At 37.6% G+C, this 498,932-nt stretch overlaps 14 protein-coding genes and 2 long non-coding RNA genes across 26 annotated transcripts in view; 7 read left to right on the forward strand and 9 right to left on the reverse strand.

The window, feature by feature from the left end:
• Window positions 1-5,691, reverse strand: part of LOC117344872 — an 8,530-nt gene extending 2,839 nt beyond the window's left edge. The window contains exons 1-2 of one of the 2 annotated variants that reach the window (XR_004536276.1): window positions 3,586-3,686; window positions 3,360-3,472 (exon numbers count right to left, since the gene is read on the reverse strand). This is a non-coding gene — a long non-coding RNA (uncharacterized LOC117344872). Of the gene's footprint in view, window positions 1-3,359; window positions 3,473-3,585; window positions 3,687-5,648 lie in introns of those variants that run through there. The other variant, XR_004536277.1, reaches the window with a different exon arrangement.
• Window positions 5,692-5,707: 16 nt separating this feature from the next.
• Window positions 5,708-14,302, reverse strand: LOC117344873. The gene is made up of 3 exons (XR_004536278.1): window positions 13,967-14,302; window positions 5,876-5,941; window positions 5,708-5,761 (listed from the first exon to the last, which is right to left on the reverse strand). It is a non-coding gene; the product is annotated as an uncharacterized LOC117344873 (long non-coding RNA).
• A 1,141-nt stretch (window positions 14,303-15,443) lies between these two features.
• LOC117345050 (solute carrier family 2, facilitated glucose transporter member 1-like) lies at window positions 15,444-27,863 on the forward strand. Its single transcript, XM_033907994.1, has 11 exons — window positions 15,444-15,794; window positions 16,044-16,142; window positions 16,828-16,988; window positions 17,178-17,302; window positions 17,929-18,099; window positions 18,398-18,505; window positions 20,089-20,177; window positions 20,340-20,438; window positions 20,830-21,042; window positions 24,797-25,000; window positions 25,262-27,863. Exons 1-11 carry the CDS (start codon window positions 15,684-15,686, stop codon window positions 25,457-25,459), a joined length of 1,578 nt encoding a protein of 525 aa, XP_033763885.1. The 5' UTR covers window positions 15,444-15,683; the 3' UTR covers window positions 25,460-27,863.
• Window positions 27,864-35,409: 7,546 nt separating this feature from the next.
• Window positions 35,410-43,197, reverse strand: LOC117345371. The gene is made up of 6 exons (XM_033908448.1): window positions 43,121-43,197; window positions 39,668-39,873; window positions 39,133-39,318; window positions 38,327-38,527; window positions 37,817-37,912; window positions 35,410-37,551 (listed from the first exon to the last, which is right to left on the reverse strand). Exons 2-6 carry the CDS (start codon window positions 39,861-39,863, stop codon window positions 35,906-35,908), a joined length of 2,325 nt encoding a protein of 774 aa, XP_033764339.1. The 5' UTR covers window positions 39,864-39,873; window positions 43,121-43,197; the 3' UTR covers window positions 35,410-35,905.
• On the reverse strand, window positions 40,940-42,615 carry LOC117345373. The gene is made up of 2 exons (XM_033908449.1): window positions 41,867-42,615; window positions 40,940-41,412 (listed from the first exon to the last, which is right to left on the reverse strand). The coding sequence occupies exons 1-2, from the start codon at window positions 42,021-42,023 to the stop codon at window positions 41,222-41,224; spliced, it is 348 nt and encodes a 115-aa protein (XP_033764340.1). The 5' UTR covers window positions 42,024-42,615; the 3' UTR covers window positions 40,940-41,221.
• Window positions 43,198-43,306: 109 nt separating the features above from the next.
• On the forward strand, window positions 43,307-56,289 carry LOC117314666 (CTD nuclear envelope phosphatase 1-like). The gene is made up of 7 exons (XM_033868749.1): window positions 43,307-43,550; window positions 44,799-44,865; window positions 46,072-46,190; window positions 46,608-46,679; window positions 46,887-47,003; window positions 47,233-47,344; window positions 47,971-56,289. The coding sequence occupies exons 1-7, from the start codon at window positions 43,452-43,454 to the stop codon at window positions 48,111-48,113; spliced, it is 729 nt and encodes a 242-aa protein (XP_033724640.1). The 5' UTR covers window positions 43,307-43,451; the 3' UTR covers window positions 48,114-56,289.
• A 737-nt stretch (window positions 56,290-57,026) lies between these two features.
• Window positions 57,027-94,717, reverse strand: LOC117314665 (DNA ligase 3-like). The gene is given in 23 exon segments (XM_033868748.1): window positions 57,027-59,966; window positions 60,453-60,522; window positions 60,652-60,737; window positions 61,985-62,092; window positions 62,289-62,657; window positions 63,289-63,653; window positions 64,493-64,616; window positions 65,617-65,694; window positions 78,962-79,049; window positions 80,028-80,107; window positions 81,031-81,069; window positions 81,071-81,163; window positions 82,032-82,187; window positions 82,795-82,963; window positions 83,897-83,974; window positions 84,382-84,461; window positions 87,759-87,845; window positions 88,544-88,588; window positions 89,795-89,901; window positions 91,870-92,031; window positions 92,584-92,706; window positions 93,214-93,733; window positions 94,648-94,717. Coding segments are annotated over 22 exon segments (3,084 nt in total). The 5' UTR covers window positions 93,692-93,733; window positions 94,648-94,717; the 3' UTR covers window positions 57,027-59,867.
• A 4,551-nt stretch (window positions 94,718-99,268) lies between these two features.
• On the forward strand, window positions 99,269-110,301 carry LOC117344814 (SPRY domain-containing SOCS box protein 1-like). Of its 2 annotated transcripts, none has more exons than XM_033907640.1 (3): window positions 99,269-99,384; window positions 101,305-102,180; window positions 102,901-110,301. In XM_033907640.1, exons 2-3 carry the CDS (start codon window positions 101,475-101,477, stop codon window positions 103,029-103,031), a joined length of 837 nt encoding a protein of 278 aa, XP_033763531.1. In that variant the 5' UTR covers window positions 99,269-99,384; window positions 101,305-101,474; the 3' UTR covers window positions 103,032-110,301. The 2 variants fall into 2 exon arrangements, with proteins under 2 accessions (XP_033763531.1, XP_033763530.1); XM_033907639.1 differs by having other exon boundaries at window positions 99,269-99,377.
• Window positions 110,302-113,355: 3,054 nt separating this feature from the next.
• Window positions 113,356-181,405, forward strand: LOC117344911 (rho guanine nucleotide exchange factor 10-like). The gene is made up of 22 exons (XM_033907794.1): window positions 113,356-113,435; window positions 116,875-116,973; window positions 127,682-128,708; window positions 141,409-141,492; window positions 147,040-147,179; window positions 148,295-148,459; window positions 156,238-156,315; window positions 157,335-157,514; window positions 158,174-158,290; window positions 164,529-164,621; window positions 164,944-165,153; window positions 165,695-165,780; window positions 167,279-167,433; window positions 168,500-168,615; window positions 169,284-169,402; window positions 170,081-170,166; window positions 172,129-172,235; window positions 172,716-172,978; window positions 174,025-174,200; window positions 174,747-174,889; window positions 177,054-177,231; window positions 178,487-181,405. The coding sequence occupies exons 2-22, from the start codon at window positions 116,887-116,889 to the stop codon at window positions 179,536-179,538; spliced, it is 4,662 nt and encodes a 1,553-aa protein (XP_033763685.1). The 5' UTR covers window positions 113,356-113,435; window positions 116,875-116,886; the 3' UTR covers window positions 179,539-181,405.
• LOC117344912 (tensin-4-like) lies at window positions 167,411-361,055 on the reverse strand. Of its 3 annotated transcripts, XM_033907795.1 has the most exons (10): window positions 360,450-361,010; window positions 317,890-317,970; window positions 294,622-294,696; window positions 288,451-288,597; window positions 259,417-259,707; window positions 256,788-256,814; window positions 253,158-253,568; window positions 237,415-237,929; window positions 195,094-195,352; window positions 189,618-194,682 (listed from the first exon to the last, which is right to left on the reverse strand). In XM_033907795.1, the coding sequence occupies exons 1-10, from the start codon at window positions 360,705-360,707 to the stop codon at window positions 194,479-194,481; spliced, it is 2,268 nt and encodes a 755-aa protein (XP_033763686.1). In that variant the 5' UTR covers window positions 360,708-361,010; the 3' UTR covers window positions 189,618-194,478. The 3 variants fall into 3 exon arrangements, with proteins under 3 accessions (XP_033763688.1, XP_033763686.1, XP_033763687.1); XM_033907797.1 differs by lacking the exons at window positions 189,618-194,682; window positions 195,094-195,352 and adding an exon at window positions 167,411-167,518 and having other exon boundaries at window positions 360,450-361,055; XM_033907796.1 differs by lacking the exon at window positions 256,788-256,814 and having other exon boundaries at window positions 360,450-361,008.
• Window positions 361,056-370,744: 9,689 nt separating this feature from the next.
• Window positions 370,745-393,583, reverse strand: LOC117344914 (ubiquitin carboxyl-terminal hydrolase 5-like). The gene is made up of 21 exons (XM_033907798.1): window positions 393,474-393,583; window positions 391,642-391,752; window positions 391,336-391,461; window positions 390,941-390,995; window positions 390,520-390,638; window positions 389,253-389,359; window positions 388,702-388,937; window positions 388,413-388,507; window positions 387,064-387,257; window positions 386,483-386,554; window positions 385,824-385,899; window positions 384,084-384,206; window positions 383,664-383,817; window positions 381,573-381,630; window positions 380,871-380,993; window positions 379,890-379,978; window positions 378,925-379,029; window positions 374,740-374,883; window positions 373,523-373,659; window positions 372,725-372,857; window positions 370,745-371,770 (listed from the first exon to the last, which is right to left on the reverse strand). The coding sequence occupies exons 2-21, from the start codon at window positions 391,741-391,743 to the stop codon at window positions 371,598-371,600; spliced, it is 2,421 nt and encodes an 806-aa protein (XP_033763689.1). The 5' UTR covers window positions 391,744-391,752; window positions 393,474-393,583; the 3' UTR covers window positions 370,745-371,597.
• A 128-nt stretch (window positions 393,584-393,711) lies between these two features.
• On the forward strand, window positions 393,712-400,988 carry LOC117345412 (cell division cycle-associated protein 3-like). Its single transcript, XM_033908486.1, has 4 exons — window positions 393,712-393,792; window positions 396,865-397,098; window positions 397,649-397,828; window positions 398,609-400,988. The coding sequence occupies exons 2-4, from the start codon at window positions 396,873-396,875 to the stop codon at window positions 398,863-398,865; spliced, it is 663 nt and encodes a 220-aa protein (XP_033764377.1). The 5' UTR covers window positions 393,712-393,792; window positions 396,865-396,872; the 3' UTR covers window positions 398,866-400,988.
• Window positions 400,989-402,911: 1,923 nt separating this feature from the next.
• LOC117345413 (ceramide-1-phosphate transfer protein-like) lies at window positions 402,912-405,546 on the reverse strand. Its single transcript, XM_033908487.1, has 2 exons — window positions 405,395-405,546; window positions 402,912-404,988 (listed from the first exon to the last, which is right to left on the reverse strand). The coding sequence occupies exons 1-2, from the start codon at window positions 405,511-405,513 to the stop codon at window positions 404,478-404,480; spliced, it is 630 nt and encodes a 209-aa protein (XP_033764378.1). The 5' UTR covers window positions 405,514-405,546; the 3' UTR covers window positions 402,912-404,477.
• Window positions 405,547-405,956: 410 nt separating this feature from the next.
• Window positions 405,957-406,580, forward strand: LOC117344684 (uncharacterized protein MCAP_0864-like). The gene has a single exon (XM_033907511.1). It carries the CDS (start codon window positions 405,957-405,959, stop codon window positions 406,578-406,580), a length of 624 nt encoding a protein of 207 aa, XP_033763402.1.
• Window positions 406,581-414,603: 8,023 nt separating this feature from the next.
• Window positions 414,604-431,195, reverse strand: LOC117345414 (AP-2 complex subunit mu). 7 transcript variants are annotated; one of them, XR_004536434.1, is made up of 12 exons: window positions 431,101-431,195; window positions 430,572-430,699; window positions 429,449-429,714; window positions 429,064-429,146; window positions 428,748-428,883; window positions 428,131-428,281; window positions 422,808-422,939; window positions 422,347-422,482; window positions 417,855-417,952; window positions 417,180-417,291; window positions 415,525-416,741; window positions 414,604-415,130 (listed from the first exon to the last, which is right to left on the reverse strand). XR_004536434.1 is itself a non-coding variant. In XM_033908488.1 (11 exons), the coding sequence occupies exons 2-11, from the start codon at window positions 430,643-430,645 to the stop codon at window positions 416,607-416,609; spliced, it is 1,323 nt and encodes a 440-aa protein (XP_033764379.1). In that variant the 5' UTR covers window positions 430,646-430,699; window positions 431,101-431,195; the 3' UTR covers window positions 414,604-416,606. The 7 variants fall into 7 exon arrangements, 1 of the variants encoding a protein (XP_033764379.1); XR_004536433.1 differs by having other exon boundaries at window positions 414,604-415,371; XR_004536432.1 differs by having other exon boundaries at window positions 414,604-415,436.
• A 346-nt stretch (window positions 431,196-431,541) lies between these two features.
• On the forward strand, window positions 431,542-433,692 carry LOC117345396 (60S ribosomal protein L22-like). The gene is made up of 4 exons (XM_033908469.1): window positions 431,542-431,646; window positions 432,402-432,521; window positions 433,095-433,216; window positions 433,511-433,692. Exons 1-4 carry the CDS (start codon window positions 431,638-431,640, stop codon window positions 433,656-433,658), a joined length of 399 nt encoding a protein of 132 aa, XP_033764360.1. The 5' UTR covers window positions 431,542-431,637; the 3' UTR covers window positions 433,659-433,692.
• Window positions 433,693-498,932: the final 65,240 nt, after the last annotated feature.

The following is a 498,932-nucleotide window of genomic DNA, read 5'->3' on the forward strand; positions in this document are numbered from 1 at the left end:
AAATTGACCCGACCTGAATCAACCTATTTTATGTCCACAGCTGCATCGCGCAAGGTAAGAACCAAACATCAGCCAAAACTAGCACAATGCGCGCTTACACAATATCTCGTATCAAACAACCTTTTGGTAAAATTGGTGTATATAAATTTCTCATTGAATAGGTTACTAAATCTGAGTTCAGTGCATGTTTTGGAATAAATGCGAAGACTTGTCGTGGTATACCGCAGTAAATGATATCAGCCTCTTCTGTGGCGAGTTTAGAGTTCTTAAAAAGGCAAAACAAAACAAACATACAAGCTCTAGTCCCAGCTATAGAGGGACAGTGTGTGTTCATGAAAGTAAATCTCGCTGAAAATTCCGAAGAAGATGCAAATTATATGTATCCAGGTAGTCTTCTATACCAATACAACAAGAAAGCATTTATCACACTGTGGTAGTGGTGCCACCGAGAGGATACGTGATATCGATGACAAAACTGCGCCTGTGGTGCAGTATGCCACCAACAGTGGGGGCAAACTGGAGTCGTGGTTGCTTATCACACAAGAATGGACATGAAAAGCAAATTACGAGTAGCGTTCACTAGCTTGAAAAAGAAATCATAATGATGATGAAAATATCCAGATTGAAGCAAGAAAGCTATATTGACGATGAATAATATTTGAGGGTCATTATATGGTGAAACAAGACCCGAGAATAACGCAAACCTTGACAATTATTAAATTTCTAGCTGACAACATCTTCCAACGGACAAACTGCATATCAATGGGAACAAACTGTGCCCCTTTTTGGCCCTTGTTTTGTGTCTATATTTGACTGAATTCGTCCAAGGGCTGATAAGAACAGAACCTTTACCTTGACGAGTCCTTTGATTTCACCGTAAGTTGTATTGTGCTGTTTTTAGCCCACCATCATCAGATGGTGGGCTATTCAAATCGCCCTGCGTCCGTGGTCCGTCGTCCGTCCGTCCGTCCGTCCGTCCGTCCGTCCCTCCGTCCGTCCGTAAACAATTCTTGTTATCGCTAATCCTCAGAAAGTACTGAAGGGATCTTTCTCAAATTTCATATGTGGGTTTCCCTTGGTGCCTAGTTATGCATATTGCATTTTGAGACCAATCGGAAAACAACATGGCCGACAGGCAGCCATCTTGGATTTTGACAATTGAAGTTTGTTATCGCTATTTCTGAGAAAGTACTGAAAGTATCTTTCTCAAATTTCATATGTAAGCTCCCCTTGGTGCCTAGTTATGCATATTGCATTTTGAGACCAATCGGAAAACAACATGGCCGACAGGCAGCCATCTTGGATTTTGACAATTGAAGTTTGTTATCGCTATTTCTGAGAAAGTACTAAAGGGATCTTTCTCAAATTTCACATATAGGCTCCCCATGGTGCCTAGTTATGCATATTGCATTTTGAGACCAATCGGAAAACAACATGGCCGACAGGCAGCCATCTTGGATTTTGATAATTGAAGTTTGTTATCGCTATTTCTGAGAAAGTACTGAAGGGATCTTTCTCAAATTTCATATGTAGGTTTCCCTTGGTGCCTAGTTGTGCATGTTGCATTTTGAGACCAATCGGAAAACAACATGGCCGACAGGCAGCCATCTTGGATTTTGACAATTGAAGTTTGTTATCGCTATTTCTGAGAAAGTACTGAAGGGATCTTTCTCAAATTTCATATGTAGATTCCCCTTGGTGCCTAGTTATGCATATTGCATTTTGAGACCAATCGGAAAACAACATGGCCGACAGGCAGCCATCTTGGATTTTGATAATTGAAGTTTGTTATCACTATTTCTGAGAAAGTACTGAAGGGATCTTTCTCAAATTTCATATGTAGGTTTCCCTTGGTGCCTAGTTATGCATATTGCATTTTGAGACCAATCGGAAAACAACATGGCCGACAGGCAGCCATCTTGGATTTTGACAATTGAAGTTTGTTATCGCTATTTCTGAGAAAGTACTGAAGGGATCTTTCTCAAATTTCATATGTAGATTCCCCTTGGTGCCTAGTTATGCAAATTGCATTTTGAGATCAATCGGAAAATAACATGGCCGACAGGCAGCCATCTTGAATTTTGACAATTGAAGTTTGTTATCGCTATTTCTGAGAAAGTACTGAAGGGATCTTTCTCAAATTTCATATGTAGGTTCCCCTTTGTGCCTAGTTATGCATATTGCATTTTGAGACCTATCGGAAAACAACATGGCCAACAGGCAGCCATCTTGGATTTTGACAATTGAAGTTTGTTATCGCTATTTCTAAGAAAGTACTGAAGGGATCTTTCTCAAACATTTTTGCAAGTTCTCCTTGGTCTGTAGTTCTGCATATTGCATCTAATTCTTGGGACCAATAGGAAAACAACATGGCCGACAGGCAGCCATCTTTGATTTTGACAATTGAAGTTTGTTATCGCTATTTATCAGAAATTGCTGAAGGGATCTTTGTGAAATTTCATTTGTAGGTTGCCCTCTGTGCCTAGTTATGCATATTGGATTTTGAGACCAGTCAGAAAACAACCTGCCCGACAGGCAGCCATCTTGTATTTTGACAATTGAAGTTTTTTATCGCTATTTTACAGAAGGTAATGAAGGGATCTTTCTCAAATTTCATATGTAGGTTCCCCTTGGTCCCTGGTGTTGCATTTTGGGACCAATCAGAAAACAACAGACAGCCATTATCGCTAAATCTTAAATTTTATATATAGGTTCCCCTTGTTTGAAAAGTACTAGAGGGCTGTTTCTGAATTTACACAGATTAGTAAGACTTAGAGGAAGGGAAAAGTAGAGAAAAGATCAATCTGAAATGGAACCTATAAAGATCATTCAATGGTGGGCGCCAAGATCCCTCTGGGATCTCTTGTTCCAATAAAAATAAATCACTGATTTTACTGCAGAGCTCTAGAAATACAACATAACCAACAGGGAGACCAACCACTAAACTGTAAGAAAAGCAGGATGATTTCAATTTTCCAATTGTTAATTTTCCATTTCTAGATGGCAACACACCTGCATCCCCAACATACGGTGTTTACATGCCCCAGCTGTTTCGATATTCAAGGACTCGTTCCAATGTCATGATTCACGAGTCATGATAGCTGATTACAACAGCCAAAAAAAAACACAGAAATTCGAAAGATGTAAGATAAGAATACCACAGGAAGTCTTACGGTCAACATGATGATATCCTTAGAAATATTCTATTTTGTGTGTGATATAAAGTTCCATGTGTTCTCAATACCTTGTGGTCTCTCATTTTGAGATCGTGACCTTACAAAAACTGTTGTCATGTTGTGTTTATGAATAACAATTCGATCGATAGTTACCAGGTGATGTTTGGAGATATTTGTACTTACCGGTAAGTTGTCGATCGCCGACGCATACAGGCAGACACACCGGGAGTTATAGCAGATCGGGATACCGTTGATACAGTGACAATGCTTTGGCTCAGTGCATATCCTCATTGGATCTGATGAATATCCAAATATATTATAATTAATTTAGATATCAATACATGGTTAAGTTACATATCAGAATGTTACCTTTTTCAAGAACAACATGATTGGTATGTAGGATAATTACCTGGAGGGCCAACACTGCTAGGTGTTGTGGTACTGGTTGATATCTCTTCAGATGGCCGTGGCATGCCTGTTTTAAAAAATAATAATTTGAATTAGAATATGCATCATTTGAAGTTCAGTATGATAATAGTAAGACTTAGTACATCAGTATATTGTAATAGGAAAATCTCCACTGTGTGAAATGTGTAAAAACATTCGCAATATTCGTGAGAAATAGAAACTACCATTTTAAGTGACTGGTATATCCCCACCGGAAGACAGAACCAAAAAACTTCCTCATATGGGGCGATCACACAACTAAATGTCAAAAGTAATTCAGTGTTAAAAGGGACGATAGAAAGAAGAAAATTGCTCTAAAAGAAGAGAAAAGATAAGATCCCAAATTTAGTCGCCTCATACGATCATGCAACTGGGGCAAAAGTACAATTTAACGCCAAAACAAAATCGTGATTCAAGATAATATGTGTGAGGCATTAACGGATAGACAAAAAGTAGGATACGAGCTTATCAAGTTTTAAATTGACCCGACCTGAATCAACCTATTTCATGTCAACAGCTGCATCGCGCAAGGTAAGAACCAAACATCAGCCAAAACTAGCACAATGCGCGCTTACACAACATCTCGTATCAAACAACCCTTTGGTAAAATTGGTGTGTATATAAATTTCTCATTGAATAGGTTACTAAATCTGAGTTCAGTGCATGTTTTGGAATAAATACGAAGACTTGTCGTGGTATACCGCAGTAAATGATATCAGCCTCTTCTGTGGCGAGTTTAGAGTTCTTAAAAAGGCAAAACAAAACAAAACAAACATACAAGCTCTTGTCCCAGCTATAGAGGGACAGTGTGTGTTCATGAAAGTAAATCTCGCTGAAAATTCCGAAGAAGATGCAAATTATATGTATCTAGGTAGTGTTCTATACAAATACAACAAGAAAGCATTAATCATGAAAAACAGCTTTCACACTGTGGCAGTGGTGCCACCGAGAGGATACGTGATATCGATGACAAAACTCCGCCTGTGGTGCAGTATGATACAACTCCGCCTGTGGTGCAGCATGCTACAACTCCACCTGTGGCGCAGTATGATACAACTCCACCTTTGGTGCAGTATGATACAACTTCACCTGTGGTGCAGTATGATACAACTCCACATGTGGTGCAGTATGCCACCAACAGTGGGGGCAAACTGGAGTCGTAGTTGCTTATCACACAAGAATGGACATGAAAAGCAAATTACGAGTAGCGTTCACTAGTTTGAAAAGGAAATCATAATGATGATGAAAATATCCAGATTGAAGCAAGAAAGCTATAATGACGATGAATAATATTTGAGGATCATTATATGGTGAAACAAGACCCGAGAATAACGCAAACCTTGACAATTATTAAATTTCTAGCTGACAACATCTTCCAACGGACAAACTGCATATCAATGGGAACAAACTGTGCCCCTTTTTGGCCCTTGTTTTGTGTCTATATGAGACTGAATTCGTCCAAGGGCAGATAAGAACAGAACCCTTTACCTTGACGAGTCCTTTGATTTCATCGTAAGTTGTATTGTGCTGTTTTTCCAATAAAAATAAATCACTGATTTTACTGCAGAGCTCTAGAAATACAACATAACCAACAGGGAGACCAACCACTAAGCTGTATGAAAAACGGGACGATTTCAATTTCCCAATTGTTAATTTTCCATTTCTAGATGGCAACACACCTGCATCCCCAACATACGGTGTTTGCATGCCCCAGCTGTTTCGATATTCAAGGACTCGTTCCAATGTCATGATTCACGAGTCATGATAGCTGATTACAACAGCCAAAAAAAACACAGAAATTCGAAAGATGTAAGATAAGAATACCACAGGAAGTCTTACGGTCAACATGATGATATCCTTAGAAATATTCTATTTTGTGTGTGATATAAAGTTCCATGTGTTCTCTATACCTTGTGGTCTCTCATTTTGAGATCGTAACCTTACAAAAACTGTTGTCATGTTGTGTTTATGAATAACAATTCGATCGATAGTTACCAGGTGATGTTTGGAGATATTTGTACTTACCGGTAAGTTGTCGATCGCCGACGCATACAGGCAGACACACCGGGAGTTATAGCAGATTGGGATTCCGTTTATACAGTGACAATGCTTTGGCTCAGTGCATATCCTCATTGGATCTGATAAATATACAAATATATTATTATTAATTTAGATATCAATACATGGTTAAGTTACATATCATAATGTTACCTTTTCCAAGAACAACGTTTAATTGTATGTAGGATAATTACCTGGAGGGCCAACACTGCTAGGTGTTGTGGTACTGGTTGATATCTCTTCAGATGGCCGTGGCATGCCTGTTTTAAAAAATAATAATTTGAATTAGAATATGCATCATTTGAAGTTCAGTATGATAATAGTAAGACTTAGTACATCAGTATATTGTAATAGGAAAATCTCCACTGTGTGAAATGTGTAAAAACATTCGCAATATTCGTGGTTGATAAGGGTATAGAGTACTAGAGCTAGCTCGATTGCTTGAAAGTACAGCAATATTGGATGTGATACAAAACCTTTCGCACGCTACACTCTTTATACAGTATACAGTATATCTGTGATGTATATGTCATGTGAGGCGGACCTGTAATGAGTTATCCTTAGTCTACGAGTTATATGGGATGAATTTTAAACTGTTCATTTCTACGAGCTTTCTGGAAAAAATAAACAAACAAACAAGCAAAACCAACCAAACGAAACAAAAACAAACAAACAAATTGAGTATCACCAATCATATGTAGGGAAGCTAACTTCTGTTCCAGTTGTTTAAAAGGTGATTAGATTAATAATTTTATTAATGCGTGTGTATTCCTTAAAATTTGTAGATAGGAAGAGACTGAAGTGTGCTAGAGTTTTGCCAAAAAATATCAAGCTATTTTTACCAGAAATGATTTTATCAGGATTTTAAAATAGTTATTAAACTGATATTAGCCTAATCACCTTTTGAACAACTGGACATAGATAATAAATAAACTATGGCTACTCAGAGGAGTGGAGTAAAAATAATGATAATGTGTACAAATCGTAATTATATATAAATTAGATATACAGTGTATAATGGAGATATTATCTTAATCGGATTGAAAACAGCACTGTAGTTTCCCGGGGATTCCAGTAGTTGTTCTCCGTAAGGTCCCGTAACTCTCAGTTTTTCTCATCCTCTAAAGTCGCCTTCCTGGTTCTCATCAAGAAAATACGACTTAAACCGAGTTTAACCTGAATTTGTATGGCGTGTGTCGCCGTGACCTAGATTTGTATGCGTGTGTCGCCGTGACCTAGATTTGTATGGCGTGTGTCGCCGTGACCTAGATTTGTATGGCGTGTGTCGCCGTGACCTAGATTTGTATGGCGGATGTCGCCGATGAAGAAGACGCTTACCCCTCAGGAACACATGGTCGTATTCTTTGTACATTATCTATTAGCTTGGATACTGAATTAATCTACTGGAAATAATAACTGATATCTGAGTAAAGACAAATATCTTTTATTTCTCCGTTCATAGAAGGAAGCCATCGGTTCTACGATAAAACAATAATGACAGAAATTTGTAGTTTATGCACCGCTATATCACAACAACATAGCCGTTTAAAAGTTGTTCACAAATTATAGAAGAACGTTATCAACGTGTGGGTGTGTGCTTATGAGGGTGTATGTGTGGGTGTGAGGGTGTATGTGTGGGTGTGAGGGTGCGTATGCGCGTTTTATTTCATATTTTTACTTTCATTTATTTTTTTATCTATTTTCTTTTTTTCATAAATAATTTTTTTTTCCAGAAATGCTATAATTAAGTCTATCCTCTATGTATAAGGAATGATGATGTGGTAGCTGTTATAAGACATATACGCTTGTTGTCAAATAGTCAGTTGTTTACACAGGTATAAAATGAAATTAAACAAAACACAAACTGCTTTTGTTAACGAAAATGTGCTTAAATATAGGAGAAGTGCATAACACACAATTTAATTTCAATTGGTACCTTTGGGGTATTGGATGATTTCAACATAATCATGGAAGAGACGGGGGTCATTCGTATAGCGGAACAGTATTGAAATCTAGCCCACAAAAGACCGTTTAAATCGGAGAAACCCACGTATAAAATGAATCAACTTTATTAACAAAATAATTATTGATAAAGAGTCAATTTATGCCTGCGCATTTAATAAGTATTTCTATCACACAAGTAATCTGTATGGGGATAAAAATCAGAAAGCTTGTGTATACTTCTTTTATTTCCGTGCTTTTTCCAGAAATTAGTTGCATCATATAGAATGGAAATCATAAATTTTATTGCGAGTTTGACTAAATTCGCATACCATATTAGTGGAAAGATTGTTAGGCAAGTTCTTGTTGGTAGATCAAAAGTTCTATTGTCTATCTCGCCTCTTAAGTGCTATTTTTATTTGGGTGGATGAGAGTGAATGTTCTCATTCTCTCCTGTTAATATCCCGATCCTGATTTATACAGGACATAGTTTTACCGGAGAAGTCCGTACTTCTGTATAAACTCATTACGTCCGTTCTACGTTGTGGATATAATTATTTTATTTAATCGCTCAGATATAATTTCATTTAATACTGGATCAACATTGCACAATGAATGCAATATGGAACAATGTTGATCCAGTGTTAAATGAATTACGGAACAATGTTGATCCAGTGTTAAATGAATTACGAAGCAATGTTGATCCAGTGTTAAAAGAATTACGGAACAATGTTGATCCAGTGTTAAAAGAATTATGGAACAATGTTGATCCAGTGTTAAATGAACTATGAAGCAATGTTCATCCAGTGTTAAATGAACTATGAAGCAATGTTCATCCAGTGTTAAATGAACTATGAAGCAATGTTGAACCAGTGTTAAAAGAATTATGGAACAATTTTCATCCAGTGTTAAATGAATTACGAAGCAATGTTCATCCAGTGTTAAATGAATTATGGAACAATGTTCATCCAGTGTTAAATGAATTATGAGAAATGTTGAACCAGTGTTAAATAAATTACGAAGCAATGTTGATCCAGTGTTCAGCAATGTTGACATTGTGTTAAATGAATTTTTTTAAAGACTAGATTTCTGCCTGAGGATGGCTGAATAGCCAAACATTTGCAAAAGTGAGGCATTTTTTTATATCATGTCAATTCTTCCCTTTGGATGATGTGGGTTTTGATAAAAACAAAAAACAAAACAAACAAAAATCTACACAAAAAAACAACAAAAAACAAACTTAAAAACAAAAAATACCAAAACCAAGAAATATCTTTTTAAAAGATAAACGGCATAGTTTAAATGCTGGTGTCTATAATATAAAACTGTTGGTGAAATAAATGAACGAACTAATGTGTTTCAGCACAGATAACAAAATGATATCAGTTTGAATCATTTTGGTGATAATCCCATGCGCGTAGCTAAGTTATTTTATATGTGTATGCAGAGAAATGAAATGAGGGGTGAATGAGTACCGTATTGTGATATACAGTTAAGTGTTTGGACAATTTAAGTCTGTCATTTAACGATGTCCGAATAGTTACGTTGTCCTGTTTTCTTTAAACGACGAGCCTTGTACAGCATTTAGAATGATAATTTGTGTTGACTTTACCTTGTTTTGCACGCTTGAAACACGTTTACATAATGTCCGAATATGTGTTCAATAACCATACGTACATAACCATAGTCCATTGGGCAAAGCAATACCTTTCCTGTGGGAAGGGCTGTAAAAGAAAGAAATTAAGACCAAAAACCTGAGATCAACCTTGTATTTAAGTCGCGTTACCGTAACACGACGTTTTGGGATGATCATTGCGACAATGGGTGATGTTTTCATGACGGTATGTGTAGGTAAAATACATTTATATATAAAATACAGTTGTAGTTATAAAAGTTCCAGTAAAATCGAATTGAATTGAATATAAATGAATCTTTCAACTGTACCGGTGGTCATAACATAGCACGACATGTTAGAGTTAAGTTAAAAGTTGGAATTATAACGATTATCATTATACTCAGAGATGGGTTGGATTGACGAGGATTAATGTCCTTGTCCCGGTTATATCCGAGCGTAGGACACTCTCTCAGATAGGGGTCAGAGTTCAGAAGCTAAACTACCAGGGAACTGTGTTCATGTGACAACCCAGGCAAGCCAGGAAAACCACATTTGGTCTCGTTTGGAGACGTTAATCCCACTATTTAGCAGCCTTGATATATAAGGCAAAACATTCGTGACAGCGTTGGTGTGAACACCTAATGATTTAAAAATACATTAATTTACTAATTTCATTGAAGATCAGACAAAGGGTACATATATAACATCAAAATCTGTACATATGAAAATTAGATTTCTGTGTCTATCTGCGTTCAGAAAGCTGTGTTTAATTATATTCAATAACATTCCTAAGCATACGTATAGTAACGTTCACCTAACGTTTGAAAGCAAACGATTTCCTTAAAAGTATTGATTCATTTCTGCATCTTACCAACTGTCATGTAGTGATGAAAATTCCAATAGTGAATTTTGTACTCTATGCGCATATATAACTTCGGACCTGTTCTTTTGGTTAATGTTTTATAATTCATTTTAAGATAAACAGTAACAAATATGTAAATCAGACTTCACCCTGGTTTCCGGTTGTAAGTAGTCCTTTATAGGAATGGAACTAAAGGGAGGATGGTGGGCTAGATCAGACCCCAGAAAAAAATTTAAATGTTACTATGCCCAAATTTTAAATCATATTTAAATGAGCAATTCAAATATGTAAATGAGATATCATCTCCAATTTTCACTATTAGCTCATTCACTACATGTACGTTTAACAATAGATGATATAGGCGCTTATTCTACTTTTCTTAATTGAGAAAGTATCAGATTATTTTTTCTACAAGTTTCATGCAATTTGTGCCGAATATCACACACACACATATTTAAAAAAAAATTGTTTTTCTCGTTGTGTATAATTGTTATAATGGAAAGAGTTAAATTATAATTCTATGTTGTATTGTGTTTCGGCATATCATCGTGATAACACATCTTATATAAGATAAATACATTTTAAGGGATAGGAGATCTAACAATGCTATATAGTTTACATTCAGCACGTATCTGAATATAGCTGTTAGATTGTCTGACATGTGTAAAAGAGCTTTCAATTGAAATCTACTTTTACCCTGAAATGGTTTTACATGTACGTCTAACTGCAAAAAAGCAAATACGTGTACTTAAGATATATTTAAATTTATAATCTGTTTAGTATAAAAAAGATAATCTGAATTGTATAAAATAAATATGTATTGTAAAAGGGAATGGTAGGAGAGATAAACAGAAGAAAATTAGGAGAATTTAGAAAATAATTTGCTCTATTTTGAAGGTACAATACCAAATAGACTGATTGATCAAGACAAGAGAGGTGGAGGACGCCAAACCGGAATCAAGTTAATAATCATTTAATAGAGTAAAGTTACAAAAAAAAATATTATTGAATTATTCTATTTTTTTCTTTTAATTTAAGTTTCCTATGTTTAGGACTTAACGTTTTTGTATCAAAGCTCATTTTAAACTTATCGAAACATTTTTAAGTCTATATTAAGTTTTTAAGTCTATATTAGTACACGTGTATATATATCTGGCATCTTTTTTTATTTGACAACTAATTTTGAAACTATTTGGATTTATTTTCATTTTTCCCATATTTTGTGTAAACCGTTGGATATCAAAACTCAGTTTTGTGTGCTATTTAGAACTTGCTTCAACCTCTCATATATACATATATCTTGCAAATTTTGTATATAAAATGCATAAATTTGGCATTGATCTTTAATATCCTGAATGCTCTAAAATGTTAGCGTAAGCATTTTGCAATTCTGACAACCACCAGGGAGCTTTGTTACATCAGGTGTACCATTTTGACTTGTTTCTGATGCTGACGGTTCCTGCGGGGCGAGCTGAAATTTCTTCCAAAGAAACAGGTCTTCGGATTTTTCTTTGTCCCACTTTAACCGACCGATTGATTGCGTTCCCTACCAATGACTAGTTATATCAATTAGTCGGTTTGACTAGAACCATCACCTAGGGACAGCATTCATAGTTTGTGTATAGATAAGCTCATATAAATATAAGAGTTTTTTCTTTCTTTGTTTTGTTTTGTTTGTTTGTTTTGGTTATTTTTTTGTTGAAACTGATGTGTACGCAACTGCGTATTTGCGTATAGGCAGCTACGCGCCTGAATACGACTGCATTTCAATCAGGAATATAATTTTATTAATGTGTCATTTGAAAAGATGCATCAATTTATTCAGCTTGCATTCAATCTTAACTTTTTTAACTGCATATCTGCATTTTGCATTTACCGCTACATTGACCAATCACATACTTCATCTTGACCAGTAACGCCACCTGTCGCGTCATTTCCGGGGACAAAAGAATATTATACGGCTATGCCGAAAAAAACTTGAATCTGGCTTGCTATACAGCGTACACGAGCATTTACTTTTCTCTTGTTTCTACATACACATTCCAATATAAACCGTAAACATAGCTATTGGATGGTCACTACAAAATGGCCGACGAGAGCATTCCTAATTAGTAGCGATTGATGTCGGTTTATACATGGGTCCGTGAATAAGATTGGATGAGTTGAATATCATAATAAGATGTACAACATATGAACATAAATAGTCCTTAAAAATAACCATAGACAAACATTACAAACATTCATCTTAAATCCAACACTGTGGAAACCCATGAAAACTTTTAAGTTCAGGAATATCCTTAAGTTAATGATGAAACCGTATAAATATTTGATTTGTATGGACATTTGTATGGTCATTCAAAACCTGCACTTTTGGCTTCCAGACTTTCAATATCACAAGGTTCCGTTTTCAACAACGTTCCCGAAGTCGATTCTTTGACTGCATTAATTAATTCAAGGTAGAAATCTCAATTTCGGGCTAGTTAAAAACAATTTCAATTGCTTGCCTTTGAAAAATTTTAAGCTTATGAAAGTTGATAACACTTAAGACATATTCTAAATCACAGCGCTTACGGACAAACCTTCCCGACTCGCCATATTTTTTAAGCAACATAATAGACATAAACTTTGACGGACTGATGTTCAAACTGTACCAAGACTTCAAAGTCTTTGTCAAGGCTCGTCTGAAAGAAAATCGCTACTTCATTAACGAACAACTCTGGTACAACCGCTTGGACCGCGATAAACAAACGGCCTACGATCAGAAGTAAGTCTGACCTGATAAAAGTGTAGACTATCACTTCACAATTCCGAGTGTTTCGCGAAGATCTAACATTTTATGAGAGCGATATTAAATGTGTTTTCTCTGGCGAAGTTGTGTTTTTGTGACTTATAAATACTCAGTGTTGTTGTGGTTTTAGCTAACGATGGAAGTAATTTTTTTTAGAGAAAATTGTGAACTGTATTATATTTTCAATATTTTTTTCTTTTTGAGTTTCAAAATCGACGTAAAAATGAAAGCCGAAATGCACTCTGAAGACGCTTTCGCTCTATTCATCGATAGATCAATTAGTATCCCTATTCAATCATCATGAGTTTATTCAACAACAACAACACAATGATTTTGATGGTGAAAAGCACAGGTCGTTTTAAATTTTCAGCGTGCTATTCACCGGAAAGAAGCTGAATTCAACCTCTTTTATGGTATTCGCAAATTGGCATGTTAACGGTCGGCAATATATAGTTAAGATACTTAGCGAAAGATCTTATGAAAAAATCGCCAGAAACCCATGTATTCTGTGTATGACATTATTAAAAAGTGCGCTTCATTTTTTCAGTCTCAGTCAATGAAAAAAAAAACAAAAAACAAAAAACAAAAACAAAACAAAAAACAATCAAAAAAACAAAAAGTGTTACAATCAAAAATAAAATAATCAATTAATATTTCTGTATAGCGTACAGGTATAGAGATAACAAAATGCGATCCATTTTATATTCTTCTCCCACAGTTGGCATTTATTGTGAAAATTGGACCAAAGCATCAGTCACGAGTTATTTGTGCACAGACAATTTTCATTACCGGAAAACAAATATTGTAATGATACAACTTTTAGAAATAAAAATCTATTGCTGGATTTAATGAAAGCTTAATTGGCATTAATATTGCCTGTAAACCACTAAAAGTAGTTACAGAGAAAGTGTGTTTATAAAGCATTCATATAATTTTCGCCTAGCTACTTCACTGTTAATATGTCCAACCATTATCATACGCATACCCAGAAGAAATAAGATGAAAATTAAAGGACAATGTTAAAAGCAAAATGTCTTACATTTGACTGGGAAAAAGTACAAAGAGTACATTCAACTCACCCGAAGCCATATGAATTAAGATGAGGGTAATGATTCCACTCCTGTACAACATGTCTCCTATGGATACCAGACCTCAGAATAAGACACGACGTTTTCCACTGTGACTCTCAAAACTACAGAATTCTACCATCCCACCCTTTCTCAAGATAATCCTGTAATTAAGATTTACTGTCGCCGCGTCCACCCTTTCTCCGCTCCCTCCTCAGTTAATAAGTATTTACTACGGCCCTACCCGCGCTCCTTACTCTGTCACATTTGATAAATTTAGTCTCTCGATGTTTTTAAATTTCCTTTAGATCAAACGGGCTTGTTGTCACATATGGGATATATGACAGGGCATATACCAGCAGTACCTGTTGGGCCAGATTTATAAGTCTATTAGGGCACTCCAACATCAAACACGGGGCCCCGATAACACATCGGTCGTTAAAACAAAGTCCAAATCGTTCGGCATAGGCAACAACGAGAAAAGTTCGTCGACAACAGACAGAAATTTTTTTTGGGGAAATTCTAGAAATGCTGGTCGACGGAAATCTTTGATAGGTTTATGGTCGATATCGTGACCTCACTGGGAATTCTATTTCCTTGTCCAATAAGAAGTCCGACGGTGTAAAAACACAGCCATAGTGCCCCTGTTCCTGTCGGTGCTTGTTGAAGCTTGATATCCACTGTCGCTGAACACCACAATTCTCATTTAGAAGACACTTACTTTTCCGGAACGTATGGTCGGATTCTCCTTGTATTTTTTTTTTCAATAATCATGTAATCAACTAATTTATCTTTTTCGATTTTATTCAGAAATCGTTATAATTAATTAATTCCGTATATATGGTTATGAAACAATCAGATTTTAGTTTAAATATATTTTGTTGACATCATAATGACAAAGGGAATAGTTTATAAGTTTTTCCAACTTAATTATAGATAAGTGTTGGTCGTGTTGGACCTTTACTCTGTGGGATTTTTGACAACCAAGAATTGCACTACTCGTCAAAATGATTGCCTCGGTTAGATATAGGGTATATGTATGTGAATATTCAGCTATTTCTCAATGACGTAATTTTACTATTAAGCTGTCTTTTAACGTGGCATTGTACATATATTCATAAATTAATGGGTAGAGTTAATATATTAGTTATATATTTATATATATAACACCGTTAGGCCAGAGACGTGTTTCCATAAATCATTTTCTGATATCAATAAATCATTTTCTGATATCAACAAATGTGCCTATTTATTGATTTACAAAAATAGGTATTTATTGATATCGATAAATCGAATTACGGAATTCCATAATTCATTTATGGCTATCAATAACTGTTTATTGATTTCCATGAATGAATTATGGAAATCAAAAAATAATTATTGATATCAATAAATGGGGATTTTTTTCCACTTTGGCTTGCCATACGTCTCTCGTTAGGCCTATATTTTTCATGGTTAAATACTCACCTTATAGGCTATACTGGGTAAACCTTCAAAAGGTACGTTTTTGTCACCTATTCTTTGGCATTTAATTAAATCTTGTGTGGGATAACTGTTTTTGGTTAAATCGCTTGTTATTGCAACGTGTTTGAAACATTCAGTTTGAATTTTTCCCTCTTCCTCTGTGTAAAACTTAGTCATGTGATAATCACGTGACATTTATTGAACAAAATGGTGGACGTATAGTAAACAAATACCCAGGCCTATGTGATATTTTTACAAGATAGCGATGTCACGGCTCAGTTTTGGTAGTGATGTCAGGGAAAATGAGCACGCTTCCCTTCTCTATGGAGAGAACGGAGACATCATTGACTCTATTTCTTTGACGACGGAGAAGAAGGTACTATGAAAATGTATCTCTCAGCGGTCCACCGGCTGTTTAGTCTCGATCATAACTGCAGTCTCCAACCGACTGTTGTCCTGTTTTTAATGTATTACCTTTCTGTATCAATGTAACTGTATATGTTTCATGTTTTTACACAATCATGAAGTTAAGACGAAAAGTTATATTGATCATAATGTATTAAATTAATAATTCAACTTATAATTTTATACGTTTTCATGATATTTGTTTTTTTTCTGTCTGAAGGGCGTGACATCCCGTTTAGCCTTCGCCATTTTATCATCTATCCTTGGTTCTTCTTTCATCGTTGGGTTCAATTCTGGTGTCATCAATGAACCGTCTGAGGTGCGTAAACCCAAACCGATCCTACCCCTTCCATCCCACGGCTTGTCCTCCCTTCCCGCACTTACAGAATCAGAGTCTTGGTGTCGTTGAAATCTTGGTTTAGCTTTACTCCAACAATGTAAGAGGATTACTCGGTGAGAAACTTATGACGAGCGCCATGTCTGTTGGTGTCATTAAACAAAACAAACAATAGCCAGAGACTTTAGCTACATATGTAGCTGTTCTATGTTTAGCTTGACTTGATTGTCATTTCTTTAAGAGGAATGGTTACATCTCACTCCTTGTTTAAAGTTCTCATCCATATTACATTGGTCTTGTTTATTTCCGAAAAGTGAAAATAATAACATATATAATTGAATATACAATGTACAAGTAAATGAAGAACAGAGAGTGATCACCATAATTATACCAGCATATTTATAATACTTATTATATTTCACAACCAAATTTAGGTTGATTTGATTACAACATTAGTATTTGATTAACATTTGACTTTTAAAAGCATTCTGATCTGGATGACCAGTTTATACTTTCAACAGAACTGTTGTTGGAGATATGAATCATTAGATATCAGTTTTCTGAGCTGGCATATCATATAATATGTTTCAATTGTTCAGAGATACAGAACCAGAGAGGATTGGATGTTATGTTACCTGTGTTGCCAAATCTCGTTATATCATTACAGGTGATCCAAGACTTCTACAACAGCACATACTACAACAGAAATGGAGAATACATGTCCTCCTCCCTTCTTACTCTCCTTTGGTCATTCACTGTGTCCATCTTCGCCATCGGGGGCATGATAGGGGGACTATCAGGAGGCTATCTGGCCAACAGATTTGGGAGGTATTATCATACTTTGTTCTGTTTAGGGTATCAAACTAAATTTTTTTGTTTGAAAATGTTGAGTATTTTAACACACACATGGACCCTATAGCTAGTGTCGGGTATTTTGATAGGTCATGATATCGGGTCAATTGTTTATGTGTTCTGTTGAGGTGATATGGAAATATTGAAACAAAGTTTAATTTCCAGGAAAGGTGGCCTTTTAAGGAACAATTTTCTGAACTTGGTTGCAAGTGGCTTGCTCATATCCTCCAAGTTTGCCAAATCATATGAAATGCTCATAGCTGGAAGGTTTGTGGCTGGACTTTGTTGTGGTGAGTATATAAAACTCTGCACCATTTCATTTTTCTTTTTTGTATTATGTCAAAACATCATTTTACATCCCCAAAAGTATGGTTTCCTTGTGAACCACCATATTGATAAAGTCAGATGAATAACATTCTAAATTCAAGTTTTTTCCCTCCATTCTTTGCTCTTTCTTCTAATAACCACTTAAACCCAATCTGTCCCAGGAGTATGACCTTACCCTGAGGACTCTTATTTATACAAATAATAACATCTAAATGGTTGAGATTCCAAAGGGTAACCAAACTGTTACAATTGCTTGGATTGAGGAGGCAAACACAATCATGCTACCTTGGTATCAAGATCATTTCAGGGGTATGGTGCCACTCTGAGGACTTAGACTTGGGTTACTACAAGGAAACAGATGCGGTTGCTAACCTTTAATCAATTTCAGTTATGCTATGATAAGAGGATTCAGTATCACCCTTGAGGATTTCAGTTCAATCTTCACTCTATGAACGCCACTTTACAAGTATGATAAAATCTGGGGGCTGATCTGACCCTAGAAGATTTACCAGCAGTATTCATTTTAAAGATAATATTTTGCCATCATTGCTTAAATATCCATTAATTAAAGTGTTTGATGTATCTGTAGGTATAAACACAGCCATAGTGCCCCTGTACCTGTCGGAGACAGCCCCGACCTCTATTCGGGGATTATCAGGAACGTTTAATCAACTAGCCATCTGTTCTGGGACCCTCGTCTCCGAGATTCTGGGTCTGGAACATGTACTTGCCAGGGCGGAAACATGGAATTATTTGCTGGGTAAGAGTTTCTTTCTTTCAGCTTTTGAGTCCAAGACTGCATTTACACTCCTCAGAGCACAAATGGGACTCACGGATAAGTTTAGACATTCTAATGTCTTTTAGTGTCTTTCTAGACAAGTATACATTGTACTAGTAACAATTTATACATAGAACTACTTGTAGGTAAAGTTTGAATGTCATCATTATTAGAAATTATAAATGACTTAATAAATGAATCAATACGTTATTATGAAGGGTTATTGCAGACAGCAGGTTACTGTATCGCTCAAAGTTTTTAATCACGTGTTGTGTTACAGGATGCACACTTGTACCGATGGTCTTCCAGTTACTCACTCTCACCTGGTGTCCAGAAAGTCCACGATACCTTATGATAAACAAGGGCAATGAGGACATGGCAGAAAAAGGTGATAAAGATGTAGATTTAACTCTGGGATAGAGGTCTGGGGATATCTGGGGTGAAGTGTCGGGTTATCTAAGGGTGAGGAGGTCTGGGGATATCTGGGGGTAAGGATGTGTGGGGATATCTGCGGATTGGGAAGTCTTGGACTAGGAGATGTGGTTAGGGGAGTGAGGGAAATCAAGGTGTAAATTTAACGGGGAATAGAAGTCTGGGGATATCTAGAGTGAGGAGTTCTTGGACTTGGAGATGTGGTCAGGGGGAGTGGGGAAAATCAAAGTGTAGATTTAACTCTGGGATATATGTCTGGGATATCTGGTGTGATGGGGTCTGAGGATATCTGGGGTGAGGAGGTCAGGGGATATCTGAGGTGAGGTCTGGGGATATCTGGTGTGATGGGGTCTGAGAATATCTGGGATGATGAGGTCAGGAGGTATCTGGGGTGGTGCGGTCTGATGATATCTGGGGTGAAGAGATCTAGGGATATCTGGGATGAGGAGGTCTGGGGATATCTGGTGAGGAGGTATGGGGATATCTGGGGTGATGAGGTCTTGGGATATCTGGTGAGGAAGCCTGGGGATATCTGGGGTGAGGAGGTCTGGGGATATCTGGGGTGAGGAGGTCTGGGGTGAGGAGGTCTGGGGATATATGGGGTGAGGAGGTCTGGGGATGTCTGGGATGAGGAGGTCTGGGGTGAGGAGGTCTGGGGTGAGGAGGTCTGGGGATATATGGGGTGAGGAGGTCTGGGGATATCTGGGATGAGGAGGGTCTGGGGTGAGGAGGTCTGGGGATATCTGGGGTGAGGAGGTCTGGGGATATCTGGAGTGAGGATATATGGGGATATCTGGAGTGATGTGGTCTTGGGATATCTGGTGAGGAGGGCAGGGGATATCTGGGGTCAGTAGGTCTTGGGATATCTGGTGAGGAGGGCAGAGGATATCTGGGGTCAGTAGGTCTTGGGATATCTGGGGTGGGGAGGTCTGGGATATCTGGGATGATGAGGTCAGGAGATATCTGGGGTGAGGAGGTCTGGGGATATCTGGGGTGAGGAGGTCAGGGGATGTCTGGGGTGAGGAGGTCTGGGGATATCTGGGGTGAGGAGGTCTGGGGATATCTGGGGTGAGGAGGTCTGAGGATATCTGGGGTGAGGAGGTACAGGGGATATCTGGGGTGAGGAGGTCTGGGGATATCTGGGTAGAGGAGGTCTGGGGATATCTGGGGTGAGGAGGTTTCGGATTGGAAGGTTAGCAGTCGGGGTAGTAGGGAAGGCACCTGATGGGAATATGATATTACGGAGGAGGAGGGGTCATGTAATAGCTGTCATGTGACTCTGTAATACGAGAACAGGTGAAATTATGAAGGAACATGTTGAGGTACGAGATATTTCTACAGGAGGGAAATGGCAATGAGAGAAGAACTGTAGAAGATCTTGGAAGAGGAATAATGTTTAGTAGAGAGTAAGAGAGATATGAAGAAAAAAGAAGTATTGAAGAAATAGGAGAACAGTAGAGCAGAAGGAAGCAATCTACGGGGGGAGGGGGGATTTAGATGTACAGTGTATATTACCGATTATTCTTCCAACTGTTTTAGCTTTGATATGGCTGAGAAAAGACATTGATGTCAGTGATGAGATCGAAGAAATGAGAACCGAGATGGAAAAGGCACAAAGGGCAGAAGAGGTAGGATCTCAACACTATGCTGTGAGGTTATATCAGACATTATAAAACCATATACTTGGTAATCATACCAGATAAGAGAATTAAAACTTTAATACTTTTGATTGTCTGGAATTATTAATGATGTAACGTTTTATTTACCTGTCTTATTTGTTTGTGTTGTAGTTCCACTTCACAGACTTGTTTAAGCGCCGAGAACTCCTCACCCCGCTGATTATAAGCCTGGTCCTACAGCTGTCTCAGCAGTTCAGTGGTATCAATGCTGTAAGAGTTTAAATCATATCCAGGTCTTTTCTTTATGGATTTTAGGGGCTGATAATAGATTTGGTTAAGTTACCAACTGAGTTTTTTTCATAATGAAGACAAATTAACAACAACAAAAAACGCAGCTGACTCCTGTGTATTTCCTTCCCACTTCACCAATTTTTGTTCAAAAATTTGCATTAAAGAATAAAATTTTTCAAGTGAAAATTTCAGTATGGGTCTCATTAGTGTATGCCATAATTGAACCTGAGCATTTCCCAAAACCTACCACAACCATGGTTTTATAATGAATTGGATGCCATGGTTTATAATGAGTTGGACGCCATGGTTTATAATGAATTGGATGCCATGGTTTAAAATGAGTTAGATGCTATGGTTTTTATCCTTTCAGGTCATATTTTATTCCACTCTGATATTTGAGAGTGCTGGGCTGAGCCAGCTCAATGCGCAGTATGCGACACTAGGCACAGGAGCTGTGAATGTTGCCATGACGTTTGTTTCGGCTAACATCATGGACAAGCTTGGTCGGCGGACCCTACACTTGATTGGCCTCGGAGGGATGTTACTGTTCAGTGTTGTCCTCTCAATGGCCCTCATCTTCAGGGTAAGTATACTTACTCCAGCAGTGTACCTCCTCGGATATGTGACCTTATTAGGATCTCCTCTGATTTGTGACGACGCATTAGGATCTCCTCTAATTTGTGACAACACATTAGGATCTCCTCTGATTTGTGACGACACATCACGATCTCCTCTGATTTGTGACGACACATTAGGATCTCCTCTGATTTGTGACGACACATTAGGATCTCCTCTGATTTGTGATGACACATTAGGATCCCCTCTGATTTGTGACGACACATTAGCATCTCCTCTGATTTGTGACGACACATTAGGATCTCCTCTGATTTGTGATGACACATTAGGATCTCCTCTGATTTGTGACGACACATTAGGATCTCCTCTGATTTGTGACGACACATTAGGATCTCCTCTGATTTGTGACGACACATTAGATTCTCCTCTGATTTGTTAAGACACATGAGGATCTCCTCTGATTTGTGACGACACATTAGGATCTCCTCTGATTTGTGACGACACATTAGATTCTCCTCTGATTTGTGACGACACATTAGGATCTCCTCTGATTTGTGACGACACATTAGGATCTCCTCTGATTTGTGACGACACATTAGGCTCTCCTCTGATTTGTGACGACGCATTAGGATATCCTCTGATTTGTGAGGACACATTAGTATCTCCTCTGATTTGTGACGACGCATTAGGATCTCCTCTGATTTGTTACAACACATTAGGATCTCCTCTGATTTGTGACGACACATTAGGATCTCCTCTGATTTGAGACCACACATTAGGATCTCCCCTGATTTGAGACCACACATTAGGATCTCCCCTGATTTGAGACCACACATTAGGATCTCCTCTGATTTGTGACGACACATTAGGATCTCCTCTGTTTTGTTAAGACACATTAGGATCTCCTCTGATTTGTGATGACACATTAGGATCTCCTCTGATTTGTGACGACACATTAGGATCTCCTCTGATTTGTTAAGACACATTAGGATCTCCTCTGATTTGTTAAGACACATTAGGATCTCCTCTGATTTGAGACCACACATTAGGATCTCCCCTGATTTGTGACGACACATTAGAGTGTCCCCTGATTTGTGACGACACATTAGGATCTCCTCTGATTTGTGATGACACATTAGGATCTCCTCTGATTTGTGACGACACATTAGGATCTCCTCTGATTTGTGACGACACATTAGGACCTCCTCTGATTTGTGACGACGCATTAGGATCTCCTCTGATTTGTGAGGACACATTAGTATCTCCTCTGATTTGTGACGACGCATTAGGATCTCCTCTGATTTGTGACGACACATTAGGATCTCCGCTGATTTGTGACGACACATTAAGATCTCCTCTGACTTGTGACGACACATTAGGATCTCCTCTGATTTGTGACGACACATTAGGATCTCCTCTGATTTGTGATGACACATAGGATCTCCTCTGATTTGTGATGACACATTAGGATCTCCTCTGATTTGTGATGACACATTAGGATCTCCTCTGATTTGTGACGACACATAAGGATCTCTTCTGATTTGTGATGACACATTAGGACCTCCTCGGATTTGTGACGACACATTAGGATCTCCTCTGATTTGTGACAACACATTAGGATCTCCTCTGATTTGTGATGACACATTAGGATCTCCTCTGATTTGTGACGACACATAAGGATCTCCTCTGATTTGTGATGACACATTAGGATCTCCTCTGATTCGACACATTAGGATCTCCTCTGATTTGTGACGACACATTAGGATCTCCTCTGATTTGTGATGACACATTAGGATCTCCCCTCATTTGTGACAACACATTAGGATCTCCTCTGATTTGTGACGACACATAAGGATCTCCTGATTTATGACGACACATTAGGATCTCCTCTGATTTGTGACGACACATTAGGATCTCCTCTGATTTGTTAAGACACATTAGGATCTCCCCTGAGTTGAGACCACACATTAGGATCTCCCCTGATTTATGATGACACATTAGGATCTCCTCTGATTTGTGACGACACATTAGGATCTCCTCTGATTTGTGACGACACATTAGGATCTCCTCTGATTTGTGACGACACATTAGGATCTCTTCTGATTTGTGATGACACTGTTCAGTGTTGTCCTCTCAATGGCCCTCATCTTCAGGGTAAGTATACTTACTCCAGCAGTGTATCTCCTGTGATTTGTGACGACACATCAGGATCTCCTGTGATTTGTGACGACACATCAGGATCTCCTGTGATTTGTGACGACACATTAGGATCTCCTCTGATTTGTGATGATACATAAGGATCTCCTCTGATTTGTGACGACACATTAGGATCTCCTCTGATTTGTGACGACACATTAGGACCTCCTCTGATTTGTGATGACACATTGGGATCTCCTCTGATTTGTGACCACATTAGGATCTCCCCTGATTTGTGACGACACATTAGGATCTCCTCTGATTTGTGATGACACATAAGGATCTCCTCTGATTTGTGACGACACATTAGGATCTCCTCTGATTTGTGACGACGCATTAGGATCTCCTCTGATTTGTGACGACACATTAGGATCTCCTCTGATTTGTGACAACACATTAGGATCTCCTCTGATTTGTGACGACACATCAGGATCTCCTCTGATTTGTGACGACACATTAGGATCTCCTCTGATTTGTGACGACATATTAGGATCTCCTCTGACTTGTGACGACACATTAGGATCTCCTCTGATTTGTGACGACACATTAGGATCTCCTCTGATTTGTGACGACACATTAGGATCTCCTCTGATTTGTGACGACGCATTAGGATCTCCTCTGATTTGTGACGACACATTAGGATCTCCTCTGATTTGTGACAACACATTAGGATCTCCTCTGATTTGTAGACCGACACATCAGGATCTCCTCTGATTTGTGACGACACATTAGGATCTCCTCTGATTTGTGACGACATATTAGGATCTCCTCTGATTTGTGACGACACATTAGGATCTCCTCTGATTTGTGATGACACATTAGGATCTCCTCTGATTTGTAACGACACATTAGGATCTCCTCTGATTTGTGACGACACATTAGGATTTCCTCTGTCAGTAGAATCTACCCCTGTTTGGAAGGCCCTAATCGACTGGGGAGATGTCATTCTGATGTCAGTATAATCTACTGAGATATCATTCTGGTGTCAGTGTAATGGACAGATGTCATTATGTCAGTATAATTGACTGAGGAGATGTCATTCTGATGTCAGTATAGTTGACTGGGGTGACGTCATTCTAGTGTCAGTATAATGGACTCGGGAGATGTCATTCTGATGTCAGTATAATGGAATGAGATGTTATTATGATGTCAGTATAATGGACAGGGGAGATGTCATTCTGATGTCGGTATAATGGACTGGGGTGACGTCATTCTAGTGTCAGTATAATGGACTGGGGAGATGTCATTCTGATGTCAGTATAATGGACAGGGGAGATGTCATTCTGTTGTCAGTATAATGGACCAGGGAGATGTCATTCTGATGTCGTTATAATGGACTGGGGAGATGTCATTCTGATGTCAGTATAATGGACTGGGGAGATGTCATTCTGATGTCAGTATAATGGACTGAGATGTCATTCTGATGTCAGTATAATGGAGCAGGGGTGATAGGCTTTTGAAATGCCTGTCAGTGAAAGGATTGGTTTTCATTTTGTGTAGGTAGTATTCATATTGATCGTGAATGCCAGCTGAAAGCTGTTAAATCGTAACTGTGTATGTTTCAGGACGATGCTCCGTGGCTGTCATATGTCAGTATTGTTGCAGTAATGGGATACATCGTCTCCTTCGCCACAGGCCCAGGGTCTATACCATGGTTTTATGTAGCCGAATTATTTGCTCAGGGACCAAGGTCAGCTGCGGTCAGTTTGTCTGTACTGACCAACTGGCTGGCAAACTTCACCGTTGGACTTTCATACCCAGAAATTCATGTGAGATATATTTCCTATTCAATGTTTTAATTGATGTTCCGTTCAACCTATTGATGTACATGTATATGACTGTATGTATTCTATCTGGTAATAAACCTGCCTCTATTGCAGTTCATTGCAGGATAAATATGTATTGATTTAGACGAATAAGAAATATTATAAGTTGGTATATAGAACTTGTTACTATGTATTGCTATGCGTATTTACTGTAATTGTGAGTAGAATAATCATCATACTGATGCTTTCCCCTTGTTTTTGTAGACTGCCATCGCGGATTATTCCTTTTTCCCCTTCATCGGAATGCTGGTATTTTTCTGGTTATTCACCTTTTTTAAAGTTCCAGAGACCAAAGGAAAGACTATTGACGAAATAACATCGTCATTTAAGTCTGACCTTCACATACAGAGTCCTGATTCACGCCTGTATACACGACTACCAGGGGGGAATTACTCCTCTTGATTAACACTGTATGTTGGTGTACCAAAGCCACTGTGATAGTTTGTATGATATTATTTTTAACAAAAACATTGTAATCAATTTTTGACATTTGCAAATGAGTATTGGGATAACGCTTTCATTCACAAAACATTATTCTTGATTTCAAGTATTACTGCCATAATCGTGTCTGAAGAAAATACTTGATGTGATTAGCCTTCGATGTGATTAGCCTATGTGCAATATTGTACCGTGTGCTTTCAATATTACGAAACATATCTACACTATTATCCCACATACTTAGGGAGATGTAATATGTACGATACCGGTGTGCATACTAAGGGTTGTGTTTAAAGTAATATGTGTGATACATGTGTGTTAGACAGCTATTAGGTGAACTTTTATGAATTCAAAAGAATGAACACTCAGGAAAAACCATGTTTATGACTGAGACCTAACGAAGATATTACATTAGTTGGCAATTCGTCTGGGACCGTTTCATCACGTATGATACTGTATGACAATAGCTCGACTGGCCAGCATTCCTTATTGTACACTCAAGTTTTAACTTATCATTAAATGAATAATACTTAAGTTTTTACAGAAGCGATTCTTATCTTTTGTGTAGCGTTGAACTTGTTTATTTCTAATTGTGTATAATTATCATACATCATAAGTGCAGCAGTTTATACATATAGCTGTGATAAATTTGTGTTTCAGTGATTGGTTGTAATTAGGTCACATGGTATTCAACCTGTCCAATACATCTGATCCTGTTGGCCATTGCATTGGTTCCCAGCGATTTTTTGTTCAGACATATTCTAATGATTATTAATATTAATTTCTTTAACATACAAATCTGATCCTAGTTGTGGTTTAAAGATTAATAGAACCTCTTGCCCCTGTGTGATGTAGCAGATATCTCTTCCAGGGTGTTAGTTTAGAAGTGTAGCATCAGGTTAATTTACAGTTGGTGCTAAACCAAAAATCTTATTCCGAGTGTTGAAGGTGCTCTGTCCACATCACACTCGGGCAACTGTTATTTTCCTCCCACAAAATTAAATACAGCAAATTATAATTGTGAACCCAATGGTTCTTGAAACATATGTAAAGATTTATTGACAGATTTCCCCCTACATTGAAGGTGTGGCCGAAAAATGTCCAACCCTTGGGTTGATATTGTTAGTTGTCTAACCCAAGGCTCTGTCTCGACAGACAGTTAACAATATCCCCCCAAAAGGACTTGGAGATTTCTTTGTCACACCCTCCAGGTTAGGGATATCTATTTTTCTCCCATCATTCGATTTTATTCATGCAGAATCTAGTTGTTCAAATATTTAAAAACAATTATACTGCAAAACAATATTGATGTGATGTGATTGAATTTTCGACGTGACATCACTTGTTGCCTGCAGGTGCAATCTGCCATACCCTAAGGGTTGACAGAAAGGTTGACTCTGTGAACCCATGCAGATGGGAGAAAATGTTATCATATTGTGACTAAGTTTACACTGTATGAAGTGGTAAAAATCTTTTGTGAATGATGACATTATTTACAACTTTATTACAAGGATTTATTATTTGAAAAGTTGAAATTAATGAAAATGAACACAATTTAAGTTATAATTAGTTTTATTACCAGAATATATGTGTATAAGATGTAAATGCAGACACAGAAAAATATTGTAGACGACACATTTCAGCAAGAACCAGCTTGCAGTGTATAAACTAGTAACAGACTACAACATCATGTCTGCTGTTCTAACTATGGCCTAGGGTAGACCACTAACCTATGTTTATGTCACCATAACAAATATTACAGCAGTTTTCAAAATCTTATCTCCAAATTTATTTTGTAGATTTATAAAAATATAACTGAAAAATGTACAACACTTACTTTTCATTAAACTTTTTTGTTTTTGTTTTCTGCCAGGATGCTTATTTTGAGGGACTTTCTAGAAATATGTCCAGAAATATGTTAATATATTTCCTTTTTTGAAATTGAAATTCTTTTTTGAAATTGAAATTCTTTTCTGTAAACATTGAAGCATCAGTAGAATCTGTAGATTTGACAGTAATGCTTGAGTTCTGTAATGTCTCATATACAACTGTAAAGGGATATAGGTAAACTAACGAATCACAAACTTGATCTGATATTGGTAATGAGACATTTAAAACAAAATCGATCACCATTATAAAATGATTAACACCGTATTATGGTAAAGAGATCGCTCCATCTAATCCCTTCTGATCAACTGACCGTTATCGCTCCATTTTCTGAGGGATATGAGATCCATTTTCAACTGAAATTATTTCATATTTAAACCGAATTCCCAAAATTTGCAGTAAAATTTCTTTCCCAATTCAATTTGCCAATTTTCTTCCCAAATTGAGACAAAAAGGCCCCATTCCAAACAAATAAAAAAAACAACCAAATTTAACCCCAGGTATTTACCATACGATGCAGGCCTTCCTCCTCTTATCTAGAACTACTTTCAGGTAGAGTTACTGATTCAATACCTTCATTCATTTTAGGGGAAATAAATATGTTAAACATAGTTCTGCTTGGTAGCAGCCCATGGAACTGGTCTCAGATGAGACTCATTAATTCTGCTAATCATGCTGTGTGCAACTGCAAATATTCCTTTTTGAAAATGATTTTTGGTTTATTTCGAACAGTGGCATTTGTGATATCCAAGTGATGTTTTGATAATGAAATTATTACGGTGTATCTTTGAAGATAACCCAGGTATGCAGTGAAATCTGTTTTAGCAGGTTAATGGTTATCATTACCCACTACGAAGTTATGTATGTTATATGTTAACTTTTAGCACATAAATGCAGAAATCAACATTTTCTCTCCATTCTAACAACAGAATTTTGTAGGTACTTTCTGATAGGCTGGTTGAGCATACCAACACATGTCATATATCTTATATCTTCGATGTACATGTATCATTAAATGATTAGTCAAAATTACCTACATATGTACATGTAATTAATCAAAGAATAAAAAAACAAATCTAGCTACAATAACTTATTATCACAGATATAAAAATTTCTAGCTTTAATTTACAATTTCTAACAATAATGACAATTAGATATGTAACATGTTAGTAAAAGAAATCAGTATAAGAAATGATTTTACATGATATTAATCATTTATTATACATTTAAGTATACATTTTCACCTTTAACATTAAGAATGAGGCTGCAGTGACCCAATTATCAATTATTAATCTCTGTACAATATATATGGTTTTCATATTGTACATGTATCTTTATGTATTAAACAAAAATATTGAGTTGTTTCTTTTTAATTTGTTAACAATACTGGTGTCTTTACGTAGATACACTAAAACTATATTATCTTAGCAACCACAGCTGCCATAGTAACCAACGTCGCAACACATCTTAACTTTTATTTTCTTCGAATGGTATTATATTTCAACGATCTGTTTGATGTAAATATATGCATTGAACTGTCCCTATATATTTTCATTCAAATTAAACTTCAGTCTTTAATTATGTATCTAGCAAACATACAAAAACAATTTCCTAATGACTAATCTATAGTCGGGTATAAAATTGTGTAATGTAATAAAAGTACATACAATTGTACATCTATTCTAACAATTTACTTAATACAACCTACCTGTTGAGCGTTTATATCACGTAATTTATGCACTTGAACAGTCCCTATCTGTCTCTGTCTCTGTCTCTTTGTCTAGATTAACACTATATTGTAAAAGTGGAGATATAGGTCACCTTACTGACTCAGGATAGTGGGAATTTCCCTTTACTATAGTGATAGGATGTCTGCCTGGAGAGTATACTAGGTCACCTTACTGACTCAGGCTAGTGGGAATTTCCCTTTACTATAGTGATAGGATGTCTGCCTGGAGAGTATACTAGGTCACCTTACTGACTCAGGCTAGTGGGAATTTCCCTTTACTATAGTGATAGGATGTCTGCCTGGACAGTATATTAGGTCATCTTACTGACTCAGGCTAGCTGGAATTTCCCTTTACTATAGTGATAGGATGTCTGCCTGGAGAGTATACTAGGTCACCTTACTGACTCAGGCTAGTGGGAATTTCCCTTTACTATAGTGATAGGATGTCTGCCTGGAGAGTATACTAGGTCACCTTACTGACTCAGGCTAGTGGGAATTTCCCTTTACTATAGTGATAGGATGTCTGCCTGGACAGTATATTAGGTCATCTTACTGACTCAGGCTAGCAGGAATTTCCCTTTACTATAGTGATAGGATGTCCACCTGGAGAGTATATTAGGTCACCTTACTGACTCAGGCTAGTGGGAATTTCCCTTTACAATAGTGATAGGATGTCTGCCTGGAGAGTATATTAGGTCACCTTACTGACTCAGGCTAGTGGGAATTTCCCTTTACAATAGTGATAGGATGTCCACCTGGACAGTATATTAGGTCACCTTACTGACTCAGGCTAGTGGGAATTTCCCTTTACTATAGTGATAGGATGTCTGCCTGGACAGTATATTAGGTCACCTTACTGACTCAGACTAGTGGGAATTTCCCTTTACAATAGTGATAAGATGTCCTCCTGGACAGTATATTAGGTCACCTTACTGACTCAGACTAGTGGGAATTTCCCTTTACTATAGTGATAGGATGTCCACCTGGAGAGTATATTAGGTCACCTTACTGACTCAGGCTAGTGGGAATTTCCCTTTACAATAGTGATAGGATGTCTGCCTGGAGAGTATATTAGGTCACCTTACTGACTCAGGCTAGTGGGAATTTCCCTTTACAATAGTGATAGGATGTCTGCCTGGAGAGTATATTAGGTCACCTTACTGACTCAGGCTAGTGGGAATTTCCCTTTACAATAGTGATAGGATGTCTGCCTGGAGAGTATATTAGGTCACCTTACTGACTCAGACTAGTGGGAATTTCCCTTTACAATAGTGATAGGATGTCTGCCTGGAGAGTATATTAGGTCACCTCACTGACTCAGGCTAGTGGGAATTTCCCTTTACTATAGTGATAGGATGTCCTCCTGGAGAGTATATTAGGTCACCTTACTGGCTCAGACTAGTGGGAATTTCCCTTTACAATAGTGATAAGATGTCTGCCTGGAGAGTATATTAGGTCACCTCACTGACTCAGGCTAGTGGGAATTTCCCTTTACAATAGTGATAGGATGTCGGCCTGGACAGTATATTAGGTCACCTTACTGGCTCAGGCTAGTGGGAATTTCCCTTTACAATAGTTATAGGATGTCCGCCTGGAGAGTATATTAGGTCACCTTACTGACTCAGGCTAGTGGGAATTTCCCTTTACAATAATTATATGATGTCCGCATGAAGAGTATACTATAGGTCCCCTAACTTGCTTAGTCTTACAGTAATTTGCCTTTAGTCTAGTGGTTGGATGTCTGCTTGGATAGCGAGAGGTTACTAGTTCGATTCGAATCCTTCCCCTTAGTCCTTAGTGACAACAATAATGGTAATTTAAACAGAATATCTGACATTTTAAATCTCATGTCCCAGACAAAGTTTTACAGAAAATATCCTGCTTGACCTTTGACCTTGAGAATGAGCCTGCAGTGACCTAATTTTCAATCATTAAACTTTGTACAATATATATATTCATATAGTTTTCCATTAATTTAATCATGTTTAATGGCTGAAGAGCTGTATCACAGAGATGCTTTTAATGAAATTTATAACGAGGATGTAGACTATACAGTTTATATTGGAGGGGTTCATCTATTAATATGATTATCTTTATCCTTTTATGGTATTCCCCACCTGTATATACAAATTACATCTACATCCTTTTATGGTATTCCCCACCTGTATATACAAATTACACCTACATCCTTTTATGGTATTTCCCACCTGTATATACAAATTACATCTACATCCTTTTATGGTATTCCCCACCTGTATATACAAATTACATCTACATCCTTTTATGGTATTCCCCACCTGTGTATACAAATTACATCTACATCCTTTTATGGTATTTTCCACCTGTATATACAAATTACATATACATCCTTTTATGGTATTCCCCACCTGTATATACAAATTACATATACATCCTTTTATGGTATTCCCCACCTGTATATACAAATTACATTACAAATATACAATCACATCAATATAATCTTGTTATCACATACAAAGTAAAACATTTGTTGCATAGAAATTTTGTAAAAATTAAGATTATGATACATGTATATAGAAAACTAGAGTGGTTGGAAGAACACATAGCTTGTTGAGTGGGTTGAATTTCAGAATTTGTTTTTCAAAACTGGGTCAAAGGTCATGGTCAAGGGCAGTATGTCTACAAATGTAGTACCAATGGAAAGGTCTTGTCACAAGGAACACTCTTGTTAAATATGAAAGCCCAATCTTGTACAGTTAACATACTGTGGTCAATATTACCTGGTATTGTTTTTAAAAAGTAGGTCAAATGTCATAGTCAATGTCAGGGTCAAGATTATTGTTTTTAAAAAGTAGGTCAAATGTCATAGTCAATGTCAGGGTCAAGATTATTGTTTTTATAAAGTAGGTCAAATGTCATAGTCAAGGTCAGGAGGTCTGCAAATATACAAATAGAAAGGTCTTGTCACTAGGAACACATATGTGAGATACCTATATCCTCGTTAGTATTGATACAATGCTGTTTTATATAGACTTTATCTACATGATGTAGCTGTCTATGGACACTGTTTCCGGGGGTATAACAGTAGCGCTCCTGGTGAGATAAAAACACATACAATTCTATGAGTAATTAATAAGCTACAAATTACAAATTTAATTAGACTCTGTATTTATCACCAATTAACCTTACTATCGGTCCCCATACAAATCTATAGTTTTGATATCTGATAAACAATAACAAGAACTGTCGGCAGATGGATGTACTCGGACAACAATGAGTAATTCAAACAAACCACTGCTGATATCTGGCTACAAACATAATTGGAATTATATCACAAATTGGTTGTGGTAAAAAATATTTTAAATGACCAAGGGTGAAAAATAATTCTCAAAGCACTGTCCTGGACAACTTGAGGAGTAAAATGTTTTTCTCCAGCACATAAACCCTGGTATGTCTTAAAGTTAAGATTTGCACTGATATAGATATATTTGCCCTGGATAAAAGGAATTTCTATACGTCAGAGGGCCTTAAAGCATCTATTAATAAAAAACACTATATTCTTAATATATCATAACAAATATAATATGCATTAATAGTTATATACATATATAGATTGGTTTTAAAATGGATTAGACACAACAATTTTTTCAATACTGGCTTTACACAAGATAGTTTGTGGGTGATAACACTATAATCCCACCCTATAACTCACAGTCTATAAAGCCCACCCTATAATTCCCACCACATAATCCCTACCCTATAATTCCCACAATATAACGCTCACCGTATAACGCCCACCCTATAATTCCCCCCTATAATTCCCACAATATAACGCCCACCCTATAATTCCCACCACATAACCCCTACCCTATAATTCCCACAATATAACGCTCACCGTATAACGCCCACCCTATAATTCCCACAATATAACGCCCACCCTATAATTCCCACCACATAACCCCTACCCTATAATTCCCACCATATAACGCTCACCGTATAACGCCCGACCTATAATTCCCCCCTATAATTCCCACAATATAACGCCCACCCTATAATTCCCACCACATAACCCCTACCCTATAATTCCCACCATATAACGCTCACCGTATAACGCCCACCCTATAATTCCCACAATATAACGCACACCCTATAATTCCCACCATATAATTCCCACCCTATAACACCCACCATATAACGCTCACCGTATAACGCCCACCCTATAATTCCCACAATATAATTCACACAATATAATGCCCAACCTATAATTCCCCCCTATAATACCCACCATATAACGCCCACCCTATAATTCCCACAATATAACGCACACCCTATAATTCCCACCCTATAACGCCCATCATATAATGCCCACCCCCATAACTCCCACTCTATAACACCCACCCTATAATGCCCACCATATATCACGCCCACCCTATAACGCCCACCATATAAAGCCCACCATATAATGCCCACCCTATAACGCCCACCATATAATGCCCACCCCATATAATTCCACCCCCCCCCCTTCAATAATTCCCCCCCTTCAATAATTCCCACCCTATAACACCCTGTAACGCCCACCATACAATGCCCACCCTATAATTCCCACCTTATAACTCCCACTCTATAACGCCCACCCTGTAACGCCCACCATACAACGCCCACCCTATTATTCCCACCATATAACGCTCACCGTATAACGCCCACCCTATAATTCCCACCCTATAACGCCCAAGGGTAAGATACAAAAGTGTTATAAACTGATCACATAATCATAGGAAATACATGGAAACTTAACAATGACCAGCTAAAATAGAAAACATGTGTAAGAACCATTAAAAAAGCACATTGGGCGAGCACAGTAAAATACCATGGTAACGGATCTCAATCAAAAAAGGTCTTCTCATAAAATGGAAGTCACTTTTAACATTCATTACAACAAGTTAAAGTCTAATATTGTTGTGGCAAGTCTGAGATTTATTTGATTATCAGTAAAAAAAGAAATAATCAAAAAGAAAAAAATTCATTCAATATGTTTAAAAACAAAGTACATATAAAAATTCCAACAAATATTGTGTACCGAGGAACACTATATGTGACCTACTATGATTCGTTAACAAACTGCTAATTCAAAAAATCACAAACAATCTTTATATACTGTAAACATAGAAATTTACGTGAGGGGAAAATTTACACTAATTACACAGTCCTTTTGATCACAAAAATTCCCCCCATGGCTATTATTTGGATATCAGTTTACGTAATCTCCCATGCGTATAGTTAACATATCGAAATTGCAAAATTACCATGTACTGGTATATGTAACTAGATTTGCCTTCCTCGATATTCCACATGTTCTGTAACCCTGGAATATGTCACGGCAAAATCAAAGACTCCGTCTCGGCCACCTTGTGGATAAAACAAGAAAACTACATGTAGCTTGATGAAGTAGTTTTTTGATTCATCAAACAATAGGTTGTCATAAGGATACATTGACTGACCTTGAACTTTGTTGTTGCTGCTCTGTGATCTTCTAAAGAAATGCATAAGCTTAGCAATTGGTCGCCATTTCTTTCCAGACACCAATCTTTGATTTTGCCATAACAACTTCCAGGGGTGAAGGTAGCAAACGTGAACGTAACCCCTGGAGTATTGAGGATACAGATCTGTATATAGGTACTATATATCCTAACATAAATGTCTGTTTATTTATCAACTGTAAACATAAACGCTAGTTCACCTTACAATTCTGTATGGTACCAATCCTTGGGATATTTTTTTTCCACAGAAGGCAAATTTCAAAATCTATTTAAATATAGTAAGATTTAAATATACAGGTGTATGTATATATGTGACTACTTAGTAAAATATTGATAAATTTCCTTGATATATATGTACCCATATTTGCTGCCATAATTTAAAGCTGGGTTGTACACCCTTTATAAAAGCACCAGAAGATGAGTACAGAAGTCTTTGAGATATTGGACCTTAAAAACATCCAGATCTCCTGTAAAATTGATACGGTAGCCGAGTTCAAGGTTGTTACACCTAAATAATTTTATCATCTCTCCTGAAAGTTTCTACCATAACAGCCATCTTGTCGTTTGAGGTAAAAATGCCACACATTACTGATATCCCTAAGTCCTTGTCTCACACCTGTATGACCTACCTGTGTGTGTTTATTTGAGTGAAGTGAGTCAATCTAGGGCCTGTTTGTTTATGCGGACAAACCGGTTAGGCAGATTTTAAATATAATATTTCAAACATATATATATATCTCTCGACTGACCTGTGAATGTTAATACAGGCCTTGGAAGTCTTTGTCAAGGCTCGTCTGAAAACAATATAAAATCACCAGGCCCATCTTTATTTCATTAACAATCAACACTGGTCAAACCGTTTGGACCGCAAAAACGAAAACGGCCCTAGACTACATTTTCTCCAGAACCTTAATTTTCACTGAGGTAGAATGTAGACAACAATAATAAGAGTTTCATCTTTTCTTATTACTAAGAAACAGGATCCTGTAGACTTCCACATCCTCACCATTTCCATTAATAGGAAATCTGAATCCACTGTTCTGAGGTAAGGACTCACTTGTAGATCCTCGTCCTCTGGGAAGGATTGTGTATCCTGGGGACGTCTCATCCCCTGGGAAGGATTGTGTATCCTGGGGACGTCTCATCCCCTGGGAAGGATTGTGTATCCTGGGGATGTCTCGTCCCCTGGGAAGGTTGGTGTATCCTGGGGACGCCTCGTCCCCTGGGAAGGTTTCTCTATCCCTGGGGACATCTCGTCCCCAGTAATAATACAGAATATTAAACCTCAATCACCTCTAGATCTTCGTCCCCTGAGAAGGTCCCTGTATCCCTGGGTGTCATCCTCCCCAGTGTTAGGTAAGGTTGTGTACTTCTACTAGAACTGACACTAAACTCATCCATACTATCGTAAGTTTCATCTATAAACACTTGCATTGGCACCTTGTGTTGTTTTAGTAAGTCTGACTGCATGATGGAATCACTCTCCTCTATTTGTTCAAAATCAATGACGTAAGAATCCTCAGGTTCGATCTCAATGGATGTATCACTGTTAACTCTATGATGTCCATCCACATGCACATCTGCAGCAACCTCTACTGCGACCCCTTTTGACCTTGACTTTGAACTTTTATATGACCTATGATCTTTAGTTTTAGACTTCACACCTAAACTGTCCATTTCAATTTCAACATCCCGAGGTGTGACATTAGCAATGATTTTTTTGGGTGTTGTGAGTTTTTTTATCTTTGTAGTATCAACTGTCGTAGACTTTGGAGCGTCGTCCTGTGTGACGACTATGATGGGAACTGTATCTAAGTTTCTCTGACCTTTCTGTCGCTGTGACCTACGTTCTGTCTGTAGTCCCATGGTGGTTTCCATGGGGAGACAGATTGGGGCGACAGTGTGTACTGTAGGTTTGTGTACAGTGGGTCTCTCCACACCAGGCCCATCATCCTCAAATGGGATCTCTACAACACTGGTGCCTGTGTCAAAATCATAATAATCCCAGGTAGGAGTCTCAGGCCTCGAGTTGGATCCATGATTTTCTGTGTGTTTACCATGAACCCCCTTTTGTATCTTTTTCTGACGTTTTTTATCTTGACCGAGATTTGATTTTTCTGGTATCGGTACAAATGTACTTGTCTCAGCCGTCGTCGTGCGAGTACTACCTAAACTGTGATGTGATAGATCAATAACACTAGATGAACTTCCCTTGACCTCTGAACCCTGAACACTTGACCCTGTGACCTTTTTCATATTGACCTTGACCACATCTGTGTTATAATCCTCATCCTCTAATATTGTCACACGTTTCAGCGTAGTCTTTGGCACTTCCTCATCGAAGTCCTTCACTTTTACTACAGAATCATCGGAAGGTGAGACCGTGTCATCTCCGATTGTCACCCCTGTGAGCTCAAGTTCGCTAAGTGCACGTTCTGATCCCTCAGACAAGTCACTGAGAGACAAGTTTCTGATGTTGGGGTTACTATAAAACACCTGTGCCGAGTTGGTTACATGAAGGTCTGAAGCATAGTAAACTTTCATGTTGTTAGGTATAGTGTGGTTCATACAGGGAATCAGAGGATAACTTGTCCGCACCAACTTACGCACCGCAGACTTCAACGACAAGTGGTACTGACCAATCAAAAAGCTGCGTTTTGAATACTTTTGCGTGATACAAACCTCAATTTGCACACTACGATTTTGAACAAGATCGGCAGTGACATCTGTGTACTCTAGAGGCTTGGCAAACTTGAATGTTGTCGGGGAGTAGACATGCTGGTACCCTAGGTTTCCTTTCTTCACCTGAAGATGGGCCTCTGTACTTTCTACTCGTATTTCTTCTGTTTTCCTTTTAGAATTTTTTTTCTTGTCTGGCATGAGGTAGGTCTTCACATAAATGGAATGTATCATTGATGTTGTAGCTACAAATAGTGGAAATATAGTGTAAAATAATGTGACAAAAGAGTCCAGTTTGTTGATAGGAATTAACTCTGGTCTCTCAAAACATATATACTAATGTTTTATGTCTAACATCTTAAATACCCTATTTACCTGTTAAATATGAGATATGAGATTCCCCTTTTTTCTCTAATTAAGACTATTACCAGGTAAGTTATACAAAGCAAACAGTATATAATCCATCCCTGCTTACAAAATAATTGGGTATAACTGGGTATATATACTTACGCGGTGGTAAAAGAAGATCTGTGATTTGCCATACTCTAATCTTTAGTGTATTTTTCTTAGCATGGTATTCAAATGTCAGATGAAGGTAGCCCAGAACTGAAAATACAGCATAATTTTACCGAGTTGACATGTATATCAAGAAAAAAGATTTGGCAACATTGTTATACAGAGGCAAATATTATCATAAACAGTAAAAGTATTTGTGGGATGACGTAGAAATCGGGCAGGTTAGACCTTAAATGTGAATACAGCCTGCTAGTTCTCTGTGTGAAAAGATGTTCCCCAAATGCCATATTAACACACACTGTTCTTTAATTTTTTTTTCCAAGTCTGATTTCACTTAGAAGCATATCCCTGGAAAATATTTTTTTAATTTTTAAATAGGCACAGCATGCTCAGGCTGAATAGAGTATGAACTGATACATTTAAAAGAAATACAAAGTACTGTATACTATTGATAATAAAAAAAACTCATAACATTTGTCAAAGTGAGAACAAGTTAATTTATACCAGGATCTTTAGCTCTCTTGTCCTTGACCGTCATGAGATCTTGATTAACAGTGTCCTTGACCGTCACATGATCTTGATTAACAGACTCCACAGCTGAATCTCCTGATAATGACAGATCATCTTTTATAGGGTCGGAAAGGTCAACAGGTGCCTTGTTTGTTTTTAACTCTGTCTTCTTATCCTTCTCATCCACTTGACATTCTGAAATCATGAATGTTGATAATTATACATTTCAACAAAGCAACTGACCTGCTCTCGTCTTTTCTCCTCTTAAAGAGATAATAATATTATGGTTATTCCAGTAAAAAACAGTTTGAATAAAATCACCTCATTTGGTGGTTCTTGTGTAACAAACCTGAAGTCCTCCCACTGGGTACATATTTTACTGGAATAGCACTAAAAAAGACACTTACCTCAAACGCTGTTTCACCACAAGTTTGTGAGGTGTTAAACAAAGTTTGGTGTAAGTTTTAGATGTTGTGTAAGTTTCATAACCACCTGTTAGGTTAAGATCCTGAGATCTTGTATAGGCGTCTAAACAGTATTAAATCCTGAACAAAATAGATGATATCAAATTGAATCATTTTCAGTAAAATACACACAGTGTGACATTGTGCCTTAACTATAATTTCAAAACTTTTTTTAAAAATACATAAAACATTTTAATTTAAAAACATTACCCATTTGATAATTTTAATTTAATTTTTACTAGATCACACAGTCCATGGTTGTAAAATTCCAAATTCACCAGCCCTTGATGTCGGCCTGGTAGAATTGTTCACTACCAGTCAAAATTCTTTTCTTACTAGCTTTATCCAAGATATTTCGGCATTCCTCTGCAGCAACATCTAGAGTTGTCTGCCCCTGCTTGTTTGTAACATCCCAGTGACCCCCAGCTTCAAGCAGCATAGCGAGACAGTCAACATGGCCTGCCTGGGCTGCATAGTGACAAGCCGTAAGTCCATCCAGGGAGTCTGGCTTGTCTGGGTTTCCTGTAATATATATATTAATAATTTCATACCAGAAAGTGAAAGTATTGATAAATTAAAGCAGCATCAATTATAGAATGTATGGTCACAAATATAGATACGTACTGTATAATATTATGTTTCTTTTACATACAAAACTTACATGTACAAATCATACCAACATTACCAAACACACATGTGAACCTGAAAATTGAATTTAAAACACAAAGATATGTTAAATATTGTTCTAACTGAAACACAAAAAAATCAATTGGTCTATTTGAACAATTGAAAGTTCAAATTTTGTTTAATGCTCCTTGTTATACAAAACAAACAGAATGTAGGATGTAGGTACTTAGTTCTAAAGGCTGACCTTTGTGTTTAAGTAGAAGTTTGAGGATGTCTTCCTCCCCATTGTGTGAGGCCTCGTGTAGAGCACTCCACTGATACAGACCAATCAGATTAGGGTCGTAGCCTTGCTGCAGAGCTACTCTCACAGCATCTAGGTCACCATAACGTACAGCCTCATGGAGTTTGGTGTCAAACGTGCCATGTTCCAGACTGCCCATCCTTCCAAACCTGAACGAAATAATGTTTAATTTCATATATTTTAAGTTGGAGCAGCAAAAACATTTGAGTAAAACTAGTTTACCACTTTAAATAGAAACAGAAGTTATTGTCCTGTAGTTTATATCACTAATCTCCTGACATAGAATCCTGACCTTGAATGTGATACTTCTACCTGTGATGTGACCCAATTCTGGCAAATAGGGCAAAATAAAAATGCTCAATTTATAATATTCATATGAATACAATGACCACCATAACAGATCCAACATGAACACTGAAATGACTGTATATTATCTTAAATTCTGTCTCCCTTATATGGTATGCATAGCCATATATGGTATTTACTTTATTTCTATATAGTCATGACTTACACAGTAGCCTGTATCGGTGTGGACACATAAAAGGAGCAGGTCGGGTAGCTCATATATATATAGTATAGTATTAGATACGGTCTCTATCACTCAGAGAATTGAGCATGCTTCTTCAGCTCAGGAGGTAGAGTGAGGGATGATTATCAACCCATAGACCTAAGTTGGATTCCTGTAGGGCACTCAACAGAAGTGCTTGACAGTTGTTCTTGTTCTTTTACCAATGGCACCCCATGAAATCCCAGTGGAGGTACACATATTGAAATTCTGGGATGAGATTTCAAAAATCTCAAATGGTAAAAGCATCCATTTAGAGTTCAGAGGTCCCTGGTTCAAGTCTGGTTGATGCATTTTTCCTCTTTTTGGGATGAGTCCCTGCTTGGACGTTAATCTTTTTCCTCTCCTGTTACAATTATTTAACAGGGAATTAAGCCAGTTCACAGAATAGTGCGTCTCGAACCTCCCAGATAGCATGACTACGTTGGGCCAACGTTGGCCCACAGATGTTGACTACGTAGGGCCAATGTTGGCAAACTACGTTGGCCCAATGTAATTTTGCTCATCGGCCCATCGTTGGCCCAACGTGTTGGCCCATCGTTGGACCAACATTGTATGTCAGATAGCCAATGTTGGCCCATCGTTGGACCAACATTGTATGTCAGATAGCCAATGTTGGCCCATCGTTGGACCAACATGCACTGTATGTCAGATAGCCAACGTTGGCCCATCGTTGGTTTCAAGTGTGTATTTCCAACTATTGGTTTCACCTTCATAGGCCCAACATTGGCCCAACGTAACAAACAGTAGATAAAGTGATGCTTATGTGTAATGCTGGCAACATAAAAATTAATCAGTTGTCATATTGGCAAGTGCTTTACAATTTATTTTTTTTATGATGACAGTTTTAAATACAGTATGTTATGTATCATTATAAAGAGTAAAAACTGATAAATGATTATCAGATGTTAATTTTAGTTATCTGTCCCAGATCAGTCCTGTTCGGAATTGTCACTAAGCACAGCATTGATAGTTACAGTAGCTGCCTGTTGTGTCCTATTTTGTTCCTCTCTCCTTTTCCTGCCACCATCGCGATCACAAGCAAATCTGAACCAATCTTTTCCAATTGCTGCAATTTCCGAATATGTTGCTGTCGCACACAGGCGGTTCTTCCTTACGGTAGCTGTTGGAATAAATAAACAATATATCAAATCTACACAGAATGTAAAAATCAAGCGGCACAGATGGCCTGAATCGCTAACCTGGACATTTCTGCAGTTATGGCATTAAAGTAATATATATGAAATTTGTCAAGTAGTAATAACGACAGTACAGACAAGTATTTTCGAGGCAATCTGCCCCTTTATCAAGAAACAAGGGAATTACAAACGATCTGACATTGAACATGGAACAGCTACACACATTTTGTAAATAAATATACTTAGTATATATATGTGTGTGTGTGTAAGAAATGAAAAATAAATTCTGAAAACTTTATGACCCCGATATCTAGCAAGCAAAAGTGTACGTACGGTAGTGTACGTACGGCAGGTGGTCTTGTGGAATTAATTAATATAATAAAATTACTTCAGGAATTGAAACATATAATTAAAAAGCAAATCATATAGCCTACTTACATTGTCTTTTGGTCAAAGAAATGCTCTCTTTCTTCTTCGTGATTAATCCAAATATCTTCTGTGTAAGTCGAAATAGCACGTGTACTGTGTACAACCAGTTGAACAGCTCGGACAAGGTCCCTGATAAGAATGTAACATCTGCAGGCAGCTTGACCATCCCTAGTATCAGATGTCACGGTTACCAAGGGAACTGGTCCGACCCTTGCTGTGAGAAGCGCTGATCCAGTTTTGTGGGCAGTAAACATGCATAGAAAATGGTATCCTTAAGGCCACTAAAATATTTACCAAAACATTTATGTCCTTGTTCCTGTTTTACTACAGTATAAAAGACTTTAATTTATGATTAGTTATTCTCACGCAAACAATACATTTTATTATATAGTGATTTTGAAAAAAAAATCACTATTAAAAAATCTTATGAAGTGTATTTTTAAAAAATGATTGATTATATATATATCAACTTTGATTACAGATAATCACTTTTGTTTGAATTTGTTGTAAACCTGCTTGGGCTTACAACATCGGGTCAACGTAAGACCAACGTTGGACCAACCTAGGTAATTCAGCACTGAAATGTACTAACAGGGGGCCAATGTTGGGCCAACGTAGTGTTCCCAACTTATCTTCACTTGCTGTCGAGTAAAACAAGTTGTTGTTGGGCCAACGTCGGGCCAACGTTGTATGACCAACGCCAACCATTGGCCAACCGTACAACCATATGCCAACGTTGGCCCAACGTAGTCATGCTATCTGGGCTCTGATACCCGGCTCACTGGTTCACTGTTTTGCCGACTGTGTGATTATAAACTACATTCAAATTAGTCCGAATTTTCTGACGATCTTACTACGTAGGCAGCTTGAAAGGCGATATTAACATCAGAACCCTTCGGATTACATTCAAATGTATTCAATAAAAACCTGCCTTACAAAAACTGAAGAGGTGTGTAAAATTAAAAAGCGGTATTACCAGTTAAATATATCGTCAGTATGCACAACGTGTATTGTGTGTTTGTAGTTTATTATGTCTCATTCGATGGGAAAACATTATGTGTCTCATTCTGAAAAAGAGTGTTATTGGAATTCCAGTGCATCCACTACCGAGTACTGTCACCTGTGGTCGTTGTAACCCTTCACTAATTTGTTGCGTTGGATTGTTTACGTTTAGTGATTTTTAAAACAATTACAACACGTAGAAGGACATTTGAAAATAACGTGCTTTTCAATGCTACGTATTTGTCATATTGAATCGCTTACCATTGATTTTTACATGCTAACTGCCACTTCAAGCAAGTAAAAACAAGCGAAAAATGGTTTCCACAGACGCCATTGCGGAAATCTCTCGTGTCATTAAATCTCGCGTGACCTGGATTTTTGTTCGGACACTTTCTGATGTTTACATTAGAGTCAATCTAAATTCCCGAAAATCGGGACATTTTGCGTGAAGGAGAATTGTGGGAATCCAATGGCGCCTTGCAGATAAAAGCAAGTTGACAGTTACCTGCAACTTGTTGTTTATTTATATAATTAAAGACCTCTGAAGACATAATACGTGAACTACAGCGTCTTGATAAAATCATCTACACTCATGATCAAGTACTTTGTTATGGGATTACGCGGTTTCTTTTTGCTGGCTGCTAAGATCTGGAGTTTCGTTTGCTACTGCTTCAAAAGACAAGCCAGGACGGTGAGTGACACACATTTAACTAGGTTATGTTATCATTGTTAAATTTAGACATGTTGACGTCTGTAAAAATATCATAATCACATATAGTGTGGTGAGATTGCAACGTCTGAACAAATAATTGATTAGAATCGTTTTGGCCAAGGTTCAGTTGTAAATGTTTTGAAATAAAACAAGCACGTGCCCGCATATTTAAATATTTAAACCGGATCACAGTTTGACCTAGTATTGTATTGCTATGGTTATTTACACATATATCGTATGTTTACGGTCAATTAATCGATCGGTCGATCAAAGCAAATGATCTAGTGTCCATACGACACGCACAGTAGCAATCATGGCAATGCACATAACTAATTGATAAGCACGCACGTGACCTAAATATCCTTAATCACAAGGTCATTCACCCGTGAAGTTGTGGTTTATTTCAACTTCCTAAATCTGCGTGCATGTGAACTTAAACCAGGATTTGTTTACTGTAATGAGCACTTATTAATTAGCATATAAGTAAACCAGCAAACATAAACAAATCTAGTATCGTGACAAAACCAACAGAAATGACATTTAAGTGTTTACAAACAATATATCTAGTCTGTGGTCAATTTGACTCTTTGAGTATTCAGGGCATTGAGTAGACCACTGTGAGTGTGTTTTTGACTCATCAAAATAAGATTTGACTCTGAGGTTAGAAGGGACGTGTATTTTGCTATGTTTTGACCTAGGCCTATAGATTTCTGAGAAATTGCAGACTGAAAACGGGTACTATAGGACTGTAATTTACCTGGACTGAGCTCGAGTTAAGCAGTTCGATCAATCCGTAAAAGAAACCTCCTCCTTTCTCTTTTTTTTAGGTCACAGTTTCAAATCACTGACCACTGCTTTCTCTTTTTTGCATCTCTGTCACTTAGCTGACAGAACATGTTTCATTGGCTCATGATCAGTTCAGAGTCAATTGACAGAGCCAGGATTTGTTGATACGCCTAAGGAATAGTTTTTTTTGCTCTGTGTTCTCTAACATTAGTGCCCAAAATAATCTCACAGTGGTGGTATCAAGTCTTGGTGGAGAGTTGCAAATTGGAAGAAAATTCACACTCTTGCTTTTAATGTAATGGTTGGTGTGGCTTGCACAATATATAGTGTAAAATACAGGTGACATTTCAAGAAAAGATATGAATTTGAAAAAAGTGTGAAGATCAATTATTTATCTAATCTATTTACCTAATAATGAAATATATTTTATTTGTTTTGCAGGTTATACAACACCAAACAGTTAGATATGAAGTTATACCATTATCACCACTATCAAAGCATAGACTTAGTAAGTATAGCACACCAAACATTTAAATATATGGCAGTTTTCAGTAGTTCAATTCAAACCTGATGATATACTCACATGACCAGTGCTCAAACATTAATCATAAACATGTTTTTATAATGTTTTAATCCGAAGACAATTACTAAAGTTTTTAATAACTCAGTACAAACTTTACCACAAATATTTTCATCAATGTTAAAATCATATGGACAAGTTGCTACATTTTTGGCAGCTATTTGGTTTGTTTTATTCAACGTCCTATCAACAGCCAGGGCACTTGGCAGCTAGTAACACGAAACTGCCGAAAAGGGCAGATATAGGGACCAGTAACTAGGTAGTAAAAATGCTATTTTTGTTGTGTATTCCATACTGTTATATTATAATAATCAAACCTCTACTATTATTACTCTAAACAACACCAATTAGTATTTTCCAGATCAGTATCCCACATTTGGGTCAGAAAAGCCTCAGATATCTAGCTATAGCACATATTTGTATGGGGTGGTATGTGAAGTAAAATTTGGATTAGTACATGTTTTAGGTATACTAGGTAAGTCGTCCCAGATACACATTACAAGAATACTTTTCTTATTTCAGATGTAAACAAATGAAATTAAAGATGCTTTCCAATTAGGCAGCAATGTTTATTTTGATGATTGTCTGCATCGGCTGTTGATGATTGTTCCAAGTCTTCTGCTCATATTTAAATGACCATACTATTTTTATACCGGTAGCTTTACTCATTGGAGGTAGAAAAGTGTCAATACACCCCATAATTATTATACGTCATGAATGAGGAATTGCTAATTTTAGGAATGAGAATAAAAAGTTCAAAAAATGTTTGAGCACTATAGTCCCATTCAAACATTGTTGGTGTAGAGGAGAGCATCGCTATTTATCGGGAATACCCAGTAAACATCTTAATTCCTGTCTTACATTTTCATCATATTTCAGGTATCCAGTTCACACTTAATTTTTAGCCAAATAAGAAGTGAAATCGCCATTTCTCAAAAATCTGAAGGATCAAAACATACTGTATATGTCAAATAGACAATTCAAGTTCCTTCAATCCCAAGGGTCAGATCTCATTTTGGGAGTCACAACCTTACTCTCAAGGGTCTACTGGAAGCCCTGATATTTTTGTGGATACATTATGTATGTATGTAATTCTGTGTAGAATTATGATATATATATTATGTTATATTACAGGTATGCTAAAAAGGAAGACGCTAGTATTGGACCTAGATGAAACACTGATACATTCTCACCATGATGGAGTATTAAAGCCTACAGTTAAGCCTGGAACGCCACCCGATTTTGTCCTTAAAGTAAGTATATATGTAGAGTGAATTGGTTCCTGATATTGTATGCCAAACACTTGTATCTGTAATAGTATGTACCTTTACTATGTATGTTAATTGGCCAATTACATAAATCACAAGTATGAAAGTAGACCACATGCTTAATTGGAAAGGGTCCCAACAATCACCCGTTTAATGAATTAAACAACTGAATGGTGGCCATCTTGGATTTTGACAGCTAAAGATGTGACCATGCTTATTGAATTGATTATGCAATCTTCATTATTGTGTAAAACAACAGAAAGCATAACTATTTATTGAGAATGACCTGATGGATCTTTAGTACTTACTAGCTATATAGGTTACCCCTGATCCTTAATGGTTGATTATGAGACTAATATGAATTTTTGAAGTTATTGTCTCATTAATCTCCTTTTGTTACAGGTTAATATTGACCGACATCCTGTAAGATTTTTTGTACACAAGAGACCACATGTGGATTATTTCTTAGAAATTGTAAGTACATCTTGATTAAGTAATAAATGCTGTCAGAAATATTATTTTAATCCAATCTTTTCCAATTTCACGAAAATTTTTATTGAAACAAAATGTTTGAGGAAACCTTTAACTTATATTTTTTGATATTAAAAACTCCTATTTAAATGTCAGGAAATTGATACTTACGATTTTCACATGATATAAATGATTTTCAACTTCCCACAGGTAAGCCAGTGGTACGACCTGGTGGTTTTTACAGCTAGTATGGAGATTTACGGCGCTGCAGTAGCAGATAAACTTGACAATAATAAAGGCATGCTGCGACGCAGGTATTATAGGCAGGTAAGGTAACAGAATTTACTTTCCTTTAATTGAGAAGAACTCCACCTTGAAATGAAAACAAACATGACATTTTAATAAGAAATTGTGATCTTGTCATGTAAAGTTATTCTAAAATTAATCTGTTGTCGTTTCACCAATAAAGAATAGTATTTGAGCTGGGGAAGGAAAGAAATTTGATATGTACTGAAGATGAGTAGTTAGTTGTACATCCTATTTGTCAATGTTACAGCACTGTCATTTAGCAGAAGGCAGCTACACCAAGAATTTATGTGATATCTGCAGTGACCTTTCCAGTATATTTATTCTTGACAATTCTCCGGTGGCATATAGGAATTATCAAGGTAGGTCATTCAGAAGTGTAAATATGCATTTGACAAATATCTGGATTCATTTAATGATGTCACATAATTCAGTAAGCTTATTTCATTCACTTGACAAAAAATGTGTTCATACTGTTTGAAACCTCCATCTAAATTGAATATTAAACAGTGAAACAACACTGAATAATGTTTTATTAGATTTTGATTTGATCAAATTGAAATAACACCTGGTATATGAATTTATGCAAGGGGACAACTCTGGAAAGCTATCTCCCCTTGTGTGATTTGCATTTTAATTCAATCAGACCAAAATTTGCAAAAACAATTAGTATTGCTTCATTGTTTATTATCCCCTTGTGTGAATTACACAAGGGGAGATAACTTTTAAATTCTATTTTTACAAAGGGATTAAATACTCTGAAATGAATTCAACCATGTAAGATAACTTTGAAGTGAATTTACACATGGGAGATAACTCTTAGCCATATGTTTACACATGGGAGATAACTCTTAGCCATATGTTTACACATGGGAGATAACTCTTAGCAATATGTTTACACATGGGAGATAACTCTTAAATGGATTCAAACAATGATAACTGAAAAAAATTGCAGAAGGGTGAGAACTGTTGTTATTTTTGTTTACAGATAATGCTATCCCAATACGGTCGTGGTTCAGTGATCCTACAGATACGGCACTTCTCTGCTTGTTACCAATGCTGGATGCATTGAGGTTTAGTAACGATGTACGATCAGTGCTTAGTAGAAACTTGCATCTACATCGTACATAGCCCTGGACATTGATCATTTTTGTGGACATCTTGTCATCTTCACTGTAATATAGAACTCAGTATAATCATATGTGTACTACACACTCACAAACACACACACTCACACCCTACGTATCCAAATTAAACTCATGTATCCATCTGAACACCCATCCTCAAAACATATCAAGTCCTGGAACTTTTATATATCCCTCTCGAAGACTAAAGTATCCTTTCCCTTACAAATCATCAAATTATCATCCCTGTCTTCACTCCTTCCTTCCATACGCAATATTCCCTTTCAGTCCATCAAACTCATTCAGCATTTCATCACAAACTTGGTTGATAATGACATTTAAGTAAGCATGTATAATTTCACAACAGATGTGGTTTATATATAGCCAGAAAATCCATAGTTACAAATTTTAAGAAAAAAGCAACACAATTTGATATTCAAACATGACTAGCTAGATGTTACTCTACAACTCAGCTGATCTACAAGTCGCCAAGAGAACAAAATGTGGCCGAGACCGGTATGTTTGTATCAGAGTTTGTGTTATCAGGGAATTCTCATCATACATATTAATAAAATCAGTTGAAAGCAATGATCTCTTAGCGTAGTGACAATGGCTTATAGATTTTTATATATCATTGGATTGATTTAAAATACACTTTTATATTAAAATGTTCCATTTATATACTTTACTGGTAATTAGAAACATTTGTTAGACAGTAGAGATGTCATTTTTCCTGACTGTATATTGGCAGATACAGAGTCACAGCGACAGGTTTAGACCATTAGAACCTTCAATTGTTGTAAACTTTTCTTCACTGTAATGAGGTTTTCTTGGACTCTTTGACTTGCACTTTCATCTTTATATCTTTTAAAAGTGTTTGTGAGTGTATGGCTGTTATTTCTGTCTACAAAAATGAAACGGTTAACTTGAACAATCCAGGTTTAAAATTCACTACTTTCATTTTTCAACACATAACAAGTATTAGTTTATCCACCAACAAAATTGTTATTATGATAAACAAGAGGAGAAATTCAGACACAATGAAACACGTTGAAATTTGATATTAGTTTGTACAAAAATGAATATCAATGATGTAATTTCTACCTCATCAGAACATGTCCAGATATTTTCCCCTAGCACCACCAGCACTTGTGTAGAAAGTGAAGAAATAATTTCTCGGGTAAAATGTGCTAGCATCCAAGTTTTTGTGTATAGCCTCTTGTTGAGTACTTCCACCATTTTCTGTATGTCTGTGTTTAAAAATTATGAAAATGAGTTAAATCTGTTTTAGATAATGTAGTCAATGAAATCTAATGCTTCATTTTCCTCATAATTATCATGAGTTGTCTGCTGGTAATGAACTGATGTGTTGGAATTGGATGGAGTCTGAAGTGTGGATGGTTTAAGTAGAATATGTTAGATTGAAGTGTCCTGTAAAAGCATGTGCATATCAGTAACAGTCCAAATTGTCCAAAGGTAGCAGGAAAGAAATGTAAAAATTGTGACCCGAAGCCATCAGGTTTCTGCTAACAAAAGGTTAATCTGTTCCAGATGTAACTCTGAAACTATTGATTTCTAACCTGATCAACTATTCAATAATAATAAAAAAAGGAAAAATTTGAATGCCAATCAATAACATCCATGTAGAACTTGAAAAGAAATTTATTAAGGTTTTTCAAGCTTTTTCCATATGCTTTTACTACAATATGTGATTTATATTGAAATCCCAAATTACCATATAACTTCTAGAGCTGATGGAATTATTTTTTTATTTGAAATCGGTGTCCTCAAAATACTTTACATGAAGCTCCAGTGCACATTTTCATAGCACATGTTTCATGGTACTAATTAAGTTGATTATTTCAGTAAACGCTGAATAGCTGGAATTGACTAACTAAATAACTTAAATAGTTGACCAGGTAATACTAATTGTATGTACATCAAGGCTTCAGAGTGATTGTCTCTGTCAAGGCTATTTATATACTCAATAAGGTATGTCAAACATGCATTAAGATTTATGATTTACTGATTAAATGTTAAATACTAGTTTAGTGTCACCAGATTGACAAAGTTATCCGTGTGATAGGTATGTATTGGTGCAGAATGAAGTGTGATATACAGGAAGTTATACTACCACTCCATTACAGAGCATGGCCATGATTGGGTACCAAATATATAAACACGTTTCTGATTGGCTGCTACATCCGCAATCCTTCAATGGCTGTTGTGTCAAAGGCAGAACATTTTAAACAGAAAATGAAATAATAATTATGTAATAGTTAGTAAGGAAAACTAATGTAAAATGGAATTTTTGTTTACAATAGATTAGATTTTTTTATCACATGTAAAAAGAAAGCATAAATATATCATGTGTGCAATAAATGTTACATCTATACAAAAAGTTATCTCCCCTGTTAGTATGTCGGAGGACAATCTTGATTCTGGCATCTTGTGCAATTTGTCGTGTTAGGTGACAATGTTTTATCAAGGCAGCATTTGTCCGAAGGCTCAATAAAGGTCTTGTCATCATATTTTACAAAAACCCACAAAAACAAAGGTTTCAATTTTATCGGAGTAGTTAGAAAAATCAATAAATAACCATCTTTCCTGCTACATTGCCGGTTTCTCAAAACCAGTAGGAATTCTGGCACATTGTCACATGCCTGTCTGTTTTTGTACACAAATTTTAAACCATGTATGATATATAAGCCTAGTCACAGTTGACTTGTTCTGACGTCTTTCCAGCTGCATTCCATGATCAAGTTTGTCCACAATATAATCATGAAGGGAGATAACTTGGTATATAATTATATACCCAGATGATTACAAATGCTTTGCTCTGTAACAATAAACCGGACTTGCATTACAAGGCAACACTGAAATTATTTGTCAACCATTTTACAATATGTATCATGTCACCTTGTTGGTCCTAATTGAAGGTCAAGCTCGTGAAGGCTGTGTGTAATACTAAATTGATACAGATTGAGTTTCCAGTTTAATTTTTAATAAATAAGTATATTGTTGTTTGTATATATACTGTATGTTCCAAATGGGACATTTTATTAGCATTGAAATATATAACAACTTTGTTAATTTTGTTGAGTGAGTGTGTAAACTGTAAAAAAGAAGGAAAAAAAACCCAATATTTTATGATTATTTTGCTATCATTTTGTTTTCTATGATTTAAGTTAGGACTGCTTTCTATCTGAATATTTCCATAGATCGATACTTGATTCGATCACCACAGATCATAAGATGTCAGAGTTTTATATAATTTTCGTTTATTTTACAGGGTGCCAGTTTGTTTTGTTAGGGTTTACACATCTTCATAGGTTTTCTAAAAGTATCACTCCACCCAGCATCACACCTGTAGTCTGTGGTAGGACTAATTCTTATTCCATCATCATACATACAGGCTGTGGTAGGACTAATCCTTATTCCATCATCACACATACAGGCTGTGGTAGGACTAATTCTTATTCCATCATCACACATACAGGCTGTGGTAGGACTAATCCTTATTCCATCATCACACCTGTAGTCTGTGATAGGACTAATCCTTATTCCATCATCACACATACAGACTGGTAGGACTAATCCTTATTCCATCATCACACATACAGACTGGTAGGACTAATCCTTATTCCATCATCACACATACAGGCTGGTAGGACTTGTCCTTATTCCATCATCACACCTGTAGTCTGTGGTAGGACTAATCCTTATTCCATCATCACACATACAGGTTGTGGTAGGACTCATGATCCTTATTCCATCATCACACATACAGGCTGTGGTACGACTAATCCTTATTCCATCATCACACCTACAGGCTGTGGTACGACTAATCCTTATTCCATCATCACACATACAGACTGGTAGGACTTGTCCTTATTCCATCATCACACATACAGGTTGTGGTAGGACTCATGATCCTTATTCCATCATCACACATACAGGCTGTGGTACGACTAATCCTTATTCCATCATCACACATACAGGCTGTGGTCAACTAATCCTTATTCCATCATCACACCTGTAGTCTGTGATAGGATTAATCCTTATTCCATCATCACACATACAGACTGGTAGGACTTGTCCTTATTCCATCATCACACATACAGGTTGTGGTAGGACTCATGATCCTTATTCCATCATCACACATACAGGCTGTGGTACGACTAATCCTTATTCCATCATCACACATACAGGCTGTGGTAGGACTTATCCTTATTCCATCATCACACATACAGGCTGTGGTCAACTAATCCTTATTCCATCATCATACATACAGGCTGTGGTAGGACTAATCCTTATTCCATCATCACACATACAGGCTGTGGTAGGATTAATCCTTATTCCATCATCACACATACAGGCTGTGGTAGGACTAGTCCATATTCCATCAATATATATAATATATATATATGTGAGGGATTTAAATTGGCTATATTCACTTATTACAAACAGTGCAAATTAAATACCTGCAAATATTTCGCACATGAATTGTAATCTTTGTGAAGAGTCTGTAACCATATATTTTTTTATGAAATCAAATTGTAGTACATGTGTGTATAATCATTAAGCAGAGTAACGAAGTGCTAAATTGACATACCGCACCATTTGGTGTTAAGATTACGAATTTACCTTTTCTCTGTCGTTTGTGAGAGCTTTGTCACCAAAAATACATGCAGAGCAATACCCACATGCAAATGAAATCAAAATTCTTATTCAAAATCATTATGACGATTGCAAAATATCAACATATTAAATAAATACAGAGAATAAGACCAGGTGTTTCTGGAGGGGTAGCGTCTTAACTGCTTCATCAGTGACACCCACAAATCTAGGTCAAATCACAGCTTTGGAATGGTGTGTTTCTGGGTGGAGTTACTGTCCAAATGGAGTGTTTTTTCTGAAGTATTATAACTAAAGGTTTGATCTTGGTATGTTGTGTTAGCATGAGGTTCAAAGGTCACAATGTCCATCACTCATTTTACACCTTAACAAGTTTGGAGATTGATATCAGTACATACAGGTGCCTACCTTCACAAAGAGGCAAATAATATTTCATAATATTTTCTTTTTAATCAACAGATATAAAACAGTTCATAGTTCCTTCACTTTATTTCTATGAAATATTAAGAATGTCAGCATTTTGAGAAAGTATACAGTGTACTTATGCATTATAGTATTGAAATCTATGTATGCTAGATGTCTTGTTAAATTTTTGGGTGTGATTGTCATTAGGGCAACTTTGGGTTCTGATAGCAACCTGTAGTTCTCTTGGTGAACTTTGGGTTCTGATAGTGACCTTTAGTTCTCTGAGTAAACTTGGGTTCTGATAGTGACCTGTAATTCTCCGAGTGAACTTTACACTGCAGCAGTAAATGTCAGTTATTTAATACTTTAAAAAGAAAAAAAACATTTTCATGATCTCTTGATTGTCTAGTCAGAAATCTAAATAATAATTGTTATATAACAACATATTAGACTGTGACTGTATGTATTTATATAAGATTTCTGTGGTTTTGTATGAGTTTATCTATAAAATCTTAAGGGGATGAGACCATGTATTATTTACAGGGCCAGGTTGTCTAGACTCTTACTGTGGGTGTTTAGACCGACGTGGCTAGTACCTGTCAGTTCGAATCTGTTTTAACACATTGTAATATCTGTGATTCCACATGTGAAAAACACCAAACAATTCAGATAAAAAATTGATCATTGCTAATGATTAATGTTTATACTCTTTTCACTAGTATTTCTAGTGGTATTAAATTTTCTGAAGGGTGATATTGCCTCAACTCTAGAATATTTATCCATCAGTAGTCCTAATTTCAAGTGTTATAATTAATTACTCAAAATAATGTCAAAATAAATCTTAAGGATGTTCAAACTGTTGTAATGATTTTGTTCTACAATCTTAAGTAAATGTACAGATTATTTTAGATTAAGCCTGATGTACATTTCACTTTACAAAGTCCGGAATATCAGAGTTTACAGAATATGCAAGTATAGTACAGTTGTATCCCCCTCTATATCCTCTCAGCTGATCTATTGTTATTTCGCTTGTTCTCCATATTTACCAGTTTAATACACGTTCAGTACTACCGTGTACGATGTCTAGCTGTTGTTGCCCCGTATCTTAACCTGTTGTTGTATAAGTGCTGTGTTGTATGTAATGTGTTTCCTACTCTGATGCCCAGTTGTATGATGTCACTTTGAGATGGTACTGGTGAGGAGAGAGCAGCCAACACCTTACCCCAATCGCTCCTCTCGTATTGTAAAAATAGTCTTCATGGAAAACTGATTATTCTTCTGGAGAAACATATTTCTACATAAGTATCGGTGTTTCATAATTTTCAAGAAAAAGCTACAAAATAATGATTTATTACAATGTTATGACTTGTTAAAATTTTTAATCCTACAACTGAAATGTCTCAAAATTTAGCTCTATGTGGTAATTGCTGTGAACTGCTGAGTAAACAGGGCAGCCTCAACTGTATGGTGTAAATCCTTAGAAAGAGGCCGTATATACTCCTGTTTTTCCAGTAGATGGTGTAATATTGATAATAAATACAATTGTGCTACAAAAAATTTAAGACACTGCAAGTTCTGAGTGTGAATATGGCTTATTGTCTTTTTTCACATACAAGATTTGTAACCTATTTTTATTCTTTCAATGTTTTAAACTCAGTCTTCAGTCAAAGTTTGAATTCTGTATTAAGGATAAACTTTTAAATCAAATGATCAAACAAAGATGCCTGTGAAGGTTGGTTTTTTTTTACATGGGGTTCTGTTTTCCATATATTTTTCAAAGATGGACAAAAAAATTGCTGAATTGAATTTAAGTTAGTAATGAGAAAAATTATGGTCCATTTTTTTTTAAATTTTTGCCAAATTTTTATTATCATTAATCCTTTTTTTGTTTGGCTTCAACTATGAGGTAAAAGTGAAAATTTGAGGGATGGCTTCAACTATGAGGTAAAAGTGAAAATTTAATCCCTCAAAAAATCTATTTCAATACAGTAACACATCTTACAAAATTCCTTTGAAGTATTTCTGTAAACAGGAGTCCTGTGCTTATTGGGCAGGACAGAGAAACTGATGCATTGTGATATAGAACCTGTATCCCATTTCATTCACCAACATCAAACACTGTAGCGTAGGTTATGATTTTTGTTGTCATCGCTTGTAATGATTGATGTCATGCTATTTTATCAGTTACCATAGAATCCTTCACTCCCTTCTGGTTATGCAATGGACTTGATTGGGAGAGTCTAATTTACGTATAACTTTAGGGCGAAAGGAACAGTAACATGTCTGTAATACTAACTTTCACACCCCTATGAAAATATTGAGCTGGTCCATATACATGTATTTTGGGTATAGAAATTTGTTCCACTTTGTTAAATATAATATCAGATGCAGCTCAGAGTATTGTATACCTTGATATTTATGTTTTACTAAAGGTTTGGTCACCAGACACTGCAAATCAAATTCACCCAGTATTTTTTTTATTATTTTGCCTAGGCAATCTATACTGCATATGATTTTAATCTTCCCCTATGATTAATTGCTTGATGTGGGGAAAGGGGGCCAAAAATAAGAAATGAAAGTTAAGAGGTAGAAAAATGAGTCGAATCAAAAAAAGGAGGAAATGTTTCATTTTACAGTCAGTTTTGGCTTCTTGATAATAAAATACATTGTTTAATTGACACGGAATACTTTTGATGAGAGACTCATTAAACAACAATGTCACCATATTGATGAGAATCCTTTGCATGAACAACCTTTCAGGTGTATTACTGCAGAAATGTAATTTTTGCGACCTCAAAAATAAATTTTGTCATATATGACTATAGAAATGTGCCTTTTTAGGGTGGAAACAACTTCTTTATGTTACAACTGGACCAGATCCGACGTTATGTTACAACTGGACCAGATCTGACCTTTATGTTACAACTGGACCAGATCTGACCTTTATGTTACAACTGGACCAGATCAATCATGGGACATATGGGTGAGAAAGTTACGAACATTTTTATGTGATTCATACATCACATGTGATCCATCAATTGTTACCATGACAACCGTGGTGAAACGGTAGTCAACATCACTGTTTGTTATTAGACTACATCAATAAATCTATCTGTCCAGGATATGGGCAGAGAAATCAGTCATAGACTTTTGTTGTATCTGGAGATGTCCGTGGGGACTACACTCAATACCTTACCCAAGGTCTGTATATCTCGAGGGTTGTTCAAATTGTATTTCTCCATAGTTGACAGATTGTGTATCTCACTTTACAATAAATCTATTCAAAGAGAAACATATAATCTATCCAGCAAGAGTTTGCAGGAAGATATTGGCCAAGGTTTTGGCAAGCTATTGCATGACATCAAATTTTATATGTAGATTTGACTGGGCAGATGTTTGCTTCAATACCTGGGCCCAGTTGTTCAAAAGATGATTAGTTTGATCGCTTAATTAGTGAAAATCTCATTTCTCATTTACTTCAATACCTGTGTAGATATATTCCTTCAGGTGGGCAAGTAGGAAGAGACTGAGCAGTGTTATAGTCTCATAAACTTTGGTTAAGTTAGTTTTACCACAAATGATTGATCAGGATTTTAAAATTGTTGTTAAATTATGATTAGCCTAATCACCTTTTGAACAACTGGGCCCTGATTGCAGACTGTGTGTAAATAGAAGAGATTTTAACAAAGGCCATAGCACACATTGGGTTGGGTGTCTTGGTCATCGTAATTATATTACTGACACTATTTGTGTTTGCCATTTCTGATGGACTATCAACAGGTGAACTGTGACCATTGTTATTGTAGGATATCAACCACACAAACATCTGGCCCTCCAATATTTTTTGTGTAAGATAAGAGAAAGCAAAACCAAGATACTGTATCTAAATCTGCCATTTTATTGTAAAATCCACAAATTAATAAGCAGATAATGTTGCTAATATTTTTAGACGACTTGCCCAATGGGTATGGAGGAGCCCCATTGTAAAATTGTGTGTATGGAGTAGTCCCACTGTATTTTATATATTTACTGTACCGGGTAGTTACTTTATAATGAATCACTTGTTCCTACAGATATAAAAAACATCATGATTTTGCTTATGGAATCTTTTTACAAACCAGAGGCCAATGGGCCTTATCGGTCACTTGAGCTCTTGTCAAATGTGTTAAATTTGACCACTGTGACTTTGAAGGTAGGTCAAGGTCATTCATTTGAACGAATTTGGTAGCCCTTCACCCCGGCATGGTAATGGGCAAATATGATTCTGGAAATCTTATTTATTAAAGAAAAAGTAAGAAATGTAAGTAGTAACACACACACCACACCGCATAAATGCAACATCCATAGGTCATCGGAGACTTTTTTTCAGGTGACATAAAAAATGAAAAAAGGTATAAGAAAATTATTGCCTCAATATACAGAGTTTACTAAAAAGTAACAAATATACACAGGAAAACAATACAGTATAGGTCAACAAAAACACTAACGGAATATATAGGTGTAACAAAGTACAGTATACATGTATATACAGGTAAAATGTATCAAAATATCTACTGAATATACCTAATACCTACAGTGTACAATTCAGTTACCTTTACTATCTTCATTGTCTGAATTGTGTGGGAAAACAAGATTATCCAGACATTTTTGGTGTAGATGTACAATATTTTCCGAAGAACACTAGTTTGGGATGGGGGAGGGTTTACCTCTGTGAAAACAAAATAATTGGGTTATTGGGACAATTTTGGTAGATATTTATGTTCCTGAGAATACAAGCTTGATATACTGGCTTTAACCCACAGCCAATAAAAGTCATTGATAAACATATATTTGAATATTTCTCCTTTACTTCAAAACCTGAGTGTGTGTATTCCTTAAAATAGACCGATATGAAGAGTAGGCAGGTATAAAGAGACCAACGAGTGTGAAACGTTGCAGTTTCATGAAAATAAAAAGTTAGTTCACCTTTTGAACTGGTCCCAGATACAGCTTTTCCATGTTACCAACTTTCCTTGTTATATAGTATTTAAGTTTAATATTAAGTGTGTTTTGATATATTTTTTATGGTTCCTCAACCGAGAAAAAAATTTACCCATGAAGAACTTTTCACTTTATACAGAAGACAAGTATAAACCAGTAGGTTTCATTTATAGCTGCCAGACATGATGTTTATAACGATGACCAGACATAAACAACATACAAATTAATGTATATGTAAACTGCTATATCACAAAGGGTGTTTCCAGGTTTATAGAAACACTAGATTTGTTTACATGCACACAACCACAAAACTCAGTTTCATTACATAGCCATCATCATGCTGAACTTATCTGTACAATTTTATGACTCCCCATACAAGGCATCTCATTCATGTTTATAAATAAATCCAAGCATAATTATCACAAGAATTCCCAGAGGGACCTTGACGCCCAACATCGAATGACCTTTTTGGGTTTCCGTTAGACAGTCCTTTTCCCTACTTTTCTCATATCTTCCTCCCAATCGTTTGAAAATGAGGTGAACCTACACATGAAATCTGAGAAAAATCCATCAAAAACGCTCTGTGAAATAAAGATAACACCTTCAACTAATACACGAGGAACCTGCTTATGAAATTCAAGAACGATCCAAGAATATCTTTGAGAAATAGCTATAACAAACTGTCAAATTCCAAATGGCTGTCTGTTGGCCATCTTGTTTTCATATCAGTCTCAAAATTAAACATGCACATCTTGGGGCCAAGGGAAACTGACATATGAAACACAAGAAAGATCCATGACTACGTTTTGTGAATAAGTGATAACAAGGATTGTTTACTGATGGACGGAGTGACAACGGACCCCAGATGAAGGGCGATTTGAATCAAATGGTCAACTAAAAATCTGCTTGTTAATGACAAATGTACTTTAAATATATGTATACATTATTATTTGCACAAAATATTAATGGTGACTTTCAAAATGTTCCTTCGTTATAAATAGGAATTTGCATTTAGGAAGTTCTTTCCTGAGTAAACGATAGATAATAAACTCATATTTTGTAAATTCTGCAACGACACTATAAGACTACCTCTCATCAATACATCCCGTTATCCTTCCATGTCCTTACAACGGTACACAACAGTATAAATAAGAGATCCCAGAGGGATCTTGGTACTCAACAACAAATTACCTTAACTGGATCTCTCTATCACTAATCTTTTCTCTACTTTTTTCTTTTTCATTAAGAAAAAAATTCCAGAGACATCTCATACAAAATAGAAAATATTTAAATGATGATTTTTTGCAATGCCTGTCGACACTGACACTATAAACAGGTGATTTCTGCTCAGATTTGCTCATTTTCATGAGGCCCATCAGTTACGACAAAATCCAATCCACTCTTGGACTGTCGCCTTTAAATTTGACTCACGGTTTGAACTCACAGCTGCTCTTCCAGTATTGGATTATATGTCCAATTCACTTGTCTCCATATAATTACATGATATTTTATAGGAAACACTCAATGACATCTTCAAGGACTTTTCAAGGTCATGGGCCAGGATTCAAAGCTTTTCAAGGCGACACAGCAAAGTTTAAGACTATGCATCCTATGCTGATTTGTTCCTGTCTCATCAAGTCATGTCAAAGACTTGATCAGGCTACAAATACTTGATCAAATGACAAATTCTGAATTAATATGAAAAATATATATATATATACATGTATATAGATATGGATCATGTGACACGAAACTTCTGCAACGGCATTTTCATCTTCTTCTTGATACTGTTCCACAGCCAGTCAACCGTGACGCAGGAACCAGATGTCAACACCGCCTGGAAACAGGATAATGAAGCTATAGATAAACTGCTTAAAATAAATCTTTCAAAAATCGTTGAATAAAGCTGTGGCTTAAATAATGCCAGCACAACAATGTCATGATTATAAAACCTAGAGAGTTCCAAAGAGTGACTACTCAGGGAGGAGGTCTACAATCTACAGACAAAATGGTTGATAAGATATATATAATCTTAAAACTAGGTAAATGTATGTCCCTGCAAAACTTTTAATATGGACAAATTTATATCAGTAAGTGGAATGCATTATATAATGAGGCAGTTATTTTATTAAAAGTTAAAAACAAACCAGCTTCATAAATATTCTTTAACTTAAGGAAATTCTTGAACTTGATTTTTTCCATATGAAAGCATCACAGAATTTAAGGAAGTTTCCTTAACTAAAACTCTGCAGAAAATTTTAAGTTAAGAAACGTTGATAAAACTGGGACCAGATTGTAAATTGTACAATGAATATTCTCCTACCTGCCCTGGTTTAACAATCACATGTGTTGCAGTTTTCTTCTGAAAGTCATTCACTAGATCTCCATCAAATCTGTAAAAACAATTCATTAAATATTTCAGAAATTAAATAAAGAACATAATTAATAAGATATTAAATTCAATTAAATCTCTTTTTTTTTTCAAATAACCAACCTATCTGAACCATCTCTCATATTCTTACCCAATAATGTACCGCTTCAGCAGTCTGTACTTGTCTGTGTCTTCAGACAGGAATATCTTTGTTCCAGAAAACACATTTGGTAATCTCTGCAATGACAAGATATACACATATAATTTTGTCTCTCTTGTAAAGCTTTTGATAATCTTATGCCACAATTCCACAAAATTAGCAGTATATATATATTTCTCTCGGTACAACTACGACAGGAAATTCAAATCTATATCTTCGGATCACCAACACATAGTGTATATGATACATTGTTCTAATAAATAGATGACACATTATAAGTTCTGAAAAAATACAACAATTGAATGAGCCAACAAAAAACCTTGTTCATACATAAGATGTATGTTGAATATGTATACAGAATTAGAGTTCAATAAGAAAAGTTCGGGAGGAATGCTTTAGAGGAAAATTGAATTTATGTGTTCCGAATAAAAAAGATTTTCATAGCTATGTTCACAACATAACGGAAATCTTGAGTATCGGCTTGAAACAACCACAATCCATTTCAACAGTGAATGTACAATCAATGGTATTGAACAGTCAAACCAAAACCAATGGTATGCAGAATGATCCAAACCAAATTCCATCCAAAGCCATTCAGACATTCAAGACTACTAGTTATTTGAACAATATGTTGATTAATGGGCAGACGACAGATACTGCGCCATTGTATAAACTGAGCTTAACACTACAATATGCAATCCAGTCTAAGGTAGTATGCACACTTACCTCCCCTGGTTTGGGAAGTATACACACTTACCTCCCCAGGGCCCCACTTGATTTGCACTCTTCTCGGAAGAGAAGCTTTCCGTTACATGTAAATCAAGTAAACCAGAAGAAAATAACCGAAAACAAACAAGTTTTAGAGTTTTCTCAAACACTATGACACAAACATGTGCATGTATGTGTCATAAATCCTTCTCTAGTGAAACTCATCACTCGCACACTTAAAACATGGTCGCTGCAATCTTGGAAGATAAATAGACGGAAGAGGTAGAAGATCTTCCAGAAGCAGCAGAGCTACAAATCGAGTGACCGGCTGGTTTGGGTAGTCTACACACTTATCTCCCCTGATTTGAGTAATCTACACACTTATTTCCCCTGATTTGGGTAATCTACACACTTACCTCCCCTGGTTTTGGTAGTCAACATACTTACCTCCCCCTGGATTGGATAATCTACACTCTTGAATTGGAAAGTCTACACACTTACCTCCTCTGATTTCAGTAATCTACACACTTACCTCCCCTGGATTGGATAATCTACACTCTTGAATTGGAAAGTCTACACACTTATCTCCTCTGATTTTAGTAATCTACACACTTACCTCCCCTGGCTTGGGCAGCTTGTGGTCAGTAGGATGGTAATATTGCTCAATATGTGCAGGGTTGGTTTGGTAACAGTCACTACTGTATTTACACAGAGGTTTGGAGGACTGAAAATAACATTAGCAGATAGATTATCTGATAGGTCTTTGATGAAGTGTGTCATTAGTTTAAAAGTGATGATAGTAATCTACATGTCATTAAATCCATAATCAAATTTGTTCTGATTTTTCTTTCAGGAGTAAATACTTATACCTACTGTAAAAGAGATGGATAACATGATGAAACCTTTATAGTTTTCCTTACCTTCTTACTGGGTGATTCATCATCCTTCCTTTTTGAAGGAGAAATTTCCATTTTTTTCTTTGGTGATGAAGCTTCGTCACTATCCTCTGACCTTGACCTTTTCTCACCCCTTTTGACCCAGCCTGCCAGTGTCCCAGTCTTACCAGGTGAGGCCTTGGAGGGTGTTTCTGACCCATTACCTTTGACCGGGGTAGAGGATGCTGACCCCCGACCTTTGACTGGGGTAGCTGACCCCCCACCATTGGGATGACCATTACTGTTGCTGTTGTTATCGTCACTGTCCTGGCTACCTTTCCGCTTCACAGAAGAGTTGCCTTTCTTACTACTTGGAAACAGATCTGATGTCTCCTTCGACTTCTTGAAAAGTTCCTGCAAAGTAGTCAAGAGAATTTGAAATGATGGCCCATACTGCTATGAAGAAATACCACAGAAACAGGGGCAGCCAGCTATCTAGATTCCTACCTCTCACATTGTTATGGGTTTTATTATTTCTTAAATGAAATAAAGACATTCCCTGGAATATTGCAGGCTGTCAGGGTACATACATTTGTACAGAAATCCTACCTCTCATACTTTCAAGGGTTTACTGTATAACATGAAATTTTGGTTGTTATAAAATAATCACTAGATTCATGTTTAATATGGAAAAATAAATAAATATAGCAAATCTAGTTGAAATATCTGACTATGATATGTTTTATATAAAACCACCAGATGGATTTGTAGTAACTCAACAACTGCCTTATAATGTATTACAGTCCAAACAGTGGAACTAGAGTTGTTTATGAAATAATGACAACTAATGATTTCATGACGAGCCTCGACAAGACTTACATGAAAGTCTGTATTAATATCTAGGTTAGTCAAGATATCTTCCTAAAATGTTACATTTAAATAAACAAACATGCCCCCGAGTATGGAAACACTTGTATGATAAAGAAGGTTTACCTTTTAACAAACATAACCCCCTGAGTATGGAAACATGTTAAACCAGGTTTACCTTTAGCCTGGGGAGGTTAGTTGCCTCCTTCCAGCTTTTGTCATCGCGGAATTTGGTGATGCGAGGAAACCTGATGCTGATTCCATCTGCAGTATGGATCTCCGCCTGAGTGAACTCTGCTCCAGCTATCTCCCATACCGGCGCCTTCTTAGGGTCACGGATCACAAAGTCAGGGACTAATTGCTTTTTTATATTAAGCCAGTCCGGAATCTTCCTGGCATCCTTACTGATTTTGACCATGTCCAGCTTGGTCTGGAGCTCGTCTAGAGTCTTGTCGTCCAGCCCGCTGTGACATTTAGTGACCGTACACCACTGGTCGTTATCAGGATCGTGAACGCCAAAGAGGAAAACAGACATGATTCCACCTACAACGTATTCAATGTGAGACAAAAATTGACATATTTGTAATAAGCTATCTGTTTCTACCTATAACTTATTCAATGTGAGACAAAAATTGACATCTTTGTAATAAGCTATCTGGTACTACCTACAACGTATTCAATGTGAGACAAAAATTGACATCTTTGTAATAATCTAATGTGAGGCAAAAATTGACATCTTTGTAATAATCTATCTGTTTCTACCTATAACTTATTCAATGTGAGACAAAAATTGACATCTTTGTAATAATCTAATGTGAGACAAAAATTGACATCTTTGTAATAATCTATCTGTTTCTACCTATAATGTATTCAGTGTGAGACAAAAATTGACATCTTTGTTATAATCTATCTGCTTTTCTGCATCATCTGATCTGAAAACAGGTCAACAGGGCAGTATACACATCTGATCTGAAAAACAGGCCTTTAGGACAGTATACAGAGTATATGTTGTGTGACAAGATTATTATCAAAACATTTATTAACTTTCATTTATTAGCTCACCTATCTAAAAGTGCCTGTCAGCATTGTTCGACACAAACCCTAAAATGCTTATTATTCTTATGAATAACAATGAATTCTAGAGAAATGATGGGCAAGTAGCATGTGGACCTAGTAAACCAAAACATTTTCGAGAACTAGCTGTAGGTCATATTATAATACACAGCTTTGAAACCAGGCTTCAGAAATTGCTGCTTTTCTTTTCTTTGATGAATAAAAGAATCAATATGTCACCAGTGTCATTGGTTTTATGGATTGAATTACCAGACATTAAACGACAGAACCAACTCCTCCTATTCAGAAAAGGCCTCAAAGGCCTGTACCTTTGTTTCCTGATCCGAAGTAAGCTCCTAACACCACCAGATCAGCAGAGTCAGCCATTGTACCCTGTTCTAGGTAGTCCTTCTTTATCTTCAACCAATGTCTCTTTCCTGGCTCATAGATCCCCTATAAATGTAAAACAGAAATATGTAATGTACTACAATCATGGGACATTCATGTTATGTACAAGACCTAAAATCAGAATTGTCAGTCTTCATAGTTATACTAACTTTCCAGATGTTTTTAAATTAGATCTATATCTAAATCTTAACAGCTTCTTTTGTAAATTATATGATGCAGAACTTATGACACCAAATAACAGAGTAGCTAGAGTCTATATGGTTATATCAACTATTTCAGATGTCTTATATCCTAATCCAAATCATAACAGACTCTTTGGTAAATTGCATGATGCAGTACATCTGATCACACATAGATCTCCATAGATACAGTAATTTCAATGTTTCTGGTACCTATTTCTTACCCACATTGAAATTTTAAAACACTCTTTGGTAAATTGTTTCACACTGTAGTGAAATCAGAACACTGTCCTTATCCTCTTGATTGGACCGAGGTCCATTACAGAGAACTTTTTTTCTTTTGAAACTAGATGTAATCTCAAAGCAGCTTACTTGTTTCCTGATTCTACTTTACAATGAATTGCCCTTCTGTTCCAATAAGCTCCCCAGCCCTGAGGTTTAATTTACATTTCTATAGCAACAATCTACTTCTGGTACATGACACAAGGCCATCTCAAAATTTCCACTTGCAGATTTTTTTTTTTCTTTTTGAGATCCTGGATAAACAAACACAACAGATGTGGATGTTAAAGGCCAAAATTCAGGTCACAGTAACCTATTTCTAATACAAAATAACTCTTATATCTTGAATTTATGCTCTGGAACAAATTCATAAAAGTGACAAACCTAAATTAACCTATGGCCCCAGTTTTGTAATAAGAAGATATTACACAATGATTCTACTCTACATAATGACAGAAGATTGGAATAGTATATAGTACATTATCGGGAGTAATTGGTTACACTGCACAGCTGTCACCAACCTTACATACAACAATTAGATAACAGATAATTGCCAATAAGTTTAACAAGGGGAGACTACTTACATTGACGTCCTTGAGAACAAGTCCCTCCAGTCCCTGTCTAAACACATCGTTCATCATATCCTGTAGGTCATCGGGCTCCTGTACAACAAATCTCCAATATTAGTATCCGGCATTCTGAACTGGGTAATCAAACATATAGGTATAAACCATGATTTTTACTGGTATCAACAGCATTTACTTGTCGTCTAATACTAGGACATTATTTATAATTGGAAAGGTCTTTTGATGAGGTTACATCGCTGAACGTCTGTCTGTTGGGATCCTATACTTCTCATTTGTAATCATATATATATTCATAGACATAACACATCGTGTGATACCCACCTTGATGTACTGTCTCTCTCAGACATAACACATCGTGTGATACCCACCTCGATGTGCTATCTCTCTCAGACATAACACATTGTGTGATACCCACCTTGATGTACTGTCTCACTCAGACATAACACATTGTGTGATACCCACCTCGATGTGCTATCTCTCTCAGACATAACACATTGTGTGATACCCACCTTGATGTGCTGTCTCTCTCAGACATGACACATTGTGTGATACCCACCTTGATGTACTGTCTCTCTCAGACATAACACATTGTGTGATACCCACCTTGGTGTACTGTCTCTCTCAGACATAACACATTGTATGATACCCACCTTGATATGCTGTCTCACTCAGACATAACACATTGTGTGATGCCCACCTCGATGTGCTATCTCTCTCAGACATAACACATTGTGTGATACCCACCTTGATGTACTGTCTCACTCAGACATAACACATTGTGTGATACCCACCTTGATGTACTGTCTCTCTCAGACATAACACATTGTGTGATGCCCACCTCGATGTGCTATCTCTCTCAGACATAACACATTGTGTGATACCCACCTTGATGTACTGTCTCACTCAGACATAACACATTGTGTGATACCCACCTTGATGTACTGTCTCTCTCAGACATAACACATTGTGTGATACCCACCTTGATGTACTATCTCTCAGACATAACACATTGTGTGATACCCACCTTGATGTGCTGTCTCTCTCAGACATAACACATTGTGTGATACCCACCTTGATGTACTATCTCTCAGACATAACACATTGTGTGATACCCACCTTGATGTACTGTCTCTCTCAGACATGACACATTGTGTGATACCCACCTTGATGTACTCCCTCTCTCAGACATAACACATTGTGTGATACCCACCTTGATGTGCTGTCTCTCTCAGACATAACACATTGTGTGATACCCACCTTGATGTACTGTCTCACTCAGACATAACACATTGTGTGATACCCACCTCGATGTGCTATCTCTCTCAGACATAACACATTGTATGATACCCACCTTGATATGCTGTCTCACTCAGACATAACACATTGTGTGATGCCCACCTCGATGTGCTATCTCTCTCAGACATAACACATTGTGTGATACCCACCTTGATGTACTGTCTCACTCAGACATAACACATTGTGTGATACCCACCTTGATGTACTGTCTCTCTCAGACATAACACATTGTGTGATGCCCACCTCGATGTGCTATCTCTCTCAGACATAACACATTGTGTGATACCCACCTTGATGTACTGTCTCACTCAGACATAACACATTGTGTGATACCCACCTTGATGTACTGTCTCTCTCAGACATAACACATTGTGTGATACCCACCTTGATGTACTATCTCTCAGACATAACACATTGTGTGATACCCACCTTGATGTGCTGTCTCTCTCAGACATAACACATTGTGTGATACCCACCTTGATGTACTATCTCTCAGACATAACACATTGTGTGATACCCACCTTGATGTACTGTCTCTCTCAGACATGACACATTGTGTGATACCCACCTTGATGTACTCCCTCTCTCAGACATAACACATTGTGTGATACCCACCTTGATGTGCTGTCTCTCTCAGACATAACACATTTTGTGATACCCACCTTGATGTACCGTCTCTCTAATACATAACACATTGTGTGATACCCACCTTGATGTACTGTCTCTCTCAGACATAACACATTGTGTGATACCCACCTTGATGTACTCCCTCTCTCAGACATAACACATTGTGTGATACCCACCTTGATTTGCTGTCTCTCTCAGACATGACACATTGTGTGATACCCACCTTGATGTGCTGTCTATCTCAGACATAACACATTGTGTGATACCCACTTTGATGTGCTGTCTCTCTCAGACATAACACATTGTGTGATACCCACCTTGATGTGCTGTCTCTCTCAGACATAACACATTGTGTGTTACCCACCTTGATGTGCCGTCTCTCTCAGACATAACACATTGTGTGATACCCACCTTGATGTGCTGTCTCTCTCAGACATAACACATTGTGTGATACCCACCTTGATGTGCTGTCTCTCTCAGACATAACACATTGTGTGATACCCACCTTGATGTACTGTCTCTCTCAGACATAACACATTGTGTGATACCCACCTTGATATGCTGTCTCTCAGACATAACACATTGTGTGATACCCACCTTGATGTACTGTCTCTCTCAGACATAACACATTGTGTGATACCCACCTTGATGTGCTGTCTCTCTCAGACATAACACATTGTGTGATACCCACCTTGATGTACTGTCTCTCTCAGACATAACACATTGTGTGATACCCACCTTGATGTGCTGTCTCTCTCAGACATAACACATTGTGTGATACCCACCTTGATGTGCTGCCTCTCAGACATAACACATTGTGTGATACCCACCTTGATGTACTGTCTCTCTCAGACATAACACATTGTGTGTTACCCACCTTGATGTACTGTCTCTCAGACATAACACAATGTGTGTTACCCACCTTGATGTGCTGCCTCTCAGACATAACACATTGTGTGATACCCACCTTGATGTGCTGCCTCTCAGACATAACACATTGTGTGATACCCACCTTGATGTGCTGCCTCTCAGACATAACACATTGTGTGATACCCACCTTGATGTACTGTCTCTCTCAGACATAACACATTGTGTGATACCCACCTTGATGTACTCCCTCTCTCAGACATAACACATTGTGTGATACCCACCTTGATTTGCTGTCTCTCTCAGACATGACACATTGTGTGATACCCACCTTGATGTGCTGTCTATCTCAGACATAACACATTGTGTGATACCCACCTTGATGTGCTGTCTCTCTCAGACATAACACATTGTGTGATACCCACCTTGATGTGCTGTCTCTCTCAGACATAACACATTGTGTGTTACCCACCTTGATGTGCCGTCTCTCTCAGACATAACACATTGTGTGATACCCACCTTGATGTGCTGTCTCTCTCAGACATAACACATTGTGTGATACCCACCTTGATGTGCTGTCTCTCTCAGACATAACACATTGTGTGATACCCACCTTGATGTACTGTCTCTCTCAGACATAACACATTGTGTGATACCCACCTTGATATGCTGTCTCTCAGACATAACACATTGTGTGATACCCACCTTGATGTACTGTCTCTCTCAGACATAACACATTGTGTGATACCCACCTTGATGTGCTGTCTCTCTCAGACATAACACATTGTGTGATACCCACCTTGATGTACTGTCTCTCTCAGACATAACACATTGTGTGATACCCACCTTGATGTGCTGCCTCTCAGACATAACACATTGTGTGATACCCACCTTGATGTGCTGCCTCTCAGACATAACACATTGTGTGATACCCACCTTGATGTACTGTCTCTCTCAGACATAACACATTGTGTGTTACCCACCTTGATGTACTGTCTCTCAGACATAACACAATGTGTGTTACCCACCTTGATGTGCTGCCTCTCAGACATAACACATTGTGTGATACCCACCTTGATGTGCTGCCTCTCAGACATAACACATTGTGTGATACCCACCTTGATGTGCTGCCTCTCAGACATAACACATTGTGTGATACCCACCTTGATGTACTGTCTCTCTCAGACATAACACATTGTGTGATACCCACCTTGATGTACTGTCTCTCTCAGACATAACACATTGTGTGATACCCACCTTGATGTACTGTCTCTCTCAGACATAACACATTGTGTGATACCCACCTTGATGTACTGTCTCTCTCAGACATAACACATTGTGTGATACCCACCTTGATGTACTGTCTCTCTCAGACATAACACATTGTGTGATACCCACCTTGATGTACTGTCTCTCTCAGACATAACACATTGTGTGATACCCACCTTGATGTACTGTCTCTCTCAGACATAACACATTGTGTGATACCCACCTTGATGTGCCGTCTCTCTCAGACATAACACATTGTGTGATACCCACCTTGATGTGCCGTCTCTCTCAGACATAACACATTGTGTGATACCCACCTTGATGTACCGTCTCTCTCAGACATAACACATTGTGTGATACCCACCTTGATGTACTGTCTCTCTCAGACATAACACATTGTGTGATACCCACCTTGATGTGATGTCCCTCTCAGACATAACACATTGTGTGATACCCACCTTGATGTACTGTCTCTCTCAGACATAACACATTGTGTGATACCCACCTTGATATGTTGTCTCTCTCAGACATAACACATTGTGTGATACCCACCTTGATGTGCCGTCTCTCTCAGACATAACACATTGTGTGATACCCACCTTGATGTACTGTCTCTCTCAGACATAACACATTGTGTGATACCCACCTTGATGTGCCGTCTCTCTCAGACATAACACATTGTGTGATACCCACCTTGATGTACCGTCTCTCTCAGACATAACACATTGTGTGATACCCACCTTGATGTACTGTCTCTCTCAGACATAACACATTGTGTGATACCCACCTTGATGTACTGTCTCTCAGACATAACACATTGTGTGATACCCACCTTGATGTGCTGTCTCTCTCAGACATAACACATTGTGTGATACCCACCTTGATGTGCTGCCTCTCAGACATAACACATTGTGTGATACCCACCTTGATGTACTGTCTCTCTCAGACATAACACATTGTGTGATACCCACCTTGATGTGCTGCCTCTCAGACATAACACATTGTGTGATACCCACCTTGATGTACTGTCTCTCTCAGACATAACACATTGTGTGATACCCACCTTGATGTGCTGCCTCTCAGACATAACACATTGTGTGATACCCACCTTGATGTACTGTGTCTCTCAGACATAACACATTGTGTGATACCCACCTTGATGTACCGTCTCTCTCAGACATAACACATTGTGTGATACCCACCTTGATGTACTGTGTCTCTCAGACATAACACATTGTGTGATACCCACCTTGATGTACTGTCTCTCTCAGACATAACACATTGTGTGATACCCACCTTGATGTACTGTCTCTCTCAGACATAACACATTGTGTGATACCCACCTTGATATGCTGTCTCTCTCAGACATAACACATTGTGTGATACCCACCTTGATGTACTGTCTCTCTCAGACATAACACATTGTGTGATACCCACCTTGATGTACTGTCTCTCAGACATAACACATTGTGTGATACCCACCTTGATGTACTGTCTCTCTCAGACATAACACATTGTGTGATACCCACCTTGATGTACTGTCTCTCTCAGACATAACACATTGTGTCATACCCACCTTGATGTACTGTCTCACTCAGACATAACACATTGTGTCATACCCACCTTGATGTACTGTCTCTCTCAGACATAACACATTGTGTGATACCCACCTTGATGTGCTGTCTCTCTCAGACATAACACATTGTGTGATACCCACCTTGATGTACTGTCTCTCTCAGACATAACACATTGTGTGATACCCACCTTGATGTGCTGCCTCTCAGACATAACACATTGTGTGATACCCACCTTGATGTACTGTCTCTCTCAGACATAACACATTGTGTGATACCCACCTTGATGTACTGTCTCTCTCAGACATAACACATTATGTGATACCCACCTTGATGTACTGTCTCTCTCAGACACAACACATTGTGTGATACCCACCTTGATGTGCTGTCTCTCAGACATAACACATTGTGTGATACCCACCTTGATGTACTGTCTCTCTCAGACATAACACATTGTGTGATACCCACCTTGATGTACTGTCTCTCTCAGACATAACACATTGTGTGATACCCACCTTGATGTACTGTCTCTCTCAGACATAACACATTGTGTGATACCCACCTTGATGTGCTGTCTCTCTCAGACATAACACATTGTGTGATACCCACCTTGATGTGCTGTCTCTCTCAGACATAACACATTGTGTGATACCCACCTTGATGTACTGTCTCTCTCAGACATAACACATTGTGTGATACCCACCTTGATGTGATGTCCCTCTTAGACATAACACATTGTGTGATACCCACCTTGATGTACTGTCTCTCTCAGACATAACACATTGTGTGATACCCACCTTGATATGTTGTCTCTCTCAGACATAACACATTGTGTGATACCCACCTTGATGTACCGTCTCTCTCAGACATAACACATTGTGTGATACCCACCTTGATGTGCCGTCTCTCTCAGACATAACACATTGTGTGATACCCACCTTGATGTACTGTCTCTCTCAGACATAACACATTGTGTGATACCCACCTTGATGTGCCGTCTCTCTCAGACATAACACATTGTGTGATACCCACCTTGATGTACCGTCTCTCTCAGACATAACACATTGTGTGATACCCACCTTGATGTACTGTCTCTCTCAGACATAACACATTGTGTGATACCCACCTTGATGTACTGTCTCTCTAATACATAACACATTGTGTGATACCCACCTTGATGTACTGTCTCACTCAGACATAACACATTGTGTGATACCCACCTTGATGTACTGTCTCTCAGACATAACACATTGTGTGATTCCCACCTTGATGTACTGTCTCTCTCAGACATAACACATTGTGTGATACCCACCTTGATGTACTGTCTCTCTCAGACACAACACATTGTGTGTTACCCACCTTGATGTACTGTCTCTCTAATACATAACACATTGTGTGATACCCACCTTGATGTACTGTCTCTCTCAGACATAACACATTGTGTGATACCCACCTTGATGTACTGTCTCTCTCAGACATGACACATTGTGTGATACCCACCTTGATGTACTCCCTCTCTCAGACATAACACATTGTGTGATACCCACCTTGATGTGCTGTCTCTCTCAGACATAACAAACTGTGTGATACCCACCTTGATGTACTCCCTCTCTCAGACATAACACATTGTGTGATACCCACTTTGATGTGCTGTCTCTCTCAGACATAACACATTGTGTGATACCCACCTTGATGTGCTGTCTCTCTCAGACATAACACATTGTGTGTTACCCACCTTGATGTGCCGTCTCTCTCAGACATAACACATTGTGTGATACCCACCTTGATGTGCTGTCTCTCTCAGACATAACACATTGTGTGATACCCACCTTGATGTGCTGTCTCTCTCAGACATAACACATTGTGTGATACCCACCTTGATGTACTGTCTCTCTCAGACATAACACATTGTGTGATACCCACCTTGATATGCTGTCTCTCAGACATAACACATTGTGTGATACCCACCTTGATGTACTGTCTCTCTCAGACATAACACATTGTGTGATACCCACCTTGATGTGCTGTCTCTCTCAGACATAACACATTGTGTGATACCCACCTTGATGTACTGTCTCTCTCAGACATAACACATTGTGTGATACCCACCTTGATGTGCTGTCTCTCTCAGACATAACACATTGTGTGATACCCACCTTGATGTGCTGCCTCTCAGACATAACACATTGTGTGATACCCACCTTGATGTACTGTCTCTCTCAGACATAACACATTGTGTGTTACCCACCTTGATGTACTGTCTCTCAGACATAACACAATGTGTGTTACCCACCTTGATGTGCTGCCTCTCAGACATAACACATTGTGTGATACCCACCTTGATGTGCTGCCTCTCAGACATAACACATTGTGTGATACCCACCTTGATGTGCTGCCTCTCAGACATAACACATTGTGTGATACCCACCTTGATGTACTGTCTCTCTCAGACATAACACATTGTGTGATACCCACCTTGATGTACTCCCTCTCTCAGACATAACACATTGTGTGATACCCACCTTGATTTGCTGTCTCTCTCAGACATGACACATTGTGTGATACCCACCTTGATGTGCTGTCTATCTCAGACATAACACATTGTGTGATACCCACCTTGATGTGCTGTCTCTCTCAGACATAACACATTGTGTGATACCCACCTTGATGTGCTGTCTCTCTCAGACATAACACATTGTGTGTTACCCACCTTGATGTGCCGTCTCTCTCAGACATAACACATTGTGTGATACCCACCTTGATGTGCTGTCTCTCTCAGACATAACACATTGTGTGATACCCACCTTGATGTGCTGTCTCTCTCAGACATAACACATTGTGTGATACCCACCTTGATGTACTGTCTCTCTCAGACATAACACATTGTGTGATACCCACCTTGATATGCTGTCTCTCAGACATAACACATTGTGTGATACCCACCTTGATGTACTGTCTCTCTCAGACATAACACATTGTGTGATACCCACCTTGATGTGCTGTCTCTCTCAGACATAACACATTGTGTGATACCCACCTTGATGTACTGTCTCTCTCAGACATAACACATTGTGTGATACCCACCTTGATGTGCTGCCTCTCAGACATAACACATTGTGTGATACCCACCTTGATGTGCTGCCTCTCAGACATAACACATTGTGTGATACCCACCTTGATGTACTGTCTCTCTCAGACATAACACATTGTGTGTTACCCACCTTGATGTACTGTCTCTCAGACATAACACAATGTGTGTTACCCACCTTGATGTGCTGCCTCTCAGACATAACACATTGTGTGATACCCACCTTGATGTGCTGCCTCTCAGACATAACACATTGTGTGATACCCACCTTGATGTGCTGCCTCTCAGACATAACACATTGTGTGATACCCACCTTGATGTACTGTCTCTCTCAGACATAACACATTGTGTGATACCCACCTTGATGTACTGTCTCTCTCAGACATAACACATTGTGTGATACCCACCTTGATGTACTGTCTCTCTCAGACATAACACATTGTGTGATACCCACCTTGATGTACTGTCTCTCTCAGACATAACACATTGTGTGATACCCACCTTGATGTACCGTCTCTCTCAGACATAACACATTGTGTGATACCCACCTTGATGTACTGTCTCTCTCAGACATAACACATTGTGTGATACCCACCTTGATGTACTGTCTCTCTCAGACATAACACATTGTGTGATACCCACCTTGATGTGCCGTCTCTCTCAGACATAACACATTGTGTGATACCCACCTTGATGTGCCGTCTCTCTCAGACATAACACATTGTGTGATACCCACCTTGATGTACCGTCTCTCTCAGACATAACACATTGTGTGATACCCACCTTGATGTACTGTCTCTCTCAGACATAACACATTGTGTGATACCCACCTTGATGTGATGTCCCTCTCAGACATAACACATTGTGTGATACCCACCTTGATGTACTGTCTCTCTCAGACATAACACATTGTGTGATACCCACCTTGATATGTTGTCTCTCTCAGACATAACACATTGTGTGATACCCACCTTGATGTGCCGTCTCTCTCAGACATAACACATTGTGTGATACCCACCTTGATGTACTGTCTCTCTCAGACATAACACATTGTGTGATACCCACCTTGATGTGCCGTCTCTCTCAGACATAACACATTGTGTGATACCCACCTTGATGTACCGTCTCTCTCAGACATAACACATTGTGTGATACCCACCTTGATGTACTGTCTCTCTCAGACATAACACATTGTGTGATACCCACCTTGATGTACTGTCTCTCAGACATAACACATTGTGTGATACCCACCTTGATGTGCTGTCTCTCTCAGACATAACACATTGTGTGATACCCACCTTGATGTGCTGCCTCTCAGACATAACACATTGTGTGATACCCACCTTGATGTACTGTCTCTCTCAGACATAACACATTGTGTGATACCCACCTTGATGTGCTGCCTCTCAGACATAACACATTGTGTGATACCCACCTTGATGTACTGTCTCTCTCAGACATAACACATTGTGTGATACCCACCTTGATGTGCTGCCTCTCAGACATAACACAATGTGTGTTACCCACCTTGATATACTGTCTCTCTCAGACATAACACATTGTGTGATACCCACCTTGATGTACTGTGTCTCTCAGACATAACACATTGTGTGATACCCACCTTGATGTACTGTCTCTCTCAGACATAACACATTGTGTGATACCCACCTTGATGTACTGTCTCTCTCAGACATAACACATTGTGTGATACCCACCTTGATATGCTGTCTCTCTCAGACATAACACATTGTGTGATACCCACCTTGATGTACTGTCTCTCTCAGACATAACACATTGTGTGATACCCACCTTGATGTACTGTCTCTCAGACATAACACATTGTGTGATACCCACCTTGATGTACTGTCTCTCTCAGACATAACACATTGTGTGATACCCACCTTGATGTACTGTCTCTCTCAGACATAACACATTGTGTCATACCCACCTTGATGTACTGTCTCACTCAGACATAACACATTGTGTCATACCCACCTTGATGTACTGTCTCTCTCAGACATAACACATTGTGTGATACCCACCTTGATGTGCTGTCTCTCTCAGACATAACACATTGTGTGATACCCACCTTGATGTACTGTCTCTCTCAGACATAACACATTGTGTGATACCCACCTTGATGTGCTGCCTCTCAGACATAACACATTGTGTGATACCCACCTTGATGTACTGTCTCTCTCAGACATAACACATTGTGTGATACCCACCTTGATGTACTGTCTCTCTCAGACATAACACATTATGTGATACCCACCTTGATGTACTGTCTCTCTCAGACACAACACATTGTGTGATACCCACCTTGATGTGCTGTCTCTCAGACATAACACATTGTGTGATACCCACCTTGATGTACTGTCTCTCTCAGACATAACACATTGTGTGATACCCACCTTGATGTACTGTCTCTCTCAGACATAACACATTGTGTGATACCCACCTTGATGTACTGTCTCTCTCAGACATAACACATTGTGTGATACCCACCTTGATGTGCTGTCTCTCTCAGACATAACACATTGTGTGATACCCACCTTGATGTGCTGTCTCTCTCAGACATAACACATTGTGTGATACCCACCTTGATGTACTGTCTCTCTCAGACATAACACATTGTGTGATACCCACCTTGATGTGATGTCCCTCTTAGACATAACACATTGTGTGATACCCACCTTGATGTACTGTCTCTCTCAGACATAACACATTGTGTGATACCCACCTTGATATGTTGTCTCTCTCAGACATAACACATTGTGTGATACCCACCTTGATGTACCGTCTCTCTCAGACATAACACATTGTGTGATACCCACCTTGATGTGCCGTCTCTCTCAGACATAACACATTGTGTGATACCCACCTTGATGTACTGTCTCTCTCAGACATAACACATTGTGTGATACCCACCTTGATGTGCCGTCTCTCTCAGACATAACACATTGTGTGATACCCACCTTGATGTACCGTCTCTCTCAGACATAACACATTGTGTGATACCCACCTTGATGTACTGTCTCTCTCAGACATAACACATTGTGTGATACCCACCTTGATGTACTGTCTCTCTAATACATAACACATTGTGTGATACCCACCTTGATGTACTGTCTCACTCAGACATAACACATTGTGTGATACCCACCTTGATGTACTGTCTCTCAGACATAACACATTGTGTGATTCCCACCTTGATGTACTGTCTCTCTCAGACATAACACATTGTGTGATACCCACCTTGATGTACTGTCTCTCTCAGACACAACACATTGTGTGTTACCCACCTTGATGTACTGTCTCTCTAATACATAACACATTGTGTGATACCCACCTTGATGTACTGTCTCTCTCAGACATAACACATTGTGTGATACCCACCTTGATGTACTGTCTCTCTCAGACATGACACATTGTGTGATACCCACCTTGATGTACTCCCTCTCTCAGACATAACACATTGTGTGATACCCACCTTGATGTGCTGTCTCTCTCAGACATAACAAACTGTGTGATACCCACCTTGATGTACTCCCTCTCTCAGACATAACACATTGTGTGATACCCACCTTGAGGTGCTGTCTCTCTCAGACATAACACATTGTGTGATACCCACCTTGATGTACTGTCTCTCTCAGACATAACACATTGTGTGATACCCACCTTGATGTACTCCCTCTCTCAGACATAACACATTGTGTGATACCCACCTTGATGTGCTGTCTATCTCAGACATAACACATTGTGTGATACCCACCTTGATGTGCTATCTCTCTCAGACATAACACATTGTGTGATACCCACCTTGATGTACTGTCTCTCTCAGACATAACACATTGTGTGATACCCACCTTGATGTGATGTCCCTCTCAGACATAACACATTGTGTGATACCCACCTTGATGTACTGTCTCTCTCAGACATAACACATTGTGTGATACCCACCTTGATGTACTGTCTCTCTAATACATAACACATTGTGTGATACCCACCTTGATGTACTGTCTCTCTCAGACATAACACATTGTGTGATACCCACCTTGATGTACTGTCTCTCTCAGACATAACACATTGTGTGATACCCACCTTGATATACTGTCTCTCTCAGACATAACACATTGTGTCATACCCACCTTGATGTGCTGTCTCTCTCAGACATAACACATTGTGTCATACCCACCTTGATGTACTGTCTCTCTCAGACATAACACATTGTGTGATACCCACCTTGATGTACTGTCTCTCTCAGACATAACACATTGTGTGATACCCACCTTGATGTACCGTCTCTCTCAGACATAACACATTGTGTGATACCCACCTTGATGTACCGTCTCTCTCAGACATAACACATTGTGTGATACCCACCTTGATGTGCTGTCTCACTCAGACATAACACATTGTGTGATACCCACCTTGATGTACTGTCTCTCTCAGACATAACACATTGTGTGATACTCACCTTGATGTACTGTCTCTCTCAGACATAACACATTGTGTGATACCCACCTTGATGTACTGTCTCTCTCAGACATAACACATTGTGTGTTACCCACCTTGATGTGCTGTCTCTCTCAGACATAACACATTGTGTGATACCCACCTTGATATGTTGCATCTCTGAGAACATAACATGGTGTTCAATCTCTGTCATATTTTCATGCAGGATTTTCCTCCTAGTCTTGATAGGCCTGCAAAGACAGTGAGGTTTAGTGACGGCATACGGTTAGGTTTAGTGACGGCATACGGTGAGGTTTAGTGACGGCATACGGTGAGGTTTAGTGACGGCATGACAAGCTTAAGTATTTTACAGTAAAGTCAAACACTGTCAAATATTTTCTCTCAGTTATAACTTATTAAGAATATTGACATCACAGTTTTTTGGGAAATTTAAATCAACCTCTTTATCATAATACTATACAACCTAAATACTCCAGGGGCTATGTAACGTTCAATCTTTGCACCCACAAGGGCTTGATCAATAATAAGTGTCAGACCTTGGGATTAAGTTTTCATTCTGGGCCAATCCCCTGAACGTGTCATGATAAATTGATCAGTACATATCCAAGATTCTGTTCAATGTAAATCACTGGAATTTCAGGATATCTTAATATGTGCATGAAATAAATCAATTAGGAACATTATATTTGAAAATGCCCCCACTCTACAGAAAGATACCATTCCTACTTAACCTAAAAATTGAACACAAAAATGTCATATTATGGATAGTAGATGTCTTTAAGTGCCTTCTTACTGTATCAGAGGATTTATTTGACTTTGTTTTCTATATGTGGGGGATATTAATAACAGTATTTAACTTATAATGGACAGTGTACCATACTTAGCTATTACGTACATTCCTGACATGACTTCTGCAAAATTATATATTTTCGTGGGGTTAAAAACTTTTGTGGTTTTCTCCAAATTTAAAATTTTCCTGGGGACATGAAATCGTGGATAAAGAATATCTTCATGCATGTACATTAAACTTTTTAATAATTTGTTGATAAAGAATATCTTCATGCACGTACTTAAACTTTTAAAATTTTTGGGACATTTGAATAAGTGTTGAAGTGTACCCAGGAAATAAACAAAACTTAAACCCCCACAAAAACTAATGATTTTACAGTATTATATGGAGGCCATTAAGTATATATTCTAAAACTTACTTGTCCATGATGTTCTCTCCATTAATGTGAAGACAATCAAACACAAACAGGCAGACCTTGGCATCAGAGAATTGGGCTTTCTGTAAGACAACAGCACCGTCTACATAAAACCTTATATACAAAATACATATATCAGATGAAGTTAAAGACGCTACATCTCAAAGTAATTATGATCAAGTGAAAACAAGAATAAGCTGTTGAATAATTACATATCATACATAAATTACACTAATACAACCCTACAAAAATTTGAGCTTTTCTTTTTAACCTTTAAACCTAATGTGAATATATAATCTACTGCACCCCAGAGAAATTCTTTCATGGTCTTTTTCATGTCTTTATATGTGGCACGTAAGATTTGGTCTTATTAACAATCATTATAAGTTATTTGTTTCATATTGCTGGTGTTGATTTGATATATTTCTATACAATGATTGTCGTATTGATGCATTTTTGTGACAGACATGTTATACACTGCCAGTGTACTCCAACAATGTTAGAGGTTTTACACGGCAAGATACTTTTGACAGGCGCCGTGTTACAGTCGGCAAAATAATATCCGATAGAAAAAGAGCCGACCAGCGGCCTCTTATGTTATAGGAGTAACTGCCAGTGATGTTACATCTTTAATGTGCAGGTTACTGTAAATCACTTAGATTTCACGAATACTTTATATCGTGAATTTCCATCCTCAGACATATTTGCAAATACATGATTTCTCGAACGACGACCTAGAAATTACTTTAAATTCCCCGAGCGATGAGCTATGAGGGTGGACTCCTTAAGAATTATATCTCGGTTACCAATAGTTTTGTGGCCATCCAAAAGAATAATTTTCATACAAATAATCGCAAAAGATTTGAATTTAAGATAAACTCTCCTGACGTATAAATACGAAATTAAATCCAACCTGAAATATACCGCAAGTGATTTACAGTTGTTGTGAAGTTAAATTTTTCAATACTATGCTTAATATTACAATGGTCTACTGTATAGAAGTTACCTTGTGAACTCCCAGGGTGCCGAACGGGAGAGGTTTTCCCTGTGGCCGTATCCACCAGTAACACCTCAGCGTCCAGAATTATATCATCCGCGGATGGAAAAGCTTTCGGAATGTGCTCCTTAAAGTGATCTACCTGAAAACACCAATTTAAATACACAACAGGTCGATTATCCCCTTTAAACTAGCTATCTATCCCGTACTAGCTATTCTTACCTAAACTAAATATGTTAAGAAGAGAAGTTTTGAAGTTTTAAGTGTTATTGGCTTTGGAGGAGTATCCACTGCCTTTCTAAGCAAGCCAGGTGTCAGTTGAGCAAGAATTGTTGTTTAAGTTTGCCTTGTTAAAATTTTAGCTGATGAAAAATGAGCAGATAGTAAATTATAGTGACGATCAAGGGTCACTTTTACATATTGAAAACTCTGAATAAAGCAAGTAAACTAACATACTGAAGTAAGTAACTAACCTTATGAGGTTGTACAGGTTTAAGACTCCGGCTGAAGTAAGTAACTAACCTTATGAGGTTGTACAGGTTTAAGACTCTGGCTGAAGTAAGTAACTAACCTTATAAGGTTGTACAGGTTTAAGACTCCGGCTGAAGTAAGTAACTAACCTTATGAGGTTGTACAGGTTTAAGACTCCGGCTGAAGTAAGTAACTAACCTTATGAGGTTGTACAGGTTTAAGACTCCGGCTGAAGTAAGTAACTAACCTTATGAGGTTGTACAGGTTTAAGACTCCGGCTGAAGTAAGTAACTAACCTTATGGATTGTACAGGTTAAGACTCCGGCTGAAGTAAGTAACTAACCTTATAAGGTTGTACAGGTTTAAGACTCCGGCTGAAGTAAGTAACTAACCTTATGAGGTTGTACAGGTTTAAGACTCCGGCTGAAGTAAGTAACTAACCTTATAAGGTTGTACAGGTTTAAGACTCCGGCTGAAGTAAGTAACTAACCTTATAAGGTTGTACAGGTTTAAGACTCCGGCTGAAGTAAGTAACTAACCTTATGAGGTTGTACAGGTTTAAGACTCCGGCTGAAGTAGGAGAACTGTGATCCTTTCTTATGCAGCTGTACTCTTTCCCCGTCATACTTAATCTCGGCATAGAAACCATTAGGACACCTCTTCATGGCAAACTGAACAGACCGACATGCTTCAGCCTGAAACACATACAATATGCAAGAAATATATAAATGGGATTTTAACTCAGTTTCCATGTCAATAAATAAGTAGCACTGGTGTCATGAGATATAGAATACATACAAGCATAGGTAGGACTGGCGTCATGAGATATAGAATACATACAAGCATAGGTAGGACTGGCGTCATGAGATATAGAATACATACAAGCATAGGTAGGACTGGCGTCATGAGATATAGAATACATACAAGCATAGGTAGGACTGGCGTCATGAGATACATAATACATACAAGCATAGGTAGGACTGGCGTCATGAGATGTAGAATACATACAAGCATAGGTAGGACTGGCGTCATGAGATATAGAATACATACAAGTATAGGTCGGACTGGTGTCATGAGATACGGAATACATACAAGCATAGGTAGGACTGGTGTCATGAGATATAGAATACATACAAGCATAGGTAGGACTGGCGTCATGAGATATAGAATACATACAAGCATAGGTAGGACTGGCGTCATGAGATACAGAATACATACAAGCATAGGTAGGACTGGTGTCATGAGATATAGAATACATACAAGCATAGGTAGGACTGGCGTCATGAGATATAGAATACATACAAGCATAGGTAGGACTGGCGTCATGAGATTAGCTCTGACGGTCAGTTTCTTGGCCATTCCTGGTTTACCACCGCCCTCCTCCAAGTTTTGACGGACACGAGCGACAACATCATGGAGATCCCTCGAGGCCTGGAATGCGGCGTAGGCATTGGTGTCTAAACCTTCAAGTCTATAACAGATATAGAATGTATGTCATTGATCAGAACATTTATCACATCTTGCAGTAACAAACCAATTCTAATTTCGTTTTTAACACAGGTGTATTAACACTAGGGGAGCTGTGGTTGGATGCAGATTACTATCGTCTCATTTCTGACTTCATAACCTAATGACATCAATTGCAATGTGACACAACAAAAGAAAGCAGAATGGTGTGACAATATCACACTTTTAAATTACATAAAATTTTGATAAAAAATTTTGTTCTCATAAATGTTAGTAAAAAGTTCTTTATGTGATATTAAACAGAATTTTACTTTTATTTCCATTCCAGGATATATTAAAGAAACATCTTTTACAATATTTTTTTTAATTTTTTCTTTCCCAGAGGCTGAGCAAATAGATATTGCTACATGTATACACTGAAAAGATAATTTGGCGAATTACAGTCCCCCACCAGATGTGAATTTATATGCCAAGAATTCACAGATGATAAAGTAATAAATAAGGTGAACCCATACCCCTTATATGTAGTTCTAGTGACTAGCAGTGTACCAGACAATAGTCTTTTTCTTCGATGTAAGTCAAAGGTGAAAATGAAGGTCAGAGTGACCTACTTTTTTTCAATACATGACATCGCCTCACAAAGGTGAACGCATACCCCTTTATGTAGTTCTAGTGACTAGCTGTATACCAGAAGATAGTCTTTTTCTTTGATGTAAGTCAAAGTTCAAAATGAAGGTCAGAATGACCTACTTCTATACATGACAGACCGCTTCACCAAGGTGAACCCATACCCCAAGTATGAAGTTCCAGTGACATGCAGTTTAAAAGATGGAGCCCAAAGATAGCAGATAGACAGATAGATGGAAGAACAAACAAACAAACAGTTTTCCATGGTTCCTGGTGGGGGGCTAATAACAATATTTCCCTTTCCACTTACATGTGTTTCGCTCCAGCGTTGATCCTTAAGTCATGTTTTATAAGACGTATCATCATCTTGAGGTCATTAAGTGTACACCTAGAAAAAGACAGATGCATGTTATTTTGGGTATTGAAGGTATTTTCAACAGACATTAACTCACAATTCCTGTAAATATTAATAGTCAGACATGTTTTTTCAATGTACATAAAAGTCATACTTATAAATTAAAGATGAAGGATACCAGTATGCAAGTTAAAATCCAAAATATTTCATTTGTTAAAATTCAAAAGATTTTAATTTTTGAGCAAGTCCTTAAACATAGCAGGAAAATAAATATCCAGTGAATATTATATATTCATTAATATATAGAAATGTTTACTGCAGAAAGATTAAAAGGCATTATTGTATGAAATCCAATACCTGCAAACTAGTCTGGCTGGGACAAATGTGAAATATTAGCCCTACGAAGTTAAAATATACAGTATATGGGAGTTAGTTTTTACCGTTTGGCTATCTTTGTGAGAATCCTCTGTTGATCTTCTTCCTTTGTTACAAGAGAGAGCTCCTCTAAGAAATAGTCCACCTTGAACCAAAACAGTGTTTACTTTCATAAAACGGTAACATATCACCAAGTTTTCACAGATGCAGTTACTTCAATTCTTCGCATATTAGTTTACTTATACTTAGTTTCTCTCCATAAGTCCAGATATCCAGTAGAGTCTATCATTAATCCATACCCCATTCATGTGTTAAGTTATCCTTTTATGGAAGGATTTTTTTATTTCTCGTGTGTTTTAAAGCATACAAGAAATCCAGCAATGGTAAGACTACTGACAGCATCACCAAATAATTCTGCTGGATAAACGGTGCTAAAAGGCACAGTTTCTTTGTATCTACTTATATAACTGACTACCTATGGCTTGATATTTATAATAAAATTAGGCCATTCAAATGCATCAACGGAACATGATCGATCAACCGTGACCATTGAGCACTGTGTTGCGGACAGGGATGATTATATTACTACAGATAGGAAATATAGTATTGTATATAGTAATATAAGGAAACACATCGATGTATCAGTAAATTTCATTATTTCAGAATTTGCTGTTTTAGCAACTAAATACATAAGATATAATAGTGCAGTAAATCTATTATCTATTAATAGCAATACACTCACAGTTAGGGTGTCAAAGATTATGTTTTCGGTGGTGTCACCTGACCACAGTGCTATTGTAAACTTAACTGACCTTGACAAAAGCAGCCTTTGTGTTTTAAACTGTGCACAAAAGGTATTTTAAGTCCTTTATTGCTGAAATTTCACCGAGCCAAATCATGTAGCAGTGTATGATTTTATAACAAGATACCAGCCACCATAGTTAGGATACTTGAAAGTTATGTAGGCTTCAGATATTACGATATAGATAGCCTGAAAAGTTATGTAGGCCTCAGATATTACGATATAGATAGCCTGAAAAGTTATGTAGGCCTCAGATATTACGATATAGATAGCCTGAAAAGTTACGTAGGCCTCAGATATTACGATATAGATCGCCTGAAAAGTTACGTAGGCCTCAGATATTACGATATAGATAGCCTGAAAAGTTACGTAGGCCTCAGATATTACGATATAGATAGCCTGAAAAGTTATGTAGGCCTCAGATATTACGATATAGATAGCCTGAAAAGATATGTAGGCCTCAGATATTACAATATAGATAGCCTGAAAAGTTATGTAGGCCTCAGATATTACAATATAGATAGCCTGAAAAGTTATGTAGGCCTCAGATATTACAATATAGATAGCCTGAAAAGTTATGTAGGCCTCAGATATTACGATATAGATAGCCTGAAAAGTTATGTAGGCCTCAGATATTACGATATAGATAGCCTGAAAAGTTACGTAGGCCTCAGATATTACGATATAGATCGCCTGGAAAGTTACGTAGGCCTCAGATATTACGATATAGATAGCCTGGAAAGTTACGTAGGCCTCAGATATTACGATATAGATAGCCTGAAAAGTTACGTAGGCTTCAGATATTACGATATAGATAGCCTGAAAAGTTATGTAGGCCTCAGATATTACGATCTAGATAGCCTGAAAAGTTATGTAGGCCTCAGATATTACGATATAGATAGCCTGAAAAGTTATGTAGGCCTCAGATATTACAATATAGATAGCCTGAAAAGTTATGTAGGCTTCAGATATTACAATATAGATAGCCTGAAAAGTTATGTAGGCCTCAGATATTACGATATAGATCGCCTGAAAAGTTACGTAGGCCTCAGATATTACGATATAGATAGCCTGAAAAGTTATGTAGGCCTCAGATATTACGATATAGATCGCCTGAAAAGTTACGTAGGCTTCAGATATTACGATATAGATAGCCTGAAAAGTTACGTAGGCTTCAGATATTACGATATAGATAGCCTGAAAAGTTATGTAGGCCTCAGATATTACGATATAGATAGCCTGAAAAGTTATGTAGGCCTCAGATATTACGATATAGATAGCCTGAAAAGTTATGTAGGCCTCAGATATTACAATATAGATAGCCTGAAAAGTTATGTAGGCTTCAGATATTACAATATAGATAGCCTGAAAAGTTATGTAGGCCTCAGATATTACGATATAGATCGCCTGAAAAGTTATGTAGGCCTCAGATATTACGATATAGATAGCCTGAAAAGTTATGTAGGCCTCAGATATTACGATATAGATAGCCTGAAAAGTTACGTAGGCTTCAGATATTACGATATAGATAGCCTGAAAAGTTATGTAGGCCTCAGATATTACGATATAGATAGCCTGAAAAGTTATGTAGGCCTCAGATATTACGATATAGATAGCCTGAAAAGTTATGTAGGCCTCAGATATTACAATATAGATAGCCTGAAAAGTTATGTAGGCTTCAGATATTACAATATAGATAGCCTGAAAAGTTATGTAGGCCTCAGATATTACGATATAGATCGCCTGAAAAGTTATGTAGGCCTCAGATATTACGATATAGATAGCCTGAAAAGTTATGTAGGCCTCAGATATTACGATATAGATAGCCTGAAAAGTTATGTAGGCCTCAGATATTACGATATAGATAGCCTGAAAAGTTATGTAGGCCTCAGATATTACAATATAGATAGCCTGAAAAGTTATGTAGGCTTCAGATATTACAATATAGATAGCCTGAAAAGTTATGTAGGCCTCAGATATTACGATATAGATCGCCTGAAAAGTTATGTAGGCCTCAGATATTACGATATAGATAGCCTGAAAAGTTATGTAGGCCTCAGATATTACGATATAGATAGCCTGAAAAGTTATGTAGGCCTCAGATATTACGATATAGATCGCCTGAAAAGTTATGTAGGCCTCAGATATTACGATATAGATAGCCTGAAAAGTTATGTAGGCCTCAGATATTACGATATAGATAGCCTGAAAAGTTACGTAGGCCTCAGATATTACGATATAGATCGCCTGAAAAGTTATGTAGGCCTCAGATATTACGATATAGATAGCCTGAAAAGTTATGTAGGCCTCAGATATTACGATATAGATCGCCTGAAAAGTTATGTAGGCCTCAGATATTACGATATAGATAGCCTGAAAAGTTATGTAGGCCTCAGATATTACGATATAGATCGCCTGAAAAGTTACGTAGGCCTCAGATATTACGATATAGATCGCCTGAAAAGTTATGTAGGCCTCAGATATTACGATATAGATAGCCTGAAAAGTTATGTAGGCCTCAGATATTACGATATAGATAGCCTGAAAAGTTATGTAGGCCTCAGATATTACGATATAGATCGCCTGAAAAGTTATATAGGCCTCAGATATTACGATATAGATCGCCTGAAATACAGTTACCTGTTGCAGAGTCAATGTACTTTTCTTTACAGGCACCAAATTTTTGCTCTTTTCAAAAAATATCCTGACTGTCTCCGCTACATCTCCCTACAAATAAAACACAAATTATTATGCATGCTGTATATGACCTAATAAGCACACTGTGTGCTTACAAAAAACACAAAAGGTGGTGCACTTAACAAAACCATGTTTCAAAAAAAAGGTTTCCATGTGAAATTTTGGTATGAAAAGAACATTTTTTTTAACAACATATCTTTATGTAACAAAATCAATCAAGAGTCTTTGGTTAAAAGACTTAAGATTATATCAACAGATCAGTGAGGAACTTTATTATATGTTTCATTTAGCGCACCCATACTCTTTTCCTAAATAAAATGTGGGGGCGCACTTATTTGGTTGAATATGGTACCAAATTATTTGGATATAAATTAAAAAATAAATTAATACAAACCAGTACATCAAATTCTTTAAGCATAAATTACTCATTAAGTTGTTTTAATGTCAATTTGATTCCAAGATAAACCAAGGGCAATAACTCTGTATAACCAAGGGCATTAACTCTGTATATGTATAGTGATTTAAGTATGTTAACAGTATCTCCAGAGATATTTGTATATAAAATCTGCCTGTTACTATTAAAATTAGGAACCAAATGCCATATTGATGAATAAATTACAAAAGTTCTCTAGAGAAACGACAGCAAAGGACTAGTCATTTATATAATGATATCATTACTGACAGCAAATTTACTCAAATTCAGAAAACAGATTTAAAACAGTAAATACCTGATCAAGATCGGCCACCATAGCCTGTAGACTGGTTCCAAATATCTACAACACATATACAATATAATGGTTAGAGCCATAGCTGATATTGTTTCTAAATGAAGTTTGAAAACATTTTCAAACTATTATATTAATGCTGATCGACAATATGTACTCTATGATCAGTCACTGGTGTACATGTGAAACTGGAGAAAAATATCACAATAAAGTGACAAAATTACTCTACAGATTACAAGGATAATGACTTCGAGGATCTTACACGAGTGTCATATTGGTTAGTCATGAATGCAAGATTATATTTATCACATATATATGTTGCACCATTGAAACGTTCTTTTTAGAACGCCGATGTGGCGCAGCGCTATAAGCTGCGGGTATTTCTGGCTAGGCGATTGGGTGCTGTAGATCGTGAGTTCGAGGCCCTGTCAGGGCACGAGTCACAAAGTTGTCTTCCTTCGTCATTTGTGTTGCTAAGTTATATATATGTATATATATATATATATATATCTCATATATATGACAATGAAAGTGGAAACTCTCAAATTAATCTGTTTTAAGATGGGTGAATTACAACTCTGACTGCATGTGTTTCACTACAGAGTGAATTGTGTGATATCAATTTTTCAATTTTCAATGATTCATGATATCACAATAGTGTTATTATAAATGTGCCTAAAGATATTATGACATAGTCATTTTACATGGTAGAACAGGTAAGTTATGTGATGATCATGTTTCATGACAGGTTTTTGTGGGCCATGACAAACTACATTGTATAAGGCTACATACATGACAACATAAAATCAAGATTGTTGTACATCAGATGTTCCAGTGTTATACCAGTCACAATAAATTTATGACAGGACATCACTTTGTTTGCTGGGTTTATCACCCTGTGAACGAACAGACATGGTCATTTTGAGGCAGGGTCTCCTGGTAGTAGTTGGTGACTACCTCACTGAAGAACATATGGGCTGCCCAAGAACACAGCCACAACAACACAGCCCAACCTATTTTTTTCATACCGAGAAACAAAAACTGACACAGTTAGGAAGTGTCAAATCATGTACCTCGGACCTTCACCAGAGGTTTATTTGGCAGGCGCTCTAACTGATGAGCTATTGCGGCCCTCCCAAGGTTGGAGTCCATGGACTGTGGTTTGTCTACCTTGATAATGATAATGTTGCCTGGTTAATAAGGTTACCAAAGTAACCAAATTAAGTAAATTCTTACACTTTTATTAACACTTACCTGACTAAACAACTTGACAAGTTGCTTGTTATTCAGGTTGTATACTCGCTTCACAACGCCGGGTAGCAGGAGCTTCAGTAGAATATAGGTGTCCCCAGTGTAGCCTTCTGTAACGGAAGTAGGTATATATGTAGAGTGTTCACTTTTTATTGTGAAGTATACAGATTGCATACATACAACATTTCATATAATGTTCGTTATATAAGTAATATATATTAACTGGTATCTTTCACATGTTGGCTGATATTAAAATTATTCTGTCAAAGAAGACAATGTCTTTCTCACTGAAAAGCAGAATAGTACTTTCTATACCTTAGTTTGGTTTATTTTGTTTAACGTCCTATTACCGTAAATATTCGGGTATAGTGCGCACTCGCGTATAGTGCGCAGGTACGTTTTTGAGGTTCATTTTCAAAAAAAAAAAAATAACAATTTTTTTTTTTTCAATATTCAACTGAGCGGTAGAAATCTAGATGAATTCTAAAGCATAAGATGATAGGAATTTGTAACTTATGAAAGCTTATTTACCACATTTAATTGGAATCACCGGTCAGATTTGACACATTGGATTGACAGGTTGTTTACATTATACCACGACAGGCCTAGTCAGCTTGCAAATTGTAGCGGTCCCATCTACACTGTTGTACAAACAAAATAATTAATCCTACCCTCAATTACCTTGTGATTTTCACGCAGGTATGATCTCTTGTGTTGTCTGTCCACGAACATACAAAGCTAATTAAGCTCAATTATAACAAGATTGACTAGTAAGCTGACTGCTACGTAATGTAACACAGGCCGCCATTTTGTACACAGTACAGTACGGAAAACAGTCTGCTGTCGTCGTGCTGGTCACAACTTTTATGTCAATGAATTAACATGTGTAATGGATAAATCTACAGTGCATACAATAAATAAGAGTACTCCGGTAGTTTTCACAGTCAGATCGTATTTTATATGGCCAGTTGGTCAGTGACTGCCGCATGAGATCAAGGCATTAGTGTTACCCTTGCCTAATTGCGCATGAGTGCTGTTACAGCTTCCGTAAATAAACAAGTTGAACGTTATCAGTTTCTGGCAGCACTCTGGATTTATAAGATGATTAATTTAGAAGTATGAAATAACTAAGTACTGCTATATCATTTCAAGTTTTGTTTGATGTTAATTGAGACGTTATACATCGTTTTGGACCTGAATACGGGAACATGCTCAAGTGAGAACGTATGTGTAAGGAACGTGTGGCTCACGATCGACTTAGATAAATCCACGTAATTGCTGATAAATACACAATTTCAAGGAATTAAACATCAAAATAACTATTCATTTCTTTGATTATTTGTTAACTATTACTTTCTAAATGCTTTGAATATGTAATATATATATATATAAGTATTAAATCAGTCCTGCTGTGAAAGGAAACGATCACAAATCTCGGTCAAATCACATTCATTCTGACTGGAAAAAGGCTTGTACTTGCGTATAATGCGCAGTGGTCTTTTTCACTTGTCAATTTTTGAAAAAAAGTGCGCACTATACGCGAATATTTACGGTAATAGTCAGGGTCATTTAAGGATGGGCCAGACTTGACGGTGGAGGAAAGCTGTAGTACTTGGGAGAAAAACCACCAGCCTGTGGTCAGTACCATGATCATTGCACACAAATAAGATTGATTATGTCCCCCTTAGCAATAATGAAACATTTTCACAACAAATCTTTGATATCTAATATGTCAAAACAAATATCATGGTATGAAAGAACAGAAGCAACTCCAGAGTCCAGGTTTGAAAATGTCAAAACAAAGTTTAATATATGTTCCAATTCCTAGATCGGAAAGAGATCCTTGTGTTTTCACCCTCCAGTCCAACATTTAATCAGAAATAATCCTCACATCTTGCTTTTTAATTTAATTCAATCTGAGGGAAAATTTATTAAGTTCTAGTGACTCGATTTGAATGTTAATGAAATTTTAATCAATTTAACGTCTAAATATTACACTGTCATTCAATCTATCATTACCACTGCCATTGTTGTTGTCATTTTACCCTGCGTTTTGAAATTATGGAAACTCAACTGACCTCCAGAAGCGCCTTTCTTGAGGTATTTTGCAACTAAAGCAGTCTTAGAATTGTAACTACTTTCATCTGCTATTTCAGCACAGAGTCGTCGGAATTCACGGAATGCATCGTCTCGCTCCCCATTATCATCTGGCACTTTTGAGGATGTGGAAGGCACAACAGCTGAAAAAGGTCAAGGAATATGATAACAATATACTGTCAAGTATATTATATATAGGGTATATGTTTCAATAGAGACATACATTTCATAGAAAACAAAATAACAATATCAGAGATTCATCAATTTTTGAGGTTTTATGATTCATGGAAAATGACAGCACAAAGATGAAGAGTAAAGGGATTTTAAACCTATTATATCATAATCAACCGTAAACTAGGTGTTTGTGAGATACACACCAAATCCCATTGTTATCACAGATATCACATAGAAACTAACCTATAACAGGTATTGGACATTAAAAAATTAATTTACATCCTTTCTTTAAACATATGCATTTTATTATACAAGGGCCACTGAGGGCCCATCCAAGATTATTTGCTGTGAAGAACATATTCCAGTTTACTTGTTTTGGAAAAAAAATATATACATGTACAAATTTTCATGGAAAAATTTAGTTAAACAGTCATAATCCATGATTATGTCTACATTTTCTTTCTATCAATATGTGCAACATTTTGCCATCATCAATTCATTATTATTGTAATGTGTGATACCATCATCGTCGTCATAAGATTTAGATGGGGTAGACTTGGCGGCAGCTGGAGAAGCAGAAGTCTTTTGAGGGGTTGCAGCTTTCGGCGTTTTCTTATTTGGTGTTTTCGCATTTGAAAGATGTTCTATATAAAGATAAAAACAGTAAAACCATGCGAGTATGTCATTGTGTGTGTTACATTCATAAATTTGTATGTTCACTTGAAAAATCAGTAAAGATAACTATAAACTTGTTTTAACGTCTTGTTTTCATTTTAAACATGTCATTCTCAGAGTATACATATTTTGCATAAAGATTTTGTTGTCTAAAGGAAAACATCAGAAAATGCTGGTCTGTAAAAGTAATATATTTTTTCCCCTCTTTTTTTTTTACAAAAGACAAACTGGACATCTATTTGACTCTTTGACCTTTATTCCCACAGCATCTAAACAAACAAGTTTCTCCCAGTAAACTTACACAAGTATCTAGTGTTCATTCAGATAGACAAACAACAGAAATCTTTATACATTTACATATTAGGGGGGGGGGAAAACAAAAACAAAAAAATAAAACAGTGAAATTATTTAGAAATATATTTTGAAACACTTTTACATATGTTTAATCATACTGAAACAATAAACAGTACACAAACCTTTAATAAGTTTGTTTATTTCATCTTTATCCTCTTGAAGAATCTCTGAAAACCCTTCCACGTCATCAGGTTCTTCTATTTTCTTAGTAGTAGCTCGAGCTCGCTTGAAAGTGTTGAAGATACAGCTCGGGTGATACCATTGTTTCATGTCTCCATCTCCACCGAACGGATTGGCTGTCACCTTCCCTATCCTCAGAGATCCCTTTTCAATCTTGGTCTTACATCCTTTACACCCTGATGTTCCGAGTTTTGCATAACCAATGACATACCTATTATCTGCCATTTCACAATAGTTCTTGGGTCTCAATAGTGTCAGAGTGGTCCAGGGAGTTGGCTTTCTTGTCAACAAATTGTTGCAAAGTTTAGAATAACTGGTCAGTTTGGAATGACATGATGCTGTCAAATTACCTGCAGTCGATAACTTTACCAAGGACGAGGACCGACACACATACCTAGACACTCTATAAAATCTTAACATGAAATTGTTTCACTCCACATTTAACAAAATAGAAAATTCCACCTGCAAAAGAAAAAAATAGAAATATATATCAAATACATTGAACATATGAATAATAATAATAGTACTATTTCTAGGTAGACTTTTGCCCCAAAGTCAGCATTAACATGATTAAGCTACTAGTATTATCTTCTATCCTTGACATTATGATTACTAATAAATTAGATAGATATTTTCACCGTCAGCCTTTTATATTACAACCTACGATTCAGAGCATATATATATATATTTCAAACAGTATATATTCATATACCTAGTGTTTTATTCCTCCAGCCGTAGATAAATGAATACATATACTGTTGAGAAATATGTAATAATTGTACAGTATACATATATATCCATTTATATGAGTTGATAGGGTTTGCTTGGGAGCACGGGCTTGCTTCAGCCCCCTGCGTCCTCACGGTGGAGGTAGGGCTTTCACACAGCATACATTATGTCCTAATTGCATACATTATGTCCCCTGCGTCCTCACGGTGGAGGTAGGGCTTTCACACAGCATACATTATGTCCTAATTGCTGACCCCCCCCCCCCCCCCCCCCCCCCCCCCCCTTTCCATCTTGACAAAATAATGGATGCCTACTGTAGCCAATTTCCTTAAAGTATCACATTCACAGTAATGAAGTTTTTAATAACAAATTAATATGTTATGGGTTTTATTATCATATGACCGATTTTGATATAGATACTATTGTTGTAGAGGAAAAGCAATTGTCACTTTTAACTACTAGCTCTGCATTATTCTGCAATACAATCCGAAAAATTGGCTACGCGTGGTCTTTGTTTTAAACTCGAGGCCCAGGCCTACTGTGTTTCGACAGAAAGTCCACAACAAATGTCATGGATTTGTAAGCAAGTATAATTAGTAAATAGATAAAATATAACTCGAATAATATCAATAGTAAAGTATACAAACCGTACTACCTGTCTAAAACGCTAAGCAAGCAAGAATTGTTTTGCAGACACCCTGTGTTATTTGAAGTAAGTTTTCTATCCTCCAAAGACAAAAGAGTTACGCTGTTGTAATATGGATTACTTCCCTTAGTCAAGTCAAAAAAAAAAACAAGTAACTCTGAGACGTGTATGTGATAAACATGTGTCTCTGGTGTAACCAGAGACCTATATACTAAATATATTTGTTTATCTCCATATACGGATATCTATATATGTCTGGTGATATTAAAAGAGATAATTTCAAGTTTAAAACATAGATATATATATATTTTTTTATAGGCTATATATAATCCCATTTATGGTTCCATGGAGACTATATTTATTCACATGCGTTCAATATCATTTGCGGTTTGAAAAAAAAGTGTTTCATATTGTTTTTGTAACCATGATATTGATCACAAGATTATAATATACGTGTAAGTGCTAGTTAACCTGAAATAGATTTAGGTAAGTATCACTGAAGAAGAAGAAGAAGAAGAAGAAGAAGAAGAAGAAGAAGAAGAAGAAGAAGAAGGGCGTGGGTCTCTAGAGGTTTCAGTTTGATTTGAACATATTGTATTGTTAAGACATAAGTGGATTGGGCACAAGTTTTTAACAAATCATAAAAGCCCTCTCCACCAATATATATTACAAAGACTGTGATAGCGCCACAGTATACTTATAGTCCTTATAAAGAGAGAAAGCAAAGGAGAATGAAAGGGAAAAACAGATCTAGAGGTCTAAGAGTAAGATGAATGTTGCTACATTAGGATATACTACAAATTATTATTCATAAACGATGTAAACAATATATATATTAAAATACACTTAATTAAAATTAATTAAAAACTAATGCATGGCACATTCTAGCTAAATATCCAATACACGTCACTTATCCATTGTCCATAAAAACTCATCGGGTCACTCCTGAACTTTATAGGTTTCTTATTCATATTGTGTATATGTAGGATACTGATGAGTCGGGAAGACTCAAAGTTAATGAAGAACTTGAATATGCCATGCATTAGAGGTTTATTATAAACTGATATACGTAATATCACCAATCACAATATTAATATCAACAAATTGTAGACTTTAAGAGTGACATAGGTAGGATAGAGAAAGAAAAAAACATATGGATTTCAGATTCCAGTGTTAGATTTGTTTTTAAATAATAATTTCAGGAACTCGGCATCAACATTTTTCTAATAAAATAATGTGCCATTTTATTCACAAATAATATTCAAATAAACATACCAACAATACAACAGTTCTGTATACACTGGTTTGTGAGACAAGACGATACACACGTACAATAAACTTATGCTATTTAGTATTTCTATAAAAAAAAACACGCTTTTAGTCATGAAAAATACTTAATTCAAAAAGTAAAAAAGTATACGTAATATATTATAAAGATTCATTATGATTTACAATAGACTAAATCTCTCCCGTATGAAAACCAGTGTTGTGTTGGAACCTACAACGTCCTTCTACAGACTTTTTTTTAACATGTCATGGTCTCATGGCTTACCGACGATCAAATGCTTTATAAAGATATTATGTAAAAGCAGAGCTTCGCAACAATAATATTGATTTACATACAGGTACATATCATATAGGTAATCATAAAAACCATAATTTTAGCTCCGTTTTTTTTTTTATAGTGCATGTATTATAACAACAACAAAAAGAAAGAAAAGAAACACAGTTTAGTCCATTATGACTAATTATAATAAATACTAAAAACTTATTAACTCGCAATGGTTAAAGTGTATGCGTTTTGTAAATAAATTATCGTGAAGTGATTGAGATCCTTGTGATTTTACTTTCCAGTCGTATGTCGCAAATCAGGTCTTCTCTTAAAAGAGGACTTTAGAAATATACAAACATGTTCGGAGAATTAGGTATACTCAACTTTGATTGGGTTAGTATACTGCTAAATAATTACCAGGTGTGAAATTACGGTCCACAAGCTCGTCACACCTGTCACTGCACCACAGGTGTCTGTGATTTCTGTTGTTCTAATCGGCACGCGCCGGTAATTGCTTGTGAGTTGACGCGTTTGGTTTCCATGCACATTAAACATTTTCCGAAGATATGCTTTTACCGGTTGTACATAAATCTAGCTTAATTTTTGTTCAAAATTGCGTTTATACTATTGAAGTTCATAATTTGTTAAAACTAAACACATTATTTACATTTGACTTCAGTGAGTTCCGTTTTCCCTACAGGCAATAAAAATTCGTATCGTAAAAGTTTGCCTATAAAATAATTAACCTATTAAAGTTGGCTCATACCTATACCCAAGATGTTGAAAATTTACTCTCAATGATTCTTGTCTGGGTGTTACTAACCTTTCATGGACAAGTTTTATCAATTTCGGACAATTATCCGAAAATCACAAATAGCAGTATCTTCAAGTGGTATTCAACTGGTGACCTTCAATTATTTTTTTTTTTAGAAATGTTGAACTTTTGTACTTATTTGGAAAAGGACTTAAATAATGTTGTTATAACTCGTATCCAACCCTATTTGCTTTGATTCATGGCCATTTAAATATGTTTGACCAAATCAATCGAACGATACAACAAACAAAAGTATTACACAGGAACAAAATAATCGTTTGTCAAAACGATCTTTAAGGTTAAAATTCGGTTTGATTGCCTCGTCGTGATTAACTATTTATTCATTTAACGGGTTTTACGTCCGCTATTATGACTTTGCGGCCTTTCAGCTGACGAGAACAGATAGGAAATTGATAGAATGGGTATAGTATAGAGTAGAAGGTGATAGTGTGATGGTCGTTTATATAGTCACCAACTACTCAGTTATTGTCGGATACGTAATCCTTACATTGTCTGTCTGGTGTTGGGAGGTCCTAGGTTTGAATCTGTATAGTTTTCCTAAATTTGGTAGATTAAAATTGCCACATGCAATATTTTGTACGTGGTAACGGACCCCTATGTTGGGGAACTGCACTAGACCAGAGACTTGTATATCAGGTATACACTGGACCGATCACCGATGGCCACTTAAACGTGTTTAGTTAATTGTTCAGAACTTACTTTCCAATTCAGATAATTTTGATTCTAATTATCAGTTTTATTAAAACCACTTAGCTAAAAAAACGTAATCTAAGTAAGTAAAAAACGGGGTATCTATAGTTCTTATAAAGCTTAAAACCCCGTTTTACACACGGAAACGAGAAATCAAAAATGACCGTAATCAGCCACCATGCTATGTATAATTTAATTATTTCTTTATGAATTTCAACAGAAGTTTAATTGGTTGTGCATAAATTAAGGATTTTTGTTTGTTTGGTTGGTCATGGTCATTTTTGGGAGTTTTCGTTAGTCCACCTATGGTTCCTAATAGTTAATTACTAGTTTCGCGCCTTTACACCGGTCACGTAACCTCAGCGATGAAGAGGTGTGCTAAAAGTAAAAAAAATTAAGTTAAGGTCGACGCTCCCTGTACTACAATTATATCCGTGTCGGTTTGTGTGTCTATAGGGAAGCTGAGAAACGGTTCGGTCTGTGCTGTCGTGAATTTGTCATGGAACAAGAATCTTTATCCTAATTGCCTTAAATTGCATGCGACTGGCCTCCCTTATGTTGTTCATTGCGGTAGTCACCAACTACTACACAAACTAGGTTACCTCACCACAAGATGACCATGGCTGTTCACGGGGCAACTTTTTCCCGGGCGGGTCACTAACGGCCGTTCTGGCTCTTAGACTTTCTTTATGCTGTGATTGATAAAATTAACAAATCAATATAGTCCAAAAACAGAACTCAGTTTTATTCCAACAAGAGCTAGTCGTTATTTCCATATATTTTGTTAAATCTGATCTGCCGTGGTTCTTTTGAACATTAATGCCAAACCTTGTTCAATGTTATTAATTTAAAATATTTGTTTTGTACACATTTTCTAGTGAGTCATATACCTTATTCGTCAATATATGTATAATTATATATGTTTAATTATGATTTGCACCTATATCATATCACCGGTAGCCTGTCATAAATGGTACTTTTATTTCGGTTTTTTTTTCTCTCTCTATCTTATCATGTAATTGCATCGTGTAGATAGCCTGCTGCAGTGGGCTCGAATCATGTACATGTATACTGGTAGGTAATATACATTTCGCATGTATATAATTCATAAATTAACTGTTAAACATCATTTTCTGATTTGTAACTGTAATCATGCAAACTTCAAATAATAATAATGTTAGAAAAAAAGACCGACGTTGAAAAATAAACCTCTATAGAAATTAAATATCGATTAAACTATATTCACAACATCCGGGTAAAAAATCCCATTCATTCCCTCCCTTACAATGGTCCTACATTGAACAGCTGGCTCAATCGATACGATTAATATTCACGTTTTCACATTAATTTCATGTTGCCAACTATACGTCATAACTGAAAACAAAGATGTCTTTATTATATTTTCTAATGTTTAAAATCTACAACGGATGTAAATTTGAGAGTGACTCATTTCACTTCCATTCATTTTTTCTCACAATAAAAAAAACCAACTCAACCCCCGGGATCTCAGCTCAGTGATGTCAACCTATGTGTAGATCACGTGACCTCCGATAGCTTGGCAGCCATGATGGTTTTGTGAGAGAGTTTGGTCGACATAAAGACAACAGGAAATGCTGATATTCTCGTCGTTTCCTCCGAAATGTCGGAGATCAGGGTAAAATGTGAATATATATCATTGTTCATTGGCCATAAATGCCGATTTTGATGTCCTGTTAGACTGTTGATATGCCAGCTGACTCATTTATTTGGGCTTTGATAAGGCCCTGTAATGTACTGGTTCGTCTCGTGTTTTGGTCTAACAACAATAGACTAATATGACTCAATATGACAACATATCACCTGGGATGTGTATAATTCTTCAAATGTTTTAATATTCATTGTTCGGACTTATAAATTCTTTTCGTTTTATCGATTTAAAGTGCTAGTTTCTTAACTGCATAACTTTGGACGAGATGACGAAAACTGGAAAATGAAAATTTCAGGTCCTTTGTGGCTTTGTGTGAGAAGAAGGCTTTCGTGGATGTTTATGTCGTTATCTCTGATGGTCGTGTACTATCAGCTCGTATAAACAGATAACAGAATAGTAGAAACCGTTTCTTTTACAGTCTTTGTTCTATTTGTGTCAGTGTTCGGTTTATTTGGAAACCTAGTGTAACTTGATATTTGAGACCTTGTACTAACCATCCTTTTTGTGTTGGATTTGGGTTATCACAAAACACATGGCATGAATCCGACAGAAGTGTTGAATTTAAATATGCATTGTCTGATAGAACATTTATTGATGTCTTGTCATGAAAATCAACATTATTTAGATGTTTTTCTTTAAATTGTGCCTTGATGTCTTGTGCATTAATTGTCCAACACAAAAACATTTATTTGGTTATTGTTCAATTTTCATCAAAATTTTCAAAAATATTATTGATACAACTGTATATTAACAAACTTATAGAAAAACAGTTTCACATACAATTTTATAATTAAACACATTGCCCTTGAGCTTACATTTAAGACGGTAGTCAACACAATATCCATTGATAAATTACATTAGATCTAATATCTAAGGAAAGGTAACTCCATTTTGTTGACTTATAAAATGTATTTTGCTATCAGAGACTTTGTCAAAGATGTGGTTTGGTGCCACGGTGAATATAACACCTGTACATTTGCTTTGCACGATATTCAATTACAGGACAACCAGGTGTAGGGATAATGTATTCTACTATGTTGGTTTTCTTAGATACTCCAGTTTCTTTCTATGGTAATAATCCCCTAGTATGTGGTTCAATCAAGAGTCAGATTAATTATGTTGACCCTTGACTTTAAGCAATTTCAGAAGTCAAATCACCATTTCTCAGAAATCTGAAGGGTCAAATCATAGGTCAAGCAGACCAATGGGGAGTCAAAAGCATGCTTTCAAGGTTTGACTGGTTCAAATTATTTGTTTCTCAATTGTAAGAAGAAGTGAATTGGTTATCAACCGTTATGGTCATCATATAGAACAGCCTCCCCTGTGTGAGGTGAATTTGTGTTTTGGGATGCTGGGTTATGTTTGTGTTTGTTTCCATGCAGGACATCACACCAAGTTACATTATACAGACAGCAGGCAAATTGTCCCATTCCAAAGAATGTTGAGTGCTAAACAGGAGTAGTAACTCTGGTTTGTTGCAGCATGGGAACAGAATCCAAAGCCTTTCTCATAAGAATGATGGCTCAACTTAAAGCCAAAAATGAGGCAGTGTCGACTCAAGGGAAATATTCAGAGGAGGAAACTAAAATTGAAAAAGGAGAAAAGATCCCAAATTTAGTCACTTCTTAATCTTAGGATCATGTAAGGGGGCACCTAAATGTACCTAAATTAAATAGGTAGATTGTTGGTGACCAGATAGTTGAAGAAGTTCCTAGATTCATGTGTTTCACAAGTCCCAAGTTTGATTCCTTGCGACATCAAAGATTTTCAATGTCAGTTTGACATCACAAAAGAAAAGGGCATCTGTAAAAATGATCTTAATTGTTATAATTTACATACCACATAAAATGTATAACCTAGGTCATGTTTAACAGTATTTTCCTTACTATTTCAGATTATGATATTTACGGATCTCTGCTGAGTGCCGTTTTTACCAAGTTGTGACCACACTTGAGGGAGTTGTGCAATTGTTTTAACCTGCAGATACCATATATTTATTTCGCTGATTTCTGTCTGTGAACATTTAATGCCCATTAGTACTTGTATGTGATGTTTGTCTAAGAAATGAACATGGGTCAGAAGGTGTCAGGTGGTATAAAGACAGTTACGTCTAGAGAGACTACCTACAAGGCACTTTACAAAGGCGACATGGTGTATAACCCAGACTACCAGAAGCCCAGTAGACTCGACATGCTCCTCGACATGCCGCCCACGTCCAAAGATGTCCAAGTCAATCATTCATGGAATCCAGATGATCGTTCACTCAATATATTTGTGAAGGATGACGACAAATTGACTTTCCACAGACATCCCGTCGCACAGAGTACAGACTGTGTACGTGGTAAGGTGGGCTACACACGTGGTTTACATGTGTGGGAAATAGTGTGGAGTACACGACAACGCGGGACACATGCAGTGGTTGGTGTGGGGACTAGTGAAGCACCCCTTCATTGTGTAGGATACCAGTCCTTGGTAGGCAGTAACTGTGAATCATGGGGCTGGGACCTTGGTCGTAACAAACTGTACCATGACGTGAAAAATAACCCAGGTGTTACATACCCTAGTCTATTAAACTCTGACGAGAACTTTGTCGTGCCCGATAGCTTCCTTGTGGTGCTTGATATGGACGAGGGTACGTTAAGTTTTGTTGTAGATGGACAATACTTAGGTGTTGCATTCAGAGGCCTCAAAGGAAAGAAACTTTATCCCATAGTCAGTGCTGTGTGGGGACATTGTGAGATCACCATGCGGTATATAGGAGGGCTGGACCGTAAGTATCTGTCTGAGTATTCTCTTCAAATTATATGTATTCTTACCCACTACTACTAATCAGCAAAACTTTGACATATTGCAGTGCTACAACCTGTGTGAAAGAGGATTGGTGCCCTTTATAACTTAAGTCTGTAAAGGGGTTCCTTATCTCAAAGATCTGCCAATAAAATCTTTATTCGTTCACTCAAAGACTTTCTGGTCTAGAGAAATGGTCAGAAAAAATAATAATAATCCTGATTTCACATGGAATCTTAAATTTCGACAAATGGGCTTATTTATACTTATGAAGAACAAACGTTAAATGGAAATTGGGCCAAATTGAATTCTGTAATAAAACCTAAAGATACCCTTGTTTCTGCAAACCTAGGCCTACTGACCCATTTTATTGTGCCTATACTTAAGGCTTTTGTCCATTTTAAAGGAAAGACTATACCCCAACCACCGACCCTATTTTTTTTCTCAATCATGCATGTTAGCAGAAACAGAAAGTCTAAAAGTGAACAATTTTCAATAGCTTGTAATATTGCATATTTGAATAACATGTTAATTTGCTAAGATACATGGATTAAAAAAATAAGATGACCTTAAAAAGAATGAAGTATGTATGTAGATGTGTGGTTCATGATAAGCATTTACATATCGCTTCCATACATTTATTCTGATGAATATATTTTCTGTTCCTATACCTATATTTAACCCCTGTGTGTTTTACTTCCAGCTGAACCTTTACCACTGATGGATATAAGTAGACGCATCATACGCCATAACCTTGGTAAAAGCAGACTCCATGAAATTAACAAGCTTCCGTTACCAAATTCTATAAAGAATTATCTTCTCTATCAATCATAGCAGGAAGTGTGATCAGAGTTGTCCTCTCTTGGCTTTGTTGTGTTGCCGAACAGCCGTATAGAAAAATGTGACAGGATTTCTGCCTCAACTTCATCGTGAGGAAGGGCTGTCCTTGGAACTTGTCGTTTGACGGGAACACTCTGGCTTCTGTCTTGTATGCTGTTAAAATACAGTTCTCTGAATACAATATGATAATAATACTTTCATATGTCCTGTATACGGATCTCAAGGAAGCATTTATCTCTCTACCTTAAGTATTCACACAGTTACATGGCGCCATGATGATCATTCGGTGTGTATGAATGACTTCAAAAAAGTTTTAACAAGTAAATTTTTATTTTCAAAGCATGTAGACAAGATTAATATAGGTGGCCATGGTTTAACAGTGGATAAAACGGAACTACATGATCTCTTTAATTTGAATAGGGCCAAATATGAAAAACATTGCCCTTTGCCCTTTGTGGCATTTTTGCTGTGATTATTTGGCAATAAACTTAGTCACTAGGAGAAGTTAATGTTATTATGTGTAACAAACTTTACAAGCTTGCCCGTAAATTTCATCCATTCAAATGTGTTTTAGGTATCAGATATATCATTGCAGTAAGACAGACATTATTGTGTATGTTAAAATCTGACAACTTTTTAATGGTGGAATTTTAAATGCAAACGCATGCATTGATTGCAAAACTTCATTTACATCAGTAATTTTTTGACAGTTTTATTATTTTTTTTGAGGGGGGGGGGGGGTGTTAAATTTTCTTTATCAAAGTTAAAAAACAACATTTTAAAAAATAGATGGAGATGAATTTACGGTTGTAACGTAAATGATTTTGTGCATGGTTGCCTGAATGTTTACGATGAACTGTTTTTCAAAGGGAGACAACTGTGTTTTGGTGACTAAGAATACCTGTATTGGAATTGTGATGATGAGAAGATGGTATTTAAAACCAATTTTTTTCCATGAGGATGTTTGCATGTATGTAGTATATATCTAGAGCGTGCGATGTCTTTTATAAAGATTTTAATTGTGAAATGTCTTTATTCATCATTAATTTGTATTTATATTTTTTTTTCTTCAAAGTTTGTTGTGATGGAAGAAAATATGAACATGATAAGTAATGTATGGGCCAAGCAATTAATTATCCAACTTAATTACTGATCATTAGGTGTCCATTGCTGTTGTTTATGGCATGTATAAACAAATAAAATTGTCATAGATTGAATTGGGAATTATAAAAGCTGAAATCATTTACTCCGGGTAAGTCCTACACTTCAGTTTTAAAAATGACACCCCTTTGGCTAATTCCTTCTAGGTTTTTTGACAAATATTTGAAATAATAATCCTAAAATATATGGTGATCTTTCAACTAGTAAAATACCTAATTTGTGATAAAATGATTGATCACCAGATTTTGTGCCATACTCAAGTGTAGTAATGGAACACAGCGTGAGTGGGCCGCCTAATGATGAATGTCCGGAGAATTTCCCGTGGAGTCGGGTTATCTGCCGTCCATAGTCATTTGATGTATATGTCAGTCTCTATATTCTAGCTCCATATTTTAATTCACTTATATTTCCTAAGTAATTAAACTTAATTTGCAATATTGTTTGACAAGCCTTATTCCACAGTATTTTAACATTAACTTGACCTCGGGTCTCCATATCTGATGTTAGATTATTGGTATTGTGTTCAGTCAGTATATAGATTGTCAGTTAATTTTTCTTTCGTAAGAATCAACTATAGCATAAATCTTAACATATGTGATCAGACTGGATACAGAATTTCACACTCTGAAGTGTTATGTAGTTTAAATGAGGAAAGCATTCAACATACTTTTCTCAAGTTCACCTGTCCGTTATAGAGTTAGTGAGACTGGCCTGTTTTTGAAGTTTGGACCATCACTTTCCGACACCGGTAACAAGTGGCCTTATTGTGGATGGTATGGTTCATGGTCACCAGATATTGATTATTTCTGTGCACGTTTTGTTGACGGCGATTGATAATATCATGATCACATGAATGTTTGGTTGAAGATGGTCGACAAGATGGTGGGTTGAATGCATCAATTTGACTATAATTCTGGTATTGTCTGAATGATTCTGCTCTGCACGTGCTGTGTCATTATCATTTATGTTTCTCTATTATATGAACGAATCTCAAAATAAATCCAAATGTTGTGTAGAATGTTGGTTCCCTTACTGAATACATGTGTTTCCTCCAATACTTCCATTCAATAATTCCTCGGATACTCCTGTCTATACTTCCTCCAACACTTTTTTCAAAACCTGTTCAACACACATCTTCACATATAGCTGACTGCTAAAAGCTGAATTTTTTTCTAGGGTTTTTTTATGACAGAATGTTAAAAAGCTTTTTACTGATAGATATCTTTTAATGTCATTATGAAGCAAATACCATCAGATTCTAATATTCATGTGATGAAAAGTTAGAGTTACTGGACCAATCATCAAGGACAAATGTTCTGTCTCTTAATTAACCGGTAAATATTTTGTTATTATAAGCAAGACGTCTCTTAAGTGTATGAGCTAGAATAAAGTTGCCAAACTTTTACCCATATACATCTATAAACAAAATCAAATGTTCCAGCTTAAGGTGTTAAAGGTGTTTCACAAATAAATATCTTTGTTTTGCTGTTTTGCACATTCTACCAAGGGCAACCAGCTGAAGTCCTCCTACCTTCATTTTATAGCAACATTAGAAGTCATCACTATAAGCTATTTTTGAGAAATGTGGAGGATCAATACATTGACATGCTCCTTCAATCCCAAGAGTCCAATCTGATTTTGGAAGTCAAAAACAAGTCTCCAAAGTCTACTAGATGCCCTGCTACCCATACAAACCAATTTTGTATACTAAATTATAAAGTGCTTGCCATAATATCTTAGAATTTATAATCAAGAATTAATTAGTAGATCAATATCAAGGAAGCTCTGTTAGTGTATTTTTCTCTGGTCAGAATTAAGGACAGTAGATCTAGAATAAAGGAAACATTTAAATACTGTTTGTTTGAAAATCAATATTTTTTCAGTATCAAAAACATACAAATCAATATTTTTTCAGTATCAAAAACATACAATTCTTAATTGGAAATTTCATGTCTAAATTCAACCCAAGGGTATCTATTAACCTAAAGTTGTGCTAAATTAAGGAACAGATGATAGATACATGCATATTGCGTTCTGAAAACATTGAAGGATAATTATAAAAGGATTAAATTATATTGTAATTTATTGTTATTTTATCTCAGGTTTGTTGATTCCTGTTTGGAAAATGAAGCCAGGTTAAGGATTTCAATAGTTATTTACCATGGGAACATTAGTGTATCACTTAAATTTGTCTCCAAAAGATTTTATTGTGACTAGGAACATGAAAGTTTACAGAAACCATGTTTTGATGCCTGATTTTTTTTTCTTTTCTTTTACAAATCGCTCATAAAAAGAAAATTCTATGTAGCAATCTGCATTAATTATTGTGGTATGTCGATCACTTTCGCAATAGACATCTGTTCAGAGTACTATTTATGTTGACAAGTTTTATGGTCCATTCACTATGCATTGGTAGAAAGTTGATCTTGTAAGTCTCAAACATTTTGTTATCCTGCTCAACTCTTAACAATATTTGGGGGAGATTATTTTCACTATTTTAATTTTAAAGAGCTGTGGAAACTTTATTCGATACCTCTTACATATTTACATTGGATGTTGTGTGGATGGATGATAACAAGTTTTGTTGTTCATTCTGCAAATTTAAGTCCCTGTAAAGAAATGTGAAAATAACTGTAGAGAAAATTTAGATATTATAGTATTTTGAAGTTATTGTAAAAACTGAGTTAAAAACAGAATGGAGGGAATTTTTTTTCTGAACTTTGCACAGTCAGGACGTGACATATATTGGAAGGGTGTGATGGATATGAAGATACGGTTTTATTGTATTAAAACTGCTGATTATTTGTTGTTACTTTTTGTCACTTTGAGAAATTTATGTAAAGATCCTTAAAAATCAGTGCCTATTAAAGCTCTTCTGTTTTCATCTCCACCTATGTTTTAACATGAAGTATGGCTTTTCGCTTCTTTTCAAACATACATTTTATAAAGATATGATATTGTCATGTACAGTAATGCTAGTCAACAGCGGAAGTTCAAAAAAACTTATCTTAGCTGTTTTCACCATCCTTCCTTAATCAGAGTTGATTAGATTTTCTGTTTGTGGACAGATTAGTGTTTGTTAATCTGACATGCTGAGAGAAGCACAGACAAGTTTGGAGAGGACATTGATGAGATTTCAATCACACACATGTTTCATGCTCATGATTTTAAGTATGTGGCTTATTTTTAAGTAATACGTGTTTGTCACTATGACATGTGAATGAATTCACACCATAAATTATACATTGACCTAAAGCCATTTGTTTTGTAGGGTAAAATACAAGCAAGTGCTGTTTTGATAAACAACAAAACTGTTTTTATTGAAATGTTGGGTCAAGATGATATTTTCCGTTTTATGTATGATTTAGATATTAATATATATGTAGACTTATTTTAATTTTGTAATGGCCAAGGACATTTGGCAGTGTAATTAAGGTGTTTTAACAACATGTGATATACATAACCATAATTTATTAAGTAAGTGTTTTATGTCTTTCCCCATGTAAAAACCTTTTTAACAATACCGCTTGGGTGTCTGTTTATGTGTTTTAGTGATTTTGTTTGCACACACAACTAGTCATGTTCAATCAAACCTGAAGTGGTGTCAGTATATTATAACAGAATATTATTTAACAGATATCAGATTACTTTTACGTGTAAATTTTAATCAAGTATGTGCCAGATTTACTGAAGTTTAATATATAAAAACAACATTTAACTATTGGGGCTATGTTCAGTGCCTATGTCTCTTTTTTTCCTCCAAACCACCAGGAATGGAAACATTTTCTGTTTAACTCATAAAGCGTAAGAATTAGTGCTGAAAAAAAACATGTACAAATATCACAATAAAGGTGACAGGTTTTACTTATTTTGTTGGGGAAGATTATAATAGCTTTAGTTATAGTGATGGAGAAGGGAGGTAACTCTTCAACTCTTGATGAAATAAGTTGATTGAATTAACTTTGCTCAACTTTATATAAAAAAATTGATGAGATCAGTATTCTGTATGATTAGTTTCTTCATCCATAAAATATTTACATATTAGCAATATTGATGGCTGTCCACATGAAACAATACAAGCCACTTTTGAATTAAAAACTGCCCCATAATCACCTTCCCATTGAGAACTTGTGAGACTGTATTTTGTGTAAGGTTCCGATCTCATGTGTACACGTGAGTCTGATGGTGGTTTATCAGTTCCCCCCCCACTCTCAGCTTTACATGTGTTCAGTTGCCTGTACCTGTAGTATTATTATCATTTGGAATGAGAAGGGTTTCATCATCAGTGTATATAATCATTCAGGTTGTCAGCTTGCATTTAAATGGGAATTATATATACGTGTGTGTATATGCTGTATAATGCGTGTGGTATGTGTAAAAATGATTATAAACTCACTACATCTTGTCATAGTTCAGCTGTGAATGACAGCGATTTGAAAAAAAATATCATAGAAATCATTGGATATCCTTGTGATAACATTATTGTTAAAATATAACTTTGCAATATCAATATTTTGCCTTTATCAAGGGCAAATAAAGCATGACCTTTCTTTAGAATTTACTTTAAGGATCCTCATTTTTCTGATTTTAAATGAAATTAATTGTTGGCTTGTTTACCTTGTCATCAAGAATTGCCTGTAACACTGGCCAAGGTGCTTTTCCTTCTGAAACTTTCACACATGGGATTTTTCCTTATCCTGATGTCTAGTAGACTATCAATGTTGTTCCTTTATATTTTAAAATAGAAAATGATTTTTTTTATCCTTTTTACAAAATAGTTAGTTTTAATTCTAAACTTCTATTACTGCATCTTAAGGTTTTGATATAAAACAAAATCAACAAATGTTTTATGGGACCAGGTCTAGAATTTTTGTTTAATTTGCTTATTTAAAAAAAACAACATTGTTTTTATCTGGTATAAAGTTGATCAGGACCAAGATGGACTTCAGTGTTTTAAAATTGTAATTTTCAGGTTTTAATGAAATAAAGCTTAATGTTTTAATTACAACAAAAGTATATAATGTGAATTGAATTTCAGTATTTTAATATTTTTTTTGTCTCATGCTTTTAATTGGGAGAAAACTGAGATGAGAGAGTGTAAACATGTTTTGCTATTGGTGTACAATCTAACATGTCAGGGTTATATATGTTGGTGTGATGACATACAAGTACAGGTTTCTTGCTCAAATCTCCTATATAATTGATTCTGTGTAGGGTATTTCCCTCTCAGGAACAATTAGATAGGGAATCTATCTCTTAACGAAAAACTTCATTATTTAAACTCACAATTTGAATTTGCAAAATTATAATTGAGACTTGTGGTTATACATGTATCTTAGTGAACTTGGTTATACATGTATCTTAGTGAACTTGGTTATACATGTATCTTAGTGAACTTGGTTATACATGTATCTTGGTGAACTTGGTTATACATGTATCTTAGTGAACTTGGTTATACATGTATCTTAGTTATATTGGATGAAGCCCGCAGCTGTTTGATCTTCCCCTATAGGAGTATATCCATTGAATCAGAGGCGTGTACTTGAGCAGACTACCTGTACTTGTATGTGTGATGATTTGTGTTAGGACAACACTTGGATGAATGTGGTGCTAGTTGTGTACTATTGCTGGTCAAACTCGGGTCCTCCCCAGCATCCAGTTACCGGTCTTGTCGACTTCAAATTCATGTACTTAATGAGCAATTAAGATTTACTTTAAACCTTTTTGACATTTTCAGTGATGATAATTATTACACTTTATGGTATTTAATAATTAATGACCTTCTGAATAAAGATATGACCTTTCTGACTTTTACCTTTTTATATGATGAATGATCTACTTCGTATCAGCGTTTATTTCTGAACTTACCATAGTGACCTTGAGGATGAAATAATTGACCTAAATGGTAACCTTGGTGATGACCTTGAGTCTGACCATCAGTGGTATTCTTATGTATTTGTGTGAGAATGATATTTTGTGAAGTGATTCATACATAGTTTTTGTGCATGTTTAAATGCCAAGAACATCTTCATGTATTTTTTTTTCATTGTAAAGCAGTGGTTGTAATAATTCTAGCCAAATAAATTTAAATGACCAGAATTTACATGCCTGCTTCTTGTTTTTGTCTTGCCTTGAATATTCCTGCAAAATACCACTAAGTCATCGTGAACATTTCACTTTAAATTTTCGGGTTTAGATCTTTCTCAAAAAGTTTTAAGTCCAACTATGTATAGAGGGTTCTTCCATTCTATCACTTTACTAACATGGAGGTTTGTTTGATAGATTTTGGTGAAAAAATACAGAAATTTAGATAAATTGTAGAGTTTGCTTATTACATTGACAATGTCCGAAAAGACACATGAATATGTACGATTCTTGTTTTCTCTGAGACCACATGACAGTTGAGTTCTTAATTCATCATGCTTATGAGTTGTATAACAGAATATTTAGAAGATATATTTCCAGGTACTAAATATTAAAATGAGTGGTCGGGTAACAGAGTTAATATGAGTGGTCGGGTGGCACAGTTAACACGAGTGGTTGGGTGGCACAGTTAACGAGTGGTCGGGTGGCACAGTTAATATGGGTGGTCTGGTGGCACAGTTAACATGGGTGGTCGGGTGGCACAGTTAATATGAATGGTCGAGTGGCACAGTTAATATGAGTGGTCGGGTGGCACAGTTAACTTGGGTGGTCGGGTGGCACAGTTAACACGAGTGGTTGGGTGGCACTGTTAACATGAGCGGTCGGGTGGCACAGTTAACACGAGTGGTTGGGTGGCACAGTTAACATGAGTGGTCTGGTGGCACAGTTAACGTGAGTGGTTGGGTGGCACAGTTAACATGAGTGGTCGGGTGGCACAGTTAACATGGGTTGTTCGGGTGGCACAATTAATATGAGTGGTCGGGTGGCACAGTTAACATGGGTGGTCGGGTGGCATAGTTAACATGAGTGGTTGGGTGGCTTGGTTAACATGGACGGTCGTGTGGCACAGTTAACATGAGTGGTCGGGTGGTACAATTTATATGAGTGGTCGGGTGGCACAGTTAACATGAGTGGTCAGGTGGCACAGTTAGCATGAGTGGTCGGGTGGCACAGTTAACACGAGTGGTCGTGTGGCACAGTTAACACGAGTGGTCGGGTGACAATTAATATGAGTGGTCGGGTGGCACAGTTAACATGAGTGGTCGGGTGGCATAGTTAACATGAGTGGTCGGGTGGCACAATTAACATGAGCGGTCTGGTGACACAATTAATATGAGTGGTCGGGTGGCACAGTTAGCATGAGTGGTTGGGTGGCACAGTTAACATGAGTGGTTGGGTGGCACAGTTAACATGGGTGGTCGGGTGGCACAATTAACATGAGCGGTCGGGTGGCACAATTAACATGAGCGGTCGGGTGGCACAGTTAGCATGAGTGGTTGGGTGGCACAGTTAACATGAGTGGTTGGGTGGCACAGTTAACATGAGTGGTTGGGTGGCTCAGTTAACACGAGTGGTCGGGTGGCACAGTTAGCATGAGTGGTCGTGTGACACAGTGGTAACACTTGCCTTTCACCTAGGCAGCTGGGGTTTGATTCCCTGATCGGATGTGAAAAGGAAGTGGTCACCTGCCCAACTGGGTTTTCACCTGGTACTCTGGTTTCCCCCCACATTACTCTGGTTTCCCCCCACATTACTCTGGTTTCCCCCCACATTACTCTGGTTTCCCCCCACATTACTCTGGTTTCCCCCCACATTACTCTGGTTTCCCCCCACATTACTCTGGTTTCCCCCCACATTACTCTGGTTTCCCCCCACATTAAGGCCCTTTGGCCACTTTAATCTGGGCCAACAAACGTGATCAATATAAGTTTGTAGATCTTGTTTCGTAAATGTAAAATAATAAGTTCACATTTTACTATAAATGCTAATTAAATCCAGGAAAAGACATATCCACGTACAACAAACAAACATGAACACAACCATGAGGCACCTGTTCTATAAATTAAGGACACCAATATACAATGTATAAGGAGTACCTTTTTCTATAAATTAAGGACGCCCATATATAAAGGGCACCTGTCCTATAAATTAAGGACGCCCATATATAAAGGGCACCTGTCCTATAAATTAAGGATGCCCATATTTAAAGGGCACCTGTTCTATAAATTATGAATGTCCATATATAAGGGGCACCTGTTCTATAAATTAAGGATGCCCATATATAAAGGGCACCTGTCCTATAAATTAAGGATGCCCATATATAAAGGGCACCTGTCCTATAAATTAAGGATGCCCATATATAAAGGGCACCTGTTCTATAAATTAAGGATGCCCATATATAAAGGGCACCTGTTCTATAGATTAAGGATGTCCATATATAAAGGGCACCTGTCCTATAAATTAAGGATGTCCATATATAAGGGCACCTGTTCTTTAAATTATGGATGTCCATATATAATGGGCACCTGTTCTATAGATTAAGGATGTCCATATATAAAGGGCATCTGTCCTATAAATTAAGGATGTCCATATAAAGGGGCATATGTTCTATAAATTAAGGACGCCCATATATAAGGGGCACCTGTTGTATAAATCAAGGACAAACACATATATTAGGGTCACTTGTTCTATAAAATGAGGACACCAATATGAATATATAAGGGACTGCCAATATATATGGGGCACCTGTCCTATTAATTAAGGATGCCAATATATAAGGAGTTCCTGTCCTATAAATAAAGGATGCCCATATATAAAGGGCACCTGTTCTATAAATTAAGGACGTCCATATATAAAGGGCACCTGTCCTATGAATTAAGGATGTCCATATAAAGGGGCATCTTTTCGATAAATTAAGGATGTCCATATATAAAGGGCACCTGTTTTATAAATTGAGAACATGCATATGATATCAAGGGCACATGTTGTATAAATTAAGGACACCCATATATATTATAAGGGCCGCTTGTTCTATAAAATGAGGACACCAATTTATAAGGGACACCTGTTCTATAAAATGAAAACATCCGTATATAATGGACACTTTCTATTAATTGACATCGCCTTCAAATTTCCCGCCTTTGGCACATTTTAATTGGGATCTTATCCAATCAGAGAGGTCGTACTATCTTACAGCCACGAGAGAACGTCAACAACAACTACACGTGACGCTCTCGGTACTTCCGTGTCAGTTCGGGTCAACTATGACAAGATGGAGTTTAATTTACAGCTAGTCTGCGACAGGAATGGTTGGTAAGTGTAAACTCACTGCTTAAATTTGCAGTTATTTATACTTTATTATAAGTTACAAGTTGATAAACAGTGTATATCGATTTAGGTAACCGTATATCTGCCCGCACCCGCAGACCGAATTCCAGCACATCAAATCATCAGGCACCTCATATTGACAAGCTGCACAGGTGTAATTTTCATAACGTATCCTACTTCACATTTCTGGTTAACCCTATCATCCTCTGTAGCGTCTAGAATATAGTTATATACATATTTATAGATATGTGTGGTTATAAATTATATTGGACAATTAAAAAATTATATTTTAATACACTTTGCCTATAGGTATCGTATGGCAAGTTTTACCCACGGACAGGCCTTGACTAAACGTTTTATTTACTATAGCTACTGTCCAACAGTTAGGAGGGTACGGCGGCATGTGTGTCTCATGGTACTATTATGTCGTTAAAATGACGTGGTTAGTTGTAACCAATTACCATGGATTAGCTATCTATGATAGTATGATGCCATCATGGGTGGGTTGGAAATTTGCAACAAGTCCCTGTGGATATACACACAGGTACATGTCATTATAACAAGTCCCTGTGGACACACACACAGGTACATGTCAGTATAACAAGTACATGTCGGTACAACAAGTCCCTGTGGATATACACACAGGTACATGTCATTATAACAAGTCCCTGTGGACACACACACAGGTACATGTCATTATAACAAGTCCCTGTGTACTCACACACAGGTACATGTCAGTATAACAAGTACATGTGGATACACACACAGGTACATGTCAGTATATAACAAGTACATATCGGTATAACAAGTCCCTGTGGACACACACAGGTACGTGTCGTTACAACAAGTCCCTGTGGACACACACAGGTACGTGTCGTTACAACAAGTCCCTGTGGACACACACACAGGTACATGTCGGTATAACAAGTCCCTGTGGACACACACACAGGTACATGTCAGTATAACAAGTACATGTGGATACACACACACGTCGGTGTGGTCATAATTTACTTTTTCATTTGGTCCGAAAGTCAGCATACATTATTTTTACATTTTTAGGTGCAGTGCATGTAGCAATAAAGAGGTTGCATGTTTTGAATCAGTCGATAGTGAAATAATGCTTGCACAAAGTATATAACATGAATGAGTGATTTAGCAAGTCACCGGAACGGATAAGGTAGGCCAATTCATCGGGAACAAATTAAATATCCGCGACAAGTTTCTTCTAACGAAAGTTGTCAGATCCCTTATTAGGATACAGATCAGTTATTACATGGATAGAAGAAAAAACATTAAATTGAGTACAGTTTAAAAACTTAGGAACCAAACTAAACTGGGTGAGTTAAATTCACAGGAATCTTATATATATGGAATCGCGATGTGGTTTATCTAGAAACATGACTGACATCACAGATTAATCGATCAAAGAATTAAACTTATCATAGTATGTCATTTTAAGTGAAGTTAAAAAACTTAGTTCTTGACTGTTCATCACAAGCTTAAGGCAACCACAGCCTTTTTAAAGTAAATAAAATTCCTTAAAATGACATAGGATGAGCAACAGTAAAACATTCAGGAATGTACTTAAAAAAACAATAAAATGTCTTCTTATTACATGCCATTATATGTTTATTAATATTTGCTTGAAAATTTCTCCTGTAATCTAATCCCTCATGTACAGGACCTATGAGTGGCCTTGACACTTATATCTAATTGGAGTATGATTCACAGTGGAAAGAGACAGTGCAATTCCAAAAAATATATCCTCATTGATTGACATCAATAATTAGGAGACTCTTTTTCAATAAGAACAGTAAAAATCTTAAATAGTTTGCTGGAAGAAATCATATCTACTTAAGTGTAAATGCTTCAAGAATGCTTTAAACAGACATTGAGAAAATCAAAACTCATTTGTAATTACAGAGCCATAATAAAAGCATAAACCATTCAAATGTGTGAAAAATAACATTTTTTAAAAATATGTATTATTGTAATTATCATTGTTTGTTGTCTGGTATAGAGGACTATAAAGTTCTGCACCAGAAATAAACATATCTTATCAGATATGGTATTATGTACATAGTCATAGGCATATATTGTTATGATAGTGTCATATTTGGCAATCACATTTAAAATATATATTATACAAATATATCATGGGTGTCTGTACAATACATTGTAGTCCATAATATTTGACTCGAGGTACTGGTGATCGACCGCTGTTCTTTTACATGAGGCAGAAGCACCCATGATATACTTGTTTCATTACATAATCACTAAAACACACTTGGAATCACTTTCCTGTAAACTTATAAGTCGTCATGACTGTCGTCTGGCAGTGTTGACATCTGAGTGACGTAGACGCTTGAATGGGTAGAGCTAAATTTTGAAACGTCACAGGTGTTCAATAGTTCGCACATGATCAAATTCTGAAGCGTCACAAGTGTTCAATAGTTAGCACATGACCGTGCAATAGTCATTTTAGCCGTGCAATAGTTCGTCATATACCTTATGCGATAGTTAAGGGAAATCAAACACATTATATAATAAATATAAATACATATTGAGTTTATCCCAGCTTATTCTTCTTGTTCTTATGGTGCTCAGGTGTTCTTCCCTTTATCAGACATTTGTTTTGTTGCTGGTTTGATTTGACTAGCCTTAGCATGCACACATGTTGGGTTTTAACTGATCATGAACCTCGATGCAGTGACTGGCAGCATGATTACATATAACAAACTGAAGTGTGCAAGACCTGCCGGTGTGTGTCTATCGAAACTCAGGTGATGTCTGCAATGCACCTATCAGCTACCTGTGTGTTGAGATACTGTGGTACCAGTTTCTGAGAATTGTTTTACATCTACCTGGCATTAAGACAAGAGGATGATGCCATATACTGGGCACTTTTAGTACGTTTACCTATAGGGTATACTGATCATTGTCAAGTGTCAAGTTTTGTTTTAGGTCATCTCACCCAATAGTTGTACATGTACTTACTGATTAAATAAAGAATATTTGTTTGTCTCCTGGGTTTATCAACCCATGAACAGCCAGGATTGAATAAATAATATTTGTTTGTCTCCTGGGTTTATCAACCCATGAACAGCCAGGGTCATTTTTAGGCGGAGTCTTCTTGAAGTGGTTGGTGACTACCTCACTTAACAATGTACAGGAGGCCCGTCGCATGTCATCCAGAGCAATTAGGGTAAAATAGCACAGACCGACATGTTTTTCAGCTTCCTGAGAAACACAAACCACCATGGGTAGGGAGCATCAAACCACCTTCACCTGAGGTTATGTGGCCGGCGCTCTAACCGACTGAGCTAACGACCGCATTTTGCAGATATGACCAGAAACTCATAATATGGTAGTGACAGATAATATGGTAGTGACAGGTAAAAGAGCCAATATTTTTTCTTTACAGAGAAGGATAGACATGGCAAGTAACCAGGAGTGGCCACCAGGTGGCGATCAGCAGCAGCATGGAGACTCTGAGACTGTTTACGCGTCTGTCCCTATCGAGGTAATATGCTTACAATAACATTGTACATTTACAATAGTAAACACCTCGTACACCAAACATTAAAACACAGTTTAGTACAAGGGATCAATTTAAGTGTAGCAAGACCTCGCTGTTTCAAAGTCAAAGGGGTTGTGAAAAAGATATCTTGAGCATCAAGGTATCTAATGCAAGTACATGTATGTTGTATATAGAATTTTTACTGTTGATATGGAATTTTAACTTTGAGTTAGGCAGGGTCTTTGAGATTTACTAAAGTAACATTTGCTCAGCTCCTGTACTGCACAGCACTGTATACACAGCTGTATAGATCTAGAGCGTATCCAGACCTTCTGTTTACTGTAATACAGTACAATCAGAGAAATGGAAAAAAAAAAACGAAAACATGTAGAGCCCTTAAATTTTATCAATGAGGAAATATTTCATTTCATTGTTAATTATCATGTCACACAATATTAATGCTTGAGTTGAGTATCTGAATTAAGAATTTGAAGTATTATTGATCTTAGACCAGTGCTCCAGTTAAGCTGTATACACATGTTAAATGCACATTAAAATTTGCCAATGGCCACTGGCACTCAAAATGTGTATGAATGAGTACTAATTACCTCCTCAATTTTTAGGTTACCATACACTGGTATACCATTTTTCAGCCTCTTTAAGGTCATTTTTAGGGTGTAAGTTACACATTATTGTTATGGTACACAACTTCATTGTTATGAGTGTACATGCTCCTTAAATAAGATACCCATGATTTGTTTGAATGAAAAAAAAATACACAACAGTGTCAGCCAAAATATGATTTTACTCCTCTGGTTTCAAAAGCATGAGCACAGATACCTGCCTGTCAAAAACTTATTTGGGACACTATTAGGTGGACGTAGTTGTACATGACAAAGGACCAGTGTGCTTATAATTACACTTGGAATTATTGAGTTCAGTCAACCATGTTTAGGACTGCATAATACGATAATACGATAATATGATGGTACCTGTAAACTATATATTGTGACTGCAAATTTATCTCACAATTGCAATTGGAAATATAGCTTGGTACAAACTAAGTACTTTATAAAGAGATCAATAGCATTCATATTTAAAGAAATTAGGTATTTCAAAGTAGAAAAGCCAGGGGTAATTTTATTCCTAGAATTTTCATATAGAGAGACTTTCAGATAATTTTACGTTGATTTGGCTGAAGTGGCTTTAAATTTGCATTGATACCATCAGTTATATAAATGAAAAGTGTACTTCTCCGTTTTACATCAACACCACAGGTGTTTACATTATAAATATCTATTATTTAAATGAAAACATGTTCTTTTCCTGGCATTGTTGGCATTTAAAGGACTGAGGATATAAAGTGCTTTAGGTTACTGCAGTGTTGTGTAACTGTATAGACATGTACAGGTGTGCATACAGTTCCTCTCCATACCAGTGTTTCTCTGTATCCAGACAGGTGTGATATGATATACTGCAGACATTACTGGTGATATGGGGTGATCATCGCAGCCATGTGCTTTCTTTACTTTCTGTTGTATGGGATAACATTGAGGAAGTGATTGGACTTTAGTATATATCACAAATAATTGTTTAAGACATCTGACCCGAAGAGTGAGGATGACCTAATAGCCATCATATTTCAGCTGGGCACTGCTGTCTGTAAACTTTTCACATTCCAAACTTCTTCTCATGTTCCACTTGTGGGATTCAGCTCAAACTATATCATAAGTACAAACTATATATTAAACACTGTTTTTTTAGTCAGATGACCGTCTATGCCGTGTAGTCAGATGACCGTCTATGCCCGTGGTCATCTACTTCTTAGTCCCCTAATGGTGAAAATGGGGGGACTATAGGTTTCCTCCCCGTCCTTCTGTCTGTCCTTTAGTCCGTCCACTCTAATTTTTGCACTTTTCTCAGCCATGATTCAAGGTATAATGGTGAAAGGGTATGTAACTTCAGTCTGAGATCAATTTGAGTTTAGGGGTTTCAGGGTCAAGGTCAAGGTCACTGTTACTAGGTGACATTGCTTTAGCAATACTCTCAGAATGCTTGTTTTTTAATGTGACGTTTTAGTCACTACACTCTGTCACCTCCATCAGCGGCTGTGGTAGCCGAGTGGTTAAGGTGTTCTGACACTTTATCACTAGCCCTCCACCTCTGGGTTACAAGTTGGAAACCCACATGGGGCAGTTGCCTGGTACTGACCGTGGGACGGTGATTTTTCTCTGGATACTCTGGCTTTCCTCCACCTCCAAAACCTGGCACGTCCTTAAATGACCCTGGCTGTTAATAGGATGATAAACAAAATAAACCAAACTAAACCTATCACCTCCATCAGAAAATAATGACCAGTACGGTGTATGTTCACTATAATTATAACTGACAATGATTTTATCTGTATATAGGGATACCATTCTATAACTACGCTATTGATTTAAGGAGAATTTGTTTGACAATTTTAAACATTAAGACACTTAGCATTGGATGACACATGTCAAAAGAGCTCTAATTATAGATGAAGTGTCATTTAATACATTTTGTTATGTTTATAGATTGTGGATATTAGAATATGTGGAGGTTACAGTTATTGATAGGATTTGAGCTAGATTTACTTGACAGGTAGATTTGAGCTAGATTTACCTGACAGATGGATTTGAGGTAGGTTTACCTTGGATTTGAGGTAGATTTACCTGACAGGTGGATTTGAGGTAGATTTACCTGACAGGTGGATTTGAGCTAGATTTACCTGACAGGTGGATTTGAGCTAGATTTACCGGACAGGTGGATTTGAGCTAGTTTACCTGACAGGTGGATTTGAGCTAGATTTACCTGACAGGTGGATTTGAGCTAGGTTTACCCGACAGGTGGATTTGAGCGAGGTTTACCTGACAGGTAGATTTGAGTTAGATTTACCTGACAGGTGGATTTGAGCTAGATTTACCTGACAGGTGGATTTGAGCTAGATTTACCGGACAGGTGGATTTGAGCTAGATTTACCCGACAGGTGGATTTGAGCTAGGTTTACCCGACAGGTGGATTTGAGCTAGGTTTACCCGACAGGTAGATTTGAGCTAGATTTACCCGACAGGTGGATTTGAGCTATATTTACCCGACAGGTGGATTTGAGCTAGATTTACTCGACAGGTGGATTTGAGCTAGGGTTACCTGACAGGTGGATTTGAGCTAGATTTACCTGACAGGTGGATTTGAGCTAGATTTACCGGACAGGTGGATTTGAGCTAGGTTTACCTGACAAGTGTATTTGAGTTAGATTTACCTGACAGGTGGATTTGAGCAAGGTTTACCTGACAGGTGGATTTGAGCTAGATTTACCTGACAGATGGATTTGAGTTAGATTTACCTGACAGGTGGATATGAGTTAGATTTACCTGACAGGTGGATTTGAGTTAGATTTACCTGACAGGTGTCGTCGATGAAGAAGACGACGCCTACTCTCCTGGAACACCTGGTCTTATTCTCCTTGTACTTTTTCAAGAGTCTCCATTTATATCCATTTCTCCCATCATTTTTATCTTTTTTTTATCCATTTTGATATTCTCTGTTATTGTTGTCACTATGTCCCTATTCTGGTCCAGAGGTCGATCAGTATTGTAAATCCAGAATCTAATTGTCATCGTTTGTTTTTAGTGGTACTTATATATATCCTGATTATACTAGTAGAGTCAGTGTACAGGAAATGGACTACTGAATTCATACTCGATATAAGTGGCTTCACTATACCAGTCAATAAACAATGATGTTACTGAATTAAGGTGAAGTGTTGTGTTACATAAGATTTTACAGGGTTAACCAACTTAATACAATATCCTGTCCATTATCACTTCACTTTAACTCATATTCATCACACCACAACATTACACCATCAAATTCTTTACACCAGGCTGCTTAAATAACCTTAGTTGTTGATAGGACATTAATAATACAAAATCAAAATGTATACCACTATATATCACTTTATTATCTGACATATTTAACATTGGAAGAATAAATTGCTGTGTGCATGCTTATTAATCTTTAAGTTCCTAATGGGAATTTCGTCTTTTTCCAAGATGACTGACATTGAGAATTGACGATCTCTTTTTCTGAAAAAAAAAAATTGAAAACATCTCTACCTGTATAATTTGTGCACCCTCAACTTTAAACTTTATTTCAGTACAAAAGATCTGCGCAAATTTTTTATGGTACTATAAAGGTATTAAATTTGGAGCTCTCAAATTTTAGCGCATGACCGAATTCACAAAATTAGCACAATGATGAATTATTGTAACCAGATAATCACAACACAGTGTAAAACTCAGGTTACCAGACAGTCACAAAACAGAGTAAACTCAGGTAACCAGATAGTCACAACACAGTGTATTAAACTCAGGTAACCAGATAGTTGCAACACAGTGTAAAACTGAAGGTAACCAGACAGTCACAACACAGTGTAAACTCAGGTAACCAGATAGTTACAACACAGTGTAAACTCAGGTAACCAGACAGTCACAAAACAGTGTAAACTCAGGTAACCAGACAGTCACAACACAGTGTAAACTCAGGTAACCAGACAGTCACAACACAGTGTAAACTCAGGTAACCAGACAGTCACAACACAGTGTAAAACTCAGGTAACCAGATAGTCACAACACAGTGTAAACTCAGGTAACCAGATAGTCACAACACAGTGTAAAACTCAGGTAACCAGATAGTCACAACACAGTGTAAACTCAGGTAACCAGACAGTCACAACACAGTGTAAACTCAGGTAACCAGACAGTCACAACACAGTGTAAAACTCAACCTCTCTCATTCATTTTCAACAATGGATAAAATTTCATCAAATTAGACAGATGAATCACTCTTTCAAGGTAAAGGGCCACCTAAAACTTCATATCCTATAGTTTTTTTGGGTATTATGTAATTCAAACATTCTGTTAGATTTTAAATATATTTCAAAGTCATTTAAATATTCGAATAGGTTTTAAATAGATCCGGAAGTTTCACAAAACATCTTGGCAATAGAGTTTGATGTTAGTGATAATTTAGAACAGACACCAAGTCCTCTCGGTTTACATACAGGCCTCCTCCGACTGTGGTGTAGAGTGAATGTTTATCAGTAAAACCTCACGCAATCGTAGGCCTTGAGATCTATTGTAAGGAGCTGTATCAGTTTTAATCCAATGTCAGTGATGGTAAACAATTAGTTAAGAGTTGGGATGGTTGGTTGGCGCAGTGGTAAAGCACTCGTCTTTCACCCAGGCAGCAGGGTTTCTTTCCCTGATCAAACTGGGAGCAGTGAGGGGGTCACATGCCCATGTGTGTTTTCTCTGTTAATACAGACAGATCTATGTACATATATGTATGTGGCCATACCTTTTATATCTGGGAGAATCGGATCCTGACAGTAAATTACCTAATATATATATATATGATCAATGAAAGTAATAAAGACAGTACAGACAAATTTTCAGGCAAGCTGCCCCCTTTATCAAGACTCAAGTAAATTACAAATGATTATATTAACATATATAAGAACAGGAATCATGCAGTTACATAAATTTTTGTTTTTGTTCAGTCGATAACTAAAAAGCCTGATAGAAGGCTTAATAAATACCAGTGCAAGATAAAACAATGTGATGACAGTACATGCTATCATCAGTATGTAGTTTAGTAAATGTTTTTGTTTAATACTTTTATCATTTTCTCACACTTAATTTGACCACAGCTGGGGACAACTTATAAAACTGGTAACACACTTGATTGAGTAAGGCATGAGCTCATATATTTTAAATCTTCAGACATGTACACCTAAAATTAGTTTTACTACTTTAGTAGGTCTACATGTTAACACAATATGACGTCATCAATAATGGCTGATTATCTATTACGATGTCATCAAAATGGGAGAAATCGGAATGTTTCCAATTCTATTATTTTTCCATATATGTACTGGACTCTGCAAATTTTAACATTTTGATGTATACATATAACATACATGGAATTATCTTTTCTTTCAAATAAAATTAAACATTTCTGTGTCAAACTAAAAAGTTGATGCTTATACAAAGATGACATATAAGGGGTTGCTATATATGTCAGCATCATTATAATTAAATTTGTATCTGCCCCTAACACATCATCCCTGCCCTGATCCAATATCACGTTTGAATTGTCTGTTGTACAGGAGGCACCAAAGGTCTGGCCTCCATTTCTGTAGCCTTTGTTGTATATGCTAACATATATGAAGCCTGTCTCTAGTTTAAGGTTTTGATGAGATATTGATTAACGACCCTTGAATTTTGGACCTGATACTGATATTTTATAATAAATGATGTCAGGTTGTATTTCTCTGGCCTTGTCCCAACAATCAAAGTATATAGGAGATACACCTGCCATTATTGTTTTCTTTACATTCTGTACGTGGTAAGTTTCCGCAGTATATACTCGGAGTTATAATTTTCCCTACAATCTTTCCAATTAAGCCATTTCTCTACATCATTTCAATAAACATGATTAAACTTAACAACTTATCTCATGTAAAACTCACTCTGCCATTGTTTTATTCTGATATGAAATAGATTTATTTGAAATATTTACTGGAACTATCTGTATTCAGAAAATTATAAACCTAGGTGGCTTGAGGTCGATTCCCCGATCGGACATGAAAAGATATGGGGTCACTTGCTTGACCATGCAAGTTTTCCCCAAGTACTCCGGTTTCCTCCGACAGTAAGACCCCTTGCACACTTCCATTCGGGCCAACAAGCGTGATTGAAATAAGTTGTTTGGCAATTGTTGTAAAATAAAGTTTACATTAGAAAATTAAAACTATATATATGATAGCAATGTACAGTGTATTATAAAGATACACAGTCACTAAATTATGATATGTATTATAGAAATGTAATCAAGTTAAATGTATAAAACATATTTTACAACTTTTGAAAATACTTCTGAGAATTTGTGACTATCAAATAATTGGGGTATTTACCAGTACCAGAAGAGAAACTGCATTTTTAGATGATAGATTATTAAACCTGGGGATGTTTAAACCAAACGAGAGTTAGTTTATTAAACCTGGGGATGATTAAACCAAACGAGAGTTAGATTATTGAACCTGGGGATGTTTAAACCAAACAAGAGTTAGATTATTAAACCTGGGGATGATTAAACCAAACGAGAGTTAGGTTATTAAACCTGGGGATGTTTAAACCAAACGAGAGTTAGATTATTAAACCTGGGGATGATTAAACCAAACGAGAGTTAGGTTATTAAACCTGGGGATGTTTAAACCAAGTAAGTGTTAGACTATTAAACCTGGGGATGTTTAAACCAAGTAAGTGTTAGACTATTAAACCTGGGGATGATTAAACCAAACAAGAGTTAGTTTATTAAACCTGGGGATGTTTAAACCAAGTAAGTGTTAGACTATTAAACCTGGGGATGTTTAAACCAAACGAGAGTTAGATTATTAAACCTGGGGATGTTTCAACCAAGTAAGTGTTAGACTATTAAACCTGGGGATGTTTAAACCAAACGAGAGTTAGTTTATTAAACCTGGGGATGATTAAACCAAACGAGAGTTAGATTATTAAACCTGGGGATGTTTAAACCAAACAAGAGTTAGTTTATTAAACCTGGGGATGTTTCAACCAAGTAAGTGTTAGACTATTAAACCTGGGGATGTTTAAACCAAACGAGAGTTAGTTTATTAAACCTGGGGATGTTTAAACCAAACGAGAGTTAGATTATTAAACCTGGGGATGTTTCAACCAAGTAAGTGTTAGACTATTAAACCTGGGGATGTTTAAACCAAACGAGAGTTAGATTATTAAACCTGGGGATGATTAAACCAAACGAGAGTTAGATTATTAAACCTGGGGATGTTTAAACCAAGTAAGTGTTAGACTATTAAACCTGGGGATGTTTAAACCAAACGAGAGTTAGGTTATTAAACCTGGGGATGATTAAACCAAACGAAAGTTAGACTATTAAACCTGGGGATGTTTCAACCAAGTAAGTGTTAGACTATTAAACCTGGGGATGTTTAAACCAAACGAGAGTTAGATTATTAAACCTGGGGATGATTAAACCAAACGAGAGTTAGATTATTAAACCTGGGGATGATTAAACCAAACGAGAGTTAGTTTATTAAACCTGGGGATGATTAAACCAAATGAGAGTTAGATTATTAAACCTGGGGATGTTTAAACCAAACGAGAGTTAGTTTATTAAACCTGGGGATGATTAAACCAAATGAGAGTTAGATTATTAAACCTGGGGATGTTTCAACCAAGTAAGTGTTAGACTATTAAACCTGGGGATGTTTAAACCAAACGAGAGTTAGACTATTAAACCTGGGGATGTTTCAACCAAGTAAGTGTTAGACTATTAAACCTGGGGATGTTTAAACCAAACGAGAGTTCATTGACAGATAAGAAGGATGTATACTGTATCTGCTGCTGTTCAGGAAAGTGTATAGATCATATCATTTTGATATACAGGTATGTACAGGTGAAATCTGATTACAGGTATACAGGTGAGTTTAGTGATTGGGATCTATTATTATGTATGTACCCTTTATCTCCATATCTGTTAAATAAATAAAAAAAACAGCTATTGAAAATGGTCACATGTAATATTTCTGTTCTTTCCTTTCTAATCCTCATGTGACATTGGCTGTCAGTATTCCCCAACAACTACCAAGTGTGACCTTGGTTGTTGGTGTGTCCCTATAGTCACATGTCCTCAGATGACCTTTGTGTAAGTGTGTCCCTAATGTCACCTGTCCTCAGATGACCTTGGTCATTAATGTGTGTCCCTATAGTGACCTGTCCTCAGATGACTTTGATGTTGGTGTGTCTCTAATGTCACCTATCCTCAGATGACCTTTGTGTTGGTGTGTCCCTAATGTCACATGTCCTCAGATGGCCTTTGTGTTGGTGTGTCCCTAATGTCACCTGTCCTCAGATGACTTTGATGTTGGTGTGTCCCTATAGTCACCTGTCCTCGGATGACCTTGATGTTGGTGTGTCCCTATAGTGACCTGTCCTCAGATGACCTTTGTGTTAGTGTGTCCCTATAGTGACCTGTCCTCAGATGACCTTTGTGTTGGTGTGTCCCTTTAGTAACCTGTCCTCAGATGACCTTTGTGTTGGTGTGTCCCTTTAGTAACCTGTCCTCAGATGACCTTTGTGTTGGTGTGTCCCTAGTCACCTGTCCTCAGATGACCTTTGTGTTGGTGTGTCCCTTTAGTCACCTGTCCTCAGATGACCTTTGTGTTGGTGTGTCCCTAGTCACCTATCCTCAGATGACCTTTGTGTTGGTGTGTCCCTAGTCACCTGTCCTCAGATGACCTTTGTGTTGGTGTGTCCCAATAGTCACCTGTCCTCAGATGACCTTTGTGTTGGTGTGTCCCTAGTCACCTGTCCTCAGATGACCTTTGTGTTGGTGTGTCCCTAGTCACCTGTCCTCAGGTAACCTTTGTGTCCCTATAGTGACCTGTCCTCAGATAACCTTCGTGTTAGTGTGTCCCTATAGACACCTGTCCTCAGGTAACCTTTGTACATGTGTTAGTGTGTCCCTATAGACACCTGTCCTCAGGTGACCTTTGTGTCCCTATAGACACCATTCTATGAGATGTTGTGTATAATATTACAGGAAACGCTTATCCTTTATTTTGGCTTGATTTCTATATATGTATAATGTTACAGGAAATGTTTATCCTTTATTTTGGGCTGACTCCTATGTGTATAATATTACAGGAAATGTTTATCTTTTATTTTGTCCCAACTCCTATGTGTATAATATTACAGGAAATGTTTATCTTTTATTTTGGCCTGACTCCTGTGTGTATGATATTACAGGAAATGTTTATCCTTTATTTTGGTTTGATTTATATGTGTATAATATTACAGGAAATGTTTATCTTTTATTTTGGCCTGACTCCTGTGTATATGATATTACAGGAAATGTTTATCTTTTATTTTGGCCTGACTCCTGTGTATATGATATTACAGGAAGTGTGTATCCCTTGTGTTAGCCTTATTCCTGTGTGTAAAATATTATAGGATTCATTTATCTTTTATTTTGGCCCGACTCCTATGTGTATAATATTATAGGAAACATTTATCTTTTATTTTGGCCTGACTCCTGTGTGTAAAATATATTACAGGAAATGTTTATCTTTTATTTTGGCCTGACCTCTGAATTGTATACATACATTGAGACAGATCCCTGTACTGTACTGGTTAATTGTCAGTTATCTGTATAATTGACACGACTGTAGTCCAGATGTTCTGTAGCTACATTTAGTAACTAACCTCCAGTCCTGGTCGGCTCTGGTAATATTGACTGCAAACTCATCCCTGTACTTTAATTTGTACCAACAACAAGTGGAGGGTTTTATTGATAGGAAATTAAGATCATTACTACTGTCACAGAATCATAGAATTATACCTAGCCAGGTATAGCATACTATCTGTAAGGCTTTTATTGCATGGCTTAGCTTACAAAACCTAATTTTTAATGCCAGGTTTGTGTCCCAGGATGAGCTATTTAACACTACATTGTGTGTATATCTATAAAGTTAACCATGAAATTGGTAAATTCCTGCTGCTTCTGATGCCTAGTGATATTCTATATTATCCAGTATGAAACTTATTTTATCTTTTGTAACATTTATATTAATTGATCATTTTAGGTGAGAAGACCAAGGATGGAATCCTCTGATGATGAGACTGACCTTTACGTGGATGCATTTTCCACTGTCCAAGCTGACACGCTAAAGCGCCAGGGTCAAGGTCAAGGTCAAAATGGAGATTCAGGTATGGATTTTCAGACTAGTAGTAATGGGTTGTTAGGTGGGGCTGCTCCAGTGTATGATGTAGTTAAGGCCCCCATGTCACTGTACGATATCTCTAAACCTATGGCAGACATGTGGCAACCACCTCAACTGTCAAAAGATAATATTTCAAGGTCATCTACTGGTCAGTTCGAACCTCCCACTGTACAGTCACAGGATGGTGGCATTGTGTATGACCTTGCCTCACATTCTGACTTTCCTGTGTATGAATTGGCTAAAAATGTCGCCAGATCTCCCGTTGACGAGGAACCAGAACAGCCACTTCCTGAGCTGAAGATCGTAGAGGAGGAAATTGGAGCACAAGATGATAATTTCTATGAGGCTGTTTGTGGAGATGATGATGTAGAACCTAATGAACAAGGAACCGAATCAAACTGTTCATTCAAAGATGATGAGGCAAAATATACAGTTGAAAAAGAAGACAAAAAATGTGCTGTGGATGACAATGAATTGACATGTTCACATGATGATAAAGCAGAGGCACCATCTGTGGTAGAGGAGAATCTGAACCAGGCGCCGCAAGTGGAGCCTGTAAAGCTTCTAAGTGAGGCAGATTACAAAAAGGACGACAAATTTATCTATGATTTGGCAGGACCTGTTGTTGACAATGTCAACAATACTGGAGCAGAAGACAGGGCTCCAGAATCCGCGGTTGATCAGGAAATACCGCCGAAACCTCTATGTAGGAAAGAAAGCTACCAAGGGAAATCTTCCACAGGAGCCAGCGGAGTTTACGACGAGATCGTTCTACCAGACACGCTCTCACAACAAGAGAAAACCTCGCGTAAACCCAAAGTTAAAAAGAGGCAATCTTCACGAGGGAAGTCACAGAAGGGAGGTAATAAATGGGATACACTCAAGAGAGGTAACTCTGTGTAATCATACGCACCCTGTGTTTCTGTCGGCACGCCTTCTGGGGCGTCCTTGTAATGCTTCACTGCTGTAGTCTAGTCTACACCATTCTTAACCTACAGTCTCACCCAAAAATCTACTACATATAACAACTAACACAGCTCTAGTTAGTTGTCAGAGATTTTTGAGAAGACAGAATAACATTTAAGAATGGTAATGGGTGTAATGTTGTATATTTATTACATCTTATTTTGCTTAGTTTAGTGTATCTGTAATTATCCACTGTTAAATAGACATGCTGATGTTTTCTGGCTTGGTCACCTATTTTTGTACTAGATATGGCAGTTTTGTAGACATATACTTTTATGATTTATAAGTTGTGCTTTTATACCTGTAATCCTTACCTATTTTTTTATTGTATTGGTATAAAGACTTATGGCTGTATTTTTTGTTTTCATAGTAACATATACCTGTAGTTTTTACCTGCAGCTGCATTTTGATTGTATTGGTATAAAGACTTATGGCTGTATTTTTGTTGTCACAGTAACATCCTCTTCACCTGTAGATAGTGCTTTTATACCTGTAGTTTTTATAGTTTTTACCTGCATTTTGATTGTATTGGTATAAAGACTAATTGCCTTATTTTTGTTGTCACAGTAACATCCTCTTCACCTGTAGATAGTGCTTTTATACCTGTAGTTTTTATAGTTTTTACCTGCCTTTTGATTGTATTGGTATAAAGACTAATCGACACAGCTGTATATATTGCTGTGTTGACATTTTTTCACCTGTAGAGATAATGTTTGTGTATCGTACATTTGTTGGTCAAGACTTCTTTAGACATCCTGAACTGCTGGCACACCAGTTCATAGCTGATTATCCTCAACCTTTTCGAAAAATGTAAGAAAAAGAATTGAAATACTTTTGAAAGCAGTCATTAAGGTAACCAGTGATGAAATAATTAATTAAGACACCCAATTTGACTGGAGTTCAGACAATCAGGATAGGGATGATCAGCTGCTGTATCATCAACATCCGTAGCTTAAGGTGCTGGATTTACATCTCCGTCTTTTTTCATTTAATTTTCAGACTTTTTTCACCAATGACGGTTTTTTCCCATAGTATATATTTTGTTAATTGTATAAAAAAAATTTTACTACTATGCAATTTATATTATTGATATGAACATCAAACAACAATGGATGATTTCAAAAGTCTCAAAGCTTCATTTCAAAGCCATCTGATGGACAATTTAGAAAAAATCGCAAAGCTTCATTACAAATCTACCTGATGGATAATTTCAAAGATCTCAAAGCTTCTTCATGAAGTTATCCAATGGAGGATTTTAAAAAGCTCAAAGGTTCATTACGAAGTTTTTCAATCGAGGATTTCAAAAATCTCGAAGCTCTATTACGAAAATATTCCAACAGATAATTTCAAAAATTCAAAGCTTCAATACAAAATTATCCGATGGATGATAAAAGAAACTCAAAGCTTCATTACAAAATTATCCAATGGATGATTTTAAAAATTTTAAAGCTTTATTACAAAGCCATCTGTTGGACTATTTAGAAAAATTCTCAAAGCTTCATTACATATCTGTCTGATGAACGATTTCAAAAATCTCAAACTTCATTACAAAGCCATCCAATGGACGATTTCAAAAATCTCAAACTTCATTACAAAGTTATCTAATGGACGATTTCAAAAATCTCAAACTTCATTACAAAGTTATCTAATGGACGATTTCAAGAAGCTATTGATGTAAATATCTGAAGTAAAAAAAAAAAAATGGTTGCCATGGTATTTCAGCTTTGTATGCAATGTGATAAAATCTGCTTCATGATAACATTTACCCAAGATTTAATATAGATGTTTAACATACTTCACACTGTTATTCATCTGGTTGCTTAACATACTGGTTTGGATGATTTAAGCATGGACAGGGAAAAGTACTTGTCTGTTCGTCAGGACAAGTAGACGATTTTGCGTGGCGAGTGAATTCATACACTGATGCTACTTGACAGACAGATGATCTATGATTGATATGATTATGGGCGTTACAGTATAGCATGGGAAACTTGTCTGTTGTTATCTACACTTACACAAATCACAATCTATTTGGTTCATTTTACAAACACTCTTTTGTGAATTACAGACATTCATTTGGTGACCACATTTTAACCTAGGAGTCATCATAGTAATTCACATATTGGTTTGAACGAATATTTTATTGTCGTGATATTTTAGCACTTTTTGTGTTGTTAGACTTCCTCTAAATTATGATTTTGCTAACTGAATTTTTGCTTATTGTTTTTTACTGCAAGTTTTAAAAGATTATCGCAACTCATCATTGCGCTCATTTTTTAAAATTTGATTATATTCTAAAATTTGAAATTAAGGTTTACAGTATTTGCATAAAAATTTCTTAGGATATGATAATGTAGCTATGTCAGGAAACTGAAAAAATATTGTGCAGAAAAATTCTATCCTTATCGGTATTTTTGGCACCTGCCTGATATTAATACAGCCTGTTATAAGAGGGATGTCGGAGTAGACATTAGAGGGCTGTCTTTGGTTAATCGTGATATCAACATCATGTACAGTCTAGACCTTTGGATTGAGCTGCAGGTCTCTCATGGATAAATATGTTGATAGTGTTTAAAGACAGTAGAATTCTGCTGGGTAATTCAACAAGGGAGCCCTAATATATTGAACATGCTGAAATTTTGGAACTTTACCAACATTGCTACCAGTTTGGAACGTGACATGATGAAGTCACAATATAGGTCTAGAGATGGTTAGAAGTCTGTTGTGACATCATCTATCACCAGTCAGCTTTGTGGTTTCCATATTTTATAAATTTTTTTTTTTTGCAATCACCTTTTTTTCTGTCATTGTGTGCCATCTCTTTGTAAATGATTTACATTTTTGACTTCTTCTTAATAACCAAGAGGCCCAGGATCATAATATCGCCCTAGTAGCATGCTGGGATGACAGGCTACCATGTCCGTTCAATTGAATGACCTTGATATACATCTACGGTCATGGGAGTCATGTATTACAATCTTATATAAAAACAAACATCAACTTTCAGTAAATGTCTCACAACTCTGGTGACCAGTAAGACCAATGAGCCTCTTTCTGGATTATAAAATGGTGTTTAACCTAGGCTCTGCAAATGTTAATCTAGCTCTGTTGGTAGAGTGGCATTATGCAAAATAAATATAAACAGGGAAATGTTCATCATTAAATTGTTGTTTTATGACGAATTTTGATTTCAGATAAAAATGTTTAGAGACAGCCTCAGTCTGAATGATTTCCTGGTCACGCTGAGTCGGTCACTTGAAAAAATGTCACAAAGTTGTAACTTTCTGTTGTGTACATGTCCTGCAATTCATTGGAAATGTTATGGAGATTTGATAAATGTTGTTGGAGATTTGATAAAGGTTGTTGGAGATTTGATAAATGTTGTTGGAGATTTGATAAAGGTTGTTGGAGATTTGATAAATGTTGTTGGAGACTCGATAAAGGTTGTTGGAGATTTGATAAAGGTTGTTGGAGATTTGATAAATGTTGTTGGAGATTTGATAAATGTTGTTGGAGATTTGATAAAGGTTGTTGGAGATTTGATAAATGTTGTTGGAGACTCGATAAAGGTTGTTGGAGATTTGATAAATGTTGTTTGAGATTTGATAAATGTTGTTGGAGATTTGATAAATGTTGTTGGAGATTTGATAAAGGTTGTTGGAGATTTGATAAATGTTGTTGGAGACATATGACAGGAGATATCATTGGAGTTTTGACAGGAGATGTTGTTGGAGTATGAAAGGAGATGTCGTTTGAGTATTGAGGATGATAGTATTGAAGCAGAGGATGATAGTATTGAGGCAGAGGATGATAGTATTGAGGCAGAGGATGATAGTATTGAGGCAGAGGATGATAGAATTGAAGCAGAGGATGATAGTATTGAGGCAGAGGATGATAGTGTTGAGGCAGAGGATGATAGTATTGAAGCAGAGGATGATAGTATTGAGGCAGAGGATGATAGTATTGAGGCAGAGGATGATAGTATTGAAGCAGAGGATGATAGTATTGAGGCAGAGGATGATAGTATTGAGGCAGAGGATTATAGTATTGAAGCAGAGGATGATAGTATTGAAGCAGAGGATGATAGTATTGAAGCAGAGGATGATAGTATTGAAGCAGAGGATGATAGTATTGAAGCAGAGGATGATAGTATTGAAGCAGAGGATGATAGTATTGAGGCAGAGGACGATAGTATTGAGGCAGAGGATGATAGTATTGAGGCAGAGGATGATAGTATTGAGGCAGAGTATTATAGTATTGAAGCAGAGGATTATAGTATTGAAGCAGAGGATGATAGTATTGAGGATTATAGTATTGAAGCAGAGGATGATAGTTTTGAAGCAGAGGACGATAGAATTGAAGCAGAGGATGATAGAATTGAAGCAGAGTATTATGTGCTGGGTGAAAAGTAAAGGAGAGGTCCTTAGGTCAAGTTCCCTCTTACCCTTTATAGGTCAAGAAACTTCTATTATATAATTATCCTGCACAAACTGATCTGACCTAATTTTCAACTTTATAAGTGTGAATCGACAACATTATAACAATGGAGGGCTGTGTTTCTGACTGACATGCTCTTAGATACTAATGATACATGGCTGTAAGGTTTGTTGACAGATTTTAAGTGTCATCACGAATTCTTACAGAAAGTCTCTGTTGTCATAATACTTCAGACCTGGTGCAATAATCAGGACAGGACAAACAGGGTTGTTACTAGGGAGACAGGAGATGGCTGGGGATTATGAAGGCAGTAGTGAATAGCCCAATGTTAAACCCTCAGAAACCATGAAGAAATATTGGACAAAAGATTAATAGCAACTTTGACTATACATAAAAGAGAATTAATAGGATGTTATTAGGCATGCTGATCAAACAGAGCTATATATCAGCTTTGCCTGCTACAAGTAGGTACACCTCCTCAAATCAATGTTTACATGTAGATGCAGTAGTTTTGTAGAGGTAGGGGGTCATTAATATAGATTGGTGGTCAATAGGAAGGATTGCAGTTAGTTATAGGCAGGTGGTAACTTAGACAGGTAAAAAACGCAGGTAGGAGGTCAACATGGACAGGTGGTAACTTAGACAGGTAAAAAACGCAGGTAGGAGGTCAACATGGACAGGTGGTAACTTAGACAGGTAGGAGGTCAGTATAGACAGGTGGTAACTTAGACAGGTAAAAAACGCAGGTAGGAGGTCAACATGGACAGGTGGTAACTTATACAGGTAAAAAACGCAGGTAGGAGGTCAACATGGACAGGTGGTAACTTAGACAGGTAGGAGGTCAGTATAGACAGGTGGTGACTTAGACAGGTAGGAGGTCAATATGGACAGGTGGTGACTTAGACAGGTAGAAGGTCAATATGGACAGGTGGTAACTTAGACAGGTAGAAGGTCAATATGGACAGGTGGTAACTTAGACAGGTAGAAGGTCAATATGGACAGGTGGTAACTTACGTATAGGAGGTAGTTATTGACAGGTAGGAGGTCAATATGGACAGGTATTAGATTTAAACAGGTAGGTGATTATGGACGTGTGTCAGTATAGATACTTGTTAAATTGATTGTATCTCCTCACAGAGGTAGTTGCTACTGAAGCTCCTCATCAGAGAGTTGATGATGTCCATACCTGTAGATTACTCAGTATCTATATATAGATATTGACACAGCTGTATCTCTGCTTACAAGGGAGACAGCTCCTGTTTGGTCGCTGATTGATTTTTTTACCTGATGCATACTTCTTGTAGTATTATTGGGTGATCTGTCGTGTATAATGCTGGCGGTTACAGAGGTGATTACAGGTAAAATATAAAACATGATATAGAATACTGTTCAGCAAAATATGGTTACTAAGGATGTTTTTCAGTCAAAATTCAAATATATTATAAAGTCTTTAACTCGTGCAGATAGTTACTGTCAAATTACATACAAGCATCACTCCATTAAGTTTCACTACACTGTCTGTTTTGAAAATGTCATGGTTATAATTTGAAGTTGATGCTCTTTAATTTTCTCTATTATTTTATCCTTGTAACACCACTTACCTAAATAATGAAAGAAAAAAAAGAAGACATTTTTGGACTTATTCTCTTGATTGTGGATTGTTGAAGCTGGAGCTTTAGTGTTTGAGTGACAGTTTTAAAACATTTGGCTGATCATTACCGACTACAAATTAATTAAAAACATGATCATTAGAATAGAGAAAACCTGTAATCTGATACCATGTCAGTTGTATGTGAAATATTTATCTTTCTGTTACCATGACAGTTTCAGTGACCTCACATCAAAAATGGGACAATCCATGTGAATTGCTGAAAAATTTATTCTTGTCCTGATAATGTAAAGCAAGAAATTGGTATGAAGAATCAATTAATTTCCATCAATATCAGTTAATATTTAACCGTTATTTCAGTACGATAATGAAAAATTTTTTTTTGGTTTTTCCATTGCTGAACATTGATGCCTATTTACTCTAATATATCTGTTCCCTGCCATATCATTTTTATATGGTAAGGGCGCTATCTATATTTCGATGGTTCAAATATTAGTAATTCAATGTCAAAAATTTGAAAGAAAAAAAATGTTTTTTATCCCTCGCTTTCCATGAAACGGAGGATATTAATAACCGTTTGTCTGGCTGTCTGTAACACTTCGTTTCCGTGCAATAACTGCAACAAATGTCAACAGATTTTCTTAATACTGGGTAACATGGTTGAATACTTTAGCGGCTCAGCTAAGATCGATTGCCATTTTTTCCAGACTTTATTTTACGGAGTTATGTCCCATTGATTTACTAAAAATGTTGTTTTCTGCAGTTTCTGTGAAATAACTGGAACAGTTGTCACCAAATTTTCTTTAAACTTGATAACAAGGTCAAATGCCTTTAAGGGCAAGGCCAACTTTAAATGCCACTTTTGCCTGATGTTATTTGGCAGAGTTATGGCCTCTTGATTACCAAAAAATTTAGCTTTCTGCTGTTTTCATGCAATAAGACTCCCACAAAGACTATCCAATTATGATCAAACTTAGTAACAGAGTTATCCTCCCTTGATTTATGAAAGACATTGTTATATACTGTTATATAACTCTCCCAAATATTTTAGAAAAGTCTTCAAACTTTAGATCAGGATTCAATGTATTAAGGACCCAGCCAATTCATGATAGGATTTTGGCCTTTATCCTGTAATGCATGATCAAAAATCATCTTAGGTCTGTATAAGGCTTTACATTTTTCTTCGAGTTTCAAGCAATACATTATATCTCAACAGAAATTACCTTTCTGTCGAGCTAAAATGACATGTTTACTTCTGACCTCAAAAATGTTTACCTACAATATGTCAGGAAAGCCAGGGATATAAATATCCTTGAATTTGCTTGTCTTTCACTGAGACTGATGAAACATTTTCACTATTAATTAATTTTATTATTTTCAACTTTACTATTTTGTGTGATTTTATTCTTTCCTCTGAAAAATTAGGCACGGAAATAAATCTCTTAAAAATTTGAAGAAAAAAAATATTGACCAGATAGAAATTCCATGCTTTTCCACTTTTGATAAGGAAATTACACTTTCATATTTTGCTGAGGAAATAATGTTGAAAGATATTCAATGTATTGCTTGACCAGTAGGTCAAATATTGTTTGTGTTTATTGGGATATTGGTGGTGTTGACTTCCATAAAATACCTGAACTCTGAAAACAGTATACCCTAAATTTGCACATATAGTACACAGGTACGTATTTGAGGTTCATTTTCAGAAAGAAAGAAAAAAGAATTATGTTTAAGTTTACCTGCACGTTAGCAGAAAACGCAACAGGACGATAGAAATATGTAATTTATCAAACACATACTATTTCCTATTAAAGCCATAATGGGTCAAACTTAAGTCAACATTGTCCCAATCAATAAAACTCTAAACCTATCACACTGGCATTTTGTGACCCACCATCGATTGATCAAAACTATTTTAAAAACATTAAGTTTTTTGAAACTGTAATAAGGAATTTAACAGAATATCTTCCTGACAACTCTGTAATATAATTCAGACCAGTAGATAGATCTCTTTGTGTTGTACTTCTGTGACTTCCTGGTGTTACTGAAATAAGGGCAATATAGTTTGTCATCACATTGTAACAGTTTACTATGGGTAAGAGGGTTTATACATGTACCCTGTACATCTTTATAATGTAAAGCTTCTAAATCTACCTTCCTGGTGCCCTGCTTGGATTCCTCTCCCTTCTAGTCGATAACACAAACCCTTCTCTAGTCCATTACACAAACCCCTTCTCTAGTCCATTACACAAACCCTTTCTCTAGTCCATTACACAAACCCCTTCTCTAGTCCATTACACAAACCCCTTCTCTAGTCCATTACACAAACCCCTTCTCTAGTCCATTACACAAACCCCTTCTCTAGTCCATTACACAAACCCTTTCTCTAGTCCATTACACAAACTCTTTCTCTAGTCCATTACACAAACCCCTTCTCTAGTCCATTACACAAACTCTTTCTCTAGTCCATTACACAAACCCCTTCTCTAGTCCATTACACAAGCCCCTTCTCTAGTCCATTATACAAACCCCTTCTCTAGTCCATTACACAAACCCCTTCTCTAGTCCATTACACAAACCCTTTCTCTAGTCCATTACACAAACCCTTTCTCTAGTCCATTACACAAACCCTTTCTCTAGTCCATTACACAAACCCTTTCTCTAGTCCATTACACAAACCCCTTCTCTAGTCCATTATATCGACTGCTTCTCTAGTCCATTACACAAACTCTTTCTCTAGTCCTTTACATCGACCAAATGGCAAGGTCACAGAGTTCATGCTATGAGGTCCAGGTGGCAAGGTCACAGAGGTCGAACAGAAAGGTTAAAGTGGCAAAGTTACTAAAAGAATATAAAACAACGTACAATTGTCAAGGTCACAGAGGTCGAACAGAAAGGTTAAAGTGGCAAAGTTACTAAAAGAATATATAACAACGTACAATTGTCAAAGTCACAGGGCTCAAACAGAAAGGTCGTAGTGGCAAGGTCACAGAGGTCAAACAGAAAGGTCCTAGTGGCAAGGTCACAAGTTCCATTCAGAAAAGATTCTAACCTCACAGAAATGTTCAAGAGTTCAAGCAGAGAGGTCACAGACATCTTGATAGAGCAGTTGACACTTTATAGAGAAGTAATACATCTGTGATCTAAAAGAAAACTGATGTTTATCCGAGCTTCAGTCATCTGTGGTCATGTGTGTACACAGCAAAAACATTCAGACATAGAGAGCATCTTCACGATTGTGTTGGCGAGATTTGAATCATATCATTCATCAGACCTCTTAAAAATACTTGTTGATGGCCTGTTATTACAGAGAACAGGAAGTTTAATACAGGGGAAGTAAAAGATGTAACATTGAGTTTAAACACCGATAGTGGCATTAAACAGGAGATTGTCAACAGCAGTGTATTTCCAGGTATAGAACTCATGGTACAATCCAGTCTAACAATGGGTAAGTTTTTACCTGACCGACACCTTAACTGTGTCACTTCGTCACGTAATGTATGTGTACTCATATTCTGACATGTACATATAAAATTAAAGGGTTATGCCAAGTCAGATTCAGTGTAAATATGACATTTGTGGGAGTTCCTGTACATGTGGATAGCAGTATTGATGGTAAAGGCTCAGACAATACTTAACCTTACTAGAGCTTGAGTTAACGTTGGATTAATATATAAATATAGGGTATATGTGTTGTAGCTAGGCTTATAGAGAACAACAGACATGCTACATGTATCATACTGAGGCCACTTTATTAGGTATACAACTGTAGACCAATAAGCTGTCTGTATGTCTTTTGATGTCAAATTTCTCGTATTTCTAGGATCATTTTCTTATAAACTGATGTTAGATATGTAGTATGCTGTTCAGTGTTTGACCAAATCTGGTTATAAACATCATCTGATTTTTCTGTTAAACGGAATTCTTAGCTTTTGGCTCTATGTTTCGGTGGCTGAGTGGTTAAGGTGTCCCGACACTTTATCACTAGCCCTCCACCTCTAGGTTGCGAGTTCGAAACCTACGTGGGGCAGTTGCCAGGTACTGACCGTAGGCCGGTGGTTTTTCTCCGGGTACTCCGGCTTTCCTCCACCTCTAAAACCTGGCACGTCCTTAAATGACCCTGGCTGTTAATAGGACGCTAAACAAAACAAACCAAACGTTTCTAAAAGACAAAATTGTTTGAAACTCTGCACCATAATGATTTACCACTGAAATATCTATACAATATACAGCCTACAATATCATACAGCCTCCATACAATTAGAATGTTATAGTTCGTTATTATATTTAGGGCTCAACTCTTGACCTAAACTTAGTCTAATCTGTGAATTTCTTCCTGAAAAGTTAGACATCAATTATCATATGTCCACACTTGTAACACAATAATGTATGTGTTTCCTTATTATCCAGGTCCTATTTTGTATGTTAATCATTAATGTGATATATATTGTGTATATAATGTATGTATGACTTTGGTTCAGTAAAGCTACACCAGATTAAATGTAGTACTGTGAAACCTGTCTTTACTGACACTGTCTGGGACCAAATCAATGTGTCGGATATGATAGTGTGTCAGTAAAGTCATTGTCGGATATGATAGTACAATGTATCACCATTCTATTAGATATACCAGGTATTCATATGTTACAGAATGTCGTTAAATTCAGTGGTCGGTGAAGTCAGGTTTCACTGTACAGTAAAACACGGTTATAACGAATCCCAGGGGACCAACTGAATCAGTTCGTTATATCGATAGTTCGTATTACGTGTATTACGAATTTCATTGTTTTTTCCTAAAAACTTCGCTGTATGAAAATATTAAAAGAAAATTACAAGCAAGTACTAATTAAAAGCGATTCAATTATTTTAAGTCAGTTAGAACTTTCTGCCGAAACTTTTCGTGTGAGGCAAGTGTGTACAAAGTACTAAAAACATCTGACATATAATATTGGGACTCCAGAAAATGGCTTATCTCGCGTAAATAATCACTCGCCGTAGCACCACTGATTACGGAATGTTCCTCCTCTGTCTCTATTTTCTCCTCGTCTTCACTGTCCAAAACGTTCATAATGTCTTTTACAACATCTGCATCAATACTGACGAAATCGGTCACGGTGACCTTTACCCCGGAAGTCTCGTTTTCACTAGCTCTCAATCGCTTGATGATAAAGCCATTGTACTGTGTACACACTAATTAGACATCTAAGAATGGATTAACAACTTGACATAAACATCGACAAAACAACTCACTTTATTCAGGGGTCATTGAAAACATAACTCACCGATTCAATCGCCGTACAAATATATACCCTGAAACATGCCCTCGGGTGCCTATCGATTACACCGTCGTGATCACAAGGGCATGACTCCGACTTCGGAGATGAGTTCGTACTATAGTGTTAAAATAACATGGAATTTCAGCCGTCGGGACCGCTAAATTGGTTCGCTATAGATAATATTTCGCTATGTGAAATTCGCAATATAATTACAGAATTACATAGAAGTAAGAGGGAAAATAACTGGGGAATCGGAATCAGTTCGCAATATCCATACAATCGCTATAAGCGTGTTCGTACTAAACGTGTTTTACTGTATACCTAAGCTGTGTTCCTCTGGTTTATTTGTTTCCTTCACTTATTCTGTTCCACTGACTGTTGTGAGGCTGTTAAAATCCATACACATAATTGTTTCCATTTTGATGGATTTTCTTTTTCACTTTGTGTTGATATGAGATTTTCGTATGTGGAGGATGTTAAGTTATTATTTGACTGAACATTCTGCTCCTACAATGTAAAGAAAGTTATTACCTGAATGTTTGTGTTATTAAATATTTTGTTGAAATGACAAAAAAATTAAATTTATTGCTCAGACATTACCTGAATTCAGAATATTTGTGTTTTATAAATATTTTATGGAAACATAAAAAATTCTAACTTTATGACTCAGCATTACCTGACTTAAAAATATTTTTCTTTAAATAAATATTTTGTGAAAATGGCAAAAATTTCAACTTTATGGCTCAGATGCTAGTTTCACCATTGCTTCAGTCATATTGGTAATGCTTAGGATTCCCTCTTTAAAAATAGTATTTTATATACTCCTACATAATATGTATACACCTGGCACAGTGTATTGTCTTGTAGACTAGTATGTACTAATATGTTATACCTGTATGTAATTAATGGCCTTATACTTACTTAACCAAAGATATCAATTAACTGTTGCAGAAAGACTGCTTAACATAATGTAATGAAAAACTCACAAAGATAATGATTACAGTTATATCTTGATCGTCTATATATGAGTTTGATTAGAAATAAAATCCGTGAGAAATCAAAGATGATAAAAAGTGGATGGAAAATTTTTTGAAAAAAAAGGAAAATCATTTGAAAATTCCTTACTAAGTACCATAGACTTATCATTCAGCTTTGACAAATTATTCAATTATTCAATATCGTTGGAATTCAGTAATTAAGTATCAGTATTTTTTCGTCTATTTCAATGTTAATGACTACTTTATATTGATATCCGCCATTACTATGTGACCATGACTGATATTGACTATGTTGTATTATAGGGACTGCACCGAGTCAGAAGGTGCCAGGATGGCCCCCAGAATCGCATGACGGCACTTTGTACACTGATGTCTATTATCCAGGAGGTAAGTCTAGAGTTATCTCCCTTTGATGGTCTCTTTTAACATTTGAAATGATTATGGACACTATTACTAAGTCTTTTGACCTGGAGGTAATAAGATTTAAGGGATTGTTATCCCTTAGGTAGCATTCTAGAATGTATAATTGTCTGAAGTTATCTTCCCTTTGTCGGTCTCCATAGTGCCCTTTTGTGACAGAAATAATGACTAGAGTTATCTCCCTCTTGGCTGGTCCACATTGTTGTTACATGTATATAACAGTAGCTTTATTGTTGTTATCTCCCCTTTGCTAGTCTTCAGGGTGTCATGATGTGAGATAAGTAATGTCTAGAGTTATCTCCCTCTTGGCTGGTCCACATTGTTCTATGTTGTTGTTATCTCCCCTTTGCTAGTCTTCAGGGTGTCATGATGTGAGATAAGTAATGTCTAGAGTTATCTCCCTCTTGGCTGGTCCACATTGTTCTATGTTGTTGTTATCTCCCCTTTGCTAGTCTTCAGGGTGTCATGATGTGAGATAAGTAATGTCTAGAGTTATGGCCCTCTTGGCTGGTCCACATTGTTCTATGTTGTTGTTATCTCCCCTTTGCTAGTCTTCAGGGTGTCATGATGTGAGATAAGTAATGTCTAGAGTTATGGCCCTCTTGGCTGGTCCACATTGTTCTATGTTGTTGTTATCTCCCCTTTGCTAGTCTTCAGGGTGTCGTGATGTGAGAGATAAGTAATGTCTAGAGTTATCTCCCTCTTGGCTGGTCCACATTGTTCTATGTTGTTGTTATCTCCCCTTTGCTAGTCTTCAGGGTGTCGTGATGTGAGATAAGTAATGTCTAGAGTTATCTCCCTCTTGGCTGGTCCACATTGTTCTATGTTGTTGTTATCTCCCCTTTGCTAGTCTTCAGGGTGTCATGATGTGAGATAAGTAATGTCTAGAGTTATCTCCCTCTTGGCTGGTCCACATTGTTCTATGTTGTTGTTATCTCCCCTTTGCTAGTCTTCAGGGTGTCGTGATGTGAGATAAGTAATGTCTAGAGTTATCTCCCTCTTGGCTGGTCCACATTGTTCTATGTTGTTGTTATCTCCCCTTTGCTAGTCTTCAGGGTGTCGTGATGTGAGAGAAGTAATGTCTTAGAGTTATCTCCCTCTTGGCTGGTCCACATTGTTCTATGTTGTTGTTATCTCCCCTTTGCTAGTCTTCAGGGTGTCGTGATGTGAGATAAGTAATGTCTAGAGTTATCTCCCCCTTTGCAAGTCTCCATAGTGTTGTAATATAACAGTATCTTTGTCTGTGGTTATCTGCCCTTGGTTTGTCCTCTGATAATCTAGATAGGGTTTTGGGTCTCTGATAACAGGTACATAAGTGTGAGGTCAGTTCTCATAGGTAGCTCCTGTTACTTAAATTTCCAAATCATGATATGTTCATATTTCACCAACTTATAATAAAATTTTACATTATAAGTTTAAAATCCGAAAGAATATTTCCTTTAATGCATTGATTTATAGCGACACAAAAGTGCTATGTACACAAATTAATCTGAACTTTAGATTATGTTAGACAAATTTATGGAAACAGAAGTTTCCTGTACATTTTGAAGTTAATTGATACATATCACAATGGGTGATCTCATAGCAAAATATTTCTTGAGAATAACTGACTTACCAAATACACTGATTCACCTACAGTTACTTATACAATACACTGATACACATACAGTTACTTATACAATACACTGATACACATACAGTTACTTATACAATACACTGATACACACAGTTACTTACACAATACACTGATACACATATAGTTACTTATACAATACACTGATACATACACAGTTACTTATACAATACACTGATACATACAGTTACTTATACAATACACTGATACACATACAGTTACTGATACAATACACTGATACATATAGTTACTTATATAATACACTGATACACATACAGTTACTTATATAATACACTGATACATACAGTTACTTATACAATACACTGATACATACAGTTACTTATACAATACACTGATACACATACAGTTACTTATACAATACACTGATACATAGTTACTTATACAATACACTGATACACACAGTTACTTATACAATACACTGATACATAGTTACTTATACAAATACACTGATACACATAGTTACTTATACAATACACTGATACATACCGTTACTTATACAATACACTGATACACATACAGTTACTTATACACTGATACATACAGTTACTTATACAATACACTGATACACATACAGTTACTTATACAATACACTGATTCACCTACAGTTACTTATACAATACACTGATTCACCTACAGTTACTTATACAATACACTGATACACATAGTTACTTATACAATACACTGATACATACAGTTACTTATACAATACACTGATACACACACAGTTACTTATACAATACACTGATACATACAGTTACTTATACAATACACTGATACATACAGTTACTTATACAATACACTGATTCACCTACAGTTATTTATACAATACACTGATACATAGTTACTTATACAATACACTGATTCACCTACAGTTACTTATACAATACACTGATTCACCTACAGTTACTTATACAATACACTGATACATAGTTACTTATACAATACACTGATACACACAGTTACTTATACAATACACTGATACACATACAGTTATTTATACAAAACACTGATACATAGTTACTTATACAATACACTGATTCACCTACAGTTACTTATACAATACACTGATTCACCTACAGTTACTTATACAATACACTGATACACATAGTTACTTATACAATACACTGATACCAGTTACTTATACAATACACTGATACATACAGTTACTTATACAATACACTGATACAGATACAGTTACTTATACAATACACTGATACATACAGTTACTTATACAATACACTGATACACCTACAGTTACTTATACAATACACTGATACACATACAGTTACTTATACAATACACTGATACACCTACAGTTACTTATACAATACACTGATACATACAGTTACTTATACAATACACTGATACATACAGTTACTTATACAATACACTGATACATAGTTACTTATACAATACACTGATACATACAGTTACTTATACAATACACTGATTCACCTACAGTTTCTTATACAATACACTGATACATACAGTTACTTATACAATACACTGATACACATACAGTTACTTATACAATACACTGATACATAGTTACTTATACAATACACTGATACATACAGTTACTTATACAAAACACTGATACACATACAGTTACTTATACAATACACTGATACATACAGTTACTTATACAATACACTGATACACACACAGTTACTTATACAATACACTGATACATACAGTTACTTATACAATACACTGATACACATACAGTTACTTATACAATACACTGATACACACAGTTACTTATACAATACACTGATACACATACAGTTATTTATACAAAACACTGATACATAGTTACTTATACAATACACTGATTCACCTACAGTTACTTATACAATACACTGATTCACCTACAGTTACTTATACAATACACTGATACACATAGTTACTTATACAATACACTGATACCAGTTACTTATACAATACACTGATACATACAGTTACTTATACAATACACTGATACAGATACAGTTACTTATACAATACACTGATACATACAGTTACTTATACAATACACTGATACACCTACAGTTACTTATACAATACACTGATACACATACAGTTACTTATACAATACACTGATACACCTACAGTTACTTATACAATACACTGATACATACAGTTACTTATACAATACACTGATACATACAGTTACTTATACAATACACTGATACATAGTTACTTATACAATACACTGATACATACAGTTACTTATACAATACACTGATTCACCTACAGTTTCTTATACAATACACTGATACATACAGTTACTTATACAATACACTGATACACATACAGTTACTTATACAATACACTGATACATAGTTACTTATACAATACACTGATACATACAGTTACTTATACAAAACACTGATACACATACAGTTACTTATACAATACACTGATACATACAGTTACTTATACAATACACTGATACACACACAGTTACTTATACAATACACTGATACATACAGTTACTTATACAATACACTGATACACATACAGTTACTTATACAATACACTGATACATACAGTTACTTATACAATACACTGATAGACACACAGTTACTTGTACAATACACTGATACATACAGTTACTTATACAATACACTGATACACATATAGTTACTTATACAATACACTGATACACACAGTTACTTATACAATACACTGATACACACAGTTACTTATACAATACACTGATACACGTACAGTTACTTATACAATACACTGATAGACACACAGTTACTTGTACAATACACTGATACATACAGTTACTTATACAATACACTGATACACATATAGTTACTTATACAATACACTGATACATACAGTTACTTATACAATACACTGATACACACACAGTTTCTTATACAATACACTGATACAGATACAGTTACTTATACAATACACTGATACACACACAGTTTCTTATACAATACACTGATACACATACAGTTACTTATACAATACACTGATTCACCTACAGTTACTTATACAATACACTGATACATAGTTACTTATACAATACACTGATACACACACAGTTTCTTATACAATACACTGATACACATACAGTTACTTATACAATACACTGATACATACAGTTACTTATACAATACACTGATACATAGTTACTTATACAATACACTGATACACACACAGTTTCTTATACAATACACTGATACACATACAGTTACTTATACAATACACTGATACATACAGTTACTTATACAATACACTGATACACACAGTTACTTATACAATACACTGATACACATACAGTTACTTATACAATACACTGATACATAGGTACTTATACAATACACTGATACATACACAGTTACTTATACAATACACTGATACATACAGTTACTTATACAATACACTGATACACATACAGTTACTTATACAATACACTGATACATAGGTACTTATACAATACACTGATACACACAGTTACTTATACAATACACTGATACACATACAGTTACTTATACAATACACTGATACATAGGTACTTATACAATACACTGATACATACACAGTTACTTATACAATACACTGATACATACAGTTACTTATACAATACACTGATACACCTACAGTTACTTATACAATACACTGATACATGCAGTTACTTATACAATACACTGATACACATACAGTTACTTATACAATACACTGATACACAGTTACTTATACAATACACTGATACATAGTTACTTATACAATACACTGATACACACACAGTTTCTTATACAATACACTGATACACATACAGTTACTTATACAATACACTGATACACATGTTATACATTATTTTTGTTGCTGTACAGATTATGAGGACTGTGCACTCTCTCTGGATGGTGGGTCGACTGACAGCGAATTTGACACAATATCAGACCAGGAAGAGGCGGAACTGGCCGAGATTGATGAATATCCAAATAAACCCCTCCCCAAACCTCCTCCCAAAAATGTAAGTGACACTTATACTTGTACTTATTATCAGATTTGTTCCTGATTCAGTTAATTATGCTAGGATTGTCCATTGAGTCTGACATTTCAGTGACGACTCTCTGTCGGGGCCGCGGTGACCGAGTGGTTATGGTGTCTCGACACTTTATCACTAGCCCTCCACCTCTGGGCTGCGAGTTTGAAACCGATGTGGGGCAGTTGCCAGGTACTGACCATAGGCCGGTGGTTTTTCTCTGGGTACTCCGGCTTTCCTCCACCTCCAAATCCTGGCACGTCCTTAAATGACCCTGGCTGTTAATAGGACTTTAAACAAAATAAACCAAACCAAACCAAACTTCTCTCTGTCACTTAAGCAGACAAATGACCATGAGCATAGTTTATTTAAATAGAGGATATTTAACAGTATATACAAAATAGATTTCACGAGTGAGGCTACTTAAATAGAGGACATCCCACAGTATATACCAAATAGATTTCACGAGTGAGGCTACTTAAATAGAGGACATCCCACAGTATATACCAAATAGATTTCACGAGTAAGGCTACTTAAATAGAGGATATCTAACAGTATATACCAAATAGATTTCATGAGTGAGGCTACTTAAATAGAGAATATCTAACAGTATATACCAAATAGATTTCATGAGTGAGGCTACTTAAATAGAGGACATCCCACAGTATATACCAAATAGAGGATATCTAACAGTATATACCAAATAGATTTCATGAGTGAGGCTACTTAAATAGAGAAAATCCCACAGTATATACCAAATAGATTTCATGAGTGAGGCTAATGTTTTGATATTTTTCACAAGTGCGTAAAGGATATTATGTTTATTACATTTTATAGCAAAATCTACGGGGGCATCTTAAAGTTCTCCCATTTGTTTGTCGTTTGTAAACAGTGCTTTGAAGGATCAATTTAGAAAAAGTGATGTTTTTCACGAGTGAAATATACCACTTTTGTAGAATGAATATTTTTCCATATTTCACTGGTACATAAACAGTGGTCCCACAGAATGTAAATCACCGTAACTTTTGCTAATATAAACATGAAGTTTTAAATGACATTGACTATGTGTTCATTCAGTGTTGTACATTTTTATACCTTAACAGAAAGGAGGACTTTTGGAACGGATGAAAATTAACAGAAATGTGAGCAAGAAAGCTGAAAAATCTTCACAAGAAGAGATGAGCCCATGTTTACCAGTGAAACTGGACACCAAACGACATCCCCCTCCAGAAATGCCTGCCCCTCCTACAGACCTCACACAGATACAGGTACTGTCCCCTCCTACAGACCTAACACAGATACAGGTACTGTCCCCTCCTACAGACCTCACACAGATACAGGTACTGTCCCCTCACACAGATACAGGTACTGTCCCCTCCTACAGACCTCACACAGATACAGGTACTGTCCCCTCCCACAGACCTCACACAGATACAGGTACTGTCCCCTCCTACAGACCTCACACAGATACAGGTACTGTCCCCTCCTACAGACCTCACACAGATACAGGTACTGTCTACTCCTACAGACCTCACACAGATACAGGTACTGTCCCCTCCTACAGACCTCACACAGATACAGGTACTGTCCCCTCCTACAGACCTCACACAGATACAGGTACTGTCCCCTCCTACAGACCTCCCACAGATACAGGTACTGTCCCCTCCTACAGACCTCACACAGATACAGGTACTGTTCCCCTCCTACAGACCTCACACAGATACAGGTACTGTCCCCTCCTACAGACCTCACACAGATACAGGTACTGTCCCCTCCTACAGACCTCACACAGATACAGGTACTGTCCCCTCCTACAGACCTCACACAGATACAGGTACTGTCCACTCCTACAGACCTCACACAGATACAGGTACTGTCCCCTCCTACAGACCTCACACAGATACAGGTACTGTACCCTCCTACAGACCTCTCACAGATACAGGTACTGTCCCCTCACACAGATACAGGTACTGTCCCCTCCTACAGACCTCACACAGATACAGGTACTGTCCCCTCCTACAGACCTCACACAGATACAGGTACTGTCCCCTCCTACAGACCTCACACAGATACAGGTACTGTCCCCTCCTACAGACCTCACACAGATACAGGTACTGTCCCCTCCTACAGACCTCACACAGATACAGGTACTGTCCCCTCCTACAGACCTCACACAGATACAGGTACTGTCCCCTCCTACAGACCTCACACAGATACAGGTACTGTCCCCTCCTACAGACCTCACACAGATACAGGTACTGTCCCCTCCTACAGACCTCACACAGATACAGGTACTGTCCCCTCCTACAGACCTCACACAGATACAGGTACTGTCCCCTCCTACAGACCTCACACAGATACAGGTACTGTCCCCTCCTACAGACCTCACACAGATACAGGTACTGTCCCCTCCTACAGACCTCACACAGATACAGGTACTGTCCCCTCCTACAGACCTCACACAGATACAGGTACTGTCCCCTCCCACAGATACAGGTACTGTCCCCTCCTACAGACCTCACACAGATACAGGTACTGTCCCCTCCTACAGACCTCACACAGATACAGGTACTGTCCACTCCTACAGACCTCACACAGATTCAGGTACTGTCCCCTCCTACAGACCTCACACAGATACAGGTACTGTCCCCTCACACAGATACAGGTACTGTCCACTCCTACAGACCTCACACAGATACAGGTACTGTCCCCTCCTACAGACCTCACACAGATACAGGTACTGTCCCCTCCTACAGACCTCACACAGATACAGGTACTGTCCCCTCCTACAGACCTCACACAGATACAGGTACTGTCCCCTCCTACAGACCTCACACAGATACAGGTACTGTCCCCTCCTACAGACCTCACACAGATACAGGTATTGTCCACTCCTACAGACCTCACACAGATACAGGTACTGTCCCCTCCTACAGACCTCCCACAGAATTCCCACAGATACAGGTACTGTCCCCTCCTACAGACCTCACACAGATACAGGTACTGTCCCCTCCTACAGACCTCACACAGATTCAGGTACTGTACCCTCCTACAGACCTCTCACAGATACAGGTACTGTCCCCTCCTACAGACCTCACACAGATACAGGTACTGTCCCCTCCTACAGACCTCTCACAGATACAGGTACTGTCCCTTCCTACAGACCTCACACAGATACAGGTACTGTCCCCTCCTACAGACCTCACACAGATACAGGTACTGTCCCCTCCTACAGACCTCACACAGATACAGGTACTGTCCCCTCCTACAGACCTCACACAGATACAGGTTTTTCCCCCTCCTACACACCTCACACAGATACAGGTACTGTCCCCTCCTACAGACCTCACACAGATACAGGTACTGTCCACTCCTACAGACCTCACACAGATACAGGTACTGTCCCCTCCTACAGACCTCACACAGATACACGTACTGTCCCCTCCTACAGACCTCACACAGATACAGGTACTGTCCCCTCCTACAGACCTCACACAGATACAGGTACTGTCCCCTCCTACAGACCTCACACAGATACAGGTACTGTCCCCTCCTACAGACCTCACACAGATACAGGTACTGTCCCCTCCTACAGACCTCACACAGATACAGGTACTGTCCCCTCACACAGATACAGGTACTGTCCCCTCCTACAGACCTCACACAGATACAGGTACTGTCCCCTCCTACAGACCTCACACAGATACAGGTACTGTCCCCTCCTACAGACCTCACACAGATACAGGTACTGTCCCCTCCTACAGACCTCACACAGATACAGGTACTGTCCACTCCTACAGACCTCACAGATACAGGTACTGTCCCCTCCTACAGACCTCACACAGATACAGGTACTGTCCCCTCCTACAGACCTCACACAGATACAGGTACTGTCCCCTCCTACAGACCTCACACAGATACAGGTACTGTCCCCTCCTACAGACCTCACACAGATACAGGTACTGTCCCCTCACACAGACCTCACACAGATACAGGTACTGTCCCCTCCTACAGACCTCACACAGATACAGGTACTGTCCACTCCTACAGACCTCACAGATACAGGTACTGTCTACTCCTACAGACCTCACACAGATACAGGTACTGTCCCCTCCTACAGACCTCACACAGATACAGGTATGTCCACTCCTACAGACCTCACACAGATACAGGTACTGTCCCCCCTACAGACCTCACACAGATACAGGTACTGTCCACTCCTACAGACCTCACACAGATACAGGTACTGTCCCCTCCTACAGACCTCACACAGATACAGGTACTGTCTCCTCCTACAGACCTCACACAGATACAGGTACTGTCCCCTCACACAGACCTCCCACAGATACAGGTACTGTCCACTCCTACAGACCTCACACAGATACAGGTACTGTCCCCTCCTACAGACCTCACACAGATACAGGTACTGTCCCCTCACACAGACCTCCCACAGATACAGGTACTGTCCCCTCCTACAGACCTCACACAGATACAGGTACTGTCCCCTCCTTCAGACCTCACACAGATACAGGTACTGTCCCCTCACACAGACCTCCCACAGATACAGGTACTGTCCCCTCCTACAGACCTCACACAGATACAGGTACTGTCCCCTCCTACAGACCTCACACAGATACAGGTACTGTCCCCTCACACAGACCTCCCACAGATACAGGTACTGTCCCCTCCTACAGACCTCACACAGATACAGGTACTGTCCCCTCACACAGATACAGGTACTGTCCACTCCTACAGACCTCACACAGATTCAGGTACTGTCCCCTCCTACAGACCTCACACAGATTCAGGTACTGTCCCCTCCTACAGACCTCACACAGATACAGGTACTGTCCCCTCCTACAGACCTCACACAGATACAGGTACTGTCCACTCCTACAGACCTCACACAGATACAGGTACTGTCCCCTCCTACAGACCTCACACAGATACAGGTACTGTCCCCTCCTACAGACCTCACACAGATACAGGTACTGTCCCCTCCTACAGACCTCACACAGATACAGGTACTGTCCACTCCTACAGACCTCACACAGATACAGGTACTGTCCCCTCCTACAGACCTCACACAGATACAGGTACTTTCCCCCCGTACAGACCTCACACAGACACAGGTACTGTCCACTCCTACAGACCTCACACAGATACAGGTACTGTCCCCTCCTACAGACCTCACACAGATACAGGTACTGTCCCCTCCTACAGACCTCACACAGATACAGGTACTGTCTACTCCTACAGACCTCACACAGATACAGGTACTGTCCCCTCCTACAGACCTCACACAGATACAGGTACTGTCCACTCCTACAGACCTCACACAGATACAGGTACTGTCCCCTCCTACAGACCTCACACAGACACAGGTACTGTCCACTCCTACAGACCTCACACAGATACAGGTACTGTCTCCTCCCACAGACCTCACACAGATACAGGTACTGTCCCCCCTACAGACCTCACACAGACACAGGTACTGTCCACTCCTACAGACCTCACACAGATACAGGTACTGTCCCCTCCTACAGACCTCACAGATACAGGTACTGTCCCCTCCTACAGACCTCACACAGATACAGGTACTGTCTACTCCTACAGACCTCACAGATACAGGTACTGTCCCCTCCTACAGACCTCACACAGATACAGGTACTGTCTACTCCTACAGACCTCACACAGATACAGGTACTGTCCACTCCTACAGACCTCACACAGATACAGGTACTGTCCACTCCTACAGACCTCACACAGATACAGGTACTGTCCCCTCCTACAGACCTCACACAGACACAGGTACTGTCCACTCCTACAGACCTCACACAGATACAGGTACTGTCTCCTCCCACAGACCTCACACAGATACAGGTACTGTCCCCCCTACAGACCTCACACAGACACAGGTACTGTCCACTCCTACAGACCTCACACAGATACAGGTACTGTCCCCTCCTACAGACCTCACAGATACAGGTACTGTCCCCTCCTACAGACCTCACACAGATACAGGTACTGTCTACTCCTACAGACCTCACAGATACAGGTACTGTCCCCTCCTACAGACCTCACACAGATACAGGTACTGTCTACTCCTACAGACCTCACACAGATACAGGTACTGTCCACTCCTACAGACCTCACACAGATACAGGTACTGTCTACTCCTACAGACCTCACACAGATACAGGTACTGTCCCCTCCTACAGACCTCACACAGATACAGGTATGTCCACTCCTACAGACCTCACACAGATACAGGTACTGTCTACTCCTACAGACCTCACACAGATACAGGTACTGTCCCCTCCTACAGACCTCACACAGATACAGGTACTGTCCCCTCACACAGATACAGGTACTGTCCACTCCTACAGACCTCACACAGATACAGGTACTGTCCCCTCCTACAGACCTCACACAGATACAGGTACTGTCCCCTCCTACAGACCTCACACAGATACAGGTACTGTCTACTCCTACAGACCTCTCACAGATACAGGTACTGTCCCCTCACACAGATACAGGTACTGTCCCCTCCTACAGACCTCACACAGATACAGGTACTGTCCCCTCCTACAGACCTCACACAGATACAGGTACTGTCTACTCCTACAGACCTCACACAGATACAGGTACTGTCCCCTCCTACAGACCTCACACAGATACAGGTACTGCCCCCTCCTACAGACCTCACACAGATACAGGTACTGTCCCCTCCTACAGACCTCCCACAGATACAGGTACTGTCCCCTCCTACAGACCTCACACAGATACAGGTACTGTCCCCTCCTACAGACCTCACACAGATACAGGTACTGTCCCCTCACACAGATACAGGTACTGTCCACTCCTACAGACCTCACACAGATACAGGTACTGTCCAAGGTGAGGTGAGGTGATGTGTTATGTGTCAAAAGTAGGTCATTCTGACCAACATTTTGACCTTTGACGAACATCATAGAAAAAATTGTCCAAGCTCTTGCATATTTACCCTGACCTTTATTTTGACCTTTGACTTACATTAATGAAAAATTTGTCCAAGCTCTCGCATATACACACTGACCTATATTTTGACCTTTAACGAACATCAAAGAAAAATTTTGTTGCCCTGTATCTCATGAAACTGACTTGTTTATTATGAATTGATCATCTGCTTTCTAGGCAAATAATTTCACATTCGGTGGGGGACTATACTTTGCTGAATTATCTTGTTACAGGATAAATTTGATAATTTTTAGTATCAACCACATTATAAGATAAATCTGTACTTTGTGTAATATTTTATGTGATTGGCCTTATGATAGATACAGTATGTAATCCATATGGTATTTGGCCTTATGATAGATACGGTATGTAATCCATATGGTATTTGGCCTTATGATAGATACAGTATGTAATCCATATGGTATTTGGCCTTATGATAGATACGGTATGTAATCCATATGGTATTTGGCCTTATGATAGATACAGTATGTAATCCATATGGTATTTGGCCTTATGATAGATACGGTATGTAATCCATATGGTATTTGGTCTTATGATAGATACGGTATGTAATCCATATGGTATTTAACCTTATGATAGATACGATATTTAATCTATATGGTATTTAACCTTATGATAGATACGGTATGTAATCCATATGGTATTTGGCCTTATGATAGATACGATATTTAATCTATATGGTATTTAACCTTATGATAGATACGGTATGTAATCTATATGGTATTTGGCCTTATGATAGATACAGTATGTAATCCATATGGTATAAGGCCTTATGATAGATACGGTATGTAATCCATATGGTATTAGGCCTTATGATAGATACGGTATGTAATCCATATGGTATTAGGCCTTATGATAGATATGATATTTAATCTATATGGTATTTGGCCTTATGATAGATGCAGTATGTTATCCATATGGTATTAGGCCTTATGATAGATATGATATTTAATCTATATGGTATTTGGCCTTATGATAGATACGGTATGTAATCCATATGGTATTAGGCCTTATGATAGATACGGTATGTAATCCATATGGTATTAGGCTTTATGATAGATACGGTATGTAATCTATATGGTATTAGGCTTTATGATAGATACGGTATGTAATCCATATGGTATTAGGCTTTATGATAGATACGGTATGTAATCTATATGGTATTAGGCTTTATGATAGATACGGTATGTAATCTATATGGTATTAGGCTTTATGATAGATACGGTATGTAATCTATATGGTATTAGGCTTTATGATAGATACGGTATGTAATCCATATGGTATTTAACCTTATGATAGATACGGTATGTAATCCATATGGTATTTAACCTTATGATAGATACGGTATGTAATCCATATGGTATTAGGCCTTATGATAGATACGGTATGTAATCCATATGGTATTAGGCCTTATGATAGATACGGTATGTTATCCATATGGTATTAGGCCTGATGATAGATACGGTATGTAATCTATATTGTATTAGGCCTTATGATAGATACGGTATGTAATCCATATGGTATTAGGCCTTATGATAAATACGGTATGTAATGTATATATTTACATTTACACAGTGCAGCCCCACTATATAACTTTACCAAGCCCACTTGAAGGTTACGAGTCCATAACTTCCAAATCTCTATTATGACGTCATGATTATAGTGACGTCATAATTGTAACGTCGGCGATAACGAAAGATGGCTGTTGAAAAGGCTGTTCCGTCTTTGACGATAATAATGTGTTCATTCATCGTTGAAGCCAAATTCCTGAATATAATCTTTAAAAAATCGTTGTCAAATGTAAATATAAGTATTGAACTGCTTTCAGTTGAAAGTTATGGGCTGATGAATGCCAACTGGACAAAGGCAAATTCAACATGAACCGCTAGCGCGCTTCATTAAATTTGCCTTTGTCCAGTTGTCATTCATCAGCCCATAACTTCCAAGTGAAAGCAGTTCAATGCTTAAATGAACCCCGTTTTGGGTTATAATACTGTGAGTAATATCCGCTGTATATGGTTTACAGATGAAGAAGAGGAAGGTAATCGAGAGTATCATCGGCAGTGAGAAATCCTACATAGATTCTCTGGACAGAGTGGTCAATGTAAGTAACTGGAATTATCCACATATGATGCCGACATTTAAGTTATTGGCAGATGAATGCTAACTGGACAAAGGTAAATTCAACATGAAGCGCTAGCAAATAGGATTGGGCTCAAGTTATAACAACGCTTTCTCGATGTGTTACATGATGAGTCCAGTCTAAAAGAGAGTGTGCGAATATAATTATGTACAGGTAGAAGAATTGAGCACTTGCATGGCCTGCCGTTCGCTAATGAGAATTTATGCAATGGGTTACATGCTCATTATGGACAGAAAACCATGTCAGTACCTACTACAGGTATGGTACAGCTCTGTATTAGACAGTGACTGGTTTAGAGAAGATTTAACTCGCAGGAAAATGTGAAACATCAATAGTATGTCTATCTTATGTTTCATTAGTGCCTGGCATCACAGATGTCCATGTCCTGAACTAACTTATCTGTCTTTCCGTCTATCTGTCTATCCTCACTTCCATTTCCAGAAGGCTGTGATGGTAGACCATCAGACAGTGAAGATCTGAGGTGTAAGGTTCGATCTCTACCCTGGACAGTTTGTGTTTCTCAGGAAGCTGAGATCATAGACCGATCTTTGTAGTTATAGTTGTGTCATTGGCACAAGGCACTCTAATCTGATTACTCTGGATAGCATGTGATGTCCGCCGATGTGTTGTTCATTGAAAAAGTCATCGGCTACTACAAGAATAGTCTGCCTTCAAATAACCATGGCTGTTCTAAGGTCAAAAACCAATAAAAAAAAATTCATTCAGAAAATCTGAAAATTATTTCAGATTTCATAAGTAAAAAATTCATGAAATTTCACATACTTACATTGTACTGAAGATGTTAATGAGTTGTAGTGAAGATGTTAATGAAGAAAAGTTTTGAAGGTCAAGGTCACTATTCAATATATAGTACAGATAAATATACTATCAAATCAAGGCTCTTACTGAACAGTCATTGTCCTAAATTGTAAAACTGATGATGACAAAGATATCACCATAACCTGTTTGTCTGTGTCTAGGTATATAAGAAGCCACTACTGTACTCGTACGGGTTGGAGGCGAAGGAGTCGAAAGTGAAGGATGTATTTAATAAGACACAAGAGATCCTTAACTATCATCTGATGTTCCAACTGGAACTTGCTGAATGTGTCAAAAACTGGGATGAGACGGAGAAGATTGGAGATATCTTCACTGCTTCTGTAAGTAAACTTTTCTGTATTTTCACCTAACCATATTGAACTATTTTTATCTCACCAGGACAAAGTCCAAGGGAGCTATTACTATACCCCTGGTGACAGCATCCTTAGACAGCGAGGTTAAACTTTTGATACAACAGCGTTGTGTTAATTACCAATGAGGATACAGCTTAAGTATTTGACATGCATTCCCTGCGACCAGACCTTTCCATTGGTACTACGTTTGTAGACATGCTGACCTTGACCATGACCTTTGACCTACTTGTAAAAAATCTCAACCTTGTACGAGATAAGGCTTTCATATTTGACATGTGTTCCTTGTGACAAGACCTTTCCATTGGTACTACTTTTGTTGACGTGCTGACCTTGACCTTGACCTTTGACCTACTTTTAAAAAAAATCCATATTTCAACCTTCTCTCAAAGCCACTTGTCTTTTGACGACTCTTAACTTGTTGCGTTTACTGTAATCTCACAAAATAAACGCAGAGATTTTATTTAGGAATACTTGTATTTCATTTTGTTACTGAGAAATTATAAATATCATTAGCATCAGTGTTTTCTTCTCTCCAGAAAATGTGTTATGTAACATCAACTTAAATATTCTTTGTTTTCTTCTATTTATAATTTTGATAATAATGGATGATGAAGATATTTTTACAGTTTTCCAGGGCCATGGTTGTGGACGTGTACAGTGACTATGTCAACAAGTTCTCCACAGCGATGGAGGAGATCAAACGTGCTCAAAATGCTCAGCCTGGACTCCGCAAGTTCTTACAGGTACAGTTAGATACCATTGCTATGGTGATCATATAGTATATACATTGTACCATCACCATGGTGATGCATAGTAACAACATCACAGTAGTTTCAATGTTAGATTAAGGGACAATGAGAATTGAAATTAGGTCATATCATCCTAAAATAATAAACATGTTTTCTACCCTGTTATAATACAAAGATTTCTACTTAAATGTTTCTGTTCACTCCTTAATCAGAATGATTTCTATCAATGCTGTATTTGTCTGACAATAAGACTCTGAGGAGCATTTTGTAATACTGAATTCGTTCGACAATAAGACTCTGAGACATTTTGTAATACTGCATTGGTCCAACAATAAGACTCTGCTTGGTAGTAAGCCCGTCAGAATATCCGTGAGATTGCATGACCTGCTATTTCAATGCTGTTAATAAAATGTAAGCCATCCCCTACTTTGAGCCAGACTTTATGTTTTGGCTCCGTGACTTATTGCAGGATGAATACATCAATATATATTTCTCTCTTACTAACAAATATTTCTGTCAAGTTCATTCAAGGTTTTTTAAGATTTAATCAGGAACAAGAGCAGGTTTTGTTGATTATAATTTAAAAGTAAAATTTACAAATAGATTATAGTTATTTTGAGATAAATTTGTAATTTAACATTTGATATAAATATTCGTGACATTGTTTATATAGCAATGTGGAAATGAGGTAAGCTCACCCGTTGGGTGTGATATATCGCCTGGTGCGCGCAACAAGAAGCCAATCGACATACAGGCTCTACGACGAGACCCAAACTTTCTGGTGATCCAGGTATTACAAGGGTGATTTGAGATTTGGCTTTAACCTATAACAGCAATGCTTGTATGTGTGGACTGGCTATGATCTCTACTGCTGCATGTAGTTACTGATAATGACTTTTACTATGTACACCTGTACACACCTATAGTAGGTGTTTTACCTGTCCTCCAGAAAATAGACCGTATCATGCAATGTCATTTGAAAATATTGATGAAAAAAGCATTTGATGGCTTTCTTTGATACATTTAAAAAAAAAGAAAGAAATGTTTTTCGTAATTAGAAATGTTTTCAACCTGCTAATATTTTCATTATCAGGACTTTTAGGTTAAGCATCCTTTGTTTGAAATCATGTTTCTATTGTTGTATCTGTCACAGCAGGGTGAAAATGGAATGAAATGAGGCAAGCATTTTCCTATCTACATGTACAATATATATATACACAGCAGACATAACCACATCTTTTAGTTAAAGTTTTTCTCCCTTTACAAATAATCATAGCTTTTATTTTGGTGAAAGGTCACACACATCTTTTTCCTGTATCTTTAGGTAAGCTCACACACATCTTTTTCCTGTATCTTTTAGGTAAGCTCACACACATCTTTTTCCTGTATCTTTTAGGTAAGCTCACACACATCTTTTTCCTGTATCTTTTAGGGAAGCTCCCTCTTTCCTGATCTAGGTAAGCTCACACACATCTTTTTCCTGTATCTTTTAGGTAAGCTCACACACATATTTTTCCTGTATCTTTAGATAGTTTAGATAGTTTTTAGCTCCAGGGACAAACTCCAGGGAGCTATTGCTGTACTGTCATTATTGGCTAGACAGCTAGGTTAAAGTTTCTATAAAACTGTCTATGACCTGTAACCAACATTGTACCTCTAAAAAGCTAATTCCAAATTTCAACCCACTCGACGAACTATGTTGTCTTCTATCATCTCTTGTTGGTATCATTCTGTCACAGTTAACTGTAACTGATTTGTCAGTCTGTATTTATGAGTATTTCATGTTCATTAGAACCCCACACAAAAGTGCAGGTGCCCTATAGCAATCACTATGTCTGTCTGTCTGTCAGTCAGTCCATCAGCACTTTTATTTCCTTGCATGAACTTGAGTTTCCTTGGGCCGATCAAACTCAAACTTCACACAGTGCTTTCTTATTGAAAGTGCTTCCTTGTGATTGCTTTTCTGGTTCAAAGGTAAAAGGCCAAGGTCAGAGTTGCTAAATATAGAAAATCAGTTTCCATTGCAATAACTTCAGATTGCTTTTGCCAATCAAACTGATACTTCAAAAAGATCTACCTCATTCTTAATACAGTGCTTCCTTATTGAAAGAGCTTGCTAAGAATTGCTTTTTAGCATCAAAGTTCAAAGGTCAAGGTCACTGTTACTAAATATAGATAAACAAATCACCTTTTATGCAAAATTTAGAATTTGCTTTGACCAATCTAACTTAAACTTCTTTCAGTACTTCCATACTTTAAGTATTTGTTTAGAAATGATTTACAATTTGAAAGTTCAAAGATCAAGGTAACTACCTGGTATTATCACAAATATAAATCAGATTTCTTTCAATAACAAGTTTCCTTTAGGCCAATTGAAATCTAACTTCACACATGTACAGTGCTTTCTTATTGAAAGTGCTTGCATGTTCATGAGATATTGTCAACTTTGGCCATATGGGTAAATGGCTTCTTGATGATGATGGAGGATCTAGAGCCACATGGTGGGGCCCTTACTGATCTGTCAGTGTTAACCAGTATTAATATGTTTATGTCCTCACAGCCTTGGTAAGACTTTGTTTAATTTTTCGTCATTATTTCCACCTCTAAGTTATATTTCTTTTAGTGTCAGTTAATTTAGCACTGTAAGTCATCAAAATATACGTGTTGACATTTCTCTGGGAGTCTAGATCTGGAACAGTACTGTGGCATTTATTTTCTACTGCAGTGTTTTAAGCTCTATTTCTTCAAGCTAGAGACTTTCTATAATGATGTTTTGACTTCAATCAGACTATAGCTGTTTAATCTTATCCATTTCAGTCCACCTGCTGAAAAGCTAGTCTAGAACTGCTACATTTGACATTCCTTATATTGGTTGAAGTGATACTGAATTTCTTAACCCCAGAATTTTGGATCAGAACTTCATTGCTTCCCATCATTCCCATCCCTTGGTAGAATTTTTACACTTACTGATTAATTTGTCAGTTAAAAGTTATATGTGGTTGTCAGCCATGATATGTGGTTGTCAACCATGATGAATCTGTCAGTTAAAAGTTATATGGCGTTGTCAGCCATGATGAATCTGTCAGATAAAAATTATGTGGGGTTGTCTGCCATGATGAATCTGTCAGTTAAAAGTTATATGAGGTTGTCCGCTATGATGAATTTGGTAGTTAAAAGTTATATGGGGTTATCGGCCATGATGAATCTGTCAGTTACAAGTTATGTGGCATTGTTAGCCATGATGAATCTGTCAGTTAAAAGTTAAATGGGGTTGTCGACCATGATGAATCTGTCAGTTAAAAGTTATATGGGGTTGTCGGCCATGATGAATCTGTCAGTTAAAAGTTATATGTGGTTGTCGACCAAGATTAATCTGTCAGTTAAAAGTTATGTGGTTGTCAGCCATGATGAATCTGTCAGTTTAAAGTTATATGGGGTTGTCAGCCATGATGAATTTGTCAGTTACAAGTTATATGTGGTTGTCGGCCATGATGAATTTGTCAGTTACAAGTTATATGTGGTTGTCGGCCATGATGAATTTGTCAGTTACAAGTTATATGTGGTTGTTAGCCATGATGAATCTGTCAGTTTTAAGTTATATGGGGTTGTCGGCCATGATGAATCTGTCAGTTTTAAGTTATATGGGGTTGTCGGCCATGATGAATTTGTCAGTTTTAAGTTATATGGGGTTGTTGGCCATGATGAATTTGTCAGTTTTAAGTTATATGGGGTTGTCGGCCATGATGAATTTGTCAGTTTTAAGTTATATGTGGTTGTTAGCCATGATGAATTTGTCAGTTTTAAGTTATATGGGGTTGTCGGCCATGATGAATCTGTCAGTTTTAAGTTATATGGGGTTGTCGGCCATGATGAATTTGTCAGTTTTAAGTTATATGGGATTGTCGGCCATGATGAATTTGTCAGTTTTAAGTTATATGGGGTTGTCGGCCATGATGAATTTGTCAGTTTTAAGTTATATGGGGTTGTCGGCCATGATGAATTTGTCAGTTTTAAGTTATAAGGGGTTGTCGGCCATGATGAATTTGTCAGTTTTAAGTTATATGGGGTTGTCGGCCATGATGAATTTGTCAGTTTTAAGTTAAATGGGGTTGTCGGCCATGATGAATTTGTCAGTTTTAAGTTATATGGGGTTGTCAGCCATGATGAATTTGTCAGTTTTAAGTTATATGGGGTTGTTAGCCATGATGAATTTGTCAGTTTTAAGTTATATGGGGTTGTCAGCCATGATGAATTTGTCAGTTGTAAGTTATATGGGGTTGTTAGCCATGATGAATTTGTCAGTTTTAAGTTATATGGGGTTGTTAGCCATGATGAATTTGTCAGTTGTAAGTTATATGGGGTTGTTAGCCATGATGAATTTGTCAGTTGTAAGTTATATGGGGTTGTTAGCCATGATGAATTTGTCAGTTGTAAGTTATATGGGGTTGTTAGCCATGATGAATTTGTCAGTTTTAAGTTATATGGGGTTGTTAGCCAGTTCATCACCTCATACTCACACAATACACATGGCATGTTTATTTTTGTACTAAAATATTACAACTAAACTCTAGTTGATCCGGTAAGAATTTTGTGTAAGTGTGGTTTTGTTTAAACACCATGACCTTTGTTTGACCCCTGTGACCTTTAACGACCTATTAATATACAAAAAGAATGTTCTAATCATTTGTCTTGATTTTAACAAAAAGTTTTTATATCATGTATGCATATGTGTACTAGTAACAAAGAATTGTGTGTGTCAATTTTCAAAATTCCAATATTGCACGAGAATTAAAAAAAAGAAGAGAAACAGTGAACATTTAAATATGTTTTGGTAACTTTGTACTATATTTATATAGTGTGTATAATATTGGAACTTTTTTTAACTGAAGAATGTGGTAAGACTTTATATGAAGGTTATGAAATTGAAATAATCAACTTATTCAGACAACCTTAAAACAATTAGATAATTGAGTAGAGACCCAACTAGGAGTTTAACTTTAGTCTGGGGTAGATACAGTAGGTGGGAGATACAGTTTGTGTGAGACCCAGTCTGTGATCTTCGTTGCAATGGAGTTTTAATCTCTTCTTTAAGCAACTATAATGGGTATCTACATTCAATTATTTGAAGCTGACCTCAAATTTGTCACCTGATTTTGAATATTTTCAAAAACTGGAAACTCATTAACTATTTTTTTTTGCTACCCTTTCACTAACTATTCTCCAGAAGCCTTTTGCTACCACAGCTGATACCCCCATTTTTCTTCCGTTGTCTCCTTAAAGATACAGGTGACAACTTGTTGGAGAATTCGATAAATAGATGGCACAAAAATCTGACTGATTTCAGAAATTATGAAACAACTGTATTTTGCAGTGTCATGGTTTGCCCTACTCTATCTTCCATTTCAGTATTTCCAAAATCTTGTGTGTGTGTGTCTTTCATACAATCCTTCCTCTAGGTCACTTATGGGTTGTCAGTATTTCAGCCTATTTTCACAGCTAGTCTAGCAGTATCAGTTTGAGACAGTCGCTAGGTAGTTCCTGGTTAGAAAAAAATCTGTTTGACTGAATCTGCAGTTTCTAAAACATAATACATATTGTGTTTGTGTATGTCTTAATTTTGGCATGACCTTGACATGACATTCAACCTTCATGTTTCGTGTGTGTAATACACTGTCCTACTGATAATTGGGAAATGTCAGCATGATTGTGATGTTAAGGAGAATGTTACATGTTGTAAATATTTCAAACAATATGAAAACATTATAAAAATTAATAACATAATAATACATAATACATTTTGCTGGTATTGTTTCAAACATAATTCAAAAAAGATCTTTCTCAAAATCCATATTTTAAACAAGATGAAAACATTATTAAAATAAATAACATCTTAGTACCTGTTTATTTATTGTGGGCTATTTGAGAATGATGGGCTGTCCGAACCAATGCTCATCCATGGTCCATGGTTTGTCGTCCATTTTTAAAATTTGTTACTAGTGCTGTTTCAAGCATAATTCCAAAGAGATCTTTCTCAAAATTTAAATACATAATTCAAACCACAATGGCCGATAAGCCAGTTAAATTCAGGTTATTTTGTTTTCTTTTGGGCTTTGAACATTGACATAGCTTGTGACAATTCTTGGTTTGAATAATAACAAATTAATGGTGATCATTCAGGAGTGATAGAAAATGGTTTCTCAATTTGCTATGTCATGTGACTCTTCATTCTCAGGAACAAGAACAAACAACATCTGACCGTCTGTCCATATTTGGTCTGATGGTGAAGCCCGTCCAGCGATTCCCCCAGTTCATCATGTTCATGCAGGTATAGTAGACTTATAGAGTAAGGATTATCTCCCTTTGATAATGCAACAATCCTCGGATTTTCATCATATATTGATTTAAATACTATCCTCTGAATAACTTTTTTTTATCAAAATATTAATTTAAAAAAAATACTTTTAAGTATTTAAAGATTCAAAATCTTAAATTTCATAGACCTCTTTTTGAAAAAATACTAAAACAAAATAAAGTTAAACAAAATACTTTTAAATTAATGAAAAAGTAAGTACTTTTTAATTTCATAAAGCATCAATTGTTCCATAAAGAGTGATTCAATTTTAGAGTAATGCTGTGTTTGTTTGTAGGATCTACTGAAATACACACCGCCAAATCACCATGACCGTTGTGCCCTCCAGAGGGCGCTCACTGAACTAGAGAATGTTGCACACCGCCTCAACGAGAGCAAACGTGAGAGCGAACAGTATCTGGAAGCGAAGCGCCTGCTCAAAAAGCTTGGCAAGACATTTCCTGAACGCTCACAGAAGCTCCTTCGTCAGGACAACTTTGAACAGATGGTATGTTAGCATTGTGAGATTTGGTTTTGAAAACTTGATTGATTCAAGTAATAATTAGAAAGTTTATTTTATTAGTCCTCTACTGGTGAAACCGTGAGGACTTTTAATGTCCTCTCCGTCCATCTGTTATGTATGAACACAACGCCAAAGTTTGTCAGCGCTCTGACGACTTCATTCCTCAAAGGATATTGATCAAACTTCTGGTTATGATAAAGGACCAGAATACTTCAGCCTTTCAGGGTCAAAGTCAAGGTCTCCATCGCTATTTTTAGCAGGGGCTGGTAGGGGACAGGTATTGCTTACCTAGTATGTTTGTTGAAAACATGACACATTTAGATAATAGACATATTTTGAAATTACCAGTAGTATCTTTGTGTATCCAAATTGACAAGTTTTTCCTTAGCTTCATTTTTCTCAAAGTTGAAACTAAGATAATTTATGTATTTCACAGACGATTAAACCAAATGATCAGAAGTAATGTTGAAATTGTTTAGGTCAGGTTAAGTATTTTATATTACTATGTATCTGGTTGACTTTGTAGACCAAGGCCTATGGAGAGATTGTGATGAAGAAGCGACGTCTCATCCTAATGGACGATTGTCTAATTGTGATTGGTGTAATCTACAGGTAACTAGGATACACCCTTAACTTTATATAACCTTGACCTTTAACATATCTGTAACCTCTCTATGCTTTGACCTTTATCATCAAGGTCAAAGATAGTACTCTACACTGTGATATTAACTGTCAAGGTCAAATATAGAAATCTTTACAATGACCTTTACCATCAAGGTCAAAGAAAGAACTCTATACTGTAACCTTTACTGTCAGGGTCAAAGAAAGAACTCTGTACTGTGATCATTACTGTCAAGGTCAAAGAAAGAACTCTTTACAATGAAATTTACTATCAAGGTCAAAGATAAAACTCTACATTGTGATCTGTACTATCAAGGTCAAAGATAGAAGTCTACACTGTGACCTTTAATCCCAAGGACAAAGTATGTTTTAATGATTGTTATACCAAGGATAGCCTCCTCACATAGTTACCTCCCATTAGAAATACCCTATTAAATGTTTACAGGCTGTTACAACACTATCTTGTGAGCATGTATCTTATTTTCTCTCATCCCTACCGGTATCATACTGGTCTGTCCAGGTAAATACACCCATGCTTGCTGTGTGTGTATTACCTCGCTTCCGGTGTAGGATAGCCACGCGCGCGCAATGATACAAAAGTAGGTTGCCGAACCGAAAGTAGATCTATCTATACTCCATGATTTAAACATTTCAACAATACATTGAATTAAGATATGTAATCAGATAATGATTTTTTTTATTCATGATATAAATTATGTAAAAAAACACGTTCTTTTATTGTTTTTTATTAATAAAACATGGAACTATATTTTCACGCGAAAGGACACACTAGCTTGGCCGACATCAAGTGATTTGGCTTCGCTTGCAATGACAGGGCTGCTGAAACAACGTTAGACTGTGGAAATGAATGGTTTCCTTCGTTTTTAGAACAGCAAACTAACTCTGTTTGCATATATGGGGTATGGTAAATCGATTGGCGCTGTTCTTTTTTTATTATATGCAGTAGAAAAAAAGTTTGGATTGAGAAAAAATGGCGTCTATCTGAGAAAGCTATCGACAGATAGTGCCTATTTTTGCATATTTTAGGTTGGGGAATGAGAGAAAAATACTCAATCATATGTGGTTCATGTAGGATAGGGATATTCCACCCTCTGGGTCACAAAATGTGGTAAAACCCTCGGCAGAGCCTCAGGTTTTACCACATTTTGTGACCCCTCGGGTGGAATATCCCTATCCTACATGACCACATATGATAGAGTCTTATAGTATAAAAACTTACTGCCTGTCATGTTTTTAACATCAGAAGTTGTTAAGAGGATTTCCATGTGTTAAGTCTGAATTTTAATTATCCTCCATCAGAAACCATTTAATAAAGTATTTACACACAAACAGTATATCCATATGATGCCATATAGAGTGTCATGTGTTCATGTGTAACTGTTACTTACACTGTTACCATGGAAACAGGACACTGTTACCATGGAAACAAGAAATCACTTCATCGTTCAAGTCACATCACATTTTGTAGAGACAATGAAGACCGTCCAAAGACAGAACAACTTAAGGTGAAGAGCTGCTGTGCACTGGTAAACCTGGAGCTGAAGGATAGTTCTATTTCTCCCGACATGCAGAGTAGTATCCTCAGTACGAGTCGACGCACCTCAATACAGACGAAGGCTCCGTGTAGGTACCACCTTATACATAGTCCGTGTATACAGTCCTAGGGTTCCAGGTCACATTTCACTTAAGGCTGATTTAAAATTGTGTCCTGCAATAAACAGTGCCATCTTAGACATCAAACTGTTCTTTTCATTTCATTTCAACAAATTTTATTGTTTTAAAAAAAAACAATTGGATTGAACATCAGGCTTAAGCCTATTTTAAGTTCTCTCCGTATTATAATAATATTAACAAAATAAAACCATCCGGTATTAATAGCATACAATGTAGAGTAATATATAGTATACACACACACTCGCACATGTTATACATGTATATGTACAGGGGAAAGAAATTCAAATACTCTATGTATATAAACAGTGGGTTTTCCATTACGATTATGATTAGAATTTATAGATTTGTTTGATATTGCATGTTATCTGCCTGGATGGGAGGCAGGTGCTGTTCTTTAATCAAACTGTTCTTGATATACTGATTGTCTATACTACAGGACATCATATCTTGTTCTTGATACCCAGTTTGGAACTGAACACAAAGATGACTAAATTAAAAATTTGGATAGAGTAATGTCTAGTTGATAATAAATATATTTGTGAGGGATTTAATTTTACTATTGTAATATTATTAAAGCACAAAGATAGATAACCCATGTATACATGTACAAATACCAATGTGTGTATATATATACTGTACACTAATGTCGCCAACAACAAAATGTTTACGTGTTAATAGCAAAATATCATAAAATATACATATTATTATATACTTTGCAATATATTATTGAACTATCTTTAAGCTCATTTCGCTTCAAAGATTTGATGCGTATATAAAATATGTGGAATTGGAAGCAAACCATGAAAAGAATTTTGAATAAATCAAGCCAAATCATTGGAATGATAATAAGCATTGTTTTGTATCAAATAACTTGTTTGCTTGACATTTGGACTTTATTATAAAATAAGTTATTTATGTGACCTCTGGACTTTATTATAAAATGACTTAAATGTGTGACATCTGGACTTAATGATAAAATGACTTATATGTGTGATTGGACTTTATATAATTACAGTAAAGCCGGAGGATGACCCTTTCCACCTATATAATGACCTTAGCAACATGATGCATGACCTTTCTGTCCTTGGTAAGATAGGGGCCCTTGTATCATCCCTACAGAATACCTACGAGGTAAGTTCACACTTACTTATCTACAGTAAATCATTGTCTTTATAATTATTTATTAATCTTTACCAGTGAAATATAGAAAATTATTCATTATATAAAATTGCTATTTTTTACTTCTGATATTTTTCACTTATGAAAAATATCAAACAAGTGAAAAATATCTCTTTTTCTGATTTTACCAATCAGAACACTGCTTACAAACAACAATGGAGAAATGAAGATTTGCATATAGCTCTCCGTCATGTTATATGACGTCATAATTTAAGATAAAATACATAACATCACAATTTTGCGTACATTTGTGAGCCGTTGACAGGGGACCGCAATGAATTCCGGTAGAGATTGAGATGCCTCAGTATATTTTGTAATAAAATGTAATAAACAGAATATCTAACAGTGTCTTCAGTAATACCAAATACATTTTACTTGTATGGCTAATATTTTGATATTTTTCACTTGTGCTACGCACACGTGAAAAATATCAAAATATTAGCCCCACTCGTGAAATATATTTGGTATTACTGAAGACACTGTTAATCCACTATATATTAGTAGTTTTGTTGATGTTTGAAGCTATACCATGACAGAACCACATCACAACTTCATTTCATTAGATATCAGACAAGTTTACAGGTACAAGTTTCAAAAATTTCTGTTTTTACTCTTGACAGGGTTTGGGTGAAGATCTGGTGATCGAGGTGACACGGGACCTTCAACAGATGATTCAAGTCAAGGACCAACAATTACAGCTACTGAATAGCTGTACAATAAACATCCATGATACTTTCAAGTAGGTAAAACAATGATGACAGTGTAGAGTTTATTGTTAGCTCACTCGGTCTGACCTACTGACCAGGTTAGCTTTATCATTGCCCTTGTGCAAAGTCTATTAACATTTGCTTTAAATCCCTACTAGTCCTGTATGACTGAATGGATTTTGATCAAATTTTGTTTGGAGTATTATTAGGAAAGGGAGATCAAATGTATAATCGGAGGGTGTGGCTTGCTGAGGGGCAGGGGTAAATCTTTTGAATCACGACTTTTCCTGAATGAATGAATGGATTTTGCTCATACTTGGTCTGAAGAATCCCTGGGTGAAGGGAAACTAATTTTTATACACAGTGGATTTGGCTCCCCATGGGTTGGAGAGGCAAGGCCCAAAAGGCATATCGGGTAAAAATCCTATCAGGTAGGTCTTCCTCTTAATATTAATGACCTGATGGATTTTGATCAAACTCCATAGGCAGAGGGACTGGGCCCAAAAAAGGAATTTAATTGGTTATCAATATTGAGTGTTTAACAACTAAATCTGACTGATCCAAACATGAGAAAAACATTTATGAGTGCTTTGATCACTGAAATATCCAGATGAGTATGCATGTCCCATGGGCCTCTTGTTGTTTTACAAAATTGACAATGTGTGGTACATTGTTGTAATACGATATTAACAATGTGATGTGTTTTACAGGAATATGCGGTACACGTTCCAGACATCGACCCCAGAGATGAAACAGGAATGGTGTAAAGAGTTCCTCATGGCCAAGTTTGCTCTCGGTATGCCATGTCTCTTCTTCTTTGTCTCTTCTGTATATACATCATTAAAGATCAGCTAATATCAAAATTAACCCCAAAACTCGTCTCCCCTAACCCAGGTCTCCCCTAACCCAGGTCTCCCCTAACCCAAGTCTCCCCTAACCCAGGTCTCCCCTAACCCAGGTCTCCCCTAACCCTGGTCTCCCCTAACCCAAGTCTCCCCTAACCCAGGTCTCCCCTAACCCAGGTCTCCCCTAACCCTGGTCTCCCCTAACCCAGGTCTCCCCTAACCCAGGTCTCCCATAACCCAAGTATCCCCTAACCCAAGTCTCCCCTAACCCAGGTCTCCCCTAACCCTGGTCTCCCCTAACCCAGGTTTCCCCTAACCCAGGTCTCCCCTAACCCAGGTCTCCCCTAACCCTGGTCTCCCCTAACCCAGGTCTCCCCTAACCCTGACCTCCCCTAACCCAGGTCTCCCCTAACCCAGGTTTCCCCTAACCCAAGTCTCCCCTAACCCAGGTCTCCCCTAACCCAGGTCTCCCCTGACCCAGGTCTCCCCTAACCCTGACCTCCCCTAACCCAGGTCTCCCCTAACCATGGTCTCCCCTAACCCAAGTCTCCCCTAACCCGACCTCCCCTAACTCAAGTCTCCCCTAACCCTGACCTCCCCTAACCTGACCTCCCCTAACCCAGGTCTCCCCTAACCTAGGTCTCCCCTAACCCAGGTCTCCCCTAACCCAGGTCTCCCCTAACCCAAGTCTCCCCTAACCCAGGTCTCCCCTAACCCAAGTCTCCCCTAACACAGGTCTCCCCTAACCCAGGTCTCCCCTAACCCAGGTCTCCCCTAACCCTGACCTCCCCTAACCCAGGTCTCCCCTAACCCTGGTCTCCCCTAACCCAAGTCTCCCCTAACCTGACCTCCCCTAACCCAAGTCTCCCCTAACACAGGTCTCCCCTAACTCAAGTCTCCCTTGCCCCAGGTCTCCCCTAACCCAGGTCTCCCCTGACCCAGGTCTCCCCTAACCCTGACCTCCCCTGACCCAGGTCTCCCCTAACCCAGGTCTCCCCTAACCTGACCTCCCCTAACCCAGGTCTCCCCTAACCCAAGTCTCCCCTAACCCTGACCTCCCCTAACCCAAGTCTCCCCTTACACAGGTCTCCCCTAACACAGGTCTTCCCTAACCCAAGTCTCCCCTAACACAGGTCTCCCCTAACCCAGGTCTAACCCAGGTCTCCCCTGACCCTGACCTCCCCTAACCCAGGTCTCCCCTAACCCTGACCTCCCCTAACCCAGGTCTCCCCTGACCCTGACCTCCCCTAACCCAGGTCTCCCCTGACCCTGACCTCCCCTAACCCAGGTCTCCCCTAACCCTGACCTCCCCTAACCCAGGTCTCCCCTAACCCTGACCTCCCCTAACCCAAGTCTCCCCTAACCCAGGTCTCCCCTAACCCAGGTCTCCCCTAACCCAAGTCTCCCCTAACCCAGGTCTCCCCTAACCTAGGTCTCCCCTAACCCAGGTCTCCCCTAACCCAAGTCTCCCCTAACCCAAGTCTCCCCTAACCCAGGTCTCCCCTAACCCAGGTCTCCCCTAACCCTGACCTCCCCTAACCCAGGTCTCCCCTAACCCAAGTCTCCCCTAACCCAGGTCTCCCCTAACCTTGGTCTCCCCACTTGTGGTCTTCCCTGACCCAAGTTAAGCAAACTTAAACACTTGCCTGAAGGGGCTATCTGCCTAGATTCAGAAAACAATGTATTATTTACACTTGATATAATAACTTGTGTGTACAGAGCCCCATATTTACAGAGCCCCATATTTACACTGATATAAAACTTGAGTGTACAGAGCCCCATATTTACACTTGATATAATAACTTGTGTGTACAGAGCCCCATATTTACAGAGCCCCATATTTACACTTGATATAATAACTTGTGTGTACAGAGCCCCATATTTACACTTGATATAATAATTTGTGTGTACAGAGCCCCAGAATAACCCTGGCTGGGTAAAGGCAGAGGATACTAACTCATTACAGCCGGCCGTCTTTATGAAGTCTGTCTGTGTGGACTTGCCTCGTAACTACACCAAGGTAGGTTACTCTTCCCCTATAGGTTCCACCTGTCAGTCCTTAGCCAATTCTGTCAAGCTAGCTTCTGAATCAAATCCCAAATGTACCCACACATTGATATGTAAGAAATGGCTGCATTTCCTTTGTCAGAAGTAACACATTGACTTTTTATATCTGTTTGTTTCTTATGAAAACAATTTGTATTTTATACATGTGCATATATATGTAAATCTTTTCACTGTGGGACTCAAAATCGACATCTCACAGTTAAAAAACTTTTTTTTGGAATGTCATTTGACAATTTGATTTATATTTCAAGAATTAGCAGTTTTTGTGTTGAATCATTCATGATAGGATGAATGCAAGCCTGCCAGGGCATTGATTACTGTTTACGATCAGAAACATAAAGTTATAGAAATAAACATACAGTTATAGAAATGACCATAGTAAACAATCTTTTCATTTTTTTTCAAATTTGACAATCTGACCTTTGATCTGTAGATGAAGTGTGCCGTACCCGTTTTCCTGTCCGCCCCTGGTACAATTGACATAGGTATTCAGCATTTGTGGGTTGTCATGACAACGGAGAAAAGATCTCATGTGGCTCTGGTGTCCACCCAATCAACAAAGCCTGCCTTGGTGGAATCCTTCCAGGCCATGGACGTGGAGGCGGTCGCCGTGGAGATGGTCCAGGGTTATGCTACAGTAGACACTGAGAACGCATTTGTGGAGGACACAGTATGGATGTCCACAATCTCCTCGGAGTAAGTAATTTATCCAAACAGCCCACTGCTATCCAGGTAATAACCCTTAAGGTTAGTCTTGTGGAATATGCTCTTGGAAAATTAGTATGTGACCTGGTGTTGAACAGTATCTGACCTGGTATTGAACAGTATCTGACCTGGTGTTGAACAGTATCTGACCTGGTATTGAACAGTATCTGACCTGGTGTTGAACAGTATCTGACCTGGTGTTGAACAGTATGTGACCTGGTGTTGAACAGTATCTGACCTGGTGTTGAAGAGTATGTGACCTGGTGTTGAACAGTATGTGACCTGGTGTTGAACAGTATCTGACCTGGCGTTGAACAGTATCTGACCTGGTGTTGAACAGTATCTGACCTGGCGTTGAACAGTATCTGACCTGGCATTGAACAGTATCTGACCTGGTATTGAACAGTATCTGACCTGGTGTTGAACAGTATCTGACCTGGTGTTGAACAGTATGTGACCTGGTGTTGAACAGTATGTGACCTGGTGTTGAACAGTATGTGACCTGGTGTTGAACAGTATCTGACCTGGTGTTGAACAGTATCTGACCTGGCGTTGAACAGTATCTGACCTGGCGTTGAACAGTATCTGACCTGGCATTGAACAGTATCTGACCTGGTGTTTGACAGCTCTTTGAAGGTATATTTATGCCTTTGACATGTTTATTATTGATCTGCAAACAAAGGTACCAGGTACAAGAAGATGGTTGTGACGTTCCATACCTACGGACAATTGTTGAATGTCTGACCGATAAAGATGACTGTGATGTTCCATACCTACAGACAATTGTTGAATGTCTGACCAATAAAGATGGTTGTGATGTTCCATACCTACGGACAATTGTTGAATGTCTGACCGATAAAGATGATTGTGATGTTCCATACCTACAGACAATTGTTGAATGTCTGACCGATAAAGATGGTTGTGACATTCTATACCTATGGACAATTGTTGAATGTCTGACCGATAAAGATGATTGTGATGTTCCATACCTACGGACAATTGTTGAATGTCTGACCATGTTTTGGTGTCTGTTCCAGAATCATGGTGTTCCGTCTGTTTAATGAAGCGGGTCGGAGAGACCTATCAACCACGGCCAGGAAACCAGCCACACATTTCTACTGTCACGGCATTGCTTTGGTGATCCGGGCCATGGATGACCGAGTATTCGCTGGGTGTAATAACGGAAACTTAGTCATCTATGACCGAGATGCTGGTAAAATACTTACTGATACGATGTCAAGACATTTCACAGAAAATAGATACAGTGTAACACTGTGCTAATCTAGTATGTAGGGTTAACCTAAAGCTAATTGATTAATTGCTTGTTTCTTCACCAACAGCATAGTTTTTATGCGCCCGTCAAATTTGACGGGAGTTTTATGGTATGGCATCTTCTATCTGTCCAGCATAAACTTTTGCACGCTTTATGGGGCATACTTCTCAGAAATTATTGTAAAAGTTAGAACAATGTTGAAATACTTAAATTGATTTTCAGTAAAAATTCTTTATGATTTCAGCATAAATTCTTTATAATAATTTTCAGTATAAATTCTTTATAATAATTTTCAGTAAAAATTCTTTATAATAATTTTCAGTAAAAATTCTTTATTATGATTTTCAGCATAAATTCTTTATAATAATTTTCAGTATAAATTCTTTATAATGATTTTCAGCATAAATTCTTCATAATGATCTTCAGTATAAAATTGTATTGTACTAATGATGAAATGAGATGTTAATATATAATTAATACTTCCAGAAGGGAGATGGAACTTCCGTTCTCCTACTATAACGGTGATAGACAGTGTTCCAATCCGTAGCATCCTTGTGATGGAGGAGGAAGTGTGGCTGTCATGTCGGGATTATGTCTACATTATCCAGTACGAGGAGAACAATTACAGTGTAAGTAATTCTCTTTATCATTCGAGGATCTCTGGACCTCACATCAGAACCAAATACTCATTATTACCTAGTACAAATATTTATACCTGGCCTTTAGCTAACACCTTGGACGGGTGAATTCGCCCCATATGCTCTAGTGTAGCGACGCCAAAGTGAATCACTCCTCCACTATTTATCAGACTCAATTCCTCTTAAGTGTATCAATATTTTAATTTCTGTACTTGATCAGTATGGCACATGTTCGACAGTACAGCATGTCCCAAACCATACTAAGTTGTCATAATGTACATGCAAGATACCGTCATATCCAGAAACATCAATGAAATTGTATAAAGAAAGTCACATGTAGGTCATTTCTCAAGGTATTCAATATTTGTAATATATCATATTCTAGATTGGCTAGTGGAACTATTTTTGCCAAATTGTATTGAAATAATTATGTCCTCGCACTGTTTCAACATACAGTGGAACTTCGTTAACTCGAACTCGGATAACTCGAATGCCCCGCTTAACTCGAAGTACCTCGCCGGTCCCGGCCGAATTCTCTCTTTATCTTAGTAAAAAAAACTCGGAAAATTCGAATTCGGATAACTCGAAAAACTCGGTTAATACGAAGTAAAAATTTGGTCCCAACAATAAAAATCCTACTTGAAATGTTCGAATAACTCGAAGTATGATTTTCGTCGATCGGTGGCAAATGCCGACATTTTTTAAGAGCTAAATTCCGTTTGTAATACTGAACATATCGGCACTACTAACCTACATATCATTATAAGTGTTTCATAAATTCATAAAAGAAATTGTCGGCTGAATCTTATAACAACAAGTCTTGGTGATAAAAATTACTGCTTTACTTACATCAGGTAATTTCCCAAGGCGGTCGCCGATATCAGTACACACGATAGTCAACAACTCATCTACCCGTTCGCTCAAGCGGAACTAATCTCTGACACACCGGTAGATCTACCCGGCTGATGTTTTTACAGGTGTAGAAATGACGCAGTCACCGGCGCCTATTAACTCTTTAAACTGCTGAAACAATAGCGTAATTACTGCCGAGGTGTTCAGAGTACAACTGTAACGGTCAGTGCTGTCTATTAAATCGGATAAAACGCCAACTCAGTTACAGTAACATTTTATACGCACATGCGCAGCCCAACTTCCGGTGCTAATACACATGGAAATGGCGTGGTTATCAATAAAAAGTAAGTAGGTCGATCAAACAGTATTTTATACATGTGCAATGAAAGGTATTGGTTTTGTTACGTTTTGTATGCAATCTGTGTTAAACTTAAACGGTTATTTGTTTTGACATTAATAACTTGTTATTTTGTCGAATTCCGTTTTATCGTTTACCTTTTGCAAACATGACTTGCACATCAGATCGTTATTGAAGTGACTAAGTGAAAGAAACTTTATCGTGACTGTATATCGGCAAAACTACACCAAATTACAAGTGACATAACGAAACATTACATATATATTTACATGTATTGACCAGTCTTCACACTAAACTGATGAGCGACAGAGCGAAGTTATAATGATTATATAATGTTGACAAATATTGACCAAACTTTTCACCAAAAACAATAACTCGCTTAATTCGAACACTCGGATAACTCGAAGTTTTTTCGTGGTCCCGTCGACTTCGAGTTAACGAAGTTCCACTGTATAAGGATTTGCTACATTGGCATGCATGGAACCCAATCATAGCTCTGACGATGCCTGTCATAAAAATTTCCAATGTCTCGAGTTATGACATTGTAGCTAATTATCACCATAGTTGTCAGTCAATCTGTCAACATTTTATTTCAATTGAAAAACTTCTAAAATAATCCATCAGCACCCTCTTGTCAATTAAACTCAGATTTCATGCAATGTTTCCTCATAGTGAAAGTTTGTCCTTGAGATTACAGGTCATCAGGTCAAAGTTCAAGGTCACCATTACTATAAATAGCAAATTTGGTTCCATATGAGAGTCTATTCACAATCTTGTGATTTAGCCACATACATGTAGCCTACACATCGATTCCTGCTGAACTTGTGTTTCACAAGCATTTCTTCAATATTATATAGTGCATATGGTTTCCCAAACCAATTGTCCATGAAGTTTAGTGAAGAGACCCAAATAGTTTCTCCAGGAGATTTGTGTTCACTGTTTCAGGAGAAAGTGAGAATGAGCTCCAATGAAGGAGGATCGGAGATCAGTGAAATGGTCCGATCCGGAGTGGGATTGTGGGTATCTTACAAAGACCAGTCAAGAGTCTGTCTCTTTCACATCGAAACCAAGGAAAATCTCCAGGAGGTGAACGTGAAAGGTGCTGTGGAGAGGATGGTGTCAGGTAGGTGTCTCATAAACACAGGTGGTGAATACAAAGGGCATAGTGGAAAGGCTGGTGTCGGGTAGGTGTCACAGAAACACAGGAGGGGAACATAAAGGGCATAGTGGAAAGGCTGGTGTCGGGTAGGTGTCACAGAAACACAGGTGGTGAATACAAAGGGCATAGTGGAAAGGCTGGTGTTGGGTAGGTGTCACAGAAACACAGGTGGTGAATACAAAGGGCATAGTGGAAAGGCTGGTGTTGGGTAGGTGTCTTAGTAACACAGGAGGTAACATAAAGGGCATAGTGGAAAGGCTGGTGTCAGGTAGGTGTCACAGAAACACAGGTGGTGAATACAAAGGGCATAGTGGAAAGGCTGGTGTTGGGTAGGTGTCTTAGTAACACAGGAGGGGAACATAAAGGGCATAGTGGAAAGGCTGGTGTCGGGTAGGTGTCTTAGTAACACAGGAGGGGAAACATAAAGGGCACAGTGGAAAGGATGGTGTTGGGTAGGTGTCTTAGTAACACAGGAGGGCAACATAAAGGGCATAGTGGAAAGGCTGGTGTTGGGTAGGTGTCTCAGTAACACAGGAGGTAACATAAAGGGCACAGTGGAAAGGATGGTGTTGGGTAGGTGTCTTAGTAACACAGGAGGGCAACATAAAGGGCATAGTGGAAAGGATGGTGTTGGGTAGGTGTCTTAGTAACACAGGAGGGCAACATAAAGGGCATAGTGGAAAGGATGGTGTTGGGTAGGTGTCTCAGTAACACAGGAGGTAACATAAAGGGCACAGTGGAAAGGCTGGTGTTGGGTAGGTGTCTCAGTAACACAGGAGGTAACATAAAGGGCACAGTGGAAAGGATGGTGTTGGGTAGGTGTCTTAGTAACACAGGAGGGCAACATAAAGGGCATAGTGGAAAGGATTGTGTTGGGTAGGTGTCTTAGTAACACAGGAGGGCAACATAAAGGGCATAGTGGAAAGGCTGGTGTTGGGTAGGTGTCTTAGTAACACAGGAGGGGAACATAAAGGGCACAGTGGAAAGGATGGTGTTGGGTAGGTGTCTTAGTAACACAGGAGGTAACATAAAGGGCAGGGTGAAAAGTCTGGTGTCGCTTAGGTGTCTCGGTAACACATTGTTACGTAGTTATTTGAGTTCTACATGTCATAGATATGAGTCTTTAGAGGGCTCCAGCATGGAGTTATGCTATATGTTTTAAATGTTAGTCTGTCAAGGTTCCCAGGAATTTCTATACAGAGTTTGTTGTATGTTACAGGTTGTCCCACCTATGCTAAGGAGAAGTTGACGGACACCTGTATGGTAACGAGTCTGATGGCAAGCCGTGGTTACCTGTGGATCGGGACAAATGTAGGAATCATTCTGACAGTGTCTCTGCCCCGTCTGAAGGACGGAGTGCCTCGCTACTGGGACAAACCTTGGGTCTCCTGTCACGCCCACAACGGCCCTGTGAAACTGCTTATCCCTGTCTACTGTGATACTGTCAATCTCTGGCAGTTTGTTGACGGTGCCAATCATATGACAGGAAATGATTCTGGTGACAATAGTGACGTCACTAGTGAAAGAAGGAAATCTAGTTTATCTACAGAGCCCGAGGGTTCCGCTCACAAGGACAGTTTAGGAGTTCAAGTTCTACCTAATGAGAAAGAAGTACTTTTACCACAAAATGTCTCCCACAGGACCCTGCGCGGAGACGACACTGACAATTCATCCACTAAATCTCTGGGGCGATATATGAGACACCCGCAGAGTTCTCTACCATTCAGGAAAGAGCTACTGGAGACAGTCAAAAAGAAACGTATGGGTACAGTTAGGAACTCTAACCTTCTAGACAAGGTCGCCCCCGAGGATGAGGTCAGTTTGTACTACAGTGACCTTTTGACCTTTGATGAGGGGTCAGATTCCAGTAAGAGTTCTGACCTATCTGATAACATTAGTATAAAGGAATCGCCTGGTAAGTCAGGTGATGTGGGGGCTGTGATTGATGAGAGTAAAAGTCAAAATGATTTAAACGTACAAAAAATCCACAAGGAGTTAAAACCTAAAAAGTCATTTAGTTTACGAAAAACTCTATCAAAAGCCAAATCACCAAATGTGAGAACCTCACTATCGCTCAAACTTCCACCAGGGGACCACAATGGGCCGAGAATGAAGGCCATTAGTACGCTGTCTAAACGAAACTGTAATGCTGTGATTGTGATAAGCGGAGGAGATGGATATCTGGACTGGAAACGACCGCCGGTCGATCATCAAAAGGAATATCTCCGCAACGATGAATCTTCTCTGATGATGTGGATGTACAAATTCTAGAGAATGACATGTACTCCGTGTATTTCTGTAAAGGGACCTGTTGTCAATGTCACTACACTAATAACATATTGTAGTGTACAGTTTCATTGTTGTGGTTATTGACCAATGGGAGGAGGTGTATAGGAGTATCGAGGGGAAGATCGAATAGAAGTATCGAGGGGAAGATTGAATAGAAGTATCGAGGGGAAGATGGAATAGAAGTATCGAGGGGAAGATTGAATAGAAGTATCGAGGGGAAGATTGAATAGAAGTATCGAGGGGAAGATTGCATAGAAGTATCGAGGGGAAGATTGAATAGAAGTATCGAGGGGAAGATTGAATAGAAGTATCGAGGGGAAGATGGAATAGAAGTATCGAGGGGAAGATTGAATAGAAGTATCGAGGGGAAGATTGAATAGAAGTATCGAGGGGAAGATGGAATAGAAGTATCGAGGGGAAGATTGAATAGAAGTATCGAGGGGAAGATGGAATAGAAGTATCGAGGGGAAGATTGAATAGAAGTATCGAGGGGAAGATTGAATAGAAGTATCGAGGGGAAGATTGAATAGAAGTATCGAGGGAAAATTGAATAGAAGTATCGAGGGGAAAATTGAATAGAAGTATCAAGGGGAAGATCAAATAGAAGTATCGAGGGGAAGATTGAATAGAAGTATCGAGGGGAAGATTGCATAGAATTATCGAGGGGAAGATTGCATAGAATTATCGAGGGGAAGATTGCATAGAATTATCAGTTATCGAGGGGAAGATAGATATTACGAATGATAGGGCTATTGGGAATTAATGATTCGGTATCAAAAATTAAAAAAAAAAAAAGAAAAACCAGTTCTTTCTAGTCAAGCTGCAGTCACTTAGAGGGTAGGGTTATAAAATAAGTTACATTCAGATGTTAGGGTGATAAAATACTTTACAGGCACTCAGCTGTTGATTGGCTGAAAGTAAGTGTTGAGGTTAATTAGACATGACCCTTTACCACCCTCAGATAGATCTGTGTTTTAATCAGATTGAGAATGTACTGTAGTATACATGTAGAAGGTCCTGTGTGTTACTCCCGAGATACACGTCATCACAGGGTCCTGACATTAGCCCTGTAAAGAGATTTTTGTTATTCAGTCATTCTGGTACTAGAATATTGTGACTGTTATATAGATGTTACTGGTTGTTGTAAATCCCATGTTGTAAATCCAATATATATACTGTGTTTCCATGGTGACACAGGATGTTGTTGTACAATGTATATCTCCATGGTGACACAGGATGTTTTGTACAATGTATATCTCCATGGTGACACAATGATGCATATCCCTATAGATACAACCTGTGTGTGTTTCCATGGTGACACATGATGTTGTTATACAGTGTATATCTCCATGGTGACACAGGATGTTGTTATACAGTGTATATCCCTGTATATATAATCTTTGTATGTTTCTATGGTAACATCAGATGTTGTTATATCTCTATGTTGTTGTCTTCTGTTGCTAAGTATTACAGTTAGTTGTTATGTAATACTGTATTGTTGTCATGGTTACTGCTTCACCTTATCACTTGTTCCACAGATTTAAATAATTATATTTTAAATATGTTTCTGTATTCTTTTTCAATTGTGATATAGATATTTATATTATTCCATCACCAATGCATTCATTCAAAATCCAATATTTGTACTATTATATAACCAGCTGCTTTGAGATATTCAATGTACATGTAGTACTTAACGATATTGTGTAATTATATTAAATAAGGATATTGTGTAATTATAATGTTATATGAGAGAAAGAATGTTTCAAAAATTAAATGGCAACTAAGTGATTACTTAGGCTTATAAAGTCTTAGCTAGATAGGTAGACATTGTACAGTGGTATGTTTAGACAGGTAGACAGTGATATGTATAGACAGGTAGACATTGTACAGTGGTATGTATAGACAGGTAGACATTGGTATGTATAGACAGGTAGACAGTGGTATGTATACACAGGTAGACAGTGTACAGTGGTATGTATACACAGGTAGACAGGTAGACAGTGGTATGTATAGACAGGTAGACAGAGTACAGTGATACATACAGGGTCTACCTGAGTGGTATAACAGTGTACAGTTTTTACCTGAGTGGTATAACAGTGTACAGTGTCTACCTGAGTGGTATAACAGTGTAGTGGGTCTACCTGAGTGGTATTACAGTGTACAGGGTCTACCTGAGTGGTATAACAGTGTACAGGGTCTACCTGGGTGGTATAACAGTGTACAGGGTCTACCTGAGTGGTATAACAGTGTACAGGGTCTACCTTGGTGGTATAACTGTGTACAGGGTCTACCTGAGTGGTATTACAGTGTACAAGGTCTACCTGAGTGGTATAACAGTGTACAGGGTCTACCTGAGTGGTATTACAGTGTACAGGGTCTGCCTGGGTGGTATTACAGTGTACAGGGTCTACCTGAGTGGTATAACAGTATACAGGGTCTACCTGGGTGGTATAACTGTGTACAGGGTCTACCTGAGTGGTATAACAGTATACAGGGTCTACCTGAGTGGTATAACAGTGTACAGGGTCTACCTGAGTGGTATTACAGTGTACAGGGTCTACCTGGGTGGTATTACAGTGTACAGGGTCTACCTGAGTGGTATAACAGTATACAGGGTCTACCTGGGTGGTATAACTGTGTACAGGGTCTACCTGAGTGGTATAACAGTGTACAGGGTCTACCTGAGTGGTATAACTGTGTACAGGGTCTACCTGGGTGGTATAACTGTGTACAGGGTCTACCTGAGTGGTATAACAGTATACAGGGTCTACCTGGGTGGTATAACAGTGTACAGGGTCTACCTGGGTGGTATAACAGTGTACAGGGTCTACCTGAGTGGTATTACAGTGTACAGGGTCTACCTGGGTGGTATAACTGTGTACAGGGTCTACCTGAGTGGTATAACAGTGTACAGGGTCTACCTGAGTGGTATAACAGTGTACAGGGTCTACCTGAGTGGTATAACTGTGTACAGGGTCTACCTGAGTGGTATAACAGTGTACAGGGTCTACCTGGGTGGTATAACTGTGTACAGGGTCTACCTGAGTGGTATAACAGTGTACATGGTCTACCTGGGTGGTATAACTGTGTACAGGGTCTACCTGAGTGGTATAACAGTGTAGTGGGTGTACCTGAGTGGTATTACAGTGTACAGGGTCTACCTGGGTGGTATAACAGTGTACAGTGTCTACCTGAGTGGTATAACTGCGTACAGGGTCTACCTGGGTGGTATAACTGTGTACAGGGTCTACCTGGGTGGTATAACAGTGTACAGGGTCTACCTGAGTGGTGTAACAACGTACAGGGTCTACCTGGGTGGTATTACAGTGTACAGTGTCTACCTGGGTGGTATAACAATGTACAGGGTCTACCTGGGTGGTATAACAGTGTACAGGGTCTACCTGAGTGGTATAACTGTGTACAGGGTCTACCGGGGTGGTATAACTGTGTACAGTGTCTACCTGAGTGGTATTACAGTGTACAGGGTCTACCTGAGTGGTATAACAGTGTACAGGGTCTACCTGAGTGGTATTACAGTGTACAGGGTCTACCTGAGTGGTATAACAGTGTACAGTGTCTACCTGGGTGGTATAACTGTGTACAGGGTCTACCTGAGTGGTATAACCGTGTACAGGGTCTACCTGAGTGGTATAACTGCGTACAGGGTCTACCTTGGTGGTATAACTGTGTACAGGGTCTACCTGAGTGGTATTACAGTGTACAGGGTCTACCTGGGTGGTATAACAGTGTACAGGGTCTACCTGAGTGGTATTACAGTGTACAGGGTCTACCTGAGTGGTATTACAGTGTACAGGGTCTACCTGAGTGGTATAACAGTGTACAGTGTCTACCTGGGTGGTATAACTGTGTACAGGGTCTACCTGAGTGGTATAACAGTGTACAGGGTCTACCTGAGTGGTATTACAGTGTACAGGGTCTACCTGAGTGGTATTACAGTGTACAGGGTCTACCTGAGTGGTATAACAGTGTACAGGGTCTACCTGAGTGGTATAACTGTGTACAGGGTCGACCTGGGTGGTATTACAGTGTACAGGGTCTACCTGAGTGGTATTACAGTGTACAGGGTCTACCTGAGTGGTATTACAGTGTACAGGGTCTACCTGAGTGGTATAACAGTGTACAGGATCTACCTGGGTGGTATAACAACGTACAGGGTCTACCTGAGTGTTATTACAGTGTACAGGGTCTACCTGAGTGGTATTACACTGTACAGTGTCGACCTGAGTGGTATAACAGTGTACAGGGTCTACCTGAGTGGTATAACAGTGTACAGGGTCTACCTGGGTGGTATAACTGTGTACAGGGTCTACCTGAGTGGTATTACAGTGTAGTGTCTACCTTGGTGGTATTACAGTGTACAGGGTCTACCTGAGTGGTATTACAGTGTACAGGGTCTACCTGGGTGGTATAACTGTGTACAGTGTCTACCTGAGTGGTATAACAGTGTACAGGGTCTACCTGAGTGGTATAACATGGTACAGGGTCTACCTGAGTGGTATAACTGTGTACAGTGTCTACCTTGGTGGTATAACAGTGTACAGGGTCTACCTTGGTGGTATTACAGTGTACAGTGTTTACCTGGTTGGTATAACTGTGTACAGGGTCTACCTGGGTGGTATAACTGTGTACAGGGTCTACCTGGGTGGTATAACAGTGTACAGGGTCTACCTGGGTGGTATTACAGTGTACAGTGTTTACCTGAGTGGTATTACAGTGTACAGGGTCTACCTGATTGGTATAACAGTGTACAGGGTCTACCTGAGTGGTATTACAGTGTACAGTGTCTACCTGAGTGGTATTACAGTGTACAGGGTCTACCTGAGTGGTATAACAGTGTACAGGGTCTACCTGGGTTGTATAACAGTGTACAGGGTCTACCTGAGTGGTATAACAGTGTACAGGGCCTACCTGAGTGGTATAACTGTGTACAGGGTCTACCTTGGTGGTATAACAGTGTACAGGGTCTACCTGAGTGGTATAACAGTGTACAGGGTCTACCTGAGTGGTATAACAGTGTACAGGGTCTACCTGAGTGGTATAACAGTGTACAGGGTCTACCTGGGTGGTATAACTGTGTACAGGGTCTACCTGGGTGGTATAACAACGTACAGGGTCTACCTGAGTGGTATTACAGTGTACAGGGTCTACCTGGGTGGTATAACTGTGTACAGGGTCTACCTGAGTGGTATAACAGTGTACAGGGTCTACCTGGGTGGTATAACTGTGTACAGGGTCTACCTGAGTGGTATAACAGTGTACAGGGTCTACCTGAGTGGTATAACTGTGTACAGGGTCTACCTGAGGAATATTGATTGTTCTGGTGGTATCACAATGTTAAGTGCTGTCTGAAATAGAATATTGTTTTTATTATTCTAATTCATATATATATATAAATCTTTTGAACAATTGAACATTTTTTACTTCTTTTGACCTGATGAATTTGTATATAAACACTGATAGTATATTTATTTAACAGCTCTTTATAGATTGTTATTATAATGATATAAAGTTTATCTACTTGAACTTAGGGATATATTTTTGTTTTTATTTGAATAACTTTTTTCTAATACTGTTTTATGTTGATAGATTTATTAAATTATTAACTGAAGATTTGTTCCAATTATTATCTGGAAATAACATTTTTGTTGATGATCTTGCCCAGTAACTAGGTATGCTGTATCTATAAATAATCTTCAGTTTTCCCGATCCAACTCTTCAACAGAGAACAAGTTATTTGAGGAGACCTCAGGTTACTAGAGGATACCAACATTTGGTTGTTGTTGAGACGTGGTAGACAAAAGGGAGAGAACTCTAGATATGTTATGGTTAGGCATGCTAAGTGTTTAACTGTTTCTGTAATGCACAAGGTAGCATATCAAATAAGAAGCATTATGTAGTGATTTTACACCATGATGTACCACACAGTGTGTATGCTTGTATCTTATTTATGTGTAAAATGTATATAAGTGTGCAGCTAGTCAAATTAATTCAGCTTTTTAACCATGCAGTGTAATTAGCAGCTTGCCATTGTATTACAATTGTGTTGTTATAATGTATATAACAGTATACCATATTTATCCTGTAATAATACCATGGAGCTCAAATATAAACTGTAAGTCAATGTAAGGGGGCAGGCTTATTACATTGTCATAGCCTCTAAATCAATGTAAGAAGGTGGACTTATTACATCGTCATAGCATTTGAGTCAATGTCAGGGGGTGGGCTTATTACATTGTCATTGCCTCTAAGTCAATGTTAGAGTGTGGGTTTATTACATTGTCATCACATCTAAGTCAATTTTAGGGCCTTGGCTTATTGCAGGACAATGAAATGACATTTGATAGTTATTCTACAGAATAATAGTAAAGATATGAGTGGGCTGATTACTTAACATGGGCCCATTGCTGGATAAATACGGTACTGGTGTGTCATTATATGAATAGTTACCGGGTAATTCATTAACAGCAATATCATTGTAAAGACTTACAAGTCTTTTTATGTAGTTTATTAGACATTAATTATAAGTAGTATTTGTATGATAAACTCGCACAAAGTGCTTGTACTTAGGCTATTGTACAGTGTTGTCATCAGATGTTAAAAAAGACATCTTCTTAGGAATTGTAAGGCCAGAGTTTGTCTTACTGGGTTTACAACAAACAACTGAAATCCTGGTGTTTACTATAATTATGTTGCCTGCTTGTGTGACTTATATCCAAGTCACGAAGATCACATGTACATGTTCAGATAACTTTTAGATACCACAAGGCTTAAGAGTAATTGAAAGGTCTACAATATATTAATTTGGATCCCTTCAAAGTCGGAGAGTTCAAATCTTTTTAGATTGTCAAACCATTAAAATTGATAAAAATTATCTTTTCAGAAACAGCGATAATTGTTAGTGAAATATTAGCATGTAGATTTTTGAATGAAGAATAATTCATTAATTTTCAAATTGAAATTATAACTCCTTGAACAAATCTTAGGCCACAGGTATCACATGTTCAATGTATGTCTGTAGTCTATATTTTTTGCAAATACATCCTTGAAAAATAGGTGAGCAATTACAGGCCCAATGGGTCTTTTCTTTCATGTAAAATCTGTCATTGTCATGTTTTTATTGTTGTTTTTTTGTTGAATTTCCCATTGTTTGATCTCCAGCGTTACGTGGACACAGCAGTATTTATTATCAACATTAGACAGTATTAACTATTAGCCCAGTATTTATGTGTGTATAACAAAATCCCATCATTAACTGCTCATATCCAGCATAATTACTCTATTGTATTGTACAGGTGTATGTTATTGTGTACTGTGATAACAAAGGTGTCGTAAGCAGTCCTTTTTTTAACATTTCTCCCTGAAGAATAATCTCCCTTACAAAAAATGTCCCTCCCCCCCCCCCCCCCGTCGTTCTTTTTCCTAGAATTTTCCTGTTCCACTTTTTCATCTCCACTCTTTGAAGTTTTTCTCCTTTGTTTGAGATGAGATCCTTTGTACATTATTTACAGAAAATGTATTTTTTTGTTTTTAATTTACTGTGTTTATTCTTCACAATTTAGATGGCATTATGTAACTTGGCAACTCTAATTTTAAATTTTGAAAGATCTTTCCCCAAGACACAAATCAAAAGAAAGGGAAAGAGATCTGCTCTGTTGTTTTCAGTAGATTAACAACTATGCGTGTACAGAAGATATTCATATTGCGATACATGGATATGTATGTTAAGATCTGCTAAAAGGAATTGTGCCACCCAAAGGTCTGGCTCTGAAATAGGAGAAATAAGTAATACATGTAGTTTGATAATAATAAAAAATCAAAATTGTTTAGTTGTACCTTTTGAGATTTTGAGAATGAATGTCCAAGTTTGAAATTTAATTGTTTGGAAGTATCTGTGCATGTACTGTGTGGGAAAAATTGAGTATTTTTTTTTTTTTTTTTTTTTTCTGTATGAGAGATTTAACCAACCATCAGCATGGATTTGGATGCTTGACAGATCCCGAGTCTGTATAATAAAGATTGTGAAACATTTTTCTATCCAGATTGTGATATATATGATATACAGAACATTTCAATAGTTATACTGATAATGTATGTAATAATCAACAGATTGTTTGACACTGAACATCGAATTACGACCGGTTATAAAGGGAGTTATCTCCCCTGATGTGATGGTGCATTATAGTTTCTTATACACCTGGTTTATTTATCATTCACTTAGATTTTTTAATAGGAAAGCATAACAGAATTTATGGTGAAATTCCTGAAGATTTTTGTCCTTAAATCCAATAATGCTTTCCTTATTTCAAATTCTAAGTTAAGGAATTTAGGTTGAAATGAGGCCAGCTGATTGCTTATTTTGAAGTTTTTATGCAAACCCAATCCATTGTATAAGTATTTTATGATATTTTAACCTGTTTTTATCAATATATTCCCAATATACAAAGTGTTGTAATTTATAAATGTATCTATTACAAGTGTTTGTATATTTCCCCTGTATACAAAGTCTGTGTTGTACGAATAAATCATTATGAAATATTTGTTTTATGCAATAAATTGTTTAACATAGATGAAATGATAAATTGTTATAGTTTTTGTCTCACATATGGGCAAAGGTTGCCGAAGGTGATTTCAGCATCACTGTTCTGGCAGCAGCTGTGACATTTGTTTTAAACTCCAAGTTGTTCAGTAATTACATGTGCTATTATCACCAACTCTGTTTTACATTTAGGTATACACAAGAACATCTCAGCTCATGGTTTCCATTATGGATTAGCTTATACTTGAAAGTTTTCCATTTAATTGGTGATTGAGCTTAATTTCTCTCAAAATGCGTATGCTACCTTATTCAAACCTTGAATATACTTATATTTATACATGGCCATCCAAATACAAATGGCAGATTTTGATTTTCCTCCACAGTTTACCGTTAATTGTACTTTGAGAAGCGGTGACACAAGATCATTTCTTGTCCTGCTAACAGTACTTAGGTGTATCTATATCCCTTCTTTGGTTTCAACTACTTCATTTACATCCTACAATGCTTCCATTTCTAGACATATAGTAGGATATCCGATATTTTATACCTGGTATCTTATGTACTCTAGGTATTGACGAGAATGATGGGAACAGGTTCATTTTGCCTTTTGTTTTAATGTGGATGATTTTCACTAGCCATTCGTTTTCTTGTCTCTCCTCTGAATCATCCACAATCGCGTAGTAGTAAGTCATAAACAAGTAACATGCTCAAGAAGCCATACATGTAGTGCTGTGTTTGTAATGAACTTAGAATTCAAGGCTAGTCTGTCATTTAACGCATCTAAAAGTTATATAATTTACAAAAAGAAGATACTTTTTTTAGAATAAGGGGAAATTAAATTGTCAAAATCAAAGATGGCTGGCTTGAATCCCTTTGCTTCTCTGTCATCAGGAAATTTGTTTACCAAAAGAAACCTACAGATGAAATTTTACAAAGGTTTTAAAGCTTGAAATGACGAAAGCAATCTACATACATGTATCATGTACCCATATGTCAAATCATTGCTATCTTATACTTTTAATTCATATTAAACATTCACCATTACCTAAAAGATACACCTTCATGACCAAATCTGATTCATGAGGTACTTCCTGAGAAATAATGAGTTCAGGCCGATGTGTCAGGTTGATATGAACAGCCCATTGTCTGAAGATGGGAAATGGACCAATGTTGATACGAACAGCCCATCGTCTGACGATGCATCATGGACCAAGGATGATTTGGACAGCCCATCGTCTGACGATGCGTTATGGACCAAGGATGATATGGACAGCCCATCGTCTGACGATGCGTTATGGACCAAGGATGATATGGACAGCCCATCGTGTGATGATAGGTTACGGACCAAGGATGATATGGACAGCCCATCGTCTGACGATGCGTTATGGACCAAGGATGATATGGACAGCCCATCGTCTGACGATACGTTATGGACCAAGGTTGATATAGACAGCCCATCGTCTGACGATGGTGAGATAAAAAGATAACTCACACAACAGTGTACTTTCTCTATGACTTGTATTGGGCAAGATCAGTGTTACTACACAGGTGTCACACCCTTCTTATAAACAATCACAGGTTTGGCAAAAAACGCAAAATAAACATTCAACAATCTTCTATATAAATATACTAACAAACAGAAAAGATGTGTTCTATTCACTCCTAGAAACAGTCCTGTGTAGGTTTATAACTATCATAATGTACATGTATTGCCTGGTATACACACTGTATGGTATACACACCACATGTACGAATGTATAATGTATGTGTATCACATGGTACACACATGACATGATACACATACGTGTATCACATGGTACACACACCACATGTATAATGTATGTGTATCACATGGTACACACATGACATGATACACACATGACATGGTCACATGTGTATCACATGATACACACACAGGTATCATGTGATACACACTTGTGATAAAACTGTATGTTCCTAGTTAGGACAGGAAAGTAGTGAACTGTCAACCTGTTATTAAGATTTATACATTCTTCAGTATCGCGAGATTTTATTGACAATACACAAAAACAAAAATCTACAGCAGTTAAAGTACAACAACTTTAAACTGTTTTCTGGGAATGAGTAGAACACAATACTCTACAACTCTTAATGCTAAAACATGCAATCAAATCTACTAAAAATAATATAACTTATCATTCGTACATCATAATGTGCATGAAATAATCTGTCTTCAAGCCCTGATTTTGTCTAATGAACTGTGATTTATAAATTGTTTCTGTAATTTATCAAGGCTGACAGACACATTATTTAATTCACCTTCACAAAAACATTCAATCTCACATCTGTATCAATTTTTAATCCTCTAGCAAATTCTCAGCCAAACTCACTCCTCATTCTCTCCAGCTCATTTGAAAGTTCATTCAACCTCATAAAACATTCACTCGATCATAGTTCACTCCATCTTTAGGTCAAAGTTCATTTACTTCATATACTAATGTCACATGACAATTTTCTCCCGAATCATACAACTGGTAAACATTGACTACCCAATCACACTTTACATCCATGACAGGGTAAATAAGGCCACAACAAAGGTCAACTTAAACAGGAAGTAGTTAAAACAACGTAAACAGGAAGTAGTTAAAACAACGTAAACAGCCATAGCAACATGCCTCACATGTTTGTTTGGAAGCTCTAAAGGAACAGATACATTTGTAAAATCATGGCCAAACTCCATCAATGAAGTGTACTAGTAAAATCAATGAAATCCTTTCAGATAATCAGACATTAAAATCCTGGATAATGTTTATATGGAGTAGAGTAAGATTAAGTTTCTTTTAATTAAAACCAGATTCCTCACTGTACTTACAAACTTGTAAGCAGATCTGAAGGAGCTCCAATCAAATCACTGTTCTAATGACCACGATCATATTTCAACCAATCAAATCACTGCTCCAGTGAACAGGGTCATGTATCGACCAATCAAATAAATGCTGCCAGGTTTCTGACGCTAAAATATGATGTGTACAATTGTAAACACTATCTACTGAATCCATACTATTGCCATAGCAATTTGGAAGAAGGAAGTGTGATCTGATTGGATGCTAACAAATAACCTATGCTAATCAGAAAAGGTCAACTGAACAGTCATTCTAACCAGGCTCTGTCAGATCATCATAAAGCCATGCATGTACATGTAGAGATCTCACATTTAATTAGACTAAATTTAATAGAAATATATTTAAGTATGATGTGTATAAAACATCAACCAATTATCTGTTTAAAGAATGTTTTCAGCACACAGAGGGCTACAATGGTCCGAGCTAACATGACTTAGGTTCAACAACTTCAAATAAAACATTTTCATTTCTGAAACAATTCTAAATTTAACACAGGGTGTAATATAAAGAGTATATATTGTGTAGATTCTGAGACATCAATCCAGGGAGAATCCATTATACTGAAATGGTCAACCGTTAGGCAACGTCCTATTACAGTGCACCGATAGACGTAATGCCAGGCTTTTCAACCAACAGTAGAAATATCGTATCTGAAAAAAGTTACCATCTATACAAAGGACACCTCTCAATAAAGGACATATTTGCCTTGTCTCTTGGGTGTCCTTTATACACAGGTTTGACTGTATTATTAGATCAACACTTTCTACGATGATGATGATGATATATTTTGTAATAAACAGCCATAATATTTTATACAACGAATGCATGATATGACAAATTACAAAGAAATGAACGTGTGACTGATGGCTCTATAAACTCTGTTTAGTTAGTTTTGAAATATGAAAATAACACTGAACCTGATGACACAAGGCATTCACCTGAAGACCAGTATTGGTGATATATCTCCTCGTTAATTAAGACACAGGTAAAACTCCGTTCTTTATATTATCATACTCCGATGTTTCACGTTGTTTATATCACATTTCTCTGATGTTTCACATATTTTTTTATATCTCAATTCTGTGATGTTTCACATTAATTATATATATCACAGTATTCGGATGTGTTGCTATGTATCATTGTCAGCACTTGTTTCTATATATATAACTACAAACAGCTGTACAATACACCAGTTTGATGTCCCGGATATTTGTCAGGGCTAATGATTCATTCAGTTCTTACTATGAAATTTTTTGTTTTTTTTTTTATTTCCAAAATCTACCTGTAAGCTAGTATTTATATATTTATGTACTCACAGAACGTTGTTAGGGATGAATCTATCTTACACTTAAGTATTTCTGCTTTTATGTTCTTGTTAGAGTTATTTCCCTTGACTTTAAATGCCATTGAAATTTTGGCTGTCGACTTCACTGTAACTGATGTTGCTGTAACATAACATTGTAGTTAGCCCCGAATTAGATAATGATTGCCAGGTTTAACCAGGCATACATCGTCATTATAGCTGCAAATGAAAGAAATGAACAAATATGTGATGAAACTTGTTACAACTGCACTCCCTAATACTAACAATGAACTGTTCGACTGATTAAGTAATATTCACCTGACATGGACTGATCCACTGAGGATATGGGAGGGTCAGGCTATTTTTAACACCGCACAAGGACTGATCCATTGAGGTTTGGGGAGGATTGGGTTTTTCCAAGGCAAGAATCAAACATTTCTCCTCATCTACTGAAGTTATATTACACATACATATTAAACTACTACATTGTATGTACAATGTATTACAATGTTCATATGAATACATTGTAGTACATTGTACAGTATCCTTCATGACTTACAATATCTTACATTAAAGTTCAATACATCAAGTATACCTTACAATATATTGTATACTTGTACATTTTAAAACTTTGAACCCCAATATACACATGGACACTTATACATATCTAATATCACAGCTTCATCTGCACCTGGCTGGCAGATTATTTCCAGTCATACACATCCGCAATAAACATCATGTTTATCCAACTGCGAAAGTAAACACATATCGGTGATGAATGTCACGTCTTGTAGACCCTGAAGGTTCCATCCTGAATGTTCACCGTTTCTGTTATGTTCAGTGTTCAATCACAAACACACGTTTATATAATGATGATGTTTGCACTGTGACATTATTTCCCAATGAATGGCGTTGCTATACTTGCCCCTGAATTCCATGTGATTGATGTGTGTGTAATGATCCCTGATGTAATACCGCCTAAACTAATGTATAATGCCATATTGCAAAATAAACACTAGAAATTCAAAATTGTTCCACAATTTGTGTCAAAATATTTGACATGTTCATTGTTTTGACTGGATATGAATCTTCCTAACCATGTAAATGGCATCTGTCTCGCCTCCTGGACCGGATTTGTCCTTAAAACTGGTCACATTGCCGAGAATTTGACTGCCCGACAAGTTGACCGATCACTCCTGACAACTGGGGACTGCACCAGTCCTAACAACTGAATTGGTCACTCCTGGTAACTGCAACCATCGGTCCCTGACAACTGGACCATATTAGTTCCTACAACTAGCTGTTGTAATAATGTATCCCCGAACAGGAGCTAGTGTCAGTTTATGTTATGTGTGTTGGAGGCGGGATCAATCACATGAAGACTTTTACACTACGTTATCCTTCAGTGATGGACCTCTGATGACTGTAGCCTGAGAGGATACACCATGGACTGGGCAGTGCTTTATCCACTCATCATAACCAAACATCATCCAGCAACTCCCATTAAAAACATCCAACAATCAGCAAGTCTTTCAGCCACAAAAATTCAAAATCTCTGAATCCCAAGTTAGAGTTACCTCCCTTTACTCACAGACCCAACACTGTCCTAACATCACAGAATTACCAGCCGTACTTGTTTGTGTATGGACATAGTTCATATCAGTAATCTGATTAATGAATTTTGTACTGATTGATAGAAAATACAACCTTCAGGACAAATTATATCTGACCCTTAGGAACAATACATTTTCAGCGTCCAGGGTAACAACTGTAGTTTTAACTAATTTGTGTATCACGGGTATTGTCTGTAGTATCAATGGTATCTAAATTGTATCTGTATCCAGAGTTACGACTGTAGTATCCATGGTAACTAAATTGTGTCAGTTTTCAGGGTTACGGCTGTTGTATCCATAGTTACTGAATTCTAGATACTTTGTTAACAATTGTGGTAGTGACTGTAGTATCCATGGTAACTAAATTGTGTCTGTATCCAGAGTTACGACTGTAGTATCCATGGTAACTAAATTGTGTCAGTATCCTGGTAATGGCTGTAGTATCCATAGTTACTGAATTCTAGATACTTGGTCAACATTTGTGGTAGTGACTAGTAACCATGGTAACAACAAGTACATTTGCTTTTCAGAGCTGACTGCTGTAGCTACGGAGGCCAGACATGACTACATTTTCAGGGTGTCCATCATGGATGAGAAGTCAGAAAGACGTTGATAGTCCGGATCATCTTCTTTCTCGTCCTTGTCACTATCTTTAAACGTCGGGTTGGTTGATTTATGTGGCAGGCGTAACGTACATGGTAACATTTCTGACATGACAGTGTGATGTGTGACTAGAGCAATCAGATCCGGCCATTCCTTCTCCAGACCCTGAAAGAGAAATCAAACTTCATGTATATACACAGTTATATTACCTCTTATAGAAATGCTGACACCCACAAATTATAGAAAGGTCAGCTAAGGCTGAAATAACTTTCATCTGAATCTATCAAAAGTTTGACTGCATCTAGAATTTTTCATCCGAGCCTATCAAAAGTTTGACCTCACATCTAGAATTTTCATCTGAGTCTATCAAAGGTTTTACCTCATATTTAGAATTTTTCATCAAAATCTATTAAAAGTTTGACCATGCCTTAAAAAGTTTTCATTTGAGCCTATCAACAGTTTCACTTCCTCATTAAATTGTTCACCTCAATATTGAAGTTTGGGCTCACCTTTAGTTTACTGACTAGTTCCCCCCTATAAAAATGTTTTGACCTCAATATCAAAGTTTGGGCTCACCTTTAGTTTGACTCCCCGTTGTGTCTTTAATATTAGGTAATGTGAGATCCCTGTGGGGTTTTCAAATTTGGGGACACGGACTGAGAGAGCGTAACACCCCGGATGTGTGGAGCTGTCGCGTACGATGAAGGATCCTATATCCTCCTGTTGTAGTATCTCCAGGGCGATCTCCCGCGGGATCCCGGCCTGGTACCATGATGCGTGACGTAATGTCTCATCCTCAATGTGGCTCCGATCCAGGCCCATCAACGACTCCAGTCTGAAAAATAGTAAACAATAAAAAATTTAAACAAATAATAATTTTATACTACTTCAATCTTTCTGTCCCTTGGTATAATTATGTAAGACAATTTCAAGTGATTTCAGTTTCCCTTTAAAATCAAATTTGTTATTTCTGACAATACTAACAAAAGCATCATCATCATTTTATAAACAAATTTGAAATCATAATACGTCAAGATCCTCTTTACAACGATTATATGTTTGCAAATTCTTACTTCTTGTGATACCAGCCAGTTGACCGAGACATGAAGCCTCATAACAGGTCCAAGAAATGTGACAGTACAACTCAACACTGCCAAAAGTTCCTTGTTACCAGTAACTTAAACACAGCTATTACGGTAAATGTTACTACAGTTTGAACAGCAACTTCTATGCAAGGTGAAATAAAAATATCAGAAATATGGTAAATGTCCTTCCAGAATAGTGGAGTAATGTCCATAAAAAATACAACATTGTACAGAATCTTGCTCGTCACTGCTGTATATATCACAAACAATAAATAACGTCAGAAGTAGGAAATTCATAATTTTCACAATAAAAGTTATTCAAATCTTTGTACATCTACCGTACATCATCTCTTTGGTTGCTAAGTCACTGACATAGTAAAAGTGTCCCCCGTTTTATTGTTTTACAAGATATCACCAGTAAGTATCTGTTTTACTGATGAGTAATACTATGTTAATGTGTACCTGGAATTTAATCTTTGGAGTACAACAACTCATATATCACTGAAAATATCTCAAAACACAGCCCCACATCAACTAAATCACACCCTAACACAGCCCCACATCAACTAAATCTCACCCTAACACAGCCCCACATCAACCAAATCTCACCCTAACACAGCCCCACATCAACTAAATCTCACCCTAACACAGCCCCACATCAACCAAATCTCACCCTAACACAGCCCCACATCAACCAAATCTCACCCTAACACAGCCCCACATCAACTAAATCTCACTCTAACACAGCCCCACATCAACCAAATCTCACCCTAACACAGCCCCACATCAACCAAATCTCACCCTAACACAGCCCCACATCAACCAAATCTCACCCTAACACAGCCCACATCAACCAAATCTCACCCTAACACAGCCTCACATCAACCAAATCTCACTCTAACACAGCCTCATATCAACCAAATCTCACCCTAACACAGCCCCACAACAACCAAATCTCACCCTAATACAGCCCCACATCAACTAAATCTCACCCTAACACAGCCCCACATCAACCAAATCTCACCCTAACACAGCCTCACATCAACCAAATCTCACCCTAACACAGCCCCACATCAACCAAATCTCACCCTAACACAGCCCCACATCAACCAAATCTCACCCTAACACAGCCCCACATCAACCAAATCTCACCCTAACACAGCCCCACATCAACCAAATCTCACCCTAACACAGCCCCACATCAACTAAATCTCACTCTAACACAGCCCCACATCAACCAAATCTCACCCTAACACAGCCCCACATCAACCAAATCTCACCCTAACACAGCCCCACATCAACCAAATCTCACCCTAACACAGCCCCACATCAACCAAATCTCACCCTAACACAGCCCCACATCAACCAAATCTCACTTAATGAGAAACAACTTTTAGAGGCACATTTCCATGTATGTAATGTGAACACATTTTGCACATAGACACAATACTTACATAAAACATTACGCATTATCATAGACACAACACTTACATAAAACATTAAAACATTACGCATTATCATAGACACAACACTTGCATAAAACATTACGCATTATCATAGACACAACACTTGCATAAAACATTACGCATTATCATAGACACAACACTTGCATAAAACATTACAACTTCAAAGAATAAAAATACAGCTTGAATGGTTAGAGATAGTCCTTTCAAAATAAAATCTAAAACTTTAATGTAACCTTGGCTAAAACTAACATCAATAGTCTCCCACTGTCTGTAATGTTCTATATAAACTTTCTGAATCATTTTGATGATTTTCTTCACACCAGTACAGAAGTGTTTCAGTGAGGGAGATAAAAGATATTTAAGAGTTGGCATTTTGACATTTTCATTAGAATAATTTTTTGTTCTGATTGGAATCCTGTGGAGAAGAATTGATAGATTATATACCTAAGCATTATGGTACCTCTGAACAGACTTCACAGGACGCTAGGTATCGAGGTATCGGTTAGGGAATTGCAGAATGCCAAATGGATATTGATTTGGGATCGAAGGATGCCAAATGTCTATTTGGGGAATGCAGAACGCCAGATATCGATTTGGGAATTGCAAGAGGGTAGATATCAATTTGGGGATTACAGGAGGGTAGATATCAATTCGGGGATCACAGGAGGGCAGATATCAATTTAGGGATAACAGGAGGGCAGATATCAATTTGGGGATCACAGGAGGGTAGATATCAATTTGGGGATCACAGGAGGGTAGATATCAATTCGGGGATCACAGGAGGGTAGATATCAATTCGGGGATCACAGGAGGGTAGATATCAATTCGGGGATCACAGGAGGGCAGATATCAATTTAGGGATCACAGGAGGGCAGATATCATTTTGGGGATCACAGGAGGGCAGATATCAATTTAGGGATCACAGGAGGGCAGATATCAATTTGGGGATCACAGGAGGGTAGATATCAATTTGGGGATCACAGGAGGGCAGATATCAATTTGGGGATCACAGGAGGGTAGATATCAATTTAGGGATCACAGGAGGGTAGAGGGGATCACAGGAGGGTAGATATCAATTCGGGGATCACAGGAGGGTTGAGGATCACAGGAGGGTAGATATCAATTTAGGGCTCAGAGAAAGGCAGTTTATATATAGCTGACCAATCACCAATCATAGCTGATCAATTGACCATTACAGCCAACCATTCACCAGTTTATTTACATTACCTTCTGTTTATTTACATATCTTTCATGCCTATAGAAAGTCAAATTTCAATTGCAATAGGATACATCTTTATAAGTAACTTCTGGTACAAAATGCAGAAAAGGAAAAATAATATTTGAATATGTGAACCAAATAAGGATAAATCTGGCTTCACCAAACCTGCTGTTATGGAAATACATATCCCGAATACAGAAAACTCCAAGCTCTTCTTAGATGTCATGTGAAACAGCTATTGACCATGCAGACCCGAGCTTGCACACTGCTAAATGATCACAAATAGAAATCATGTTCTCCAAGAGATTGTTCACTATGGCTGAGGTCGTTCTCAGGGATCTGACAAAGAACTATATATATAGAGCTCACACTTAGACTTCACTTAGTGCTTCCACTCTGGACTTGAGCCACTGGCTAAATGTTTCTAAGAGTCAACAGGATACCGTGAGCTCATATCCTGGGAATAACAACTAACACATGACTAGGAACCTGAAACCCGGACAATATAGAAACAAAAAATAACTATCATTATAAACTATTTAAAATATCTGTCATAAATACCAAACAAAATGTTGGAATTATTTAATGCATAAGTCATGCATAACACAAATATATCATTTCCACTAACAACCAAGCTCTCATACTAGAGATCAAAGGTCACAGGCAGAGATGTTCAGTATATCACGAAACATTAAAGTGACTTGACCCGAACATTTGTAAATGTCATCGTTATCATAAATACAGATCCATTACACAGGAAAGGTCATCAGTACTGTATATAACCTTAACAGTGAACCTGCATCATCATTAAGGTGTCTCATACATCACTTATATATTATTAAGGTGTCTTGTCCCTAACAAAATATACTTAATACAGATATTAAGGTGTCTCATACATCACTAATAAATTAATTAAGGTGTCTTGTCCCTTAAAAAAAACAGATATTAAGGTGTCTTGTGCCTCACAAAATATACTTAATACAGATATTTATTAAGGTGTCTTGTGCCTCACAAAATATACTTAATACAGATATTTAAGTGTCTTGTACCGCATAAAATATACTTAATACAGATATTACAAAGTTTTTTTTTACTTCATTAAATATTTTCCATGCCATATCAGGCTACATTCTTATCAAGATTTCTAATTTAAACTACATAAAATATACATAATTCAAAGCTGTGATAATAGCTTCAGGACAAACAGATTTATTGCTTATGCAACACAATCATAATTATCAATACCATAACTGATGTGAGAATAACTTGTTGATGGGACATGTCACTTTAATATATATGCATCCGCATCTGCAGTGTTGAAAGTGATCAGAATTCTACACAGACTTCCACCTGTTTCCTGTCAGACAATCTATCATACTTACATTACCTATTTATCAACCTGACAACAATACATATCTTGTTTTTATCTATCGTTATTGTTTTTGGGATGATTCATCTCTCATCACTCAGAGGCCTGGTACATGTAGCTCTGAACAGTCTCTAATATAAAGTTAAATCCAAGATAATTTCATCACTAGAAAATAGTCTCTAATACAAAGTTAAATCCAAGATAATTTCTACACTAGTCAATAGTCTCTAATATAAAGTTAAATTCAAAATAATTTCAACACTAGAAAATAGTCTCTAATACAAAGTTAAATTCAAAATAATTTCTACACTAGTCAATAGTCTCTAATATAAAGTTAAATTCAAAATAATTTCTACACTAGTCAATAGTCTCTAATATAAAGTTAAATTCAAAATAATTTCTACACTAGACAATAGTCTCTAATATAAAGTTAAATCCAAAATAATTTCAACACTAGACAATGTTACTCACAAGTCACTTACAAACATAAGTTAAAGTCTCTTAATTTAAAAATCTACCAAATTTATCCATCATCATATAAGTCTATATTTACCATAAAAGTCTACAGAAACAGTTTAACAGCAGGAAAGGAAACTTCATTTTTTTATACCTGGAACCATAATTAAGTTTAAAAATCTGAGAGAAAATTTTGTAGAAGTCATCAATTTCAAATCAAATCTAATTGGTTACTAAAAACCTCATATTTTAATACAAAATTTAAAACTGCTCTTTAAAAGACAGGTGTTTGGGTACGTGAAAGGATTGGAATGTTCTAGCTTACATATTGATACAATCACAGAAATCATTTGTTTTGCGTTATAGAATTCTGAATCAATAAAACTGGTAGATAATTACTTTTATTTCAAATTGCAGAGTAATTACTGTGAGATAAAATCTCTGCAGGAATATTCAATGTATTTTCTAATGAAATGCCTTTGTAAATCACATGTTTTCCTAAGTAAATCACAAAAGGGTTGGTATGCACAAGAAAAATATTAGACTTAATTGATTTTAGATTGAATTTAGATGTATTTATTTGTGAATACCCGAGACTATACAGGTACACAGGTATAACAATGAATACCTATTAACAGGGTGCTTTAACCCACCCAGGGACAGGTAAAGTCCAGGTATCTCTGGGGTAGGTATAAATCTACCATTAATTATACCTACATTCTCTACTTGAGTCACACGACAACTTTAAACTTTGCTGCATATTTTGTATGAATTATAAATCACCACAAATATATTAAACTGTTTGTATTATAGAACACCCTTAGGTTAATAAGGGTACTTTGTAAGGATTTGTTTCCTTTCCATAACTGAAATAAAAGTGTTCCTTTCTTCTAAGATTTTCATTTACAGAATACTGTATTAATTATCCAATAATAAGCCAGTGCCTAGAAATAAGTCAAACCCCAATGTGGTGTGTAAGAAATGAAGTACATATTTACTGTGTTAGTCCTGATATCTACTGCTCAGAGCTTTTACATTTACTGTTAAATCTTTAAACCCTATCTACAGGCTAAACCATTAGATCATACAATAATTATGTAGATTGCTTAATTTCCATTTCCCCCTGAGGAAGACTTGTAAATTTGCTATGAAATCTTTTTGATTAGGTTATGCCAGTGTGAACTGTAATTCATCCCAAGTTGGACTGACTCATCATCTGATTGTATAGCCAACACATGAAGTCTCCTCCCTTCACCCCTCTCACACAGGTAGCCCTCGGCCCAGGTCACAACAGGTCGCGAAATGTTCCCAGCAGATTTGAGAATAACTACTGATTGGAGTCCATGTGACTGACAAGAGAGTACGACCACAAAGCCGGGATTAACCCTGCCCTACAGATAGGACCCTTTGTGTTTTTACTAGCATTAACTCCCCGATAAAGAATAAAAATACCGAAAATAAAACAAAGCAATAATGCCCCAGGAATGTGTATCGGGTCACAGAGGTAATATCTCACGTATCCCAGACAACACAGACATCTTTAGGGCTTGCGACACAACTTTCTTGTCAGTGACGACACTTTCTTGTCGGTGACATTGGTGACATAACGTAGGAACAGTGGTGACATAACGTAGGAGAAATGACAACACGTTGATAGATACAGAGAGCTCTGGTCTAATTACACTGGTCAATATTTATATAAACCATGTCACGGGTCACTTCCTCTGGTTACGTATGACTAATGGTTCGTACATGTGATTACTCGGACGTATGATCACAGGCCGATTTACAGGTTTATAAGGCAGAGAGAAAACACATTTTTGAATGTTAGAGATCGTAGGTGAACAAACATCAATTCTCAATGTGACAAATATAGCTGCAGGGTATAAACATGTTGAAATTAAGTTCAAAAGTTTAATATACATTCAAAATCAAAAAGGCTGGGAAAATTGTTTCACAGGAACAATTCTTCTTAAGTTGGAGGAGAAGTTACTTGCAGTCAAAAAAGAAAGAAATTCAACACAGGGCTAATTTTATCAGAAGGATTTAGAGGATCTGTACTTTCAAATTACCTATATGATGCATTGAAGCAGTATTATGGAAGAGAGGCTAATTAACTGAGCCTCTCGGGACTTAAACTGGCTCTCTACGGCACAAGGTTCTCTTATACTTGATTTTAATAGAATTGCTGATAGAGGTTCATTACTTGTAGCTCACATGACTTTGCCTGTCTGTGATGTAAATAAATCTGCAGCTGTCTCGAGTGAAGGACACTGATGAATGTCAGTTCCCTTGACATTAGCTTTCTGACATTTCTCACACAGGAACAAGATCCATGGCTAATATTCAACAAAGATCTATAACAAAGCATCCATAAACAGAAATTAATAATCAAATATTCAAGTTGACTTTTTAAATATTTTATAGTTCAATTCATCAATCCAGTTATTGTTTTTTAAAAATAGAGAAACTCATAAAATGAAGACTTTACAAGTCGCCCCCAACTACCACCTGATGAAACGGTCGTTACAGTCTGTACGGATCGGTCGCCTTGTCATCCATCATATCATTACAGGTGGGGATCAAAGTACCAATCCTTTAACAGCCAGAGCTGTGGGGGTAAAGTACATGTACTTCATATTTTAATAAAATATCATCCCTTGTCAAATAGGAGGTTTAGGAGATTTTGATAAGAAGTTTATCACAGACCAGAGCTGATTACAATCTCAGATATGATATAGGTTCCTGTGAGAATCTACAAGGTATTAGACAAATAAAACTTCTTATATCTTCTACAATATTCCCAACTGTGGTCACATCTTAAGGTTTTATGTGTGGGAGCAAAATTTATCCATTGTTTGTTGTGTGAAATTTATCCTCAGTTGTGTACCTGACCAAATCTGATTTCACTTTGTACAACGGAAATTAAAATTGATTTGAACTATTGTTAGTATCTTAAATGTAACTGAGTCTGTGCCAAGACATTACGAAGGAAAAGCAGATTAAGAAAAAAAATATGTTAAAGTGCTTCTTTATAATTCTTCAGGTTTGCCAAAAATGAAGATTACAGAATTCTTTTTCTATCTCCACCGGGTAGAAGTGATCTTGTCAGGACATCAGGAATTTGTACAGGCCTTCGGCATTATGATATCAGCAAAATAATCCATCTTTTTTTCCTAAGTCTTCAGAAACAACAAACATCTTCTAGAGATTTTAAACATATTGGAATGAGGTAGTATCATAACTGCATGTGTTTTTTAATCTATTTATTTTCAGATTCAAATATCAAGATATATTTGTTAAGAAAATAATATTATACCATGAGCAAGTCTGTTATTATTCTGATACCATCATTTTCTCTGAGGCCATATACATATGTTTCATTTCTGTACAGATCAGATAAAAAGTAAAACTAAAATACAATCATAATTAACTTGCTATGAGAAGATTTTAATGAGATCTGGTCAGAATGCGCGTTACTGTACAGGACCTCGATAATAATTCATCACTTTTGGACCTCGATCTTTTTACAATACTTGGTTACTGGTAAAACAGTTATAGATCTGCTCTTGTTTTTTTTTATTTACTAAGTTTTGTTGATATATTTAAGTTTAGCTTAATCATATTTATTTGTCAAAAAATGACATGAAGTTTTATACTGTCACCTCCAAAATATTACATCAAAGTTACCAACATTGGGCATAACTCGTACAGCATTAATACAGTTTTGTAATTTTTTACTTTCCATATTTTTTGTAATTTTTATTTGCAATTTTTTGTGACTTTCTACTTTCAATTTTTTTGTAATTTTCTACTTTCAATTTTTTGCAATTTTCTACTTTCAAATTTTTGAATTTTTTTAACTCTCATTTTTTTTTGAAATTTTCTACTTTCAAATTATTGTAATTTTCGACATAAAATATTTTGTAATTTTTTACTTTTCATTAGTAGATTTTTATCACAGATGTATTACAAGGCTGTAAAACCACTGATGCCTATGAATCTACTCTCAAATCTAACTTGCTATATGTCTGTTGATTTGTCATGCGAAATAACTTAACAAGATTAGACTGAAGATAGAGCGATTTTTCTCCATAAACTCATCATTTCTAGAAACATCAATCGGAATGCTTCATTTCTATCTAGACTCCATCATGTTAAATTTACCTTTTTCATTCATAAAATTCTTACCAATCCTTTTACATTGAACATTAATAATGGTATGGCCTTTCCCCCCATTAACTGTCAGACAGGCATTAGGACTATAATTTACTTGATATATTTTCTCGTTTCACTGAATTTTACTCCAACAACATACCAGTATGATTTATATTGAGCGTGATGAGTCATAGTGTTTGTGAGATTTCTTTATCAGTCCACCTACCACCAGACTGGTATTGTTTTATGGATTCTGTCACCGGTACTAAATCATATCAATAATTAAATAACCATTCACATATAAAATACCTGTCATTGATAAAACGCTGGTTTCCCAAACACAGATACAAAATAAAACAGGTCAGCAAAAATGAGAATTCATAATTTATCGATAAACACGCTGGTTTCCCAACCACAGATACAAAATAAAACAGGTCAGCAAAAATGAGAATTCATAATTTATCGATAAACAGACAGAAATAATTCACATCACACAGACAACTCTGATATTTTTTTTTTTTTGACGTTTAACTAGAAGTGACATTTTTATAATCAAAAACAGGAAGTGACTACTTCAATGTTACCTTGACCTTGGTCATTACAGATCAGTTAAGACACAAAATCTCATGTGAAAGTATCCAAGATGACGTTTTTACTTATATTAACATGTCGTCAAGAGTTTTTAAAACAAATGTAATACATGTATTGTGATACAGTGACTGGCTCCCTAAGATAATACCAGTGTTTTCTCGGACACCAGTAACTTGCATAATTTCAAGTTTCAACTGGACAACACTATGTCCTTTTATTGTCGCAGTTCACTTATTAACAGATGACCTTACATGACACGCTTCACTGATCAGGTGACCCTTACTAGAGATCAATGTGTCACGCTGTATACAAATAGCATGAAAGCCAATGAACAATGAAATTGAAGGATAAATAATTGATAGAGAACCACACATCAAAGTGGGTCTGTGTTGATTCCCGAGTCATTCAGTCAAAACTTTAGTGCTTATAGAAATGATCTATAATGACATTCCTCAAAGCTCTCCAAGTTATTTTAAAATTTCAGCAGAGAGTAAACGATAACGACTTTGTAGGTGATTTCTGTAAACTGTACAATGGCGATCTTAAAACTGGCTTAATTTTTATGCTTAATTACTGTAGAAGTCTTAATGTCAGAATGTTTCTTTGGTTTATCTCTTAACATCTCTGACCCAATAATATCAATATATAATTACTGAACTTACTTTTTTCCCAAAAAAATTATTCCGTCACATACGGTAATACGAATTTACTTTTTTTCCTCAAAAATTAGTCCATCATATAAAATATTTTGAGACAAATATAAATAACTCTGGGTACAAAGTTATTAATGAAAATCTTTTTCTAACTATCTGACATCAGTAAACATAGCTTATTGCAGTACTAATACCTCACAAGTCAGAAAAATAATCTGTACATGTATAACTTACGTTGTGTTTGCGTTACTCCGTATCATCCTGGATACTGTTCCTTCTGTCAATACCAAGAATTAAACTCCTGACTGTCTGAGAGGGATCTCCTCATCCTGTACCCGTATACTGACAGTAGATAGAATAGCCGAGGGACACAGTTACCTGGTACTACGACGGGTGTGTAAAACTAGAGGCGAGGAGAAATTTACTGACGGCACAGAGTTTCTATTTTGACTGAAGCTTACTTTCCTCACAGTGACATAGAGTCACAAATAACGTCATTGCGTAACAGACTATTTTTGTGACAATTAATAATTCAGATAAGTGTTTATATCCTCCCTTGAGAGGCAGACTAACAGGAATACTGACTCCAAACTTCCTTTAGAAATAGATGAACTGAGATATTTTTATCTGTAGAGATGTACGTAACACAGATGTCTCCGGTCAGTTAGACTTTTAAAATCAAAACTCATACGTACCACATCAGAAAACATTGACTATACCAGGCTGTAAAGATTATCATCTCTCTAGCATGATTTTATAGAACCTGTCTGAAAACATCAGCACTTCTGTCACAAAACAGCCGAGAAATTGGTTCAAAATATTTGATAAAAATTGAAAACGAATAATTTTAAAACAACTATGACATCTGAGTTGATCTTTTGAAATCCATGGGAATACAGTTCCGATTATTTTGAGCCTCTAAAACAAAGTTTGTACATTAGGAATAATAATTCAAATCCAGCCGGAATGTCTACAGAATTTAAATGGAAGCAAGTGAAAGTGCCATCACAAAAATTCAAAAAGAAGAAAACTTCATTGAGATCAAAGTGAAAGAACAAAGCTCATTAACTTTAAAATAAAATGGATTCTGGCTACATTTGGAATGGCTGTCGTATAATTACCATTTTAAAGATCCAAGTAAAGAGGTGTGTCCGGTTAAGTAATGACAACCGCAAGAACAAAGTGTATTGGTGGGAACAGGAAAATGGTCCAATAGTCATCAATAGTAACCATAGCAACATTTATCCAACATGTTGTTTTCCTATCATACAGCGATGTTTTGTAAAACTTCTCGTAACAACTAAAAAGGCAACATAAGTGAGTACCGGTAATTGAATTTCTTTGGTTAACCCAATAAACCAATCAAAACCATCGACACAATTACGCCACACTCTATTCGCACATGTCTAATATATAACAAGTTGGGGCCTCGTGCTACACCGGTAAAAACAAACTGAAGAAGAAATGTCCTTTATTCTTCTTTGGCAATTATATCAGTGATATTTTTTTTTCAGAAAAATGTGAGATGGTTTGAAGCGAACAGTTAATTGTGGAGCAGCCTAAGATTGCCGATCACTAAGAGTACAGGTCAAATATACTCTAATCTCGCCCAAAGTAACCTGAAGAGTCGTTCCATTCTCGTTACGTCAATCAAAAAGGTCTTAAAAATTACACAACACCAGTTAAAAGTACATCCAGTTACATAAGATATTGGTATTTTTTTCTTTTGTAATTAATTTTCTACTGTCAACAACACCCATGTAATAATAAACGTTTCGGAACTGACAACTGTTGTTGTGTAAGTTACAGTGAGATAAGTATGAGTACTGGGTAATGACACACAGTAGTGTTCTTATCAACAAACAAACAGCTGTTAACACCTCACTGTTACAAAGGTTGTAGGAGATAGCTGGGGGAGGAGGGGGAGGGGGAGAGGAGGGGGGGGGGGGAGGGGGGGGGGAGGAAGGGCGGTGCACATCCCTGAAGCAGCTGATAACATACTTTAGATAAAATGCATGGTCTGTCTATAAAAAACAGCTGAATGTTGCAATCCTGTGATAATAATTCATTGGTGTTTTATATTAATTATATTTTGAAGGCTTAAAGCTATTAGCTTCTAAACCAACATTCCAACTCTCCAACTCTCACCCCGCCTTTCAATATGTAAAATATCTTTCTGCCCTAAATACCAGAATGAAACAGAAACTATTTTGTCTCCATTGATCATTGAAACTTAAAAGAAAAGACTTCCAACTAAAACATATATATGTTGTACCCTACTATATTATTAAAAATTAACAGAGAATACAAGTTATTATAAAGCAAAATCTGAACCCTAAAGTATGAAATATGTAGGTACATGCATATCAATAAGTTCAGAATATCTAGTTATATCAAATAAACCCAGAATATCTAGTTATATCAAATAAACCCAGAATATCTAGTTATATCAAATAAACCCAGAATATCTAGTATCAAATAAACCCAGAATATCTAGTTATATCAAATAAACCCAGAATATCTAGTTATATCAAATAAATTCAGAATATCTAGTTGCATCAAATAAATTCAGAATATAAAGTTATATCAAATAAGTCAAGAATTTATATCAAATAAGCCCAGAATATCTAGTTACATCAAATAAGTTCAGAATATTTAGTTATATCAAATAAGCCCAGAATATCAAGTTATGTCAAATAAGTCAGTAAAACTACACTATATCACAATATCTCTACTTTACTTTCCTACACTGTAGATCAGTATAATTCCTATATTGTAGATCAGTATAATTCCTATATTGTAGATCAGTATAATTCCTATACTGTAGATCAGTATAATCCCTTTACTGTAGATCAGTATAATCCTATACTGTAGATCAGTATAATCCCTATACTGTAGATCAGTATAATTCCTATACTGTAGATCAGTATAATCCCTATACTGTAGATCAGTATAATTCCTATACTGTGTATCAGTATAATTTCTATACTGTAGATCAGTATAATTCCTATACTGTAGATCAGTATAATCCCCATACTGTAGATCAGTATAATCCCTATACTGTAGATCAGTATAATCCCTATACTGTAGATCAGTATAATTCCTATACTGTATCAGTATAATTCCTATACTGTAGATCAGTATAATCCCTATACTGTAGATCAGTATAATTCCTATACTGTAGATCAGTATAATCCCTATACTGTAGATCAGCATAATTCCTATACTGTAGATCAGTATAATTCCTATACTGTAGATCAGCATAATCCCTATACTGTAGATCAGTAGATCAGTATAATTCCTATACTGTAGATCAGCATAATCCCTATACTGTAGATCAGTATAATCCCTATACTGTATCAGTATAATTACTTTACTGTAGATCAGTATAATTCCTTATATACTGTAGATCAGTATAATCCCTACACTGTAGATCAGTATAATTCCTTTACTGTAGATCAGTATAAACCTTCCCTGAGTAATTCCACTACAATTTTATCCCAAATAAGTCCCCTAAGTAACTAGATACTGTTTTAATTTACCTAATGGATTTCAGAGGATTCTTCTAAGTATGATTCACTGTACGTTTAATTGGATCCAATATCACACGTTTATTTATCCAAGGTCCAGTGTAAACGACAAATAAATTGACCACAATCTCCGGACAAAACAGCAAGACCAAAATGTAACTGATCTTTGTGGCCCTGACAACTTCCCAATCATCTTTGTAACAAAATGCTCCATATTGGTTTAGAGCACTTGAAAAGTTGAAATAGACCCGAAGAACTTTAATTCATTTTTATTAAGAGTAGGGTGATATTTTATTACAGACTTTAGAAAAGACTTGTGTACTTTTCCCTAATGTAATTAGCGAACAGGTAACTGGACAGGTACGGGACAGGTGAGGCTTTGATCATAGTTGATGAATGTTGACACAGTGTCACACGGACAAAAAAATGTCCGGCCAGGTGGAAACAGTGTAAGAATGACCACTTCAAAGAACTGTGTAATCACCAGACACAGAACCAATATCACACGGCTATGATAAAATTAATTCTCTCAACATTGAATAGCAACATACCTTACTCTGTGTACCTATTCTAGGGAGAAAAACACAGAGAAAATGAAGATAGAAATATTGTGGAAGCATTGACATTAACAAATTACGTGTATTTGGGAACAAATATTAGCCCTGTAGGTATTTATAATGGTAAAACAGACACATCAATTTTAAGAACCACAATATTTCAGCGAGTAAGAATTTTTTGTCTGTTATGATTATAGTCCTGTTTGTAACTTACCGAACAATTCCATTCCATTTCTGTTTCCGTCGACGTTCAAACCAGCGTTTGAACACACTCATATCATAATAATAGTTTTTGGGCATCGTGATTATTTGTTATCATCGTGTGGTATCCTCCGTCCCTTAGTCTCCTCACCTACCACCCGCTGTATATTCCTGCAGTGTAATGGTCGGTATCCACACGCTCAATACAAACTTAATTGTTTACAATGGATTTCAGCTGCAAGACTGTACAGTATTTCTAACTTTTTAAAATTTAGTTACCAACTCAAACAAGCCAGTCTTAATAGCATGCTGCGTGTAACGTTAGAGATCGACGAGAGTACTTATAGGTATTGACACTACGCTGACGGACTGCTACGGAAGCTCCACGGTAGTTTTTGCCTCCGTTGTAATATGTTGATGGACAATTAAAATGGTGAAGTGGTAGCTACACGTACAGTAATGGCGCTTTGTCTCCTGGCCTGGAGTTTTATACTACCACACACATAAACAAACAGCAGGCACTGGTATCCTCTATAAACTCTGTCCCTGGCGTCCAACAACAGAGCAATTTCTTATCCATTATATTTGATTAAACATCCCAGAACAATAACCTTAATATTTCCCTTCCTATTACAATTCACCGGAAACTTGCCCCTAACATAAAACACATCAGGGCTTAACCTGTGTAAATGACCGATTCTCTTTGTGGTAGACTTGTTGATAAACACATGTTAGATCCGCAGTAGGGAAGTTCCGTCAATGGTTCTATATAAAACATAAAATTAGGTCGGAAGTAGGGTATAACTGAGAGCTGCCAGTCTTTGAGTCGCGATGACAGCCCACCACTGATGATGGTTCTCTGTCTAACATGTAACAGTTGATTAGTTTATACAGAGCATGTATCACAGCTGTCGTAAGTGTTCTGACCTTCTTAGACAGGTATGTACATACACACTCGTGTCTTTATCAAACACAAGTCGTTTACATATCTTCCTCGTTAGCACCGTAACCTACAGGTAAATAAGGTCGGGGATCTCTCCCCACTCTCAGATCAACACTATCATATCCTTGTGGTCACTTTTCAACACCACCCTGACCACCACCAGATAGAATCCAGCCACACTCGGCCATAATCCTGGACTGTCCGTTATCAACACTTCCCAGCCATACCTGTGTGGATGTCCACTCACCAACCTTCGTTTACACTAACAGTACAATTCACTTTTTACTGGAATAATCAGGGATAAAGACCTTTTATTATCGAGTGGAGACAGTCACATGGCCGTGCAGTCTTAACATTACAGGTAACGACTGTCGTTCAAACTTCACATGCTCCACATACCAGGGAGTACTCAGGTGTGACGCCGTCATCAAAGTCACAGGCTCCTCACGCTAAACTCTAAGCCAAACAGGCCAATCAAACGACCCTAAAATGCCCTTACCTGTATAGCTGTTTTTAGTATACCATACATACCTGTTCAATTAGCCAGTACTAATTACCTTAACCTACCGACTGGGTTCATTATTTACAGGTAAATATACTCAACATTATATGTAAACAATTTGTTTTTACCTATAATATATACAAATATAATCTATTTACCAGTTTTAATGAAAAACTGAGATTTGTAATTATTCTGTATTGTTCATGTATTCCCAAACATGAATAAAAAAGAAATTAAGTGCTCTACACCTTCCGACAATCAGTGAGTCCGACAAGTTTACCAGGTACAAATATTTATATGCAGCGCACTGTATCCAAAACAAATCTCAGAGCCAAATACCAAACAATTATACCTAAAACTATTATATTGGACAAGCAACACCAGGGACTCAGAGAAAGTTCATGTTTGATCTATAATGATAAAATCTAGTACAGGTGTTTATTAAAACATATTTCTGTGTCCACGTCATTTCTTTATTTGGCCTTGAGCGTGACTATAAGAATGATCGATTACAGAGTAAAAGAATTTCCACCTAGTGGAAATTTAAAATTGTCACATTAAATCTGTAATCAAACGACTATTGTGAGATTGTACAGGAGAGACCTTGGAGAAAATTTAAAATAAACAGTGGATGTTGTTTGATCAGGAATGCTCTTATTGGTACAATGATGGATTAACTGGGGTGTTTTCTCTGAAGTACCAACAATAATGGGATTAGTTGTGTAACAGTCTGCTAGAAAATGATGAGATACGCGCTGCTTTTATCTTTTGAACATGTGTAAAAATGGTCAATATTTTTAATTTTCTTTCTACTCTCAATCCAATATATTGGGTAGAAAAGTTCACAAACATCAGAAACATGCATTAAACATAAAGCTATAGCCTGACCAAGAATATCGGGAAACCAGTCGGGTGATGAGTATCTATAGACCACTATAGGACTGATACAGCCTGTCAGGCTATCACAGCCACACAACTACCTGATGATCAGGAATCATACAGGAATGCTGGCCTACAAATACAGGGATACTGTACCACACCAGATACAGGTACTACACCTAGGTATTACAGGGGCTAGATACAGGTACTACACCTAGTTATTACAGGGGCAAGATACAGGTACCACACCTAGGTATTACAGGGCAAAATACAGGTACCACATCTAGGTATTACAGGGGTTAGATACAGGTACCACACCTAGGTATTACAGGGGCAAAATACAGTGACACCTAGGTATTACAGGGGCAAGATACAGGTACCACACCTAGGTATTACAGGGGCAAGATACAGGTGCCACACCTAGATATTACAGGGGCAAGATACAGGTACCACACCTAGGTATTACAGGGGCAAGATACAGGTGCCACACCTAGATATTACAGGGGCAAGATACAGGTACCACACCTAGATATTACAGGGGCAAGATACAGGTACCACACCTAGGTATTACAGGGGCAAGATACAGGTACCACACCTAGGTATTACAGGGGCAAGATACAGGTACTACACCTAGGTATTACAGGGCCAAGATACAGGTACCACACCTAGGTATTACAGGGACATTATACAGGTACTCCACCTATGTATTACAGGGGCATGATACAGGTACCACACCTAGGTATTACAGGGGCTAGATACAGGTACGGCATCAGCAAACTCTCTCAGATAATACAAAAAAAAATGAGATCCAACATCTGGTATAGGTAGTTCTGTACTTCTGTCAGATAATGTTCATCACTGTCATAGTGGAGCAAGTAAGTGGGACAGACAGACATTATGGATCAATGGGAAACATTTTGGAATATTGCAAAAACATTTTATAGCAGTCACACAGCACCAAATTTAAAAAGCTTTGAGGAGAAGATCTCCCTCCACCAATCAGATACCTATAGCCAAACCAATCATAAAAAACCTGTTTTAAAGGCCTCAATTCAATTACATTTTTCCTGTGTACAATTTGTTGCTTTTTTTATTGAATGCGATGAGTTGAGAATGGCAATATAATGTTTCCAGAACAGACAAGCAATCAGTTCAACAAGAGCTGAAGTGATGGGAACAATTAGCAGATTGTTTTACCCAACATCAACTGTAACCCAAAACGGCAGTTAACAGTGAAGCCAGGATAACGTCATTATCTCGTCATCTCCATCCACGTTACAACACTCATAAAAAAAAACCTCACAGAACATAAAAAAAAAAAACAGTTTCTCTAGCTGACTGGCCCTACAGTCCTTGTTTTCTATACCGCTCATAGTAATACACCTCTTATCATTGGTTTTCCAGATATTCACTGTGACAAATTCTGTAATAGATCCCCAGTGATGTATTCTGTAATATATCCTCTGTGATGTATTCTGTAATAGATCCCCTGTGATGTATTCTGCAATAGATCCCCAGTGATGTATTCTGTAATAGATCCCCAGTGATGTATTCTGTAATAGATCCTCTGTGATGTATTCTGTAATAGATCCTAAGTGATGTATTCTGTAATAGATCCTCTGTGATGTATTCTGTAATAAATCCTCTGTGATGTATTCTGTAATAGATCCCCAGTGATGTATTCTGTAATAGATCCTCTGTGATGTATTCTGTAATAGATCCCCTGTGATGTATTCTGTAACAGATCCTCTGTGATGTATTCTGTAATAGATCCTCTGTGATGTATTCTGTAATAGATCCTCAGTGATGTATTCTGTAATAGATCCTCAGTGATGTATTCTGTAATAGATCCCCAGTGATGTATTCTGTAATAGATCCTCTGTGATGTATTCTGTAATAGATCCTCTGTGATGTATTCTGTAATAGATCCTCTGTGATGTATTCTGTAATAGATCCCCTGTGATGTATTCTGTAATAGATCCTCAGTGATGTATTCTGTAATAGATCCTCTGTGATGTATTCTGTAATAGATCCTCTGTGATGTATTCTGTAATAGATCCTCTGTGATGTATTCTGTAATAGATCTCCAGTGATGTATTCTGTAATAGATCCTCTGTGATGTATTCTGTAATAGATCCTCTGTGATGTATTCTGTAATAGATCCTCTGTGATGTATTCTGTAATAGATCCCCAGTGATGTATTCTGTAATAGATCCTCTGTGATGTATTCTGTAATAGATCCTCTGTGATGTATTCTGTAATAGATCCCCTGTGATGTATTCTGTAATAGATCCTCTGTGATGTATTCTGTAATAGATCCTCTGTGATATATTCTGTAATAGATCCTCTGTGATGTGCGTATTCTGTAATAGATCCCCAGTGATGTACGTATTCTGTAATAGATCCCCAAGGATGTATTCTGTAATAGATCCTAAGTGATGTATTCTGTAACAGATCCCCAGTGATGTATTCTGTAATAGATCCTTAGTGATGTATTCTCTAATAGATCCTCTGTGATGTATTCTGTAATAGATCCCCAGTGATGTATTCTGTAACAGATCCTCTGTGATGTATTCTGTAATAGATCCTTAGTGATGTATTCTCTAATAGATCCTCTGTGATGTATTCTGTAATAGATCCCCAGTGATGTATTCTGTAATAAATCCTCTGTGATGTATTCTGTAATAGATCCTCTGTGATGTAATCTGTAATAGATCCTCTGTGATGTATTCTGTAATAGATCCTCTGTGATGTATTCTGTAATAGATCCTCTGTGATGTATTCTGTAATAGATCCTCTGTGATGTATTCTGTAATAGATCCTTTGTGATGTATTCTGTAATAGATCCTCTGTGATGTATTCTGTAATAAATCCTTTGTGATGTATTCTGTAATAAATCCTTGGTGTTGTATTCTGTAACAGATCCCCAGTGATGTATTCCAGTCGTCACAGTGATCAGGTTTCAGTGCCAGCTATCGATGAAACAGCGACCTATAATTATCGAGGGGCACCACTTTTCCTGTGATTAAGTAATTTTCTCCATTAGATTGTGTAGGGTAGGAGAGTTATCTGGAGACAATTGTGATTCTAATGCTGGTTTATTGTCAGAAGAAGACAATATAACCTTATAAATGCTCAATTTACTTTGTTTTTTACACTCCAACACAACAACAGGATACCAAACCCCCAAGTTCTTTAAAATTCACTAAGTGTTAAATGATTTTGGAACTGATCTGCCCAGCTAGAACATTTGATTTTTCATTACTTTTTTTTCTATATTTGTTGATTCCGAATTAAATCTGAGCCATGTCGAGATGTTATTGGTCCCTGTCGAGAGTACAGGACACCAGGCCCCAGGTTATATAACACTTGTGTCAAGTCCCCAGCCCCCCCCCCCCCTCCTCCACAGATACACCGGTTAGTCATACCATTCCACTTATCAGATCATTTACTTTACGATACTTCAAAATTTAACTGCACAATTGGGAAAAATAATTTCAATACTTTAAAACGACACTTCACCATATGGTTTCATAGGATACAATCAAAGTCGTGAGTCACCTAATACACAAAAGTGTTACTGAAAGATATAGACAACAACCAAACTGGTATTACTAAAACAATACAAGTCCCCTACCAGCCCGTGCTAAAAATAGTAACAGTGACATTGACCTTGACCCAAAAATCTTGCGAATCGAATATGTCTGAGATAGTATGGTCCTTTATTATTGTGGGAAGTTTGAACAAAATCCCTCACAGTCTGAAGCATCTAGAGCACTGACAAACTTTCACCCACAGTCATACTGGGTATTGTTAAAACAATACATGTCCCCAACTAGCCCCAGCTAAAAATAGTAACAGCGACCTTAACCTTGACTCAAAAACCCTGAAACTCGACCTTGTCCGAGATATCATTGTGAGAAGTTTGATCACAATCCCTCATGGAATGAGGCCCTAGAGCACATTTACCATACCTACATAGGAGATGGGATGGATGGAGAGGAAACCTATAGTCCCAAATCAGGTATGTACAGAACTGACAGAGGAAATCTAATAGTCCCAAGGGTTTCACCGGTAGGGGACTAATAAAGACAGGGACAAGGTTATAGGGAGATGACAACAGCTGACAGCAGCCTAGATTTTAGATAAATAATTCAGATATTCCTATCTAGGTCTTATAATATGCAAGATTGTATATCTAACATGGAAGTACCCCAGAACGATTCCAAACAATCAGATCAGACAGGATTGGAGTTTATCTTATCAATGACTTACAATGTAGTCAGACATGGAACTATATTTTTAAACTTTTGACCAGAAACAAAACAAGACATGGATATGTTTGGATTTTCTAGTTAAAAGTTAAAAAGGTAAAAATTAAATAAAGATATGAAAGTAATTTTAAATCATTTCTCATTTCGATGTCTTAACCAATATTATAAATAATTCATAAAACAATTGATTCATTTTGTTTAAAAACTCCTTATTTGATCATTTCTGGTATTTCATCCGTGAAAATATCGTAAACAATAAATATCAAGACAGTTAAAATTTGGTCAGCATCTTACTATTGACTGATTAATAGATTGATTGATTGATTGATTGATTGATTAACTGATTGATTGATTGATTGATTGATTAACTGATAAGAGATTTGACGGCCGTTCAACATTTTTGGTCATATACATGTAGAACCTTACAAAGAGGTAAAAGTATATCCATACACAATTAACAAAGTTCTATAGACTTAATTATGTGGACACAACTACTGCAAAATGTTTTCTATAAATTATTTCAATAAACATCAAGAAACAAACGTACAGAAATAGAACGGTCTAACAACTTCCTGCGGTATTTCCCCGATCGAGTACCACCTGATCTTTCTGATGTAACACCTGTATTACCTGTATTCTGACAGACTAACACCTGTATAAGGTATATACCTGTACAGGATACCGTGACCACTCACCTGTCTCCCGGTAACACAGGTCCACACACCTGTTGGTATGGAAACATTGTCACCTGTCTTGACAACCAGTAAGATGCACACATGCACCGCTGTCCATGTCAGGAGAGTGCCGACTACACGAGTGCACGGCTCGGCGTAGCCTTATATCTCGGTCCCTATCACCAATCATCATCTCCACATTTAAATAGGATTAAAACAATTGCATTGAAATGAGTGAATTATTCACCAGGTAGCCGTGTTCCGTAACATGCGTGATACCTGCAGGCAACATGCAGTTTCAGTCTTCTGTCACAATAATTGAATTAAAGTCTGGAGAAAAAGAATTGTTTTAATTAGGTTTTGCTGTAAGCCCTATGTTTTTGGTTTTAGATCCGCATGCAGTAAGATAATTATGTTCCAAAGAAAGAACGCATTTCCTGAAGAAGAGCTTGAATGTCTAGAATAGCGGAACGGCCTATCTCCCACGCTAGAAGCACGTACATAGACACACAGATTTAGCATTCAGTGCTTAAAAACCTCAACTAGAAAAAAAATCTGATTTGTCTTACACAGAATGGGGCTAAACAAAAGGATCACAGATTGCCAAGTGAAATGGAAAACATTTTAACAAAATTGCTTTTATTAGTTCCCAAATTTAAATTTTTAGAATAAAAATCAGCCATCTCTTGGGACACATATCTGATGATGGAGCTGGCTTCGCTCAGATATCGGCTCTGCTTGTCAAGGCAAACGTAAAATATGTCCTGTATATAAATCTTAAATCGGATGTGCATGACTTTCCAATCTGAATATAAATGGGCAGAGTGTAATAGCAGACTGCTTGTCTGTAAGCCATTCCATCATTAGTTTTAATTCTTTTAGATCAAACCTCAAGCCTTCTATGCAATCCTATCATAAATAAATTTATTTTGGATAAGTTTGAAGAATATTGCAGAATTCAAACTACTGTTTAATAAAGGTTTTAGATATGATTTGTAAAATTCATGAATTTTTTTTTTTATTTTAATTTTTTTTTTTTCAATGTTTTTGGTTTTGATTTTGGTTTTTTACACAAAATATATTTTAACAATTCTAGTTTTAATTAATAATGCAATTAAGAATGCAATTACAATCTATGGAATGTCTGAAATCAGAGTTCATCTTTCAGCTTACACCAGTACCTGTTACAAATGACACACGAAGACTGCGTAAGTACCGTAAGTATCACTTGTGATCACACTTGGGACCAGCAATATTAGGTGAGGTTTCTGTATAGCACTCCACCTGACGAGGACACACGCTGATGAGGACATGCGAGGTGCAGACAATAAGGCGCTCAACGCTGCCAAAGAACGGCCAAAATAGATCTGTTTCAGGGAAGGGAATCATACCGGTGTAAACATGTGGTTGCACGTCTGTATCAGACTGTCTACACTGGACAGAAATTCTATAATTCTAACAGATTTTTCTCTCTCTTCATTATATCAGGTCGTACAGACTCTCTGTACAAGGAGAAAAGTAACTAGAGGACAGTAGAGTTGAGAGATATACAGTATGAGGAGGTAATGTGGTGTAGGGGAGGTATAGGTCAGTAGCTTTTCTTATGAGGTATGTGGTATATGGGTGGGGGTGGAGGTACATACAATGGGGTGTGTGGTATATGGGTGGGGGTGGAGGTACATGTACATACAATGAGGTGTGTGGTATATGGGTGGGGTGGAGGTACATACAATGAGGTGTGTGGTATATGGGTGGGGATGGAGGTACATACAATGAGGTGTGTGGTATATGGGTGGGGTGGAGGTACATACAATGAAGTGTGTGGTATATAGGTGGGGGTGGAGGTACCTACAATGAGGTGTGTGGTATATGGGTGGGGGTGGAGGTACATACAATGGGGTGTGTGGTATATGGGTGGGGGTGGAGGTACATGTACATACAATGAGGTGTGTGGTATATGGGTGGGGTGGAGGTACATACAATGAGGTGTGTGGTATATGGGTGGGGATGGAGGTACATACAATGAGGTGTGTGGTATATGGGTGGGGGTGGAGGTACATACAATGAGGTGTGTGGTATATGGGTGGGGATGGAGGTACATACAATGAGGTGTGTGGTATATGGGTGGGGATGGAGGTACATACAATGAGGTGTGTGGTATATGGGTGGGGATGGAGGTACATACAATGAGGTGTGTGGTATATGGGTGGGGATAGAGATACATGTAATGGGGTGTGTGGTATATGGATGGGGGTGGAGGTACATACAATGAGGTGTGTGGTATATGGGTGGGGATGGAGGTACATACAATGAGGTGTGTGGTATATGGGTGGGGATGGAGGTGCATACAATGAGGTGTGTGGTATATGGGTGGGGTGGAGGTACATACAATGAGGTGTGTGGTATATGGGTGGGGATGGAGGTACATACAATGAGGTGTGTGGTATATGGGTGGGGATGGAGGTACATACAATGAGGTGTGTGGTATATGGGTGGGGATGGAGGTACATACAATGAGGTGTGTGGTATATGGGTGGGGATGGAGGTACATACAATGAGGTGTGTGGTATATGGGTGGGGTGGAGGTACATACAATGAGGTGTGTGGTATATGGGTGGGGATAGATGTACATACAATGAGGTGTGTGGTATATGGGTGGGGTGGAGGTACATACAATGAGGTGTGTGGTATATGGGTGGGGATGGAGGTACATACAATGAGGTGTGTGGTATATGGGTGGGGGTGGAGGTACATACAATGAGGTGTGTGGTATATGGGTGGGGATGGAGGTACATACAATGAGGTGTGTGGTATATGGGTGGGGGTTGAGGTACATACAATGAGGTGTGTGGTATATGGGTGGGGATGGAGGTACATACAATGAGGTGTGTGGTATATGGGTGGGGATAGAGATACATGTAATGGGGTGTGTGGTATATGGGTGGGGATAGATGTACATACAATGAGGTGTGTGGTATATGGGTGGGGTGGAGGTACATACAATGAGGTGTGTGGTATATGGGTGGGGGTGGAGGTACATACAATGAGGTGTGTGGTATATGGGTGGGGATGGAGGTACATACAATGAGGTGTGTGGTATATGGGTGGGATAGAGGTACATACAATGAGGTGTGTGGTATATGGGTGGGGATGGAGGTACATACAATGAGGTGTGTGGTATATGGGTGGGGGTGGAGGTACATACAATGAGGTGTGTGGTATATGGGTGGGGATAGAGATACATGTAATGGGGTGTGTGGTATATGGGTGGGGGTGGAGGTACATACAATGAGGTGTGTGGTATATGGGTGGGGATGGAGGTACATACAATGAGGTGTGTGGTATATGGGAGGGGATAGAGATACATGTAATGGGGTGTGTGGTATATGGGTGGGGGTGGAGGTACATAAAATGAGGTGTGTGGTATATGGGTGGGGATGGAGGTACATACAATGAGATGTGTGGTATATGGGTGGGGATAGAGGTACATACAATGAGGTGTGTGGTATATGGGTGGGAGTGGAGGTACATACAATGAGGTGTGTGGTATATGGGTGGGGATAGATGTACATACAATGAGGTGTGTGGTATATGGGTGGGGATGGAGGTACATACAATGAGGTGTGTGGTATACCAGGGTGGGGATGGAGATACATACAATGAGGTGTGTGGTATATGGGTGGGGATAGAGGTACATACAATGAGGTGTGTGGTATATGGGTGGGGATGGAGGTACATACAATGAGGTGTGTGGTATATGGGTGGGGATGGAGGTACATACAATGAGGTGTGTGGTATATGGGTGGGGATGGAGGTACATACAATGAGGTGTGTGGTATATGGGTGGGGATAGATGTACATGTAATGAGGTGTGTGGTATATGGGTGGGGATGGAGGTACACACAATGAGGTGTGGTATATGGGTGGGGGTTGAGGTACATACAATGAGGTGTGTGGTATATGGGTGGGGATGGAGGTACATACAATGAGGTGTGGTATATGGGTGGGGATGGAGGTACATACAATGGGGTGTGTGGTATATGGGTGGGGGTGAAGGTACATACAATGAGGTGTGTGGTATATGGGTGGGGATGGAGGTACATACAATGAGATGTGTGGTATATGGGTGGGGATGGAGGTACACACAATGAGGTGTGGTATAAGGGTGGGGATGGAGGTACATACAATGGGGTGTGTGGTATATGGGTGGGGATAGAGGTACATGTACATACAATGAGGTGTGTGGTATATGGGTGGGGGTGGAAGTACATACAATGAGGTGTGTGGTATATGGGTGGGGATAGATGTACATACAATGAGGTGTGTGGTATATGGGTGGGGATGGAGGTACATACAATGAGGTGTGTGGTATACCAGGGTGGGGATGGAGGTACATACAATGAGGTGTGTGGTATATGGGTGGGGATAGAGGTACATACAATGAGGTGTGTGGTATATGGGTGGGGATGGAGGTACATACAATGAGGTGTGTGGTATATGGGTGGGGGTGGAGGTACATACAATGAGGTGTGTGGTATATGGGTGGGGATGGAGGTACATACCATGAGGTGTGTGGTATATGGGTGGGGATGGAAGTACATACAATGAGGTGTGTGGTATATGGGTGGGGGTGGAGGTACATACAATGAGGTGTGTGGTATATGGGTGGGGATGGAGGTACATACAATGAGGTGTGTGGTATATGGGTGGGGGTTGAGGTACATACAATGAGGTGTGTGGTATATGGGTGGGGATGGAGGTACATACAATGAGGTGTGTGGTATATGGGTGGGGGTTGAGGTACATACAATGAGGTGTGTGGTATATGGGTGGGGGTTGAGGTACATAAAATGAGGTGTGTGGTATATGGGTGGGGATGGAGGTACATACAATGAGATGTGTGGTATATGGGTGGGGATAGAGGTACATACAATGAGGTGTGTGGTATATGGGTGGGAGTGGAGGTACATACAATGAGGTGTGTGGTATATGGGTGGGGATAGATGTACATACAATGAGGTGTGTGGTATATGGGTGGGGATGGAGGTACATACAATGAGGTGTGTGGTATACCAGGGTGGGGATGGAGATACATACAATGAGGTGTGTGGTATATGGGTGGGGATAGAGGTACATACAATGAGGTGTGTGGTATATGGGTGGGGATGGAGGTACATACAATGAGGTGTGTGGTATATGGGTGGGGATGGAGGTACATACAATGAGGTGTGTGGTATATGGGTGGGGATGGAGGTACATACAATGAGGTGTGTGGTATATGGGTGGGGATAGATGTACATGTAATGAGGTGTGTGGTATATGGGTGGGGATGGAGGTACACACAATGAGGTGTGGTATATGGGTGGGGGTTGAGGTACATACAACAAGGGCCCAATGGGCCCAAATCGCTCACCTGCAATGCAGTGATCTTTTCATATATGGATCCTGCAGTTATTTGAAAGCATGCTACAGGACCAATATAATGTCTCTCTGCACTTTGGCTTTTCACTAAAAGTCATTTAAAGATTTAAGCATACTTGATCGACGTGACCTTGAATGAAGGTCAAGGTCATTCATTTGAACAAACTTGGTAGCCCTTTACCCCAGCATGCTACAGACCCAATATCAACTCTCTGGGACTCTTGGTTATTGAGAAGAAGTCGTTTAAAGATTTTAGCCTTTTTGACTCCTGTGACCTTGAATGAAAGTCAAGGTCATTCATTTGAACAAACTTGGTAGCCCTTCACCCCAGCATGCTACAGGCCAAATATTAGGTCTCTGGGACTCTTGGTTATTGAGAAGAAGTCGTTTAAAGATTTTAGCCTTTTTGACTCCTGTGACCTTGAATGAAAGTCAAGGTCATTCATTTGAACAAACTTGGTAGCCCTTTACCCCAGCATGCTACAGGCCAAATATTAGGTCTCTGGGACTGTTGGTTATCGAGAAGAAGTTGTTTAAAGATTTTAGCCTTTTTGGCCCCTGTGACCTTGAATGAAGGTCAAGGCCATTCATTTGAACAAACTAGGTAGCCCTTCATCCCAGCATGCTACAGACCCAATATCAACTCCCTAGGACTCTTGGTTATTGAGAAGAAGTTGTTTAAAGATTTTAGCCTTTTTGACCCCTGTGACCTTGAATGAAGGTCAAGGTCATTCATTTGAACAAACCTGGTAGCCCTTTACCCCAACATGCTACAGACCCAATATCAACTCCCTGAGACTCTTGGTTATTGAGAAGAAGTCGTTTAAAAGATTTTAGCCTTTTTGACTCCTGTGACCTTGAATGAAAGTCAAGGTCATTCATTTGAACAAACTTGGGAGCCCTTCACCCCAGCATGCTACAGGCCAAATATTAGGTCTCTGGGACTCTTGGTTATTGAGAAGAAGTCGTTTAAAGATTTTAGCCTTTTTGACTCCTGTGACCTTGAATGAAAGTCAAGGTCATTCATTTGAACAAACTTGGTAGCCCTTCACCCCAGCATGCTACAGACCCAATATCAAGTCCCTGGGACTCTTGGTTATTGAGAAGAAGTCGTTTAAAGATTTTAGCCTTTTTGACTCCTGTGACCTTGAATGAAGGTCAAGGTCATTCATTTGAACAAACTTGGTAGCCCTTCACCCCAGCATGCTACAGACCCAATATCAAGTCCCTGGGTCTTTTGGCTATTTAGAAGAAGTCGTCTAATTTTTTTTAGCCTTTTTGACTCCTGTGACCTTGAATGAAAGTCAAGGTCATTCATTTGAACAAACTTGGTAGCCCTTTACCCCAGCATGCTACAGACCCAATATCAACTCCCTGGGACTGTTGGTTGTTGAGAAGAAGTCGTTTGAAGATTTTAGCCTTTTTGACTCCTGTGACCTTGAATGAAGGTCAAGGTCATTCATTTGAACAAACTTGGTAGCCCTTCACCCCAGCATGCTACAGGCCCAATATTAGGTCTCTAGGCCTTTTGGTTATTGAGAAGAAGTTGCTTGAATGGAAAGTTGACGCCGGACGGACGGCCGGACGGCCGGACGGACGGACGGCCGGACGGACGACGGACGGACGACGGACGCCGCGCCACGGCATAAGCTCACTTGCCCTTCGGGCAGGTGAGCTAATGAGGTGTGTGGTATATGGGTGGGGATGGAGGTACATACAATGAGGTGTGGTATATGGGTGGGGATGGAGGTACATACAATGGGGTGTGTGGTATATGGGTGGGGGTGGAGGTACATACAATGAGGTGTGTGGTATATGGGTGGGGATGGAGGTACATACAATGAGATGTGTGGTATATGGGTGGGGATGGAGGTACACACAATGAGGTGTGGTATAAGGGTGGGGATGGAGGTACATACAATGGGGTGTGTGGTATATGGGTGGGGATAGAGGTACATGTACATACAATGAGGTGTGTGGTATATGGGTGGGGGTGGAAGTACATACAATGAGGTGTGTGGTATATGGGTGGGGATAGATGTACATACAATGAGGTGTGTGGTATATGGGTGGGGATGGAGGTACATACAATGAGGTGTGTGGTATACCAGGGTGGGGATGGAGGTACATACAATGAGGTGTGTGGTATATGGGTGGGGATAGAGGTACATACAATGAGGTGTGTGGTATATGGGTGGGGATGGAGGTACATACAATGAGGTGTGTGGTATATGGGTGGGGGTGGAGGTACATACAATGAGGTGTGTGGTATATGGGTGGGGATGGAGGTACATACCATGAGGTGTGTGGTATATGGGTGGGGATGGAAGTACATACAATGAGGTGTGTGGTATATGGGTGGGGGTGGAGGTACATACAATGAGGTGTGTGGTATATGGGTGGGGATGGAGGTACATACAATGAGGTGTGTGGTATATGGGTGGGGGTTGAGGTACATACAATGAGGTGTGTGGTATATGGGTGGGGATGGAGGTACATACAATGAGGTGTGTGGTATATGGGTGGGGGTTGAGGTACATACAATGAGGTGTGTGGTATATGGGTGGGGGTTGAGGTACATACAATGAGGTGTGTGGTATATAGGTGGGGATGGAGGTACATACAATGAGGTGTGTGGTATATGGGTGGGGATAGATGTACATACAATGAGGTGTGTGGTATATTGGTGGGGATGGAGGTACATACAATGAGGTGTGTGGTATATGGGTGGGGGTGGAGGTACATACAATGAGGTGTGTGGTATATGGGTGGGGATGGAGGTACATACAATGAGGTGTGTGGTATATGGGTGGGGATAGATGTACATACAATGAGGTGTGTGGTATATGGGTGGGGATGGAGGTACATACAATGAGGTGTGTGGTATACCAGGGTGGGGATGGAGATACATACAATGAGGTGTGTGGTATATGGGTGGGGATAGAGGTACATACAATGAGGTGTGTGGTATATGGGTGGGGATGGAGGTACATACAATGAGGTGTGTGGTATATGGGTGGGGATGGAGGTACATACAATGAGGTGTGTGGTATATGGGTGGGGATGGAGGTACATACAATGAGGTGTGTGGTATATGGGTGGGGATAGATGTACATGTAATGAGGTGTGTGGTATATGGGTGGGGATGGAGGTACACACAATGAGGTGTGGTATATGGGTGGGGGTTGAGGTACATACAATGAGGTGTGTGGTATATGGGTGGGGATGGAGGTACATACAATGAGGTGTGTGGTATATGGGTGGGGATAGAGATACATGTAATGGGGTGTGTGGTATATGGGTGGGGGTGGAGGTACATACAATGAGGTGTGTGGTATATGGGTGGGGATGGAGGTACATACAATGAGATGTGTGGTATATGGGTGGGGATAGAGGTACATACAATGAGGTGTGTGGTATATGGGTGGGGGTGGAAGTACATACAATGAGGTGTGTGGTATATGGGTGGGGATAGATGTACATACAATGAGGTGTGTGGTATATGGGTGGGGATGGAGGTACATACAATGAGGTGTGTGGTATACCAGGGTGGGGATGGAGGTACATACAATGAGGTGTGTGGTATATGGGTGGGGATAGAGGTACATACAATGAGGTGTGTGGTATATGGGTGGGGATGGAGGTACATACAATGAGGTGTGTGGTATATGGGTGGGGGTGGAGGTACATACAATGAGGTGTGTGGTATATGGGTGGGGATGGAGGTACATACCATGAGGTGTGTGGTATATGGGTGGGGGATGGAAGTACATACAATGAGGTGTGTGGTATATGGGTGGGGGGTGGAGGTACATACAATGAGGTGTGTGGTATATGGGTGGGGATGGAGGTACATACAATGAGGTGTGTGGTATATGGGTGGGGGTTGAGGTACATACAATGAGGTGTGTGGTATATGGGTGGGGATGGAGGTACATACAATGAGGTGTGTGGTATATGGGTGGGGGTTGAGGTACATACAATGAGGTGTGTGGTATATGGGTGGGGATTGAGGTACATACAATGAGGTGTGTGGTATATAGGTGGGGATGGAGGTACATACAATGAGGTGTGTGGTATATGGGTGGGGATAGATGTACATACAATGAGGTGTGTGGTATATTGGTGGGGATGGAGGTACATACAATGAGGTGTGTGGTATATGGGTGGGGGTGGAGGTACATACAATGAGGTGTGTGGTATATGGGTGGGGATGGAGGTACATACAATGAGGTGTGTGGTATATGGGTGGGGATGGAGGTACATACAATGAGGTGTGTGGTATATGGGTGGGGTGGAGGTACATACAATGAGGTGTGTGGTATATTGGTGGGGGTGGTTGTACATACAATGAGGTGTGTGGTATATGGGTGGGGGTGGAGGTACATACAATGAGGTGTGTGGTATATGGGTGGGGATGGAGGTACATACAATGAGGTGTGTGGTATATGGGTGGGGGTGGAGGTACATACAATGATGTGTGTGGTATATGGGTGGGGATAGAGGTACATACAATGAGGTGTGTGGTATATGGGTGGGGATGGAGGTACATACAATGAGGTGTGTGATATATGGGTGGGGATGGAGGTACATACAATGAGGTGTGTGGTATATGGGTGGGGGTGGAGGTACATACAATGAGGTGTGTGGTATATGGGTGGGGGTTGAGGTACATGTAGAGTTACTGGGGGTGGGGCGGATGGTATGTGATATTGGGGAGTATTATAGGTGTGGATAGGAAATGAGGGGATGTTTGTGGTATGGGTCAGTGGGGAGGGGATGTTTGTGGTATGTGTCAGTAGGGAGGGGATGTTTGTGGTATGGGTCAGTGGGGAGGGGATGTTTGTGGTATGGGTCAGTAGGACGGGGGATGTTTGTGGTATGGGTCAGTAGGGCGGGGGATGTTTGTGGTATGGGTCAGTGGGGAGGGGATGTTTTTGGTATGGGTCAGTAGGGAGGGGTGTTTGAGGTATGGGTCAGTGGGGAGGGGATGTTTGTGGTATGGGTCAGTGGGGAGGGGATGTTTGTGGTATGGGTCAGTAGGGAGGGGATGTTTGTGGTATGGATCAGTGGGGAGGGTATGTTTGTGGTATGGGTCAGTAGGACGGGGGATGTTTGTGGTATGGATCAGTTGGGAGGGGATGTTTGTGGTATGGGTCAGTGGGGAGGGGATGTTTGTGATATGGATCAGTGGGGAGGGGATGTTTGTGGTATGGGTCAGTAGGACGGGGGATGTTTGTGGTATGGATCAGTGGGGAGGGGATGTTTGTGGTATGGGTCAGTGGGGAGGGGATGTTTGTGGTATGGGTCAGTAGGGAGGGGATGTTTGTGGTATGTGTCAGTAGGGAGGGGTATATGTAGAATGGGAGACTGGGGAGGGGAGTTTGTGGTATGTGTCAGTAGGGCAGGGGATGTTTGTGGTATGGGTCAGTAGGACGGGGGATGTTTGTGGTATGGGTCAGTAGGGCGGGGGATGTTTGTGGTGGGTCAGAGGGGAGGGGATGTTTGCTGTATGGATCAGTAGGGAGAGGTATATGTAGAATGGGAGACTGGGGATGATGGCGACGTGTTTAGTATTATGGAGGTGAATTATGTAGTGTAAGGGGGTTATGGGTGGTATGTGATAAGCAGAATGGAGTTGAAGATGCAGGTGCAGCAACCATTAGGTTATCACGTAAGTATATACACTTATCATACTGATGTTTACTTCCTGTGACCTAATGTAACTCTTCATTTACAAATGTTACATTATACCTCACAGCCGACTGGGTTAGGCAAGTCACAGAACGCATAGAAAAGTCTGCATGAAAAATTCCCAGAATGCATTACAAGATAGCAATGAAAAGTCCCACAACACATTACAAGCCAGCATGAAAAAGTCCCAGAATGCATTACAAGACAGCATTGAAAAGTCCCAGAATGCATATTACATGTCAGTAGAGAAATGTCCCAGAATGCATTACAAGCCAGCATGTAAAAGTCCCAGAATGAGTTATATGCCTGCATGGTTAAAACAGACAGGTATGGTCTCTGCCCATACCATTGCATGTCTCATATCTGATACAGGAGATCATATCACTTTACGATTTCGCCACACGGAAAACAAGCACTTTTTGTAATTTCCTCTGAAATAAGATGATGTGATTGACTACAAATTTAATGTTCTACCATTTTCGTGTTTGCATTAGTCGTGGCCGCTGACAGGCAATACAGCTGGTTTACCTAGGTGTACAGGCCAACTGGATAAGGGGTTCTGCAATACTCCAGGGAAATAACCTCACGCCCAGACCTCATTAAAGTCTACGACAAAACGCCCTCTCAGACTAATACACGACCCCACCTCAACTTCTGGCCCAGTAGTTACAGGATCATGTGAGGTGATTGGATTTCATTTCTACATCAGTACTTTTATACCACAAAGGACCTTCTATATAGAGTGATTGCAATGCTAATTGAATAATATATCATTCATAATGATATAAAGTGTAGCTATTTTTTTCCCCAAATTTTCAATTATTGACATAGTAATGATTGAAATCAAGGCTCAAGGCCTCGTGGCCTACTTGGGTTGACGATTAAATCATAGCTATAGATATATGCTCCCTGTATCTCTATTCTAACGTAATCATTATGTAATTATAGTAGCTGTCATCCTGCAGTCTCTCAATTCAGAATGAAGCCATAGATAATTCTGGTCAATATAATCAGCGTTGTAGTCCTACTACAGACAAGTGCAAGCTACTGCAGACTCAATAAATACTGACTTCAGTCTGGCTAAAATGTGAGATCACAATTTTTCACCCTGCGACTTAAAAAAGTGCCTTAAAGAAAATAGCTTCAATATCCTATCTCTGAAAAATATGGATTATCTTTTTAACATTCAAATAGATTTTTTTGCTTTTGAATTAAGTGAAAATGCAGATATTCATGCAGCGCTCAAACACACACTTATTTGAGTTATAATACCGAGTGAAGGGTTTGGAGTTTAAGGATGAGTAGATCGAGTGATGGGTTTGGAGTTTAAGGGTGAGTAAATCGAGGGATGGGTTTGGAGTTTAATGGTGAGTGTATCGAGTGATGATTTTGGAGTTTTAGGACAAGTTTACCGAGTGACTGGTTTGGAGATTTAGGGCGAGTGTAACAAGTGACAGGTTTTGAGTTTTAGGGCGATTTTACCAAGTGAGAGGTTTTGACTTTTAGGGCGAGTTTACCGAGCGATGGGTTTGGAGTTTAATGGTGAGTGTATCGAGTGATGGGTTTAGAGCTTTAGGAAGTTTACAGAGTGACAGGTTTTTAATTTTTGGGAAATCTACTGAGTGACACATTTGGAGTTTTAGGGCGAGTTTACCAGGTGACCAGGGCGATTTTACCAAGTGAGAGGTTTTGACTTTTAGGGCGAGTTTACCGAGCGATGGGTTTGGAGTTTAATGGTGAGTGTATCGAGTGATGGGTTTAGAGTTTTAGGAAGTTTACAGAGTGACAGGTTTTTAATTTTTGGGAAATCTACTGAGTGACACATTTGGAGTTTTAGGGCGAGTTTACCAGGTGACAGGTTTGCAGATTTAGGGATAGTTTACTGAGTGACAGGTTTTGAGTTTCAGGGCGAGTTTACCGAGTTACAGGTTTGGAGTTTAAGAGGGTGTACACTAAATTATAAGTGTCACAGTTTGGAGTTACACTGGTAAGAAGATCCACCATCTGTATATATGCTGTCACCTGTAATTTCCCTTTCAATCAAAATATGTCTGTTTTTGCAATCAACAGGTACCAGACAATGGTATCGGATAGCTGACAGGATGAGACACAATATGGGGTTGTCTCCCCCTGTCTTGATCAACTGACGCCCTCTCTATACACAACTTTAGTGAATGGATGACTTTTACTACACAGTACAATTTTCTCTATTCTGAAAACTGAAATTAAATTTTTACGATTTGACAACAATGGTGTAGAATTCAAGGTCACAAGGAGATGATCTGGACAGTCCTCGTCACAAAACATTCTATGATTGAATAACTATCTGTCTTTTGTCCAGGGACAGGCGACAACACAGTGAGACTCATTAGCCGAACAATAGTGGAATTTAAACCAGCTCCATACGTCAATTGTCTCCCCTAGGACAACTAAAGACAAGAATGTTGGCCGAAAAAAAAATTAACTTTCACTTTTAAGACTCAACAAAAGGTTGAACGGTGGTGAATCATGTGCTTTTTGACATTAAAAATAACAAAGCCCGCCCAGAGAATAAAAGGTGCTGTTCATGGTTAGCATAGCAAACACTGAACGGTATAATTACCACAGTTAACACAGAATCTATTCATGGAAACTTTTCCTATTTCTAAATTGGACAGCATTTGAATACTAACTCTTTCAACATAAACATCAGAATTTAGCCAATATAATTAGGGTCATTATCAAATTATTTTCATCAATTGCTTTCTTGCATTTAGATGAATTTAAAGTAGAGAGCAATTTTCAAGCTTACATTCTCATTAATCTTATCTAGATTTTTCATCTAGAAACTATATTTTTGTTTCTCAAAATGTTTGAATTCCTGCTGTTTTCAAAATGTCAAGATCACAATACAGAATAGCCAAGCATGCTGAAAATTTGCATCGCAAAGCCCTGGAATGACAGGAAATGTTGTGCAGTTGGGCATGCTTACTTTAAGTAAACAAGGATTTTTGTTGGATGAGTATGTGAGCAATCTTACTACAGACTCTATTTATGTGTCCTCATCAATAGGTTTGTTGTGTGTAATTTGATAGAAGTAATTACATCAAATAATCTGATAATAAACATGTAATACAAAATATCTAACATACCTCCCAGTATAACACCATAACACAACTGGTCTCTATGTAGGACACCTAATCCAAAATCAAACTTGTCTGTTTCATAACATGAGAAATAGAATCTAGCACTGATATTGTCTAAATGTCATATTGGTTGGATGGCATGTCATGTCCTCTACAGTGACAGATTCAACATGTCGTCATGGTAACATGTCCTCTACAGTGACAGATTCAACATGTGGTCATGGTAACATGTCCACTACAGTGGCATATTCAGCATGTCGTCATGGCATCATGTCCTCTACAGTGACAGATTCAGCATGTCGTCATGTATCATGTCCTCTACAGTGACATATTCAGCATGTCGTCATGGTAACATGTCCTCTACAGTGACAGATTCAGCATGTCGTCATGGTATCATGTCCTCTACAGTGACAGATTCAGCATGTCGTCATGGTAACATGTCCTCTACAGTGAGATTCAGCATGTCGTCATGGTAACATGTCCTCTACAGTGACAGATTCAGCATGTCGTCATGGTATCATGTCCTCTACAGTGACAGATTCAGCATGTCGTCATGGTATCATGTCCTCTACAGTGACAGATTCAGCATGTCGTCATGGTAACATGTCCTTGACAGTGACAGATTCAGCATGTCGTCATGGTAACATGTCCTCTACGATGACAGATTCAGCATGTCGTCATGGTATCATGTCCTCTACAGTGACATATTCAGCATGTCGTCATGGTAACATGTCCTCTACAGTGACAGATTCAGCATGTCGTCATGGTATCATGTCCTCTACAGTGACAGATTCAGCATGTCGTCTGGGATATTGTCCTCTACAAGTGACAGATCAACATGTCGGTCATACGAACATTCCTCTACGTGAGATGTCAGCATGTCGTCATGGTATCATGTCCTCTACAGTGACAGATTCAGCATGTCGTTGTGGTACTGCTGAAGGTATGTCCTTAATTACACACTCAATAATTCACACACGCCTGAGGTATCAACACCCAGACATGGATTGATTTGTTACAATACTGACAACTTCAGTATTAAAGCATTTCCTAATGGAAATTACAAGACCACTTTAACATCCACAAAGTGAACCATCAGGAATTTCATTCAATTTCAGATACTTAAAACTTGACTGAATTTTGTATTTCCTTTGCCATTTCCATATAACAACCTAGAGTAGACTGACTTATATAAGCACTGTCAATGAAACAGGAACTGACTGACTAACAATGCTTTGCAAAGTCCCCAGAACTAAAGAGATGTTAGTTCCTTCAACTTTCAAGGGACATACAATTCTGATAACCTATAAAATATGCTCCTGAATCTGAAATCCAGTGGGAACACGGATTTGGACTGTTGTAACATTTTGATGAAGTTTGAAACAAGCTATATGTCCAGTCTGAGACAAGCCTTACATCAAGTCTGAGACAAGCCTTGTGTCCAGTCTGAGACAAGCCTTATATCAAGTCTGAGACAAGCCTTGTGTCCAGTCTGAGACAAGCCTTGTGTCCAGTCTGAGACAAGCCTTATGTCAAGTCTAAGACAAGCCTTGGGTCCAGTCTGAGACAAGCCTTGTGTCCAGTCTGAGACAAGCCTTGGGTCCAGTCTGAGACAAGCCTTATGTCAAGTCTGAGACAAGCCTTATGTCAAGTCTAAGACAAGCCTTGTGTCCAGTCTGAGACAAGCCTTATGTCAAGTCTGAGACAAGCCTTATGTCAAGTCTAAGACAAGCCTTGGGTCCAGTCTGAGACAAGCCTTGTGTCCAGTCTGAGACAAGCCTTATGTCAAGTCTAAGACAAGCCTTGGGTCCAGTCTGAGACAAGCCTTATATCAAGTCTGAGACAAGCCTTATATCCAGTCTGAGACAAGCCTTATGTCAAGTCTGAGACAAGCCTTATATCAAGTCTGAGACAAGCCTTGTGTCAAGTCTGAGACAAGCCTTATATCAAGTCTGAGACAAGCCTTATGTCAAGTCTGAGACAAGCCTTATGTCAAGTCTAAGACAAGCCTTGTGTCCAGTCTGAGACAAGCCTTATGTCAAGTCTGAGACAAGCCTTATGTCAAGTCTAAGACAAGCCTTGTGTCCAGTCTGAGACAAGCCTTGTGTCCAGTCTGAGACAAGCCTTATGTCAAGTCTAAGACAAGCCTTGGGTCCAGTCTGAGACAAGCCTTATATCAAGTCTGAGACAAGCCTTATATCCAGTCTGAGACAAGCCTTATGTCAAGTCTGAGACAAGCCTTATATCCAGTCTGAGACAAGCCTTGTGTCAAGTCTGAGACAAGCCTTATATCAAGTCTGAGACAAGCCTTATGTCAAGTCTGAGACAAGCCTTATGTCAAGTCTAAGACAAGCCTTGGGTCCAGTCTGAGACAAGCCTTGTGTCCAGTCTGAGACAAGCCTTGAGTCCAGTCTGAGACAAGCCTTATGTCAAGTCTAAGACAAGCCTTGTGTCCAGTCTGAGACAAGCCTTGAGTCCAGTCTGAGACAAGCCTTATGTCAAGTCTAAGACAAGCCTTGTGTCCAGTCTGAGACAAGCCTTGTGTCCAGTCTGAGACAAGCCTTATGTCAAGTCTTAGACAAAGCTCGAGTCCAGTATGAGACAAGCCTTGAGTCCAGTATGAGACAAGCCTTGAGTCCAGTCTGAGACAAGCCTTATGTCAAGTCTTAGACAAGCCTTATATCCAGTCTGAGACAAGCCTTATGTCAAGTCTTAGACAAGCCTTATATCCAGTCTAAGACAAGCCTTGAGTCCAGTCTGAGACAAGCCTGATGTCCAGTCTGAGACAAGCCTGATGTCCAGTCTGAGACAAGCCTTGAGTCCAGTCTGAGACAAGCCTTATATCAAGTCTGAGACAAGCCTTATATCCAGTCTAAGACAAGCCTTATATCAAGTCTAAGACAAGCCTTGAGTCCAGTCTGAGACAAGCCTTATATCAAGTCTGAGACAAGCCTTATATCCAGTCTAAGACAAGCCTTATATCAAGTCTAAGACAAGCCTTGAGTCCAGTCTGAGACAAGCCTTATGTCAAGTCTTAGACAAAGCTCGAGTCAAGTATGAGACAAGCCTTGTGTCCAGTAGCTAATCCAAGCCTACCATCACACAAAATGTTCGTCTCCAGCTGAAGGCTGACCAGAACTACTTTATTCTATAGACCTTTGATACCCCAAACTTGCCCTACCCTACGAAGTATCGTCCACATCAGATTTACCACAGTAAATCAAGCTTCTGATCCACTGTGTGGGAAGTCTGGTGTTGCTCGTTGCATGCTCCGATTCTGACTTCAGCACCTTGACATGTACAGACAAAATGTCAGTGATCTGATCTGAAAACTAACTTTACGATGGTACAAAACAAATTAAAACTTCTGAGGGACAAAATAGCCAGGAGAAATCTACATATGTATTGTTAAAAGTGTTTTGTAGAGAAACAATTTAAAGTTTTCAAGTTCAAGATTTGAATAAAATGCTTGTAACCTGGTAATCTGGACTGGTACTTTAAATTCCTGACACTTCAGCTGGCCATCCTAAGTGTCACCACCCAGTCTTAACTGTCACTGGGCCTGAGTCAGACACAATTATTCCCTTTATCTCAAAATCCACTCAACGTCAATACCTTATAGTCACATCAATATATCTCAAAACACTTTCCTAGTCAACAAGTCAAATATATCTCAAAATACTCTCATGTTGACAAGTCATACATATTCTAAAATACTCTCATGTTGACAAGTTATACATATTTTAAAATACTCTCATGTTGACAAGTCATACATATTCTAAAATACTCTCATGTTGACAAGTCATACATATTCTAAAATATCTCAAAATTCTCTCCACATCAACATGTCAAATATATCTCAAAATTCTCTCCACATCAACATGTCAAATATATCTCAAAATACTCTCCACGTCAACATGTGGAACCTGGGACCTCTGAACTTAGGACCAAACCAGTGAACTCTGAACTAAGGATCAAACCAGGGACCTTTGAACTGGGGATCAAACCAGGGACCTCTGTACTAGGGATAAACCCTCGGACCTCTGTACAAGGGATCAAACATTGGACCTCTGTACTAGGGATCAAACCAGGGACCTCTGTCTTAGGGATCAAACATTGGACCTCTGTATTAGGGATCAACCCTGAGACCTCTGTACTAGGGACCAACCCTCTGAACTCTGAACTAAGGATCAACCGGGGACCTCTGTACTAGGGATCAAACCAGAGACCTCTGTACTAGGGATCAAACCAGAGACCTCTGTACTAGGGATCAAACCAGTGACCTCTGTACAAGGGATCAAGCAAGGGACCTCTGTACAAGGGATCAAGCAAGGGACCTCTGTACTAGGGATCAACCCAGGGACCTCTGTACTAGGGATCAACCCTGGGACCTCTGTACTAGGGATCAAACCAGAGACCTCTGTACTAGGGATCAAACCAGGGACCTCTGTACTAGGGGTCAAACCAGGGACCTCTGTACTAGGGATCAACCCTGGGACCTCTTTACTAGGGATCAAACCAGGGACCTCTGTACTAGGGATCAACCCTGGGACCTCTGTACTAGGGATCAACCCTGGGACCTCTGTACTAGGGATCAAACCAGAGACCTCTGTACTAGGGATCAAACCAGGGACCTCTGTACTAGGGATCAAACCAGGGACCTCTGTACTAGGGATCAAACCAGGGACCTCTGTACTAGGGATCAACCCTGGGACCTCTGTACTAGGGATCAACCCTGGGACCTCTGTACTAGGGGTCAAACCAGGGACCTCTGTACTAGGGATCAACCCTCGGACCTCTGTACAAGGGATCAAACATTGGACCTCTGTACTAGGGATCAAGCAAGGGACCTCTGTCCTAGGGATCAAACATTGGACCTCTGAACTAAGGATCAAACCAGAGACCTCTGTACTAGGGATCAAGCAAGGGACCTCTGTACTAGGGATCAACCCAGGGACCTCTGTACTAGGGATCAACCCTGGGACCTCTGTACTAAGGATCAAACATTGGACCTCTGCACTAGGGATCAAACCAGGGACCTCTGTACTAGGGATCAACTCTGGGACCTCTGTACTAAGGATCAAACATTGGACCTCTGTACTAGGGATCAAACCAGGGGCCTCTGTACTAGGGATCAACCCTCTGAACTCTGCACTAGGGATCAAACCAGGGACCTCTGTACTAGGGATCAACCCGGGGACCTCTGTACTAGGGATCAAGCAAGGGACCTCTGTACTAGGGATCAAACCAGGGACCTCTGTACTAGGGATCAACCCAGGGACCTCTGTACTAGGGATCAACCCAGGGACCTCTGTACTAGGGATCAACCCTGGGACCTCTGTACAAGGGATCAACCCTGGGACCTCTGTACTAGGGATCAAACCAGGGACCTCTGTACTAGGGATCAACTCTCTGAATTCTGAACTAGGGATCAACCCTGGGACCTCTGTACTAGGAATCAAACCAGGCCCACTGAAACTAAAGAGAAGTTCTAGCTAGGCAAGCGATATTGTGGCTTGTATTTACCAGAATGATCTTCTGTGAAGAGAAAGACTGTTATTTTGATGTGAGTGACCCTCTGAATAGTAAGAATGTTTCTGTGGGTGGTAGACAAGCAGATATTTGACAAGTGTAAAGGTTTGTGAATGTAGGTGACAACACTAGCCTGACAAAAGTCTAGCATTCAGTCTGTGAGTAGTCAAATCAAAGTCGTTCATTTCTTTAATCTAACTTGACATTTAATTTGCTGACTAATAATAACCGAATCTTCTGATTCTATATAATAACTTCACTTTAAAAACTGTTTTGATTCTTAATTCAAAAGGTAAACAAATAAATGTTTCTGTCACTCTCAACTACCGAGTTTTAAACCCACCTCCCACAAGTCATAGGACAGCTTACCATTCACAGATCAAATTACTACCTCAGGTAGGGTACGTAACACACTCCACAAAACAGAGCAGACTTTCACCGACTGTCTGGATGGTACAGAGTAGTCTCCCTTTTGTGAAATTATTATTGTCACAATTACTAGAGAGTGATTGCTCTCAACAGGTGACAATGGATTCATTCAACTGTGAACAATATATCTAACACTTACCCTGGACGTGATTTGTTGGGCTGACTAGAATCCTCTGTACTTTCGTAGGAACCGGGTTCTTGGAAAGGACTTTGGTTATTTTGGTACCTAAAGACTTGTTTAGATGGCGACGAGTGATCATCCTGCTTACTTGGGGATCTGTGGTTACTTATAAACTGTTGAGTCTGTAAGTGAACTTGCTGTTGTATCTGCGTGCCCTCTGACCTTGAGTTTCGTATTTGACGAGTCTGCATTTCCCGTGAGCCGTACATATAACACCCAGGCTCATCTAGTCTAGCACCGGGAAAATTAGAAAGTTTTTTGTCAGAGAATACTTCACTTAATGGCCGAGCTGGCCTCCGTTTGGGGGAGTCTCCCATGTTGTCCCCCCGTGACCTTGACCTTCGTGGTACTAGCACATCATCGTCCATACTTGTCCAGTTTTTGTATTTACAAGGACTGCCTGACTGACCGTTAGTTTGAGTGGGGAGAGCAGGGAGGGGACGATTGACCATCTTGTTGCACAGATTCTTGTTCTGAAATATAAAAGTTTAAAAATTAAGTCAATTATTTGAAGAATAGGACAGCTGACTCACACCTAGGTCAAGCAGTTTCTCCATTGGTGCCTAAAAAGATGTTGTAATTCATCACAGGAATGAGAGCAGCTGAAATGTAAAAAAGTCTAAAATCCCAATTTGTTGTGTGTTTTCTATGATGAAATAGACAACTGCTCTAGAAGTTCAGAATTTTATAAGAGTTTGTGTCAGAAGTACCTGCTGTTATTGAATAACGGTCTGACAATTAATGGACAGTAGAACAGGAACATTATGATTCCAGTCTCACAACTTTGTAAACAGCACTTCCACTGGTAGCTTTAAATTACAGGTATATCCTGACTGTACAAATGTATGGGTAATCAATGTTGAACAACACCTGCTATCAGACATATTGACACTATCTACCACATCAAAGGTATCACCCAGTTCACTACATTGATCATTGTTCTTTTTCAGGTGTTTAACCACCAAACATATATATATATAGATACAAAACAAAGAACCTAGTGCATGTACTCTCACAATAGAACAGTACATCATCACTGACAGGAAAGTCTTTTTCCTTTAAAATCATGGATTAAAGCAACACGTTCACCTTTCTCTTTCAGTTTCAAAAATTATTTTTGTTTCTTCCTTATATCATACTGACAGTATTTTGAAGAAAAACAAAGGGCCCAATGGGCCCGAATCGCTCACCTGCAATGCAGTGATCTTTTCATATATGAATCCTGCAGTTGTTTGAAAGCATGCTACAGGACCAATATAATGTCTCTCAGCATTTTGGCTATTCAATAGAAGTCATTTAAAGATTTAAGCATACTTGATCGACGCGACCTTGAATGTGAGTCAGGGTCATTCATTTGAACAAACTTGGTAGCCCTTCACCCCAGCATGCTACAGACCCAGTATCAACTCCCTGGGACTCTTGGTTATTGAGAAGAAGTCATTTAAAGATTTTAGCCCTTTTGACTTCTGTGACCTTGAATGAAGGTCAAGGTCATTCATTTGAACAAACTTGGTAGCCCTTTACCCCAGCATGCTACAGGCCCAATATTAGGTCTCTGGGCCTTTTGGTTATTGAGAAGAAGTTGCTTGAATGGAAAAGTTGACGCCGGACAGACGGTCGGCCGTGCGACGGACAGACGACGGACGCCACGCCACGGCATAAGCTCACTTGCCCTTCGGGCAGGTGAGCTAAAAACTAAAATCCAAAAGTGTTGGTCAAAACTCTATTGTGATAACTTAGATATTTAAAATAAACAGATGTAATTAAAAAGAGACTACTGAAAAATGGAGACACAATGGACCAGTTTGATTTGTGTAGCTTGCTTTCAACTGATTAAAGTATTAGTCTAGGCCTGGTGTAGCTGAGAGAGTAGACTCAGTCTAGACCAGGTTTGACCTGAGAGAGTAGTCTAAGTCTAGGCCTGGTGTAACCTGAGACAGTAGTCTCATTCTAGGCCTGGTGTAACCTGAGACAGTAGTCTCATTCTAGGCCTGGTGTAGCCTGAGACAGTAGTCTAAGTCTAGGCCAGGTGTAACCTGAGACAGTAGACTCAGTCTAGGCCTGGTGTAACCTGAGACAGTAGACTCAGTCTCGGCCTGGTGTAACCTGAGACAGTAGTCTCAGTCTAGGCCTGGTGTATCCTGAGACAGTAGACTCAGTCTAGGCCTGGTGTAGCTGAGAGAGTAGTCTAAGTCTAGGCCAGGTGTATCCTGAGACAGTAGTCTCAGTCTAGGCAAGATGAAGCCCAACACTCATTCTCTGACTGACCCTTTCTCATGATTTTTGTTATACTTTTTTTTTTAATTTCCATCGATAATTAATGATGTAAGCACTAGATTGCATGGCAAATTAACCTTCTGATAATAAGTCCTCCAAGAACTTTTGATATACATGTATGCTACATAGAAAAATTGCTTTAAACGACATACATTCCATACATTCAGCTATTGGTGGATGAATATGAGTTAACATAACAGTAACATGTGCGATTCAGTTTGAGTAGAGTGAGACAGTTGGATAACGGCTAAAGTGATGCATTAGTCTGATAATAATGTTGAAAGTGAACAGGAAACATCAAGTCCAACTTTTTCATAACGCTGATGACAAGCTAGTACTAATTTAGATTGAACTCTTTCTTGTATCACTGATGACAAGCTAGTACTAATTTAGATTGAACTCTTTCTTGTATCACTGATGACAAGCTAGAACTTATCTAGACATTTTACCTAATTTTCCAGTAATGCTTCATTAAATCAGCAGGAACAGGTTTATGACCTCAGTGATACACCCTACACCGTTTCACCTGTCAGTTGTCTAATTAGAGATTACTGCTATCTGCATTCCGATCAATTCAAGATTTTACACGATACCTTATGTCATTCAGCTCTAGTAGAGAATCCAGAGCTGAACACAACAACCCTAAGACATGCTTCTCCCGTTAATATCTACAGGGTTCATCCCTTCCTCAGAAGTCTCCAATCACCTGTGATTTTTTTTTATTGTTATCTGTGGTTAGAAATCAGTTCAATCTTAATATTGCAGTTTTCTGCTTTAGCCTTCGAACACGAGTGAGAAATGACAAAGGTGTATGTCTATAAAAGTAACTTGATTTCGATAAACTTAATGAAGAAATCGGAGACACACACAGGAGACAGAAAAATGTGGATTTTGATCAATACAACAGGAATGTGTCCTGTACAGGTAAATAGGCAATTAAAGGTGTGCAGAAGTTACTACTGAACACTGACAAGTCACAACCCAGCACATGTCGCCACTGTAGACCAACAAGTCATCTCTACCACAAGTCACCATTAGATACATGTCACCATTAGACACACAAGTCACCATTAGACACATGACACCATTAGACACATAAGTCACTATTAGACACATGTCACCATTAGACACACAAGTCACCATTAGACACATGTCACCATTAGACACAAAAGTCACCATTAGACACACGTCACCTTTAGACACAAGTCACCATTAGACACACAAGTCACCATTAGACACACAAGTCACCATTAGACACATTTCACCATTAGACACACAAGTCACCATTAGACACACAAGTCACCATTAGACACACAAGTCACCATTAGACACATGTCACCATTAGACACACAAGTCACCATTAGACACACAAGTCACCATTAGACACAAGTCACCATTAGACACACAAGTCACCATTAGACAAATGTCACCATTAGACACATGTCACCATTAGACACACAAATCACCATTAAACACACAAGTCACCATTACACACATGTCACCATTACACACACAAGTCACCATTAAACACACATGTCACCATTAGACACATGTCACCATTAGACACACATGTCACCATTAGACACACAAGTCACCATTAGACACAAGTCACCATTAGACAAATGTCACCATTAGACACACAAGTCACCATTACACACATGTCACCATTACACACACAAGTCACCATTAAACACACATGTCACCATTAGACACATGTCACCATTAGACACACAAGTCACCATTAGACACACAAGTCACCATTAGACACAAGTCACCATCAGACACACAAGTCACCATTAGACACACAAGTCACCATTAGACACAAGTCACCGTTAGACACAAGTCCCCATTAGACACATGTCACCATTAGACATACAAGTCACCATGAGACACAAGTCACCATTAGACACACAAGTCACCATTAGACACACAAGTCACCATTAGACACACAAGTCACCATTAGACACACAAGTCACCATTAGACACATGTCACCATTAGATACATGTCACCATTAGACACACAAGTCACCATTAGACACATGTCCCCATTAGACACACAAGTCCCCATTAGACACAAGTCCCCATTAGACACAAGTCACCATTAGACACATGTCACCATTAGACACACAAGTCACCATTAGACACAAGTCACCATTAGACACACAAGTCACCATTAGACACATAACCATTAGACACACAAGTCACCATTAGACACACAAGTCACCATTAGACACATGTCACCATTAGACACACAAGTCACCATTAGACACATAACCATTAGACACACAAGTCACCATTAGACACACAAGTCACCATTAGACACAAGTCACCGTTAGACACAAGTCACCATTAGACACACAAGTCACCATTAGACACACAAGTCACCATTAGACACAAGTCCCCATTAGACACATGTCACCATTAGACACACAAGTCACCATTAGACACATAACCATTAGACACACAAGTCACCATTAGACACACAAGTCACCATTAGACACAAGTCACCATTAGACACACAAGTCACCATTAGACATACAAGTCACCATTAGACACATGTCAACATTAGACACAAGTCACCATTAGACACAAGTCCCCATTAGACACACAAGTCACCATTAGACACACAAGTCACCATTAGACACACAAGTCACCATTAGACACAAGTCACCATTAGACACACAAGTCACCATTAGACACACAAGTCATCATTAGACAAATGTCACCATTAGACACACAAGTCACCATTAGACATAAGTCACCATTAGACACAAGTCACCATTAGACACACAAGTCACCATTAGACACACACATCACCATTAGACACATGTAACCATTAGACACAAGTCACCATTAGACATAAGTCACCATTAGACATAAGTCACCATTAGACACAAGTCACCATTAGACACAAGTCACCATTAGACACACATTTAGTCACCATTAGACACACAAGTCACCATTAGACACACAAGTCACCATTAGACACAAGTCACCATTAGACACACAAGTCACCATTAGACACACAAGTCACCATTAGACACACAAGTCACCATTAGACACACATTTAGTCACCATTAGACACACAAGTCACCATTAGACACAAGTCACCATTAGACACAAGTCCCCATTAGAAAAATGTCACCATTAGACACAAGTCACCATTAGACACACAAGTCACCATTAGACACACATTTAGTCACCATTAGACACACAAGTCACCATTAGACACACAAGTGTAGTTACAGGAATTCAAACCACTCCATACCAAAAGCCACCACTAGTGTAATGTATGTACCAGGTTTTGTAGTGATTTGGAGTTTCAGAAACAGTTATATTCAGAGTTTCCACCAATTGTTTCCATTTTAATAGGAAAATTATGAAAAATACAAATCACTCTATACCAAAAGTTACCACAAGACCACAAAGGCAATGCGTATACCAGGTTTAGTGAAGTTATCATAAATGATTTCGGAAATGTCATGCAGACGGAAACAGGAATCTGACAAACACATGCACACGTTTCGCAGGGGATAATTAGAACAGCCCTCTCAAGTGATACTGCTCCACTACTTCATCAGATGGAAAATGTCATTATACAGATGTTTTGAAGCCAAGGTTACATTTAAATCTGAAAAGTTGACAGATATGACAAATTTTATCTGTAACTACCGACCTCGAAAGATTGCATGTAGATAGACTTATCAAATTAGACATCATAGGCCAACATGAAAGTGTAGCATATTAAACCTCCATTAAATCATGTGTTAACAGAACTCCATCTAAAATATTAAACATCTGAATCCATAAAAATGTTCCTTCTATTCTAATATATATTAATATACACATATTTTGAAATACAATATTGAACATTATGAAATTTATTGAATTATCTAGGTTTTTCTAGATTTATTTAGATCTTGTCCCTAACATCACTGACGAGTCCTAGAAGGACAAAACAGCTGTATGATGTCCCTAACATCACTGAAGAGTCCTAGAAGGACAAAACAGCTGTATGATGTCCCTGACATCACTGAGGAGTCCTAGAAGGATGAAACAGCTGTATGATGTCTCTATCATCACTGACGTGTCCTAGAAGGATGAAACAGCTGTATGACGTCCCTAGCATCACTGAGGAGTCCTAGAAGGCCAAAACAGCTGTATGATGTCCCTAACATCACTGACGTGTCCTAGAAGGATGAAACAGCTGTATGATGTCCCTAACAACAGCTGTATGATGCAGTTTAATTCATTCTGACCCCGGTGTATCTATATAACCATTAATTTATTTTTAAAGGTTCCAATACCTTGCGTGTCTTTGGTACAATCCTTTGACATCATCATACAGCGATACAAATCAAACTTTCTCTTACCTGGAATTTCAAAGTGTATGTCGGTTTGCTCCATTCTGATGAGGGATTCCACACAAAATTTCATCTGATGTAGCTCCAATATATTTATAGCCTTATGAACTCACAAACAATAACATAGCTATGTAAACTCCAACGGAAGCTAGGCCGCCCTACGTATGTAAATAAAAGTTATCGGCACAATGTGTACAGCTGTTGAGGGAATTAACACCAAAGTTATCGTAATCAATAAAACATTTTCCATGTCAATAGCTTTTAAAATTTCATATCATATTGAATTGTCTAGCCTCACTAGTACCTAAACATTTTCTCTGTGGTCAATCTATCAGATAATATATATAAACAATAACTTCACTGTTAAACTTTCTTCTACTTATATCTAAATCTTTCTTGATAACCTGTCTATCAAAAACCATATGAAAACAACAATACTTATGTTGAATTTTCTCCTACTTAATCTCAATTTACTATATCAACTTCAATCGGACCTTTCCAGGGATCAGCCTGAATAGTGTTATTAAATGTCAATTAGGACATATCAAACTTATACCAGTATTTATATAGACTGTAATTATAAAGACTATTGATATATCTTACTTAATAATATACCAGTATTTATCTAGACTAAGAACGGGTACCTTGGTTTGGTATACCTGCCATTTTCACCTGGCGTCTCCACTGATCTGATGACGAGAATCTGTGAGAAACTCCGGTTTTTAAACTGGATGTAGTTACATACACACCTGTCACCTCTACAGCACAAACTTCATTTCCTTTTCACATCAAAACAGGTTTAGAGGCAAAAGTACAATTTTTTTTGGAAAAGGTTACATTTTGATTCAATGACAATGCCATTACTTTTTATTCAAACAAGTTTAAATAAAAACTGATGGAAAACTGAGAGAATTCTTAAAGATGTCTCGTATTTCTCCTCTTATTGTAAAACAGCTTTTGGTAAATAATTGTCAGATCCCGTTTTTACCTGATTATAATTGTGTCTGACATCTACAGCCACGACATGTTTTAATGTAAGGGTTCATTGTTCCTTGACCTCTGACCTATCACTGATGCATCTCTTTAGCTGTCAATTATGATCAAGTTGCTACAGTAGAATCGGCCTGGTATTAATTACAGCTTACCAGCAAACCTAAGGAAACCCTTTACTGACAAGTATTTACTGTACCATCAGTGCCAAACATGTGAACTTTGTAAACAGGTATTCTTTATATAGTCAATGTGTGGATAAATTATACTATTATGCTTCAGGAGAAGATCTGTATGGTGTAGTCTGACTTTATTGTTATTCTGGGTAGTGCTTTTTATGAAGCTTAGATCATAGATTATCTTGGGGTGCTGTGGATAAGCTGAAGGACAAAACATGTAAAACCTCAATTGCTCCAGGTAGCAAGTGATTGGCCTATCATATATGATATCAAAAGAGGTAGCCACCAGCTACTACAAGGAGGAGACCCTCTTCTTAAAAATGCTGTTGGGTGCTGGTGTTGTGAGTGGGATATAAACCCAGGAAATATGGCCCTAGAAGACAAACACCTGTATCATATATTCTATGAACATACTGAAATCTTTACTGTTATTTCTGACCTAATTATAACTGTGACCTTAGACTGTCGGTCATATTTAACAAACCCTGTAGAACTAAACCTTTCAGGGTAATGATTTATAGAGACTTACTTCCTATGATAAGTGAGATATAAGTGGAGATGAAAGGATGTGGACTGAATGACTCCGGTAAGACGTATCCAATACAGATGTCCTTATTCCCTAATGACAGACAGATTACTTGGTGTCCTAGTTTTTTTGATGACAGGATTATTTTATTACCTACAGAGTTTATAGCTACTGGTACTGTAAAGGACTGGATTATGATTAAATTTCTGATGAAAGGCTTGCAAACATCACTTAATTACTTTAAATATTATCTTAATTCTGTCACTAATGCAGATCAAGACATGACAGCCGTTTTACAAGTCAAAAAAATGCCGCAGAAGAAGGCTTAAAATATTAGAGAATCTAGATATGATGAAATAAAGATTAAGTGTTTCGGAGTCTAGCCAGCAACCTCTTAACAACTAAAGGTATCACTCCGGTATATACTCCCTTATCACTCTGGAGTATCACTGCGGAGTATCACTCCGGTATACTCCCTTATCACTCTGGAGTATCACTGCGGAGTATCACTCCGGTATACTCCCTTATCACTCTGGAGTATCACTGCGGAGTATCACTCCGGTATACTCCCTTATCACTCTGGAGTATCACTGCGGAGTATCACTCGGTATACAGTCAAACCTGTCATATGTGACCTTCCAAGGGAGTCAATAAAAAAGGTCACATATGACAGGTGGTCTCTTAATCCAGGTTCAAAGAAAATTACCCGAAAAGGAAAGTTCATAATTATTCTGCCACATATGTAAAATCTATCAGCTACAAGTATTAGCACATATATGAAAAGGAATTACCTCAGTCATCAATTAAGATTGTGAATATAATCAAATCTGTAAGAGACCTCTTGAGGAAAACGAAAGAAAAAAAGAAGAAAAAAAAGAAGAAAAATCACTATTCACTTAATGAAATAAAATGCTTATAATAATGGACAATATATAAAAAATATCCCCATTTCTACATACTGTAGTACAATATTTATTTTTATAAATTTGATTCATTTTCTTTTATTTTCAATAATATATATAGGGTCTATTTAAATTCTTTTAGCATATTACAATAATAATTTTTTTTTTAATATAAAAAATAATCAAAAAGTTTGAATGGCTAATTTGATTATTTCCAGTGCCGGATACATTTACAAAAAAAAAAAAAAAATTTGGCATTCCTGAATTCCTGGTCCGGACTTCCGTCCGGATTATTAGTCACGTAACTGCATTTCCTTCATAACGATGGAGACGTTTTTAACTGCCAAATATCTGTCCTAATGTCTCAAAAAGAACATAAATTTCAGTTAAACAGTAAGTTGACTGTTTATTCACTCACTTTTTCATACTTCCCAAGCAAATGTTTTGTATTTTTTCTATCAAAATTTCGTGAAAATCGTCTGAATGGCGAGGACGTTTTTTCGCCATATCCCATCTCCTTTCATTCTTTAGAAGTAAAGTACAGTTTCGTTCGTTTTGGGGTGTTATCAGGGCAAAGATAATAAATTCAGTACATTTTTTGAGACAGAATAAGACATTTTATGCATTTCTGAAGTATTTTTTAATCTTTGAAAGCAGACAAGATCGTCCGGTTTCTTCTTGATTATGACTTCTGCTTCCGTTTTAAAACTCGGAAAGTCGCTGAAAAAAGTCGCTTTTCAGCATTTGGGACACGGAAATGATGGTCGTTAGTCGCGTCTGACAGGTAGTCGCTTAATTCAGGTCATTAGTATAGTAAATAACGTTGGGAGGAAAAAATACGGTCGCATATGAAAGGAAGTCGTTTAATTCAGGTGGTCGCTAAGGCAGGTTTGACTGTACTCTGTGATTACTCGGAAGTATTACTGCAGAGTATCATTCGGTATACTCCGTTATCACTCCGAAGTACCACTTCGGTCTACTCCGTTATAACTGTGGAGTACCACTCCGGTATCACTTCGGGACTAAACCGTACAGGTAAACCAGAAAACCAACTTTTCCTAATTCAAACCAATTATCACATGAGTGGAGTACAAAAAGTCTTTAAAACTGGTAAATATGTCAGTATTCCTGTGTAAACATTGTGTAGGGTGAGAGTTAAAAAGTGTATAAACCCTATGTAATAGCCAGATAAACACACAGTAGCATTTACATAGGACTGTAGACATTGTTGACTTTTGTCCAGCTGGTTTTATGAGGTGAGGTGTGAAGTGCTCAATGAAACAACACTAGAAACCCCACATCAAACAGCTCTATACATTCCAGAACACTCACAAACTATTTTAATTGAATGAAACCTCTTCGATGAATCAGACCATGGATACGGCTCAGTGATTACACATAAAACTTGAAAAGGATCACGATGTTAAAAAGGGAAGTAACTCTTTCAAAGACTTGTGATCCAGCTAATGTTATTAACACTTTTATTAGTAGTTCTAAGAAAGAAAAAAAAACATTTGTGACATAAAAAATATGGTTTCATTAGTTTTTTATATGGCCAGACATCACTACATTAATTAACTTTAATCATTAACTACTGACAGTACTACAGTATGCTGTAAGCCTAACACATAGTCCTTATACAACCAATCAGATATAAATCGGCTCTTCCAGGGAAAATTTAAAAGCGCCATTTTCACAGTTATTTGTGAAATGATACACTTGTGGCCAATTTGAAAGAACCTAACTGTCTTTTGAATTGGAAGTTTAATCTATTTATTTTTTAAACTCTATTCTCAAGAAGGAAATTAAAGGGAGAAGCATTTTTCTAACAACCACAAGTATTCTGTGAATATTGAGTTTCTCACACAAGTTTTCTGTCTATAGAATCACATCTACAAATTAACGTGCAGTGTTTGTCAGAGATACGGTGTTCAATGTTCCCAGAGAATTCCCTGACTGCCAGCTCTCCATCCTGTAACCAAATTATCTCCCCTAGGAGAGCTCTTTATTGTGTAATGGAGGTAATCACATCTGACAGACAGAGTGTTTTTACCAGGAAATATATAGAAATGTATAAATCAGAAAATTTCAATATGTATTTAAACTGTAGAACTGGTCTTAATTTTCCAAGCAAATCTAATTGAACAGGTTTATCACAGCACCAACCCTATAGGGATACATCGATAGTAAAGGCCCACTTCTGACATCAAGGTAGGCTTCTACCTACACAACTATTTTATTTCCAATCATATTATATTTACAATGTATGCAGTATATGATTTTGTTGAAATGCTGGAACCATCAAATTCTGCACCCCCTGGTAGTGATTCTGTATAGAAAATTAAATTTTGATTCTGTATAGAATCAATTTTCTTTCTTTCTTTTTTTCTTTCTTTTTTTTTTGTTCAGAAATGATACCGAATTAAGCCTGCTTCTATAATTTTACTAAATGTACAATTTTAGTTACTGTGGGATTTCTAGATAAAGTCAGTTATCGGTATTTCTAGTGGTAATACATCTCAACCTAACAAGAATGACAAAGGAATAGTTCTCTAAAAGTGTTTTGTTGCCCGTAAGGGTTATGAATGTAGTTGAGATTTTTTACAGTGAGGAATTCTCTTCACCTCCTCTTATTGAATATGGTGAAAGTTAAATGGTGGCAAAAGTTTCAAAGCATACATAATCCTTTATAGTAATCCAGTCTACCCAGCTGTATAAAAAGACACATTCATCAATAAAGAATAAGTATAACAATGGAAGAATTTGTATATAAACGGACAAAATGACTATAATCCCTCAGATGACAAGTGTCTGAATCAGCACCATTACTTTATCTATCACTCGGCAGTAAAATGTTACATTCACCTAAAAAATCTGACAAACAGACACAGAATGCCAGGAATTAAGACATCAAGAATAGCGTCTTTGTAACCGATGTGATAACTTCTGTAAAGATTTAAAACACTTTCTGTAACTAGATATAAGTAATGAAGATTCTATCTAAACAGTGTGAATGGAAGTGTCACTATCAATGACAGATGTTGGGTTTAGTTCTCTGATCATTGGTGACCCTATGACTGTGTAAGCCTCTGTAAATATCAGATTAAATCTAGTAATCGGAGTAAAGGGGAAATAACTCAGCCAGGAAAACGTAATATGAAACCAGGATCAATCTATGACAACATACCTCAGAATCCAAAATAAACTATGGCGGTAAGGTTCAGAGTGTTTTCAGGGGGAATGGGGAATGGGAAATAGGGAAATGGGAAAATAGGGGGATGTCACTGGAAGGGGGAGGGAATGGGATACCCTCAGAAAAGGGGATAGAGAGAAAGGGAAAGGAGAGATAGGTGGATGTCCCCATGATGGGAGAGAGGGAGGATGGGGAGATAGTGGGATAGGGAGATAGAGGGATGGGGAATGGGGAGAGAGGGGGATGGAGAGATAGAGGGATGGGAAGAGAGAGAGATAAGGAATGGGGAGGGAGGGGAATGGGGAGAGAGTGGGATGGAAAAATAGAGGGATGGGGAGAGAGAGGGATAAGGAATGCGGACGGAGGTGGATGGGGAGATAGTAGGATGGAGAGATAGTGGGATGGAGAGATAGAGAGATAAGGAATGGGGAGAGAGTGGGATGGAGAGATAGTGGGATGGATAGATAGAGGGATGGAGAGATAGAGGGATGGGGAGATAGTAGGATGGAGAGATAGTGGGATGGATAGATAGAGGGATGGAGAGATGGAGAGATAGAGAGATAAGGAATGGGGAGAGAGTGGGATGGGGAGATAGAGGGATGGGGAGATAGTGGGATGGATAGAGTGGGATGGAGTGATAGAGGGATGGAAAGATTGAGGGATGGGGAGAGAAAGGGATATGGAATGGGGAGAGAGGAGGATGGGTGGGAAAAGAGTGGGATGCCCTAGGAGGGTGTGTATGTGTTAAATGATGCATAGCAAAAATAAGGAAAATGTTCTTTCAATTCCAAGTTTTGGTCGGACTTTAATCTAATCTCATTAAGTCTATAAGAAATATTTACCTGTTTTACACTAAGTTTTAAATTGCCCTTATATAATCCATGTAGAACTTCTAATAATGAATGGTCTCTATAGAAAAAACATTGAAGTGTTAGGAAATGGCCTTCCCTTACAAGTTTCTAACCAGAAAACCTTGTGTCCTTCCCATACAAGTTTCTACCCTGAAAACCTTGTGTCTGTCCCATACAAGTTTCTAACCTGAAAACCTTGTGTCCTTCATAAGTTTCTTACCTCTACCCTCCCCACCTGAATGATTGATATAATCTGTCAGATCGATCCACCTCAGTACTTACCCGCAGACATAAAATCACAAATATAATTATATATAATCATCGCTACATATATATCAGTGACACCCGCCATTAAACCCCGCACCCATATACCATTATACCTCATACACCCATCGGTCGTTATACAATAACATCAGTTCAATAGCTCGACATCAATCTCACATTCCAACTCCTGGCGACAGATATTTTTAAAAGTTGCTGAGCTATGTGAAACATATGGATAAAGAGGTCACTGTTGACCGATTACTAATAAAGTGGTTTACTACTTTCATCCACAGTTAACCGTGACTGTAATTACTACTATCGTCACCTGTCAACACCTGGTCTGACGGCAGAAAACAACGGCAATCATCAGCTACCTGGTCAGATGTCACCTGATGTTTACTTCACCTCAACTTTTACCAGCAGATATCATCTGAGCTCAGTCCCAAGAAACTAGCAGTCTTAATTACAATATACAATTAAAAAGTACTATTAAAACTATGACATTACTATAAAAAAACAATAGAATTGTATTAGATGAAAAGGCATTAATAAGTTGAAAAAAAACGTGTGCCTAACCCTCTGTTCAACTTTGGGGCAATGAATATGTTTAAATCAAATATGATTTTGTCAAGTCAACCTAATTCAACAATACCGTGGTTCTGTGTCTCTTCAATATCAGATACTGGGGAAATGGATGAGGCCATACCAGAATATCTAGAACAGGAATGTTAACTGAATGCTAAACGATCATTGTAGGATAATACAAATTCCACAGAAGCGGACGTATCATCTGTTCCAAGTTTAAATTAGATTAAATTGGCAAGCAGTTGGCAAATAACGAAAACCGTTAATTTGATGATGAGAATTTCTAAGTACAAAGGGCCATAACTCCAACAAATAAATGAATATTGATAGTGATATCAGGGTTCAAGCTTGATTTATAATTCATTATGATGATTAAAAGCCACATACAAAGATTCATATTGTTGTAGCAAGTGGAACAGGTTTGAAAAACTGCTGATTATGATAATTTTCTACATATTTTCAAAGGATCATAACTCTAGATGACAAAGCCATATATCAGGTTACAAACTTATGAAGCAAGCAATAATGAAAAAAGTACCTAAAACAGTTAATTATGAAAATGTCCATTGTGCAAAGTTTGTCAAAGGGTTCTAACTCATAACTGTAATCCATTATGATAAATCCATATACTAAGTTAAAAATTTATGTGGCAAAAGGCAGAAAATTAAAGTACGGAAAATAGTTAATTAACAAAATTTCCTATGTGGAAAGGGCCATAACTCCAGCAAAAAATGAAATATTCACAAAGGGTTCAAACTTAATCTGTATTCCAATAAATTGATGTAGCATGCAGTAGCAAAAAAAAATCTAAAAAACTAAAGTGTGACTGACACAGATGCATGGTGACAGACAAAATGATTCGTTAGTGTCGGCCATGCTTGGCAGGTACCACAACAACCAACTTACAAAGTACCATTTCCACATTCAAAGATGAAGGAGGGTAGGAATCATTGTTTAACTTGAACTTGTGATAGAAATTGTAAATGATGGAATGAAAAAGTCTGACAGCCTCAAGGTCAAAATTGTGAAGTATGTAAATCTGATGTACACTGCTGCACTGTTAGGTTTCATTAATCACCTGGGAGGGATACTGACATGTGTTACCTCCCTACTTACCTGAACTACACATTGTTCTGCATACCTGTCATATCTGTCTTAAAATACACTCACAAAGAGCATCGAGTCAAAATAACTCTCAAACCTGCCCAGTCACTGGGACCACGAGAAGACATCTATACAGGCTATGAAATCACTTCCTTTAAGTTCTACAGTAATTTGCAATAATAAGTTTGGAGCGTGGATTTGATGATTTTTTCCAATATTTTCATTTGAAAATCTCATTGAAATTTCAGAATATAAAACATTATATAGAGGATATCCAATACACATTTTTTTAAAAGAGTAGAAATTCTTTCATAATATTTATAACCCAAAGTTGTCACTGAATTTGTTTGTAAATTACAATACAAATTAACATCAGTGATAGTCACAACTCATTATAAACATACTTTACCGTATATATAGAACCTACTTTCAATCTTTATACAGTAATTTCAATAGAGTTACCTACCTTATCCTCGTTAAGTAGGCGTCCATTATGCGGGGCAAGGTAACCCTCCTGGTCGTGAATGAGGAGTCCACCGGAGTCTGTGCTGTCCTGACTAGATAAAGAACCGTTACAAAAGCCCTTGTCTATAGCGTCCTTCAGCGCGGTCACTGGAGATCCCTTACTCTTCCCCGAGTTATTTGTACTGTCAAAGGAACTCCGGAGAAATGCTAGGGAAGAAGCGTTCTGATTTAGGGAGTGTACTGGAGTGGAGTTACGTTTGTTAGCAGTGTCTCCGATACTGTAGTTGTGGATCAGAGCCTCTGACTGGGGCCGCCCTCCGACAGTGGGGGACTCACTGCGCCCCGGGGGTGAGGAACTTAAAGTTTCGTTGGCAGCTGACCGATGCTTCACCTTATCCACTGCTTGCTTAGCCTGTAAAAAAACATACAAGTTTTTAAGGATACATGTTGGATATAGGTTATTTATCTTCAACCCTAAAGAGTTCCACAGAAGACATTTAATTGATCATAAGTTAGATGCTGTTTCACCAATAAATGACAATTCCATAATGTATACGCACAAGTCAACAATAGTATTATGAATCATTAGACAATAAAAATTTACCAGTTAAAACATACAATGGTGACAGTTCATAAGACAAAGCACAAGTACTGTGTTAAGACATCAAATACTTTAGGCATTAAATACTCTAACAAGTTATTAGTATATACTTGTCAACTTATTGGAATTTCCCGGGGGGGGATTGTTTAAAATTTCAAGCCTCCAAAATGATTTTTTATAGATATTTTGACAAACTCCTTTTTGACAATTTGATAACTTAAAACTACATATTAAGAGTTTCTCTTTCTATTGGACTAATTGGAGATTTAAAAACATCAACAATGAAAGTTTTTTTTGTTAATTTAGACTTGGTTTAAGATCAGGCCAGTCTTCCTTCTAAATAAGGAAAGTTAGGTACATAGTTACAATATCTACATAAAAATAACTTATATAAACTTGATACCTGGTAATTAGTGATGATATAATCAATGCTCCCTTTCAACATTACCTTATAATGACTGAAGTAATTTTTCTTAATCATTTGATTAAAATATTTAAAACATATTTTCAAAATGACACACAATAGTTGGAACATTTTATCACCTACTTTAAAAAAAACTCATTATAATTGATATATTTTTTCCTAGATAATTTAAACTCTTTTTAAACATCACCTGATAACAATTGATGTATTTTTCAAAATCATTTCAAACTTTGTTTAACCATTAATTGATAGGATAATGATAATTTTGATAAATTGAAAACAAAATGTTACACAAATTATCAAATATTACAAAATACTAAGATCTAAAGTACAGCAATTCTATAAAGTTATTCAAATTTACAAAGATTTTCTATACAATTGGAGTTATTGGAAGCAGCCTACCTGTACAAAGCTAGGTAAATAACATCTCTAAATTAATCCGCCTGTACACCTGCTTCGTGACTAAGACAGAAGAAAGGTCTAACACTCACTGATAAGATGTATTTTTTACAACCACTCGACAGAGGAGTATACAACGACACAGAATGTTCTTGAGTGTGTAAACACTTAAATAATTACCACTTATAATCCAATCCTGAAGAATTCAGGATTTAAAAAATTATTTTTTTTAAAAGTTAAGGAAAAATATTACCATCACCAAAATGAAAAGCAAGTCAAATTAACATGGCAGCAAATTAAAACAGGGGACAAAAATAGGAATTTACAACGTGCGATGGCCCACAGAGTGAACAAGAAGAATCAGAAGATATTGAACACGGACACATATGTACATTCAGTAGGTAGCACTGCAACATGCAACAGAAATTGGATGTGATCCTCACTACAAAATGGCAAATAATGAAACGGCATCAACGTTAATTAATCTAGAGTGATTGTCGTAAATAACGACCGGTACCGGTAAACAGGGTAGGGATATAGGGTATATAGGAGGACGGGGCACATCACCAGAAATAGGGCCATCGAATCTCACATTCCGATCATGTCAGGTTCAGAGGTATGTAGACACGAAGGAAATCAGCTATCTACTGTGTACATGTGTTGTGTTATAATGACACATGTTGTGTTTACTAACAGTCGGGACATAGCCAAAGTCACCTAATAGTCTCTGTATATTTAAGCACGACTTTCAGTTGGCATTCATAGTCAATATGAATGCCAACTGGACAGAGGCAAATTCAACATGAAGCGCTAGTGCGCTTCATGTTGAATTTGCCTCTCTCCAGTTGGCATTCATATTGACTATGAATGCCAACTGAAAGCCGTTCAATGCTTATATTTACCATCTGCGATTGTTTATTTGTCGTGCGATTTTTTTTTTTGAAATTTTCAAATTCAAATTTCAGTTGGCAGTTCATAAGCTGGTGAACTCGCAACTGAATTGATAGGGTTATATAGTGGCAGTGCCATACAATGGTAAATATAGTGTTATATATGTCACACACACTTTAGAAATAATCCTGATATTCATACTAAGGAAATCAACACCTAGACCTGGACTCAAACCCATGACCTCCAGACTCCAGGTGGATAGTCTAACCAGTTGGGTTTCCTAGCCACCAGTAGCCATATACCTTTATTGATTTTAGTCAGAGATGAAAATTAGTATACGGCTGAAACTTGGAAGCTTTGGAGAACTGTAACAGCTTACAATATGCAAACCTTATGATAAATGTGTTTTTCAATTCTGTTAAATGTAAAAATCGGGAGGAATACATGTAAATACATTGTACAATAACTGCTTGTGCAGTCAAATTTCTTCCTGATCCTATTCAGGCCTTTTATTGACTGAGGATACAGGCTGTCAGGATAAAGAGTCCACGTGCAACAAAACACAAAATTACATCATCAACTTTCCATCAGGATTGACGGAGTTACTTCCCTTAGTAAGGTTTCACAACTCCTGTCAAGACTAACAGTGTTACTTCCCTTTGTATGGTTATTGAGTCTACTTCAGCACAGCACACTCATCTTCGATACATATCATATTTGTAATAAATATAATATAATATAATTAAATATATACCAATACAATAGATAAAAAATAGCAAATATATCCCCATCTAACAAAAATTAGGCAGATAAATTTATGAAGAAAAAAATTGTTCATATGCAAAAATAACATTTCTATCAATAAAATCAAGCACATGCTATGGAGTTCCTTTCTAATATGCTGAACCTACGGAAACAAATCGTATAAAGCTCTCTTACTTTAAATGCATCTGTTACTGACATTTGTATAAAAAGATTTTTTTGTACCAAAAGTACCTCATAACCTGAAATCAAAGTTTAAGCTGGCAAAATGTTTCCACACCTATCTCTATATAATGTTGTGAATAATCAATTTAAACGAATGACACTGCTGGTGTCCTTCGGTTGGATTGGTTTTTTTTTTAGAATTTGCTTTTTTTGCTAACTCTTCATTTTGAGCTGTACCAAAAGATCAGTAGTAATTCACACTAATTTCATTTTTAGCAGAAGATCAGTGTATTATTTACTAACTAGAGTACAGATGTAAAAACATTTGGCCTCACCCAGACAAGAGGAGAAGTTTACAACACAATGAGGGTAAAGATGTCCAACTATACCTTGATGGGACTACGTTGTAATGAAAACTGGAAAAACACACATCACATCACACAAACATTTTCACGACCAGACGGCATCCATATCAATAATGAATGCCACACATTAATTTTGAATGACTTCTGAAAGTAGTTATCTTCTATTTACATGCTTTTTTAAAAATTAATATCAAAACCACACAGACAAAATACATCTCCCTATCGTGGAAGAATTCTTGATTTTCATTATCAAATCTTTCACTTTTAACATCAACAGAATTCCTTCCTCTCAATTTTTTGGTTCAAATTCACACTTACTTCTTTTTGGAAATACAATGTAAATCACAGCTTTAACTCTTATATTTTAAACTTCTGTTTGTCAAATACAAGTGTTTTCTTAGACGTTCTTAAATATCAAACTAGCCCCCTTCCCCTCTCTCTCTCTTCACCTTCCATAGTGTTTGAGAGGTTGACAGCTATGCAGTGTGACATACACCAACCAAATACTTCTTAAAGTTTGCTAATGTACACAAGACTCACTTGGTTGTCTCCCTTATATCACGTATAAAATGAGCATTATATAATTATTTACAAGAGTTATCTTCCCTGAATCCCATTTCACTCAATCATACATCTCATACAAGAGTTATCCTTCCTGAATCCTATTTGCACAATGCAAAAATATGGAAATTTTGTTGAATCATGAATATGTGTGCCTTGTAACAAAGACTGTAATCAATATAAGTATGACTCAGAGTACATATGTGTGAATATTGATATTTCACTCCAATGGAGAACTACTGTCATACACGTACTGACCCAAATGAAACATCTACCCTCAGGTAGAAATCTATATCTGTCAGCATACCACATAAATATTCATCACACAATGATATAACCACACAAATGAATACACACTGCTATACATGTATATACGAATTTGAGATAATACTAATTAAGTAATACATGTCCTGTTTTTATGGTAAATAAGCAATATCGATATTAGAATTTAGTTGGGAATAATTTTTAGCATTTGATATAGTTATTAATATCTGGGCATATCAAGAATTGATATGTTTTTATATTACTACAGTTATGTATACAGATAATTTGTAAGTTTGTTCGTCTTTCCTATGTAAATATAACCTGACATTTGACACTTCAACAGGTTTGGCGGCAGTTACAGCTGTCAATCACCCTGTCTTCCCCAATCAGGCAAAAATTTTACACCATAACTTTTGATCATATCAGCAGAAATAAGCAGGAATTTTCATTTAGTCTAGTGGTATGCTGTCTGCTCATAGGGCGAAAGGTGTCTAGTTTGAAACAGTATTTTTCATTTATCCTCTCCTGTTACATTTGGCTCCCAACTAAATACCAAAGAGGGAATGAAGCAGAACTGGACTGGCCCCAAAGACAGTAGCCAGGTAGCTCAAATAGAGCATCTGTCTAGAGTTTGGAGGACCTGGGTTCGAGTCCCAGTCTTGTTATTACATTCTTCCACTTCTGTTACTCTTACTAGTATGGGCATCTTCCTCAATTGTGACCCTTGACCCTTTAACCTTGAATGATGACCCTCAAAACCTAATCAGGTGTTGAACTTGATGTTTCTTATGGTGACAATATGAACTGAACTTTTTGAAGGGTTCATGAGAAACCTTATTATACAAAAATTTTGCTACAGCAATTAGCTGAATGCACAAAGTGTTAAAGAGATTACTCTAGACGTGCTCCACTCATAACCAGTTGATATCACAATCTTCATTCCTGTATTTTATGAAAAGCTGTAAATTTCATGATAGGTATAATTTTGATGTAGAAATATGAGCAAATTACTCAGCAAAGTTTAGTACAGACACGGAAAGCTGTCCCGTCAGATTGTTAGAGTACAACATACACTATAATAGCCAGCTGTGTTCACGTACAGGTGACAAAAAGGTCAGCTTGAGGATTAGTTTGATAGAGCTAGGATTTCTTAATCGTACCATAACATATGTTTAAGATAATACATTTATTTTGTGAATACAAACATATTGTTGCCTTAATTCACCTGAAAACTTGTAAAATTTCTTAAGGTGTTTTAAGGTTCCAGTATTTCTCAAAACTTTGATTTATTGAATTTCACTAGATAGCGGCTCAAGTTAGACAACCTGTGACTATAAGCCTTAACTTACAACCAGGTAAATTTGACAAAAATGGAAATACTGATCTGCACAGTGTCTGCTATAGACAGGTTTTGTGAGCATATAGTTCCCTATCATGTCTGTTATAGACAGGTTTTGTAAGTATACCGCCCCCTATCATGTCTGTTATAGACAGGTTTTGTAAGCATGCAGCCCTCTATCATGTCTGTTATAGACAGGTTTCACTTTGTATATAACCATCACACATACTAACCAGAACAATTACACACATGAGTTTAAGTGCAGTGTTTAGTGTCATACTTGCTATTAGTCTTCATTCATACAACATTTTTTAATATAACTCAAAACCAAATTTAAAAATAAAAGCATAGCGGTATGTCCCATAATTTCAATAATCGTTCATGTCAGATTTCCAAAACACTTTTAATTAATTCAAGACAAAATATGCAAAATGCAGCCCATACACAAAATTCAACACAATGCTGTATATTAGTGATAGAATGGCTTACCCATAGTTTATTTTTGCCCACAACAAGTTCTTTCTCCTGGACATCGTCGCTACTGGACTGTCGCCTCATCTCCATGCGCTGGATCGCCTTTTCTGAGAACGGGGTAGGAGTGGCTATCTCTGTAAGCTTCTGTTTGAACTCTTTTTGTGCCTGAACCTGATATTCTGCAAACTTTGCTTTCTGCTCATTCAGTTGCATTTCGATGAGCTCATTGAATGTGGGCTGTCGCACTCTCTGCTGTGCATAAGCCATCTTGAAAGCATTCCCAATGATGGTGTTCAGTTCCTCAGCCTGCAAGTACAGGAGAAAAACATGAAAAATTGGTAAATTTAAACTTCATCACTGTCAAGTGAGCTTGAAAGACAAAAAAGAACAAAAATGTAAAAGTTACTTTTAAAGCTGGTTAACATCAGCATACACTATTTTTTCTGGTTGTATGTCAATTATTTTATCAATGTCATGCTAACAATGAACAAATCGGAACAACATAGCATTCATTGTCATGTGACTTGGATCGCAAACAATGAACAAATCAGAACATGGCATTCATTGTCATGCGACTTGTATGGCTAACAATGAACAAATCAGAACATGGCATTCATTATCATGTGACTGCCTAACAATGAAGAAATCAGAACACAGCGTTCATTGTCATATGACTTCTATAGCATGTGATACTTCAGTGAGATAACACTATAAATTACTCCACAGTGTTGCCTGGAAATGCATGCAATTTATAAACCCTCAACAACAAATTCCTTATTTTGTGCCTTTGATACTGTGATCGATGCCCATAATTAACAGCAAAGTTATGCCGAGAATACCGACATAATAACAAAACCGCAATGATAATAAAACCATAATTTCAACTCAAAGTCAATAAAACAAAGGCAAAATATGAAAAAAAATGTATATTTGCATGGAGGCACTTGAAAAAGTAAAAGGAAGATATGACCGGTGCTCTGGAGGCCATATAAATCTGTGTCAAGTCCTAGGTAAAGTTACATTCTCCAAGGTATTTAGTCTTAGTAAGAGTAAATTGAAAATCCTAGGTAAAGTTGCATCCTCCAAGGTAAGTCTTAGTAAGGGTAAATTACAAATAAATAATAGGTTAAGTTATATTCTCAAAGGTAAGTCTAAGTAAGGGTAAATTACAAATCCTAGGTAAAGTTACATTCTCAAAGGTAAGCCTTATTAAGGGTAAATTACAAATCCTAGGTAAAGTTACATCCTCCAAGGTAAGTCTTAGTAAGGGTAAATTACAAATCATAGGTAAAGCTACATTCTCAAAGGTAAGTCTTAGTAAGGGTAAATTACAAATCATAGGTAAAGCTACATTCTCAAAGGTAAGTCTTAGTAAGGGTAAATTACAAATCCTAGGTAAATTTACATTCTCAAAGGTAAGTCTTAGTAAGGTTAAATTACAAATCCTAGGTAAAGCTACATTCTCCAAGGTAAGTCTTAGTAAGGGTAAATTACAAATCATAGGTAAATTTACATTCTCAAAGGTAAGTCTTAGTAATGGTAAATTAAAAATCCTAGGTAAAGTTACAATTTCAAAGGTAAGTCATAGTAAGGTAAATTACAAATCCTAGGTAAAGTTACATTCTCGTAGGTAAGTCTTAGTAAAGGGTACATTGCAAATCCTAGGTAAAGTTATATTTTCAAAGGTAAGTCTAAGTAAGGGTAAATTACAAATCCTAGGTAAAGCTACATTCTCCATGGTAATTAAGTTTTAGTAAGGGTTTATTAGGTAATCTAAGTCTCGTTAGTGATAAAAGAGGAGTCAAAGAAGGATTTATCATCAGTTCTTATATAACCTACAGCCTTTTGTTTGTAAATTACAGAAAATTAAGATAAAAGGAAAAATAAATTAATTCTATTTTTTGCACAAAACATTTTATTCGGTGTTCCTAAATTTGGAAACAAATATAATGCAGCTTTGTTTTCAGACAGTAGATAGATGAATCCACTGGTTATAGAGATTTATAGGATTGTCTACCTTATAAGGGCACATTGATTTTATCACCACCGGAACACAGACCATCCTCACCAACAACGGTGACAACTAATTGGACCTGTTAAGAGTGCAATTAGCTTTCTACATTCCAGTCACTTAAGTTTTTTTTAGATCTAAAGTGAAAATTTTCTTCTCAACATAAATTCTTTTGTTCTGAATCAGAACTAGCTGGAACAAAGGTTAGACAAAATTATTTATATTGTCACATAATATTGGTGAAGTCAGGTACTGACCCAACCAATTGTTCTATAACTGACCATGGCCCTTCTAACAGGGTTTGTACAAGGCATTTTGGATACTTCTGTTTTGTCTGAAAATAAGTGTGGTCCTTTTACTTATACTTCAAAAGACTTAGGAACCAACACTGAAGTTTGAACAACAGAAGGGGAGGGGGGAGCTTTATATATATATATATATATATAACAACAACTTTGCTCATTTTAAAATGTAACGTTTCAAGCATAGATCTTTAGACCTACAGATGTAAATGATGAAAACCTTTGTCAATGGACATTCAGATCACATGGTCCACTCTTATTTCACATATGAAATGGCATAGTTCAGTACAGGACAAGTGATACAGACTTTCTCCATAAAGTAGCACTTTGTTTTTTTCTGCCTTGAAATGCAGTACTTTGTTTATTTCTGCCTATAGAAATGTAGCACTTTGTTTTTTTCTGCCTTGAAATGTAGCACTTAGTTTATTTCTGCCTAGAAATGTAGCACGTTGCTTTTTTTCTACCTAGGCTTTGGTTGAATAATCACTCTGATTTTACTTTCCAGTAAAAATCAGTTTTCCTGATTGAGTGTCTACATTAGGTTTCCACTTTTGTGTTAAAACACGAGAATTAAGACTATCTGGCAGAAAAGTACTTAAAATCTGATTCTTTGTTTGTGGCCTTTATAAACTGCTAGGTTTTTGTCTGTGTTAAGAATTAACTCGGAGTGATTCTTCCCTAAGATGATTATTTTCTATAACACTTTCCAGCACAAAAGCTTTCCTGATGTTTCAGTCAGAAAATCTATAAAAGCCTTAAGGAAGATTCTCTAATTCTAAAATATTAAACAACAATTACAATTTGACACCCCACAGACATGGTTTAGAAGGTCGTTTAGAGGATATTGGAGGTTGTGCCATCGATAAGGGCAGAATTACCAACACTAAACAATATAAACGGGTTCCGTGCCAGCTTTAAATAGGCTTTGAATAAACATGGAGGATGTTATAGGTAGTTTATCATGTCTTTTGCTTAACCTTGACAAAAATCTATAAGTATACCCCAAAAAACAGATTATGTATTCAAATAAACCGTTTTATACAGTGACTTCACCCTATAATTCTTCTGACCTTATAATGTAGTTAATATGGGGATATCACCTCAGGCTGACAGAACAGTGATACAGGGAAAGGGGTGATGGGGAGATGGGACAGGGTAACTAGGACAGAAGAACAAAGATGAGTGATAAGGGGAGGGGGTAACTAGGACAGAAGAACAAAGAACATTTGTACAGGGAAGGGGGTGATGGGGAGATGGGAGGGGGTAACCAGGACAGAAGAACAAAGAACATTAATACAGCTAGGGGAAGGGGTAGCTAGGATAGAAGAACAGAGAAAATTGGTAAAGGGGAGGGGGTAACTAGGACAGAAGAATAAAGAACATTGATACAGGGGAGGGGGTAACTAAGACAGAAGAACAAAGAACATTGGTACAGGGGAGGGGGTAACTAGGACAGAAGAACAAAGAACACCGGTAAAGGGGAGGGGGTAACTAGGACAGAAGAACAAAGAACACCGGTACAGGGGAGGGGATAACTAGGACAGAAGAACAAAGAACACCGGTACAGGGGAGGGGGTAACTAGGACAGAAGAACAAAGAACAGTGATACAGGGGAGGGGGTAACTAGGACAGAAGAACAAAGAACATTGATACAGGGGAGGGGGTAACTAGGACAGAAGAACAAAGAACATTGGTACAGGGGAGGGGGTAACTAGGACAGAAGAACAAAGAATGGTGATACAGGGGACCGGGTAACTAGGACAGAAGAACAAAGAACATTGATACAGTGGAGGGGGAACTAGGACAGAAGAACAAAGAACATTGATACAGAGGAGGGGGTAACTAGGACAGAAGAACAAAGAACATTGATACAGGGGAGGGGGAACTAGGACAGAAGAACAAAGAACATTGATACAGAGGAGGGGGTAACTAGGACAGAAGAACAAAGAACATTGATACAGGGGAGGGGGTAACTAGGACAGAAGAACAAAGAACACCGGTACAGGGGAGGGGATAACTAGGACAGAAGAACAAAGAACACTGGTACAGGGGAGGGGGTAACTAGGACAGAAGAACAAAGAACATCGATACAGGGGAAGGGGTAACTAAGACAGAAGAACAAAGAACATTGATACAGGGGAGGGGGTAACTAAGACAAAAGAACAAAGAACATCGGTAGAGGGGAGGGGGTAACTAGGACAGAAGAACAGAGAACATTGATACAGGGAGGGGTTAACAAGGACAGAAGAACAAAGAACATTGATACAAGGGAGGGGGTAACTAGGACAGAAGAACAAAGAATGGTGATACAGGGGAGGGGTTAACTAGGACAGAAGAACAAAGAACATTGATACAGGGGAGGGGGTAACTAGGACAGAAGAACAAAGAACATTGATACAGGGGAGGGGGAACTAGGACAGAAGAACAAAGAACATTGATACAGAGGAGGGGGTAACTAGGACAGAAGAACAAAGAACATTGATACAGGGGAGGGGGAACTAGGACAGAAGAACAAAGAACATTGATACAGGGGAGGGGGTAACTAGGACAGAAGAACAAAGAACACCGGTACAGGGGAGGGGATAACTAGGACAGAAGAACAAAGAACACCGGTACAGGGGAGTGGGTAACTAGGACAGATTTAGAAACAAAGAACATCGATACAGGGGAAGGGGGTAACTAAGACAGAAGAACAAAGAACATTGATACAGGGAGAAGGTAGACTAGATAGATTAACAATGGAGACAAACACTCCTCAGTTTTTGAAAATCTCCACTATTAGAGATCACAGCCTGCTGCAGCTGATGCTTCGTTTGATAGAAAAACCAGTGGATTATTGGGGACATCTTGGCAATGAGTTCCTCACTTTAGCTACATAATCTAATTCCACCACAAAGATTAGCCTCTCGGGACGGACACCTACAGCAGTGATTACGTTCACCGACGGCAGGTGTTTTACAATACATCTATCAGGGTGAAGATAAGTAAAGAAGTTACACCAACTAAGGCTATTATAAACCTGTAGTCTACTTGTACAACCCAGCACATCCAGGTTAACACATGTAATGTTGACAAATACCTTCTTTTATCACGACAGTTTTGTGGTACAGACAATAAATCACATGTAATGTTGATGGATACCTTCTTTTATCATGACAGTTTTGTGGTACAGACTATAAATCACATGTAATGTTGACAAATACCTTCTTTTATCACGACAGTTTTGTGGTACAGACTATATAACACATGTTATGTTGACAAATACCTTCTTTTTTCTGGTATATGTACAGTATAACACATTGCAAGGTGGACAAATACCATCTGTTATTGCAGGGTTTTGTGGTACAGACTGTATAACACATCCCTTATGGATTTGCAGCATGCTGGGAGCATACGAGCAGCATATGTAATGTTGACACCTTTTTATGTAGATGGTTTTGTGGTACAGACTATATATCACATGTAATGTTGACACCTTTTTATGTAGATGGTTTTGTGGAACAGACTATATAACACATGTAATGTTGACACCTTTTTATGTAGCTGGTTTTGTGGTACAGACTATATAACATGTAATGTTGACACCTTTTTATGTAGATGGTTTTGTGGTACAGACTATATAACATGTAATGTTGACACCTTTTTATGTAGATGGTTTTGTGGTACAGACTATATAGCACATGTAATGTTGACATATTTTTTATGTAGATGGTTTTGTGGTACAGACTATATAACACATGTAATGTTGACACCTTTTTATGCAGATGGTTTTGTGGTACAGACTATATAACATGTAATGTTGACACTTTTTTATGTAGATGGTTTTGTGGTACAGACTATATAACATGTAATGTTGACACATTTTTATGTAGATGGTTTTGTGGTACAGACTATATAACATGTAATGTTGACACATTTTTATGTAGATGGTTTTGTGGTACAGACTATATAACACATGTAATGTTGACACTTTTTTTATGTAGATGGTTTTGTTGTACGGACTATATAACACATGTAATGTTGACATATCTTTTATGTAGATGGTTTTGTGGTACAGACTATATAACACATGTAATGTTGACATATCTTTTATGTAGATAGTTTTGAGGAACAGACTATATAACATGTTATGTTGACATATTTTTCTGTAGATAGTTTTGTGGTATAGACTATCATGTATAACCAACATAAAACAATGTATAACATACAAAACAGGTGAGGAACCTATAGAGAACCTTACAGTTCATGTCTCCCATCATCCTCCTACATTGATTGTGATATAATACTGTGGCAGTCCGGAGGTTCCAGGATTACCATTTGGATCCGGAATAAGAACCCCAGGCAGTCATTACAGTAGGACGGATGACAGTACAAATTATGTCTATGTAGTGTGATGTAAGTTTACCCACTAACAACCAGCTTCCTCTTTGAAAAGGTCTTAGAAATGTCAGACTTGCTTGCAAGGAAGAATAACATATTAAATGATTCTCAAAATCACCTATAGCCCCTGCATCATGAAATGGTCTTTAAAGTGAAATCTAAAATTCTAATGACAATAAGAGGCCCAGAGGGCCTGCATCATCAGCTGCATATTTCAGCAATAATGGTCATGTATTACAAATGTTTCCCCATTTTGGATGACAGAGGAGTAGGTGAAAAAGGGGAAGAATAGAAATGAAAGACAAGTGTTTAACAGCAAATTTGCCATGAATGTTGCCTAAAGAAGTTGATAAATTTTCATAAAAATTCAGGTTGCCATTTTCCTACTTTAACAGGTATGTATCTATATTTCTACCACAATATGCTGTCTTATTCCACTCTCAGGCCATTGTATAGATGAGCTGACTGTTTGATATATAACCTTCCAGTCTTTTGATTGGTCAAGAATTTGAACTTTGATCAGAACTGCAATTATTATTAACGTCATCAAATAATCGAATGACATCACATCACCAGGTCCCAGTCATCACTTGTACACCTTAGTTGCATATGCGAAATTAGACTTGGTCACATTCCCCCTTTTTTTTTAAATGATCCCAGAATTTCTTCAAAGTGGGAACAGGGAGAAAATTTTCAAAATTTGAGATTATTTGAAGGAGAACAAGAAATTACAACTACAAAGGGAAATATTGACAAAAATGTCCAGTCAGACCTTCACAACAATGCTGTTACCCATGGAAAACTAAAGGACCAGATATTTCCTGGAGGGGGAGTATGTCACCCTGGTTTGATACTATATATTACGTACTTCCCATTAACTTTTGATCACTTTTCTTTACTTCGAATGGAAGCGAGAAGACTAGTAAGCTAGAGGTCCCCAGTTTAATTTCCAGAAGAGGTTTTAAAATAGATTTCTACCACAATACCCTGTGTTATTCGACAACTCTCAGACCATCAGTTAATCATTACAGCTGTTGATTAACAATCTGTTTATACCACACGTGGTATAAACTCTGTACGCATTTTGATTGGCTAACACGGTGAACTTTGACCCAAGCTGCAATTGTTATTGACGTCATCAATAATCTAATGACGTCACATCACCGGTCCCGGACGTCACCGGTACACTTTATTTGCATACGCGAAATTATACTTGGCCACGTTTCCCTTTGATTCAAGCCGATATTATTGTGGTAGAAACAGGTCACACGACTCGAAATTGTTGGATATGGAATTTATTTCACACTCGTAAGTTATTTTTTAAAAGTTGCAAAAAACACTATAAATTCCATATCCAACAACCACTCGTTGTGTAACCTCTATATAATTAATAACGATCTCCGTTACATAAACATTCAGTTGCTAGCTTAACCATCCTCACCTCTGACAGCTATAATAATGTCATCTTGTCCACTTAGAAATGGTCCATCATAAAATGACCCAGACTGATCTATTCCTGTAATTGATCCACGAATGATCTACCACTATGATTGCCCTATCCAGCCTATAATAAGAACACTTGACACAAAGTGGCCAGTTTTAATTTAGAGTTAAGTAAGTCGATGTAAGATAGACTATGACCATAGTAAGGTCATTGGAAGGTCATCATACGGTCAGTCTTTATACTCTAGATTCACATTCTACAGTCAGGTATACAACAGTAGGCCTTCCTAAATTGGATTTTACAAATAAACAGATATCATTTGGAATTTATTTGTATGTGTTAAATGCTCCAGGCAGGAAATACTGTACAATAAAGTCTGTGGTGGGTTTGATCTGTCAGGTCTATAGGTGACACCCCTGTACCATATAAATATCTCTTAAATCATATACAGGTTCTGGTGTAGATGTTCAGACATTTAAGAATAGCAGCTTGTTTGTGTACAGCTTAAAATTAATTTTCTGAGATATAATTTTCTTCTTCTTTTTTTAATATGAAGAATTTCAAAAACTTAAGTATTCTTAAACTTTCCACAAACTTCATTTTGTTGAATTATCTTTTTTTAATTAAAAACTACATGAAGGTATAAGCCATGAGGTTTCACACTGGCGCCAACACAAAATGTCACCATATACGTTTAAGACAACATTATTGTTAAACAGCGGAATAAGAAAAAGGTGCTTCGTGGTGATTTAATTGAGTGAGAGTCAGGTAAAGTACTTTTCCATACTGGTAGAAGAAATCTGGCGGTGTTATCTACAGGGGTATCATTTTAAAGCTCACATCAGTCTTTTTTCTGCAATTCTCTAATCAAGTTTCAAAACTGTATTAGTCATATAAAACAGTGTTTCTAGGCTACCCACAGAACACTGACTAGTTTGTGAGACAAAACCCAGCAGTGGGCAGAGTCATGTAGGCGGTAAACCAGTATGTAATTAGTGTTCCTAAACAGGTACCCTCTTTATCTCATCACCCTTCTCTTCGGAATGACCCGCAGAATAGAATATTTTTCATTTCCCTCCTTTTTGTCAAATTACAAATTTTCTAGAAACAGTGATAAAACTAAAATCAATGTTTCTGCTGTCTGTGATTTTTTTTTATTGTATGCTCAACCAATCAGATATTTCAATTACAAAATGTCAGTGACCTTTGGATCTGACAAGCAAATTCCAAGCAAATGTATTCTGTGAGTAGTGGCACTCATTGAGTTTGATAAGCCCACGTAAATCGTCATGGAAACCTTTTTGGATAGATAGCACTTAATGCCAAACGACATCCAAGTGATTTTTGTCTCTTTTCTGGTTTTTCATCTATAAATTGACAATTCATACTCCATACCTATATAGGTAATAGATACATTTGTATTCCTAGTGGTGAAAACTTCAGCAATATTTGATATTCCTAGAAATCAGACACATAAATAACTCCTGTTGGCTGTCACAGTGGCCCCAGACACCATCAAAAATTATCAGAGTCAGCATCACACTTGGTTTTTAACAACTTCTATATCTGTAATTGTTATTGACTCTGTACCAGACAGGCTGTCTGTGTTAAGGTCTTACTGGAAAGGACATTGTATGACAAAATACTCTATTTCCTGTATGTTGTATGACAACCACAGGTTACAAAATACTCTATTTCCTGTATGTCGTACTGATGGCCACAGGTTACAAAAGACTCAACTTCCTGTATGTCATACAACAGCCATAGGTTACAAAAACCTCTATTTCCTGTATGTCGTATGACATCCACAGGTTACAAAAGACTCAACTTCCTGTATGTCATACAACAGTCACAGGTTACAAAAGACTCTATTTCCTGAATGTCGTATGACAGTCATAGGTTACAAAAGACTCAACTTCCTGTATGTCGTATGACAGCCATAGGTTACAAAATACTCTATTTCCTGTATGTCGTATAACAGCCATAGGTTACAAAATACTCTATTTCCTGAATGTCGTATGACAGCCATAGGTTACAAAATACTTTATTTCCTGAATGTCGTATGACAGCCATAGGTTACAAAATACTCTATTTCCTGTATGTCGTATGATATGGCCATGAGGTAACACATTCCTTTTTTTACTGTATCGACATCAGAAGGAATGACTACACAGAGACTGTAGGCTACAAAGGAAAGATCATGGCCACACTTCACCTCAAAACAAATGATGGTTGCATGACCCAAGACGAGACGAGAGTCCATTTTGTCCCTAGATGGAAACACCAGGCATTGATTTAAACTGTAGAAGGAAATTGAATGTCTGCTAAAGCCGAGGCTAATATGTTGTATCTATAGGAACATTTAACAATACTCGCGCTCAAACCACAGTCGTGTAAATAGTCAATTACCATTCTCTAGTTGTCCGTCGGCATGTAAAATGTCTACCGAGAAGCTCTCTACAAATACATCAGTCTCAAAATGGGACAAAACTATTTCAGATCTTAATGACATAGGTTATTCAGTGAAATTTTCAATTATTTCAGAACAAGTAATATTGGGTGAGACAGTCCCCATCGGTAAATCAGCACAATACTAGATTTACAAGCCATTTTTGGAATTAGGCAGGAAAAAATTCTACTTTTCAGTTTCCAGGGGTTGTTCACAGATATTTGGGCACATTTTCAATACAGTAACAATGAAATCAATCAAAAGTATAGGGGATTAATACAATCTAACATGGGTCTGTTCCATGGACAGGGATATCTCGACCCATGTGTAAGAGTTTGGCCAGTGAGTATGAGGCTTGCCGAGGGTCGAGATATCCTTGTTCACGCAACAGACCAATATTTGATTCCATTTCTCACATACTTGAAAGCAAATGTAAGTTTTTATGAAGGTTTTTCATAGCACCATCTACAATGCTCCTTGGAATGTGTGTAAAAATTGATGACATCATCATTTACGACTTAGTTACTCAACATAAAATGATGACATTATGTTATTGTGAACAGCGTCATATAGCACGTGCCAACTGTCTTTACCCCTCTGTGTGAGATCGATTTATCTTTTCCCTTAACTCTTTCCGTACTCATTCAAATTTCGCTGTCGCTACCGGAAGTGAATGCTGGGTAGGTCCTTTGTATATTGCAACATATGACTATCACATCACACGTCGATAAAAGGATCTTTTACTGTTGTGTGATGGTTAATATTAAATGAAAATTATCGTATGGAACAAGAGTACGGAAACTCTTTTACTCAATTTTCCTTTAAAATACGGCGAAATCACCAGACAGAATCGCGGGAAATGACATGATGATCAGCACACGTGTGCAAGTAATCATGCAGCCAAAACATCGTTTTTTTCATTGTATAAAAATATTTTACATATTTCTTAATCATTTTGATGATAAACGTTACTCAATTATATATATTCTATCGTTTTTAATAGCTTCATTGTGTTTAACACCTCCACAAATCTCGCAGAAAACGAAAGTAAATTTGAGGCCGCCATTTTATAGCTATGTAAACAACCCTGCATGAACCCGCGGAATTCTTTGAAATAGACAATCTTAACGATTGAATATGATTCATCAATACAATATTTACATTGCTTATTATTTCTTAAAAACATAATTTCCGTGTCAATTCCTTCGTATGACTATGCTGAACCAGCAAGTAATATCAACATCTTTCCCGATGTTTTCCGATGATTTGAGTCGTCACAAAGGATGGAAAGCATGTTTATTGCAATGTGTGTAGTCGTCATGAAGGATACAAGAGCACGTTTTTGTGATGTGTGTAGTCGTCGTGAGTACGGAAAGATTTAAGCAACCGTCAGATAACCTTGTAAAGTATGTGAGAAATGTTCAATTCCCATTCATCATCTTTATGATCATACGTCCATTGTTGTTGATAGGACATTAAACGAAATAACACCAAAACCGAACTGTTTCCATGTCCAATTCAATTTTCAATTCCATTTCTTTATCATTGTATATTATACAGCGGATTGATCACAATGCACACATTACGTACTGATAAATAACCGTATGTTACAAAGACTTACTTCCACAATGTCTGCGATGTTTGGGATTCTGTAGAATTACTTTATAGATTTTTGTAAATGGTAGAAGTCAAATATAACTTCACCGACACAGACAGTCATTTACGACTGCTTTTATTTTTATATGAATATTTAAAAACAGTGACAGTGATATAATGTTAGTAATTATTTTAACAAAGTAATGAATCCGTGTGTTAGAACTATCCAATAATGTCACCTTTATTATATAGACAGAGCATCTTCCTGTCAGATAGGCAATTTACACAAGGGCCTTGACATTTCAGATTTAGAATCTATTGAACAACTCTATTTCCCTGTATAGAATGATTATCCTCAGGAGAAACAAGTATGGGGTCCTGTCAGTTCAAGTGCTATCCTTAGGACATCAACACCATCCAATGTCTAATGACAGTTTATTCTGTCTAAGTACAGGCAGCTAGCAATCTGATGTTGTTAATTAATGATACACTTGTGAGGTCATAAAAGGGCTATAAAATACCTATTGCTTAAATGACAATTTATGGGACATAACCCTAGTACCAATTACAGGTACAAGTATAATGTAAGGTAGCATATTATACCCTTAACTTATCACAAATTCCAGGTAAAATGATTAAGATAGCATAACCTTAACCTTATCAGAAATTACAATTATAATGTGTAAGGTAGCATATACCCTTAACTTATCACAAATTACAGGTAGAATGTTTAAGGCAGCATATATATACCTTAATCTTCATAAATTACAGGTACAATGTGTAGGGTAGCATGTAACCTTAATCTTCAAACAAATTGCAAGTAAAATGTGTAAAATAGCATATACCGGTAACTTTAATCTTCACACAAATTACAGGTAAAATGTGAAAGGTATGTAGCATATAACTTTAATCTTCACAAATTACAGGTAAAATGTGTAAGATAGCATATAACCTTAATCTTCTCACAAAAAAATCCTGGGAAAATGTGTTAGGTAGCATATAACCTTAACTCTATGTATAAGAAAATAATTAATACCATTTAAAACTTGACCACAATGATTCTTACCTGTCCTGACTCAAACATCGATCACATGTATCACTCCTATATCCCTCATTGTACTAAATCCTTAATGCAATTTCCACTACCTTGGTCTACAGTCACAGCATTTGTAACAAAGACCTCATTCTGACCACTGAAAGATTAGATATGTGTCTCTGTATTAAGAGATTAACAGGGAAAGTTTGACATCCCTGTTTAATTTTACACCTGTAATTGAGAGAAACCTTTGGTACACGACACCAGGCAGGAGTCTTATTGGTGGATCATTACACGCTGACAAGTGCTTTGTAAACTCATTCATTCAGAAAAATATCTTGGTTTTGAATTCCATTGAGTTGTGTATGAGGACAGGTATATCACTTGGATCTGTTACAACCCACTTCAGAAGATTTAACAGATAAAACATTTGGCTTTCTTCTGAGTGTCCTGTAACTTATCGCTACAGATCAAATGAAAAGGTTTTTTTTTTTTTATTTCAAATCAAGTACAACACAAGTATGCTTTTCTGTATATGAACAAAAGTCATAGTTAAGCTGTCATTAAATCAGAAATTTCAAACCACTATTTCCCAATAAAGCTATTTACGAGGGAGATTAAAGTCTGGAGTTATCTCCTCCTATCATGAGTTGTAATCTGTGCAGCAGGTGTTTTTTAGAATCAACATATGAGGAATATTTCAAAAGGTGAGAACATGAAAGTGAAGGGTTAAAGATACTTTATCAAAATGTCTCAATAAAGTTATCTAAACATTTCAGAATTTTAATTTATGTTGAGAAAGCATTTCAATTAATTACCAAAATGCCACCATCAAAGCAAGGAACATAAGAATTTACCAGCCTATGGTATTGGCAACTCTTCTACTTCTTACAAATGTAACCTTATAGTGTACTGTATAACCATATAGTGTACTGTATAACCATATAGTGTACTGTATAACCATATAGTGTACTGTATAACCATATAGTGTACTGTATAACCAGTCACTCCAGTGTAACCATATAGTGTACTGTATAACCATATAGTGTACTGTATAACCATATAGTGTACTGTATAACCATATAGTGTACTGTATAACCATATAGTGTACTGTATAACCATATAGTGTACTGTATAACCAGTCACTCCAGTGTAACCATATAGTGTACTGTATAACCATATAGTGTACTGTATAACCATATAGTGTAATGTATAACCATATAGTGTACTGTGTAACCATATAGTGTACTGTGTAACCATATAGTGTACTGTGTAACCATATAGTGTACTGTATAACCATATAGTGTACTGTATAACCATATAGTGTACTGTATAACCATATAGTGTACTGTATAACCATATAGTGTACTGTATAACCATATAGTGTACTGCATAACCATATAGTGTACTGTATAACCATATAGTGTACTGTATAACCATATAGTGTACTGCATAACCATATAGTGTACTGTATAACCAATCACTCCAGTGTAACCATGTACTGTATAACCATATAGTTTACTGTATAACCATATAGTGTACTGTATAACCATATAGTGTACTGTATAACCAGTGTACTGTATAACATATAGTGTACTGTATAACCATATAGTGTACTGTATAACCATATAGTGTACTGTATAACCATATATTGTACTGTATAACCATATAGTGTACTGTATAACCATATAGAGTACTGTATAACCATATAGTGTACTGTATAACCATATAGTGTACTGTATAACCATATAGTGTACTGTATAACCAATCACTCCAGTGTAACCACATAGTGTACTGTATAACCATATAGTGTACTGTATAACCATATAGTGTACTGTATAACCATATAGAGTACTGTATAACCATATAGAGTACTGTATAACCATATAGTGTACTGTATAACCATATAGTGTACTGTATAACCATATAGTGTACTGTATAACCATATAGAGTACTGTATAACCATATAGTGTACTGTATAACCATATAGTGTACTGTATAACCATATAGTGTACTGTATAACCAATCACTCCAGTGTAACCATATAGTTTACTGTATAACCATATAGTGTACTGTATAACCATATAGTGTACTGTATAACCATATAGTGTACTGTATAACCATATAGAGTACTGTATAACCATATAGTGTACTGTATAACCATATAGTGTACTGTATAACCAGTCACTCCAGTGTAACCATATAGTGTACTGTATAACCATATAGTGTACTGTATAACCATATAGTGTACTGTATAACCATATAGTGTACTGTATAACCATATAGTGTACTGTATAACCATATAGAGTACTGTATAACCATATAGTGTACTGTATAACCATATAGTGTACTGTATAACCATATAGTGTACTGTATAACCATATAGAGTACTGTATAACCATATAGTGTACTGTATAACCATATAGTGTACTGTATAACCATATAGTGTACTGTATAACCATATAGTGTACTGTATAACCAGTCACTCCAGTGTAACCATATAGTGTACTGTATAACCATATAGTGTACTGTATAACCATATAGAGTACTGTATAACCATATAGTGTACTGTATAACCATATAGTGTACTGTATAACCATATAGTGTACTGTATAACCATAAAGAGTACTGTATAACCATATAGTGTACTGTATAACAAGCTCTACCCTTAGCTTTAGCAGCCTACGACTCTAGTGAATGAGGTAGAAGAAGATGTGTGCCATCATAGACAATCATATTATGTACATCAGTACACACAAAGTACAACAAATCTCACACATCATTTTATAATGATAGACTACTTCAGATACAATTTTGATCTGTTTATTCAATGCATACCACTTCACATTGACAGTGTTTGAGTGACCTTGAGGACTGACCTTATTCTATTGACATACAATTTAGGGTAGTTCTCACATTGTGTGTGGCAAGTCATCATGTGCATGGTGAAAAGTACATCTTCTGATGAACTGTGATGTCAGTTAAAATATCTTGGCTACAGTATTTCTGAAATGCTATTCTTATTATTCTTACACTTTTTCTCCGATACTCTGATAGTTTATGGTGCGATATGTTTTGTTCTGATACTTTTCCAGGCTATGGTAGAGATATGAGGAGAGTTTATGTTTTGATGTACCTTCTGAATTCCCCAGCGGTGTAGGAATGCTCCACCTCAGACCCTATTGACTCCACATCTGCTACACAGATAACATGTCACTAACATCCTGATGTCTGTACTCAGACAGTGCCAGGAATTACAGCATCTGTCACAACTGTTGTAGTTCTTACAGTGAACATATGTACCCCCACCTCGTCACCCCCACCCTGTCACCCCCACCTCCCATCCCTGGCACAACTGTACATAAGCAACCACCCCCACCACCACCCCCCCAATCCCTCTCCCCACCCCTACCCAATCTCTCCCTCCCCAATGATCTCCCACCCACAGACACATCCCCGTCATGCTGCACACCTTAGTAATTGTCTAATCATACAATAATACATGGTACTTATAACCTGTCGTTAACCAATACTATTATCAACAGGCTGTACCATCAGCCAGGTCCATGTCTGTCTGGAATTCTTTACCTGCTGTGTTCCTATCAGTAGCAGACCAAAGAAATCTATTCTGAAGTCTTAGTACCAGCAGCAAATTGACAAAAAGTATTTGGTGTTATCCCCAGACAACCTTAGTGAAACAATATTGCAAGCTAGCATGTTGTAGGACTGATATTGCAAGACACAAACAAAACCTTGAGTTGGAAAGAAAGTGAAATTAAGACATGACCTTAGCCAGACAGCGTAAATAAAACCCTGACCTTGACCTTGGATAGACAGTACAGATATAACCTTGACCTTGGATAGACAGTACAGATTAAACCTTGACCTTGGATAGACAGTACAGATATAACCTTGACCTTGGATAGACAGTACAGATTACACTTTCACCTTGGACAGACAGTACAGATTAAACCTTGACCTTGGATAGACCGTACAGATTACACTATGACATTGGATATGCAATACAGATTAAATTTTCACCTTGGACAGACAGTACAGATTAAACCTTGACCTTGGATAGACAGTACAGGTTACACTTTGACCTTGGATAGAAAATTGTGGATAGACAGTCTTCGTAAACAAGACTATAATACCAGCATTATAGGTGTCTAAATGTAATCCCCTTTCACCACTTGTCTTGATTTATTTTCTTATGTAAAATACAGTAAATAAACACAGTATTCTCACATCAAAAGTAGACAAACCGATTGATCACTATGTCCTCAGACAGCTCTCCTGAGGCATAGAGTGATTGACAGGTTGTTGTTACTGTGGCGATAGAGTGATCATTGTGTAATGATGCATTGTTATCAGATAAATGCCTGATGTCATCATTCAGTGACAACACAACCCTATTACAGGTAGTTTTTTGTTCAGATGATGAGATAGTAATTCAAATGTAGTGATCCTGAGGCTATTGAGGTCAATAACAAAATTTATCAACCACAAAACTGGACAGGACCTCTCTACACTGCACTGTACTGGGTATAGTCATACCAAGAAATCAACAATCATTTACTGTAAATGTTGATAAGATATACAACTGTTCAAAAAAATAAAAGAAGCAATAAAACAAATAAGCAGTATGAAAATAAACTGATCTCAGGTGGCCTAGTTCCTAGTGAAGTGGATTATACTCTCACCTCAAGATCTGAAAGTTAATTTCAAAATATTTGATCAGATACTGGTTGTCCAATAAAATTTTCATCCCCATAACTGACATAATTTCTAAAAAGTTAAATTCAGTAATTGTTGCAATAATAATACCTTTCCATATCTGCATGTAAAAGTGCATGCTAACAATTACACTAAATCTGTAAAGCTTATCTTTCCACACAGGAAAGGATAATGTCAGCTATATGACATTTTAAGGGAAGGAAACCTTACTATATGTCTATTGTTACAAGTAGAAAACAATAAATTAACAATATTTCTGAAGAGACCCAATAATGACCTTAGCTGTTGATAGGACATCAAACAATACTATTGTAAAAGTAGAAAGTATAATGTCACCTTACTAGCTCAGACTAGTGGGAATTTCCCTTTAGCCTACACTGGTAACTGTAAAAGTCTGAATTTTGGCGAAAAATCTGAGTTTTAAAATACATATCTGAATTTCAGCCGAAAAGTCTTAGTTTTTCAGATATACATTTTATATTCTGATAAGTTGGGGGAAACTCAGATAAGTATCATGAAATTCCGATTTGCATGCTGGAATTCAGATATGTTGGGTAAAATTCAGATGTTTTCTTATTTGTGCCCTCGGGCACCCCTTCTTGCCGGCGAGAGCAGCACGGGGTTTCACACCTCCCGCGGAGCCGGGTGTTCATGGTCCTCCGGCACCAGCTTACCTTTACCTGTGCTGTATAAATCATCCGCGTGTGACTCGATCGGTCACCAATATAGACTATCCTACATCGGTCGCTGTAAACTTCAACATTACGGCCGGTAAAGTGTTTTAATTTGTGATTATCTTCGTCTGTTTTTAGTGTAATGACCAGTGTCGTTATTCCGTGTGTTGCGTGTGTTTGATACTTTTCTACCTCCGATAACAAAAGATCTGACTGCACGGTGCGGTGATGCAATCGGACCGACGACGTTTTGTACAAGGGCATATCACAATCGACAACCAATATCTCTTATTTCCAATTGGTATCTAAGCTTAATTAAAATGATATTCTCAATAAATCTGTTCACGTGTTGTGATCTGTTGAAACAGTCGGTTCGTAACGTAAGTAGCCGCCCATATGTACAGTACTGTGCAGTGCGTAATTAATAAAAATCGTGTGTTGATACCGATATTCACACTGTTATAGACCAAACATTATTTATGTGCACTTGACGAAAAATCAGACCCAAATAAATTGTTCGCACACTTTCGATGGCTTGTGGTCGCATGATAGTCATACGTCTGGCCGTACGCAGCGCCAGCAGGCGGTCTATTTTAGGACCGATCAAAAGCCGTACGTCTGTCATGGGCTACCAGCTAGCTACCAGTACAAACAGAATCACCTACCGTAAGTGTCGCTGCTGTTCTTTATATTTCTTACAGAACCATCGTTTTGTTAATGATTATTTGGCGAGATTGGAAAATGTTAGTCTTTGTGAACAACTTAATCGTATATTTGTTTTGACGTATATATAACACAGTTACTATATTCTTGTTTCAGGTATCCCATGGCTGTAATACGGTTGCAGAAAAAATAGACCAAATTTCGAACCAGTTGCAGTTTCTTCTTTGTGCCTGGCCTGAACGATGCTTGCTATTTATTGACTTTGATATATACTGTATACCTATATCCGTTAACATTATTTGACATATTTACCCTGTAGCATTTTAATAATTTCCTAAATACGTAGACGTATATATCGCATACATGTGACCTTTATATACGTCTCTGCTTATAAAATAATGGGGCATATCAGGACTCATTTCACGACATGTATGTCGTACAATATGTTTTATACTTTGCCGAATACAACAGAGATACACATTTAAATATATATTTTAGATCGTGGAAAAATATTTCGATAATTTTCTGAATCGCACGTATATATCGTGTAACATTTTGATGATGTTCTGAATAGAACTCGAGCATCAAAGTTTCTTAATGTATCGGTACGAATATATATTGGCAACATTTTGATAATTCTTCGTGATTTATAGCGGGGCGTTTTTGTTTTTTTTTTTTTTGTTTTTGTATTTTTAATATAATCGAGGGTAGAGAGTGGTGAAAATTTGATCATTTTCTTTAGATAATTGGACAGACGTAAATGGTGTGCCATGTAGATTTTGTTCTTGATATATCCTGCAACATTTCGATAATTTTCTAAATAGAATGGGACGTATACATTGTGTAACGTTGTTTTTTTTTTTTATAATTTTCTAAATAGAATGGGACGTATAAATTGTATAACGTTTTTTTTTTATATAATTTTCTAAATGTATCTGGATTTATAAGCGTCATTTTGCTTTCATTTTACGTGTTTTACTCCCGACCCTCATAAAGTTAAACTCATAAAATCATAGCCGGAATCATTTTACCGATATCAAATCTTCTAATAAAATCCGAAACGTTACGTGTAGATTATCTTTTTATTCATACAATACATGAACGAACATTTCATCTTAACCCTGGGATGCTGATTTAGTCGATAAAATATGGGTCTCCATTCCCTACGGGATGTCGCCACAGCAAGTACCCATTTCTCCCCGTAGCTCAACAAGGACTCTTCTGTATTTTACCTTCGAGATAGGATATTACGTAATTCAATTCATTTCCAAAAGCAACACAGTATGAAGGATTCCAGGATACATACAGAATATAGTAGTCTTGTCACAGCTCATGGTCTTGAAATTTGTTTAAATATGCATTCATATGTCATGGGTGTGTGATGAGTTCCTGCCTATACAATTGTCCCTATATTTATATCATTGTAGAACTCGACACCGCGACATTGTCGATGGCACGCCGACTTCTCAACGGTCCAGTGAACAAGATAATTGACCTGTAATCAGTGTCATCTGGACTAGCAGAGGTTGTGTATTGTAACTGACTAGGGCAGTGACCACACCATATTTGAAACGATGATCTAGTACATAAACGTTTTGCTTATGAAAACTCCTCACCTTAACAATAAAGTTCGCAAAATTGGTAAAACGAATTATGGATTAACGACCGATATGCAAACCGGTACAAATTAAGGATGTATCGTGGATTCCCATAGCAAGGACCCATTGTAATACTTTGATCAAACATTCGTTACGATAATCTACAGTAAGTATTTAACCGAGATAAATACTTAAGATAAATGCGAACTGTTAAGTGATTAAACAGTATTAAGTATTATCTTTTATTTTTTTAGGGACAGTGATGGAATAAGAAAGAGTGCGTGTATGAAGACTTGTATTTTGCACGAATTTACCTGGACCCGAGACGTGAATATCAGATAACGCGTCTCTGTCTTGACACAATTAAAATTATAAACGATGACATATAGACATAAAACACGGAATAGTTACACAAGTTTAGTAGATAAACAACGGAACATTATTGTTGCTTATGTTTATGAACTCTTCGGTCGATTATTAATTCGCCTATTGTAATTTGTAATTAATTAGAAAACATCTTGGGTGGTGTACAAATGATATAACTAAATAGCCAAATAAAAAGTTTGCTATGAAGCAAATGTTTCTGTTTTTCTCCACAGTCCCCACAAAACTCGGCCAAACCTGAGGCCAGCGGTTAGAAGTGACAATGTCGGGTGGCAAATTCCATACTCCTGACTGAAAATAGTACGTTTTAACGTAAATTGAATCGACTGTTAATTATCGACAAACGAAATCTAGGACCCGGGGAGGGGTCATGTATATGCATGTGTGGATTATATATTTTGATCAATGTTACATAAGAAGAAAACGAGATGCTGATATCGAGCTGCTTAACTCACCTGCGTATCATCAATAACAACTGCTGTTTTAATCAATAAGCATCTTGATTATCTGATTGCTCCAAGCTATGTCCCTTACCTGTACTCGAATCAGATCAAACGGACTTGAGGCGTCCTTTAGAAAGGTACTCTACCTACCTGTCAAAGCGCTATCCACGGGTGGCCATGTGCAGGTGTCAGGTACATCCAGTTCAAGTTCTTTAGGACTTTGAGCGAATTAGCTCATCAGTTTAGAGTACAGACATATTATTTAACATAATTCACAAAATCATATATATACAGGTTCAACCGTGGAACGGCTGATAAACAACGATGATTGGAGAGTGTATTTTTATATTCATTACATCAAAGTTTCATGTATTTATGATTATGTAATTACATGATAAAAAGTATGTGTACACATGAGCACATGCATTGAAGTAATAATTCTAACCTTTTCTTTTCCATGTGCAGGTGTCAGGTACGTCCGGTAGACATTCTTTTCTGACCTGATGTAAATGTAATTTTTGATAGCGTTGGCGCTTTCGTAACTGCAGCAAGTTATTTATATAACCACGAAAATAACATATTTTTGTTAGTTTTACATCATTTGTGAAACGGGATATTTTCACATATATCAGACAATTCAATGTTGACGTTTTACAGCCGTTTTACCGCTCCCTGCTATGTACTCAAACGGGGTACGGACAAAAGCCCGCACTTGACATTAGCCCCCGGGACATTAGCCCCTACGACGAAAGCCCTTCACACTAATAAAAAAGTGGACATTTGCGACATCGATCATATAATACTTGCAAAATGGAACACTATAATAATTCAACAAGTTCGACAAGTTAATTTGTGTTTCTAATGTTTAATGTTCTATTACGGACACGTATCTAATCAAAAGACCGTGGAACAACTGACGTAACAACTAACGGTGATAAATAAAGACATTCAAAAACCTATTGTATATTCAAATCCCATACGACTAATTTATCAGACGACACGTTCCCATTCCGACTCGTATCCGTAAATCTATACAGATGTGGTTTACTCTACTCACAAAAAATACCAACATTTGGTTAAGTCGTTCCTTAATTATTTTCGGATTTGGAAGATGCATTTATTTCAGCTTCAACGAAGTTGTCAAATTGACCGGCATATTCTAAGTCCTGTGCATCGACGAATCATTACATAAAATAATCTTTTGGTTTTCATTCCTTTATATTGGCCTAGAGACCAATTACATTACATCGTTAGCATGTGGAGCTTTATCAAATTGTTGTATATGAAGAAAATTGTCAAAATGTTATGCAACACATATCCTGTTATATAAATATATAAGAGAAATAATCTAATAGTCGTACGCTGTGCGCTTCGTCCTGTTCTGCTTCAATGAATTATCAAAATGTGACCCAATATGGTAAAATACGGCCCATTATTAATAGAAAGTTATCCTGATGAACAATATATCCCGTCCTGTTACATTTCACAAAAGTATTAACATTACGATAAACGATACACATGCAAGTACTATTCAGAAAATTAGCATGATACATTATATGTGTCGGTATAATATTTACGTATACCATTTATTTAGAATATACGTCCCAGTATATCAAGAAATTTGTCAAAATTTTACACGATGCACATATCAAATTATTCAAAAATGATCAAATTGTAAGAGTGTGTTTGAACTGAACAAAGATAGTCAGAATCGCCAGGGCTAGATACAGGAAAGGCAACTGGTAAGAAAGTTGGTTTGATGTTTTCAGTTCTCGGACACCTGAAACAAGAAAATGGCAATAGTGTTATATTAACGTAAACACAATTATGATATAACGAACCTGCTCCCTAAGACAATTATGAAAATGTCAAAGAGAACACGACACTTACGGCGACACACTGCGTAAGTATGCCTTTTGATCGGTCTTAAAATAGACCGCCTGCTGGCGCTGTGTTCGGCCAGACGTATAACTAGTCCTGTGACAACAAGCTATCGAACGGGTGAAAAATACACACAAAAATAAGGATACAATGTGGGATTGGGTCCGTTTTTTACGTTAAATGTATGCTAACCAGCGCATATATAGTTAATATTAGGTCGATAACAGTGTGAATATCGGTATCAACACACGATTTTTATTAATTACGCACTGCACAGTACTGTACATATGGGCGGCTACTTACGTTACGAACCGACTGTTTCAACAGATCACAACACGTGAACAGATTTATTGAGAATATCATTTTAATTAAGCTTAGATACCAATTGGAAATAAGAGATATTGGTTGTCGATTGTGATATGCCCTTGTACAAAACGTCGTCGGTCCGATTGCATCACTGCACCAGTCAGATCTTTTCTTATCGGAGGTAGAAAAGTATCAAACACACGCAACACACGGAACAACGACACTGGTCATTACACTGAAAACAGACGAAGACAATCACAAATAAAACACTTTACCGGCCGTAATGTTGAAGTTTACAGCGACCGATGTAGGATAGTCTATATTGGTGACCGATCGAGTCACACGCGGATGATTTATACAGCACAGGTAAAGGTAAGCTGGTGCCGGTGGACCATGAAATCCCGGCTCCGCGGGAGGTGTGAAACCCCGTGCTGCTCTCGCCGGCACAAATAAGAAAACATCTGAATTTTACCCAACATATCTGAATTCCAGCATGCAAATCGGAATTTTATAATACTTATCTGAGTTCCCCCCAACTTATCAGAATATAAAATGTATATCTGAAAAACTAAGACTTTTCGGCTGAAATTCAGATATGTATTTTAAAACTCAGATTTTTCGCCAAAATTCAGACTTTTACAGTTACCAGTGCTAGTGGTAGGATGTTTGCCTTGAGAGCGAGAGGTCGCTAGCTCGAGCCCCAGTGTGGGCAGGGTAATTTTCATTACTCCTTCCCATTACACAAAACCAAACCAAACAAAGTAGAGACCCATGTATATAACCCATAACTATATACTATAGCATGATGTCAGATCAAACATCTGATATAGACAGGAAGGAGACTGAATGTGGTCAAAACTCATTAGTGCTTACCAACCAACTACTATACAGTACACACTGACCTACCTACTACACACTACAAATACTGTTTATTGAGGGGGTCAGAGTACGTCAAGGTCAAATGTCTGCTGACCTCAAGTTGTAGCCCTGACAATCTGGGATATCAAATGGCCAAGTATGGTAATAAGTATACCCACAGCAAGTGCTACTTGTAGTCAAGTGGGAACAAAAACACAGAAATCAACATGAAAGAAAATTCCTTAATATCCCACTCATGAATTTGTCCTCTCCAGCTACCTTTTGATAACAGCATCAAGGTCAGTGAACAAACTCAAGGTCATCAAATCAAACTACCTCAAGGTCAACAAATCAAACTACCTCAAGGTCATCAAAACAAATATTAAGGTCATCAAATCAAACTATCTCAAGGTCATCAAAACAAATATCAAGGTCATCAAATCAAACTATCTCAAGGTCATTAAAAAACTCAAGGTCAACAAATCAAACTATCTCAAGGTCATCAAAACAAATCTCAAGGTCAACAAATCAAACTACCTCAAGGTCATCAAATTCAACTACCTCAAGGTTATTAAAAAAAACTAAGGTCATTATTCTAATTACAAACTTAAGGTCATCACTTTTATTAGTGTAGTAAAGCTGCCCAGGGAACTTTAATCAATTATTTTCATAACATGCAGCTGCCTGTTATGAAAATAATTGATTAAATTTCCCTTGCAGATAAAAGTTGTTCTACAATACTGACAAAGCGATGTTTAGGTATTTGACAACATGGAGTTCAAAATAATACTTATAAATAGTTAATTTGATATCAGATTACAGGATTACGGCCTACACATTGACAAATCATTGTTTTTCAAACTTGTTCACTAAATCCTCAACTTTCAAGAAAAGGACAGTAACTGGGCTGTGACAAAAACATTAATTTCTTATAATCCACAACATAAACCTATAGTAGTTAGGTTAGCTCTGCGCCATATTAGTTTTTAAGTGATTACATACCATTTTATACTGCCAGTCACACGGTGCCTTAGTTTTTAAGAGTTACATACCATTTGATGTCACAATGGAAACATTGACGGCATACAAATTGATACAAATACGTGGTCCTCGTAGTACATCCACCGAGACCTAACCAGACACCTGAATCATACCTGTACTAATGACAAATGACCAGGTACCATTACAGGTACTACAGGTACCTGGGGGCTGTGATTGACAGGTGGAGGAGGATGATCTCATCCAGTCACTCAATCAAACATCCAAACAGGCCTGTCAATCATTGGTTAAACTTCTACAGGAAGTCTCATGATTATCACTCACTTGAATTTAAGGTTTTATTCAAAAAGGAATTAAAGTGAGGCCGCAATATCAATGACAACATTTTTGTTTTATAAATTTTTTGTTTAAAATTCAATTGTTCAGGGAAGGCACCAAACTTAAAGGAAGGTGTCCATACAAATGGCAAAATTCTATGAGGATGAATTTGGAGCTTACAGACTTATTATTGCTTGAAATACAATGGTACTCCAAGGAATTTAATCAAGCAAAAGATATGGATTCAATTAAATGCTGACTTAATATTATATATCATCTGGGGTTTATATTGACCATTGTCTGGGGTTTATATTGACAATCATCTGGGGTTTATATTGACCATCGACTGGGGTTTATATTGACCATTGTCTGGGGTTTATATTGACCATCATCTGGGGTTTATATTGACCGTCGTTTATGATTATATTGACCATTTTCTGGGTTTATATTGACCATTGTCTGGGGTTAATATTGACCATTTTCTGGGGTTTATATTGACCATTGTCTGGGGTTTATATTGACCGTCGTCTGGGGTTTATATTGACCGTCGTTTATGATTATATTGACCATTTTCTGGGTTTATATTGACCATTTTCTGGGGTTTATATTGACCGTCGTCTGGGGTTTATATTGACCGTCGTTTATGATTATATTGACCATTTTCTGGGTTTATATTGACCATTTTCTGGGGTTTATATTGACCATCGTCTGGGGTTTATATTGACCATCGTCTGGGGTTTATATTGACTATTGTCTGGGGTTTATATTGACCATTTTCTGGGGTTTATATTGACCGTCGTCGGGATTATGATGGATGTTTTTCCATATAACCCTTGATACCTATGATCAATCTCAGAGACAAATTGATTATACACTGCAGTTAAAAATCTAAATTGATGATACACTGCAGTTAAAAATCTCACCATTATATACGTTATACTGTTATAGATTTACATATAACAGAATACATATAACTAAGACTCAGAATATACCTCATACTTACTCCTAAACAAAAACACAGAAATATTTCATGGGAAGGCTATGTTTGGATAGGAGTCAATCATCTTAAGCACATTTCAGGGCATGGCTGTAATATCACCGAGACGCATTACATCAGCTTGATGGAGATCGACTTTAAAATGATGGAAACAAATAATGAAATTAGGCGAAACTCAATCACAGGGGACAGATAAATACAGGTACAAATAGAAATGTACTGTTGGTGTGCGTTTCCTCGAGGCTGTAAAACATGGGGGAAGCATTGAATTAAATGGTTACTAAAACATGGGGGTGATGTGGTACCTAATGATTTATACAGGCGTCCTGGGCCGGGCGTCCTCGGCTCTACACTCGTTCTTTAATGCTCTCCAAGTCCCTTTTTCACCATACAAATGCTATAGGGAGCATGATAATGTATAGATGAATGCTCTCCATTATAATTAGTATTTGCAGTGAGTTGGAAAACAAATAGGAACCTTGGAATTCATAACTTTTTAAAATTTTCGGTTCATCCCTCTTGCATCCCACTGCCAATATTTGCTGCTGTCAGAGACTGCTACCAAACACCATGTATTACATCATCAGATATTGGAAAAAAAATATAAATGATACAGAGTCTGAGCTGGTGTATTCAGCCTACTGAATCATAGGATATGGAAGCCATTTCACTTTTTAATTCAGAATCCCATAGAAAAATAAAAGATAAATCCGAAAACGCATACAAATAAATAACAATAGAAAAGTTGTATGTGTAGATAACATCCTGTTGATTTCTTAAACCTGCTACAGTCGATAAATCATCATCATCATCACTGTTATCTGCAATGATTTACACATCACCATGGTGATATACGAGCAGGACAAGAACGAGTTCCAGTAAAGCCATAAAAAAAACATTTCAGCATTACACTTCTTCTGGTTCTCTTTCCTGAAATATTGCTGGAAATAATACACTTTCCTGAAATATTGCTGGAAATAATACACTTTCCTGAAATATTGCTGGATTAACACTTTCCTGAAATGTTGCTGGATTTACACTTTCCTGAAATATTGCTGGATTAACACTTTCCTGAAATATTGCTGGATTTACACTTTCCTGAAATATTGCTGGATTTACACTTTCCAGAAATATTGCTGGATTTACACTTTCCAGAAATATTGCTGGATATAATACACTAACAGGCATGGACAAACATATACTCAATCAGATCGACTTATGGATGTGCAGCGTACACCAATCAAGACTAACCTGAACATTTGTGACTTTTCCAGCATGTGCTTTTTTAGAATTGCCTTGATATGATAAATTATTAATAATGTTCACCAAAATATTAACCTTTCACTCTTCACAGAATAGCTGCCCCACCAGGAACACCAGTAAAATCGCACTGGGCCCATGCAAACTCTTTTGTGTCAGCCACTGACAAAACCGGGGTCAATTAAGGTCAGACTTAGCTGACAGTTTGGGGACACATTTTTATCAATATAAAGTTTGACAAGTTTCAGCTTTGCCAAAATGCTTAAATGACCTACATCAGGACACCATTTGTATTAGATCATGTTATGAGCATAGAATTCACAGGAAAGCAACTTACAGTTTTAAGAACGTTGAAAGAGACTTAATTGTACCATGATTTTCATTAAATCAATTGTATGATTACCTTTCTCTGATACTAAAAGACACTTTACCCACTTTGGTCTGGATGGTATGGGACTGGCCTTTAGTATGTTGTTCAGCGAGATGAGGTAGTCACTAACTACTACAAGAAGACCCAACCTCAAAAATTATCTGGGCTGTTCACGGTGATAAACCCAACAAACAAACTTAATACTGTATCTGGCCGAGATCTAAAACCAAGCACATCATGTACTGCCAATTAAGTAGAGCATTTCTCTGACACTAACTATACACCATTTCTGAGAAAAGTAAAACTGATATGATGGTGTTACATAAAGTGACTGGGTACCTACCTCCTCTGATGTACTGGTGATGAAGGCGTGACAGAACTGAAGGTTGATATGTCCCTTGGGTTCCCGCGCCAGGAAGGAAAACTGGCAGTGGTCTGGATCACATGTTGCATAGGAAATCCGCTTCAGGGCATGGGCCATGTACACACTCTGGAAAAGTCAAGGTTGAAGTTAATATTCACACTTTAGCAAGGTCAAGGTCAGATTCAAATATATCAAAGGCATTATATTTACTCTTTATAGACAAGTCAAGGTCATCTGTTCTCAAAAGTCAAGGTTATCTGACAAATCAGGGTTAAATGGAATATAAACTTGTGTTGAAAGTTCAAGACAGCATTACTTTACCTTAAGTAAAAGTCAAGGCTACAGTAAATATATGTACATGTATCAATTCAGGATGTTGTATAGGTCCCAGATCTATATAAGTACATACACACTCATGAATGTCTCAGTCAAAGCAATTGCACTTTTAAGCTACAAGGTCAAATGTGATGTAAATACAACAGCAATGTTTAAAACAACATTCCACCTACATATTAATCCTGTCAGGATTCTCAGTCACACACGGTAAAACTGGATGTTAGAGTCGTGAAGATGCATGAAAACATTAAGACAACATTCCACCTACATATTAATCCTGTCAGGATTCTCAGTCACACACAGTCAAACTGGATGTTAGAGTTGTGAAGATGCATGAAAACATTAAGACAACATTCCACCTACATATTAATCCTGTCAGGATTCTCAGTCACACACAGTCAAACTGGATGTTAGAGTTGTGAAGATGCATGAAAACATTAAGACAACATTCCACCTACATATTAATCCCGTTAGGATTCTCAGTCACACACAGCAATACTGGATGTTAGAGTCGTGAAGATGCCTGAAAACTTGAGTTTCTATACTAAGACATAAGTGTGCCAGTGTCTGGTGACAGGACATTGGTAGATATATATATACACACCAGTGTAAAGATATCAAACCAAGTGTCAAATTCTACCATAACTAGTAAAGTAGTAACAGCTCTTCAACACATTGGGCCACTATTCACCTCATATAATTATATCTCATTCAAAAAGTTCTCTTGAAATGATACTTAAGAATCTTCAATGTATGGAAATGTATTAATGGATAACATGTTGTTGGTGTGTTTACTTTGATAGCTGATCTATATACATGTAATCAAGTCAATGCATTAGGTACCTTACTTATAAAGTATTTACATTGGACATAAAGTCAAAATTACCTTACTTTACACTATAAATCTGGGGATGATCAACTATTTTTTTTCCTATTACAATCATATGCACCCTTAAATAGACAATGACTTTTATTATCTTCTCATAGGTTTCCCACCAATAATCACAAGATTTTACCTTGACCTTTATAGAATCAACGACCTTGACATTTGCTCTGTTAACATTTACTTGGATCAGTTTTACCTCTTGTTTAATTATGACTAACTTTCTTTCTCAATGCCATAAAAAATGTTGAATTGATACAGAAGAGAAACAGAACTTTGACCTTGACCCTTGACTTTTGACCCTATGACTTTCCAATCAAAACAATGACAACCTACAACTGGTAACAACTCTGCCAGGTGTGATCAACCAGGTAGATCTGTGATCATAATTTATGATAATATCTAGGTTATAGCTAAATGATAAGTGAGAAATATCTGATAATTTGTAAAAGTAAATTTTGCATTCTCTTTCTCAATTAATCAACTTCACATAAAGGTCTCGTGTATATGAGATCAAAGCTTTGTATAAGTTTAGGTCACCTTACTTAAGCTCAGGTTTTATAATTATTAGTGGGAAATTCCTCCCTCGTAGGATGAAGAGAGTGAGGAGTTGCTCAAAAACAGGTTTGAACCCCAGCATGGACAGGTTATTTTTCATTACTCCATCCTATTATTGTAGGATGAAGAGAGTGAAAGGTTGCTGGTTTGAACCCCAGCATGGCCAGGTTATATTTGATGCCATTCGATCATGACCACTACAAGTATATATTCTATCGGAAATAAAGAGGCCTATAGCTAGCTTTTTGAATTAAAAAGAACTTGGCCATGGGTTATGGTCTTCTTTGGGGGCAAAGACTATATATAAAGGAAGGATTTGGGATTTTGCCTTCAGCCTTGTGGTAGGATGTACACTTTGATTAAACCTCAGTGCAGGCAGGGTATTTTTCATTACTCCTTCTTCTTACATTATTTAAGCTTTTACTTGACATAGATGATAAGCTAACCAAGTTTTTACTTGACCTCAATAAGCTAACAAAGCTTTTACTTGACCTCAATAAGCTAACCAAGCTTTTACTTGACCAAGATGCTATGTGCAGATGTCAACAAAAATGTTTATCACAGATCACTAACAAGTGCTGACTGCCTGATAACCCTCACGCCCTATTATCAGATTATCATTTTTTACCCTATAGAAATATAAAGGCTACTTTACTGATTTAATCAATTGATGTTATTGTCCAGTGTGGCCTCTAATGGACAAAGTCATTATGTATTGTGCCTGTGCATTCTCCTATGACTAGCCCATGCCATGAGTGTGCACCATCCTGTCCCACCACAAACAAAATTTTACAATGGGTTTAATTGAATTTAATGGTCCATGTGTAAATCTATCCCCTGAACCTGTGCCCATCATAATCGCTCTTAACACAGTGAGCAGTATTGGCACAAAATATTTCATTTAACAAAGAACTCTTGTATATATCAAACGCTAAATCTATCATACACTTAAAATATCAGAGAAAATTTTGATACTTTCATTGAGCTTATGCCCTGTGGAAGTTGCTACTAATTTTATCAGTTTGTTGGACTAAGGCAGAAACTGGACTGAGTTGTCCCCCCATAGTGAGATAACTTAATATGAGTACCTGTCTCCAGCTTTCCTGGTCTGTAATTACACTACCTTTGGTAACGAATGTTGACCGAAGAAATTTAGCATTAGCTAAGTTATCCTTAACACTGACTGATTAACTCAATATATAACCATGATCAAAATGATCATTTGCCCAGCTATCTGTTCATACTTTGAGATGTCACTCTACTTGCCATAACACAAAATCTGGACTGGGAAACAGTCTTTATATCTTAACATGGAAGAAAATAGATGTGATGCATGTATTCCATATCCCGTCCCAGACAAACAATCACTGTTGATAGCAGACATATGGGGTCAATTACCATGATAGGTGATTTGTCACACCAATTTATTCTGTCAACCTAAATATATCCTAATACCTAAATGTTGATCAGACTGAACCAGGAAGACAGGATGGCTGGACAAGGAGATATATGTTTGTGGTTTGTGGGACATCTGATCTGGCTCAGCTTCTGTCACACTGGACAGACATGTTAGAAAGGACAAATAATATAGATTTCCTCAGTGTAAACACACTGGTCAAGGGGTATTATTTGTGGTCAGTGTAGGTCACTAAGGTCAGCCTGCTGGCTCCTATTTCACATATAAAGGTCACCACAAAGGTCATCTTTATGTATAATATTTCAAACACAAACTACCTACAAGTCTGTCACTGACATGTCATTGCTGCAAAAAATATAGATTTTGTTTCTGGAATCACTTATCAGAACTCTTCTCCCAATCACATCTATCAGTGGCATTCATGTGCACATGAATGCCATAATAAAGCTCAGAGGAAGTAATGATTATTTGTTAATAATAGGCTAAACATATACATATCAATTAACTATACTGAGTGACATACTAAACAGTTAATTGTTGAAATAATATATGTTTAAATGTAAATAAGTCAAATAAAAAGAGCCTGCACAGTTCTGATGCCAATTAACATCTGCCATCAACTACATACATGCATTTGTACTCTTGAGTATGAATTGGCAGCTATTTAATATACACTTGCTCTGCTGTTATATACAGCAGATCCCACTTAACATATAATATTGAATATTACAATATTCCACTAATTATAATATTTTTTCCATGTACCAAATATTTTCTATACAAAGTAAAAATATCCTGTTTATTATGATATGGTCCAACAGAAATCTCGGTAACTATCATATTATTTTTTTCTGTCCTGAATTATTTTTGTAAGCTGTATTCCACACCTGGACCAGTCATTAGTATCATTAATTATCCCCAGAGGCCTCCATGTTACTAACTTGTACAGCTTGTTCAGATGATGTATGTAATTAATGCTCCAACACGATCCTATGTATTCATAACACCATGAACCACCACAAAGGAGCTCGCATGTAAAGTCACATATTTCACAGATACATCTGGCTACCATTGCAGTGGTAACATCTTAAAAATGACATGTTAATGCTTTTAAAACAAATATATTGTCTAATATATTGTCTATAAATGTCATTAAAAACTAGTTTTTACGAAGACTAATCGTGGAATTTACGGTTACGTAATAAGACATGCAGTGTGGGTATTTTATAGAAAGTGAAATTGCTTCACCAATTAATGGAGTGATAGATCACATTGTCCAACATCTGTCCATGATACCGGTATATCTACATGTGTTTGGGTTTTTTGTAATGATAGGCTATATCTTTTCAGACTGTAGATTTCCACTATTACATAACAATTCATGTGAACAGCTGTACAGTGAGATGAACATATTGCTTAAATTTCACGGCCCAGCAGCTGAAGCTGTTGTAATCTCATCCAAATCATCATTAAATTGTCATGTATAATGGTCTAGTAGTCAATATAGGAGATACACAACATTTCTCACTAATAATCACAAGGTCAAGGCCAAAGATGTAGTATACAATTGCATATTGCAGAATTATTTTTGAATACACGAGGATTTTGATTTCAAGTTAAATCCACAAAAATAACAGATCTGATGATGAGCAATAAGGATTCTGCCTGTCCATGTACAAAGTTTGGTGGTTCCAGCAATAAGGATGATTGTCACAGCATGAAATCCCCGGTCAGTAATATACTGTAAATGTACATTTTTTAGTGGTTATGATACTTAAGCAATTTTAGCACTTAAAGCATTCTGCTCTTTGGCAAGCATCGCCGAAGTATTAATTCATTATGGCACTAGTCTGGTCCAAATTAAGTCTAATTTGGCTATGAGGTGCTAAAATTTCAGTCTAATTTGGCTGTGAGGTGTTAAAATTTCAGTCTAATTCAACAATGAGGTGCTAAAATTTCAGTCTTTGGCTGTGAGGTGCTAAAATTTCAGTCTAATTTGACTGTGAGGTGTTAAAATTTCAGTCTAATTCAGCAATGAGGGGCTAAAATTTCAGTCTAATTCGGCTGTGAGGTGTTAAAATTTCAGTCTAATTTGGCAAGGAGGTATGAGCTAAAATTTCAGTCTAATTTGGCTATGAGGTGCTAAAATTTCAGTCTTTGGCTGCGAGGTGCTAAAATTTCAGTCTAATTTGGCTGTGAGGTGTTAAAATTTCAGTCTAATTCAGCAATGAGGTGCTAAAATTTCAGTCTAATTTGGCTGTGAAGTGTTAAAATTTCAGTCTAATTCAGCAATGAGGTGCTAAAATTTCAGTCTAATTTGGCTGTGAGGTGTTAAAATTTCAGTCTAATTCAGCTATGAGGTGCTAAAATTTCAGTCTAATTTGGCTGTGAGGTGTTGAAATTTCAGTCTAATTTGGCTGTGAGGTGCTAAAATTTCAGTCTAATTCGGCAAGGAGGTATGTGCTAAAATTTCAGTCTAATTCAGCTATGAGGTGTTATAATTTCAGTCTAATTCAGAAATGAGGTGCTAAAATTTCAGTCTAATTCGGCAAGGAGATATGTGTTAAAATTAAGTCTAATTCGGCTATGAGGTATCTGCTAATATTTTAGTCTGATTTTGCTATGAGGTACTACAACATAAGGATGCAATGCATTTCTCTTGCTTAATGCTCAGCATTTCAGGAGTGGGACAACTGGTTTGTCTGTTGACAGTATCAAGTGAGGTGAGGTGTCCTGCTGAGTGTCTTCAGCAGTATGCTTCAGTGAGGTAGCACTATAAAGTTGGCATCAGTTCCGCACTATCACAATGAGAATTGCAAACTCACGAATATACACTTCACACATGCATCTAACACACACAGGTGAGGCCATCCTTAAATAACCATAGCTGTTGGTAGGAACAAAACCAAACAACTATATTACATATAAGTAGTACAGTATTGTATGACAGAGTTACCTCCCCATTGCTGCTGCACACTTTGATCCCTGACAGTGAGATGACCAACAGCACCTTCTTACTTTTGTCCACCGTCTGAAAAAAAAAAAGGCAAACTTTTCACTGATCTGACATTTACATGTTATTTAGAATATTAATTCATAAATATACAGCCAATCCTGATATACATGGTTATTACACAGGTTACCTACGTGGTCACAGACAGCACCTCATACTGGAGGTAGGAAACATTCTAAAACTCTGTTATCAATATTATTATCAAAGTCAACACAGACATGACAGATCAGTTGGCTGTTCCACTTAAGGTATGACTTTAAATTTTCTGAGATACCTAACAGATAAACTCTCTTGACCTTGAGGTGTCCCTATAACAGATAAACTCTCTTGACCTTGAGATGTCCCTATAACAGATAAACTCTCTTGACCTTGAGGTGTCCTTATAACAGATAAACTCTCCTTGTGGCCGTCTCATTTATTTTTGGTTCCGTTACATAACCAGGGTTCCTTTAGTACTCTTCCTCTCTGAAGATTGGCTGGCTTGGGTTTTTTTTTTTTTTTTCTTATTAATATTTGTCATTTCAAAAGGTTTAGAGAAAAGGGAAGCTAGGTTATTTTCTGGTTCATCAGTCAATTCTAATGTAGGCCAAACAAAAAATGATAACTTCTCCATTTTCAAAAATAAATCTCCTCTGATTTAAAAAGAGACAAAAAATGTAATGAAATCAAATGAAATGTTAACTTGCATTATAAGGTTGATATGCAATGAATGCCTATGTATACTGGATCCCAGGTATAGATTTACCTCGATAAGGATTGGACCACACACAGTTTCATTTATACCAACAGGAACCTAAGTCATGCTACCTGGATGCATTCAAAGTGGGAATTATACATTTTGTTCAAAAGTAGTTTAAAAACACACAGGAAAATTAAAACATCTATTTATAGCAGTTTTGTACTCATGAGATAATTAAGATGCTATAATTAAACCAACATTCATAACATTTAGTTAAAACGTATCCAGCAGTATGAGAGGAGAAGTTTTTCTTTTAAGTAATTCAAGCAACTGCACTTTCAACCTGCTCACAGGTCTACCAGGATGGTTCGCCATCTTTTATGTCTTTAAGGAAATATTTTAATAATTTAATCAATGTTTAAAATGAAGCAGTCAAGAGGAAACATGATCGCCTTTAATTTCTTTGTACTATATATTCACTGCTTGAAATGTATTTTAAAACGTTCGAATTGTCAGGTTTATATTTTTTTCTCTAATTAGCTTCTTATAGGGCATCAGAGGTTAATTCAATATTTTGTCCTGTTTACAAGGAAATCTCGTTCTGTTGATAAACACCTTAGGACCACTATTATCACAATACAGATCACTTAAGATAATTTCTGGCCCTAAAATCAATGTGCTCAAGCTTTAAATAGAAATTTTCATCAAGGCATATCCAAAATTAATTAAGAAGCATTTAGAAACTCCTTTTTATCAAAACAAAATTAGGAAATGTTCAGTGACAGGAAATGGTTGCTGTGCTGTGAATATAATGATCATCACCGACCTCTATACAGCAACACCAGTACAGATGTAGAAACTAGCTGTGTTCAGCTCAAATCTTCTGATCAAAACAGAAAAAAAATTGTTTTCCTAACATAGTAATAAAACACTGCCATGTTTTTCAGCCAGATATATATGGAAATATCCATGTTGCTTAATCATACAAAGAATTCATTCAGAGGTTATGCATCATCTCTATATCTTTTTTAATCAATTCCAGATTTCATCATTTCCAGATATCACCATTTCCAGATATCATCATTTCAAGATATCACCAATTCCAGATTTCACCATTCCCAGATATCACCAATTCCAGATTTCACCATTTCCAGATATCACCAACTTATGAAGAAATTACTTAATGAACAATAATATTATTGCGTTCTAATTTTTTCAATTTTTGTCATGCAAATTCCTTGGGGCGTTATTTTTATCCAAACCCATTTTATTCCAGCTTTAAACATTGGGGACAATAGACATAACATTGAGGACTACACATATTAACATTGGGGACAACAGACATTAACATTGGGGACTACACACATTAACATTGGGGACTACACACATTAACATTGGGGACTACACACATTAACATGGGGACTACACACATTAACATTGGGGACTACACACATTAACATTGGGGACTACACACATTAACATTGGGGACTACACACATTAACATTGAGGACTACACACATTAACATTGGGGACTACACACATTAACATTGGGGACTACACACATTAACACTGGGGACTACACACATTAACATTGGGGACTACACACATTAACATTGGGGACTACACACATTAACATTGAGGACTACACACATTAACATTGAGGACTACACACATTAACATTGGGGACTACACACATTAACATTGGGGACTACACACATTAACATTGGGGACTACACACATTAACATTGGGGACTACACACATTAACATTGGGGACTACACACATTAACATTGGGGACTACACACATTAACATTGGGGACTACACACATTAACATTGTGGACTACACACATTAACATTGAGGATTACACACATTAACATTGAGGACTACACACATTAACACTGGGGACTACACACATTAACATTGAGGACTACACACATTAACATTGGGGACTACACACATTAACATTGGGGACTACACACATTAACATTAGGGACTACACACATTAACACTGGGGACTACACACATTAACACTGGGGACTACACACATTAACATTAGGGACTACACACATTAACACTGGGGACTACACACATTAACATTAATTACACTTATTAACATTGAGGACTACACACATTAACATTGAGGACTACACACATTAACATTGAGGACTACACACATTAACATTGGGGACTACACACATTAACATTGAGGACTACACACATTAACATTGAGGACTACACACATTAACATTGGGGACTACACACATTAACATTGGGGACTACACACATTAACATTGGGGACTACACACATTAACATTGGGGACTACACACATTAACATTGGGGACTACACACATTAACATTGGGGACTACACACATTAACATTGGGGACTACACACATTAACATTGGGGACTACACACATTAACATTGGGGACTACACACATTAACATTGGGGACTACACACATTAACATTGAGGACTACACACATTAACATTGGGGACTACACACATTAACATTGGGGACTACACACATTAACATTGGGGACTACACACATTAACATTGGGGACTACACACATTAACATTGGGGACTACACACATTAACATTGGGGACTACACACATTAACATTGGGGACTACACACATTAACATTGGGGACTACACACATTAACATTGGGGACTACACACATTAACATTGAGGACTACACACATTAACATTGAGGACTACACACATTAACATTGAGGACTACACACATTAACATTGAGGACTACACACATTAACATTGAGGACTACACACATTAACATTGGCGACTATAGACATTAACATTGAGGACTACACACATTAACATTGGCGACTACACACATTAACATTGGGGACTACACACATTAACATTGGGGACTATAGACATTAACATTGGGGACTACACACATTAACATTGGGGACTATAGACATTAACATTGGGGACTACACACATTAATATTGAGGACTACACACATTAACATTGGGGACTACACACATTAACATTGAGGACTACACACATTAACATTGGGGACTACACACATTAACATTGGGGACTACACACATTAACATTGGCGACTACACACATTAACATTGGGGACTACACACATTAACATTGGGGACTATAGACATTAACATTGTGGACTACACACATTAACATTGGGGACTACACACATTAACATTGGGGACTACACACATTAACATTGGGGACTACACACATTAACATTGAGGACTACACTTATTAACATTGGGGACTACACACATTAACATTGGGGACTACACACATTAACATTGAGGACTACACACATTAACATTGAGGACTACACACATTAACATTGAGGACTACACACATTAACATTGGGGACTACACACATTAACATTGGGGACTACACACATTAACATTGAGGACTACACACATTAACATTGGGGACTACACACATTAACATTGGGGACTACACACATTAACATTGAGGACTACACACATTAACATTGGGGACTACACACATTAACATTGAGGGACTACACACATTAACATTGGGGACTACACACATTAACATTGAGGACTACACACATTAACATTGGGGACTACACACATTAACATTGAGGACTACACACATTAACATTGGGGACTACACACATTAACATTGAGGACTACACACATTAACATTGGGGACTACACACATTAACATTGGGGACTACACACATTAACATTGGGGACTACACACATTAACATTGGGGACTACACACATTAACATTGGGGACTACACACATTAACATTGGGGACTACACACATTAACATTGGGGACTACACACATTAACATTGGGGACTACACACATTAACATTGAGGACTACACACATTAACATTGAGGACTACACACATTAACATTGAGGACTACACACATTAACATTGGGGACTACACACATTAACATTGAGGGACTACACACATTAACATTGGGACTACACACATTAACATTGGGGACTACACACATTAACATTGGGGACTACACACATTAACATTGGGGACTACACACATTAACATTGGGACTACACACATTAACATTGGGGACTACACACATTAACATTGGGACTACACACATTAACATTGGGGACTACACACATTAACATTGGGGACTACACACATTAACATTGAGGACTACACACATTAACATTGGGGACTACACACATTAACATTGGGGACTACACACATTAACATTGGGGACTACACACATTAACATTGAGGACTACACACATTAACATTGGGGACTACACACATTAACATTGGGGACTACACACATTAACATTGGGGACTACACACATTAACATTGAGGACTACACACATTAACATTGGGACTACACACATTAACATTGGGGACTACACACATTAACATTGAGGACTACACACATTAACATTGGGGACTACACACATTAACATTGGGGACTACACACATTAACATTGGGACTACACACATTAACATTGGGGACTACACACATTAACATTGAGGACTACACACATTAACATTGGGGACTACACACATTAACATTGGGGACTACACACATTAACATTGGGGACTACACACATTAACATTGGGGACTACACACATTAACATTGGGGACTACACACATTAACATTGGGGACTACACACATTAACATTGGGGACTACACACATTAACATTGGGGACTACACACATTAACATTGGGGACTACACACATTAACATTGGGGACTACACACATTAACATTGGGGACTACACACATTAACATTGGGGACTACACACATTAACATTGGGGACTACACACATTAACATTGGGGACTACACACATTAACATTGGGGACTACACACATTAACATTGGGGACTACACACATTAACATTGGGGACTACACACATTAACATTGGGGACTACACACATTAACATTGGGGACTACACACATTAACATTGGGGACTACACACATTAACATTGGGGACTACACACATTAACATTGGGGACTACACACATTAACATTGGGGACTACACACATTAACATTGGGGACTACACACATTAACATTGGGGACTACACACATTAACATTGGGGACTACACACATTAACATTGAGGACTACACACATTAACATTGGGGACTACACACATTAACATTGAGGACTACACACATTAACATTGGGACTACACACATTAACATTGGGGACTACACACATTAACATTGGGGACTACACACATTAACATTGGGGACTACACACATTAACATTGGGGACTACACACATTAACATTGAGGACTACACACATTAACATTGAGGGACTACACACATTAACATTGGGGACTACACACATTAACATTGGGGACTACACACATTAACATTGAGGACTACACACATTAACATTGGGGACTACACACATTAACATTGAGGACTACACACATTAACATTGGGGACTACACACATTAACATTGAGGACTACACACATTAACATTGGGGACTACACACATTAACATTGGGGACTACACACATTAACATTGGGGACTACACACATTAACATTGGGGACTACACACATTAACATTGAGGACTACACACATTAACATTGGGGACTACACACATTAACATTGAGGACTACACACATTAACATTGGGGACTACACACATTAACATTGAGGACTACACACATTAACATTGGGGACTACACACATTAACATTGAGGACTACACACATTAACATTGGGGACTACACACATTAACATTGAGGACTACACACATTAACATTGGGGACTACACACATTAACATTGGGGACTACACACATTAACATTGGGGACTACACACATTAACATTGGGGACTACACACATTAACATTGGGGACTACACACATTAACATTGGGACTACACACATTAACATTGGGGACTACACACATTAACATTGGGGACTACACACATTAACATTGGGGACTACACACATTAACATTGGGGACTACACACATTAACATTGGGGACTACACACATTAACATTGGGGACTACACACATTAACATTGGGGACTACACACATTAACATTGGGGACTACACACATTAACATTGGGGACTACACACATTAACATTGGGGACTACACACATTAACATTGGGGACTACACACATTAACATTGGGGACTACACACATTAACATTGGGGACTACACACATTAACATTGAGGACTACACACATTAACATTGGGGACTACACACATTAACATTGGGGACTACACACATTAACATTGGGGACTACACACATTAACATTGGGGACTACACACATTAACATTGGGGACTACACACATTAACATTGGGGACTACACACATTAACATTGGGGACTACACACATTAACATTGGGGACTACACACATTAACATTGGGGACTACACACATTAACATTGGGGACTACACACATTAACATTGGGGACTACACACATTAACATTGGGGACTACACACATTAACATTGGGGACTACACACATTAACATTGGGGACTACACACATTAACATTGGGGACTACACACATTAACATTGGGGACTACACACATTAACATTGAGGACTACACACATTAACATTGAGGACTACACACATTAACATTGGGGACTACACACATTAACATTGGGGACTACACACATTAACATTGGGGACTACACACATTAACATTGGGGACTACACACATTAACATTGGGGACTACACACATTAACATTGGGGACTACACACATTAACATTGGGGACTACACACATTAACATTGGGGACTACACACATTAACATTGGGGACTACACACATTAACATTGGGGACTACACACATTAACATTGGGGACTACACACATTAACATTGGGGACTACACACATTAACATTGGGGACTACACACATTAACATTGGGGACTACACACATTAACATTGGGGACTACACACATTAACATTGAGGACTACACACATTAACATTGGGGACTACACACATTAACATTGGGGACTACACACATTAACATTGGGGACTACACACATTAACATTGGGGACTACACACATTAACATTGGGGACTACACACATTAACATTGAGGACTACACACATTAACATTGGGGACTACACACATTAACATTGGGGACTACACACATTAACATTGGGGACTACACACATTAACATTGAGGACTACACACATTAACATTGGGGACTACACACATTAACATTGAGGACTACACACATTAACATTGAGGGACTACACACATTAACATTGGGGACTACACACATTAACATTGGGGACTACACACATTAACATTGGGGACTACACACATTAACATTGGGGACTACACACATTAACATTGGGGACTACACACATTAACATTGGGGACTACACACATTAACATTGGGGACTACACACATTAACATTGAGGACTACACACATTAACATTGGGGACTACACACATTAACATTGGGGACTACACACATTAACATTGGGGACTACACACATTAACATTGGGGACTACACACATTAACATTGGGGACTACACACATTAACATTGGGGACTACACACATTAACATTGGGGACTACACACATTAACATTGAGGACTACACACATTAACATTGGGGACTACACACATTAACATTGGGGACTACACACATTAACATTGAGGGACTACACACATTAACATTGGGGACTACACACATTAACATTGGGGACTACACACATTAACATTGGGGACTACACACATTAACATTGGGGACTACACACATTAACATTGGGGACTACACACATTAACATTGAGGACTACACACATTAACATTGAGGACTACACACATTAACATTGGGGACTACACACATTAACATTGGGGACTACACACATTAACATTGGGGACTACACACATTAACATTGGGGACTACACACATTAACATTGGGGACTACACACATTAACATTGGGGACTACACACATTAACATTGGGGACTACACACATTAACATTGGGGACTACACACATTAACATTGGGGACTACACACATTAACATTGGGGACTACACACATTAACATTGGGGACTACACACATTAACATTGGGGACTACACACATTAACATTGGGGACTACACACATTAACATTGGGGACTACACACAATAACATTGGGGACTACACACACTAACATTGGGGACTACACACATTAACATTGGGGACTACACACATTAACATTGGGGACTACACACATTAACATTGGGGACTACACACATTAACATTGAGGACTACACACATTAACATTGGGGACTACACACATTAACATTGGGGACTACACACATTAACATTGAGGACTACACACATTAACATTGGGGACTACACACATTAACATTGGGGACTACACACATTAACATTGGGGACTACACACATTAACATTGGGGACTACACACATTAACATTGGGGACTACACACATTAACATTGGGGACTACACACATTAACATTGGGGACTACACACATTAACATTGAGGACTACACACATTAACATTGAGGACTACACACATTAACATTGAGGACTACACACATTAACATTGGGGACTACACACATTAACATTGGGGACTACACACATTAACATTGGGGACTACACACATTAACATTGGGGACTACACACATTAACATTGGGGACTACACACATTAACATTGGGGACTACACACATTAACATTGGGGACTACACACATTAACATTGAGGACTACACACATTAACATGGGGACTACACACATTAACATTGAGGACTACACACATTAACATTGAGGACTACACACATTAACACTGGGGACTACACACATTAACACTGGGGACTACACACATTAACATTGGGGACTACACACATTAACATTGAGGACTACAGACTTTAACATTGGGGACTACACACATTAACATTGGGGACTACACACATTAACATTGAGGACTACACACATTAACATTGAGGACTACACACATTAACACTGGGGACTACACACATTAACATTGGGGACTACACACATTAACATTGAGGACTACAGATATTAACATTGGGGACTACAGACATAAACATTGGGGACTACACACATTAACATTGAGGACTACACACATTAACATTGGGGACTACACACATTAACATTGAGGACTACAGACTTTAACATTGGGGACTACACACATTAACATTGGGGACTACACACATTAACATTGGGGACTACACACATTAACATTGGGGACTACACACATTAACATTGGGGACTACACACATTAACATTGGGGACTGCACATTAACATTGAGGACTACACACATTAACATTGAGGACTACACACATTAACATTGGGGACTACACACATTAACATTGGGGACTACACACATTAACATTGGGGACTACACACATTAACTTTGAGGACTACACACATTAACATTGAGGACTACACACATTAACATTGGGGACTACACACATTAACATTGAGGACTACACACATTAACATTGGGGACTACACACATTAACATTGAGGACTACACACATTAACATTGAGGACTACACACATTAACATTGGGGACTACACACATTAACATTGGGGACTACACACATTAACATTGAGGACTACACACATTAACATTGGGGACTACACACATTAACATTGAGGACTACACACATTAACATTGGGGACTACACACATTAACATTGGGGACTACACACATTAACATTGAGGGACTACACACATTAACATTGGGGACTACACACATTAACATTGGGGACTACACACATTAACATTGGGGACTACACACATTAACATTGGGGACTACACACATTAACATTGGGGACTACACACATTAACATTGGGGACTACACACATTAACATTGGGGACTACACACTATTAACATTGAGGACTACACACATTAACATTGGGGACTACAGTCTTTAACATTGAGGACTACACACATTAACATTGGGGACTACACACATTAACATTGAGGACTACAGACATAAACATTGGGGACTACACAAACTAACATTGGGGACTACACACATTAACATTGGGGACTACACACATTAACATTGAGGACTACACACATTAACATTGAGGACTACACACATTAACATTGGCGACTACACAAATTAACATTGGGGACTACACACATTAACATTGGGGACTACACACATTAACATTGGGGACTACACACATTAACATTGGGGACTACACACATTAACATTGGGGACTACACACATTAACATTGGCGACTACACACATTAACATTGGCGACTACACACATTAACATTCGGGACTACACACATTAACATTGGGGACTACACACATTAACATTCGGGACTACACACATTAACATTCGGGACTACACACATTAACATTGGGGACTACACACATCAACATTGGGGACTACACACATTAACATTGAGGACCACACACATTAACATTGGCGACTACACACATTAACATTGGCGACTACACACATTAACATTGGGGACTACACACATTAACATTGGCGACTACACACATTAACATTGAGAGCTACAGATTTTAACATTTAGGACAGACTTTTATAATGAGGATCGTATTTCTAGTCCAGATAGGTTGAGGCTCTCTATATTACTTAATCATGGAGCTGTCTGATACATTCACTCAATCTCTCGTCTCCACTATTGTCTTTTTTTCAAGGTCCAAAACTGTCTGGAATTTATGACAATGGAAACTCAGTTTTTCATTCCTTACAAATGTATCTAGAATGTAATTTCCTGTCTCTCATGGTACATCACCAGTTCTGTCTGGTGTTAACACAAAATTGATATCAATCATAATTTTTTTCACAAGAGCGATGGATGGCTCGCCCTAACTCCCAAACCAAATAGTAGAGGCTAAATATTGGTATAATCTGCCTAATTACTACACAGTGTGATAGGGCCAATTATAGTTACGTAACAATCCCATTAAAGGATTCCTGGCCAAAGAACTTCTTACTTCCCAAAATTAAACTTGTGTGAATGGCAGATTTTGCACAGTGTTTGTTGTAATTGAAGAAATTCGATAATAAAGTTATTATCATAACATTTGGTCCGGTAAGACAAGACGGGGAGATCATATTACAAAATTATTTCTGAGGAATGTGTATTGACCTGCTGTGCTCATATTAAAATATCTGTTTAAATGCAAAGGAATCAATGCAAAAATTAAAATTCAAAATTTTTTTTTTATCTTACTTTCTCATTTTCATGGGGATCAAATATCCAATCCATTTCAATTAACGCTGGTTTTTTTAATACAAGGTGTTGGGACTACATGTTTACCATTATAGGCAGTAAGTCTGAAACTTGAGCAAGTCTATAAGTCTATGTTAATGTTTCCATTTTATTGGACATGAGTTTTTGTTTTGATGTGATAAAGATTTTTTAAGTAATTACCAATTAGGATTACTACAGTGGTGGTGGGGGTGGGGGGATAGTTGGCACAATGTCTATCAGGGTAGGAATTGTTGAAATCCTGACAAACCTATCGTACATATGATAAAATTCAGGTAAAATACTAGGAGAGCAAGTACAACACAGTGGGTCTGATGACTCCCCGAGTGGAAAATGTCAATGACACTCAGCATTAAGATTCGATCTCAGGACTCATGCACCTATGATATTGTTGTCATACATAGTGTCCACTATTAAAAACTTGGGGAGCTCAAGTAATTCTACTGCATAAAAGAGAAATCTCATTCACAGGGGTAAGATTTTTGAGATTCAACACATCAATTCCTGAGCTAGAACTTGCTTTAGAAATGCCTTTATCTGAGATTTCAAGTCTGAAATGGCCTACAGAAGCTGGACACCAAGATAACATCTGTATTATCGATACATAATATCCTGTAGGGACATAATTATTTCTTCATAAAATACAACTAGGACCCAGTTTTAGTCTGCCTGTATGGTTTGTAACTGATAATCAAAATCTGGGTCAATCAAATTCAATTTCAAACTAAATGTCACAAACATCAGGTTTTAAAATGAAATCATTTCGTAACACAATGAATGTAATATAATAAACAACAATGGAATTTCTAAGCTAGTCATGGGGAAAATAAAAAGGTAACATTAGAAATAAATACAGAATTTCTGTAATCAAGATGTACACATGTTACATTAGTCCCAAGACGAACCAGATCGATAATCTGATCATCTAAATATACAGCCTCTGTATCAATTGTGTACAATCAGATCACTTGATGTACAGGGTCTGGTATACAAACTCTGTATCCAGTGTTTATGATCATCTCATATAGTATACAGTCTCTGTATCCAGTGTGTATGATTAGATCAGATCATATAGTATATACAGCCTATGTATCCAGTGTGTATGATTAGATCAGATCATATAGTATACAGCCTCTGTATCCAGTGTGTATGATCAGATCATATAGTATACAGCCTCTGTATCCAGTGTGTATGATCAGATCATATAGTATACAGCCTCTGTAGCCAGTGTGTATGATCAGATCATATAGTATACAGCCTCTGTAGCCAGTGTGTATGATCAGATCATCTCATATAGTATACAGCCTCTGTATCCAGTGTGTATGATCAGATCATATAGTATACAGTCTCTGTATCCAGTGTGTATGATCAGATCATATAGTATACAGCCTCTGTATCCAGTGTGTATGATCAGATCATATAGTATACAGCCTCTGTAGCCAGTGTGTATGATCAGATCATATAGTATACAGCCTCTGTATCCAGTGTGTATGATCAGATCAGATCATATAGTATACAGCCTCTGTATCCAGTGTGTATGATCAGATCATATAGTATACAGCCTCTGTAGCCAGTGTCTATGATCAGATCATCTCATATAGTATACAGCCTCTGTATCCAGTGTGTATGATCAGATCATATAGTATACAGCCTCTGTATCCAGTGTGTATGATCAGATCATATAGTATACAGCCTCTGTATCCAGTGTGTATGATCAGATCATCTCATATAGTATACAGCCTCTGTATCCAGTGTGTATGATCAGATCATATAGTATACAGCCTCTGTATCTAGTGTGTATGATCAGATCATCTCATATAGTATACACCCTTTGTATCCAGATTGTATGATCACATCAGATCATATAGTATACAGCCTCTGTATCCAGTATGTATGATCAGATCATCTCATATAGTATACACCCTTTGTATCCAGATTGTATGATCACATCAGATCATATAGTATACAGCCTCTGTATCCAGTGTGTATGATCAGATCATCTCATATAGTATACACCCTTTGTATCCAGATTGTATGATCACATCAGATCATATAGTATACAGCCTCTGTATCCAGTATGTATGATCAGATCATCTCATATAGTATACAGCCTCTGTATCCAGATTGTATGATCACATCAGATCATATAGTATACAGCCTCTGTATCCAGTATGTATGATCAGATCATCTCATATAGTATACAGTCTCTGTATCCAGTGTGTATGATCAGATCATATAGTATACAGTCTCTGTATCCAGTGTGTATGATTAGATCATATAGTATACAGCCTCTGTATCCAGTGTGTATGATCAGATCATCTCATATAGTATACAGCCTCTGTATCCAGTGTGTATGATCAGATCAGATCATATAGTATACAGCCTCTCTATCCAGTGTGTATGATCAGATCATATAGTATACAGCCTCTGTATCCAGTGTGTATGATCAGATCATATAGTATACAGTCTCTGTATCCAGTGTGTATGATCAGATCATATAGTATACAGCCTCTGTATCCAGTGTGTATGATCAGATCATATAGTATACAGCCTCTGTATCCAGTGTGTATGATCAGATCAGATCATATAGTATACAGCCTCTGTATCCAGTGTGTATGATCAGATCAGATCATATAGTATACAGCCTCTGTATCCAGTGTGTATGATCAGATCATATAGTATACAGCCTCTGTATCCAGTGTGTATGATCAGATCATATAGTATACAGCCTCTGTATTCCAGTGTGTATGATCAGATCATATAGTATACAGCCTCTGTATCCAGTGTGTATGATCAGATCATATAGTATACAGCCTCTGTATCCAGTGTGTATGATCAGATCATATAGTATACAGCCTCTGTATCCAGTGTGTATGATCAGATCATATAGTATACAGCCTCTGTATCCAGTGTGTATGATCAGATCAGATCATATAGTATACAGTCTCTGTATCCAGTGTGTATGATCAGATCATATAGTATACAGTCTCTGTATCCAGTGTGTATGATCAGATCATATAGTATACAGCCTCTGTATCCAGTGTGTATGATCAGATCATATAGTATACAGCCTCTGTATCCAGTGTGTATGATCAGATCAGATATAGTATACAGCCTCTGTATCCAGTGTGTATGATCAGATCATATAGTATACAGCCTCTGTATCCAGTGTGTATGATCAGATCATATAGTATACAGCCTCTGTATCCAGTGTGTATGATCAGATCATATAGTATACAGCCTCTGTATCCAGTGTGTATGATCAGATCATATAGTATACAGCCTCTGTATCCAGTGTGTATGATCAGATCATCATATAGTATACAGCCTCTGTATCCAGTGTGTATGATCAATCAGATCATATAGTATACAGCCTCTGTATCCAGTGTGTATGATCAGATCATATAGTATACAGCCTCTGTATCCAGTGTGTATGATCACATCAGATCATATAGTATACAGCCTCTGTATCCAGTATGTATGATCAGATCATCTCATATAGTATACAGTCTCTGTATCCAGTGTGTATGATCAGATCATATAGTATACAGTCTCTGTATCCAGTGTGTATGATTAGATCATATAGTATACAGCCTCTGTATCCAGTGTGTATGATCAGATCATCTCATATAGTATACAGCCTCTGTATCCAGTGTGTATGATCAGATCAGATCATATAGTATACAGCCTCTCTATCCAGTGTGTATGATCAGATCATATAGTATACAGCCTCTGTATCCAGTGTGTATGATCAGATCATATAGTATACAGTCTCTGTATCCAGTGTGTATGATCAGATCATATAGTATATACAGCCTCTGTATCCAGTGTGTATGATCAGATCATATAGTATACAGCCTCTGTATCCAGTGTGTATGATCAGATCAGATCATATTGTATACAGCCTCTGTATCCAGTGTGTATGATCAGATCATATAGTATACAGCCTCTGTATCCAGTGTGTATGATCAGATCATATAGTATACAGCCTCTGTATCCAGTGTGTATGATCACATCATATAGTATACAGCCTCTGTATCCAGTGTGTATGATCAGATCATACAGTATACAGTCTCTGTATCCAGTGTGTATGATCAGATCAGATCATATAGTATACAGCCTCTGTATCCAATGTGTATGATCACATCATATAGTATACAGCCTCTGTATCCAGTGTGTATGATCAGATCAGATCATATAGTATACAGTCTCTGTATCCAGTGTGTATGATCAGATCATATAGTATACAGCCTCTGTATCCAGTGTGTATGATCAGATCATATAGTATACAGCCTCTGTATCCAGTGTGTATGATCAGATCATATAGTATACAGCCTCTGTATCCAGTGTGTATGATCAGATCATATAGTATACAGCCTCTGTATCCAGTGTGTATGATCAGATCATATAGTATACAACCTCTGTATCCAGTGAGTATGATCAGATCAGATAATATAGTATACAGCCTCTGTATCCATTGCGTATGATCAGATCAAATAGTATAAACCTCTGTATCCAGTGTGTATGATCAGATCATATAGTATACAGCCTCTGTATCCAGTGTGTATAAGATCATATAGTATACAGCCTCTGTATCCAGTGTGTATGATCAGATCATATAGTATACAGTCTCTGTATCCAGTGTGTATGATCAGATCATATAGTATACAGCCTCTGTATCCAGTGAGTATGATCAGATCAGATCATATAGTATACAGCCTCTGTATCCAGTGTGTATGATCAGATCATATAGTATACAGCCTCTGTATCCAGTGTGTATGATCAGATCATATAGTATACAACCTCTGTATCCAGTGTGTATGATCAGATCATATAGTATACAGCCTCTGTATCCAGTGTGTATGATCAGATCATATAGTATACAGCCTCTGTATCCAGTGTGTATGATCAGATCAGATCATATAGTATACAGCCTCTGTATCCAGTGTGTATGATCAGATCATATAGTCTGTATCCAGTGTGTATGATCAGATCATATAGTATACAGCCTCTGTATCCAGTGTGTATGATCAGATCATATAGTATACAGCCTCTGTATCCAGTGTGTATGATCATATCATATAGTATACAGCCTCTGTATCCAGTGTGTATGATCAGATCATATAGTATACAGTCTCTGTATCCAGTGTGTATGATCAGATCATATAGTATACAGCCTTTGTATCCAGTGTGTATGATTAGATCATATAGTATACAGCCTCTGTATCCAATGTGTATGAACAGATCATATAGTATACAGTCTCTGTATCCAGTGTGTATGATCAGATCATATAGTATACAGCCTTTGTATCCAGTGTGTATGATTAGATCATATAGTATACAGTCTCTGTATCCAGTGTGTATGATCAGATCATATAGTATACAGCCTTTGTATCCAGTGTGTATGATTAGATCATATAGTATACAGCCTCTGTATCCAGTGTGTATGATCAGATCATATAGTATATACAGCCTCTGTATCCAGTGTGTATGATCAGATCAGATCATATTGTATACAGCCTCTGTATTCAGTGTGTATGATCAGATCATATAGTATACAGCCTCTGTTTCCAGTGTGTATGATCAGATCATATAGTATACAGCCTCTGTATCCAGTGTGTATGATCAGATCAGATCATATTGTATACAGCCTCTGTATTCAGTGTGTATGATCAGATCATATAGTATACAGCCTCTGTATCCAGTGTGTATGATCAGATCATATAGTATACAGCCTCTGTATCCAGTGTGTATGATCAGATCATATAGTATAGTATACAGCCTCTGTATCCAGTGTGTATGATCAGATCATATAGTATACAGCCTCTGTATCCAGTGTGTATGATCAGATCATATAGTATACAGCCTCTGTAACCAGTGTGTATGATCAGATCAGATCATATAGTATACAATCTCTGTATCCAGTGTGTATGATCAGATCATATAGTATACAGCCTCTGTATCCAGTGTGTATGATCAGATCATATAGTATACAGCCTCTGTATCCAGTGTGTATGATCAGATCATATAGTATACAGCCTCTGTATCCAGTGTGTATGATCAGATCATATAGTATACAGCCTCTGTATCCAGTGTGTATGATCAGATCATATAGTATACAGCCTCTGTATCTAGTGTTTATGATCAGATCATATAGTATACAGTCTCTGTATCCAGTGTGTATGATCAGATCATATAGTATACAGTCTCTGTATCCAGTGTGTATGATCAGATCAGATCATATAGTATACAGTCTCTGTATCCAGTGTGTATGATCAGATCATATAGTATACAGCCCTCTGTATCCAGTGTGTATGATCAGATCATATAGTATACAGCCTTCTGTATCCAGTGTATGATCAGATCATATAGTATACAGCCTTCTGTATCCAGTGTGTATGATTAGATCATATAGTATACAGCCTTCTGTATCCAGTGTGTATGATCAGATCATATAGTATACAGCCTTCTGTATCCAGTGTATGATCAGATCATATAGTATACAGCCTCTGTATCCAGTGTGTATGATCAGATCAGATCATATAGTATACAGCCTCTGTATCCAGTGTGTATGATCAGATCAGATCATATAGTATACAGCCTCTGTATCCAGTGTGTATGATCAGATCATATAGTATACAGCCTCTGTATCCAGTATGTATGATCAGATCATATAGTATACAGCCTCTGTTTCCAGTGTGTATGATCAGATCATATAGTATACAGCCTCTGTATCCAGTGTGTATGATCAGATCATATAGTATACAGCCTCTGTATCCAGTGTGTATGATCAGATCATATAGTATACAGCCTCTGTAACAAGTGTGTATGATCAGATCATATAGTATACTGCCGATGTATCCAGTGTGTATGATCAGATCAGATCATATAGTATACAGTCTCTGTATCCAGTGTGTATGATTAGACCATATAGTATACAGTCTCTGTATCCAGTGTGTATGATCAGATGATATAGTATACAGCCTCTGTACCCAGTGTGTATGATCAGATCATATAGTATACAGCCTCTGTATCCAGTGTGTATGATCAGATCAGATCATATAGTATACAGCCTCTGTATCCAGTGTGTATGATCAGATCATATAGTATACAGCCTCTGTATCCAGTGTGTATGATCAGATCATAGTATACAGCCTCTGTATCCAGTGTGTATGATCAGATCAGATCATATAGTATACAGCCTCTGTATCCAGTGTGTATGATCAGATCATATAGTATACGGCCTCTGTATCCAGTGTGTATGATCAGATCATATAGTATACAGCCTCTGTATCCAGTGTGTATGATTAGATCAGATCATATAGTATACAGCCTCTGTATCCAGTGTGTATGATCAGATCATATAGTATACAGCCTCTGTATCCAGTGTGTATGATCAGATCATATAGTATACAGCCTCTGTATCCAGTGTGTATGATCAGATCATATAGTATACAGTCTCTGTTTCCAGTGTGTATGATCAGATCATCTCATATAGTATACAGCCTCTGTTTCCAGTGTGTATGATCAGATCATCTCATATAGTATACAGCCTCTGTATCCAGTGTGTATGATCAGATCATATAGTATACAGCCTCTGTATCCAGTGTGTATGATCAGATCATATAGTATACAGCCTCTGTATCCAGATTCTGTTTCATGTCTGTACACAAGTAGATATTGATGACCTACATGTACTCTGACCTTGATGAAATAAGGAACATTAGATAAGATAGCGGAAGAGTTCTATTGATGTGGACAATGATAGGTGTAAAACTTGGGTATCAACTTTGGTGTCGGGAGACCTGGCAAATATGAAGTTATAGGATGGGAGCAGTTTAAAGGCATCATGGGACCTATAAATCTGGGATTATAGAGCCAAATTCTCTACTTTTCTTCAGGATAATTACTACATCAATATTAGCAGACAGACAGGAAATACCAAAGGTCCACCACCTATATATAGACCATATATAAGGTCCTGGTATAATGTACTGCCTTACCTTACCATAATGTAACTTATTCTGTGAGAGAACAGGGAAAAACACATAACTGACGAATGTCCCAGATAAGATTCAAAACTAGATCCCCAAACCCCAATCTTCAAACCAAAATCTCCAAACCCCAATCTTCAAACCCCAATCTCCAAAGCCAATCTCCAAACCCCAATCTCCAAACCCCAATGTCCTAACCCTGATCTCAAACCCAGATCTCCATATCCTGGGTCTCCTTACCCTAGGTATCCAAACCCTGATCTCTAAATCCTAATCTCAAAACCACAGATCTCCATACCCTGATCTCCATACCCTGATCTCCAAACCCTAATCTCCAAACCCCAATCTCCAAACCCCAGTCTCCAAACCCCAGTCTCCTAACCCCAATTTCCAAACCCCAATCTCCAAACCCTAATCTCCTAACCCCAATCTCCAAACCCCAGTCTCCAAACCCCAGTCTCCTAACCCCAATCTCCAAACCCCAGTCTCCAAACCCCAATCTCAAAACCCTAATCTCCTAACCCAAATCTCAAAACCCCATGTATCCAAACCGTGATCTTCAAGGATCTCCTGATCTCCAAACCCCAATCTCCAAACCCCAGTCTCCAAACCCCAGTCTCCTAACCCCAATCTCCAAACCCCAATCTCCAAACCCTAATCTCCTAACCCCAATCTCCAAACCCCAGTCTCCAAACCCCAGTCTCCTAACCCCAATCTCCAAACCCCAGTCTCCAAACCCCAATCTCAAAACCCTAATCTCCTAACCCAAATCTCAAAACCCCATGTATCCAAACAGTGATCTTCAAGGATCTCCTGATCTCCAAACCCCAATCTCAAAACCCACATCTCCAAACCCTGGATCACCAAATCCTGATCTCCAAGCCCTATCTCCAAACCCAGGGTATGGTGTGGTCAATCTACACACACACCACACTAACCTATTCCTTTTACAATTATAAAAGTGATTAATAGTTGGATGGTTGCTTGGTTGGTTGGTGCAGTGGTAACACATTTGCTTTTTACCTTAAAGGGGGGGGGGGGGGGGGGGGGGGGCGAGACTTTAAAAGGAAATGGGGCCGAGCTTATTTCAAAATGTCTCACTTTTTCAGAAGGTTTCAGCTCAGAGACAATGTTTTTTTGTATACAGTAGACATCAATAATTTATTATGCTGAAAATTGGCATGCAACTGCCTCTAAGTATGATTAAAATATCTGACCAGTGTTAAATTTATCATGCCCCACGGACAATCAAACATGAAAAAGCATCAGGTCACTTGCCCGACCATGTGGCAGGGCCAACATAGTTCAAAGTGATGATGTATATAGCTTAATATTTGAAATGTGACATACAAGTTGAAAACATTTTACCTTGAAAAATAAATTTCTGTATTACACTCATGAAAGATCCTCAGACTCTATATATAAATATTGCAGTTGTTATAATTTTGAAACCTAAGTAAAGTACATTTACCTCCAGACATGTAATTACCTTAAAATAGGCATTTTAAGCTACTCGTTCTTTTTGACATATTTCCTCATGAACAATGAAATTTTACAGATAATAACTTACAGTAAATTTTTTTTTCGGGTATCAAACACAAATATTTAAGATCAACTTTCACGCACATCACATTCCAAAGTAGAATACAGCATGGCTGTATCTTTTCCCTCGTGGCGATCATAAAACACACATTAAGAAGCACAAGATAAAATTTGTAAATTTTTTTTGTCATTTCTACAGAATATTGCGTGACATGTAAAACGTCTACAAGAATGCCTGTCTTCTGGGTAAACCTAATAAACCTTATCTATAAAGAAAGCACTGTAGAATCAGCAGAGTTGGTCGGATACCACATCCAGGAGACACCATATCATCAATGTATCACAGCGACTACTTTTATCTCCTATTACATCTCAAACTTGTGTATGGAACAGATTTTTAATATCAAATAAAAACTCATCTTTTGAAACAGTTTTGTGGGTCATAGGGCCACACAGATCCAAATCAGAAGTAGATATTTGGTTCGATATATATAAAGTTGCCCTCTTGGAATGAACGTGAAATGGAATCAGCTAATTTTTTAAGTCAGTCCTTTTTTGTTTTTATATTCACCTTATAATTAAATATTAATTAAATAATCTGAATTTTATATACCGCTAGGTTACAATTGCAGTAGTATTGGATTCTAGACTCTATTTCCAGTAGTATTGGATTCTAGACTCTATTTCCAGTAGTATTGGATTCTAGACTCTATTTCCAGTAGTATTGGATTCTAGACTCTATTTCCAGTAGATTTATTGATCATTCACTCTTGCATGTTCATTTTTTTTTTTTTTTTTTTTTTAATTTTGTGATTTTAGTAAATAGAACAGTTCAACATTTGAAACATTTTTTATGAGTTCAATTCAAACAATTGATACTGGACTCATTTTGACATCAGTTTTTAAAAAAAGAAATATCAACTGATCAACATGTTCATGTTTAAGGGCTTTGTAATTTCATCGTGATAAAGAACTGATACACACCGTACTAACAGAGGTCACATACAGTAACAAACTAACAGTCGCGGTAAAATGTCACTTTTTCCATGCTATCTGATCAAAAACAAACACTGATAAATCAGTCGTTATCACTATCACATAATCAGTTTCACAAAGCGTTTGGTGCGGCAACAGATTACGATTTTGCTTGCGATCATAAGTGTGTTTTGAATTGCTACCGACGTTCACATATAAGGGGAAGTAACTCTAAAACGAAACAAAAATGCACTTGATTAACAGACCGTACGGCCACCAAATACCATTAATAGAAACTTTTGAAACTATTGATAGCTTGGCATACTATCGAAGATTGTTATCGACTTGATGAATTTGTCATCGATTGATCAAACTGAAAAGGTATAAAATCGCAATCTATCGATAGTACAATGTATTGTTACACCCTTTCCGCTATATTACATATCAACATAGCCATCTTAAAATTGTTCTCAAATCATTATGATTATTGGACCTTTAGTAACCAGCCAATGTCGCCTCTAAACTCCCTGGGGAGCATACAGCTGGAGCTGCCATTTCAGCACTAACATATGTCACAGCTTACAAATGACATTTCTTGTACTGTCCTTCCACGTACTCATTCACAGCTGAGTCGACTGGAACACAACAAAATCAAGTATCTTGTTCAAAGTCCATATAAAGAAAAGGTCATTCAAGGTCAAACTAGTACTTAAACAGTTCCAGTTATAACAGAAGTCCTAGTCTTCAAAATACCCCTTCAGTTCTAAGTTTTAGAAGTTATGGTAGATACTTACCCTCATATCCTCTAAGTGAGTCTGGACACATTCTGCCCGAGCGTTCTGGTCAGCACCTTGGACAGAGAAGCTTCCAATATACTGAAACAGCAACAGAAATATTAACATTACTGAAATGGTAATAAAAATCAACCTTACTGCTCAAAATAGTAATGAAATCAACATTACTGAAATATAGCTTGTAGTGAAAATCAACATTACAGAAATGGGAATGAAAATCAACATTACTGAAATGGCAATGAAAATCAACATTACAGAAATGGGAATGAAAATCAACATTACTGAAATGGTAATGAAAATCATCATTAACGAAATGGTTATGAAAATCAACATTACAGAAATGGGAATGAAAATCAACATTACTGAAATGGCAATGAAAATCATCATCAATGAAACAGTTATGAAAATCAACATTACAGAAATGGGAATGAAAATCAACATTACTGAAATGGCAATGAAAATCAACATTACTGAAATGGCAATGAAAATTAACATTACTGAAATGGTAATGAAAATCATAATTAACGAAATGGTTATGAAAATCATCATCAACGAAATGGTTATGAAAATCAACATTACTGAAATGGTAATGAAAATCACTCTCATGTATACACCTCTATCTCAACTGCAGACTCTGATGTAACCATTTGTAAACATCAGTGTTAAATGTAGAGTAACCCCTTCTTGGGCCCCTTTCACCTTTGAGGTCTTTGTTCTAGCTATTCAACAGCTATCAGTTTTGTACCCCTATTTTGTCACTTATTGAGTTGAAATAAATGTAAAGCAGGCCCTTAATTGGGCCTCTATCCACCTATGTGTATCCTTTTTACACCTCTCATCTATATGGTTTCTGTGTTAAGTATAAAACCACATCCCTTCTTTTGCCTATATCTTTCCACCTAAAGCTTCAGTATAAAATTACCCCTTCTTGGACCCCTTTCCCACCTGTTGCTGCCTCAGTCACCAGACAGTTTGAGTATAAAGTTAATTTAGAGATGATATCTTGGTACCTTGGGATTACATCTTGTGAATGTCAGACGTCTATCTATACTGCCTCACTCTCTCATCCATCTTTTTATCTTGACAGATTTAAAGTTTCTTTTTCTGACAGATAAAACGGTTCCTTAAGGATCAACTGTACAGTAAAAATGATAACATAGGACAAAGAATCTGTCATGTATTCCGACACTAGCATTAGCAAGATTGTATGAATGTGGCTTTAAAATTACCAAAACTTCTGTCAAAAGGAATCAAATGTTGAAGTCTTTTCTACATCATTGCTGAATCAATCCCAGTATCATATCTATAGGAATGTTGTGAAGGTATGGATGCTAAAGTGTGATATACAAATGTAGAACAGTTTCAAGACAGAAGTACCAAAATGTTATCTTTACAGCATTTCTTTGATAGGCCCTGATGATGTACAAATGTATTTGTTACAGAATTTGACATGGTATAGGCCCTGATGATGCATATTACATTTATTTTAGAATACTTTAATAAACCTGGTGATTTATAAATTATTTATCACAGAATATTTATAATAGATGTACATAGATGCAGTCTAGATTACATGATGTGATCGTTATGCCATTTGATCAACGTCATGAAAATGCTTTGCAATGCGCTACAGATGAATAAAACGCAGCGAGGATTCTGACCAAGAACAACTGCATTACCATGACATCATTTTGGCACTATGTTGATCATCTTCACGGCAAGGCTTTGTTCGTTGTGTCAGATTACTTGTGATTCAATCACAGAAATGAATTTGATTTAAAGATGCTATTCTTTCATAAAAATATTCCAGGACATAAGTAGAAATAAAGCATGTATCTACATGTATTTAAGAGAGAGTTATAACAATTGAATGCTTATTAGATTGTATTTATAATATATGATATATGATAACAGAATTTTGTACAGGCCCTGATGATGCATAATACAATCTACATCATATTTTTTGCTAGGCCCTGATGATGTGTGTGTGGGTTGCGTTTATTTGGTGAAATATTGCTGTACAGCTAAAGTGTGAGGAGACATGTACATTCCATTATCATTTGACAGTTGGTGTGTCAAGGACTACCACTACATCAGACCACTTCAAACATTTCATCATATAGCTTAAAACTCCTGAATGACACGAAGTGATGTATATATACTTTATTAAAAGGATATATATACATACATTGTTCTTATATCAGTTTTAAATTTTGAATTACATTACTGATGAAATTGTTAATATATATATATAGTCAACAGTAAGCATGATTTGATAAATTACTGTAACATTCGTGGTTTGATGAAACAAGATTCTGTACAGTAATTTCGTTGTGGTTTCAAGTTTTAAACTATTTCATTGATAAATTGTTAACAGTAAACAACAAGCTATATGTTAATATATGGTAACATTTTCAATTCTGATAAAGATATATCTGTTATGGGTTCACAAGTCTGGTGTATTATGCCCCTCGATTTCGTTAACACGGTTTGAAAGGAACGATAACTGTGTTATTGATGGATCTATATCAACCAGGTTGTATGGCATGATGTTTAAAACAATTCAAGTTTATGTCACCATGATATCAGATACTTTTGCTTCCTTCCAATTCAGCTATAGGGAAAGTTTCTGTTAGCTCAATTGATTGGTAGAGCATTGACAATATAGTAAATAGACAATGTAGCAGGTACACATAATCAGTTTTCACTGTGTATGTATACTGTACCAGATGTCTATAACTACATTATGTATCAATTTTTCAAACAATGCTGTTTCCTAGTTAGAACTATAGGTAAGTACATTAGAAATTCTTTTATATAAATTTGATTTCCTATATCAGAGTGTTACAGATGTTTATATAGTTTAATCAAGATACTGGTAGTTCCAGTCTAAAGAAATGAAAGAATTTTCATTGATTTTTTTTATACATTTTCGACGGCAGTTTCTGGAGGTAACAAAGCAGTGGTTGAATTCTGTCTGCATTCTGGAGAATTTAGAGAAAATTAGATCTACCATTCCATTAAGCTTATCTATCCATGTTTATTAGGAATGATGATGAGTGTAAATGAAATTTGTGGGCACATCTTACCCCTGATTACCTATACTGGTATGCTGAGGCATGAGAGCTATCTCACTCTGTACTGTTAGGTTGTAAGGCCTAAGATCTATCCTACCCTGTACTGTTAGGTTGTAGGGCCTGAGAGCTATCTCACCCTGTACTGTTAGGTTGTAGGCATGAGCACTATCTCACCCTGTACTGTTAGGTTGTAGGGCCTGAGAGCTATCGCACCCTGTACTGTAAGGTTGTAGGGCCTGAGAGCTATCTCAACCTTTACTGTTAGGTTGTAGGGCCTGAGAGCTATCTCACCCTCCCTGTATTGTTATGTTGTAGGGCCTGAGAGCTGTTTTACTCTGTACTGTTAGGCTGTAGGGCCTGAGAGCTATCTCACCCTTTGTTAGGTTGTAGGGCCTGAGAGCTATCTCACCCTTTACTGTTAGGTTGTAGGGCCTGAGAGCTATCTCACTCTGTACTGTTAGGTTGTAGGGCCTGAGAGCTATCTCACCCTGTACTGTTAGGTTGTAGGGCCTGAGAGCTATCTATTCCTGTACTGTTAGGTTGTAGGGCCTGAGAGCTATCTCACCCTTTACTGTTAGGTTGTAGGGCCTGAGAGCTATATCACCCTGTACTGTTAGGTTGTAGGGCCTGAGAGCTATCTCACCCTGTACTGTTAGGTTGTAAGGCCTGAGAGCTATCTCACCCTGTACTGTTAGGTTGTAAGGCCTGAGAGCTATCTCACCCTGTACTGTTAGGTTGTAGAGCCTGAGAGCTATCTCACCCTGTACTGTTAGGGTGTAGGGCCTGAGAGCTATCTCACTCTGTACTGTTAGGTTGTAAGGCCTGAGAGCTATCTCACTCTGTACTGTTAGGTTGTAGAGCCTGAGAGCTATCTCACCCTGTACTGTTAGGGTGTAGGGCCTGAGAGCTATCTCACCCTGTACTGTTAGGTTGTAAGGCCTGAGAGCTATCTCACCCTGTACTGTTCGGTTGGAGGGCCTGAGTGCTATCTCACCCTGTACTGTTAGGTTGTAGGGTCTGAGAGCTATATCACCCTGTTCTATAGGTTGTAGGGCCTGAGAGCTATCTCACCCTGTACTGTTAGGTTGTAGGGCCTGAGAGCTATCTCACCCTGTACTGTTAGGTTGTAAGGCCTGAGAGCTATCTCACCCTGTACTGTTAGGTTGGAGGGCCTGAGTGCTATCTCACCCTGTACTGTTAGGTTGTAGGGTCTGAGCGCTATATCACCCTGTTCTATAGGTTGTAGGGCCTGAGAGCTATCTCACCCTGTACTGTTAGGTTGTAGGGCCTGAGATCTATCCTACCCTGTACTGTTAGGTTGTAGGGCCTGAGAGCTATCTCACCCTGTACTGTTAGGTTGTAGGGCCTGAGAGCTATCTCACCCTGTACTGTTAGGTTGTAGGGCCTGAGCGCTATCTCACCCTGTATTGTTAGGCTGTAGGGCCTGAGAGCTATCTCACCCTGTATTGTTAGGTTGTAGGGCCTGAGATCTATCCTACCCTATATTGTTAGGTTGTAGAGCCTGAGAGCTATCTCACCCTGTACTGTTAGGTTGTAGGGCCTGAGAGCTATCGCACCCTGTACTGTAAGGTTGTAGGGCCTGAGAGCTATCTCAACCTTTACTGTTAGGTTGTAGGGCCTGAGAGCTATCTCACCCTCCCTGTATTGTTATGTTGTAGGGCCTGAGAGCTGTTTTACCCTGTACTGTTAGGCTGTAGGGCCTGAGAGCTATCTCACCCTTTGTTAGGTTGTAGGGCCTGAGAGCTATCTCACCCTTTACTGTTAGGTTGTAGGGCCTGAGAGCTATCTCACTCTGTACTGTTAGGTTGTAGGGCCTGAGAGCTATCTCACCCTGTACTGTTAGGTTGTAGGGCCTGAGAGCTATCTATTCCTGTACTGTTAGGTTGTAGGGCCTGAGAGCTATCTCACCCTGTACTGTTAGGTTGTAAGGCCTGAGAGCTATCTCACCCTGTACTGTTAGGTTGGAGGGCCTGAGTGCTATCTCACCCTGTACTGTTAGGTTGTAGGGCCTGAGAGCTATCTCACTCTGTACTGTTAGGTTGTAAGGCCTGAGAGCTATCTCACCCTGTACTGTTAGGTTGGAGGGCCTGAGTGCTATCTCACCCTGTACTGTTAGGTTGTAGGGTCTGAGCGCTATATCACCCTGTACTGTTAGGTTGTAGGCATGAGCACTATCTCACCCTGTACATATATCTCACCCTGTATTGTTAGGTTGTAGGGCCTGAGAGCTATCTCACCCTGTACTGTTAGGTTGTAAGGCCTGAGAGCTATCTCACCCTGTACTGTTAGGGTGTAGGGCCTGAGAGCTATCTCACCCTGTACTGTTAGGGTGTAGGGCCTGAGAGCTATCTCACCCTGTACTGTTAGGTTGTAAGGCCTGAGAGCTATCTCACCCTGTACTGTTCGGTTGGAGGGCCTGAGTGCTATCTCACCCTGTACTGTTAGGTTGTAGGGTCTGAGAGCTATATCACCCTGTTCTATAGGTTGTAGGGCCTGAGAGCTATCTCACCCTGTACTGTTAGGTTGTAGGGCCTGAGAGCTATCTCACCCTGTACTGTTAGGGTGTAGGGCCTGAGAGCTATCTCACCCTGTACTGTTAGGTTGTAGGGCCTGAGAGCTATCTCACCCTGTACTGTTAGGGTGTAGGGCCTGAGAGCTATCTCACCCTGTACTGTTAGGGTGTAGGGCCTGAGAGCTATCTCACCCTGTACTGTTAGGTTGTAAGGCCTGAGAGCTATCTCACCCTGTACTGTTCGGTTGGAGGGCCTGAGTGCTATCTCACCCTGTACTGTTAGGTTGTAGGGTCTGAGAGCTATATCACCCTGTTCTATAGGTTGTAGGGCCTGAGAGCTATCTCACCCTGTACTGTTAGGTTGTAGGGCCTGAGATCTATCCTACCCTGTACTGTTAGGTTGTAGGGCCTGAGAGCTATCTCACCCTGTACTGTTAGGTTGTAGGGCCTGAGAGCTATCTCACCCTGTACTGTTAGGTTGTAGGGCCTGAGCGCTATCTCACCCTGTATTGTTAGGTTGTAGGGCCTGAGAGCTATCTCACCCTGTATTGTTAGGTTGTAGGGCCTGAGATCTATCCTACCCTATATTGTTAGGTTGTAGAGCCTGAGAGCTATCTCACCCTGTACTGTTAGGGTGTAGGGCCTGAGAGCTATCTCACCCTGTACTGTTAGGTTGTAGAGCCTGAGAGCTATCTCACCCTGTACTGTTAGGGTGTAGGGCCTGAGTGCTATCTCACCCTGTACTGTTAGGTTGTAGGGTCTGAGCGCTATATCACCCTGTTCTATAGGTTGTAGGGCCTGAGAGCTATCTCACCCTGTACTGTTAGGTTGTAAGGCCTAAGATCTATCCTACCCTGTACTGTTAGGTTGTAGGGCCTGAGAGCTATCTCACCCTGTACTGTTAGGTTGTAGGCATGAGCACTATCTCACCCTGTACTGTTAGGTTGTAGGGCCTGAGAGCTATCGCACCCTGTACTGTAAGGTTGTAGGGCCTGAGAGCTATCTCAACCTTTACTGTTAGGTTGTAGGGCCTGAGAGCTATCTCACCCTCCCTGTATTGTTATGTTGTAGGGCCTGAGAGCTGTTTTACCCTGTACTGTTAGGCTGTAGGGCCTGAGAGCTATCTCACCCTTTGTTAGGTTGTAGGGCCTGAGAGCTATCTCACCCTTTACTGTTAGGTTGTAGGGCCTGAGAGCTATCTCACTCTGTACTGTTAGGTTGTAGGGCCTGAGAGCTATCTCACCCTGTACTGTTAGGTTGTAGGGCCTGAGAGCTATCTATTCCTGTACTGTTAGGTTGTAGGGCCTGAGAGCTATCTCACCCTGTACTGTTAGGTTGTAAGGCCTGAGAGCTATCTCACCCTGTACTGTTAGGTTGGAGGGCCTGAGTGCTATCTCACCCTGTACTGTTAGGTTGTAGGGCCTGAGAGCTATCTCACCCTTTGTTAGGTTGTAGAGCCTGAAAGCTATCTCACCCTGTACTGTTAGGTTGTAGGGCCTGAGAGCTATCTCACCCTGTACTGTTAGGTTGTAAGGCCTGAGAGCTATCTCACCCTGTACTGTTAGGGTGTAGGGCCTGAGAGCTATCTCACCCTGTACTGTTAGGGTGTAGGGCCTGAGAGCTATCTCACCCTGTACTGTTAGGTTGTAAGGCCTGAGAGCTATCTCACCCTGTACTGTTCGGTTGGAGGGCCTGAGTGCTATCTCACCCTGTACTGTTAGGTTGTAGGGCCTGAGAGCTATCTCACCCTGTTCTATAGGTTGTAGGGCCTGAGAGCTATCTCACCCTGTACTGTTAGGTTGTAGGGCCTGAGAGCTATCTCACCCTGTACTGTTAGGGTGTAGGGCCTGAGAGCTATCTCACCCTGTACTGTTAGGTTGTAAGGCCTGAGAGCTATCTCACCCTGTACTGTTCGGTTGGAGGGCCTGAGTGCTATCTCACCCTGTACTGTTAGGTTGTAGGGTCTGAGAGCTATATCACCCTGTTCTATAGGTTGTAGGGCCTGAGAGCTATCTCACCCTGTACTGTTAGGTTGTAGGGCCTGAGATCTATCCTACCCTGTACTGTTAGGTTGTAGGGCCTGAGAGCTATCTCACCCTGTACTGTTAGGTTGTAGGGCCTGAGAGCTATCTCACCCTGTACTGTTAGGTTGTAGGGCCTGAGCGCTATCTCACCCTGTATTGTTAGGCTGTAGGGCCTGAGAGCTATCTCACCCTGTATTGTTAGGTTGTAGGGCCTGAGATCTATCCTACCCTATATTGTTAGGTTGTAGAGCCTGAGAGCTATCTCACCCTGTACTGTTAGGGTGTAGGGCCTGAGAGCTATCTCACCCTGTACTGTTAGGTTGTAGAGCCTGAGAGCTATCTCACCCTGTACTGTTAGGGTGTAGGGCCTGAGAGCTATCTCACCCTGTATTGTTAGGTTGTAGGGCCTGAGATCTATCCTACCCTATATTGTTAGGTTGTAGAGCCTGAGAGCTATCTCACCCTGTACTGTTAGGGTGTAGGGCCTGAGATCTATCCTACCCTGTACTGTTAGGTTGTAGGGCCTGAGAGCTATCTCATCCTTTACTGTTAGGTTGTAGGGCCTGAGAGCTATCTCACCCTGTACTGTTAGGTTGTAGGGCCTGAGAGCTATCTCATCCTTTACTGTTAGGTTGTAGGGCCTGAGAGCTATCTCACCCTGTACTGTTAGGTTGTAGGGCCTGAGAGCTATCTCACCCTGTTTTATAGGTTGTAGTACATACTTGTGAAATCTAATTTCCAGGTTACAGGTTCACCCATCACATTCCTCTGACAATGTCATCAGATTCACAAGTAAGATATACACAGCAAATTAAAGTACACTTACAATCTTGAAATCCCTTACCGTACTTATCCTTTAATAAGGCATGCCTGATAATAAGCCCACCCATTTACTGTCGATATACCCATCTTTTAGATGTTATTTCATTCTATCACTCATCACACTGGAAGCATTCTGTGACTAAACTATGATTGTGCTTACATTACAATGTGTCAATTCATCCTCAGGCTGATTTATTCAAATAATTTTGTGCTAAAATTGATGTGTGCCAAAGAAAGCAGATCATTGAAGTCTACACTATAAATTTTACATGTTAAATAGACCTCTGTCACTCAGCAGACAGATCTAGAGCATGCTTCTTTAACTTAGTTTGTAGAGTCGTGGATTATCACACTGAAGACTTGGGTTTGATTCCAGTAAGAGCAATTGACATGAATGTGTTTTTCGTTCTTAGTTCTCAGGATCACATCTATTGCACTTCAGTAAAAAGATTACAAATACTGTATCATTGTCTTATAAGGAGTCCGTCTCTTTGAGTCAAAGTTGATGCGTTTGCCCCCTGGGCTTACTACAGGATAGATATCACTATCCCCACACTATAAATCAACCAGTTCATATATATTTTGTGAGTTGACCCAAATCTAGATACTATAATTAGTCTCTGATCTGGTCCAAACCCTCTAAATGACCTGTAATATATATCTCAACAGGATTACTTCTACAGGGACTGGAAGTCAAGAGACCCCTAATAAGGTGATTCACCTCCGATACTGACAACTGTATTGAAATATACTAAATAGAAAACCAGGCCCCATCTCATCAATTTCCCTCATCTTTAAGAAAATTCCTTAATTATCAAACTTGAATTTTCTATAAGAGAGCATAACAAAATTAAAGGAAAGCCTTTAATGAACATTTTTTCAATGATAGCTCTCCTGTGTGGTGATGGAAAGATATTTTTCGGCATAGCCGTATAATTTTCTTTTGGCCTGGATATGACGCAACAGGTGGCGTTACTGGTCAAGATGAAGTATGTGATTGGTCAATGTAGCGGTTAATGAAAAATAGAGATATGCAGTAAAAAACGAAACAAAGTTCAGATTGAATGCAAGCTGAATATAAAAGTGGATGTATCTTTTTCAAATGACACACTAATAAAATTATATTCCTGATTCAAACTGATCTAATTTTTTTTTTTTCTGTACTGAAATGCATTAGTTCGTTCATTTATTTCACCAGCAGTTTTATATTATAACCACCAGCATTAAAACTATGCCGTTTATCTTTTTTAAAGATATTTCTTGTTTCAATTTCAATGTTTTCCTGAGTGAAATCAAATGTTTTCCTATGGAAAATTTTAAGCCTATGAATTGATGAAACCAAGTAGGGTCTAATAGGGACTGGCTTATATAACAATACACATACATTTCCAGTAGTTAATTAATTTACAGCAAAATATTCTGGATGCAACATACCCATGTAATTTGTCTGCCTTCCATACATGATATAATTAACCAACAATATGTTATTATCTCTGTACATACCAAACGAAGTCACAGAGGACTCCCGTATATACTAATTACAGACCACACAGATCAAAGCTAAACAAATACATGTAATAAATTACCGGCTTTAGAAATGTGAAAATGATTTAATATGTAAGCATGTTAGTTTTACTGTAGATATATGAATTATACCGATGAAATATTTATATTGTCGGGAATGTAGGAACAGATAATACGCTTAGATACTGCCGATCCTCCCTCTGTGTAAATTGGTCATGAAATAATGTTGGGAGCTCTCCAACAATTAGACATGAATACTGCTTTTATCACCACCGACACAAAGAGCTGATGATAGGCTCTCTCTTACAATGCCATGACTTTCACCCAAACCCCCTTAATTCAATGAGAAAAGAGGATCAAATACCGTTATTCTTCTTCCAATCTGATTAGTCTCTTGACCGATTGAGCGGAACTTTGACCACTTAGGATGTTGACCGACTGGACAGGGAGTCCCAAGACACTGCTGAAGATGTCCTTTGTTGAGGGTTTGTTATTGTGTAAACCAATTGATTGGTTAGTCATCTAAGAATCTGTCCCCAGTCACTTTGTAGTCAGTCAGTCAGGCCTGTAACTGTTACGCCTTATATAGCGCCTTATATAGCGGCAACTCACCCAACATCATAATACATATGGTCTCCATGTCAGACAAGATTCAAAACAGAAATGAATGATTGCAGTGCATTTGATCAGCAGGAATCTTGTTCAAGAGGCCAGAGAAGTTCATTACTGTACAAATTATTGATATTGTAGGACAGACATCATTTTCTTGTCAAAATACTTGAATGAATTGAAGACATTAAGAGGTATGGATATCACAAAACGGATGCTGCCATCACTATTTGTTTGACTTCTCTTTGTTACATATGTCTGTGTTACATGACAGAAGGCTATAACATACTGAAGAGCACTATATGTACAATCATACATAACATGTTATCTTCCCTATATATACTATGATGTAGTTATCTCCCCTATATACACTATGATGTAGTTATCTCCCCTACTATGATGTAGTTATCTCCCCTACTATGATGTAGTTATCTCCCCTATATATACTATGATGTAGTTATCTTCCCTATATATACTATGATGTAGTTATCTCCCCCATATACACTATGATGTAGTTATCTCCCCTATTTAATCTATAATGTAGTTATCTCCCCTATATACACTATGATGTAGTTATCTCCCCTATATACACTATGATGTAGTTATTTCCCCTATATATACAATGATGTAGTTATCTCCCCTATATACACTATGATGTAGCTATCTCCCCTTATGATGTAGTTATCTCCCCTATATACACTATGATGTAGTTATCTCCCCTATATACACTATGATGTAGTTATCTCCCCTATATACAATATGATGTAGTTGTATTATCTCCCCTGTATACACTATGATGTAGTTATCTCCCCTATATACACTATGATGTGGTTATCTCCCCTATATATACTATGATGTCTATATACACTATGATGTAGTTATCTCCCCTATATACACTATTATGTAGTTATCTCCCCTATATATACTATGATGTAGTTATCTCCCCTATATATACTATGATGTAGTTATCTTCCCTATATACACTATGATGTAGTTATCTCCCCTATATATACTATGATGTAGTTATCTCCCCTATATACACTATGATGTAGTTATCTCCCCTATATACACTATGATGTAGTTATCTTCCCTATATATACTATGATGTAGTTATCTCCCCTATTTACACTATGATGTAGTTATCTCTCCTATATACACTATGATGTAGTTATCTCCCCTATTTACACTATGATGTAGTTATCTCCCCTATCTCCCCTTATGATGTAGTTATCTCCCTTATTTACACTATGATGTAGTTATCTCCCCTATCTCCCCTTATGATGTAGTTATCTCCCCTATATACACTATGATGTAGTTATCTCCCCTATTTACTCTATGATGTAGTTATCTCCCAAGTTCAGAAGTTCGAATTTTATCTATCAAAGTTAGAATTTTATCTATCAAAGTTAGAATTTAATCAATTATTTTCCTTGTGTATGTGAATCTCTATGTTTCTTGTCCTTCATAACTTGTATAACCATAGGAGATCTGACCTCCTTCATGCCAAAATTATATTTTTATCATGTGATAGATTAGTTTGTAACTGTTTTCCTGCTACTTAACATGAAGTTACCTCCAATATCTACCCATTACACAATATGAATTTTATCAGTTTAATTTCAAATTCAAAACAAAATGTTTTCTATTTCCAAAGTTTCTTGTCACAGAAGGATTAGCTTAATCAAAGTTGATTTGTTTTATTTTAAAATTCAGTGTGAAACATGTCACATTCCTATCTCAAATGTCCACCAACAGAATGATGTTTATACTCCTGAAATCTCTAGGTACAGCTGAATATTAAGACAAGTGTTCATCTGATATTAATGTAGTAGAACTGGTGACATTTTTTTAGTATTTACGGTAACTTGACGATTCAGCAGGCGAGTGTCACAACACTGGTTTGATACCTTGAGGCCATATTCTAGAAAACTGAATAAATGTGTTGTCTATCTCATCAGCCTACACATGTTATATAGGTCACTGTCATGCTTCTAGTACTAAACAGGAAATGAATTTAGCTAAATATAAAAAATACTGAAACAAATACAACGCTGTTATTATGTCTTTCATTTAAATGTTATCTTACCTGTTTCAGTTTTGTAAATTAGTCATGAATATTATCATAATTTTTTTTTATTGAGTGTCAAAATCTGCATACATAGATATAATTAGACTACAACATCAATGTATAAGTTTACTTTATCATCATTATACATCAGTTTTCTAAGGTATATCGTACCAGTAGGTACATCATACAGGTAGGTACAACAACAGGTACATCATACAAGTAGGTACAACCACAGGTACATCATACAGGTAGGTACAACCACAGGTACATCATACAGGTAGGTACATCATACAGGTAGGTACATCATACAGGTAGGTACATCATACAGGTAGGTACATCATACAGGTAGGTACAACCACAGGTACATCATACAGGTAGGTACAACCACAGGTACATCATACAGGTAGGTACATCATACAGGTAGGTACATCACAGGTAGGTACCACAATAGGTATACCATACAGGTAGGTATAATCACAAGTACATCATACTCGTATACGTAGGTAGATCACAGTTACATCATACTGGTAGGTACATCATAGGTACATCATTGGTGATGAAATGATGCTTAACTAACAGGTGACACTGTCTCTAGGCACCAAACCCAATACACGTCACCTGGACACACCTAGACACACCTGAATATTTCATGTAACTATTATAACTGTAATCATGAAGAACCCAAAGTGCGTCTGTTTCAGAAAAACTATTTCCATTTTTATAAACTAAACCCAATACTCCTGAACAATGAACAGGTGGAAACCTGAAAAGAATCGGGGGGCATTGGTATAAACAAATAGTCTTCCTATATATGTCAATTACAAACTCCCTAATGGATACTGAAAATGCTTGCATTTTCCAGTGTTAATATTTCAACCCTAAAATGTTTTGTGACATTTACAAATGTGCTGAATACAAGTTAGAAATACATTAACTGATAAACAACTATTATAACAACTCTATTACCATAATTATTAAGTTTGTGATGTAACTGGACATGCTGTACAAACATGTCTGTATATTACAGGGCTCAAGCTGTTTTGTGTCACCTCTCTGTCATATCAATATTTATCATTCCTTTATAATCACAGAGCTACTGGCTATGTAATTCCATCATTTATTCTCAAGCTTCATCTATAATGCATGCCTCCAAAAATGTCTCTCCACCGGATATTTGACTCAGATATAGATTTGTTTAATAAAGCAGTAAAGATGTCCATTATGCTGTGATTACCAGTACAAAACAATCCCTGTTCTAAAGACAAAGCACAACCATCCTTGGCTAGATCCTGACCTGGAAAATAGCAACCATTGCTCGACTTCTTCTTCTAAGCTAGAATGCAACCATCACTGACTAGATCTCCTGAGCTAGAAAGTCACAATCATCCCCAGCAAGATCTCCTGAGCTAGAAAGTTGCAACCATCCCTGACTAGATCTCCTGAGCTAGAAAGTCACAATCATCCCCAGCAAGATCTCCTGAGTTAGAAAAATCTCAACCATCACTGACAAGATCTCCTGAGCTAGAAAAATCTCAACCATCCCTGACAAGATTTCCTGGGCTAGAAAAATCTCAACCATCCCTGACAAGATATCCTGAGCTAGAAAAATCTCAACCATCACAGACAAAATCTCCTGGGCTAGAAAAATCTCAACCATCCCTGACAAGATCTCCTGGGCTAGAAAAATCTCAACCATCACTGACAAGATCTCCTGAGCTAGAAAAATCTCAACCATCACAGACAAGATCTCCTGGGCTAGAAAAATCTCTACCATCAATGACAAGATCTCCTGGGCTAGAAAATTGTAACCATCCCTGACTAGACATCCAGAGCTAGAAAGCCACAACCAACCCCAGCAAGATCTCCTGAGCTAGAAAGATGTAACCATCACCAGCAAGATCTCTTAAACTAGAAAGTTGTAACCATCACCAGCAAGATCTCCTGAGCTAGAAAGTTGCAACCATCCCTGACTAGATCTCCTGAGCTAGAAAGTTGCTTTCAACAGATTTGAGTTTGAACTGATTATCAAAAACAGAATTTTTTTGCAGATGTTAAAGGACTCACACAACTTAATCAGCCAATTCACAATCAGCTTGTGTTTCACCTGAACCAAGTCCCTGAGGAAAATGTGTTTCTTAGGTTTGTAGCTGTTTTCCTGAGTAAATAACACATGAAATAGGTACTTTCTATATACAAGAATAAAGTGTAGGGTATTGAGGTTTGGAAAATCAAAAATATACACTCCTACTGAAAATAGAATGGCGTAGGATTCGAGGTGTAAAAAGGCGGGAATTCCCCAGGTGGGGGTTCCCCAGTGTACTGTTAATGTCAGGGTTACTGTCTTCCGAGTACCCGTGTGCTCTAATATGCCATTAAACCTATACAATAACAACATTTATCCGATAGAAAAAACTTCAAACTTTAATTTGATATAAATTTCACATCATTTGAACTTCAAACGAGCGAATAAAGGGATGGGGTCATTATTTGTGTGAGTCCTTAAGAAAGAACTAGAGTTATCATGATGTGAACAGCTAAAGATTGGTGGTTTGGTTCCAGACAGTTCTGGAGTCAAAACTTCCTACATCAGCCATAATATACTACTGATAATGATTTTTCATACATATTACACGCCATGTCTCCAAGTGAGAGATAAACCTCTATTTTTAACAAAAATATTCCGCAGCATGATTGCTCCATTTCCTGTGCTTCCAATTTTTTTGAAGATTTATATATACATGTAATAACTAAATATGTAATAACTTTAGCAATAGCAATCATGTGACCAGTCAATCAAAATAGTGGCTATGAGGACGTCCATTAGAAAAGCATTGGACATACACATATTATCTTAATGAGTTTTGCAATCTAATACCTCATAATTTATATAATTTAGAGTTGTGATAAACATGTATCATATAAAAACATAATTTTAGATACTGTACATAACAAACAGACTCTACAGTATATCAGAATGGCTGAAAAGTCTCCTCAATGTAAAATAATATTAAAGTGTGTTATAACTGAGTTATGGTCATCAAGCACCAGACACATAAATCATCTATCATTGTTATCAAACATTTCCCGAAGATGATAACACACAACAGTCTTGGCCTCTATGAACCTCTTTGTACACAGGGCATCTAGTAGACCCTTGAGGGTAATTTTTCTCCCCAAAATGAGATTTGATTCTTGAGATTGGAGGGACATGTACATGTCCTTTTGACATGTGTCTTGATGCTTCAAATTTCTGAAAAATAGTGATTTGACTTCTGAAATTGCTGAAAATCAAGGATCGACTGGCATGGATGCCCTGTGTATATATAATGACTAGCATAACTACAGTAGGAATGTCACAACTCTAAAACTGTTTGTGGAGGTCATGTGATTTGCTCCAATCAGTTACATATACAGATGCTTGGATCTGGTAATTTCATAACAATATATAAACTTTTTATGTAGGACAATATGGATTTTATTTACCATAACTTTAAACTTTTTTTATTTCAAAACAATTACAAAGCAAAAGTTTAACAGATTTTGATGCAGTTAATTTCTTCTGTTTAATTGCAAAGCAAGTTATAATCACTCTGCAGCGTGGAAGGTCCTATAATTTGGGAGGAAATCGGAGTACCTGGAAAACCCAGGGTTTAGACAGGTGACCCAACACGACTTTTGAAGTCCCGTCTTGGAATCAAATCCAAGTACTTATGTGAAGGGGAGTGTATGGCGGCTCGTAAGGGCCAAATATCAAATCTTGCATAGTGCAAAAACGCGACGGAGAGGGAGCGAAAAAGCGAAAAATGTGATAACACAAAATTGCGACGGCAAGAGTTCGAGATTAATATTGTGTTTTTCGTCGTCGCGTTTTTGCATTCTCGTCGTCGAGTTTTCGCATTTTCATGTTTTCTCTCCCTCGTCCTTGTGTTTTGCATTCTCGAATTTTTGCCCTAAGGAATGGGAGATGCATTCAGAAATTCAAAGTCTACACCATTCTATCTTTATAAGTAATCAACTGGAATGTCTTAGTTACTAATACAAATGTCAAACTTCCTTGATTAATGAGACACCCCTGGGTATAATTATATTGTTACTGAGGTGTGATCATTAGCCTTCTGATGTCCAGAATTCTGTGATGCTGAGCAGTTTGTGACTTGAGCCTTACAGACAAGAAAGGCATGTCCCCCCTCCTCAGACACCAGCCTACATAAAAACCAAATACAGAACTCCCTCAGGGACAATACAACTATCAACATGTAAAATCTTAATTCAATTGGTCATCACTGGTTAGGCTGGGACTGGCTGAGTAATGGATCCAAGGGAGTCTGATCAGTACAAAGTCTGAAGTAAGTGAGTTTTCACACTAAAAACTTGTTCTGTGGACACAGAAACACTGTACTGGCCTATCAAGTAGCCTCTGACCAAAAGCTCATCTTTTGAAAGCAAGGCCATCTGCCAGCTGACAAGATGGAATCCATCATTGGACAATTCAAAAAAAGATGTTCACATTCAAAATGTGGTAATTGGAAGTGACAGCTGTATGAGATATGGCAGCAATAAAACAATTTAATTCAAAGGAAACAGGAATTAAGCAATCATAACCCTGTATACTACACAACATACCAACATCATTCCAAAATAAGTATCACCAAGGGCCACAACTCTGTATACTTATATATAAATTACATAACACATATTAGTGTAATCCCAAAATAGGTCTCATCAAGGGCCACAACTCTGTATACTGTACCAAGGGCCACAACTCTGTATACTTATATATAAATAACACAACACATACTAGTGTCATCCTAAAATAAGTCAAGGGCCACAACTCTGTATACTTACACACAACATACCAGCATCATTCCAAAACAGATCTAACCAACGGTCACAACGTATCTCTGTGTACACAATACACAACACTCTGTCATCACAAAAAATGTCTCACATCAAATTTATTCTAGGAGAGATAATATATGTTAAAAGATACACAAGGCCAATTGTGCTATCTGTTAGTATGGGGACTAATTACAGTTTTAACATAGACTGATTAGGAAGAAGAATTAAGAAAGCCATTAACGAACAACAAAAGCATGAGTTAATGGAATCATTTCACTGTGTGACAGTGTAAATCATGTACGAATGATGATAAAGCCGACACTAACATTATCCTCCGCCAGAGAGGATGCAGGGACTCCTAGTCACCCATCAATCAGCAATAAATCAGTGAGGAACTGATCTTCAACGGCTGCACAGAAACAATCCAATTTCAAACATTGATCAATTTTCTACATGTGGTGGCTGCTAAGTTATAATTTGAAGCCATTAGACTGGGGTTCATCAGCTAACATTATACAATTTCCTACGAGTGAGATTGCATCTGGAAATTTTCTGTAATAACTGAATACGAACCCCATGTTAAACAACAACTGCAAGTATCCATACTGGCCAAGCAACGCTAACACATATATACAATCTCACTCTGTACATACAAGAGGTAAAACGTTCAATGTACTAAATAACGGTGGTTTGTCACATGATCTTGATAATGAGATAATTTTATACTAATATTCAACACTCTCTTTCAAATAACATCATATCTGGCTATGAATCAAACACTCTGATGACAGTGATTTGCATGCATGTCTGGCTTTGAATCAATCACTCAAATGACAGTGATTTGCATGCATGTTTGGCTTTGAATCAATCACTCAAATGACTATGATCCCTGAAATGTTGTTGTATTCACTGGTTGTTGCTATGTAAGTACCATATAATTAATTCATATTGTTAATATATGTTACTGTTTAAATCATTAGACTATCAATATGAAGCTTGAATAATTTTTTTGTATTAAAATTCATATCAGCATGATTATCTTAGTTCTCAATTCTATCTAATGATTTTGGAGGTCAGAGGTACCGGTCCTTCAAATTAAACAATGACCAAAAATAAAATGCTGTTTCACATAATGTTTTGGAATCTTCTAGTTGACTTTCAATGTTATTTTTGTTTCAGGCATTGCTTTTTATGTTTTAGAAATATCACACAGTAATGTCTGACAACATTATCCATCCTTCTCGGGGAAACCATAACAACATTACATCTAACAAACTTGAATAAAAATACTTGCTTCCTTCATGCTGAAATTATCAGTGAGTGATAACCTCCAAAGTTTTAATTTTTGTTCCCAAATCCCTCGAGATTGTTATAAAGTATTGATTCAGCAGAACAAATAAACAGTAAACCAGATGATAGCATGAAAGTAGACAAGAAAGGGATTGATCATTTTAATTGTTCTTAGTTGTATTTTAGTAAACTCTTACTTTTACATATACCACATACATTCTACCAAGTACCTGAATAGGCAGGAATACGAATTTGACATGGAAGAAACAGGAGAGGTTTGGCAATCAGATTACAAAGCCATGTGTATAAGCAAATTCTAACTGATGAAAAAAGCTGTGAGATAGAGCTATACTGCATCCACAGCTATAACTTCACACGTTGATTGAGTTCATACAAAATTTGATGGAACTGAAGCTTCAAGATAAATCCTCACACATAGATGGAGTTCACACAAAATCTGATGGAAGCCGGGAAATAGTACTACATTGTTGATGGAGTTCATAAATGATTTGATGAAAGCAGAACTTAACACAATGATCGTGTTCATAAAAGATTTGATGGAAGCTGGGAGATAGAACTTCACATGTTAATGGAGTTCATATAAAATTTGATGGAAGCTTCAAAATAAAACTTCACACATTGATGGAATTCATATACAAAATTTGATGAAAGCTGGGAGATATGACCTCACACCACATGAAATTGAGAAATTTCATAAAGTTCTTTATCCTATATACACTGTTAATCATAAAAAATCTCAAAAAAAAATCTGGTGATGTTGGTCGAACAAAAGATTATGGAGGAAGAAATGTTTCCATTATGAGGTATAATCACAGCAGTTAGTTTGATCATCAACAGATACACAGACCAGGGTCCCCTTTCTACAACACCTCTCTAACAACTAATCTCTGTGATGTTGACGATACACAGAGTGGGGTGCCCTTTCTCTGTGATGTAACGATTAAAGTGCATGAATACAGGTTGCCAAAATACGATGCATCTATATATGCCGATAAGGAGAGCTTTAAATGTTAACTACAGTATATCTTAGGGCACACACGAGAAAAACTTTCATCTTTTGATCTACTCTACCTGTGATATAGTTCAGCACCCCTTCAGTGTAGGGATTTATAAACAATACACTTTGTTATAATGTCATTAAACCTCCACAACTGATAATTCTCCAGGCTCTAATTAAATTTGTCAAGGAACTTTGGAAACAGATATGAATACACTGATGACCTTTGTAATGACACCTGCACACTTTTTCAATTTAGTGCTGATTGATTCATCCATTTCCTTGAGGTCTGTCATCCCGAGACACAAAAAACAATTTACCTTGAGGTCTATATCATCCTGAGACACAAACTACAATTTACCTTGAGGTCTGTCATCCCAGACACAAACTACAATATACCTTGAGGTCTGTCATCCTGAGACACAATTTACCTTGAGGTCTGACATCCCAGACACAAACTACAATTTACCTTGAAGTCTGTCATCCCAGACACAAACTACAATTTACCTTGAGGTCTGTCATCCTGAGACACAAACTACAATATACCTTGAAGTCTGTCATCCTGAGACACAAACTATAATTTACCTTGGAGTCTGTCATCCCGAGATACAAACTACAATTTACCTTGAGGTCTGTCATCCCGAGACACAAACTACAATTTACCTTGAGGTCTGTCATCCCAGACACAAACTACAATTTACCTTGAGGTCTGTCATCCCGAGACACAAACGACAATTTACCTTGAGGTCTATCATCCCAGACACAAACTACAATATACCTTGAGGTCTGTCATCCCGAGACACAAACTACAATTTACCTTGAGATCTGTCATCCCAGACACAAACTACAATTTACCTTGAGGTCTATCATCCCAGACACAAACTACAATTTACCTTGAGGTCTGTCATCCTGTAACATAATTTACCTTGAGGTTTGTCATCCTGAGACACAATTTACCTTGAGGTCTATCATCCTGAGACACAAACTACAATTTACCTTGAGGTCTTTCATCCTGTAACATAATTTACCTTGAGGTTTGTCATCCTGAAACACAATTTACCTTGAGGTCTGTCATCCTGAGACACAAACTACAATTTACCTTGAGGTCTGTCATCCTAAGACACAAACTACAATATACCTTGAGGTCTGTCATCCTGAGACACAAACTACAATTTACCTTGAGGTCTGTCATCCTGAGACACAAACTACAATTTACCTTGAGGTCTTTCATCCTGAGACAGAATTTACCTTGAGATCTGTCATCCTGAGACACAATTTACCTTGAGATCTGTCATCCCGAGACACAAACTACAATTTACCTTGAGGTCTGTCATCCCGAGACACAAACTACAATTTACCTTGAGGTCTGTCATCCTGAGACACAAACTACAATTTACCTTGAGGTCTGTCATCCCGAGACACAAACTACAATTTACCTTGAGGTCTGTCATCCCGAGACACAATTTACAATTTACCTTGAGGTCTGTCATCCTAAGACACAAACTACAATTTACTTGAGGTCTGTCATCCTGAGACACAAACTACAATATACCTTTGAATTATCACATTTGATTCATAAAGCCCATATCTAGATACAAAGAGTGTCTCTTTCAATTAAGCATTGATGTCATTTTTTTTTAGTTTCATCGGGGTATGAAACAAATTTTGTTTGCAAACTGTATGAATTCGCATAGCGGATTCTTACAGAAGTTTGCAAACAAAATTTGTTTCATACGCTGATGAAACTAAAAAATAATTCACATCAACGCTTATAATTAATTTTTGAAAATGATTTTCTAATTTAAAACATGTTTTATGTACAATTTTACTGGTTTTAAATGGGATTCTTTTTCTCAAATCATTACGCAACGTCAATTGTCGTATAGTGACGTCACATTTTTCGCGCCATTCTCGGAATTTCTTTCATAGAAGAATGACAAGAATCCCATTTGAGTATTTACCATGAAAACAAAGAAAAATGAATTATTTTTGATTAAAAGAACATTTATCTATATAAATGTCTCTGTAAATGCATGTTTGAAACAATGAATCGCATATTTCAGGATTTATCAGGACCCTGAGCCTAGAGATTTAAGCTAAGACTTTTCAAGGCCAAAAGTAAATTACAGGCTTCACATGGTCTCTTTCCAGATCTCTGAACCATGCATTTCTACAGCCACCTTCTCCTCATATCAAAAAGCTGCATTGAAATTAATTAATTACTAAAACTAGAACTGTCGTCCAGAGGACCAACTCATACCCCTTGCTCCTGCAACCCCCATCGTTACTATGTGTTCATTTATACAATAAACGAGATATACAGTTAAATCTCACTTAGTCGTATTCAGTTTTCTTGGTTACCCTAATTCTTTTTTTATCTATATCATGAATAAATTGTTGTACACGACATTATGAAATGATTTCACATGAGAAAATCTTTTCAATTGATCAATTTATAACAAAGAAAAAATTAAAAAGGTTATGAGAAAGGTAAAGTGTGAATGGGATTAATTCAAAAAATTACGACGTGATATAGATTACGCACATCTACAATGTATAAGGATTATTGTCATGAAGTTTCATTGAAATCGGATCAGTAGTTTAGGAGGAGTAGCCGGTACATCATTGTGTCTACAGACGGACGGACGGACGGACAACCTGATTCCAGTATACCCCCCCTAACTTCGTTGCGGGGGGTATAACAAGTATGGGGAAATTCTCCAAAACATTATCTATAGATGTTGTACAACAAAATATTTACACAACAAACCACTGCAATGTTACTAAAATAGTCAATTACCATGGAAACAAGTGTTTTCTTCATGAGAGATAGCATGGTTGTTTTAAAAGCTTGCTTCATATCAGGAAAGCTACCCAACATAAAACATTCCCATTCAGTACCTCAGACATTCCACAAAATTCCAAGCAAACAGCTAATAACTTCCAGAACATGTCATTAAAAGTCTATCTTTGATAACGATGGATCCGGACATATTATAGACACTGGGTACAGCTGAAGTGCTAGGGCGGCTAATTACAGCAAGCTGACATTAATATTATACATTATTTATCAAATTACTTGACTTCAAACAAAATTAATACTAAGTCTTAAAATAAAACTTAAAGCGACTATAACTATAAAAATCGCTGTTGAAGATATTAACTGGTGTTGGTTTTCAAATAATTTATCATGAAACTAAGGCATTCCCTTAATTATGAAAATTAAAAGTGTCTGCAGCCATGTTTTTTAAATACCGTATTTGACCTAATAAGGGCGCCTGCCCTAATAAGGGCGCCCTTACCTTTTTTCAAGGAAATAAATCTTTGACTGAGTGTCAAAATGGTGTTCAAAGTAATAATTCATGTGAAATATTTTGCTACTTTATGTGTTCAATTTTCTTCAGCAAATTAAGTAACTGGAACACATGTTTTCGCCACCTTTTGTGTATTCCTACAGGCTACAGATGACATGTCAGTGCAAAGAGCACCCAAAACTAAACACACATACAAATAATAACTTACCATCTTTATTTGAAGATAAAGTAAAGACTTCATTCTTGTTGATAAATAACTTTTGTTCAGAACAGAAAGCTAGTAAAAGACATTGTAAATCAATTATTAGGTCAAAGAAAACGATGTCTAATATGATCTGGGAAATCACCTGTTTCTATAAATAGAACACAAAAGAGTTCCATTTGAACATAAATGGTGGAACACACGTTCTCTGGTCTAAAGATCAGCTGGCATGGTTTACAAGTTTACAGGAGTATTCAAGTGATGTTTAAGCTTAATATATGATAATGAATAGATATCTTCATCTGGAATATTTTTATGACTGAATATTTTACCGTTTCCACAACCTTGGATATTCTGCTATAAGGTATAGTCTGTTTCATAAAACTTCAGAATAACTAATCTTAATAAGGGCGCCCCCACTGTCAATTACCCGCGCCCTGCGCCCTTATTAGGTCAAATACGGTACCTAAATCAGTGCAAAACAGTAACATTAAAATTTTGGTAGATCCTATAAAAGAATGCATATAGGTTACATCTCATAAGCAGAACACTCTGTGGACTAGTTGTCACTTGCACCCAGCTGACTTCATTCAGCTTTCTCTGTGTAGAAGTTTTTACAAACAAGTAAGAAATCAAGTTATAGTAGCTTTAAATGTAATTAAAAACTTGTTTATCTCAATCGTTATATCTGTAAGAGATCACCTTGTGTATTACACCACTGGCCAGACACGGGGGAATTATCTGAGTTATAAATTCCAGACAAGGATTAATCAAAGTACTGGAAGTACTGTAAACGAACATTATTGTTTAATGCAAAATCAGTAATCTTCTTAGTTTTAAGTTGATAAATTTACTGATATCGGTTTAGGAATTAATTGCAAATAATTTGAAATGTTTGCAGCTGTTCTGATTTGATTGTACACATGCATGTTTCTGTAAGGTCCTAATTGAAATTGGAAGTTTGTTGATCTATCTTGGATCGATGAAAATAAAATATGTCTTCTTTCTTTCGGGAAGGCATCATCAGTTATAATACAGCCAGGACTCTGTGACCTTATTGATGCCAACTTCTAATATGAACTAAATTTAGGCTAGTTCCATCGTTAGTTTGGCATACATAGTTGTATTTCAACTTAATATGATGAAACACACATAACGAATTACTGAAAACCAAAACCAGAGCTGCTAATCAAGGCCCGAATTAGGAATGTATCCTATTGAAACTGTACTCAAGCATTTATGGTACTTCAAAACAAAAAACTTGACTCCTTTTGTTCAGGAATCATTTGATGTTAATAAATCTGTATATGAGAAGATAAACTTCTGGTATAATTACAGGATGGTAAACAATGTGATAAAGAATAAAAACCAGATAAAGACTATCTTCATCGATTAATTCAGCAAACAGGAAAAGAAAACTTGAAGATTCATTTTCAACTTCAAACCTGATCACAAAGATTACAGTCCATTCGATGGGACGACACATTCCCTATTTATTGTCCTTTTCCAATGTTGATCATCCAATCATACTGAACCACACAATTCAGCAATGTAATTGCACAAATCACACCTTTATGTGGTGAGAACATTTTTGGGGGTGTTATAAGATTCCATAACTGTATGCAAATTGTGAAGCATTCCATTTCTATAACTATATATATATATATATATACAGTACGTGTATATATTTACACATATCAAAATTGGAATGACACAGGAGATTTGCAAGTTTAAGTTCACCATCAGTCATGGGAGGTTTATGTAAAATGTTATATTTACCGGGGTAATTAGTAATTTTGAGAATATATTTATGAAGCTCTATTCTGTACATTCTACCAGTGCTTAGAGAATGGACACAATTTTATGTTCTCCAATGTCAAAATTAATCATATGTAAAATATTAGGGGCTTATTCGCCATTCTAGGCCTGATTGCCGTCATAGTAAAATTACCAAAATGGACTTGAAATCAATATTTTTAAGAGAATGATCTATGACTTGAATATTTCATAAAAATAATGTAATACATCGTTTATTCACTTCATTCAGATCTTCAGACACCACATAATTTGTGAAGTCATATATAGAAATATATGAACCATTTTGTTATTGATTTATTCACACAAGTAAGCACTAGATGTAAGCAGTAAGTATATGTACCGCTATCTACTGGCATGACTTTGAGTACAGTAAACTACACTCGCTTTGTGGATATTGACAGGATAGCATATATTTACATACTAATTCAATTTTAGAATTGTAACTGAAATCTTGTAACAGCATGGCACAAATAGTCATCTGAACATGTGTTGTATATTGAAAAATTATTTAAGGTAAATTTTCAGTTTATCAATTCATTGATTACTCCGTGTTTGAAGTATGGTGTAGTGAGAATTTCAAGTCCTGATCATGACTTGATGAAAATTTTAAATTAACAAATTATTAAAATGAATTTGTTGAAAAATAACACAAGTTCCACAGCAATATTATATAGAGAATCAATCACAATATATCAAAAGTTATAAAACTACAAATAATAATTAACGGCTGAATATCAAATTAAGTGAATATCACAAGTCTTTTTGCATTTGTTTTTAGATAATCCGGATTTCCGTTTTCCAGCTTTAACAAAAAAACGAGAAGTATTTTAATAGCCGTTATAGTTGAATTACCAAAATGGACCTGAAATCAGTACTTTTAAAAAAAGAATGATCTATGACTTGAATATTTCATAAAAATAATTTAATACATCGTTTATTCACTTCATTCAGATCTTCAGACACCGCATAATTTGTGAAGTCATATATAGAAATATATGAACCATTTTTGTTATTGATTTATAGTTCACACAAGTAAGCACGAGATATAAGCAGTACGTATATGTACCGCTATCTACGGCATGACCGAGTACAGTAGACTACACTCGCTTTGTGGATATTGACAGTATAACATATATTTACATACTAATTCAATTTTAGAATTATAACTGAAATCTTGTAACAGCATGGCACAAATAGCCATCTGAACATGTGTTGTATATTGAAAAATTATTTAGGTAAATATTAACTCATTTGCTTGACTTCAATTTTCAATTTATCAATTCATTGATTACTGTGTTTGAAGTATGGTGTAGCGAGAATTTCAAGTCTTGAACATGACTTGATGAACGTTCTAAATTAAAAAATTATCAAAATGAATTTGTTTGAAAAATAACACAAGTTCCACAGCAATATCATATAGAGAATCGATCACACTATTTCAGAAGTTATAAAACTACAAATAACAATTAATGGCTGAATGTTAAATTAAGTGAATATCACAAGTCTTTTTGCATTTGTTTTTAGATAATCCGGATTTCCGTTTTCCGTCTTTGAAAAAAAAATACGTAGGCGTATTGCATAGTAAACGTAGCCATGTGTACATATGTAACAGCTGATTTCAATCAGATTGACTTAACATGCACTTAACACCGTCTCAGTAGTTCGTCACAATCGAAAATTTGATCGTGAATTCGGTATTTTGCAAATTCTTTCAAAATACTTCCAGGTAAAGGAAAAAAATGCATATGGTCTCTATACACACACCAAAGATTAATAGATCCTATATTGGGTCCATTCTCTCGTAAAAATATCGATTTGTGTCCACTATCGGCCATTTCGGTAATTCAACTCTAACGACAATCGGGCCGCGATTCGCAAATGAAAAATTAATTTAAAATTCGTAAACCTCTAATATTTTACATATGATACAATTAGGCATTGAAAAACATATATGTGGGTCAATTCTCTGAAAATAATGCCAATTTATATTATAATTGAGCCCCATTTTTCTTCGTTTCGGTATTTCCAAGTCTGCTTCACCTGTGGTCCGTTTCAGTAAATAAATCTCGACTTTGCCGAAATAAAAACAAGCTATATAATTGTTCATTTTAAACATGACAACTGCCGACCACACGTATCTAAAAGTGTTATTGTTGATATCATCTGAATATATTGCCGTAGTTATCTGTCACTTCGATTGTAAACCCCCTGCCAAAGTCATGGAAGAATCGACCAATCAAATTGGTTTAACGTTTGATTTCCGTAATCTTGCAGTTACCTCCCTTACAACAGTAAATACGTTCCAAGTATCGCCTACAACAACCAATCCCGTGCACATGGCAAACAAGTTATTATCATTTGCATTTGATTTATTGGTCGTTTTCGTCAAAGGAAAATGGAATATGGAAATCGATGACAATGTTAACGCTATGACCAGTCACCCTGACCACAAATGCCACCTAGTATCTACCTTTCTCGCAAACATGTACTGTACGCAGTACAGTAACCTATAGTATGATACAATGTATCGTCTCGTATGCCGTTATTGATATATTTCTTTCTCTAAATTATAGAAATATTCATCTAGTTGATAATGATGTTACATTCTAGAATATATATAATACACATTTAAGTAAATCGCGGACATATTTGCAGACCGATGCTATAATGTCAGCCGTTTTGGAATGAACACGGAAGAGCAAAACTTTCTAAACATCCGGAGACGAATGCGCCTGCGCAATATTTGTTTACATAAATATATTGACCTGGAGTTATTCGTAAAGTTCAGGTTCATTTAGTCTTCACATTTCGCTAGCGTTATGCATTTCTCAAATCGTATGCATCTTGAAAACATCTACTGAATACATTTCAACATTTTCGGTAAAACTACTACATAAAACGAAGATGTTTTTGCAAGTAAATTATTTGAAGCGTAAGGCAATGGGGGCAGCCATATTTCATTGAAACAGACAGTAGATGGCGTATTGGTGAATGTGGCTACCAAATATGGTCATATTTCTCAGTCCAGTTCTTGATGGCAATAACCGAACATTAATGTTCGTTTAAAAATTGTACCAATCATCACCGCTGTTACATACACTTTACAAATTGTACCAATCATCACCGCTGTTACATACACTTTACAAATTGTACCAATCATCACCGCTGTTACATACACATTAAAAATTGTACCAATCATCACTGCTGTTACATACACTTTACAAATTGTACCAATCATCACCGCTGTTACATACACTTTACAAATTGTACCAATCATCATCGCTGTCTACATACACATAACATGTTGGGGTTTTTTTCACCAAAAATACTCTTTCCCGGAACGTATCATACCATACATCATGACACTGCCTTTTCAGGGGTGATACTCCATGATTTCGATCCAGACAAGAGTTATTAGTAAAACTCCTTTTTGAAAATGTGTGTGTAAAAACGGTGAGCCCAACACTGAGATTCATTCAAAGGTCTGATTTATTGGAGAGTGTTGTTGACATGGTTAGACTATTTTTGAAAATTCATCAGAAAAATCAACTTAGAATATGTAGTTTTATTTTAATCCGTAACAAAAATAGTTATAAATATCAATGTACTTTTCTATGGTTTAAATTTAGAACATGTATACCGTAATCTCAACAAATTTATATCAAAATAATACAGTAGTGATATTGCTTTAATTGTAATTATGGATGAAAACAAGTTAACGACCACTCATCAAAATACCACATAACTCAATATTACCACACTAGAAAATTCATAATTCACATCCTATGGTAGGATAAAGGGGTTTTGACTTTGTTCAGTATATGTCTGCATGTTGTACATATCTATAGCACACCTATCTACAACAATAAAGGATTCTTTTCTAACATCAAACACAGCGGAGACAATGGGGTGTAACATTGTTGTACTGAACATGTATTATTTTAGCCTACTGTCAAATCAAAGAAGAGGAAAGCTGAGCATGTAGTACACTGCTCTCTCTAACCCACTATACAGTATACCTAGATATCCCAGAAGGGGGCATGTAGTACACTGCTCTCTCTAACCCACTATACAGTATACCTAGATATCCCAGAAGGGGGCATGTAGTACACTGCTCTCTCTAACCCACTATACAGTATACCTAGATATCCCAGAAGGGGGCATGTAGTAGACTATTCTCTCTAACCCACTATACAGTATACCTAGAGATCCCAGAAGGGGGCATGTAGTACACTGCTCTCTCTAACCCACTATACAGTATACCTAGATATCCCAGAAGGGGGCATGTAGTACACTATTCTCTCTAACCCACTATACAGTATACCTAGAGATCCCAGAAGGGGGCATGTAGTACACTGCTCTCTCTAACCCACTATACAGTATACCTAGATATCCCAGAAGGGGGCATGTAGTACACTGCTCTCTCTAACCCAGTATACAGTATACACAGATATCCCAGAAGGGGGCATGTAGTACACTACTCTCTCTAACCCACTATACAGTATACCTAAATATCCCAGAAGGGGGCATGTAGTACACTGCTCTCTCTAACCCACTATACAGTATACCTAGAGATCCCAGAAGGGGGCATGTAGTACACTGCTCTCTCTAACCCTCTATACAGTATACCTAGATATCCCAGAAGGGGACATGTAGTACACTGCTCTCTCTAACCCACTATACAGTATACCTAGAGATCCCAGAAGGGGGCATGTAGTACACTGCTCTCTCTAACCCTCTATACAGTATACCTAGATATCCCAGAAGGGGGCATGAAGTACACTGCTCTCTCTAACCTACTATACAGTATACCTAAATATCCCAGAAGGGGGCATGTAGTATACTGCTCTCTCTAAACCACTATACAGTATACCTAAATATCCCAGAAGGGGGCATGTAGTACACTGCTCTCTCTAACCCACTATACAGTATACCTAGAGATCCCAGAAGGGGGCATGTAGTACACTGCTCTCTCTAACCCACTATACATTATACCTAAATATCCCAGAAGGGGGCATGTAGTACACTGCTCTCTCTAAACCACTATACAGTATACCTAGATATCCCAGAAGGGGGCATGTAGTACACTGCTCTCTCTAACCCACTATACAGTATACCTAAATATCCCAGAAGGGGGCATGTAGTACACTGCTCTCTCTAAACCACTATACAGTATACCTAAATATCCCAGAAGGGGGCATGTAGTACACTGCTCTCTCTAACCCACTATACAGTATACCTAGATATCCCAGAAGGGGGCATGTAAGTACACTGCTCTCTCTAACCCACTATACAGTATACCTAGATATCCCAGAAGGGGGCATGTAGTACACTGCTCTCTCTAACCCACTATACAATATACCTAGATATCCCAGAAGGGGACATGTAGTACACTGCTCTCTCTAACCCACTATACAGTATACCTAGATATCCCAGAAGGGGGCTTGTAGTACACTGCTCTCTCTAACCCACTATACAGTATACCTAGATATCCCAGAAGGGGACATGTAGTACACTGCTCTCTAACCCACTATACAGTATACCTAGATATCCCAGAAGGGGACATGTAGTACACTGCTCTCTCTAACCTACTATACAGTATACCTAGATATCCCAGAAGGGGGCAATGTAGTACACTGCTCTCTCTTACCCACTATACAGTATACCTAGATATCCCAGAAGGGGGCATGTAGTACACTGCTCTCTCTAACCCACTATACAGTATACCTAGATATCCCAGAAGGGGGCATGTAGTACACTGCTCTCTCTAACCCACTATACAGTATACCTAGATATCCCAGAAGGGGGCATGTAACTACACTGCTCTCTCTAACCCACTATACAGTATACCTAGATATCCCAGAAGGGGGCATGTAGTACACTGCTCTCTCTAACCCACTATACAGTATACCTAGATATCCCAGAAGGGGGCATGAAGTACACTGCTCTCTCTAACCCACTATACATTATACCTAAATATCCCAGAAGGGGGCATGTAGTACACTGCTCTCTCTAACCCACTATACAGTATACCTAGATATCCCAGAAGGGGGCATGTACTACACTGCTCTCTCTAACTCCACTATACAGTATACCTAGATATCCCAGAAGGGGGCATGTAGTACACTGCTCTCTCTAACCCACTATACAGTATACCTAGATATCCCAGAAGGGGGCATGTAGTACACTGCTCTCTCTAACCCACTATACAGTATACCTAGATATCCCAGAAGGGGGCATGTACTACACTCCTCACTCTAACCCACTATACAGTATACCTAGATATCCCAGAAGGGGGCATGTAGTACACTACTCTCTCTAACCCACAAGGGGCAATTATTGCGACCTTAGGCATACCCCCAAATATCACCTGGCACCAACTCCTAATCCCTAGACACTCTCTTTACACACATGGATAATCAGAAAAGTGTGTTATGGGTGGGGTGGGGGTGAGGGGTAGTGTAACTCCCACAACCTGGTACTGGTACTCCCCCACTAATGTAGCCCACAGTAAAAGGGATGGGGGCTAAAGGGTTAACCCCTTCCATCTCAGACCCAATGTACACTATATGAAGAAATCACCAAACATGAGGGGAGGGGGTGGGGCTGGTACTGCCTCCCCACTCCAACCCCTACCACCCACATGAAATGTTGTGGTATATAAATTTCTTCGTTAATGAATTAGGTAAATCACGTACACAGATCCCAGTGTGACAGAGAAATGTAATCTAGAACTAAATAGGCCAGGATAAAATAAGGTCATAACATTAAAACCACAACCAGAATTCAGTACATCAACCTGTCACCAGCTCTATATTTAACCCAGGTCTAATGATTCCTGCCGAAGATAGCTACTGAAGTTTCCATTTTATGTAACAGAGAGATTATACTTAAACTCTACAAATAATCAATATATATCTAACCAGCTGTACACAGTAAGAAAGCCTAACAATCTTATCCAGATCTTATCTCAAGATAAGCCTGATTTCATGTAAATCACTGAAACACCATTTATAATTAACTCTACTCTCCCCCACTCAGCCTGTATCACAGTGACATTATACAAAAGGCCCAATGAGCATGTACAGCTCACTTGATTTAGCACCACATGAATTTATGGCAGTACCATTACTTTCTGTACAGAATGAACATGCAGGCTCTATGTTCATCATTCATTCATCCTTAACTCATGTGAATTCCTTACATAAAATTATCGTTTGGAAAATACTACAGAACCTTAACTAAGATTTTTTTCCTTAAATCCAATTTAAAAATTTAGATTTAAGTTAAGAAATCAAAGTTCCTAAAGTCAAGGAACATTGATGAAGTCTGGCCAGAAATCATTTAGCCATTTTATAAAATTTTATTGGGATAAATAATGTATTTATTCAGCAGAAAGGCCATGTCTGGTTTATAATGTTTCTTTGTTGGGTTTATCACCCCATGAACAACCAGGGTCTACTACCAATCAGCAAACTATTGGAATCATTTTGGAGTAAAAGTTAATCCAATATATTTACAATACCGGCGCGGTAATCATTTTTATACAGAGCCTTAAATTGTTGATTTTGAAATGACAATTAATATATAATTATAATGACCTGCAAACACAGTCCTTCATCTTAAATCATAATCTTATATCAAAGAAGGGCAGCGGTGGCCGAGTGGTTAAGGTGTCCGGACACTTTATCACTAGCCCTCCACCTCTGGGTTGCGAGTTCGAAACCCATGTGGGGCAGTTGCATGGTACTGACCGTAGGCCGGTGGTTTTTCTCCGGGTACTCCGGCTTTCCTCCACCTCCAAAACCTGGCATGTCCTTAAATGACCCTGGCTGTTTATAGGACATTAAACAAAATAAACCATAAACCTAAATCATAGAATCAGGGTGAGGACTGAAGAAAAAAACATTCACCTCATTAAAATATAATACATCTACAGTTGAACCTTGTTATCTTTAAGTCAGTGAGGTCATGAAAAACTTGGAAATACTCCAAGTACTCCAGGTAACCATATTTTATATAGACTTTTTACTGTTAGAACTGAATTTTTAATTTGCGTAAAGCAAGGTCTTGAGTTATCAGAGTTTGAGATAAAGTAAATTGACTGTAGTTCTCAGGTACCTATATACAGCTATAGTCGTATCCTTTGTCAAACTGGATAAAATATTCTACAATACGATATATAATAGATTATCAATCTCACAAAAATTAACTGATCTGTGTATTTTGCTTCAGCATCTCAAATTCTCCAAGGTCTACTGGACCAGACATTTAAAGTCTATACTAACAAAAGAAAGCTTTCTGACAGCAGACTGAATCGGCACTGGGCTAATGGACCCCAGAACCCAGGCTTACTACTGGACAATGGTACAAGTATTATCCATTAGATGTACATGCCATTAACACTCTCAATATTCAAACTGGTGTGCTTGGACCAAATACAGGCCTTGTCCAATATTCCAAAGAAAATCTGCATGTGTATTTTGGCACATCCTTTCTGACTGCAAAAACTGATCTAATTTTAAAGTAAAAGCTGCTGAAGTCAAAGAAATTTCCATGAAAAGCATGATATTTATCTTTTGAAATTGAAAATTTTATTTTATCACAAATGTTATCTTTTATAATTATAAATTTCATTTTCTATATTTGTAAATTTGTTAAGGTTATCAACAGCCCTTTCAAATGTTGTGTAGAAAGGAAGTGTACTATACAATGGAACCTCTGTAATACAGACTTATCTGGTCCTAATTTACTCAAACCAAAAGAAAAAGCAGTAAATTCACAATTTTATGTCCTGCACAAATATTCTTACTGACATGTTTAAGGAAACACTCTGGCCAGGAAGCTCAACTGGTCAGAGTGTCCATCTAGATTTCTCTGGCCAGGTAGCTCAACTGGTCAGAGTGTCCATCTAGATTTCTCTGGCCAGGTAGCTAAACTGGTCAGAGTGTCCATCTAGATTTCTCTGGACAGGTAGCCCAACTGGTCAGTGTCCATCTAGATTTTTCTGGCCAGGTAGCTATATAGCTCATCAACTGGTCAGAGTGTCCATCTAGATTTCTCTAGCCATGTAGCTCAACTGGTCAGAGTGTCCATCTAGATGTTTCTGGCCAGGTAACTCAACTGGTCAGAGTGTCCATCTAAATGTCTCTGGCCAGGTAGCTCAACTGGTCAGAGTGACCATCTAGATTTCTCTGGCCAGGTGTAGCTCAACTGGTCAGTGTCCATCTAGAGTTCTCTGGCCAGGTAACTCAACTAGTCAGAGTGACCATCACCAGAGTTCAGAGGTCCAAGGTTCAAGTCCTGGTCTGGTCATTACATTTTTTCTCTCTAGTTATATTTTGTAACCAACTAAATATCCACGGAGGTGGTATAGGTTCTGGTGTGTAACTTCGGGGTCGAAGGCTTTATTGTAGAAGGGAGAGTTTGGAGGTCCCGAGTTTGAGTCCCGGTTTGATCGTTGCTATCATTCTCTCTGATTACATAACAATAATGTTGTCTTATAGTTTCGCTCTTCGAGAAGATATATCCCTGTAGCTCAATTACTGTTAAAGTGGTGGACTATAGAAAGCCAATTAAGGGTCGTGGGTTTGATTTCCTTTAAACACAAGCTACTCACTTTCATGTTACATTTCATCATTTTTTGTCTTATGGCCAAAAAAATTAGTGACAGAACAAAAACACCATGATGATAAATATTGAATTTGATATGTTGTATAAACAAACAAGAGATCCCAGAGGGATCTTGGCGCCCACCATTGAATGATCTTTATAGGTTCCATGTCAGATTGATCTTTTCTCTACTTTTCCCTTCCTCTAAGTCTTACTAATCTGTGTAAATTCAGAAACAGCCCTCTAGTACTTTGCAAACAATTTAAGATTTAGCGATAATGGCTGTCTGTTGTTTTCGGATTGGTCCGAAAATGCAACACCAGGGACCAAGGGGAGCCTACATATGAAATTCGAGAAAGATCCCTTCAGTACCTTCTGTAAAATAGCGATAACAAACTTCAATTGTCAAAATACAAGATGGCTGCCTGTCGGGCAGGTTGTTTTCTGACTGGTCTCAAAATCCAATATGCATAACTAGGCACAGAGGGCAATCCACAAATGAAATTTCAGAAAGATCCCTTCAGCAATTTCTGATAAATAGCGACAACAAACTTGAATTGTCAAAATCCAAGATGGCTGCCTGTCGGCCATGTTGTTTTCCGATTGGTCTCAAAATGTAATATGCATAACTAGGCACCAAGGGGAACCTATATATGAAATTTGAGAAAGATCCCTTCAGTACTTTCTGAGAAATAGCGATAACAAACTTCAATTGTCAAAATCCAGATGGCTGCCTGTCGGCCATGTTGTTTTCCGATAGGTCTCAAAATGCAATATGCATAACTAGGCACCAAGGGGAACCTACATATGAAATTTCAGAAAGATCCCTTCAGTACTTTCTCAGAAATAGCGATAACAAACTTCAATTATCAAAATCCAAGATGGCTGCCTGTCGGCCATGTTGTCTTCCGATTGGTCTCAAAATGCAATATGCATAACTAGGCACCAAGGGGAGCCTACATATGAAATTTGAGAAAGATCCCTTCAGTACTTTCTCAGAAATAGCGATAACAAACTTCAATTATCAAAATCCAAGATGGCTGCCTGTCGGCCATGTTGTTATCCGATTGGTCTCAAAATGCAATATGCATAACTAGGCACCAAGGGGAGCCTACATATGAAATTTCAGAAAGATCCCTTCAGTACTTTCTCAGAAATAGCGATAACAAACTTCAATTATCAAAATCCAAGATGGCTGCCTGTCGGCCATGTTGTTTTCTGATTGGTCTCAAAATGCAATATGCATAACTAGGCACCAAGAGAAAAATACATATGAAATTTGAGAAAGATCCCTTCAGTACTTTCTCAGAAATAGCGATAACAAACTTCAATTATCAAAATCCAAGATGGCTGCCTGTCGGCCATGTTGTTTTCCGATTGGTCTCAAAATGCAATATGCATAACTAGACACCTAGGGGAACATACATATGAAATTTGAGAAAAATCCTTTCAGTACTTTCTGAGGATTAGCGATAACAAGAATTGTTTACGGACGGAGGGACGGACGGACGGACGACGGACCACGGACGCAGGGCGATTTGAATAGCCCACCATCTGATGATGGTGGGCTAAAAATACATCTTCGTAATTGTGTCGATTGAAAATAAAAACATCCGTTGATGGATGTTTGTCCAGTAAATATCAAGTCTGTCATGAACATCAAAAGGATGGCTGAGCGGTCTACAGATCCCCCAGCACCACTCAGCTCATTAATGGTGCCTACATTCATAAGGTAAGTAGAATACAACGATTTCCACACACTGAGCAATCTAATGGTCATCCACAATACTTCAGAGGCGGTGACTCACACACACAACCCCAGGTAGCCTACCCAAACTGGATAAATGGTCTGCAACACTCATATACCAGAAAAAAACCATTTAATCAATATACTGTGTTTGGAATTAGAAAGCTGTTGCTACTGTTCACACAAAGAGTGAAACAACTGGTGTCAGTGGAGGGATATAAACTATCCTGTAATTTTAGGATCCGAATAAACATGTAACATTTCAGGAAGCTCAATTATATAATCAGACAAATCTAAATATTAGATTATAAATTACTGAAAAATTTATTTTTCATTAATTACAATAATTAAACATCAGAAGTAATGAATTACAGTTTTACAGCAATAAAATACGTGTGGATTTGTGAAGAGACCACTTCGAAAACAATAAAATTCACTTTAACTTCAATTTCCTCTGAGAAAGATCAGATGAAAAATCTTGACCTTATAATAATAATGTGACCTCGTTATGTATGTATGTATGTAACTGTTTATTTATGCATGCAGTTTATGTATATATAGACTAGCAGTGGTGTTGGATACTAATATAAGCAAGCTGCATTTTAATTGCCCCCAAAACATGATTTTATCGTAAATCAGTGCACATAGAAAGCCCTTGACCTCTGAGGGAGGAACAGAAGTCTGTTATTCCGGAGCAGTGTAACACCAGGATAGGGATTCAAGGGGATAGGTGATGGAGTTCATCATAAACAAAATTGAACATTTCCTGTACATAGCACATGGCTGTTCTGTAGTTTTATATCCCCCAGTGATCTTTACTGAGTTTGTGATGGTAGGTTACATATATCTAAACACTAGCCTCATATGGCAACCGTGCAAACACTGCTAGACTGGTGTGAAATTTAATTGAAATATTTTCATAAATACTGATATTTTTTATTCCAAATTTCATTGATGGTTTTATGGAATGAAATGCTGGATAAAAATGTCAAGTTAAGTGGTTAATAGACTGGAGTTACAGATGTCAATAGTTACAGCAGCTGGGCAGGTTAATAAAAGCCTGGTTAGCTATAGCTTAACAAATCATTAAAATAACATTTTCAAAATAAGATTGTGTTTCAATATCTTAAACTTTCTAAATTCTATTTTGGTTTTGCACTTTCAGATTAGTTTTAAACATTTAAAAATGAAAATTGAATTTCAACTATTACGAAAGAGATACTTGGAACATGACTTTTAAAAAAAAAAAATTTCATAAATCATCATTAAGCTCATCAGGCTATGAACTAAACATGAATTCCCTTCAATCTAAACACATTGAATCATGGAGATATACATGTACGTATTCTTTATCCTTCAAACTAACAAATCAAACTTTCTCATCAAATTGTTGAGGGTTTTTTTTAGTTTTCTATAAATAGAACTACTCAACTAGATAAGATAGCAATACATATATATAGGCTTATTACCTGGTAGAATTTATTGTCAGATATAACTGTACACATTAATCATGATTCTATAGTATTATACTCTGACCAGTAACATACCCACTTAGTCCACATAACTGATTCGTCAATGCAAATGATAACTTTTTGTACATCATTTTAAACTATTGCATGTACGAGTATGCAATGTATCTATTTTCCCTATGATTATCGACTCATCTGCAATCAATTTGCTAATCAAAGTTCAACACGACATGTCATTCTGGTCGGACCATACTAGTTTTAGTGTTAGTTTATGTAGTACCATGTTGATTTACATGAATACATGTGTAATTCATTACATGATTCATAAATCTATACAGATAGGTATTCATGTCCGTGATGATTAATGATATTCTAATTTACTTAATTAGCCCTTAATCACCAGTATATTTTCCGTGAAATGGCAAACACCTGTAATTTATTGATAGAAGTGCATATATATAATCCCAAACACACCAAAGACAGATATCTGTGCAGCAGTAAAATCCTAACTCTACAAAACAGCCAGGTATTTGTAGGAGTCAGGAACTACACATTGCCTCTACATAGCTACAAGACACTGGTTTTCACATCAACACACACATTCAGTATGCAGACAGGGTATGGCACAATCAACACTAACCTCAATACACTAAAGACTAATATTCACCAAAAGATACAGACACAGGCACCGGTCACAACTTATACTAGGGGATGGCACAATCAACACTAACCTCAATACTACAGACACAGGCACCGGTCACAACTTATTTCAGGGGATGGCACAATCAACACTAACCTCAACACACTTAAAGACTAATATTCACCAAAAGGTACAGACGCAGGGACCGGTCAAAATTTATTTCCCCATCAGGGTTTAGATGCTACCATTACTGTATTTACGTAGAGGCTGTAGAGAATTAAATAGTGACAGAAACCTGTGAGAACTGACATTTATCTCTACATGTTTCTGACTTTTTTATCGCAGGCAGACAAAAATGGGGTCAAGAATGAGATGAATTTGTATATAATGATGTTCTTACAACAGTAACATACACCTGGCAGATTGGGGGAAGTTTGGTAATAACTTTATCATTCAGTAAATAACTATAGATTGTACATGGTATCTCCAGCTCTAGCTCAATGATTATTGTAAATAGACACAATAACACAGGGGTTTATCAAGGTCATTGTTTATGTTACACAAACAGGGAATAATGTCAAATTTAGAAACAATAATATATAATGTAGGTAGGTATAGTGATGTTTATATCCTAGGCCAGTGTTTATGTAATTATAATAAACAGTGTGTCTATGACCTGATGTATCTACCTCGATGTTTATGTAAATTACAAACACTATCACTCAGTATATACTACACAAGTCAGCCTAGCTAGCTCCAACTTTTCTTACTAGAAGTACATTACAATATGTGTTAAGGAGTCCATCATCACATAGATATATGTATATCTGGGTCAGTCAGTTCACTGACTGTCTGGCTCTTCACCATGTCAATATGAACAATCATTTCATCTGTACTAATGGTACATACTCCTCTACACGATTTTAACAATCAATACATCTACATCAACATGAAAGGATATCTTGTCCAAGTTAACCAACTTCCTATCAACTGTCAGAAATCCATCACGAAGGCGTGCAACACCAGTATCAGTGAATATCATAAAACTCTTCGTCGCGTCTTTGTTAATTTGTACCCAGAAACCTCACACTAAATAAACTCTTCAACAAGTTACATTGCTACAGTAAGATTTCTGTATAACTATACCAGTAATACAACTCCAGTTTTTAGCCAAATATTAAGTACTATCAAATTATTTCTTTCATCCTCACCTTACAAGTAATAATACAATTATATAACATACATACATCGTTTAACCGATATCTGTAGTGATGTTTGGGTACATCAACATACATTTTGTTTATTGTAATCATTGCGAGGTTCATAAAATAGCGGCACACAAAGTATCTAAGGCATCGCGTGATGATCACGGGGGAATTGATTCAGCTAAAGTATGTCACGGAGCTTCAACATATATGTCATGTCGGATCAACCCACATCTTTGACATTTCCATTACCAAACCGGGAGTATCAATATATGATAGCAGGAAGCTTTCCTTCCTCTGCAGCTAATACTATTTTACTTACAAGTACATGTGTTTGATTAAATATTTAACAGCTCACCATCTTTGGGCTGAACAGTTTCATACAGTACTAGTTCTCCCCATTTACTGCCACCTTTCGGCATGTGACGATTTTGTCAGTATAACAGGGTGACAGGACAAGGAGAAAAAAGTTTAACATCACTGATAGTTCAGACAAGTTTTGGTTTAAAAGTACTTGCCCAAAGCTTAAGGCGGAACATAGTAGTCAAATTAAACTGAGTAAGCAGTATCTTAAATTACTCTAAGGAAAAGGTAAAAATTACCAAGTTACTAAATTCTGCATTTACCAATCAGGCAAGTATACATCAATATTTATACTATAATTACTTGCCCACAGACCAAATCTACCGGCCCTGGGCCATCAGACCTGGGTTTTTTCTTACCTTGGTCTGGGATACAGGTTTCAGTACATTTACTGTACTTTAAATGCATCTATCAAAAAATAAACAGGGTTTTATACAGTTGGGAAAACCTTTTCTAGTAAAATCATGACAGTATATGTGGGGTTGGCAATACTATAGGCAACCACATACTGATAACATTGATCCGATCCTATAACAATGTAGTTTATGTATATGATTGAAATATTTTTTAACAACAACTTTATTCCAGTTGAGCTACCCACATGTTGAACAGAAACGGGCTTGTTGAATAAGTCATTCTAACCTGTGTGTACTCGGATGACAAATCATTAAGATGTCACGTTTGTCGAGACCACCATCAAAATAAACACACAATAGGAAGTAGCCAGATGAGTAATGTCACACTTGATATGTGTCACAACGGGAGGCACTTCAAAAAACATCTATTTAACACTGTACCTTGATCACAAATATATATTGCTATTTATAATCTTATATTAGGCTCCAAAGGAAATTAACACAATTGAACATTTTGAATACCAGCCCGTGATTTTGTGTTAAAAACTATCTCTGTGTGAAAAGGAAAGGCATATATGAGATGTACCCTTCCTTTTTAAAACATTAATATCTTATAATGTCATGTATTTATATATAATAAACATTAATTGGTTGTGTTACGAATACCCTTACATAAACCATACTTTATTTATCTTTATTTTTCTGAAAATTTATTTGATTTATCCAACAGCTTCAATGGTGACTTGATATTCATACTCATTTCAGGTTCAATGTGTTTTATTTGATTAGAGTTTATAGAATATCTATAACATTGTCTTCCATTTTGTGACAATGTTTAACACTATATAGGTGTATCATCACATCTGCAGCCACTATCAATCAATGTCATGTGCTGTATCAGATACTGAAATAAGAGTCTATTGTAGGAACAGGTACTGTTAATATTTTAGATCAATCATACTTGTTTCATATTCAGATATATATTGCACCTGCGTATATAGCACAGGGTCTTTCAATATGTGGTATATTTACTTTACTTAGACACTTTCAGGGCAGTATGAACTACAGAAGTATAGCTTTGGGGATTTAAGTACTTAAACAATGTCATTGTGGGCTCATTGGTCTGTTATATAGACATGCCAATAGTTTGTTCCCCTAAGGGTTCCTGTACATGTATATGGTAATTAGCTTAGCTGCCAAACTATAGCTATAATTGCCTCGAGACATCTTATACTCCAATGAAATTTCAAGGCATACTAATTAAAGCCATTCCACTGCCAGATGGCATGTGCTTATAATTTTTCAAATTACTTATTTATTATAAATCAACACAATTTAATTTCTTTAAAAAACAGATATTTCAAGCAATACAATACATCTAGTCTCTGCTCTCATCAGCAAGGATTTATGATTTTTCATTTACATTTTTTTTATTCTCTTAAATTCAATTAAATGAACAGCCATTACATTACTATAGTTTAAGATTTGGATTTTAATTTAGCATTTACAATTACTTAGGAATCTGGCCACAAATGTAGTTATAATGCCTTTCAAAAAGTCACATTACTGTTTTGGGGTATTTACGGTAATACAAAGTTGTTAAATAGCTAGGCCAGGCAGTGCTTTAACTCTTTAACTACAGCTTGGAAATAGGTATGTGCAGTTATTTTCTTTCACACTTTTAGATTTTCTTCAAATGTTACGTTACCATCGAAAGTAGGCTAATAGAACGGGATAGAACACCGATTTCTCACCTTACCACGGACAGTAGGCTATACACTAGTACAACCTACTTTGATTTCGATTAAAGCTGGGCATGTCATTTAAGAAATCCCATTAATGACATTGTCCATTATTCAACGGATACATACTTGTTATTTTTTTCAAATTTACTTTAGGTAGTCTATGTTTTGAAATCCAAGTAATAAGTCGGAGAACACAGGTAAACGAGAACAGCTCACAGCTGATTCGGTGTCTGCTGAAATGTCAACAAACATGTCTATGAAAAATAAATTCACATGCCTACTTACCTCAGCTGGCCTAACAGCCGTTTCAGCATCCTGAACATTTGATAAAACAGACTTTGGTCTAAAACAAGCTCCATCTGGTAGCTCCTCTAGGGTAAATTCTTCTTTTTTATTTGTTTTTGCAGGACTTTTATCCACTGAAGCAGACTCTGAAGATCGACTAGAACCATCCCGATGTCGCTCGGCAAATTTTTCACGTTTATCTTGTAACTCCTTCAAATCCTGATTTTCCAAATGCTTCTTGGATCTCATCAAATACATCCTGGCAAGATACAAGCGTTAATCCACTCACTAAGTCTCCAAACCCCACCGTCCCATCTCTTTGTTTTGTGTACAAATTCATCCACTGAACGGCTGCTCGTGTGTCTTGCCACCACTTCCGGGTCAAATTTTAACCTTTGCTTATCAGCATCACTCGCGCTCAAGTTGCTAATGGGAGGAGGTTCAGCCCGGTCGATATGTTTGTATACAAATAACAGTGTACACGGAGGACAAAGCACGTGGTGAAATTGGGGCATATAAACGCCGCGTGTAGCCAAGGACAGTCGATATTTTAATGTGGGTTTCTTAGATGATTCACAGGTCACTTCGCTTGTCACTTTTAATACGTCAAAGATAACGTTTAAGGGCAGACTTACCTGTGTACACCTGTATATGGCTACTAACTTATTACATACCTACACGAGTATGCGTATAATTCTTGACTACTGATTAGATTTCAATGATAGGACTTTATTTATAAGATTAAATGTCCGAAACCTGTGATGAAGCTTAGATGTATGTAATCAGAATGTATAGATTCTATATATATATACATATATATATATATATATACTCTACTGACTGATAAATTACAGAAATATTTTCTCAGTTAAAAATGTGAACACTTTCCGCGGGCCAAATCTAACGGAATATTTGTACACGTTAAAGGTACTAGTGTATGAAATAGGATTAACCTCAGGTTCGAGTCCACTAGAAAACGCGGTATTCTTTTGATTGTACATAGAAAATTGGGAAACAGAAAAAAAAGACTAAATGAAAACTTAATGGTTTGGAAAATATGTACAATAAAACTTGGTTTTGAAAATCATTGAACCATAATTTCCTATGCATGATAGGCAATACGACACGCGGATAGTGTGACGATAGTTCTTTTGATATCATACTGGGAATGGCACGGAAATAGTTGGCATTCCTTTTACCTATACATATATTTATATACACATGTACACTTCAGTACACAACACAGTTCAAACAAAGACACCCGCCCAACAATTGTGACTTGAATTACAATTAAATTCAATAAATCTTGTACCTTTAGAAAAGTACATATGGACAATGTTTAAACAACGCAATTTCATGTTGAATTTTAAATTTTTAGACCAGACGTTTTTTTTTGAAAATAATTATTGAGATGTTGAAGTGTAATGGAGGTTCTGACTAATATGCTTACTTTACTATTATAAGCATTAGGTACAAACAACACGCATATTATAGATCCTCATATCAATATATACGATTCTATCGCCACGGGCTGAGACCACCGAAATTATAGGTTCGTCAGACCGTCAGATGTTGACACAACACAGCGTAACATGCCAATGACGTCATTTTGTTTGGACTGTGACGTATAATAATTAATCACAGGCTTTTGAAAAGGCCAATATGTCCTGCATGGTTTTAGTTTAAACAGTATTTTATTCAATCCATAGACATTGCATACAAAATATATCGGTTTTTAATTTGCAAAAGGATCTGGAAATATGCTTAAAGCTTATATCAATCCATCTCCCTCAGAAGTTCAGCATACTTTTATGTAGCATAGTGGCCAAGTCACAACACTGCTTAATCATTTTATAATTTACATAGGTAATATTAATGTATTAAAACATAATGGTTTTAATAACCTGGGGAAAAGGACCAACCAAGGACGAAGTCCGAGGTTGATTTTTTTCTCGTGTTAATAAAACCATATATCGACCGAAATCTCAGGGCTGTAACAGCTTTATTATAAAATGGTAATTAAAGACATTCGGGGCAAGTAAATGTTTACTATATAATCAGTGATCATGACACTACAATAGGAAACATTCATAAAACCACTACAATAATGTTTTCTTTAACATGAGTCGGACGTCTATTGTTTCGTCATGCGGTACACTTGTCTCTCTGTATTGTATTATAATTATTGTCAGAAAAAAGAACGAAAACATGATAGTTATAAAACAGGAAAAAGATAAATACATTGAAAAAACAGCGAGATGGGTACATGTATACCGCAAAAACACGATATACAATACAGCGTGATAATTAAAATAGAGAGAGGGTATTAAATAGCTTCGCACTCGTGTTGTATTATAATTGTTGTCAGAAATAGCAAAGACTGAACAAATTAATAGTTTCAAAAATAAATAAATTAACAGAAAAGACAGTGCAACGTTGTAAATATATGTCATAAAAACGCGATATAACCTTACAACACAGCGTAATAATTAATATAGAGAGAGGGTATTGAACGGCTTCGCACTCGTGAAAAATAGCGATATTCTGTCATATTCGTTAAATGTACATGTATGTAATATTCCACGGGAAATAATTTATTTTTCCATGTATTTAATTTATAACACCGAGAAAACAATAGAAAAATAAAACTGCTTCGAAAAAACGCGGGAATCGGCAGAACAATATGTGACGTAGTAACGTTATGACGTTACACTTCACAACAAGACGGCGCCATTTAGCGTCTTTTGCTCCTACTTGATAAGATTTGCTTTCATAACTAATGACCAATGACTATTTTATTAAAAACTACAATGTATAGGCCTGCTGCACATGGACTTGAGAATTATTTACAGTCTACATGTATTTGGATGTTCAAAGTCACGAAGCGACGTTCTGCTAGTGACGTTCACCGACATGCATCTCTCGAAACCCTGTATAATATGTTTTACGTAAGCAGTTGAAACCTGTCGCGGAAATCCTGTTACCGAGAACAAGGGGTAGGAAATAATGACTGACTGTCATGAAAATTGACTCGAACGATCTTTGCGCCACCATTTGCTTTGTAGCCAAAATTACTCTATGCAATTACAATTTTCAAGAAAAAAAAAAAAAGAAAAAAAAAGCAATTATTCCGAGATAAGGATGAACAAAAAATGTTCTCAGTAAATGTTTAGAGGTTACCAGGAGAGTCCTATCTTAATTAAGAAAGTTTTGTTATGACTTAAATCATATAACCTTTCTTGCAGCGATAGATTATGAGAAAAATTGGATTATGGAAGAGTAACACCATGAAAATAAAATATTACAACGCATTATTGCGTGTTTTCTTTTCATCACCTGAAGGCGAGTTATCTCACCTATATATCAGCACTCGCAGGGGGAATAACTCTTATAAGCGGCATTCAAACATTGTAGGTATGACGTTAGATTGGAAATCTTTTTCTAAGGAGATAACATTTTATGAGTGTTTCGTATCCCATTAATTGAACATCGAATCAACCTAAATGTGTAAGCACCTTAGGTAGGGAAGCAAGGATGTTACTATCTAGAAATGGAAAATTAACATTTAGGGAATTGAAATTGTCACGCTTATTTCATTATATACTCCTTCCTATTACAGAGTTGGTGCCAGTGACAAAAGCAAGTGTTATAACTATTTAAGCATTGAACGGCTTTCAGTTGGCATTCATATTGACTATGAATGCCAACTGAAAGCCGTTCAATGCTTATATTTACCATCTGCGATTTTTTATTTGTCGTGCGATTTTTTTTTTAAATTTTCAAATTCAAATTTCAGTTGGCAATTCATAAGCTGGTGAACTCGCAACTGAATTGGTAGGGTTATATAGTGGCAGTGCCATACAATGGTAAATATAGAAGATTGAGAGGCTTCCTAGGAGCCAAAGAAAATGGGTCGCATTTGTCTTTAAGGGCGAAGACGTGTGGACGTGGGAGTGAACGTGGAGTCATCTTCGCTAGCCAAGACTTCTGATCGTGGAGCGGAACGCAATCAAAAGCCTTGGCTAGCGGAGATGGTTGAGGTTATAAGACACGTTACTAGCTCAGGGTGGTGGTGATGTTCATTCCCCCTTTTTTAAATTCTTTTTATTCTATGGGAAAGATATCAGCAAATAAAATCTCAGCTATAACTAGGTTTGTTTGCCCTGATGATGAAAGAGGGGTTTGCCTTCTTCAGCGTTAATCACACATATCATAAGTTGCAATTAAAGTGTATAAAATCCTGTACTAAGTATGTCGCTCCAGATGCTTTAGACGACACTTGGCATTTTTAGCACTTGAATTGTGTTGACTTGAAGTTGAACGATCGACCGACAACTAGGTTATTCACAGCGAACATACGAAAGTTGAAAGATCTTAATACATGTGCGAGTTGTTGGGTATATCCTCTTTATGAAAGACCACTGAAATCACCAGAACCGGATTTCTCAGCAGTTCACATACCGCTGAAAACTAAAAATGCTAGTTGTACGTGATGAACGGAGCATGGTCATGTCCGACATGGGAACAGGGGCCATAGCCTATCTCGACTGAGTGACAACTCTACAACTTAGGGAAAACTGGGTGAACACCAAAAGCAAAGCAGTGCCGAGGTGGTCCAGGAATCGAAGTAAAGTCCCAAACTGCCTCAGTCGAATGCGTTATACGTCATCTCTCCTCTACTCTCCCCCTCGTGTTTTCTTCTCTCTGTTCTTAGACCTGTCTGGCATGGTTACACTAGCGGGAAGTTTTTAGCTACGTCTTTAAAGATTTCACAACGACACTCATAGATATAGCATTTGTCCTGACCTAGGACTCGTCTGTGATGTTAGCGACATCATGTAGCTATTTCGTTCTTCTAGGACTCATCAGTGATGTTAGGGACATCATACAACTGTTTCGTCCTTCTAGGACTCGTCAGTGATGTTAGGGATATCATACAGCTGTTTTGTCCTTCTAGGACTCGTCAGTGATGTTAGGGATATCATACAGCTGTTTTGTCCTTCTAGGACTCGTCAGTGATGTTAGGGATATCATACAGCTGTTTTGTCCTTCTAGGACTCGTCAGTGATGTTAGGGACATCATACAGCTATTTTGTTCTTCTAGGACTCGTCAGTGATGTTAGGGTCACCATGCAACTGTTTCGTCATTCTAGAACTCGTCAGTTATGGTGAGTGCCACCATACAACTGTTTCGTCCTTCTAGGACTCGTCAGTGATGTTAGGGACACCATACCATTGTTTCGTCCTTCTAGGACTCGTCAGTAATGGTGAGGGCCACCATACAACTGTTTCGTCCTTCTAGGACTCGTGAGTGATGTTAGGGATATCATACAGCTGTTTCGTCCTTCTAGGACTCGTCAGTGATATTAGGGATATCATACAACTGTTTCGTCCTTCTAGGACTCGTCAGTGATGTAAGGAACAACATACAGCTGTTTTGTCCTTCTTGGACTCTTCAATGATTCCAGGAGCCAGGATTCACAATTGACAAACTGTGTCTTTGCGGTTTATTTCATAGGAGGGTCAGGATCCTCGAAATTCCCATGGTTGCATTCATGTACCATCCCTTAGAAGAGGTTAGCGCTGAAACGAGTAGGGGGTGGAAATGTCTGTCATGACGACTGACTGGTGACAAGTACTGTGTTTGTAGCAAGAATAGCTCCAAAGTGCCAAATAAAGATAAGATAAAATTCTTTTCTCCGTTTCTGCCCTAAAACGACCGTAAATCACATTAGATATAAGGTCACAATCACGATGTTTTTCTCATTTTCCTTGTATTTGAGTTCGACACTTCCTGCATGTTTCTACAAAATGCTTGTGGATAGAGTACGGCGATTGATGGTGTGAAAAGGATGGACAATCTGCGTGTTTCCTAATTTCTGGTTAGCAACTGATCAAAAGAGCTTGATGATAGAATACGGTATCTTATTATATTTGTCTTGTAATGGGCACTTGATCACTAGCCCTCCACCTCTGGGTTGCGAGTTCGAAACCTACGTGGGGCAGTTGCCAGGTACTTACTGTAGGCCGGTGGTTTTTCTCCGGGTACTCCGGCTTTCCTCCACCTCCAAAACCTGGCACGTCATTAAATGACCCTGGCTGTTAATAGGACTTTAAACAAAAACAAACAAAACAAACAAATGGAGGTTGTGTACATTCTTCTTGTTTCTGTTTTGCCGTAGTCTATACGCCCAGCATCGTGTAGTCGGTACACTAAAGGGCTTGTGGAAAAAACAATGGCATTTGGAGGGACGAAGTTATTCGTACCTTTTATATGTCTATGGTTTACAAAGATAAGAAAAGGCGCCCAAGGTATACTCTCTTCGTCCGTCAATACAATCCACGGGTACTCTCCTCGTCCGTCAAGGGCCGTCCGTCAATACCGTCCACGGGTACTCCCCTCGTCCGTCAATACCGTCCACGGGTACTCCCCTCGTCCGTCAATACCGTCCACGGGTACTCCCCTCGTCCGTCAATACAGTCCACGGGTACTCTCCTCGTCCCTCAAGACAGTCCACGGGTACTCTCCTCGTCCGTCAGTACAGTCCAAGGGTACTCTTCTCGTCCGACAATACAGTCCACGGGTACTCTCCTCGTCCGTCAATACAGTCCACGGGTACTCTCCTCGTCCGTCGATACAATCCACGCGTACTCTTCTCGTCCGACAATATAGTCCACGGGTACTCTCCTCGTCCGTCAATACAGTCCACGGGTACTCTCCTCGTCCGTCAATACAGTCCACGGGTACTCTCCTCGTCTGTCGATTCAGTCCACGGGTACTCTCCTCGTCTGTCGATGCAGTCCACGGGTACTCTCCTCGTCCGTCAATACAGTCCTCGGGTACTCTCCTCGTCCGTCAATACAGTCCACGGGTACTCTCCTCGTCCGTCGATACAGTCCTCGGGTACTCTCCTCGTCTGTCAATACAGTCCACGGGTACTCTCCTCGTCCGTCAATACAGTCCACGGGTACTCTCCTCGTCCGTCGATACAGTCCACGGGTACTCTCCTCGTCCGTCAATACAGTCCACGGGTACTCTCCTCGTCCGTCAATACAGTCCACGGGTACTCTCCTGGTCCGTCAAATACAGTCCACGGGTACTCTCCTCGTCCGTCAACACAGTCCACGGGTACTCTCCTCGTCCGTCAATACAGTCCACGGGTACTCTCCTCGTCCGTCAATACAGTCCACGGGTACTCTCCTCGTCCGTCAATACAGTCCACGGGTACCCTCCTCGTCCGTCAGTACAGTCCACGGGTACTCTCCTCGTCCGTCAATACAGTCCACGGGTACTCTCCTCGTCTGTCAATACAATCCACGGGTACTCTCCTCGTCTGTCAATACAGTCCACGGGTACTCTCCTTTTCTGTCAATACAGTCCACGGGCACTCTCCTCGTCCGTCAATACAGTCCATGGGTACTCTCCTCGTCCGTCAATACAGTCCACGGGTTCTCTCGTCGTCCGTCAATACAGTCCACGGGTACTCTTCTCGTCCGTCGATACAGTCCACGGGTACTCTTCTCGTCCGTCAATACAGTCCACGGGTACTCTCCTCGTCCGTCAATACAGTCCACGGGTACTCTCCTCCTCCGTCAATACAGTCCACGGGTACTCCCCTCGTCCGTCAATACAGTCCACGGGTACTCTCCTCGTCCGTCGATACAGTCCACGGGTACTCTCCTCGTCCGTCAATACAGTCCACGGGTACTCTCCTCGTCCGTCGATACAGTCCACGGGTACTCTCCTCGTCTATCAATACAGTCCACGGGTACTCTCCTCGTCAGTAGTCCACGAGTACTCTCCTCGTCTGTCAATACATATTGATAAACGAGGCGAGTACCAATGCTAATGTTATGTTATGTTAAGTCTCAGAAGTTTATTTCCCATGATACCTCATGGTTGAACATCTCCCCTTTTCAGTCTGTTTCCCGCCATGCAAATGTACATTCATCTAATTTTTGTGAACATATTTCTACCTTCTTCCTCTTATCTTTCCTTCCTCAATAGTCATATATGTTTGTTTTCGTCCACCAAAGAACTATTTCTTCTCCACAGACTTACTCTTTTCGGTGCTCCTTCATCTCCTACATTGGATAATTGCTGCCGTACCCGAAAGAAGGGAGGTAACCCCTATTTGTTGGTATATCTGGCTTTGTTTCTTTCGGTTAGTCCACTCGTTCACAGTACCCAACCAGAAAAATCTTTGACAATGGGTAGATGATTTTTTTTCTTCAATATGAAATTTCAATTTCAATCAAATGATTTACAATTACCACAAATACAATTTATGTGATCTGCCCTTTCTACATTGTGTGCAGAAAAATAAATAAAAAACATGATTTCCATTGAATAAATTTTAATCAAAGAGTTAATAGGAGTTGAACAAAACATCATTTTACAGTTCGCATAGCAGAGAACCCATTCAGGTTAGAAAACCAACATGGAGCAGCTGATTTTTTTTGTTTTTTGTTTAGTTTAATCTTAAAATGTGTACCATTTTAAATTTGGATGACCTAATTCTTGATAAGCTTGATCATATTTTGGAATTAAATAAGTCATTAGATGACCAACCAGCTTACAACACAACATCACTAAAATACACCACAAGTATTTTCTGTCAATCATTTTCCTGCACAAACTCAGCTAAGAAGTTAGACTTGCATACAAAATTCACAATAATCAAATGCAAATAATCGTCATCAAAAAGATGAAAAAAATAAAACGAATAAGATGGACATGTTTTCATAAACATACATTAATTTATCATAACACATGTTTTGATTATACATTTAACATCCTGTACCAGGGGATATCTTAATCAGATGTAAATAATGTACAGATATATGACTAAATATATATTTCTAGTACAACATGCTAACTTGTTATCCTTTAAGGACAATTCAAGTTTATCTGTGTATCACAAACTTGTCTCGGCATATTACTGCCAGTGTAGTACAACATCTAAAGCAATATTCAATTGTAACAAGCTTTTTTATTAAACGAGATTTCATTTACATTTTCATGTACAAGCTTTCTAAACCAGTAATGACATTCACTTTGATATTACCAGGTAAACAATACATTTAGTACTTAATTAAGACGTGTAATTATCAATTATCTTGTACGGTTTACCCTGAAGAAGGGATATTCAGATTCCTGACCACAAGTTCCAATACCTGAAGTAAAGACCTTCCCAAAAGTCTGAATGAGTTTTCACGAGACAGCAAACCTTGCAGAGTAGTCCGAGATTCAGAAATAGTTTGAAAGTAGGTCAAAAGTCAAGGTCAGGTCTGTAAATGTAGTACCAATGGAAAGGTCGTGTGACAAGGAACACACATGTCAAACTCCTCAGCGATATCCTCATTAATATTGACACAACAACTTTTCATAAGAACTAGTTGTCTCAGGATGTCAACGATGGCGACACTGGAGGTATGGCTCCCATGGACTTTGTCACAGCCAACCTGATTAAAAAAAGTCTTGAAAATGCTTAACTAACTAACTAAAAAAAAAAGATGTGTTATTATCTGAGTAAGTATTTAATGTTAACTATGATCTTGCATCTTATTTCAAAGCTGTTTTTCAGCCAAATGATTTTTTTATGACATAAACGGTTCAGTCAGTCACTGGCATCAGTTGAATGATTAACTGAGGGACTTCCTGTATTGTGGTTAAATGGTAGTGAATTATTTTGGCTGTGTAATATGTTTATATAATGTATTATTATACCCCATGTTTGTAAAACTGTCCATGATTGGTTAAAACACATCACGTGACAGGAATATAAAACATCATATCTCCCTTGAGCGCATGCCCCAATGGCAACCCTCTCTCTGATTCTCGCCAGAGTTGTCATTCTTTTCAGTTTCGTTTTGTAAACAAACATAGAAAACTGTCAAAATTTGAAATTTAACGAACTTGCAAAAAAAATTGTGACAATCAAAAAGTCTAATTAGTTTGTTGATTGAACTTTACTTATACTTGCTTTGTTTAATGTAATATACATCTCTCTCTATATATAAATATATATATTTCGGAACCTACCAAACATTAACCAGAAGTACGGCGTTGGCTCTATACTTCGAGATTTTTTCTCTCTATATATGTGTTGCCATGCCATAAATTGTAAGTTTATATCACATGTACTGGTACTTGCCTTATTGACTGATTTGCCGTAAGTCTAAAAGAAAGGAAAAATTGAAATTGAAATTGGTTGACCAATTACAAAATGTGTCATGGTTGACTGGAATTTGAAAGGAATTGTTTCCACTTGGTGATTGCCACAGTGTGATTATGGTTTATGCCTCTAATAGTAATTTCAGTAAGTGTGGGATTCAATTTCTTCTATATCAGATCATGACTTTCCACTTCAAACAATTTGTATTCATACTTAATGATAAATATTTGTATTACTGTGACCCAATGTAGACAGACAATCAAAGATCAATTGTTTTTTTAAAACATTGAGTGTTTGTAGAGTTGTTTTCAGTTCAGAATTCACATTGAAAATTAGTAAATCTATTTGTAACCCCAATTTATTTTCTGTGACAGATAAATTCCCTATACTACACAGACGAAGGAATGCACCCAAATTATAATTCAACATTTACATTTCAAATACACATACTATTTCTGCAATGTTTTTTTTTATACTGTACTTGTGGGTTATTTTTGTGGGACGTTAATTTCATGATGTCAATAAATAAACTACATGTGTGGGTGTTATTTATGTGAACTGTTTTTCCTTTGCACATGTTCCATGCATACCACATACATCAAAAAATAATATACCTTTGGAAATTTTCATGGTGAATGGATTCATGTATTTAGCTTAAATTTCTCCCTCATGTTTACAAATTCACAATTACAGTACTGTAAATTTCTCCCTCATGTTTACAAATTCACAATTACAGTACTGTAACAACATACAGACTATTTTAGCCAGTTATATTTCATGCTGTAGCTTTTTTTTTCACAGTTCAATGATCTTGTAATATTGTTCACAGCATTTGTGAACATCAACAATCCTATTTATTAAAACTGCTTTGAAACAAAAGTATATTTATTCATAGCACAGAACATAAATATAATCCGCCAGCACTCAATTCCACATTTGAAACACTAATTACAACCACAACTATCAGCCATCACACTCGCTCATACAGGTAGAGATACGCCAGGTCCTTGGGAGGGTTCTCTGACAATGCCACCTTCTCGTCGTTAAATATCACCCAGCGGCCATCTTTACGGATATGACAGACGTAGTGACCGACCATTGTGGACGTGCCCATGTGACTGATGAAAGCTTTTAGTCGGTACTCTGCAGAAACAACACAAATTATTAATATGTTTGATTGATTAATCTTTAAAACATTGTTTATAATGAGTAAAAGTTTAGTCAACAGCATAGAAACAACCACATCTACACTATAAAATGAAATTTCCGTAGTTTGAGCATAGTGAATTATACGGAAATGATTTCCCCTTAGGTGGCAAGTTTTCTCATAGGTAGCAATTATGTGTTTTTGCACATGCAGGTCGGGTAGATGTGAGTACGTGGTCATTCAGCGAGTGTAGACCAGCAGGTTCACACATGTTTATTTTTATATAAACATGTTATGTTTGTGACTAAAAGTAGCGAAGTATTATACGAATCCGTCTGATTTTCAGGTTAAGTGTTGTTAGTCGGTGGTTATTGTGGTTATGAGTAAGTTCGTATTGTCTAGTAATGTGTAATAGAGTGAGAGGTGATGTGTATGATGATGAAGATCATGAACTGTATTGCCATGAATACCCATGGCTAGGTAACATTATTGTACAGTATATATTCTTCCATGTATTTAATACAAAAAATTGTAACGTAATACTCCATAATTCTTACCAATTTTGAATCATTTTCAATGGAAATGAAACAAATTATGCTAAATTAAGCTATTGTAAAGTTCAGTCCCACCTCAGAGAAAACATGAAACACAGGAACCATGTTTAGAATTTTGATAAAGCACCCAAAGACCCTCCCATCCATGAAGAGCTGGGTAGAGAAAAGATGATTTTTGAAATCTCAGTCAATTCTTCCCTCTCTCACCCCTCAGACCCTTGGGCGGGTCGAAACCATATAATTTACAGTTTTGGCTGTCCTTTGGCCCAAGAAAGTTGGTTGAGATTTTGGGAAGTCAAAAATGTTAACTTATAACAGAGCTTCTCCTAGGTGACCTAAAAAGAGCAGTCAAAGACAAGTGTCCCCAGACAGCTTGTATTGTACATTCGTACATACTTTCTCGTCCGTCCTTGTATGCAGTTTGTGGTGGGGCGGCCCCAGCTCCTGCTGGCTCCTCGGTTTCCATGGGAGCATTTAATTCATCAACATGGCTGAAGATCCAGTCCGCTGCCCGCTCTACATTGTTGTCCTGTAGAACAAATATAGACAGTGATTAATGTCTTTCTATTTTCGAATAGATTTCATACATTTATCTACAAATTACTGTCAACATACATAATTCTGGGGTTACCTTGTTTTGGCCCTTTTCATGCAAAACGCGTAAGTTCAATGGCGTTCAGCCCCGACCTGAGTGTCATTTAACATAGCCTTGAGGGACATTACCATGGTCTTGAGCAACACTTATCGTGGCCTTGAGTGACCCTTACCACCCTTACCATGACCTTGAGGGACATTTGCCATGGTCTTGAGCAACACTTATCATGGCCTTGAGGGACATTTGCCACGGTCTTGAGCAAATCATAGCATGGCCTTGAGTGACACCTACCAAGTCCTTGAGGGACATTTGCCACAGTCTTGAGGGACATTTGCCACAGTCTTGAGGGACATTTGCCACAGTCTTGAGGGACATTTGCCACGGTCTTGAGCAACACTTATCACAGGCTTGAGGGATATTTACCACGGTCTTGAGCAACACTTATCACAGGCTTGAGGGATATTTACCACGGTCTTGAGCAACACTTATCATGGCCTTGAGGGACATTTGCCACGGTCTTGAGCAACACTTATCACAGGCTTGAGGGATATTTACCACGGTCTTGAGCAACACTTAGCGTGGCCTAGAGTGACACTTACCGTGGCCTTGAGCGCCTTGATGGCCTGATCTCTACTGAAACCCATGGACATGATCATGACTAGGTTATTCTCGTCTGGTATGAAATCTTTAGGTGACGCTTTCTTGGCTCCAGGCGGTGTAAAAGGGGTGGAGAAATCTGGTGATCAAACATTCAGATGCAATAAATATAAGGTAGACAAATTAACATGTCAAAAATCTGAAACCATTGAATAATTTCTAACAGTGAGGTAAAATGTCTAGACTTTCAATAAAATCTACTTCCTGTTCTCTGATGTGTTTACAGTTATCAGGGTCACCCATGTTTATACACCTAATTTGTATATGTGATATAACTTGTTCCTAGTTCACACTTACCCATGTGTACACACGTACCTGGGTCACCCATGCATACACACTAACCTGGGTCACCCATGTGTACACACGTACCTGGGTCACCCATGCATACACACTTACCTGGGTCACCCATGTGTTCACACTAACCCAAGTCACCCATGCGTACACACTTACCTGGGTCACCCATGTGTTCACACTTACCTGGGTCACCCATATGTTTACAATGAACTTGTATATGTATATCTGATATAACCTGATTCTAGTTAACACTTACCTTGGTCACCCATATGTTTACAATGAACTTGTATATGTATATCTGATATAACTTGATTCTAGTTAACACTAACCTTGGTCACCCATATGTTTACACTGAACTTGTATATGTATATCTGATATGACTTGATTCTAGTTAACACTAACCTTGGTCACCCATATGATTACACTGTATATGTATATCTGATGTAACTTGATTCTAGTTAACACTTACCTGGGTCACCCATATGTTTACACTGTATATATATATCTGATGTAACTAGATTCTAGTTGACACTTACCTGGGTCACCCATATGTTTACACTGTATATGTATATCTGATGTAACTAGATTCTAGTTAACACTTACCTGGGTCACCCATATGTTTACACTGTATATCTGATATAACTTGATTCTAGTCGACACTTACCTGGGTCACCCATATGTTTACACTGTATATGTATATCTGATATAACTTGATTCTAGTTAACACTTACCTGGGTCACCCATATGTTTACACTGTATATGTATATCTGATATAACTTGATTCTAGTTAACACTTACCTGGGTCACCCATATGTTTACACTGTATATGTATATCTGATATAACTTGATTCTAGTTAACACTTACCTGGGTCACCCATATGTTCCATGACCCAGTTCATGGCAGCCTCTGCTCCACTGTTGTTAGTGTTGAATATGGCTCGTTTACAGCCTTCAAAAGGAAAGCCCATGTCCATGAGTTGGGCCACCACTGCTTCATCTATCTCTACAACTGTAAACAATAATGTATGAACATTTATGAGGAATTCTAATTTTTGAAATTTTGCAGATGAAGAATTTTAGATTTTGGTTTGTTTGGTTTGTTTTTTTTTAACGTCCTATTAACAGCCAGGGTCATTTAAGGACGTGCCAGGTTTTGGAGGTGGAGGAAAGCCGGAGTACCCGGAGAAAAACCACCGGCCTACGGTCAGTACCTGGTAACTGCCCCACGTAGGTTTCGAACTCGCAACCCAGTGGTGGAGGGCTAGTGTTAAAGTGTCAGTACACCATACTTGCCAACTTATTAAAATTCTCATGGGGGAGAAAGTGTGTGAGCGACATTTTTGACCGGAAAACACATTTCACACGCGACACATCTAGCAAACAAAAACTAAGGGGAGATAATTTGCTATTGAAAAATAAATTCCTTGCATGAACACTTACTTCCCTCACTTAAATAAAAAAGAAAAGGGGGTAAAAACTTTCTTCAAGATTGGCCAATGATCTTTTTTATTCAAGTTTGGGAAGATAATTATATAAGCAACAAGTTACAAGAAAATAGATGCAAAATTACATCATTTTTAATTATTTCTGGAAATGATTTAACTCACTGTTCACTCTAAATAAAAGTATAACAATATAATATCTGAATGAAATTTCAAATGTTTCCTTTGGTTTAAAACAAAGACAATGATACAAACAAGAGATCCCAGAGGGATCTTGGCGCCCACCATTGAATGATCTTCATAGGTTCCATGTCAGATTGATCTTTTCTCTACTTTTCCCTTCTTTTAAGTCTTACTAATCTGTGTAAATTCAGAAACAGCCCTCTATAGCTAGTACTTTTCAAACAAGGGGAAGCTATATATAAAATTTAAGATTTAGCGATAATGGCTGTCTGTCGACCATGTTGTTTTTGGATTGGTCCCAATATGCAAAACTAGGCACTAAGGGGAACATACATATGAAATTTGAGAAAGATCCCTTGAGTGCTTTCTGAGAAATAGCGATAACAAACTTCAATTGTCAAAATCCAAGATGGCTGCCTGTCGGCCATGTTGTTTTCTGATTAGTTTCAAAATGCAATATGCATAACTAGGCACCAAAGGGAACCTACATATGAAATTTGAGAAAGATCCCTTCAGAACTTTCTGAGAAATAGTGATAACAAACTTCAATTGTCAATATCCAAGATGGCTACCTGTCAGCCATGTTGTTTTCTGATTGGTCTCAAAATACAATATGCATAACAAGGCACTGAGGGGAACGTATGTATGAAATTTGAGAAAGATCCCTTCATTACTTTCTGAGAAATAGCGATAACAAACTTCAATTGTCAAAATCCAAGATGGCTGCCTGTCGGCCAGGTTGTTTTCCGATTGGTCTCAAAATGCAATATGCATAACTAGGCAACAAGAGGAACCTACGTATGAAATTTGAGAAAGATCCATTCATCACTTTCTGAGAAATAGCGATAACAAACTTCAATTGTCAAAATCCAAGATGGCTGCATGTCGGCCATGTTGTTTTCCGATTGGTCTCAAAATGCAATATGCATAACTAGGCACCAAGGGGAACCTACATATGAAATTTGAGAAAGATCCCTTCAGTACTTTCTGAGAAATAGAGATAACAAACTTCAATTGTCAAAATCCAAGATGGCTGCCTGTCGGCCATGTTGTTTTCCGATTGGTCTCAAAATGCAATATGCATAACTAGGCACCAAGTGGAACCTACATATGAAATTTGAGAAAGATCCCTTCAGTGCTTTCTGAGAAATAGCGATAACAAACTTCAATTGTCAAAATCCAAGATGGCTGCCTGTCGGCCATGTTGTTTTCTGATTGGTCTCAAAATGCAATATGCGTAACTAGGTACCAAGTGGAACCTAAATATGAAATTTGAGAGAGATCCCTTCAGTACTTTCTGAGAAATAGCGATAACAAACTTCAATTGTCAAAATCCAAGATGGCTGCCTGTCGGCCATGTTGTTTTCTGATTGGTCTCAAAATGCAATATGCATAACTAAGCACCAAGAGGAACCTACATATGAAATTTGAGAAAGATCCCTTCATTACTTTCTGAGAAATAGCGATAACAAACTTCAATTGTCAAAATCCAAGATGGCTGCCTGTCGGCCATGTTGTTTTCCGATTTGTCTCAAAATGCAATATGCATAACAAGGCACAAAGGGGAACCTACATATGAAATTTGAGAAAGATCCCTTCAGTACTTTCTGAGAAATAGCGATAACAAACTTCAATTGTCAAAATCCAAGATGGCTGCCTGTCGGCCATGTTGTTTTCCGATTGGTCTCAAAATGCAATATGCATAACTAGGCACCAAGGGGAACCTACATATGAAATTTGAGAAAGATCCCTTCAGTACTTTCTGAGGATTAGCGATAACAAGAATTGTTTACGGACGGACGGAGGGACGGACGGACGGAGGGACGGACGGACGGAGGGACGGACGGACGGACGGACGACGGACCACGGACGCAGGGCGATTTGAATAGCCCACCATCTGATGATGGTGGGCTAAAAATAAAAAGGGCTGTACTAGCAGTTGTACTCAGTGCTTTGTAGGTGGGGACTGATACTTAAATTCTTAGTTTTTAACATGACAGTATTTAGTTTAAGAAAGTGAGTATTTGTGGACATGTTTTTGTCTTTCAAAATAAGAATTGGGAAAGTTTCTGCTAAAATAAGTCTCTGCTAATTGACACTAAGTATGCTGATGATACGGTGATTGAAACGACTATATGTTACCTACCGGCAACTAGGCAAATGGTCGTTATTGTGAATTTATTTCCTTGTGCCAATTATTTAAAGATCAGCCAATGTTTAAATGTAGTTAACATTTCAATAAGTAATCTGTCACATTCGATACTCCGTTGATAACATTGTCAGTGTTATTTTCACTTTTTCTGTCCCAAGATATTACGGTGTCTGTTTACTGTCAAATAGAGGTCGTTTATGCGCTTGACATCAAAGGCAGTATACGAAGCCATCTGCAAGCGTTTAATCAACCGTGATCGACCTGCTACGAAACAATCACCACGCGTCCTCAGCTTAATTGGTTTTAATTAATTGTTTATTTATCGGGGTATTGTCACCCTTGCAGTCAGTCAAGTGTCAGAATTTCGTTACGGTCTGTGAGCAGGTCAGTTAACTGACCAAACATATGTCTTTCACCAGCCAGCAAGCGTTACCTGTCATAGGCCTAAGTGAAACTAACAAGATGAATAGGGGCTCCATACGGGGTTATCAAGACATATTCTCCAAAATCGGGAGAATACCCTATGTTTTATCTGTACGATCGGGAGACGGGGCAGAGAGTCTGGAATCGGGAAATTCCCGACTAAATCGGGAAAGTTGGCAAGTATGGTACACCTTAACCACTCGGCCACCGCGGCCCCAAGAATTTTAGATGGCAGAATATATGCGATAAGCTCAAGTAAAATTGATGTACATTCTTATTTCAATACAGGGACTTAACGTTTGATACAGTTGGACACCAAACTTAATTTTAACATGAACCACAAGGGAAAACTAAGATCCTGTCTTTACTTCAGATAGGTCCTCCAGAATCCCACGAAATGCGTGCACATATCACTAGTCATAGCGTGATCAACTTACAGAATGGGTTGGATGTAAACAATTTTATTTGATCAACTTCATGCAGTTTCATCACTATGTAACATCTTAATATTATTTTGGGTGTTTTTGGTAACATTAATAAGTCTGAACTCCAGTAATTAGGTGTTGAACCCAGGGAGGTCTGATTTTACCATTGACAATTAGGCGCACATGAATTACGCCATTTTGGATTAGTCCAAATCACCTAAAGTAGTAGTGGAGTTTGACTTTCTGAGTAAACTAGGATTTTACTCATAGCTTTTGCTTCAGAGAAACTCATTGACAGTTTCAGAATGCTCTAACATATGATAGGAAAATTCAACATACTTTCCTCAAAAATACCTAACACCAGTCACATGTATATCTCTCCACCAATAAGAAATGCCCAGATACTAGAGAAAACAACAAATTACCAGGAGCTGAGTCTTGTTCCTGTGGTAACTCTTCCTCTCCTGGCAGTAGGCCACGCCCCCTCAGTGATGATAGATCTAACTCCTCAGGCACATCTATAGAAACATCTGTAAGGGAATATGACAGTCCGTGCATAAGACAAATGATGTGTGATATTTAAAACCTAATATCATATCATATCCATGACATATGACCTAACCCAATGTCATATCATATCAATGACATATGTCCTAATATGTCATATCATATTAATGACATATGACCTAACCAAAAGTCACGTGACATCACTAACATATGACCTAACCAAATGTCATATCATATCAATGACATATGACCTAACCAAATGTCATGTGACATCACTAACATATGACCTAACCAAATGTCATATCAGAATAATGACATGACCTAACGTTATATAAATACAGTATTTCCTAACATAAACCTAATGTCGTTAATAGCATATTTTCTAGCTTAATGTCAGAACAATATCTTAACATAATGTCAAAATAATGTGGTGTATCAAAACTTAATGTCATACCAAAGTCCTTCCTGAATGTCACACCAAGGTCATAATTCCTAATATAATGTCAATTCAATGTCTTTATTTCATAAACTTAGGTAATTATACTTTTCATAATTTCAAAACCTTTGTCACATTAAAGTCTAATGTTGCCTTATCTCGGGTTATATCAAATCATGTCTTCTAATGAAATATGACATGAACGTCATGTCTCCTGATGAAATATGACATGAACATCATGTCTCTTGATGAAATATGACATGAACATCATGTCTCCTGATGAAATATGACATGAACATCATGTCTCCTGATGAAATATGACATGAACATCATGTCTCCTGATGAAATATGACATGAAGGTCATGTCTCCTAATTTGGAATTCAGCCTATCTTTACAACTGTTTTTATTTTCTGTCTGTTTATAATTGGTTATTTCTGTGTACTTACCCAGTTTTTTAGGAACCCAGTCTTCCCCAACTGTGAATTTCTTTAACTGTACCAACAAGTAATCAGGAAATGAAAAAAGACGTGTGGTTCTGAAAATAAAATGATCGTGTTGTAACAGCAATTTAACAACTTTTACACTCGATAAACATAATTCAACTCGATATATAAACATATGTCTCCTCTAGTTTTTGATCCAGATACTTGGTTGTCATACATTTCTCTTATCTAAAAGTGAAGGTCATGACAACCTAATTATAATATACTGCTGTGTACTGCCAGGGGATGATACAGATGTACTTCACGATTGATTATATATCTGTAATGGTGTTAAACTTACAGCATAGACAAAAATTAAACCTGCATGAAAGTTTAATTTCTGTGTACAGCTGTTTAAAATGTGAATAGGCTAATTACAGTTTAACAACAATTTTAAAATCTTGAAAAAATCATTTCTGGAAAAACTAACTTGACAATATCTTATTGAACTTAAAGCACTCGTCAATCTCTTTTTATTACACACATAGGTTTGAAGTAAAGAAGAAATGAGATTTTCGCTAATAAAGTGATTAAGCTAATCACCTTTTGAACAATTGGGCCCTGATGGTGATGACAGTGCCATGCCTATATTACACTATACATTGTCTTCGTGATGCAGAAATACTCAAGTTTATCAACAAGAACTTATAGTAAATTTTTGAAATTTGGTTGATATTTCAGTTTCAACTAAGATAGAGTCATGATGTACTGTATACTTTCTATGGCATGTACATGTACATGTAAACTAATAGTATAGTCTATATAAGTCTTATGAAGAAGTCGTCATCAATTTAAAATCTACAGCTACTAAAATGATCAGTAAACCATTCATATTTGTCAATGAAAACTGATTTAAAAAATAAAATAAATGAAAGAAAGTACAAAATTGATGTGAAAGAGAAATTTCCCTAAAATAGCAGTATTGGGACTTTCCTCATTTCTTACTTTCTAGCAGTACATTTTCCTTTCAATGCAGAACTGTAAAAGTCATCAACTATTTCGTCAGCTTGGAAACATTGGAGACAGGCAGACATCGGAATTCTAGGCCGTACAAGCTCTTTTGGATCCCTAAATTTAAAAGGAAGTTTTGGTACAACATTAATCACAGCAACAAGTTGTTTGTATTTCTCTTTTCAAGAAATGCTGTTTACTGCTTTTCCAGTAAAACATCTACCCCACCCCAGGACTCCAGGTTTTGTTAAGGGGTACCACCTATAGAATTTACTTAATTAATTACATAGAAGTAATAGGAAGGCAATCCAACCATGGATAGAAGTGATTTATTGTGGAGTCCTTGGGTCAGGTAGATATTTTAATGGAATAGCCCGAATGAGCATTTAATGTGTATTTGTGTAAAACACAATGAGGGTCACTTTCATTTTATTCTCTATGAAACAGCATGTAGGATAACAATAAGAGTCATCCTCTTTTTGTCCTAAAATTACATTTTTTTGCTGAAATAAACCATGTTTACTGCTTAATGAGCATTTATTGACTGTATTTGTATAAAGATAAGGAACATGGAGTCATATTTTTTGGTAATTTCATTACAACTTGTGCTGGGAAATATATAAATAAGCAAAATTTCAATAAAAACACTACAGAACATGGTACATCAATTTCGATCACCATAAATAATAAACCTACATTCTTTTTCCTGCTGCTTCTACTTCCTTCTTCTTTGCTTCATACTGTGCAACTTCATCTGTTAACAACACAGATCAGGTTAATCTTGTACATCATGTCGACATATACACCAACTACACTTAAGGGGGCTGGATTAAAACAGATCATTTATCATTTGGTGGTTACCTATTTTTAACAATGTATTGTTTGTTGACTAGGTTTATTGCCCTTTGAACAGCTGAGGTCATTTTTAGGTAGGGTCTTGTTTAGGGTTAGATACCGTTAAGAACGAAATGATACGATACCGATACCAAAGGAACGATACCGATACATATCAATACCAATATCAAAACTCTTTGGAGTGATGACAAAATGATACGATACCGATACCAAAGGAACGATACCGACACATATCAATACCAATATTAAAACTCTTTGGAGTGATGACAAAATAATATGATACCGATACCAAAGGAACGATACCGATACATATCAATACCAATATCAAAACTCTTTGGAGTGATGACAAAATGATACTATACCAATACCAAAGGAACGATACCAATACTTTATCAATACCGATATCAAAACTCTTTGGAGTGATGACAAAATAATATGATACCGATACCAAAGGAACGATACCGATACTTTGGAGTGATGACAAAATAATATGATACCGATACCAAAGGAACGATACCGATACATATCAATACCAATATCAAAACTCTTTGGAGTGATGACAAAATAATATGATACCGATACCAAAGGAACGATACCGATACATATCAATACCAATATCAAAACTCTTTGGAGTGATGACAAAATAATATGATACCGATACCAAAGGAACGATACCGATACATATCAATACCAATATCAAAACTCTTTGGAGTGATGACAAAATGATACGATACCGATACCAAAGGAACGATACTGATACATATCAATACCAATATCAAAACTCTTTGGAGTGATGACAAAATAATATGATACCGATACCAAAGGAACGATACCGATACTTTGGAGTGATGACAAAATAATATGATACCGATACCAAAGGAACGATACCGATACATATCAATACCAATATCAAAACTCTTTGGAGTGATGACAAAATAATATGATACCGATACCAAAGGAACGATACCGATACATATCAATACCAATATCAAAACTCTTTGGAGTGATGACAAAATAATATGATACCGATACCAAAGGAACGATACCGATACATATCAATACCAATATCAAAACTCTTTGGACACGAAAAAATATAAAAGCAATAAAACTTTTAATTTGAAAAAATTATCCTTTACATGTATATTTATTTATTATCTAGTTGATTTATTGTGTGTTTTTACTTGTTTTTACTTTATAATCAATATCAGTCTCTTATGATAATTTGATAGAGTCTAAAACAACTACGTAGTTCATTTCATCAGAAAACTCGTCATTTACCATTATAATTAAATGCCTAACTGGGAACAGTTTTGGAAGCAGTGGAAAGTCCAGCTATGTTGTAACAGTTGTAAATAATGGGGAAAAAACATATGAAACAAACTGGCGATCTCTTACTTGTGTTTCCACCGACAATCACGGGTCTACTTTTGTTTTGAATGTTCACGGCTATACAGTATATTTGAAATTTTCACATTAAGTTAATTATATATATATTTTATTCGGAAACATGAGATAGGCAATCTCAAAGAGATTTAAATCTTTAGTAAGACATTGATTTATGATTATGACATTTCATCACGCACAACAAAGTTGAAACATTTGGATACATAACTACAAGTTGGCTAGGATCGATGTTAACATCCAAATGGCAGTAAAAATGCTACACCATTTTGGGAAGTGTCTGAAACATTCATCGAACAAAATAACAGTTTTCATCAGTTTTTTACGTCATATTTTAATGTTTTTATTCTTGAAAATACAGATAAGGGTACCGGTATTTTTTTTAAAGGAGTACGTACCGGTATTTTGTGAAATGAGTATTGGTACGATACCGGTACTCTGGTTGGAAATACCAGTACAGAGTACCGGTATCCAACCCTAGTCTTGCTGTAGTAGCTTGTGGCTAGTTCACACCTGTACAATATAACATACCTTTATTAATGGCAGCCTCCAGAGGTACAGGCAGTGCGAGACAATAATCACATCTGTTGGTATATTTTACTTTGTGACTCTGCATGCATTCTACTCTCTCCTCCACTTGGAATTTCATACTCGCAGATGGATTGACCTGTCCACCATTGTTTCTCTGAAAAATCATCATTTTCTCCTTTTCTTCAGACCAATCGCTTACTTTTCCCCCATCAGATTGATAAAATACAAAATTGACTGATAAAATTTTATGATTTAAGCTTTTTATTATCAAACTGTACAAATACGGTCTGTAGTTCCTACAAGGTATATTACATTTATATACTGGAGAAATACAGAGACCAATGCGTAGAGCTTTTCTAATAAAGCGTTTATCACTGTGAGACAGACAGAGTAATACACTACATTACAATTAGTACCTACCTCAATCAGGTTCACTAAATGCAGGAAGAACTCTTGGGCATCCTGTTGGCGTTTGGTGGAAAACTCTGGATGTCCATGTCCTATCAGAGTCTTAAACATCTGAGGACGTACACCTGTCGGAGTCTGAAAATTGAACAAAATAGGTATATAGTCATGGTAACACAGAGAATGTATATCTAAGTAGGGAGGAGAGGAGAGGGGGGCAGGATATATGTCTAAAGTGGGAGGAGGGAGGGGGCAGGATATGTCTAAGTAGGGAGGAGGGGGAGAGGCAAGGATATATGTCTAAGTAGGGAGGATGGGGAGGGGGAGGGGCAAGGACAGATGTCTATGTAGGGAGGAGGGGCCTGGGTATATGTCTATGTAGGGGGGAGGGGCCAGGATGTATGTCTAAGTAGGGGGCAGGATATATGTCTAAGTCGGGAGGAGGGGAGGGGGAGGGGCCTGGGTATATGTCTAAGTAGGGGGAGGGGCCAGGATGTATGTCTAAGTAGGGAGTAGGGAGGGGGAGGGGCAAGGATATATGTCTTAGTAGGGGGGAGGGGCCAGGATGTATGTCTAAGTAGGGAGTCGGGGGGAGGAGCCAGGATGTATGTCTAAGTAGGGAGGAGGGGAGAGGGGGCAGGATATATATCTAAGTAGGGAGTAGGGGCAAGGATAAATGTCTAAGTAGGGAGTAGGGGGGAGGGGCCAGGATATATGTCTTAGTAGGGAGGAGGGGAGAGGGGACTGGATATATGTCTAAGTAGAGGGAGGGGGCCAGGATATATGTCTTAGTAGGGGGGAGGGGCCAGGATATATGTCTAAGTAGGGAGTAGGGGGGAGGGGCCAGGATATATGTCTTAGTAGGGAGGAGGGGAGAGGGGACTGGATATATGTCTAAGTAGAGGGAGGGGCCAGGATATATGTCTTAGTAGGGGGGAGGGGCCAGGATATATGTCTTAGGAGGGAGGAGGGGGGAGGGGACTGGATATATGTCTAAGTAGGGGGAGGGGGCTGGATATATGTCTAAGTAGGGGGAGGGGGCCAGGATGTATGTCTAAGTAGGGGGAGGGGGCCAGGATATATGTCTTAGTAGGGGGGAGGGGCCAGGATATATGTCTTAGGAGGGAGGAGGGGGGAAGGGGACTGGATATATGTCTAAGTAGGGGGAGGGGGCCAGGATGTATGTCTAAGTAGGGGGAGGGGCCAGGATATATGTCTAAGTAGGGAGTAGGGGGGAGGGGCCTGGATATATGTCTTAGGAGGGAGGAAGGGGGAGGGGCCAGGATATATGTCTAAGTAGGGGGAGGGGGCCAGGATGTATGTCTAAGTAGGGGGAGGGGGCCAGGATATATGTCTTAGTAGGGGGGAGGGGCCAGGATATATGTCTAAGTAGGGAGTAGGGGGGAGGGGCCAGGATATATGTCTAAGTAGGGAGGAGGGGGGAGGGGCCAGGGTATATGTCTAAGTAGGGAGGAGGGAGAGGGGCCAGGATGTATGTCTAAGAAGGGAAGAGGGGGGAGGGGACAGGATGTATGTCTAAGTAGGGAGTAGGGGCCTGGGGAGGGGCCAGGATGTATGTCTAAGTAGGCAGTAGGGGGGAGGGGGGCAGTTAAGTTAATAAAACATAGTCATACTGACACCACAAGTAAATAGGTTGATATGAAATAGGTCATATGTAAATTCTACAGTTGAATTAAGTTTAAGATCTTGCTTAAGTTTCCTTTGGAAGTATGATACTACAGAAATATCCATTACCACGATGTTTTCGTTGACTCCCTCTGGGGGAGGCTTGGAATACTCTCCACTGTTGAGGCCTAATCCTAATTTGGCCCTGTTGAGACAAAGCATATTGTATCTACATTACACATACTATTGTTTTATGTGCAGCAAAGTTTTCGTTGTTACTGTACACATACATAATAACTGTATATTATTTGAGCATTGTATCTACATTACACATACTATTGTTTTATGTGCAGCAAAGTTTTCGTTGTTACTGTACACATACATAATAAATGTATATTATTTGAGCAGTAATCTTATTTTAGGCCTGTTGTTGTTGTTGTAAGACTTCCTCTATATTATGATTGCTCTAGCTGCAGTTTCTGAATATTGTTTTCTATGACAAGCATGGTGGTTATGTCAATTCATCTTTGCAATTTTTCTCTGTCAATTTTTGCGTGAAATTTTGAAGGGGTGTCAAGAATGCACATTTACACTATCATTAAATAATGTGTCATACAAGATTTACACTTGTATATCTGTATACACAATGATACATAGTAGATAATTTATCAAGATATAGCGATTTTTATGTAAGCCACTTTATAGTAATTCCTGATATCATATTATGTGACTGGAGAATACCATTATGATGATCTGAGGATCTATCAGTGTCCTAAGATTGTACTCACATCTGAACTATGAAGTCAGAAGACGGGTCGTCCGAGGCACACTGGAAGATATCAGCAGCATTGTCACAGTATCTGTGAAGTATAATTATCTAAAGTCAGACTTTCTGAAATTTCCAGTGATAAATAAAATCAAAGTGATAACTGTATATCACCTTCCCTTGTGAGGAGATATGGAATTAAGTCTTAAAAATATTGCTTTACACTTTGGTCTTACAAGTAACACATACTGCAAATGTACCTGTCTTAGGATACTTACCTGTGTACAATGACCTCCTCTCCATAACAACATACCTGTGTACACAGAACTCCTCTCTATAACAACATACCTGTGTCCAATGACCTCCTCTCTATAACATCCCACATGGGTACAATGAAAGCTTTATAACAACCTACCTGTGTACAATGACCCCCTCATGTACAATGACCTCCTCTGCATAACATACCTGGGTAAAATACCTCCTCTTTATAAAACCCTATCTGAGTAATATGACCCCCTCTATATAACAACATACCTGGATAAAATACCTCCTCCCTATAACAACCTACCTGTGTACAATGACCTCCTCTCTATAACAACCTACCTGTGTACAAAGTCCGGTATAGTGAACATGACCTGCATCACACTGTTCATGTAACAGCTGTTACCAAGGTTACGCATGCCTGTGTATCCTGGGCCATACAGGGGAGTTAACTGGCTGCCCGATTCTTGGATAACATCCCACTCTCCAATCTTCTGGTTGATGTCAATTTCCATCTCCACCATTGTCTTGTCTGTCTGAAATTTGAAATTGAATTATCAATCTGGCGAAACTTCGTAGCAATGGAAAACTTGATTCTTTTTATACTTCTTCAGACTTAGCATTCTGGTATGGAAGCACCTGATATTTATACTGGATTTGGTTTGCTTAATTGAAATGGTACATACAAAGGCAAAGGCCATATGAAAGCTGATTCATAAAGAATTTTTGTTGATAAAATCTTATACAATTTTTTTAATCTACAACAATGCTAAGGGCTATTCCATTAAAATATCTACCTGACCCCAGGACTCCACAATAAATCACTTCTATCCATGGTTGGATTGCCTTCCTATTACTTCTATGTAATTAATTAATTAAATTCTATAGGTGGTACCCCATAATACATATTAGGAGTGGGACGACTGGTTCGCCTGTTGTCAGTATAATGTGACCGGGTGGGGTGTCCTACTAGGTGTCTTCGGCAGTATGCTTCAGTGAGGTAGTACTATAAATCGGCAAAAGTTCCGGCCTATCAAAAGGAGACTTAACACAAACATACCGCAGCCTCCAAAAAACACACATACGCACTCGTCACATGCATGCATGTCGCACGCACGGGAGGCTGTCCTTAAATGACCTTAGCTGTTAATAGGACGTTAAACTAAATAAACCAAACCAAACCCCATAATAACAAAACCTAGAGTCCTGGGGTGGGGTAGATGTTTTACTGGAAAAGCCCTAAGTAAATGTTCTTATAGAGGTAATATATACAGTATAATTTTTTTGTTTCGTTTTTGTTTTTGAAGTTTACCAAAATCTGTAGCATCTACATTTACCAAGTTGTGCTTTGTTAAACATAATATTGATTTTCCAAGGAAACAAGAATTGTGTGTCCTTATATTTCCACCTGTCCTACTTGATTAGTTTTAAGCAAAATCCAGAACTCACTAGAATGTATGTGCATTTTCTTTAAAGCTTCTTTCTTTATGACCATCAACTAAATCTAAAAAAATTGCTAAGCAGTAAAGATCTTTTAATACTACAGTTTCTCAAAATCAGAGGTTTCCACCTTTAAAACACACCAACAGAATATTTACATAAGATATCTGTGTCACAATTTAATTTCCTAGATACAGTTGGAACAGCACTTGTACATTCTAAGAAACTGGTCTTCACACAAATTTAATAACCTTCTCTAGAGACGTGATGTTGATACCAAAGTGAGCGAGGTGTTTGGCAAGGTAGGGATCCTCCACCATATCATCTTCATCGTACGAAAACACATCTGTTAGGGGAAAGATGATATATAAGTATGAATATATAACTCAATGAGGACCTAAATTGATTTAAAATTTGTCAAAAGTGAAAATCTTTCTACGAACACATAAATTAAATTAGGATTAGATAATTAAGAAGATAATAAAACCTATTAAAATCTGGTTAGTTTACCACCAAATCAACCAATCCTTTATACCTTACCTGCTCCATCAATGGTGATAGTTCCTAGTTTGACAGCCAGAGGGTGGCCCATCACCTCATAGTGCTCCACAGCATGATTTTGGCCACCACTGCCATCAAAGAAGCGGCGACCACACAAGATGCTGCCGTCGGTCAAATTAAGCCACAAGTTAGTAGTCAGATCACATTTCTCACATTTCCAGCCACATGGTGGAATTTTCTTCCCATTGTCCAGCTGTTTCAGGTTCTCTGCATGTCTGTATCAGCAAACAAGGCAATTAGGTTAGAAAAGAACATACATGTGTTGAAACCAGTACAACAATACAATATGTTTAACAGATAAAGTACATACATATACACAATCTCCACAGCTCTTGAATTACTGTAGTGTTGTTCAAATGATTATAATTAAAATTATATTGATTATGCGAGACCAACTTTAATTGATTACAAATCATAATGCTTTCTTTTCTGATTCCTGAAAAATTTAACAGATTATTAGGTGACCTGGTTTACAGGCATAAAATTCCTTGTTTATATTTGTAGATTATAAGCTACAGTATATCACATACTTTGAGACTTTACGTCTCTCTCCCTCCCACGTCCCCGACATGGCAGCAGCTTCGGCTAGTTTCCAGGCATCATCTGCCCCTAATATGGCTGCTACCGAGATCTGAACCTGTTAGGATTGTACAAAAGACACACAATATATTTCAAATTTCAAATACAAATTGAAAGTCAGATTTAGTAAACAAAATCCTTTTAGGACTTGTCAGTGATGCTAACAGCCTACAGTGTACAGTGTCTAGAAGGAATCAGAACAAACATAAAATAGGTCGAAGGGAATCTCAAAATCTGGATGGGGAGGAGCAATAGCCTAATAATTCAATAAATTTAATAATTTCCAATATTGGTTTTAAAAGGAATGTTAAATATGTATACACCCTATATATAATAACACGAATTTCTCAAGTTAAACCTTCATTTTAGACATTTTTATTTACATTGTCAAAATTACTGATCAAGATTACCTGGTAACTACAAGGATACATAAACAGAAACGGTGTTCGAGAAGTTGTAAGAGAACATGTCTGACAGTGTTATTTACACATAGACCGGTGAGGTGTGAGAATATTATACAGATATAGGTGAGGTGTGAGAATATTATACACATATACCGGTGAGGTGTGAGAATATTGTACAGAGATATAGGTGAGGTGTAAGAATATAGTACACAGATACAGGTAAGGTGTGAGAATATTGTACAGATACAGGTGAGGTGTGAGAATATTGTACAGATACAGGTGAGGTGTGAGAATATTGTACACAGATACAGGTGAGGTGTGAGAATATTGTACACCGATACAGGTGAGGTGTGAGAATATTGTACACAGATACAGGTGAGGTGTGAGAATATTGTACAGATACAGGTGAGGTGTGAGAATATTATACAGATAAAGGTGAGGTGTGAGAATATTATACACATATACCGGTGAGGTGTGAGAATATTGTACAGAGATATAGGTGAGGTGTAAGAATATAGTACACAGATACAGGTAAGGTGTGAGAATATTGTACAGATACAGGTGAGGTGTGAGAATATTGTACAGATACAGGTGAGGTGTGAGAATATTGTACACAGATACAGGTGAGGTGTGAGAATATTGTACACCGATACAGGTGAGGTGTGAGAATATTGTACACAGATACAGGTGAGGTGTGAGAATATTGTACAGATACAGGTGAGGTGTGAGAATATTGTACAGATACAGGTGAAATGTGAAAATATTGTTTTATTTACATATATAAGTGAGGTGTGAGAATATTGTGTGATATTACTATATCTGGTAAATCTGGAGTATCCAGTGGGATAACTGTCCACTCTGGTAACACCACGACAGAATTCTGCTCCTCGAACACATACTTCTTTTCATCTGGATTAAATCCACCTTCAAGACCTGTAAAATAAATGAAAATTACACAGGGGCCTGAGATATATTAAACACTAAACAAGGCATGATGTGAGGACAAGAGAAACATGTCGCTTTAATAATACAATACATTATTCAAAGATACATTGTAGAATCATTTATATTGTCTAAGTCTCCACTTTTCACTTTATATATCCGTATTTGAAAACAGTCATTTTCATTTCAAATCAGGATTTAAAATAAGGTACAATGCACATATATTTGCTTCTTAATGCTGCTCATATAAAAGGGTCATAAAAAAAAAGTTTTTAATTTGAAAGGAAATATACCTATGGCCATTTTTGTTGGCTTTTTCTCTGGTGGCGATTCTGTTTCTTGGGGCACCTAAAGAAATAAACAATTAATTCATATTAAAATATCTGCTATTAAACATGTCACTAAATGATGAATTATATACGTTGACAAATTAAAGCCTGATTTTACTACCTACTAATTTTTTTGTTACAATAGTGTTGTTAGTTGAGATATAACATGACTAATCATGTTTAAAAATAACTAAGAATATAAATATCTATTCTTAGCCTATAAGAGTTAAATAATTCTTAGTTTGAAAAGTTGTAATCAATCACTATTCTACACTTTCATGTTAAAATAGTTTAAATAGAAATTTTTGGTATACATTTCAGATTATTTTACAGCTGGATGAAAATTTAATATACATTACCTCCTTTCTGATTCTCTTCAGGTGTAGAAATACTGCATTTCCTGTTTTTCTGTAGTAACTCTCAACAAATCTTTTTCCAAGTCCAATAAATTTGTTCATACAAACATATAAGCCAGTTTCACTTTCCTATAAATCAAAGATGAAATCGACATTGACCTGGTTTTTTTATGGTATTTATGGTTAACATAAATGACAGAGTTATGCAGACAAACATTATATTTTGTGCCAGCTCAATCAATATTCTCATATACCAGAATTCAGTCTAAATTAATGTTGATGAGATATGATTTACAATTCCATACTTACAGGATTGTCAAAGGAAAATGCACACTCATCCTTGAAGACTTTTTCTCCTCCAAATGGGGACTTGATTCTGGTCAAATGCTGAGACAGTGAACCAAGAGCCATTTTGAATACCTGGAATAATACAAAATAAATATCTACATTCCATGTACATTTATGTATTTGTAAATACTGTTACATAACTCAAAATATCAGTCTAGATCTACTCATTTATTGACATTCTTCTGTATATTTAAGTGGGGAAATTACATGAAATCTTCTACATTATTGTTCTATTGTCAGTGTCATCTCATACAAAACTGTTGTAAACTTAAATGTTTAAAAGAAGAATTACATGTAATCATTTGTTTTGTATGTCCCCACTTCTCTGACAAAGTCCAGTTAGGGAAAATTCAAAATTTGAAATGTGTGATCGGATGACCATAAATTGATATATTTTAGGATGGTTTTGACAGCATATATACATGTATGTACTTTAGAGAGAAATTAAGCTCAGCCCCCATCCCACCAGTTAAAAATTAAACTTTAACATTGGCTTGATCATTAACATTGTCCAATTAACCATCAAGTATTGGCTAAAATCGTAGTACAAAGATGTGCTAATTAGCTATAAAACAGTTTTGGTGATAATAGCACTTATTTAACAACTTGTATTGAAACACAAATGTTGCCATATAGCTGTCACAAAAGTGAAGCCTTTTTGTCCTGCTCTGCAGCTCCATTGAGATAACCAGAAGCCAGACTCTCCTAACATACTACAGGCTACAAACATATTAACATACTACAATTAATATGTTCAACACCTGTAATTTTGCTCAATTCAGCTCAGACAACATTGTTGTAATTATATAAGCTAGCTAAAAAAATCTTTATTTTTTCTTACAACAGTTGTGAAACAAGTGACATCAACTTATATTAATCCTGCTTGTTGGCCTGGATGGAAGTGTGCAAGGGTTCTTACTAACCGAGGAAACCAGAATACCCATGGAAAACCCACATGATCTGGTAGGTGACCCGGTCCATACCTTTTCACATCTAATCAGGGAATAGAACCCCGCTGCCTAGGTGAAAGGTAAGTGTGTTATACTTTGCCACTAACCACTGATCTAGTAGCTTGTGATGATGTATAGTCACCGTTTCCTCTGATGTGATTGATTCCTACCCGTTACAGGGATCCAAATCATAAAGATTGTTAACAAGCATCCATATACTTGCTCATTATATCATGATATCGATATGGTATATATCCTGATGGTGATCAGTTTCACCATTGACTTTGAGGAATGTAACTAAAATTATATAATTACATATTTGCTATTCAAACACTGACCAGGCTTATTCCTGCAGACCCTCTTTATTACACATACATAATGTTCAGTGAATATTGCTGAAATAACATGTTACAGGTTGCATAAAAAGGTTGTATAAAAAGTAAACAAAGGGCCATAACTCTTATTAGAATGTGATCCAATCTCCCGTGTGTACATAAAAGCGGCAATTGCAATATATATACCTTTCAGTGTTATGTAAAGATTTGGTAAGTTTCGATGAAATGACACTGGGGTGGGGCAATCGATTCAGTAACACAATTAATACATTGTTATAAAGTAACCTCTTGAATAAAATGGATTAGCAACAATCACTAAATCTACAAGAGTAACTACACCACTTTTTCTAGTTATAGAGATACTGTGTGTCCATCCAAAATATCACCAGGAAACTATTGTTTACTGATTCTAGGCCTTAATGTGAACAAAAAATCCACGGGGAGTTTGTATAAGCTGTAAAGAATGTGACAATCTCTAATGCACAAATAAACCAAAGAGTTCATGTACCTGTCTAAATAGGCAACGTGATCAGGTTAAATGAGAATTGTTTGTGTAATCAACCAGATTAAAACGTAATATCGCTCATAAAAGAAGCATGATCATCCTCTTCTCGAAGTTGTTATCCAGAGTCAATTTTAAGCTTGAAAATATCTGGCATAATTTTCGATGCTGGTAAACATATCACGGATTCAGATTAGCCTATCTAGAATATAGCCAATCAGATAAGCCGTTACTTCAGCGTCGACAAAATGAAACAGAGACATTGATTGGTTAGAGCGGGAACTTCAAAAAGCTTGAAAACAATTTTTGATCAGAAGAGCATCATGTAAGTATTGTACAAGAAATGCGTGTATTGAAAACGAATGCCAATAAGGCTACAAATTGTCTGCTAATGGTGAACATATTATTTTTTGTATCAATATTTTCCTTTCTGATAAATTTGGAACTGTAGTCTGTAGCTGTTTATCATTTGCACCGTTGAAGACATATACCGTGAAAGTATACAATCAAACAAGCAGTGGTGTGTCCAAGATGTATTTCCTCTGATGTTAACATGTCAATCACACTCATTGCACTAAAATTCCCACACACAAAAATAAAATTGCACAATACAGCCTCGTCCCAATATTAAAGGTGTTCCCAAAACAAAGGTGACAGCTTTCTCCAAACAACCGATTTGCCCCAAACTAACATAGAGCAGTTCTCCATGCATACCACTATGCCCTTGTTCTGATTAATGTCTGTTTCTAGTGCATTGAATAATTTATTAAGTTTTAGTTTTATAAATCCAAATTTTAAAGATTCTGATGTTTTGAAGACACCTTCTAAAAACATGAAATGGGTCGATAACTTATTTGAAGGTTTCTGATCATCATCATCATCATGTCTTATCCACCTTTTAGAAAATATGATTTGGCATGATTTTCTTCAAACTTTTGAAAAGCCAATAAAATATCATGCATGTTAAATATTGGGATTAGCTATAGTGCACTGTTTAAGAAATTAGCACACATGTAATTATGTGACTAGAAATAGATGTCCACAAATTAAATGTACCAGTATATGAAGCATATGTATATATAATACACAATCTTAGTGATCATGATCAGTCTACAATTCATTTTAATGGGTCCTTTTCAACTGTGCTAAAAAAACTGGATCTTACAATGTTCATTTTTAAATTACAGGAAGTATTTCCAGAAATTCTGCAAGTCCTATCAAAATTCTGTGGTTATAAGATAACTCGAATGCTAGTCGTTTCGGTAACAAGTCGTTTCGGTAGCAAGTCGTTTCGGGAGTCCCGAAAAGTCTCGGGTCGTTTCGGTACATACGCGAGATTTTTTCGGGACTTCGGTAGGTCGTTTCGGTACTAATAAAACAATGCAGATTCTATCATTTTTGTGTTTTCATTGCATTTTTAAGTGACTATAATTGCATCAACAATCTATTATTGGTATATAATGCTTACTAGCCACGACTCGGGTTAATGTCCCTTACAACGTTTACTGTAGACTACCACGTGATAACGTTTAATGATCTACACAAAAACAGCATAATTCTTGCTAAGTTTTTTTTTTATTAATATCAAACAATCATAATATATCATCCATAACAATAATATCGATAATTAGTATAACTCGATATTACAAATCAACAACAAATATACATTGGGCCAACGTCGGCATACGACCGTCGCGTTTGTGCTGTTACCGGATCGGGAAGGATCAGAAACACGACCTATACATTATACTTGATCGATTAGGGAAAAAAATACATATATTATATGGATAACTGGAGCATTTTGGATTAAGGTATTTTTGTAATTATAGGAAAATGGCATGAGAAGAAGGGGAGAGGTAGAGTTAAAACTACAGTTAGGTGACTACTGTATAAGATGAAAAATAATCTAACTCCAGATTTTTCAGATATTCTAGTGCTCTAACAACAATCTGTTGGTCTAAACACCCTTATGCATTGAGAAATAGAAATAATTTTGTTATTCCTGACTATAGGCTTTCTAATACAAATTAATCTTCTTTACATTCAACTCTGCCTTACATTTTTTCTTTATATATATTTCTCTATCTTTACGTATTTCTATACATGTATATATTTCTCTAACTTTACGTATTTCTATACATGTATATATTTCTCTAACTTTACGTATTTCTATACATGTATATATTTCTCTAACTTTACGTATTTCTATACATGTATATATTTCTCTAACTTAACGTATTCAATTCCATACCTACGTGTATAAACGTAATGATTTAACAAACCTAATACGAAATAAAAAAAAAAAAGTAATGAAATCACCCTGTATAGCCTTTATTTCTCGGGCATGGGTTGTTACATACCAATTTTGATTTTGATTGTATTGCTTCTGTAATAGAAGTTTGAAAATATCATAAAGGAACGAACCACCAGTGCTGGTTTAAAGAAAACACTGCGCTTGGGGGTTAAAACAATGCCGTTTGTATTATCGATACATTTGTTGTCATAGGTGTTTATACTGACTGTATATTAATTATGAATCGTTTTAAAAACAGATTAATTCATGTTAATTATGTATTAAAAAATTAAGGTGTTTATTCTAATGTTGATTGAAAGTACCGAAACGACTTGCTCATGTCTCCCGAAACGACCCGGACTTCTACCGAAACGACTTCCGAATGTCCCGAAACAACTTCCGAAAAAGTACCGAAACGACCTGACACCGTTTTCTCCTATCAGTAGATTTGATCATTGAACCTGCAGTATATCAAAGATAGTCAGATTCATTCTGTGAAGTCAACAATTTGACCTGCCTTTGAAAGTAAATTATGTTGTTAATTGACAACATAAGCAATATATGGCACAATATTATCAATGCACACAAACATATTTTAGTTTCATTAAGATATATATTATATGATAATATTCATATTCTTACATGGAGTGCATGCGTTAATACAAATTTCATATCAAAACCCTATGCAAATAATGTATATATGACAATGGGTGATTTAGTAGGATATTAATTAGTGGACAGTGTCTCACTATCCACATTAATATAAGATCTTTAGATGTAATTTGAAACACAATTAATACTTTAAAAAAACAACAGAAAATAAACATAACATAACACCTTGACTGTCAAGATCAAACAATGCCTCCACCAAATTTGGATCATTCCCATTCATAAACTTTAACATGCCCAATGAGTGGTAATAAATAATCAAATTTTTCTGGCCATTTTCAATTGTATGTTTTTATATAATTATTTGAATTCTTGGTTTAGTTTGTAAAATAAATTGCAACATATGATAAATGTACATATTATGAATGTACATATTATATACATGAAAATAGATTTGAAAAATAACTGAACTTTGAAATGTTATGTTGTTTTCAGAAACCATCATGGGTCTGGCTAATAGTAAAACCGACTTTGGAGAGGGAGAGATGATAACCCCTCCGCGTACCGGTACTCACAAACGTGTCATGGACCACGAGTTTGATCCCAGGTCACCTTCTGTAGGGATAACAAGGACGCCGATTATTGTGGAGAAGACTCCAGAGGGTCTTCTTGACCCCAGGTCACCATCTGTAGGAATAGTTAGGACTCCTATTGCCACTATTATGCCAGGTAGGTCATGTCTCATTTTAATAAACACATTTTCAAAATAGTTATGCAATGCTATGTTTGTTTTATTAATTATACAAAATATTTTCCATAAAAGTCAAAGTAGTATTGATTATTTTTCAAGTGTATTCATATGTTTTTTAATTAATATATATTTCCCACCAGGTATAACATGTTAAAATTGGGTCCACCTTTCCACTGACTCTTCTCTTCACTTCTTTTCTGCAGGTTATAATGTTACTCCTCTTCATGCCAATCTAGATTTTATTGACTTTCCTTTAGATTTAAACACCTATATATATTGCCTCAAAACACCTTACTTATGTGTTGAGGGATAAAACAGTTATGTGACATAGTTTTATTCAAATTTATTACTTATAGGGTTTTCTTTAAAATCTAAAGGTGCTACTATATGTATGTTTGAAATTAACACAATGGTAATAAAGAATTTAAAAAAAATCATATTATATGAATATTTATATATACATGTAAATCCATTACTTTTGAGTCTGCAAAAATGTGTATCAACATGATGTTGTTCCAATATCTGTAGATTCACGTCTGACTCAAGACAAGTTGCCATTAATGCCAAACCTGGTAGATGAAGGAGCTGATGACACGGACGACAAATTAGAGGATACAGATGAACTTCTTCGTGAGTTTGACAGCCTCCACAAAATGACCATAGCTGAGAAAAAACCTTGTGATGACCCACTTCAATATGTATACAAAGGTATGAAGTTGGCTGTTCATTCTCACAGGGACACCAGTCTTGTTTTGATAGAAATATCAGTTAAACCACAAAATTTGAGTGTTCATTGTATAAATAGGTTTGAAAATACAAATCTTGATGGTTAACTGAGAAATTATATATTGGTTTCTGTTTAAAACAATTCTCAATTTTAAAGAAATATTCAGCATAATGTATTACTGTACAAGCCCCCCATCTGTCCCCAGTCCCTGACCTGTTATACATATTACGGTACTTCAGACTCCCTGTTTGACACTATAAGGAATGCTCATGACCACAGTTTACTGACCCATTCCGAGTCAGTTTAATTAACAACACAGATCTCATTGTGCCTGTTATGTGATATTTTAATGAAAACCCTGGCCTAAATGGCCTTGTTTTGATAGGACAAAGACTTTCAGTAATCTTTCAGTTCACTAAGACAGCAAATGTTCAGTCATTAACAATATTTTTCTGCTAGTTAACACCATTATAGCATGTGCTAGGAGGGTGGGCAAAAATGTGGTAACTCGATGACAGACTCGGACTAACTTTAACTGGATTACCGGCTGTAGGAAGTCAAAATTGCTAGCAATCAATTTCATTCAGGTTTGCACTGTCCACAGAAAACTACAAGTTGTAACTGTAAAATAAAGAAATATGGTATGGAACTGACAGTACAAATCTCTCTCACTCATATGCTTAGACAGATAGCGTAACCATGGTGTAAAGCAAGCGCTTGTGTGATTGGCTAGTTTTCATGTTACATGTTCCATGTTACAGATCATATAGAGACAACTATCCATAGAAAACCGGTTAAACCCGCCCAGCCAAAACAACTGTTTCCCAAGCGACACTCATCTCTAAATAAGGACAATACACGATCACCCTTAGCAACACGGACAGTGGACATGAACTCACCACGAGTCATCATTCACCAGAAACAAACAAAGAGGATGGAGACCGCCAAATCATGTGTACAGGAGGTGATCGGTAGTGGTCGGTACTGTGTACAAGAGAAGGAGAATGTCGAGTACTGAACAGTGTGGAGTACTGATGTGTGACATTGTTGATATTATCAAGTCTGTTCTGGTTATAATCCAGTGCTGACTTTGAATCATTTCCTCTTTTGTTTTGTTATCCCATATTGAACCAATTCACAAAAGATTTCTTATCTGTGAGTGAAAGAGGTAGAATGTTGTGGTGGGAAACAAACTTTGTGATACAGGAATGATTTATACCTCAATATCTGCTGTCTGTTAATATCTCTATCATCTGATCACAAGTTCTGTCACTCAAAACTGGAAAAATGGCTGACTTACAGTCTATATTAGACCTAGCATTGCTGCCAGAGTTCAGACAACACTATCTGTTCTTGTGGTGAAAAAGCAATGTGATTACCTGGCATTGTTGTCAATAAGCACTATCAAACTACAATACAAGACTTCCTGTCTGTGTTGTGAATAGCCATTATCACAGTCACTACAGACATACAAAGATTACGTACTGTACATGTGGTCAATAAGCAAAATCACATTACACAAACTTGACAAAGACTAATGTACCTGTCTGTGGTTTATAAGCAATATCACACTAGTATGAAATACATGTCTAGGTGATAAATAAGTATTATTGCATTATTATATACAATGTCATGATTAAGCTAAATCACACTACAAGACCGCCTGTCATTGTCGTGAACAATATTACACAACAGTCCAACACATACAAGACAATCTGTCGGTCATGAATAAGCTGAATAACACTACACATACAAGACAATCTGTCATTGTCATGGAGATTCACAGACTTGAATTGGCTGGTAGTACTAACATTGATGCTGTCTGTACATCTGTCGTACTTCAGTTAGACATTAATACTTAATATTTAGATCTGTTGTGTGGAATGCTGATTTTTTTCATGGAGGATCTTTTAGTCTGATATTAAGTTGAGTTGAAAAATCTTTCAAGTCTCTGTCAGACATGTATTTAATATAACCTTAACTGAATTTTTGGTTTGATTTTGCATTTACTCCCATTATTTTCAAAGCAGGAGTGTGGACATACCAGTTTTATGTAAAAGCATTCATCAGCCTAAAGTTATGTATTTTATAGTGAGGATTGTCAAATAGTGATTTCATTGGATGCAGATTTTGTAAACCTGAAATATGTAAATTTACTTCCTATTTCTTAAATGCAGTTATATCATGTAATGAATCATGATTTACTGAATTAAATTCATTATTTTGGAAAATCATGTTAGAGAAAAAAAGCTAAATATTAAGCTTGAAAATCCTTCCGGGATCAATAAGACAAAATCTGAGGAAGGGTATGGTCAGTGCCCATAGTTGATTGAACTACACTACACTGAAGTGGTAAGTGGAGCGTAGTGTAGTACAATCAGTCGTGGGTATCCGACGATGAGGTAGGGTGAAACTTCAGCAGTAAATACTAACCCAAAGCCTACAGTCCCCTGCCATTGTCAGTCATAGCTCTACCTTATAACGAAGTCGAAAGGAAATTTGATTTCATATCATAAGCCATCTCACTGCAAAGAACCTCACTTCCATGAAGTCCGCTCAGAAAGATTTAATCCAACAATGACGCCATTCATAAATTACCCAGCGTAAATCCTAATCTTATTTTTATCTTCTATTACATATTTATACTTATGAAATATATATATTTGACACTGGAAAGCATTGAATATCCTCAACTTTCCCAGTGACCAATGCCAACTGTAAACACTAATAATCCATAAGGGCATTGTTAATATGGTGTGATTTTATTCCAAGATACAATATTATGTAAATAATGTAAATAGCCATTACAGTTATATGTAAAAAGCAATCCATGTTCTGCTATTCTGCTTACATTTCCAGATTTTCTTATTCAAAATCAATGTGGTTGATTTTGATACAAGGGAATAATGACATAAAATCCATTATATTTGTCATAAGAATTAACTTATACTGTCATCTGCCATTTCTCTACATCATCCTCTAGATCTACACGCCTTTCACTACTGTGTCTGTACTAGCCATATACCATATTGAATCATATTGAAATTCAGGTAATACCTGGTATTGAATGCTTAGTAAGTTAGTATTGTATAAATTGATGTTGATATTCTGTGGAAAAAAATAAATGAAAATAAAAAAAATTATTAATCTACACTTTTTTATATGCCAATTAAACTTGGCGGGAGTATTATGGAATGGTGCATGTGTCATCTGTCTGTCTGACATAGACTTTTGTCCAGATATCTACAGGTTTTTACTGGTATCTTTGAAACTCAGTATGCTATTATAATCATGGTATAAAGTTGTTTCCCTGAACAGCAATTATGTTGAACTGTTTTTGCAAAAGTTATTCCCCTTTGTTTATTAGTCCTACGGATTAAACTGGGGGGTGGGGGGAGACTATAGTTTTCCTCTCCATCCATCTTGTACATGTTTACATGTTAATGCCATTTGTCATGTGATCAGCACTCTGGTGACTTCATTCCTTGAGGGATTTTGATAAAACTTATACAAATACAAATACAAGTTTTCAGGGTTGCCGGGTCAAGTTCAAGGTCACGGTTACTTACTATTTCTAGAAAATCTTTGTCAACACTTACTCAGTACTCTAGCAGCTTCATTCCTGACATGAATTGAGTCCAGTATGCTTTGGAGATGTCTATATTTTTCTGTTAATTTCTTTTAAAACACATGGAGTTGTGTCTGGAAATCTACATTTTATGGGATTTCTTTGATACTTGGTAGGCATCTGTTAAACTTTTATTTGCTAAAGTTATTGCAGTTTATTTATTTCTAGTCTCTTGTCCAAAGTTCTATAGCTTTCTACCTATTTCTTTGAAACTTGGTAGGCTCTTAATTAAATCCTGACACATTTTGTATACATAATAAATATTTGTTTTCCCTGAACAATATTTTGATTAGACTATTTTTTTTGCAAGAGATATTACCATTTATATATATAATTTTAAGATTTGTATCTGAACTTTTTTTTTCAAATTGTGAACTATATTGCCTACTTGGCCTCATTGTGAGGGAATAACAAATGTTTATTGTATCTCGCAATAGGAGGGCTGATTGATAATCTGTGAGCCTCGTATTGAAGGATTTGAATTTTGCTGGGCATATTGTATCATTTTTCAACATTATCCCCTTCAGTATCTATACACTTTTGCCAGCCGTGTTTAAGGGTCTCAATGCCACTTTTATAGAACTCCTTTTCTTGGCTGTTCAGAAAATCATCAACTGCATGTTAGGGTTAGGGTGCCGGAAATAGCTGATTTCAGTTTTGGAAATAGATGAAAGACCAATCAATATAAAGCCACAATCGTGAATGGCAACCATGGCAAAAGGTGCTTGTCTTGTTTACTTAAGCGTGCTACATTGTCTATATAAACTAACCAAATGAGACCAGTCCTTGGGTACACGGCCCTATACAGTCAGAATAGTAAGATTTGAAAAGAACATCCTTGAGTACCTCCTTCAATATGACAACTTATCAATCAGCCCTCGTATATCCTTGAACAAGCACAAGTACTGTTGGGTGGAAATATGTATGGGTGTTCATCAAACTTAATATTGGTAAAGTATGAAAACCTTGTTAACAAGTTCCTGTTTTTTGGGTGTCAAGGTTATGGTCAGCCATAATTAGTATCTATAGAAAAAAAATGTACTCTAGTTACTTTGTTTTTAAATGGGTATGAGAAAACTTCATAATTAATATCTAAATTAGTTTGTAATTCAGGGGGCCAAGGTCATTGTTCTCGTTTTATAGAGAATCTTTGTCATCCAACTGAAAACTAAATTTTCGAAAATACTTCATGTATTAGGTTGAGTATGAGAATACTGTTTCAGGGTGTCGCATACACAAAAGCTTGTTCATCTTTCAACCAACTTAACTTAATTTCTAGTGTTGTGTAAATAGTGGTGGATGAATATTGAGATATACCAGGATTTATCTGGCAATAAACCAATGCCTACATGTCAGTACACACAAGATTAATGGTAAGACCTGGTAACCAGTGTATATGTATTAAAGCTGTATAACAAAAGCTCAAGACAAGGGCATAAAAGGTTTAAAACATTTAATAAATCAATACTCAGGAGTGCAAGGAAATCAGAACGCTACTATCTAGGACCCTCAAACACAGGACTCCCAACACATTAAACAAATATATCACAGTAAAAGGATTTAACATTTTACACCTCACAGTCATTTAGACAATCTTATTACAGGCATGTACATATTGAAGCATAAAAACTTCTATATACTCCTGGTATATGTTTTGCTGTGTCAATAGCATCTAATACTATGGATCACACACTTCCATCATTTGTAAATGACACATGAATTGTTGCTTGGCTCTTAAATGCATTAATTCCAAATAAATATTTAAGGTGACAATACATTTGGATGCTAGACTGAGGAGTAGAAGAAATTCCTTATACCCACACACAGGTAAATTTCCTACCAAAAAATCTGTTATTTTTCAGTAATTATAATTTCATTTAGAATCAAAAGAAAAAATTGACCATTTTATTTTATTGAAGGTTCCAAGCTTATGTTAGTGTTGTATAAATCTCTGTATTAAACACTAAACATATTATTAATAGTAGTTTGAGCTACATGAAGGCAAGTCAAAACTGAAACCAAAGCGGAGATAACACTTTTTATAAAATCAAGTAAACATACATCCTTAATAAGATAACAAAAAAAACACAACTTTGTTATAATTTTTTTTATCATAATTTATCAATATAACACTTTTTTCAGTATCTGTAGTCCATATGGATATTTTTATGTTCTAAGAAAACTGAAATGAATCTACTACACAAATCAAGAGATTCATACACAATATTTAGTAAAATCCGACTACCCCTGGTATTTTACTATCACAGCCTCATTCTCACAAAGACATTGTCATGGTATAAATAAAATGTTAAAGTGATCAATAAAAAGTTTGTGGTAAACACAACAACTCTTCCCATGTCCATTCATTATAGATAGCAATTCTCACATAATCTGGTTGTGTATCGCCAGGGCAAGAAATGATGGAAATAAATTATAAAGCACAAAGGACAATAATGAAGGACATTAAATTAAAATTAAACATAAAATTTATATGACAGTATCAACAGTGCTGTTTAGAAAAATGCTGGCACTTACCAGGCATTATCATTGTTGTGCTAGGATTTATCAATATATATATATGAAGAAAAAAAAGTGCCTTTAAATTTGGTGTAGTGTATGTTTGGGGGCATGTTTTCAAAAACAAGCATATTTTCATATTAAAGTTAAATTGAGATATATATCCCTCCCATAATTCTTATTCTTTAAAATGTGTTTAAGCATACAAAAATTTCAACATTATTCTCAAACAGTAAGTGTTAAAAGTTGATTGATTATATTATATATATGGTACAGGAGGATACCAAAAATTTTATTATTCTTTGGGAGAAAATGTTTATTCTAACCCAAACTTAATAAAAGTTCGTAACTCAAGCCTTTTGTGACATTTACTGTTTTAAGCTAGGTAAAGATATCCAAATAAATCTTCCACAACATACTGAGAAAATTTGGTAAACATTATGTCAGTGATCCAATAAATTACAAAAATCCTAATTCTGCAAACATTATGGTAAATTGAGCAGTTTTTCTGTCTCATATATCTTTTGAATTATATCGTACATTTGTCGCTGAAGGTTTGCTGCCTCCATCAGGTCCTCGACTTTTGATTGGTCATCAGACATCATGATCTTTTCGAGGAGTTGTTTCCGTGATGGTAGTGTGTATGTGGCAACACTCACACCTTTACGTATAAGCCAAGGGTGGTATTTGGACAGCGTAGCATTGTATGCCGTGGCTGTTATGGATGACATCTTCGCTCCTTCTTCTGCATTCCTCACATCAGTCATCAGCTGAGCAGTGAATTCCATCGCACGATGAAGTCGCAGCAATGTCCTGGCCCCTGATGCCTTCTTCTTGTTATCTGTGGTTTTTTTCTCTACCTCATAGCTGATCATACTTTGAATAGATTTATAATGCTCCCCTTCTGGAGATTTCCTATAATCTCTTAGTATTTCTATCTTTTCCACAACATCTGAGACCACAAATCCAAATATACTGCCCAGGATACCAAATAATCTGCAAGAGAGACTCTTATTTAACAAGCAAACTAGCAGTAATTATTTCGAAAGTATACAAATGTTTATAATAGAAGTCTGAAGGCTAAAAAAACTGTTTTCTTAATGATCAGTTCAGTCTGTCACATTACCACAGTGACATGTCTAGTAACAGTGATTCATCAGCTATACTATTTGAAAGACCAATATATATGCCATCTTTACGTATATATTCTAAGATTTTCGACTTAGATTAAGAAAAAGTCAAGTTTTTTTTAATTCAAAATCTAAAATCTAACTATAATTAATTCAGATCGATAAGTACGGTACAGTAGGCCTACTATACTTCTTCAGTAGGCTGGCACGCTGGCAGTACTGGTGCAGGTGATATCTTTATGTGTTATTTTTTATAAGAAACAGTAACTTACTTGCTTAATTCCTCGTACGCATTTACATACGAATCTAAATCAACAATATTGTCTTCCCGGATACAGCTGAGAAAGAGCTGATTCAACTTGATCAGGTTGAAGCTGTCGGTGCCTGCCATTTTTCAACTTATCGGCGTCAAACAAAGCGTCGCTCGCACCCCGACGCTTTGTCTAAATTTAGATTTGATAACGTAATAAAATATCCGGAATGTCTTATTAAAATCCATTTCCAAGGTAAGCTCATAAAACAACATAACTTAATTATGATTTCATACATCTATTTTCATTGGGGGGAAAATACAAACTATTTAGGCCTATGTGTTTGATATTTCCACTGTTCATCTAGAGCACACTGGGGTATTATCGACCACTGGGCACTATCGACCAATTGTCTTATTAAAGCTTGATAAAAGTCGTAAGAAGCGTTGTCTTTCCTTCGGATTAACTAGAGGTTTTCCTTAGATTTCTGAGAGCCTTTAAATTCCTAATGGATGACATTGTTGAAAGTGGCTAGCGCGGGTCTTTCAAAAAAAAAACGTAAGTTCAAGTTGACATAAACGACATGAAATGTGAAAACAGGCATACAATAAACTCTATGAACTCAATGAAACATACAATTACAGAAAATGAAAATGAAATAAAATTTCTAAAAACATCGTTACAGAAACTCGGAAAAGAAAAAGAAAAGGCGAAAACGCGCGCAATAAAATCTCAAGAAGAACTCGCCTCGTGCACAAACTGCGTATCGAAATTAGAGAAAGAACTCAGTGAATTGCGTGAACAAAACAAACACCAGCATGAAGCATGGATGAAAGACAAAAAGAACTTTGATATCCATATGAAAACGGCAAATGAAGAAATCGCCAAAAATACAACCTTCAAGACGAACATTGAAAATAAGATCTTCAATCTTAAAAAGGAAGTTAAAACTGTGGTGGGAAACATGTCCGAGTTCCTCACGATTGCCAACAGAGTTGACAACAGTCAACTGAATGGTGTGTCGAGTTGTAAAAATTCTGTAAAACTAGTAACGCAAAAAATGAAAACGCTAGAGGACGAAATACAGAGGTTAGACGACATGATACACGAAACAAACAATCGCTCACAGAATATACAACAACAAACACGACACGACATGAAACAATTCAACAACCTGTGTCACGAGTTACCGAATCGAGGAAACTGAGTAATTTCGCTCATCCCACGCGCGACTCGCTTACCAACTCTGGCTCAGTCTGTTCATCAACCCTCGCTCAGCCCGCTCGGCAACCCCGTCAGAACTCAACCTCAGTACCAACTGATGCGTCGCACAAACCCGGAAGCGGAAACCCAAACGCCATTCTTCGCCAGATCAAGGTTCACTGTCCTTCATCAGTGTGTCACCCTACTCCGATATCGACACAAAAACCGAGCGACAGATTTGTTGGTTTTACGCCTGTAAAACAAAAACGTATTAAAAGATACTATATACATGGAATAAATAAGTATACCGCCTCGGAAAGTGCGATGAGAGACTTTTTAGGAGACAATGGTGTTAAAATCACGTTCCTTCGTTACTTTGAAAAGGGATACAAAAAGACGGCATCCGCACAGTTAAATGTCCTTGATTCAGACTCGGCTATTCTGGAAAATCCCGACTTTTGGCCACCGGGTATATATGCAAGGCCATGGATGCCAAGACAGGTTTTCTGGAACGAGCATAATGACAGAAAGTAACAAAGTCAATGCCATGTGTTGGAACTGTGAAGGGATAATGGCCGGTATGCCTTATCTCCTTAAATGTCTTGACACATATGATATAGATATTTGCGGATTATCAGAACACTGGGTAAGGGAATACCAGTTGTCATTTTTTAATAGTTTTAATCATTCTGGTTATAAATGTTTTGTGAAACCAGTTTATGAAGTAGATCCTTTCCGCTACAAATGTAGTATTAGAGGTGGCGTATGTTTGTTATACAAATCGCTCCTTAATGTACAGGAAATTATTATAGACAGTCCTAGAATTGTAGGCCTGGAATTACAGTCAGCTAGTGGAGAATACTCATATTGGTTCTCAGTTTATATGCCTGCTTCTTCGAGGCCTTTTGAAATTTTTCAAGAACATGTTGATATTTTAGAATCTTTATATGATGTATACTCAGACAAGGGTAAAGTGTTTATTATTGGTGACTTTAATGTTAAAGTAAGAGGTGACCGCTATCAGTTTACTGATAACAATCGATCTCGGTTATTCCAGCAATTTTTAGATAAAACTAACATGATCTCGTTAAATGTTCAATCTGAATGCACGGGTCCCATTTGTACATTTTACCCTGAAACAGATAACTCTACTGCAATTGATCATGTACTCATTGAGTCAAATTCTATAGATCTTACCATGTACTGTAAAGTTTTAGACGACGATGGAAACGTTTCAGAACATTGTCCTATTGTCTGCTCAGTAGGTGTACCCAAATCCTTTACGGGCAATACATCAAGGTGTAACAAATATAAGTGGAAAAAAGCGTTAAGCGATGGTTCAATTTGCAATTACCAATGCTATGTAAAACGTTTACTGGATTGTATCAGAGTACCTACTGGAAATCCATCTGGCCATGATATAGATTGTTATTATAACAATATATGTTCTGCCTTGCTTGAAGCAGCTGATAAGTGTATACCAAAAACTATGTATAAAAAATATCAAAAACCTTATTGGGACGAAAGTCTTACGGTATTACATAACGAAATGTTGCACAAAAGACACTTGTGGATACAATCCGGAAAGCGTAGACAAGATTGTCGATCATTCTCGGAATATAAAAAATATAAAACTAAATTTAGACGTCAACTCAGGAAATCATTTGAATCTTACATGAAGAATCAATTCGCTGAAATTGATAGATCGGGTGATCTTGATCAGAACCTTTTTTGGCAACTTTTTAAAAGCAAAAAGTCAGCCTCAAGGGCTAAACAAACTGAGCTGAAATATGAAGGTAAAGTTTTCAGAGATCCTCATGATATTATTAATGGGTGGCGTCTACATTTTCAACATATATTTAAAAACCATGACGATAAGGAATTTGATTGTCATTTTCGAGATGAGATGGAAAAAAGAATCAAAATGTTAAAATCTAGTATACATTCTGATGAAAATTTGTTTTTACGTGATAATTTTACTTTTAGTGAAATAAATTTAATTTGTAAAAACCTTAAATCAGGTAAAGCAGGTGGTCACGAAGGTCTTGTCTACGAACATATTAAATATGCAGGTCATTCTGTAATTAACCATATACAAAACTTATTTAATCTTGTTGTAAAACATGAATATATCCCGAAAAGTTGGAAACATGGTATTATAGTAACGATGTATAAAGGCCATAGGAAGCCAAAAGATGACCCTAATAGTTATAGGGGAATAACCCTTTTGCCAGTATTTTTTAAAATGTTTGAAGTGGCTATTGCGAAAAGAATTAGCTATGTAATAGAATCTGATGTGTTCCCAAATAAACAGCAGTCGGCATACCAGAAGAATTTATGTAGCCTTTGTACAGCTTTTAATTTACAGGAATGTATTTATTATAATATGGAAAATGGTTCAGATGTATATGTATCGTTTTTAGACAGCTCAAAGGCGTTTGATACCGTTTGGCACGACGGTCTACTTGCAAAATTATATGACATTGGCCTTACCGGTAAAGTGTGGAATATTTTAAAGTTTATGTACACGGATATAAACAGTTCCGTATTTTTTAATGGTTTAATCTCCGCTCCAGTAAAGATGGAGCGCGGGATCTTACAAGGAGGGGCTCTCTCAGCCAAAATGTACTTAATTTTTATTAATGACCTATTAGATGAAGTAGAAAGATGTGGTAGGGGCGCTATGATTATCGATAAAACTGTAAATATTCCAACCCAAGCAGACGATATATGTTTAGTAAGCACAAATATTACAAGTTTAAGTAAAATGTTATCTATTTGTGAATCATACAGTCGCAAATGGCGATTTTTGTATTCAGCCTCAAAAAGTAAAGTTGTTGTATTTTCAAATAAAAGAACCATAACCATTAACTGTACTTTACGCCTCTATGATAACATATTGCCAGTTGTTTCGGAGATTACTCATGTAAGCATCTTATTAAATGATAAACACAATTCCATTGAAAGAACAAAACAAGCATGCACTAAATTAAAAAGTGGCACTATGGCCCTTTTACGTTCTGGGGTACATCAATGCGCATTAAACCCTTTAACTATTGCTAAAATTTTAAAAATTAAAGTATACCCATCTGCACTCTACGGATGTGAACTGTGGGTACTTTCAAATACTGAATTATTGATGCTAGAAAGAGCTCAACACTTTATTGTAAAGTCAATTCAAGGTTTTGGAAAAAGAACAAGAACTGATATGTGTACTTCCTTGATTGGATGGCTCTCTATAGAAGCGTACATTGATATTAAAAAACTTTTGTATTTAGGTAGGATCTGCAGAATGAATAGAAATAACTTAATCTGCAGAGTATTCATTTCGAGATTTTTTATGTACATTGTGAGCAACTGTAGTCAAAAAGGTTTTATACCCGATATCGTTAGAATACTTAAGAAGTATAACTTATATGAATATATTGTACTTTTTCTTGATGATGGTAGCTTTCCAAACAAAATACACTGGAAGTCATTGATTTATAAATCTGTATCTAATTATGAAACTAATGCTTGGTTGCATAGAATGTCTAATGACGCAGACTTCACACGATTTTTATTGCTGCATGACGATCTTAAACCTCATTATTTATGGCAATTAGCTTTGCGTCATCCAAATTTTCTTTATAATATTGGATACATAATGAAATTGATTGTAACTGTTCGGGTAAGTAATGTTCAGCTTTTATGTCACCACTGTGGCCTTTTCTACACAGATTTTGTAACTCATGTTATTTTGCAGTGTTCTGTAACGGATAATATCCGTGATAATCTATGGTGTATTATAGCATCCATTTCAAGTATAGAACTAAGTACATATCTGCATTCACTACCTGATTATTCATTAATACATATTTTACTAGGTGGTCCAATGAACCATCAGGTGAATGAATCTGATCATGAAGAATTTAGATTAGAGTCCATATATGCCATAAAACGAATGTTTGATCTGTACACATAATTAATACATGTAGTATCATATATATATATATATATTTATGTACATGGAATATAAGACATATATATTACTCAACTTATATCTACGATAATTAACTACATGTATATATGTATATAAGATTATATTGTGAACTCGCATGCACTTTTTTGCTTGATATCACTATGTAAATAGTCACGTATTATCTACGTTACATTGTTTGTATTTGTATTATCATGCTCTTCTTTGTGGAGGAAATAAAGATGATAATAATATTTTCATTGGGGGGAAAATACAAACTATTTAGGCCTATGTGTTTGATATTTCCACTGTTCATCTAGAGCACACTGGGGTATTATCGACCACTGGGCATTATCGAACAATTGTCTTATTAAAGCTTGATAAAAGTCGTAAGAAGCGTTGTCTTCCCTTCGGATTAACTAGAGGTTTTCCTTAGATTTCTGAGAGCCTTTAAATTCCTAATGGATGACATTATTGAAAGTGGCTAGCGCGAGTCTTTCAAAACAAACGTAATTAACGTTACGGGAGAATTAAACAGGAAAGAGAAAATGAAAGCGTGTTTTTTACTTTGCGCACAAACAGATAGTCTGACAGCTTTTATTGTATGAAACTGTATATGAAAGAGTATTTTTTAAGTTTTAATGAAAAATTGGATAGTCGACAATACCCTGACGAAATTATAATAGCAGGGTTTTATCAACCGCTGGCTAAATAAAAAAAAATAAAGGGGAGTTCTGCACGTAAAGTTTGACAATATAAAGGACATATACATATTTGACACGTTAGTAAACTATTTGTACGGTAGTGTAATGGTTAAAAAAGATAAAATAAAGTGATAGTTCCGCGAACTTGTTTTGCAATACGTGATCGAATACACTCACCGGCACGTATTTCATTTTTTTTTTTTTTTTTAATATTGATCAAACAGAATTAAAATATGCAGTAGAATATTACTAAAATAACCCGTATATTCATAATTAAATCGGTAATTTCATGGATTTAAACTTACAACAAAGGGATTTATTTATTAGATTATATCGTTTTTTGATATACTTGTTTATATTTATTTACCAGAACAGTCCCTAATGAATCAGATACAAGCTTTAATCCCACTGTAACATATACATAAACTTCACAATTTATTTATGAATTATAATAATATTATAGCATAACAACAGAACAATAGAAAATAATTAGCACCTGGTTACGTATCAGATTGATGATAAATATCAGTTCTGTCAGAGACATATATATATGTCTCTGGTTCTACAGTTCGACAAATCTATTACGATATGTAAAAGGCTAAATTAAGTTAATTTTACTTAATGAAGCGAATAAAAATGTGTTTCTGGAGCTCTATGCCTGATGTTACTGACAAAAAATGAAAAACATGAATACAAATCAAAAGCAACAGCGTGCAGAGGAACGAAAACGACTGAGAGAGGAAGGGTCCTCTCTCAGTCGTTTTCGTTCCTCTGCACGCTGTTGCTTTGGTCCTCTCTCAGTCGTTTTCGTTCCTCTGCACGCTGTTGCTTTGCTCTTTCTCCGTTGATTTGTATTCATGTTTTTCATTATAGTTAAGCAAACGAATACTAAAACAAAATTGACATGTAAACAACTTTTTGACTCCGACAGAGACAAGTGTTGATAATTTCCAGGAAGAATTGGATTCTGATTCTTAGAAACTCTATTTCCAGGCTGTCAGTCGATATGTGGTAAATTTTCGGAGTGGATAGGGTGTTATACTTGTACTTTAAGGTAGCGCACTCCGTGCAGCAACGATGCAATTTATCATAAACCTGAAACGGGATGCAGATATTCAGGTTTCAGGTGCGACTTCTGTTTGTAAGGCCCAGATAGCTTGAAACAACTTAAATTTTGTATTTTGTTTCCAGAGTTTGTTTTCGGCACCCTATATGTTGATCGGCATTTCTGTAGTTTTGATTTTAAAAGAATGACCGAGGAGTGTGTTATAGTTTTGATGAAAATGTTGTCGAAAAATAAAATGATACTATCAATTCTTTGAAATGTGTCCTTAAGGTCGATAACATGGATTTTTTTAACAATTCGTCCATTGTTTTTTTCTAACATCCTTCTTGCATTCCGAGAAACAAATACCATTTTCCGAGATTTAAGTTCCTGCCGATATTTAAGATATTAAATGTTATGTTCAGACAGCGTAGTATTCTAAAATGACATTTTGGTTAAATTTCCGAAATAGCAATGGCAGCTGGATAATCCTGCATCTTGTTTTTTTCTTTTTCTTAATTCGCAGAATATCTGAACCTGTGAATAGTCGTTGGTCGGAATATTCTCAGGAAGTTGCATTACTTCCTATTTCTTGTTTGTATTTAACCTAGAAAATGTATTCTTCGATGTCCTCTCCTCCAAAGTCATGTCAAGGGATAAGAACAGACATCTTATAAGGAAATAAAATATCTCCAAATGAGTTCGTGTCCATAAAAAAATGTATTGTCTTCATCAACTTGGATCTTCCGTCAGTATAGTTGACATCTGTCACAGAAATCATGATAAATGCAACTGTAATCGAATATCGCATCAAATGCATCATGTAAAGGTAGGTTGGGGAAGCAGGCATATCACCATCTAGAAATGGAGTATTAACAATATATAACTTAGTTGTGAATTTTCCCTCCTTGTTATGTTGTAGCTTAGATTGGGTTATGTCCCTGATTTTACATACTACAGACTAGTGTATATCCAATGGATGCGGTCAAAAATATGTTGTGATTTTTAAAGTAACACATCAATATATATATAAGGTGAATTTAAGGAGTATTTTGTTGCCTGTTCTGGCGTGCTCTTCAGTATAACTAAACTTGCATGAAAATAAAATCAAGTGAGTCAACAATAGGGCATAGTTATTTGGTCCCATGGGTATGCCATTAGTCTGTTGGCAGATATGATCACCAAACTCGAAGATGTTGTCAGGGACATAAAATAATCTTATTATATGTCCCTGATTTTATTAATAAGAAATTCAATAATTCTCACGATTTCGTCCTATGCACATAATAAAGCCTAGAGATGTGTATATCACACCATATTCATATCATATGGTCTTACATAATACACAAAATGAACGCTAATGTCTGGCTTCTTTAAAAACGATTTTGGTTTATGGTTTATTTTGTTTAACGTCCTACAGCCAGGGTCATTTAAGCATGTTCCAGGTTTTGGAGAGGGAGGAAAGCTGGAGTACCCAGAGAAAAACCACCGGCCTACAGTCAGTACCTGGCAACTGCCCCATGTGGGTTTCAAACTCGCAACCCAGGGCAGAGGTAGAGGGCTAGTGATAAAGTGTTCGGACACCTTAACCTTAACCGTGACCCCATTAAAAATGATAACCAATTCATTCTTGTGCATGGTCAGAAGCTAGAATTCAATTGAATTGTGATGGAAGTTAAAGTCGCTTCCTAGGATTAACTAACTAGCCTTCAACAAGCACTCAAATACCACAAGGTACCAACTCTATTCATATTTTACCATTATATTTCTGTCTTTGTGAATATATTTTCTCTCTTCAAATACATGGCCAAGACATAATTCTCACTGCTAGTTTTTCCACCTGTTGTTTCTACGACATTACTGGTAAAGTTGTCAAAGCCATGTTCAGTCCTGGTATCTTAGAGGAAAGGAGAGTAAATACCAGGTCTTTATCCAAATATATATTTTTTTACAGAAATTTAATCAAAAAATGTTCTCTCTGTAGAAATGTGGTTTATCGGGAAACATTCTACAGAAATATGTTAAAACATAAATGTATCCATAAAGAAATATTTGTTTAGCTTGTTCAAAAATTTCAGAATTCTCTACTGTTACCCGTTACTTTGCACGACAGTGGGATTTAAAGATGTTGGTTGAAGAAGACTAAGTGGGGTTTTATTCTACATTCTACTACTGTATTTCCTTATGTTACAGGAAGTCTGACAATATTAGTATGTCCGGTGGTTATGTTTTCTTTACATCTGTCTCATTTCGACTTGACCCAGATTTATATCAGTAGAATTGTTATCTTAAATAGTATATCAAAATCACAGACACCTGATTGGGAGATGGAGCATGTTTATTTATACTGATTACATATAAATACATAGAACGTACCGATGATAACCATGGACATTTATATAAAATGACTCAAATCACCTTTGAAACCCAATCAATCAATTTTTAACATTTTGTAAACAAGCACTTGTTAAATCTGTTCCTCTCTAGATTACACAATGTAAGAACGATTACACAGTTCAGTGATTATTCCTCTTGGTTTCTACCTTCTTTTAACATCATTTATTTGTTAATGCATTGTCCCACGGTATCAATTACACAACCAATACATGTCAGTTTGATCAACCTCTGATCATCACAGTTCACACCACTGCCTCACCATACATACTGCATGCTTCAATACCAAAGTTTTAAATGGACACATTGTATATGATTATATGTATACTCAGAGTTTGTCCATATTTCATAGTTATTGATATAGAAATGGGAAAATAAAATGGGTTACAATCACGACTTCGACCAGGTAATCAGAACCAATCTCATGATCTGTTGACATGGAGATCACATGACCTGTTGACACGAAGATCTAACGTTCACCAAGGTGATCACATGATTTACCAAGGTGATCACATGACCTGTTGACACAGAGATCTAACTTTCACCAAGGTGATCACATGACCTGTTGACACGAAGATCTAACCTTCACCAAGGTGATCACATGACCTGTTGACACAGAGATCTAACCTTCACCAAGGTGATCACATGACCTGTTGACACGAAGATCTAACTTTCACCAAGGTGATCACATGACCTGTTGACACGGAGATCTAACTTTCACCAAGGTGATCACATGATTTACCAAGGTGATCACATGACCTGTTGACACGAAGATCTAACCTTCACCAAGGTGATCACATGACCTGTTGACACGAAGATCTAACTTTCACCAATGTGATCACATGACCTGTTGACACGAAGATCTAACCTTCACCAAGGTGATCACATGACCTGTTGACACGAAGATCTAACCTTCATCAAGGTGATCACATGACCTGTTGACACGAAGATCTAACATTCACCAAGGTGATCACATGACCTGTTGACACGAAGATCTAATCTTCACCAGGGTGATTACAAGACCTCTTGACATGGAGATCAAACCTTCGACGAGGTGACCGCATTAACTTGCTACCAGATAGCGTGATCTTCATTGATTCTGAAACAGCTTTATTACATCATGTATCTAACAGATTAGAAATGCTTTCTTGAAAATTTAGACTTAAATGTTTGTATAAAGTAGCACTTTGTAGAATTAGCACATAATATTCCTACCTAATCATCAGAGTAAAACTTAACGATTTCACAGACTGGTAGTCCATCCATTCTCTTATTAATGGGAAGGGCAGATCATTTTGTGCTAAATGGTGAAGGAGGAATAAATGATGGATAATGGAACCCAACACATTCACTACTACATAACAAATCCACAAGACTAGAAGGATTTTATACATTCTTAAAGGCAAAAATTCATTTAGAGTTACTCCCCTTAACTTGTTATTATCCTCCTTAACTACTACCAGTACTTTATGATTAAAATGAAATTACAATGTACCATATCTTGCTATTATACATGAATATGATCCCCGATATATTAAGCTACAACATTTTTTAGAGTATTCTAACAACTGTCATACACAACATTAAGACACATTAAGCTGGTAACTATCCTATGTCTGATACTCCTATTTACACAAGGTGATACACAATATCAACACATCCTGCACAAAAATCTCATTTGTTCTACTTTCATTTTACATATAGATTGCACAAGATGACTTTAGTTTGCTTTTCATACAATATCAACTGACCAGTATAAACACAAATGAATCTGCGTTCACTAACTTCAGGTTACAATAGGACAAACTATTCCCCGTTCACATACAGAAATTACTAATATATTAAATGTTTGTATTTCCTAATGATGTTCAGTGGCGACTCCTTGTCCTTGTGAGATGTTTTCAATTCCTTCCTACAAATTCAGGGTGATCAGCATCTTGTTTCGTACAGTCCACTTCTTCCAATGTATCGGACCCACTTGATGACATCATGATCACTATAATTTAATTTGGGTTCAAACACCTTCAGATATCTCACCTTGAACCCAGATGGTGCGAACGGTACCTGAAACATCAAATATCACTCAAATATAACGACTTAAACATCAAATATCATTGTCTAATATGACAATTTAAACATCAAATACATATCACTTTTTAATATGACGACTAAGATATCAAATATCAATGTCTAATATAACAACTGGTCACCAAATACATTTTAACTCAAACTCTTCTGAACATTTTCAATGTTTTTTCCTGTTCATTCTGAGAAATTTCCACCTGCTGGATAATGGACAAGAAAATGATGAACATATGTTGTTGTATGTCCTTGCCTGAAAAATGCCAGATTGAAAGGTTTTTCGTAATTTTGATGTCTTCATTTGGAAAAACAAACAACATACACCATTGGGAATTGGACCGAACTTAAGATTCAAATGTATAGACAGGAAAAATATTGTATTTCCCAGAGAAATAACTAGTAAAATATGTAGATATTTACCTCAAAGTTCATCGAGATTGGCGGTCTGGTCCATTTCTTTTTGTCGCTGGTGGTAAGTAATTCTATCTCCGCACTTAGCTGACACTCTTTCATACCCCCCATCCTCTTGATCCTGAAGACGGAAACATTATACAAATGTATCAAAAAGTAGTCAGAAAAATATTGTAGACCCTAAACATATTTTTAAATCTGAAAATGTTAAATCATATGACAAAAAGTATGTCTCTTCAATCTCGAGAAAAAATCTATTTTGGGGAGTGAAAAGAATTTTTACCAAATTTTCTATGAGAAAACAATGCATTTTTCACCAAATTGTTAACCTGGCTACAATTTGTCTGTATCAAGACATCTATTTTCCCACTGATGTTATTCTATCAATCAGAAGCCTCCATTATGTTTCCATAGTAACGGTTCTGGAAACACCTGATGTCTTACTTATATGCATTAATACAGTACTGACCAAATTTGAATGAAATTCATCTGAGGACCGATGACCAATCCTCCATTACACAAAACCTGTGTATAGTGACCTAGTTACCATAGCAACCAAAATACTCCCACTTACTTTGTTGCAGAGGGAAGGGGTATAAAAAACTGGCTGAAGGAAGAAACAAACATTGACAAGCTGTACGTGTACAGATGATATACTGTACACATAAGTACATAGAGACTTACTTCCACACAATAGCATTCTCGCTGGCCTTGTATTTAGCTCGCCCCTTCATACAGATCACCTGTACACCGCTGGTGTTGAGTGGAGTTGGAATGCGTACCTGTAACAACAACATATGGTGCTGGTAACAAACTACAGAACAGATGTATTAATTTAGGTTTTTTTCATTTCACAAATACTTTATTGAATCAAATCATTGAGTATTGGGCAACAGGCAAAAGACTATGTAAGCCTTCTCCCTTAGGTGGTATAAGGGACTGCATACAGAGATAGTATAATATTATTAATGCCTTTAAAAGCTCTCCCTTTTGTGGTAAAATGGACTATATATACAGTGGACCCTCGATAATCCGAACACCTTCGTTCCCAGTCCAAACCGTCCGGATTACGAGTTTTCCGGACTGCCGAATTTCGTCTACCAGGTCAAAAAAATTGTCGTGTTAGAGTTATCTCCCTTGATTATATACAATCCGGGACGTTTCATAAACACGTTTAATTGTCAGTCTTTTTATATAAATATACTTATGTTTCTGATATGATTCTTGTTTTGTTTTGTAGAAAGTAAAAAATAAACTATGTTTTTAAAAGAACATGTAAAGTGAAAGTTGTTTTATTTAAAGCGGGCATATGTGACCTACAAACAACACACATGTGTCACGTCCCGGCGGTTCACAAACAAGTAGAAATTACAAACGTTAAATACCTTAAATAAAAGACCCGGATTTTACAACTTACCGTCAGTCCATGTTTTTTTATGATTTTTACGTACCAGAAACCCCAAGCTATCTATTTAAAAGTACGTGACACCAACGAGAACTACCCAAGATGTCCGATAGGCTAATTATTAAACCAGTATTCACTTAACAATGTGACGCTTAATTAAGTATCAGACGACTATTGACTAATTTGTGTGTAATCAACCCAGTTCTTGTGATCACTGCTTAATACGTAAATGTGTATGTAATTAATAACATGCATCTTTCAATGAGTCGTCGTTTCACGTAACGGTGTTACAAGCCGATATCCGTGTTTACCCAAATACAAGTGTTAATGATGTTAATTACCGATCATAAATGTATTACATGTATTTGAGATTGATTAATTATCGTATCACGTACTGTATGTTTGTGCATAAATTCTTGCTAACTACGAAATAGCAATATGTGTTCCTATAAAAGTTGCCGTCTGTAAAATAACTATCATAGATATTGTACGTCAAGTTGATGAAAGCAAGACCAGGCTATACTATAAAATCCTTTAATACTGTAACATTTAGGTCGTAGAGAAAAAGCAATGTACTGTTATAAAAACAAAAGCTACTTATTGTAACACAGGTAAACACCCGGGGCTATGACATGGCAGCGGTCGCTATGACTACGCACAGTGTCAAGCGATAGTCTGTACAGCTGTCGACACGGGTGACTTGCCCCGACATTTTTTTCTCCTCGTGGTGAAAAAATCGTCCGGATTATTGAGGGAAATTTACTAATGAAAAGTACTTTCCGTTCCCAAAATGGGCTTCCAGAATCGGAATCCGAATTTCCGGACTGGTGAGTACAAATAACGTTACGGAAATCCGTTCCCGTGCATTTCCGTCCGGACTGTGAGTTTTTCGGACTATCGGCGTCCGGATTATCGCGGGTCCACTGTATAGATAATATAATATTATTAATAGCTATATAAGCCCTCTCTCTAGGGTGGAATGATGGACTATATATATAGACAAGAGGCCCAGGGGCCTTAACGGTCATCTGACTCTAAATTAAAAACCTTATATAATTGTAGTATGTATTCTCTGTAGCAAGTATATAGTGGCACCGTTTGCCATGGTGGCCATCTTGGATTTCTGACCGACCCAATAAATAACAAGTCTTTGTTGGCCCTCCTTCCTTAAAATCCTCACCAATTTCCAACTCAATGGCACAAGTGGAACTGGAGAAGTTTAAAATGTTTTTTCAAGATGGTTGCCATGGTGGCCATCTTGGATTTCTGGCCGACCCGATAAATAACAACACTTGGTAAGGGCCATCTCAGGATAATTTCTGGTAAGTTAGGGCTGAATCCCACTGGTGGAATTTGAGAAGAAGTTTGAATAGGCATTGTTCAGGAAACCATGATTGCGCAATCATGTTACAAAATGGCCACCATTGCTGCCATTTCAAAGTTTTTACGAGGCCGAAAAAATAACAACACTATGTTGGCTCGCCTTCCTTGACATCCTCACCCATTTCCAGCTCAATGGCACCAATGGAACTGGAGAAGAAGTTTAAAATGTGATTTTTAAGATGGCTGCAATGGCAGCCATCTTGGATTTCAGACCAACCCGAAAAATAACAACACTTGGTCGTGATCATATCAGGATCATTTCAGGCAAGTTTCAGCTCAATAGCACTGGTGGAACTTGAGAAGAAGTTTAAAATGTGTTTTTCAAGATGGCGGCTATGGCGGCCATCTTGGATTTTGGACTGACCCAAAAAAGAACAACACTTGGTCAGGATCATATCAGGATCATTTCAGGCAAGTTTCAGCTTAATAGCACTGGTGGAACTGGAGAAGAAGTTTAAAATGTGTTTTTCAAGATGGCGGCCACGGCGGCCATCTTGGATTTCGGACCGACGCGAAAAATAACAACACTTGGTCAGCATCATATCAGGATCATTTCAGGCAAGTTTCAGCTTAATAGCACTGGTGGAACTGGCGAAGAAGTTTAAAATGTGTTTTTCAAGATGGGGGCCACGGCGTCCATCTTGGATTTCGGACCTACCCAAAAAATAACAACACTTGGTCGGCTTCATATCAGGATCATTTCAGGCAAGTTTCAGATTAATAGCACTGGTGGAACTGGAGAAGAAGTTTAATATGTGTTTTTCAAGATGGCGGCTATGGCGGCCATCTTGGATTTCGGACCGACCCGAAAAATAAGAACACTTGGTCGGCATCATATCAGGATCATTTCAGGCAAGTTTCAGCTTAATAGCACTGGTGGAACTGGAGAAGAAGTTTAAAATGTGTATTTCAAGATGGCGGCCACGGCAGCCATCTTGGATTTCGGACCGGCCCGAAAAATAACAACACTTGGTCAGGATCATATCAAGATCATTTCAGGCAAGTTTCAGCCCAACAGCACTGGTGGAACTTGAGAAGAAGTTTAAAATGTGTTTTTCAAGATGGCGGCTATGGCGGCCATCTTGGATTTCGAATCGGCCCGAAAAATAACAACACTTGGTGGGGATCATCTCAGGATCATTTCTGGCAAGTTTCAGCTTAATAGCACTGGTGGAACTTGAGAAGAAGTTTAATATGTGTTTTTCAAGATGGCGGCTATGGCGGCCATCTTGGATTTCGGACCGACCCAAAAAATAACAACACTTGGTCAGGACCATCTCAGGATCATTTCTGGCAAGTTTCAGCTCAATAGCACTGGTGGAACATGAGAAGAAGTTTAAGATGTGTTTTCAAAATGGCGGCTATGGCGGCCATCTTGGATTTCGGACCGACCCGAAAAATAACAACACTTGGTCAGGACCATCTCAGAATCATTTCAGGCAAGTTTCAGCTCAATCCCACTGGTGGAACTTGAGAAGAAGTTTGAAATGTGAAAAGTTTACGCACAGCGCACGGCGGACGGCAGACGGCGCACGACGACGGACGAAGCATGATGACCTAATAATATAATATTATTAATAGCTATATAAGCCCTCTCTCTAAGGTGGAATGATGGACTGTATACATAGATAGTATGATATTATCAATAATATTGTAATAATAATAATAGTAATGAAGCTAAACAAGATAGTGTGTAACTAACACTGCAGCACAGACTACCAGACATCGAACAGTAAATAATGTTTGGTTAACATCATGTTTACAAATTAGAGAAGGAAGCATTTAAGATACACAGATTAATCTATATTTAGAACCACAGGTACAGCAGGAGGTAAGCCTAGCAATGAAGAATACAAACAAGAAGGAGAAAACCTTCACTGTTATAGTTAGGGCCGAGAGTATTAAAGCTGTAAATAAAGGCCGTGGATGTCAGATTCCACATGACTATGTACAGTTTTGTACACCCATAATGTAATTAATACTAGGCCTAGTGTAAGTATGGGTACGTTTACTAGTTTAGGAGGTCCGTGGTGCTGTCAGTTTACAAAATTCAGGCTGGCTGTATCGGATTTGTGTGGATGAAGCTCCTTTAAATTTTTATAATGACAAACCAAAGTCCTTCAGGGTAACAGCAATGGTAACCACATAGTGAAAGTGACACATTTCATACGTCATTCTCTTGGGGCAGTTGTCCACAAATTACTTACAACTTTAAAATTTCAAATGCAATTTGCCTGCTACCATATTTAATTTTACTGTTTAAAAACCTCTAAAAATCTCTAATCCAGACACGGAATTGATGAATAATAATTGTGAAATCAAAACTAAGCCAAAACAGACAAGACAATAGCATTGAGAACAATGAGATAAATGAATTGTAACACTAACCTCAATCTTCTGGGCGAGGAGTGAGGGTTTGAAGTTAGATTTTACGACAACTTTAACCTCCATTTTCTGTCGTCCAACTTCCCGGACTAATGGAATGACACGGAAGGGAAGACTAATGTCCTTGGTGGTCCGGTACCTACACAAACAGGGTACATTGTTTTAGTCGCAAGCACCATATACAGTGTTTATCAATTTAGTCACAAGTACTGCACAGTATATACTGAGTGGAATATTTTTGAGGACAAATCCTTTTTAAAGATATACCAGCTGTGTGACTTAAATTCAGTCAAGACATCTTCCATGGATGCATGCTATGAAGAAATGAACACTTTTCTTTATTAGAAATTCAACATGATTGCTGTTATTTAGAAATAGATGCATTTCTTATCATTATTATCTATTTTATTTCATAATCCTCTTTTCTTCACAATGTCCATGTTTTAAACATGCATTAGAATTACCTCATCAGTTCAAACTCGCCGTCTGGTGGAATGAAGCTGATGCTGTGTTCGGTCTCAAACTTGCTCAGCTTGACACACTGGTGAAACTGACAGTCATCAATAGCAATGGAACTCTTCCCTGTGGTTGTCCCCCTGATAAAAAAAACCCATCTCATATAAACCAACAAAACAAACACCTCCATAACAAGCTAGTGTACCATAGGAAAATGTCAGTAAAACATATCCTAAGTGTGTGGAGTGTGATGTACCTAACCTAAGGTGTGTGGAGTGTGTTGTACCTACCCTAAGGTGTGTGGAGTGTGATGTACCTACCCTAAGGTGTGTGGAGTGTGTTGTACCTACACTAAGGTGTGTGGAGTGTGTTGTACCTACCCTAAGGTGGGTGGAGTGTGTTGTACCTAACCTAAGGTGTGTGGAGTGTTGTACCTACACAAAGGTGTGTGGAGTGTGTTGTACCTACCCTAAGGTGTTTGGGGTGTGATGTACCTAACCTAAGGTGTGTGGAGTGTGTTGTACCTACCCTAAGGTGTGTGGAGTGTGTTGTACCTAACCTAAGGTGTGTGGAGTGTGTTGTACCTACCCTAAGGTGTGTGGAGTGTGATGTACCTACCCTAAGTGTGTGGGGGGTGTTGTACCTACCATTAGGTGTGTGGAGTGTGATGTACCTACCCTAAGGGGTTTGGGGTGTGATGTACCTAACCTAAGGTGTGTGGAGTGTGATGTACCTACCCTAAGGTGTGTGGAGTGTGTTGTACCTAACCTAAGGTGTGTGAAGTGTGATGTACCTACCCTAAGGTGTGTGGAGTGTGATGTACCTACCCTAAGGTGTGTGGAGTGTGATGTACCTACCCTAAGGTGTGTGATGTGTTGTACCTACACTAAGGTAAGTGGAGTGTGTTGTACCTACCCTTAGGTGTGTGGAGTGTGTTGTACCTAACCTAAGGTGTGTGGAGTGTGTTGTACCTACCCTAAGGTGTGTGGAGTGTGTTGTACCTACCCTAAGGTGTGTGGAGTGTGTTGTACCTACCCTAAGGTGTGTGGAGTGTGTTGTACCTACACTAAGGTGTGTGGAGTGTGTTGTACCTATCCTAAGGTGTGTGGAGTGTGTTGTACCTACCCTAAGGTGTGTGGAGTGTGTTGTACCTACCCTAAGGTGTGTGGAGTGTGTTGCACCTACCCTAAGGTGTGTGGAGTGTGTTGTACCTACCCTAAGGTGTGTGGAGTGTGTTGTACCTACATTAAGGTGTGTGGAGTGTGTTGCACCTACCCTAAGGTGTGTGGAGTGTGTTGTACCTACCCTAAGGTGTTTGGGGTGTGATGTACCTAACCTAAGGTGTGTGGATTGTATTGTACCTACCATAAAGTGTGTGGAGTGTGATGTACCTACCCTAAGGTGTGTGGAGTGTGTTGTACCTACCCTAAGGTGTGTGGAGTGTGTTGTACCTACCCTTAGGTGTGTGGAGTGTGTTGTACCTAACCTAAGGTGTGTGGAGTGTGTTGTACCTACCCTAAGGTGTGTGGAGTGTGTTGTACCTAACCTAAGGTGTGTGGAGTGTGTTGTACCTACCCTAAGGTGTGTGGAGTGTGATGTACCTACCCTAAGGTGTGTGGAGTGTGATGTACCTACCCTAAGGTGTGTGGGGTGTGATGTACCTACCCTAAGGTGTGTGGAGTGTGTTGTACCTACACTAAGGTGTGTGGAGTGTGATGTACCTACCCTAAGGTGTGTGGAGTGTGTTGTACCTACCCTAAGGTGTGTGGAGTGTGTTGTACCTACCCTAAAGTGTGTGGAGTGTGTTGTACCTACATTAAGGTGTGTGGAGTGTGTTGTACCTACACTAAGGTGTGTGGAGTGTGTTGTATTTACCCTAAGGTGTGTGGAGTGTGTTGTATTTACCCTAAGGTGTGTTGAGTGTGTTGTACCTACCCTAAGGTGTGTGGAGTGTGATGTACCTACCCTAAGGTGTGTGGAGTGTGTTGTATTTACCCTAAGGTGTGTGGAGTGTGATGTACCTACCCTAAGGTGTGTGGAGTGTGTTGTACCTACCCTAAGGTGTGTGGAGTGTGTTGTACCTATCCTAAGGTGTGTGGAGTGTGTTGTACCTACCCTAAGGTGTGTGGAGTGTGATGTACCTACCCTAAGGTGTGTGGAGTGTGTTGTACCTACCCTAAGGTGTGTGGAGTGTGTTGTACCTACCCTAAAGTGTGTGGAGTGTGTTGTACCTACCCTAAGGTGTGTGGAGTGTGTTGTACCTACCCTAAGGTGTGTGGAGTGTGTTGTACCTACCATAAAGTGTGTGGAGTGTGATGTACCTACCCTAAGGTGTGTGGAGTGTGATGTACCTACCCTACAGTGTGTGGAGTGTGATGTACCTACCCTAAGGTGTGTGGGGTGTGATGTACCTACCCTAAGGTGTGTGGAGTGTGATGTACCTACCCTAAGGTGTGTGGAGTGTGTTGTACCTAACCTAAGGTGTGTGGAGTGTGATGTACCTACCCTAAGGTGTGTGGAGTGTGATGTACCTACCCTAAGGTGTGTGGAGTGTGATGTACCTACCCTAAGGTGTGTGATGTGTTGTACCTACACTAAGGTAAGTGGAGTGTGTTGTACCTACCCTTAGGTGTGTGGAGTGTGTTGTACCTAACCTAAGGTGTGTGGAGTGTGTTGTACCTACCCTAAGGTGTGTGGAGTGTGTTGTACCTAACCTAAGGTGTGTGGAGTGTGTTGTACCTACCCTAAGGTGTGTGGAGTGTGTTGTACCTACACTAAGGTGTGTGGAGTGTGTTGTACCTATCCTAAGGTGTGTGGAGTGTGTTGTACCTACCCTAAGGTGTGTGGAGTGTGTTGTACCTACCCTAAGGTGTGTGGAGTGTGTTGTACCTACCCTAAGGTGTGTGGAGTGTGTTGTACCTACCCTAAGGTGTGTGGAGTGTGATGTATCTACCCTAAGGTGTGTGGAGTGTGTTGTACCTACCCTAAGGTGTGTGGAGTGTGTTGTACCTACCCTAAGGTGTGTGGAGTGTGTTGTACCTACCCTAAGGTGTGTGGAGTGTGATGTACCTACCCTAAGGTGTGTGGAGTGTGTTGTACCTACCCTAAGGTGTGTGGAGTGTGTTGTACCTACCCTAAGGTGTGTGGGGTGTGATGTACCTACCCTAAGGTGTGTGGAGTGTGATGTACCTACCCTAAGGTGTGTGGAGTGTGTTGTACCTACCCTAAGGTGTGTGGAGTGTGTTGTACCTACCATAAGGTGTGTGTTGTACCTACCATAAGGTGTGTGGAGTGTGTTGTACCTACACTAAGGTGTGTGGAGTGTGATGTACCTACCCTAAGGTGTGTGATGTGTTGTACCTACACTAAGGTAAGTGGAGTGTGATGTACCTACCCTAAGGTGTGTGGAGTGTGTTGTACCTACACTAAGGTGTGTGGAGTGTGATGAACCTACCCTAAGGTGTGTGGAGTGTGTTGTACCTACCCTAAGGTGTGTGGAGTGTGTTGTACCTACCCTAAGGTGTGTGGAGTGTGTTGTACCTACCATAAAGTGTGTGGAGTGTGATGTACCTACCCTAAGGTGTGTGGAGTGTGATGTACCTACCCTACAGTGTGTGGAGTGTGATGTACCTACCCTAAGGTGTGTGGGGTGTGATGTACCTAACCTAAGGTGTGTGGAGTGTGATGTACCTACCCTAAGGTGTGTGGAGTGTGTTGTACCTAACCTAAGGTGTGTGGAGTGTGATGTACCTACCCTAAGGTGTGTGGAGTGTGATGTACCTACCCTAAGGTGTGTGGAGTGTGATGTACCTACCCTAAGGTGTGTGATGTGTTGTACCTACACTAAGGTAAGTGGAGTGTGTTGTACCTACCCTTAGGTGTGTGGAGTGTGTTGTACCTAACCTAAGGTGTGTGGAGTGTGTTGTACCTACCCTAAGGTGTGTGGAGTGTGTTGTACCTACCCTAAGGTGTGTGGAGTGTGTTGTACCTACCCTAAGGTGTGTGGAGTGTGTTGTACCTACACTAAGGTGTGTGGAGTGTGTTGTACCTATCCTAAGGTGTGTGGAGTGTGTTGTACCTACCCTAAGGTGTGTGGAGTGTGTTGTACCTACCCTAAGGTGTGTGGAGTGTGTTGTACCTACCCTAAGGTGTGTGGAGTGTGTTGTACCTACCCTAAGGTGTGTGGAGTGTGATGTATCTACCCTAAGGTGTGTGGAGTGTGTTGTACCTACCCTAAGGTGTGTGGAGTGTGTTGTACCTACCCTAAGGTGTGTGGAGTGTGTTGTACCTACCCTAAGGTGTGTGGAGTGTGATGTACCTACCCTAAGGTGTGTGGAGTGTGTTGTACCTACCCTAAGGTGTGTGGAGTGTGTTGTACCTACCCTAAGGTGTGTGGGGTGTGATGTACCTACACTAAGGTGTGTGGAGTGTGATGTACCTACCCTAAGGTGTGTGGAGTGTGTTGTACCTACCCTAAGGTGTGTGGAGTGTGTTGTACCTACCATAAGGTGTGTGTTGTACCTACCATAAGGTGTGTGGAGTGTGTTGTACCTACACTAAGGTGTGTGGAGTGTGATGTACCTACCCTAAGGTGTGTGATGTGTTGTACCTACACTAAGGTAAGTGGAGTGTGATGTACCTACCCTAAGGTGTGTGGAGTGTGTTGTACCTACACTAAGGTGTGTGGAGTGTGATGAACCTACCCTAAGGTGTGTGGAGTGTGTTGTACCTACCCTAAGGTGTGTGGAGTGTGTTGTACCTACACTAAGGTGTGTGGAGTGTGTTGTACCTACCCTAAGGTGTGTGGAGTGTGTTGTACCTACCCTAAGGTGTGTGGAGTGTGTTGTACCTACCCTAAGGAGTGTGGAGTGTGTTGTACCTACCATAAGGTGTTGAGTGTGATGTACCTACCATAAGGTGTGTGGAGTGTGATGTATCTACCCTAAGGTGTGTGGAGTGTGATGTACCTACACTAAGGTGTGTAGAGTGTGTTGTATCTACCCTAAGGTGTGTGGAGTGTGATGTACCTACCCTAAGGTGTGTGGGGTGTGATGTATCTACCCTAAGGTGTGTGGAGTGTGATGTACCTACCCTAAGGTGTGTGGATTGTGATGTACCTACCCTAAGGTGTGTGGAGTGCGATGTACCTACACTAAGGTGTGTGGAGTGTGATGTACCTACTCTAAGGTGTGAGGAGTGTGATGTACCTACCCGAAGGTGTGTGGAGTGTGTTGTACCTACCCTAAGGTGTGCAGAGTGTGTTGTACCTACCCTTAGGTGTGTGGAATGTGATGAACCTACCCTACAATGTAAAGAGCGAGTTGTACTTACCCCACAGTGCGTGGAGTTGGCTCATCAATGCTGCTTTTTCCTTTACTCTCCATGAGGACTTTGTCATTGATTCCAAATTTACACTCAGGCATTCCACTCAAGTAGCTCTTCATCACAATCCTGCCAGCCACATGGGCACTCAGAACCTGACCTGGAAATTACAGACCAAAAGATTTCAAAATATAGAATTTCTGTGGTTCCCTTCATACTGTTTTTCAGCTTCAATGATAATCTCAATTTTTTATCTACAAGCCAATGATTATACAATGCCATTAACTGACCTGATGATTTAATCATTTCATTAGAAATCTGTAGACATTGTCATCAAGTTATGACTTTTTAAGTCACATTTCTCAACATAAAGGAATATTTAGCAAGTAGTATCATAACATACCCGGTAATATGATGTTACAACTTTAATGCATGCATCACAACACATCAGCAGAATTTATAGATTTTGTAACTGGTTTTTTTCCTCTGGTTCCAGTCCTAGTATTAAATACTTTCTGCTGAATAATTTTGTAAAGGCCAAGGAAATAGAAATGTTCTACAGCAAGTGATGATGAAAATAGTAGCTAGGTCCTACAAGTATGTAATTTATTGGTTGGTTTACTGACCTTGAGGAGACATGAGAAGATTGACGGACTCAAGGACATCGAGGAAGAGTTCATTACGCCGGTACTTGATACCCTCACGTCTCCAGCCAATCTGTCCGGTCACTTGGGACGTTATCTGACTGGTCTCCTCCTTACTCTGTTAAACAGTCAATGGACAACACCAGTTCAATTTAAATTGTAATGATATCAAAGACACCTGATAGAGTTATCTCCCCTGAAATCACTTGAATAGGATTACAACACGACAAGGTAATCAGTTGTGGGTATGTATACCATCAATTACTCAATACTACAGCACATAAGTCAATGAACCTACTTGTGACTTGACTCCTTGTTGTGTGATGAATGTCTTTAAGATACCAGTATCTGTATTTTGTGGGTATCCAAAGTCCAAAATTTCTGTGAAAAAAAAAAATTAATTAAATGATGAAACAGTAACAGCTATTTAATATAGATGACACAAAGACCATATTTTCAGAACTAAGATTCTAGACCTTGAAATTTTCATGAATTGATCATGTATTTTCCAAAGCCAAATTTGTTTGCATAATCTTAATTTCAATTTTGATACTGGGAATTTAGAATTGATTATTATCAATGCATAATTTTGATTTTTGACATATCAAAGCTGGTCAAAATTATGGCTAACTTGACAGAGCGCCATGAATTAATGCTAGAAAATAATTAATCCACATACATACCATCTAAAATTTCATAGATTAGCACAAAATTGTTTTTGATGTTTTCTTCAGAAATTTTTCCAAAGTAGGACTGCATGACCTCCACCATTTTAAGAAGAAACTCAAAGACCATGGCAGCGTTGACATTTTGTTTGGTGACTGCTGCTAACCAGATGTTAGATCTCTTTATATGAAAGAAGCTGGTACGGGCGATGTTGGTCACGGGTGACCGCACTTGTTGTCTTGCATGGATGACATTGACTCTGAACGCATCGACTGCATTGCGTCTGTATAAAAACAGTAACATACGTATAACAAATTACTCATAATATATTGAATGATGAATATTTTACATTGTGTCCACTGTATACCATTCATATGAAGATCAGAAGTGGACTTAAGTCAGTAATCATTAATATTGGTCTAACTAGTATAAATCCAGAGATTCATCTATGACACCACCTTTATGAAAATTGAAGAATTTTGAAATGCATGGTTTGATGCGGAGGTCATGCGCCAAAACGAGCACTGCAGACTGGAGTCAGTTAGAGCACATCAAAGAATTGAAGTTGATGATTTGATCTGGTGTAAATGTATGAACTGATTTGACTTACTAAAACTGACTATCGTAAAGCTGTACATGTGAGCAGTATGCTGAAAGTGTATATATACGTAGCCCCCAACTAGCTACCAAGGCATAATCACTTTGTCAAATATAAGAAGATTAAGGTCAGAAAGGAATAGACAATGGATCTTTATATATACAAATGTGATAAGAAGGACGAAAAATACCCTGTCCCATTAGTCTGAACTAGTAATATGACCTCTCCTGGTTTTCAATACACTATGATAGCAAGGATTAATGAAAAATACCCTGCCTGTGCTGGGCTCAAACTAGGGACATCTCGTTCTTTAACTGGTTATCCTACCACTAGGCTAAAGGGAAAGTCAAACTAGCCTGATCAGCTAGTTTGGTTACCTTATAACTTTATGCCCTCCTCCAGCTCTTTTCGTTTATGCTAGATAGATGGTCTTCAAACAATTAAATTAATAGCTTGGTTTTAAATAGTGAATGTCTGACCTGAAATTTGTGAAAATTGTAATATTACAAACGTTAAAGCTAATATATTTTTTGCTGTCTTACCCAATATCGTCCCTGTATACGCGGGAAATAAGGACTTCTCCCTTGTGGTTGTAAATAAACAACCCACCAATCATATTGACATTCTCCTGTCAATCAATAAAGGTGTCACTCTTCCATGGGCACTTAGACTGAAAAGCAATGAACTAGAATTACATGTAAAGCAATGAACTAGAATTACATGTAATATCTGTTTATAATGCTAGTCATTCGAAAACAAAGATTGTATTACAATGTTTGCTAACTGTGTTTCATTTATAAGTGCATTTAATAATGAATATCTGGTTTACTTAAATCACTCCATATGCAGAGATTAAACGATTGCAGTACAGTCAACAATGTTATTACATAGGGGTGTATCATCATGCCGAGGAATCAGGAACCGCCCACCGAAATGGTCATTTGCCATCAAGTATGCATATTCCATGCACGAAAAGCTATTAAAGTTAAGCATTTGATTCGATCTGATATATCCGTACGTGGTAAATATGTTATGGGTAAACAGATCTGCAATACATTTAACTGGTCTTACCCCCTGCTTGTCAAATTAATGAATCCCGGACAGGCGTTTTCGATGGTTTTCGATCGATCCGGCGACTGACAAATCCTACTTCCGGTTATAATTTGAAGCTAAATCTAATAGTTGTACCACTTTCGGATACGGTCTATATTTTCCGGATTTACAGACACAGGAATCCCCCACATATTTAAATAATATTCTAAATGAGGGACTAACAATGTCGAGATCAGTTTCATATAATATAGCTAACATCTTAATTGTCGAATTATTTTTTCCGCGATGACAGTTTTATGCTTGTGCTTGTCTAAGATAACAGATGAATGCGGATTTTCGTGCAACCGTGTACAATCAATTTATTAGTGTATATTCTCGCGACCACGATATAAAAGACAAATCCTAAATGCATTCTTTTAACTAAATTAATTATAACGAAGTCGCCTAAAATGATAAAAAAAATCCATCTCACGATGGCATAGTATTTATGTTGAAATAGCTAGAAAAATGATCATGGTCTCGTTGTGAACTTCCTTTTCCCTGCAATCCGCCATCATGCCACAGGTAAAGAAGATTGTCCCACAAATATCACAATTTAAGAACACTTCTAGGTTCTCAAATACCTTGAACATAACTCACTAACATCAATAAACTTATTCTTTTCGTAATAAATGATGCATTACCCCACAATATAAGTTCTGTTCGTGGTCGCAAACATTTTGTGGTGCGCGATGTCGAACACGTGGGTCTAGCTGACTTGCCTTGTGATAGGCCGGCCTATGGCTAACACATTCGCTAACGGTATGTTACGGGCTTTTGTAGCTCTCGTGTCCTATGGACCAAAACCCAACGATCTGTCAGTTAGGCATCTGTCCCGACTAACTTGTGATGTTGCAGTTACCAGATAAAAACATATTGGTTAGGGAAAAAAAGTTCATGCATTATTGACAGAAGAAGCATTAGGTCCACAATATTGATAAACCCTTTACATATAAAATATACATAAGCATTACTAACAATAATTGAATTTAGGTGCTTTCCCCATGTTATTTTTTCGGCGCATTTTATCTCCATATTGCCCCCCCCCCCCCCCAGAATATTGTGCACTAAAATACCTTCTCATCTTCAAATTAAGAATGCAATATTTTTATCAAAAAGTTTCGTCAATGTCATTATTTAAACTGCTTCATCTTTAAAGGAAAATTAATATCACAACCACTTTTTGCATGACATGGTCAAGACGAAATACCCTTTTCTATATTGGCACAAGATTCACTGATGATATTGATAAGTTAAAAGAAAATTATAATCACTTGCAGGCTGTGAAGAGAGCTGGTAAGCCCGCTAGTGGTAAGGGCAAGAAGAAGAAGACAAGCCTCAAATACAACATTGATTGCACAGTACCCGTGGAAGATGGTATCATGGACGTTGCAAGCTTTGTAAGAATCAATTTCTTTAACAGCACAGAAAAAATCCTAAGCAAGAAAACATTAACCACAGTTCAATCTGGAGCCATTTTAGTTAATGAATTTTGAATTTATATCGATCTGTGGTATACGATTCTTGACATTTTTTAAGTGGGAGGAATATGAAAGGAATAGTTGATGTTTAAGTGGGTTGATCATTTGTTTAACCTTTAGGAAAATGTTTTACATGCTCACAAAAAATACTTGTAAGTCAATCATAAAATGGTTAATAAAATTTAAAACAATGAATAAACATTTATATAGAAACAGGACTTACAGTAGACTCTTTGAGAATGAGTTGAATCTTAATTTTAAGGGACATATCTCTACAATATAATTCATCCTTCTGATTTCCTGGAATTATGATAATTTGACCTCAAATTGTAATAACTTGAAGGTCATTTGAAAGCCTTGAAAAAATAAGTATTGAATGAATTACTGGCAGTGAATATGTCAACTGACCAGACTCTGTAACTAGGGTGACTTCCCTAGTTAGGATTAGGGCCATATTCCCTAATCCCGTGGATTTACTTTTCTGATCTCCAGGAGAAATTCTTGCATGAGAGAATCAAGGTTGGAGGAAAGACCAACAACTTTGGAAACAATGTGAACTTGGACCGTGACAAGAATAAGATCATCCTCAATGCTGACATCGCTTTTTCTAAGAGGTAAATCAAATCCATTAATGTGCTAAGCATTTGGATTGTGATGAACTAACTTTAAGTTTCAGAAATACTTAACCAATGCACTTACTGAAGCAAAGAAATTAACCAAGCATTTGCAAGAAAGCTGTAGGACAGTTTAAAATATGAAACTTAAATGATTTTCGAGAGAGAAAATGTTTTTATTACTTCAGTTGAAAAAAAAAAGACTTTATGTATTTTACAAATCCATTATATAGTTCTATTTATTCAACTCCCACAGCCAGAATACAAATACTGAATATAATATATTTTTTAAAGGTACCTGAAATACCTGACGAAGAAGTACCTGAAGAAGAACAACCTCCGTGATTGGTTGAGAGTGGTGGCCAATAACAAGGAGAGTTACGAACTTCGATACTTCCAGATCAACAACGAGGATGAGGAGGAAGATGATGGTGACGAGTAATAATAAGTTTTACATTAAAGTTGCTCATCAGTCATTCTTTGTTTTGGTTGTTTTTGAATAATGGGTTACATCTTTATACAAAATATTGCCCAATGGGAGGACTCCAGGTTTGTTCGAGACCACTGAAAGAAATTGTTTGTTAGTACCAATTATACAAAATTGTTTGTTAGATTAGCTGCATTTTCCAGCACTCGCCATGCGTATTATTCCTTTATTTCTGTAGTCCTCCCATTGGATAAATATTAAAAGCCCACCTGATATCAAATAGTGGGCTTTTCAAATCAATCTTTGTCCCTTTATTAGCTCACCTTGTTGGAGGGACCAAGGTGAACATGTGCCATAACCGTTTTGTCTTGTCAACAATTGACTTATTCATAACTGCGGTTTGGAAATTTGGTCAGAAGCGTCTGTATGGGATGGTGACTCAAACTTGTACACATGGGCGGGGCCAAATGTGGTCTATTTGGCTTTATTGATATGAATATCACTCGTATTTGCCTGGTATCATCCCTATGGGATGGGGATTCAAAATTGTTCAGATGGTGGGGCGGGGCCCAGAGTGGTCTATTTGGCTATATATTGAAATAAACAACTTCTGAGCAATCGAGCAATGAATATCAGTTGTATTTGACTTAGTACCACTATGTGGTAGGGATTCAAAATTTGTCAATTGGGCAGAATTGATATAAACGTCATCTCTGAAACTGAACAATGGATATCGCTCATTTGTCTGATAGCATCCCTATGGGGTAGAGCTTCAAAATTGTATAAATGGTGGGGCTGACCCTCCAGGGGTCGATTTGGCTGAATTGATCTAACTGACATCTCTGAAACTAAACATGGATATCGCTCATATTTGACTGGTAGCAGCCCTTTGGGGGTAGAGACTAAATGGATGTCGCTCATACCCTGGTATTTGACTGGATATGCCTACTTGGTATCTGGTAGGGATTCAAAATTGAATAAATGGTAGGGCTGACTTTGGGTCTTTCCACTCCCCAAGGGAGACGACTGCGTTTCTGGGTTTTATCTTTGAAGCAGTTGAGGTCCCTTCCCCATAACTATCGTTGTTAGACATTAACAAATTGAACATGAACATATTTTGCTGTTTGGTCAAATCCAACCAGGTGAGCGATACAGGCCCTCTGGGCCTCTTGCTAAAAACTGTTATCGAAATTTCTCAGAATCTGTACTCGAAGGCTTAATAGACAGTATGACCTCCGTTGACATTCATAACTGCCCTGCAACGTCTGCGCATGCTCCTAACTAGTCGTCGATGGTTGATCTGTGGGATACGTTGCCATTCCTCATGCAAAGCTGTCATGAGCTCTTGTCGGTTCTGTGGAGGATTGGGTCGAGCTGAAAGCTGGCGTTGTAGGATGTCCCAAGAGTGTTCAATAGGATTCAGGTCGGGAGAACGACTTGGCCAGTCGATGCGAACAATTGTCTCCCTTTGAAGATAGTCGTTTACAACACGAGCACGGTGAGGACGAGCATTGTCGTCCATCAGAATGAAGTCATGGCCGACAACTCCTGCAATAGGTCTTACTATAGGATGTAGAATTTCGTCCCTGTAACGAATTGCTGTCAAAGATCCATTATCGACCACACAGAGGTCGGTATGGTAGTCAATACTTATTCCAGCCCAAACCATTACTGATCCACCTCCAAAGCGGTCACGTTGGGTAACGCAGCAGTCTGCATAGCGCTCACTCTGTGACCTCCATATCCTCCTCCTGCCGTCATGAAAGTCTACATAAAATCTAGACTCGTCTGTGAAAAGAACAGATCTCCAGTGCCGCAACTGCGAGAAGCCCATTGATGTCTCGTTTGTCGATGGACTCGTGTCAAAATTGGTCGCACGGCGGGTCTTCTGGCTCGTAAATTAGAGGCATGCAGTCTGTTTCTTATTGTCTGAGAAGAGATCCTCTGGTTTGTAGCCATTTGAAATTGCCTATTTAAGACAGGAGCAGTCACGAACCTCTGACGTCTTGCCATATTGCAGATGAACCTATCCTGCCGAACTGTTGTACTGCGTGTCTGTCCAGATCTGGGTCGTTGTTGGACACTATTGGTCTGTTGATACCGATTCCATAGCCTACTTATCACACTTTGTGAAACATTAAGCTGGACAGCCACATTTCTCTGATTTTGACCTGCTTGAAGGAGTCCTATTCCCCGCGCGGCTTCCATATCATTTAAATGTCTACGCATGATTGATTAGTTAAGTATCAGTATAAACTCGATCGATTACGTAAAGATATCCCTCAATTTAAGTTAAAAAGTATCGCAAACTAAACTTAACATATTCACCTGTAGTGGTTGTTCAGTCCGTTTTAGACACCAGCACTGTTCACCAGACCAGAACAGCATACCCTCATGATGCACGTGCATACAACACTGAAACCAACGTGGGCATACATAGGCGAAACTACGGGTGTACTTAAGGGGAACACATTCTTAACATCTCAAAACATATTATGATAATATTTCATGATCCTTAACTTATTTTGTCCAGTATATATATGTCTCTGCTTTAATGCATAAAATTTAAACAATTTTATTTTGGCCCTTAAAAACCACGCAAATAAAAGTCCACTTAGAACCCTTTATCGTACGATTGTATTGTGGACGAATCTACATGATATTAAAACGTGAACGTTTTATAATTCACTTGGCGTTGTTGAGCCTAGATAAACGGTCTTAAGTGCTTGAGAGGAATACTCCTAACAGTAGATTGTGACGAGTTGTTAGTCGGAGTTACCTCCCCTACCACGTACAACAGTATGACTGAGGATAATTGTCCTGTGAGAGGCTGCGTTATAACGGCTATCTCCACCTGAAAGTTCATTCAACAAAAAACATATTGCTTGAAATTTGCAATGAAGTAGTTGGAAATACGATAATATGTTGTCTGCTTTATTTACACACGACTGCTGTCAGCTAGTCCCTAGCTTGACTGGATTCTAAAACATTCCCATTCAAATTACATTTTCTAGATGAATCAATACTGGACATAGGGCACAGGGACATATCTAGTTTTAAGACAAAATAGCCAGAAATACCTATATACAAAGACAGAGGGACATATCTAGTCTTCTATGATAGAAATAGCCAGAAATACCTATATATATAAGACACATTGACATGTCTAGTCTTATATGATAGAAATAGCCAGAAATGCATATAAAGACACAGGGACATGTCTAGTCTTATATGATAGAAATAGCCAGAAATACCTATAAAGCCATGTCCCTGTGCTTAGCGTCACGATTTTGAGCCACGCGCTTCCTGTTTTGCGATAAGAAATGAATTTGACCCATATTAAGGTCAAAGGTCAAATTTTAACTCGCTTAAATATTCAAACAAGATAAATCGGAAGATGAATTTGACCCATATTAAGGTCAAAGGTCAAATTTTAACTCGCTTAAATATTCAAACAAGATAAATCGGAAGACTTTAATCATGAAAATTGACGAGTAGTTTTCTGGGATGACGCCCAACAAAGTTTGTAAAAAGAAACGACCTTCAAATTCACAGATCAAGTTATTATAACACTGTATAGCCCGAGTTTCCTTTGGCCCTGACACCATATGTACCAGACATATGGTGTCAGGGCCAGAGGAAACTCGGGCTTAACACTGTATTGACTTCTTATGACTAACCAAGTGGCTCAGTAGGATGCCATTGGCCATTAGCCGCCATTATAATGATACAGGCAGTTTGGTCGAGATTTTGGTTTACAGCTTCATGTCATGTACCTGCCGTTATTTCACACAGGTGTCTGTATCTGTTTAGTATTTATAGAAAAATCACATTAGCCCCTCCCCCTACTTATTATAGGGGAAAATACATATTAGCTCCTACTCCTACTAATTATAGAAAAAAACATAATGGCCCCAACTAATATTTGACCCCTTCTAATATTGATAGAAAAAAAAATCATATTAGCCCCTACCCCTACTATTTATAGGAATAAAACATATTAGCTCATACTCCTACTTATAGAAAAACACATTAGCTCCTACTCATACTATTTATAGAAAAAAAACCCATAATAGTCCCTACTAATATTGATAGAAAAAAAATCATATTAGCCCCTACCCCTACCATTTATAGAAAAACATATTAGCCCCTACTCCTACTATTTATAGTAAAACATATTAGTCCCTACTCCTACTATTTATAGTAAAAACATATTAGCCCCTACTCGTACTATTTATAGTAAAACATATTAGCCCCTACTCCTGCTATTGATAGTAAAATCACATTAGCCCCTACTCCTACTATTTATAGAAAAATACATTAGCCCTACTCCTACCATTGACAGAAAAAACACATTAGCCCCTACTCCTACTATTTATAGTAAAATCATATTAGCCCCTACTCCTGCTATTTATAGTAAAACATATTAGCCCCTACCCCTACTATTTATAGAAAAAAACAGTAGCCCCTACTCCTGCTGTTTATAGTAAAACATATTAGCCCCTACCCCTACTATTTATAGTAAAAACATATTAGCCCCTACTCCTACTATTTATAGAAAAAACATATTAGTCCCTACTCCTACTATTTATAGTAAAACACATTAGCTCCTACTCCTAATATTGACCAGGAACAAAACATATTAGCCCCTACCCCTACTATACTATGATAGTGTAACCCTGGTAAATACTAGCCGCAATATACCGCTCGGCTAGGGAGATCTTCTCTTTAGCTCGATCGGTTGAGCGTAAGACTAGTAAACCAGAGGTCCCGGGTTCGATCCCTAGCGGAGGCAGTGATTTAAATTAAATTAATCATGCGCTCTGTTACATTGGCGCCCATGTAGGGACTCGGGAATGATACTCATCGCTGCTTGCAAAAGCATCGCTGTTACCCCTGGAAAACTCGAGGACGAGTTCTTTCCTGGAGGGGGAGTATGTAACCCTGGTAAATACTAGCCGCAATATACCGCTCGGCTAGGGAGATCTTCTCTTTAGCTCGATCGGTTGAGCGTAAGACTAGTAAACCAGAGGTCCCGGGTTCGATCCCTAGCGGAGGCAGTGATTTAAATTAAATTAATCATGCGCTCTGTTACAATAGGAGTATGGGTAGGGGCTTATATGTTTTTCTATAAACACTAACCAGAAGCAGACGTCTGTGTTTCACCGAAATATCAGTAGAAATTCGGTCATCTTTGTCGACTACAAGCACCTGAAGTCCTCGTCCGATAAGATTATATGGAGCTGGTATAAGATATGAAATTAAAAAAAAATCTCACGTCGAGTGCCAGTGTAAACAAAGAGCATTACAGTATGATGATTTCAATATCCTTAGGGAAAGGTAATAAATGATTGACGTGGTTGATAGATTTGTCATTGTGAGGTGGAATTGAAATGTGCCCCCATTCACTTGCCATATTCGGCTGCCTCTGGCCCTGATAATATATTTGGACACTCTGACAGCTAGATGTCTGGTGAAGGGGCTTCACATCAGTCATCTATATATCTAGCTCTCAGAATATCCAAGCCCTTCACCAAACATTTATCTGTCAGTATTACATATCTGGTGTCGGGGCCAGAGGAACTCGAGCGAAGTCTGAACCAAACTTTAACAATATGTCGTCAACCAGAAAGAAGTATGGAACGCCAAAGCTGCGATGATATGATATCATAGTAAAATCAAATCATATAATGAACATTCATCATATATCATATAAGGCAGCTTTGGCGGTCCATTAAAGAGTATTGTATCTTTGCCTTACACGGGAGGTATACAAAACAAGTTCCAGTAAAGTTCACAAACATATATCGTATATCGCCGATCGGCTTTCTTGGAAGAGTAAGTTCTTATTACAAGGGAACGAAGGCCTTTCTTAAGTTTGAAATGATGTTGTGGTTTATCGAAAAGTCCTATTATAATCAGCCTTCAATCTTTTTCCCCCGTTGATCAGTCCTAATGGAGAACTGTAGTACAAAGAACAGTTCGAAGAGTCGGGCCAGTAATTAAGTATTGTTCATAAGAAGTTTGTAAAGTTTAGAAATATAATCTAAAGAGGTAAATATATAGTGAGAGTTCCTCATGTAAAATATAAAATTTGGTTATAGTTATCTATGTCGTATCTATAGTCACAAGCACTTACCATTGTACTGACATCGGGATTATTAATAGTGTTTAACTGCGATCGACTTCTGTCCGTCGGTCTGCGTCGTCCGTTCGTTAACAATTTCGACTTCTTCTCCATACCTAAGATGTCCAGGGTCATGATACTGGCACAGTAACAAGCAGGGATGGAGGGCTACCAAGTTTGTTCAAATAAATAACATTGTTACCCACTTTCAATGCCACACGGACCAATTGTGTTCAACTCGATCTTTAAACCACTTTTTCTCGATAAAAATGGTTCCAGTCATATAGTAGGCCAATAGCATGCTGGGATAAAAGGATTTCAAGTTTGTTCGAATGAATAACCTAGACCTTTTTAAAGGTAAAAGAGCCATATTTGTTCAACTTATTTATGACGGGACACAGGGTCATTGTTTTATGCCAGTAGCATGCCTGGATAAAGTACAACAAAGTTTGTTCAATTGAATTTAATCTTTAAACAACTTCTCAATAACCAAAAGCCATATGGTTATAACATTAGCCCAATTACATGCTGAATTGAAGAGCTACCAAGTATATTCAAATGAATGACCTGTATCTTCTTTCAAGGTAACAGAGATCAAATTTGTTCACGTCTTTAAACAGCTCCTCGAGTTCAAAAATCATTATATTGGGCCAATAGCATGCTGGGATGCTGGGATGGATGAATATCCTTGACCTTCTATCAAGGTCATATGGATCAGTGTTGTTTGAATAATTTAAACACGTTATTCTCAATAACAAAGGGCCCTAGAGTCATGATTTTAGGCCAGTAGCCAGTAGCTTGGATGACGGGCTAACAATTTGGTGAAAATGAATGGCATTGTCCTTCTTTTAAAGTCACAAGGGTCAAATTTGTTTAAGTATTTAAATAGCTGCTAAGAAGCACAGGAATATTGTATTATCCCAATTACATGCTGGTTTGAAGAAATAAATGACCTTGGCCTACTTTCAAGATCAAATAGTTCAAATATGTTGAACAATTTAAATGTCTTCTCAATAATCAAGAGGGATAGGATAAAATATGCCGAGATGCATTTCGACAAAGTTTGTTCAAATGAAGAAACCTTGGTCTACATTCAAGGTCACTGTGTTAAGATGTGTAAATCTTATTATAAAAGGTTATCATATATGTATATCCGAACCAATAAGGCCATGGACATCCTGTTTAGTGTATTAAGGTGTAGCGGGACTGGACTGGGTCGATCATCGGTGACCAGGTAGCTCAATTGGTAGAGCATCCGGCTAGTGTTCGAAGGTCCCGGGTTCGAACCCCGGTCTGGCCGCTACATTTTCTCCTCTCCTGTTACAAAGGTATGAAATGTACTATACTAAATGTAATAATGAATCGTGTTATACAGGTCCATTGTGCCTCTTGTAATAATTGTTCGTCTTATTAGTATCATCAGATGGCGGGCTGTTCAAATCGCCCATTGTCCATGGTTCGTCGTAACGCTGTGAGCGGTCCATGATATTGCTGTTTATTTTCGGACGGATTTTTCTCAAACTTGATAAGTAGTTTCCCCGAATCTCTAGTTGTGCCCACTTAATCTTGAGTCTGAACCGGAAACCAAGTAGTCAACTGGGATTTTAACAGTTGAAGTTTGTTATCGATATTTCTGGAGAGTTACTGGAAAGATGTTTCTCAAAGTGTGTATGTAGGGCCCTTCAATCTCTAGTATTAGTTTAAGCTTGTTATCACCATTTTTCAGAAATGTCTTGATGGGTCTTTCTAAGAATGATGTTACTTGTAGGTTGTCGTTGATTAATAAAAGGAGAAGATGCTAATAGTAGAGTAAATTTCAGTCATAGACCTAATAAAGACCGTCCAGAGGTGAGCGACAAGGCCTCTCTGAAATATCACGTTATTTGTAGCAACATTCAGCACCTTTATTCTTACCACAAGTTTATTCTTAAAGTTAGTGGTTGGTAGTGGTCGCTTTTGATCGCATTTTTGGGGCTTCAAAGATTCAAATTCTTCCAAGATCAATTTTTACCTGAATATTCGAACATCATTGGCTTAACCCAGTGCAGTTGTTTTAATCAACATTAGTATTGGCGCGAGTTGACTGAAACAATAGGGAATCGTTTGATACAGGCCCAATGTACCTTTTGTGGTATTTGTTTCGTCTGTATGACTGTATCAACCACACACGCTTAATTAATTTTCTATTTCGAAGGTTGTATCACACCTAAGCATGTGATTGCTTTATAAGTCATTTACTAATTCTGTCATTGCATGTTTCATGAGTTTCAGCCGACGATTTAGAAAGTAGGTCAACCTGACAGGCAATCACACGCGCGTGATTGGTTGTACGTATTCCGTCGATGACCTCACCTTGGGACATAACACTTGTTAATGCCAACCTTTAATTAGTGTATATGAATCACCAGGTCGCGAGGTCACTATGTAACGGAGCTACCTCCCTTACAACGCAAACGCCAAGTAATTTGTATTGTTTATATCGAGTTATCCCCCTTTGTACATTATAGTTTTATCATGGCCAGACAAAAAAAAGACCAATATTTTTTTTATTCGCGAAAACATTCCAGCTAATAAAGGAGACTGTTGAGAAGAAATTGAACGTTTGTTATTTTTGTTTTCGTTGATCAAAGGGAAGCCGAGCCGACCGAGAATGGTAGGTGAGTAATATATCGAACACATCGTGACACATACCTATACAGTGATCTGAGTCAGTCCACGTCTGTATCAACAATGTGTCAACCATTGTTATTGGCAAAATGAGCGGAGTAGATGTAAATATCGAGACTGTTGATGCGGTCAGGCTGATTCCACGCCTGGGTAACTACGACGGGACCATTCATTCCTTCTGAATACGCCGAATCATACATTTTGAATGAGTAATAATATTTAAACAATACATAAACGACTTAAAGAGTGTTGATCAGCTGTACCTTTCTAAATGGTATCTAACATGCTAAGCTAAGACAATGACGCATAGCTGTTGATACAAAACCAAACCAAACCTGGCAATGTATGGGGGTCATCCCTGAATACCAAACCTGGCAATGTATGGGGGTCATCCCTGAATACCAAACCTGGCAATGTGTGGGGGTCATCCCTGAATACCAAACCTGGCAATGTGTGGGGGTCATCCCTGAATACCAAACCTGGCAATGTGTGGGGGTCATCCCTGAATACCAAACCTGGCAATGTATGGGGGTCATCCCTGAATACCAAACCTGGCAATGTGTGGGGGTCATCCCTGAATACCAAACCTGGCAATGTGTGGGGGTCATCCCTGAATACCAAACCTGGCAATGTATGGGGGTCATCCCTGAATACCAAACCTGTCAATGTGTGGGGGTCATCCCTGAATACCAAACCTGTCAATGTGTGGGGGTCATCCCTGAATACCAAACCTGGTTATGTGTGGGGGTCATCCCTGAGTACCAAACCTGGCAATGTATGGGGGTCATCCATGAATACCAAACCTGGCAATGTGTGGGGGTCATCTCTGAATACCAAACCTGGCAATGTGTGGGGGTCATCCCTGAGTACCAAACCTGGCAATGTGTGGGGGTCATCCCTGAATACCAAACCTGGCAATGTATGGGGGTCATCCCTGAATACCAAACCTGGCAATGTACGGGGGTCATCCCTGAATACCAAACCTGGCAATGTGTGGGGGTCATCCCTGAGTACCAAACCTGGCAATGTGTGGGGGTCATCCCTGAATACCAAACCTGGCAATGTATGGGGGTCATCCCTGAATACCAAACCTGGCAATGTACGGGGGTCATCCCTGAATACCAAACCTGGCAATGTATGGGGGTCATCCCTGAATACCAAACCTGGCAATGTACGGGGTCATCCCTGAATACCAAACCTGGCAATGTATGGGGGTCATCCCTGAATACCAAACCTGGCAATGTACGGGGGTCATCCCTGAATACCAAACCTGGCAATGTGTGGGGGTCATCCCTGAATACCAAACCTGGCAATGTACGGGGGTCATCCCTGAATACCAAACCTGGCAATGTACGGGGGTCATCCCTGAATACCAAACCTGGCAATGTACGGGGTCATCCCTGAATACTAAACCTGGCAATGTGTGGGGGTCATCCCTGAATACCAAACCTGGCAATGTATGGGGGTCATCCCTGAATACCAAAACTGGCAATGTATGGGGGTCATCCCTGAATACCAAACCTGGCAATGTACGGGGGTCATCCCTGAATACCAAACCTGGCAATGTACGGGGTCATCCCTGAATACCAAACCTGGCAATGTATGGGGGTCATCCCTGAATACCAAACCTGGCAATGTACGGGGGTCATCCCTGAATACCAAACCTGGCAATGTACGGGGTCATCCCTGAATACCAAACCTGGCAATGTGTGGGGGTCATCCCTGAATACCAAACCTGGCAATGTGTGGGGGTCATCCCTGAATACCAAACCTGGCAATGTGTGGGGGTCATCCCTGAATACCAAACCTGGCAATGTGTGGGGGTCATCCCTGAATACCAAACCTGGCAATGTACGGGGGTCATCCCTGAATACCAAACCTGGCAATGTGTGGGGGTCATCCCTGAATACCAAACCTGTCAATGTGTGGGGGTCATCCTTGAATACCAAACCTGGCAATGTGTGGGGGTCATCCCTGAATACCAAACCTGGCAATTTGTGGGGGTCATCCCTGAATACCAAACCTGGCAATGTGTGGGGGTCAACCCTGAATACCAAACCTGGCAATGTGTGTGGGTCATCCCTGAATACCAAACCTGGCAATGTGTGGGGGTCATCCCTGAATACCAAACCTGGCAATGTGTTGGGGTCATCCCTGAATACCAAACCTGGCAATGTGTGGGGGTCATCCCTGAATACCAAACCTGGCAATGTATGGGGGTCATCTCTGAATACCAAACCCTGATGAAAAAATAGTTACATTTTACAATTCGTGCGACAAGAATTAAAACTGGACGACGGACACGGTCCTAATTTTTCATAACGGATCTTTTGTTGTTAATCGGAATTGTTGTTTAACACGTTTTCGGTAGAATATTTATACACGTATTTGTTAAACTACAGTTGTGCCCCATCCTAACGAATATTAGGGTAAAATGAACCTGAAGATACAGGGGGTAGCATGAGTTTGGACATGTATTTGTACACCTACGTGATAGAGAGAACGTAAAATAAATAAGGACAAACGTACGCAGTCACGTGATCACGTAAATACAAATGTCCAATGTTAGTGAGACATGATCATTTCTTACTTTTACATTTTTCTCTGAAGAGAAAATACACCGAAGAAAACATCCGACTCTTTAAGGAGCATCAGTCCAGCTTACTGTCATATTCTGATATATACCAGAGTTACTTCCCTTTATTCACTCCGTCATGAGATTAGCGATAAGGTTGATGGCCAATGGAACCGAGAGTGTTAATGGCAACACTTGCTACCTGATTTGCCTATGTAATCCTGTTCTTTGTAGATATAAGGCTCTTATACAGATAACTGCTAGGGAACATAAGACCAAAGGAATCGACTAATCAACGTATCTCGTCTTCGAAGGACAGGTATTAGCCTGATGATTGGTCAGTTTTTGTATGCCCGGAGCCAATGAAATCGTTAACCACCATAGTCCTTAGTTTAAACAATATCTTATTTGAGAATAAGTTGTACAATACAATAAACCAAAGTGTGCAAGAGGATTAGGAAGAACCCTTGGATTTTGAAGGTGGATCAACTGACGTAGCTTGTCGTTATTTAGAGCTTGGCATTGAGACGTGTTTCTGGACAGTTACTTGCGTGTTGACCTAGAGTTCATGCCATCATCAGTCGAAAATAAATTTTTGTTTTGTATGTTATAGGACAATGGAATGAGGGAGGATCAAATCCTTTTATTGAATCGATCATTTTTATTTTGAGAGTTGATCTATTTCTTATTTGGCTTATCATAGACATTTTTAGATATTCTTTGGCAAATGCTACACATTCAATCTGTAACAAAGCCAAACCTTTTATTGCGCCGTTCACTAATAATACCTTAACCATGATATGTTGTAGATATTTAGATATACTGTAGACACATTATACTGTCTGTATCACATTTTGTGTTTTGTCTCGCCGTACCGTGTCACAAGGTCCATCAATAACAGTTAGTCTGGCGGTCATTAATTCCGAATCCTGTCTGCAGCCATAAGCTCATTTGTGCCAGTAGAATAAAGACGATTTATGTTTGTATATCGATGTAACATCAACACATATATCTGTTGACCTTGTCCGTTTCCTGGCTACACGTGTCCAGCCTGCTGTCCAGTTAGCATCAGAATTGGTCGTTATGGGATAATTGTCGAGCTCTCTGGATAGAATATGGATTCTGCGTCTGAATGTTGTGTCTGAAGTCTCGCGGAGTATAAATCTCTCGTAACTTCCGATCAATCAGTGGCCATTACACAGCAAACGACCCGGTCAGACTGTCTGCCCACTCTCATGGTTACAGCTAGTTATCTTTAGAACCAAGTTACAGACAGTTTATCCAATGCGTTTTATACGAGACTCCAATCATCTTCAGTTCAATGGCAGCTCTCAGTTTTCTATTTTAAACTCTGTACAACGTATGACGTTATGACAATATAGCCATTGTCATAGAAGACAAATTTATCTAGGAATACATTTTCCCCAATAAGGCGTTGCCTACATTCATTGATTTCTGTTGTGTTTACGAGTCTATTGGTAGTGATGATCGCGTTAATGATTTATTCGCAATTTATAAAAATTACACCAATTCTAAAATAATTTGGCAAAGGAGAAAAACAAATATATATATAAAAAAAACAATTGCACGAATGAAATCTAATCCACAGACAATAAAACATTACCAAAAAACTAAATCAAAGGGCAATAACTCGAATAAAATGGCAGAATCAAAATGTCGCTCGAGATATTGTTCTAAAATTGTTGAGGGAAGGGTATTTCCGGACAAGATTGAAATACTAAAATAAGCAAAATGGCAATAACCTCCACAATTATCATCGAATTTAAGTGCCACTCGGGAAAACTGAGTAAACCGAAAGGACAGAGAGCGCCATACCATAATACTACCAGTTTTGAGATTTCTCAATTGTTTATAAACACCCCAATCAAAGAAAAAAAACATTCAAATGGGTGGGGCGGGATCATATGTGGAAACACCAAGATCGAACAACAGGTAGGTAAGACAGGTCTGATTTTGTAAGCAATAGAAACGTCGACTCTCATTCCGTCTTAAACCATGGCCAGAATCAAACTGCAACTCTAAGTTTCCTTTTATTTTGTATGGCATTACCTTACTATTGGCCTTTAGCTGAGGTTCGCTCCTGAGCAATATGTACAAATATGTTCTAAATATGGCACATATTGTAGTAGAAACTTTTACATAATTTCGACACAAATCTGAACAACGCCCATTGATTACACTATTGTAACGTCGTAGTAAGCTAAAGGGTAATTAATTATAACTTTGGCATTAATCAAACATCTTTTTTAATTTATTCAACCCTATACGTTCTGACAGGCTGCACGTATCCTCTAAACACGATATATGCATATATCATTTCATGAACTTTACAATAAACGTAACATGTAAATTATGGATATCGTCTGTGAGATTTGAATGGAATTCTCATGTTGTGATGCGTACTTCCCCCGAATCCGTCGTACTCGACAAAGGTCACCCGTCTCGTGGTGTGAAATCATGAATGGATTTCAAGACAATGAAAGGATTAAAAGCCCGCGAATCTTACCCTTTCTCTGATTGGTGAAGTAATGTGTGTGATAATATATCGAGTGTCTGATTGGTTAAGAGAACATGCGACCGGGTGTTCATTTGATGCCATGAGGCGTATATTTGGAGTGGTGGGAAACCTGGACAGTTAACATTTTTAATATCATCCCATTCAGAGACATGGCCATATAATGATAGATGATTTTCAAAGACATTAATTAAGAAAATTTGTTTTAATGTTTGTTTCTTTTTACCAAAAACCAAAGAGTGATTAACTTTATTCCGTTTGCTATTGACTAGAGCAAGACTATACATCTGCTACACATGTGCAATTCGTCTCTGATCCAATTTGTGTACATTGTCACACAAATCACATGATCTCAAAGGAATTGTATATTATAGCCTACTTCTGACACCAAGGGAGCTGTTTCAGCGTCATAGTCATATGGATCTTGTGGCTATTGGAACAATTGAACTTGTTTTTGGACAGGTATTTGTAAAAGTTTGCAATGTAAATTTTTACATATAGCGTCCAACTTTTACAGAAAGCCGGTAGTATTTGAGTGTTTAGTAGTTTGATGGATTGGGAGTGTCTGGCTGGGAAATCTGGGTCACTGGGTCGGACGCCACACCAGGTGCCCTCTGTTGGCCATGTGTTCCGTCACGATCAAATACCTTCAGATGCATGTAAAACCATGGAACACTTCACTAAATTAAAGTTTTCAATTATGCAAATGACTAATATCGTTTCGTCCTTTAAGAAAGCTTACTATTTTTTTTTAACTTTATGATACGTAATTTTAGAGATTATAGCAAACGTTTTAATTAATTAACATATATATATTTACTCTTCAAATCTGTCACGTATACACAACAATCAACATGTTAGTGTACCGTTGTTAATTAAAGATGGCGTCCGATTCTGGTATTCACGTGGAGCTGACACGAGCAACATTAATTCTGTACACGTTTATAATTAAATTATATATATATGAATCATTGGAATGCAGCACTTTGTTGAAATAATTAAGTTTGTCTACATCGGCGGAATGGAATGCATCTGGCTGAAAACTCCGGCGAGAAGGAATGATATAAAATTTACGTTCATGAATTATTTTAATATACAGTGGTATCATGCGTATTGGATAAATAAATTACATATAATCAACACTCACAGTTTGATAGAATGTGCAATCCTTTATTTACATCTTTCAGATTTAAGAGTCTTTATTGATCCAGGCAAGTACACTTGCGTGCAACGAGAGGCTAACATTATATACGAGTAGTCCAAATGCTCGTCTTACAAAACAAGTGTGTATATGGCAACCAAAGTTTGTCATTAAATCATATAAGATCTTTTATGCTATTTCTTATATTATAATCTATTAGTCCGTGATATTATAAGATATTGCATAAACTTTAAATGGGATATCTTATCAATATATAAAGTATCATACAAATAAATATTTTCTATTATGAATAATACAAATTATTTATATATTCCAAAAGCATGCAATACTTGTGATTGCCAAAAGCATGCAATACTTGTGATTGCCATAAGCATGCAATACTTGTGATTGCCAAAAGCATGCAATACTTGTGATTGCCATAAACATACATTACTTGTGATTGCAAAACGCATGCAATACTTGTGATTGCCATAAACATACAATACTTGTGATTGCCAAAAGCATGCAATACTTGTGATTGCCATAAACATACATTACTTGTGATTGCCAAACGCATGCAATACTTGCTTGATCAGTGATGAACTCGAGTTATCTTTATCAAAAGTTACATCCAGAACAGGGCGAGGCTACACGAACCATCACCACGGTCAATTATATCTAATTAACAAACGTGTCATCGTAATTATCAAAGCTCATCAGATCTTTATTGATAAGCTTATGAATGCTTCCCAAGGTAGCGTGCGGATACCATATACACATCTGTCACGCAAGTAGGATGTCGGGGTCGAAAAGTTCATATCTACAAATTAAACTATCGATCTGTCTAACGATCGAGTTCTTGTCTGATAGTAAGACTATTTAATTGCCAATTCTGTTTTTAAACATTATGGCATTCTATCTTATAATCGGAATAAAGAGTTTCCGCTAGATTTGACCAGCAACTTTGACCTTGGGGTGTTGGTCAGTTACAAGTATATATAAACCTGTTTTACCGTCGTATATGGCGTAACAATAAAATAGAAACATCAAACGTGAAATTCCTTTAAGCATCTGTAGCTGTAATGTTAAGCATAAGACATTGGATTAAATCATATTTCAAATATATACCCCAAACAGTGACCTTCACCTTATTACTAGGAGATGTTTTGTAAGGTGTGCTAAGGCCAATCACCCACAGTGTCCGAGATGATAAAAAGGACATCTATGTTTGTCTGGAATCCAGGTTCACGGCGAGTTCCTTCCCACGTGAGAATTAATAAATGTTCAGGCAACAACATACTGATGATAAATAATCAATATAGATCAGTTTGTGTTGGTAATAAAAACCTCTGACAATAAGGATAGTAATGTGTAATCCAACTCTGTCCTTTGACGACAGACAGAAAAAAACACGCCGTCTATAATATTATCTCGCTTATGTCTGTTCTCTGATCAAAGCAAACCACTTGATGTATATTACAATAAGACATCGGTGTTCCGCACGTGAACCTCTTCCATAAAAATAGTAAACGACATCGACAATCAATGACTGTGATCGTGCCTCGTTTATGAATCTTCAAATATGGAATTTTTTAATGCTTTATTTTAATGTTTTATCTTTAATGTATTCTTAACGTTACTTGAGATTAAACCGATTCCACACATGGACAAATACAGCGCAGCGTCAACTCAAAACACAGACATACTATGTATCAAACTCATAAGATATATATATATATATGAAAACTTTAAAGGACGTTGTGCATTGTGTAAATAGTAGAAATAATGAAATCAACACGGCATTTTCGCTAACGTTTTTAGGCCTTGCTGGTCGTATAGATATATACGAGGGCTGATTGATAAGTTGTGAGCCTCATATTGAAGGAGGTACTCAATGATGTTCTTTTTAAGTCCCAATATTCTCTGACTATATTGGGCCGTGTGCCCAAGGACTGGTCTCATTTGGTTAGTTTAAACAAGACAAGCGGCTTTTGCAAAATGGACAAAATCGGTTAGGGTTAGGGTGAAAGAGTCTGTCATTGCCATGGCTGCCATTCACGATTGTGACTTTCATCTATTTCCAAAACTGAAAACAGCTATTTCAGACCTAACCCTAACATGCAGTGGATGACTTTCTGAACAACCAAGAAAATGAGTTCTATAAAAGTGGCATTGAGCCCCTTAAACACCGCTGGCAAAAGTGTATAGATACTGAAGGGGATTATGTTGAAAAATAATACAATATGTCCGGCAAAATTCAAATCCTTCAATATGAGGCTCATAACTTATCAATCAGCCCTAGTATGTATATACTATGTATCATGCTCATCTTAAGATAGACATACACCGTACAGAACGAAAAAACACGAGAACAACATTACATCTCAAGTTCGATAAGAAAACAATAACAGCAAAGACCAGTAATACTAAAAACAGAAGCCAACACAAAGCGACGAGGATTCAGGGTCTTCCATGAAATAGAAAACGTACGGAAAAAAAACATCACGATGTCTTTTGTCATTTCCAAGAAAAATATCAAAATATCAAATAAATACTACTGACTTTTTTATATCACTTTCGACCTAATTTTGGATACATCTTGTACCTTTGTCGCATCCTAAGTGATATTCACTTAGAATCAGTGACGAGTCCTAGAAGGACGATACAGCTGTAGGATGTCCCTAGCATGACTGACGAGTCCTAGAAGGTCGAAACAGCGGTATGAAGTCCTTAACATCACTGACGATTACTAGGAGGACGATACAGCTGTATGATGTCCCTAACATCACTGACGAGCCCTAGCAGAACGAAACAGCTGTATGATGTCCCTAACATCACTGACGAGCCCTAGCAGGACGAAACAGCTGTATGGTGTCCCTAACATCACTAATTTGACGAGCCCTAGCAGGACGAAACAGCTGTATGATGTCCTTAACATCACTGACGATTACTAGCAGGACGAAATAGCTGAATGATGTACCTAGCATGTGACGAGTCCTATAAGGACGATACAGCTGTATGATGTACCTAGCATGTGACGAGTCCTGAAAGGACGATACAGCTGTATGATTTCCCTAGCATCACCGACGAGTCCGAGAAGGACGATACGGTTTTAGGATGTCCCTATCATCAAGTCTGGCTCTTTGGCTGATGGTATGGAATCCAGGTTCACGGCGAGTTCCTTCCCACGCAAGATTAATAAATATTCAGACAACAACACATTGATGATAAATATCTATATACATCAGTTTGTGTTGGTAATAAAAACCACTGATATAAAGGATGATGATGTCTAATCCAACTCTGTCCTTTGACGGCAGAAAAAAACATGCCGTCTATATTATCTCGTTTATGGCTGTTCTCTGATCAAAGCAAACCACTTGATGTATATACAATAAGACATCGGTGTTCCGCACGTAAACCTCTTCCTTAAAAATAGTAAACGACATTGACAATCAATGACTGTGATCGTGCCTCGGTTATGAATCTTCAAATAAGAAAATTGACAATGCCTTATTTTTATGTTTACCAAGTATACCAACGACCTCACATGGACTAAATGTACCTACGAGTCCTAGAAGGACGATACAGCTGTATGATGTCCCTAACATCACTGACGAGTCCTAGAAGGACAGAACAGCTGTAGGATGTCCCTATCATCACCGACGAGTCCTAGAAGGACGGTACAGCTGTATGATGTCCCTATCATCACTGACGAGTTCTAGAAGGACGATACAGCTGTATGATGTCCCTATAATCACTGACGAGTTCTAGAAGGACGATACAGCTGTATGATGTCCCTATCATCACTGACGAGTTCTAGAAGGACGATACAGCTGTATGATGTCCCTATCATCACTGACGAGTCCTAGAAGGACGATACAGCTGTATAATGTCCCTATCATCACTGACGAGTCCTAGAAGGACGATACAGCTGTATGATGTCCCTATCATCACTGACGAGTCCTAGAAGGACAGAACAGCTGTATGGTGTCCCTTACATTACTGACGAGTCCTAGAAGAATGTAAAAGCTGTATGGTGTCCCTAACATCACCGACGAGTCCTAGAAGGACAGAACAGCTGTATGATGTCCCTAACATCACTTACGAGTCCTAGAAGGACAGAACAGTTGTAGGATGTCCCTAACATCACTTACGAGTCCTAGAAGGACAGAACAGCTGTATGATGTCCCTATCATCACTGACAAGTCCTAGAAAGACAGAACAGCTGTATGATGTCCCTATCAACACAGACAAGTCCTAGAAGGACAGAACAGCTGTATGATGTCCCTATCATCACTGACAAGTCCTAGAAGGACAGAACAGCTGTATGATGTCCCTAACATCACTTACGAGTCCTAGAAGGACAGAACAGCTGTATGATGTCCCTATCATCACTGACAAGTCCTAGAAGGACGATACAGCTGTATGATGCAGTTTAATTCAATCTTGGCTATACTCTATCGAACTCTCAAATTGTATTGAAAGGTGTTGATATATTGTTTGTTTTTTGTACAATCTTTGTAATAGAAAGCATAAAACATATGGTAAGTGTAGTTTTGAAGCACAAGACGCTTGCATCCCTGAAACACGTTGTCTTATGGTAATCATACAGGGTATCCATCTTTTTCTTTCACGCATACCCCAATGCTTGATCGATTTTAAGCAGAATCATGGATATTTTTTGTTGTCAACAAGGAGACAAAGGAGACATTGTGAAAAGACCAGAAAGAATTTAGGTCAAGATTACATCCCAAATATTACAATGGGGGAGGGATGCATGTGTTACACCCGGGGGAGGGGGTATTACCATGGGGGATGGGGTGCAGGTGTATTTTTAACCTCTAAAATTCGCCGTTCCTGCGAGAGCTCACTTCCAGTCGCCGTCTACGATCAACCTTCGGCTTTATTCCGCATGGCTCCAGCTTTAGTCACCTCTTGCGGCTCCAGCTTTAGTCACCTCTTGCGGCTCCAGCTTTAGTCACCTCTTGCGGCTCCTGCATTGGTTTGTATATGCTGGCAACCCTATAAGATAACATTTCATCAGTAACGAAGTTTCCATGATCCATGTTATTGATTGTTTGGAGAAAATAACTCTATAATAAGATCGACAATATTGATGAAAACATGCTTTTCATGTAAACATCACCTGAACATCAGTTTTTAGTGATAGACATTTTAATCACCGACTGATATACGTGGTTTAATTTACTCTGATGATTAATTTGTGTGCAGCATGTAATATGTTTGTTTTAGTGCTTTAGACGGCCTACGTTTTTAGTATTACAGTAATAGTGCCATCGTATTGTACACAATTAAAATGTATGTTTTAATTTCCTCTATTACAAGGGAAATCAATCTAGACTATAATCCATTACATTAACTAAAATGTCTATTGTGTGTATATTTTAGCTATCATTGCTTACCAATTGGTCGTTAACCCCGATCATGTATGATTAATATAGCGGAAATTTCCTCTGCTCGGACCTTCCTTTCTGCAGTCAGTGGCGTGTTTAATTAAAATCCCGTGGTAGCTGACGACTGTAAATACATCTCTATCAATTAGCTTTATTTCCGGACACTGCATTGCCCAGTGGTAACATTGGTTAGTTATCATATACATGTATATACTATCACTCAGGGTTAAAAGTTCAGGACTGTGCTCGTTAGGTTGGGTATTAATATACCAAAACTGTTGATGGGATGTTAGAAAGTAAAATCACTAGCTTAACCCTAAATCAAAATTATTTTTCTTTATTTTCTTTATTTTGATGCTAAATTATTCTATTTTGATACTTTTACAAGTATTTGGAGGGATTCTGTGTCGTTTTGAAGCCGAATACTGGTTTCAGTGTCTCGATTTATAACTGTATATTTTCCTGTGGTGACCCTTTTCCTTGAGGAAAGGATTATGAACTTCCAAAACTTTCTTAAACCAGAATACAAGGTGTAGTCTGTAATGTAATGGAGAATATCACTTTAAGAATAGAAAACATAATTTAGCAGTTTCCTAGAACAAATAGAAAGTGACTCATTGAAAGTGGTTCTGGTATCAACACTGTCTGAGAGATGTACTTTGTATCTAGTTTCAAAAAAATTTTAAGAGATGTACTTTGTATCTAGTATCAACACTGTCTGAGAGATGTACTTTGTATCCAGTATCAACAGTCTGAGAGATGTACTTTGTATCTAGTATCAACACTGTCTGAGAGATGTACTTTGTATCTAGTATCAACAGTCTGAGAGATGTACTTTGTATCTAGTATCAACACTGTCTGAGAGATGTACTTTGTATCTAGTATCAACACAGTCTGAGAGATGTACTTTGTATCTAGTATCAACACAGTCTGAGAGATGTACTTTGTATCTAGTATCAACACAGTCTGAGAGATGTACTTTGTATCTAGTATCAACACAGTCTGAGAGATGTACTTTGTATCTGGTATCAACACAGTCTGAGAGATGTACTTTGTATCTAGTATCAACACTGTCTGAGAGATGTACTTTGTATCTAGTATCAACAGTCTGAGAGATGTACTTTGTATCTAGTATCAACACTGTCAGAGAGATGTACTTTGTATCTAGTATCAACAGTCTGAGAGATGTACTTTGTATCTAGTATCAACACTGTCTGAGAGATGTACTTTGTATCTAGTATCAACACAGTCTGAGAGATGTACTTTGTATCTAGTATCAACACTGTCTGAGAGATGTACTTTGTATCTAGTATCAACACAGTCTGAGAGATGTACTTTGTATCTAGTATCAACACTGTCTGAGAGATGTACTTTGTATCTAGTATCAACAGTGTCTGAGAGATGTACTTTGTATCTAGTTTCAACACAGTCTGAGAGATGTACTTTGTATCTAGTATCAACACAGTCTGAGGGATGTACTTTGTATCTAGTATCAACACGGTCAGAGAGATGTACTTTGTATCTAGTATCAACACTGTCTGAGAGATGTACTTTGTATCTAGTATCAACACAGTCTGAGAGATGTACTTTGTATCTAGTTTCAACACAGTCTGAGAGATGTACTTTTCATATATTGCAAAATTGATCCGAAAAAATGTCATCGGGTGCAAACTTTTCATTTATAACTTTTAAGTTCACTTATGGTATACTCGAACGAGCATACATAACAGATGTAAACATAGCGCTGACAGATGGTACATGGCTGGGTAGTTTTCCCGCCTGTGAGGGAAATTAACAATGAGGTTTTTATGATAATTAGTGTATGCATTAAACACCTGCTCGAAAATGTATAGCGAGTAAAATGTTACCTAAGCTTAATGCTGAGGTGTTCATCTGCTAATTAGGAACACTTTGGTTTATTATTGCCTTATTATTACCTTCATTTGCCCACATGTATAATGCTTTATTCCTATATATTGTTGTTGATAGCAGGTAAGAACTCCTGAGTGTATACCATTACCTAGTCGTATGGTCTATGACCTAGGTGTATGGTCTATGGCCTAGGTGTATGATTTATTGCCTAGATGTATGGTCTATGACCTATGTATATGGTATATGACCTAAGTGTATGGTCCATGACCTAGGTGTATCGCCTATGGCCTAGGTGTATGGTTTATGGTCTGGGTGTATGGCCTATGAACTAGGTGTATGGTATGTGGCCTAGATGTATGGTCTATGACCTAGATGTATGGTCTATGACCTAGATGTATGGTCTATGACTTATGTGTATGGTATATGACCTAAGTGTATGGTCCATGACCTAGGTGTATAGGTTTATTGCCTAGGTGTATGGTTTATGGCCTGAGTGTATGGCCTATGACCTAGATGTATGGTCTATGACCTAGATGTATGGTCTATGACCTAGGTAAATGATCTAGGCTGAGCGTGGTCGTTTGCATCACTATATCTATCAAATAGTACAATATCATTCATTGTAAAATCTGTATGTATGTATCTTATCAAGTTGTATTGTTGTATACCTATAGTTTACATACTGAAACTAACGATACTTCTCATCTAAACGTATTTTATTGTGTCGATGAAACAGATTGGGGTTACCGATGTTATGGTCATCTTATTTATGATTGGTTTATTTTGCTTAACGTCCTATGAACAGCCAGGGTCATTTAAGGACGTTTTGGAGGTGGAGGAAAGCCGGAGTACCCAGAGAAAAAACACCGACCTAAGGTCAGTACCAGACAACTACCGGTAAACCAAGTGGGTCTCGAACCCACGACCTAGAGGTGGAGGGCTAGTGATAACGTTTCGGGGCACCTTAACCACTCGGCCACCGCTGCCGTGCTTATACAATATTGGAACTTAAACTACTGAACCTATAAATAGTTATTGGTGACTAATGCATCCCCAACGTTAGAACGTAGCCTAGTGAATTGTTTAACAGTTATTGGTGACAAATTGGTCCCAATGTTAGAACTTAGTCTACTGAACCTTTAAACAGTTATTGGTGAAGAATTCATCCCCAATGTTAGAACTTATCTACTGAACCTTTAAACAGTTATTGGTGACTAATGCATCCCTAACGTTAGAACGTAGCCTAGTGAATTGTTTAACAGTTATTGGTGACAAATTGGTCCCAATGTTATAACTTAGTCTACTGAACCTTTAAACAGTTATTGGTGAGCAATTGGTCCTCAATGTTAGAACTTAGTCTACTGAACCTTTAAACAGTTATTGGTGACGAATTCATCCCCAATGTTGGAACTTAGTCTACTGAACCTTAAAATAGTTATTGGTGACGAATTCATCCCCAATGTTGGAACTTAGTCTAGTGAACATTTAAACAGTTTTTGATGACTAATTCATCCACAATGTTAGAATTTAATCTACTTAAACTATAAACAGTTTTTGGTGACTATTTCATCCCAATGTTAGAACTTATCTACTGAACCTATAAGAAGTTATTTGTGACAAATTCATCCCCAATGTTAGAACTTAATCTAGTGAACCTATAAACAGTTATTGGTGACTATTTCATCCCCAATGTTAGAACTTAGTCTAGTGAACCTTTTAACAGTTTTTAATGACTAATTCATCCCCAATGTTAGAACTTAATCTACTGAACCCATACACAGTTATTGGTGACTAATTCATCCCCAATGTTAGAACTTAATCTACTGAACCCATACACAGTTATTGGTGACGAATTCATCCCCAATGTGAGAACTTAGTATAGTGAACCTTTTAACAGTTTTTAATGACTAATTCATCCCCAATGTTAGAACTTAATCTACTGAAACTATAGACAGTTATTGGTGACAAATTCATCCCAAACGTTAGAACGTAGTCTTGGGAATTTTTTAACAGTTATTGGTGCATTATTATTCCCCGATGTTAGAACTTAGTCTAGTGAACCTATAAACAGTTATTAATGACTTATTAATTCCCAACGTTAGAACGTAGCCTAGTGAATTTTTAACAGTGATTGGTGACAAATTGGTCCCAAATGTTAGAACTTAGTCTACTGAACCTTTAAACAGTTATTAATGACAAATTGGTCCCCAATGTAAGAACGTAGTCTAAAGATACAGTTACTGAGCTCGTGACTAATTGATCCCCGGTGGAAGCGAAGCCTCCTCCTACCTAGACGTCAGATAGACACACAGAAGGCATGTCAGTAACAATCAGAGCGCGTGTTTACAATAAACATTGTTTGTTGTTCTATGTGTGAGGGCCTCCTCTACAGGTGTTTTACTGGGTACTGACAATTATCCTTCCTTAATTATATAGTATCACATGTATACATTTTATACCATATACTAGTACATATGACTGGTCTTAACACTGAATTCTTTCGCTCGCTTCTAAAGGGGGATGTTTGTCAGAGTCAGATATTATTTGCGAGAATATGTATCATTTGTAATGGTGAAAATATTGTATGTGAGTATTTTCAAACTATGACACCAGAAATAACTTTTTAACTGAATGACGATGTTTCTATAAACAAATTAGACTGGTCATCTACCCTCTAGGTGCATCTCCCCTAAATTTGAAACGTAGAATCAGGCAGATCATAGAGACTTAAAATATAAGGTCTAATTATGCTGATAATTTTAACAAACAAACGTGCTAATTATGCATTTATAGAGAAGATATATGATTTACAAACAAAAACATCAAAGAAAACTAACATAATAACAGAATAGTGATTCCAACTCAAAGTCGCTAAACGAAGACAAATTATGAACAAAAAATCTAACGATGGAAAAACACCTGGAGAACAAGACCATGAGTTTCGGAAGTTTAACCGTCTTCTTCTTCATCGACGATACCCAGCACACAACTCTAGGACGAATCCAGGTAAAGTCATAATCTGAAATGAGAACTACCTTAGTGACAACGGAACCATAGGTATTTCTCAACAAACACTGAACACGTCTGGCTTCATATCACATAAGGAAACAGAATATTTCTAAATGAGGTCATGATATTGACAATAAAACTACCAAATGGTCTTCATTACCCTGCTTCTCTCAGAACCTTGTGTTGTTAATCCATCCGTCAGTAGTGGACATCAGTCGTGGGAATCATGGTGAAAACAGATCCTTGAGTATGGAATCAACTGGGGCATTTAAACATCGTAGATAGGGGAAGCAGGGGTGCTACTATCTAGAAATGGAAAATTAACAATTGGGAAATTGAAATCAACAGTTTATCAATCGTAATAAATCTTAAAGTGAAAAGATTACATTTGCTTTTACTAGATGTGTATAGTGTTTACGTTATTGTGTTGATTGAAAAAGTTGTTTGTTAATTCATTAACCTGGTTAATAAATCGTAAACAATAATATATGAGTGAGTTTATTATCAGTTAAAGTGTTTTATGAAACATAAAATTAAAAATTACTTTTTATCATAACACCCTTTTCCAAATAAAAGTTGATTTTATAATTATCTTCCTGAAGCTGTCCTTAGTAGAATATGTTAATGATATTTGTGGCTCAAACATTTGACTAGGGCAGTTTATCGCATTGTGTATTCCAGTTGTATGACGTCAATAACAAAGGTTGTCTGAAAGGCAACATGGAATCGACCATTTGACCTTATCATGGCTAAAACACAGGTGAAAACTAGACAAGAAATAATATATAGAATGATAGAGCAATTAACTATTTTTAGACGATTGTTTCCATATATAAAACAAATTAGAGTTGACCTACTGCCGCCTGGTTCCCTGCAGGCAAAACATGTAAATCACTTGACACAGGTAAATTGAGGATGTCGCCCATCTCCGTCAAGGAAATAGCTGTCGAGATGTGTCATTCACGAAACCACAAACACAATAGCATTTTATAACGCTAACCAACACCGTACAAACTATTTTTATTTTTTTTTCTTTAATGTTTTCGAATGTGTAGTTGGTTTGGTTTTCATTTCCGTCTGGACAAATTTTGAAGTAACGTCACAACATAAACACTATATCTTTGTTTGGATATTATATGGACAACGATCTGAACAGAGGCCTTCATACCTGCGTTCAGAATATACTCAGTTATACTAAGTTATACTACTAAGTTATATAGAGGTTACACAACGAGTGGTTGTTGGGTATGGAATTTATTTCACACGAGTAAGTTATTTTTTAAAAGTTACAAAAGACACGAGCTTTAGCGAGTGTTTTTTGCAACTTTTAAAAAATAACTTACGAGTGTGAAATAAATTCCATATCCAACAATTTCGAGTCGTGTGACCTGTTTCTACCACAATAATATCGGCTTGAATCAAAGGGAAACGTGGCCAAGTATAATTTCGCGTATGCAAATAAAGTGTACCGGTGACGTCCGGGACCCGGTGATGTGACGTCATTAGATTATTGATGACGTCAATAACAATTGCAGCTTGGGTCAAAGTTCACCGTGTTAGCCAATCGAAATGCGTACAGAGTTTATACCACGTGTGGTATAAACAGATTGTTAATCAACAGCTGTAATGATTAACTGATGGTCTGAGAGTTGAATAACACAGGTTATTGTGGTGGAAACTAAGTTATACTACTAAGCTATACTAAGTTATACTAGTTATACTAAGGTATACTACTAAGTTATACTACTAAGTTATACTAAGTGATACTACTAAATTATACTAGTTATACTAAGTTATACTAAGTTATTTCCGTATCTTTACACCATTATTTGATACCTTGCATTCAAACTCTCGAAGAGTAACTAACCAACACTCATAAAACAAAAACAAACACCTTGATGAAGTTTTTATCTCATTTGTTTCCCTTGAAAATAGAAATTACAATGTTGACGGTCTAAAAGAGCATTTAAGGATTGAATCTTGATTTGGTCGATTTCATGGGGTCATTAATTGAGTTGCTCTTGAGACAAATTTAATGAACTGCGAAGCAGTTCATGTTGAATTTGTCTCAAGAGCAACTCAATTCATGACCCCATGAAATCGACCAAATCAAGATTCAATCCTTATATTTCATTTTTTTTTTCGAATAAAAAAGGCGGTCTAGATATTAATGTCTCGAAGCTTGTGTAAGTCCAAATGCGGAAAAGCCCGAGGAGTTCCGGATTGTGCATGTCTAGTCGGTCTAGTAAAATAGTCCGCAATTTTAGGATAAAAAACAGCATTATTTTGTCAAAATAGAAGTATCAAGCATATCTGGTCTTTCATAAAATACAAGAATACATTATAAATTTGATAATTTTAATAATTCATCCATGTTTATAACAACAATGTAGAAAAAGTGAAATCGTTCCGCGGAAGGATTTTAACCATGTATTCATACGCACTGATCAGTGTTAATCTGGTCAAATTCATGAGCAAATGAAACAGATTAAGTTTGGTAGTTTCATCGAGTCCAACTTGAGTAGAAATTGAAATATTCTGAGATGGCACTACCTCCATTATTGAAGCACGTTTCAGCATTGTTTGATTACTAGACTTAGCTGACCACATTGTCTGATAACTAGACTTAGCTGACCACATTGTCTGATAACTAGACTTAGCTGACCACATTGTCTGATAACTAGACTTAGCTGACCATATTGTCTGATAACTAGACTTAGCTGACCAAATTGTCTGATTACTAGACTTATCTGACCATATTGTCTGATAACTAGACTTAGCTGACCATATTGTTTGATTACTAGACTTAGCTGACCAAATTGTCTGATAACTAGACTTAGCGGACCAAATTGTCTGATTACTAGACTTAGCTGACCATATTGTCTGATAACTAGACTTATCTGATCATATTGTTTGATTACTAGACTTAGCTGACCAGCATTTTCTGATACCTGTAGTTAGAATTAACTTGACAAGCATGCAGTGATATCTAAACTTTGCTGACCAGTGATATGAACTAGACCTCTCCGCCATAATAATATATACATACCAAGATTTCTATATCAGAACAGACACCATATAGCCCGAAGTAAAGTGCTCTTCCTGTTTCACATAAAATACGAGGCCTGAAGGGTTTGGACCACTGACATATCTATCTCTGGTCCACTGACCTTGTGGTCTACATTCTGGATGCTCACATTGGCACAGTTATTATAGCAATGACAACCCAGAATAATCCGACCCTTCATCAAGACAAAAATAAGCAAGACTAATCAGAATTACATCACATAAATATTACAGAGATAAGTAGGTTGAAGTACCAGTCTCCTGCCATGAAACTATGTTTCTACTCAAGTCCTCCTGACTAACATACTCTGAAAGTGACTAACCAGATGAATAATACTTCGGAGTATGCTGTTTTGATTTTACATTTCTTAAATCATATTTAAGGTTTTAACGTCCTCGAAACAACCATTGTCATATGAGGACGGCTTTCAAGGACACGCCAACAGCCAGGGTCATATGAGGACGGCTGTCAAAGAAGCACCAACAGTCAGTGCCATATGAGGACGGCTTTCAAGGAGAGACCGACTGTCGGGATCATATGAGGAAGGCTGTCAAGGTCACGCCAACAGCCAGGGTCATATGAGGACGGCGATCATGGTCACACCAACAGCCAGGGTAATATGAGGACGGCTGTCAAGGTCACACCAACAGCCAGGGTCAAATAAGGACGGCGATCAGGGTCACACCAACAGCCAGTGTAATATGAGGACGGCTGTCAAGGTCACACCAACAGCAAGGGTCAAATAAGGACGGCGGTCAGGGTCACACCAACAGCCAGGGTCATATGAGGACGGATGTCAGGGTCACACCAATAGCCATGGTCATATGAGGACGGCGGTCAGGGAGAAAACAAAAGACAGAAAGACATAGCAAGGAGGAAATAAAGATGCCAAGTTTTGCTATGGGAACTTCAGATTTATTTTGGTCTCGTCAATGTCATCTAAATCGAAGACACGTGTAGTGTGTTAGTATTAGTGAGGGCTAGTTAGGTGAATACTCACTCTTCGGATGGTAGATCTCGAACAAGCTGGTATCTTTTATCTGCAAAATAATGTAGTTGATTTCTACAGTGTTGTCAACGGTCGGGAGTAGTTACTGAATACGTCATCATACACGACTAACAAGAGTTTAGGTCACTACTGAAACGTAATAAAATAAATTAATTTAGAATTCCGATAAACAAACGAAGAATATAGTGTTACATAGTTCAGGATCAACTTGTGAAATCGAGGAAATATCTTTTTCACATTCGTCCCATAAAAACTCGTCCAATGATATGATACACAAGTATAAAAATATAATTAGACATTAATAGGCTAATATATCATACTAAGAATTGAGATATTGTCTTGGCATATTCATAGATTGACGAGAATATTACAAATTGATATTTAGCCAGACCCCCTTTGACATAGAAGACGGGCTTTTTTTTTTTAACATTGTTCAAATTGTAAGTACATTTGTTGTACTCTGTTTCTGTAACTCTTCTTTTTTGGAGGAAATGATTACTGTCTCGTGCTACAGATGTATTACTACAGATATAAATACCTACGTCCTGGCCGTGAAAACAACTATGCTGTGAGCATACAATGCTTTTAGGACGACTCCCACCGCAGTCACCATGACAACAGATATAATTGCCAACATCTAATTTATCGACAATGTTACATTCGTTAGGCGTGGGCGGATGGCTGAAAACCCGCTATAAACATCACATAGCATGCGTGCCGTTTCTTGTCTCCATTTTCTTGTCATCAATCTTCTTGTGTCTGTACTGTGATGAGATTCGTTGCTATTTTAGATGGGGGTCCAGGCATTCACAACCCAGTCCCGTAAACACTTCCTCTGCTATAATGATTCGGATCCTTTGCTCGGCGGGATACCAATTGTATCAAAATATCTATTGTAAAAGTTTGATAACAACGGAGAGAAAAACTTCTTTCGCGAGTTGCGTCCTGACAATTTAATGTATAGAAGAAGGGTGCATTTACAAATTCTGCATATTTTGTTTTTGGCTCAAGACAGAGGACTTAATTATAAAATGTGATACGTTTTATGAAAATTCGGCCATGCATTACCGGGTGAAATTATTCTTGCAAGTTTTAGAGAAAATCTAGGGTCTTACGCTCCAAGCTCAATGTTTAATACCAAACAAAAATATCTCGATGTTTTGAAAGAACATTTTGGTGTTCATGAATGTTATGTTTTATTTAGAGAACATCTATTCTATATATATTCTATATCTATATATATGTTATAAATACTACATAATTGGTTGATGGCGTGCTATTGTGTACAGATCCAGCGTTAAGACCTTGGCTGATCGTCCTACCCCACGACTGAACTGCGGAAAGATATTTGCATGTGTCAGCAAGACTAACCGAATAAACACCGGGAAACTGTCCAAAACATACAGCAGACACTTGTTGTATGTATACAGACACAGACAGAAAGCATGTATACAGCGTCTGATTACGGACACGAGATAACTGACGGCGTGCATGCTGCAGGAACAATAGAGGGTACAAACATAAAATAACATAACCGTCGTTCTATCTCAAATAGATAAAACGGGGCAAAAACAACAGAGAATACCGACATAATAACGAAACCGTAATTTTATCTCAAATAGATAAAACGGGGCAAAAACAACAGAGAATACCGACATAATAACGAAACCGTAACTCTGTCTCAAATAGATAAAACGGGGCAAAAACAACAGAAAATACCGACATAATAACGAAACCGTAATTTTATCTCAAATAGATAAAACGGGGCAAAAACAACAGAGAATACCGACATAATAACGAAACCGTCGTTCTATCTCAAATAGATAAAACGGGGCAAAAACAACAGAAAATACCGACATAATAACTAAACCGTAATTTTATCTCAAATAGATAAAACGGGGCAAAAACAACAGAGAATACCGACATAATAACTAAACCGTAATTTTATCTCAAATAGATAAAACGTGGCAAAAACAACAGAGAATACCGACATAATAATAAAAACGTAATTCTATCTCAAATAGATAAAACGGGGCAAAAACAACAGAGAATACCGACATAATAACTAAACCTTAATTTTATCTCAAATAGATAAAACGGGGCCAAATATGAACAAAGATATGGAAACCATTGAAAAGTTATAATGATGATAGGACCAGGTGTTCCGGGAGGTACAAGCGTCTTCTTCTTCGTCGACGTCACGAGCCATACACATCTAGGTCAACACCGGTAGAGGTCGCATTCTCAGGATGAGCACTATGGTGGTTTCCAAGGAACCAGTAGGCATATCAAATATCAAACATGTCTGACGTCATATCACACAGGAAAGTAGAATATTACCAAATGAGATCGTGGTGTTGACCATAAAACCTTCCCATGATGCTCTTGGCGAGTAGATAGGGACAGTGGGAATCTCGTCAGTGTCTTTTTTCCCTGATAATGTGTCCAAGCCCGTTCCCTTGTTTTTGTTATCGCTAGATATAGTAGATATAGGGACAATGGTAATCTCGTTAATCCATTCATGCGCGTCACTAATAAGATGACGAGGCATTTGGCTACCTTAGAGAGTCGTTACTGTAAACCTGCATCCCTAGGGTCGATTTCAAACTATAGTTTATGTACGAGTATATGACGACGTGGTAAGAGAGATCATAATTCAATTTTTATGCATTATTACCACAACATAGGTCTTGATACAGGTACATGTGTAAGATTATACAAGGGGTGGATTGTCTCGAAAATGTCCGTATGTGTAAAAGGGAACTATACAAGAACACACGATATTTTGTTCATTATAGCTGTGTACGTTAAATGTCTGTCAACTTGTATGTCTCTTCTATGATAAATATTCTCTGATACGCCATGTTCTGTTTCTATATCATTGCATTGTCACAGCATCATAAACTTAGTCAAATAGCTTATAACCAATAATGAAAAGAAAACTACTTCTTTATAGGACACGTCAGTGATGCTAGGGACATCTTACAGCTGTTTTGAACACGTAGGACTCGTCAAGGATGTTAGAGATTTTATACAACTGTTTCGTCGTTCTAGGACTCGTCCGTGATGAAGGGACAACCTACAACTGTTTTGTCCTTTTATGACTCTTCAGTGATGATGCTAGGAACTTATACAACTGTTATGCCTTTTTAGGAATCGTCAGTGATGTTTGGGACACCAAACAGCTGTTTTTGTCCTCGCCAGTGATTAAAGGGACATCATACAGGTGTTCCATCCTTACTGGACTCGTCAGTGATTATAGGGACATCATACAGGTGTTCCATCCTTACTGGACTCGCCAGTGATTATAGGGACATCATACAGGTGTTCCATCCTTACTGGACTCGTCAGTGATTATAGGGACATCATACAGGTGTTCCATCCTTACTGGACTCACCAGTGATTATAGGGACATCATACAGGTGTTCCATCCTTACAGGACTCGCCAGTGATTATAGGGACATCATACAGGTGTTCCATCCTTACAGGACTCACCAGTGATTATAGGGACATCATACAGGTGTTCCATCCTTACTGGACTCACCAGTGATTATAGGGACATCATACAGGTGTTCCATCCTTACAGGACTCGCCAGTGATTATAGGGACATTATACAGGTGTTCCTTCCTTTCTGGACTCACCAGTGATTATAGGGACATCATACAGGTGTTCCATCCTTACTGGACTCGCCAGTGATTATAGGGACATCATACAGGTGTTCCATCCTTACTGGACTCGCCATTGATTATAGGGACATCATACAGGTGTTCCATCCTTACTGGACTCGCCAGTGATTATAGGGACATCATACAGGTGTTCCATCTTTACTGGACTCGCCAGTGATTATAGGGACATCATACAGGTATTCCATCCTTACTGGACTCGTCAGTGATTATAGGGATATCATACAGGTGTTCCATCCTTACTGGACTCACCAGTGATTATAGGGACATCATACAGGTGTTCCATCCTTACTGGACTCGCCAGTGATTATAGGGACATCATACAGGTGTTCCATCCTTACTGGACTCGCCAGTGATTATAGGGACATCATACAGGTGTTCCATCCTTACTGGACTCACCAGTGATTATAGGGACATAATACAGGTGTTCCATCCTTACTGGACTCACCAGTGATTATAGGGACATCATACAGGTGTTCCATCCTTACAGGACTCGTCAGTGATTATAGGGACATCATACAGGTGTTCCATCCTTACAGGACTCACCAGTGATTATAGGGACATCATACAGGTGTTCCATCCTTACTGGACTCGCCAGTGATTATAGGGACATCATACAGGTGTTCCATCCTTACTGGACTCACCAGTGATTATAGGGACATCATACAGGTGTTCCATCCTTACAGGACTCACCAGTGATTATAGGGACATCATACAGGTGTTCCATCCTTACTGGACTCACCAGTGATTATAGGGACATCATACAGGTGTTCCATCCTTACAGGACTCGCCATTGATTATAGGGACATCATACAGGTTTTCCATCATTGCATGACTCGCCAGTGATTATAGGGACATCATACAGGTGTTCCATCCTTACAGGACTCACCAGTGATTATAGGGACATCATACAGGTGTTCCATCCTTACTGGACTCGTCAGTGATTATAGGGACATCATACAGGTGTTCCATCCTTACAGGACTCACCAGTGATTATAGGGACATCATACAGGTGTTCCATCCTTGCAGGACTCGCCAGTGATTATAGGGACATCATACAGGTGTTCCATCCTTACTGGACTCGCCAGTGATTATAGGGACATCATACAGGTGTTCCATCCTTACTGGACTCGCCAGTGATTATAGGGACATCATACAGGTGTTCCATCCTTACAGGACTCACCAGTGAATATAGGGACATCATACAGGTGTTCCATCCTTACAGGACTCACCAGTTATCTAGAAGGGAAATTAAAAGAAATCGATATAGGACTAAAGCAATGAAATAGAGGTGCATTGACGCCAAAACATCATCTCTTTTTATCTGTTGTGACGTGACGTAAGTAATATCTGAATATCAACTAAATATTGATATATGTTATGCGGTTTGCTTGCACCTACACATGTCCTTCGTCTGCACCAATCTAGTTCTCATTTTAAAAGTGTGGCTGAACCCGGACCTAGATCTGTATGGCGGGTGTCGTCGAAGAAACTAGAGAGACGCTTATTCCTCAGGACACCTGATCTTATTTTCCTCGTATTTCATTATTTTCTGTTGTCCATTAGTTTGTCCGAACAACCCATATTGGACATTGTCGCTGTAACTACTCACCAGACCATCTAAGGCCGGGCTTACCTGGTATGCTATTGGTCTGAATCGTTTAGATGTACTTTACGATGATAAAACTGCTATGAATTTTAATGAAACCCTTTGTTTTATCAGTCAGATAAACAAGTAAACACGTTTGTTATAAGTGTCTAAGTAAGTCATTGTTATGTGCCCGTTTCTTTGTTGACTGGTTTTCTTACGTAATACACGCGTAACTTGTTGACCAAGTTTACGTGCTTTATGTAAATCTCATGCGGATTAATAGTAAAATCCGGATTGCTGTTTTTCCACACCTAACAGGTAAATATATGTTTAGCGTATGGTAATTATGTTTACTGATTATTGTGTATTTAACCGACAGGTGTGGGGAAAAAAAATTGTTTATACTTTTTAAGGTGATGGTATGCTCTGCAGGAGGACCAATGGCTGCCAAGAGTTTGGAATAATTAATGCTACACGGATTCCGGCCATTCCAGGGGGTATAGATCGCCTTCAAATACACATGCAAAGCTTCTAAATTGTAGTTTAATTTCAGCAACGATCCTTATCGTCTTTAAATTGCCTGATTTTGTTGACAGGATGTAAACAATAAACAAAACAGATCATTTATTTCATTTCCATGCTATTGCTTTTAACAGTAATTTCATTAAATACTGTGAATATGTATAAATGATGATCAAAACATTTTACTGACAATCAGCATGTCATAAAATACACTATCTGTGTCGCCATGGTTACCGTTTGGAGTTGTGGTTTCACTGGTCTCCCACGTATTTTAAATATCAATCAAATCAATACAGCTACAGTGAATGTTTTACTCTATCACGTGCCTATCACGTGTCTATTATGTTGGTATAGGGTGATTAAAATGACCAGTATTGATCATCATTATGATATATTGTAGAGGATCGTCTCTGACACCACTTCAGTGGTATATATCATGTAAAAATAAATTCATTTTACAACAATTGCGAAACAAATTATACAAATTATTCACGCTTGATGGCCCGGATGCAAGCTCGCCTAACTGTTGAATGAAACTGCGGTACCTAGAGAAAATACACGTGGACGGGCAGGTGACCCCATACCTATTTACGTCCGATCCGGGAATCGAACCCAGGCCGCCTTGGTGAAAGGCAAGCGCTTGACCACTAAGTCATCCGACCAACTGAGATAAATTAGTTAGTACTATGGAAATCCTCTCTGACCCTACTTAAGTACATTAGTACTATGGGAAAGCCTCTCTGATCCTACTTCACAAGGTCATCTAGAGGTCAGTGAAATCTAATTAAAATAGTTGATGGGGAAGAGGGTGGAGATCTTCTGACTCACTGTAACAACATATATACAGTGTATGATATTGTTCATACTGTTAAAACGTCAATGTTAAGATGTTGTCCACTGTTCCCAGGGTTAGGGGGTGGCGGGGACTTTTAATGGATTGTATTTAAACATTGAAATACACAATTTGGTGATGATACGTTAAGTGTTTTTTTGTACAATCCTTTGAGATTGCAGGTTGTAGACACCTCAGTGTATTTTTGTCCTCTTGGTTTATCGTAACTTGATTCCCTACGCTTGAAAATTGTGAAATTTATTGAAATTATGGGTCTTTTTCATCTTCCTATCTAGAGTTTGACATTTTCGTTTGCCTCGCGTGATCATGTTAGGTCTTGACCATCACTGTTGAGTCCTCGAGACGTTTGGTTTGTTTTGTATAACGTCCTATTAACTTCCTATTTACAGTCATGGTCATTTAAGGACGTGCCAGGTTTGTTTTTGTTAACGCCCTATTAACAGCCAGGGTCATTTAAGGACGTGCCAGGTTTTGGAGGTGGAGGAAAGCCGGAGTACCCGGAGAAAAACCACCGACCTACGGTCAGTACCTGGCAACTGCCCCACGTAGGTTTCGAACTCGTTAAGTGTCGGGACATCTTAACAACTCGGCCACCGCGGCCACTCCTAGAGACGAAGCAACTGTATGATGCAGTTAAAATCATGTTGGTTCTATAGTGTTTAGCTCTCAGTTTGTTTTTGAAGGATGCTTCCTTAGATGTGAGTCAATTTTTGCTACGTTCCTATGTCTGAAATCTTGTGTTGAAATAGCATTCGAGTGACCGAGCTGTACTAGAGAAGAGTGGGAGGGAGTAACAAGAGTAGGCTGTATGTCTACATACCTAGACAGGTTACCCTAGACCGCCTCCCCCACTGCCTAGCTATTAAAGGGAAGATAACACCAAGGCGGTGAGAATGTTTGGATTTATATCATGACACTTGAACAGATTTAGACGTAAGTTTTATCACTTGCACTCTCTCGCCATTCACTTTCCTCACGTACGCAACACCATTCCTACAGACACCAGCACTGTGACTCAGGAATTCCGCAACTTACCATAATGTTAATGTGAAAGTTATCAGATGGTACCAATAACATTGAATTTAGGTTTAAAGTTAAATGATGATATGCTATATGATATTGAAATCAATTATTTGTCACGTGCAATTTAAACTTTGTTTTACAACAATTGCGAAACAAATGAATCAACTTATACTTATCACGTCTGTAGGGCCCGAACGAAAGCCCACAGGAGTATTACTGTGTGATGAAAGCGCGTGAGGGGTCTTACTTAGGGAGGAAACCGGAAAAACAAGTTATATCTACTTATATACTTGTTGTTATGATTAATGATTAGCGAAAAACTCCTTGAAAATGACGAATAATGTAAAAGGACAGTACAGGATCGTACAAATCAGTGATGTTAGGGACATCATACAGCTGTTCTGTCCTTGCAGAACTCGTCAGTGATGTTAGGGACATCATACAGCTGTTTCTGTCCTTGTAGAACTCGTCAGTGATGTTAGGGACATCATACAGCTGTTCTGTCCTTGTAGAACTCGGCAGGATGTTAGGGACATCATACGCTGTTCTGTCCTGGAGAACTCGTCAGTGATGTTAGGGACATCATACGCTGTTCTGTCCTTGTAGAACTCGTCAGTGATGTAGGAAATCATAAAGCTGTTCTGTCCTGTAGAACCGTCACTGATGTTAAGGACATCATACGCTGTTTCGTCCTTGTAGAACTCGTCAGTGATGTTCGGGACATAATACAGCTGTTCTGTCCTTGTAGAACTCGTCAGTGATGTTAGGGACATCATACAGCTGTTCTGTCCTTGTAGAACTCGTCAGTGATGTTAGGGACATCATACAGCTGTTCTGTCCTTGTAGAACTCGTCAGTGATGTTAGGGACATCATACAGCTGTTCTGTCCTTGTAGAACTCGTCAGTGATGTTCGGGACATAATACAGCTGTTCTGTCCTTGTAGAACTCGTCAGTGATGTTAGGGACATAATACAGCTGTTTTGTCCTTGTATGACTCGTCAGTGATTATAGGGACACCATAAAGCTGTTCTGTCCTTGTATGACTCGTCAGTGATGTTATGGACATCATACAGCTGTTTTGTCCTTGAAGGACTCGTCAGTGATGTTAGGGACATCATACAGCTGTTTTGTCCTTGAAGGACTCGTCAGTGATGTTAATGACATGAAGTGTTGATCAAAGTGGGCGACCAAAAATCTCGAAATAGGTCAAAAAGAAAAAGTCAGGTTTTGGATGGGAAGGTGCTTATGAACCTAATTCAATAATTTCATAATTTACAATATCAGATTTCAAAAGAATATGAAGTGCATATGTATATTCTGAGCCGTGTCACTATTCAAATGAGTTTAAACCTGACAAGCAGTTACGATAAATCAAGTTGAAAAGTGCACCAGCAGTGTCAACCAACTGCGATCTTACAGGGGTGTACAAAAGAATCACAAGATATTAGCACCCTTCAAAACAGGAAGTTAAAGCAGAGTCAAAATGGATCAAAATACGCCATATGGCGGCGGTTTCGTCCTTTTGGGGCTCATGAATTAAAAAAAGACCAGGGCTCGAACGTAGAACTCCATAGACAGACCGTGTCACCTCCGTACAGTCTGGAACATGATAAAGAGAATGTGCAATATATAAATCAAGATAGCATTCAAACAGGGTATACTCTGTATACACTGCACGCACGACTTCTTAAAATAGGATATATCTACATCGTCGATGTGAATGTTAAAATTCTACAAAGCACAACAACGAAAATTTCATTTCTATCTATAGACTTGGCAAGGATTTTGTGTTGATGCTATTTTAGATTAGACACCTCAAAATAACTTCAATATTGCTTGATAAATGGTATAGATTGCATTGGTACAATATGTTCCATTTGCTGCGGTTTTATTCGCTATGTATTGCCAGAGGTAGATATATATATGTCTATTTCCGAAAATAGCATCAACCACGCGTTCGTGTAAACGTAAGCTAGCTGTGTGTTTTACGTGGATGTGAGAATGTCCTCGTAATGTTTATACCATTCCATTTCCAATATATTGAACATTGATACCAGTCTTTAGTGTTGGCGTTGTGTAAGGTTGTACAAAATGTATACAGGTGAAAAGCGTAATATGAGTATACTAATAAATACATTAGGTCTAATTGAAAAATATCAGACATTTTTGAGTCATACAGCCATTCTGTCATTCTAAACAGCTAAGGACAGCATAAAGCTGTTTCGTCCTTCAAGGATTCGTCCGTGATGATAGGGACATAATACAGTTGTTTGTCCTCCCAGGACTCGTCAAAGGAGCCAAGGACAACACACAGCTGTAACGTCCTTCGTGGACTCGTCCGTGTTGATAGGGACAACATAAAGCTGTTTTGTCCTTCTAGGACTCGTCAGAAAGTCCAGGGACATCATACAGTTGTCTGTATCGTCCTTCGAGGACTCGTCAGTAATGATAGGGACAACATACAGCTGTTTTGTCCTAACATGACTCGTCAAAGAGCTAGGGAACACATATCTGTTTTGTCTTCTATGACTCATAGGTCATCATTCAACTGTATGAGTCCCTCTAGGACTCGTCAGTGATGTTAGGGACATCATACAGCTGTTCTGTCTTTCTAGGACTCATCAAAGAAGTGAACAAGCTAGGGACAACATACAGTTCTTTTATCTTTCTATGACACATAAGTCTGTTTCGTTCTTCTAGGACCCGCCAGTGATGATAGGGACATCACACAGCTGTATCGTTCCCTTGACGCTAGGGACATCATATAGCGGTTTCGTCCTTCTAGAACTCGTCATTGATGTTAGGGACATCACACAGCTGTTTCGTCCTTCTAGAACTCGTCATTGATGCTAGGGACATCACACAGCTGTTTCGTCCTTCTAGGAATCGTCACTGATGCTTTGGGGTATTAAATTCGGAAGTCCAGAAGGGATATATAGAAAATGAAAGGAGAGATACATAATTTGTTGAAAATAGGCTATAATGTTGATTAGATTCTATGCAAAGGGACCGATATAGAAGTGATAGTTTGTCATTAGGCTCTTCCGAAAGAAGCGAAAAATGATAATTCTTGAATTAATTGTCGAGTAAATACTTTCTGAAGGAAAAGAGTTGACCATTCGTCATTAATGTGAGATTATATCAGGAATGAAAGAAATGAACTAGAAATGTTTCTACAAAGAAATGTCTTAAATAACATCTTATCGTTTTAAATTATCTAGGACGTTTAGGTTTTCGCTCCATTACATAAAACCTAGGTCAACATGCTGTGTGTAGTCGATGAAGCGGGCAGATGCTATTTTGTTGATAATGTTGTGCTCGTTATATCGATTTGGAGTTAAAATTGCTGTTTTGTTTTACATATCGAAAGTGTCTGCTGTATATCCTGAACTGATTGGAAACAGGAATGTTTATAGATCGATATTCTTTATGGAAATCAACTTAGCTGTGCTGAAGATTTGTAACTAATGGAACCGAGCAGAAAATCATTTGTAAAAAAAAAAGGCAAATTAACTTCAAAATCCTTGGATGTGCATGATTGTCTGGAGGATGTCACGTGGGTCACCAGGAAAACGCCTCTGTATCCGTCATGGATCCGATGATGGAAAACTCGAATCAATCTTGAGAAAAATAAACAAACTTCAACAATACGCATGCGTAAAATCAATACATTATAGCCCAGTTCTTACGCGATCGTTGTAACATATTGTGTTGTCGCCCACACAAGTTACATCTTCCCCAAGAGATATCTCGGTGACGCGCACACGTGATGAAAATGAAGTAGGTACAGTCGTTTTGGACCCGGATATGTCACTTCACAATGCAGTGTTTTCTTGATTGAAATTAAACTGCTCCAAAACAAAATATTTTTCGACAATAATTTTTTGTCCTTTAAGGAAGTTTATAAATAGGAAATATAGGCAAAAAAAAACCCGTAACAGGAATTTCCCGTTTTTCTGCAAATGCTGTGTTAGTGTTTGTTATGTCTAAATGACGTTACTATGTGTTTCGGTGTCTGTACTATGTCGAACAATATCTCATGTTTCCTTAAAATGTTGTTAAGATGTTGTCGACTGTGTATGTTTTTCCTTGTGAAGCCAGTTCAATGAATACACCGTCTGTGTCTGAGTGCTCTTCCAGACAAATTGCAGCGAACACACCGAGCACCATTGTAACGCCCTTTGTGGCTGCTCCGACAAAGTTCTGATTACTCTCGCTCGCCCGACTCGTTGGTGGTCTCGTCTCGTGTTGATGCTTCTTCCCTAACAAGATACCACGCAGTGATGAGCATCACATCTCGCCCACGCTTCAGCAGACGAAGAAGGAGCACGCAGGCAAAACATGCACAGTGAACAGTAGGGTACAAAGTCCACAGTGCTATATATAAATAAAAAAAACACATGGCGCATTGTCATTATAGACTTGCTTTAGTCACTATCGTAGATACTATATGTCATGATGCAGTGTTTTTAAGTGTGTGAGACATATTGTGTTGGGTATGACCGTGTGAGACATGGTGTTGGGTTTTTAGTGTTTAAGACATGGTGTGGTGTTTGAGTGTGTGAGACATGGTGTGGTGTTTAGTGTTTAAGACATGGTGTGGTGTTTGAGTGTTTAAGACATGGTGTGGTATTTGAGTGTGTGAGACATGGTGTGGTATTTGAGTGTGTGAGACATAGTGTGGTGTTTGAGTGTGTGAGACATGGTGTGGTGTTTAGTGTTTAAGACATGGTGTGGTATTTGAGTGTGTGAGACATGGTGTGGTATTTGAGTGTGTGAGACATAGTGTGGTGTTTGAGTGTGTGAGACATGGTGTGGTGTTTAGTGTTTAAGACATGGTGTGGTGTTTGAGTGTGTGAGACATGGTGTGGTGTTTAGTGTTTAAGACATGGTGTGGTGTTTGAGTGTGTGAGACATGGTGTGGTATTTGAGTGTGTGAGACATAGTGTGGTGTTTGAGTGTGTGAGACATGGTGTGGTGTTTAGTGTTTAAGACATGGTGTGGTATTTGAGTGTGTGAGACATGGTGTGGTATTTGAGTGTGTGAGACATAGTGTGGTGTTTGAGTGTGTGAGACATGGTGTGGTGTTTAGTGTTTAAGACATGGTGTGGTGTTTGAGTGTGTGAGACATGGTGTGGTGTTTAGTGTTTAAGACATGGTGTGGTGTTTGAGTGTGAGAGACATGGTGTGGTGTTTGAGTGTGTGAGACATGGTGTGGTGTTTGAGTGTGTGAGACATGGTGTGGTGTTTGAGTGTGTGAGACATGGTGTGGTATTTGAGTGTGTGAGACATAGTGTGGTGTTTGAGTGTGTGAGACATGGTGTGGTGTTTAGTGTTTAAGACATGGTGTGGTGTTTGAGTGTGTGAGACATGGTGTGGTGTTTGAGTGTGTGAGACATGGTGTGGTGTTTGAGTGTGTGAGACATGGTGTGGTATTTGAGTGTGCGAGACATGGTGTGGTGTTTAGTGTTTGAGACATGGTGTGGTGTTTGAGTGTTTAAGACATGGTGTGGTATTTGAGTGTGTGAGACATGGTGTGGTGTTTGAGTGTGCGAGACATGGTGTGGTGTTTAGTGTGCGAGACATGGTGTGGTGTTTGAGTGTTTGAGACATGGTGTGGTGTTTAGTGTTTGAGACGTGGTGTGGTGTTTGAGTGTGTGAGACATGGTGTGGTGTTTAGTGTGTGAGACATGGTGTGGTGTTTGAGTGTGTGAGACGCGATGTGGTGTTTGAGTGTGTGAGACATGGTGTGGTATTTGAGTGTGTGAGACATGGTGTGGTATTTGAGTGTGTGAGACATGGTGTGGTGTTTGAGTGTGTGAGACATGGTGTGGCGTTTGAGTGTGTGAGACATGGTGTGGCGTTTGAGTGTGTGAGACATGGTGTGGTGTTTGAGTGTGTGAGACATGGTGTGGTGTTAAGTGTGTGAGACATGGTGTGGTGTTTGAGTGTGAGAGACATGGTGTGGTGTTTAGTGTGTGAGACATGGTGTGGTGTTTGAGTGTGTGAGACATGGTGTGGTGTTTGAGTGTTTGAGACATGGTGTGGTATTTGAGTGTGTGAGACATGGTGTGGGATGCGAACGTTTGAGACATGGTGTGGTGTTTGAGTGTGTGAGACATGGTGTGGTGTTGGAGTGTGTGAGACATGGTGTGGTGTCTGAGTGTGTGAGACATGGTGTGGTGTCTGAGTGTGTGAGACGCGATGTGGTGTTTGAGACATTTTGTGGGAGTTGAGTGTTAACCGGTGTAGTGAGACATACTAGTATCGACCGTGTTAACCGGGACGTGTATCATTTCGGTTTCCGTTTCGTTTTTTAGATGGGTTCATGACGAACTTCCGGTTTTGATGGGTTTCTGATTTTCTTGTCGCTGGGTTTTTCTTTAGAAGAGATATAAGTTTACTTCGTTAGTATCTGTCGTGATTGTGTCGGGTTTAATACCTTTCTGATGACTATTAGGTAAAATATTTAAAGAATGATATTAATTCGGGAAAATGCTTGCAATACGTTACGCCGGGAGTAAGTTTAAAATCGAGCACGTGTGATATCAGGGTGTATACTTTACGTACCGCTGTGTGTAGTGTTTTATTTCGTGGCTGATATGTAGATCAAAGGAAGCTATACATGCATGTATGATATTGTTAAAAGGATTTTGCTTTTGAACAAAGAAGAATTGAGGCGTACGTTCAATAATGTATTGATAGCTGTAACATCTGATACTGTTAGTTGTTTTAGACAAAACATCGTTGTTCTGTATATTCGTATGATTTCCTTTTCTTCAAACCTGTGTCGTAAACTTTAGTGCATCGAGACTTGCAATGAACATCGATGTTTTCATTTTACCTAACTAGTGTTTACAGTTTACACTTACCCTATTTGATACAGTTACATATTCCATATTTATTATATTTGCATTACCCGTGTGTAATACAGTTATATTATCTGTGTTTAATTCCACTACACTTTATTGCCCCCGTGAAGTAACAATTTAGTTTCCCCTGGTATGCTGTAGTGAAACTTGATTTCTTCTGATGTATAACAATAGAATAGTTTCCATGTATTGTGTCTCACATTTTCTTCAACGTATACAAAGTTAGGATCACGCATATGTATCAGGAAGCCCACAGTATTGTATACTCCTGTCGACAAAGGGAAAATTTGGGGATCTCCCTAAAAAATCATAAACAAACATCGATCGGGAAGTGTTTTATGTTATATGATCTCTTCCTCGTACAGATAAAACAATGTATCCGTCAATACACAATAAATGAAACAAAGGCCTCGTCAAATGTAGGTCAAGCAATCAAATTACACAATTTACATCGAAAAAGGTCTGACTTAGCAAATCATTGTACAATGATATAGTCATTTTGAATATAGAATAAATCTGGACCATACTGTTGTTTAGATATTTTGAGTTGCTGACTTCTGTATGATTCAACAGTTTATGCATCTAATAACTCACCTATCAGGATGCTGTACACGTGTATATGTGTGTGTGTATTACATGATGTGACAGGAATCAATTAAAGCTCTATAAAGCATTTCGCCTGACGTAACAGAAAAAAAATGTCTGTTGTTGTTGAAAGGACATGATACGAATCGGAATAAAATCACTTACATTGGAATAAGGGACCATTAAACACCAATTATCATAAAGCTAGTGTCATTCTAATAAAAACACACAGTTAATGTTAAAATACGCCTCTATATCGGGAGTGGTTTTTGTCGTGGCTGTAGGTAAACCGCTGTGACTACTCGGTCGTTAGAGGAGATTGACCGTTCCCCCTCAATGATCCATTCATACTTCAGACTAGACTACATCCGCCATCATGCTAGACATCATGATGGATATAGCTGCTCTTCTCTTTAGGTTTTATCATATGTCTTTGAGAGGATGTGGTGATGAAAGGGCAGATTGTTGACAACGAAAATCCAAACTGTAAAATATATATATTTGTATGTTTACCAACGCCCTTCTAATAACATGTTGTTTGTTTTCTATAGTTGTTAGAAGCATATTATAAGTTTCACAGGTATACATAGTTAAAAACAAAAACAAAACAAAACAAGAAATATCTTTAAAAAAGATAAACGGCATAGTTTTAATGCTGGTGGTTATGATGTAAAATTGCTGGTAAAATAAATTAACGAACTAATGCGTTTCAGCACGGATAACAAAATTATATCAGTTTGAATCATTTTTGGTGATGATAAGACTGCATTTGAATAAGGAATATAATTTTATTAATGTGTTATTTGAAAATATGCACCACTTGTTCAGCTTGGATTCAATCTTAACTTTGTTTCGTTTTTAACTGCATATCTGCATTTTGCATTTACCGCTTCATAGACCAATCACATACTTCATCTTGACCAGTAACGCCACCTGTCGCGTCATATCCGGGGCCAAAAGAATATTATACGGTTATGCCGAAAAACAAAACAAAGATACCAAGAGGACTACAAACTGTACTACCATTAGTCCACCGGTATAGGAAAGTCTGAAATAGATGGGTGTGTGGTCTGGAAGTTAGCTCGCGTTGTTATGCCGAGAATTTATTTAACTCATCTGTGTCCAGTCCATCCGTACTATGGATTATATATATAGTAAGTGTAATGGACATGTACTTTGGTAATTGTGTATTGTGTCATACTATATTACATTGTATTGTTTTGTAATGTCTCTCTGATGTGTTGAAAAACACAAAGAAATAAAGAATCTGAATCTGGATTATTTCCGAATCCAATTTGTAGTGTAATTGCTGGGTTTTTTTAATTTAAAGTTAATATTGTTACAGTTGTACTTCACTTAAGCATTGATGTCATTTTTTTTCCCGATGAAACTAAAACATAATTGACATCAACGCTTATAATTAATTTTTGAGAATGATTTTCTAATTTAAAACATGTCTTATGTACAATTTCACTGATTTTATATGGGATTCTTTTTCTCAAATCAATACGCAACGTCAATTGCCGTATTGTGACGTCACGTTTTTCGCGCCATTTATTTATTTTTCTTTCATAGAAGAATGAAAAGAATTTTTCGACCAATCACATTTGAGTATTTACCATGAAAACAAAGAAAAATTAATTATAAAATAATGAAATGAATTTGTATTAAGTGTATATCATACAATGTATAGGCATCAATATTAACTGTTGATTCTTTATACGTCTAAAGTTATAATGGAAATTTAACTATTTTCTAATACTGTATGTATTATATTATGTTCTTCCTTCCAACTGATGGTGAGTTTATCATGAATGTTTTTGTCCTGGCGTTTATTTAAATAATTTATATTTCCACAGTTCAAGTTGACATCTCATTATTTAGCAACGTTTAGATAACTACATGTATATGGAGATAGTGTGACAACCCGGATAACAACACACGTCATTATATCTCATATCTAATATCTAATAAGAGTTTAAATGTACTTGTTTACAATAAAAGACTATTCACAAAACAAAAGATGAAAATCATCTCGTGAGACCAATATTAGCATATAATTCTGAAATATGGATTAGAAAAAAAGATTCTGAATGCCAAAACCAAGCAAAAAAAAAAAAACAAACAAACATATCTCTATTTATAAATCGCCTTTGTGTACGGTATATTTATGGTTGTGAGGGTTCTGATGTGTTGTGATGATTTAAGAGTCAAATTTCATTATCAGCTTAATGTGATAATATATAACGATGTCACGCTGTTGACATTTGCCTTTATCCAGACATTTTATTATATACCATATTTAGAATGTATGCACGCATATGGCAGTTTGTTCAAACGTAAACATCAAGCTTTCAGCTGCGGTGTCAATGTCCGCTGTGTGTATAAATCAGGGAATTCATATTTATGCCCGAAAGGCATAATCATCTTCTTCTTCTTCTTCTTCTTCTTCTTCTTCTTCTTCTTCTTCAGTTCCATATTTTAAAGTGTATTGAAATAATCGACTGACCTACCTCGCCTGATTTCGGTATTTTTCATCAAGCATCGGGAAGCGTCGACACTATATATTCTTCATTTTCTCGATACCCATAGGTACCTAATTCCTTCATCCACTGATTAATGCCGTTACAGAATCTCCCGAGTTGTGAGGAGTATTTCCGGACTCCTCGTCAATGTCCCCAGTAGTTACGGAAACAGTCGAGTTATAACGAGTGTTTCCGAACTCCTCGTCAATGTCTTAATATTTCCATATCGCCAGTAGGTACGGAAACAGCCGAGTTACGACGAGTTATTCCGTCGGTATTGGCTAGGGTTTGGAATGGGCCGTCAGTATCGCTAAACGTACTGAACTCCCATCTCAATCGGCTGGTTCCGGAAATCTTCATCAATGTTTTGGAAGAAACGGGATCTGCCGAATAGGGTCATTACTCCTGGGGCCCGTTCGTTTATGCGGACAAACCGGTTCGACAGTTTTTAAATGTAACATTTTAAACATATATCTTGACGGACCTGCAGATGTTAATACAGACCTTTGAAGTCTTTGTGAAGGCTCGTCTGAAAACAATATAAAATCATCAGGTCCGTCTTAATTTCATAAACGAACAACTCTGGCCCAACCGGTCTAATCGTTTGAACATCATAAACGAAAACAACCCTGGTTAAAGTCTCCTAGATTTCCGAGTTAATTGTTGGATTCCATACCACTTTCTTCTGGATGGCATCATCGTATATCAAAAAATGGTATAACTATATTTACTGCACATTGCATAACACGTGCATGATATGTTAATTACAACCACAAAGTCATTAAATCGTGTATGAAAACTAGAATTAATCATGGCAATCCATTACAATAAAATTAATTAGAATGCGTAGCAATATGTTACGCATCACATCCAACGTGAGAGATGTCCTCAATAGAACAGAGTTCTAGTTGTCTGACCATGTAATATAGGTGAAGGAAAAATCATTAATATGAAATATGTGTTCTATCTTAAACCACACTGACATATGCTAATTAACAAGTGTAAATGTAAGTATAGTTATTGAATGAGATTTGATACAATGTATATTTGTCGTTTTACTGTATAATTTCTTATTGTACTAAATATAAATCCCGTACATTAACCCAGATTTTACCTAAACTTACACTGCGGGTGTCGCTCGAGGAAGAAGACGCTTACTCTTTCGGGACGCATGGTCTTATTCTCATTGTACTGTAGTTTTGTCCGTATTTTGTCCTTGTTTTAAAAAACAACAAAGAATACCGACATAATATCGAAACCATAATTCAAACCCAAAATCAATTAAACGACAACACAACAGAAACACAATTATAGATTTTCATGGAGTCTCTTGAAAAAAGCACAAGGGAGAAAGACCGGATGTTCCGGAAGAGATGGCGTCTCGGGTTTGGTTTTATGTCGGTATTATTCCCTGTTGTTTTTACATGCTGATTGGGGCTAACGTCTGCTGAGACAGCGGTATTCAAAATAACATGTATGTTTGGGGATTCTATTTCCAGAAATCAAAATCCTTAATTAAATGTTGCCTCCCTTCAGAGAAAAACACATGTTACATATGTTCAGGTCAAGTTGAAATAAATGCAATTAATTAAGGAATGAAACCATGCTTCTTTTCATGTGTTATCTTTGCTATACACTGGTGTCCCTGACCTGCAAACCGCTTCTCCATTGCGGTTTATTAAACCTGTGTCGCAACACATGCCTTCATTTGTGTTAAAAGGGAACAGATTCAATAAAAAATGCTGAACTACTTATTTTTTCCAGGTTATAAATGCGACCCATACTTAAAAAAACCCAGACTACATGTGTTAGTCTGAATTCCTGAATATCGGTGAGACATGACTGATGACGTGCTAGCTGATTTGGGTTTTTATGGGGTCTACTGGGTGGCCGGTGGTCCCCTGTCTGACTGGAGGCCCTCGTGAGGGACGCAAAACTCAAAGTGACCATATTTTTAATTGAATTTGAAAAAATGAAATAAGATTAGATTTACTAATCAAGAAAGAATTTTGTATAATTCAAAAGTTGTTTTTTGCAACATCTAGACTACTGAAACATTGAATTTGGTTGAAGTTCCTTTCGTTTCTTGAATGCTTGAGGACTTCTGAGAGTGCCGATCTTGTTTTAGCCAGATGAGGTCATGGTTTTATTTCTATTAATATTTTATTTTAAACAGACACGTGTTTTTCACGTGCTTCAGTACATAGTAAAGCATTATTTTATCTGATTGTATATAATTCTTTGAGCAAACTTCCCAGAGAACACCCTCAAATTAACCTTCAATTTCCGGTGATCTAGCCTTCCCTTGAATAGATGTTCCCATGGAAAAAAAAACAAAGCGAATTCGATATACAGTAGAACGATATCAGTATGGCAAATTAACTCCTCTTCAAGTCCATGTGCTAGTTCCCATAACAGAGAGAACACTCCAATACGGAGGAACTGGACTGGAGAGACCCTGGCTAGGTGTCGTGTGAACCGAGTGAAGGAAATCTTAAAAGTACTCGTGCACCACACTTACATAACAAGCAAGACTCGTTATGGAGTTAACCAGGTCACATACCAAATTCAACGAATTTTAAATGCCCAGTTCTCGTATCAATAAGGGAGGAACGACGAGAGAAATCCATAATATCGAGTGTTAATGTCTAAATTAAAACAATAAAAGATTTAAAACAAGCAATAATTTAATAGTATTTCACAAAAATATGTTCAGAGTTGTATTTTGATATGCATGTTTGTATTTGTACACAACTAAAATATTCCAGGTATTTCCTACAGAGAAGAACACGGAAAAGAATGGAGATCATTCACGTCATTATCCTTCCAAGACTCGTCAGTGATGTTAGGGACATCCAGCTGTTTCGTCCTTCCTTCCAAGACTCGCCATTGATGTTAAGTACATCATACAGCTGTTTCGTCCTTCCTTCCATGACTCGTCATTGATGTTAGGGACATCATACAGCTGTTTCGTCCTTCTAGGACTCGTCATTGATGTTAAGTACATCATACAGCTGTTTCGTCCTTCCTTCCAAGACTCGTCATTGATGTTAGGGACATCAAACAGCTGTTTGGTCCTTCCTTCCAGGACTCGTCAGTGATGTTAGGGACATCATACAGCTGTTTGGTCCTTCTTTCCAAGACTCGTCGGTGATGTTAGGGACATCATACCGTTGTTTTAACATCATAACATTTAACATCATACAGCTGTTTCTTCCTTCTAGGACTCGTCAGTGATGCTAGGGACATCATACAGCCATCTGGTCCTTCTAACTCTCGCAGTGACGATAGGGACATCATACAGCTGTTTTGTCCTTCAAGGACTCGTCATTGATGTTAGGGACATCATACAGCTGTTTCTTCCTTCCAAGACTCGTCATTGATGTTAGGGACATCATACATCTGTTTCATCCTTCCAAGACTCGTCATTGATGTTAGGGACATCAAACAGCTGTTTGGTCCTTCCTTCCAGGACTCGTCAGTGATGTTAGGGACATCATACAGCTGTTTAGTCCTTCCTTCTAGGACTCGTCAGTGATGTTAGGGACATCATACAGCTGTTTGGTCCTTCTTTCCAAGACTCGTCGGTGATGTTAGGGACATCATACAACTGTTTCGTCCCTCTGGGACTCGTCAGTGATGTTAGGGACATTATACAGCTGTTTCGTCCTTCTAGGACTCGTCAGTGATGTTAGAGACATCATACAGCTGTTTCGTCCTTCCTTCTAGGACTCGTCAGTGATGTTAGGGACATCATACAACTGTTTCGTCCCTATGGGACTCGTCAGTGATGTTAGGGACACCATACAGCTGTTTCGTCCTTCTAGGACGCGTCAGTGATGTTAGAGACATCATACAACTGTTTCGTCCTTCCTTCCAGGACTCGTCAGTGATGTTAGGGACACCATACAGCTGTTTGGTCCTTCTAGGACTCGTCAGTGATGTTAAGGACATCATACAGCTGTTTGGTCCTTCCTTCCAGGACTCGTCAGTGATGTTAAGGACATCATACAGCTGTTTGGTCCTTCCTTCCAGGACTCGTCAGTGATGCCTTGGACCGAAAATTTGCGTTGCGTCAACACAAGTCGCCAAAGCCTAGTACCAAATGACAACCGGAAGGACACACCACGATACCCTCCTCACTGACACAAACAGGAAGTGGTACCAGGTGGTTCCGACTTCCTACCATTTCCCTATATGTATCATTAAACAGGATTTTCAAAATTGACAATCATTCGAGACAATGAAATTCCTCAGAGGGGTTTTAATCAGATTAATAACATTCATTTTTAAACTGTAACTGTTTTAAGAGTTTACAATGCGTCATCCTCTACCTTTCAATCTTTACCTATTTTTGTCTTTTACGCGTTTACACACTCCCATCTTCTCAAAATAGCCGTGATTTGTCTCCATATAGAAATTTGTGTAAAGACAATCGATAATGTCTATATATACAGTCGTAAACGTTTAGACACGTGACTCTATGCAAATGAACAGGATGTTGAGGACTGGATATTTTATACTGATTGTTAGTTATTTAGGTCGATAATAATTATGCTGATCGTTGGTGATTTAGAATCTTAGAACCATTCATATAACGCGGTCCGCTTTATGAATCTTAGTAACATTGCAATACAGAGCAGCTGCAATATCTAATGCAAACATCCTCTTGGGTCTAACAGGTATGTAAATGGAAAATTGACAAAGGGATGTGAATGTACTTGCGTTTCGCCAATCTGTGAAGGAAGAAACACATGTACAAATACCGCTAAAATAACGATACCCATAGTCGGGAAAATGACAATTGATAACAATGTTATCGGTATGTAATAGTTTAATGGGGTTGTAATAGATTGCCTTAGTGAGACGCTGTAAACGATTCTTATAAAATCACCCGTCTCTGACAAACTAAAACAAATGTATTTTTTTATCGATACGGATAACAATGATGTCCACTCTGTTATATACCAATATTAAGTCAGACTTTTGAGACAATGTTTAAATACTTTAAACCGACATTGTACTTTTGCACTTTACTTGCCATTCACAAATTCCTCGTCGTGTTAGGAATGCAATCATACAAGATCTCATCAGATACTCCGTGAACAGGTATCTCGTGACATTAGGGCCCTTTCAGGGCGTTTACACGCCTCGCCTGGATCCAGTTATCCTTAGTCGGTTTAAATCTCCTTATCATGACAATTCTGTATCTGTGTACTGGTATACATGCTATCATTGGCGCCAAATCAGTGATATATTGCGTCTTTACCTTATTTGTAAACAATACATTAATTTGCATAATATTTGTCCCGTCACGTATATATACATTCCACAACGTAGAGTGAGCTATCATGTCCTTTTGTTGACAGTCTGGGTAGGTACCGGTGTAATGGATAGAGAATAATGTGATTTTAAGAAGAACTGGTCCCATTGTCCTCTTAAACGTTATTGTGATTAAGGACAATAGCTCATTTAAATTAATGAATCTATAACGAGGGAGCGAGATAGAAATCTATTTAATTACGTGTATAATTAATTGTAAATACAATACAAAGGTTAATTGTTTTGATTTGTTACATGGACACTCAACAGGTAAAGTGTATAGATAATACTCATTAAAGTGTTAATTAACATGTTAATGTAGTGATGTTAGCAAGGAAGTTCACACAATATAAACCGAGAGTTGAATACAAATAGAGCCAAAATGAATTAAACTGTACCATACTGCTGTTGGTCCTGATAGGACGCGTCAGTGATGTTGAGGTCATAAAGTCTTGGTATCTGCTATCTTGGGGGCGAACGAAGAAATGAAGAAAGAAAATTAATGAAATGTCAAAATCAAAATCTAGATGAAGAAGTGCAAAAGAACCATCATTCAATATGTGTTCTATATCAGATTTCAAAAAAAAATGACAAGTACAACACAACATTACGCAACCTGAACAAGTCGTGTGACCCAGGTTGCTATTGAGGGAGGAAACAATAGTGGGTCATGTGACTCAACGAAGGTTCATGCTGTGGGAGGAAATCGGAGTGCTCATTTCACTGACCACACAAAGGGTCATGTTGTGAGAGGAAACCGGAGTGGTCAGTGAAATGACCCAATGAAGGGTCTTGCTTTGAGATGAACCTGGGTGGTCATATAGGTGACCTCTACCTCTTCAGGTCCGAAAGGGAAAACGAAGTCTGATGAAAGGCGAGTACATTAGCACTGAGCCACCCGATCACACGTGTTGCGACTCTGATAGACTTTTTCTATTGTATCATCTGCTCTACATATCCTGTTGCAGCGTGGTGAAAGGCAAAAGGCACTTTTTGATCACTTGACCCTCACATTATTTGGTCACATGACGGCTGCTACGTCACCAATCTATTTATGACAATTACATTGGTGTTTCAAGAATATGTCTTATAAAATACATTGTTATAGCCAGTTCATAAAAAATAGCAATGCGTGTCATACGATTATAACACCATTTACTGAAACATTCATTGTTTAAATTAATTATTGATCCGTAAATATGCATCTTGAATTCCCACCCTTAAAGCAATGAATTGGAACGTGAGTAACATGCTGTAAATGTAAGAGATTGGTCGAGTGTCCTATTTTATAGGTGTACACAGACACAATGGCGGAGGGGCAGGTATGGATACACGGAGAAAGTCTCGTGATCAATGTTATCACACGGGAGTAATCATTATATAACCCTTACTGTAATCAAAGGCGTAAGTCATGAAGATGAAAAAGAATGGCTAATGGCTTTCTACATTGCCTTCAGCTCGGCACACTGACACAGTCTATGATATGACCTCATACTGCACCGCATGTTACTACAAAGAACGAGCGGCTGATGCACTGTGCAACAGGATAACATAGCCCTCGTAATTCCTCACCATTTACAGACGACACATGTCGATAGATTAGTCGGAATGCGTGAGTTCAGACAACAGATATCCCGACATGTGTGAAAGCATGTATAACAGGTGGGCTTTGAAGGTTTAACAAGATGTAGTGGAATGTTCTGTCCCGGCCACCAGCAATAACCCCGTGGAAATGTAATCTACACCAAGTCAATCACAAAAGTCTGCAACACGAGAGAATTTTGTATAAATAGAAATACTTAAAGTGTTCGTCAAGATATTCTGTACTTGCCTTAATTTAATAAAAAAAAAATCATACTGATAATTTACTAACGACGCAAATCAAGTCAAGAACAAGCTGCTGTTTTACTAATAAATAAACAAAAAGCTGACGTTTAACTAACAAATCAAACAGACTGATGTTTTACTGACAAATCAACAACAAACTGATGTTTTACTGACAAATCAACAGTAAACTTATGTTTTACTAACAAATCAACAACAAACTGATGTTTTACTGACAAATCAACAGTAAACTTATGTTTTACTAACAAATCAACAACAAACTGATGTTTTACTGACAAATCAACAGTAAACTTATGTTTTACTGACAAATCAACAACAAACTGATGTTTTACTAACAAATCAACAGTAAACTTATGTTTTACTAACAAATCAACAACAAACTGATGTTTAACTAACAAATCAACAGTAAACTTATGTTTTACTAACGATCAACAACAAACTGATGTTTAACTAACAAATCAACAGTAAACTGATGTTTTACTGACAAATCAACAGTAAACTGATGTTTTACTGACAAATCAACAACAAACTGATGTTTAACTAACAAATCAACAGTAAACTGATGTTTAACTAACAAATCAACAACAAACTGATGTTTTACTGACAAATCAACAGTAAACTGATGTTTTACTGTCAAATCAACAACAAACTGATGTTTTACTAACAAATCAACAACAAACTTATGTTTTACTGACAAATCAACAACAAACTGATGTTTTACTGACAAATCAACAACAAACTGATGTTTTACTAATAAATCAACAACAAACTGATGTTTTACTAACAAATCAACAGTAAACTGATGTTTTACTGACAAATCAACAACAAACTGATGTTTTACTGACAAATCAATAACAAACTGATGTTTTACTGACAAATCAACAGTAAACTGATGTTTAACTGACAAATCAACAGTAAACTGATGTTTAACTGACAAATCAATAACAAACTGATGTTTTACTGACAAATCAACAGTAAACTGATGTTTAACTGACAAATCAATAACAAACTGATGTTTTACTGACAAATCAACAGTAAACTGATGTTTTACTGACAAATCAACAACACGCAGATGTTTTACTGACAAATCAATAACAAACTGATGTTTAACTGACAAATCAATAACAAACTGATGTTTTACTGACAAATCAACAGTAAACTGATGTTTTACTGACAAATCAACAACACGCAGATGTTTTACTGACAAATCAATAACAAACTGATGTTTTACTGATAAATCAACAGTAAACTTATCTTTTACTGACAAATCAACAACAATCTGATATTTTACTAACGATCAACAATAACTGATATCTAACAAGTCGACAACAAGCAGACACTTTACATTCAGGTCAAAACAAACTGGTGTTTTACTAACAATCAACATCATGCTGACGCATTCATCACAGATTAGTCAGCAGGATCACTTTATTAATTCAGCTGAAATTGTATCAAATGGACATCATACGTATGAGAGGATCATTATATATACTAGTACTTTCCATCGTTACCGACATAAGTGATAATTACACTACTGCGAATATTAACACAATGTACGGAACTGGGCGCTTTGTGACCATGTCAAATATTCCAGGAAAACCAGATATATATTATAAATATTTCTTTCTAATCAAAATTATCTCCAACGTTCTATATTTGGTAATCTTGTGTTAATTTCCCGCTGTGTCCCCAATCTCAGCGAAGAACATTGTTTTTGTCACGTGAGTGAAACTTAAAAAAGTTAATCGGTGAAGTACACATTGAGAAGAGGAAGTTAGCTATGTATTTTTGTACCACAATCGCTATTCAAAATTGTAAACAAATATTACTTCCAGTGTTTGAATGACTTCCACGAATAGAATTAACCTCCTCTGTGAGGAAGAACTCATTCAAAATTCCGAGTATGGTGAGTCAACCGGAGGGAGATATCCACTTCTAAGTTCTCTAAATCATTGAAGTGTTTCTAGGAATTTGATTTATCTATACATACACCATGTTATTACAAACACCAACACAACCAGATTATATAATATTGTATATTCTGTATCCGGTCTCTTGAACATCGAGATGAGTAATAAATGGAAACTAATAATTTTAATGTCCGTCTGATTCTAGTTTTAAGGTTCAAACTAAGAAGATTTAACCTAGTAGAGAAATCAGTTGGATATTTACGGTATTTACTTACGCTTGGAGGCTGTGATAAGCTAGTAGAGAAATCAGTAAGACATTTATGGTATTTACATACGCTTGGAGGCTGAGATAAACCAGTAGAGAAATCAGTTGGATATTTACGGTATTTACACACGCTTGGAAGCTGAGATAAACTTGTAGAGAAATCAGTTGGACATTTACGGTAGTTACATATGCGTAGAGGCTAGTAGTCATTTTAGACCAAATGAAGTGAGCTTATTGCTGTGTGGTTGAAGGTGATTTTAGATTTGTCATCAGCCCAAGGTTCAGATCAGCAATAACACCCACGAACAGATGCTTTTCGTTGATAAGTATTCGACATTTATAAAACCGCCCTGATCTGTAATGTGAAGTGGATGATGGCATGTATTAACGAGTATCACAGTTCTAGAATCATACTCATATGAACAAACTATACCTCTCTTTCAGCCAACTTGGCTTTTATTTCATACGAGGCGGATTTTACTGAAGAGCTTTACGAAAAAAGTAGCCACCTTGCGAATTCCTTCTATTCCATCATCAGATCCACTGACGATGTGCTATGTTTAGATATCAAGACCTTTCTGACCATGTCGATCAGATACACATTGTAGATCTTTAAATCAAGGGGCACCACACACTCTCACTCGCCAAATTACCTCGATAGTGACAATCAGAGGTGTTGTGCACGTTGACAAGGCTGATGGTTCTGTTTTCATTACCCTGGTTCTTAGTTTGAGAACGTGATAGTACCCGAATCTATAGATGCCATAGACGAAGCAGAAAACATTTACCCTTCCGGAGAACTATATTTTTCTCCCCGTAGTTCTTCAAAAGATTCGTCATACTATAATGTCTCCTGATATTTTACCTCGGCCTTAAAGTTGTTTTATAATAGTTGTACTTACGATTTTGTTTGTTATTGTGTGGGTATTCTTTGTGTTTTTGTAAACCTCGCGTTGATAGGCTGATGGTTGATGTAACACCGCTGTTTCCTGGCAACAACTACTTTGTTTACCAAACATGCAGACTGATTTCTGTTTGAATCCATAATCAAGTTTTGATGTATATAAATATCATTTTACAAGGTATCATTTTCAGAGTGGACGGCATAAAAGTTTAGCTATTGTTTTAATGAAATCATTAAGACTTTAAACACATTAAAGACATCAGAGGTGATACGCAGGATGCGACTGAGGAAAATGAAAAAGTCGAAAATGTCTGGGTGGGAAGGAACAATAGCCCCATAAGTCATTTTTTATTTCCAATATTGGATTTTTGAAACAAGGAAACATTTCCACTGTCGAGTTTTTTTTTAACTGTCAGTAGATGCACACAAATCATTAACTCTACACTCAAATCAAAAGTCTTCACGCAGTTATGAATTGAAGTCAGTTTTCTTTCTAAATATTTTTGTCCAAAACCTAATAATCAAGAATGCATTATTAGGAGCGGTATATTGTTATCACATGTTGATTGATATCTACAGAAACCATACATAAGCAATTCCCCAGCATGATCGTTTATATATTTTTGCTGAGCTTACAGAAACATATGAAGGCAAGAGATCAAAGGGGGCTTGTTTTACAACGGTATCATATGTATACCACTGCGTGTATTTGGAATTACCAATGTCACGTTCTGTGTTACGTAATGCCAATTCATCCATTGTAGAACGGCATTATCATAACCACATGCGCGAGTATTACACACACCGGAAGTAACGAATGGAAGTGAGGGGATGGAAGGTTTTTAATTTGTTGATGTTATATACAGGAAGCGTTTTTTTGGAATTTCCATGTTTAATAAAAGAGGAATACCTATAAGGGGCATATCTATAAGGGGAATATCTATATGAATCACGGTCAACTATACAATCACGATATCAAGTTTGACTTTCGACACATTTTAAAAATAATTTTCCTGCTGATTTCTTCGCCACGTTTGGTCTTTGTTTACTACACTCGACAAAAATGTTTTTAATCCAAATCAAATGTAGCACCCACAAAAAAAAAATCTCCTTGACTTGATATTTCATTTCCATTCTTTGTCCTAAACGAAATCAGATAGAAATTTCATGTTCTGCCATAGTACGAGATACAAAGTGTGTTTTTATTACTAAAATAGAACTGCACACAGGTAAACAAACCAATAATATCATGTAAAACAGGACTAAACACAGGTAATCGAAGCAGTAATGACATGCGGATTACACCAAGAACAGGCTTTAAGAACCAACTGGCATACGTAAAAATTAGTTAGAAAATATTTTAATGAATCAACTATGGCTTGCCCAATTGTGACAGGAAGTATTATTTCGGAGAACCTTTCGACCATCTCATCGGGAAGAACCATATTTCCTTGAGCAATACGTAGTTATAGTAGACGTGTCCCATAATATGCCTTGTAATTTCGTCATCACCACCCAGGTACTCTTATTGAGGACGTGACATGGCGGCTGTCGTTGATGAAGCCAAAGATGTTTGCTTCCACCGGAACACATGTTTTCCCTTCTCTAGTCTCCGTGTTATTAACAGTGTACTTTGTTGTCTGAATGTTTTCTTCGTTACTCAGAACTACGACACTACAGATGTGGAATGAAGAAGCCGTAGTTGTAAAATAACCGTCTAGAATTGAAACAAAACATACGAAAGAGAAAACAACAAAGTGTGTTATTGCTTTAGGCTCCAAAACATACACAAAACATAGCGGTATTGTATACAAATAAAAAAACCAGTCTGCCACATATAAATCACCATTTAAATGTCAATAAACCTGAGAGATCAGTATAAAAGGCCCAAAGCGGTCGTTGCCTTCTGACATAGACTTCGGGGCCTTGCGGAGATGGGACCGCAGCGTTTGGGTTGAATATCCTATATGTTAATTAATGAGGTCATGAACTCGATGATCCCGTACATGCGCCCAAGTGAGTTCTGTTTAGAACCTCTCCACTCAGTCTTTTCTGACACCCACTATCTAGATTTACTCTATGTGTAAAAAATATGCTTATAATTGAGCAAAATTCATGTCTTTATTCAGATTTAGTGTCGAGAAACGTGAGGTCTGGATTCTCAAATTTTATCCAGTTTGACGGAAATGGGAAAACAGAAATAATCAAGTATCACGTTGGTATTTCTTAAGTGTTGGATGGTTGTCCAGGAAATGTGATGTCTTTAAGAAACTTAGTTTAAACAGTATTTTATTCAAAATTCCAGGAAATAACTAGACATGGCAAAAGCAGTTAAATGTATTGGGCGAGAGTTTAGTTTTACCCAATATCCCAAATTTCTTATTAAATCTCATTAATATGTTATCTAAGAAATTAACTTATTTAATGAGATATTCGATCAAGTGTCTTCAACTCCAACCGACCAACACCCCACCAAAAATGGGCCCTGCAGCAGTAGCATAGAGTATTGACCTGAAGTTGCCTCGCCGGGAAATTTTGGGAAACGACCTTGAATCCGATAACATAGGTAATTAAACCATTCTTCGACCTTCTGTTAAAACACACCTACTGTTTCTTTAAGTAAACATGAGAATGCCTTGTATGCTGTAGATTTTGACAATTATGGGTGTACTTGATATAGCACTCCATCACACGTACGTGGGACTTGTCCCCATTTATAACTCAGCGTACGACAGAAGCTCCGGTCAGCAACCTGTATCCCCAAATTCTTTGTCTTATTCATGGCGAGTCTGGTGCCTTTGTTGATGTTTACGAGACAACAGTTACCGCTATTCATGTTTTGGCTGTGAATGATGGCACCTTTAGAGAACATGCACATTATACGTAAATGTCTCGCAGATAAGAAGGGGAACTGATAAAGGAAGATTTTATCTTTTCTGTTTGCTTCATCTCTTGTCTGTGAACCGAAGTAGGTCCTGTCGACACACAAATCATCACAAACTCACATTTGTATAAAGATAAATAATATATATATATTTGTATATTACACTTTATAAAAGAAGAATGTAGTCTCTCTACCTCTTCACGCATTGCCCTACGTATAAGATACAAGAAAGTTTATTTTTTCGTATGCAATAAAACACAAAACCTTAATTCGGGAGTATTTTATTACGTCACAACATGTAAAATTATCACGGAAATCATGAGTAAATCAACTTAAACACTAACAATAATTCACTATGAAATTAAACAGATATGTACAAAGTAAAAAGAAAAATTGACGAAAGGAAGTCGAGAAAACCTGACCTCTTTAGTAATGTATTTTTTCTCTGACTATTTTATAGCTTATTATATTACACACAAATATGAGACACCCTAAAACAATATAGCCTTCTAAAAATAAAATTTTGTGCATAAACATTTCAAAGAAAACAACATTTAAATCCACGTTTTGTTTGTTTGTTTGTTTTAAATTAATCCTACTTCTGATTATACCGTTCTGTTTTAACCTGTCAACACAATAAACAACAACAGGTGATGACCCAGTATGAGTCTATCGCCAGTTTCGAGGCTACTCGATTGCTGTCTGACATCAAATGTCAGTGTTCATAAATAACCAGGCACCGCGTTCTGGTGACCTTAGCATGACTTGGTCAAACGATTAATCCACTTTCACGTGAAGTAAAAACCAATTTAAAAACAACAGAGAATACCGACATTGAAATGAAACTGTAATTATTAATCAAAATCGACAAAACAAGGACGAAATACGAACAAAAGATATAAATTTGCATATGGACACTTGAAAAATACAAGAAGAATAAGACCGAGTGTTCCGGTAGAGTAAGCGTCTTCTTCATCGACAAATATAGGTCACGACGACATCCGCCATACAAATATAGGTCACGACGACATCCGCCATTCAAATATAGGTCAAATCCGGGTTATGTGATATTCTCAAACAATAGCTTTTTAATGATAAATGTAGCTACGGAGTTTTGTTTCAATACATATATGATTAATAGGTCCATTTTCGCGATGTCTATTTGCTTAAATCAGACCTCTTTACTGTAAAAAAAAGGCCTGCGAGAAAACCAATCGCTATACAGAACATAATACGGAGCATTATTATATGGCCGATCTTTTTACTCCATGAGTTAAGATTTGTACAGAAGGTGCAATGTTTACACAGGTATAAGATAAAATGACGTCATTATCACAGGTGCGAATCAACACACGTGACCCCCCTTGACACCTCATGTTACATCAGACACGTGTCCCTGTAACATGAGGTGATAGGCCGGCGATAACACGGAGAAGACACGATTACCTATCTACCTATACACCTGTTGAGATAGGGAAGCTTGTTTTAGTTCAGTTGTACATGCTTGTTCGGTTTTTTGTTTTGTTTTTGTACATTTTGTATTTCAAGTGACATAATACTTATATAAAGTGAAGAGTCGTTACCTATTTATAAATGATTCCTATAATAAAAACATATACTGTATAGGTTATCATATTCGAAAGCGTTATTATCCCTATTTCTCGAGAATAGAAGAGAATATGGTGGTCGGCTGGCATAGTGGTTACACACTTGCCTTTCACCTAGGCGACCGGAGTTCGATTCCCCGATCGGACTTGTAAAGATATGGGGTCACCTGCCCGACCACGTGGGTTTTCCTCGGGTACTCCGGTTTCCTGCCACAGTCAGACCCCTCGCGCGCTTCCATTCGGGCCAACAAGCGTGATTAGTATAAGCTGATATAACTTGTTTCGCAATTGTTGTAAAATAAATAAAGTTTACATTTACAGAAGAGAATATAATCAAATCGCGAAAAAATTCTATAAAACAATGATAATCCACTTTCCCTAAAGGTACGTCTTTACTGTTTAAAATTTAGGTAAGCTGTGACAACTTGAACCATGAGGAATTTTTACTGCGTATGGAAAAACGCAGACATGAATATGACCTTGGGGGTTAGGAACAAGTGGTATAATAACATATTACGTCATACATTTTGTACCAATTAGTGTCATACACGCGCACGCTGTCTTGTTGGACGCCAAGGGCATGCGCACTGACAAGTTGTAGAGCTTATCCTCAAAACAATCAATGAACAATGAGACTATCCAACCTACGCCTCCACAGCTTTATGTCAAGTTTCGTCGTTCCTAATATTCCAAAACAAACGAAATTGGTTACATTCTTGTGTTGATATGCACCTTCCTTTTCAATATTTTGACACACATGTTTATATGCCCCTTTTCCGGATGTTCCCCTACAGATTTACACGTATCGGCCCTTACTCAATCGGAACACCTCGCCTCCGTCTACTAGTTTCAAGAAAATGACGAGGAGTTCCGACTGGGCCCTTACTATCACCGCCATAGAAGTAGAATCAGTTGTTTGCCGTAGCTATATTCATTGTTCATTATACATTATTTGTGTTACTGTAAAACGTTTGAAATGAATATATTTTAAAAGTTCTCCGTTATGTCTTAGCTTAAAGTCCTTTATCCACTAATGTAAAATTTTAATTTAATTCATCTTTTTTTTCCACGTGGATTTTAACAACAGCCTTGCGACTATGAACAGTTCCCCTAACAAACAACACAGGTAAACAATACGTCATAAAAACAATGCCACCTCCAGGATATAAACAGACAATCTAATTATATAACACATGTGTATATATATATAAAGGATATATTCAAACAAAACACATAAACTTCTCAATCACCTTTCTTGTTTACACTTGTTTACTGTTCTTATAGTTTTTCGTTCTTCCTTTCTATTCCGGGACGTTTTATCTTGTACTTTTCCCAAGATATTCAGGTCGATAAATGTCGTAAAGTGACCGAGAACACAGCTGCTATCACGTACCGTATTTACCCATTGAAGAACAATAAGAGATATTTCGGAACAGCTGGAGATTTCGTTCCATTTCATATTCATCTGGACCTTGTCCGACTACCAAACTAATCCAAATTATCAATCGCAAGGCAACTTCTTCGTAAGGGATATTTCGTCATCAAATACCTAACAATGCCTTACGTACGAGTGAAGGAGGCTATTGAATCTGCAATCCACTGATGCAAAACATTTAGAGGTGTTTAGTTTTTGTCGCGGTAAGTTGTTAGTTTATATCAAGCCATCGTGTTGACCCCAATAAGTGGGATGGCACTAAGAATTGTCCTTGAAAGTAGCCATGACCTTCATATGACTGAAGGTGTAACGAGACTGATTATTGTCCTCGGGGATATTTTTGTAGTATAAACATTTCGACATACAAAGATGTAGCGTGGTGATGAAACCGCTAGGTCATATGGTTATTCGGACAAGGGAGGTAATTAGAGAGAGGATAACTTCTCGTGTGTCGTGAGTGACCCCTGGTATACATGTGGCGAACTAATTATTACGTCACACATACCGTACCAATTACTGTCACACAGTTACATGGTGCTGCTGTGTGATAGTCTGGATATTTGTGTCGTGCGTTACGTCACAGACACGTGCGATTGTATATACAATGCTGTGTATATAACTCTCGTGATCTGATGTAACAGAATTATAACTCTCGTGATCTGATGCATCACATGTGCATCACACAACGGAGACGAAATTCATCTACCTTTACTCTGATGCAATATATAACAACAGTTCCTTTCAAAATACGAAATTAAACACGTGACGGTTTTGGAAGATCTATTTGATAGAATATCCAATGGACGGGTATGTTATACGCCCCTTCTAAGGGTTAAGATAAATTAATATTCATCGGCCGATAGCTTGAAGAGAACATCAGCAAATTGGCGTCCAAAGCACTGATGCCATGCCATTACCCTGCGCTGTGACGTCATCATGTGACGATTAGAATTGCCGTGACGTGGTCTCTGTACACGCCTAACAAACATGGCTGACATTTATTTACATTTGATAAAATACTTACCGTGATGTTCTAAGGTATTTTAGTAAATATCGTCCATTTCGATCCCTTGCAGTATATGAAGTGGACTTTGATATATGATATTTGGTTCTCTCGAAAGAGTGGAGGGGTTGTTTACTGCTTGTTTACAGTAAAGAAGTAAAGAAAAGTTTTTTTTTTTGATATTTTATTTACATGTCTAATATAATTCGTTTCAGAGTGTATATTAAAGTAGAACGAAGTCATATGACCCTCTTCAGTAGTCAGGGATCATTACGTAACCTCTGTACATGTAAATTTCCTATCCGCGTGATCACACGACACACGCATGATCACACAGGTAGAGGGTCCCACGCTCTATATCGGAGTCCACCACCATACCTGTGTCGATGTCTTTATCGCTATGTGAAACCCTTTAACAAGTTTATAGATCGGTATTGTTTTTATAAACATCCTTCCATATTGATAGATTTTAGCATTGATTATTTTAATTTCCCTGTCGAAATGTCTCGTGATCTAAATATAATCAATAAATCAGGAATGAAAATTAGCTTTCTAAAACGTACTTTTCCCATTACTACATGTTAGTACTGTATTGACATTTAAATTTCATCAGTATTAAGATATTTACAATAAGATTGCATGAAATTAAATGAAATATACAAATGAAAAAGGAAATAAACTTGTATTACATATTCTTATTTTCACTCATTTTACTCCTCGTCGTGTTGAGTATATTAAAACAGCTTCCAAAGTTTAGTCCTTTCCGAATTCGAAGAGAATTAATATAACATTATTTACATTAACTTTTCTGAAATAAATTTTTTGTTGTTGTTTAATTTGAAAATTACAATATCATACATACCCTAGGGACCAAATTATCAAGCTCAATTTTATTTATAATCTTATAAAATCTACTGACAGGGATCAGTTTACCTTTACAATTGTATTTATACATATTTATGTTGATACATATTTATGTTAATACATATTTATATTTAAATCAGTTCTATGCTGTACCCCACTCCATGGTTGACTTGA

This window comes from Pecten maximus, chromosome 16, assembly GCF_902652985.1.
Source record: "Pecten maximus chromosome 16, xPecMax1.1, whole genome shotgun sequence".
Taxonomy (NCBI): Eukaryota; Metazoa; Mollusca; class Bivalvia; order Pectinida; family Pectinidae; genus Pecten; species Pecten maximus.

Excerpts from the sequence above, each read along its gene's own strand:
- LOC117345050 (XM_033907994.1), top strand. The coding sequence starts at position 15,684 with ATGTCACGGCTCAGTTTTGGTAGTGATGTCAGGGAAAATGAGCACGCT. Across the intron at positions 18,506-20,088 it reads TGAGGACATGGCAGAAAAAG|CTTTGATATGGCTGAGAAAA; the intron begins GTGATAAAGATG and ends CAACTGTTTTAG. Across the intron at positions 21,043-24,796 it reads CAATGGCCCTCATCTTCAGG|GACGATGCTCCGTGGCTGTC; the intron begins GTAAGTATACTT and ends TGTATGTTTCAG.
- LOC117345371 (XM_033908448.1), bottom strand. The coding sequence starts at position 39,863 with ATGGGCAGTCTGGAACATGGCACGTTTGACACCAAACTCCATGAGGCT. Across the intron at positions 37,913-38,326 it reads CAAGAGAGCTAAAGATCCTG|TTCTGGGCTACCTTCATCTG; the intron begins GTATAAATTAAC and ends CTGTATTTTCAG. Across the intron at positions 37,552-37,816 it reads AGATCTTCTTTTACCACCGC|CTACAACATCAATGATACAT; the intron begins GTAAGTATATAT and ends CACTATTTGTAG.
- LOC117345373 (XM_033908449.1), bottom strand. The coding sequence starts at position 42,023 with ATGGTCAAGCTGCCTGCAGATGTTACATTCTTATCAGGGACCTTGTCC. Across the intron at positions 41,413-41,866 it reads TTCTTTGACCAAAAGACAAT|CTACCGTAAGGAAGAACCGC; the intron begins GTAAGTAGGCTA and ends TTATTCCAACAG.
- LOC117314666 (XM_033868749.1), top strand. The coding sequence starts at position 43,452 with ATGATCAAGTACTTTGTTATGGGATTACGCGGTTTCTTTTTGCTGGCT. Across the intron at positions 43,551-44,798 it reads TCAAAAGACAAGCCAGGACG|GTTATACAACACCAAACAGT; the intron begins GTGAGTGACACA and ends TTTGTTTTGCAG. Across the intron at positions 46,191-46,607 it reads CACCCGATTTTGTCCTTAAA|GTTAATATTGACCGACATCC; the intron begins GTAAGTATATAT and ends CTTTTGTTACAG.
- LOC117344814 (XM_033907640.1), top strand. The coding sequence starts at position 101,475 with ATGAACATGGGTCAGAAGGTGTCAGGTGGTATAAAGACAGTTACGTCT. Across the intron at positions 102,181-102,900 it reads GTATATAGGAGGGCTGGACC|CTGAACCTTTACCACTGATG; the intron begins GTAAGTATCTGT and ends TTTTACTTCCAG.
- LOC117344911 (XM_033907794.1), top strand. The coding sequence starts at position 116,887 with ATGGCAAGTAACCAGGAGTGGCCACCAGGTGGCGATCAGCAGCAGCAT. Across the intron at positions 169,403-170,080 it reads AACATCCATGATACTTTCAA|GAATATGCGGTACACGTTCC; the intron begins GTAGGTAAAACA and ends TGTGTTTTACAG. Across the intron at positions 174,201-174,746 it reads CATCTATGACCGAGATGCTG|AAGGGAGATGGAACTTCCGT; the intron begins GTAAAATACTTA and ends TAATACTTCCAG.
- LOC117344912 (XM_033907795.1), bottom strand. The coding sequence starts at position 360,707 with ATGTATTTGATGAGATCCAAGAAGCATTTGGAAAATCAGGATTTGAAG. Across the intron at positions 288,598-294,621 it reads TGTGCAGCAGCAATGGGGAG|AGTGTGTACATGGCCCATGC; the intron begins GTAACTCTGTCA and ends TGACTTTTCCAG. Across the intron at positions 256,815-259,416 it reads TGGGCAAAAATAAACTATGG|TTTTCATTACAACGTAGTCC; the intron begins GTAAGCCATTCT and ends GTGTTTTTCCAG.
- LOC117344914 (XM_033907798.1), bottom strand. The coding sequence starts at position 391,743 with ATGGCTCTTGGTTCACTGTCTCAGCATTTGACCAGAATCAAGTCCCCA. Across the intron at positions 387,258-388,412 it reads ACATCACGTCTCTAGAGAAG|ACAGACAAGACAATGGTGGA; the intron begins GTTATTAAATTT and ends TTCAAATTTCAG. Across the intron at positions 373,660-374,739 it reads GGAACATATGGGTGACCCAG|ATTTCTCCACCCCTTTTACA; the intron begins GTAAGTGTTAAC and ends TTTGATCACCAG.
- LOC117345412 (XM_033908486.1), top strand. The coding sequence starts at position 396,873 with ATGGGTCTGGCTAATAGTAAAACCGACTTTGGAGAGGGAGAGATGATA. Across the intron at positions 397,099-397,648 it reads TATTGCCACTATTATGCCAG|ATTCACGTCTGACTCAAGAC; the intron begins GTAGGTCATGTC and ends CAATATCTGTAG. Across the intron at positions 397,829-398,608 it reads ACTTCAATATGTATACAAAG|ATCATATAGAGACAACTATC; the intron begins GTATGAAGTTGG and ends TCCATGTTACAG.
- LOC117345413 (XM_033908487.1), bottom strand. The coding sequence starts at position 405,513 with ATGGCAGGCACCGACAGCTTCAACCTGATCAAGTTGAATCAGCTCTTT. Across the intron at positions 404,989-405,394 it reads GCGTACGAGGAATTAAGCAA|ATTATTTGGTATCCTGGGCA; the intron begins GTAAGTTACTGT and ends TCTCTCTTGCAG.
- LOC117344684 (XM_033907511.1), top strand. The coding sequence starts at position 405,957 with ATGAAATGTGAAAACAGGCATACAATAAACTCTATGAACTCAATGAAA.
- LOC117345414 (XM_033908488.1), bottom strand. The coding sequence starts at position 430,645 with ATGATTGGTGGGTTGTTTATTTACAACCACAAGGGAGAAGTCCTTATT. Across the intron at positions 429,147-429,448 it reads AATCTATGAAATTTTAGATG|AAATTTTGGACTTTGGATAC; the intron begins GTATGTATGTGG and ends TTTTTTTCACAG. Across the intron at positions 417,953-422,346 it reads TCCTCGCCCAGAAGATTGAG|GTACGCATTCCAACTCCACT; the intron begins GTTAGTGTTACA and ends TTGTTGTTACAG.
- LOC117345396 (XM_033908469.1), top strand. Across the intron at positions 432,522-433,094 it reads TCATGGACGTTGCAAGCTTT|GAGAAATTCTTGCATGAGAG; the intron begins GTAAGAATCAAT and ends TCTGATCTCCAG. Across the intron at positions 433,217-433,510 it reads GACATCGCTTTTTCTAAGAG|GTACCTGAAATACCTGACGA; the intron begins GTAAATCAAATC and ends TATTTTTTAAAG.